A 568,193-nucleotide genomic window follows, 5' to 3' on the forward strand; every position below is an offset into this window, starting at 1 on the left:
CACTGCAAACGCGAACCAGCGAAGTTTGCACGAACCGGTCGGGCCATTTCTACTGCTGGGAGACTGAAGGCGGAGCGATGCTCCGCCTACCAAGCGGAGATGCACGTGCAGCATGCGCACGATCGCCTGCAAAAGCGAGCCCCAGGAATTTAGGCGGTCCTGGGGCTGCCGCCACGGCCATGCCCATCGGCGTAACGTGGTCGGCTAGCAGTTAAAGCTAATTTTGAAGCCAGTAAAAACTCAGGAGAAAAAGTGAATTGCAAATGGCCCTTGGTGTCTAGTGCTTCCCCTTCAGGCTTACAGAATTTACTGGATATTGACTTTCCTACAGATTGTGACATTGATTGGTTCTTTCAATGGAGGTAATTGCATGATGATGTAGAGGCACTTCCTAGATTAGGGCAAGTCCCTTAGAATATTTCTTGAGGGCTGGAACCCACTACAAAACGCTATCGCTAATCGCAATCGCTAGCGTTTTGTATGAGTGGTTTGAAAGCGATTTCTTGAGCGTTTTCAGGAGCGATTTTAAAAAGTGTATTCTGTTTGCCAGCGGTTATGTAGCAGTTAGCGTTTTAATTCTGATTGGTCCTTTCAATTACTTTTCATTTTGTTACAGTGTGCAGTACCTTCAAAACGCTAGCAAAATCACTTTGTGCAGGTTTTGATGAGCGATTATGCCAGTGATTACAAACTTTACATTGCAGAAACGCTAACGCTAAACGCCAGAAATGCTGCATGTCCTGCGTTTTGCAATTTAGTAATCGCAATCGCTCCAGTGGAATTTGGCCCATCCATTAACATTAGCTGAGCGTTTAAGGAAATCGCTAGTGGTTTGAATCGCTCCCGAAACGCTCATAAAATTGCTCCAGTGGGTTTCAGCCCTTAAGGTGTGTTGTGATGTTTCTTCCTTTATCATTAATCACAATTGCACAATCGCATAGTTCCCAATTTTTCTGGTTGTAAATAGTGATGGTCAATGAGATGCAAATAATTCTGAGTTGATGTATTATAATGCAAATGTATGCAGCCTGAAAATAGACCAATCAAATCCTTTTGAGGTGGGCATTGATTGGTCTATTTTCAAACTAGATACATTTGCATACACAATTTGCATAATGCTGAATCCACTTGGAATTACTGTAATTTTATCTCATGGACCAACCCTCATTGTAAAACAGTTTGGCTCAGTAAAATTGGGTGAACACTGCCCACTGATAGCCAAAACAACAGAGGTGTCTGGGTAAATTTTGGGTGGTCGGTTATATGGTGGTCTGACTTATTTATTTTGCTAATATGAAGTTGAGCATTCTGAAAATACTTTATTAAAGGAAACGTGAAGCGAGTAAAAATATTTTAAATAAACACGACATAGCTGCAAATGAATATTACATACTAAGCTCACCATCAGTTCCACTCAGAAGCTCACCATTTTCTTCTTACAGTGATCCCTTCCAGGTCTGACCAGGTTTTGTCAGAACTGAATCATACCAGTTGCTGTCAGTTATATATCAGCAGTTACAACTGAATGTGCAAGGTAATGTCCATGTTTCCCTATGGCTCAAGTGGGTGATATTACAGTTTAACTGTGCTGACCAGGATGCTGTTATGGGGTAATGACCATTTTTAAAATGGAAAATTCCATTGATCACAGTGGACAAATGGGATGCAGGAGAGGAGAAAGAGATTGAGTAGTAGACTACACAGGAGGTAAGTATGACCTGTGTTTTGTTATTTTGACTTTTTCTTTTCAGTTCAGGTTCTCTTTAAGGAATACAAACTTGTAAATGTTATTGAAGAGAAGGTTCACAAAGCCAAAGAGGCATTCTCTCACCCTGTGTGCAGAGCTTTTCAAATGTATCACTTGTAGAGAATAAATTATAGATGGATGCACTCTTGTAAAGGCAATACTTTCCTTAATTTTGCAGTTATCACAAATGGTCAGCAGGTGGCAGTCTCATTGCACTTTTTAGGTGCAAAGTTACCATAATAGAAACAGAACATCGGATTTCCAAATTCACAGATTTTAATTTGTTCAGCCCATTAATCAAGGGGCACAACATATGGATAGATACCCAGCTGCATACATTTTATGAGTCTTCCCTATGTATAGCCATATAAAGTGAAAACCGCATCCAATTGTTTTAGATATGTTGTTTCAGTAATCTCCCAGAGATTACGACTAAATCCCAGTACGAATTCTGTATACTATCAACATATCTATAGTTGTAGCTCACAGTTTGAACGGTACAAGTAAATCTGTCTAGTTCATGTAACTCCCTTACTTTATCCCTTGGAGTTAAGTAGGATTACTTGTCAGCTAAACACTGCATACTGAATAAAATCTGAAGCTCAGTTAAAGTGAATGGACACCAGCAAATTTTGGGCCGTGTGGTACTTCCACATCACACAAACGGCATTTATTTCATTGCATTAAATTCAAGTCTACGTAAAAGGGACCACACTGTGAAACTTTCAATACTCACATAGAATTTCAAAAAAACCTCAAATTATTAAATGAACAAGAGATAGGTAGAACGCTGCGCTAGGGTAATTGAGGTTAATGTTAGGCTGCACGGAGATAACGGGCCAGTGTTCAGTGGCTCGTAACACAGGATAAATCAAGAAATGAAAAAAACTCCTGCGCCTGATCAGATTTCATATAAGTTTGTTTATATGCATAAAAATAGTTTGAGTAAATAGTGAATCAACGTATTGACACTTTATCATAAGCTAAAAACAACATCGGATAACCCCTACAACATACAGTGCTAACTAAACCAACACTAAAGCACCAGTGCAAATTGGCCCGTCTGAGCAATTCAGACGGCCGTCCCTGGTACCTGGTCGGTAACTTCGTACACCACTGAAATGTTAGAGGAGCTCACAGCAATGCAATACAATAAACTACAATAAAATTCATAATCTGAGGTTCATATTCAGAAATTCATCACCTAAAAATAAAAGGGTTAGTAGTAGCTAAAAATGCTTAAGAGGCACGGAAAAACTTAAAATGAGCTCTATAGGCAGACAAATGTTAGAGCAGATTTCCTTGTTGAAGTATGACGGATGATACCGTATGTGGCTGCGTATGCCTCTATTAAAGTACAGAGTTAGTCGTAAGGAGGCAAACCCACGGCTGTAGCGTGCAGTTCCCTAATCAACTGTTAGTACAGTAAGCGGCATTTGTTAGCTTGGTAGATGGCGGCTTCTAATACTCACGCTACCATAGCATACTCCCGCAAGTGGCCGAGTTGATAGTCCAATGAGGCCAGAGTGGAGGAGGAGGAGGAGGAGGGCTGGAGTATCGAACAACCAGCTGGCTTACTCGACCCTGCGTGGCTGCGGCCGCTAGCTTCCACAGGGGAGTCCGGGGAAGTTAGATGTTGTATCGATGAACGATGACCCCGGGAGCCGGATGTGCTGCTGTGTGACGTCACATACAGATTCCACCAATAACGCCAACGCGTTTCAGAAGGATACGCCTTCCTTCATCAGGGCTCCTGATGAAGGAAGGCGTATCCTTCTGAAACGCGTTGTCGTTATTGGTGGAATCTGTATGTGACGTCACACAGCAGCACATCCGGCTCCCGGGGTCATCGTTCATCGATACAACATCTAACTTCCCCGGACTCCCCTGTGGAAGCTAGCGGCCGCAGCCACGCAGGGTCGAGTAAGCCAGCTGGTTGTTCGATACTCCAGCCCTCCTCCTCCTCCTCCTCCACTCTGGCCTCATTGGACTATCAACTCGGCCACTTGCGGGAGTATGCTATGGTAGCGTGAGTATTAGAAGCCGCCATCTACCAAGCTAACAAATGCCGCTTACTGTACTAACAGTTGATTAGGGAACTGCACGCTACATTGGACTATCAACTCGGCCACTTGCGGGAGTATGCTATGGTAGCGTGAGTATTAGAAGCCGCCATCTACCAAGCTAACAAATGCCGCTTACTGTACTAACAGTTGATTAGGGAACTGCACGCTACAGCCGTGGGTTTGCCTCCTTACGACTAACTCTGTACTTTAATAGAGGCATACGCAGCCACATACGGTATCATCCGTCATACTTCAACAAGGAAATCTGCTCTAACATTTGTCTGCCTATAGAGCTCATTTTAAGTTTTTCCGTGCCTCTTAAGCATTTTTAGCTACTACTAACCCTTTTATTTTTAGGTGATGAATTTCTGAATATGAACCTCAGATTATGAATTTTATTGTAGTTTATTGTATTGCATTGCTGTGAGCTCCTCTAACATTTCAGTGGTGTACGAAGTTACCGACCAGGTACCAGGGACGGCCGTCTGAATTGCTCAGACGGGCCAATTTGCACTGGTGCTTTAGTGTTGGTTTAGTTAGCACTGTATGTTGTAGGGGTTATCCGATGTTGTTTTTAGCTTATGATAAAGTGTCAATACGTTGATTCACTATTTACTCAAACTATTTTTATGCATATAAACAAACTTATATGAAATCTGATCAGGCGCAGGAGTTTTTTTCATTTCTCAAATTATTAAATGTTTTTATTGTGCAAGAAACAAAATCGTTAAAATGAACTTGAGGTGGTTTGAAAAAAAAAATAGATACTTACTGAGGTAGAAGAAAGCCTCTGGATAGTCCAGAGGCCATATCATATACCTTAGCAATAGGGGGTGCAGAGAGAGACCGCATCGGGGCCCTTGGGCCAAAGGGGCCCACCCTCAACCACAGTATTAGCTGTTAATTGGTCCCGTGCTGATAATAATCACTTCTATATATGCTTTGAATAGTAGTAATCATTAACACACTGTTTTCCATCCCCTTCTTGGACACTGTGGTTGTCCTTGGCAGGTTTTGGTGTGCCGTATCAATTGTTATGTATAGAGGATTTGGGTGGGCCCCAATGGAAAACTTGCACCAGGGCCCACAGCTTCTTAGCTACACCACTGGCCATGTCCGTGACCATATCTGACAAATATGAGATGTGGTCATGTGGCCCCTCTCTCCATCGTGTACCGCACTTCATTCCGGAGGGGACAGCGAGAGTACCCTAAGGTGAGGGAAGGGGGGGGAGATGGCCCCTCTTCTCCACCGCTCTCCTTCCCTCGCTCTCTCCTCCTGGGGGGGACGGGACAAGACCTGGCTACCTATTCTGGGCACATATACCGCTGGCTATACTGGGGCACATATACACCTGGCTACAATATACTGGGGCACATATACACCTGGCTACAATATACTGGGGCACATATACACCTGGCTACAATATACTGGGGCACATATAACCTGGCTACAATATACTGGGGCACATATACACCTGGCTACAATATACTGGGGCACATATACACCTGGCTACAATATACTGGGGCACATATACACCTGGCTACAATATACTGGGGCACATATACACCTGGCTACAATATACTGGGGCACATATACACCTGGCTACATATACTGGGGACATATACCTCTGGCTACATATACTGGGCACATATACCCCTGGCTACATATACTGGGCACATATACCCCTGCCTACATATACTGGGCACATATACCCCTGCCTACATATACTGGGCACATATACCTCTGGCTACATATACCGGGCACATGTACCCCTGGCTACATATACTGGGGACGTATACCTCTGGCTACATATACTGGGCACATATAACCCTGGCTACATATACTGGGGACAACTGGCTGTTTGTCATTATGTGCATTCACTGGTGAAAAGCTGTCTCTTATTATGTGCAATTACTGGTGAAAAGCTGTCTCTTATTATATGCATTTACTGGTGAAAAGCGGTCTCTTATTATGTGCATTTACTGGTGAAAAGCGGTCTCTTATTATGTGCATTTACTGGTGAAAAGCAGTCTCTTATTATGTGCATTTACTGGTGAAAAGCTGTCTCTTATTATGTGCATTTACTGGGGAAACGCTGTCTCTCATTACGTGCATTTACTGGTGAAATGCTGTCTCTTATGTGCATTTAGTGGGGAAACGCTGTCTCTCATTTTATGCATTTACTGGGGAAACCCTGTCTGTCATGTGCATTTACTTCATATTTTATTTATGTAACTACATTAGCTGGTATAACTACATTACAGTTAGCCCCACCCACGGGCAGGGTATATGAGGGATATATTTATTAAAAAATATAAGGGCATCAATATTAAAAAAAAAAAAAAATCTTCAAAAAAACTTTATGGTAGGCGTGACTTGGGGGTGTTTAGGGGATGTGGCTAGGGGTGTGTTGGGGGTGTGGCTAGGGGTGTGGCTTGTGTCCCGATTTCTAATTTTAAAATGTTGGGAGGTATGGTGTACTGCAGTGGACAGTGCACGTGTCACAATGCATGTGCTATTTTAAAGCCTGGTCAATGTCTATGCTGTGTGCACAGATTCACACATTATCCCGAAACGCAGCGCATAAAGCAAGTTGGGATAATGCAATCCATTACAACATAGAGATGCAAAAATGCCCATACAAATCATCACCCAATCCCATGCACACCTCAGGGACTTCTCAAGAGCTGCTCTAACACTATGGAACTCCCTACCTCCCCCCATTAGGGTTTCCCCCTCCTTCAATATCTTCAAGAAGAACCTCAAAACTCACCTTTTCACTCTGATCTACCCTCCCCCCGCACTAGTGCTCTAAACCTGTAGCTGAACTCTGGTCCCCTACCTTTTCGTGTCCCTACCTCTCCCTCTAGATTGTAAGCCTTCGGGCAGGGTCCTCCTCCTTATGTCTCCTACCTGTTCACGCACCTCCATTACTGTACATCCATCCTATGGATCTGAGTGAACTCTTGGGTGAACTCATCTGGCCTAATCTTGATGCTCCCATCTAGTGACTGACTAAGCATTACCTTGTGCTCATACTGTGCTGCGTGATCTGGTTTGCATTCCTGTATTGTCTTATCGCTGTATGTCACCCCTAATTATTATTTATAACCTTAACTAATGTCCAGCGCTGCGTAATATGTTGGCGCTTTATAAATACAATAAATAAATACATACAAATGTAGGTGGTGAGCTCAAATGCAGAATTTTTGCACAATGCAATGCGCACTGAACGCGTGTGAACTCACCCTAACATTTTAGTTTCAAAAGATTTTATTGAGAGTTTAACAGAAGTGGTAACATGGTATGCATATTGGTATCGTCCCAATGGGACTGAGGTTACAGTAATAAGCAATACAAGGGAAAAACAAGAGTGACATGTCCATTAAAGCATTTTCAGTTGTACAGAATCATGGGTAAAGGTTGAAGAGTGACAATTTCAGCCCAGTAGTATCATGGCTATATAGATATAACAGAGTGTCTCAAGGTTTGGGTATCAGCTAATGATAGCCAAGGCTGCCAGGTATTGGAGAATGGAATGGTTGAGTCATTTACAATGGCATTGAGCCTTTCATTGATCATTATTTCGTTAATGATTTCTTTGGTTTGATTTAAAGAGAGGCTTGGTTGGAGCCATTGTCTGGCCAAATGTATTCTGGCGGCCTTGGCTATGTGTTGGGCTAATCTGTGCTGGGGATATTTCCAGCCTATTGGTTTGTGGCCTAGTAGAAGGAGGAGAGGATCAGGGGGGAGGGATTTCCCCAGGGCTGTGTTAATGAGGGCCGATACTTGGTCCCAGTAATCACGTGCTATTGGGCAGAACCACCATGTATGAGCTAGAGTGCCGACTCTACCACATTTTCTAAAACATTGATCTGGTTTAGAAGAATCGTACTGGTGGACCCTTTCAGGTACTTGATAGGTTCGATGAAGAATTTTGGTATTGGTCTCAATGTGTGAGCAGTAGTTACTGCCTTTAGTGAGGGTCAAACAGCATTTTGACCATTCCTTTAGGGAGAGGCTCGTTTGTAGGTCAGATTCCCACTTTACCATGGATGGTAACTTGGAGGGCGTGAGAGGTTGGGAGAATACTGAGTAAAGGTAGGATATTAACCCTCCTTCCAAGGGCTTGTGTAGGCACCAGAGTTCGAAGATAGATCTAGGAGGATCGTTCATTGAGGGTTTAGGGAGTGATTTTATAAAGTGGTAGATTTGGATCGCTGGGAAAAGTTCTGTAGGAGGGAATTTAATTTTCGTTTGGAACTGCGTCCAGCTTGGGCATTTATCGTCTATTAGGAGGTGTTTGAGTAAAAAGTAGCCCTTGTTTTTCCACCAGCGGAAGGAGTTCCCGTCCAGTCCTGGCGGGAAGTCGGGGTTGCCAAATAGGGGGGTTAATTGTGGCAGCATTGATTGCAGTTGTTTAGATTTCTTAAGTTTGTTCCACAGAGTCAGTGAGTGGGTTGATATGGGTGAAACATCCCTAAGTTTAGTTGGAAGCCCTTTGGTCGACCACATAAGGGCTGGGAGGGAGTAGGGTGTGAGTAGGGTGTTCTCTATTTGTGTCCAGAGTGGGGGGTTATGTTCTGAAAAGAGTTGTGACAGTTGAGCGAGCTGTGAGGCTCTATAGTAGTTATATAAGTCTGGGACCCCTAGACCTCCTCTGGATCTGTTCCAGCACATTAGTTTTCGTGATATTCTGCTCTTTCTGTTATGCCATATAAACTTGAATATGTGCGATTGTAGTTCTTTCAGAGAGTTTTGGGAGATAGATATTGGCAGGGAGCGGAAGAGATACAGGATTTTTGGCAGGAGGGTCATTCGGATGGCGTGTATGCGTCCAGTCCATGATATGGTCGGGGATGTCCATTTGTTTAAGTCTGCTTTAAGGGTGTGTATCATTGGCTTTATATTAAGGTCAAAGAGTTCTGCAGGGTTAGGAGAAATTTTTATCCCCAGATATGTAAGATATTTTGTTTGTAGTTTGACTCCTAGTGAAGAGGTCAGGTTTAAGGCTGACTCTTGGGTGAGGTTGATTGGGAGCACTTCTGTTTTAGTGATGTTAAGTTGTAGGCCCGATAATTGTCCAAATTGTTTGACAAGGGAGAGTAAATTTGGTAGTGAAGTGTGTGGGGAGGTGATTGTTAGGAGTAAATCGTCCGCGAAGAGGTTTGCTTTATATTCATTTCCGGCTATCTTAACTCCCTGAATATCGGGGGAGTTGCGGATTTTTTCAGCCAAGGGCGAAAATGGCAGGAGATAAGGGGCAGCCCTGCCGCGTGCCCCTCTGGATCTGCACCACTTCTGGGGAGTTTGTGGGCAGCTTCAGTGTGGCTTTAGGAGAAGAGTAGAGACAGTTTATAGCTTGTAGGAAGGCTCCCCCTATTCCTGCCTTCCTCAGTGCTTCCCTCATGAAGGGCCAGTTGATGGTATCGAAGGCCTTCTCCATGTCGAGGGAGGCCAAGATTGTGGGAGTTTTTTGCTTCTTAACTATTTGTATAAGGTTAATTACCTTTCTAAGGTTGTCTGGTGCTTGGCGTAGGGGAATGAATCCCACCTGGTCTTTATGTATCAAAGGCCCAAGAACTTTATTTAGCCTAGCAACAAGTATGGAAGTAAATATCTTATAGTCAAGATTTAAGAGGGAGATGGGTCTGTAGTTTTTTACATCTAGGTGGTCTCTCTTTGGTTTGGGGATGACTGTCATTATGGATTGGAGAAATTCAGGGGCTGGGGTTTTGCCATTTAGTATGGAGTTAAAGAGCTTTATAAGGAAGGGGGCTAATGTACATCTAAACTTCTTATAATAGATGGCAGTTAGGCCATCAGGTCCTGGGGCTTTCCCATTTTTTAATTTTTTAATTGCATTTTGTATTTCATGTTCATTGACTGGTGTATTTAGGGTGGCTGCGCTTTCGGTACGTAGGCGAGGGGTGTGGATAGAGTTCAAGAAGTCTCCTATATCAGGGAGTGCTTTATTGTCTTGCGTGGCTGCATAGAGAGACTTATAGTAGTCAGAGAAGACTTTATGGATTTTAAGAGGGTCGGATGTAACTGTGCCTTGCTTTGACCTAATTTGGAGGACTTTATTGATGGACTGGACCTCTCGTAGTTTTCTTGCGAGCCAAGAGCTGGGTTTGTTGTATTGGGAATATATTTTGGACTTGGTCCATCTAATGGCTTTTTCTACTCTATGAGATAGGAGAATGTTAATTTGAGTTGTAGTGTCCTTTATTTGTTTAAGGAGGAACAGGGTGGGATTTTGTGCATGGGCATTTTTTAGACGGAAGAGTTTGTGCTCTAGTTGGAGTTGCTTTTCTGTTTTGGCTCGTTTATTTCGAGATGCAATTTTGATGAAGTGGCCCCGAATGGTAGGTTTGTGTGCTAGCCACAATAGGTCAGGTTTTATATTGTTTATATCATTATCTTTGAAGTAGTTTATTAACTGTTCCTCGATATCAAGAACATTCTCGCTATCCATCAGAAGGGTCTCGTTCAACCTCCATGGAGGCCTAGAGATGGGGGTGGTCATGGAGGAGCATGCCATCCAGACAATATCATGGTCCGACCATGTTGTGATGGAGTGTCTTGCAAATATCAGGTTTGGTGTGAGAGATGCTGAAAGTAGAATGGTATCTATGCGGGAGTAAGTGTGGTGGGCTTGTGAATAAAAGGAGTAGCCACGGGCGGTAGGATTGTATTCTCTCCAGGTGTCAACAAGCATATAGGGTGTGAGAAGGTCTCTTAGTTGTTGTGCTAAGTGTTGGTGTCTGTGGGAGGTTAGTTGATTAGATCTGTCTAGAGTCGGGTTCGGAGCTATGTTGAAGTCCCCTGCCCAGATGATTTGGGTGTTGTTTAGATCAGTGATATGTGTCAGTACTTTTTTGATGGCTTGGATAGGAGCCTCCGGGGGGGCATAGAGATTAATGAGGCAAGTGCGTGTATCCTGTATGGAGCCTAGGATAATTATAAATCTGCCCTCTTTGTCTGCAATGGATTTCTCAATTTGTAGTGGCAGGGAGTCGGCTATTAGAGTGATAACACCCCTGTGTTTCTTATCAGCCGTTGACACCCAGAATCTCTTATAGTTTTTATGGAAATATTTTGGTGTCGAAGATTTGGAGAAGTGGGTCTCCTGTATGCATATGATGTCGGGATGACACTTTTGATAGTCCATAAATGCTTTCCTCCTTTTTGTGGGTGAATTGAGGCCTTTGGCATTATGGGAGATGATGTTTAGGGAAGCCATTTGATTATGCAGTGGGGGTCGCTGGGTCGTATTAGAGTATGTACAATGGGTACGAGATTCTGTGTGTCAGATAGCTGGGTTTGAGAATAGCAGGACATGTCAACTTCAGATGGACATATAGGGAGGGAGTAACAGGGAGAACAAAACATATGCAAAGATAAAGTTGTGCAAGCTGAGTATGTATCAGCTTGGGTAGAGCGCAAGTCGCTCTTAAGGACAAGAGGCACGGCTGGGGATAATACAGGACCAGCAGTGCAAATTGTCATAGTGAGGCAGCACTTAAACCTAGAGACTGCCTAAACCTTTCATATACCGTAATAGTCAAACAGTGGTATACATTAAACGACAAATATGGCAACACCATAAACCTTCAGGGTTATAAATGTGAAACTTGGTGACAGGATATGAAAATATATCCTAAAACGGAATGAACCAGGCAAATTAACATTCAACATGAACTATGAGATTTATATCAGGTGTAAAATACTGACTGTCCATGCGTCATAAGAATCTGAATAATCAAAGGGTGGACTCCTGCTTAAACCATAGGAGAAATGTCTGGGATCAATGGTTGGCCCCTCTCAGGTAACTGACTCTCGATTGTGTAAGTTGTTATATGTTCTGAAGGTGGCTTGGGGTTATGGCAGGTAAGATTGAGGGGCTGTCTAAAGAGGCGCTACTAGGTAGGTGGGGTGCCAAAGTGGAGCTTTCTAGCACGGCAGAAAGAAGGGGAATCCATCAATGTTCCTCAGGGATGCTAGTAGCGCTTGCTATAGGGTCAGTTGTGGACTATAGAGAGTATAGCAGGTCCACCCATACTGAGTTTTGTACTTACTGCCAGATTCTTGCAGCGGTGAGAGTGGATAGAAACGTCTGCCTTTCAATCAGGCGTCTCCCGCTTGGAATGGTCGGCTTCGCGGTGCCTTAGTGGACCAGACCTTCGTTGGCCTGGGGCCTTTCTGGAGGGGGGGGTCGAGAGTCATGGGTTCGATCGGGATTCCCGCCGTCTCCAAGTGTTTGCGGCCTTCTTCTAATGAGCGGCAGGAGAACTCTCTTCCTCCTCGTAGGAACGTCAGGGAGAAGGGGAAACCCCATCTGTAGCGGACCTCTGCCTTTTGGAGTGATAGAGTGATGGGGCGAAGATGTCTTCTCCGCTGTATCGTCATCGGGGCCAAGTCGGCGAAGAGTTGGACGCCTTCTGGGGCCTCTGGAAGCGAGGTAAGGTTCCTGGCTGCCCGTAGGATCAGGTCGCGGACTTCCTCATAGTGGAGTTTAAGGACCACGTCCCTGGGCAGGTCTGGGTTCCGTGGTTTGTTCAGGGCGCGGTGGATCCGGATCATGCGAAACTGTGAGTGCTCTTCTTGCGGAAGGAGGGCCTTGAATATGGCGAGAGCCGCTGCCGGGAGATCTGTGATTGTCTCCGGAAGGCCTCGGATCCTGAGATTTGCTCTGCGGTTGCGGTTCTCAAGGTCCTCCAGTTTCATTTCCATGATGTCTAGCTTGGTGGCTTGATCGTCTATCTGCGCCTTGTCCTCAGCCAGAGCGACAGTAATGGAGTCCGTCTGCTTCTCTAAGTCCGCGACCCGACCTCCGATCTCCCGCAGCTGAAGGGATATGTCGCGGACCGCTTCTTTCAGCTCTGCTCGGAACACTCTTTGGATGTTTAGGATAAGGTCTTCCTGGTTTGCAGGTGGTGATTGAGGAGAACCTTGGGTCTTTTTCTCCTTGCCTTTAGGAGGTGAGCGCTGATCTGGAGAGGCAGGGCCTATGTGATCTACGTCTTGCTGAGCCTCCGCCATCTTGAGTGTAGCGGCGCGCGTGGAGACTGGAGAGGTCCTCGGAGTATTTACTGTGGTGGAGTCCGGGAGATTATTTTTCCTTGTTTTGTTCCTCCTGGACATGTCACCAGGTCAGGACGGAAGGCTTAGGGCGATGCCGTGCTCAAAGTGGGGTGCTTTTAAGGCAGGTTATGCAGCTCTAGAGCGGAGCGGCTGGGGATCACATCCACGTCAGTCAGCGCCGCGCATGCGCCTCTCACCCTAACATTTTGCTAAAAAAAACCTTTTCTTTCATGTATTCCTGCATGCACCTTTGTTATTTAACAGTTTTATGGAATTTATGATCGTTCATTATCAGTAGTAGGGAGCAGTTAATGCAGTTCTCCAGTCCAATACTGATCCAAATCATTTAGGCCTCTTTCACACCAAGACGTTGTGTTTTAGGGGATGTTAAGGTCGCATAACATACCCCTAACGCAACGCCTGGTGGTGTTGGAGGTGGACGCCAGAGTGAGCCGCGTTGTGCGGCTGTTGGTGCGCCTTTTTTGTCTGATACTCTGCGGGGACCACGTGATCGGAACACTCTGCATCACGTGGTCCCGCCAGCCAATCAGCGACCGCTCCAGGAAGTAAACACTGCAGTAGTGATGGGAAGTCCGGCTCTTTTCAATGAATCAATTCATTGAAAAGAGCCGGACTTCCTATCTCTACTGTTCAGAGTGGATTCAGAGGCAGAGTAGCAGGACTGAACCTAGTAATGAGAAGTCCGGCTCTTTTCAATGAATCGATTCTGAACAGTAGCGCTATGAAGTCCGGCTCTTTTCAATGAATCGATTCAATTGTTACAATTGAATCGATACAACATGTAACTATGTAACAATGAATCGAGCCGAACTTCCCATCACTACACTGCAGTGCAGTGAATATTAATTAGCCATGTGGCTAACAATAGCGGACTCTCCCCTCCTCCTCTCCTGCTCAAAAAAAACACACACAATACTGAGCATGTGCAAACAGTCGAACGCACAGCATGCTGCACTTTCAAATGACATCCAGCGTTACACCTGTAACGCAACGTGGGCACTGTGAACAGCCCATTGATTTTTCATTACTGTGAGTTGGGCTGCATTACAGGCTGCTCTAACGTGCGCCTGTAACGTCTCACTGTGAAAGCAGCCTTAGTGAAGAAAAGTACATTGTTATAGCACCTTGAAATGAGGACTCAAATTATGACCATTTGTGGCTCTTCTGACATTGCCTCTCCTTCTCCTCCATTCTGAATATTATCAAATTCATTTAAAGCTTACTCATCGCAGCAGTACGTATCACACAGTATAAGGCTGGGTGCACACATAGTAGAAACGCTAGCGTTGCGTAAAACGCTGCGTTTTATGCAGCAGTGTTAGTCAATGGGACGCAGAAAAAGAAGCGGAGACCTGCGATTTACAGTATGCGTTTCGGAAAAACATTGGTTTTTGTTGCATATTATGCAGGATCGCTGCCAAAACGCAAATAATGAGAGTGAATGGAAATGCAGTAGATTGCATTTTGTATGCGTTTTTTCTTCGTTTTATTTTTTAAATAAAGATTTCTGAAGTATTTCCATTTCCTGTTGTCTTCCTAGTTATTTCATAAATGTAAATATAAAAAGGCGTACAAAATGCATATGCGTTTTACATATGCGAACCACAAATATCTTAAAACGCACACAAAATGCCTGAAAAACGCATCTGCGTTAAAGAAACGCAAACGCACCAAAAAAAAAAAAAAAACCCTGCACACAACATTAACATAAAACATGACATAAAACGCAGCCTTTCACGCTATGTCATATGTGAACCCAGCCTCAAGCAGAGTCCCTCAAACCTTCACGTGTTCACTATCATCAGATTGGTAACATGTATGAATTCTGACTGGTTGCTGTGAGTAAATCTATTTTGTACTTTGTCATTTCCTGTATCACTCTATTACTGAGTACATTTTGGAAATCTAGGTTATCATGATCTGTACAGCATTACTGGCTTTGATGTAGCAGCTAAATTGTAAAAAATTACAACAAATTTCACTAATTGTAATAATCTGCAAGGAACTAATGGATCTGCAGCCTGGAGCAGAGTGCAATACTAAAGGTGGGTACACACATCAGATAAAAGTATTTGGAAAATGAAAGATCACAGACCAATTTTACCCCTTTCCATGTAGTATGAGAGCCATACTCTCTCTACACAGTTTTTTCTATGGAGATGAACTCCCCATCAGACAGAAATCTTTGCAAGATGCTGCACACAAAGATGCTGTACACATGCAACAGATCATTATCTGCAAAAGATCTATTCCTGCAAAAGATCCGTTCCTGCAAAATGCATTTATAGTCTATGATATCTGCAGATCTCATACACACCTTGATTAACAGACATTCATCTACAGATCCAAAGATCCATCCTGGTGGAACTGATCTGCAGATGATTGTCCGTTAAACAAGGTGTGTATGAGGATCTGCAGATATCATATACTATGAATGCATTTTGCAAGAACTGATCTTTTTCAGGAACTGATCTTTTGCAGATACTGATCTGTTGCATGTGTGCAGCATCCTTGTTTTCAGCATCTTGCAAAGACTTTTATCTGATGGGGAGTTCAGCTGAATAGAATAGACTGTGTAGGTATGGCTCTCATACTACATAGAAGGGGGTAAAATTGGTCTGTGATCTTTCATTTTCCAAAGACTTTTATCTGTAACCAGCTTAAGTTTCCAGTGAGCTTATGTAGACTGCAGAGGAGATGCTACAGAGCAGTAACTGTTGCATTGCTGTTTTTCCATGCATTTTCTTCCCTTGTGGTCAGGGATGAATTTAGATGAAATGGGGCCCTAGGCAAGGTAGTAGTGGTGACTCCCTCTTATGGTCCTTTTGGTAATCTGAGGTGGAGAGAGGACAGAGAAGGTGGCAGGTGGGCCCCCTGACACCCACTGGGCCCCAGGCACCTGCTTAGGGTGCCTTGGCGATGGTCCTGGTCTACTTGTAGTCCACTCTAACAGCTGACAAAGGAATTTTTACCACTTTTGTTTTCCTAATTGCCAGCAGGCAGATGCTCTGCACTGTGTGGAGGCGTGTCCCTGCTAGCTCCACTGATGTTGAGGCATATACCCATACTGTACCTCCCAACTTTTTGAGATGCAAAAGAGGCACAAACATATTTTTGCAAAGGACTCGGGCCACCACGCCCCGGGTGCTAAGTATAGGGTGCCAAGTCGTAGCAGGGGCTAAGTGCAGGGTGCCAGGTCACAGCGGCATGGATAGCACTACACTGGGGCATTCCCCTGCCGGAAATCACTGTGCTCCCCCCCCCCCCTTCCCTTAGTGCTCCTCTGTTCAGTAACACACAGTTAACAGTTTGCAGGCTCCAGCAGCATACAGTGAACAAGATAGGGTCTGTAAGTCTATGGTGCGTTAAATAAACCAAGGGTCTTATCTATTTGTCATAAATACCTCACAGTCCTTGCAAGATCCCTTGTAATTACTGTATCTGGATGACACTTATATTTGCAAAAAGAAAATCTTTCTACCTCCTTCTGACTGTATGTTCTAACATTGTCAGTGAACAGGAATAGAGTCTGAAGAATGCTTACAAGCTGAAAGCTTACTATTTTTCTTTTAAACTAGCAAATAAACCAGAGGCTATATTTTACAGACATGAAGTTTTTAATCAGGTCTGTAAAATACAAGCTCTAGTCTCCAGCAATGCTTAGCTACTAAGATAAGGAAATATACACACAGTGTTTCTCTCCCACCTGCCTCTTCCCTCTCTCCTTGCTTGAGATACAGGCTTGGGGCTGTATCTCAAGATAAAAAAATATCTGAAGCTCGCAATACAAACATCTATTTTTATCACCCAAATGGACACCACCACCACCAGTCAGTTATCGTGCCCCCTTTGTGCCCCCCCTCCAAGAATTTGAAGCTGGAGCCACTACTGCACAGTGGGTGTTAAGGCGACCTGTGCCAGATTGCAGCAGGTGCTATGCAGAGGATGCCAGGTCGCAGCCGATGCTAAGTAGAGGGTGTCAGGTCGCAGAGGGTGCCAGGTCTCAGTGGTGCTAAGCAGAGGGTGCCAGGTTGCAGCAGGTGCTTAGCAGAGCATGCCGGTTCTCAGCAGGTACTAAGTAGAGGGTGCCATGTCACAGTCGGAGCTAAGCAGAGGGTGCCAGGTAGCAGCAGGTGCTTAGCAGAGTGTGCCAAAGTTGCAGTGGGTGCTAAGCAGAGGGTGCCAAGTCACAGCGGGTGCTAAGTAGAGGGTAATAAGTCACAGCAGGCGCTAAGTAGAGGGTGCCAGGTCACAGCGGGTGCTAAATAGAGGGTTTGAGGTTGCAGCTGGTGCTAAGCAGAGAGTGCCAGGTAGCCACAGGTGCTAAGCAAAGGGTGCTAGGTCACAGTGGGTGCTAAGTAGAGGGTGCCAAGTCGAAGCAGTTGCTAATTAGAGGGGGCCAGGTTGCAGTGGGTGCTAAGAAGAGGGTGCCAGGTAGCAGCAGGTGCTAAGCGCAGGGTGCCAGGTTGCAGTGGGTGCAAAGTAGAGGCTGCCAGGTGGTAGTGGGTGGTATTCTTTGTATGTATGCATGTTGGATTGTTGTGGCTCTGTACAATTAACAGCTGACACATCATTGCATTCCAGCGGATCTGGAGGTGTGTTTAGCTTCCAAGGACAACAATTGTTCTTTTGCATATATTCAGCAGTGATGCACTGGGAGACATCTCAGAGCTCACTCCAACCTGAATTATCGCAAATTATTTCTGTTTTAAGAAAGCAAACTTTTGCTTTTAATTCCTTGTGACATACATGGTGAGAAGTGTGGTGCGGGTGTGGTTACAGGCATGACTTGGGCATGTCTTAAAGGATACCCGAAGTGACATGTGACATGATGAGATAGACGTGTACGTACAGTGCCTAGCACACACATAACTATGCTGTGTTCCTTTTTTTCTTTCTCTGCCTGATAGAGTTAAATATCAGGTATGTAAGTGGCTCACTCAGTCCTGACTCAGACAGGAAGTAACTACAGTGTGACCGTCACTGATGAGAAATTCCAACTATAAAACACTTTCCTAGCAGAAAATGGCTTCGGAGAGCAAGAAAGAGGTAAAAGGGGAATTTCATATCAGTGAGGATCACACTGTAGTCACTTCCTGTCTGAGTCAGGACTAAGTCAGCCACTTACATACCTGATATTTAACTCTTTCAGGCAGAGAAAGAAAAAAAGGAACACTGCATAGTTATTTGTGTGCTAGGCACTGTACATACACATGTCTATCTCATCATGTCACACGGCACTTCGGGTATTCTTTAAAGTGTCCGTTTTTCTTATCTCAAAATTTTGGAAAGTATGAGTCAGTTTCCATCTGAAAAATGCGCATAGACCAGTATATGTATACTTTACATTTTATAAAAATATTCTTTCTACTGATACATTATAAATTTTGTCCAGAGATATATTTATAATATCTGTGATTTGACATTTACAGATCCTGCAAATAAATAAATAAATAAATAAATAAAAATAATTCAAAGCTGGAGATTCTACAAACGGTTTACACATTTTTAAGTGAATAGGTTCTGACACTAGACAATGTTGCTGCATTCTTGTATTTTTATGAATACAGAATGTGAGAGCAATCAGCCCCATGTCTACCTGATATAGCCTGACTGACACACACATACAGTGCATACATTTCCCCTTCCCCCATCAACGCTGATTCATTCTAGGCTCATACAGCATTCCTGAGTTAGATCACCTGCCTGGAATTCTTTATGAAGTCCCCCGACTCTGCAGGAGAGCTGTACCCATTTGCTTTCATTTGCAGAGTCACGTCAAATGCATTCAGGAGGAAGAACATATTTATAGACTGTGACCAGACTACCTAAAATGCTGCAGGAAGCTACAGAGACAGACATAGCCACGAAGCACAGCATTTACCCAATGCCAACTCTGCTTTGTCACTTCAAATTGTACACTCAAGTCACTGCAGTTTGTTTTTGTCATTTTATTTGTGTCTAAATGGCAACAGTTCACAGTTATGAGCTGATTTGGAAATAGTTGCATTGTCTAAAGGTGCCCACTAACGGTACAATTTTTTTGCGAAAAATCGTTCTGGCGATCAGAAATTCTGATCGTATTGGCTGTACATATAAATACCGTTGATGGGCACAATTGATTACGAATGATTATAGAAATGGTCATCCGATTGGATTTTCATCAAACCAAAATGTGGATTTTCTTGTTGGTTGTGATCAGGGGTCTAGTCCTGGGAAAAGAAGTGAGTGGACTCACTTGGAAACCCCACCCAAAAATGGGAGTGGTCACGCATAATGTGGGCGTGGTCAAGCATAATGTGGGCGTGGTCATGGGTGGGGCCAAATATACATGACCTTAGCAGTGATGTAAAAGCTCTGCCGAGGAAGTTTGAGCTCTGCCGTAGTGTATCCCCCAAAAATAGATGTAATCTGACAGCATTTCACCAAAAAGACACATAATCTGGTAGAAATTCCTCCAAAAATACAGATAATATGGAAGTGGTTCCCCCAAAATAGACAATGTGGCAGCAGCAGTTCCCCCAACATACACATAATTTGGAAGCAGTTCCCCAAAATACACGAAACCTGGCAGCGGAACACCCAAAATACACGTAACACCCAAAATACATATAATCTGGCAGTAGTGGTCCCCCAAACATACGCAATCTGGCAGCAGTTCCCCAAAATACACGTATTCTGGCAGCAGCAGCCGTTCCCCTAACATACACATAATCTGGCAGCTGTTCCCCAAAATACATAACAGCGGTCCCACAAAAATGCAGATAATCTGACAGCAGTTCCCCCAAAATAGGTACTCCCAGCATAGGTAGCCAGGTCTATAGGTGTTCCCAGTATAAGTAGCCATGAATATAGTAGTCCCCAGTATATGTAGCCAGAGGTATAGTTGCCTAGTATATGTAGCCAGGGGTATATGTGCCCAGTATATGTAGCCAGGGGTATGTGTCCCCAGTATATGTAGCCAGGGGTATATGTCCCAGTATATGTAGCCAAAGGTATATGTGCCCAGTATATATAGCCAGGGGTATATGTGCCCAGTATATGTAGCCAGGGGTATATGTCCCAGTATATGTAGGCAGGGGTATATGTGCCCAGTGTATATGTAGTCAGGGGTATATGTGCCACAGTATATATAGCCAGGGGTATATGTGCCCAGTATATGTAGTCATTGGGTATATGTGCCCAGTATATGTAGTCAGGGGGTATATGTGCCCATTATATGTAGTCAGGTGGTATATGTTCCCAGTATATGTAGTCAGGGGGTATATGTGCCCTGTATATGTAGTCAGGGGATATATGCGGCCAGTATATGTAATCAGGGGGTATATGTGCCCAGTATATATGTAGGCAGGGGTATATGTGCCCCAGTATATATAGCCAGGGGTATATGTGCCCAGTATATGTAGTCAGTGGGTATATGTGCCCAGTATATGTAATCAGGGATATATGTGCCCCAGTATATATAACCAGGGGTATATGTGCCCAGTATATGTAGTCAGGGGGTATATGTGCCCAGTATATGTAGTCAGGGGGTATATGTGCCCAATATATGTAATCAGGGGGTATATGTGCCCAGTATATATGAAGGCAGGGGTATATGTGCCCCAGTATATATAGCCATATAGCCAGGGGTATATGTGCCCAGTATATGTAGTCAGGGGGTATATGTACCCAGTATATATAGCCAGGGATATATGTGCCCAGTATATGTAGTCAGGGGGTATATGTGCCCAGTATATGTAGTCAGGGGGTATATGTGCCCAGTATATATGTAGGCAGTAAGGGTATATGTCCCCAGAATAGGCAGTCAGGTGTCCCCCCCAGCAGGAGGGGAGCAGAGAAGAGGGAGGGCTGTGTGGACGGTGGAGAAGGGGGGCCATCTCCCCCCCCCCTTCCCTCACCTTAGGGTGCTGAGCTCTCCCTCCCTCGCTGTCCTCTCCAGAAGTAATGTGCGGGCAGCCGGCAGTGGGCGGGACTTACCTCTCCTAGTTCCGGCGCGAGCACTCCACTGCCGCAAGTCTGGTCTGATCAAGACCAGAGCAGCGGCACGCAGATCTGGCGCCGGAACGAGGAGAGGTAAGTCCTGCCGGCTGCCCGCATGTTATTTCTGGCATGGACAGTGAGGAAGGGAGAGCACCCTAAGGTGAGGGAAGGGGAGGGAGATGGCCCCCCTTCTCCACCGCTGCTCACAACTCTCCCTGTTCTCTGCGCTGCTCACCTCCACACGCCAGGGTGAACGGCGTCCACGCTGTGGAAATACTAAGTGGGCGCCGTTCACCCGCGTCCACCCCCCACTCAACCCCTGGTTGTGATAGATAGGAACCAAAGATTTTGTTCGTTGATAGTGTAGTGAACGATTTATCTTCCGATCAGAATTATCTGATCGCTCGAATGATTTTTTTGCTAGAAATTGCATCGTTAGTGGCCACCTTAAGTCTCTAAGACCCGTACACATGCAGGACGTAAGTCGGCTGTCTGAGACGGCCGGTAACGACCGCCTCAGACCTCCACTGGGGTCTCCTCTAGCCCAGAGACACAGATTCCCCGCCGATCCCATTGTTTGCGCTGCTCCCCACCCACCGCGTGATCTCACTCACGCACCGCTCGTTGTCCCTCCGACACCCCCCTCACAGCAATACACCGTGCTGTCAACTACACAGCTAACATGCGTGTGTGCAGCCCAGCAATGTCACCAAGGGTCCTGATCCCCGACGGGCGACATCAGTTGTCTATATGTACGCGGCCTTACTCTCTTTCTCTGCCTATCAATCTATCTACCAGTATCTATCTATCTATCTTCATCATTATCATCATCTATCTATCCTATCTATCTATCCATCCACCCATATCTCTCTCTTTCTCTGCATATCTATGGAAGGAAGGACGAAAGGAAGAAAGAAAGAAGGGATATTTTAGTTTTGGAGTGTGAGGGAAATACATTTTTATCTTTGTTCTCTTGATGGCTTTGTCATCGCTCCAGTATTTATAGAGTTAATATAAATTAAAGTGGACCCAAATTAAAAATACAACATTTCAGAAATAAAATCTATTTTCTAAATTATAATAATAAATAGCAGCCTTTTTTCAGCTGCATGATGACAAATATAAAATATTTTACATTTATTGGAGGAAACCCTCCCTTCCTTTCATATTGCTGGGACAGAATCCGGCAAACTGGTGCTGTAGATAGTGTCCAGCAAAGGAGGAATTGCTAATGGCTGCCCCCAGTATAACCCTAGTAATGAAAAGAGAAGGGTGAAAAGCATGCACCGAAATGCTCATAGGCTTGAAGGAGTGTTTATTTATTTTTGTATGTGTCAGAGTGGTGCAACTAAATATTTTGAATAAAAAAAAAATGTTTGGTTTGGGTCCGCTTTAAGCCTTTTTTGAAGAGTAGAAAATAGTCTGAATACATTTTTATTGTTGTCTCTCATTCCCTGCCCACCAAGCCTTCTTTCCTGTCCCCAGAAGTGCGTGTATTTATTGAATGCAGAGCACAGCACTGTCACCTGTCACTCCTCTTATTTGCACATAAGCAGCAAGGGGACTCGCTGGTTACACTGTTTGTGCCCCCGGTCAGGTAGCAGTGCCATCCAATTGGTGCTACATGTCAAGTGACAATACCATTGTTTTCTAACTACAGCATATGTGTGCTGGAGAGGAAAGGCATAGGGGACAGGCAGCAGCTGCTTCAAGAATCAGGGAGACAGTGCAGGAATGTAACAGGTAATGCAATCTACATGTCACTAAGGTGTCACTCTCTAAGAAAATCTACCACTAAGGGGATCTGGCACTAAGAGCCAGGTGACTAAGATGATGTGTCACTGAAGCGTAGTATCTACGTAAGTGGTTTGTCACTAAGAAATAACAAACAAACAAACACAGAACATTTATATCGCGCTTTTCTCCTGGCGGACTCAAAGCGCCAGAGCAGCAGCCACTAGGACGCACTCTATAGGCAGTAGCAGTGTTAGGGAGACTTGCCCAAGGTCTCCTACTGAATAGGTGCTGGCTTACTGAACAGGCAGAGCCAACATTCGAACCCAGGTCTCCTGTGTCAGAGGCAGAGCCCTTAACCATTACACTATCCAGCCACAGCTAGAAGAAATAAGTCATAGGGCCCTTCTCTACCAGTTTTGCTCCGATTCAATGATCGAAGTGCTCACCTTTTGCCGATCGCAAAGGCACCCGACATATGCCACTAATGCCACCTGTGTGTACTATCCCTATCAGTCTTCTACATTACAATAAGTGCTTATTCTCCCAAGAATGAGCATCCATCTCACAATGGTAAATATGACTGGAAATTGAGTGCACACCCACTCCTGGGAATAAGGCTACGCTGATGTGTAGGTTCTCCTCTACTACCTTAGTTGAGGACATTAGAGAGAATCTCTGTTGTGAAATAAAATCCTAGGCTTTACCATCCTCAGTCCAGTTACACACCTGATAGTGGCGGTGTGATGCGGTGCAAGCACCACAGAAATCAGCCTTCATATGACCCTGTGCCACGGTGTAGTGAAAGGGTCATATGCATAGTGTGGCCCCCCTCGGCTAACGATGTACTCCTTGCTGGGCAGGAAGTATGTCACTGGAATTCCCATCAATGTGCGCTGAGTTGCACCATGCTCCTGTTGTGCACGCTTGCTGTGTCGCCCATTGGCTTGCATTATCTGTGCAGTAGGCATGCAATAACGAGCTGCAGCCTTTGTGTCGGCATTGTGGCGATTTGGATCCTTATGCCGCATTGTGTAGCATTGCGTGAACTGTGCAAGTCTCCAAAGACTTGCATGGACTTTGCGGCGGGGGAAGCAGTGCGGAAGAATAACGTGGGGCGAAGCAGCACACAAGTGTGCAAGGAGCCTCAATGCAATTTCAGCAATGTGCTACAACTGATTTGTTCATGCAAAAGCAATTAAAATTCACCAATACATGCCGGTTATTTATGGTGATAACTGTGCTGATGTCAGCATTGTGTGCTGTTATGCCCAAAGATGCAAAGATGATAAGGAATGAACACCTGCATTGTGTGACAAACAAGATGTGGACAACCTGCGAGAGCATTTGAAGAGATTTACAGGGAACGTGTTCATAAACTATTTTTGCGAAATCAGCAGATCACTCAGGGAGAAATTGCTGACAGAATGAGCACTTTGCAGGAGCCTCTGAGTTACATCATTTCTGTTCTGGGAAAGGTGAGAGACGAGCTCCTTGCATGTACATCACAAAGATGGATGCTGAGAGGCTTAAGGGTTCAAAAAGGCAAAGGAAACGTTCTCCTACAGTAGAAGAACACAAAGCTGCACAGTTCGCAAGCCACTGCACAGATAAGGCAAGAGAGCTCGATCATACTTTTTACCCACCTGATTGGTGTGATCTGTGTGACAGCTGACAGCAGTGACAAAGTCTCTAACAAGGAGCTGCCGGCAGAATAATCAATGCAGAATGGGCCAGAGGTCAGGGGCAGCAGCAGACAGGATAACCTATTTTGAGCACCTCCTCCCCAGTAATTCTCCAAAGAGTGATTAGCTACATGGGGCCTGATGCACTAAAGTACGGTAAAGTTGTTATGCACAGGGAGTGCAGGCCAATTTTACCAATACTAGTGCAGGAGGATTACTGGCTGTTAGCCCATTAGCGCCACACCTTATCCTTATGCTTCCTTGCAGCCATGATAAAAGTGCATAAAGGAAATGTAACATCTTTGACAAGCTGAGATATGGCCAGTACCTTATACTCACCTCCACAGTTATGCTGCTACCTGGAGAAATACTAAAGTAACAGTATGTTCTATGCTATACTGTTGTAAATGTATCCCTAGCGCAGGGGTAGGGAACCTTAGCTTTCTAGCTGTTAAGGAACTACAAGTCCCACAATGCATTGCAGGAGTCTTACAGCCACAGTCATGATTAATAAAGGCAAATGCATGCTGGGATTTGTAGTTTTATTACAGCTGGAGGTTCCCTACCCCTGCCCTAGAGCAACATTTATGCTGGATTCTCAGTAGTCACTATCATAATGCACACATAATGAGTGTGCACTGCAATGGAGACTGGACATAAAAGCCTGCATGCAGCAAGTTAGAATAATGCGATCCATTACAAAACTGTGAACAGGCCCTTAGAATTGTGTAGGCAGTGAGTTGACACACAGAATTATTCTGCAACATAACTGATCACTGTGAACTTGGCCTTAAAGTTTCAAAGGAGACAAATGAAGGTGAATTTGAAAATGTGCAAGTTTTGTACCAGAAGCTATACAATGTTCCAATGCACCTACAGCTTTGGAACAGGCTGGTGCCCACTGCCCTCAAGGAGCAACTTTCCTAATGTATGCGGATAACAGTATTGTGCTGTTTGGGTAATTAGCGACAAAGTATAAATAATGGTTTGTGAGTCCTAGAAATAATACACTCACTACTCTGTGTTTCAGATCCGGCAGTTTATCAATGCATTGGAGCATAGTCCCTATGAAAATAATCTACCGCCTACAGAAGCAACTTAAAGAGAATCTGTACTCTAAAATTCTTATAATAGAAAGCATACCATTCTATTCATTATGTTCTCCTGGGCCCCTCTGTGCTGTTTCTGACACTCCTTGCTGCAATCCTGGCTTGTAATTGCCATTTTTATCCAGTGTTTACAAAAAAAAAGACATAGCAAGTGATAGGCTGAGAGGAGCTCAGTGTGTGAGTCATACAGAGTGTGCAGGAGGCCTGGAGAGGGTGTGTATAGCTTCTAGCCAATCACAAGCAGCACAGCACATTCCAGCCTGACTGCCTCAGCCCGACAGAGCCGACAGAGGAGAGAAGAATAGATCATATAACAGAGATAATACAGCCTCTGTGCAAATAGGAAAGGCTGCAGTTAGACAGAGCACTGTAATGATCCGCTCAGCTGGCTGCGCAGGCAGACAGCTGTTTGACCATTCCTCTAGTCTGTGGGCTGCAGGTCTCTGGAAGAGAGACCTGTCTTTCCTTTGCAAGTTTCTGATCTGCTCTGCTGCTGAGGAATTTGCATACATTGGTTATGCAAATCACCTAGCTGCCTCCTTTGTAGGCTGGCAGTATATAAGTCATGTTTTCCCAGAGTCCTTTGCTGGTCATTCCTTCATGGTTTGTTGAAACACTCCTAGAGTGTCAGCCGTGCTATTTCTTGTCAAAGTTATCTTAGAGTAATTCTTGGGACTGCACTAGGCAGTTTCCCTAGTGCAGTTAGATTGTTATCTGTTTTGTCTGTTTTGCCTCTCTGCTGCGATTGTCCTGTCGCCAACGGTGGGCGTCAGGAAATCGTTCTGTCTGTCTGGGGGTGCTAACCAGAGCAGCGGTTGCTACTGGTAGCCTCTTCTGTTCATCTTGCTTGGATCGCACTAGCCTCTAGCGGTAGTGGCTGTGGATCCTTCTGATCTACTTTCTTGGAGTATAGCTGGAGCAGCGGTTGCTACCAGCTATCTCATCTGTCTGTCTTACTTGGATCGCACTAGCCTCTAGCGGTAGCGGCTGTGGATCCTTCTGATCTACTTTCTTGGAGTATAGCTGGAGCAGCGGTTGCTACCAGCTATCTCATCTGTCTGTCTTGCTTGGATCGCACTAGCCTCTAGCGGTAGCGGCTGTGGATCCTTCTGATCTGCTTTCTTGGAGTATAGCTGGAGCAGCGGTTGCTACCAGCTATCTGATCTGCCTGTCTTGCTTGGATCGCACTAGCCCCTAGCGGTGGTGGCTGTGGATCCTTCTGATCTTGTTTCTGTACCTGGATCGCACTCGCTCTGGCGGAAAATAGCAGTGGATCTTCCCTTTCTTGTTCCTGAACCCAGATCGCACTCGCTCTGACAGAAAGAGCAGTGGATCTCTCCTTTCTTATTCCTGTTTTCCGTTTGTCTGTCTTGTCTGATACGAACGCTTGCTTTAGGCTCGGTGAGGTAACCGTTAAGCAATCGTTCACGTCCTCTGTTTCGTGTTTGTCTGTCGGTGGTTAGTTAGGCTTGCTTGTCTCTGTTGCGCTTAACGTGCAGAGATCGCGCTGTAAACGCGTTCGCTGTTGCGAATGAGTGCGGTGTTCGCGTTTAGTTAGCGTTTGTTGTTTTCATTGTTTTCTCATTGTTGTTTGCTGTGCCTTTGCTCCGCTCATGTTCTGTTCTGTCTTGTGTCACTTCTGGCGATCGCCTTTCTCGCGATTGTGTTCTTGCTTTTGTTTCTGCTGATGTGTGTTCACCGTCGCAGGGTCGCGACTAGATTGGTGAACACACATTCATCCTGTATCTGTGCTTTTCTCTTTAAGGGCTGTTCAGCCCCGCATTGTCTTAGTTCTGTACAATTCTCAGCTGGCATTTGTGGCTGTGCAGAGGCTGTGCTCGTCTGCACTACACAGCGCCATCTGCCGGTGGGAATTGCCCTCTGCTGGTGCACTGCACCTAGCCTGGGTTCACTTAATTATACGCTTGTGGAAGGTTTTCGTTGTGTCAGTGCGCATCTCATGCGCTGACCGCGAAAACGATTCCGCGAACGTTACAGAATGACCAGCCAAACCGAAATTCCCAGGGTAGAGGGAACGTTCGATTTGCTTCAGATGTCATTGCCTAAGACAAAAGCATATGTGGATCCTATTATAGGTAGGATCTTACATTATATTAAAGCGGTTAAAAAATCTGTGCAAGTTCCTGATTCCAACCCATATGAAGATTACCTTGATACAGGGTTGTTTGAACCGCCATTTGCCTCATGGGAAATTGGGGCTTTGGGGGAAGAATTTGACTTTGATTGGAAGGCCTTTTGTGATTTTTACATCACAAAAAGCGAAGATGTTCTGAATGATTGTCTCGATTCTATGGACGATTTGATTGATTCTGATGAGTGTGACGAGTGTCTTGTGGATTCGGTGATTTGTGTGTGGCAGGCTATTTTGGATGAATTGCACACACACCAACCAATTACTTCCAATAAAGAGACACCATTGTCACATGATTATTCCTGTCTTCCTGGGGTAATGCAAGTGAGTTTAAGCACTGTGCTACCTGAGATGAATGGGTGTGCCTCGTTTGTGGACACCTGTGTGAATTTTGATAAATCCTCTTCTGTTTGTTTGGAGTTTGAATCTGTGCGATTTGATGCCTGTTTTTCTCATAATCCTGTTATGGAGAAAACTCCTAAACCATGCAGCCTCAAAAGTAATCCTTTTAACACCTTGCAGTCCGCTCCACAGATTGCGGAGGCTTGCGCTTTGGAAGCGTCAGTTTCGCAACCTAAAGCGATCGTGGATTCGCAAATTTTGTGTTCTGTCTCCTCTGATTCGACATCGTTAGCCGAGTCCAAGAGTGAGACAGCACTTTGGTTTTACGAATCTGACACTGAAGCATCCTTGCTGTGTCCAGAGAAGGGTTCTCTGAGTCCACCCTGTACTTTGGATGAGTCAGTTTTGCCTTGTATAAAATCTGCCTGCAGTGAAACGAAACTCATAGAGTCAGAGCTAGTTTCACTAGATATTCCTGTGTCTCTTTGTCCTGATGATGAAATTCAGTCTCAGCTTATGGTGGAACCCTTCATGGGACATCTGCCCTGCCTGCAGGAGGTATTTAATGTTCAGCCCTGTAACATGGATAGTTCAGAATCCTTCATAGAAAACTTGGAAAATGATATTTCTGAGGTCTTGGTTGATGTTTTGGAGGTTTCCAAGTCCCTCCTAAAGGGTGCAGAACTTCTAGGAGATGCCTCCTGCCCCCCAAATCCATCTGAGGTTTTGCCCACTTCAGTAGGCATTGCTTTGGTGCTGACTACCTTTGCAGCTCTTGTGGAGCTTCACTCATGTGTAGTCAATAATGATATTACAGTCACAGAAAATTCTGAAGTTAAGTCCGAGTCTTCTTTTGAAAGACCAGTACCTGTGACCTCTACTCGTGATGATTTTCTGCCTGGTCCTGGTTTTGGTCTTGTCGTGTCGGACTCTGAGGTTGACAGTTCCCCGACATGTCCTGAGGTTTCTCCTGTGCTGGTGTACCCCAATGTGCTCTGTGACCCAGAAAGCCCAAGTGCGCCTCGGTTACCAGCATGCTCAGATGCTTCCTCGGTGGAGACATGCTCTGATATTGCCTGCCTGCTTGCATGCCCAGAAGTGATCCCTGAAAGTCCTGATCTTGATGGGTGTCCTGGTAATTCTGAATCCAGAATAATCATAGGTTCCATAGGGGTTCTTGGTAGTTCTCCATGTGAGCCTGGTGAGCGTTCTGGCCTCTTAGGATCTCTGCGGAGCTTCAAAGGGTTCTGGGAGATTCCGGGAGAAATTTTGCTTGGTACCCTGGATAAGATCAACAGTGGCTTTTGTTCTGAAAGGGACACATCAAACAGGTATTGTGGCAGGTTTGGTATTTTCGGACGCTCCCTGGAAGGTGGTGGGTATTGTCTGGAGGGTGTCGATGGCTTCTTCTCTGGCAATCACAGTCCTGATGGGTGTTACGCTGAGACTTGTAGTACTGATGGGCATGTTTCGGTGGCTTCTGCTTCCGATGAGGTCGGTTTCGGGTGGACTGACTCTGGAATTGGGCCTTGTCGGGCTGTCCCGACCTTCATGAGTCTTCAGTTAGAGTTTTGTTGAAATACCAGTTTTGAGAGACGTCTGGAATCCGGGGGTGGGGGTACTGTAATGATCCGCTCAGCTGGCTGCACAGGCAGACAGCTGTTTGACCATTCCTCTAGTCTGCGGGCTGTAGGTCTCTGGAAGAGAGACCTGTCTTTCCTTTGCAAGTTTCTGATCTGCTCTGCTGCTGAGGAATTTGCATACATTGGTTATGCAAATCACCTAGCTGCCTCCTTTGTAGGCTGACAGTATATAAGTCATGTTTTCCCAGAGTCCTTTGCTGGTCATTCCTTCATGGTTTGTTGAAACACTCCTAGAGTGTCAGCCGTGCTATTTCTTGTCAAAGTTATCTTAGAGTAATTCTTCGGACTGCACTGGGCAGTTTCCCTAGTGCAGTTAGATTGTTATCTGTTTTGTCTGTTTTGCCTCTCTGCTGCGATTGTCCTGTCGCCAACGGTGGGCGTCAGGAAATCGTTCTGTCTGTCTGGGGGTGCTAACCAGAGCAGCGGTTGCTACTGGTAGCCCCTTCTGTTCATCTAGCTTGGATCGCACTAGCCTCTAGCGGTAGTGGCTGTGGATCCTTCTGATCTACCTTCTTGGAGTATAGCTGGAGCAGCGGTTGCTACCAGCTATCTCATCTGTCTGTCTTGCTTGGATCGCACTAGCCTCTAGCGGTAGCGGCTGTGGATCCTTCTGATCTACTTTCTTGGAGTATAGCTGGAGCAGCGGTTGCTACCTGCTATCTCATCTGTCTGTCTTGCTTGGATCGCATTAGCCTCTAGCGGTAGCGGCTGTGGATCCTTCTGATCTGCTTTCTTGGAGTATAGCTGGAACAGCGGTTGCTACCAGCTATCTCATCTGCCTGTCTTGCTTGGATCGCACTAGCCCCTAGCTTTGGCGGCTGTGGATCCTTCTGATCTGCAATCTTGTTTCTGTACCTGGATCGCACTCGCTCTGGCGGAAAGAGCAGTGGATCTTCCCTTTCTTGTTCCTGAACCCAGATCGCACTCGCTCTGACGGAAAGAGCAGTGGATCTCTCCTTTCTTATTCCTGTTTTCCGTTTGTCTGTCTTGTCTGATACGAATGCTTGCTGTAGGCTCGGTGAGGTAACCGTTAAGCAAGCGCTCACGTCCTCTGTTTCGTGTTTGTCTGTCGGTGGTTAGTTAGGCGTGCTTGTCTCTGTTGCGCTTAATGTGCGGAGATCGCTCTGTAAACGCGTTCGCTGTTGTGAATGAGTGCGGTGTTCGCATTTAGTTAGCGTTTGTTGTTTTCATTGTTTTCTCATTGTTGTTTGCTGTGCCTTTGCTCCTCTCGTGTTCTGTTCTGATCTGTCTTGTGTCACTTCTGGCGATCGCCTTTCTCGCGATCGCGTTCTTGCTTTTGTTTCTGCTGATGTGTGTTCACCGTCGCAGGGTCGCGACTAGATTGGTGAACACACATTCATCCTGTATCTGTGCTCCTTCTCTTTGTCTTAGTTCTGTACAATTCTCATCTGGCATTTGTGGCTGTGCAGAGGCTGTACTCGTCTGCACTCCACAGCGCCATCTGCCGGTGGGAATTGCCCTCTGCTGGTGCATTGCACCTAGCCTGGGTTTACTTAATTATACGCTTGTGGAAGGTTTTCGTTGTGTCAGTGCGCATCTCGTGCGCTGACCGCGAAAACGATTCCGCAAACGTTACAAGCACATTAGAACAGGTATAGGAACTTATAGGATAGAACAAATAAGGATGAAAATTTTGTTACAGAGTCTCTTTAAGCCTGTGAAGACACATTCTTCTTCATTCGGGGACAGATTACATATTGAATTAGTCTTTTAAAATCTGATAGGGAACTGCACTGTGTTTCTCTAGAGCTGTGTTTCTTCATGTTATTACAGCATGTGCCTTTTATGAATGAGGGTGCTTGCCAGATACCCCCTATTGTGGGTAATGACATCTCAAGTACCCTTTAACATGTACATCATTTTTAGAAGTACTACGCAAGTGTGAGAAAATGTTTTCCAAACATTCCCATATGCTTCTGATTAAATAAAAAAAAGATAATTCAGACATTAATAAACTTGAGTGAGTATTTTATAAACACATCGCTTAAAGAGAACCAGAGACGAAGCATCCTCATGTATTTTACCATATATGTCAGTGGGAACATGACAGTAAACACCTACTCTGCTCTTTGTTTCATTCTTCCCTGCTAAATATGCTTGGTATCAGCTCTGATAAGAATTCCCGACTGAGCATTCAGTCTAGCTTTTCCCGGAATGATTATAGCTGAGTCAGTCTTCTGTGATGTCTTTTCAAGCCCAAGCCTGCCCCCTTGTGGCTCTGCTTTCCTGCTATGTATCCTCTTAGCAGGAAATCAGAGCCAGGAGGGAGCGGGCTTAGTCTTGAAAAGACATCACAGAAGACTGACTTGACTCAGCTATACCATTCCCAGGCAAAGCTAGACTGAATGCTCAGTCGAGGATTCTTATCAGAGCTGAAAACAGGCAGATTTAGCAGAGAAGAATGAAACAAAGAGCAGAGTAGGTGTTTACTGTCATGTTCCCATTGATATAGAGAACTTGCATGAATAAGAATATTATTAATGGCTTCTCCCATGATTCTCTAGAAGCTGCTTGGTGCCACGGACAATCCAGAAAGAAAGCACTTACGATGGTATTAAGTAAATTCCCCTCCCCCCATACCTCATCTCTTGTTCCTCTCCTTTTCCTTTGAATTCTAAGCTTGCAAGGGCGGGGCTTTTGAACCTGTTATTCATTTTGTGTCTTTGTTATATACATTTTTTTCATCATGTTACATGTTTCACTGTAATTACCAATTCTTTATTTTGTGACAGTGTCTATATTTGGTGTACACCATTAACTGTATTATTATTTACCCCATGCTTGCTTCTAACTTTTTACAGCACCACCGAATATGTTGGCACTTTTTTAATAAATAATAATAGTAGCCAGATGTCCCTCAGATACAAAAAAGAAGAAGTCATGTTCACTCAGATGCAAAAACGAATTAGCCAGGCACTCCCCATATGGGCCCATATGCAGTTCCTTCTTTCCCCTGAGTTTTTTCTTCTAGAAGATACTTTTTCATCTTCTCTTTATTATAATTTTTCAGCACTTTGCAAGTGAAAAAGTACTATCAAAATTATTTTGAGTATTTTCCTGCATCATGGTGGTCCAAAATGTATTTTATTGACAATGGAACATATGCAATTCACTTTTTCTCCTTAGTTTTTTCCAAGTTGATATTTTCACACCTTGTTAATAGAATGCCTTTTAAACCCCCAGCAAGAAAATCCACAAATCATTTTGATAGTACCTTTTCTTCTACTTTTGGTACTTTTTTTTATTACAAAGTGGTAAAAAGTTTTTTTAAAGAGAAGATGAAAATGTATCACTTAAAGCGGTATCGTCACCATAAAAATAAAATTTCAACAGCAACTGGTCTGAGTGTATTAAAGTGGACCCAAATTAAAAATACAAGATTTCAGAAATAAAATCTATTTTCTAAATTATAATAATAAATAGCAGCCTTTTTTTGGTTGCATGATGACAAATATAAAATATTTTACATTTATTGTAGGAACCCCTCCCTTCCTTTCAAATTGCCGGACAGAATCCGGCAAACTATGGTGTCCAGCAATGGAGGAATTGCTAATGGCTGCCCCCAGTATAACCCTAGTTATTAAAAGAGAAGGCTGAAAAGCATGCACTGAAATGCTCATAGGCTTGAAGGAGTGTTTATTTATCTTTGTATGTGTTAGAGTGGTGCAACTAAATATTTTTAATTTAAAAAAATGTTTGGTTTGGGTCCGCTTTAAGTGATAAAGATGCTATTCCTGCATTCAAAACTTTCAAAACTTTTTCTGCTGTTATGGTTTGGAGTTATCATATACTTGAGGAGCACTGGCTCTTTAGTAGTCGGTGCCAAAGAATTGCATGCTGGGGGTTCTTTTTATCTATAATCTATTACTCCTCTTCTCTTTATTTCCCTGCCAGCTGCTTATCTGAAACCTAATCCCCTACTCATTTGTGTTTACAAGCAAGGCTGAGGCGACTCAGCGATTGGAGGAGACAAGAAAAAAAATAAAGGGCAGAAATGACATCGTGAGTTAGCCTTTACTGTGGGCAAAAGACATGGCCCCCACCAGGAACAGAATTCTTGTCATTTACTATATAACATTCACTGAAATCAAAACGTGGACAGTATAATACATGTGTTATGTAAGTAGATCAAGTATTTATCTACTTATATATGCATTTTTTTCCCTGGCATAGTATGGCTGATCCTACTGCTTTAAGAGAAAACTAAGGAGAAAATGTGAATTGCATATGGGCTCATAAAATGCATTTTAAACCACCAGCATGCAAGAAAATACTCAAAATAATTGTGATAGTACTTTCACCTTTTTGGGGGTATTTTTTCAACTGTAAAATGCTGAAAAATTATTTTAAAGAGAAGATGAAAATTATATCCTAGACCTAGGAGATATCGCAAGAGAAAAAGCTCATTGCATATGGGTCACTGTGTCCCCTGACAAAAAAATTAGTGTTAGTTTCTACTAGCAGCTGTAGCCATTTCTGATTCAACCACGGCTCCCATTGTGGTGTGAAGGCATAGCCCGAATCGCGAAGCTGTGCCATGCTCTGCTTAGGGATTCGGCTGCAGGCTGCGGAAATCTGCAGCATGCTGTCCAGATTCGCACTGCAGTATGATCTGGACAGCACTCCATTGAGCAGATAGGCAGCGATTCCCTGCCCCTCTCACATGCGTGGAAACGTTGCAAATGCCCCCAGGTGAAAGAATTAAGTATCCAGGTGCCATCGTGGTATACAAATTACGTAGTCATGTACCTACAGACACACACATACAGACACACACAGACACACACAACCCCATCCTGCCATTCCCCTTCACTTTAAACTCCTTATTCCAAAGCAGACTGGCATTTTTCAGGAAGGCTGAATGGACCGGTATAAGGCCGCACCCCTAAACTCTTAACATTGGACCTACCTTACTGGGGGAAGAAAGAAAATCCCTCCCCCCAGCTAAACATCTTTGTGCCATATTAAGGGCAAATGGGAAGACAAGGTTAATAATAGGATGGCGCACACATGATAGAGTCTAAAAAAACCCTTTAATAATGATGGGGCATCTAGAGAACCTTCCTCTCCCAGACGAGTACAGGGGTCCAGTAGTACTTCTTTCCTATTTCAACAAAGAGTTAAAAAAACACGAACAATGTGAAAAAGTAATTTGTAAATCCAGCAACATATCCATCAAGTCATCCAGTGATATAAAACATGTTAATCATGGTGACTTACTTGCTGGATCTGTACATATTGCTTAGCAGATAGTACAAAGTTAATGTGTAGAAAGCCTGATAGCAAAAGATGTAAATTATTCTGAAGCACTAATATAAATGATGATGGCACATATGCAATTAAATTTTTCTCCATAGTTTTCTCCTAGGTGATATTTTTAAACTTGTCAATAAAATGCCTTTTAACCATCAGAAAGCAAGAAAATACTCAAAATAATTTTGATAGTACTTATTCACCTACTTTTTGGTACTTTTTTAGTTGAAAAGTGCTGGAAAGTTATTTAAAATTGAAGATGAAAAATTATCTCCTAGGAGAAAACTCAGGTGAAAAAGGGAATTGCATATGGCCCGATGTGTTCAGAATCATGTGTAGACAACGGTACTGTTACTGGCAGCTGTGATGCTGTTTGGGATGCATTCTTATGTGTTTATAGATAGCAGAATATCAGAGTAGCACTTGATGGGCACTTTTCACACCTTTATTTCTTACATACGACATAATTCAATCTGCAGTTTTATTAAGTGATTGGCATCAGAGGGTCATCAGTGCTGAACGTTGTAATCATTATTCTTGTGACGCCAGATGTGAGTACACAGACCTGCTACTGATGTAATTCCAGTGGTGAAGAAAAATATGCTTCTTTATCATAAGAACAAAGCCTGACACGTGTTAATGTAGCAACATGTCTTGAGAGCTTTTCAGCCATAAGAAGTTCTTGCCGGATAACATTCAGTAATCTTACTCTCCGTCCCACATGGCTGAATTTCTACAAGACCTGCACAATGATGGTGGTGATCAGTGATAATGCACAACAGGGGTCAGATGTCCATCCTCTTCAAGCTCTTCCATGCCATTATCAGGCCACCACTGGCTCCTAAGCTATTTCAACCAGTGCCCATTAATGATGCCATCAGTATCACATGACATGGCAGCTTGGCAATGGGAGTCACTTACTGAGAGAGGAAGGGCAGGCACAATTTATGATTCATGCTGAAATCTCACTCAAAGTGATCCTGTAGATTGTCACTGCTTCGCTATCTGGTACCAAGGCTGTTATAGAATATAGCATCATGTACTGTAGTTCTTCAAAATAACAGATTGTCATCAGTAAGGGAAAAACACTGTGTTTATTGTGTCATCCAGCAAGCACTTGTGACCAGCAGACATGCATAGGATGGTTGGCTTAGGGCAAAATGAGACATTAAAAATTATTAGCCCCCTGGCCATTAATAGTCAATAGTGTACCCTTCCTGAGTCCCAGTGGAGAACAATCTCTTACAGGAGTTCTTTACTAGGTTGGGACAGGTCTCCTGAGGAATTTTGGCCCATTCTTCCATGGCAAACTGCTGTAGATGGTTCAAATTGCATGGTTTCCGATCATGGATAGTCACTTTGAGCACCCGCCATATATTCTCAATAGGATTGAGGTCTGGGCTCTGTGCGGGCCACTCCAGGATCTTGGTATTGGTATCCTCCAGGAACTCTTGGACTATTATTAATGTATGCTTTGGGTCATTGTCCTGTTGGAAGACCCAGCCATGACCTAAGCCTAGACTACGAGCAGATCTCTACATATTATCCCTCAAAATATCAACATATTGATATATATTGGGCTGTGATGAGCCGCTCTTTAAGTAAAGGGATTTTTCTGGGATAATGGCCTTGAAACTCACCACAATGAAAACCCCTCACAGCTGTGTTCCATGAAAACATCAACTCCAGAAGAGGCCAGGTCAGCAACAATCATCTTGCTGTTCTCTTTGAATATTTTCCTCTCTACAGTTCTAGAAATCGTGCGCTTACAGCCGTAGGTTTGTTTCTTACAGAATTTGTCACCTTGTACTTGGCCATGATGCTATTTACAGCAGTTCTAGACACTAGGAATTGCTCAAAACTGGTAGTGTAGCCTTCTCCCTAATCATGAGCCTCTGGTATCCTCTTTCTGAGCTCCAGACTAATTTCCTTTGTCTTTTAGCATGGGGATTAACTGTAGTCCCATGTGCTTAAGTGCCCTGTTCCTTGGAGTCGTTTTAAAATTGACTGCACAGTGCACAGGTGTGGTTTCAAAGCTGATTGGTTAATTGCTGTAGGTGTGTTTTGAAAGCAAACAGTCACCCGGGGCTTTGTTGACCATCCCTTTTTTACCATACTTGATATAATGCAAGCCAAACCATGTATTTTATATTACAACGTGTACCAAAAGCTACTGAATAGCACTGGTGAATAAGGCTGCTCATTCAGATTTTGTGAAATTGAATCTGAAATCGACATTTACCAATTGAAATCAGATTTCTGCAGTAATACCGCATTACCACAACTCGGTAATTTTAGTCCAATCACAGCACTTGGAAGCATTGGATCAATTAGAAAATGTAGAGTCAACTTGGATGTATTTGGCCAATCAGAGAACGCAAAAAAATGACCACAAAAAGACTCCTCGGAAATCAGAAATATTCGGAATCGGTGGAATCGGAAATCGACATTTCCTACCATCCCTACTGGTGAATGTTTGATTATATCAAGTTTCATCCAATACTGCAAACATTGGGAAGAAGTTTAAGAAAATGTTTCATAATTCCTGAAGGGCTAATAATTTTAGCCTGTATGTAAGTGTATGTAGTATGTACAGCTCTTCCTAGTATCTGAAGAACTGGGTAGACTGATTACCACTCAGGTGTCTAGTCCACACCTGAGTGGGAGGAGTTCTTTGCATATATGTCACTTCCTGTTTTAATTCGCGCAAGCTATGACTAAGGACCTGTGTGTCTGAAGTGCATCAGCTGCCAGTCTGTCTTTTGGATGTACCATGTAAGGCTTGGTGGTGTATTCTCCACAGTCAGCATGCAACGCATGAGCTGGCGTGGAGGAGGTACACACACTAGCACAAGGAAACAGGCTATCCCTAGTATAGTGGAGGGGAGGACTGACTCCAATAGGAGATTGTGGCGCACAGAGCCGGTGCAGATCTGACAGCCACAAACAATGCTTTCGTTATAACGTCTCAGCGCAAAGTAGCGCTGAGCGCATAAACCAGAACTGAGGAGATCAGGGCAGGTAGACAGAATGAACGCTTGCTAGCTAGCGGCTACTTAGCGACAGCAAGCGTCCAAAACAAGACAGACTGGAATGAGGCAGCCAATGCGATTGCAGCGATGGCGTGCCTCACAAAGACAGAACAGGATAGTCAGGAAGTAGCAGGATCAAGATAGATGAACGTAACACAGACAAATATACAATAAGTATGTTTTCCTAGCGTATTACAATTACAGCTATCAATGAAACTATTTGTAACGTCTGACTAACATATGTATATATCGGCAATGAACCGATATATGACATAAGCAGGAACGCTGACTAGCACTGGAGCAATACAGGGAACAGGGCTCAGAAGGATTCGCTATCTCTTCGCAGAGATGAACGCAATCCCCAAACGGTAACAGGACAGGATTCAGAAGGATTCGTTATCTCCTCGCAGAGATGAACGCAATCCACAAACGGTAACAGAACAGGATTCAGAAGGATTCGTTATCTCTTCGCAGAGATGAACGCAATCCACAAACAGAACCAGGAGCAGGGTAACTACCTCAGCACGGGTGGTCACGGTACGCGCAACCTACCAAAACGTGCTGGAAAGCTGACTAACTGCACACAGGATATAAACAGTTCGTGTACGTATACGTATACATCAGCGACACTGATGTATCAACGTAACACAAATACAAGGAAAATAATAAACGTGCTGGTATGCATATATATTGGCAATGAACCAATATATGATGCAAAGACCAGCAAAGTATCTTTAGAACAAGAAACACGATCGAGGGCTGAAGCGACAGCAAGACAGGCTTAAACTGAAGCTATGAAAACCCAAGGAAACCCTGCAGGAAGCAGATCTTTATACTGAGGTCATCCAATGGGAGCAGACATGCAGATTCCCACACAGGTGAATGATAATCAGTCACAAGCTGACAGCAGGGAAAGACAGACAAAGCTATGCAGCTTGCATGGAAAGACATCAGAACTGCCTGAGCTGCAGCACTACTACTTCCAGCAACACCTGCTGCAGCAGCGATCATTACATACCAATAAAGAATTCTGGATTTTATCCACACATGGTGTGCTGCGGGCTTCTGTACTCAGTCGTAGCAGTGACAGTCTGATGCAGTTTTAAAAAATTTTAAGTTCACTTTTAGAGTCAGGTAAATCAAAATCAGAACCTGCTTGTTGTCTACATTCACAGGTGATTTCCTCAAATTCTAGCTAGTCCTGGTGCGGCAGGATCTTTCTTTAAAGAAAACCTGAACTGAAAATAAACTAGTGAGATAATACATTGTAAACGTTTCACAAATGGTAAATACAACTTTAGTAACATAGAACATTTTCATAATTCTATTTTCGGTTTAAGGGCTTCATTTTTTAAGACTGAATTCTAAACAGCAGCCATGACAGTCTGTTATAAAAACTTAAGTTAATTGCAAAACAAACAGAAACTCCTACCCTGTGAATTTTTCAGCAGACTTAGCCAGATAAAAGGGTTTTGGCCTTCTATTAACCTTCCTGGAGGTAACCCTGACCTGAGCTTGGGGTAGAAAAAAATGAGCTGAGAGCGGTAATCCCGAGCTCAGGTCGGGGTAGAGAATTCCCGGCTTTGTATTGTATTTAGGAGTCCCGCACCAGATCGGCGCTAGGCATGTATGCAGAGAGTTTATCCTGTCTATTTCCTCCTCATTTGTCTCTAATCACAAGTTGTAATTTGATCTCTCCCTGTGTCACCTGACTGCCATGACAGGGATGGCAGATAAGCTCATTTGAAAGCACAGGATGACAATATAGCCTTTTGGTTCCCAACTGTTTCTGAGCTAACTGCTTCTGCCTTACTGTTACCGATTTTTGCCTGGATTTTGACTACTCTCAGCCTGCCGCCTGCACCAACCTCTGCCTGGATTTTGACTACTCTCAGCCTGCCGCCTGCACCAACCTCTGCCTAAATTTTGACTACTCTCAGCCTGCCGCCTGCACCAACCTCTGCCTAGATTTTGACTACTCTCAGCCTGCCACCTGCACCAACCTCTGCCTGGATTTTGACTACTCTCAGCCTGCCGCCTGCACCAACCTCTGCCTAGATTTTGACTACTCTCAGCCTGCCGCCTGCACCAACCTCTGCCTAGATTTTGACTACTCTCTGCCTGCTGCCTGCACTGACCTCTGCCTGGATTTTGACTGCTCTCGCCTGCCTTATTTGTACAGTTTCACAATTTTTAAAGTTTATTCATCATAAATTTAATTAATTCAACAAATTTGTGTATCTTGTATTTATATGCAGAATGTCTGCCAGGCTATTATTCTAACATATTTTGGTGAGTTATAACTTAAGAATTGGAGGCCTAAAATTCTTGAAAAAAATGTACCGCTTTTGACTTAATTCCAGGCAGAAATTCACCACCAGGGAGGTTAACTTTTCAGGAGGGCAGCTTAATTTAACAATGTGTTTGACCAGCTCATTTGCATATATAAAAAAGTTTTAAAAAAATTATTTGATGTATAGGAAAGCAGAAAGGGACTTTAGTAAAATCCTGGACACAATGGTTCTGTCAACACCCCAGAATGCTACTCTGTCCTGCAGATGTCTCTCTAAGGTCTCCTCACCAAACTCATGGCTTTGGGATATAAACTGGAGATGATAGGTTACGAGACTGTATGTATCTTTTATATAACCTGAGATGTCACATGTATACCAATGCTTTACCACCATCACCATTATAAGACTGCAAATGCTTATTATGCTATGCTGTTAGTTAAACTGCAGACCTAATTGCAGTCCAGATGTAGTTTTTATCAGTATTGTCATTACAACTTGCTCACTTGTCTTAGTTTTAAAACTGTATCTAAAAAACATTTGCTTTTCATATAAAAATAGTAAATTTGATCATTAAATTTTGAGGTGCATTATGGATGACAGTGAGAAAAGTGAGCTTAATCTGCCCTGTGCTTGTATGGCAGTAATAGAACTTGACAGCGGAAACGCTGACACTTGTTGCAGTGCGCTAGATGTGACCTTTAACTGTGGTCGGTGTTTTAGAAACAATCTCTCATGTTGATATAACATCATACTTGTAGATGGAAGGGCTCTGACATGTTTTCAGGGATGGAAGCTTTCCGGCATATCATAAATTATTTGTGTGTTATTGTCACTGGTGCACTTTGCTTCCTTATTTAATGCGGTTGCCTGTCTCCTATTAAACTCTGAAAGATATCGCTATATAGCCAGGCAAGTCTGTCCTTTGTATGACCCAATGCAGTTTATTGAAGAAGGGGTAGATAAGACATCAATAAAGCATATCACTGCTTCCATGGATGGTTATAGCAGAGATGAGGTTGTGATAACTTAGAGGCTGGGACAAAAATAAAATATATGGTAGATGGCACTACATAGAGAAATAGATATGTAAGTATATATCTAAATATATGTGTATATGTGTGCACACACACACACACACACACACACACACACGCACACACGCACACAAGGTGCTGCCCATAATTATTCGTCCCTCTGGCAAATTTTGACTTTAAGTTACTTTTATTCAACCAGCAAGTAATTTTTTGACGGGAAATGACATAGGTGTCTCCCAAAAGATAAGAAGATGTAATAATAAGGCATTATTGTGGGGAAAAAGAACATTTCTCAGCTTTTATTTACATTTAAGCAAAAAGTGTCCAGTCCAAAATTACTCATACCTGTAATGATCGCTGCTGCAGCAGCTATTGCTGGAAGTAGTGCTGCAGCTCAGGCAGTTCTGATCTATTTCCATGCAAGTTGCATAGCTTTGTCTGTCTTTCCCTGCTGTCAGCTTGTGACTGATTATCATTCACCTGTGTGGGAATCTGCATGTCTGCTCCCATTGGATGACCTCAGTATAAAGATCTGCTTCCTGCAGGGTTTCCTTGGGTTTTCATAGCTTCAGCCTAAGCCTGTCTTGCTGTCGCTTTAGCCCCCGATCGTGTTTCTTGTTATAAAGATACTTTGCTGGTCTTTGCATCATATATTGGTTCATTGCCAATATATATGCATACCAGCACGTTTATTATTTTCCTTGTATTTGTGTTACGTGATACATCAGTGTCGCTGATGTATACGTACACGAACTGTTTATATCCTGTGTGCAGTTAGTCAGCTTTCCAGCACGTTTTGGTAGTTTGCGCGTACCGTGAGCACCCGTGCTGAGCTAGTTATCCTGTTCCTGGTACCGTTTGTGGATTGCGTTCATCTCTGCGAAGAGATAACGAATCCTTCTGAATCCTGTTCTGTCACTGTTTGTGGATTGCGTTCATCTCTGCGAAGAGATAACGAATCCTTCTGAATCCTGTCCTGTTACCGTTTGTGGATTGCGTTCATCTCTGCGAAGAGATAGCGAATCCTTCTGAGCCCTGTTCCCTGTTTTGCTCCAGTGTTAGTCAGCGTTCCTGCTTATGTCATATATCGGTTCATTGCCGATATATACATATGTTAGTCAGACGTTACAAATAGTTTCATTGATAGCTGTAATTGTAATACGCTAGGATAACATACTTATTGTATATTTATCTGTGTTACGTTCATCTATCTTAATCCTGCTATTTTCTGACTGTCCTGTCCTGTCTTTGTGAGGCACGCCATCGCCGCATCGCATTGGCTGCCTCATTCCAGTCTGTCTGGTTTTGGACGCTTGCTGTCGCTAAGTAGCCGCTAGCTAGCAAGCGTTCATTCTGTCTGCCTGTCCTGATCTCCTCAGTTCTGGTTTGTGCGCTCAGCGCTACTTTGCGCTGAGACGTTATAACGTAAGCATTGTTTGTGGCTGTCAGATCTGCACCGGCTCTGTGCGCCACAATCTCCTATTGGAGTCAGTCCTCCCCTCCACTATACTAGGGATAGCCTGTTTCCTGGTGCTAGTGTGTGTACCTCCTCCACGCCAGCTCATGCGTTGCATGCTGACTGTGGAGAATACACCACCAAGCCTTACATTATGAAAACCCCATTACCAATCCCCATTGTGGGGGGGATTCCCAGAAAGTATGACACTGTTAATTATGGTTCCTGTTCCTTTAAGAAATTTGAAGAACTTAGCTCTGAAACAGAAAATGAGTTTTTCTCTGAATGTGCCAGGTTCCTGACCAATCCTGATCTCCAAGCGACTCCTGTTTCAACCTGGGCACTCCAACTAAGTTATATTTTGTTTAAAGGGGAATTATTCCAGTGGGCATTTGATGTTCTCAATCATTCCGATTTGAAAGATAGACCGCTGGAATTTCTAGCGTTTGTGATCCATAACTGGTTGCGCATAGATCCATTGCCTTTTCCTCTTAATGAACTCCTGGCAGCAGGCCAATCAGCTGCTCCTTCAATTGCTTGCAAGAATGAGCAGCAAGCAGAAAGTGTTACTGATAATTTTCCTGCAGCTTTGAATAAATCACCAAAAACCGCAAGGTCAAAGGCAAAACGCAAACGTTCTAAGAAACGTGTCCAATCTGCAGAATCGTTATCCTTAGCGACTGAGACCTATAATGAGATTCTGCCATTAACAGATAATGAAATGCAATTGTCTTTCAGGGGAGTTAAATGGACTTATGAAACTACTAATGAACTTTCCTCCCTGGCTAGGGAAAATAAAGATTTTTGTTTAAAAGAATTATCTGAGTATGATTATGATGAGATATTACAGAGTATTGAACAAATCAACTTATTTGTGAACCAAGGGAAGTTTGCATACACTACAGTTCAACACTTGCTACAGGTATTAGAGATTCTTAAGAATAAGGAATCTGCCAATCCCCTGCTAATTAACCCTATACATGTGCCTGCCACAATCATATCTGCAAACCATGATCTGCCTGTTAAGTATGCTTGGAATCCTCCATTCGAGAGGGGAGAGATGGAAGCCCTGGTCTGTGAATGGAAGAATGATTCAAGTTCATTTTGTCAATTTTACAGTGCAAAAAGTGAAGTGGTATTGAACGCATGCATTAAGTCAGCCTATAACCTAATAGAGGCTGGTGTGTGTAGGTATGACTGTGTGGCTCCTTTGATTGATGTGTGGGAACTGATTTTGGATGATTTTTATGTGACTCCGAATTCGCAAATTTGGCGTTCTGACCCGCCTGCTTCAGCACCTTTGGCTGATTCAGCAGGTGATTCGGAGCTCTTTTTGTGTGAAATTGAAGTTCCTGCAATTCCACCCTGTACCATGGATAACTCAGTGTTACTTCCCCGTAAAACAGAAGCCACTGATACATTCTTAACCTTGCCCTGCGCAAATTTCTCAGCAGAGAATCCAGAGGTCCTGCTGACTTCCGAGTCCAGCCTAGCCAGTACTCATGACTCTTTGTTTAGTGAAACAGACACCAGAAAAATCTTGCCTGTCTCTGCAAACACTTCTGCAGAAATTACCTGTGTTAATAAAGTTCAACTCCTGTCTGATCCAGCAGATGCCAATAGATGCACTACATCAGTTTCCGAGTCCCAGCAAATGAATGGTGATTCAGATGCGCAAACATTGTGTCTTGATCTTCCTGTTTCTACACCTCGCTCTAGTTTCGTGAATAGCTCAGAGCATCTGCTATGTGAACCTGAAATCGCAGAATTATTACCTTGTTCAGAAAATTTTCCAATAAATTTGCCCTGTACCATGAATTGTGCAGTAGATCTCTCCAATGAAACTCAGGTCACAGAATCATTATGCTGTCCAGCAGGTGCTTCCATGGTTTTGCCCTGCAATATGGACTGTTCAGTGATCCTGTCCAGTGAAGCTGTGGTCGCAGAGTCTTATGCTTCACCCAGTACTTTGGATACTTTAAACCCTCTAGCAGAGGAGGCTGAAGCACTGCTTACCTCAGTTGGTGTTGCAGTAATATTCACTTGTCTAGCAGCTGTTTTGGAATTACAGTCTGCTCTAATAAAACTTGATGAATTTCTGCCCAGCAAAGCAGAAGCCATTGAAATATTGTCCTCGTCAGCAAGTGTGTCAGATACCTTGCCCTGTACACAGTCTGATTTAACCAATGTTGTTGAGTCCCTCTCCAGTGTTGTAACAGCCGAGGAACTCCAGCCCTGTCCTCTGAATGTTTCAGAAGTCTTGCCCTGTAACATGGATAATTCTGATTCTCTGGTCAAAATAATAGAAATCTCAGAATTTCAGTCCGGTCTGATGAGTGTTCCTGAAACCCAGCCCTGTATCCTGAAAGATTCTAGTTCTCTGGCCGCTGTGGCAGAGGTTCCAGAGTCCCCTTCTTGTCCAGGGAATTCCTCAGTTTTGCCTAGTCCAGTGGGGGCTGCTGCAATACTGACTTGTTCTGCAGCGCCTCATGAGCTCCAATCCAGTGTATTAAATGAGTCTCTGTCCAGTCCAGAGGTAGTTCTGGAGTCCCTATCTGGTTCAGTGCATACATCAGAAGACTTGTCCTGTCTTGTTAGTGCCCCTGAATCTGATTTGTTACTGACTTTGCTGGAATCAGCGACATCTAAGTCTGATCCAGCATTCTCGTGTAAAAGTCCAGTAGTTGCGAAGTTTAGTCATGATGATTTTTTTTTGGCCAGTCCTGGTTTTGGTCCTGTCTTGGCTGACCCTGAGGCTCACAGTTCCTTGACATGCCCAGAGGTTTCTCTTGTGCCGGTGTGCCCAGATGTTCTTTGTGTGCCAGAATGCCCAAGTGTGTCTAAGGTGTTAGCGTGCTCTGATGCTTCCTTAGTGGGAACACGTTCTGATGTTGCCAGTCTGCCTGCATGCCCAGAGATGGTTCTGGTCCCTGAAAGCCCTGATATTGATGTTTGTCCTTGTGGCCCTGACTCGGGAATTGCCCTAGGTTCCATAGGGGTTCTTGATAGTTCTCCATGTGAGCCTAAGGGGCATTCTGACCTATGGGGATCTCTTTGGAGCTTCAAGGTGTTCTGGGAGGTCTCTGAGAAAACTTGTCCTGGTGCCTTGGACTGGTTCAACAGTGGGTTTTGTGTTGGTAAAGACAGTACCGGTGGGCATTGCAAAGGCTTTGGCGTTTCTGAACGGTTCCTGGAAGGCGGTGGGTATCGCTCAGGGAATTTCGGAGGGCTTTCTTCTGGAAATCATGGTTCTGATGGGTGTCACATTGGGGCTTGTAGTACTGATGGGCATGGTTCTGTAGGTTCTGGTTCTGATGGGTCCAGTCTTGTGGGGACTGATTCTGGAATTCGGTCTTGCCGGGCTGTCCCGGTCATCATGAATTATCAGTCGGACTGTTTTGTTGGAAATTTCAGTTTTGAAAAGCGTCTGGAATCCACTTTTAAAGGCGGGGGTACTGTAATGATCGCTGCTGCAGCAGCTATTGCTGGAAGTAGTGCTGCAGCTCAGGCAGTTCTGATCTATTTCCATGCAAGTTGCATAGCTTTGTCTGTCTTTCCCTGCTGTCAGCTTGTGACTGATTATCATTCACCTGTGTGGGAATCTGCATGTCTGCTCCCATTGGATGACCTCAGTATAAAGATCTGCTTCCTGCAGGGTTTCCTTGGGTTTTCATAGCTTCAGCCTAAGCCTGTCTTGCTGTCGCTTTAGCCCCCGATCGTGTTTCTTGTTATAAAGATACTTTGCTGGTCTTTGCATCATATATTGGTTCATTGCCAATATATATGCATACCAGCACGTTTATTATTTTCCTTGTATTTGTGTTACGTGATACATCAGTGTCGCTGATGTATACGTACACGAACTGTTTATATCCTGTGTGCAGTTAGTCAGCTTTCCAGCACGTTTTGGTAGTTTGCGCGTACCGTGAGCACCCGTGCTGAGCTAGTTATCCTGTTCCTGGTACCGTTTGTGGATTGCGTTCATCTCTGCGAAGAGATAACGAATCCTTCTGAATCCTGTTCTGTCACTGTTTGTGGATTGCGTTCATCTCTGCGAAGAGATAACGAATCCTTCTGAATCCTGTCCTGTTACCGTTTGTGGATTGCGTTCATCTCTGCGAAGAGATAGCGAATCCTTCTGAGCCCTGTTCCCTGTTTTGCTCCAGTGTTAGTCAGCGTTCCTGCTTATGTCATATATCGGTTCATTGCCGATATATACATATGTTAGTCAGACGTTACAAATAGTTTCATTGATAGCTGTAATTGTAATACGCTAGGATAACATACTTATTGTATATTTATCTGTGTTACGTTCATCTATCTTAATCCTGCTATTTTCTGACTGTCCTGTCCTGTCTTTGTGAGGCACGCCATCGCCGCATCGCATTGGCTGCCTCATTCCAGTCTGTCTGGTTTTGGACGCTTGCTGTCGCTAAGTAGCCGCTAGCTAGCAAGCGTTCATTCTGTCTGCCTGTCCTGATCTCCTCAGTTCTGGTTTGTGCGCTCAGCGCTACTTTGCGCTGAGACGTTATAACGTAAGCATTGTTTGTGGCTGTCAGATCTGCACCGGCTCTGTGCGCCACAATCTCCTATTGGAGTCAGTCCTCCCCTCCACTATACTAGGGATAGCCTGTTTCCTGGTGCTAGTGTGTGTACCTCCTCCACGCCAGCTCATGCGTTGCATGCTGACTGTGGAGAATACACCACCAAGCCTTACAATACCCTTCACAAACTGTCACAGTCTGTGGGGAAATCTTACGTTCTATACCATTCCAAATAGTCCAAGCTGTTCTAAAGCATCCTAATTACCCTGCTTAATTGGGAATAGCTGTTTTAATCAACTCAACAGTTGAAAAACAGCAGCTCTCTGTAGTTGATTTGTGGACAGTCATGGCTAAGACAAAAGAGCTCAGTGAGGACCTGTGGCTGCACATTATGGGCTTGATTCAGAAAAGGGTGCTAAGTGTTAGCACGCCAGTGAAAAGCCACTTTGCATGTGCTAACATGCTTTGCACGTGCTAAGTAGTTAGCACATGCAAACTACTTAGCACCGTAGTTAGCACATGTAAACTACTTAGCACTGTAGTTAGCACATGTAAACTACTTAGCACCGTAGTTAGCACATGTAAACTACTTAGCACCGTAGTTAGCACATGTAAACTACTTAGCACCGTAGTTAGCACATGTAAACTACTTAGCACCGTAGTTTAAAAAAAAAAAATCAGTGTTTATTCAACAAAGAAAAGGAACATATGACAGAATATGCAGTGTAGCAGTGCGCCTCCTAACTTTTCCAACAATAACTTCAGCATCAATTATCACTGTGGAAGATGAGAGGTATTGTTAACAATAATATAATGATCGTCACATAATATTTAGAGCTCAGATTGAATAAAAATTTCCAAATATTCTATCTTTTACAAGATCATAATTAGCAAGACCAGGGGTATCTAACCCCTTAGCACCCTAATTAGCACGGTGCTAAGTAGTAGTTTGCATGTCCTAACTACGGTGCTAAGTAGTTTGCATGTGCTAACTACGGTGCTAAGTTTGCATGTGCTAACTACGGTGCTAAGTAGTTTGTATGTGCTAACTACTTAGCACCCTAGTTAGCACGCCCAAAGCCTTTAGGCGTGCTAACTGGGTTAGCACCGTTTACTGAATCGAGCCCTATGGCTGCTCACAAGTCAGGAAAGGGCTACAAGGCCATTTCTAAAGGTTTTCAAGTTCCAGTGGCTACAGTGCAAAGTATTATTTAAAAATACAAGATGTTCGGCACTGTGGAAAATCTCAGAGGACGTGGTCGGAAGCCAAAATTGACACCTGTGTTGGCCAGGAGGATAGTGACAGAGTTGAAAAGAATCCAAGGATACCACCAAGGCCATCTTGGTGAATCTGGGCCCTGCTGGTGGCAATGTCCCAAGGCAGACAATCCAACAGACACTGCACACTGCTGGGTTCCACGGATGCAGACCAAGGAAGATGCCACTTATCCAGATAAGGCACACAAAAGCTTGCTTGGCCTTTGCAAATGCTCATCTGAACAAAGAAGAAGACTTCTGGTCTTCTGTGTTATAGTCAGATGAAACAAACATTGAACTGTTTGGTCACAATTGCCGTATTTTTAAGGACCATAAGACGCTCCGGACCATAAGACGCACCTAGGTTTAGAGGTCAAAATCCAGGGGGGAAAAAATATGCTAAACCTGGTGCATCAATGGTGCAGGGGTGTCTTGTGGAGGTTCTCCCCTCAATCCCCCCAATTATTTCCCCTTGTACATTTTGTGTTCTCTGTCTCTTCTGTGTCTACTCTAGTCTGTTCCCGTGTCCTCCTTTGCCCCATGTCATCCAGTCGCATTGTCTGTCACCCTGTGTCTCTTTACTCTCCATGTGTCCTCCTTTGCTCTCCATGTCCTTCTCTGTCCCTGTGTTTCCTCTGTCTTCCTGTGTTTTCTCTGCCCTCTTGTGTTACCTGTCCCCGTGTCACATGTCCTTAATGGTCTTCTACCTCCAAGCCTCTGCTCTCATGTGCCACCCAACCTGGTGTCGCCTGACCCCGTGTCACCTGTTCTTGTATGCCTGTCCCCAATGTCCTCCTTCCTTATGTGTCTGCCCTCCTGTGTCACCCAACCTGGTGTCGCCTGTCCCCCTGTGTCACCTGTCTTTGTATGCCTGTCCCCAATGTCCTCCTTTCTTATGTCTTTGCTCTCCTGTGTCACCCAACCTGGTGTCACCTGTCCCCCTGTGTCACCTGTCCTTGTATGCCTGTCCCCAATGTCCTCCTGTTTTATGTCTCTGCCCTCCTGTGTCACCCAATCTGCTGTCGCTTGTCCCCCTGTGTCACCTGTCCTTGTATGCCTGTCCCCAATGTCCTCCTGTTTTAAGTCTCTGCCCTGCTGTGTCACCCAATCTGGTGTCGTCTGTCCCCGTGTCATCTGTCCTTGTATGCCTGTCCCCAATGTCCTCCTCATTTATGTCTTTGTCCTCCTATGTCGCCCACCCCCCATGTCACTTGTCCCCAATGTCCTGCTTCCCGTAGTCTGTAATGTCCGCTTGCCGCGTTGTGTACAAGCGTAATGTCCGCTTGCTGCGTTGTGTACAAGCATATGTGCCCAGCGTCCCCTCAGTACATAAACCGCTGTCTTTGAAAGAAGGATCGATACTTACCAAACAGCTAATAATGCGGCAGGAGTCCCACGCCGAGATGAGAAGCCACGCATTCGTTACCGATCACCGGGACTCGCTTCAGCTTGAACCAGCGCTGTGCAGCCAATCAGGCGTGGGAGCTGCGTCACCCTCATCCAATCACCGCCGCCTGCTATTCTGACTGGAAGCGATGGTCCTGGTGGCCAATCACTAGCGCTTCCAGTCAAATAGCAGGCGGCGGTGATTGGATGTTCTAGGTGTGAGAATTCAAGAAGATGAGCGCTGTCATACAAAAATATATACGTATATGACAAGTGCTTGTGTGTCAGACACACACTCGGAAAATGCCGGGGAAAGGGAGGAGGCGGAGTCAGTGAAACAGGAGATCACTCCTGTGCTGCTGCATAATAAGGTACAATCCTCCGCTCTGCTAGAGAAGTATCTCATACAACTTTCCCCCGCTGCATCTTCTGGGGGAGTGCTCCAAGGAGAGGAAAGAGCTCTGAGCCCCCTGCTCAACAGTCTCACAGTCACCATCCAGCACTGCCTCTCCTTTTGGCTGACTACTGATTACGTGCTGACTCCTCCACTTTCCCTCCTGGCAGCTCCTGGGGCCCTCTAATGTAAATATATGTTGCAGACTAAGCGAACAGGCTGCGGGGGTGATTGTTATGTACTTGGACATACTGCAGCAATGCGCCACCCATGTTGTTTGAAGGGGGAGGCACCCAGGGCACGTGACATGTGTACACCCTTTAAGATACGCCACTGTCTGTTTGTATTTCACAGCACTGAGGACACTATTCATAATGCCCAAATTTTGGGCACTCCTTCACCATGTTTCACTGTTACCTGCAAACTCTCATTATTGCACAGCCCTCTAGCTCCACAACAATTAAATTTCTTAGATTTTAACTCATAACTTCAAAGCACCCGCTGCCATTTTTTTTCTGACGCCCAGTTTGTATAAATGGTAAATCATATACCTGATTATAATCCTACAAATTCCTTGACTTTATGCAAGGGAAACAATAAGCACTAATGCTGTATTGAAGACAAAGGGTACCTACACCAAATATTCATTTGATTTAGATTCCCCTGCCATTAGCTCATTTTTCATTTTGTAAATTGATAAAAAATAAACAATTAGAACAATCAAAATTCAGTTGTGAAAGCATTTTTATTTTACAAAATTTTTCACATCTGCCTAAAAATCTTATAAAAACTTTATATATATATATATATATATATATATATATATCACTTCTCATCTACCATATATTTTATAAATTATTAGAACAATCAAGATTTATTTGTAAAATAGTTTTCATTTTACAAAATTTTTACACACTTGCCTAAAACTTTAATACAGGTAATCCCCAACTTACGAACGTCCGACTTACGAACGACCTGCCGATACGAACGGCATGGATTCTGTGTTTCCATGGGAACAAGTAAAAAAATTCAAATTGGACTTGTCGTTTTACAGAAAATCGATTTTAAATTCTAAGAAAAAATGGCTTTTAAACTTGTATAAGCAGGTACAAAGGGCAGAGGTGACACAGAGGGGGACACTGGAGGCACAGGGGGGCACAGAGGAGGTACAGGGGACAGAGATAGAACCGTGTTTCTTTAACAGTTTCACAGCATCAGAACTGTGTTTTTCTTACCAAAGTATCTTTTTTAGCTGCATTTTTAGCTAAGCTCCACCCATCAAAGAAAAAAAGCCCGGGCTTTTTTTCCCTGATGCTGTGCAGAGCATGATGGGATTTCCTATCTTGTTATTCATGTTGCCCAGCAACTGGGAGAGGTGCTCAGGACACAGGACAGTTGGAACTGTGTCTCACGCTCCGTCACCTCCTTTCAACCAAAAAGATGTCTGCCATCATGAAATCAAACATTTGCCTGTTCTTTTAAAACAGTGTGGGTAAGGGATTATATTACCTATCTATTTTAATTAACATAACTAATGTAACTTAATGACAGTATGCTTGTTTAGGCTGGAGTTCCTCTTTAAGTTCAGCTGCAGTTGTGATCTCTTTTGATGTGACAAGGTAATCTGCACATTGTGCTCTCTCCCCGGCCTCCTCCTCCCTGTGACGGTAAATTCTCTCTATCTTCGTATCTGTGTTCATCTCTGTGTATGTCTGTCTCTCCTTCAGCATAGCTGACCTCTGTCCATGTATCTGTCACCCCATGTGTGTCTCTCTCCTTGTGGCTGTCCCTGTTTGTGTCTCCTCTCCTTCCCCATGTGTCTAGCTCTATACCCCCCCCCCCCCATGTCCCTCTCCCGCTCTGTTTCCCTACCCTCTGTATTAATATTCCCATGTGGCTGCCGCTGTGTCTGTCTCCTCTCCTTCCCACACGCCCCTGTGTCCCTCTTCCACTCTGTGTCCCTACCCTCTGGTTGCCTTTCCCTCTGTATTAATATCCCCATGTGGCTGTCTCTCCCAGCCCATGCCACACTACCACTCTATGTGGTTGTCTCTCTATCAATATATTGCAAAAAGGGTGTGTGCATCAAACACCAAGTGAACCCTTATATACTTGGCTTTGCAGATAAGGCCTAATTGGCGTATTCATGAGACACTGCTCAAGCAAATCTGCATTCACTTTCGCATGCCAGGATATGCAGGGTTTTGCCAACTAACTCACCGCAATATTTTTGCCCTGCGGGGGATTAGTTTGCACAGCAATTATCACTTATCCAGGATCGCCACGTTCTGGAGGCAGGTTGTGGACGACTTTCTTTGGTGAGACAGAGACAGGAGAATGGGAGACAGAGAATGAAGAGAGTGGGGTAAAGGTGGAGAGAATGAGAGACAGTAGACAGTAAAGGGGAAGAAGCATTTATTTTTATTTATTTATTTAAGTATTTATATAGGGCTGACATATTATGCAGCGCTGTACAGAGTATATATTATCTTGTCACTAACTGTCCCTCAGATGGGCTCACAATCTAATCCCTACTATAGTCATATGTCTATGCATGTATGTATCGTGTAGTGTATGTATCCTAGTCTAGAGCCAATTTTTTGGGGAAGCCAATTAACTTATCTGTATGTTTTTGGGATGTGGAAGGAAATCAGAGTACCGGAGGAAACCCACGCAGACACAGGGAGAACATACAAACTCCTTGCAGATGATGACCTGCATGGGATTCAAACCGGGGACCCAAGGCGAGAGCGCTAACCACTACACTGGCAAACGGAGGGGGCTATTCCGGGTGTCTGTAACCCCCCCTCACTGAGCTGTGTATTCAGCCAAGGAAGCAAGCCATAATATAAACAGCCTCATTCTCCCTCCCTTCTTACTTCTGGTGCCTCCCTCCAGCTAATAGAATGAGAGAGGCAGCCCAGCTTCCCCCACAAGAAGATGCAGCCTGCAGTGAGAGAATGTTGATTCTGGAGTCCCGGACTCTCCACAGCACAGAAGTGTCAGACATGATGCAATTAGAGGGCAGGCAAGCTGGTAAATATGCACAGCATGATGCAGAGCTTGCCTGGACTCAGGGTCCGTGGGCAAACATCTGTCTGCTCTCTCCCCATTGTTATAATGACTGCATGTGTGGATAAGGTGTTAAACAAGTTTAAAAGTTTTTGACAGTCCCTAGACTCCAGGAGGGCTTCTTTCTGACTTGTGTGGGAGACTGGCAGGGACAGGAGTCCGATTACAGGCAAGTAGCCTCTGTGTGATGTGGGACTGCAATACAGATAAGTTCTCTGCTTCATCTCAGGCTATTCTCAATTTCTCCACTCCTCTCTCTGGGCCAAAATGACAATAGCAATCGCTAGCAATTTGTGAGTGTGATTTTGTGAAGCGATTTTCAGAGCGATTTTTGAATGAATCGCTCAAAAACATGCTACATGCAGTATACGTGCGATTTTGAAAAAGTCACGACACTGCTGTGATAACACTGTCATAGGGTAACATTAGCCAAGCGCTTTTCAAATCACTGTTGATTTGAAAAATGCTCAGAAGCACTCTTGGGGCTTGATTCACAAAGCGGTGCAAAGTCACAAAGCCCTTTATCACGCCTAAACTCAGTTTAGGAGTGATAAGAAGAAACTCGCGCGATCTCCCGCGCGCAAAGTTTTGCGCGCGTAGCGCACCACGCTGCACGCGCAGTGTGCCGTGCTTCGCGCGCAGCGTCCATTGAGCCCTATGGGAGTTTGCGCGCGCAGCGCGCTGCGCTATGCGCGCAAAACTTTGCGCCCGGGAGCTTCGCGCGAAGAGCAGCACAAATCGGTGATAACTCAGCTTTGCACCGCTTATCACGCCTAAAGTCTTTTAGGCGTGATAACTGAGTTATCACCGCTTTGTGAATCAAGCCCTTGGTGTGCACCAGCCCTCATTCATTCACCTTTGTTTCCCTCTTCTCCTAGTGCTGGCTGTGTCTTCTTGTCATACAGGAAAGCTAAATAAAAGTGCAATTCTGGTGAGGCAAAATATTATTATTTAGTATTTATATAGCGCCGCCATCTTCCACAGGTGCATATATCCCTGCATCATATGGGTATCGCTTGCGCTATGTGACACTATGTGGCATATTCCACTGAATTGTCAAAAACTAAGTCTATCTCCCGTTCCTCTCTCGGGTAGTTGTTCCAGCGCTGTACCCTGTTCAAATTTGCTGCTACCAGAAGCCCTCAGAAACACTTGTGTCCTTGAGTACTTCCAAAGATAGGCAGCTCCGTAATACGCCAGCGCACTTTTGTGCATGGGCAGTATGGAGCCACCTGTATTCGGAAGCACTCGAGGACATAAGTGCTTCTGGACCTTTCAGGAATCCCCCCCTTAAAAATCCTGCGTTTGCCCCTGCACTATGCCACCATGCTGCCCAAGCATGAATGAGTGTCAGTGTGTCTGTGGGGAAGAAGAGAGAGGGGAAAGGGGGAGATAGAGAGACACACAAGACAGAGTAAGAGAGAGAAGCACAGAACAGAGGGGATGGGGGGCAGCACAGAAACAGGTGAGAGGTACCTGACCAGAATTGCAATATTCTATTGTTCAGGGCCATACAGAGATAATACACAGACATATTGCACTGTGGAGGAGAGACAGGGGGTAAATAGGTGAGAGCAGGGGCGGATTTACAGGTCAGAAGCCTATAGGCACGGAAGTTATGGTGCCCTAAACTCCGCCCTCCATTCAGGCCACACCCCCAAATTACGCACACTTTTCATGGGAGTGTTGTCTCTTTCCCCCCCATCTGAATAGCAGAGCAGCGGAGCACAAATACCATTGGAAATCCAGGTTCTCTGGTCTCCTCTGCACTGCAGCCATTCAGCATGCAGCAGTGTTCCTACAGAGGCTCCCAATGTTGCATGACATGCACCCTGATGGAGGAACACTGCTACATGCTAAAAGGCAGGAGTGAAGAAGAGACAGGGGGACCCAGAGCCGGAGTTGGAATTCCTGCTCCGCTTCTCTGCTATTCAGATGGTGGGAGAGAGATGTGCTCCCTTAAGTCCCCAGGCCCTTCTGCAGTCACAGGAGCACTGGGAGGCTATCATTACACCTTTGCCTGCCTGCGGCCTAGATGAACTCTTCCCCTTATAATGCCTGACTGTGGCCTAGACTTCAACCTATTTCCATGCCTTCATGAAGTACAGGGTGGTGCACAAAAGACTGGCCCAGCTGCCTGTAAGGAATGCAAGTATACAGGCAAATTCTGCCTGGTTTGTCCTCATGTGCCTCTTCCTCTATCCCTGCTGTGTGTCCTCTCCAGCTTTATTGAAGCCTGTATTGCCTTCTCTTACACATACAGCAACAAATACAAGCAACACAGACTTTATTAAAGCTGGAAGCGGCACACACAGCAAAGATTGAGGAAGAGGTGCATGGGGGACCAGCACCTACACTGTAAACCTGCCCTAAAGGCCCATACACACCTGACTTAAGTTGGCTGAGGTCGCCAATAACAACCACTTCAGCCAATAATTAGACCTGTGTATGGCAGCACCCGGCCCCCAACCTGCGAGTAATCCCCCTAGCAGATCTACTCACCTCCAATCATGCCAATCCCCCGCTGATCCCATTGATCGTGCCACTACCCCACCCGCTGCGCGATGTCACACACTCACCACTCCTCATCCATCAGTCGCACCTTCTGCATAGCAACACAGACCCCAGCCCAGCGATGTCACCCTAGAGGATCAGGTCCTGATCCATGACGAGTGATATCCATGAAAGGTGTGTACGCCCCCCCTTAGTTCTTCCAAGCTGCCCCTCGCCTAGATAAAACCCTCCCCCAGGTATACTGCAGCCTGGGCAATAACCATTCCATTCCCACCCAGCCCTTTTTAACAAGGACTCGTTTCCACTAGGGCTGAATCTGTTCCGAATCTGCAGTTTTTCTCAACATACGATTTGAAGGGAAAGCTGCCTATTCGATCAATGGGCTTGCTGTCTGAATTGCATGCCGATGCGATTCTGGGCAGCATGCTGAAATTTCCCGAAGCACGCCTCTGAATTCCTATAGCTATTGTATGGCTAAGTGAATCAGCAGCGGCTTTGCAGTAGCACGGGTGCTGTGTATGATTTGGAGACAGATGATGCACCCCATTGGAAGACAAGACAAGACAACACAAATAACATTTATATCACGCTTTTCTCCTGGCGGACTCAAAGCACCAGAGCTGCAGCCACTAGGACACGCTTTATAGGCAGTAGCAGTGTTAGGGATACTTGCCTAAGGTCCCCTACTGAATAGGTGCTGGCTTACTGAACAGGCAGAGACGAGATACGAACCCTGGTCTCCTGTGTCAGAGGCAGAGCCCTTAACCATTACACAATCCAGCGCGCGCGCACGCACGCACGCACGCACGCACGCACGCACGCACGCACGCACGCACGCACGCACGCACGCACGCACGCACGCACACACACACACACACACACACACACACACACACACACACACACACACACACACACACCTCTCACTGCCCCTCTCCCCCCCCTTCCCCAGACATTCAAGCAGCAAGGTAAAAGGGGAAAAAAAAAAACTTCTTCACCACAGCCTTGTCATGTCCGTGCTCCACAGCTGTGAGTGACAGCATCACACTCCCTCTTCGGCTCCAGCCTTTCAGGCAGTGGCTTCCACTCACCCTGCAATACACATGTCCCCTGCCCTTCTCCTCCCCCATTTTGTTGCACCCAGGTGTCCCAAGAATGACCCCCTCTCAGCTCAGATTACTGCCGTGCTGTCTACTAAATTGCAGGGCCCCGTTCTATGCAGAAGTGTAGTGAAGTGTTCTGCTCCTCTCCCTCCCTCAGATCATGTAAGATGCAGGGGCAGCAGCACTTACTTCCTCCCCAATTCGCTGGCAGCGGCTTTGATCTGCATTTTACCGGCAGCATCCTCCTGTATTGAAAGGGTCTTCTCTAGTTCTCTTGATGACTTCATCAAGCGAGGGCCCTTAAAGACACAGAGCAGAAGGACACTGCTGGTAAAGTGCAAACAACAGCCGCCGCCAGCGTGACGGGGAGGAAGTACGTTTCACTGCCTCTGCATCTGAGGGAGAGAGGGAGAGGAGCGGACCAGACCGGACAGGAGCGGAGCAGCACTCCTGCACAGGGACAGAAGTGAAGCGCATCTTTAGTTGCCAGAGGCAAGGGGGACATTCTTGGGGTGCGTGGGGTGCCGCCTCTCGCCGGTAAGGCGCCTGTAGGCACGTGCCTACTGTGCCTTATGGTAAATCCAGCCCTGGGTGAGAGGATATACCAGGGCGAGAGGGTGAGAAAGACATTGAGGAGAGTGAGAAACACACTTCAGTGAGAAATAGTGGTGATTGGATTTAAGCTGGCTATCACATGGGCAGCCAGGGACCAGCAAGTATTCAGCTGGCTTATCCATCCAGACCTCCCTCGGTGATTCTTCTCCTATCACCACAGAAGTCAGCTGGTTGTAAGCATTGTTATCTGTATCCACAGGCCTCTGCAGCATATTCAGCAAATACAGATAATAATGAGGATAGCCAACATCTGTAATGAAGAGGGAAAGTAAAGCCTTTTGCAAGGTCCCAATTTTCTTATTTACTAGTACACAGCAGGGACACTGGGCTTTTGTTCATACCTGGCTCTGTGCTCTGTCAAGCTTCCCAGAACTGGTCCATGCTCTGTACACTCACTGTTGCTACATCCAAAGTTGACTGTTGCTGGTAAAGAAAGGGGTCAGGGCGGCACAATGCAGTCAACAGTACGGTGCTGTGAGCTGCAGACATGTGGCAAATAGAACAAAAGAACTTGCATTCAGAAGGCTGTATGGAGCAACAAGCTGTATTGGAGCAAGTGGACACACACACACACTACATGTTCCATTACAATATCATTATATTGCATTAGCAATCATTAGTTAGTATTTATTTAGCACCAACATCTTCCGCAGAGCTGTACAGAGTATATTGTCTTGTCACTTAACTGTCCCTCGAAGGGGCTCACAATCTAATCCCTACTATAGTTATATGTCTAGGTATGTATTGTGCAGTGTTTATATCATAGTCTATGGCCAATTTTAGGGGGAAGCCAATTAACTTATCTGTATGTTTTTGGGATGTGGGAGGCAGGGAACACACGTTCAGTTTTCTGCACGCGTTTTTCTGCGTACGTTTTCTGCACACCAAGTGTGTTTCTATGCAGAAAAACGTGCACGTTTTTTCACAGCAGCTAATGGAAATGATAGAGAAAACTGACAAAATGTGCAGAATTGTGATGCAGAATGTCAGTTTTTTTTCTGCAAGCGAAAAACACATTAAGCATGAACTAGCCCATTGATGAACATGAATTCTCAGTTTTTCTGTGCAGAAAACGTGTACGAAAACTGTCAAGTGTGTTCCCTGCCTGAAGAGACTGGAGGAAATCCAGGCAGACATGGGGAGAACATACAAACTCCGTGCTGATAGTGCCCTGGCTGGAATTTACACTGGGGAGCCAGCGCTGCAAGGCGAGAGTGCTAATCACTATGCCACCATGCTGCCCAAAGGAGAAGCTTTTAGCAGTAGGTGTTTGGGGGGTAGGCAGTCAATCTATCCCACCTGACTGATTATTACCTGGCTAACCTCAGGTACAGGGACTTTCAGGTACAGGACATAAAGGGAAATCTGAACAGACATCTCAGACACTATTGCCTGAAACAAGAACAAACAATTGTTTCTGCTGTCAAGATTAATGTACGCTCCTAACCTTCTGTGTACACTTTTAGATGAGAACTCAAAAGTCTCTGCCAATATACTCAGAAGACAAGAACACTTTAAAACATTATATAAAATGAATGTATAAGAAGTAAATGGACGTGTTACAGTGAATATGACACATACAGAATATATTGTAATATTTTTATCCTATTTTAGTTTTACATTACTTTGCAGGAGAGAGTTAAATATGTAATTAGAGTAAGGAATGGAGCTATTAAATATTAAGCAGCAGATCAGGGCATTGGCTCATTTGGGGATGTGATGAATGAGATCTTGTCTGTGGGATGAACTTGTGTTCGAAATGGCCATTTATAATGGCTCCAGCAGTCACTGTACATCGTGTACTGGTTTCAGACTCAGACATAAGACAAGTTTGTAAAATCGCATTAAAGACAAGGCCATTGCTCTTAGTCAAGGTCAACTCTAACATTCCTAATGACATTTTTCCTTATCTTTCATCCGTCTTGTTATTTTCTGTGGATGCAGAAAGATGAAACAACAACTTTAGTAGCGTTTTCAGTTCAACCAAGAAAACAACAAAAAGGGCATGCTAATTGCAAATACTATACAACCGAACAATGTTGTACCATTAGTCAAAATGGAATCATGCTAAACATTTTTTGTAAGTTAGACATATAGGACTCGACCAAATTCACTTTTTCTCCAAGTTTTCTCCCAGGTTATATTTTCATATTATAAATGAAATGCCCTTTAAGCCACCAGGAAGCAAGAAAATGCTCAGAATAATTTTGACAGTACTTTTCAATTGCAAAGAGCTGAAAAGTTATTTTAAACAGGAGGTGACAACGTATCTCCTAAGAGAAAACAGGAGAACAGGTGAATTGAATTTGGCCCACAGAGTGTGAAAGGGTTAATTTAGATTGTAAAATCATATGTGAGTGCCACAGAAGTAATTTTGAAGTGTTATTTGACATTATCTTTCCATCATGATCTACTATCAGCCATAAATATATTAAGCTGCTAGGAAGGTCAATGTAGTGTTTCTTTGGAACCTTGTCAATGGCTGGTGTATTATTGGTACCACTCTTTGACATACATTCAGTGGCGGACACAGCCAGCAGTGGGCCCCTGTGCAAAATTGTAATTGTGGGCCCCCTACGACCTGCGGCGCGGCAAAATATGGGCGTGGCTACAACCTGCGGCGCAAAAAGCAGGTGTGGATAGAACCTGCGGCGCGTAGCGCCGCGGCAAAAAAATGGGCGTGGCAATGACTGGATGAGGGCGGAGCTAACTAACTTAAAGCGAACCCGGGGTGAGGGTTTATTTCCTTTTAAACAATACTAGTTGCCTGGCGGCCCTGCTGATCTATTTGGCTGCAGTAATAAACTGAATTACACCAGCAACAAGCATGCAGCTAATCTTCTCAGTTCTGACAATATTGTCAGAAACCCCTGACCTGCTGCATGCTTGTTCAGGGTCTATGGTTGAAAGAATAAGAGGCAGAGGACCAGCACGGCAGCCAGGCAACTGGTATTGCTTAAAAGGAGAGAAATATGGCAGCCTCAAGATTATTCTCACCTCAGGTTCCCTTGAAAAGTGCAACGCAAAGACAGTGGGCCCAAGTTTTGGTGACCCTTTCCCCAGAAAATTCACATAATTGTGCAGGTTTTCTCAAGAAAATACACATCATGTCGGCAGATATGCCCAGAAAATACGTGCAATCATGTCGGCAGATATGCCCAGAAAATACGTGCAATCATGTCGGCAGATATGCCCAGAAAATACGTGCAATCAAGTCGGCAGATATGCCCAGAAAATACGTGCAATCAAGTCGGCAGATATGCCCAGAAAATACGTGCAATCAAGTCGGCAGATATGCCCAGAAAATACGTGCAATCATGTCAGCAGATATGCCCAGAAAATACATGCAATCATGTCGGCAGATTTGCGCAGAAAATACATGCAATCATGTGGCAGACCTGCCCAGAACATACACCTGCTAATATAAATAAAAAAACAAAAACATTTACTCACCTGCAGCAGCAGACCTCCTGTCCCAGCCTCCATCCGGCGCGCAGCTCCCATGGGTGGTTGGGTGGATAGGTAGCCTGGTGGGTGGGTGAGTGGGTGGGTGGGTAGGTAGCCTGGTGGGTGGGTTGGTAACTAGCCCGGTAGGTAGGTAGCCTGGTGGGTGGGTAGGTAGGTAGCCTGGTGGGTGGGTGGGTAGCCTGGTGGGTGGGTTGGTAACTAGCCCAGTAGGTAGCTGGGTGGGTGGTTAGGTAGGTAGCTGGGTGGGTAGGTAGGTAGCCGGGTGGGTGGTTAGGTAGGTAGCTGGGTGGGTAGGTAGGTAGGAAGCCTGGTGGGTGGGTAGGTAGCCGGGTGGGTAGGTAGGAAGCCTGGTGGGTGGTTAGGTAGCCGGGTGGGTAGGTAGGTAGCCGGGTGGGTAGGTAGCCGGGTGGGTGGGTAGGTAGCCGGGTGGGTGGTTAGGTAGGTAGCTGGGTGGGTAGGTAGGTAGCCAGGTGGGTGGTTAGGTAGGTAGCCGGGTGGGTAGGTAGGTAGGAAGCCTGGTGGGTGGGTAGGTAGCCGGGTGGCTAGGTAGGAAGCCTGGTGGGTGGTTAGGTAGCCGGGTGGGTAGGTAGGTAGCCGGGTGGGTAGGTAGTCTGGTGGGTGGGTAGGTAGCTGGGTGGGTGGTTAGGTAGGTAGCCGGGTGGGTAGGTAGGTAGCCAGGTGGGTGGTTAGGTAGGTAGCCGGGTGGGTGGGTAGGTAGGTAGGAAGCCTGGTGGGTGGTTAGGTAGCCGGGTGGGTGAGTAGGTAGGTAGGTAGGAAGCCTGGTGGGTGGGTAGGTAGCCGGGTGGGTAGGTAGGAAACCTGGTGGGTGGGTAGGTAGCCGGGTGGGTAGGTGGTTAGGTAGCCGGGTGGGTAGGTAGGTAGGTAGCCGGGTGGGTGGGTAGGTAGCCGGGTGGGTGGGTAGGTAGGTAGCCGGGTGGGTAGGTAGGTAGCCAGGTGGGTGGTTAGGTAGGTAGCCGGGTGGTTAGGTAGGTAGGAAGCCTGGTGGGTGGTTAGGAAGCCGGGTGGGTAGGTAGGTAGGTAGGAAGCCTGGTGGGTGGGTAGGTAGCCGGGTGGGTAGGTAGGAAGCCTGGTGGGTGGGTAGGTAGCCGGGTGGGTAGGTGGTTAGGTAGCCGGGTGGGTGGGTAGGTAGCCGGGTGGGTAGGTAGGTAGGAAGCCAGGTGGGTGGTTAGGTAGCCGGGTGGGTAGGTAGGTAGGAAGCCTGGTGGGTGGTTAGGTAGCCGGGTGGGTAGGTAGGAAGGAAGCCGGGTGGGTAGGCAGGTAGCCCTTTGAGTATCCGGGTGGGGGGCCCGACTCCCATCCTCCCTCCCTCCCTTCCTCACCTCGGAGGGCCCCCCCTCCCGATATGCGCGGCGGGAGAGCGAGCGAGCGGCAAATGCAGGAAGTCTTCAGGGCTCCAGGCAGACGCTAGAGGCCCAGCCGCTTGGTCTCCAATATGTCGCCAACTCTGTCGACATATTGGAGAGACCAAGCGGCTGCCGGCTGAGCCCTCTAGCGTCTGCCTGAAGACCCGGATTTGCCGCTCGCCGCGCATACCGGGAGGGGGGCCCCCCGAGGTGAGGGAGGGAGGGAGGATAGGAGTCGGGGCCCCCCGGGGGAAAAAATAATAATAAAAAAAAAATATATTAAAAAAAAACCTTAATGGGCTCCTGAAGAAAACGGAACTTCAGGGGCCCTCGTGCGGCTGCACGGCCGTATGTCCGCTACTGCATACATTATATTGCCATATTCCCATCTTCTTAGATTGTAAGCCTCAGGCTGGGTCCTCCCTTCCTTAGTGTATGCTACATGACGGTGTGCTCCTTTCCTATGACAGCCTGTACTGGTGTTACTGGGCCTAGCTAACCAGCCCATAACCACATGATCATGTATCTTGTACTATTTGCCTTGTATAACTTTGTTCTATGTTGTATAACCTTGTTACATCTGTCTTTCTTGTATCATTGTGTATATTTATTGTCCAGCGCTGCATAATATGTTGGTGCTTTATAAATACAATAAATAATAATAATAATAATAATCTTCTTGCACAGAGCACATACCTTGTTTCTGTTTTTACATGTCTTAGGGTGGAATCAGTGATTACAGCAGATGGGCAATGCTAGTTAATGTCTTCTAAATTCTACCCAATCCATCCCCTTGCCACCCGCATAACAAGAACCATGATAATGCTTCACATAAGAAGAGCTGCCATAATGCTCCTTGCTGTGTTATCGCATATTTTTGTTTGTAGTAGTGACTTCTAAGTGTCACTTTGTAAAAAAGCTTTTGTGCTATGAGTATGTCAGGATCTCTCCTGTAGCATGTTCTGTCGCTTGCAGTGGAGCTGCAACTGGGCAGTTCTGACTTGTCTGCTTGCATAAGGTTGTGCATTCGCAGTAAGTCTTATTGTCATTTGCAATCACTCTGCAGTTCAGAGCAGTTCAGGATGCTGTCAGCATTCCTTCTATGGTTTGCTGCAGTTGTACTGCAGCCAGATAGCCCTGCATTTCCTGCATGCATGTTGTTGCATAGTACTGCATGCATTTGTTATGATAGTCTTTCAGCTAGCAAATGGTAATCAATCCAGCTCAGGATTGAAAGATTACCATTCAGCAGTGTGGACATTTGCATACCTGCATCCATTGGCTAATGCCGACATAAAAGTCTGCCTCCCATTTCAGACTCTGCCCCACATAGCATTCAGCTCTCTGAGTTGTCGTTGGGTCTATTCTGTGAAAGTTGTTATTGTAAAAATGTATAATGCCTTGCTCTGTATTTTCATGTCTGCTGGACGTTTGCTGACCTGCGGGAGTCAGTGAAGTCCTTCTGATCCTGATAGTTTGGATTCTGCCAGCACCACGTTGGTGACTGGTAGTATTCCTTCTAGCCTTGTTCTTGCCTTGTTCTTGAGGACGAACTATAGGAGCAGTTGCCATTAGTTTCGCTCCTACCTGTTAGTCTTGTCTATCTCAGTGTGAATGTTGCCGTCGCTGAAACAGCGACTAGATTGGCTGAGCATTCCGTCTGTCTGTTGTCTGTCTTGTTAATTGTCATTACTTGTGCTTTAGCGAGTGAGTTATTTGAGAGCTACATTTCATATATTGCACATCAGCATGATATATATGTACTCTAGTCAGTCAGTATTGTATTATTTGTAATATTGTATATTGTATTGTGTACCGACCTTTGCCTGCCTCTTGACTACGAATCTGCCTAATCCTTCCAATACGACTGACATCTGAATTAACGTGTATGACCCTAGCCTGTTACTAACTATGTCTGTTGCGTATTGCATCACTTAGCATCTAGCCTGATAGGCGGCCCAGAGCTGCAGTTGCTCTGGGCAATCTTGCTCCCTTGTTCATTACTCCTGTGTCCATCTGTGGAGCCTCTTCCATTATCCAGCTACTTATGCCCCCCCCCCCCCCCAGCATTACAGAGTATGTTTTGAAAACTAAGATATCTGCTGACCTCTGGACTCACAAAATAGCAAGATTGAAACAGGAAATGGTAGATAGCTATGCAGCTTTTGTTGTTCTAATGAAAGAAAGCGAGTCAGACAACTTACTTTTTACCTGGCCATTGCACTGAAATGTCAATAGGAGGACCTAGTGTTAGGCCAGCACACCCCAGCACATAGCTCCCAACTGTCCCTCTTTTGGATGGACAGTCCCTCTTTGGGAGTCATGTTGCTCTGTACCTCTTTCTTCCTCTTTCTTCCTCATTTGTCTCTTTTTCAGGACTTATGTACAAACCTGCGTACATATATTTAATTTATCTACTGAATAATAATACACAGCCCCGTTTCTATGGGCGTGCGATGCGTGCAATCGCCCGGGGCGCTGGATTCTTGCGGCAGGAGGGGGGGGGGGGGGTGCAGTGGCGGTGGGAGCGGGCATAATAGTAATAACTCACCTTGCTTCAGCTGTATAGCCGACACACGCAGCTTCAATGTCCTTCCTTTCCCGGCATCTGTCTCAGTAACAGCGCCCCCTGTGATGACATGCGGTACGTCATCACAGGGGGCGCTGTTACTAAGTCAGATGGCGGGAAAGGAAGGACATTGAAGCTGCGTGGGTCGGCTATCCAGCTGAAAGAAGGTGATTTATTACTATTATGCCTGCTCCCACCGCCGCTGCAGCACCTACCTAATCTAACCTATACTGCAGTCACTTACCTACGTACCCTATACTGCAGCACCTACCTACCTAACCAATACTGCAGCACCTACCTAGCTAACCTATACTGCATTCATTTACCTACCTAACCTATACTGCAGCACCTACCTACCTAACCAATACTGCAGCACCTACCTATCTAACCTATACTGCATTCATTTACCTACCTAACCTATACTGCAGCACCTACCTACATAACCAATACTGCAGCACCTACCTACCTAACCAATACTGCAGCACCTACCTAACTAACCTATACTGCATTAATTTACCTACCTAACCTATACTGCAGCACCTACCTAACTAACCTATACTGCATACACCTACCTACCTAACCTATACTGCAGCACCTACCTACCTAACCTATACTGCAGTCACTTACCTACCTACCCTATACTGAAGCACCTACCTACCTAACCTATACCGCAGTCACCTACCTATCTAACCTATACTGCATGTGTTTACCTATCTAACCTATACAGCAGGCACCTACCTTTCTAACCTATACAGCAGGCACCTACCTATCTAACATATACAGCAGGCACTTACACCCTCGCCCTAGGTGAAATTTATCCTAGAAACTGCCCTGATAATACAATAATATTTGTAAGCGCTTTTCTCCCACAGGACTCAAAGCGCATGCATTTAATTGACTCTAAACTTTATTTTCACCCCTTAAATTTATATATTTATTCTTTTTAAATGTTAATATAAAGGAAGATGAACCAGGATAGAAAGGACCAGTGTGGTTTAAATTATAAAACAGCATATTTTTCCCATGAAATCTTTATGGTATTCGTGACTAGGGGTGAGCCGGAGGCATGATTAGGGGCGTGGCAGGGGTGTGGCTTAAGTGACCCTCTTTCTAATCTTAAAAAGTTGGGATGTATGCCAGCACAAAGGAAGAATTGATTCTTTTGTAGTCCTGTAGCCAAGGAAGGAGGATGCTCTCTCTCAGCCAAGCAGATGTCTGTGCAAGATAAGTTGCATGCAGAGCCGGGACAAGGTCCTCCAGCACCCAAGGCTGAGACACCAAAGGGCGCCCCTCCATCCCTCCCACCCCAGCCGTCATACACTGATTGCTATTAGACTAAGAGGCGCCACAGGGCCCACAACCTCCCCAACATCTTAATATCTAGTTCTCTGGCTTGCAGTCACTGCTATGTATCCCCTTTTCTTATTTCTTTCTGCTTCAAACATAATTAGAAATGACAACTGAATGAATTGTGCGCCCCCTCCTACACTGCGCCCTGAGGCTGGAGCCTCTCCAGCCTATGCCTCGGCCCGGCCCTGGTTGCATGTCCAAAGTTAAGCATTATAAACATATTCAATTGTTTTGAATAGTTTGTACTTTATACTTTTCTCATTCGTACTTGCAGTGTTTTAGTTTTACCATTTTGTTTGCATATTGTGTTGTTTTGTACATTTTCGTTAACTAAACCAGATTTTTGCAACAAGTTTTAATATTCTTAGCAAGCACAGTAAATATAACCAGTGACGGCTCCAGCTTCACATTTTTGGTAGAGATGGCTCGAACCTCCGATTTTCGGTTTCGCGAACCTCGAACGCGAACTGTCACAGACCGCGAGCCGGTCTGCGGGTGGGGTAAATCGATCAGCGTCAGAAATCCTCTTACACGGTCATTTGTTCATCACGAAGGGTAACCCGCATTCGCAATTTGATGAACTGACTCGCGAAGGGAGCGTTCTGATACCAACCGAATCACTCCACACACATATACAATTCAAAGATCTGCCACCAAGCGAGTTACACAGCCCACTACTGTAATTTTACTAGGACTTCGAGAACGCTATATTAACCCTTAGCAGTATGCATGAATCTGGGTCAGATCGTTATGTCTGGGCCGGGTTCTCGCATACGGGTTAATAAATGTGTACTTCTATTAAACACAGGGTAGCGAGTTCAGGAGAATAGGTACGATTGTGTATGTTCAGCAACAGGTCATAACCGCTAAACGATTTTTAAACGTTTAATAACACAAATGCATTACATACAGTTATATACACCTATTAACATATAAAACACAGAGCTTAAAAATAAAAGGAATAAAACAGAAAGTTCTTACTTAGTTAGCTGAGCAGTCCATTTGAAGCATGAAGAAAATAGTCCAGTTTAAACGTAGGCATTCAGCTTAAAAGTCCTTTGTACACAACATGCGCCCGGTTCTTCCGTGAGCACATGTCTGGACTTCCCTAGTCGATGTAAATTGAAGAACTGGGTGGAGTTCCTTGCAAACGCTTTTTACTGACCAGAGTTTTGGGGCGGTCACTACCTGGAAAGTAGGTGTGTTTGAGGCAGGGTTACCTCCTAGCAGGCAAGTTACCACCCACAGACTTGGAGCAAGGAATGTACCAATTATTAATAATTTGTGTAATTCCGCCCCAGATGGGTGCAACGCAAATCCGAGACCATATTCATAAGCAGCATGCGACTCTGTATTAAATGAGACTATACACGTCTAGTCTAATGAATTGGCTCTACGCATGCCGGATAAAGGGGTCTCTCTATTGATTCCTGATAGCCAGAAAATTATAAATCATGTGAGTGATAGAACTGATTTCTGGGTATCAGGAAATGTGTTTGTTGTCTTTCTGTGCCAAACCCATCTTGAATTATTAATAAAGTAAAGGTTCTCATTGTGTGAAGCTATGACCTTGGAGGGAAATGTGAGTCTCAACCAGTTTGAGCTGGTTTGGTGGAACATGAGCTATGTGACCAAATGTCTGCTGTCCAGGGGGTCTGGCCACGTGTGAATTCTTTCCTGACCTGAACAGGATGTGGGGGGGAAGGTTACTGTTCTCAGTAAGAGAGAGGGAAATTGACATCTATTGTGCATTTACCCAAGACTGACAGGGACTGCGCACGACTATTGCGAAAATCGTTGGCGTTTACGCGCACGACTTTCGCAATATCCGTCACATCTCTCCCCTACCAGACGGACGCACAGAGTGGGTCTGCATGACCCGCTCTACGCGGCGCTTAGCTACTGAACGGGTTCTCGACTTCTTATCTGACTGCCCTTTAGACAACTCACCAGAAGCATAAGGCCTCATGGTCCGGTGTGTCCCAGTGTCCGCTTTGCGGACGGTGCGAGGCACACCAACAGGCTTACCTCTAAAGGCCTGGCTGGGTTTGCATAGCGCTTCCTGTAAGGGAGAGAGTCGTTGGCTGACATCCGGGTCACTTCCTGACTCTCGGGTGTCAGCCTGCGAATCTGGAAGCAGCGTAGCATACCCCTGCTCTAACTGACTACACCTTGGCACAACATTTTGGTCAGCACAACCTAGGTGGACATTAGAGTACATTTTAAAAAACGAATCAGCCTTCACCTGGGTGGCGAGGCTTGCCCCTTCTCCAGGAAGGATAGAGGGTGGACCTCTGGGCAGTTTTGCACTGGGTTGCTTCTGCAAGGGGAAGACATGCAAGGGTGAGACAGGGAAGGCATGGCCTGTCTCCACCAGCTGTTTGTTAACAGCAGACAATGGTGGAGCACTCTGGCTGTCATAGCAGGAGGGGAGGTCTAGGCCCCCAGCTGCCTGCTCTGACACCTGGCCTGCTTCCACTGCCCTGGACGGATATGACCCAGGCAAAACAAGACTGTTACCTCTTAGATTAGAGACTGTCACATTTAAACATACATCATTTTTAGCACTGTGAGATTCAGCATGAAAGCTATTAGCAACATCTGGTACAACATTAACATCACAGTTACGTTCATTTTTCACATGTACACAGGTATCTGGAACAACAGTGACAGGTTTAGAGTCAGACAAACCGTGACTAGACAGCTGTCCATTAGAAACAGGTACCGCTTCCTTGCCTCCTTCCCTAGGAGGGCTAGGTACCATTACCCTGGCTGCCTCCCTCTGTCCCACCCCCAGCTTGTACAGTACCTGAGTGGGTCCAGACTGGCAATCCGGGGTGTTGATCACAGGTTCATAAAAGGATCGTAGGGTGCCAAGATCGGTGCCCAACAGCACAGGCACTGGGATGTCATCTGTCACCCCCACAACTTTTGACTGGCGGCCCCTTCCCCAATCGAGAACAACACGAGCTTTGGCGATGCGTGCGTGTGTGCCACCAACTCCCAAAAGTGTGACACGCTCATTAGGCAGGAAATTCTCCCTGGCTACAAGATGAGAGCGAACCAAGGTAAGCTCTGCGCCTGTGTCGCGGAAACCAACAGCGATCTGGTCGTTAACTTCCACGACTTGATGATTTCCGGAAAGTCGAGGATTTGCTGCTCCCATGACGAGGTAGGCGTGTGCAGTAGAGGATGCGCTAGCCACTTCTGCGCTAGGCTCTGGAGACGGCGTCCTCACCTCGGGGCAGGCAGACTTGAGGTGTCCTCGCTGTCCACAGTGGTAGCACTTCGGAACATATGTGGCATCAGGCGGATGAGTAGCAGGTGCAGCATCCGGCCTCTGTGGCTGTGGGACCCGATTCCCACGGTTAGCAGGGGGAGGAGAGCTGGGTTGCATAGGTCTCCCCCCTCTCCAGCTCTGGGCTGGAGGTTTGCGGCTGTCCGGCACACGGGTGGCCACAAAAGTGTCTGCAAGTTCTGCGGCAGCTTTGGCGGATTCAGGCTTCCGCTCCAAGACAAACTGCCGGACATCTGGAGTGCAGCAATTCAGCAACTGCTCCTGCACGATGAGGTCCTCCAGACCTTGGTGAGAGTCTTTTTTGAGGCCCCGTGACCACTGCCTGAACACAGTCAGCAGGCGACTCTCCAGGTCGGTGTAAGAGTCAGTGTGGCCTTTCTGCAGGGAGCGAAACTTTTTGCGATAGACCTCTGGGGTCAACTGGTATTTGGCGATAATTGCAGCTTTTATCGCCTCATAGTCATTGTCCTTGTCAGCGGGTAAGTCCACAAACGCCTCAAGCGCTTTGTCCCGCAAGTTGGGTGTCAGATATCTCGCCCACTGCTCCTGGGGCAGATGATGCTGACGACAAGTCTTTTCAAAGGAGTGTAAATAAGTGTCCGGGTCGGTTCCCTTCTCCATTTCTGGGAATTTAAACTTTGGAGTCCCAAACGGGCCTGCTGTGGGCCGTGGTTCCGGAGCACTTTGCGAAGGATTTTGGCCTTGCGTTCGCAGGTTGGCCATTTCAAGGTCATGTCTGCGTGCGGCTGCTCTCTCCTCTCTTTCCGCTTCTCTCTCAGCAAGCCACCGGCGCTCTGCCGCTTCCCTTTCTGCCTGCTCCCGGCGTTCCGAGGATTCCCGTTCAGCCTGGCGTTCTGCACGGTCAGCATTTTCTCTGACAATCTGCATGTACAGCTCAGGATTTGTATCCGCCAGTCTTTGTAAAGCATGCTGCATTCCAGCCTCAGGAACACAGGAACGGTTGGCATGGGCGGGCTCCTGCCGGCCACCATGCTCCTCAGCAGTTACAGCGACCGGTTCAGACGCGGTACCGTTTTCCTCTGGGTCTGGAAGTGGGTTGCTTTGCTCCAACCGCTCACTTTCCTCTGCCCCAGTTACAGCACCGTCTGAACCAGGAGTGTGCTCTCCCAGCATCTGCTCCGGCTGGGTATTCAGTCGCAACAAGTCCTCGATCAATTGCGATTTCTTTTTTCTATACGTCATAATGCCTTTTTCCTCACACAAGTTTACTAGGTCTGCCACTGACATTTTCTTGTATCTTGCTGCAGCCATTTTTGCCAAATAAAAGATAGGATAGGAAAAGAGATTGGGGGGGGGGGAACTCTGTGCTACACGTTTAGTCTATATAAATGGTAATGCACCGGTTATCGACCACAGATTTTTGATCTGTTCTGGCAGGTTAATCAAATAACGTTGCCGTTGATGTTCTGAACATACACAAATCCCAAAAAGCTGCCAAACAAATGTCACAGACCGCGAGCCGGTCTGCGGGTGGGGTAAATCGATCAGCGTCAGAAATCCTCTTACACGGTCATTTGTTCATCACGAAGGGTAACCCGCATTCGCAATTTGATGAACTGACTCGCGAAGGGAGCGTTCTGATACCAACCGAATCACTCCACACACATATACAATTCAAAGATCTGCCACCAAGCGAGTTACACAGCCCACTACTGTAATTTTACTAGGACTTCGAGAACGCTATATTAACCCTTAGCAGTATGCATGAATCTGGGTCAGATCGTTATGTCTGGGCCGGGTTCTCGCATACGGGTTAATAAATGTGTACTTCTATTAAACACAGGGTAGCGAGTTCAGGAGAATAGGTACGATTGTGTATGTTCAGCAACAGGTCATAACCGCTAAACGATTTTTAAACGTTTAATAACACAAATGCATTACATACAGTTATATACACCTATTAACATATAAAACACAGAGCTTAAAAATAAAAGGAATAAAACAGAAAGTTCTTACTTAGTTAGCTGAGCAGTCCATTTGAAGCATGAAGAAAATAGTCCAGTTTAAACGTAGGCATTCAGCTTAAAAGTCCTTTGTACACAACATGCGCCCGGTTCTTCCGTGAGCACATGTCTGGACTTCCCTAGTCGATGTAAATTGAAGAACTGGGTGGAGTTCCTTGCAAACGCTTTTTACTGACCAGAGTTTTGGGGCGGTCACTACCTGGAAAGTAGGTGTGTTTGAGGCAGGGTTACCTCCTAGCAGGCAAGTTACCACCCACAGACTTGGAGCAAGGAATGTACCAATTATTAATAATTTGTGTAATTCCGCCCCAGATGGGTGCAACGCAAATCCGAGACCATATTCATAAGCAGCATGCGACTCTGTATTAAATGAGACTATACACGTCTAGTCTAATGAATTGGCTCTACGCATGCCGGATAAAGGGGTCTCTCTATTGATTCCTGATAGCCAGAAAATTATAAATCATGTGAGTGATAGAACTGATTTCTGGGTATCAGGAAATGTGTTTGTTGTCTTTCTGTGCCAAACCCATCTTGAATTATTAATAAAGTAAAGGTTCTCATTGTGTGAAGCTATGAGCTTGGAGGGAAATGTGAGTCTCAACCAGTTTGAGCTGGTTTGGTGGAACATGAGCTATGTGACCAAATGTCTGCTGTCCAGGGGGTCTGGCCACGTGTGAATTCTTTCCTGACCTGAACAGGATGTGGGGGGGAAGGTTACTGTTCTCAGTAAGAGAGAGGGAAATTGACATCTATTGTGCATTTACCCAAGACTGACAGGGACTGCGCACGACTATTGCGAAAATCGTTGGCGTTTACGCGCACGACTTTCGCAATATCCGTCACACGAACTTCTGCAAAAAGTTCGGTTCAGCGAACTTTTGTGAACCGCAATAGACTTCAATGGGGAGGCGAACTTTGAGAACTAGAAACATTTATGCTGTCCAAAAAAGTGATGGAAAAGATGTTTCAAGGGGTCTAACATCTGAGTTTTTGCATGGTGGAGTGGGATACACGGCAAAAGTCCCAGGGAAAAATCTGGATTTGACGCACAGCAGCGTTTTAAGGGCAGAAATCACATTGTATGCTAAATTGGAGGCCTAAAGTGCTTGAAAACCTCTTGCATGTGTATACATTAATCAGGTAGTGTAATTAGTGTACTGCTTCACACTGACAGACCAAACTCACTGTGTAACGCACCGCACACAGCTGTTTGCGTAGTGACGGCCGTGCTGGACTGGTGCGCACCATGATGAGAGTACTGGTGATGGCGGCTTTCCAGCCCATATGGTCCCTGGGCTGAGGTAGCTCAATGACAGAACAGTGACTGTCCAGCTGATCGAATTTGGTCTGTCCACAATGAAGCAAGGACCTTATTATCTTGGGTGTGCCCTCCCCGAGACACTCATATAGCCGGCGGACATTGCTTCATTGTGCTACGCAAGCCCCTTCACCGCGGCAAGTAGCAATTACGAAGGGGAATTTACACATGTACATGCCTTTTGTTTTGTTGTTGCAGCTGCAGTGCAGCCAGAAAAATTAGGCAGGCATGTACACGCACCAGAAAAATCACTTTAGCGGCCGCTGCTAGCAGCGGCCTTAAAAATTCAGGAATCCACCTGGAGTCCTGGACCCTGTTGGTGGTGGTGGAGAAGGCAGTCAAGCGGCCTGCAGGCAGAGATGCTGTGTGGGGAGCGACTTAGTCTTGCGGCAAGCAGCCAGTCATACAGCGTGCAGGCAGAGATGCTGTGTGACTGACTTAGTCTTTGGGCAGGCATTAGCCCTCCGGGATCCATGCCTCATTCACTTTGATAAAGGTGAGGTACTGAACACTTTTGTGACCTAGGCGACTTCTCTTCTCAGTGACAATACCTCCAGCTGCACTGAAGGCCTCTTCTAACAGGACTAATGAGGCAGGGCAAGACAGAAGTTGGATGGCAAATTGTGACAGCTCTGGCCACAGGCCAAGCCTGCGCACCCAGTAGTCCAGGGGTTCATAGCTGCTCACAGTGTCTACATCCACACTTAAGGCCAGGTAGTCGGCTACCTGCCGGTCAAGGTGTTGGTGGAAGGTGGATCGGAAGGGCTAAGGCGAGACGTTGGACTAAAGAATGTCTGCATGTCCGACATCACCATGAGATCGCTAGAGCGTCCTGTCCTTGCCTGCGTGGACATGGGAGGAGGATTACCGGCAGTGGCACCTTTATCCGTTGTGCTGTGACATCACCTTTAAACGCACTGTAAAGCATAGTTGCCAGCTTGTTCTGCAAGTGTTGCATCCTTTCTGCCTTCTGGTGATTTGGAAACATCTCAGCCACTTTGTGCTTATAAAGAAGGTCTAGTAGCGTGGCCACCCAGTACAGCTTATTCCCCTTGAGTTTTTTATAAGGGGTCCCTCAACAGGCTAGACAGCATGAAAGACGCCATCTGCACAAATTTGGATGCAGACGTACTATCCATCTCCTCTTGCTCTTCCTCGGTGATATCAGGTACGTTCTCCTCCTCCCCCCAGCCACGAACAATACCATGGGAAATTTGAGAGCAGCACAAGCCCCCTTCGACGCGTGTTGCGGTTTTTCTTCCGCCTCTCCTCCCAAAAAAAAAAACAAAACACCTTCCTCATCATCTGACTCCTCTTCCCCACACGACTCTTGCTTCTCCTCCTCCCCCCTCTGTGCTGCCGCAGGTGTCCTGTAACTGCTTCCTGGACTGCTTCAGGACGTCCTGTAAGCCTGGGTACTTAGACACAAATTTCTGAACGATTAGATTCAGCCAGGGGCGTAGCAATAGGGGGTGCAGAGGTAGTGACCGCATCGGGGCCCTTGGGCCAGAGGTGCCCCGAAGGGTCCTCCCTCTATCACAGTATTAGCGCTCTTTTGGTCCTTTCCTCTTAATAATCACGTCTATAGATGCTTTAAATAGTAAAAATCCTTAACAAACTGTTCCCCATCCCCTTCTTGCAACTCTGACACTGTGGTTGTCCTTAGCAGGTTTTGGTGCACCATATCAATTGTTATGTATAGAGTGCTTGGGGGGGGGCCCATGTAAAACTTGCACCGGGGCCCACAGCTCCTTAGCTACGCCACTGGATTCAGCACATGTGCCATGCAGGGTACATGTGTAAACTTTCCCAAATTCAAAGCCGAAATGAGATTGCTGCCGTTGTCACACACCACGCTGCCAATCTCCAGTTGGTGCGGGGACATGCACTGATCCACCTGTTTGTTAAGAAAAGCCAGGAGAGCTGCTCCAGTGTGACTCTCCGCTTTGAGGCAAGACATGTCTAAGATGGCGTAACACCGTCGTACCTGGCATGCAGCATAGGCCCTGGGGAGCTGGGGCTGTGTAGCTGGAGAGGAGATTGCAGCACCAGTAGAGTTGAACTGCCACTCAGCCAAGGAGGAGGAGGATGACAGTGAAGAGGATGTAGAAGGAGGAGAGGAGGTGGCAGCAGGCCTGCCTGAAAGCTGTGGGTATGGTGGTTGGCATAGTTCAAAATACAGTGGAACCTTGGCATAATGTGTTCTGAAAGCATGCTTGTAACTTTATGGTGTAGTTTTGGGTGCTTTTAAAGGGAAATTCCGCTTTTTCTTGAAAAATGCTATAAACATAGCACAAGTTTGTTTTGCGTGCAGCCAGTTGTGAATTTCTAAATCTCAGATTGCACAATGTCAGAAACACATGATCTTCTGCATGCTTGTTTGGGGTCTGTGGCTAAAAGGATTAGAGGCAGAGGATCAGCAAGATAGCCAGGCAACTGGTATTGCTTAAAAGGAAATAAATATGGCAGCCTCTATATCCCTCTCGTTACAGTGGCCCTTTACTCCTGACAATGTGTGGAGCTAAACTAAAGGGATTGCCTCTTCTTTCAACAAAAGTGAAATTGCCCTCCAACGAAATTATGATATTTTTTATCCCAGTGCTGCTAAGGTAACTGTATCAGAACAGTATGCGACTGGAAGGAATATCATATGTGGGCACCTGCAAGGGTGTGTGCAAGGGGTGGTGGGGGTGGGGGGGGGGGGGGTGAGGAGGTGATTCAGGGTGCCAAATAGGTCTGAAATGAGGTAATTAATATTATTATTTCAGCTGTCAGTGGTATTAATGTTGTGTCTGATTGGTGCATAGTACTCATCCTTTTGCGTAAAAAGCGTTTGTGTTTATAGTGCTTGGAGGAGTTTTCCTCTGTAGATGGTAGTCAGTGTGGAACAACTTAAACTAGCTGCTTTGTAAAATATTATGTGACACAAGCTCATTTTTGTATGGTGTTCAAAATTCCGAACTACATTCGTAGGAATGGTTAATATGGGAAACATTCCAACAAAGCTCGAAGCTGTAAAGGGAATTTGTAGAGCCAGATGCAAACACTTCCTACTCAGCAAAGCCATAGGCTGAAAATCTTGCCTATTCATTACTTTTGCATTGTACAAAATGGGGCTTTTAAAAAATGACCATCTGCTGCTAAAAGATTGTAGTAAATGGAGACGGGGGGAGTGGAATTCAGAAAACTGATCTTTTCACCAACTGAATTGAATGGAAATATGATTTTTGAAAATCCCTTCGGCTCATATTTTCACCTGAACAAGAATAAAAAGATTGTACTTACTAAATAAAAAATGACATCTGCGGAGAGAAAAATGATCAAGCTGTAAAGTAACTCATTTTACATGGTGTGAGCTCTAAAAGGACAGATTATCTATATTCAAGTCAATGGGATTACCACCCATAGGACTGTAGAAGTGAACAGCAGTTAGCTTGCTTAGCACATGTACCCAGGTGGGAACCGGCAAATCCTGGAAGCAATTTGCAGCACAAATTTGTAGCTAGTCATATAAATTCCGGCCATATTATGAATAGACTGGGGGAGCGCTATAATCCTATCATTTTTTTTTATTTCTGTCTGTGCTCCCGTGAAGGAGATTTCCACTCAGCATTTTATTTATAGTGATCTTGTTGCTGAGGCAGAAAGGAAACAAAATCTTCGAAACAAGAACACAAATAGCAATAAAAATAAAAAATATATTGTAACCCTTAGGCTAATTTCACACGGAGGCATTCTGTGCTCCACATCCTGATTGCAACACAGTGGGGGGAAAAGTCATGCATGCGATTCGACGCATATAGTGAAGCATACAGCACATACAAATTATGCTTCACCGTGACAGTAAATAAGCATATGGTCTGGTACCATTATTCTGATGGATTCCATCCCACCACCATTGTGATCACACCATTACAATATCATTGTTTCTTATGCAATAATTTCAGAATTCTCTGGTAAGTCTGAAGAAATGCACACCCCACAGAGGTAGTCAGGAGGATGTGCCACGGCTTCTCGATCACCACTCGAGTATAAACAGCAAAGAAATAAAGCTGGCACCATCCTGGATGGTGCTGGCTTTATTTCTTTGCAGAATCCTCTGGTAATAAATAGAAGGGTTCCACATATTGTCTACAAAATTCTCTAAAGACTTAACCGCGCATTTGCAGGGTATTTATGGCGATCGGCAAGATGACTGCGGCTGAAGTCGCCGGATTACCGGAGCTACCAGCGGGTCCACGGAAGGGTCCAAGAGGATGCCAGGGGATTTCGCAGCCTACGGGGGTTGGCGGAAACCCCAGATAAGTCCAGAATTATTTTTTATGGCACTGCTCAGGGTCCCTTAAAACTGCTGTTTGTTAAAATGGGCGCCAGATGCTGATGATTGTTAGAATATTGGCAATGTTCTATTACCAATACTCAAGGATCAGCTTGCCTGACACCTAACCTACCCCTCCTTCCTCAGCAGTCCCCTATCTATACGCTGTCAAAGCAAACCCCTATCTATACGCTTAACTCTGACCCAACCCCCTCTCCCGAAAGCAAACCCTGTCCTAAATGTCCAGAACTTATCTCCTCTCCCTGACTATTACCTCTCTACTCCCCCACCCTATCCTCTAACCCACCTGGCACTAGTTGTAACTCGCAACATCTGGAGATTTGCTATATAATAGCTAAGACTCGGTGCTGAACTTCTATGCTTGTTAACTTACCTGCAACTAAAATCCAGAGCTTGGCTATATTATAGCTGAACCCCAAGGCTCGTTGAATTGCCTACAACTTATATCCAATGCCCTGGCAGTGATATCTGGAGCTCGACTATATACAGTAGAAACCAAGCCCTGGTGCCTTTTATATGCTCTAAATGGAGCTTGCCTTTTTTAATAGCTGAGCTCCAAAACCCCCACCAAATATCTTTATAGATGGCATCCAAGTTGTGTGCCCATTTTAACTGCTTCTTATTAAAGGTAATCTGACGTGCAGCACAGTGGTGTAGTGGTTAGCGCTCTCGCCTTGCAGCACTGGGTCCCTGGTTCGAATCACAGCCAGGTCAACATCTGCAAGGAGTGTGTATGTTCTCCCTGTGTCTGTTTGGGTTTCCTCCAGGCACTCCCGGTTCCTCCCACATCCCAAAAACATACAGATAAGTTAATTGGTTTCCCCCTAAAATTGACCCTAGACTATGATACATGCACTACATAATACATAGATAGACATATGACTACGGTAGGCACTAGATTGTGAGCCCCTCTGAGGGACAGTTAGTGACAAGACAATATACTCTGTACAGCGCTGCGAAATATATCAGTGCTATATAAATACTTAAATAAATAAATAAATAAGTGAGAGAGAGGGATAAAGAGGATGCCATCTTCATTCCCTTATAAACAATGCCAGTTGCCTGATAACAAGCATGTACTCAGTGGAATCAGACTGATCTGCATTCTTATTCTGGGCCAGAGATGGATTGAGAGTGTAAGAATCTTCTAGGTCCTTTCAATGTAAAACTAGTCCTCATTCAGTGTTTCAGCAGAAGTGTTCACCCTTAACCACTTGCCGACCGCGCACTCATAAGTGGCAGCTGCAGGACCAGCGACGCAGTTCTGCGTCGCCGGCTGCAGGCTAATTAATCAGGAAGCAGCCGCTCGAGCGAGCAGCTGCTTCCTGTCAATTCACGGCAGGAGGCTCCGTGAATAGCCTGCGGGCCGCCGATCGCGGCTCGCAGGCTAAATGTAAACACAAGCGGAAATAATCCGCTTTGTTTACATTCGTATAACGCTGCTAACAGTAGCAGCGTTGTACCAGATCAGCGATCCCCGGCCAATCAGCGGCCAGGGATCGCTGTCACATGACAGGCAGGAGCCTGTTAGAGGCTGCACAGGACAGATCCGTTCCTGTGCAGCCTCTGATCTCCGGGGAAGGGAGGTAGGAGAGGGAGGGGGGGAATGTCGCCGCGGAGGGGGGCTTTGAGGTGCCACCCCCCGCAAACTTCAGGCAGACAGGAGCGATCAGACCCCCCCTGCACATCACCCCCATAGGGGGGAAAAAAACGGGGCGATCTGGTCGCTCTGCCTGCTACTTGATCTGTGCTGGGGGCTGCAGAGCCCACCCAGCACAGATCACAGAATACAGCGCTGGTCCTTAAGGGGGGGTAAAGCGTGGTTCCTCAAGTGGTTAAGACATATTCCAAGAGAACATGATTCTAATTCTAGTGAACATCTTTGCTTGGTAGAGAAATGAGGTCAGTTAGTGTTATCTCACTAATGTCCCAGTCTGCTAGGCATTGTCAGACCCTAGCAGCGTAAACAGTGTCATGTTTTCATATTTCTGGAAACAGGATACTGTTTCCATGAAATCCAGAAGAACCTAAGTATAGTTTTGAGTTTCCGGACCTGCGTAGTAGGTATGCTGTCCATCACATTTTCATGGAAACCAATAGAAAGCTCCTAATTTGATTGACATGCATAGGACAACCATGACATCCCCCCAGACCATCTATGGTAGGAGGGAACTGATTAACCCCTGTGAGGCTGGAGGTTTTTCTGTATATAAGAGGTAGCCGTAGTTTATAGGTAGGATGGTATTTACTTGACGTAGTTATTTAGAGCTGATGTATGTTCTGCTTATCTGTGTTTCCTAACATTTAGGAAAATGCTGTATACTCGCTTGTGTAACCAAGGCATAACACTGTGCATTGCGGCCTCAAGCAATAAATCTTTAACTGACTTGGAGGGTCTGTGTAACAAACTCACCTGATGACGGCGGGTCCCGCGATGTCTGTCATGGCGTCTCCGGCGGGACTTGTTCGTCTCTGCGGGCGGCTGCGCCGTCTTCCGCGGATGGCATCCCCGGCGTCTCTCTGGCGGTGAGTCAGGACGCACGCGTGCGCCGATCAGTCAGAAGCACGTGTGCGAGCCAGAGCGGCCTTTACAGGCCAAGTAGGCTGATCTAGGTGATGTCAGCAGCTGACATCACCTGAGGGAGGCAATTTGGGGAATTGCCTTTAAAGTATATAAGGCCAGGAGCTTCAGTTGCTCACTGGCCTTGATACTACTCAGTTCAAAGTTGTGGGAGAGCTAGCGGGCACTCGGGCAAAACACCCAATAAACCATGTGCTCAAGACCCAAGCAGTAAAAAAGTCCTTGAAAGCCCAACAAAGATGGAGAATGGTCTGGCACTATGGTTTAATAGTAAACAGCATATGCAAAATATACAAGTGGTAAAGTGCATGACAGGATATGACAGTCACAGCAAACATCGGTAAGATGTGTCATACCATAATAATTTGATTGATGCTCGGGTGTGGAAGGGAGGCAGCAGATGTGGGTGCCAAGAGGTGCACGGCCAAACGACCGTTTCGTGTGGCAAACGCCAAACTTCTTCTGAGGCTGAAGTGTGCAACAAGTGCGGAAGACACAGCGTGGTGTAAATGGAGGCGCGTGATGACGCGCCTCCGTCTTGCCGCTTAAGACCCGCCCCTTCCCGAAGTCCATAACCACTCGGCTCCATCCTGGAGAAGACTGATGACACGCACAGCCATTGTAGCGTGGACGCATATGCGCGTCAAAGATGATGCTACTGATTATTGGCCAATGAGAACATGCGGAATTCCTGTTGTGTACGGAGCTGCTAGACAAGCGCTCGCTGTACACCAATCCGGTTGCCATGGCAGCCTCAGTCATCCCATGCCCGATGTAAGCGGGCCGGGGAGGGCAGAGACAAGTGGCCAGGCAAGACCGTAAGGAAAGGCACACAAATACATAGTGTGTCTGAAACAGGATGTGTGTATGGAAACATTTTCACATACAACAAAGCTATATTAGCTATAATATCAGCCAACTAACCGGGATAGATAAAGAGCAGAGGGAGGGGAAAGGAAGACCAGGATGGGGTGGGGTAAGAGGAGAAAATACGTGTACCGAAAGGTGTGAAGTGATAAAGTGAGGGAGAAAAAGAAGAAAAAGAAGTAGGAAAAAAACAAGAAAGTATGGTACACAACTAGTAAGAGCATACTTGTGGGAGCTAAAGGACGGTCCCAAAAAGGAGAGGCCCAAACCGACGCCCAGCATGGCATATCTCCTAAAAAATTGAGCTTATAGTAGAAAAAGCTAATATTAAAACCTGGACATTTATTATGAAAAATAGGAAGCAATAACATAAAGGAGATAAAAAAGGGGGGATGCCATGGTGGGGATAGGTGGGCAACAGGAGGTGGCACAGGAGCAAAAGCAGGAGCACCAAGAGACAATAGATGATCAAGGATCAAGAAAGCATGCAAGATCGACATAGTCGTTTAGACCCAAGGGGCCCATAGCGTCAGTGCGTAGAATCCAATGCGCTTCTTGTCTAAGTAAGAGCTTTTATTTGTCACCACCTCTACGGGGGTTTTTGCACAAATCAATGCAAGCAAAAGAGAAGATATTTAGGTTGTTTTGATGAGCACTTGACATATGTTCGACGATTCTGGGACAGCCTTTATTTTTAGGGAGTAAACGAAAATGCTCTAAAATGCGCTCTTTGACCATCCTAGTTATTTTACCAACGTAAAAACTTTGGCACGGGCACCACAATGCATAAACCACATACTTGGTTCTGCAAGTGGCAAAGAAAGGGACACTACATTGGACTGAGCCTAAGGTATAGGTCTTGCCAGTTTTCATCAAGTGACAAGCTTTGCAGAAGCCACATTTGTGATTGCCTGTAGATACAAAATCAGTTCGCTGGTTCTTGGCCTAGCTAGCTACTCTTGAGCTACATTTATATATTGTGTTGACGCATAATATATATGTACTCCAGTCAGTCAGTCTTTGTTATTTGGTAATATTTATATATATCATGTTTATTATTTAGTAAATCTTAAAATATATATCTTGATTGTATATTTCTGTGTACCGATCTTTTGCCTACCTCCTGACCTCGCTTTAGTCTTGTCCTTCTGTACCTCTGCTTTCTGATTTACGTTACCGACTTGGCCTGTCCCTGACTACGCTCTGCCTGATCCTTTCAATACGACTGACATCTGATACACGTGTATGACCCAGCTCGAATTGACTACGATTAAGCTTAATGACTTTGTACCTCGACATCGCTAAAACTTGTGCACAAGTTCTGACCGGTCTAGACAACGTTTTGTACTGTTATTGTGTATTTTCTGTACGTTATCTCATCACACACCAGTGTGATAGTCTGTGACCTGTGTATCAAGCAACTGAACTTTGACTGGTAAGAAACAAATTATGATCGGTTGGTCGCTTCCCGATTCCGAACAGTGGTTACCCAGAGAAACCACTTACCGGTAATCAGATATTAACAGAGAGCATCTGATCTGCATTCCTATTCTGGACCAGTGACTTAAGGTATTAAAGGCAGAACATCAGCACAGAAGTCAGGCAACTGGCAATGGCCTCGATTCATCAAGACTTATCGAATTGGTTAACGACAATTAAGTTAAGTTGATTTCAGGATTCATCAAATTTATCTACAGCTGTTAGCGAGCATTCGGTAATAATTCGGTAATCATTCGTTAGTGATGCGGTAAAACGGAAGAATGTGCAATTCATGAAAATGAAAGTGGGCGTGGTCTAGCGTTACATTTAGGATTAGTTATCTCCTTTACTGCTCTGTCGTTATTCCTGTCAGATCATTGCTGACAGAGAAGATGGAGCCATTTGAAGTGGTTAAGTATAAGCTGAGAGTGATTCAAAGACGCAGAAGGGCAAGAATAAGGTCTAGAACCATATCAATTTGCAAGAGAATAGATTTATTTGCTATAACAGGACATCTGTATTTCTCTTGAATCATCTTGTAAGAGAACACAGGCAGTGCCAGGGTTAACTAATTTGCTAGCTGCACTATATTTTTTTTCAGAAAATGCTCCTATCAAGCCGCAGCTGATGAAATTGTGGGATTGTCCCAAACCACTTCCAGAATCCTGGTCCAGGTGTTAAGCCCTATTCAGAATGTTGCTACGTAGTGTTCAAAGGACTGCCTTTTACCCACAATTCCATGGGAATTTTATGGCCTTGTGTTAAATTACCGCTGTAAAATGGAAATATCGACATGTTACGGAATGGTTACCGAATTGTTATCGATATTTTATCGAATTCACACCGAATGCGGAAAAACCTTGATGAACATAACAAATCGATAAACTTCGAATTTGGTAATTTAACAAACTGGAAAAAGTTATCTCAAAGACAATGATGAATCGAGGCCAATGTGTATTAGAGAATGAAGATGGCAGCCTCTATATTCCTTCACTACAGGTTCCCTTTAAACAACTCTTTTGATGTAGTACATGTACATAGACCTAGGAGACATGTAGAGAGAATAAAGGTTTACGGGAGGTTTCACAAGGTGAACCAGGGTGCCCCAGGAAAAAACAGAAAAGAGACAACACATCAAGCTGGCAACTCTTCTAAAGATAAACAAATATTTAAATAAGTGAAAGTAACCATACATGTGAAGAAAGTTTGTCAATATGATATGTTGAGGCAGAGATGACTACAAAGCCTTTTGACTTTACAGTATGCGTCAACTCTTTTTAATGCCATAATATAATATGTAATGCAGATGCAGACACTTTCTCCCTGAAAATACTGACTGACATGATTTTATTCACCATGGGCCTTATTCAATTTACTTTTTCTCCTTCAATTTCTCTTAAAAGATATTTTCACATTATACATGAAATGGCTTGTAAGCCACCAGCAAGCAAGAAGAAAACAGAGACAGACCCTGTCCTTACAAAAGCAGAGGAGATAACTGATTCTCCTCTGCCAATGTGGCACATTAAAAATGAAAGAAGGTTGCTACTTGGCCACAAGTGAAGGATCAGCCATTTTATATAATGTATGGTATAATTGGGGTGGCAGCACAATTCAGAAGGGTATTGTATGAAGTAATGTTATAGATTAAGTTATCTTCAAACTTAAGCACTAAAATGGAATGATTAAAAATCCTGCCAAAACTGAAAATCGATATGTCCTAAAATGCAATAGAAAAGTACCACATCAACAACAGTGATAGATTTAGCAACCCGCAAGCCGGAATCATTACAACAGTGCGAAAAGGAATAAGTACACATCGTACAAAAACATATATATGGACTAAAAATCAATACATCCTAAAAAGCCATGACTGGCTATCAACACACTGGAGCAGTAAAAGCAAAATCAATGAAATGATGAATGTAATGATAATACCATGAGTAACCAGCATTTTTATACATGAGATTTAAACTGTCACAGTAATGACTAATGACACTTGTGCCCCTGGGCAAATTTGCTGTGTGAGCGCATTGTCATAGGCAACAATGATGTTGTATAAGATACAGTGCCATGACAACAGTGATGAAAACAGTTACAACAGTAACAGAATAGTGGGTCATAAGAAATAAAGATCAGTAAAAAAAAGTAAAGCAGAATATAAGTCTCTCTCTCTCTCTCTTTCTCTCTCTCTCTCTCTCAGGGCCGGATTTACCATAAGGCACAGTAGGCACGTGCCTACAGGCGCCTTACCGGCGAGAGGCGGCACCCCACGCACCCCAAGAATGTCCCCCTTGCCTCTGGCAACTAAAGATGCGCTTCACTTCTGTCCCTGTGCAGGAGTGCTGCTCCGCTCCTGTCCGGTCTCGTCCGCTCCTCTCCCTCTCTCCCTCAGATGCAGAGGCAGTGAAACTTACTTCCTCCCCGTCACGCTGGCGGCGGCTGTTGTTTGCACTTTACCGGCAGTGTCCTTCTGTTCTGTGTCTTTAAGGGCCCTCGCTTGATGAAGTCATCAAGAGAAGCAGAGCAGGGACAAGGTCCTCCAGCACCCAAGGCTGAGACACCAAAGTGCGCCCCTCCATCCCTCTCACCCCAGACGTCACACACTGATTGCTATTAGACTAAGAGGGCCACAGGGCCCACAACCTCCCCAACACCTTAATATCTAGTTATCTGGCTTGCAGTCACTGCTATGTATCCCCTTTTCTTATTTTTTCTGCTTCATACACAATTAGGAATGACAACTGAATGAATTCTGCGCCCCCTCCTACACTGCGCCCTGAGGCTGGAGCCTCTCCAGCCTATGCCTCGGCCCTGAAGAGAAGACCCTTTCAATACAGGAGGATGCTGCCGGTAAAATGCAGATCAAAGCCGCTGCCAGCGAATTGGGGAGGAAGTAAGTGCCGCTGCCCCTGCATCTTACATGATCTGAGGGAGGGAGAGGAGCAGAACACTTCACTACACTTCTGCATAGAACGGGGCCCTGCAATTTAGTAGACAGCACGGCAGTAATCTGAGCTGAGAGGGGGTCATTCTTGGGACACCTGGCTGCAACGAAATGGGGGAGGAGAAGTGCAGGGGACATGTGTATTGCAGGGTGAGTGGAAGCCACTGCCTGAAAGGCTGGAGCCGAAGAGGGAGTGTGATGCTGTCACTCACAGCTGTGGAGCACAGACATGACAAGGCTGTGGTGAAGAAGTTTTTTTTTTCCCCTTTTACCTTGCTGCCTGAATGTCTGGTGGGGGAGAGGGGGAGTGAGAGGGGTGTGTGTGTGTGTGTGTGTGTGTGTGTGTGTGTGTGTGTGTGTGTGTGTGTGTGCGTGCGTGCGTGCGTGCGCGTGCGTGCGTGCGTGTGTGTGTGTGTGCGCGCGCGCGCTGGATGGTGTAATGGTTAAGACAAGACAAGACAAATAACATTTATATTGCGCTTTTCTCCTTGCGGACTCAAAGCGCCAGAGCAGAGCAGCAGCCACTAGGGCGCGCTCTATTGGCAGTAGCAGTGTAAGGGAGACTTGCCAAAGGTCTCCTACTGAATTAGTGCTGGCTTACTGAACAGGCAGAGCCGAGATTCGAACCCTGGTCTCCTGTGACAGAGGCAGAGCCCTTAACCATTACACCGTCAGCCAACTGTTAAGGGCTCTGCCTCTGACACAGGAGACCAGGGTTCGTATCTCGGCTCTGCCTGTTCAGTAAGCCAGCACCTATTCAGTAGGGGACCTTAGGCAAGTATCCCTAACACTGCTACTAGTGTCCTAGTGGCTGCAGCTCTGGTGCTTTGAGTCCGCCAGGAGAAAAGCATGATATAAATGTTATTTGTCTTGTCTTGTGTGTGTGTGTGTGTGTGTACTCTACATGTGTATGTACGTTTTAGGCCTGTTTCCAATGGGGTGCATCATCTGTCTCCAAATCATACACAGCACCCGTGCTACTGCAAAGCCGCTGCTGATTCACTTAGCCATACAATAGCTATAGGGATTCAGAGGCGTGCTTCAGGAAATTTCAGCATGTTGCCCAGAATCGCATCGGCATGCAATTCAGACAGCAAGCCCATTGATCGAATAGGCAGCTTTCCCTTCAAATCGTATGTTGAGAAAAACTGCAGATTCGGAACAGATTCAGCCCTAGTGGAAACGAGTCCTTGTTAAAAAGGGCTGGGTGGGTATGGAATGGTTATTGCCCAGGCTGCAGTCTACCTGGGGGAGGGTTTTATCTAGGCGAGGGGCAGCTTGGAAGAACTAAGGGGGGGCGTACACACCTTTCATGGATATCACTCGTCATGGATCAGGACCTGATCCTCTAGGGTGACATCGCTGGGCTGGGGTCTGTGTTGCTATGCAGAAGGTGCGACTGATGGATGAGGAGTGGTGAGTGTGTGACATCACGCAGCGGGTGGGGTAGTGGCACGATCAATGGGCTCAGCGGGGGATTGGCATGATTGGAGGTGAGTAGATCTGCTAGGGGGATTACTCGCAGGTTGGGGGCCGGGTGCTGCCATACACAGGTCTAATTATTGGCTGAAGTGGTTGTTATTGGCGACCTCAGCCAACTTAAGTCAGGTGTGTATGGGCCTTTAGGGCAGGTTTACAGTGTAGGTGCTGGTCCCCTATGCACCTCTTCCTCAATCTTTGCTGTGTGTGTCGCCTCCAGCTTTAATAAAGTCTGTGTTGCTTGTATTTGTTGCTGTATGTGTAAGAGAAGGCAATACAGGCTTCAATAAAGCTGGAGAGGACACACAGCAGGGATAGAGAAAGAGGCACATGAGGACAAACCAGGCAGCATTTGCCTGTATACTTGCATTCCTTACAGGCAGCTGGGCCAGTCTTTTGTGCACCACCCTGTACTTCATGAAGGCAGGGAAGTAGGTTGAAGTCTAGGCCACAGTCAGGCATTATAAGAGGAAGAGTTCATCTAGGCCGCAGGCAGGCAAAGGTGTAATGATAGCCTCCCAGTGCTCCTGTGACTGCAGAAGGGCCTGGGGACTTAAGGGAGCACATCTCTCTCCCACCATTTGAATAGCAGAGAAGCGGAGCAGAAATTCCAACTCCGGCTCTGGGTCCCCCTGTCTCTTCTTCACTCCTGCCTTTTAGCATGTAGCAGTGTTCCTCCATCAGGGTGCATGTCATGCAACATTGGGAGCCTCTGTAGGAACACTGCTGCATGCTGAATGGCTGCAGTGCAGAGGAGACCAGAGGACCTGGATTTCCAATGGTATTTGTGCTCCGCTGCTCTGCTATTCAGATGGGGGGGAAAGAGACCACACTTCCATGAAAAGTGTGTGTAATTTGGGGGTGTGGCCTGAATGGAGGGCGGAGTTTAGGGCACCATAACTTCCGTGCCTATAGGCTCCTGACCTGTAAATCCGGCCCTGCTCTCTCTCTCTCTCTCTCTCTCTACCTATCTGTCTGTCTAAAATGCAATACCTCTATCTATTATGTTACTTGCCCAACAGGTCTACACATTCTTTTTTTTTTCAATCCTCTAGGCTTCACTACAATGCTTCCCTGAGAGTCCATCTAAATGTTGTGCGCCCCATACAAACAACAGTATAGGGCCCTTCCACCCCCGACCCCCCATGCAATATAAAGTTCTGGGCCTCCCACTTTAAGCCTCGTATTACGTTTACCGACTTAAGGCAGTCCCGTTTCTGTATCTTTATCAGGGATGTTGAATATCTGGGATCCAGCCTGCAGACATAGCAGTGCACAGTGGTGGACTAAAGCTAACATCACTATAATGTGGAGCCACTGATACATCTTCAGAAAACCATGGAAATACTTCAAATGTAACTTTTATTACATGGTGGAGAACTGGTATGGTGCCACACTGTTAGATATCACACCTTACTAAAATTGTAGCAAGGGATGTCTGTTGTGTAGCCATACAGCACAATTGTATATAGTGTGCAGGTGGTGGTGGTGGTAGTGTTAGGTATAGGTGGTTCAGGGAAAGTTAATGTTATTTGTAGGCAGTGTGTGTGTGTGTGTGTGTGTGTGTGTGTGTGTGTGTTTGTGTTTGTGTGTGTGTGTGTGCTAGGTATATGTAGGGGATTAGTGTTAGGTGTAGGTAGGGGAAGTTAGTGTTAGGCAAAGGTAGGGGAGATATAATGTGAGAGTTAGAATAAGGTAAGTGATAGAAGAGCATCGGTAAAGTTAACAATATTCTAGTAAAGGTAAAAGGACAAAAAACATTTTTCCTATACTGGCTTTGGATTGAGCATTAGCAAAGTCCTATCTGCTCCTGTAATAGCTTGCTTTTAAATTTGTTTTTAAAAAAGGCAGGTGCAATAAACAATTTCTCCCAAACAGAACCCACCTCATCTTATTTTAGTATATTAAAACAGTAAACACACCAGTGATAACCTAGCCAGCAGTGATTGGCCAATGAAAATTGGATGTGTGTATGCACCCTTACACAGACAAACCAGCAACAAGTAGTAATGGGTCCTATAGAAATTCATAACTGACTACATTTTAAAGGAAATCATAACACAATTCTGGCATAGTTTAACCACTTCTGGGTTTCGGGTGGTTTTGCTGATTTGTGCTGCGGGGGCTCTTCAGCCCGCAGCACAGATCAGATAGCAGCCAGGGCGATCAGACTTCCCCCCTTTTTTCCCCACTAGGGGGATGTCCTGATGGGGGGGTCTGATCGCCGCCGGCTGTTTGCACTTTCTGGCCTCCTTTCCCTTCCCTCCCTCTCCCTCCCCCTGTGAGCTTCAGCCTATCAGATGCCGCCGATCCCCGGCCAATCAGAGGCCGGGGATCGCCGATCTCCTCTACGGCGCTGCTGCGCAGCAGCGCCGTATGTATGTAAACAGCAGGGAAGATCTTCCCCATGTGTTTACATTTACCCTGCGAGCCACGATCGGAGGCTCGCAGGGTGTTCACGGAGACACCCTCCGTGAACTGACATGGAAACCACTTCAGGATTCAGGGGCGTACTTATGCGTACGCAGAATCCTGAAGTGGTTAAAAATGAGGTAAAGCTGCAAATGGCTAACATTGGAACCTCTCTAGTGTAACACCTCTTGTTCTGTGACTTTAAAAAAAGTGGTTGTGCTCTGAATGGTGACAGCGCGCCTACTGTCCATGACACAAACCCATTCAAGTGGGAACCCATCTCACTGTGTGAATTAGCTAACAAGGAAGATGACACAGTAATAACACTTTATGTGTTGCTGCTTTGACCAATCCAGTCTTCTTGTCCTGACAAATCTGTTTGCTGGAGCCTTAAGGTAAAAAGTCAGGTCAGACAATATTTTTTGTTAGAAACTAAATGAACCAGGTTTTATGTCATACTGACATGGCCGCTGTGCATATTTCGCAGTCAAAATCTACACCTTTACAAAAGAAATATCAGAGCTGCGTAATATGTTGATGCTTTATAAATACAATAACTAAATAAATATGAGGCATTAATACAGTACTATATACTATTGCTAGTACACATACCATTGTCTACCTTGAAATTTTAAGATTAGGTTAGTTTTAAACATACTTAAAGAGGAACTTTAACCAAGGATTGAACTTCATTCCAGACAGTAGCTGATACACCCATTCTCACAATAAATCTTAACCTTTTTTCAAATAGGTCATCAGGGGGGTCTGTATGGCTGATATTGTGGTGAAACCCCTCCCATAGTGTGATATCATGACCACTATGTGCTGTCTGTGAACCTTGTTGCATTGTGGGAAATAACAGCTTTTTCCAACTGCCAAGCAAGCAATGTCTCCCTGGCTCCGTGCATAGAACTCCCAGTAAACGAAAATTCCGTAAAGATCACCTGGCAGAACTAAAGATGTCACCACCAGTGATACATTTCAGAATGTAAATCAGAGAGGAAAGATTTTATATTGGGCAAAGACTGACTAAATAATCTATACGTGACTATTGTAAACAATAAGCAATTTTATTCATTATGTTATTTTCACTACAGTTCCTCTTTAAGTATGAATAAAAGTACACCTTCATTTTTGCAAATACAAATGGCCCAAGACACAGGGAATACGTACTAATGTCACATTAGGAAAGCCCTCTTATTTTTCTCTGTCACCCCTGTTCCTGCCAACCCCCCTTTGAACACTCCTGAGAAATTAAATGGACCAAATGAAGTGGAACAAGTGTGATTAATGATATCTCATTAGCACGGCACACTCCTCCCTCTATAGATTTTCATTAGGTAGAGCAGCTTACAAGTTCAAAAAGTGTGAAAGGTGAGAACTATTTTTTGCCTCCCTCCAGCCAAAAAACATACTGTAGTCCTCCTGGAGTTTAGCAGAAGTGGCAGGTTTGTTTTTCATCTCATTGCTTTGTTTCCTCCTAATTGGGATCCTTTCATGAATTTCCCTATGTCGATCTTCTCTTGCTTCTTTTATGTTCCCGCTTTCATGACTTATTAATACACAAGTGTCAGCATGTTGTGTTTTTCCTGACACGCTGCACCTCTTTGCACATCATCTGACTTGATTTTTTTTTTTGCACATTGTGGCTAGTAACACAGTGCTGATGTGACTGACTTCAGAAGTGAAAGGTATTATACATCATTGATGAGAACAACATCAGCTGAACTGTGTTTTTCCACAAAAAGTAAAAAGCACAGCATCACATCAAAAAGTAGCGAGGGTACATCAATGATTAGCGTGTCCTTTAGACACCTTTGAAGTAACGTGATGGGAACGTGGGAGGCACAAAGCATCTGATTTATTTTGCAGCTTGTATGTCACTGTTATTGTTTAAACATGATTAAAATAGATCACAAGCTTCAAAATGAATAGTTCAACACTGGTAAAAGACAAAAAGACAAACACCCGTCAACCGGGAGCCCACAGGCGCATCTGGACTTTTAGACAGCCAAATAGCCGGCACTCACTTGACCTGAGGAAGCGGCTTACGCCGAGAAACGCGTTGTCATAGTGCTGATCGCATTCAATAAATGAAACTATATTTTATTGCATATATTTTATCGCATTTTTTAAGAAACTTTGATTTTTTTTTTTTTTTAATCGTGATCTTCCTCGAATTGAAGATCTAGCCTTGTTTCCAATTGGGCGCCTCCAACCTTCCAAATTTATCAAAATGAATAGTGTTATACACATTTTGACATTCACCTCTAAACACAATGCAATGAAGGAGTACAAAGGGGATAAGTAATTCCCTAGTCCTCATCCAGCAGAGTTAAGAGGAGAGCTGTTCAATAAAGAGAGGAAGAACTCCTCCCTAACAGTCTCTGGACTTACCCCAACTTGCTGTATCCCTCTGCAATACAATCATTAATTGTAGGCTCTCATTTAAAAGAGAGATCTTCTTTCCTCCCCCCCCCCCCCCTCCTGGTCTTTTCTCAATATTTACTCATGTGTCATTGCAGTAAACGCAATAAACCAGTAGGGGTGTGAAGGGATGCAAAAAGTTTTTCTTCCTGCTTTGTGCAATCTAATGAATCACTGAGACAAACAGAGAGAGGTGATCTTACACAACAACTTTTTTACTATTTTCAAGTCTAGCAAAATTCCTAAACAAATAATGGCAACTGGTGACTGAGGCTGACACATATTTGATATCATTATCCATGTAAAGCATTGCTTGTGTAATAATTACAGTAATGAGTACAGTACAGATTTTCATGCTACAAACACTTACAGCGTGTGCGTCTTTTTGCCTAAGTATGTTTGACTCTTTCTCGACTCGAAAGTTGGATGGTATGTTCTCTGCAAGTTCTGAGCTGGCTATTCATATCCAGAAGTGCTGAACTAGATATCACTCTTCCTAAATCCACTAAAATGTTCTTACCTTTCTTTTAAAAATAATAAGGCAGCACATATTGCTGAATATAAGCCTGGTCAAGAGCCAGCTGGCCACTGTGGGTGGTTGAAATCAATTTTCTATTCATCTCTATTGTTTGCACAAAGATTACACAGGCATCACATTTTATATCCTACAGCACAGATTGAGCTTCTTTTGTTACCTTATCTACTGTATGTGGTTTTGCTTGCCTCCTTCTTCATACCATTTGCCATTTGTATCTGCAAAACAAACTTGGCATTTTCCACAGCTTCTTTCTGCTGCAGATTTCCCAACTTAGTGGCTGTTTAATTCAGTAATTGACTCTGTTATGCACATTTTTCTCACATGCTACCGCTAAAATATGTATGCTATACATGTATAATATGAAAGAGAAACTTTACTGAATATAACTTCATGCTTATTTTAAGCATATTCATTTATAAATTATAGAGTCAATGTTTGCCCATTGTAAAATCTTACTTTATCATGCTTTACATTCTTACATTTATCTAAGAAGCTGGCATCTTTACTGTTGGAAATCTCTGTGGAATGTTTTTTTACACTGTGTGAAGTGAACAGGACTATCACATGATGTCCCAGAGTGCTTCGGGGAGAAGACTTCATGACATCATAGACTAGTCTATGGCAGTTGGCTGATGGTGTAATGGTTAAGGGCTCTGCCTCTGACACAGGAGACCAGGGTTCGAATCTCGGCTCTGCCTGTTCAGTAAGCCAGCACTAATTCAGTAGGAGACCTTTGGCAAGTCTCCCTTACACTGCTACTGCCAATAGAGCGCGCCCTAGTGGCTGCTGCTCTGCTCTGGCGCTTTGAGTCCGCAAGGAGAAAAGCGCAATATAAATGTTATTTGTCTTGTATTTGTCATATTTGTCTAGTCTAAACAATACTGAAAGGCTGGAGTTACATACAGTACCAATGTACAACAGTATATAGGTATAAGAAGTTTTTTTGATGCTGGTAATGGCCCGTACTCACGGGCTGCAAAAGTGGCCTGTCGCCAGCACACGTGAGTGTGTGCGCGACAGGCCGGCGACATCTCGTCGCCAGGTCCCTCTGCGTACACACGCGGAAGAGGGACCAGCTCTGCGACGGAAGCTGTCGCCGACGTTCCTCCCCCGCCGCCGGAAGCGCCGTATTGTAGTAAGAGGTTGCTATTGCTAGTCCGCATACTCACGCGGACTAGCGACAGTTGCGGCGGAGTTGCGGTGGCGACTGTCACCAGGCGATTGACCGCGCCAATCGCCCGGCGACATCAGCGACGAGCGACGGTTCATACTCACGGGCGACCTGTCGCCGCAACACGCACGCCCCGAGTGTTGCGGCGACAATTGTAGCCCGTGAGTATGGGCCATAACAGGTACAAATGGGTATCCTGAATAACTGATTGTGTCCTGCTATATGTCATTATGGTTCCTCTAAGTTAAATGCAAAATACCTTTTTAAAGTGAACTGTATGTGTACACTCAAGGAAAAGGAAATTGATCATATAGAATGAATAAAAGGAAACTGTAGAGGGTGACAATTGTTTTAGCCATGGGCTGAAGTGTTCAAATGTGCACAATTTAGAGGAAGAGCAGGACTTTTATAAAGGTCTATTTTGCAGGAAGTGGTTAAATATATACTTTTTCAAGTAATTACCAGTATCTGATCATGGAATTAAAATCAATGCAAAAAAAAAATCAATCCCTTCACTATTGCAGGAAGAATTGCTGGTTTATTGAAGCATTATAAAAACTCCTGGCAAAGATGCCATTTCAAGTACAAAAATGTGCACATGTAGCGGTCCTTAGACCATTGCCTGAGATGCCTCTCCCAGTTAATGTAAACTGGTAATATTTCTGAAGCTGCTGCGTAGACCTGCCAATGGCTCTGCCTGCCATCAGCACAGCCTGATCATGAAATAATGGTCACCGAAATTAGCTTCTCCTGTGCATGCTTTACCCACTCCAAAAGGTAAGCACAACCATGAGGAAGACAGAATGTCACAAGCAAAGCAGGATCATCCACAAGGCAAGCTAGGCAAGTGCCTGGGACCCTAGAGGGTGTCAAGAAGCCTAGCTGCCATCATCTGTGACCCTTCTCCCACCTCAGATTACTGAAAGGACCATAAGGCGGAGCCAAAAGTACTACTTTGCCTTGGGCCTCATCTTATCTTAATCCATCTCTGGTCACAAGCAAAAAAACTTGTAACATGCACATTTCCACTGACCCTTGGAGGGGATCAAGTCCAGCCAATAAAAGTCTCTAGCTGAAGGCTACTTAACCACTTGCCGACCGCCCCCAGCTGATGGGCGGCGGCAAAGACTGGGCCTAAACGACCGCAATACGCCCATCTGCGGCAGCGGCGGGCGTGGTTATGCGGCGATTGCGTCATTCGTGACGCGATCAGCTGCCGGCGACTGGCTCCGCCCCCCTCGCGCTGTAACCCGCCGGCCGTTCGGAAGCGCCGGCGGGTTATTAGCACCCGGATCGCCGCATGACAAACGTATAATAGGACCACCAGGGCAGGCTGCAGCCACCCTAGTCTGCACCCAAGCACACTGATTTCCCCCCCCTGCCCCCTGATCGCCCACAGCACCCCTCAGACTCCCCTCTGCCCACCCCCCAAACCACTGTTTGCACCCAGTCACCCCCCTAATCACCCATCAATCACTCCCTGTCACTATCTGTCAACGCTATTTTTTTAACCCTAAACTGCCCCCTGCTCCCTCCTGATCACCCCCCCACCCCTCAGATTCTCCCCAGACCCCCCCTCGACCCCCCCTGTGTACTGTATGCCTCTATCCCCCCTGTAATAACCTACTGATCACCTGTCAATCCCCTGTCAATCACCCGTCAATCACCCCCTGTCACTGCCACCCATCAATCAGCCCCTAACCTGCCCCTTGCGGGCAATCTGATCACCCACCCACACCAATAGATCGCCCGCAGATCCGACATCAGATCACCTCCCAAGTGCAGTGTTTACATCTGTTCTCTCCTCTAAACACCCATCAATCACCCATCAATCACCCCCTATCACCACCTGTCACTGTTACCCATCAGATTAGACCCTAATCTGCCCCTTGCGGGCAGCCGGGCACCCAATCACCCGCCCACACGCTCAGATTGCCCTCAGACCCCCCCTTATCAATTCGCCAGTGCATTATTTACATCTGTTCTTCCCTGTAATAACCCACTGATCACCTGTCAATCACCTATCAATCACCCATCAATCACCCCCTGTCACTGCCACCCATCAATCAACCCCTGTCACTGCCACCCATCAATCAACCCCTGTCACTGCCACCCATCAATCAGCCCCTAACCTGCCCCTTGCGGGCAATCTGATCACCCACCCACACCAATAGATCGCCCGCAGATCCGACATCAGATCACCTCTCAAGTGCAGTGTTTACACATGTTCTCTCCTCTATACACCCACTAATAACCCATCAATCACCCCCTATCACCACCTGTCACTGTTACCCATCAGATTAGACCCTAATCTGCCCCTTGCGGGCACCCAATCACCCGCCCACACGCTCAGATTGCCCTCAGACCCCCCCCCCTTATCAATTCACCAGTGCATTATTTACATCTGTTCTTCCCTGTAATAATCCACTGATCACCTGTCAATCACCTATCAATCACCCCCTGTCACTGCCACTCATCAATCACCCCCTGTCACTGCCACCCATCAATCAGCCCCTAACCTGCCCCTTGCCGGCAATCTGATCACCCACCCACACCATCAGATTGCCCCAGACCTACCCTCAGATCACCTCCAAAGTGCATTGTTTACATCTGTTCTGCCATCTAATCACTCACTGATCACCCATCAATCACCCATCAATCAGCCCCTGTCATTGATACCCATCAGATTAGACCCCTATCTGCCCCTAGGGCACCCAATCACCCACCCACACCGTCAGAACGCCCTCAGACCCCAGCCCTGATCACCTCACCAGTGCATTGCTTGTATCTATTTCCCCCCTCTAATCACACCTTGAGACACCCATCAATCACCTCCTGTCACCACCTGTCACCCCCTAGCACACCTACCCATCAGATCAGGCCCTAATTTGCCCTGTGTGGGCTCCTGATCACTCGGTCAAACCCTCAGATGCCCCTCAGACCCCCTTCCGATAACCCCCTAGTGCATTGATTGCATCTATTTTCCCCTCTAACCACCCCCTGAGACACCCATCAATCACCTCCTGTCACCCCCCTAGCACTCCTATCCATCAGATCAGGCACAATACAACCTGTCATCTAAGAGGCCACCCTGCTTATGACCAGTTCCACAAAATGTGCCCCCTCATAGATCACCTGTCATCAAAATTTGCAGATGCTTATACCCCTGAACAGTCATTTTGAGAAATTTGGTTTCCAGACTACTCACGGTTTTGGGCCCGTAAAATGCCAGGGCAGTATAGGAACCCCACAAGTGACCCCATTTTAGAAAGAAGACACCCCAAGGTATTCTGTTAGGTGTCTGATGAGTTTATAGAAGATTTTATTTTTTGTCACAAGTTAGCGGAAATTGATTTGTATTGGTTTTTTTTTTCACAAAGTGTCATTTTCCGCTAACTTGTGACAAAAAAAAAATCTTCTATGAACTCACCATACTCCTAACGGAATACCTTGGGGTGTCTTCTTTCTAAAATGGGGTCATTTGTGGGGTTCCTATACTGCCCTGGCATTTTAGGGGCCCAAAACCGTGAGGAGTAGTCTTGAAATCAAATGTCGCAAAATGACCTGTGAAATCCTAAAGGTACTCATTGGACTTTGGGCCCCTTAGCGCAGTTAGGGTGCAAAAAAGTGCCACACATGTGGTATCGCCGTACTCAGGAGAAGTAGTATAATGTGTTTTGGAGTGTATTTTTACACATACCCATGCTGAGTGGGAGAAATATCTCTGTAAATAGACAATTGTGTGTAAAAAAATAAAAAAATTGTCATTTACAGAGATATTTCTCCCACCCAGCATGGGTATGTGTAAAAATACACCCCAAAACACATTATACTACTTCTCCTGAGTATGGCAATACCACAAGTGTGGCACTTTTTTGCAGCCTAACTGCGCTAAGGGGCCCAAAGTCCATCTTGTGGCCAAAAGTAAAACTACAACTAAAAGTAAAAAAAATAAAACTCAAGACACATTTACATTATAAAACTATTGTTTACATCCCACCCTCCCAAAAATACCCAAATAAAATGTTTAATATAAAAAAAAACATTACAATAAAAAAACAACAACATGTAAATATTTACCTAAGAGTCTAAACTTTTTAAATATCAATGTAAAGATGAAATATTTCTATATTTTTTTTATTTTAAACTTGTAAATAGTGATAGATGCAAAACGGAAAAAATGCACCTTTATTTCCAAATAAAATATTGTCGCCATACATTGTGATAGAGACATAATTTTAACGGTGTAATAACCGGGACATATGGGCAAATACAATACGTGAGTTTTAATTATGGAGGCATGTATTATTTTAAAACTATAATGGCTGAAAACTGGGAAATAATGCATTTTTTCAGTTTTTTTCTTATTCTTCCTGTTAAAATGCATTTACAGTAAAGTGGCTCTTAGCAAAATGTACCCCCCAAAGAAAGCCTAATTGGTGGCAGAAAAAACAAGATATAGATCAGTTCATTGTGATAAGTAGTGATAAAGTTATAGGCTAATGAATGGGAGGTGAACATTTCTCAAGTGAAAACGACGGAACGCGAATGGGTTAAAAACATGTTTGGTTTGGGTCCGCTTTAACAAGCTACTAGCTAATTCATAGCAGCTACTGGTTACATTGGCTCAACTTCAAGTCAGTGTAAATCTGCATGCTAGGATTCTGATGTTCATAAATAATCAAGAGTAGGCAAAATCTGCTTTTAAGGCAACCATACACTGGTCGATTGCCACCAGATCGACCAGCAGATAGATCCCTCTGTGATCTAATCTGATCAAAAAGGGATCTATTGGCTGCCTACACTGCAAACCGATTTTGAATTGATTTCACTATGAAATCTATTCACAATTTGTGCAGCTGCCGCTGCCGCGCCCCCTGCATGCATTACCTGTTCCGGCCGGCGCGAGTCCCCCGGTCTCCGCTCTGCCTTCAGCTTCACTTTACTTCCTGTTGGGGGAAGCTTAAACAGTAGAGGGTGCTCTATTGTTTAAACTTACCCCGACAGGAAGTAAGTGAAGCCAGCCGGAGCCCAGTGCGGAGAAGGGACCGCGGGGACACGCACCGGTGGAACAGGTAATGTATTGCTGCTAGCGCGGGTCGTCGGACATTCGAATGCCGCTATCGACACACTCCCGACCGGCCGGTGATGGAGCAAATTTTTCAGCGCAGACAGATCGATGGGATCGATTGATTTTGGACGGAAATCGGTCGAACGGGCTGCATTTGCGAATCTATTTCACAGCAGATTCGATTACAGTGATCAAATCTGCTGTCTATCGGCGGGAAATTGGGTAAGCGTATGGGCACCTTTAGTCTTGACTCTACCAACTAAGGAAACAGTAAAACTGTCTCATCTTCACCAGGGCCTAGCACTGGAACTACGTGATGGAGAGGGATCCAGAGCCTTCCCTCTCCATAGGTGAGCATCTAACTCAAACTTAATTTAATTTACTTTAACCAAATATAAATAAATATAACAGTCCTAACTAGTACAAATGCACAAAAGTACAAAAGAACACACACACACACACACACACACATCCACACCCACACATATACACACCCACACACATATATATACACACACACACACACACACACACACACATATACACACACACACATATACACACACACACACATATACACACACACACACACACATACACACACACACATATACACACCCACACATATATACACACACACACCCACACATATATACACACACACACACACACACACACACACACACACACACACACACATACACACACACCCACACATATACACACCCACACACATATACACACCCACACACATATACACACACACACATGCACATATACACACACACACACACACACACATATACACACACACACACACTCACACACACACTCACACACACACATATACACACACACACACACACACACACACACACACACACTATATGGTTTTTAGTAATTGACTCCTCCCCGCAAACACACACAGAAAAAACAAAACAACAGGTTTAATGTTCTTAGATTAATTTAATAATATTCTTTGATTATATTTACAGTAAAATATATCGTAATGCATGCTTTTGGTTAACTGATTGAAAATACATAAATTCTAAACTCATGCAACATGGCAATACCTGAGGTTATTATAGAGTCTTTAAAAAATGTCCTTTGTTTACAAATCTGATTCCTTTGACAATCAAGATAATCATACTTAAAAATATATATTTCTCTGTTTTCCCGGGATGTATAAATATCGTATTGCATGGAGATTGGCAGAATGGTCATCCTAGAAAGTATTTGAGACAAAGATGACTGAAAATGCATATAACAACCTGTTTCAAAGACTGGGTACAGCTCCTACAACACTGGAATAGGATTACGCTGTACACAATCATTGAATGGGTTAAAACTCCTTAATTCTACTTTTTTTTTATATTGAGATTCTGAGCCTTATTCGCTGACCAAGCTTAAATAATAGTCTCTATTTATCACAATCTGTTGCAGTGACAGAAACGCCAGCATGTATTTTCTTGTACAGTGGACTAAAATATCTAAGTGCTGTCAATTCTCTGCTGTCTGTTGTACTGTTCTCCTAGAACATTCCAATGTATTTTCTGTAATTATGTTTGAAGTATGTACCGTATGTCATAGGCTTTATGGAGAGGGGTGTACAATAGTAAGGCCGCACGGGTTTACTTTTACATTTTACTTCTGTTTGGAATTGATCTGAATCAGATCGTACTGGCAGTGAAGTCATTTTTTTTTTAGGATGGGAGAACAACAATGTTTTGATTCACAGATAACCCTTTGGGGATTACTTATTTTGGAATGTATTTAAAGGGCCCTACGGGGTTTCTGCATAAAATACAAACATATGCTAAACTCATCATGCTTTGATTTATAAATCAGCTTTCATCTCTTACCCCACTTTTGATATGACTTAACAAAAATGTCAACTTTTAAGGCAACTGTGTATGTTGTATTGGGCATCTTAATGCATCTAGACATGCACAAGAAGTTTTCTTGAGTTTTGTGTGGTGTGATGAATGGGGAATGTTAGTTTGTTGCAGAAACATTGCTGTAAGGCTACATTTAGTGAACATTGTGATCCAATAAATATTAAAGCTGTACACCAGTCACACTTTAAGTACAGTATAGATATGGAATATCAAAATTTTAATCACATTTTGGCATTACCGTGAAAATTTAGGGAAACAGACATTTATTTCTGACCTCAATAATAAATTACTGTAAATTGCATTTTATTCTCATATCTGCTCAGAGTTCAGGTTTAATGGAACCAGGGCTGTGGAGTCGGTACAAAAGAATCCGACTCCGACTGCTCAGTTTATGTAACTTCCGACTCCAGGTACCCAAAATTGCTCCGACTTCGACTCCTTGATTCTGACTCAGCCTAATTTTTACAAAGGTTATGGATTTCGTTCAAAAATCATCCAACTACGACTCCTCAGTTTATTGAAACCCTGACTCCAAGTACCCAAAATTGCTCCAACTCCGACTCCTCGACTCCGACCCCACAGCCCTGAATGGAACCCTAAAAGTTGCCATGTGCATATTCTGGGTCTTGTTTAGAAAAATTAGAAATTTTATTAGCAATAATATATGCCTGCATATATCGTGCATAATTACATATTTATAGAAGAACTCCTCCTAGTGCCATTTGATGATGGGGAGATAGAGGTATGTGGGAAAATGTGAGTACTGTAATAGTAAAATGATGCAAATGGTCGTGATCATCTGTACTTGAAATCTATACTTCCTATGTTCCTAGTCTACTGGTCAGCTCTTGAGTACTCTTCCTATTTATTCCAATAGTGTAATTACGTCAGAGCAAACTTGGGGAAAATTTTTAACAGAGTTGTATAGTGGTAAGCAGTAGTTTTTTTTGTGTTAACGTGATATATTCAGCCAGTTGCAGTGGAATAAAAAAAATAAATAAATAACTTTCTGAGATTCAACACCAGATTTTGATGTTTTAGACTAGTGAATGCAATATAATTGATGAGTTAAGAGCTGGATCCACAGGTTCGGCATGAAGACTTCAATCAACAAAAGAAGCTAGAAGAAAGGATAAGCATTGAGGGACATAATAGATTTTGGTCTCTATTCAATTTAGTTTTCTCCTAGATAATATTTATACACCTTTTCAATAAAATACTCTTTAAGTTACCAGCCAGCAAGGAAATACTATAATTTTGACAGTACTGTTTCACCTACTTTTTGGTACTTTTTCAGTTGCAGAGTGCTGAAAATGTATTTTTAAGAGAAGATGAAAAATTATCTTCCAGGAGAAAACTCAGGAGAAGAAGAGAAATGCATGCATATGAGCTTTATGTCTTATGTCAAATCTCGGCTCTTCCTGTTCAGTAAGTCAGTACCTATTCAGTAAGGAGTCCCTGCTACTGCCTACTGTGTGCGCCCTAGTGGCTGCAGTTTAAGTGCTTTGAGTTATCTGTCTTGTACTTTAAACACTTACACCACTGGTGAATAAATGCATACGTTTGGAAAGGACCACTTTACAAATGTATTTGGGATAGGCAGTTTTCTTACTCTCTCACTGGAGAGTAGCACAATATTAACTTTGTCTTGTCTTGTCTAGGACATGACCACCATTGCTTTCTGAGGAGTGGGGTATGGTTTTCTAACCCCCAGCTAAATGTTCTGTGAGCTGCATAAATCAGCACAGAGGAAGGCACTTGCTTACTGGTTTACTGGTTACTTGCTCTTACCTACTGAAAGCTAGTTTGCACTCCTGGCAGCCATGTGTGTGTGTGTGTGTGGTGTGTGTGTGTGTGTGTGTGTGTGTGTGTGGTGGGGGGTGGGGGGGGGGAGAAGGGTTTATCTCCTTTATTTAGCATTGACGAAGGAAAGTCCTCAGTTTGCAGCAGTGAAAAACAGACAAGGGAGACAACTGTATAGACATATGTAAGAAATCAAGATTAAACATGGCGCTAATCTACAAATGAGACACAACACTTTCATTCCCACTATTAAACATATGGGACCTTAGTCACTCACAGATCACATACAAGTATATGTTCTACCCCTCCCATTTATACACACAGATGTAAAGAAATAATATTTCAAGGATACTCAATATCACCCAGTGGCATAGCTAAGGAACTATGGGCCCTAGTGCAAGTTTTACATTGGGGCCCCAAAGTACTCTATACATAACAATTGATACAGCGCACTCTGCAACCTCTATTGCTATTCCACTGGTTTCACCCATAAAATAGGCCTCATCTGGAACTTATGAGGCCCAAAACAAAGGTCAGTATAACATGATATGAAAAAATAAGAATATTTGGGTGGGCATTAATGTTTTATTTCCCTGTTAGCATCATCATACAATTTTTTATTGATACAGGTGGATTCCTTGAATATACCTGTACACCTTTATCTTTCTCCTATCCAGTTTTTTCAAAAGAAATACTTTTCTAAGCTTTAGATAAAGGCTTTTAAAGTTAAATTTTAGTAGGTAGAGGACTATTAGTAGTTAACCACCGATGTGTTTAAATTTGCAAGCTTGGAAAATGTCTGGGCCATCTAGTGTATTTATAAGCCATTTATATGGAGAAATGCAGAGGAATATCTTTCTTCCCATTTTTCCAATTATATCTTACTTATATTACCAGACATTGTGAAAAAAAATCTCATAAGTACAATGCTTACAGCTCTGCTTAACGTAATAAAAGAGCATAAGATCTCTGCCTTCAGTTCTGTGATGTGTGATTGAGAAACTTGGTTACATGGGTATATTTAGCTAAAATGTTTTCCAGGGGAATCAGTACCTTTAAAAATAGCAGAGCAATCAAACAGGGGTTATTTTTAAGACAGACGAAGCAATCACAGTTCAGTGGAAGAAGCTAATCAGTTAGGAATGCGAAGAGAAAGAGGGGCCCCAATGAAATTTGGAGGACAGAATATTCTGGCTTTAGCCTGGATGTGTCTGTAAAAAGGTAAGATTCTGATTGGAAGAAGGAGGGAGGAATAAGATAAGAAAGGCTGATCAGTCCTGTCTAAGCTTCCACACATCAAATACATTACAGCTAGCACAGCATTATCTTGTCAATAACACTGATATTGTCGCTTTCTACATGATAACAATACTGGAATCTATTCAAAATAAAGAAAAAGGGAACATCTTAACTGTACTGTATATACACCTGTTATTCCCTTCTTGGCAGACATCAGGTTGGGGGGTTGCCCAGCACTTAGCTCTTGTAGCTACTACTGTGTTTCTTCTGGCTAGATATAGCAGCCTAGGTCTCAAGCATAAGCAACAGCTGGACATATATTATTTAGGTTCTATATTTCCTTACCTTCCCCATTTCTAGAGTAGGCAGGGCCAGATTTCTGGAAAGGCCACAAAGGCCCTGGTCTTGGGTGGCTACAGCCCAAGGGGGCACCTGGACATAACATAGGGGTTGCTACAAATGAAAGCAACTGAGAGGGGGGGGGGGGCTACAGTACATATATGTAACACATGGAAGAGGAGGCTGCACATGGAATGTGAGGGGCGCTGCTGCACATGGAATGGGAGGGGCGCTGCTGCACATGGAAGGGGAACCACAACATACTTGGCTTAGGGGTGGGAAAAGTATAAATCTGGCATTGAGAGTAGGACTATGTCAGATTGCATAACATTGTTATAATGACATTGATTGCTTATTACCTAGAGTGCTGAGCATATTGCAGCATTCTTTTTGTCAATGTTAACCATTTCTGCCACCTGGACGTGAAGCTCACGTCCGGGCGGCTGCTCTGCTGCAGTGCCACGCTTCAGCACGATCGCGGACACGCTCCCGTGCCCCTGTGCTGTCCCCCGGTAGCCCTGGGATCAGTGAACGGGAACATGGCTCCCGATCACCGATCCGTGCCCCCAGCAGAAAAACCAGAGTGCTCTTACAAGAGGCTTCAGTCTTTCTGCACGTAAAATTTTCCGCGTCATCCTTGTGCTTCCGGTTAGTGAGCACAAGGAGAAAAAAAAACTGAAGGTGGCCATCTTGTGGCCAAATAGTAAAACTACATCTACATATTTTTTACACTACAATTTACACATATAATAACATTAAAAATTAACTGTTTATTTCCCACACCAAAATATTACTCAAATAAAAATTTTAATGGAAAAAAAAATACAATAAAAAACAAACAAACAAAAAAACATAAATAGTTACCTAAGGGTCTGAACTTTTTAAATATGCATTTGAAGGGGGTATACAATGAACATTTTTTAAATTATAAGCTTGTAAATAGTGATGGACACAAAATGGAAAAAATGCACTTTTATTTCCAAATAAAATATTGGCGCCATACATTGTGATAGGGACAAAATTTAAATGGTGTCATAACCGAGACAAATGGGCAAATAAAATACATAGGTTTTAATTATGGTAGGGTGGATTATTTTAAAGCTATAATGGACGAAAACTAAGTAATAAAAACTGAGTAAGAATAATGAATTTTTTCAATTTTTTTCTTATTAATCCTGTTAAAATGCATTTATAAAAAAATATTTCTTAGCAAAATGTACCACCCAAAGAAAGCCTAATTAGTGGCGGAAAAAACAAGATATAGATCAATAAATTGTGATAAGTAGTGATAAAGTTATTAGTGAATGAATGGGAGGTGAAAATTGCTCTGATGAAGGTGAAATATCCCAGCGGGCTGAAATAGTTAAAAATGGTCAATGAAATGCTAATAATCTGGAGTTGATGCAAATTTCAAACTCTTGCCATTGGTAGTGCTGTGCAATGCAGGTCAAAGCTACGCATGTAGCTCACACTCGCAAAGCTGCTTAATAACAATAAGAAATGGTCTTTTATGATGGATGTTTGGTCTTTAAAATGACGGAATATTGATTGGTACTCTTTTTAATTTTTAAAATATGCTCATTAGATTTGATGTTTTTTATAGAACCTGTGGAAAGCATAAGTGACTATCGGGACATTCGTGAGATTCTGTATACTAAAGAATAACAGCAATCAGGGCACGTTGGGGTTCAATTCATTAAGATAGAAAAGGGAACATATTAACAACCTCTACTCCCCAGGATCTCAACATGTGGCAGGTGCACCCCAGGGGTACTGCTAAAGAATTCAGGGGTACTCGGGCTTAATATAGTTAATTAAATGTAGCACATTTGAATTGTAGCTAACTAAATGCAATAGTACACTCTACTAAACTGTAAGGGAAACAATAATCATGTACCAATATTTAATATAGCTGTGCCTAGGGGTACTTGAGATAATCTTTACTATATCAGGGGGTACTTGGTAAGCACAGACTTTCAAAACAGGTACATACCAATAAAATGTTGAGAAACACTGGTCTATGCATGTTAAGTTGCCATCTGCCTTACTCCATCATAATGCCTAGTGTAATGGAGGAACCGGGAGCAAATTGCCCTACTGCAAAGGTAAATAACTAGGGCGTTTACCATCTGAATGTCTTTTCCAAGTCTGAAGACTTTCCCAATATTCTTCATAAATGATCAATTTAAAGTGCTGGTGCCACATATTTTGAAAAAAAGGATTTTTTTTCAACTACTGTATGTGCTTGTGCCTGGCAATGTTTTTATAATTACATAATAAAGCTATTTAAAAAAAAATGAAGATGGGAATAGACTCAGATCGGGGTCACCTCTCAGCCGCCTCTATGATATGATATAAGAATTTACCAACATAACCTGAAAGTTGGGTTTCAAAGCTACAATATAATACTCGTCTGAAGAAGTCACGTGGGTCGTGACGAAACGCGTCACGTGACACGCAGCGCTACCCGGAAGCGTGTCCCGGCTTGGATCACCCGAACCTCCGCATCTCTTCCTCCCCCCGCTTCGCTACTGACAGAACTAAGAATCCTCACAGCGCTGCATGCTGCCCCGATGACGACCGACACTATGGTGTGGTGAGATTATATCTATGGCAAAGCTCAATGAGCGGCTGCTGTTTATTATAGGAAGTGATGGGAAAGTAAGCTGTGCTCCATCTGCAGGGAGCGGAGGTTTGACACGATTGCAGTGTCAGTAATGAGATGCGTATGCAATTTGTTTGCAGAGGTTTACACTGATATAAATACCTATACGGGTTGATTGAATGCGCCATTGCCGGTGACCTCATCTGGTTTGCACCTGGACTTAAAGTTACCGTTGGGCCTGAAGAAAAATTCAATTACATGCATGTTCATGGACCAAATAGGAGTGCACTCCGGTCTTATGCAGCTGCTATAGCCCCACGGTTGCTCCAGGTTTTGGTTTTAAGGGAGGGTACATGTTTGTCTGTTTTTGTATGTCTATAGGCCATAAGAAGTTGCAATAAATATTTCATACTATTATACACCAGCTCTGTGCTCCCTATATTTCTTTTTTAATTTACAATATAATCCTCCCTGTGGGTTCACTTTGTTGAATATAACGATGCGTCTTCAAGCAGAACAGCTCCAGTTATTGGAGTTTTTTTGTATGTTTAAGTGAAATCTGAATGTCTTCTGTCATTTATTGCTCGCTGTACAGACGTCACCACTGCTGTTTATGATGTTTTACAGTATACATCCATTATTGTCTTAAGATGCCATTGAACAACTACATCTATCAGAATGCTGCATCATAATGTTCAAGCAAATGTAATAAGCAAATATATATTATAAAATACTCATGCTTTAAAATAGTCTTTCTAGAATCTACAATTTTGAATAAATATACAGTTAAAAGGAAGATCTCTAAGGGTTTTTGTCTTATTATTTGCTTATTTAGCATCTTTCAAGGACCCGCAACTCATACCCTGTTAAATAAATTAGCGTAATAAGGTTTTATAATCCCTAGGGTCACAAATACACTGTCCATTCAAATATACCCTTCTTATGCTTCAACACTACGGACATTACTAAGAGGAGAAGAGTACCGTATTCCTGTCTTTGAAGACCCTCCCGGACTCGCGTGTGTTATTGAGAAAGCCATTTCTCGTTGAACCTTTTTTAGTTCGGCCATAACAACAACACATTATTCCTGGTTCATATGAAGCCGGTTTGCATATCATTTTATCTTTGTTTTCACCCAAACAATTGACTACCATTCATAATTACTCATCTGAATGAGTAGAAATATCGCTTAAGAATATATTTGGTCCTATCTGCCATAGTGGACAGATTTTTTTTTACTGCTGCTAGACACAAATACAACATAGACTAAAGTGCATATGTATAGAAACAAACAGGCTTGGCACAGCCTCAGTCAGTGCAACTTACTGTTTCTATAGATAAAATGTTCATGAATTTTGGCAGCTGGTTGTACCCAAAGGCATTAAAATGAATATGTCAGTTACCAGGCAATCTGGCTGCCATCTTGGTGTACTCTTTATTACACTGGGCTGTTTATTGTTGTGCATTAGATCATGGGGCTGAAAATACTTGAATTAAATCTGCATAAACCTATACGGATATATAAAGCAGTGCTAATAAAACTACTTCATATCATATAACAAGGTTGGACAGTAAGATAGATTGTCAGCCATTGCTCTAGAACAGATACAGATCCTCATGCATTGATCAAGATATTTCCTCCATTGCACTGTAGATGGCCCATCGGAGTACAAAACATCTTCAAAATGTGAACATCTGATGTAGTGTGGAAGAAGTACACCCAGATCTGGATTGGATTAAATGCTTGAAAATGAACTAATTAGAACTCTTATATGCAATCTCATTTATAACTAATGAAAGTTCAATTTTCTGGAAATCTCCATGAAAAGGCCTTTATCATTCAACAGTTCAAAAAAACAAAACAAAATGTATTTTACAAGTCTTTGTGCTTTTGAGTCAGATGTAACCGAGCGATCTTTGGAATAAAAAAAAAGCCCAGTCATCATCTGATGGAAGTAGTGAATATCATGCCCAGCTGAAATTGTAGCAAATACTATATTTGTAGAAAAAGGTTCTTGAGGTTCCATCACATCTTTATGATTCTATATTGAAGGCTCTTAAGAGAATATCTAGGTCCCCTACATTGGCAGCATGGAACAGTTCTGGTTGGTCCATCATTGACAGAGCTATTCGGAGTGCAGCCCAAATGTTGCCTGAGATGACTGGGTGATGGTGAGATTGCTGTTGAAGCCTGCTTTTCCTCTGGAGGCTTAGCGCTGTTAGGAAGTTGCTCACAGCCTCCCTTCAAGCCATGGATTAAACAGAGAAATGATTTAAGGCAATTTCAGATCTTTCCTTCATAAAACATGTTAATGTTCAAAAGTGAGAGTTATAAACAAACATTATTGAGACTTTAAAATACAGTGGGCCCAATCAAATTCACTTTTTCTCCTAAGTTTTCTCCTAGGTGATAGTTTTAAATTATAAATAAAATGCCTTTTGTGCCACAGACAAGCAAGAAAATACTCAGAATAATTTTGACAATACTTTTTTTTACTACTTTTAGATACGTTTTCTATTGCAGAGTGCAAAAGTGATTTTAAACAAAAAATGAAAAATTGTCTCCTAGGTAAAAACGTAGGTTAAATAGTGAATTGGATTGGGCCCAGTAGGTGAAGTTAACTTAAACTTTTGATTTACACATTCCTTAAAACCTATTAAAATGTGTGTTGCATTTGTATGCCTACCTAAGAAACTCAGGTCTGTTTCTGCAAAGTAGTATTGCATCATCTGTAGAGTCTTGTTTATAAGGAGGCATTAACAAGACTGATTCACCCATTTTTAGAGTCAGCTGTGATTTGAGATGAGCAATGGTTGTGCTTGCTTGCTATAAGGGTGATATAATGGCTGTTCTTATTTTAGAGGACACATAAAAGCTGTACTTGTGAAGGGAGGAAGGGGGACATAACGACAGCAAATGTGCATTTTAGGACTCGGTAACGAGATTACCACATCACAAATATTAATGAGGGTGAGAGCAGAACTGTACATGGTACCCTAATAAACAGACAAAGAAGAAGCCCACAAAAGCCAATACTGGGGATAGCTTTCTTATTTCACACACTCATTTGGTCAGAAATAACTCTGCTTCAGGGAGTGCCAAAGCATGTCAAAAAGGTGGAAATATATTTATGTAACTGAGTTACGCTATTTGTCGCAGACTTGGAGTTCTTATATGAGCGACTTATTTTTTACGGTTCAATATACATTATTTAGAAATAACATATAGATCAATAAAGTACTGTAATTCACAAGCTTGTACTAACCTGTGAGCTCCGAGGTTAATGCAGCTTATTCCTAAATTGTATCTGGATCTTATAAATCCCGGCTGTATCTCCAGGGCTTTAGAATACGCTTCTACTGCTTCTTCACTCCGATCTCCATTTGCTAACGTTGCCCCCAAGCGGTTCCATAGTGAATAATCCTGCCAATAAGACATTACATGTATAACTGTGGTCTGAGTATGAACATTCAGGACAGCACCATTATTGTTTTATGCTGGATAGGTGTTTACTGATTACATTTGTTGTAGTGAATTGATAAAGACAGAAGGGGAGCGTCATTATTTTCAAAGCTCCACTGTAATACTTTAACAATGGAACACAGCAACTTTGTGAACTTACGTCAGGCCGGACCATTAAGGCAGAGTTGAAGGCATCTACAGCTCTGTCAAATTCTCCACTAAGGTTGAATAAGACTCCAAGCCCAGTTTGCAAGTCTGGATCAATTAGATCTCCATTCTGATGTGCCGCCTCCAGGTACAGCTCTTTTACCTCTTCCAGGGAAGCACTGAAAATATAATTAATTAAAATAACAATTAACCTGTATACTGAAGAACATGAAACTCATTCACATCTTCATAGGATTTCACTAGATAATTTGTTTTGATAAATTTTGTTTTGTTTTTCCATGGTTTACATCATGTTACAGTTATATATAAAATCTGAACTATTAAATGGAAACACATCATGTAATTATAATACATGTTTGCATATAATCCAAGTTTTTTGGGGCCATAATGGCCTCTTATATGAAATTTCAATTTATATTTAGGTCAATGCAGAGTGTGCAGTGTAGCTTCCTCCCTATTGCTGGTACTGCAACCACTGGTACCCCTTTGCAATGTATTTTAGAGAGGGCACCAGATTGTCTTCAGTGTCTTCTCTCCTCTTCCCACTAGTCCCACCACCACTGAGCCCTACAAAGTAGAGTATGCAGCTGGGTGCATTCCTTCCCTTCTTTCGCTGCACGCATGCATATCCATCTCCTCAAACTGGTAGCACCCAAAGTAAGGGGACCCAATAGCTGGAACAAGCAAAGGTAGTCACTAAAATCCCTCTCCAACATTGTCTCCACAAAATCAGTTGCAGGATCAGTGGGGAGCAGAGAAAAAAGTTGCTCTGCTGTACAATCTTTAGTATATAATGGTGGAAGGGAAGGGTAACAGTCATGGGGAAAGGATCCACACTGGCTTTGAGACTTGAAGGTTGGAACAAGAGTGATAGCAGGTCCATCCTAGGAACCAGTGCCTTTTTGTTCTAGATTAAGGTACTGTACCCTATCTATATTGCATGCTTATTAGGGAGTGCTTAAAATAAACCTAGACTCTGGATACCTTTTTTTTTTTTTTTTTTTAAATAACCTAAATGTATGTTCTCCTTTGAGCCAGGTTTATGTACATGTCTTCTGCTTTGCACGCGGTTTACCACACGTAAAGGTTTACGCGAGCTATGACAAAGCTTTGCACTCATTAATGTTCGTGTTTGCGCACAAACGTGCACTTTAGTGCGCAAATGTTAATGCGCGCAAAGATTTGTCATGGCACGCGTAAACCTTTACGCGTGGTAAACCACGCGCGAACCATAGCACGGTCGTGATAAGCATTATTATGCTTTTGTGAATCAAGCCCCATGAGTAGAGTGTAATGCATTGCATGTAACGTATTGCTTTACACTCTACTCATCATGCGTAAGACTTTACGCACATTATTCAGTTTCGTGAATACACCTCCTTATGAGCAGCTGATCCTTTTCAGCTATATCATCCGACCTTTAATTTTCCATTTAGACATGACTTTCACTGTGATGTTTACTCATCTGACATCAATAAATTTTACTTTGCGCTGGAAGAAATACATCCAGGACCCATTAACCACCTTGACATGTCTGACAGATCTGCTATACTAGGATTCCACTGATTATAGCATTGTCAAACAGTCATTCATGACTCAATGATTTCCTAGCCCTTTTCTTGAAAGTTATCCATTTAATGTTATGCCTGAGCCTGAAATGATCAGCCTCTGAGACTGCACAGGCACAAGGAATTTTTCTGCTGTGTGTTCTGGTTATCTCTGTGACATTTTCTGGCATTAAAATTAGTATTTGCTTACTGTCATTACACTGAAGTAAGCTACACTACACTACACTGATAAACAATAGATTATGCAATTCTTCAACAGGAAGAAGAATATTACGACTCCAGCAGAGAGAATACTTGCAGGAATCCACAGAGAACATTTCCCCAGCTTTCAGTCTTTGGAAAAAGATGTACTAGTGTCTGGAGACACGTATATATATATATATATAACTACACATATAATTCCATAATCTGACCTTCTTGATTAAAGGGGAGAAATCCTAGGGGGGCTTTCTGAACTCTTCTAAAACAGTACTGTGGTAATAAAAATGAAAGGAAATCTAAACGAGACACTGTTTCTAGCAGTATGGATGTGATTGCCGTTATCCTCTTCCCTAATAGTAAAAATTGACAGCAGGATCAGTGCCAATGTGGCCCTATTAGACATGCGCAATGCCCCCAAATGGCCCTTTTTGTAGGAAGGAGAATGGACCGGGGGGAGGGGGTAATAAATAGTTTTTCCATTAACTGTCCTGAGTAATAGAGTTCTGAGCATTGTTCACTGTCCTAGAGAAATACTGTATATATATATATATATATATATATATATATATATATATATATATATATATATATATATATATAGTTTGTTTACTAAGAGTTAAAGCTCTTTAATAGTTACCATTCTGAGAATGATTTTGACATCCTCCGTGATAGTGCGGGTGATCCAGATTTCTTCCACAGATATCTATATCTATGATTTTGCTTTATCCATGTTTTCAGAGCTTCATAGGCATCTTGTTGGTGTCCTATATTGGTATAGCTGACAGCCAAGGCCATGAGTGCTTTTAAATTATTTGGTTGTAGCTGTAAGCACCTAGATAATAAGAGGAATACATTATTATACTAGACTGTGGTGGCTATCATGGCTGCCAATATCATTTATATGCAGGAGACAGCCATATCTATCCTCTTATCCAATCTTTTTGCTTCAAATTCTTGTTTTGACTGTCTAAATACTATCTCTTCTTTCGTGTCCTCAACACAAAGCTCAACAGTACTCAGCATATATTGACAAATGGAAACTGCAATTGTTCTTCAAACAATTTTCCCTGCGTGACATAGCAGTGCTCAGCATATATTGACAAATACATAAATATTGAATGCATAAGACCACAAAAATTGCATATTTTTATTAGAATTAAGTAACTGCCACACAGCAAAACATTAAATAGTAACAGAAACAAAACTGTGGCAGCAACTTTAAAGCAGACCTGAACGCAGAACTTCCTCTTTGCTCTAAAAGATAAGCAACAGCATAATAAACTTTAAAGACAAACATTTCTTTGTTACAGCCTACAGACCTCCTGCAATAAATCTGCAGTGTGTCTACTTCCTGCTTTCATGGAAGCAATCAAAGGGTTTATATATTAACTCCTCTAGTGAGATAACCATCCACATGTTTCACATTCTTCACTGCAGATCATACTAAGGGCCCTTTTCCACCTGCAATCGCTAGCGTTCACGCTGAACGCTAGCGATTGCTGAATCGCAATTACCGGCAATTCCCCGACGTTCGCGGCCGCGATTTTGCTATGCTATGCACTGCATAGCAAAATCGCGGCAATAATCGCTCCGCCGCGCGATCGCGATCCGGTCAAAAACGAATCGCGGTAGTGGAAATGACCTACCGCGATTCCTATGTTAAAAGCAAACTGTAGCGATTTGACAAATCACTAGCGGTTTGCGGTTTTGCGATTAAGCAATCGCAAACGCTGTAGTGGAAAAGGGCCCTAAGGGGGGAAATGGTGCCCATCAATGAGGCTTTGCAAAGTTGTGTTACTACTGGATAGATTTGTTCATTGCTACAAGGATGTCAAGCAAGAAAATCCAATCTGTGCCTGAATATCAGCACTTGTAAGTTTCTTACTGGAAGTAAACCTCTAACAATTCCTACAACAAAGTGTGTGTCTTATATCATGACGTCAAATATGTTCTAACAGTTGGCTGGATGTCACTTGAGTGAGAATTTAAATTGCTTCTATTTTTTTCTAAGTGCTCCAAGCCTCACAGGAATGTGTGCTGCAATATGTCACTGTAATAATGTTCGCTGGATGTTGTTGCTACTTGCCTATAAATATGAATATAAAATGGGCTTTTTTCAGTTAGCTTTAGCTTTCATTTGTACAACACTCTACTGCTTTCATTTGTAGTGATTTTATTTAGCAATGTAGGTCACACAATACAAATCATCAGAGTTTTTTTTAATCACTTATAATTTTGTAAACTGTATAAGGCAAATACTAATCGGATAATTCAGCTTATTATCCAAATATCAAACTATCATTTACAAATGAATTCTTGGATGGGTTATAATCCTTTGCGCTGATTTTTTTTCCACAAATTTGGCCCAAGATAACTGGTTCAAGAGATCTGTCCTTGCTGTGGCCTCTTCTTCCTCCATGGCTTCACCATGCTTATTCCACAACCACTTGAGGATCATGAAGTGTATGTGATCTTTGAAGGTTCTTTTTGGTAGTAGTACCAAAGAAAAGAACCCTCCACACGTGTCCACACTAACAAATCATTGAAGAAGGTCAGTGCGAAAGCGTGCTGGTAAGGTTGTTGCCTTTTACTTGGGATTTGAGCCTTGACAAGGGTTGGAATCCCAGCTCAAGCCAGTATGTAAAACAGTAAGGAGTCTTTGGGCAAGGCATCCTATCCTGGTCTACCATGGAGTGTGCCCTACGTTTCTGCAGCCCTAAAACACTTTGAGCCCACCAGGAGAAAAGTTCTGAGTCTTATCTAATAACCTTTATAAAAGTGTCAGATGCCTGACCTCACCTATATCAATAATCTACTTTTATGTATTTATTTGGCAATGAGATTGTTGTACAGACATATATTCATCTATACTGGCTTGTTAGCTAATCTTTAGGAGAGGTATGGAGTTGGAGTCTCAAATGTTTTTAAATGGTTTTATGATTATTGTATAGTGTCCAAGTGACATATTGTCCTATATAAGGATTGGAATAAAGGTTATTATATGATTTGGTCGTGTGGACACTCTGACCCACATTCAGTTCACTTTTTCTCCTAACTTTTCTCCCAGGAGATAATGAGCTTAATTCTGGTAGCGTTTAGTAAATAATTACCTCATGGAATTGGGTTTACCTCATGAGGGAAATCAACTTTTGAATTCTGGTAATTAAAGTAAAGGTAATTCATGTGGTCATTTCTACTAAAAATGAGTGGTATTTAGTAGTGAAATACCTCACACTTGAACTCTGAAGTGAAATAAGGTGCGTGTTTGCATGTCTTTTACCTCACATAATTAGACCTACCTCTACCACATGATAAATGCAGTGCTGTGACAGAATTGTGATATCTGTCACATAACATGGAGCCTTTTCAGCTTGTTCTGTGTTCAGGGTCCCCATATTTTGCTGAAATAAGTAAAAGTTATCTGACCAACGAATCCCCCCCCCCCAGCTTCCATTTTGTTTTAAAAAACAAAAAGTGCTCCAAACCCTGTACAATCCTTCATCTGCCCCCCCCCCCCAACATTGCCATTCCCCAACCTCTGGTTGGAAAAAAAAGTAAAAATGCTCCAACCCACAGCCTCTATTTTTTATAAAAATTAAGTAAAACTGCTCCTCTGGTTAAAAGTGCTCCGAGGTCCCCCCCCCAGCCGCCTCTAAAGGTAAAAGTGCTGTAACCCCCCCTCCAGACCCCCAGCCTCTAAAAGTACTCACTCTCCCAGCCTCTAAAAGTGCTGACCCCTCCCCCAGCCTCTAAAAGTGCTCCAACCTCCCCCCAGCCTCTAAAAGTGCTCCTAGCCTCTAAAGGAAAATGGATTATTTTATTTATTTATTTATTTTAAATAATGGATGCCTATAAATTTTCTTTTCATAGGTTGCTACATAATCAAATACACCTTCCCTCCTCAAAAAAAAAAAAAAAATCTTCCAAAGACTATCTTAACTTATGGAAGACTATTAAAGACTATTACTTATTTGCTGCAGGCTTACCACTGAAATACCTCATGTTTTACCTCACTCTATGTATTTACCTCATGTTTTACCTCCTGTTTTACCTCATGTTCGGAAATGGAGAAAAATCTTTCAGAATTGATAAAAGAGGAGGAAAATACCTCATGAGGTATTTTACTTACAAAAAAATATTTACCTCACATAGCTAAGCCCAATGTTCCATCCTCTGTTTATAAAAACTTTAAGAACTCGGCAATTAGAAAAGTACCACAAAGGAGGTGAAAAAGAACTGTCAAAATTATTCTGAGTATTTTCCTGTTTGCTGGTGACTTTAAAGGCATTTTATTGATAAGATGATAATATTGATATTGATAATTATTATTGATTATTATTGATGCAATTATTATTGATAAGGCGTGGATATGTAACCTTGGAGAAAACTTAGGAGAGAAAGGTGAATTGAATAAAGGTCTTTGGCCCATATGCATTTAACTTTTATTTCTCCTGTGACAATTTCTCATCTTCATTTTTAAAAAAAATTCAGCATTTTGCAATGTTGCAATTTATAAAAGTACCAAAAAGTAGTTGAAAAAGCACTATCAAAATTATTTTGCCTGTTTTCTTGCTTCCTGGGAGTTTAAAAGGCATTTTATCTATGTGTTACGAACGTATCAACAAGGAGAAAAAGTTAATTGCATATGGGCCCTTGTGTTGGGGTTTGGACCAGCACACCATTACTTGAGCATTATATACAAAAAATGTTTTGTAAACATTCCCCTAGATTTCTATTTTTGGTATCTTTTGTTAAAATGATCTGATGCCCACTTAAAATTTGACTTAATTTAGGCTCCACTCTGTGCTTGCTCAAAGTTTCATTTTAAATTGTGTATATTAGATCTTGCTGTGTTGTTTCATGATATGCTGATGTAAGTTCCTTAGTTTTAATATAACGTCTAATATTACAGTTATTACATTGTATGAGCTATACTACTTTGCTGGAGAAGCAGTAGCATTCCCAGCCATGGCATAGTCACTGAATTTTATGGTTCTGAATGATGGATTTGGATCTGTGCAGGACCACAAAACATTTTAACTAAGGATGATAATACAAGGAAAATAGGACTTATAGCTGACCATAGCAACCTAAATACCTATTCAACTTTTTATATGGCAAGTTATCTTATTTTTCTCACTCTCTCTTCTGGGTACATCTTTGCATTCCTAAAATGTCTTAAATTATGTAAAAGTTTACAAGTTGAATAAGTATGGTGAAGATATGTCAAAAAGAATCACTCTCAAAAGCAAATTTTTCAAGAAACTGCCATTAGTGCTAATAAAAAGCTGATAAAATGAATACAAATACAATTCTCAACCTTTGTTCTTGATGCTACAAGTGTACTATCATGGTCACAATAATCTAATGTATGATCTATATTGAAATGGAAGCATGAAAACTGTAACAAACTAGTCATAGGCAATTTATGAAAAGCATGTAACAAATATATGATAAATGTTACAGTGCACTAAATTGCATATTAGACTTAGAACATATATAATAGTATCCCTTTGGGTACCTCTGCAGAGAGACAATAGCAGCTTGTTCATTTTCATTCTCTGCCTGTGTGATACCGAGGTACTGCCAGGCCTGAAGATGTTTTGTAACAAGAAGAGAAGAGTGAGACAGCAGGAGAGGAGATGGAGGTGGAGAAGGAGGGGTAGAGAGTAAGGAAAGAGAGACACAGAGGGAGAGAATATTAATGCCAGGTTTCTTGACAAAGTTTCAAGCTCAAATGATACACATATGGTAATTATTCTGGGAGATTATTACTTTGAAGATGCAGCATTTATATGAATATTCCCATTACTCCATCTCATTGTATACGCAGAGAAAGTTTAAAGCAGCTTCAACTGGACAACATTTTTTGTGTGTTTTCAAGAGGTTTGGTTCTATTAGCAGGCAACCTATAAATTTCAAATGAGGAGATATAAACCCTCAAATGTCTGTATTAACAGGTAATTTTCTCCAGCCAATGGACAGTTAAACTTATTGGCATTGATCAAGCAGATATTGTTTTAAGTGTATCTGAACTGACATGCAGGGGCGCCGCGAGGCATAAAGCGAACCAAGCGGTCGCTTGGGGCCTCACAATCTTAGGGGCCTCGGCGGCTCCGTGACGTCGGCGTGACGTCACTTTTTCCCCGCAGCCCCGCCGGGCTGGCAGAGCAGAGCAGGGCTACAGGAAGATGGCCGCCGCCGAAGCCCTGCTCTGGAGACTATGTCTCCAGTACAGGGCTTCGGGTGGCCATCTTCCCGACCCGTAGCCCTGCATGAATCAGCGCGGGAGATTGGAGGAGGAAGCCAGGAAGGGAGCTCCGTGGGAACTGCGCGCCTGAGAAGCCGGCCGGGAGAGGAGACCAGGGAGAGAAGACTTCTGCCAGTGCCAGCCTGCCAGGTGAGTAAATTCTTTTCTTTTTGCAGCCGCAGCCCTAATTGCGAATTTGCGATTGATTTCTGCTGAACTGTGCCCTAATTGCATTTGATATCTGCTGAAAATGTGGCCCTAATTGCGATTGATTTCTGCTGAACTGTGCCCTAATTGCGTTTGATATCTGCTGAAAATGTGGCCCTAATTGCGATTGATTTCTGCTGAACTGTGCCCTAATTGCGTTTGATATCTGCTGAAAATGTGGCCCTAATTGCGATTGATTTCTGCTGAACTGTGCCCTAAATGCGTTTGATATCTGCTGAAAATGTGGCCCTAATTGCGATTGATTTCTGCTGAACTGTGCCCTAAATGCGTTTGATATCTGCTGAAAATGTGGCCCTAATTGCGATTGATTTCTGCTGAACTGTGCCCTAAATGCGTTTGATATCTGCTGAAAATGTGGCCCTAATTGCGATTGATTTCTGCTGAACTGTGCCCTAAATGCGTTTGATATCTGCTGAAAATGTGGCCCTAATTGCGATTGATTTCTGCTGAACTGTGCCCTAAATGCGTTTGATATCTGCTGAAAATGTGGCCCTAATTGCGATTGATTTCTGCTGAACTGTGCCCTAAATGCGTTTGATATCTGCTGAAAATGTGGCCCTAATTGCGATTGATTTCTGCTGAACTGTGCCCTAAATGCGTTTGATATCTGCTGAAAATGTGGCCCTAATTGCGATTGATTTCTGCTGAACTGTGCCCTAAATGCGTTTGATATCTGCTGAAAATGTGGCCCTAATTGCGATTGATTTCTGCTGAACTGTGCCCTAATTGCGTTTGATATCTGCTGAAAATGTGGCCCTAATTGCGATTGATTTCTGCTGAACTGTGCCCTAAATGCGTTTGATATCTGCTGAAAATGTGGCCCTAATTGCGTTTGATTTCTGCTGAACTCTGCCCTAATTGCGTTTGATTTCTGCTGAAAATGTGCCCTAATTGCGTTTGATTTCGGCTGAAAATGTGCCCTAATTGCGTTTGATTTCTGCTGAAAATGTGCCCTAATTGCGTTTGATTTCTGCTGAAATGTGGCCCAAATTGCGTTTTTATTTTCTGGTGTCTGGGGTAACTGTTGCTGCATTTATTATTTAATGGTCATAGTTGGCTATATTTGCTGTGCTACGGTTAAGCTTCGCCCATACAATGTCATGGCCGCGCCAATCTTTCGGCGCGCTACGCGCGCCTCAATCACCCCAACATCCATTTTTTCCCCGCAAACAGCCCCGCCCCAATCCGCCCTCCTGCTCCACCCACATGTCATGGCCACGCCCACTTATGAGGGATAGCCACACCCATTTTTCGCCGCGGCGCGCTTCGCGCGCCGCAGGATAGGGCCTCTTGCTACAGTCCGCTTGGGGCCACAAAAACCTTAGCTGCACCCCTGCTGACATGGTGCGATACCCATGGCTACATACAGTGCTAGCCCTACTAATAACTTTTCTGAGGGTACTTTCTATTTTTTGCATTGCGAGATTAAAAGAATAGTGTTTTTATGCAAATAAGGTAGTCGAACAGCCGTCAAATTCAGCCTGGGCTTTCCTGAAAAGTAAACAGAGGACAAAACACTTATATTTGGCAGAGGGAATATTGAGGAAAGTTAGAGAGGGTGGTAATTTTCAAATTATTTCTATTGTTTTTCCGCTGAATGAAGCCGATTTTACAACAGACTGTTAGACCTGCTGTTTAGAATTCAGAATTATAAATTGAGCCCTTAAACTGAAAACATGAATAAATGACTCTAGGTAAGTTGTACAGTAACAACAAAACATTTGTAAAGTGATTTTCTCCTGTAGGACCCAAAACGCATAAGCTTGTCTCAGATCAGTACAGAGTGATGTATACAGGGGAAAACGTTATGTGATCATAAATGCCAGGCTAAACAGGTGGCTTTTATGTTTTGATTTAAACATGTCCAGGGTTGTAGCTGTCTTCATTAAGTTTGACAAGGCATTCCAAATGGACAGGGCAGCATGACAGAAAGCTCTGGCTCCAAAGGTCTTTAGTTAGACTCTGGGGGTTGTCAAGTTATTGGATTCTTTTGATCTGAGGTTGTGGGAGGTGTGATGCAATTGCAATAAATCTTTCAGGTATCCTGGGCCTGGGTGGTGTAGGGATTTGAATTTTAGCATGCTAATTTTGAAAAGGATTCTCCATTTTATGGGTAGCCAGTGTAATGAGCAAAGATTGGTGTTATGTGGCAAACGTAACAGACCTCTCAAGGAATGGTATTTTGTAGGATCTTTTTCTTGACATTTTAAATCTGGTGTTGTAAGGAAGAAGAGGATATTGTGATGGTCTGACCAAACTGCAGGATTCATTTCTACAATAGAATCCTGAATTAAATATGAGGTCCAAGGTATGGCCTCTGTTGACCGTAGGTAAGTGAACGGCTTGAGAGAAGCTCAGCTCATTCATGGTGAAAATTAACTCTCTTCCTAGCTGGGAGAAGTGGGTTTCCACCCTTGCGTTGAAGTCTCCCAGGATTATACTTCTAGGGTGTTCCAATGCTAGGCAGGATAAAAAATTTCCTTTGAAAAAGTCTGAGAAACTGCCAGAATAGTGGTAGAAGATCAATATGTTTATGCTTTTCTCAGGTGAAAGTTGTGCTGCCACATTCAAAATTCACACATTCAAAGAGTGCATGGGGCCACCAGCAAAGGGTTTGATTTTTAAACTGGACTTGAAGCATAGTGCAACCCCTCCTCTTTTGTGGTCTTGCCTCTCGCAGTGTAGCAGAGAATAGTTGGCTGGCATGGCAACGTTCAGGGTGGGTCCAGAGTTTTGAGATGACCAGGTCTCAGTGACAAAGGCTAGATCTGAAGTCTATTAGGTCAGACATATATAACTGCTGTTTTGTTATTTATTGCCCTGGTATTGTAGAGTAATAATTTAATGTGACTTTCCTGAGATGTGAAATATGTTAACAGCCCTCAGCTCAGGCCTGCATTCAGGAGAGTGGCAGCTGTCGTGTTTGAGAGTTCTCTGTCTTTTCCTTAAAATTGTAGCTGATGTTTTTTTTGGTGGTAATTATTTTTAATCTTATTTTTAATTGGTAATTTCTATTTACTAATTTTACTAGACATACAATGAATTATCTCGTGAGTTTATTTTTAGTTCAGGTTTGCTTTAAGTTCCCTGGCTGAAGGTGCTATTGTCTTGAAAGTATCTAGATAATAATGATACAAACAAACACTGTATATGGAAGGAAGGTCTTTGAAAGGCGTATATATGAGGTCTGCTAAGGGAAGAAGATGTCTGAGATTACTGTTAACTATCTTTAGTCTAAAGCACAGCAGATCCTTCCTGGAATTTCCATTGTGCAGATTAACAGGGATGATTTCCAAGATTAATTTACTAATTGGCTTTATACTTGAATCCATTCTGTGCTGGCTAAATGAACTTTTGACGTTTGTATCTTTTGCCTCATTAGTAGGCATGTGTTTGTTTTGGAAGCATTCGAAAAAAAACTGTAATTCTTTTTAACATTTACAGAGGTTTAATAAGACAAGAAATAATGTTAAAATTGCAGTAACTCACCCAAAAATGTCATGTAAACATCCAAAATCATCCAGAAATGGCCACTATTAACCCGTTGAGGACCATAGGCTTACACCCCCCTGGTGACCAGGCTATTTTTTTACAATTCATTGCTCTGCAGCTTTAAAAGCTGACTGCTGAGCCATACTGCTTAGCACACAAATGAACTTCGCTCCCTTTTCTTGCTACCCACAGAGCATTCTGTTGGTGGCATCTGATTGCTGCTGCTGCTGCTGCTACTACATTAATTTTTTTTATTTTTTTTGTTTTTTGTTTTATTTTGTTTTGTTTTTTTTAATAAAAAACCTTATTTTTCTTTATATTTCCCAACATCCCTCCCTCCCCCTGGAGAGCCAATAAGTGTGATCGGCTCTCATAGGCATCAACCTATGAGAGGCGATCATCTTTTGGGCCAATTGAGGGGACAGCTCAGTGACAGAGCTGTCCCCGTGCAGCGCTGCAGGAGAGTGGAGCGCTGTAAATGTAAATAACAGCTGCTGCCAGCCATTACACAGCCTGCCAGCCGCGATTTTTTTGTTTTTTGTTTTATTTTGTTTTGTTTTTTTAATAAAAAACCTTATTTTTCTTTATATTTCCCAACATCCCTCCCTCCCTCTGGAGAGCCAATAAGTGTGATCGGCTCTCATAGGCATCAACCTATGAGAGGCGATCATCTTTTGGGTTAATTGAGGGGACAGCTCAGTGACAGAGCTGTCCCCGTGCAGCGTTGCAGGAGATTGGGGCGCTGTAAATGTAAATAAAAGCTGCTGCCAGCCATTACACAGCCTGCCAGCCGCGATCGTGGCTAGCAGGCTGAACACGGAGCTCCGCGTCATGGCAGGGAATGATCACGCATGCGTTCTCTGCTAATCCCCGCCCACCACTCTTGAGACCTTTAAGCATTAGGTGGTCCTGGGGCTACTACCTTCCTGACGCCTATTGGCGTTAGGCAGTCAGGAAGGGGTTAAAGGATAAAAATAATGTAAACACCCATCTGGAACTAGTTGCACGAACAGATACCCTACTGCTCCGAATGCTGTTTACTTAGTAAGCTCAATGGATATTTTCTGCACGGGCTGACTGATATTGCTGGTTGGGGAATGGGACCCAAACACTTGGGCAACATCACTGGGTTGGACTATACAGGTGCGTGTCAGCTGTACAGCTGACACGTTTTGTTGCCATGCGGGGAGGTGGAGGGACAACAGAGTGCAATCACATGACATCACGCAACGGGAGGGACGACTGGCACGAGCAAAGCAAGCAATCAGCCATTACTTGGCTGAGTTGATCTGTCGAGCAGATTGCTAGCCAAGAGGCGATCATTCATTGGGGGCTGCTGTACATCCGCCAGATTATTGCCTTACACTGCCGCCTCAGTCTTGTGTGTGTACACGTCTTAAAATCACTATTCTTATTTTTAAGATTCTCAATACTAAAATTGTTATACAGTAGAAACATTACAAAATAATAACCTCATGAGCTCAACTACATTTTTATATAGCACAGCAAAAAATTGGCAGTGCTCCTAATCAGGCTGCAACTGAAGTGAAAACAACAGAGGTGTGCAGCTCCCCCCTCCCCGGGGACCTTAATACACACCTTAAATACAAAGCAGATGCAATCTATGTACTAAACCCTAATCTAGATAAATTGAATGCATGCAGATACACATGACTGCAGCTAGCAAGCAGACTTACATTTTTGAAAAATTTTATATACTTTAGGTATGATTGAGGCCCTGCAGCAAATACATTCGTTTGTGGAAGTAAATTACTGCATCACATAGACACCCCATTTGGCAATGCAGAAATTGGAAACAGTACAGAAAACACTCTACAAGAATATAAATCCCCCTATTATAGCATATCCAGGTGTAGTGGTCCATATTATTTGTAATCAATCATCCAAACAAGAAATAAATTGATGCGCTTGCTTGGCTTATTGATATACACATATGAACCAAGCAAGTAAATCCATTAATATATCACTAGAATATCACTTGAATAGGACTGAATAAGAGTAATATGGATTATTACACTTTGAATTGATGCTACAAAAAAATGATTGGATTTCTCTACAATCTGACGGTACAATCTAATCGCCACTGTTATATTTTGCAGTAACTTCCTTTACCCTATTTATGTCAAAGTGGATATGCTGTTCTGCAGTATGTATTCCTATGCTATTTAAGGTGCACATCAATTTAGTTGTGTCTTTGTAGTATCTATTGTTATTTATTTTGTGTATCATTTATAATGTATTGTGTAATAACTTTAATATTGACAATATTAGATAAAGGTTTGTGGTTTACAGAAAAAAAACCAACAAAATGCTGGCTACTATGAATAGTTATACATGGGTCCTGATGCAATAAGCAGAGATGCTCTTACTTTGCTTTCACTTCAAGTAGCCAGTTTCAGAGAACAAAAAGAACAGAACATCATTGATTGGCTATTTTAAGAAACCATGGAAAGTGCATACAGTATTTCCTTTAATACATTAGGTTCATTATATTGCATTGTAGCTGCAGATGTTTGGCGAATTCTACTCTTTATTAGGGAAGGCAGAACACGTTCACCGGTGAACGGATTCTGGTGAACGTGCACTACTCGCATGTTCACAAGTAGCGCAAACATGCTTTCCCATAGTACAATTTTTTGACCCTTCACCCTGAAGTCAGGTGGGACAAGACAGCCAATCAGAGAAGATCACCACCAGGGCCACTCCCCCCCACCCTATAAAAGACACAATCCTGGCAGTCCTTTTCATTCTGCATTAGTCAGTGTTGGGAGAGCAGCTGTTGCGGCCGATAGAGGGACAGTGGGAGATAGGCTGTTTTTGTGACTTTTGTTATTGTGCTGTGTAGCTGCTTCCTAGATGCTTTACTACTTGCAATTCACCAGTTAGGGAGCCCCCCAATAGTCCTATTGAGATCTCTTCCTGACCATAAATGTCCTTTTGAGGACTGACAGTGACATTGACTCTGCTGTACTTATAATTTGTTGTTACTTTTGTGTGATGCGGTGTGTTGTAGCAACACAACACTACCCATATACATTGTAGTGTGTGGCTGCATCACCATTATAGCCCACTATCACTGCGCAAAGGTAATTTAGTGTCCGACATTTGTGACCATCACACAGCATCACAGCAACACCCGTGTGACCAACCATACTGTGTTTTCTGCAGTGATATCAGTGTGCCAGAAAAAAACACAGTGTGACAGACATTTGTGTCAATACCCCTTTGCTGGTCACTGCTTGCTGTGTGATCAACGTGTACTGACTGTTACCATGTCACTTCAACATCTGTGCGACTGTACTGTGTGTGGCTGAGTCACCATTATAGCCCACCATCACTGCGCAAAGGTAATTTAGTGTCCGACATTTGTGACCATCACACAGCATCACAGCAACACCCGTGTGACCAACCATACTGTGTTTTCTGCAGTGATATCAGTGTGCCAGAAAAAAACACAGTGTGACAGACATTTGTGTCAATACCCCTTTGCTGGTCACTGCTTGCTGTGTGATCAACGTGTACTGACTGTTACCATGTCACTTCAACATCTGTGCGACTGTACTGTGTGTGGCTGAGTCACCATTATAGCCCACCATCACTGCGCAAAGGTAATTTAGTGTCTGACATTTGTGATAGGCCACGTGCTGTGTTACCATCACACAGCATAACAGCAACCCCCGTTTGACCAACCATACTGTGTTATCAGTGATATCAGTGTGCCAGAAAAAAACCACAGTGTGACAGACATTTGTGTCAATACCCCTTTGCTGGTTACTGCTTGCTGTGTGATCAACGTGTACTAACTGTAACCATGTCACTTCAACATCATATAGTCCACTACACTGCGCAAAGGTAATTTAATGTCTGACATTTGTGATAGGTCACGTGCTGTGTTACCCCCACACAACATCACAGAGTCACTCGTGTGTCCGACCATACTGTGTCATCGGTGATATCAGTGTGCCAAAAAACAACGTGACAGACATTTGTGACAATACCCCTTTGCTGGTTACCCTTTGCTGGTTACTGCCTGCTGTGTGATCAATACATACTGACTGTTAACTTTAACACCTGTGTAATCGTTTTATGTGTTCTGGGTGATCTCTGTGTGCCCCCAAAAATAAATAAATTATATTTATGACAATACCCCTTGGATGGTCACTGCCTGACCTGCTGTGTGTTCTACGTGTACTGACTGTTACTGAGCCATAGCTGTGTGACCATACTTTGTTTTCTAGGTGATCTCTGTGGGCCAAAAAAATAAATAAATAAATTATATTTGTCACAATACCCATTGGCTGGTCACTGCCTGGCCTACTGTGTTCAGCATGTACTGACTGTTACCATGTCACCTGACAATACTCCTTGGCTGGTCACTGACTGGCCTGCTGTGTTCAACCTGTACTGACTGTAACCGTGTCACTGTAGCCCCTGTGTGACCGTACGGTGTGTTCTAGCCTGAGCCTCTCATACAATAGATGTAAGGCAAATGTTAGGCTGCCATATACCACCTTTTTCCATGGCCTATGTTATAGTTTCTGCAAGGGAGCAACATGTCATTAAGCGGAAATTTAAAGATTTTACGTACAATCAATGAAATTAAATTTTTTAGGCATCTCACACAGTGGCTGCACATAACAATATTTAGGCAGGTAAACATGTTGGCCATTCTAAATACCTTAATTTGAAAAATCTAGAAACTGTATTTGATTTTTTTGGCATTTACGCATGAACTAAAGCTTCTATGTAAAAAATGTATTTTTGAGGAACCTTTCGCCTTGATCCTCTTCCACTATGCCACTGTCTGGTTTTTGTATACTTTGTACACCTTTTTAAAAAAATTCTGGCTGCAGAGTTACCCTGAAGGTTTTTGATGTTTGTCTGCCATTAAAGTCAATGGGGCTCACCGTAAATTTCCAGTTCACAAATTTTCCTGGTAAAATGTGTGATGTATGCCTACTCTTTAGGCTTGTCTTAGATAGTTGTAGAAAAGGAAAGCAGTGTTCTGGAAGATTATGGATATTTCATCATCCTAGCACATCATTATATAGTTCATCTGCTCAAACAAACCTACAGACAGCACAGTTTATATGTTCCAAAATACTCTTCCAGGAGGGTCTACAATCAGTCAGGAGTTCATAGAGTGAAGCTCCGGCTTGGTGTAATCCGGTTACCTGTCTTTCCTTCTAGGGGGTGAATTCTTTAGGCTGCATTTCCACTTGTGCGGTGCGATTCGCCGCGGTAAAAATGCAAATTTTCACGTGAATTCGCATGGATGATAATGTATGCGAATTTAACCATGGCAGTGCTGGTGTGCTTTTTCCATTGTTTCTATGCAAATTTGCATGAAAATTCGCATGAAAATTCGCATACCCAAACCTCATGCGAATTTCCTATTAAATGCATTGTATGCGATTCGCATAGCGGTATGCGAATTCTGATGGCTCTGCCATGCGAATTTTTTCTGCACAGAAAAACGCAAAGGAATCCTGACAAATGGAAACAGTCCCATTCACTTGTATTGCTATGCGAATTTGCATGCGAAAACCGCATGCGAATTCGCGATAGTGGAAATGGGCCCTTAAGACTATGAAGTGGTCCCTAGTAAAAGCAATGAAACTGCAAGAGCCAGTTTTTTTCCTGGAAGCCAGTCTCTGGATGTGAAGGTTATACTACTTATCAATTACTGCTTGCAAATAGTACACATTGTGCCCGCTGATGAAAGAAACAACCTTTTGGGGGAATTAATTGACCATTGATATTTGTTTAGCCATCTTCTATTGATCTATAGGAGAGTCCATGGAAGTTGGCCAAAACTCTGCTTCCAGTTATGCAGATATAGAACACTGGCTGGAGGAAATATCCTGTTAACACTTTATAATATAGCTTCTATCCAGTACAGTGTGTTGTAGAAAGTCCAAGAAGTAAGAAACTCTACCTCAGCATCATTGGAGTCTTGTAAAATGGCAGCTTCCAGGTACAAAATGGTAGCAGGTAAATCACCTTCCTTGAACTTCTTAATGCTTTCTTCAAAGGCTGCTGAACATTCTTTAAATGGGTTATCCATGTGGAAATAATAACCCTGAAGCACAATGGTGTAACATATTACATAGTAATAATCACATGTATACACTATAAGAAATGAGGATTATTATGGAGGATGGAGTCTCTGGTAAATAAAAGGAAACCAATAGGTGTAATATTGTATTAGGTTTGGAAGGTACATTACAGGTACAGGGGTTACTGCAATGCAGGCACGACATATTTGAACCACATAAAGTTGTATGCTGCAGCTTAATATCAAATACTGCAATCCAACTAGGAAACAGAGAAACACCTAACTGATTCTCATGATAAGTGAATGCAGAAAGCGTAGACATGAGCCTAATGAGAACTGCACTAACCATTTACATGACTGCACAAGACAAGGAAGAGATTCTAGCATTGGCTTCAGAAGTCATATATATGCATCCAACTGATGACTGCATGACTCAGGAAAGGGACCCTAATGATAGCCATGTACAATGCATTGATGACCTTTATAATGGCATTAATCTTACCCTAATAATAATGGTTGGGAAGTTATGAGGGGTGAAACAGTGCTAAACTATTGATACGAATGAAGTGGAGGCACATAAAGATTCCTATTATTAGATATCTGTGTATTTAATAATGCTGAATAAGGGGCTGCTTAGTTATGCAGCTTTTAAATGTCCATCAGTGTGTTTAATAAAAAATATCCCCCTAGATTTGTCAGGTATTGCAATATATCTTTAAATACTGATTCCCCCTTGCTTATATAACATACTTTGGGAGACCGCAGGGAGAGAGTCTTGCATTTCTGAAGGATACATCTAATTCCTTTACAGTCTCCAGACTTCATTGAGTCCCACTTTAAGCCATTGGACCCTTGATGTGACTGCTAGCTGCATTGAGCAATGGTGTTGGGAGTAGTAGTAGGTTTGCACAATATAGAGTTCCAGGATTCAGGGAAGCTGTGCTGCCCAGGAAGATATGTATCTACATACATGTGGGGGACGTTTAGTATATTTATAATCACATGGGGTTTTCAAAAGGCCTTGAGAATTACTGTATGAACCACTTCAGTTAATATGACAATAGCCAAGCAATCCACTCAATTAACTTGACCCCAACAGTAACAGTATTTTATCTATTCTTAGCTGTAACTTAATACAAATTATTATTATTATTTTTTTTTCTGTTGAGCATTCCATATGATCTCAAGTGGTGGAATCAACATTATTAGGCAGTGCAATCAACTGCCCTGTTGAAAAGCGGCTGATCTAAAAAAAAACAGGCTATATGTATCCATGTTTTGTTTAAAGTAATACTTAATATGATTAAAGCACTAATACTAATATGATTAAAGTACTAATACTGATATGATTAGAGCACTAATACTTATATGCTGTTAAGCTGTTAGCATTCACACGCATAAACATGATTACAGGGTTTTCAGGATGAACTATGGATCACTTATATCACAGTACCTGCTTAGTCCGATCCCATCCCCTTAGAATGCACTTTTGCCAGGCATGCACTAACAAGATTAATGCTGAGACGAGACACAGTGCCAGTACATAAAACTATCTTCTCTCGCCATCATACTAGAGCAATGTGCTTTATACATATGGACTCTCACAAAATCAATACTGACATGGAAAATGGGATGTGGTAATGCTTCAGATCAGAGGATAAGCAAAGCATTGCTTTGTCCCTAGTCTGTAAGCATGGCCACTTCTAGGGGCGAGCAGGGCAGGGCATTGCCGGGGCTGAAGTGGCTTGGGGGTGTGGAGGGAACACATGCAGAATGCACATTGTAAACAGTTACGTTAACTCACCACGTGCTGCATGTCCTTCCTTATTACTGGCATCCAGTTTCATAGTAACATTGCACACTGTTATGAAATCATAGGGGGCGTTGTTACAATGAGAAGGGATTCCAGAAACCAGGAAGTACATGCAGGGCATGGATCCTGGCAAGGTGAGTTAATGTAACCGCTCCTGTTGCGCATTCTGCATGCGATCCCCCCCCCCCTGCCGTTCTCTCTGGCTACCTAAAGGGGGGGGGCTCTCTGGCCACCAAATGGGGAAACTCTCTGATCACCTAGCGTGGAGAGGGGGGTGCTCCCTGGCTACCTACTATTGGGAGCTCCTGTGGCAGGCTGCATCTAAGTAATACTGAGGTCTCCTCTGGCTACCTGTACAGGATGGGGGGGGGAGGGGGTTACATTGGCTAACGAATACTGGGGCCCTCGGGCTAACTCTATTTGGGGCGGTATCTAATACTGGGGCACCTCTGGCTACTGGAGTGCAGTATTGTGTCCAAGGCATGGGGGGGGGGGGTGGTACACAATTTATACACCCTCGCGCCGGGAGCTCTACAACCGAGAGACTGCTCTGTCTGTAAGTAACATATTTCAGCAGCTCCCGAGGTAGCTAGGAGTAGAAGGATATAGCTAATGGATGTACTGACAAACATAAGGTGCCAGCTGTCTATGTAACTCTCGGGAGCTATGTATTTGTGCCAAACCCAATTTCGGGCATGACCCAGTCATGCTTTGCGAAATAAAACTGCTTCTGTTATGTCTGTGCTTGCCACAGGTTAGCATTAAATCCCAACATCAAGAAAATATTCATTGTAGGTTGGGATACTTTGAAAAGGGGAAAGTAGGTCTTTGTTTTTATTGCTGTCTGTGTCTTTGTCCAGGAAAACTTCCTTCATTTCCTGTCATGACATGAAAAGGGTAAATCAACCCCCCCACAAAAGCAAAACAACAAGTACAACCTTCTATGTAATGTGAGGTCCCAATTACTGGAAGTGAGGTAAAATGTTCCCAGTAAAAACAAAGACAGCATTAAATCACAGAAGAGGTTTTAGCCCCAATCTCATTAAATGATATGTATTTCTGAGATAAGGCTACTTGCACACCAAGACGTTGCGTTAGGTGCTACGTTAAGGTCGCATAACGTGCACCTAACGCAAGGCCTGGTGCTCTTCGATGTGGACGTCGGAGTGAGCCGCGTTGTGCAGCTCACTCTGGCTTCCGTGATGCCGTGATGCTTACTCTTGGACGCATGCGGCATCACGTGGTCTCGCCGGCCAATCGCCGCACAGAGCGGCCTCACCAGGAAGTAAACACTGCACGTCACAACGTGCAGTGAATATTAATTAGCCATGTGACTGGCCGCTCTCCGCTCCTCCCCAACCTGACTGAGCATGTGCAAACAGTGTAACGCGGCTTAAGCCGCTGTAACGCCGTAGCATGCTGCATTTTCGGGAGAACGTGCAGCGTTACATGTAATGCAACGTGGGCAGTGTGAACAACCCACTTGTGTTACATTGCTGTGCGTTGGGGGAGCGTTACAGGCTGCACTAACGTGCGCCTGTAACGTCCCTGTGTGTAAGCAGCCCTAGGCTCTAACTGTGGTTGTGTGCCTGGCTTGTGCTGAAATATTTTCTTATGGCCCCTTTGAAGACATTTGAGTTTCAGTTGGAGACATTCCGGAGTTTCACTTGTCAGGTTTGTTTTGAAGCTCTCTTGTCATCCAGGATTGCATTAGAAATTGTTATGCTTGTTTTCCATCTCAAGTAACCCATATGCTGCAGTTCAGCCACTTGTATCGGCAATCACACCATAGCTGTCAGTACGCTGTGCAGACTGGCATTTGCTGGCTTGTGAATAAATTCTAGGTCAGAATCTGATATTTACAGACAACATCAACACATTGTGTTTCCCATAACAAATCCCAGAACAGAATGCGTTTATTATATACATACTGTTTCTGCAGATGTTCCAGTTTGGTTTGAAGGGTTTGAATTGTCAGAAATCCAATTCCGTCTTGCCATCTCTTCCCATTCAGCTTGCATCTTGTCCCAAAATTCAGTGTCTGACTAGGAAAGAGATAATCCAGTCTTTGGCCCATTTTACAATAGATGTACGTAACATAATTTTATGTATGCAGTGTCTCTGGATATGCACTGCTTTACAAATCAACATGACAACAAGAGAAGTATTACAAGTACAGTATTTTAATTACAGTTGTGCCAATTTTAAATCTTGCTTTGCATTTATACACATATTCAGTGGTGTAGCTAAGGAGCTGTGGGCCCCGATGCAAGTTTTACAATGGGGCCCCCCAAGCACTCTATACATAGCGATTGATACGGCGCACCAAAACCTGCCAATGGCAAATAGTGTCAGAGGTGCAAGCAGGGGATGGGGAACAGTGTGCTAACGATTACCACAATTCAAAGTATCTATAGAAGTGATTATTATGAGCACAGGACCAATAGAGAGCTAATATTGTAGTTGAGGGAGAGCCCTTTGGGGCCCCTCTGGCCCAAGGGCCCGATGCGGTCAAAACCTCTTAAACCCGCAGTTGTGCGCAGTTGTGTGAAGTTGTGTCCGCTTTTTAGCATCTGTAACATTGATGTGTTGCTGAAAAGCGGACACAACTGTGCACAACTGCGTTAGTGGGCCCAGGCCCTTACATGGCTGTGAGCAGTGGGGATGGTAGAGGGATAACTGTATGTGATGTGACCCACAGCAAAATTATTATTATTACTGGGCACCAGCTTTCTTATATCTCTCTTTAAAGCATCTCTAAAGCAACCTAACATCTATTTATCCTCTTTTGATGTTGCATGTATAAAGCTGTCTGTACCATCAGCCTGCAAGCATACAGGATTGTAAGCCCGACGAAGGCTGCAAAGCCGAAAGCTTGCTTATTCTTATTCTTTTTAGTTAGCCAATAAATGGTATTATCCTGATTTAAAACTTCTTGCAACCTAACATGATGAGAGAAATATGCATATGTCAAGGTAATCATCCAAAGCATTTGTCTGCTTTCCCTTTTTCCTATTTTGGCTTTAATGGAATAACCTAGTGATATGAATGTTAGTTTTTCATTGATGTTGTTCATTGCTCAAGGTGCATGCACATGGTCAATTACTATCGCTAAGCAAGGATCGGGATTTGTGACAGTGGGGGGATGAGTTCTGTACAGACAGGTGGCTAGCCTGCAGGCTAGGGACACATCTGTTTGTATGGAGAGGGATGCAGTGTGACATGTAACAGAGCAGTACGGAGCAGGAGGGATAATGAGGAGAATAATGACCTCAACCAGTGCTTGGAGAAGTAGTGGGATGTGGGTGTCAAAAACACCCTCTAGTGAAAAGATACAGGAGACAAAAGTGGGAGCCCAATGGTGTAGTATGTCAAAAACAATGGAACGTAATAAAAGTAAGACACTACTCACAAAGGTGGGTTGCAGGGGGGCAACCGACCACAGGAAGCAGGTGGAGACAACAAACCCGACTCCACTCGGGGTGGTCCCTAGGGACCTGGATGCGGTCACTCTCCTTGGTAAAAGAAAGGGGACAGATATCTGCCGTGGTCGAGGCCACATGTGGTCTGTACCCACCCCTCAGACGGGTGAGGTAAGGGGGTATGATTGCACAATAAGGGTATAAGAGGCGCCCTGGTGTAATAAAAGCATCTAAAAGCAGTTTAAAAACGGGAAATGAATTTGAGGTAGCTTACCTCAGTGACGAAAAAATCTTTGTGTTTTACAAAGGTTTTTATTAGTAGCACAGGCAACGGGTTTCGCGGGTCAGAGCCCGCTTCCTCAGGCCAATAACAGTGCCAAACTAAATGACAGATTCAGCAAAGGGAGCCTCTCTACGCGTTGCCTGTGCTACTAATAAAAACCTTTGTAAAACACAAAGATTTTTTCGTCACTGAGGTAAGCTACCTCAAATTCATTTCCCGTTTTTAAACTGCTTTTAGATGCTTTTATTACACCAGGGCGCCTCTTATACCCTTATAGTGCTTGGAGAAGATGATCTAGCAGTCTAGATCTTTTGCTGATGCACTGGGTGGAATCGTGGGCCACCGCACACATGGTAGATTTTTGCAAAAAGTCACTTGGTGGAGAACTGCCTAACCTGTGTACAAGGTTTTAATTTTTCTTTTATTCAAAGTTATAAAATTTGAGTGTCACCATGCTTGCGATAACATTGAAAGTCTAAAGAGAGAGGCATGGGTGTAACATGGACTAATGGTGGGAACATGTAAAAAATAATTTTTTAAAAGATTTGGTCAGAAAATGTATATGGTGGGAAAATGCATTTTTAAATCTTAGCAGTGCCCCATGGTATATGTGGTCATGGTGCGACTAGTCTACAAGGTGCAGAGTTTGGGAGGAAGATGGGATTACTGCTATGAAACAATCATGGAATATATGGGGCTGGGGTGGTCCATGATAGTTGACTTGATAACAAAGATGTCAGAAATCTGGAAGAGCCTACAGCTTGTTATTAATAGTAGGTGTTGGTGCCCCAAAATGATTTAAAAAAAACCAACAACTTTAAAACTATTAAAAAGGAGAGGAGGTTGCTTTTAAGCCAGCCACCTCTCCTTTTAATAGTTTTAAAGCATTTCAAGATTTTTGCATACCTCTACCTACTAGTTATTACTAATTACACCGTTGTTGGAAGATTGTAATTTTTGTTTTCTCCCATGGTTGCAAATTTGATTTTGTTGACAATTTCCCTCCATCCTGGAGTCTCCTTTCTAAGGGGCGGTTACCCCTACCTGAGCAGGAGTGGAATTCTCCCGTAGCCTATATAAGCGGTTTAGCTTCATAGCAATCCAAAAGCTGTGAGTAATTTTCCCTTACCCTTTATTGGTATTGTCTAACAGTTTGATCAAATCATTGATGATCAAATACACAGAGCAATTTTAAAATCTAGAGAGGAACTATTGAAGTACACACCAAAGACTGAAAACAACAGAGTCCCAATAGTGGTCACCTACAATCTAAGATTAAGAGGTAGATATCGAAAGCCCTGCAACCAATACTTCACAAAGACAAATGCCTGAAAGAAGTTTTTCCTGATTTATCACTGCTTGCTTTCAGACAACCTCCCAATTTGAGACAAATGATTATCAGAAGTGCATTGTCTACACCAGAAGCTCCAGGCACATTACCCTGCAATAACACAAGGTGTGAGACCTGCCCTTATATCTTGTGCACAAGCCAAATACAAATACCAAACTCACAGAAATATCATCAAATACCAGACCCATTTTCCTGTGAGTCATCCAATGTTGTATACATGATACGCTGCATGAAATGCCCCTTGAAAGGAATCTATATAGGAAAAACTGCGCACAAGAATGAACCATCACCGCTTTAAAATTAATGAGGGTAAAATGGACACACCAGTGGGCCAACAGTTCTGTGAACCAGGACACAGCATGCAAGATCTCAAAGTACTTATTCTTAACCTCTTGCCGACCAAAGTCATGCCAATGGGCGTGGCCGCGGCAGCAGCCCCAGGACCGCCTGACGCCAATTGGCGTAAAGTCCTGGGGCTGGGATATGCAGGAGATTGTGCGCAGGCTGTGCGCGCATCTCCTGCTTGGGGGGGCGGAGCTCCACCCCGCCTTCAGTCTCCGAGCGGCTATTGCCGCTTGGGAGACTGTTAGACGGCGTGATCGCCGTCTATTTACATGTACATCGCTGCGATCGGCAGCAGCGCTGTACTGGGGACAGCCGTGTCACACGGCTGTCCCCCTGGGGGACAAGAGAGCGATCGTCTCTCATAGGCAGAAGCCTATGACAGCCGATCGCCATAATTGGCTGGCTGTGGGGAGGGAGGGGAGATATTTAAAGAAACAGTTTTTTTTTATAAAAACAGTAACAATAATATTTATTAAAAAAAATAAATAAACATGGGGGTGTGATCAGACCCCACCAACAGAGAGCTCTGTTGGTGGGGAGAAAAGGGGGGGGGGAATCACTTGTGTGCTGTGTTGTGCAGCCCTGCAGCTTAGCCTTAAAGCTGCAGTGGCCTATTTTAATAAAAATGGCCTGGTCACTAGGGGGGTTTAGCACTGCGGTCCTCAAGAGGTTAAGGGTATTTTCAAAAATGAACAAGCAGGAATGATTTCTGAGTACAAATTTATGAAAATGTTTAAGACATTAACAGAAGGTTTAAATTGTGGAATGGGATTCATAACTACTTATGTAACATGATTGACTTGGCTTCATGATCTTCAGAAACCTGCTAGATTTCATGTGTGCATGAACTCCCTGGCTCCAGCCTGCTGATCACCTGACATCTAATTGCTAAACAGTAACCAGCACAACTGCCATCTATGTGTTTACTATTTACATGCATCAGTGTTTTACTTCAGCTAACATCTGGAAATATGCCTGAAGAAGGGGACTAGATCCCACAAAGCTTGCGTAATTTACATTTATCCGTTAGCCATTAAAAGGTATTACTTTTACAAGCCTTTGTTTTTTTTTAACTGCATAATATGTTAGGAAGGAGAGCTTGGCACCAGGGCAGAAACCTGGTTGAGACTGATAGTACTTACCAAGGTCACATGCTGCTCAATATCATGCACAAATGTTGAAGGAGAAGAAAAAGGAGGCACTGTGCCCTCAAACCCCTTTTATTAATTCAGTCGGGCATCACATACAGCAGAGGTTAGGTGGCTGACCGGACAGCGGTTTCGGGTAATCATCAGCATCATCAGAGCCATTATTGAGTGTTTGAGGGCACAGTGCTTCCTTTTTCTTCTTCTTCGATGTTTGTCTGACAGTTCTCACTATTGGCTAGTGGTTTTCTTCTTTTGTATTTTTCCAGTTTCCTGGTTTATTTCGGTTTATCAATCAAGCTGTTACAGCTTGCCAGTTTTGGCAGTTTCATGCAGCATAATGAATGGAACTCCACCATATGGAGTTTATAGTTCTGAAACGTATGACGTACGCAACTTCTAATTAACAGCCAGCAGATGCAACCCCATATAGCAATGAGCCTTCATATAGTAATTAATGCATTTCCTTGTAAGATTTGTAATCAATAGCAATGTAATCCTGCATTATGTGCAAGTTGCAGCTTCCAGTTGCTGTCTACAGTTTCCTAATTAGAGGGAAGCAGGTGCGTGGCATAATTCCTTCCTATTCTAGGTCTTAGAAAGGGCGCAGAGGTGTCTAACATGTTTACATATTTAATCAAGTGTAAAACAGTTAGAAATAACCGTGGCTTGATGATTTCCCTCTGAGGATTTGAGCACACCAATGAAAGCAAAAACAATTCTCTGCAAATATGATAAAGCATGATCTTCTCTCAGTGACGGGGAGGAAGATGCAGCACTGAGCCAGGCTATCAAATCCATTATACAAAAAGATGCCCATAAGCTAGATGTATACATCACTTCAGATGTCTTCTGATGCTAGCTGAGGACATGAAGAAAATCTATATACAGATAACAGTGTAGCAAAGGTGAACTTAGAATCCCAGTACTGTCATCTTTCATATTTTCCAACAAAAAAGGTGTACACAGCTCACAATTCACAGCTCATTATGAAACAGTACTGGGCCAATCAGGGTTTTTATCCATTAATGTGAAAATAAACATGAGATGACCTGATATGTCACTGGAAATGATGATGTACAGAGTGACACCTGACATATCTGTAATTATTAATAAAGCTTGAAATTATTTCATAAAATAATGCAGAATTATGTATCAAAATTATCAATTTTTATTCATAGGCAAAGGTAAGATTAAAAAGAAGAAAAATAATTATTATAATAGTTATTGTATGTTTTTTTTTATCTTAGCTTTGCTTATGAATACAATTTGATAATTTTGATACATACCTTTGCATGATTTTGTGAAATAATTTCTGGCTTGTGTACAGGCCTCAGGCCTTTTGGTCATATTGACCTTTGCTCAGAATTTATCCCCATTTCCCTTCCCCTATTCTTCTGCTCTATTACTAAAGCTTATTACAGCATGTTAAAGAGAATTTGTAACATAAAAAGTTCATGTTCACACCCCTCCCCTTGCCTCCCCCATGGTGCCCTTCACGGCCTTGGGGCCCGTCTCTCAAGGGTCATAAAACAAGTATAGCCATCATGAACTTCAAACCCAGAACAAGTGTAGCCACAAAAACACCGGATCTGGAGTATAGTCCCATGTATCGGAGACAAGGAAGGTTAGTAGTTGGGGGCCCCCTGCAGTTCTGGGTTCCCCTGCCATTGCAAGTGCTGCTCCCCTCTAGCTATGCCCTAATCCCTAGGTTCTCAACGTGTGGTACACTTACCCCACAGGGTACTTCTGATGGTTCCAGGGGGTACTCAAGCTTGCTATACTTAACCAAGAACCAAGAATAACAAATTTAGAGTATTAGAAAATGATAAATCTTCTTTAACCTTCCTGGCGGTACCCCTTCGGGGTAAGCCGCGCAGGATGTTTTCCCAGGCCCTGCTGGGCCGATTAGCTTAATTTTTTTTGCTGCACCCAGCTATCACTTTGCTAGCTGCGTCAGCATACCGATCGCCGCCGCCCCGAGCTCGATCGCCGCTATCCGTCGCGTCGCGCCGCCCCCCCCCCCCCCCGCAGACCTCGTGCGCTGCCTGGCCAATCAGTGCCAGGCAGCGCTGAGGGGTGGATCGGGACTCCCAATGACGTCGCTGACGTCGGTGACGTCATCCCGCCCCGTCGCCATGGCTCGAAGCGGGCGGGGGGATGCCGCTGAGTAGCGGCTATCATGTAGCGAGCCCTGGGCTCGCTACATGATTTAAAAAAACAACAAAAAAAACCTGCTGCGCTGCCTCCTGGCGGAAATAATTAGACCGCCAGGAGGGTTAAACAACACCAAATTAGTATTTTAGCTAATTAAAGCAATAGTAAATGCTTGGAAATTGTTTAGAACCAATTATGTACTACCATTAAAAATATATATTTGTCAAGGGGTACTTGTGATAATGTTTAGTATGCTAGGGGGTACTTGGTGAGCACAGGGTTTTAAAAGGGGATACCAATAAAATGTTGAGAAACACTGCCCTAATCCACTCAGGGGAATTAAGGAAAACCAGGGATTTTCTGCACATGACTGGGTATTTGTAAGTTACCCTACATGGGCCCACATGCAATTAACCTTTTCTTCTGAGTTTTCTCGTAGGAGATACTTTATCCAGAGGCGGCCTTAGAGTATGCGGGGCCTGGGGCGAGTGTCATATGCGGGGCCCAGAGCCATAAGTGAAGGCCATGTAAAGTACCACCACAGTCATAGGCTTGTCCACCTCTAAAGCAGTATGCCTTATTATTGTTTAAAAACTAAGCCAACCAATACAGGAACAATTACAATACGTAATGTAATCAAACTGTTCCTACCCCTAGCTCCCCAGCCAGCCTCTACCTATCCCTAGCTCCCCAGCCAGCCTCTACCTATCCCTAGCTCCCCAGCCAGCCTCTACCTATGCCTAGCTCCCCAGCCAGCCTCTACCTATCCCTAGCTCCCCAGCCAGCCTCTACCTATCCCTAGCTCCCCAGCCAGCCTCTACCTATCCCTAGCTCCCCAGCCAGCCTCTACCTATGCCTAGCTCCCCAGCCAGCCTCTACCTATCCCTAGCTCCCCAGCCAGCCTCTACCTATCCCTAGCTCCCCAGCCAGCCTCTACCTATCCCTAGCTCCCCAGCCAGCCTCTACCTATGCCTAGCTCCCCAGCCAGCCTCTACCTATCCCTAGCTCCCCAGCCAGCCTCTACCTATCCCTAGCTCCCCAGCCAGCCTCTACCTATCCCTAGCTCCCCAGCCAGCCTCTACCTATCCCTAGCTCCCCAGCCAGCCTCTACCTATCCCTAGCTCCCCAGCCAGCCTCTACCTATGCCTAGCTCCCCAGCCAGCCTCTACCTATCCCTAGCTCCCCAGCCAGCCTCTACCTATCCCTAGCTCCCCAGCCAGCCTCTACCTATCCCTAGCTCCCCAGCCAGCCTCTACCTATGCCTAGCTCCCCAGCCAGCCTCTACCTATCCCTAGCTCCCCAGCCAGCCTCTACCTATCCCTAGCTCCCCAGCCAGCCTCTACCTATCCCTAGCTCCCCAGCCAGCCTCTACCTATGCCTAGCTCCCCAGCCAGCCTCTACCTATCCCTAGCTCCCCAGCCAGCCTCTACCTATCCCTAGCTCCCCAGCCAGCCTCTACCTATCCCTAGCTCCCCAGCCAGCCTCTACCTATCCCTAGCTCCCCAGCCAGCCTCTACCTATCCCTAGCTCCCCAGCCAGCCTCTACCTATCCCTAGCTCCCCAGCCAGCCTCTACCTATGCCTAGCTCCCCAGCCAGCCTCTACCTATCCCTAGCTCCCCAGCCAGCCTCTACCTATCCCTAGCTCCCCAGCCAGCCTCTACCTATCCCTAGCTCCCCAGCCAGCCTCTACCTATCCCTAGCTCCCCAGCCAGCCTCTACCTATCCCTAGCTCCCCAGCCAGCCTCTACCTATCCCTAGCTCCCCAGCCAGCCTCTACCTATGCCTAGCTCCCCAGCCAGCCTCTACCTATCCCTAGCTCCCCAGCCAGCCTCTACCTATGCCTAGCTCCCCAGCCAGCCTCTACCTATCCCTAGCTCCCCAGCCAGCCTCTACCTATCCCTAGCTCCCCAGCCAGCCTCTACCTATCCCTAGCTCCCCAGCCAGCCTCTACCTATGCCTAGCTCCCCAGCCAGCCTCTACCTATCCCTAGCTCCCCAGCCAGCCTCTACCTATCCCTAGCTCCCCAGCCAGCCTCTACCTATCCCTAGCTCCCCAGCCAGCCTCTACCTATGCCTAGCTCCCCAGCCAGCCTCTACCTATCCCTAGCTCCCCAGCCAGCCTCTACCTATGCCTAGCTCCCCAGCCAGCCTCTACCTATCCCTAGCTCCCCAGCCAGCCTCTACCTATCCCTAGCTCCCCAGCCAGCCTCTACCTATCCCTAGCTCCCCAGCCAGCCTCTACCTATGCCTAGCTCCCCAGCCAGCCTCTACCTATTCCTAGCTCCCCAGCCAGCCTCTACCTATCCCTAGCTCCCCAGCCAGCCTCTACCTATCCCTAGCTCCCCAGCCAGCCTCTACCTATCCCTAGCTCCCCAGCCAGCCTCTACCTATCCCTAGCTCCCCAGCCAGCCTCTACCTATCCCTAGCTCCCCAGCCAGCCTCTACCTATCCCTAGCTCCCCAGCCAGCCTCTACCTATCCCTAGCTCCCCAGCCAGCCTCTACCTATGCCTAGCTCCCCAGCCAGCCTCTACCTATCCCTAGCTCCCCAGCCAGCCTCTACCTATCCCTAGCTCCCCAGCCAGCCTCTACCTATGCCTAGCTCCCCAGCCAGCCTCTACCTATCCCTAGCTCCCCAGCCAGCCTCTACCTATCCCTAGCTCCCCAGCCAGCCTCTACCTATCCCTAGCTCCCCAGCCAGCCTCTACCTATCCCTAGCTCCCCAGCCAGCCTCTACCTATCCCTAGCTCCCCAGCCAGCCTCTACCTATGCCTAGCTCCCCAGCCAGCCTCTACCTATCCCTAGCTCCCCAGCCAGCCTCTACCTATCCCTATCTCCCCAGCCAGCCTCTACCTATCCCTAGCTCTCCAGCCAGCCTCTACCTATCCCTATCTCCCCAGCCAGCCTCTACCTATCCCTAGCTCCCCAGCCAGCCTCTACCTATCCCTAGCTCCCCAGCCAGCCTCTACCTATCCCTAGCTCCCCAGCCAGCCTCTACCTATCCCTAGCTCCCCAGCCAGCCTCTACCTATCCCTAGCTCCCCAGGAAACCTAGCACCAATCCCAAGCCAGTCTAGAAGCTCCAGCCTGAGCCCCCTCTATCTCCAGTCCATGCTTGACTAACCTAAATGCCCCTGGGGCCCTCAGGCTGAGGCTCTTGCACGTTACCTTAATCTGACATTTGGCAAGCTTCATGTCAGTGCAGTGCAGCATTTGGCAAACTTCATGTCATTACAAAAATGCAAACGGCATAGTACAGTACAGCTTGCTGAAGACAAAAACCTGAGCAATAAAAGGGGGGTTGGTGCAAAATATAAGATGTGTAAAACAAAATAGGAAAATCTGAGTATTTGTAAATGACACACTGCTCAGAACACAAACAGCTAGACTTCTGTAGACCTTTCCTTCACCACCACCAAAATGAGCATGGTATGGTGGGCATGACATGCGGGGCCCTCTTCATGTGCGGGGCCTGGGGCGATCGCCCCACTTGCCACCCCCAAAGGCCGCCTCTGCTTTATCATCTCATTAGACTAACTTTTTAGTACTTTGCAAATGAAAAAGTACCAAAAAGTAGTAGAAATAGTACTATCAAAACTATTTTTAGTATTTTCTTGCTTTTTGCGGCTTAAAAGGCATTTATTTACAAGGTGTGAAAATATCACCTAGGTAAAACTAATGAGAAAAACGTAATTATGTGTTTATGGCATGATGCGATGAATGGGTTTGGTTTGGGCTGTGTAGTCTAACCTAATGAGGCTCTATTTACAAGTTGTCAGAGGCAAGACTCTGGTCTTTGTTAGTATAAAATATTGATTTTGTGTACATGAGGAAAACTCAGGAGGCTCCAATCAATTTATTAACATCTGTTTCTTGTAGATTATGCCTCTTGCACAGTCAAGTATGCAGATGTTGTAAAAGTAAATTAATTTCATGTCTACTGGAAGAAATTGTTATTAACTATTGATTCTTAGAAAGTGTATAAATAGCATGCATAGTTGCATGCCTAATAGCTAATATATGCTTATTATTTATGCCTTGCATTCTGTTTTTAATCAGCAACTTTCAGCAAAGTACATAACAGAACACTAACAACAAGATACTGTGCATACTGGGCAGCATGGCGGTAGAGTGGATGGCATTCACACCTTGCAGCACTGAGATCCTAATTCGAATCCTAGCCACGGAATTTGTATGTTCTCCCTGTGCATGCATGGGTTTCCGGTTTCTTCCCACATCCCAAAAACATACAGATAAGTTCATTGTTTCCCCTTAACCTGCTGAGCGGTCTGGACGAGCTCAGCTCGTCCAACACTGCCAGAGGCTGCCGCTCAGGCCCTGCTGGGCCGATTTTCACCAAATAAAAAGCAGCACACGCAGCCGGCACTTTGCCAGCCGCGTGTGCTGCCTGATCGCCGCTGCAGCGCGGCGATCCGCCGCGTGCAGCGGCAAAAGAGGGTCCCCCCAGCCGCCCGAGCCCAGCGTAGCCGGAACAAACAGTTCCGGCCAGCGCTAAGGGCTGGATCGGAGGCGGCTGACGTCAGGACGTCGGCTGACGTCCATGACGTCACTCCGCTCGTCGCCATGGCGACGAGGTAAGCGAAACACGGAAGGCCGCTTATTGCGGCCTTCCGTGTTAATTCTGGCCGCCGGAGGCGATCGGAAGAACGCCTCCGGAGCGCCCTCTAGTGGGCTTTCATGCAGCCAACTTTCAGTTGGCTGCATGAAATAGTTTTTTTTTTATTTAAAAAAAACCCTCCCGCAGCCACCCTGGCGATTTAATCAGAACGCCAGGGTGGTTAAAGTGGAAATGGAGATATGCTAAAAAAAAGTTTCACTTACCTGGGGCTTCTGCCAGCCCTCTGCAGCCGAGCTGTTTCCACGCCATTACCATACGATCCTCGGTTCCCCCGCTGTGGCTCACTTTCACTTCACGCAGTCTGTGTCCACTTGTTCTCATACTGTGCCTGTGCAGGATGCTCCTAGCCATGGGAACGCGTAGAAGGATATGCGTGGCCAGGGCCATGCAGGTGCAGTGGATGTTGACTTGGAAGTGTGCTTTCACTGCGTGAAGTGAAAGTGATCCCCGGCAGGGGAAGGGAGGTTCATATGGTAACTGGTCGGCTGCAGGGGGCTAGCAGAAGCCCCAGGCAAGTGAAACTTTTTTTTAGCATATCTTCAGTTCCTCTTTTAAATTGACCCTAGACTCTGGTGGAAGTATGACTACGGTAAGGATAAGATTGTGAGCTCCTCAGAGAGACAGCTAGTGACAAGATTATATATGCACTATTTAAAAGTGCTGTGGAAAATGTAAGTGCTATATAAATACTAAATAATAATAGTAAGCTGTCAAACAACATGTTTACTTCCAAAAACACAAGCTATGGGCGTCCTTCCTACATATCTCTCTTTAGATCTGCATACACAAAATGCAGTAAGATTGTACTACAAGCATGAAATAAGAATCTGCTGTGCTTGTAATGTGGTTGTAGTGCCTGTTGTCACAGTAAAATGTTCTTGAAATACCTCAGCACAACTCAGTGCAACGCAACCTCTATTTAACCACAACTCAAATTTGGCTGCACTGACCAGGTACACAAGCCCTTAATGTTTCAGTCATAATGAAAACCTACTTCATTCTTAGTAATGTCACCCCTTCCACCCTTAAATCATTAATCATTCTTATTCCCACCTCTCAACTTGCTATTCTCAGCAGGAAGAATGATAGATGTTTGGTTGAAGAGAATGATGTACACACAGAAGTATTGTAATACGTACGAACAGAGGCGCCAAGCAGAGTAAAACAATGTTCTAAAAATGATAAAAAGAGGGAAGTCGAGGTGGACTTACCTCCCTCTGGTAGTGGACATATACTCAAATGGAGAGTAAAAAATATACAATTTATTCACAGCTCCATAAAATCGCAACGCGTTTCGCGGTCAACAGTCCCGCTTCATCAGGCAGTACAGGAGCATATAAAACTGGTTCAGGTCTATAAAGCGTGTGAGCGCTCACACGCTTTATGGACCTGAACCAGTTTTATATGTTCCTGTACTGCCTGATGAAGCGGGACTGTTGACCGCGAAACGCGTTGCGATTTTATGGAGCTGTGAATAAATTGTATATTTTTTACTCTCCATTTGAGTATATGTCCACTACCAGAGGGAGGTAAGTCCACCTCGACTTCCCTCTTTTTATCATTTTTAGAACATTGTTTTACTCTGCTTGGCGCCCCTGTTCGTACATATTACAGCACGATTAAGTCCACCCCTGGTGGTGGGGTTCTTTCCCCATTTTCCTATCTACAGAGAGCGACTTTTATACCTGAGTGGGGTCAGGTACTAATACTCCCCACCTGCCTGTCAAGTGGTTACCTGATGGTAACCCACCTTTGTGAGTATAAGAACCTTTGACATTACATTATATATTGAGCTTACCAGACAATATTGCACTATTGGGCTCTTGGTGTCCTCTGTTTTGTTTTTACAAAAGACACAGAAGTATATTAACAGTAATGAGTAGGATGATGAGGCTGGAGGCCAGCTATTGAAGCTAAAGCATGGAGAGGTATTAAACAGTAACATGAATGGCCATTTTTAACGTGCTCTATACTGTAACAAACAAGCTGTAGAGTAGAACAAACATTATTATAATGTATATCTAAAGGGATTCTGCGGATGCCTTTTAATATTGTAATGCCATCAGTCAGTTAGAGAAGAGCATGTAACTATTACCGCACAGCTCTTTTTCGGTAAATTACCGAACTTCTGCCGCACCTGTGTAAATCTTTGTGAATGCTTAAAGAGAACCTGTACTGAGTAAAAATATTTAAAATAAACACGAGGTAACTTCAAATGAACATTACATAGTTACCTTGCCATCAGTTCCTCTCAGAAGCTCACCATTTTCTTCTGACAATAATCCCTTACAGTTCTGACAATATTTTGTCAGATCTGAAATATATCAGTTGCTGTCAGTAAAATATCAGTTGCTGTCAGTTATAGCTGAGAGGAAAACTGATGTACCAAGTAATGTCTATGTTTCCCTATGGCTCAAGTGGGCGATGTTACAGTTTAACTGTGTGCTGACCAGAAAGCTGTTATGGGTAATGGCCATTTTCAAAATGGAGGACGGAAAATTCCCTTGATCACAGTGAACAAACAGGACGCGGACAGGAGAAAGACACTGAGGAGTAGACTACATGGAAGGTAAGTATGACTTGTGTATGCTTATTTTGACTTTTAATGTTCAGTTCAGGTTTTCTTTAAAAACCCGCCTGAAAAATACCACATTTGAAAATTTCCCAACCATGTTTTTTTTTTAACCGTCTAAGCATTGTGAATGCTGCCCTGTATCTCCAACTAATATCACGGTGGTGTTTTATGGACTGTGTCTGGAGCGGTTTGTATTACAGGATTCAGGGACTGTGTATTTTGAAGGGACACTTAAAGTGGCCATACACTGGCCCGATTCGCGGCCGTTTCGACATTTGATTCGATCCTCGGATCAAATCTGCTGCCAATCGTTCGCGGTAAATGCACCCGCCGATCCTATTTCCTCCCGAAATCAGATCGGTCCGTCGATCACGCCGTGCGGGAAATTGCCCTCGATCGCCCGCGGGTAGGGTGCGCGTCGCTAGCGGCGGCCGATCCGATCAGGTATACATTACCTGACGCTGGCTCCCGGGCGTCTTCTCCGCACTGCACCGCTCTGTTCCGGCTCCATCCCGGCGCTTCCTGTGTCACTGCAGTGACCAGGAAGTTCAAATAGAGGGCGCTCTATTTGAACTTCCTGGTCACGGAGTGACACAGGAAGCGCCGGGATGGAGCCGGAACAGAGCGGTGCGGTGCAGCGTGGAGAAGACCCCCGGGAGCCAGCTTCCGGTAATGTATACGAGGGGGGGGGGGGGGCACAGGCGGCAGGAGCAGCTCAACAGATTGTGATCGGTTTCAGGCTGAAATCGATTCACAATCTGTTTGCAGTAAAGGCAGCCATACGATCCCTCTCTGATCAGATTCGATCAGATAGGGATCTGTCAGCTGGTCGATCTAATGGCAAATCGACCAGTGTATGGCTACCTTTAGATTGATGCACTTAAGTGTGGTAATATTACCGTTACTATTGGCAGCATGTACCCCAAATTACACTACTAACACGACCCAAGTAGCGTGAACGTTGCTATGGTAATGTGCATTACTAATGGTAACACTTATTAGTAACACAAGTTACTGTAACAATACTCACACTATTTGGGTACTGCTAATAGCACTCATCGTACGTGCTGTCAGTAGTAATAGTAATATAGCCATGCACTGTCTGTGCACAGCAATATTATCACAATTTAGTGTAGCAGGCCCCATGACTCCTATTTTGCAGCATTTTATATATTTAATTGTATTTGTCGCACCGGGTCTTCTCTGTGTATTTATGATATACATAAAGTACATAAAATGTCCTGGTAATGCTAGAAATGCAAATAAAACTAATTAAATATACATATTACATTTGCAGAAACATGTACAGTACATTACCTCAACTGCAGCTTTTGCCCTTTCAAATTCTTCTTCCAGTGATTGATTTCTGGACAAATATGCTCCTCCCAGCCGTGATTCTCTACTCAGTAGTGGCGGCTGCAAAAACAAGTAAATGCCACAATTTTAAAAGATGTTCAGAAAAGAATAAAAACAAAAAAAAAAAAACAAAACAAAAAAAAAACAAGCAAATGTAACTTGATTTGTGAAGTATAAAAAGTACAGTACAGTACAGTTAAAGAGACACTGAAGCAAAAAAGAAAATAAACAATGATATAATGAAATGGATGTGTAGTATGGATAATTACTAGAACATTAGTAGCAAAGAAAATAGTCTCATTTTTATTTTCAGTTATATAGTGTTTTTTTTATAACATTGCATCATTCTCTAATACAGAGGCGGACATAGGCCCGTGCAGGCCTGATTATTCTCTAGGCTTTTCTCCATGTATTTCTCTCTGAAACTCAAGAGAAATAGTGACAATAACTTGTACCCCAGTCAGATACAAGTTTAAAATGTGTGCTACATTAATACAGTGCCTACAGAATGTGACCTAGCTTCATGTACTTTTATCATATTGGAATTGTTTGGATCCACCCATGATCTGTTATGACCACCCCCACTCACATGGAGCCCGCTTAATTTATGCTGCACAGGGGTCCATCGTTGGCTTTGTCCGCCACTGCTCTAATATTTGCAGTATACACACAACACAGCATTCTAAATGATTTTACAGAGCTCTCTGCGACTTTGAAAGTCATGGAGCTCAGTGGCTCTTTTGCATAGATAACTAGAGTTTCTTAACTCTTCCTGTACTGGAAACAATATTAGACGTATGTCTCTGCTCTTAATGTTTTATTTTTCAGCTGTACTACACATACAAATCATATCATAATTTTTTTCCGCTTGAGTGTCTCTTTAAGTCCTCTTTCACAGTGCGACGTTAAAGTCGCACGTTATAAAATATTTTACCGCAGAGTAACGCACAGCAATGCAAAGTCTGTGCGACATTAACAGTGCGCACATTGCGTTAGTGTGTAACGTGTAGCGTTATTAAAAAGTGCTGCATGCTGTGCGTTTAGCAATGTATCTGCTGCGTTATGTGTGTTGCACATGCTCAGTAATATTTTATTTTTTTAATGTAAAGCATGCGCCGTTTTCATTCCATCAGTATGCAACGTAAACAACACACCAAGAGACACATAACGCAGTGCAAAATAACGTCCAATTTCATAACCTACATGCGCTGCATTAGGGGCACATTGTGCGACTTTAACGTCGCATCAAACACTGTAAAAGAGGCCCTAAGGGTACCTGAAGTGAGAGGAATATAGAAGCTGCCATACCAACTGTCTGGCAGTCCTTTTGATCTCTTTGGTTGCAGTAGTGGCTGAACCTCATGTGGCTATAATCTAGTCAGACTTCAGTCAGAGTACGTGCTCTGCATGCTTGTTCAGAGTCAATGGCCAAAAATATCAGAAGCAGAGGATTAGCAAAACAGCCAGACAATTTGCATTGTCTAAAAGGAGCCTCCATACTCCCCTCACTTTAAGTGTGCTATAAAGAGAACCTGAGGTGAGAGTGATATGGACACTGCCATATTTATTTCCTTTTAAACAATTTAAGTTGCCTGGCTGTCCCCCCGATCCTGTGCCTCTAACACTTTTAGCCATGGGCCCTGAACAAGCATGCAGATCAGGTGCCCTGACTCATGTTTGACTGGATTAGCCACATGCTTGTTTCAGGGTTGTGTAGCAAGCAAGGCAGGGAGCACTAGTGCAAAAGGTGGTGTGCCAAGACCCCTGTCCCAGTGTCTCTTGGGACCACAGTCGTCAGAAGTAAGGATGAGTCGGCACCACCAAATAGCACAAAAGCTCTTTTATTGTATCATGGACAGCAGTAACAGACGCTGTTACTGTAGATGATGAGCAGTTTGAGAGGGGGCTTGTTAGCCCGAGACAGCGTCTGTTACTGCTGTCCATGATACGATAAAAGAGATGACCCCTCCTTACTTCTGTTTCAGGGTTGTGACTACTGATGCCAGAAGATCAACAGGGCTGCCAGGCAATTGGTATTGTTTTAGAGTAGGTTCACACTTGTCCCCTGCAGAACGGATCCATTTTTGTAAACAATTTTTTTCACTCCGTTTTGAGAGAAAAATGCTTTTTTTTGTCACCAGCTCTGGGCGTTGGTGAGGAAGAGGGGGGGGGGCAGGGCACCATGCTGGAGGGTACAGCAGGCAGGAAGGGGAGCAGTGGGGGCAGTTATCAGGAGGGGGGTGTCCCTCCCTCACCTGTGTCCCCCTCCCTCACCTGTGTCCCCCCTTCCTCGCTCCCCCTCCAGCTAGTTTCCTTTTAAAATACTTTAAAAATCAATGTTATAAAGCAAGCGGCGAGCGGGGAACTTACTTTCTTGCGTTCCACTGCTCACCGCATCCCTTCCTGTAATGCCGCCCTTTGTACTACATACAGGAAGTGACGTGGCGAGCAGTGGAACGCAAGGAAGTGAGTAGTTCCCCACTCGCCGCTTGCTTTATAACATTGATTTTTAAAGTATTTAAGCAGAAACTAGCTGGAGGGGGAGCGGGGAAGGGGCGACCCCCCTCCTCAACGTCCATTGCAACCCCCCGTCCTGGCTGGTACCCACTCCGGCATGGCGGCCCCCTCCCCATCCACAGGCAGGATTGAGACACAGAAAACAGATCCGTTTCTGTGTCCAAAACGGCTGTGTAGAGGGGGATCTGTTTTCCTATTGCCCTTCACTACCCCTGCGTGTATCAGGATCCATATGCGGTGTGTAAAAATGCAGCAGATCCGGACCTTCCATTCAGGTTTTGAAAACGGATCCCTGCAAATGCAGACGGATCCGTTTTTTGTTTGGGTAAAGACTGCTGCTATTTTTAACATTGCTATCCATGGCTCCGGTTTTCATCAAGTTTTAAAAACGGAGCCACAGATATGTTCCCGGACCTAGTGTGAACTTACTCTAAAAGGAAATTAATATGGCAGCCTCCATATCACTCTCAACTCAGGTCCACTTTAAACATTACCCTAGATAGGCTATAAACATTAGGTGTCACCCAACTAAATTAACCACTTTCTCCACTGCTACAGGATATCTATGTCATCTGTGGCACCCTCCAAGCCACAATGACGTAGATATACTGACTACGTTTGCAGCCCTGCTGTGCACGATCGGGTGCGCTTCAGAGCGCAAACCCGGCACTTTCAGCTGCATTACTAATTGGTGAAAGGGAACATGCTACCTTGTAGCCAATTAGTCCACCCCCCTCCCATGAACGATCCTTCATCTGTCCCCCTCCGTGCAGAAATCATAAAAAAAAATTATCCAGCAAGCAGCCTCAATCACCTTACCTCGTTCTGGGGGTACATATGGCTATAATGGGGTAATCCTGATCCCGGGGACACATCTGGCTATAAAAAGGGGCACTATTCCTGGGGGTGTATCTGTCAATCTATTTTGGGGGTGGCAAACACAGGGGACACATCTGGCTATGCTGGGGGGGCTGATATTGGGGACACATCTGGCTATACTGGGGGGGTTGATACTGGGGATACATCTGGATATCTATACTGGGGCGACTTTAACTGGTGGCACAGTTTTTATGTCAATAGCACTTTTTATTTTTAAACAGAAATTGGCCAAAATTGAGAAATAATGCATTTTTTCCCCCACTTTTTTACCATTAAAATGCATAGAGATGAACATTTTATTTAGGACCAACTACCCCCCAATGAAAGCTTAGTTTGTCTTGAAAAAAACGATATATAGATCATTTAAGTGGTATGAGTACAGATGAAGTTATTGCTGATCAAAAAGGGACACCGCTAAAGCGTCAAAACTGCTCTGGTCCATTAGGGGAAAACAAGGTCTGGATGCGAAGTGGCTAAACTAATCAAGCATATTGTATTGCAACAGTGCTTATAAAAATACATACATTATGTCACCAGAGCAAGCACCTTATATCTATGTAAAAGATAGTGAAGAAGGTTATCCATATAGACAACCTTACCTCTGATTAAACAAAGTCAGAATTAGCTGATTGTTGGTATCTATGGAATAATAGATGCTGTTACTGTCTACTACCAGCTAAAAGTTGGATAACTAGATATTTTGCTATCTTAGCTGGATTAACTAGGAGTATAACATTTAGTATTGACTGTAGAAAATGTTTGTGATTCTACTTCCAGTTTGCTATGTGATGCAAGCTGCAGGTGGTGATAAGCAAACAGAAGCCACTACACTGGGTTTTGTATGTTCTCCCTGTGTCTGTATGGGTTCCTCTGGGCACTACAATTCCTCCGGGCACTACAATACATCCCAAAAACATACAGATAAACTAATAGGTTTCCCCCTAGATTGGCCATAAACTATGATATATGACTATGGTAGGGATTAGATTGTGAGCTCCTCTGAGGACAGTCAGTCAATGTTATATAAATACTAAATAATTATAAGCAAAATAAATAATTAATTTTCAGGAGAGATGCTACTGCACTGCATGAACTACACAGATAAAGAAAGCACTGGTTTATTAAGCCTTGCAATGAGAACAAAAAGTGAACGCAGGCAAGTTCTATGTAGGATTGCTACTGCATGTTTCTCTTATGTCACATGTCCCTTTAACTACCCTTAACCTCCTGAGCGGTATGGACGAGCTCAGCTCGTCCATCATCGCCGGAGGCTGCCGCTCAGGCCCTGCTGGGCCGATTTTCTTCAAATAAAAAGCAGCACACGCAGCCGGCACTTTGCCAGCCGCGTGTGCTGCCTGATCGCCGCCGCTCTGCGGCGATCCGCCGCGAGCAGCGGCGAAAGAGGGTCCCCCCAGCCGCCTGAGCCCAGCGTAGCCGGAACAAAAAGTTCCGGCCAGCGCTAAGGGCTGGATCGGAGGCGGCTGACGTCAGGACGTCGGCTGACGTCCATGACGTCACTCCGCTCGTCGCTATGGCGACGATCTAAGCAAAACAAGGAAGGCCGCTCATTGCGGCCTTCCTTGTTTATTCTGGGCGCCGGAGGCGATTGGAAGAACGCCTCCGGAGCGCCCTCTAGTGGGCTTTCATGCAGCCAACTTTCAGTTGGCTGCATGAAATAGTTTTTTTTTAATTAAAAAAAAACCCTCCCGCAGCCTCCCTGGCGATCTCAATAGAACGCCGGGGAGGTTAAAAGTGTATTAAAAGATTTGAGTAGCCTTAAAGGACACCCGAGGCGAAAATAAACTAATGAAATACACGTTTGTATCTATCTTCCTTCTCCTAAAAATGACTTTTTAAGATATTCCACAGTTTTATTTTATGTTTAAATCTACTTTTTATGTTTTAACAGTTTTATTGTTTTTGCTCAATGATACATTCATTGAAGTATGCCAGAGCTAAAATCTATGAACTATTGACCCCTTTTATCTCTTTCGTGCTCTCAGAAGCCATTTTCTGCTAGGAAAGTGTTTTATAGTTGGAATTTCTCATCAGTGAGGGTCACACTGTAGTCACTTCCTGTCTGAGTAAGGACTGAGTCAGCCACTTACATACACATACTTACACAGTGTTACACACTTACATATTTAACTCTTTCAGGCAGAGGAAGAAAAAAAGGAACACTGCATAGTTATTTGTGTGCTAGGCACTGTACATACACATGTCTATCTCATCATGTCACATGTCAGCTCGGGTATCCTTTAAATAAACATATAGAACTAACACATTGACATTTTCACCAGTACAGTCTGATTTTGCTTCTGTCTGATGTATTTCAGGTAGATTCCCTGATTCGTCTCCTTTTACCTATGAATACATTTATTCTTGTGGAAGAGATGTCAGTCTTCATTTTTGGAATAAATTGGTGGCAAAGAATCTTGACCACCTTTCTGCAATGTTCATACCATGTAGTCACACAGGTTTCTCAGTTTTGCTTTTTTTTTACTCTTTACCATAGTAGCCTTACCAGTTTATTAACTGTCACAACGTCTGCCTCTTGACAGTTATTGAAAAATGCATTGTGAGACTTAGCAAGGCAGAGCAACATCACTTGTGACACAATATAGCAGAAAAGGTAGGATGATGGCGTATAGGGATGCATGGCAATAGTGGAACTCTGCAGATAACTGTTGATATTGATGTAGACTGAACATTATTTACTCTGCAGAGTAATTTCAGAACCTCAGTAATTCTGTCAAAGTTCTGCTAATAGGTGCTGCTCTATGCCCTCAAAAGCATAAGGGCTTCGTGTCCTTTTTCAGATTTGTGACCACCCAGAGATATTTGCCACTGGGCACCTTACAGCCCTGGACCCCCTGCAGGTATAGGAGCTGCTCCCAGGGCCGGTTCTCTCATGAAACAAGGGTGAAACATTTGCATCAGGCTCAGATATTTCAGGGGCAGCATTTCTGTACTGTGTGTACCTTCCTGAGGAGGAATGGACTGGCTGACGGAAAGCAGTTTGTTTGTCACAGACTCACAGCCGGCCAGTGTGCTATTGTGTTGAGCTGCAGCATTTCATGTGAGAACATTAAATGAAGCAGTGTAAATTTCCGGGTGCTGTGCAATCATTCCAAATCAGCGGTGGAGGCGCATCCTCACAAGTTTGCCTAAGGAAGCAAAAAGTCTAGAACCGGCCCTGGCTGCTCCCTCTATTATTACCCCTCCAAGCATCCTGATAATTCATGACTCTTTTCTGCTCATCTATACAGTTCAATGATCAGCTGATGCCAACCAGTTTATTATTGCAAGTCAGTCAAAGAGACAAATGAAATCATGTTGCAGTGTCTGTTGTCCGATTGAACTTTGTAGACCTATTTGTATAACAGATTGGGCCTGACAGAATTACAAATCACCTCGCCAGTAAAATCTTTCACGTATACAATATTTTAGTTGTGATTTACCTGCTTGTCTAGAGATAAGCTTAAGAAATAAACAAAAACAAACTAAAAAAAAACCCCTACTGTACAAGTAACTATAAACATTGCAGTAGAGTTATTCTTCAATGTTTCTATGCAGTTTTAAAATATGATAGCTTACTGCACAGGAATCCAATTCATTCATGCTATATCTGTACAACCTTCACCACACTCACTGCACTGATGTTTTATGTAACAGGCACCATATAACCTTAACAGATGCAGCCATGCATGCTCAGAAGCCTTGCTGCAAATGATAAATGCTCTGCTCTGTCTGAAAGGTTACAAGACACACATATAACAATAAACATCCATTAATGGTTCACTAATAGCAGAGCCACTCCCTCACTATATATAACAAGCAGGTGGACATTGTCTAATGAGATCTTAGCTGCTCATTAAACACATATATTATTGTTTTTAACAAGGATTCAGCATAGTAAGATGCATTTTCTATTACAACTTTAGGAATGAGTGTAATGAATTGAATATCAACATTTACCTACTGTGCATCCTCACAGACTTCAATGTGAGATTTCCCAACTAATTTGGCCAATTATTTTTTTTCAATTTCTTGCACAAAATGGAGGTTACACAGGGATAGTGTAACACTATAATTTTGGCCTGTACTGATTATAGTGGTAGAATGAACTGTCTGCATCAATAAAATGAAGCCAGCATGCGACTCAGATTCTCAGAAAATTCAAAAAAAGTAGGTATATGCAGAATTAAATTGGCGCTTAAAGCCAGTGGTGGTGGGTGTGATCCTGGCCTCCCAGGCATAAAGAGATGATTTGCATATTCAGTAGTGATATATCATGGGAAACCACAATTACTCACATAAAGCTGAATTTTTGCAAATACCTTATGTTTTAAGAAGGCAAATTATACTCAGCAGAGATTAATGAGTTAGAGCAGCATTTGCTGCTGAGGTGGTTAAACTGTGTAATACATACCACTGCGCCCTTTTTGTTGCTATGCAAACTGCCACAAAGTGTCCCCTAAGTGATAGTATGCATCATACTATCACAATTGCATTTTTAAAACCTCATGCTATAAAACAAAGCAGAAATAATGAACCTTTAAACTTTCCAGCAGTAAAACCTTATCTAAAGCTGTGTCTCACTGTTTCTTGGCTGTTTGGATAGATAACAACTGAAGTTTTTTTAAACTTCCCGTTCTGTAAAACAATATGAGCCTTTTCCTGAGTGGCAGGAAAAGGCAAAGGTGTTGCATATGTGGGAAGGGGTATGAACAAGTTAAAAGAGTAAGGCTGTACCTGAGTGGGGGAGGCAAGGCTGAACCAGAATGGGTCATGGCTGGACCTGCAAACCAGGAAGTCCAGCTAAAGTCAGCAAACCACTGAAGTCATAAAAGCCGTGTTAGTGATAGCAGCCAGCACTGCTGAGGTGCTGATATGTCACTATATGCACCCTCACCATCAGCTAACTGTGATGTGATTCTCTACATCTTTAAGTAACTAAAAGCATGATTGACTTGATGCTTTGGAAAAGTACAGCATGTGTTCATATAGCCAGGAGCTGAGCATGTATTCCACGAGGAACATTGTTTCCCTGAACATCCAGGAATCGGTTATCACAACTTGACAATTGTGCCAATCCTGAAATCCATATGGAATATCCTGGCGATAGACAGTACAGTTATCTGTAGGCAAAAGCTTCTAAATATGATTTAGTCTCAAATTAAATTCCATTAACTAGTATAGAGTATCGACAATAGGTATAAAAATATACCTGTCCTAATATAGCAGCATTTCAGCCGCCGACTACCATGCCATCAATGTTTAATGATTTGCTCCATTACAAACCACAGAATATAAAGGTCATTTTTCAGGAGGTGAAAACAACCAAATGGTGAAGCATTAAAGCATTAGCTGAAAGAAGGCCATTCCCAAAGCCACATGTTAGTGACCCTGTGGTGCTAGGGGCTTGCTGAAAAATAGATACACTCATGAGAAAGCTACATTTTCCACCCTATCACAGATCAAACTGCGATACACGGATCGCTATGCATAAGTATCTCAACTAATGACCAAAACAATTCTGCCTTCTTACTGGAAACATTCCCTGAAATCATCTTATAGGGATGAAAAAAAATTCAAACTTTGAGAAGTTTCACAGGGCCATGTTTATGAAAAAAATCATTTGGTGTCAGAACCCTTTTTTGGAAACATTAAACACTTCAATTTTTAATTCTAACTTTATTTAATGTTTGCCTCCATATGCCACAGACATCTAAAGACATTTTTTTGGCAAATCTTAATTTGCATGCCGCAAACATCTTTAGGCATTTCTGAATGTTCGCATCCATACATCTGCCCTCTTCCTGTCCACATGGCAGAGTCACACAATAACAAAAAGGGAAGATTATTTATCCAGTAGGGACACACAAAGAATTCAATATTGCTCTTGCTGGTACATTGTTAAATGTTAGAACTTTTGAGGTTTTAACATATGAGGTTTTAATGACTGTCTGTGCTTCCACTGGGACAGTTTCTCTTACTTCCTGTTCTTAAAGGGATACTGAGCAAATGTTTCCAAAGGTGACACAGACAGCACTAAAAGACAGCTCCAATACTCCCGTTACTAACTAATACTGAAGAAAAAAATGCATTGGCTGGAGTTTCACATTCAATTAAACAGAAAATATTGTATTGTGAGGACTTAAAGAGGAACTGTAGTAAAAATAGCATAATGAATAAAATTGCCTAGATTTTTTTTTTACAATATTTATTCATAAATTATTTAGACAGTGTGTGCCCATTGTAAAAACTTTCCTTACCTTTCCTTTACATTCTGAAATTTATAACAGGTGGCAACATTTTACTGGCAGGTGCATCACTGTGCATAGAACTCTCAGTATAAGAACATTCCGCAGTGGGAGATATGGCTTGCTTGGCAGCTGGAAACAGCTGTTATTTCCCACAATGCAATGAGGTTACACAGAAAACTGTCAGGACCATGGTCCTGACATCACACTTTGGGAGGGTTTCATCACATTATCAGCCTTACAGATGTCCCTGATGATCTATTTGAGAAAAGGAAAAATGTTTCCTGGGAAAGGAGATATTGGCTACTGTTGGGTATGAAATTCAATCCTGGGATTAAGTTCCTCCTTAACTCCCTGCACCACTCTCCTTTCCTTTTTTATTACAATTATCTTGCAGTAGTCTTTTCACGATACAATGGCATACAAGAATAATCTTGGCTACTTAGGCCTCTTTTCGACGATAGGCTGAACTGTGTGCTTGTAGGGCCGTTCAGCATCCTATCTGCCCCCATGAGCACCATTTGGGTGCAATTAAAGCGCAGCCGAATGGCAGCGCTTGTAACACAACACGCACCAGTGCTTGGCACACGGTGCTGTTACTACACGGCAGAGAGCCATGCTCAGATGTGAGTCCATGGGGAGGGGGTCACCTGTACAACCCTCGTACAAAGCATTGTATGGGAGCAGCTGATAGGTGAGCCTTCAGCTGCTCATATGAAAACACCTTACAATGTACACATGGTACAGTTTGCAAAAATGTGACTTTTTATGTAACTTTTTTCAACAATACCCAATATCTGATACTCAGTAGCTGTCACTGTTTGCACCATAGCAGGGCTGGTGTAAGCCATGGGGGGGGGGGTTCCAGAGGCAAAAGTTAACTTGCACATCCTACCCACTGTGATTATGCATTTATTCTCCCTGGAGAATGTTAATACCCCCATACAACACACTACATCCATGAATGCAAGCACTATGGGCCGATTACATTCCACTAAAACCCTTGCGGGAATTTCAACCACCCACCCTATTCAGATTGACCATAATCTGTGAGGACAGCACATCGGGAGGAGCCAGCCAAGGCCACTTGAAGGGGAAAACCCATACATAAAACTCTATGCTGTTTTACAAGTCATTTTATGTGAGTGCAATACCCTTTTATACTATTTAATAGTTTTACAGTATTACTCTATGAAAGGTTTTTATTTGAGGTTATCACATTGGCCATGAATGGGGTATTGAAAGTGGAATATAAAGTAGATTGTATCTAATTGTGGAGGTTAGGCGTGACCTGGGAATATCCCCAATGCGTTACTAGACCCTGGTGGTCATCGCATCTGATGAGTTGCTTCTGATTGGGTGTGGTGGAGGTGTACTGAGATATGCCAGAAAAGGGACCTTGCAACATCTGTAACGGAGGTAAAAGACTTCATGTATAACATTTGTGGGACTTTATTGCTATTAGATTTAAATTTCAGTGGTGCTTGTACTGAGTATTGAAATGTAACTTTTTTGCCGATGGTATAAAGGTGGGCATAAGCAAATAAAAGGTGAAGTCGGTACAAACATTTATCAGGTCACACATCTGCAGAAACATGGCAGACTAATAGATTACTTTGGAAAACTAATTTCAGACCCAATGCTCCTTCATTGTACACACTTACTGTACATAAAATGTATATTGAGTCCAATCTTGTTCTATATGACATTTTTATTACTAGTTAGAAACCGCTGTTCTATTTTAAGCTGATGTCTAATAATTGCCTATTTTTTATGTTTTATTATTTTCTTTTTGCCATTTACCATTTCAAGCAATCTCTAGTTACTGTCTATATGCAGAGTTAAAGAGAAGCAGATGGCAGACTGGCGGTATATACACTTAAGTAACTTATCAATAGGTCAGCATGTGGATGTGCCTTAAAATAGCTTCAATTCCCTTAATACCTTCTCCAAGTATATATGGGCTCACTGTCAGCACTGCTGCGTTAGCTTTCCTCCTTAGAGATAACTTAATGAACCCTCACAGAAGTCTGAAAAAGCCAAGCTGTGCAGAGTACTTGCAGATCTTCTTATTAACAAATGGGCCATATCAACTAAAAAGAGACATTCCAGGAGAGTCTATATCTTGATTTTTCTTCTTTAAAGCACACGTTCTCAGACAAGGAGCAGCATTTATAAAACAGGCCATTACTCCAATACACCACTGCTAATAGTGTATGAGCCCATCATGGAACATGGGATAGAGTCACCTTTCTGCCCATGATTTGATGTATATGACTTGCATTGACTAACTTAGAAGAAAAGGAGTAAGTCTGAGAAAGGCTACATGGCTGAAATCTAAAGCCCAATCTACACGATACGATTCTTTGTACGATTCGATTACGATTCTATTTACGATTCGATTAAATCCAACATGTCCGATCGGGATTCGATTCGATCCAGTTCGATTTGCAATTGCAAAACAAAGGCAAATCCAATTGCATTGAATCGAATCCCGATCGGACATGTCGGATTAAATTGGATCGTAAATAGAATCGTAATCGAATCGTACAAAGAATCGTATCGTGTAGATTGGGCTTTACTCCTTTTCTTCTAAATTAGCCAATAAATGGTATCTTCCTACTTCAAAACTTCTTTCTTTCAGGCAATAAAAAGCCAATATGAATGTCAACTCACTTTCTGAGCTGTTAAATATATTAAAGTAAATTCCAGTTATGTTATTAAATTGCCATATGTATAGATTGGAGATGAACAAGTCTTCTGTAATTAAATTTGATAAAGAATGATATTTTTATTTCAGTTTGAAGCCAACAAAGAATTTCGAAAACTGACAAGTAGCTCCAACTGAACTGCCTAGCAACCATGAAAGCAGTATCCTGGAGTACAGACAGTCCTTAAACTCCCAGCTTGCAGCATGAGTAATTAGCTGCAAAGACCTGAAAATGCTGTTACTTATTTTCAGTATTGACTCTAATCCATTGACTTGGAGCAAATGTAGCACCAAGGGCATGGGCTTATTTTTCTTAGGAAATCCACGATCCGGCTTTGTCCATGATTACGTATTTAGTATACCAGGCCCAATGAATTCAGGAGAGGAATGCAAGCACTCTGTGCTAAACTCTCCTGGTTAACAGAACAGACTTTCGCCAGGTGTAACAGTGACCCTTTAAAGCCCATTTCCCGAGACTTTTCCTCTGAATGCATTAAATGGAATCTGTAACTTAAAAATTAAAAAAACCCTCTGATATTTACCCCAGGAGGGGGAAGCCTCTGCATCTGACTGAGGCTTCCCCCATCCTCTTCAGCCTTGGGGATCCAGTGCTAGCAGACTCCAACAGCATGCAGCAATATTTACCAATCAGTGCTCCTGTGCAGGCGCAGTACAAGCTAAGTGGTGGACTCTGAGGGTGTCCAGGTTATTAAAACCTGTTGATCTGATAGCAGAAAGCAAAGTTGGGTATAAAGCTAACTAAGCTAACTAAGTAAACTTTTTTTTAACTTTTTAACCCAGTCAATAGTTTAAAAACTTATTTAGTATTTTATTCATACTGGGAGCAGATATCTTAAACTATCTCTACACACAAATGTTGGTGTCAAATTCTAAAAATAGATCATACATAGGGCTTTTGAAGGATATTTAACACAGCAATGGGCCAAATGCAAAGTACAGTAACCCACAGCAGGCAATCAGAAATCACTTCTTCCCAGATATAAATATACAGTAAACTGTAATCTGTATAGCTGCAGTAGGGAAGGAGATGATACACGCTGCATTTCATTTTGCACTGATCTATGAAATGAACATCTTTACGATTCTGATAACTGGTAGTGAGAATGGCACCTTGCTAATCTAAAGGGACAAATGTACATTTCTATTTAAAGTACTTGATTCATCAGTTAAGTTTTTCTGAAGTTGTGAAGAATCATAAAAGCAGTCTATTATAAAATAAAATGAAATAACATGATGTCATAAAATGATTTTACCATCTGAGTAATTGAATTAGGTCTAAAGTGCTCAGAGTAGCAAATACCCCATTTTCCAAGCGTTACAGATGCAGTCACATTAACATCTTTATGACTTACAGACACATTTTCATAGGAAATAATGCTCTTAGATTTCTGTATTCTCAGGTAGCTTCATCAGCTATAGATGGAAAAGGGAAGTGGGATTTATGCATTAACTTAGAATTTTATGCACCCGAAATAAACAAAACAATTTCTAAACAAGGAGCCACGGGACCTATAAAATCCATTACATTCAGATTCTGATTCAGATGAACTTGAGAAGTAGAAAATCAGGAAAAGAGATGTCAGGCACTCTGATACTGTTTAACGCTACGGGAGGCTGATTGTGTTGTCTCGACAACTGCCATTCTATATTCATGCCAAGCTTTCTGTTTCTCTTCAGACTGGCTCTGTTAACCTGCCACGTTCCATGATCGGAGTCACAAGCAGCCTTCAAAGAGAAGAACCTGCTGAGAATGACTGTAAGAAAATATTCTCTGAGAGGGATACCCAGACAAAAGGAAAAAGAAAAAATGTTCCATTCAAAGTAAGTAAACTTTATTAACATACACCCAGTTCCACACACTCCAATTTCCAAGGCAATGGTAAACAAACATGCAGGAGGCGCCCACAGAATAGATTCTCAACAAAAACTTTGTATGAGTTTTAGGTAAGGATAGCTAGTCTTACCTTATAAGTAGACTCGTAAAAAGGTTTCTTTAAAAAATAAACAATTTTCCAAACTCAAGTTTGGTCTTCCCCTCTCCCCCCTCTTTCCTGCCTGCACTCTTTTTACCCTGTTCATATCCTGGTGCCTAACACTGTTGCCTGCTGCACACATTTTGGACGCTAGGTGGAGGTTTATCCTCTATAGCTGTAAGGAAACGCGGAAAATCAGCCGCCTCTACTCAGCGTGAGGCAGCTGTTTCCATGGAGAGCATGGCGGAACGCGGAAAAACCGGCGCGTCTGACGCGGCGGTTAGCACGCATGGCCCTGTTGCTGACGCTTTGACCCAGCGCGGGGAGGCAGCAGCCGGTGCAGATAGCGGTGCGACCAACCCCGCGCATGGGTCAGCGGAGACATTGCAAAGCAGTACTGGTGTGGCTGGGACTGATAGTCCACCTAGGTTCAGAATGACGCGCGTGCGCGCGGAGAGGCAGAACTTTTATGGCAGTCAGAGAAAGGTCAACTGACCAGGCCGGTCAGCTGACAATTACAGCAACTTTCATTGGTCCAGCACTTAAGGGAGGTGCTGGAGAGCACAGGTGTATATATACTGGGTGTTGGTCATTCTCTGGTTGTCTGTCATTGCGATCACAACGTGGTAGCACTCAGACCTTGTTTGTATCTGTGTTCTAGCATAGTTTCCAAAGGTGTTGATGATCAAGGACCTCACACCTTAGCGTTAGGAATATTACCTGTATTATTTGTTATGACCTTTTGCCTGCCTGACTATTCTTCTGAAACTCTGATCCTGTACCTTGCTATTTCTGATATCCTGTTGCCAAACTTTGCTCGTTCCTGAACTCTGTATTTGCCTTCTGACTCTGTACCTCGCTATTCTGATACCCGTTGCCAAACTCTGCCGGTCTATTGGATTACGTATCCGTCTTCTGAATCTGTACCTTATCTGTCTGTGTGTTAACAAACTGGCTTGTCCGACCTCGAGAACTGGCCTTACTGTTAGAGGCAGTTCCCAGACCTGTTAGTGACACCCTCTCACTGGTGTCACTCTCGTTCTGTCCTTCCTACTCTCTGCCTAACTCCTCCCCCGGGAGAGTCTAGGCCATCGGAAGGAACATACGGTTGTGCAGTACACTCTACTGCTCCAGTACCTCCTCCTGAGGTGCAATTCTCATAGTACAACTGTTTCAACCAAACACTCGCTTATCTCAGGTGTTCAGAGGTTAGTAGATATATCTGATTATCGGTGATACTGCAGATCACCAATAATCGGGTATATTCTCTATTCTCGGTGATACTGCAGTTCACCGGTAATCAGACCCTCTCTGTTACACCGATCGTTACAATAGCGTACAAATTTATTGCTTACGCGCTGTAATATGCGTAATAATGCAAAAGCGGCAACTCAATAGAGTTAAGCCAGCGCGACACATAATGTGTAATTTAGTTGGCTTATGTGTTGTTGGAGCGCAAATGCGTTCCAAGTGTACATGCGTAACGTGAGGGATCGGAAGGGCGGCGCTAGGAGCGGCGTGACGTTGTACACAGGCTTTCTGGACACAAATACTGGAAGCCTTCTGCCTCCGAATTTGCAGCCTCCGTTGAAGCGCAGCCATGCGTGAAATGGCTGTCAAGCATCTGTACCCAGCACTCACCACCATCTGTGCCATCCTCTGCTAAACGGTATGTTAACCACTTCAATTGTTATGGACTATGCACATGCTGCATGCATTATGTGACATAAGTGATTTACATTAAAACAGTGTTTTTTATAGCAGTGCCAGCATCTTCCAGTCTTCATGTTTGTGTTACCAGTAGTAAGATATTGACAAGGGAAAAAAGAAGTGTTACATTCATTTTCAACCTAACAAAGTATAGCTGCTGTTTCAACAATGCTGGTAGGGAACATGTCCAGTGCAACATTAAGGCCCACACATACACCATGGAACAATGTACTATTCGTAGAAGAAAGTAGTACCCAGCATACAACAACCTATTTAACGTTAGGAACTATACTTTCCCTCTGTTAATTCCTACCTCTACTTGGAGGCTTTGTTCCCTCATACATAATGGTAAATGTAACTGTCTATATCATCATCACTCACCTTCGCCCACCTTTACAGGACTGACTGAGGAAGGACTCCATCACTAAGACTCATTAATGAAGCTGCGTGAATTACATTTTTGTAAGTCTAATGATAGGTGAGTAATCTTATTTTTTTCTACAATTCTTTCCTTCTGTTCATTTCATAAATTATTCTTAAACTCCTCAGTTGAGTGATTGATATTGGTCACACTTTTATTTACCGATGTCACTGATGTCACTATAAAACAGCAATATTTACATGGTGTCAGGAGCTCTTGAAACTGTACATAATGACTCAAAATGGCCATGCCCAGACTGCATTTATTATTAAAATATTGTATTCCGGGCACTAACAAATGGGGACTGCTTCATCTAATCAGTGCAAAGCTGCCTGTCCAAATGCTCCTTTTTTAGACACAGACTATCTTTAAATTGTGATGGGATGCTAAATCTAAAAGATATAGATATACCTTCTGTTTAGGCAGAATTGACCTGTATGTATGCACAATAAAGTTTTGTGAAAACGGCACCGTTTTGCCTAGTCCGTTATTCCGTATTAGAATCTAAGGGCTTTCATTTTACTTAACCACTTCCCGACCGCCGTATGTACAATTGGCGGCCGGGAAGTGCACCCCGCAAGGACCGCCGTATTGACAATTGGCGGCGGTCCTTGTAGGGGCATGGGCGGAGCGATCGCGTCATCAGTGACGCGATCCTCCGCCTCCGCCTGGCGCCGCTCACCCGCCGCAACATCCCGCCGGCCATACGGAAGCGCCGGCGGGATGTTAACCCCGCGATCGCCGCATACAAAGTGTATAATACACTTTGTAATGTTTACAAAGTGTATTATACAGGCTGCCTCCTGCCCTGGTGGTCCCAGTGTCCGAGGGACCACCAGGGCAGGCTGCAGCCACCCTAGTCTGCACCAAGCACACTGATTTTCCCCCCCCCCTGCCCCAGATCGCCCACAGCACCCATCAGACCCCCCCCTGCCCACCCCCCAGACCCCTGTTTGCACCCAATCACCCCCCTAATCACCCATCAATCACTCCCTGTCACTATCTGTCAACGCTATTTTTTTTTTTATCCCCCACCCTGCTCCCTGCCCCCTCCTGATCACCCCCCACCCCTCAGATTCTCCCCAGACCCCCCCCCCAGACCACCCCCCCTGTTTACTGTATGCATCTATCCCCCTGATCACCTGTCAATCACCTGTCAATCACCTGTCAATCACCTGTCAATCACCCATCAATCACCCGTCAATCACCCCCTGTCACTGCCACCCATCAGCCAGCCCCTAACCTGCCCCTTGCGGGCAATCTGATCACCCCCCCACACCAATAGATCGCCAGCAGATCCGACATCAGATCACCTCCCAAATCCATTGTTTACATCTATTCTCTCCTCTAAACACACACTAATTACCCATCAATCACCCCCTATCACCACCTGTCACTTTTACCTATCAGATCAGACCCTAATCTGCCCCTTGCGGGCACCCAATCACCCGCCCACACGCTCAGATTGCCCTCTGACCCCCCCTTATCAATTCACCAGTGCATTAATTACATCTGTTCTTCCCTGTAATAACCCACTGATCACCTGTCAATCACCTGCCAATCACCTATCACCCATCAATCACCCCCTGTCACTGCCACCCATCAATCAGCCCCTAACCTGCCCCTTGCGGGCAATCTGATCACCCACCCACACCATTAGATCGCCCGCAAACCCGCCGTCAGATTACCTCCCAAATGTATTGTTTACATCTGTTATCTTCTCTAAACACCCACTAATTACCCATCAATCACCCATCAATCACCCCCTATCACCACCTGTCACTGTTACCTATCAGATCAGACCCTAATCTGCCCCTTGCGGGCACCCAATCACCCGCCCACACGCTCAGATTGCCCTCAGACCCCCCCCTTATCAATTCGCCAGTGCATTAATTACATCTGTCCTTCCCTGTAATAACCCACTGACCACCTGTCAATCACCTGCCAATCACCTATCACCCATCAATCACCCCGTCACTGCCACCCATCAATCAGCCCCTAACCTGCCCCTTGCGGGCAAACTGATCACCCACCCACACCAATAGATCGCCCGCAGATCCGACATCAGATCACCACCCAAGCGCAGTGTTTCCATCTATTCTCTACCCTAAACACCCACTAATTACCCATCAATCACCCCCTGTCACTGCTACCTATCAGATTAGACCCCTATCTGCCCCTAGGGCACTCAATCACCCGCCCACACCCTCAGAATGCCCTCAGACCCCAGCCCTGATCACCTCGCCAGTGCATTGCTTGCATCTATTCCCCCCTCTAATCACACCTTGAGACACCCATCAATCACCTCCTGTCACCCCCTAGCACACCTACCCATCAGATTAGGCCCCAATTTGCCCCGTGTGGGCTCCTGATCACTCGGCCAATCCCTCAGATCCCCCTCAGACCCCCTTCCGATCACCTCCCCAGTGCATTGATTGCATCTATTTTCCCCTCTAACCACCCCCTGAGACACCCATCAATCACCTCCTGTCACCCCCCTAGCACTCCTATCCATCAGATCAGGCCCAATACAACCTGTCATCTAAAAGGCCACCCTGCTTATGACCGGTTCCACAAAATTCGCCCCCTCATAGACCACCTGTCATCAAAATTTGCAGATGCTTATACCCCTGAACAGTCATTTTGAGACATTTGGTTTCCAGACTACTCACGGTTTTGGGCCTGTAAAATGCCAGGGCGGTATAGGAACCCCACAAGTGACCCTATTTTAGAAAAAAAGACACCCCAAGGTATTCTGTTAGGTGTATGACGAGTTCATAGAAGATTTTATTTTTGTCAAAAGTTAGCGGAAATTAATTTTTATTGTTTTTTTTTCACAAAGTGTCATTTTTCACTAACTTGTGACAAAAAATAAAATCTTCTATGAACTCGCCATACACCTAACGGAATACCTTGGGGTGTCTTCTTTCTAAAATGGGGTCACTTGTGGGGTTCCTATACTGCCCTGGCATTTTAGGGGCCCTAAACCGCGAGGAGTAGTCTAGAAAACAAATGCTTCAAAATGACCTGTGAATAGGACGTTGGGCCCCTTAGCGCACCTAGGCTGCAAAAAATTGTCACACATGTGGTACCGCTGTACTCAGGAAAAGTAGTATAATGTGTTTTGGGGTGTATTTTTACACATACCCATGCTGGATGGGAGAAATTTCTATGTAAATGGACAATTGTGTGTAAAAAAATCAAACAATTGTCATTTACAGAGATATTTCTCCCACTTAGCATGGGTATGTGTAAAAATACACCCCAAAACGCATTATACTACTTCTCCTGAGTACGGCGGTACCACATGTGTGACACTTTTTTACACCCTAAGTACGCTAAGGGGCCCAAAGTCCAATGAGTACCTTTAGGATTTCACAGGTCATTTTGCGACATTTGGTTTCAAGACTACTCCTCACGGTTTAGGGCCCCTAAAATGCCAGGGCAGTATAGGAACCCCACAAATGACCCCATTCTAGAAAGAAGACACCCAAAGGTATTCCGTACGGAGTATGGTGAGTTCATAGAAGATTTTATTTTTTGTCACAAGTTAGCGGAAAATGACACTTTGTGAAAAAAAACTATTAAAATCAATTTCCGCTAACTTGTGACAAAAAAATAAAAACTTCTATGAACTCACCATACTCCTAACGGAATACCTTGGGGTGTCTTCTTTCTAAAATGGGGTCATTAGTGGGGTTCCTATACTGCCCTGGCATTTTAGGGGCCCTAAACCGTGAGGAGTAGTCTTGAAACAAAAATGACCTGTGAAATCCTAAAGGTACTCATTGCACTTTGGGCCCCTTAGTGCAGTTAGGGTGCAAAAAAGTGCCACACATGTGGTATCGCCGTACTCGGGAGAAGTAGTATAATGTGTTTTGGGGTGTATTTTTACACATACCCATGCTGGGTGGGAGAAATACCTCTGTAAATGACAATCTTTTGATTTTTTTACACACAATTGTCCATTTACAGAGGTATTTCTCCCACCCAGCATGGGTATGTGTAAAAATACACCCCAAAACACATTGTACTACTTCTCCTGAGTACGGCGATACCACATGTGTGGCACTTTTTTGCACCCTAACTGCGCTAAAGGGCCCAAAGTCCAATGAGTACCTTTAGAATTTCACAGGTCATTTTGAGAAATTTCGTTTCAAGACTACTCCTCACGGTTTAGGGCCCCTAAAATGCCAGGGCAGTATAGGAACCCCACAAATGACCCCATTTTAGAAAGAAGACACCCCAAGGTATTCCGTTAGGAGTATGGTGAGTTCATAGAAGATTTTATTTTTTGTCAAAAGTTAGTGGAAAATGACACTTTGTGAAAAAACACAATTAAAATCAATTTCCGCTAACTTTTGACAAAAAAATAAAATCTTCTATGAACTCACTATACTCCTAACGGAATACCTTGGGGTGTCTTCTTTCTAAAATGGGGTCATTTGTGGGGTTCCTATACTGCCCTGGCATTTTAGGGGCCCTAAACCGTGAGGAGTAGTCTTGAAACGAAATTTCTCAAAATGACCTGTGAAATTCTAAAGGTACTCATTGGACTTTGGGCCCTTTAGCGCAGTTAGGGTGCAAAAAAGTGCCACACATGTGGTATCGCCGTACTCAGGAGAAGTAGTATAATGTGTTTTGTGGTGTATTTTTACACATACCCATGCTGAGTGGGAGAAAGATCTCTGTAAATGGACAATTGTGTGTAAAAAAAATTAACAAATTGTCATTTACAGAGATATTTCTCCCACCCAGCATGGGTATGTGTAAAAATACACCCCAAAACACATTATACTACTTCTCCTGAGTACGGCAATACCACATGTGTGGCACTTTTTTGCACCCTAACTGCGCTAAGGGGTCCAAAGTCCAATGAGCACCTTCAGGCTTTACAGGGGTGCTTACAATTTAGCACCCCCCAAAATGTCAGGACAGTAAACACACCCCACAAATGACCCCATTTTGGAAAGTAGACACTTCAAGGTATTCAGAGAGGAGCATGGTGAGTCCGTGGCAGATTTCATTTTTTTTTGTCGCAAGTTAGAAGAAATGGAAACTTTTTTTTTTTTTTTTTTCACAAAGTGTCATTTTCCGCTTACTTGTGACAAAAAATAATATCTTCTATGAACTCACTATGCCTCTCAGTGAATACTTTGGGATGTCTTCTTTCCAAAATGGGGTCATTTGGGGGGTATTTATACTATCCTGGAATTCTAGCCCCTCATGAAACATGACAGAGGGTCAGAAAAGTCAGAGATGCTTGAAAATGGGAAAATTCACTTTTTGCACCATAGTTTGTAAACGCTATAACTTTTACTCAAACCAATAAATATACACTGAATGGGTTTTTTTTAATCAAAAACATGTTTGTCCACATTTTTCGCGCTGCATGTATACAGAAATTTTACTTTATTTGAAAACTGTCAGCACAGAAAGTTAAAAAAATCATTTTTTTGCCAAAATTCATGTCTTTTTTGCTGAATATAATAAAAAGTAAAAATCGCAGGAGCAATCAAATAGCACTAAAAGAAAGCTTTATTAGTGACAAGAAAAGGAGCCAAAATTCATTTAGGTGGTAGGTTGTATGAGCGAGCAATAAACCGTGAAAGCTGCAGTGGTCTGAATGGAAAAAAAGTGGCCGGTCCTTAAGGGGTAGAAAGCCCTAGGTCCTCAAGTGGTTAACATACAATAATTTGCTATATGTATGCTACAGTATATTTGCTATACAACTTCCAAAAAAGAGCCAGAACGTACTTATAGATGGTGCTGTTCTATGACATATTGCTGTGTCCAATGCATTACACTGTGACTTTCATACTCACTTTTGGAGCAGGTGCTATCTCTAAGTCAGATGCATGCTCAGTCTCCGCTACATTACTTCTTTCCCTCTCTGTATCACCTTGTGATCTTCCATCTGCTGACCTGAAATAACAGTCATACAAACATTTTAACATAGGAACAAGTGGAGCACAGAAATACTGTCACCACAGACTTTTATGTACAGTAGTTTTATTTTAATGCAACACATTTACCGGTATATGTCTAAGTCACCTTATTAATATAAGTGAACTTACATGCATACCATAAGTGATATCACAAATTGGCCACACCCTATACCAGCCTTTCCCAATCGCTTTACCCTGGAGGAACCCTGCAAATACTTTTTGGATCTCAAAGAACCACTGCAAGTGATTTTTGGATCTCAAGGAACCCCTGGAAGTGATTTTTGGATCTCAAAGAACCCCTGAATATTTTGCAGGTAGCATGGTCTGTAAAAGCCGGTGTGGCTGTTTGTCACTACCCCCTATTACACAGTGCCCTTCATTATAATGTCTCCTTATTCTAGAACTATTTATTAATGTGCTAATTATTATTCTGACCCCCAATTTAATGTTTCTTTTTACTGTAGCCCCTATAATAGTGTGCTCTCTATCATACTTCCCCCAACACCCATGATGGGGAAATATGCCAAGGAAATCCTGCAGGGTACTCAAGGAACCCTGGGGTTCCAGGAAACTCTGGTTGTGAAAACCTGCTCTATACTGGTGTGTCTGGTTTTGGTGTACCTAGGGACCTTTCTGAAAGGCACATCTCTTGAAAACTGGCACCATACAATAAAATTATTCTTTTTTTTTATAGTAAAACTTCATGTTCATTGAAGCTATAGACAGTTACAGATACAAACTAAGATGATAAACGGATTTACATGGACTTTTTTTTTTTTTATAAAGAACAAGTAAAGGAATCATGTGAGGATATATAGTAGTGGTGCCACCTTCCCTCTCACTAGTCTGCTACATGCTCTTAATAGTGGTCTAAGGAGGTCACCTGCCTCTATATAGTGTTAGGGCAGTTGACACCGGCTTAAATGGGGCATCTGAGATCACTGTCATAGTCCTTCTACCTTGCCTTGGTAACTGCTACCAATAACATATGGGGGTCAATTCACTAAGCATTACCTCATTCGGTAATGCAGAAAACAGAAAATTTTACCAAACATCTGAGTCAAACCTCAATTAAATAATCTATTTAGGCATTGAAAAGTAACATTACGGACTAGTGAGGTAAGTTACAGACTTGCGCGGTAAATAGCATAATAACTGAAAATTCACAAAAATAAGAGCACCTAGTAAAGAGAGTAAAATGTCCAGTATGTAAAATGTCCAGTATTTTATAACCTGCCGGTATCTAAGAATCAGAATGTGGTAAAATTGATAGGCAAGGGAGACAGCCAAGAGGGAGAGCCTCCTAGTCCTGATACTCATCCTATTTGATCCAATTCATAGATGAGCAGGACATCACAAAAAAAGAAACAAACACGAGTGCAGGAGAAGATGACATTGAAAAATACTTTTCTGTATCCCTTTAGATGTGCAGATCTATACACTGATACACATAAGAGAGCCCTCTAGTGGCACGCATGCACATCTAAAGGGATGCAGGAAGCCTTTTACTTCACAACACTGACACAGGAACGGCTTATGCAGACACTATAGAAGAAGGATCACAGTTTGCTGTCAGACCTACTCCACAGCTAGTGAGACATTACCAAGCGGGGCTTAGTGAATTAAAGCATACATTTTTTGGTATATTAGCAAACTAATCTATAGCAAATAAAAGCAAAAGGAAATCTTAGTAAATTTAAGGTAAAAAGTGCAAAATAATGAATGCAGTATTCTACCGACCTATTGTTTTTAACAGACAGCCCTTAGTGAACTGACCCCATGGAGGCAGACATCCTCCTTGAAGAACATTATAGGGCAATGGTCAGTCGGCACAGTAGACTGCTGGCAACAGTCATTACATTGCAAGCATATACCGTATTTCGCGCCGTATAAGACGCTCCGAATATAAGACGCACCCAGGTTTAGAGGGCAAAAACCAGGGGAAAAAAAATGTATACTAAACCTGGTGTGTCTATATACTGGAGCGTCTTGTAGATGTTCTCCCCCAATTAATGTCCTCCATGTGACCTCAGGTGTCCCTCAGGTGTTCCCAGAGGACCTCAGTGTGGTCCCCCTGTGTCCTTAGGTGTCCCCAGTGTGGTCCCCGTGTCCGTAGCTGTCCCCCATGTGTCCCTAGCTGTCCCCCATGTATCCCTAGCTGTCCCCCATGTGTCCCTAGCTGTCCCCCATGTGTTCCTAGCTTTCCCCCATGTGTCCCTAGCTGTCCCCCATGTGTCCTTAGCTGTCCCACATGTGTCCTCAGGTGCCCCCCATGTGTCCATAGCTGTCCATCATGTGTCCTCAGGTGCCCCCCATGTGTCCATAGCTGTCCCCCATGTGTCCTCAGGTGCCCCCCATGTGTCCATAGCTGTCCATCATGTGTCCTCAGGTGCCCCCCATGTGTCCTAAGGTGCCCCCATGTGTCTTCAGGTGCCCCCCATGTGTCCTCAGGCGCCCCCCATGTGTCCTCAGGTGCCCCCCCCCATGTGTCCTCAGGTGCCCCCCATGTGTCCATAGCTGTCCATCATGTGTCCTCAGGTGCCCCCCATGTGTCCTCAGGTGCCCCCCATGTGTCCATAGCTGTCCATCATGTGTCCTCAGGTGCCCCCCATGTGTCCATAGCTGTCTCCCATGTGTCCTCAGGTGCCCCCCATGTGTCCATAGCTGTCCATCATGTGTCCTCAGGTGCCCCCCATGTGTCCATAGCTGTCCCCATGTGTCCTCAGGTGGCCCCATGTGTACATAGCTGTCCCTCATGTGTCCCCGTTACCTGTGTGGTCTGCTTTCTGTCAATTCTGTAGGGGCATGTAGGATTGTGCTGCCCCTATGTGTTCCTGGCTCCCCCCCGTGTGGTACGCTGACTCGCGCCCCTGCCTGCTTGTGTCCGCATATGTGTCCACATATGTGCGCTTCACTCTCCGCAATTGTGCTCTAGCCCCCCGCTCTTTCTGCCACCCTCCCCGCTTGTGTGCACGCTGCCCCCGATATCCAAATAGCCGCAGCAGTCTTACTATATCAGCGGCTCCCGGGATCGCAGCCCTGTGGTCTCCAGTCTCATCGCTCTAGTGATGGCTCCTGCAATACGCGTCATCAGCAGGAGCCATCACTAGAGCGATGAGACTGGAGACCACAGGGCTGCGATCCCGGGAGCCGCTGATAAAGTAAGACTGCGGCGGCTATTTGGATATCGGGGGCAGCGTGCACGCAAGCGGGGAGGGTGGCAGAAACGAGCGGGGGGTTAGAGCACAATTGCGGGGAGGGGGGCGCACATATGCGGACACATATGCGGACACAAGCAGGCAGGGGCGCGAGCCCAAAAATGAGGAGAAAAAGTCCCTGCGTCTTATACGGCAAATGCAGGGAATCCCCGACTTACGAACACCCGCCGTTACGAACCGCCGCTACGTCGGGGATTCCCTGCATTTAACTACCTGCTGTGTGGTCTGCTTTCTGTCAATTCTGTAGGGGCATGTAGGATTGTGCTGCCCCTATGTGTTCCTGGCTCGCGCCCCTGCCTGCTTGTGTCCGCATATGTGTCCGCATATGTGCGCCCCCCTCCCCGCAATTGTGCTCTAACCCCCCGCTCGTTTCTGCCACCCTCCCCGCTTGCGTGCACGCTGCCCCCGATATCCAAATAGCCGCCGCAGTCTTACTTTATCAGCGGCTCCCGGGATCGCAGCCCTGTGGTCTCCAGTCTCATCGCTCTAGTGATGGCTCCTGCTGATGACGCGTATTGCAGGAGCCATCACTAGAGCGATGAGACTGGAGACCACAGGGCTGCGATCCCGGGAGCCGCTGATATAGTAAGACTGCTGCGGCTATTTGGATATCGGGGGCAGCGTGCACACAAGCGGGGAGGGTGGCAGAAAGAGCGGGGGGCTAGAGCACAATTGCGGAGAGTGAAGCGCACATATGTGGACACATATGCGGACACAAGCAGGCAGGGGCGCGAGTCAGCGTACCACACGGGGGGGAGCCAGGAACACATAGGGGCAGCACAATCCTACATGCCCCTACAGAATTGACAGAAAGCAGACCACACAGCAGGTAGTTAAATGCAGGGAATCCCCGACGTAGCGGCGGTTCGTAACGGCGGGTGTTCGTAAGTCGGGGATTCCCTGCATTTGCCGTATAAGACGCAGGGACTTTTTCTCCTCATTTTTGGGGGAGAAAAAGTGCGTCTTATATGGCGGAAAATACGGTAGATGGATAGGTGACCTAAACCTTTAGAATCTGGACACTGGACTGGATGGGAAGAAAATGGACACAGTTAAAGCAACAAAAGGGATTCCTTTGGGTGGTATTTGTAGTGCAGATTAGAAAATGAAAAGAGGTATATAACTGATTGACACAAGCAAAACTTTACTTTCCTTTTAACTTAATATTTATACAATGACCGTTTAATTGACATTGCAATGAAAAATTATGAACAGAATATCTTTTAAATATGCACCTTTTCTTTTTAAGTGTTCTTAAGATGTGATTCATTTACATTCATAGACTACATTTCAAAGCTTTCAGACATGGTTTTTCCATTAGAGGACTGAAAATTATTTTACCATAAAAGCTCTTTAGAAGATTCCTTAGATGATGTTTTTCTTTCCAAGCTCCGATGACCCTCACTGCTTTTATCTCCTCGAAAACACCCATCACCCCACTTCTCCAGCTGCGTCTGGATGTGGACTAAAAGTAAGCAAGAAATCTTCACACAAAAGACAAATAAAAACAACTCCTTTTATTTTATATGGCATTTAAAGCATTGACTTTCATGTTTGTTCATTACACATATCAAGAACGTTTAATGCAAAATAAACCACACTGAAAAACAAATGTTCCCCAGTGATTGTGTTTGGCTTGGTACATATGTGCATCTGATGGAAATTTGTTATATAATGTTCATGTTTACTTCCATCGCAAGTTGTGAAGGTTAAAGGAGAACCTTTGGTTCTTGGTGGGACATAGTGTTTGGTGCTAAAGTAATGGTGAACAGTGTTGAGCTCCTGCAAGGACACCAACGTGCTGTGTACATGCACAGTAATGGGAAGTTGGCTGATTTTTAGATTCTAGATTCTGTGCATGTGCTGCTCAACACAGGGCACAGGTGTTAAGGAGTCTGGAAGGTAAGCAAGCTGCAGAAGGTAACTGGGAGCTGACTCACAGGGAAGTCCTATATCAGTGAATTTGGTGGTTAGGAGCAGGGCCGGTTCTCTCATGAAGCAAAGTGAAACTTTCAGGCACAGAGATTTCAGGAGCAGTATTTTTGTACTGTGTGTACCTTCCTGAGGAGGAATGGAGTGGCTGAGGGTGAGCAGTTTGTTTGTTGCAGACTCACAGCCAGCCAGTGTGCTATTGTGTTGAGCTGCAGCATGTCATGTGAGAACATTAAATGAAGCAGAGTAAAATGTTGGGTGCTGTGCGATCATTACAAATTGGGTTAGTGGGGGTACATCCTCACAAGTGTGCCTCAGGCAGCAAAATGTCTAGATCCGCCCTGGTTAGGAGTGAGTTTATGGAGAAAAGAGAAGCAGAAGTAATAGGAAAAAGATGTGGTGAGATGAAGGGATTTTCAGCCATCAGGATGAAAAAGTTTATCTTAGTAGGTTTTTTACCCTAATTTATTACTCTCATTGATCTTTGGAAGGGAGTTAGAGTTTTTGTATTAGTACTAGTGAATCAAATCCTCTTCAAGAGAAAGTCCCTACTATTGTAAGAGGCCTTGAATTTCAATGTACACATGTGGGTCAGAGGTGCCAAACTGAACTGTAATATTTAAAAACTGTTTAAAAATGGGAGATAAAGTTGGCCTTAACTCCGATCAAAGGAAATTCATCTGACTGAAGTGCTGAGCTTGATCATAACTCATACGAGATTTCACTCTATTCTATACTTGCCTGACAAAGCGGGATCCTAGTCCTGAGAAATGCATTGCATTTTATAGTGTATTTTTGGGATAATTAACAATTACCTATATCATCTCCAAGTTTCCTTTGGGAAGAGGTAAGTTTGGGTTGGTGCCTCTGAACCACGTGTTTTTGTTTAAACCCCTCACTGTAGGGTGTACGCCTTTGTTGTTTTGCCCATACCCACAGAGAGTACGTTTTTAGCCTGAGTATGGTCAGTTTGCTCTCCCCACCATCCTATCGCGTTGCCACAGCTGTGGTGTCCACATGTGAGATTAATAATTCATGTTTACAATATTTTTGTATCTTGACATACTACACTATATTGTTTCTTGGTTTCCTCCCACGTCCTTTCCCCTACCTCTTTTCGAAATTGAGTCTAATTCATGGGTTTGGGTTGCATAATGTTTAATGTTAAACTATAGCTTAAATGTTTGAGCATTACACGCAACCATGTAGTGGCATTGCAAAATTAATAAAATAATAAAACAAAACACAGGTAAAACACAAATTAATGGCTTGTGCTATAACTCTTGCCTATAGCAAATATATGCTATATTTCTTATGACAGAGCTTCGTTATACAGACATATAAAGCGCCACATTGAAATATTGCTGGATGTTGTAGTGTAATCCCCCAGTAGACTGTCAGGTAATTATACTGGTAGATGGCACAATAAGATGTTACATGTAGGAACTTGTGAAAAACATTATGCTACAGGTTTGCATGGTAAGCTCTGTAGAAGTATCACACACAGTGTAAAATGGGAAGCCGGAAATGAGAGCAGCGCTCACCCAAATTTCCCCTCCTTGCCGATAATTACAATGGGCCCCTATGGCGGCACCTGAAAATGTATGTTTTTGCATTTTTTGGTGTTCTTTTTCTACCATCGGCAGGGAAGGTTAAGGTTAGGCGTGGAGGAGGAAGGGTTATGGTTAGGTGTGGGGTGGGGGTTGCAGCGGCAGGGGTGGTTATGGTTAGGCGTGGAGGAGGAAGGGTTATGGTTAGGTGTGGGGTGGGGGTTGCAGCGGCAGGGGTGGTTATGGTTAGGCGTGGAGGAGGAAGGGTTATGGTTAGGTGTGGGGTGGGGGTTGCAGCGGCAGGGGTGGTTATGATTAGGTTTGGGGAAGGACGGGTTAGGATAATTCAAATAATTTTGACAGCACTTCTTCATCTACCTTTTGGCACTTTTTCAGCTGCAAAGTGCTGAACAGTTATTTTAAAAAGAAGTTGGAAAAATATCTCCTAAGAGAAAACGCAGGAGAGAGGGTTAATTGCCTATAGGCCCAGATCGCCAATCAAAGATGAATACAGAAGGCTCCAAATGTGAAAACAAATCAGCTGATCTCACATCCTAATCTAAAGCATTAAAGCATACAGGCAATAGATGGTTGTCACCTGATCTGCCCATCTGCGTTTAGAGGGGGTGACAGTCTAATCCAGGCATGGGCAAACTTGGCCCTCCAGCTGTTAAGGAACTACAAGTCCCACAATGCATTTGCCTTTATGAGTCATGACTGTGGCTGTAAGACTCCTGCAATGCATTGTGGGACTTGTAGTTCCTTAACAGCTGGAGGGCCAAGTTTGCCCATGCCTGATCTAATCTCTACATACTGTAGCTGTCAACTCTTCCAATACAGCTGACATTGCTGTGGGTAATAGTAATCTGATCAGCTTGATTTTATTGGTCAATTGCTATTGTGTTCCTCTTGCTGCAGGTCCCCATTTGTATGCCCCTCCCCCATTCTATCTATAGAATATGTCTGTACAGCAGATGATGTGAAGCAGAAAGATGGAAGTCAGATCATGCTTTGTACATCCAAATTCCATGTAACGACTTTGCCAGCCTTTAGCTCTGCTCTACTGTAGATGCTAATGGATCAAGAGTAGAGCAGACTTAACAAGATACTTTTATCTCAAGAAAGTAGGTCAGCTGAACTAGAGAAATAACTTGTAAAAGAAGGAATTGCTCCTACTGTATTTCAATCCCCGTGATCTTTGATAAAGCAAAGAGCAATGTGTGCTATTTTACCCGTTAGAAATCATTCTTTACTGTTCTGACAAAGCTAAACCCTGAGAAAAGTAATGGTTCTCAAGACAATTAAGAACATGGAATCCTAGCTGTAAACACAAAGGGCCATATCCTATTCAAGGTGATAAGGAGCTTGCAAATGCAAGCTACTTATCACCTTGCCGCCACATAAGGCTTACTGGCAAATCCTATTGCCGGTTGCACTTGTGTGATGGACGATCATTAGGGAGCATTACTCATGCAAAAGCCAGAGCAATGCTCCCATATCCTGGTGGTGGTGGTGGTGGTAGGGGTTTGCTCTGTGGTGCTGTACTTGCTCTGTGGTTCTGTGCTATACTGTGCTGCATCCATCGCAAGAGCCTGCACTTGCCAAACATCCGCTGCTGCATCTGTTGATCCAGACAGTGAACCAATGGGGAGCCTCAGTGGGAGCTTTAAAGATGCTTTGCCAGAGCTCAGAGACTATTACAGCAACGAGAGTTGCAATGAGGGGTGGCAGATGTTCGGCAATGCTGCGGGCAGAATTTCTCAGGGCCAGGGGTGCCTGGCTGAGCTGCAGGGGGAGGAAGTTTGGTGCTGCATGGACAGACTGACGGGGAGCTCTGGGGGTCTCCTTAGTCAAGGAGACCCCCAGATGCAGTGGCAAAAGACTTGCGTTAACTTGTTTCGACCTTCATCTCTGGGCCTGATGCAATTGGCTTGGCAGTGTTACAGCACAGGTGCTGGGTATTGGAATGATAGATTATGTCTTATACTTTACTCAGCTGCCTTGACCTGTCTATAACTCTGCCACTTAGCTTAACCCTAGCCTCACCGGCCATCCTGTGTCTAATTCTACCCACATTCCTTTCACTAAATGTAACCCAATATTCACTGCTACCTCCTCAAATCTACCTAACTTTAAACCTTTTTCTGCAGTGTCCAATGCTAACGTCGATCTTTAGCCTTAACTTAAAGTAAAACTCCACTCTTGCTGAGAAATAAATAATACCTTTATTTCAGGTCTGTACATTGCTAGTATTCTTTTTATGTTATTTAAAAAGAATACCTTAATTCTGAGCACATAATCACCTAGCACCTCTATGGCCACTTCACAACTATCCTAATGGTGCTCATACATGGTGCATTTTTCTTTTCATTTTTTTGAATTAAATAATTTAGTTTGATTATTCTGTTAGATCGAATATAAAAATTTTCCCAACATGTCCTATCGGATTTTGATTAAAATTAAGGGATAATTGTTATTTTTTCTTGATAAAATAAAAGAGATTCTCTTTGACTTTCATTCTATTCGATCCTTTTGGTTGAATAAATGGGAAAATCAAACGTTTTTATTGTACTGTGTATGGGCATGTATGTGTCAGCGTGGCTGCCAGTCACAAGATTAGTCAAGGTGTGGAAAATAACTAAGAAGATCTCCTCCTTTGTGCAGCCAACTTTTCATGTGGGAAAAGGAACTTTGTGGGTTGTCTTTACTGAGAGGCAGGAAACAAATTCCAGACTAGACAATTAATGCAGTTTGCAATTTCAGAAAGTTTTGGATATTGATGACTGGCTTAATGTGACTGGCTTAATTAATATGAAAATGTGATTTTTAACAATGTCACAGCAAACATTTATAAAGAGCGGAATATCACTTCCTGATCTATAGTTAAGGGTAGGGTATACTTGAAGGGAACCAAATAACATACCAGTATGTTTTGGGGATTTGAGAGAAAACCGTAGTGTGAGGAGGGAACCAGTGCAAACATGGGAGAACTCCGTGGAGATAGTGTCCGGGCCTACATCTCAAATGGAGACCCTAGCACTGCAAGGCTAGAGTGCTATTCACTACACCATCTTATCCCAGATAACCTTAGCACGATTCCAGTGCCTGACACTAATTACCTCTAACCATATCCTCTCTTAAACTTCCTGGACCTTACAAATATTAGTTCTGTTGTCAGTAGAAGTATCAGACATCAAACTCAACTGATACCTGAGATTCTATCACTATATTCACTTCTTTCTTAGAAGTTCATGATCATTGTGAAGCATTATTATGCAGAATGAAGTGAGGGTCACTTGTATTGAACCATTAACTTCAGTACATCAATGGCTTCAGGGAGGCACATTATGAAAGTGTCATTACAGAGTACTAAAAGAAGATCTGGGTTCACCCCATGCCAGGCCAACACCAAATACTGAAAAGCTTGTACATGAAGATCACCTATAAAATACTAAGGTGCTTGCCAGCAGGATGTCAAAACAAATGCTGAATTGTCAAAACAATTATAAAAAGCAAAAGTAAATGCTGGATTCATGTATGACCAAATGCTGATTATGAAAGATAATGCCTGGTTAGTCTATCATTTCTCTTTTCAGTGCACTGTGTTATAAATGTAAATCATGGGATATGCTTATGAACTGTGAGGTTTATTGATAATCCACAATCAATACATTATTATTATTATCATTATTAGTATTATTTATTGTATTTATAAAGTGCCAACATATTATGCAGCGCTTAAATATCAACTTATTTTGCAAAGGCCGCAATAAAAATGTTAAGGCAAGGAACACACTAGCTGCGATTGTGCTATTCAAGTCAAAATCCTCACTTAGGAAACACTCGTCATGACCGTTCACTGGCGTTCGCGATTTTCTGCCCGTTTTAAAATTCGCACAGCTTTCTTCTTTTTTTCCACATGACCCGCGCATTCACAATTACATTGTATGCAACTTCAAATGAAAAATCGCAGGACAATCGCAGCAAAAATTTTGTTGGAAAACGCAATTGAAAAGCCGACAAAGACCCGGGAAAAGCAGGTGCTGCAATTGTGTTCCCTCACTTGCTCACTGTTTTAATATACAGAATATATGTGCCGAGGCCATCACCACTTGTCATCCAAAGCTATGAAGATGGAAAAAAATTTGAATGCAAATACGTCTGCGGATGAGTAATTCCTCGAGAAGTGCTCTGATGGAAACTGTAACGATATCAGTAAGCACTACAGAATAGCTGAGGTCTTTTCTCTGCTATCATATTCAAGTCACACTCTGCTATAACAACAGGCTGATTGACTTTTGCACTGTGGGACCTGCCCTAATGCACTTTTGGAAATTATACTTTATGTGTTGCTTTTATGCATCATTACCCTGACAGAGAAATATGGCCTTTGAAACTCCAGTTGGGGTATATTCTTTTCTAGCTCTAATTTAAATCCGTCGCTTGCTGCAAGTATCTCCAGGACCTTATGATATTAAATGGTAACATCTTATTTTTCAAGTATTTTAGCTCTCCTTTTGAACATAGACTAGACAAAAGTAACATAAACGGTATTTACTTCTATCAGCATGATATTAGTAATTTCTGCCCAAATCCTTCATTCATTAATATCATTACGTTGTGGATTCCAGCTTATTAAGAATGTATAGAATATTTCTCTCTTGCATACATTATTCAGAGGATGGAGGATTCATTAACTATTTGAACCCTCTGTTGTGTTGTTTGAGAAGTACAGCAGCATTACATGCAGTTTTCTAATGTCCACTGTAAATTGATCAATACTTGAATGATGTATGCATGTTAAATAAAGCCATGAAAACATATACTGGTACTTCCTGGAGAAAATAAGATGAGCTCTCTCCTGTGGCCGGTCACATGACCAGTGTTGCAAAGGAGACTGATATTCAGGCTGGGCCTGTCAATTGATTTCTCTAAGTCACCAGTGATACTGCCTACTCATAGATCCAGGTAAACCTATATTATGGAATTGTCCTTGCTTGACCTTAAGAAGATCTTGCAGTGAGAGGGCTGCCAGATGTATTTATTTTTTTAGACATTGAATATTGCCTGGCTTATCTGCTGTTCTTCTGCCTCCAATATATTAATTGTATTGCCTAAAGCTCTGTACACACATCCAATTTTAATCTGTAGATGACTGGACAATTTTACCACCTCCATGAAGTATGATGGCCACAGATTTTGAATACTATTAACAGACTGTGTAGATATGCTCTCATCCTATGTGGGAGTGGCAAAATTGGCCAGTCATCTGCAGATAAAAATTGGATGTGTGTATGGACCTTAACTAGTAGTGGTGTGTAGGGATGGTCAAAGCCCTGCATATTTGGTATGCAAATGTATGCAGCTTGAAAATGGACCTATTAAATTTCCCCCTTTTTCAAGCTGCATACATAATTTGTATAACGCTGCATCTACTCCTAGTTATTTGCATCTCACTGACCATCCCTAGTGGTGTAGGCTTTGTACTAATGTGAATCTTGGGGTCACTTAGGGTCCCAGGTAACCTGGGGCAGGGCTGCTGCCGCCGGCTACAATCGAGCTGTGTGTCCCCAAAAATCTAATGCAGGGTGGCACAGGGAGTGCTTGATATTTATCTGATCTACACACAGGATTGGCTCGCCTCCGCTGACATCATACTCCGGGTCCCGATCACATGATATGACCTGTGCTTGGAACCCAGAGGAGGATGTTTGCATTACAGCCCTTCTCAGCAGTGGAGGAGGAGAGACGATCCTGCAACAAGATCAGGTAAATATATCAAGCAATCCCTGTGCCGATGTGCAATAGGCCTAGGGATGTAGAGGAATATGTGGCACCGCAGCCCACAAACACAATACCTTGGCACTAAAGTGCAACTTGCTGGAATACTGTGCAATTCTAACCTGTTGAGCTATTTTAACAAGGGCTTGCCAGGTGTTCGTATTCTGCTCAAATCATTTGGAAGATAAACCTGGGCATGACTGTTTAGAAGAAAAATGAACAACCAAATTCACTATTCCTTTTTTGGACTTTGTACAAATTGCACACCTAGTTGATTAATTAGTTTTGCATTAAGTTATTAAGGAACTCTCAGCTGTTTCTTACACAGAGACTTGTGGTGGAAATATTATCAATACCCTCTAACAGCAACAAGAAATATATTTAATCTGAAATTTGCTTGAAGGCCCGAGGCCACCAATGCAGCTCTGCCCACTTCTGTCTGCTTTTTAGCCTCTGTAATAGTGATGTGTTGCTGAAAAGTGGACACAACTGCATTCGAGGGCTCAGGACCTAAAAGTAATGTATTGCAAAGGTTACCTAAATCCAAAGTTGATTTCTCTGGAATTTTGACAGTCTTTGTGCTTCTTTCTGCTTCAGTTTTTATGAGCTCAGCTTCATCCACCTTCTTTTTAATGGACTGTCCTTTTGACGTTTCCCCTTTCAGCGCAGATTCTGTTTTTTTCCCTTTACTCTGCGTGGGTGCAATTGGCTCACTCAGATCCAGAAGGTCCAGTCCAGGTGACAACACTGCCATGGAATACAACACAAAAGCTCAATTTTTGTCCTTTCATTCTACGTCAGCTATTGAGTTTAAACAAAGTCCCATCCAAAGCAGTTTTAATATTTTGGATAGTGATGGGGAGGGTTGGAAACACTGTGCTTACATGCCCATGTGCTGCTGCTCTATGGGCTGTGCATGCTGGCTGAGACCACTTGGATGATGGAAAAGGCTGCTTCGAACCCCAGTAGGGACTCTCATCAATTCAGCTGGGAACCAATTCCTCTAAATGTCTGATTGATCAATTTTGACCAACAATCAATCAAAATTTTAGATCACATGGGATGAAAAAGCTAGGTTAAGAAGAACTGGCAGTAGATTGATGGCCCATAGTGCTGCATTGCATCAAAAAGTGTGCAGTTTAATCAATTTGTTATTCGATCTACTTTGTGATAGAAATAGATTCCTCTTCAAATAATTTCCGATCAAAGAGGAATAGATTGTTTTGCCACATTGGGTGGCCAGGTTAACCACCACACCACTGCCAGTGTAAACACCTCTCAATACAGGACTTTTTTTGCTTTCAGTGATTTGACATTTGATAGCTCTAATATAGTTTATTCCACATAGACTGTCTTGGTATCTTTTTTAAGGACAGATAGGTCTTTGTCTTGGTACTACAATTTCAAGCCTATGCATTAAACAAAAGAAACTCTTTCAAAAATTGAAAAGACAAGGTGCATTAAAATATTTTACTAATAGTGTATTGAAACATAGTCATATTCCAATTAAATTATTATTATTATTGCCATTAATGTATTTTTTTAATAAAAGGTTGCTTATTTCTACCTTTTATTTTTACTAGAGCATTTCTTTTATTTTTCTTTCTTTATCAAAATGTGAATTTTCATTCATTTGTAGATGTAGAATGATCTCCATTGGCAAGAAAGGGTAATAGAAGTTTCAAAAAAGTAAGTCATGAAATAATTTAGATATCGCACATACGTGAAGGGGTTGATTCAACTGCCTATAGAATTGCTGTTTGTAAACAGTGCATAGCCATATTACCAGTACATACGCTAGTAACTGTGCAGATTGCACACATAGCACAACTTGCATTAAAGGAACACTATCGATTGAAATATTTTTTTCAGTTGAGATAGGAATTGTTTGGGAAGTGCTGTTAAGTACTCGTATATACATTTCACTGGCAACCTCTTTGTTTACTGTTATCAAAATACTTTCACACTTTACTAACACCAAAATTGACAGCAGAATGAACCATGAGGGGAGGGGGAATTCCCCTCATACTTTGTTAACCCTGTGTGGTACTGTGAGAGAGAAAGCTCTCAGCAGCTGCAGCTGCTGTGTCCTGTGTGTCTCTGACTGAAGTGTCTGAAGAGAGCAGAGGAAATGTAACTTGTTATAAACATTTGTAATTGTCTGTGAAACCACAGCTTTTCATACTGTTTTTGCTTTCAGAGAAAAATACTCTGTAGTCTGATATGCAACACTGGCTGTGCATTGAAGTAGACACCCCTTCTGCAGTCGATTTGTTCCAAATAAAGCTAAATCCTACACTCAATAAATTCAAGCTGTGGCTTCTGATATTTAACATGAAAAGTAGGAAATTGTTTATACAGCTACTTAGACATTAGTTGTACATGTAATTTTAGAATATTTGGGTATTGGTAGTGTTCCTTTAAGTACACCATATGTGCGTTGCTACTATAATGAGCTTTATACTTCTTACATAACATGTGGTAACGAGGCAATACATGTATCGTTTACATACACAAGTTGCTCTGTGTTTGCAACATGTGCTACATTACTTGTGTAAGTTCTAGTAAAATTGCACATAGTAATTTTACCAGCAGAGGGTGAATTAATTTCCATGGCAGTCATATATTTACAAACATCGTTTGTATTTTACTAATTTATACTAAATTTACGAACATAGAGTTATTGCACTTTACCTAACTGAACTAGTGTGAGAAAGCGCGGAGGAGCCGCCGCCATGAGCCAGCGGCGGGCGGCTCCTTCCGCACACAGGAACTTCTCGCACGGAGAGGCAGCCGCCTCCTCGCATCATGAGGCGGCTGCCTCTGTGCATCAGGCCGCAGAACGCGGCGAAACCGCCGCGCTGAATGCGGCAGATAGCCAGCAGATCCCCGCTGCGGGGACACCGCAGAACGGGGCTGCTGTTGCTGGGACTCATAGTCCCACAAGATTCAGAGTGACGCGCGCGCGCGCACTCAAACATAATTTATTACTCTCAGGGGAGAGTCAGCTGACCAGGCAGGTCAGCTGACCATAGCTTCACTCCTCATTGGTCCAGCACTTAGGGAGGTGCTGGAGAGGGGATATGTGTATATATACTGCTGGCTGTTCATTTGTTCCTTGTCTGGCGTTGCGTTCACATACGTGGGAGCACCCAGATCCGTTAGTCAGATCCGTTAGTGTGCCGGGACCAGCTGGAGCTGTAATCCTACACTAAGATAGATTTGTTGATAGCTTAAAGTACTAGTTTGATTGTGATATTTGTTATGACTTCTTGCCTGCCTTGACTACTCTTCTGAACTTTGATCTTGTACCTCGTTATCTCTGATACACCGTTGCTGAACCCCGGCTCGCTCCTAGACTCTGTTTCTGCCTCCTGATTCTGTACCCCGATATACCTGATACCCCGTTGCCGAACCCTGCCTGTACTTTGACTCCGTCTCTGCCTCTCGATCTTGTACTTTATCTGTCTGTGTGTGTACGACCTGGCTTGTCCGACCTCGAGAACCGACCTCATCATTGGAGGAGGTTCTTCGTTCTGTTAGTAACCCTTCCGCCTGAGGGTGACTTTCAGAAGATACTTCCTGCTAGCAGTCTGACTCCTCCCGCCTTGGAGAGCTCAGGGTTGCGGAAGTAATCTGTACAGTACGTCTTACTGTACTGAGGCCTAGTCCTCTAAGTGTTACTGTTACACCAAAACACTACACTCTACTCCGGTGAACAGAGGTTAGCTGGTATATTGGATTATCGGTGATACTGCAGATCACACATAATCTGGTATACGTCTGTATTCCCCGTGACGCTGCAGGTCACCGGTAATCAGACCTCTCTGTGCTTCACCGAGCGTTACAGAACGCCAGACCAAAAATACCGATGGAACGCACTGATCCTCTGACTGTGCTTGCCACTTCGGTGGATAGCATCCATCAAGCACTAGGTCAGCACAAAGCCTTAATTGATGCCTTATCAGGCTCTGTGAGAACCCTCCAGACATCAGTCGATTCAGTGCGATCCCCTCCTAGTGACGACATCCGTATGCCTGTCCCTGAGAAATTTTCCGGCCACAAGTCGGACTTCCGGAATTTCAGGAGTAGAGTATTGTCGTATTTTGAATTGAGACCCCGATCCTCGGGGACTGAGGCCCAACGGGTCATCTTTATTAAAACCTTATTGACTGGGGACTCCCAGTCCTGGGCATATAACCTGCCTGCTACCGATACCGCTCTGACTTCGGTAGACGAGTTCTTTAAGGCCATGGCCATAATCTACGACGACCCTGACCTTGCTGTGACCTCAGAGCGGAAACTCAAGCTTTTGCGGCAAGGCAGAGGGTCGGTCGAGGATTATGCGGCGGAGTTCCGTAGGTGGTCAATCACCTCTAGATTTGATAACTTCGCTCTTATGGATTATTTTCTGTCTGGATTGACGGAGGAGGTCTCTGACTTAATGTTGACAGTACCAGAGCCCAAGACAGTTGATGAGGCCATATCATCGGCCATTCGTGTAGATCGCAGGCTACGCCATCAGAAGCAGGCTAGGGGAAGTCACCGTGTCAGGGTGACTTCGTATACGGCACCGGTTGCTGCAGCCTCTGAACCAGCACCTCCGCCTGTCTCACCCTTTCTGGCCTTGCCTCCACCAGAGCCGATGCAAATTGGTCGTTCAAAATTGACCCAGGTGGAGCGAAGGCGGAGGATGACGGAACAACTGTGCCTATACTGTGCAGAGGCAGGGCATAGGGTGCGAAACTGCCCCAATAGGGCGGGAAACGGGTCTGCCTAGGAGTAGTGGGGGGTGACACCCTAGGCACACAGACTTCACCCCTTAGGGAAAAAAAATTACTTCTCCCATGTACGGTCACATGGGAAGATAAATCTGTTGCCACTGAAGCCTTCATTGATTCCGGCTCAGCGGCTAACTTTATGAATTTTGAGTTTGCTCAGGAGTTGGGGTTACCACTCACTCCCGTGAGACCCCCCATCCAGGTCACGGCAGTTGACGACTCCCCTTTGCAGCGGAACTGTCCCCTGTCACAGACTCCGTTTGTGGGACTCACCATAGGGGTTTTACACGGGGAGCAGTTACAGTTTTATGTGTTGCAGATGTCCACCTCCACTATTATCCTAGGCATGCCTTGGTTGCAGGTACATTCCCCACAGATAGACTGGGCCACAGGACAGTTGACGGCATGGTCACCTCACTGTTTCCAGCAGTGTTTGGGGAGACTAACGTTGGGTCTAACCAAGGTACAGGTGGAAGGTGTACCAAAGCAATATGCAGATTATGCCGATGTATTTTGTCCCAAGGCCGCGGATAAGTTGCCCCCGCATCGTTCCTTCGACTGTCCCATTGATCTTCGTTCCGGTTGTGTGCCTCCTCGAGGTCATTTATATAACTTGTCTGGCCCCGAGAAACTTGCCATGCAGGAATACATTCGTGAGAACTTGGCAAAGGGCTTCATTAGGCCGTCCCGGTCGCCCGCTGGGGCAGGTTTCTTTTTTGTCAAAAAGAAAGATGGGGGGTTACGGCCTTGCATCGATTATCGAGGTCTCAATAAAATCACTGTGAAGAATCGCTACCCGTTACCACTTATTGACGATTTGTTCACACAGGTCACTGAGGCTAGCATATTTTCTAAACTGGATTTACGGGGGGCATACAACCTGGTGCGTATAAGGAAGGGCGATGAATGGAAGACGGCCTTCAATACCCCCGATGGGCACTACGAGTATAGGGTGATGCCCTTCGGGTTGTGTAATGCCCCGGCCGTCTTCCAGGAACTCATCAATGAGGTGTTTCGGGAGGTATTGGGAAAGTTCGTTCTAGTCTATCTTGACGACATTCTCATTTTTTCTAACAACCTCTCGGAACACAGAACCCATGTCAGGATGGTGTTAGACAAACTGAGGCAAAATTTGTTATATGCCAAGCTCGAAAAATGTATTTTCGAGGTCACGTCGGTTGCGTTTTTGGGGTACATAATCTCTACCTCAGGTTTGTCTATGGACCCTGCCAAGGTTTCCGCGGTCCTGGAGTGGCCACAGCCGGTGGGGTTAAAATCATTGCAACGGTTCTTGGGGTTTGCGAACTATTATAGAAGGTTTATAAAGGGGTATTCCACAGTGGTCGCTCCTCTCACTAGCCTTACTAGAAAAGGGGCAGACACCACTCATTGGCCTCCCGAGGCAGTACAGGCTTTTTCTAAGTTAAAGCGGTTGTTCTGTTCAGCTCCCATACTCAGACACGTTGACACCTCCGTTCCATTTATTGTTGAGGTGGACGCCTCAGAGATCGGGGTGGGGGCTGTGCTGTCCCAGCGTTCTGGTCTCCAGGGTAGACTACACCCGTGTGCCTATTTTTCCCGAAGGTTCTCTCCGGCAGAGAGAAACTATGACATAGGCAACAGGGAACTCTTAGCCATCAAGTTGGCCTTCGAAGAGTGGCGTCACTGGCTAGAAGGAGCGGAGCACACTATCACAGTTTATACCGACCACAAGAACCTAGAATACATCGAGGGGGCTAAAAGATTGAGCCCAAGGCAGGCTCGATGGTCACTATTCTTCTCGAGATTTACATTTTTGATCACTTATACGCCAGGGAGTAAGAATACCAAGGCAGACGCTCTTTCTAGGTGTTTTGAGCCAGAGACAGCACAGCCCCCTGTTCCTGAAACCATTGTCCCACGAAATGTGGTCTTAGCCGCCACCGAGACTTGGGAGGACTGGGAAGAGACTTTGAGTCCTTTTCAGCAGGATATCCCAGAGGGGAAACCAGACGGGGTGTTATTTGTTCCGTTACCCTTCCGTCTCCAGATCTTGGAGATGGTTCACTCCCATAAGAATGCGGGACATCCAGGAGCATCTAGGACGCAGGATCTTGTGGCCAGATGTGCTTGGTGGCCTTCGCTAGCCGCTGACTGTAAAGAATTTGTCAGGGAATGTGCGGTGTGCGCAAGAAGCAAGCCCTCCCGGCTGGCATCTGTAGGTACCTTGCAGCCTTTACCCACCCCGAGCGAACCATGGACCCATTTGTCCATGGATTTCGTGGGGGAGCTTCCCAGATCTGAAGGCATGTCAGTTATTTGGGTGGTGGTCGACCGTTTTAGCAAGATGGCCCACTTCGTGCCTTTGAAAGGACTCCCCTCGGCCCAGGAACTGGCCGATTTATTTATCATCCATATCTTCAGGCTACATGGCATTCCAGAAGTCATAGTATCTGATCGGGGAGTTCAGTTTATTTCGAAATTTTGGAGGGCATTTTGTCACTTGATGGGCATGAAATTGTCATTTTCCTCAGGGTATCACCCACAGACAAATGGCCAGACGGAGAGGGTCAACCAGTCGCTGGAGCAATTTTTGAGATGCTACGTTGCTGAGGCACAGAATGATTGGGTGAAATATTTACCTTATGCAGAATTTGCCCACAATAACTTAAAGAGTTCGTCCTCAGGTTTCTGCCCATTTCAGATTGTGACCGGTAAACTGCCTAAATTCTCCCCACTGCCAGTTGTGGCCACTCCGTTCCCAGCCTTGGAGATGTGGCTGAGATCATTTAAGGACATGTGGTGGATCATCAAAAATAACCTTGTAAAGGCATTCCAGAGTCAGAAAAGTCAGGCTGACAAGAGACGCTCGTTGGAATGGAAATTCCAACCAGGAGATTTGGTTTGGGTGTCAACCCGTCACCTGACCCTGAAACAACCCTCGGACAAACTTGGTCCCAGGTTCGTGGGTCCGTTTCCAGTTACTAGGAAGATTAACAATGTCACATACTCCGTTGATCTTCCCACCAGTATGCGTGGAGTGAGGTCTTTCCACGTATCGCTTCTCAAACCTGCAGTCCAGGTGGGTCCCGCCCCCCCTCCTCCTGTCTTAGTCAATGCCCAACCCGAGTATGAAGTGGAAAAGATTATAGATTCACGTACGGTACAGAACTCGGTGCAGTATCTCGTACAATGGAAGGGGTACGGCATTGAGGAGAGACAATGGGTACCGGGGAATCGCATGCATGCGGACGAGTTAGTGAAAGAATTTCATACTGTACATCCAGAAAAACCTGGAAGGAGCTGTCCGGAGTCCACTCCTCGGGGGGGGGGGGTACTGTGAGAAAGCGCGGAGGAGCCGCCGCCATGAGCCAGCGGCGGGCGGCTCCTTCCGCACACAGGAACTTCTCGCACGGAGAGGCAGCCGCCTCCTCGCATCATGAGGCGGCTGCCTCTGTGCATCAGGCCGCAGAACGCGGCGAAACCGCCGCGCTGAATGCGGCAGATAGCCAGCAGATCCCCGCTGCGGGGACACCGCAGAACGGGGCTGCTGTTGCTGGGACTCATAGTCCCACAAGATTCAGAGTGACGCGCGCGCGCGCACTCAAACATAATTTATTACTCTCAGGGGAGAGTCAGCTGACCAGGCAGGTCAGCTGACCATAGCTTCACTCCTCATTGGTCCAGCACTTAGGGAGGTGCTGGAGAGGGGATATGTGTATATATACTGCTGGCTGTTCATTTGTTCCTTGTCTGGCGTTGCGTTCACATACGTGGGAGCACCCAGATCCGTTAGTCAGATCCGTTAGTGTGCCGGGACCAGCTGGAGCTGTAATCCTACACTAAGATAGATTTGTTGATAGCTTAAAGTACTAGTTTGATTGTGATATTTGTTATGACTTCTTGCCTGCCTTGACTACTCTTCTGAACTTTGATCTTGTACCTCGTTATCTCTGATACACCGTTGCCGAACCCCGGCTCGCTCCTAGACTCTGTTTCTGCCTCCTGATTCTGTACCCCGATATACCTGATACCCCGTTGCCGAACCCTGCCTGTACTTTGACTCCGTCTCTGCCTCTCGATCTTGTACTTTATCTGTCTGTGTGTGTACGACCTGGCTTGTCCGACCTCGAGAACCGACCTCATCATTGGAGGAGGTTCTTCGTTCTGTTAGTAACCCTTCCGCCTGAGGGTGACTTTCAGAAGATACTTCCTGCTAGCAGTCTGACTCCTCCCGCCTTGGAGAGCTCAGGGTTGCGGAAGTAATCTGTACAGTACGTCTTACTGTACTGAGGCCTAGTCCTCTAAGTGTTACTGTTACACCAAAACACTACACTCTACTCCGGTGAACAGAGGTTAGCTGGTATATTGGATTATCGGTGATACTGCAGATCACACATAATCTGGTATACGTCTGTATTCCCCGTGACGCTGCAGGTCACCGGTAATCAGACCTCTCTGTGCTTCACCGAGCGTTACAACTAGTCAATTTCATGGAGATATCTCATGAAGGGTCAGTTTACAGTGTGCCTGCACATTATTTTAAATGTTAGTGCTATGCACAGCCTTTCAATTGCAGCACAGATGCCATTTATTTCATCGAATGGGAATGTATATGCTGCATTGTATGCTAGACTGGAACTGTAAAATCAGAGTGGCCCTATTTAAGTCAATTGACTTCTGCACTTTCTGCAATTTATTGTGTTTAAGAGAGAACAAGAGACGAAGCACCCTCATGTATTTTATTACATTTATCAGTGGGAACATGCCAGTAAACACCTACACTGCTTTTAGTTTCATTCTTATCTGCTTAATTAGTCTATTAGCAGGTGTGATAAGAATCCCCGACTGGCTCAGTCTAGGTTTGACCTGGAATCATTATAGCTGAGTCACTCTTCTGTGGAGTCTCTTCAAGCCCAAGCCTGCCACCTCCTGGCTCAGATGTCCTGCTTTGCATACTGAGAGCTGGGATGACATGGGAGGGGCTGCTCCTGCTGAGAGAGAATCTCTGAAACAGACAAGTGTGGCTGCAATATGATCCCTGTGTGCTCTGTGTGCACTCTGTCTGCATAGATAATGATGATGACTGCAGTTTCATTCCTATGAGAGACACTTCCTACAGGCAGCTGCACATCATACCAAAATGAAAGCACACAGATGAAAGGCTGCAGAAGCCTTTCTCATATAGCCTAGATAGCAGCCTAGTCTCATATAGCCTAGACAGCACATCCAGAACAACTCATAACCCGGAAGGAGAAGGGATATGAGCCGGCGGCCATATTTGATTTTTCCTGGAGCAATAATGGATAAAAACACTAAAAAAGGCACACCAGAGCGGCGAAATTATCAGGTAGAGCATTCATTCTTTACAAGTTATCGACTGATATGTTTATTTTGTGTGAAACGTTCATCTCTGGTTCCCTTTAGGTGCAACCCACAACATTGGCACTAAAAGTGTGACACATAAAAAATGTAAAAGTTCTTCCTCACTTGCACCAATGTCCTTAGGTTACTTGCAAAATGGGACACTAAGTTGCACATCACACTTCTAACGAGCAGATGTGAATGTGCCATTACAATATAACTGCTTCTTATGCAATTGTATTGTTATTTTCATTATTGTTAGATGCAATACAATGTCCCAGGGAGAAAGTAACCTTTCTGTCTTCTTCTGTATCCTCCCACTCTTCTTGTCTTTCCATTGTTCCTTCTGACTTTTTCTATTATGTTTTGATTTTTATTTTTCTCTTGACTCCTTTTCACTTTCTGTCCTCCTTCCTTCTCCTTTAACTCTTTAATTTGATTGTTTTTCCCTTTCTGCCTCTTTTTCTTCTCCTTCATCTTCTTTTTCTTTGTTTTGTCCCTCTGATCCTTTGCATTGATTCTCATGTTATTGTTGTAGTTAAACATACATCCTATCAGTTTTTTCACAATCATCCTAATTTGGATTATTTTAGTTGTATTTTTCTGGCTAGAAGAGTGATCTAGTTCAGCCACTTGTTTGTATTATTTATTTTATTTATTTTTAGCCCTGCCAGCTTGTGCTTTATCCATCTGGATTCTAGGCAGGTTCTGGCTTCCTGTAGTGTAAGAAATGAAAAATGTAAACAAAGCATATTTTTGCATTCACTGATAACAGCTGGCCTTGGTCATTTAGGGCATCATGGTATAGTAAATCCTGGTAAAATAATTGTGTGATAACATGACACAGTTATTATTAATTCATGCAAATGAAGCAAATGCACTTCCAGGCCATGTACACTAAACCCAGCTTGTCTGAATGTGCCAGTGCAAAACAGCTCTATTTACCAAATGCCCTGGGGACCAACATAGATTTCCAGACAACTGTACATGATTATAACCGTGACCACTGGGCTGTTACCATCATCACTGTGCATAATACTCAGCAAGTCACATGCTAGAGAACCAGTCTTAATGCTCACAGCACTAAATATAGTTACAGAGAAGATACATCCTCATTTATTTAATTAGAACTCTAAGCTAAAATACTAAGTAAAATTCATTAGTTACAGCTCTTAGATATATTTACTAATTGACACCGTTAGCCTTAGCTTGTCACTGGTCACAGTCCTTTCACAGTCGTTGCCTGTCAATAATAGTAATTTCTGAGCAATAGTACAGCTGTAAACGGTAAAAGTCAACATGTATTTAACACGTCAAATCCCACTTGGTCTCCCTTAAAATGAACTTTTGTTTAAAAATTTGGACAGATTTAAGTGTGGGGCATGTGCACAGCTTGCGACTGGTAAGGGCAGGGCTTGGGTCAAAGTGTACCCATTTCTGTTTTGGTAATGTTGAAGGATATGAAAAAAGGGTGGACGGATCCAGAGAATCCAAGAACTGAAAAGACACAAAGGGAACAAATGCAAGATAAGTGCAACCACCAAAAAGGCCTGGAGAGAAAAACCTGCCACCAATCACGATCACTAGTTGAGTAGGCCCCAGCCATTTGGCACTTTTGTGTGGGTTCTATTGACCTGAAGAAGCATGCAACACCCATGAAACGTGTTGTCTAAACCTATTTTTTGTGCAATCAATTTTATGAAGTCACCTTGAGCTGTATTGGCTACTTTGACACAGCCACTCCCTCTTCTTTTTAATCTGTTTTAGTTGTTTTATTATTATTTTGTGAGCCTTCACCCACCAGTATTAGAAAAAAAAAAGGTCCATGTTTTCAGAAATCTAACTGGGTACTTACTATACCTATTAAAGGAAATATGCAGTGGAGACTTTGTAGGCTGATATGTTTTATCTGCACAGTGCACACAGTTCAGTGCCAACTATGTTCTCAGCACCGAGGCAGTTGCTCTTTTTACTGGCAGAAACCGTCCAATCACAGCTGGCAATTATGGTAGATATTTCCCCTGTTGTCTGTTGCAGGATCATTAGAGATTCTATAGTGATTGCCCCCTGCGATTGGAAAGTTGCTAATCATGTGGGACACACAAATATTATATACAGTACTATTTTATCTTTGCACAAAACAAACAGAAGCACACTTTCTGATTTCCAAGTCAATTGTTATATTTCAGTGGAACACAAACTTTTCTTCTTAAACACTGAAGTATAGTTTGAGATAGACACATTTTCCTCCTTCCAGAAGATAAACTGAAGGCTGTCAAAAGAAGTGACGTGATTCTGCAGACGAGTAGATTGTAGTGTACAATTACCTGCTGTATTTGATGTTACTGGCCTGGCCTTTGCTTCTGATTTGGTTTCACAGAGAAAGTCATCAATAGAAGGGCTGAGAAGAGGCCTGCTTTCTTGTTGTTCATTCACCAACTGGAAATTGAAAAGAAAAATAAAGAAAAAATGATAAAAAAAAAGTGTCACTGTAATCAGTGGAAGAAACCACGGGGTGAAAATTGAAGCTTGCCGAAGAAAAACACTATCCTGTTTTCTATATATTGATTTTATTTCTACAGAACCAATGAGATTACTTTATTATCTTGCAAATACTACCATGAAGAACACTTGGATGACAATGAGCGTCATAACAAATTACCTCAGATGAAATACCTACTCGTTTATAATTCCAAATGTCTTCCTTCTAAAATACTGAAAGGGTATGTTTATAGTACCCTAGATTATAGTTGTGTTTATATTTTTATATATTTTTGAAAATAAAATAGAAAGTAAAAAATAGCTATCTCTTTAGCGATCAGTCAGGTGTCAATACTCCTTTTGTTGCATCATTTCCAGGAATAGCATTAAAATGGTGAATACTTGTTAATAGCATTGGTAGTTGTATCTGCTGTATTAGTAAAATAAAAAAATATTCTAATTAGCCTAAGCCAGCAGTCTGCCAATAGGATTACAAATCAAAGTTTCTAGCAGCTGGTCCAGATAACCAGCAACTGTGCTCATTACTCGGTAATGAATACAATCCGTAATTATTATGATAATTAGCTTCCACCTCTTGGTGAACTAACATGTTAGGAAAGAATTTCAGTCATCACAAGCCTCACTTAAAGGAATACTATCGATTCACATATTTTTTTCAATTGACACAGGAATTGTTTGGGAAGTGCTGCTAAGTACTGGTGTATACATTTTAGTAGCAACTTCTTTGTTTACTGTTATCAATATACATTCAAACTTTACTGACGCCAAAACTGACGGCTGACTAAGCCATGAGTAGAGGGGAAATTCCCATCACACTTGATCAGTTAACTCTATGTGTAGCTCTGTGTGTGACAGAGAAGAGAGCTCCCAACAGCTGCAGCTCCTGTGTCCTGTGTTTCTGACTGACCTGTCTGAAGAGAGCAGAGGAAATGTAACTTAATTCTCACAGCTTTTCATACTGTTTTTGCTTTCAGAGTTTGATATGTTTGATATTTGCTTTCTGTAGTCTGATATGCAACTCTGGCTGTGCATTGAAGCAGACACCCCTTCTGCAATTGATTTGTCCAAATATAGCTAAATCCTACCCTCAATAAATTACAGCTTTTGCCTCTGATATTTAACACGAAAAGTTGGAAAATGTTTACACAGCTACTTAGACATTATTTGTCCACTGTCATTTTAGAACACTTGGGTATCGATAGTATTCCTTTAATAAATCAACCCTGATAAACATGGTGGTAAGGCTGCTTTCTCAGCGCACTGACCACCCTGGCAATGCTATCTGCCAAAAAGAACTACTGATGAGGCCTGGTGTGTCCATGCAAAGAGTAAGACTTGTTAAATTTGCTTCTGATTTGGGGGACTGAAAGTGGCTGCACCCAGCTTTTACTTTTGGTCAGAGTAAACCGGTTAGTAACCCTGTCTCCAATGCAGCCTTGCTATCACTTTCTGTATTTTAGTACCACTCCAGGTACAAGTTTAACTAAAGATATCCAAAACATGTCTCAAAGGAGGAAGTAATTCAGATCCTTTCGTGTGAGGGTGGGGAAACCTTTATTGGGGCTTGAACATAAGTGAGAATTTATCTCAGTCAAGCTTTATGGAAATCACATTTTGTTTATATGGACATCAATTAGTCCCCAACTCCCCAATTCAAATCCCTGCCCTGCACAGAGTTTGTATGTTCTCCCCATGTCTGCATGGGTAGCCTCTGGGCACTCTGGTCTCCTCCCACATCCCAAAAACATACAGATAGGTCAATTGGCTTTACCCTAAATTGGCACTAGACTGGGATGGACATACGACAGTTGGGAGGGTTAGTGACAAGACTATTTACACTGTAGAGTACTGAAGATGTCAGCAGTATATAAAGATCAGTAGAAGATGTCAGCAGTATATAAATACCAAATAATAATTATAATAATGACACTGTACACATTTAAACATGCTCCTCCCTATTCTTTACTATTTGTATCAGTTATTACAATTAATCTTTGCACACACTGTGTTCTCTTGTTAAAAATACAGTTTTAAATAATGTTAAAAAAAGATTTCCGTCACCAAAAAAAAATAAATACATAACACTGTACATTATGCAATGAGCTTTAATGAGGTCTGAGTAGCTTTTTCATGTCCCCTGCTGGGAAATCAATAATAGGTAGCTAGACTCCAAAATACCATTATTGATCTTACACCTTCTGTAACAAATAGACATTACAAGCACCTATGCCCATCATCCTCAGGGATCTTTCAGAGGACTACACGGGGAAGCTCTCCTTGATATCTGATCCCCCATGCATGAGATTGGCAGCAGGAAGCAATGCCAAGGTAAGTGTCTTCTCACCTCTCCTCTGTTCTAGCAGCGATCCTAGTTCTCCTATCAGTATAGCAGCCTGCCTACTTTGTCTGTATGTGCAGGGTCCTGCCTTGATGATGTAATCATGCCAGAATCAATTTCATGTGGCTGGAGGAGACCAGCTGCACTGTAGCCTGCAAGGGAAAGCGATGGAAAGGAGTTGGGGGTACCTCAAGACCACCAGGAATAACAATAAGGGCACATAGCACATGGGCCACACCATGGAGACCACTATTAGGAGTGCACATCATAGGGGCTACTCTAAGGTGGGCACTGCATAAGGAACACTGAGAGGGACAAAACATAGTGGACATAAAATAAGGTATCACAATACAGGGTAAGTACTATTGGGGGGGGGGCTCTATGTAGGGTGCTATAAATGAGAGGTAACTATGTATAGAAGCACTATAATGGGGGAACACTTTAATGGGGGCCCTAAAAAGAAGACATATGGAATTGGGACATGTAATAGGTGCACCATAATAGGGGGACTGCAATCAGAACCCAACATGTGACTACTGAAATGAAAACACTGTTTGACTACCTCATATTGCCATGTCCACTTTTCAGACCACACACTCTAAATAATAAAATACCAATTACCCTCCCTCTTAACCTTTATTACCTATTTTCACCATATATGTTTTTGAAATTATTATTATTGTTCAAAAAACGAGTACATTATGCAAGAAAATAAAATAAAAATACATGTATTTCAAATTCCATTATTGTTACCATACAATGACAACATTAAAAAGCTCATGCAATCCAATTAATTAGAACTAGTTAAGATGAGAGCCTATTTATTTGGCTATCACAGATTTCCACTTTACTTTATGCCCTGATTAGAGTAAAGTCATTAAACATATACACCACAAATGCAAATTTTGGTCCATCTTTGTTTTTTACAGGTGCCCCCATGTACACCAGGGATTTGGGGGCACACTGCCTAATAATGGGGTGGGGACACTCTGCCTAATTATCCTTTTGTATTTTGTTCTGTGGAAATCTACTGTATTATAGCTTATGTTTGCATGGGGGTGGGCTGATTCTGCCTAATAATATTTAGGTACTTGAGAGGTATCATGTCTAGTACTTGTAATTGGGCTAATCATGTATGGATTGGGCGAGGGGGGTGAAGGCTGGGGCCAGTTGTGTTTGTGGATGGGGGGGGGGGGGCGTTCTGCCTAATTGTTTCAGGATTTAAGGGGGTCTCTGCCTAGCATATGTGGGCATTTAGAGGGAACTGTGCCTTATTATGTTTGGGATTTAGGGGGACTGTGCCTATTTATGTTGGGGGATTTGAGGGAGCACTGTGCTGAATTATATTTGGGGATTTTGGAGGGACCACGCCTAAATTAACATTTAGGGGGATCTCTGACTAATTATGATTTTTGTTGTGAGGAAACACGGTTATGCATGTGTTTTTGCATTGGGGAAGGAGTGCAGAGGAAATGCTACCCAAGGTCCTGGGCACACTGTCGCATTGCTGAGCAGATTTTATTCATCAATGCGAATCAGTGTGCAATATACAGGGACATCAGGCATAGACAACACTGTCTGATGGGTACACTTAAGGCCTGTTTCCACTACGCGCAGGTTAGATGCAGATTGGATGCAGAAAAACTGACTCCAATGAATGCCTATGGGAAAATCTGCATCAGAAAAATCGCGTTTAGTGGAAACAGGCCCATAGACATTCATTGGAGTCAGTTTTTCTGCATCCATTCTGCATCCAATCTGCATGTAGTGGAAACAGGCCTGCACTGCGCAACTGTGCATTCTGACTGGTTTCACATAGTAGTACACAGTCAGAATGAGCCAATTTGCTGATAATGAGAGACACACTGCTTATTGGTTTCCTCCTGGTGCCCAGAGGTGACCCAGATCCTCCAGGATCTTAGCAATACCCCTGCACAAGATCCTGTGGTGCTATGATTGCAAGAAATTAGTAAGTAGTAGCAATCAACATAGGATACTTCCTACCAGTATGTGGTTTACTAATACCTGGTCTTTACTAACGCTGCACGCTAACTATTAACAGGATAGGGCTTCATCTGATGCCAGAGATCTTCTAGGTAGTGATATTACAATTTATTTACTTCATTTTGATACTGCAAAATGTCACTTTTCATAATATAAGCCACCCAGGTGTTTATACTTTTTTTGTACATTTATTTATGCAGTTTTAAAATCAGATACAGCTTCATAATCAATTGGACAATTTTCAAGTTTCATATACTGTATCTGTATAAAATTACAATACAATCTAGCTAATTAGAGATGCAGGAATATACTCTATACTCAAACACTGTACTGTCACCATGCTTACAAAGCAGTGAAATTTAAACTTGCTAAAAATCCTATACATTCCCAGCTGGTTGCAAATTTCAAGATCATTTTTAATACTATTAAATTAAAGAGTGGCCTGTGTAGAAATGATATATGTTATATCAATTTTATTATATCAATTTTCAAAGATAGCAGAGTCACTTTTTAAAACAGATCATTTGGAAAAAAGTAAAGTTTTATACTTAAGTATTTACAGCGTCAATGAGAAATAGTTTAACTATGCATTAACTTTAAATAGCAGGATTTGTACAGGACTGAAACAATTAAAGACTGATGACTTGCAGGATGCACAGAATGGAATCAAATGCATTCTTATGGGAAGCTATTTTTAGAGCAGATGCCTATTTTCTGAGTAAGACATTCAGGTTGTATCAAGCTGCAATCTGCAATGCCAAGAAATCTGCCGGGGGAGATGGGTAATGTCACAGGAGATAACTAAGGGTCAGCTAGTGGAAGAAACATTGTGCAGGTCTAGAGATATATCGTTTCACAGTCACTAGCCTTGTCAAAGAAACACACTGCCGATCAATATGGCATCATTGTCAGAATGAAGGTGAGGAAATGGAAGGGAAAAGTAGCTCTGAAATGTGGAAATGAAAAAAGATGAAGAAAGATATTTTGTTGAAAAGCTGCCATACAAGTACTTTCTCCACTTTAAGCCCAACTCAAGTCAAAACTTTACTTTTCAGCTTTAGATTTAGATTAACAAGGTAAAACCTGCGGTAACGTGGGTTTATAACTTAGTGCCACTTAAGGGAAAAGCTAAATATTATCTATATACAGTTTATATATATATATATATATGTATATATATATATATATATATATATATATATATATATATATATATATATATATATATATATATATATATATATACATATACAGTATATATAGTTGGGGTGTGTGGGTGATAGCAGAATATCGGTTAAATATATTGATTACCTATATTCTATTACCATTATTTCATGCCCATTACCGTCATTTTTGCGCCAATTTTTCCTCACAGTGCGATTATAGATAAGCCGTTTATGCTTAACATTAACTTTCCCCTATCTATGCCTAACCCCAGCCACCCCACACAGACTCCTAACACTCAAATATATTCAAATATGAGCTAACTATCGACGTGAAGATGGATCGGGGATCAGCGGCGAACAGCGAACGTTAACCGATCCATCTCTATTATCTTGGTAACAAAGGGGCAAACGATCGTTTAATCTGATAAAATTATCACTGCTGGCAATGGGGATGGGTCGCTCAGTGATCTGTCATGACGACTGCAAACTCCGCACATTGCTAAACATCGTTTAACTCTCATTAAATTATATTATGTGATGTTGCAAAAATAATTGTTCATGGTGAAAAAGTCCCGTCGCGGAAAAAAAAATTGACGCAAATGTTGCATCGTGGGTACGGACTTTTAGGCACACTGATTGGTCCAGAGATACCTTGCACCAATCATTGCCTTGGAGGGGGGGGGCATGAACAATAGAGATGGCCCGAATTTGTGACCACCACCTGGTCCCTTGCGAGAGTCTCTCGCTTTCCATCTGCAGCACCAGCCCCGGCCAGGCTGTTCTAGGTTTGAGGCGACCCACTGGAGGAGCTTGAGGCGCAGCGGTAGATTTAACTACTAAATGTGAGTGTGATAAGTTTTTTATGTGCATAATAGCATACCCCATTTAATGCACTACGCTCTGCTCTCTATTTCTTTCCCTACCCTCTTGTTTTGACAGTTATTGGCACCAACCAGTTCAAGAGAGCAGCGCCGAGTGCATTCATAAAGGGCCAGTGCTATTTTGTTTGAGCGCAAGTTTTCTCTTTCTTTCAATAAACATTTTTTTTTATCCTGAGGAACCCCTGCATTTATTTTGCAGGAGGCACGGTCTTTAAAAGTAGGTGAGGTGGTTTATTTCACTACCCCCTATTACACTGACACTCATTTTACTGTCTCCTTATCCTAATGCTTTTTATGAATATTATTATTATTATTATTATTCTATCCCCCAATTTAGAGCTTCTTTTTATAGTACCCCCTATTATAATGTGCTTCCCCCACAATGGGGGAAAATGCCAAGGAACCCCTGTAGAGTACTCAAGGAACCCTTGTTGAGAAAACCTGGTGTATACTAAAAATAGTGTTGCTGCATCTTACCCTGTCAAATTTTTCCTGGCCCTAATCCAGCCTGCTGAAAATGGTGTTGACATTTTGCCATTTCATAGTTAGTACCAGAGCTGTGCCCAGTCTTTCTGCTAAGTCCCTTCTCACCCCCTCCCTGCAGAGTCATGCTGTTTGCTCTTGTGTGTAGAGACAAGATGATCACAGAGAGCAGCTGTCGTGTCTGTGTACACACCACTTAAAAAAGGGGGCTGAGGACATAGGTAGCAGAAAGGCTAAGCAGCACTGCAGATCCAACCTTGCTATTATTCAATTTCAACACAGTTTTCAGCTTGCTGGATTAAGAAATATGAACATTTTTACAGGGTAACAGCAACAGCAACAGTGCTTTTAGAACACAGTTTATAAAGGCTCCTGTTTGTGAATCAATGTAGGTGCTTATGGATGTTAAAAAGTAATTTTCTGTTTTATGTACCCAGCTACATATGCACAAATAATGAGAATTGAGAGCATTCTGTATACCAAATACTATATTGCTACCGTAGTTGCTAATATGTGAAGTCTGAACTTTTAGGAAATCTTAGATGGGTAAAAATTGGAATGGAAAGGGTTTGTTTTTGTTCATAAGCAGTTAAACACAAACAGGTTTTGCAGAACTGATATATGCTGTGCCAATGTAACAAATAGAACACTTTACATGATGTGATGCCAATATATTTGTCCTTGGTCACGCTATTCTGTTTTGTATTAACTGTTCTATTGATCGACCTATAATATTTATAACAATATGAAGATGTTCCAGATCTTTTTACAAATACTTATGGATAAATGGGTAAATAACAATCTTAAGAAATACAAAAAATAAAAATCAGATCAGTGGACACAGGAATATTAAATGGATGTGATATGTCACTGCCAATATGAGTTATAAACTTAATATGCAGATAGTATACACATGATATTCCTATCATTGCTCCCACTTGTTTTGACATTGATATAAAGCAGACTGCAATTCCACAAAGTTGTCTAGAAAGAAGCCACTGTCCCTTATTTTATGACATGGCAATTACCACTTCAGCCCATATCTGCCAAGATTGCAGAGTACTGTTGGTACGTACAGGAAGGGCAATGGGGGCAGGGTAAAGAAACAGGCAGAGATCGGCCAATGGGCAGAGAAAGTGGCCATTCATTACACATTCTTCCCAGAAGCTCACAGCAACAGATAAGTACAGTTGTGCAGTGCAGAGGCTGAACCGATACACAGAAGAAACTGGAGCAATAAATGGATAAGTAAGCTGAAGCTTATGCTGGGTACACACGTTGCGACTTCCCACTTGATCGTTTATTTGCGGCATGTTCAATTGGGTTTTGATCGATACATCCGTCGATTTTGCACATTAAATATGCAAAATCGATGGCTGTATCGATCAAAACCTGATTGAACACTTCGGAAATAATCAATCGATCCCGCTGATCGAGCGGGAAATCGCATCGTGTGTACCCAGCATTACTGCCAAGTGATTAGCGATGACACAGTTCTCCCTGCAGCTCAAAGGGAAGGAGAGTCAAAATACAGTAGCGCAGAGGCCAAACTAACAGATGAGTGTTATGAATTACATTCTCTTCTTCAAGCAAAAATCTGCCTGTAAAACTGCAAAGGTTTAAATGAAAGCAAAATTAGGACTTTCAGAGCCTGAGCCCTTCTGTCCGATTTTCAGCATCTGTAACCTTGGTGTGTAACTGAAAAGCTGACACAACTGCGTTAGTGGGCTCAGGTTGTTTGAGGCAAATTGTTTGTTCCCGTATAAGAGGGATTTGGTATCTTTCATGTTTCCTTCTAAATATACAGTATATGGTCTGAGTAATTTTAGCCGAAACATAAAGATAAAGGATATAGATATAGTAATATCTATTTTTTGCTGCTTTTTAAAAAATAAAATAGACAGTGCATGAGTGGGCTGGTTAACTAAGGTTCTCCAGCGCTAAAGAATAGTAAAGAACACTGGAGGAGATAACAGGAGTTAAGGACATGCAACCCACAGCAACATATTTGAATAAATACTGTTCTTTCAGCAGTTCTTCTATAATCTGGCAAGATCTAGAGATTTGAAAACTTCAGATTTTTTTTTTATAAAAAATCCAGCCCAGGTCTTGAATTATTTGAAGTTGTCAGCTCGGTGGCTCATATGCAAGTCACTTTCTCTCCTGAGTTTTCCCCTAGGAGATCATTTTTCATCTTCGAATTATAGTAACTTTTTATCATTTTGCAATGGAAAAAGTACCAAAATGTAGTTGGAAAAAGTACTATAATTTTTTTTTTCAGTATTTGTTTGCTTGCTGGTGATTTAAAAGGCATTTTATTGAGAAGTTTGAAAATTTCACCTTGATAAAACTAATGTAAAAAAGTGAATTGAATATGGCTCTGTATGTCTAATCATGAATGAGATTTAAAGCACAACCATTGTCTCTTAGTTACCTGAGGCTGGCTGTGGTACTGCACTTTTGCAATATGGGCACACTATGAGGTACAGGAGGTGTGGCATGCACAGACACATGCTCCATCACGTGCGCACACACAACAAAGTCATAAGTAAAGGGGTTCATGTCAGAGGAACACTAATGAGGTGGTGGTGGCAGATGAGGAAAAGGCATGTATATTAGGGAGAAGAGAGGCAGAGAATGAGTAAAAGGGAGGTGCAATAGAAGGACCTGTCCTCTCTTTATCACCTTCCCACCCAGCTCTGTGCTACTGTCAAACTCTATAGCAGGGGTCTCAAACTCGTGGCCCGCAGGCCATTTGCGGCCCTCGATACAATATTTTGTGGCCCTCGCCTGCAAAAGCTTCTTTATAGTTCGCTTCAGTGCTCCCAATTAATCCGCCGCATCCCCGCTGCTAAACGAGGGCTGCAGAGCCCCCAAATCGCCGGGTGGGGGCAATCCGCCGGCATTTCCTGGAAGGGGCAGAGCTTTCAGCTTCAGCTCTGCCCCCCCTGACGTCAATCGCCGCATGGATCGCCGCCTCTCCCCGCCCCTCTCTGTGAAGGAAGAGTGAGAGGACGGGCAGAGGTGGCGATGCGCCGCGATTGACGTCAGGAGGGGCAGAGCTGAAGCTGAAAGCTCTGCCCCTTCCAGGAAATGCCGGCAGATTGCCCCTTGGGCGATTTGGGGGCTCTGCAGCCCTTGTTTTGCGGCGGGGACACGGTGGATTACTTGTAATGGGAGCACTGAAGCGAACTAGAAGGTAAAATAGGCAAAATAGTTCGCTTCAGTGTGAATTTGATTTTGAAATAAAAATCAATGCAAGGGGGGGAGTGCTGCTGATTGTAAAATCCCTGTTGCGGCCCAGCCTCATCCTGACTTTGCCTCCTGCGGCCCCCAGGTAAATTGAGTTTGAGACCCCTGCTCTATAGCCTCTTTTTGTCTGTTACCTTATCTTGTATCTGTCTCTCCTTGACAAGATACCACCCCTCTCTGTGCCTCTGTGTCGTTCTGTCACCCTTCTCTATCTTTCAGGTTACCACCCTTCTCTGTCTGTCCCCATCACCCCTGTTTGTCTGTCCTTGCTAGGTTGTCACTATGCTCTGTTTGTCACTGTCACACATCTCTGTATTTCCCTGTCAGACTAGCTTCCTCTCTGTCTGTTCCTCTCTGTCTGTTTCTGCCACCCATTGTTATCTTCCCCTGCAAGGCTACCGCCTCTCTTTCAAATTTCTAACTTCTTTTTGCTACTCTCAGTCTTTCTCTGACTTACACATTCTCTTCTGCACCCAGAAGATTCTATCACCTTTCTTACTTTCTATCTGAGGTCTCTTTTTATCTATCTATCAAATCTCTTCACCTCTCTCTCTCTCTCTTTCTCTCTCTCTCTCTCTCTGTCTCCGTCTCACATCTTGTCACTTCTCTCCCCCACCGCTTTCTCCTCCAACTTTCTATTTCTGTCCTCTTTCCTCTTCTTCTTTATTGCACCCCCCTTTCCCCCTATTTCATTATTTAATACCTACAGCTTATTATATAATACCCCCCATGTGCCCCATTGAACTCAAGCCAGGAATATATAAGTAAAATAATAATAGTAATAATAATAATAACAATAATTATTATTATTATTGTTGTTGTTATTATTTGGCTAAAATGTTTCTTCTTAAAATGGATAGGATATAGCACAACTTGTTCACACTGCGCTAAAATAAAGAATAGTATTTACTTCTTTATTTCCAGTAGTTTCATATTTGACTTTAATAGAATACCCCTCTATGTGATCTGATAATAATATGTATCTCTTCAGTCAAGCCTTTCTAGAAAGCCTAGCGGCTGAGACAGCAGAACATACACATCCATTTCAAACGGAAATAAAAAATGAAATGGCAATTTACCACAGCATTACTGCTGGCTGCTCATAAATGTTTTACAAAGGAGGACTTACAAGCAGCATTTGAACTTGTGAAAGGAGAATAACTGTATTCCTTTGCCTTAACAACAGATGGCAGATGACACTCAAGGGCTCATAGCTGCACTGACACTTGCTCCACTGTAAACAGTGTAAATGAAAATACCATATCATTGCCAACTGAATGCATTATTTTAAGTCATTAATGCTGGAAAACTAATCACACAGACAAAAAAAAGTAAAAAAAGAAAACAAATAAGGATAAATGCATATAGTGAATCTTTCTTCACTTATTGCAAAGCTTTTTTGGGTACTAAAGGGGGAACATGTTTCCTTTTGTAAATGTTATTAATTGTATACGAATAAGTAGCTTGTTTGAGAATTCACACACTTTATTTCTCTGTTTTCCATTTTATTAATGCCTGGAAAAAACAAATGACCTCCATTCAGAGATGTCAACTACAACTCAGCATCACTCCAAAAACTGATGAACCGCAACAATCATGTGAGAAAGGTGTGTGTAAGGGTCGCGCGAAAACTCGCAATTGCAAGTTGTGATGTGAGTTATCACGGTTTAGTGACTCAGGCCCTATATCAGTTGCTGTCAGTTATAACTTTAAGGCTACTTTCACATATGGGGCTTGATTCACAAAAGCGCGATAACTGCTATCACGGCAGTTATCTTGCAATCTGCCTTGCATGAAGGTTTGCGCACGTAAAAGATTACTCCGCGTGATAAATTAACGTTTGCGCACAATGACGCGTGTGAAACACGCACGTGATCGCGCGCAACGTTCATTTACCACGCGGAATAATCCTTTATGTGCGCAAACTTTCGCGTGTGGCAAATCGCGTGATAACTGCCGTGATAGCAGTTATCACGCTTTTGTAAATCAAGCCCATGGTGCGGTGCAGTGCGGACTGCACCGCACAATTTCCCTTACACATTACTCTGCGGCTGCCTTGCAGAGACAGGATAGTCTGCATAGGTCCACCCCCTCCTCAGTGATGTGCTCTTTCGTGGACAGGAGGTATGTCACTGGATTACTGTCACTCTGCACATGCTCGCCACACTGAAGCATCGATTGTCAGTTCAGACAAATCACGTTACCATTACTTGCATTGAAGCATAATCCGTGTGGAAGGCACAGATCATGCGCCAATGCATTGCAGACTTTGTGGCGGCTTAGTGTTGATTTAGTTACTTCCGTGGCACTGCACTGCATCACCATAATGTGTAAATCCCCATAGACTTACACTGCCTTTGTGAAGAAATGCAGCAGGGGGGAGTACAGCAATGCGTGGTACTGCTCCATGGGCCATATGCAATTCTCCTTTTCTCCTGAATTTTCTCCTAGGAGATACATTTTCATCTTCAAATTTAAATAACTTTCCAGCACTTCTCAATGAAAAAAGTACCAAAAAGTAGGTGAAAAAGTACTATCAAAATTATTTTGAGAATTTTCTCGCTTTCTGGTGGCTTAAAAGGCATTTTATTGATAAGTTTAAAAATATCATCTAGGAAAAAACTCAGGTGAAAAAGTGAATTGCATATGGCCCCATGACCCCTATGCAATTAACTTTTACTCCTGAGTTTTCTCCTGGGTGATGTTTTTTTATCTTCTTTTCAAAATAACTTTTCAGCACTTTGCAATTGGAAAAGTAAAAAGGGTACTATGAAAGGTATTTTGAGTATTTTATTGTTTGTAGGTGGTTTAAAAAAAGTGTTTTATTGATGAGATTTAAAAATATCACCTAGGAAAAAACTGAGCAGATAGTTAATTGAATATGGTTCCAGGGCCCATATACAATTAACCTTTTTTCCTTAGTTTTCTCCTAGGTGATATTTTCACACCTTGTCAATAATACACACTTTTAACCCTCAGCAAACAGAAAAATACTTTTTGTAATAATTATTTTGAAGATACTTTTTCACCTACTTTTTGGTACTTTTTCAATTTCAGAGAGCTGAAATGGTATTTTCAAAAGAAGTTAAAAATTAACTCCTAGGAGAAAACTCAGTAGAAAAAGTGAGCTGCGTATGGGCCCATGGTCCATATGAAATGATCTTTTTCTCCTGAGTTTTCTCCTAGGAAATCATTTTCATCTTCTCTTTAAAAAAAACTTTTCAGCATTTTACAATTGAAAAAGTTGGTGAAAAAGTACTATCAAAATTATTTTGAGAATGTTATTGCATGCTGGTGGTTGAAAGGGCATTTTATGGCAAGGTGTGAAAATATGACTTAGGAGAAAACTCTGTAGAAAGAGTGAATTCAATATGGGCCCATGTGTGAAAGGGGCCTGAGAGATACTTAATGAAATGACTACACACTCTATAAAGATATCAACACTATATAAAAGCATAATAACAGTATACAAGTTAAGCTTACAACTTTTAACATGGCACATTTTTCTCCAATTACTTTAGAACTAAGTTTGAAGGCTGTTGTAATAATACTGTAATCTGCATGTCAGTGCCATGGCTTTCTGTGAATATGTTCCATAAAATTAAGTAATCGCTTTAGCTGAACAGCCTAGTGTAAAAAATTTTTTTGAATTTCTAGCACTGGAGAGGTCTCGTACTTGAGTTTGGGCATAGTAGGTTTGTACTGTTTTTATATATTATTTAAAACTTAAGTTGCCCATTTATCTAATGATGTATGAGGAGATCGACCAAGAGACAGATCGAATCTGATCAGAGAGAAATCTGTTAGCTGCCAATACACTGCAGGCCAAATCCCAATCGATTTCAGCATGAAATCTATTGGGAATCGGCCTTGTGACGCTGCCGCTACCACCTCACCGAGTCCCCCCATATGTTAATGTGGCCCCCCTGGTGACTGTGCATTCAGATCTCAACTGATCCAGCTGGTGTGATGGCCCAGCTGCTCTGGTCTTGTCCACTGCTTCCACCTGAGCGCCACCATCACCACCAAATGGTTGCCTCGAATAGTATGTGGCGCTTGTGTGACGTCAAACATGTGCCTGGCAGCAGAGAAGCAATTAACTGGCCCAAGAGCAGTTGGACAGTAGTGGCAGCTGAAGCAGGTGAGATCTGCATGCACGGGCATCTGGGGGAAGGGGGAGAGACAGTGGCCGGGGGTTCTGTTGCATTCGTTGGTTGTCATGCTATTGCACGCTGTTACCACCATGCATCTGATCAACCACGTTGGCCCAGCATACTAGATCAATACATTCAACTGATTTTGGTCTGAAATCAGTGCAATCATTGAATGGCCATGCTTGTTGCAGCACCTTTTTTCATCCATATCAATAAAATTATCGAATCGCATGGTCAATCGGGCTGCAGAAATTGCTAGCTGTATGGCCTCTTTTATGTTACTGCAAAGACAACATTTTTGGAGCTCTGTGACTCTCATTTACATTTTGCTATGGGTATAATCCTGTGATTAAATAGCTTATCAGCTGACAGTGGGGCAGCACGGTGGCATAGTGGTTAGCACTCTTGCCTTGCAGCGCTGGGTCCCCAGTTCGAATCCCAGCCAGGTCAACATCTGCAAGGAGTTTGTATGTTCTCCCCATGTCTGTGTGGGTTTCCTCCGGGTATTCCGGATTCCTCCCACATCCCAAATACAGATAAGTTAATTGGCTTCCGCCTAAAAATTGGCCCTAGACTATGATACATACACTACATGATACATCTATAGACACAGAACTATGGTAGGGGCTAGACTGTGAGCCACTCTGAGGGAAAGTTAGTGACAAGACAATATTTATCCTCTGTACAGTGCTGCATAATATGTCGGCACTATATAAATACTTAACCAGTTCGGCCTATCTGGACGAGCTTCCTCGTCCAGATAGGCACTGCTGGTGCGCGCGATCGGGCGCGCCCCCGCGCGCGCTCCCGCCGCCCGCCGCTAGCCCCCCGATCAGTGAATGGGAATATAATTCCCATTCACTGATCTAACTTCCACGCAGAAATACCGACGCTTTCTATCCAGAGAGCGCGGTATTTCTGCCCCCAGGAAACTTCTCCCCAGCATTTTAGTTCCTGGATGCGAGATCGTTCGCATCCAGGACTTTTTTCACTGTGACCATCTTGTGGCCAAATAGTAAACTGCACCCACATACATTTTTAATAAAAAAAAATATTATTTTACATTTAAAATTAGCAGTTTCCCTCCCACACCAAAAATTACCCACATACATTTTTTTTTATTAAAAAAAAATACAATTAAAAAAACAAACAAAAACAACATAAATCGTTACCCAAGAGTCTGAACTTTTTAAATATGCATGTCAAGAGAATATGTTATTATATTATTTAAAATTATAAGCTTATAAATAGTGATGGACGCAAATTGAAAAAATGCACCTTTATTTCTAAATAAAATATTGGCGCCATAAACTGTGATAGGGACATCGTTTAAACTGTGTAATAACCAGGACAGATGGGCAAATAAAATACATGAGTTTTAATTACGGTAGCGTATATTAATTTCAAACTATAATGGCCAAAAACTGAGAAATAATTAATTTATTTCATTTCTTTCTTAATCTTCCTGTTAAAATAGATTTAGAAAAAAATAATTCATAGCAAAATGTACTACCCAAAGAAAGCCTAATTAGTGGCGGAAAAAACAAGATATAGATCAATTCATTGTGATAAGTAGCAATGAAGTTATAGGCGAATGAATGGGAGGTGAACGTTGCTCGGATGCATGAGATTTTCGGCACTGCGGTGCTGAACCGGTTAAATAAATAAAAATAAATCTGAGATGCCCTAAATGGTTCTTATCACTGCCAGTTTGTATGCCTTCTGCCCATTTCTCCCTCTCATATGTTTGAGCATGGGAAGAGATGACAAAGTCCTTTTTCTCACAGCAGGCATGAATCAGAACTTGCTTTAAAAAAATCCTTGGCCTTGAACACATTTCTTATAACAAATTAATTTCACACACAATCCTATTCTCTGTGTTCTGTTGCTGCTCATTCTTGACAGATTTGGGATATAATTCATAAGCATTGGCATGAAATATTCCATTCAATCATTTACAGAAAGTTCCTCTTGGAATGCGATCTTCATTTTAAAATGCCCTTGTGGTAAGGCAATCTCCTATTTAATATGGCTGTTTCTTTTATGTGTATAGACTCTCTAACTCATGTATTTATTTTTCTTAAATTGCTCATTCCCTCTTGCAGCTCTTTCTTTATTTTGGCAATTCTGCCTTTCATTTTAATTACACAGAAATGCTGCTGAATAATTTAACAATCCCATTTAAAGTGTCTATAGATATGTATCTATTTTGTAATGTTAACACTAGGAGGTTGAGGTGCCAAAAATAAAAACAAAACAAAAAAATTAAAATACAAAAAGGAATTTCAGACTTCACTTACCTCTTGGAAATAGCATAAACAATAGCAATAATGGCCTACATTTATTGAGAGCAGTTATCTATATGCTTTGTGGCTTTCTGTATCATATTACCTACACACAAAGATTGTATAACCATGCTTCACTTAACACTGTAAAAGTATATAAAACTATGCAAATAAAGCTGTACATATACGAACACCCAGGTTGTATTCAGAACACCCATATCTTTATAAACCCTTTTTTAAAGCAACAGGCCATGAACAAGTTTAATATTTTGGATTAGCCAATAGCTTGTATCCTTTTTCAAAACTGCAATAACTGATGGCTATTGACATAGTATAGTACTTTACTACTCTTAAGCTGGCCACTAACTGTCCAATTTCTAGTGAAAAATCGTTCGATCAGAAATTCTGATAAGACGAAAAATCGTTCACTACACCATCAACTAACCAATCATTGCTTCCTATCTATCACGACCACTAAGAAAATCCAAATTTTCGTTCGACGAAAATTCATTCGGGCGACATTTTTTTCACTCGTTCATAATCGATTGTGTCCACCAATGGATATTATTTACAACCAATCCGATCAGAATTTCTGATCGTTCGAACGATTTTTCGCTAGAAATTGGACCATTAGTGGCCAGCTTTAGACCCATCCTCTATAATAAAACCCCTGTGTCCCTCCCTGCGTCCTGTCCCTATGTCCGTGTGTCCCTGCTTCCAGACTTGACAGTTTGCTGTCTGTGAACCTCATTGCATTGTGGGAAATAACAGCTTTTCCAACTGCCAAGCAAGCACCATCTCCCTGTGTGCATATATTGCAGACAGCGGTGGACGGGTGAGCGGAACGTATCTGTGCTCGCGGGGGGAGCACCCATGGCCTAGCGCCCATTTTTTAATCGGCAGGCTTTTTTTTTTACTAGTATATTATAAATGGACATTGGACAATAATATTACAAAATTAGGCTTACAATATTATTTCAATGAAAATGATACGAAAACTGTTTTATTACATTTTTTGTTAAAATGAAGTGAGTTCAGCCTCAGACAAAAAAGCACGAACCAATTAAATGTAAACTGGGCCTTACAGTATGTTGTATCTGATCATTTTTATGTACAACATTTTTAACATTTAGAGGCACATAGAGTACCTACATCGATTTGTTGGATTATACTAATTACCAATGTATTTCTTTATGTCATTATACATACTATTTTGCACCTTCTTTGAATTCTGTCCACATGTTATGACTTTAGATCCTTCCTTTGCCTTTGCTAATCTCACCCTGTAGCCATTTCGGTCACATTCCTTTGCTTCTTTTTAGAATAACAATACTTTAAATATTAAAATGATAGTAAAACACCACAACTTTATGTATTATAAACACAAGTGTAATGACCCGCTCAGCTGTCTGCACAGGCAGACAGCTGTTTGACCATTCTTTAGGTCTGAGTGTTGCGGGTCTCTGGAAAAGAGACCTGTCTTCGCTTTGCAACTTTCAGAGTTGCTCTGCTGGTGAGGAATTTGCATATAGTTGTCATGCAAATTGGTTAGCCGCCTCCTTTGATGGCTTGCAGTATAAATACCTTTTGCTCCCAGAATTTCTGGCTGGTCATGATGGTTTGTTCCTGCTTAACTCTCCTGGAGTGTCAGCCTTGCTATTGTTTGCTAAAGATTATCTAGAGTATTCCTGGGGACTGCACTAGGCACTCCTTCTAGTGCAGTCAGGTTGTATTATTTGCATTGCCTTGTTCTGTCTCTCTGTCTGGATTGTCTTGTCGCCAGCGGCGGTCGACAGGCTGCTCCATCTGTCTGGATTACATTTTCCCTAGTGGTAGTGGCGGTGCTTCCTTCTGTATTCTGCCTTAGGGGTGCTAGCCAGAGCAGCGGTTGCTACTGGTAGCCCCATCTGTCTGTCGTGTCTGGTACGAATGCTTGCTGTAGGCTCGGTGAGGCAAACATTTAGCAAGCGTCCGCGTTCTCTATTTCATATTTGTGTTTCATTGGTTAGTTAGGGTGGCACGCTTAACTGGGCGCCTAACGTGCGGTGATCGTGCTTAAACGCGTTCGCTGTTGCGAATGAGTGCGGTATTCGCGTTTAGCTAGCGTTTTGTTATTTTCCTTGATGTTCTGATTGTTGTTGCTTGCTGTTCCTTTCTTGCTACTCTCGTGCTCTGTCCTGCTCGGTTTTGTGTCACTGTTGGCAATCGCCAGTCTTGCGATTGCGTTCTCACTTCGTTTCCGTTGTTGTGTGTTCACCGTCGCTGGGTGGTGACTAGATTGGTGGACACACATACATTCTGTCTCTGTGCTCTTTCTTTACATTTGTGCTCAGTCTAGTTCGGTCTTGTGTCACTTTTGGCAATCGCCACACTTGCGATTGCGTTCCCACTTCGGTTCTGTTGTTTGTGTGTTCACTGTCGCTGGGTGGCGACTAGATTGGTGGACACATATACATTCTGTCTCTGTGCTCTTTGATTCGGTCTTGTGTCACTTTTGCGATCGCCACTCTTGAGATTGCGTTCCCACTTCGGTTCCGTTGTTGTGTGTTCACCGTCACTGGGTGGCGACTAGATTGGTGGACACACACATACATTCTGTTTCTGTGTTCTCTCTCTTTAAGGGCTATCTTGCCCTGCATTGCTTCAACTCATACAATTTCCATCTGGCATCTGTGGCCGTGCAGAGGCTGTGTTCGTCTGCACTCCACAGCTCCATCTGTCGGTGGGAATCTCTACAGGTGCATAGCACCATAGCTGGGTTCTCTCTTGTTACATGCTTGTGGAGGATTTCCGTAGTGTCGGCGCGCGTTCTGTGCGCTGACCACGGAAATAATTCTGCAATCGTTACAACAAGATTCAACTGTCTTATTAAAACCTTCAGGGCATATTATTAGAAGCTGCAAAGCAAGACACTTTTCTTATCATTCTCATAGCAATTATATCAGAGACCTTAGGGCCTGTACACACTGAAAAACGCAGGCAAAAACGCAAGCGCATGCGTTTTTAAAGTGCCTGTAGTTTTAAAAACGCATGCGCTTTTGCCTGCGTTTTTTGTGCGTTTGCGTTTTTCTTGTAATTGCTGATTGGCTAAAGAATCCTTTGTTTTTTTTCTAGTTTACATTTCAACAGGAATCAGGAGATTGCAGAGTCTTCTGGGATACTGACTTCTGAAAAACGCAGGCAAAAACGCAAGCGCAATGCGTTTTTCATGCGCTGCGCTTAAAAAAGCGCAGCAGGCACTGCGTTTGCGTTTTTTTAAAAACGCATCGCACCAGTGTGTACAAGTCATCACGATTTTCATTCTTTTTCAAAAGACCTTGCGTTTTTAAAAACGCATGCGTTTTTAAAAACGCAACGCAAGCGCAGCAGTGTGTACAGGCCCTTACTTGCTGACATTAATTTTCAGTTACAATATGTGAGTTTATAAAGACACTAATGACCTTAGCCCATTTAAAAACGGGCTAGGTCTGTCACCGCGCGCCTGCCGACTGTTGCGCGTACGTCCGCCGTGCGCACCCGTCTCACATGTTCGCTGCCGCGCTCGCACTCGCACACAAAAAAAAAACAGAAAAAGGAAATTGAATGAGGTTCATTAGGTCATTTTGAAATCTTTTGTGAAGATGTTTATATATATATATATATATATATATATATATATATATATCAAATTGATTTTAAATAGTTTTTAATACATTTACTGTAGTAAATTTAGCCTGTAAAGTGAATCATGGTAAATAAATCTTTTTCATTAGAATGTATTTTATCTATAGAACATTCTGGTGGCAGAACCATGAACTGTCTCTAAACCAGGAAGTGGTTGACTCAGGCACAGTCAATCACTATAGACAGGTCTAGTTCCTATTGGCTACCTGGCTGTGGTGGTTAGACTTCCTGATTGGCTGTGGCTAGTATTTAAGTGTGGATGGCACACTCAGTCTTTGCATGTGATAGCAATAAGTCGCTAGAGCTAGCTGCTGGGCTTCCCTTGCTGTTTCCTCCTGTTACTTGCCTGATACTTATCTGAACCTTTGTCTGTACCTTCACGATTCTATTGCCTGCTGGCTGCTGCCTGGACTGACCCTTGCCTGCCTGGCCACTGTCCTGTCTATTCCTGCTTTCTTTATACCTGTGTATGACTCCTGGCTTGCTGACTTTGAGATTGCATACGATTGTGATTGATAGACATCTCATATATGTGCATGATCTCTGGCTTGCTGACTTTGAGATTGACTCCAAACATTACTGACCATTATCTGATATTGACTCAGAACTGTGTAACTACACTAGTCTAGCCTGAGTCATTGTTTAGTTTTAACTGGTAGTACCATAGTCTTACGGCCTTCAGTCCCTATACCTTGTGCATTAAGGCCTGGTGTAACTGTAGATGGGCAGACAGTACTTGTGTCCCATTTAACATGGGATGCACCACACAAGGTGGAGATTGCGGATGTAGATTGGGGCATGGTCTTTACATAAAGTTGATTAAAATGAATGGCTTCAAATCCAAGAATCGTATGCACTCATTGCACAACGCTAGGGTACACACCCTGTAATGCCACCATTTTAATCCCTATACGTGTACTCATTTTAGACTGCATGTTAACATATGAAATAGGAAGTACATATATTTACACACACACACACACACACACACACACACACACACACACACACACACACACACACACACACCACAAATAAACACACACACACACACACACACACACACACACACACACACACACACACACACACACACACACACACACACACACACCACAAATAAACACACACACACACACACGCACACACACACACACACACACACACACACACACACACACACACACACACACACACACACACACATGAAATATGCACAAACCTAACTAGCTGTTTCATCTGTCAGCATGAAATCCAAAGTCTTGTATTAGAAAGGCTAAAATGGTGGGACGTAGGACTGAGAATCCCCCTTAAATAGTATGATGTGTCAGCTGCATTTTGTTGAGCCATGCAGTGCACTGATTGATTTACTGGGGATTACCTGTGCAAAGCTGTACTTATCTATTAACAGCTGACAGCCACAAGAAGGATTTGGTGTAATTCAGTGTACAAGTGGAGAGGATCACACCAGTTACACAGTTTATTCCTGGCTGCTCAAAGCTGTGTGACATGATCTTTGAACTTGTCCTCATTCCTTAGAAGGAGTGGGAAAAACACATTAGGAATCGGTGGGGGTAGGAAAGGCAAAGCATGATCTATGCTACATATATATGTGAAGAAAGTGGAGCAAACATGGATCCATTTCCCAGAGCCGCCAATCACTTTTCCAATGTTAAATAAACAAGCACTCTGATTGGTTCCTTTTAACACCTGCTCCACATTTACAGATTTATTACTATGGCTAAGAACGGTGAACATGACTTATACTTACTTCAAAGATATTCATATTTTTATCACATCTACTACATTCATGTGTTAGGTTGATTTACTGGTTCTCATTAATTTCCCTGTACATCTACAGTTTGATTAATGCGAGAAAGATATATGTACACACAGAAACACACAAACCAATATGCATGCACATAACACAAATAAATTATCTGCAACGCTGATCAAACTAGGCACAGCAGTTGTTTTTCTCTATATAACACAAGCATTGAAACATCACATAAATAATGAAATAAAGCACGGCACTGCAAAACTGACATATGCATATTATGCCCATGAATGCATTTGGTTTAGCCATTTAATTAAATGTCACCATTTGAAATGACATTACTAATTTTCAAGTGCTAGGGAATGACTACTACCACAGATGTTCGGAATAAAGAGGAATCTAAATAGCCTTTCTCACATCACTGTGAAAGCAATGTTTGTCGGTGGCATTTTAATTTTCCCACCAGAGCTAGTTGCATGTGTCAGTTTCTTGAAATCCAGGCACAGCCCACCTGTGATGTCATAGTAAGGAGGGGCTTTTCCTCTGCAGACGGCTGTCTCGGTATCTCCTTCATCACCATGGCAACAGCCTTATCTGCCGCCCTAGAGGTTTTCCCCTATAATAGTGAAATACACAATGGCTTGTGTCAGGAAAGCAAGATTTTATCAGGATCCCCCCTACCCCCAACAGATAGTGCCACAACGCCCAAGTTTTTGCAATGCAAAGTGAGCTTACGGCAGCGGTACGTATAATGGGTTCAATACAGCGCAAAGAGAATTTGATGCATACGTATTTAAATTAAGTAGTGAAAGGAAGAACACTAGTTATGTTTAAGATTTTTTTTTTTGTGTTACAAATCAAAACTTGTTAGTGATTCAACTAAAGAGGAGACTATTCTGATGATGAATGATTCTTGAGTGAATATAGAAATACGGTGAATTTAAACATTCTGGTTAGTTTCATAACAAATTATGTGAACACTGCTGCAGTGATAGCTATAGATATGAAAGATCGTTTTCCCTTGAACTTGTAGAAAACGTACCCAGAGAGGTCAGACAGATCATTTAGACAAAAACTTTCACTTTTAAGTGATGAAACACACGACTCTTGGTGATTGCTCATTTTACAGTAAAGGATGGAAGCTGTACAGCATAAGTTAAGGTCATGACTGTTTGCCCTTAGTGGGTAATAGGAATTGCTGGTAATTCCACCTGCAATGCATTGAGCAGCACCTATTGCATGATGGATGGAGCAATATTAATAGACGTGAAGATTATAGGAATGATACATAAACACTGGAGAAATGTCACTTCGTGTGTGTCTTGTAATCAGTTGGAGCTGAAAATGTTTTGACTTTCATCGATAGCACTTTCAGTTTTCCTTTGATGTGTTTTCTGTTTATAAGATAATTGTGCCATGGTGAATTACAGTGCATAAGTAAAAAGAAAAAAAAAGAAGAAAAATACATGGACTCCTACATCCACACAAATGGGCTTATTTAACACAAATAAATGTTCTAATTGGTGAGCTAGTAGAAATTTAGAAGAGAAAAATCTGTGCATCAGTGCTTTGGATTGGTACATACCTGATAAAACCTGAGTGGGCCACTAACTTGGGGAAAGTAGGGGTGGGGGGATCAATTGCAACAGTACCTACTAGAGACGCTCGAGGGATTGCTGTTTTTTATGATTTTCATACAAATTTAGTGTTTGGCAGGGCATTTGAAGCATGATAATGCAATCTTTATCATTATGGGGGTTTTTTTCTAGGCAAAATTAACTTGATGCTCAGTGAAGTTTGAAAGCGTATTCTTATTGTTATTATTGACATGATGTCCATGAGTTGTGGATGCTTACACTCCTTTTATTGTCTTAACCTTTTTATTTTGAACACCTTTACCTCCCTGTGTCAATGTTTTTATCCTGGTGGACTCAAAGCACTTCAGAGATGCAGCCACTTGCTCCACAGTCAACCAGGATCATTTATTTTTTACGAAGTGGATTAAGCTGGGATTCTGAACACTGGTCAAGGGCTCAAAACCTCCATGAAAGGCAATACCCTTAACCAGTATGCTATCCAGCTGCTAACCAGTAAGTACAATTAGTACAAGTACGTCAGGTTTCAGTATGTTCAGCAGAATGCACTGTTTATGATTTATGATTTTGATCCACAAAAACAATAAATATGGGTTCCTCGTATATCCAAATTGTCTGAATACTTTTTATATTGTATGTTGTCCTCAGACACTTGAAGCAGAACTGTAATCTAAATTTTTCCTGCTCCAATACATTAAATACGCTATTATAAGAAAAACTTATTTTTTGATAAAAAAAAGTATTTAAAAGGGTATAATAGTTTTAGTTTCATTTTCTTATGAATGTGCTGTGCTGAACAGCCCTTTGGCTGAACTGCAGTGTGGAGCGACCCAGGCTCTTATCTTCGAAAGTAGAAGATAAAAGAGTTTCAGAGAGAATGATGTGCAGTCCAAAAACTAGCCTTGTAATGAATATTATGTTGCATTAATGGTTTTATATAAGATAGCAGCTACCACACTAGATGAATTTGATCTAGAATTAATTAAGATTTTTACACAGATGACATTACTTTTGGGTCAAATACATATTAGATAACTGCATTAAAGGGACGCCGAACAGTGCAGAAACTATGGGAAGATGCATATCATTTTAAAGCTCTCTTTCTCCTCTTTCCAATGGTATATAAATCACCGCCCTACGCCTTTTAGTTTTCGCTATTTTCGCGATTGAAATTGTCGCGGCCACGATTTCAATCACGAAAATAAAGAAAACTAAAAGGCGTAGAGCGACGATTTAGGTGTCCACAGAAAGAGGAGAAAGAGAGCTTTAAAATTATATCCATCTTTCCATAGTTACTTGTATTACACAGGACGACACTTTCCCCAGTGTCAGCAGCTCCATTCAGCAGAAAAAGTCGGCCTGTGTAATACAATGTAACTATGGAAAGATGGATATCATTTTAAAGCTCTCTTTCTCCTCTTTCTGGCGACACCTAAATCGTTGCCCTACGCATTTTAGTTTTCGTTATTTTCGCGATTGAAATCGCAGCTGCGGCTATTTCAATCGCAAAAATAGCGAAAACTAAAAGGCGTAGGGCAGCGGTTTATATATCATCGGAAAGAGGAGAAAGAGAGCTTTAAAATGATATGCATCTTTCCATAGTTTCTGCACTGCTCGGAGTCCCTTTAACAATAAGAAGATTTGGGGCCGTTTTTTTATAGTTTTTCCAGACTGCAGATCCACTTTAAGCTGATATTGTACTGTGTATTGGAAGGTATTACTTGTGACTATGTGTACAGTGCAACAAGCATTCATCAGTTTGACTGATTTAAGTTCTTGTACTTGTCAAGATGCTATAGTACTTTACTTTGCATTATTAAACAAGCCCATAAGTGTTAGGGAAAAAATATTAGCTTTACATAATGAAATAGTAGTAATACTAATAATAACATAACAATCAAAGGTAATTAACAACTCTTATAGTGTGTATTGCTTTTCCTATCACAGTTTCTCTTGTGCTATTCATAGTCATTTCTTGCTTAAAGCGGAATATAACCCTGCATTTCAACTTTGATCTAAAACATTATTTACAGGATATTATATGCAACCAGCATTTTTTTTTTTTACTAGACCAGCATTGGAAGGGTTACACACAGAGCTTTAAAGTTCCGTGGAGAGAACTGCTCCCCGCAGCCGAAGTTTAGATAGATACATTTAAGTAAACAAAATGTAACAAGTGAGGAATGTTACACACTCTTTGGCTGTCCTCCAGCTCCTGCACAGTCAGAGAGAGTGAGTCACATTCCACACTTGTTACATTTTGTTTTGCAAAGTTGCAAAGTTAGCTTCTATACAGGAAGAACATATAGTAAACAGGTATGGGGAACCTGCAGGCCACTCCCTACATCTGGGCCGGTTTCACACTGCGGATTGGCGACAGGAGTGCGGACCAGGGACTGCACCCCACCGCCCAAAACAGGCCTTCGGGGATTACCGTCTGGCAGCCGACCTAGCAGGAAGCAATGCTCACTTCCTATGGTCACGTGCGCTGAAGCATAGTGCTAAAAATACGCTTCCACGCATGCGCAACACGTAAAACTTGCGGCAGGTTTTTACACACACGTCGCCATAGAGTCACATGATTTCCAGTCTGCTACATATCTCTGCAGAACCACACAGTAACATAGATCTGTCCTTGCGTCAGAGATACGGTGAAAATGTAATTTTCATTGCATCGCGCCGCACCGCGTCAGTATGAACTTTCATAGACTTTCATTGGGCTGGGGTGGGTGCAGCAAAAAGGCCCCTAAGGATTCTTGTTTCTGCTTTTAGTCACTGCTGCAGGTACAAGATCATGTTAGTGTACCACTACAGCAGTACATTAAACAAAGTAACTATTGCATCCAGAAATCTGTATACATTGCTCTATAAGTCTATCTTGTATTTCAAAATAGGTATGCTGAACTTTATCTAGTAGCCAATCTTTTCCTATCTTACATCAGTATGTCGTTTAAAAACCACTAGTCTTGGTGACTGGATTACAGGTCGTTTTGTGTTTTGTTTTTGAAAATGGCAGATTAAAGGGTCACTTAATTTTAGTACAATGAATAAATATATATATTGTCACTATATGCTGCATTTTTGTTTCATAAAATGCAGCTCCCCCAAAAAATGTTTGGGGCCTGTTTAGCTATAAGCAGCATGTTGCAGCAGGACCCGGTGCTGTAGAAGAATACTCTACATCCTAGAGGGGTATAACTTCAAATCATGGGGACCTCAACAAACATTTGATGAGCATTCCCCTAATGACCACACCCATCTTCCCCTGTGGGGACGTCCACAGCCAGAAGTCTTGTCTAATAGGAATATTACAGCAATGATGACCATCAGGTTTTCCCCCTTAAAGGTTTGGCCACAAAAACAGTGGAGGCCCCCGTAGTGGAAGGAGGAAAGGTAAGAAGTTGGGGGCCACCAATAGCTCTGGGCTACCTTGCTGCTGCTACTGAGACTGACCCTCCCTTATAGTTGTGCCTCTGTTATTTGGTAATTAATTTATTGTAGGAAATCATCAACAGTTCACTTTCCAAACAAAATAAAACCATGTCTGTTTTCCTTTGTACTAACCAACTACAATTATATTGAGTTTTGGCTTTCTCTCAGCTAAACTTAATAAATAGTATTAAGTCTACAATAACTTGTAATTCCTTCAGTGTATTCCTGTCATCATTTCAACATTAGTATGTAGCCTCCAGTACAAGATTATGTATTTTACATATGATACATACAAAAACGAAGAACCCTTTAAAAATTGCATAATTTAACTGTAACAAAAACATATTTTACTTGTGAATAAAATGACAAATACTCTGAATCTCTTTAGAGCGTATATAGCTCCTTGGGTCCCACTGGGGAGAATTTACTTGATTTTTTTTTTTACTTCCTTTTAAGTTGACAGGTGGCCCTAAAACACAATGGGCATCATTCACAAAGCTTTGTCACCTGTTTTCCTCTGTTTTCACCTTATTTATGTTTTTTTTAAGCTCCCAAAGAGCAAAAATATAATATAATTAGGTTAAGAATGGTAATATTGAATTGAAGCTAATGAGGAACAACGCACTTTGAGTGATTAGTTTGCTTGTAAATGTGCTGAAAGGCTATTTTTATCAATTAGGTGATAATGTGAGGTAAATCCCCACAAAATGATATTCAAAACAATATTCTTTCTCTTAAATTTTTTGTGAAGAGTGCAGAGGTGTTACTACAAAAACATGGGGACCCCCAGCAAAACTTGAATGGGCCCCCAATGTTCACACCCCTGCCCTTTCCTGGCGCCTGGTGACCCTCCTGCCTACGGTTCCATTTTACAATGGTCATAAAACAAGGGTAGACATCATAATCGTCATACTCATAACAAGTACAACCACAAAAACAACAGGTTCTGAAGGGTGGACCCCTTTATCTGAGGGAGTAAAGCAGTATTTGGGGCCCCCTTACAGCTCTGGACCCCCTGCAAACATAGGGACTGCTCCCCTGTAGTTACTCCCCGGGAAAAGTGCAATAGTCTGGAAGGGCTAGTTCACAATCATTATTTACATTGCACAAATATTCTGCATGTCAACTCACTGCCCATACGATTCTATGGGCCTATTCACATCACTGCATTGTAATAAATGCCGTTATTTTAGCTCGCTGCATGCAGGCTTTGAATGGCCTATGGCCAGTCTCCATTGCAATTCACACACATTTTAATGCGAGCATTAAGCAACTGGCTACTGTGAACCCAGCCTCAAGCTTTTATTGCCATCTTCCATGTCCTGTTAAGGTGAGTTTCCAAGAAGAATTGAGAGAAATTCTGGGGGTGGGGGCACTTTTTCTTCTAAACCTTTTTCCAGTCTATACTAATTGTAGCCTGGATTGAGAATATAATGGTTACAGTGGGTTCTGTTTCATTTTTAAAGGTGATTTGTTTTCAGTTCACTATATGAAATAAGGTTTGTTCTGGTGTTTCCATGCATGATCTTGCAGCTATGTAGATCACCAAGAAAAAGTTTTACATGTATTATAGACATATACAATTAAAAATTACAATATTCTTAACATTTCTATTGTAAATTGAATGCATAAAATTATCCAAATAAATCTGTTTTGTATGCACATCCCCACGATCAATTCCTAGGAGGAAGACCACCTCATTAAACCCGCACATGACATATTTACTCAGTGATTCATGCGTGTGCCTTATATCGTGCTCTATATCCCAATCTAAAAGCATTTCAGAGTGGCCTGTGGAGAATTTAGACGTATGACATCCACAAAAGTGCATTGTAAGCTTAGAACATGCTTTAAATATAGGTAGTCTTCATCAAGCTGAATATCATGCTATGTCATCCACAATGTCACAGTAGGTTAAAGCAGCATTATCTGTTTTTTTTTTAAAGGGTCGTAGGTTTTTTTCATATTTATATTATGTTCCCACACTGCGTATGAGATGCAGTTTCAGGCTTTAATTACATGATATTGGACACCAGAAAATCTGGCTTGTTGTGTGTTTAGCATTCCGGTGCAGAGAGCAGTCGGAAACTCTATCCTGATTTGCAGACTGCTGGGAAAGGATCATCTGCTCTTCTGCATCTACCACTACATATTAACATATTAAGGGATACACAAACACAACAAAGCATGTGGACCTAACCTCGGACTTGTCCTGTAATGCTCATCAGGGCCAAGTCTACTTATGTTCTTGTAATCTCCTAATTGTCCACAATCTGAGAGGATCTACTAGGCCCCTTCATTATTACTCACCCACTATAGTTCACTAAAGATCATCCGGATACAGAGAGAGAAGTCGTTCTGCACAGAATACTCTGACTTGCAGCACATTAGTTTATCCCTCATGTGAGGATACAGTAACAGTAGTGGTGCAATGCATTAAAGGACAACTGTAGTGAGAAGAATAAAGAGGCTGCCATATTTATTTACTTTTAAGCAAAACCAGTTGCTGGGCAGCCTGTGTGATCTTTTTGGCTGTAGTGGCATTTAAATAACACCAGAAGCAAGCATACATCTAATCTTGTCAGATCTGGCAATTATGTCAGAAACACCTGATCTGCTGCATGCTTGTTCAGGGCCTATGGCTAAAAGTATTAGAGACAGAGGATCAGCAGGATAAGCAGGCAACAAGTACTGTTTAAAAGGAAATAAATATAAAGGCCTTCATTTTCCTCTCATTACAGTTGTCCTTTAAATAGAATTTACTCATACATTTCACCGATTGTATGGAGGTGCTCTGTAAAGGGCCTAGTTATTGAAAGTGAAAGACAAAACAAAAGCATAATTTTTTGTTGCCTCCAACATCTGACCTTGACTCTTATAGCACCCTATTTATGACATAGCATATGGATAGCAGATTTTAGCTGCTGGTGAAACATGCTATAAAAGTGGCCATGGCCAATGCCATTTTGAGATTATAAATTGGCGATTACACTGATCACCACTTTATAAATATAGTATCCATTGTATGCTGGTGATTCCAAGAAATGGTAATTCCTTATGAGCGAGGCGACCATTTCTGCAGATTTCCACAGACTGTCACCTTTGTAAGTAGGTCAATTCTCTGCATTGATGCATCTACAGAAAGAACTTGCAATACTGCTGGTAGGTCCCTTGCTCTAATATGGCAGGAGCCACACTATTTTTATATTTAAACAGAGGTTGTCGGGATTCTATGCTTGGTTTTGCTGTTTCAAATGCTGCTTTAAATTGTACTGCACATTGAGAGGCATATTTTACTGTGCACTGGAACCAGTTTGTGAAAACCTGAGCAAAGACAAATGGAGCCATTGCCCCTGGCACACAACCACCTTGCATGTTTCATTTTCATTGCGCTGGTCCCAGAACAAAACCTACGCCTGATTGCTTGCCATGGGCAACACCTCTATTTCCCCTTACTCTGGTGAGATTAGCTCAGATCAACCTGTCAAATATGAAAGTGTACCAGTTGCCTAATCACAGTTGGACTGCTTTGGGCTTTTTCTCACCTACACCAGGGCAATCTTCTGGTGGGCCCATATCTTTTGCTTTTTTTATAATCTTCACCTCCCCTAATCAGAGGCAGGAAAGCAGTATGCTAAAGGATGCTACAATTTGCACCAGAGTTATTTATGGCCAAACTTGCATAAGGAATTAAAAATACATTCAGTAATTTGGGTGCTGCCTAGGTGTTTCATGATGGATGCAGAGTGCACTGAAAGCTAGCAGCCTATTATCTATTAAATAATGAAAAATGCCATGTGAAAGCTTCTTCTTCCTTTTACATTCATTAAAAGAAACTTCCAAAGTAGAAAAAAATTGCATTAGGTGAAAGTGCTACTCTGATTGTTCAAGAATATTCATATATTATGAGCACACATTTCCAGAACCTGTGCAAGCTATTGCTTCGGGTTAGCTGCTGTTTTAGGCTCAAGGAGAATGACATGTGGCTTTTGGCAGTTTTCTTCTCCAGGAAACTTAGCAGGCAATTGTGTTCCTTCCTATGCCAAATTTAGTTTTGATTATATTTAGTCATGATACATTTCCAAAACATTTGCTTGCGTGTTTATGAATGACATTAAAAGGAATAAATGGTGCTGTTTTATGTATGTTTTGTTAAGGGATTGCCAATGAGATGCAGTGCAGACTCTAAGAGGATCGGGCTTTCCACAACGTGCACTGGTCCTTCCTGGGGGATGTGGTGGATGTGTGTTGGGGGGAAGCCCGGCCCTACAGCATCGGGGTGTGTGTGTTTTCCCACTGTCCCCACTGACAGATTCCGGTCCTGTGGACCAATGAAAATGGTCCAGACAGTAGACCAATGGGGAGCCCCGGCAAGAGCTTCAAAGATGCTTTGCCGGAGCTCCGAGACACTGTAATTACAACGCCAGGACTTGCGGCGAGAGGGAGAAGATGTGTGGCGGCTGATAGTAAATTACAGGGGCTTTAGCAATCACGGACGGCCCAACGGGGAACTCTGGCGGTCTCCTTATTAAAGGAGACCCCAGATGCAGTGGCGGAAGACGGCACTGGATGTTCTGCAGATGTGGGCGGATCTCTGGGGAGAAAGGCATCAGTGCTATGGGTCTGAAGGACAGCAGCACAGCGCAAAACCTCACTACCAATCGCCTGGAAAAAGGAACTAATACTCCCTAACAATCAGTCATTGGACAAGTGAAACCAGCAATAGGATTTGACGGTAATTCTCATGCAATGGCAAGGTGATAAATAGCTCACATCTGCAAGCAACTTATTACCTTGAATAGGATATGGCCTAGAGACTTCTGCTTATGAAACTGGTCAGTTAAACCAACAGGTAGAACTAAAAGAAAGTTGTAAAGTTTTATATGCTCCTAATTAAAAACAATACAGGTCATCCCCTACATACAAACCGGTTCCGTTGTGTGAGATTGTTTGTAGGTTGAATTTGTTCGTAAATGTGGATACTTTCAGCAACTGTGGATTTGGACATATGGCATAAACTATGTTTCTGATTGTTTTCAATGTATTGTTTTCAGTGTATTTGTTTTTTTAGTGTTTTGACCTCCTTATGACAGGTTATACAGTACTGTAACATTCTACAACAAAAATATATGATAAAAAAAGTATTTAATATTTTATACATGAAGACAACTTTGTTTGCATCTCTGAAATATTGTGACTTGAGTCATTTGTAAGTAGGGGACTGTCTGAAACAACAAACAAAGTAGACTTTACTATCAAACATAATATTTAATATACACCTATTAGGAAAATCCATGCATCCCCTTTAAAGTAGTTTAAATGATTCAATTATAGTGTTACATGTTAAATTAATTTCCCACTCAATGAATAGATGTCACTGGGTTGAACAAAGAACTAGTGGCTTAAAGAGAAACTCCAACCAAGAATTGAACTTTTTCCCAATCAGTAGCTGATACCCCATTTTACATGAGAAAGACAATGATTTTCACAAACAGACCATCAGGGGGCGCTGTGTGACTGATTTTGTGCTGAAACCCCTCCCACAAGAGGCTCTGAATACCGCGGTACTGCTGGCAAACTGCCACAATGTAACAATGTTCAGAGACAGGAAATAGCTGTTATTAGCTGTCTGTAACAGACAGAGCAGCTAGAAACAGCTAAATAACCTGCCCACAGTAACAATGTCACCATGTAATAAATGTCAGAATGTTAATCTGGGAGAGGAAAGATTTTACAATGAGCAAACACTGACTAAATCATTTATACATAATTATGGTAAAAAATGAAGCACTTTTTTTACTACATTATTTTCACTGGAGTTCCTCTTTAAGTGGTCATGAATAAGGCTCCATCTTACAGTCTTTTGTGTTCAGGGGACAGGTACACTTTACATAGTAAAATCAGTGCAAATCAATATTATTTTACAGTTCTATTTGTTAAGCCAGGTGCCATATGCTTAGTAATATTAACAAAAGATAAGTGAGAATTACATGAAAGGCATAGCAACTATTCACATAAAAATAATTAAGTGATCACACAACTTTAAGGTCACAGTCTTGCTGTGTTATTGTTCTAGCAGTCTTCCTCTGCACATTCCCTTAGAGGCAGATTCTGCTGATCTTTGCAGCAGGTGCATTCCGCTTCATTCAGAAAAGGTTACACAGCATAACTTTATCTTTACTGGCAGTCTAACCTATATTTTTCCTCCATCTACCAGCATGCTTCTAAATGCACTCTATTTTACTCCTGTAAAAGCAATATAAAACATACAGTCTATAACTATGCATGCAGGTTTTAATGATTCCTTGTAGAGAAAAAGAAATAAGAACCCACCAAAATTGGGGTCAAGTCACTTTTTGGAAGACTGAACCACTTTTTCTTCAAGTTGACACCTACTACCTGAAAGAAGCCATGAAACTCATTAGATCACACTTGTTGACCACTTGAATAGGGACATGCTTACTTTGAAACTCTACCACTAGGTGACTAAATCATAACTCTAATTTGACACAATATTTAAAGAAAAGGATCTAGCTTGATTAGGTAGAAACTGCGGCCAAAATATTTTTTATCTTTAGTTTCAGACAGACTGTTTATAGCCCTACTAACCCCCACCCCAGCAGAAAAAAAACAGCTGCGCCAGTGGTGAAAAGTTCAGTATGGCTCTGATAGTTTTACCAATGTCTGCCATTCTTTTCCACTCCACCCCACTGCTGGGCTTCTTCCTCTTCCCACCACCGCCTCTTATAAGATCACAGCTCAATTCTATATGTTTACAAGACCTACCTCCCAAATACCAATGCTAGATGTGTACAATACTATTTTATAGGTAGCTAGAAACTTGGACAGTTTGAGCAGAGAGAAAGAGACGGGGACATTGGCATAGCTAAGGAGCTGTGAGCCCTAGTAAGAGTTTAACATTGAACTCCCTAAAGCAATAAACATAACAACTGATACAAAGCATCAAAGCCTGCTAAGGACAGCCATGGTATCAGAGAGGTTTAAGCAGAGGAGGGGGCAGTTTGTTAATGATTACCACTATTTAAGGCATGTATAGAGATAAGCATAACCACTACGGCAACACTAAAGGGCTAATGCAGTGACTGGAGGCCCCATATGAGTCTCTCAGGTCCAGGACCCTAGTGTGGATGCTACTCTGCATCTCCTATTGATACGCCACGAGATGGGAGTCTGGCAGCTAGGAGAAGACTTCACATATTATTACCTATGGAAAAGAGCCAATGAGGGGCAGGGCAGAATTGCAGGGCACTGCTGTACTTGTCACCACTAGTCTTACTGTGTTTTTTCTTCTTTTTGAATGGACTTAATAAGGCTTTAATAAATAAGCATATCTGTCAGGTTTTAATTGCTGCCTGTGCTCATGTTGGAACAAATATACCTTCTCTTCCTCTCCCTAGTGTCTGCACTTAGTGGTGGATTCTCAATGGGCAAACAATGGCGGTGAAGTGGTCAACTGGTCATTACCTTTAGAAGAAAGACCAGAGAGACAGTGCCAGGACTAGAACAGCCACTCCAAACTCAGACCAGAAGGAAAATGTCTGTACAATGCCCGTAACATCAAGCTACTTTATTTATGGCCGTATCCAGAAGTCCTCACACATCACCGGCTGACATGTTTCGGACCTCTTGGTCCTTAATCATAGCTTAATCATATGATTAAGGACCAACAGGTCCGAAACATGTCAGCCGGTGATGTGTGATGACTTCTGGATACGTCCATAAATAAAGAAGCTTGATCTTACGGGCATTGTGTGGACATTTTCCTTCTGGTCATTACCTTTGTCTAGTGCTAAAATCCCTTCAGGAACATCCAGTGCATAGAATTTACATTTGTCTGCATGGGTCACTCCCGTCCCCCCCTTAAATACTAGGTGAACTGACATCTAATTATGTTTAGAGTGTATGACTGCCATGATGGCAGTAGGGACAGAAAACTGCAAACTCTCTCCATGGGAATGAGAGATGCAATTGGTTCTCTACTCTGTCAACTATAGCACCCTATGCTGCCATCATATACTGTAAATGCCAGAAAACAATACATGAAGAGTGAATTATATAGAGTGGAAATATGATGTTCAGCTCACAGCAATACACTAAGAGCTTGATCCAATACAATTTTTCTCCTATGTTTTCTCCTAGGAGATAATTTTCCATCTTCTGTTTATATAACTTTTCCCCACTGCAATTTAAAAAGTACCAAAAAGATATATAGTGATTCTGCTATTTGACTATGACTATTTTATAACAACTCTGACTGTTTTATAACTATTGTCATTAATATTGGTACATGCATCTACTAATGTATATTGGCAAATTTTTGCTTGCACTGTATTCTGGATTCTTGGCAATAAAGCTTGAAATGTTAAAAAAAAAAGTACCAAAAAGTAGGTAAAAAAGTAATGTCAAAATTATTCTGAGCATTTCTTGCTTTCTGGAGGATTAAAGCGAATCCAAGCCAAAGCTCAGGTTCAAAAACAGATACTTACTATAAAGAGAGGGAAGCCTCAGTATCCTATTGAGGCTTTACCTCTGTGGTCCCGTGTTCCCCGTTGGTGAGCATGGCCCCCCTCTGCATCATGGCCATGCAGTTCTTGTTCCACATTCATGGGCGTGCATTAGAAGCTGGAGCCCGCCCACGTATGCGCATTAACACAGAGACCGTGGCTCCAGCTTACTCCGCATGTGCAGACGGGCTCTGTTGGCTACTGCGTGGCTATTAATATGTAAGAGGAGTCACACAGCCCTGAGAGGATTAGCAACAATGCCTTGTTGCTAATCCTTGGGGGGCCGCACTCAGCAAAGGGGCACAGCAGATCACCGAGGGAAGCCTCAATATTATCCTACTACTTCCCTCTATTTAGGTAAGTATCTGATTTTGTGTAACCGAGCTCGGTTCAGGTACACTTTAACAGGTACTTAGCTGATAAGATGTGAACATTTTTTCCTAGGAGAAAACTTGGAGAACAAGTGAATTGGATCGGCCAAAGTGTCATTTAGATAGGAAATGAGGAAGGATATCCCCAGCAGAGACACAGGCAGCAATAACAGACTATCCCCTTCTATGGCAAAATACAAAATAAGGTTTCCGTTTTAACAACATATAAGAATAGACTAACAGTATAGGAGACCATACAGTACAAAGCAAACCTGTCCCAGTTCTCAGAGCTTGCAAGCTAACATTGCTGTGTATGAGCAGAACTCTTTTTATGTGTCCATTCTTTTCCTGTATGTACAGAGAGTCTTTACAAAACTCTGGCCTAACTTGAATAAAGGCCTTAAAGGAGAATCCATGCACTTCCCGTTGACACTGTTGGTAGACGTGAGCACAATCACTCAGTCTACCTTGCCAGAAGACAAGGTTTCTCAGTGTTTGACAGCTATCCAAGTTATTCCCATTTTGTGCTTGGGCAGAAAGTCAGTAAATGTTTCCCACACAGGGGCATTAAAATCATTATAAAACAAAACAGGCTGTAATCCTTTTCTGTTTAAAAAAGTGCCTAGCGCAATAACAGCACCAATGTAGAGAAAACAGTGGGCAGGACATTTCACCTATGGGAAAGAAGACACAGTGGAGACATACTGATGCAAATATGCCGGTTACCACAAGATTCAATGTAAGGCTTAGATTTGTAATGGCTTTCTAGACACACCGGAAAGGATTTGGAGTCCAACAAAGGTATTTACAGGAACCAAGAGCATGGCAGATTTGCTTTTAAATGACACAGTGTGACAGTGTGCTTTTTTGCTATACACTGGCTTTGTGCTTTACAACCACAATGTACTGAGGTTTTTTTTTTATTACTTTACCTTATCTGAGTTTAAAGGGTCAACCATTTAACTCAATTTGCTCCTGTGAAATTCCAGATGAAATGAATGTAATATATTGTGTAAAGGTGATCAGCTAGGTGGATCATGCCTAGCAAATGAAGCAATGCTCAGGGGTAAATTTTGTCTACAAGACATCTTATGAAAAAGTAAAGATAACATCAAAGTGATGTTGATGGCAGAATCTGATCCAGCACACTGTGGGGTAAAGCACAAACATGACAGAAGAAACTTATGAAAACTATATCAGTGTGTAAAACAATGCATTTCTATAATGTATCAAATTATCACAACAAACATATGTTAAATAATAGAATACAACAAACATAAGTGAAAAGGTTAAATGCATATGAAAAACAACACCTTTGCTTCCATCCATTACTTATAATAAAATATTCTGCATATTAAGAGACTCACTTAATGGGGTTCCTTTGGGAAGGATGTTTTTTAATGCAAAGACTGGAGGAACACATGGGTTAAACAGAAACTGGGGCTATTCTGAATTTGCATCCAACAAATAACCAAGAATTTTCTCCAAAGTCATTTTCACATTGAAATCTACATTCTTTAACCTCTATATTATCAGCTCTAACAGGCCTAGATAAATGCAGAAAAATTCAAAATGTAACATCTAATGTTAATTAAAGAGGATTTACACATAAAGAAAGTAATACAACCCATTTGTTACAGCATTTAAGCCAAAATAGGCTTTTGAATTGCTCTTAGGCTTAAGAGTTGCTTGGATTTTTCTGCTGCCAATCCTTGAAAGCTAACCCACTGGATAAATTCATATGAAAGTAAAATACTGTGAATTATATTCTGGAAAGGCATTCAGCAGTTAAATATTGACTCATTAGGAGGAACACTTTAGAGCCATTACAAGGTGCTCAGTGATTGCCTGGAAATCAGCCAGCAAAATTGGGTCTTTTGTTACACCAAGCAAACACCAGCATTTGGAATGGAAATACAAAAATCGATTCAAGAATGGAAAGACACATAATAGTCAATAAAGGAAATACAGAAGTAATAATAGAGAAAATTAACATAGCAGTGGTAAAAATATTAAGGGAAAAGCAAAGAAGGAAGAAGAATACAGTAAACATGAACCAACCTGCCCTTTCCCTACCCCAACATCACCACCACAAAGGCCGATTGTATAAAAGCGAACTCAGTTGATACAAACATCTGCTCTCACATCATGCTTCCAATCATGTGTAGCCAATTTTAAATAATAGGACCTAGCAAACTGGATGTTTGATGTCAAAACAACTCCACTTCTCATCAGTGCATTGTATCTTTAGTAAAAAAACAAAAATCCACATTAATGAGGGAAATATGCTTTCAACTATAATAAAGTTTGCTTCTTGAATTATCAGGTGGGTGGGCCAGTCAACTGTGACCATATGACTCCAAACGTAAGAAGAACAAATGAGGCAAGACTCCATTTCCTAGCGGCATAGTAGAAGATGGGGATGGTCAATGAGATTGAAATAATTCTGAGTTGTTGCAAATTTTATGCAAGTAGCGTGAGAACATCAACATGGGCTTTGTCATAAAGATTCTTCACTTGTATGTGATCCAAAAATTGGATAAAATTGCATACAGTGAGTATGAACCCTTACTGATATTACACGCCCACAGTGTTTGTTTTAGTAAGGTAAGGTAATGACATTGTATGAGATCAGAACACTGTATTAAATCAGGATAATCTTCACTTACAGAAAACAATATTCCATAATTTAAAATAGTCACCATTCTCTGTGTGACAAAAATTTGAAAACTGTATTGTAAAGGGAAAACAGTCAGCATTTATTTTCAAATACTGTAAACCAGTCCCCAGCATTATACTGAGGATATTGTTCCTCTTCCTATCTCCATGATATCAGAAATTGCTGAGGAAAGCTAAACTGCAGATATTGGATCATTAGATGACCCGCCGCAGCTACATCATGACATGTCATACAGTAAACAAGAGATTGCTTTAGGATTCAGGAAAAATGAGAACAGGTTTGCCTGAGGCTGTCGTCTATGTTATCCTGAAATAGAAAGGCTGGGATTATTAGAATAGCTGGCGAAACATAAAACCGTGAATTATTTCATACATTTCTAGAACACTGGTTCAGCACTAAACAGTTTATTTCACTGTGTGTAAATGGCTCATTAAAAAAAGACTTGCTAAGTGTTTCAGCAAAATCGCAAACCAAGGAAACCATTCCAGTAAATGAACAAAGTTTAAAATGGACCTTAAAAGGATGCACCAATATAAAACATCTGGTAAAGTTGCATGTAATGCAGACCTACCACCATTTCCACAGTAATAATAACTGGGGAGAAGTCAGGGCCAGGATCCTCCTTAGGTTCAACAGCTTGGGGACAACCAAAACCTGCAGACCTGGCGGTAAAGCAGCACAGTATGCACTCTATTTAAAATATTTTAGGACACTTCAAGTCCACATTGAAAAGAATGTACAGCGTATTTATTTTTGTTTCCATTTAAAGGAGTACTGTAGGGGGGAAAAAGAGTTGAACTTACCCGGGGCTTTTAACGGTCTCCCACAGACATCCTGTGCCTGCGCATCCAATCACCGATGCTCCAGTCCCCGCCTCTGGTTCACTTCTGGAATTTGCGACTTCAAAGTCGGAAAACCACTGTGCCTGCGCAGCCACGTCCTCACACCCACTGACATCACCGGGAGTCTACTGCACAGGCCCAGTACGGTCTGTGCCTGCGCAGTACACTACTGGTGACATCAGAGGGAGTGAGGACATGGTCGCGCAGGCACAGTGGTTTTCCGACTTTAAAGTCGCAAATTCCAGAATTGAATTCAACTCTTTTTCCACCTACCCCCCTACAGTAGTCCTTTAAAGAGTAACTGTCAGGCTGCAAAAGCTAATTTAAACCTCTATTCTCCTGTGTTAAACAGTTTAGAAGGAAGCCAAAAAGGCAATACTGCAGTTAAAAATCTCTCTTACTTTAGATATTTGCTGACAGCAAGGCTCCGTATTCCCAGGCTCCTAAGGAGGACGCAAGCCGAATAACAGATACTGCAAAGCATTCTGGGGCCCTCCCTTGGCTGCTAGTGAGGCTCAAGTTTCAACAGCATGTAACAGTCTAGCTCACAGTCACAGCACTAATAAATCTCGGGCAGAGTACACTGCAGGAGTCCGCTATTGTTCCTAGCCACATGGCTAATTAATATTCACTGCACAGTAGTGTTATTCATTACCAGCGTTTGTGAGAGTGGAATCATCAGGAAGCAGGCAGGACATGACGACACATTTGGCTTCATAGGAGACAGACAAACATGGAACCTGCCATGAGCTGTCAGGAGCATCATTCTCTGCAAATACTATATAAAAATTATGTGAAGTACAAACATGGACAGTGAAATGCATATGTAATGTAAGTGCAGCCAATCTTTAGCTACTGATATATGTGTTTATTTTCTCTGAGACCTTATACCTAACAGCTCCTCTTTAAGGTTAATTTGTTTGTTACGTTTTATTATATAATGGGCCTTTAATTATTATTTTTTTATAAAAAGGACAATTACAATCATAAACATGATATTTCATCAGGCTCCTAGTTTCAATGGTGGAATTTTTTTAAGTGCAAGAAGAATTTTGCTGCTGTATGATAAAAAAATTAGTTGTAGCAAGGTTGACAAGCACCCAATGGGAATAGAATGTGTGCTTCAGATATAACCCTGTAACTCTACACAGTCATAAAAGCAAGGAATCTTCAGCACTATGTCTGTGAATTTAAGCTCTTTTAATGCATAATAGACAGAGAGGTAGCCATTGCCAGGGACAGATGCTGTTTCGGAAGGGGATTCCTTTCTCACGCTGTCTTGGATTTCTAAATTTTACAAGTAGCAGTAGGGTATTGTACCGTGTAAATTTTACAAGTACCACAATCGCTATACTCTATCTGGTCACATGGAACAATAAAATAAAGGATTAAAAAATGGTGACTAATCACTGAGTAGAGTGGGGCAGGAAGACCTGATATGAAACTGCTTAGGATTCCACAAACAGAAAACTGTTTTAACACTGATCCGCCAGTTGAAACATGTGAAAGGGATAAGGCAAGCACTTACTTAAAGAATATATACAAATGTGCAAAGTTAGCATTCCACACATTTGCTTTCCAAGCTTGTTGGTCCCCCTTCCCAGTAATGTACTACAATTCAGCAGCATGTATCAGAAGAATGTCCCCCCCCCCCCCCCACCACCAATGGCCCCCAAAGTGTAGGGTGCAGGGATGCTCACTCAGATTTTGCCGAATTGAAATTTCTGCATTTCCGATTGGAAATCAGAATTCCACGGAAATACTGCATTGCCACAACTTGGTAATTTTAGCCCAATCATAGAAATTAGAAGCATTGGACCAATCAGAGAATGCAGAGTCAACTCAGAAGTATTTGTCCAATCAGAGAATGTAGAAAATGACCAAAAAAAGACTCTTCGGAAATCAGAATTTTGGAAATCGGAAAACAAAAATTGGAAATCCACGGAATTGGTAATCTTCTTTGGTGGAAAGTGGAATTTCCATGGAATCGGAAATTTCTGACCATCTGAAGATTGAGTGCAATAAATACCTCTCCTGGTTCCAGCTCCTGGGTGATTTTTTTGGGCTGCTGCCCACCTGCATGGTCTCCATCTTCCATGTGCCCTGCTGCTCTGTCTTCTGTGTTCTCTGCCACTGCCATCTTCCAGCTTCTATCTGGGTTTCGTTCTTCAAGGCTTTGGTGCCCATTGCATATTTATAAATAGCATGGCCACACAATAAAGCTTCTGCACTTGCAATGAATCTATTGTGCAAAGCTCAGGGGCATGAACTGACACATGCTAAAACCATAGAAAGGTAGAACCTGAAAATAGGTAGCACAAATGCTCAATGTGTGGTATCATCGAACCAACCACTTGCTCAGGAGCTGTGGCAATATAATGCCACAGCTCCTGGCAAAGTGGTCAGTCTGACCACGTCATGTGTGGAGCAACTCTGACCTCTACAGCCTTGCTCCCAACGATTTTGTACGGGGCGTTCTATTTCATTTTGTTGCAAAGCACAGACTTCCATATTGAACAGCAATTGTTTATTAATAATCCCATGCATTGTAAGTTCTGTGAGCACCCCTTCACAATCCAATTACCGGTGGTTAGCAGTCACCTTTATACTCAATTTATTGGTGGTCACTTAGTTTTGTATTTCAGAATTGGATTATTTTCTGGTTACTTCCTCATACTCCTTACTCGGCACTACCCATACCTATAATATATTATTGATTGCTGTCAGTTTGGCACCAAACATTGTAAGAACTTGGGTCCTTGTTTGTACAGGTTAAAACGTTCCCACATATAATAGACTGCAGCATTGCTCAGAAGGACTTATTTGTATATTTCCATCAGGGAATTTGTAATTTGTTCTTCCACCCTGGTGTTGTTGAAGGACTATTGAGTTTAAATTATTAACTTTTGTACTGAAACCAATCATTGTTAATAAAAACTTAACAATAGTATATACTGCACATGTGTGGAACAGACTATTTTCAGGGACTACTTTTCTTTGGTTAATGCATATAAATAGCATGGCAGTATTTTTGTGTTAACAAATATGACCTTAGTTAAAATTTTAACAATTTTACAACTAGACTCTAAAGTTTCAATCACATCCAAAATGCAGTGCTGGCAACCTGTATATAAATACATGCACAGATATACATATTGTTACCTAAACACACACAGATTGGCATACATACAAGCCTGTACAGATGGGCATACAAACAAATATAAACACTCATGCGTACAAAACAGTACCATCACATACACGGTTGAATGAAACAGGTTTCCACTGGCCTGCCAATGCAAGCCCAGAATGTGATCTGTTTTATCTCCATAATCTGCCAAGTCCTATAGCTTCCACCTCCACCCCGCACAGCAGCCAGAAGCTTTGCAGACACAGCAGTGAGGAGAGTAAAATGGTTTACTGCAAAGCCATTTCTGAACAACTCTCTGATGCCTGCTTCCAACTTCATCTTGATCAGCTCTACAACTGATGGGTGTAATGCAAGCTCTGACCACTAGGGGGTCAAATGATAAAGTGGCCTGGGCCATGAAAACGGCCCTGCCCCAAACCACCACTGGCTAGGTTTTCCAATTGCAATCAGAGTGCCTGTTCACATTAGTGTGGTTCAGTGAAGTATACATTTTTCCATAAGCATGCTGATGCATTGAACTCCATTTATCTTTTGTTATTTTGAATGGGGCCACACTACATTGCACAGCATTGCTACTAAATGGATGTTTACACTGCTGAGCACAATATACATGAATAAGTGAACAAATTCTTCTTTCGATAAAGACAAAAGAAATACCGAGAGCCCAATATAGTGTAGTATGCAAAACAAGGGGTTGGAAATGAAAAGTATATAATGTATATACTCACAAACGTGGGTTACCTCCTAGGTAACCACTGTATAGGCAGGTGAGGAGATTAGACCTGTCCTCACTCAGGATTAAAAGTCGCTCTCTGTAGATAAGAAAATAAGGGTCAACACCCCTCCACCGGGGGTGGATATTGATAACGTAAGAGTGAAAAGAGGCGCCAGCAGGATAAAAGGTTCTAAAAGGCTTAAAATCCCTCAGGAGGTGGTGGTGGACTCGCCTCCCCGAAGCAGACAAGACACCGTCAGTTTTATGACAACAGGTTTATTGATATACTCCAAAACAAACAGTGCAACACGTTTCACGGGTATGTTCCCGCTTCCTCAGGCAATAAACAGATAGGAGTACACAGTATAGTCTCAAGGTCACGAATAGCGCCTCTATTCGTTACCTTGAGACTATACTGTGTACTCCTATCTGTTTATTGCCTGAGGAAGCGGGAAGATACCCGTGAAACGCGTTGCACTGTTTGTTTTGGAGTATATCAATAAACCTGTTGACATAAAACTGACGGTATCTTGTCTGCTTCAGGAAGGCGAGTCCACCACCACCTCCTGAGGGATTTTAAGCCTTTTAGAACCTTTTATCCTGCTGGCGCCTCTGTTCACTCTTACAAATTCTTCTTTCATTTACTTTCATAATCAGGTTGTACGTATACAGGATCTTCTCAAAAAATTAGCATATTGTCATAAAGTTCATTATTTTCTGTAATGTACTGATAAACATTAGACTTTCATATATTTTAGATTCAAATACACACAACTGAAGTAGTCCAAGCTTTTTATTGTTTTAATATTGATGATTTTGGCATACAGCTCATGAAAACCCAAATTTCCTATCTCAAAAAATTAGCATATTTCATCCGACCAATAAAAGAAAAGTGTTTTTAAAACAAAAAAAGTCAATCTTCAAATAATTATGTTCAGTTATGCACTCAATACTTGGTCGGGAACCCTTTGGCAGAAATGACTGCTTCAATGCGGCGTGGCATGGAGGCAATCAGCCTGTGGCACTGCTCAGGTGTTATGGAGGCCCAGGATGTTTCGATAGCGGCCTTAAGCTCATCCAGAGTGTTGGGTCTTGCATCTCTCAACTTCATCTTCACAATATCCCACAGATTCTCTATGGGGTTCAGGTCAGGAGAGTTGGCAGGCCAATTGAGCACAGTAACACCATGGTCAGTAAACCATTTACCAGTGGTTTTGGCACTGTGAGCAGGTGCCAGGTCGTGCTGAAAAATGAAATCTTCATCTCCATAAAGCTTTTCAGCAGATGGAAGCATAAACCCACTTTTGAAACAGAAACAGCGGCAGAAGCGCCTGACCTGGGCTACAGAGAAGCAGCACTGGACTGTTGCTAAGTGGTCCAAAGTACTTTTTTCGGATGAAAGCAACTTTTACATGTCATTCGGAAATCAAGGTGCCAGAGTCTGCAGGAAGACTGGGGAGATGGAAATGCCAAAATGCCTGAAGTCCAGTGTCAAGTACCCACAGTCAGTGATAGTCTGGGGTGCCATGTCAGCTGCTGGTGTTGGTCCACTGTGTTTTATCAAGGGCAGGGTCAATGCAGCTAGCTATCAGGAGATTTTGGAGCACTTCATGCTTCCATCTGCTTAAAAGCTTTATGGAGATGAAGATTTCATTTTTCAGCACGACCTGGCACCTGCTCACAGTGCCAAAACCACTGGTAAATGGTTTACTGACCATGGTATTACTGTGCTCAATTGGCCTGCCAACTCTCCTGACCTGAACCCCATAGAGAATCTGTGGGATATTGTGAAGATGAAGTTGAGAGATGCAGGAACCAACACTCTGGATAAGCTTAAGGCCGCTATCGAAGCATCCTGGGCCTCCATAACACCTGAGCAGTGCCACAGGCTGATTGCCTTCCTGCCACGCCGCATTGAAGCAGTCATTTCTGCCAAAGGATTCCCGACCAAGTATTGAGTGCATAACTGAACATAATTATTTGAAGGTTGACTTTTTTTTTGTTTTAAAAACACTTTTCTTTTATTGGTCGGATGAAATATGCTAATTTTTTGAGATAGGAAATTTGGCTTTTCATGAGCTGTATGCCAAAATCATCAATATTAAAACAATAAAAAGCTTGGACTACTTCAGTTGTGTGTATTTGAATCTAAAATATATGAAAGTCTAATGTTTATCAGTACATTACAGAAAATAATGAACTTTATCACAATATGCTAATTTTTTGAGAAGATCCTGTATATTATATTGTGTGCTCTAGGGGGCAAAGACTAATTTGTGTGGTCACTGCTCTCTGTAAGGTGCCGTGGGCATAAGTAGGTGTCAATAATAATGATAATAATAATAAAACTCTCTAATAAAAGAAAATAAAAGCTTTTTTGTGTTTTTTTTCTTTACATCTTTTGTAGATGTGAATGTTCTAAATATTTTTCCATGGAAAATCACTGTGCATTATGGGTATTATTTTCTATTACTATAATGAAGGAAGTTTTCTTTGTCAAGTAAAGACTTTCATTCTCCATTCTTTGTTTGCAAAGGGAAAGAGTGATATTATATAAAATGGCATTTTTAATATGCTCTTGAGAAAAGGAAATCTACAGAAAGGATGAAGCATACCACACCGAGGGAAATACAATAATATTCTGCAGAAGCACGCAGATGAAAATACAAAGCTAGAAGCGGAAAATAACAACGTTTAAGTGATATTATATCTGTGATATTATAGCTGGCTGTTTTATTGTTACTTGGTGGGTGTTTGAGTATCGGTTCCTTATTTCCAAACACATTTAACTGTCAAAATGTGAGACTGGGGCCGGCTACGAGAAATAATACCTTCAACAAGCGTGCACTGCCTGTACATAGATACTGATCACATAATACATAATGGGCTGGTTTGCTAAAACCGTATTAAAGGATCTTTTCTGCACTATCGGGTTTTTTGAGATACAAGTTCAAGTTACTCCACACCATTTAAAACGCAGATAACGTTAAGTCAACACTAAAGATAGCCTATGGAATGATAGTAATTCTGGCTTGCATGCAAACTGTATGCAGCTTGGAAGTGGATCAATCAAAAAAGAAGAAAGTGCATTTGATAGGCTCACTTCCAAGCAGCATGCAGTTTGTATTAAATCTGCATGCGAGCAGGGCAGCTTTTAACGTGTCGTGAGGCTAGTATCTGCCCCCTCCTCTCTTAATGGGAAATGCTGCCATATTCTGTGTTTCACCCCCCCCCCCCCCCGGTGAGACAATTATCTGCCCCCCCCCCCCCACCTCCCTTATTAAGAAGTGTGGCCAGATTCTGTGTTTCACACCAACTCCACTCCCCTGTAAAGAAGTATAAAAGGCAAAGGGGGCCCACCTCTCTCTTTCCCCATCTGATTAGCATAGCAGCTGCAGCAGAGCACAATGACTTAGTCCAGCTCTCGCTCACCATGCAAAAGCATTCCTCTGTAGGCTCCCAATGTATGTCAGGTGACATTGGGAGCCTACAAAGAGATGCTGCCATGTGGTGATAGGCTTCAGTGAAGAGAAGGAGAGGACCCGTCACTGGACTACATAATGGTGGTTAGCTGCACTCTTGCAGCGCTGTGCCCCCAATTCAATTACCAGCCAGGGCACTATCTGCACAAAGTTTATATGTTCTTGACAGGCTGTTAATATTTCATCAGTACCATTACACCACTGCATGTCTTATATACAGTGGCTTGCAAAAGTATTCAGCCCCCTTAAAGTTTTCCACATTTTGTCACATTACTGAATCAATTTTATTGGAATTCCACATGAAAGACCAATACAAAGTGGTGTACATGTGAGAAGTGGAACGAAACTCATACATGAATCCAAAACATTTTTTGCAAATAAATAACTGCAAAGAGGGGTGTGCGTAATTATTCAGCCCCCTGAGTCAATACGTCATAGAACCACCTTTTGCTGCAATTACAGCTGCCAGTCTTTTAGGGTAAGTATGTATCTACCAGTTTTGCACATCTAGAGACTGAAATCCTTGCCCATTCTTCTTTGCAAAACAGCTCCAGCTCCGTCAGATTAAATGGACAGTATTTGTGAACAGCCGGTTTCAGATCTTGCCACAGATTCTCGATTAGATTTAGATCTGGGCTTTGACTGGGCCATTCTAACACATGGATATGTTTTGCTGTAAACCATTCCATTGTTGCTCTGGCTTTATTTTTAGGGTCGTTGTCCTGCTGGAAGGTGAACCTTCACCCCAGTCTCAAGTCTTTTGCAGACTCCAAGAGGTTTTCTTCCAAGTTTGCCCTGTATTTGGCTCCATCCATCTTCCCATCAACTCTAAACAGCTTCCCTGTCCCTGCTGAAGAGAAGCACACCCAGAGCATGATGCTGCCACTACCATATTTGACAGTGGGGATGGTGTGTTCAGAGTGATGTGCAGTGTTTGTTTTCCGCCACACATAGCGTTTTGCATTTTGGCCAAAAAGTTCAATTTTGGTCTCATCTGACCAGAGCACCTTCTTCCACATGTTTGCTGTGTCCCCCACATGGCTTGTGGCAAACTGCAAATGGGACTTCTTATGATTTTCTGTTAACAATGGCTTTCTTCTTGCCACTCTTCCATAAAGGCCAACTTTGTGCAGTGCACGACTAATAGTTGTCCTATGGACAGATTCCCCCACTTGAGCTGTAGATCTCTGCAGCTCATCCAGAGTCACCATGGGCCTCTTGACTGCATTTCTGATCAGCGCTTTTTGCAAGCCACTGTATATATATATATATATATATATATATATATATATATATATATATATATATATACATATATATATATATATATTGGTGGGATGCGACTGTTTGGGCAACGTTGTTAATCGTTATGATTTTCCTGTATAAATCATTGGTTGCTACCATAAAAAATGTCATATATATCATTTAGGAGACACACACAGTGATATTTGAGAAGTGAAATGAAGTTTATTAGATTTACAGAAAGTGCACAATAATTGTTTAACCACTTGCCGACCGCCCCCAGCCGATGGGCGGCGGCAAAGACCGGTCCCAAACGACCGCAATACGCCCATCGGCGGGGGCGGCTGCGGGAGTGGCTATGCGGCGATCGCGTCATTCGTGACGCGATCAGCCGCCGGGGACTGGCTCCGCCCCCCGTTCGCCGTAACCCGCCGGCCGTTCGGAAGCGCCGGCGGGTTACTGGCATCCGGATCGCCGCTGCAACAGTGTATAATAGGCTTTGTAATGTATACAAAGCCTATTATACTGGCTGCCTCCTGCCCTGGTGGTCACAGTGTCCGAGGGACCACCAGGGCAGGCTGCAGCCACCCTAGTCTGCACCCAAGCACACTGATTTCCCCCCCCCTGCCCCCTGATCGCCCACAGCACCCCTCAGACCCCCCCCTGCCCACCCCCCAGACCACTGTTTGCACCCAGTCACCCTCCTAATCACCCATCAATCACTCCCTGTCACTATCTGTCAACGCTATTTTTTTTTTAAGTCCCTAATCTGCCCCCTACTCCCTCCTGATCACCCCCCCACCCCTCAGATTCTCCCCAGACCCCCCCCAGACCCCCCCCCCCGTGTACTGTATGCATCTATCCCCCCTGATCACCTGTCAATCACCTGTCAATCACCTGTCAATCACCTGTCAATCACCCGTCAATCACCCCCTGTCACTGCCACCCATCAATCAGCCCCTGATCTGCCCCTTGCGGGCAATCTGATCACCCCCCCACACCAATAGATCGCCCGCAGATCCGACATCAGATCACCTCCCAAATCCATTGTTTACATCTATTCTCTCCTCTAAACACCCACTAATTACCCATCAATCACCCCCTATCACCACCTGTCACTGTTACCCATCAGATTAGACCCTAATCTGCCCCTTGCGGGCACCCAATCACCTGCCCACACGCTCAATTGCCCTCAGACCCCCCCCTTATCAATTCGCCCGTGCAATATTTACATCTGTTCTCCCCTGTAATAACCCACTGATTACCTGTCAATCACCCATCAATCACCCCCTGTCACTGCCACCCATCAATCACCCCCTGTCACTGCCACCCATCAATCAGCCCCTAACCTGCCCCTTGCGGGCAATCTGATCACCCACCCACACCAATAGATCGCCCGCAGATCCGACATCAGATCACCTCCCAAATCAATTGTTTACATCTATTCTCTCCTCTAAACACCCACTAATTACCCATCAATCACCCCCTATCACCACCTGTCACTGTTACCCATCAGATTAGACCCTAATCTGCCCCTTGCGGGCACCCAATCACCTGCCCACACGCTCAGATTGCCCTCAGACCCCCCCCTTATCAATTCGCCCGTGCAATATTTACATCTGTTCTCCCCTGTAATAACCCACTGATTACCTGTCAATCACCCATCAATCACCCCCTGTCACTGCCACCCATCAATCACCCCCTGTCACTGCCACCCATCAATCAGCCCCTAACCTGCCCCTTGCGGGCAATCTGATCACCCCCCCACACCAATAGATCGCCCGCAGATCCGACATCAGATCACCTCCCAAATCCATTGTTTACATCTATTCTCTCCTCTAAACACCCACTAATTACCCATCAATCACCCCCTATCACCACCTGTCACTGTTACCCATCAGATTAGACCCTAATCTGCCCCTTGCGGGCACCCAATCACCTGCCCACACGCTCAATTGCCCTCAGACCCCCCCCTTATCAATTCGCCCGTGCAATATTTACATCTGTTCTCCCCTGTAATAACCCACTGATTACCTGTCAATCACCCATCAATCACCCCCTGTCACTGCCACCCATCAATCACCCCCTGTCACTGCCACCCATCAATCAGCCCCTAACCTGCCCCTTGCGGGCAATCTGATCACCCACCCACACCAATAGATCGCCCGCAGATCCGACATCAGATCACCTCCCAAATCCATTGTTTACATCTATTCTCTCCTCTAAACACCCACTAATTACCCATCAATCACCCCCTATCACCACCTGTCACTGTTACCCATCAGATTAGACCCTAATCTGCCCCTTGCGGGCACCCAATCACCCGCCCACACCTCAGAACGCCCTCAGACCCCAGCCCTGATCACCTCGCCAGTGCATTGCTTGCATCTATTTCCCCCCTCTAATCACACCTTGAGACACCCATCAATCACCTCCTGTCACCCCCTAGCACACCTACCCATCAGATCAGGCCCTAATTTGCCCCGTGTGGGCTCCTGATCACTCGGCCAAACCCTCAGATCCCCCTCAGACCCCCTTCCGATCACCTCCCCAGTGCATTGATTGCATCTATTTTCCCCTCTAACCGCCCCCTGAGACACCCATCAATCACCTCCTGTCACCCCCCTAGCACTCCTATCCATCAGATCAGGCCCAATACATCCTGTCATCTAAGAGGCCACCCTGCTTATGACCGATTCCACAAAATTTGCCCCCTCATAGACCACCTGTCATCAAAATTTGCAGATGCTTATACCCCTGAACAGTCATTTTGAGAAATTTGGTTTCCAGACTACTCACAGTTTTGGGCCCGTAAAATGCCAGGGCAGTATAGGAACCCCACAAGTGACCCCATTTTAGAAAGAAGACACCCCAAGGTATTCTGTTAGGTGTATGATGAGTTCATAGAATATTTTATTTTTTGTCAAAAGTTAGCGGAAATTGGATTGTTATTGTTTTTTTCACAAAGTGTCATTTTTCACTAACTTGTGAGAAAAAATAAAATCTTCTATGAACTCACCATACCCCTAACGGAATACCTTGGGGTGTCTTCTTTCTAAAATGGGGTCACTTGTGGGGTTCCTATACTGCCCTGGCATTTTAGGGGCCCTAAACCGTGAGGAGTAGTCTAGAAAACAAATGCCTCAAAATGACCTGTGAATAGGACGTTGGGCCCCTTAGCGCACCTAGGCTGCAAAAAAGTGTCACACATGTGGTATCGCCATACTCAGGAGAAGTAGTATAATGTGTTTTGTGGTGTATTTTTACACATACCCATGCTGGGTGGGAGAAATCTCTCTGTAAATGGACAATTGTGTGTAAAAAAAATCAAAAATGTGTCATTTACAGAGATATTTCTCCCACCCAGCATGGTTATATGTAAAAATACACCACAAAACACATTATACTACTTCTTCTGAGTACGGCGATACCACATGTGTGACACTTTTTTGCAGCCTAACTGTGCTAAGGGGCCCAAAGTCCAATGAGTACCTTTAGGATTTCACAGGTCATTTTGAGACATTTGGGTTCAAGACTACTCCTCACGGTTTAGGGCCCCTAAAATGCCAGGGCAGTATAGGAACCCCACAAGTGACCCCATTTTAGAAAGAAGACACCCCAAGGTATTCTTTTAGGTGTATGATGAGTTCATAGAAGATTTTATTTTTTGTCACAAGTTGGCGGAAATTGATATGTATTGTTTTTTTTTTCACAAAGTGTCATTTTCCGCTAACTTGTGACAAAAAAAAAATCTTCTATGAACTCACCATACTCCTAACAGAATACCTTGGGGTGTCTTCTTTCTAAAATGGGGTCACTTGTGGGGTTCCTATACTGCCCTGGCATTTTAGGGGCCCTAAACCGTGAGGAGTAGTCTAGAATCCAAATGCCTCAAAATGACCTGTGAATAGGACGTTAGGCCCCTTAGCGCACCTAGGTTGCAAAAAAGTGTCACACATGTGGTATCGCCGTACTCATAAGAAGTAGTATAATGTGTTTTGGGGTGTATTTTTATACATACCCATGCTGGGTGGGAGAAATCTCTCTGTAAATGGACAATTGTGTGTAAAAAAAATCAAATAATTGTCATTTACAGAGATATTTCTCCCACCCAGCATGGGTATGTGTAAAAATACACCCCAAAACACATTATACTACTTCTCCTGAGTACGGCGGTACCACATGTGTGGCACTTTTTTGCACCCTAAGTGCGCTAAGGGGCCCAAAGTCCAATGAGTACCTTTAGGATTTCACAGGTCATTTTGCCACATTTGGTTTCAAGACTACTCCTCACGGTTTAGGGCCCCTAAAATGCCAGGGCAGTATAGGAACCCCACAAATGACTCCATTTTAGAAAGAAGACACCCCAAGGTATTCCGTTAGGAGAATGGCGAGTTCATAGAAGATTTTATTTTTTGTCACAAGTTAGCGGAAAATGACACTTTGTGAAAAAAAACAATTACAATCAATTTCCGCTAACTTGTGACAAAAAAAAAAAATCTTCTATGAACTCACCATACATCTAACGGAATACCTTGGGGTGTCTTCTTTCTAAAATGGGGTAATTTGTGGGGTTCCTATACTGTCCTGGCATTTTAGGGGCCCTAAACCGTGAGGAGTAGTCTTGAAACGAAATTTCTCAAAATGACCTGTGAAATCCTAAAGGTACTCATTGGACTTTGGGCCCCTTAGCGCAGTTAGGGTGCAAAAAAGTGCCACACATGTGGTATCGCCGTACTCAGGAGAAGTAGTATAATGTGTTTTGGGGTGTATTTTTCCACATACCCATGCTGAGTGGGAGAAATATCTCTATAAATAGACAATTGTGTGTAAAAAAAATAAAAAAATTGTCATTTACGGAGATATTTCTCCCACCCAGCATGTGTATGTGTAAAAATACACCCCAAAACACATTATACTACTTTTCCTGAGTACGGCAATACCACATGTGTGGCACTTTTTTGCGGCCTAACTGCGCTAAGGGGCCCAAAGTCCAATGAGCATCTTTAGGCTTTACAGGGGTGCTTACAATTAGGCACCCCCCAAATGCCAGGACAGTAAACACACCCCACAAATGACCCCATTCTGGAAAGTAGACACTTCAAGGTATTCAGAGAGGAGCATAGTGAGTCCGTGGCAGATTTCATTTTTTTTTGTCGCAAGTTAGAAGAAATGGAAACTTTTTTTTTTTTTTTTTTTTGTCACAAACTGTCATTTTCCGCTAACTTGTGACAAAAAATAAAATCTTCTATGAACTCACCATGCCTCTCACTGAATACTTTGGGATGTCTTCTTTCCAAAATGGGGTCATTTGGGGGGTATTTGTACTATCCTGGAATTTTAGCCCTTCATGAAACATGACAGGTGCGCAGAAAAGTCAGAGATGCTTGAAAATGGGAAAATTCACTTTTGGCACCATAGTTTGTAAACGCTATAACTTTTACCCAATCCAATAAATATACACTGAATGTTTTTTTTTTTATCAAAGACATGTAGCAGAATAACTTTCGCGCTCAAATGTATAGGAAATTTTACTTTATTTGAAAAATGTCAGCACAGAAAGTTAAAAAAGTCATTTTTTTGACAAAATTCATGTCTTTTTTGATGAATATAATAAAAAGTAAAACTCGCAGCAGCAATCAAATAGCATCAAAAGAAAGCTGTATTAGTGACAAGAAAAGGAGGTAAAATTCATTTAGGTGGTAGGTTGTATGACCGAGCAATAAACCGTGAAAGCTGCAGTGGTCTGAATGGAGAAAAAGGCTCTGGTCCTTAAGGGGCGAAAAGACTGTGGTCCCGAAGTGGTTAAATAAAATTAGGCAGGTGCATACATTTGGGCACTGTTGCCATTTTATCGATTCCAAAACATTTAGAACTAATTATTGGAATTCAAATTGGCTTGGTAAGCTCAGTGATCCCTGACCTACATACACAGGTGAATCCAATTATGAGAAAGAGTATTTAAAGAGAAACTCCAACCCAGAATTAGTAGCTGATACCCCCTTTTACATGAGAAATATATTCCTTTTCCCAAACAGACCATCAGGGGGTGCTGTATGGCTGATATTGTGGTGAAACCCCTCCCACAAGAAACAAGAAATGTACGTACTCTTGGCAGTTTCCTGTCTGTGAACCTTGCTGCATTGTGGGAAATGGCTGTTTACAGCTTTTTTCAACTGCCAAAAAAGCAAGCAGCAGCTACATCACCTGCCAACAGAAAAAATGTTCACTGGAGTTCCTCTTTAAGGGGGTCAATTGTACGTTTCCCTCCTCTCTGAAGAGTAGCAACATGGGGGTCTCAAAACAACTATGAAATTACCTGAAGACAAAGATTGTTCACAATCATAGTTTAGGGTAAGGATACAGAAAGCTGTCTCAGAGATTTCAGCTGTCTGTTTCCACAGTTAGGAACATATAGACGCATCGGGTGCGCTGTTTTCGTCACACCGCGATGCGACATTTCGCGTGCACCGGACTTTGTGCGCGAAAAGTTTTGCACACGGGACCTTGTGCACAGCCTGCTTCACCTTTCTGCGTGCTAACTACTTAACACCCTAGTTAGCACGCCCAAAGCCTTTAGGTGTGCTAACTAGGTTAGCACCGAATAGTGAATCAGGCCCATAGTTTTGTTTTTTGTGTTCTTCAGAACATTATGTAAATGACCTGACCTCTGTAACTTCATCCCATAATAAAACCGCTCATTGTTTTGCATTCTTCTTTGCTAAAATTGCAGGAGTCTGTGGATACATGATGGAGATATCTCTTTTACACTCTGGTGAAATACATAACTTAGCAACATCTCTGTGCTTTCTGATGTGCCATTTGTCCACCAGTAAGAAACCTTGCAGGGACCTCCCTTTGTGTTCAAGTTAGGAAAAGGTCAAGAGTAGTCTATTGTTACTTTCTTTTTCTTTTACTTCTGCTGGATATGCTAATTTCCATTTCCATCTCATTTATTGTTGGGAAATGCAAGACATTCTACTGGTGTGGAATAACATCATTGCTGCGGGAGTCTTCTGTATTAATGGAACACTTGTGTGACTCCAATTAGGAGGTCATCTCCTCAGCCAGCTCCATTTTATGATATTGTATAAATTACAGTGTGTGGCCTTCATGTCATCTGTAAATGTTACTGTTCTCTAAATAAATGGGATTTCTGCACAGGCGAGAGCTGGGACTGCAGCAAATTGTTTGGAAAGAAGGCAGCAGATCTCAGTAGTGTGCACGAGTCTAGATGAATATTAATGAGGCTTCCTGCAATAGCACGCGGCAGTACAGTTCAATACTCAATGCCTTTCTTCTGAGATGCTGAAAAAAAAACAAAAAAAACAAAAATGTTTTTCTAACCTCATATGTGCTTCGCATTGTATCAGTAATTCAATTGCCTCAAGTGACCTTATTCAGTTACTTCCTTCCCAGATTGTAGATATTTCATTGCTAAATGGTGCTGGTACCTATTACAGAACATTATATTATGTGCAATACAGAGTTGCCAGGTAGAAACTGTGAGCATGTGAGGCATTGTGTAATGCAAAACTAAAGACAAAGAAAGAAAGTAGCCCAGCGAACAACACACAAGCACCGTAATTTTTACAAATTTTTTGTTAACAGGAATTTTGAGTATTGACATTTTATTCACACTTCAGTAACATTTTGGGGCTAAGCACAGTAAGAAGTTGATAGCACTTGTGCATCTGCTGCCACTAGGTTAAAGAGAAACCGTAACCAAGAATTGAACTTCATCCCAATCAGTAGCTGATACCCCCTTTCCCATGAGAAATGTTTTCCTTTTCTCAAACGGATCATCAGGGGGCTCTGTATGGCTGATATTGTGGTGAAACCCCTCCCACAGTGTGATGTCAGGACCATGACAGTTTCCTGTCTGTGAACCTCATTGCATAGTGTGAAATAGCTGTTTACAGCTTTTCCCAACTGCCAAAAAGCAAGCAGCATCTCCTTCCACTGACATCACCTGCCAGCAGTAAAAATGTCACCATGTGATAAATGTCAGAATGTAAATCAGGGAGAGGAAAGATTTTACAATGGGCAAACACTGACTAAACCATATATACATAATTATTGTAAAAATAAAGCTTTTTTTTATTACATTATTTTCATAGGAGTTCCTCCTTTTCAAAGTAAATCTGTAATTTAAAAAAAGAGAAAAAATGAGATCCTCCAGTGGCTTCTCACTTTCTCCTCTTGACCATTGATCCAACACTGGGACCCTCTGGAAGCTCGTGGCCATGGTTGCATCCATGAAGAGCGTGGCCACACTGCTTAGGCTGAGGGCACCGCACACGTGTGCAGTAGCATGGGGCAGAAATAGCCTAGCTCAGTTGGTTCCATGCTACTGCACAGGCGTCCTGCACAGTGTAGCCACGCTCATTCATGGATAGAAGCACGGCCACATGCATGCCCAAACAAGGGCTTGTCAAAGAGGTTCCGGTGGTCCCATCGCAGTATTGGTGGAGGCAAGGGGGATGGGGAAGCCTCTGGATTATCTTTGAGGTTGATTCGCAAAACGTATCTGTTGAATTATTTCACTTTTTTTTTTACAAGAAGTTTTGAATCAGGATGATACCATTTATTGGCTAACTTAAAAGAATAAGAGTAAGCTTTCAGCTGTGCTGCCTTCTTCATACTTCAATCCAGAAAAAGACTGCACAGCTGAAAGCTTACTCTTAGGACCCGTTTCCACTAGCCACAGTGTGATGCGATCACCACATCAGATCGCACACAAACGGAACTAATGCAAATCAATGAAGCAGTTTCCATTGCTTGCAAGTTTTGAGATCCGATGTCATGCGACCCGGGAAGAGGATCGGATGCATGCTGCAGATTCTCACACTATGCATCTGATTCCCGTACACAACAACTAACAGCTACATCCGGACTTCCTGCAAGAGAACCGGAAGTACCTGCGGCATGATGCGATAATCGCGTTGCATGCTATTGCTAGTGGAAATGGGCCCTAATTCTGTTAAGTAAGCCAATAAATGGTATCACCCTGATTCAAAACTTCTTGCTTTTACAGACGGCTAACACTGCACAATACTGCTACTATCTTTTTTTACCTCAACTATAAGAAGAGTTAGTTCATGAGATAAGCAGGTAAGGAGAGATAATTCATGATGAAATGGGTTTTGTGAATCAACCTCTTTGCCTTGTGACAGGATTCCATGACAGAAGTGTTTCCATGATAGAAACCTGTGTCACTGAAATATATACTTGGAAAGCAGAGTTTACAGCACTTCTGTCCTGTATCTCTGCTTTCTTCCTATAGCTCACAGTAGTTCTTTGGTTTCAAAGGTGAGGTCACAGAAAGACACCAGATGCACAGAGCTCAAGTGCTATCAAGCTCCACATTCTGTACATTGACTGTAACCAGAGAGGAATCACAGGTATTTATCTAGCTGTATTTAACTTTACCGCCAGGTTAAGTGCTAAGTGACACAGGTACTTTAGTTTCTACTCATACTGGCACTGAAACTGGTGGAAAGACATTCTAACATGCTGTGCATTAGCTCCCAGGTAAAACAAAAGTGTGACTAAAAGTAATATTTTCACACGTTGTCAATAAAATGCCCTTTAAACCACCAAAAAGCATAAAAAAATACTCTTTTTCAACTGCTTTTTTGGTATTTTTTCAACTGGAAAATGTTGAAAAGTTATTTTAAAGAGTAGATGAAACCTTATCTCCTAGGAGAAAATGCAAATGAAAAAGTTAAATGAATAAGGGCCTGTATGTTTTGCTGCATTTCCAGTCCTCTGGGCACTGCTCCAATGTATACATTAACTAGCCCTTGTTTGTGAATGAGCCTAATCAGGGTCTTAGCATTAGCAAAAACAGTCAGAGCAACTGTTATGGGGCTCTGGAGCAGAGGGGGCCCAGGTGGTACTTGATGTATTCACTAGTTACTTTCTTGTGTTCCTCCACCCTCTGACTTTGTCTCAGTGCCCATGGACTATGTGTGGTATAGATTGCACGAGAATGTAAATTCAACTCATATCCATAGAGTAGGGGCATTATGTTATTAATTATTATTATTAGGGGCATTGCTCAAGAGTGCCTCCATCTAAGGGTCCCATAAAAGTTTTGTTATGGTGTCCCATAATCTTTAGCTACGCCACTGAGCCTAATTGCTAAAAGAAGAAGTGAACACACATTAAAAAAACTCCGTTAGGTAGAAGGCCACATGGGCTGGACTTTGAGAATTCTACAGAACTGTAACAAGTATGTATTTATTGCCACTTTCAGGAGTCACTGCAGAGCAGGCTGGTATACTGTAACTAATCTAATAGCTTAGCAATCAGAGCACTCAAATGTTGCCTTTGGTGTGAAATATCCTTGTCTTCAAATTTTGATCACATGACCTGTAGCAGCTGAAAAACCTTTTTATAAGGCATTAATAACTAATTGCAGAACATCACAAAGCAAGACACCAGTCTGTTTATTAAAGGGCCACTATTGTGATAAATTGTAACATTGAAAATATGTATTTATATGGAGTAGATTTCTCCCAAATTAAAATGCACTATATATTACTTTTCTTCTATGTTACTGTATCTTACAGTAGGCAGTAAAAATCTGACAGATCTAAAACGGATCTATACAAACATGCGGGAAAGCATCCCTACTCACTTGCACATTATTTCGCTGGACTGAGCAACTGCAATTCAATTAGTGCTTTTAAAAATAAAGAAAACCCTGAACATGAGGAGTTGGACTAGTCCAAAACTTGGCAGATCTGTCAGATATCTACTACCTACTTTAAGTGATAGCAACACAGGAAAAAACGTTATTTATAGCTCATTTTACTCTTGAACAAATGAACATGTCAGACACAAAGTTTCTGTTATAGTGTTACTTAGCTGTAACAAAGAAATGTTTTTCTTTGAAGGTTATTATGCTGTTGCATATCTTTTAGAGCAGAGAGGAAGTTCTGAGTTCAGGTCCGGTTTAAAAAACAGATTCAGGTTAAGAACCTACAGTACCTCTCTTATTTGTTACCCAGGAACTACCTGCATATGTTTTTATATGCACAGTAATGTAACATTTTATTTATATTATATGGCTCTTTGAAACTATCTGTTGTCTTTTTCACATTTTTACACATGAACCTTCTGTGGAAATGTCAGGAATAAGTATTAGCAGTTATTGATCTCTTAAAAATAACTGAAAGATTTATGTTTCAATAACATTACATTAGATAAATAAAAACTATTTAATCTGTACATGTACTTAGTCCAAGTAATGTTGCGTTAGAACATAAAATGGTTAATTAAACAAGTAACAGTCAAATAACCATAAAATCCAAGTGGCAGCTTTATTCCCATGCGACGTGACCTAAACAGAAATGAGCGTATGCTTTGAAAAAGCAACATTGATCTTTGACATCCATTATGATTAGCTCTGTATGAATCGTGACATCAGTAGTAATTCTTACTGTGCCATAGACACCCATATTGTTAGCTTCATACTGCAGCATATGAGAGATCTGTCAGCCAGTCCTATCTTAGCATAACTGGATTTCAGCTAGTGCCAAAAGTAAATTGTCCAGTCAATGAAAAAGCATCTGCTTAATGTAGGTGATGGAACATAGAGCACATATTTTTATTTCAGTACATAGAAAATCAAAGCTACTGACTGATCCTCGAGCTATGTGCATTAAGCTACTCATATAACGGGTAAAGCAAGTCTGGCAGAGATTCATAATAGTCTATATAAAAACATAGGACTTTATCAGCAATGAATGCCACCAGCACACACTGTATATATAACAAGATCTCCAGAACAGCAAGCAAGGAGTGGTTGCCTATTCTAGGGGCTATTCATAAAGAGGACTGACGCTGGACAAAGGATGAGAGCTGCAGGTAAGAGAAACCAGAGAAACCTGAATAAACACTGGCTGTGTGTCTGAGATGAGACAAATACTCGTTACTATTTGTCTGCCATTGATGATAGCTGAATGGTAATCAACGTATGAGCACCTGCTCTGCTGATTCAAGTGGGGATTTCCTGTGTAGCATCTTTTCATTTGTGTGATTCATTCACTTCACTATGTTGCCAGTAAGAGATTTGAACAGGAAATGAAAATTCCTCTGACATCAACTGTGCAGTTTCATAGTATTCCCCAATGTGGTGACTACTATTAATTCAAAACTCTATGACGTCCATTCTACCCAACAGCGACTATACTAAAGACTGCAGTTATATTGTAAAATATATATCCATCCTTTGTGAGCATGTCCACACATTTTACTTCTGCATCCAGAGGGAAGGATGAAGATGTATCGGACAAAACTACCAAACCAAACATCAATAACTTTTTTCAAAGCAGGTTCCTTGAAGTGGTGTACTGTTGTCTTCAGAAACCAGTACTCTATACCTTCTACAAAAGCCCCTCCTATTTCATGTGCAGCCCTCCAGGGGCAAAAGCTCTCCTGTTTAATGAGCAATCCCTTTCCCCAATTTTAACTACGCTATTCCATGTTCAGGACTGATCTATCTTACCACCATCCTTGAACATCACTGTAAGTAAGCACAGGCTTTGGTGGTGGGAGGCTGCAGAGATGGCTTCCCTTACTTATGCAACATTTCCATGTTCTGGAATGACCACCTTCTGTTCCGGAAATATATAGATGGATAAAATCTTCAATGCCAGTGCTAACCTGTTATTTCCAAGGACTGACTTACTAAACAATAATAATGACGATAAAGAAATAGCTGAATGTAGAGATGCTCAGTTTATATCTATGGTCTGCTTTGCCTCTATGGTGCCCTGTGATGTTCTCTACAGATCTACAATCCAGACAACCAATAGTCATCGGAATATATTGGCACCATCATTAAGTTGTGTACAAAATGTTAACCCCAAAATGATCTGCATAAGATGTTGCTTTTCACAACTTTATTCAGAAATACATTTCCCTCTTTCTTCTTTTATCATTCCTTTGAAATATTGTGAGAGTTTACATTTGATTAGAATACATTTTAGTCATCTCCTTAATTAGTCCCGCTTAAGGAGCATTCACTTATATTTTGAAATGCTTTCCTGTACTCTTCTTGATACAAAATCAGGATTTCATTTTTCCTAACTAGTAAACAGGAGGTGAAAGAACCAGTCACTGCTGCTGCCGCAGGCATCACACTGTCTGTCTCTTTATTGTCAAATACAGTAGGTAGGCTACAATGGAAATCATGTTATATTTTGTCAGCTTTATATAAGAGCAAGTCAACATATAATAAACGTCTAGCAGATAAATGTAGACATTCTAACATCAAAGCATGTTGTTTATGTGCAAAGCCCCAAGGTCATATATGTAAGGACTCCCCTTCCATGTGCCCCTCCCATTCCATGTACAGCCCCCTCTTCCATGTGTAACATCATTGTACCGCTGCCCCTCTCTTTCATGAACAGCTTCCTTTGGGCATCAGCTTACATTTTCAAGTGTTGCTCCCCATTTGGATTCTTCTCTTTCATATGTAGCAACTCCTCTTTCATATCCAGGTGCCCCCTTGGGCTGCAGTCTAGTTACCCAAGGCTAGGGCCTTTGTGGACTTTCCAGAAATCCAGCCCTGCTTATGCAGTTTAAAGGGCTTTGCCTTCCTGAGTAATGTAATGCATAACCACAACAACCAGCTACACATATGTCCAAAAAGAAAAGAGCTCTAAAGCAACTGTTGTTTTATGTGATGGATCCAAATCAGGAATAGTTGGTGACTGTAGTTCCCACTGTGGTTCTTGCTGCCAGTCCTGACCCCTTTCAGCAGACTCCTCACCTACCCTCTGCACTTCTCTCTCCTGCCAGTTCCTAGTTGACCCGCCTGCACTCTGCTGAAATTCCTGCTGCTAAGGAACTATTCTGCCATTGTCTAAATAGCCTCATGTGTTTATGGGCAGTACGGTGGTGTAGTGCTTAGCACTCTCGCCTTGCAGCGCTGGGTCCCCGGTTCGAATCCCAGCCAGGTCAACATCTGCAAGGAGTTTGTATGTTCTCCCTATGTCTGCGTGGGTTTTCCCCAGGTATTCTGTTTTTCTCCCACATCCCAAAAACATACAGATAAGTTAATTGGCTTCCCCCTAAAATTGGCCCTAGACTACGATACATACACTACACAATATAGACATAGGACTATAGTAGGGATTAGATTGTGAGCCCCTCAGAGGGACTAAGATAATATACTTTGTACAGCATTGCGGAAGATGTCAGCGCTATATAAATACTAAATAATAATAATATGTGTGTATCCCACCTGCTGTCCTTAATTGGATATAAAGTCTATGTCCCTCCCATCTGCCTACATGAGGTGGAACTCCAGAAAAAATTAGAACATGTTGCAGAACATATTTATGCATCTAAAGCTAAACAGATGTGTGAAAATATTTGATTTACAGTAGCTAAGGAGTTGTGGACATCTCACCACCCTTCTTTTCATCCCATGCCCTCTGTATATGTGAAGTGAAAATCCCAGGCTAAGCAGACCTGAGCATTTCTAGTCATAGGATCATACTGGGAGAAGAGGGTTGGACACAGAAATCCAAATGAGGGTGGCAAGAATTCTCTTCTTCTGTGTTAAAGTATTTTAGGCATGCATGCAAAAAGGAGGAGCCCGAAAATGTAGGCGCTCCAAATATTGGCTAATAGAACATCAGTAAATTTACTGATGCCCAAATTTAGCCTCCACCCTGCCTAACCTTAACTGTCCCACCATGCCTAACCGTATTAACCCTCCCTCTGATGCCTAACCTTAACCACTCCCTTGCACACCTAATCTTAACCTCCTCCCCCGAACAACCTGCTGTATTTGTGCTCATATTTACTTTTATGAATTATATTTGTATGAGTGCCTATGGCGGTGCCCAAAATTCCTGCTTCAGTATCTCAGCAGCAGAAAGTGTGCAAACTGATTATGCATGATAGTGAGTTCTGTACTCATTTGCACAGCTTCTTCCCACCCCTTCCCCAAGCACAACCATTACCATAAATGCTGTTACAGTAGCTTGCAATTCATGCATATGTTTTTCAGTAGGATTTTAGTTTCTGCCCAGCGAGAACTCAAATAACCTTCCAGGTGCCCAAGTAACACAGGTGTTTCTGTCAGTTCTGCACCAAACGTATTAGTCTGTCCAGCAAGGTCAGCAGCTGCTTTATATTTCTCCACAGGAAATCTCTTATTAGTGAGAGAAGTATATCCACAAATGCAGGTGTAGGGAGATAAATCTTTCTCATCTCTGATTTAATAATATTTTGTAGTACATTCAAGACATGAGCAAATTCTGCTGTTTAGTATAAGCATCTTACACAAAAACGTGATTTTCAATAGAAACTGACAAAATACTTATTTTTAGGAATTAGTACGCCTGGTTTCAAGTTATAACTATAGGTATATTACATGTGATTAGATTATGGATGAAAATAGACAATCATCTCTCATAATATTATTCTGCCCAGGCATTGTGGCTTAATTTTTTCATCCAAGATGAGATTAATAAAATCAAGGGTGGACCACGTGATCAATAAGTGTATTTTTAATTAAAACATCTGCGACTTCCCAGAGCTTGTGCTGGATTACATGCAGGTCAGATTTATATTTAGATCCATCCGCTCAGCAAGAAAACTATAGCTATAATTTAGGACAAAAAAAATGCACAACTGTAATTGAAAGAAGAAAAGCAAAGGTACTGTCAACATCCACTGATCAAATTCTAGCTGTAATTTATTAGTGTTGCTGCTAAGGAAAGCATAACTGCTTTGCTTTTCTTATAGTTTGCAGGTATGCTTCAAAGAATGTAATAAAGACATATTATTATTTGCTCATACAGCATATATTTTTCTGCAACCAACTGGATTTATATAACACTGAACCACACACATCTCTATGGTAAAGGAACGCAACACCTCTTTCATGTCAAGGTGTTAATGCTAAAAATTCACGGTATTCCTAAAATGCATGACTGTTAGGCCTGAAACACACCAGAGGAGTTTTTCTGAGCGTTTTGAGTTTTTAAATCTGCTGCTAATGTTATCCTATGTGTCTGTGCACACTGGAGCAATGAGGTTTTGTAAAAAACCCCATAGCATTACATTGGGAAGAACTTTTAGAGGTTTCAAAACCTCTTCCCAATGTAATGCTATGGGGTTTTTACAAAACCTCATTGCTCGGGTGTGCACAGACACATAGGATAACCTTAGCAGCAGATTTAAAAACTCAAAACGCTCAGAAAAACTCCTCTGGTGTGTTTCAGGCCTTACTGTGACTTTCTGGGCTAAAACTAGGGGCAGGTTCCTGTTTGCAGATTCTGAGAACCTACCCACCAAGCCATGTCCTCATTGTCTTTACAACACATTTTATCAACCTTACCCCAATGGTAAAAGGGTTGTGTGACACGACCTTATTGAGTGAGGTGCTGAGCCTCTCCTCCCAGAATGCCATGAGGTAGAAGGAAAACATGGAGCAGTATTGGACATGTGACCATCTTTGTTTTAATTAAAAGTGTTGTTTTTCTATTTGTATTAGTATTAAAGAGAATCTGTATTGTTAAAATCGCACAAAAGTAAACATACCAGTGCGTTAGGGGACATCTCCTATTACCCTCTGTCACAATTTCGCCGCTCCCCTCCGCATTAAAAGTGGTTAAAAACAGTTTTAAAAAGTTTGTTTATAAACAAACAAAATGGCCACCAAAACAGGAAGTAGGTTGATGTACAGTATGTCCACACATACAAAATACATCCATACACAAGCAGGCTGTATACACCCTTCCTTTCGAATCTCAAGAGATCATTTGTGTGTTTCTTTCCCCCTTCTGCTCTCATGCACTGAAGTTTTCTTCCTGCAAACAGCTTTGCCCTTGTCTGAATTTCCTCAGTATGTGAAAGCCCAGCCAGGACACTTTATCCAGCTTGTAAAAGATACGAGAGCAGAGAGAAGCTGCACTAATCTAAATATCACACAGGCAGTGTGCAGAGAGGGGCCAGAAAGGGGGAGTTCATAGCAGAACCACAACACTGAAGAACTTGGCAGCCTTCCAGACACTGGCCGACAAGTCTGACAGGGGAAAGATACATTGATTTATTACAGAGACTGTGATAGCAGAAAGTGTTGCAGTAAGCCAGAACACATTAGAATAGCTTTTGGAACTTGTAGGATGATAAAAAACAGGATGCAATTTTTGTTACGGAGTCTCTTTAAGGGATATTATAAATAATTTACACTTAGCCTATATGGCTACAGAGAGGGGGGGATATATCTTTATCAGTTTAATAAAAGCTTAGGCTAGAGATGAACCTTAACCAACTGCAAAAAGTTGATCCATGGGCATCCGCAGAAAACTTTCCAAGGGGTGGGGGAATGGGGGGGGGGGGGGGGAGGAGTAGTGCGACACGTGTAGTGGGGCTACGTGCGCCGCACCAAATAGTGGGTGTGATCATGGACCAGAATGTGGGTGTGGTCACAGGTGGAGCCAAATTTACACGAACTTAGCAATGGTGGGACATTAGACTATGGTAGGGATTAGATTGTGAGCTCCACTGAGGACAGTCAGTGACATGACTATGTACTTGGTGAAGTGCTACAGATGTCAGTGCTATATAAATACATATTAATAGTATGGTAGGACATTAGACTATGACTATGGTAGGATTGGATTGTGAGTCCTTCTGAGGACAGTCAGTGACATGACTATGTACTCTGTAAAGTGCTCCATAAATACATAATAATAATATGGTAGGACATTAGACTATGACGACTATGGTAGGATAAAAGTATGAGCTCCTCTGAGGACAGTCAGTGACATGACTGTCCTTATATGGACCTATAACACTAAGCCCCCCAGTCCCTCAGGGATGTACTGTACAACTACTGGGTCAGAGAGTCCTTTTAACAGCTTAGGTTAAAAATGAAACAGCACCACAAGTAGCAGCTTCACATAAACCTTTAAGATCTTTTCTTCTGTAACAGAGCACAGACATTCAACTTTCTCTTCCTCGCAGCTACAGAAACAGTTAACTGCACACAGGATTTCTCAGAATTCTGATGCTAAGCACACACCATTTCATTTCTAAGCAGCTCAATGGGTTGAGACAATTATTTCTGACATACCAGATCAGCTGTCGATCGATAATGTGGTTGATTGTGTGCAGTAGTGATCAGAAAATCGATCCCATTATCAATCGGGAGCTGATTGTACATGTTTGAAATTGATTCGACCTGTCGATCTGCTGGGAAATTGAATGGTGTCTACCTAATACAGACAGGTGGTAAACATGGCGCTTTTGCGGTGTCTGCATAAACGCTGCAGTAGATCCAGTCACCTTGTCCTGAATGCTATATGTGGCATCCAGCGTTGGCTGCGTTCCAGTGTTTCCCCCTAGGGGCTCACAACGCCGTGCTCAATCACCAGGAACCGAGACTGAACACTTTTTTGCTCAGTAGCTAAACAAGCCGCCGCCAGCCGTTCTGCAGAAGCCCATCTGAACCAGCCCTTTACCCTCTGCCTCTACCAGAAATCCACACAGAGCCCACTTCCAAATTACTGGAGTTTGGTTTTATATGGGATAGCAGACAGACATTAGGTTTTTTTTAAGGAGGTGGGAAGGGAGGGGGAGGTTTTTTTTTACATTTTTGTAGTCAAAGGTTACCAAAAAAGCAAAGTCGTCCTAAATTTTTATAAAGCACAAAAACTTTATGGACATGATAAGATGGTGGCCAGCACTGCAGCACATATCACACATATTACGCTTGTCATAGGATTCTGTGACTTCGATTCTGAAATCCAATTATAAGACACAGTTTTAGCCTTTGTGGTACCTTTACAATATTGAGCAGTGTTCACATTTCTCTGCAGGCTTCTACACTTCACGCTTCCTCTCTGCTCCAGCACAGTTTAAGCTGCTTCCCATCCTCCTGGCTCCCTTGTGCCTCTGTGTGTGTGTTCAAGAAGAGTTTGGCCCTGGGGGGAAGTGACGGGGGCGGGTACCACATTCTGCCCAACGTGCAGACGCCCATGCATTGATCTAGTTCCACAGTTGGATAACAGCTTGCTGCACACTCTGGCAGGGGCCATTCAATTAACTTTTTTTTTGTTTGTTTCAATAGTTTTTATTGAAAATTTTGAAACAGTAGTTAACAAACATTTGCTTATGGTATAAAAGCATATACTATGATCATGGGTATACAATGAAATAAAATAAAAATAAAGAAATAAAAACATCACACGCATAGCAGGACAAAACTGCGTCCTGCTGTTTAACTGATCAAATGAATGCAGAAATAGGCATGAGTACAACAATGGCGGAGAATACAGAGCTAGTGTCACTAGGTTGAACCTCACGAGGTATATGCTGATCCAGGTTTGATCAACCTATATGTTGTAGTAGATAAGCTGTTCCAAGACGTGTCACTTAGAGACTGACACGAATGACAGCATGGTATGTTTGTTCTATCCTATCCAGACGGGGGGGGGGGAGGGGGTAGGAGGGGCCAGAGCTAGGTTTTAGGGGTGATTACCAAAGTGTGCTCAACACTGCAAGAGTATTAGTTAAGTGATAGTTGTAGTAGGATTTTGTCCCAGGGAACTTTAAGGTGATCTGTTGCTCTCCCTGGAAGGGAGCGTTTCAGAAACAAGGCTTCCATGTTTAAATTTAGGTCTACCTGACTTCGGAGCTGGGTTAACGTGGGTATGTGGTTGTGGCCCCAATTGGATAGAATCAGCTGACGAGCAGCACATATAATGTGGGTGATAGTTGGTCTTTCGGGGGCCTGATATGAGTCCAGACCTACTAGTAGGAGTCCAAGTGGGAGGTTTGGGGGAGTGTTTTGTCCCGATAATGTGGCTTTCAATTAACTTTTTCTCCTGAGTTTTCTTAATAAAAGGAATTTAAGCCACTAGCAAGCTACAAAATACTCAAAAAAAATTTAACAGTACTATCACCTACTTTTTCAACTGCAAAGTGATGAAAAGTTATTCTAAAGAAAAGATACAAAATGATCTCCTAGGTAAAAACTCTGGAGAAAAAGTTAATTGAATAAGGCCATATGCAATTACGTTTTTCTCCTAGGTGATCATTTTTCATCTTCTATTTTAAATAACTTTTCAGCACTCTGCATTTGAAAAAGTACCAAAAAGTAGGTGAATGAGCACTATCAAAATTATTTTGATTGTTTTGATTTTCATTTAGCTTGTGGTCCCTCAAGCTAAATGAAAACCTAACTGGATCCCAACTGCATGCCAGCACGACTGCTTCATGTAAATGCCACTTTGACTCTGCACAAGAGCAGATGCAGCGGATAATGCAGCATGGAAGTATGATGCTCGTAGGAGGGCTTGCCACTGAGTGTGAGGGTCCTTTCACACTGTGCACGTTGGGTTGCAATACCATCGCAATGGAATGCTCCTGAAATGTTGCATATTAGACATGCAGTTTGACTATACAGCAAAGCATACAGTACAATGAAAGTATGCTTCACTGCCACTGTAAACATGTGCATTACCCGGTTAACTCACAGCATGCTGTTCTTTACTGTGGCGGAACCTGCCAAACCGCACCCATAGGAAAATCGCTTTCCATTGCCATGCGATAACATTGTCTTTTGCACCGCAACGCTATGGACACAATATGAAAGGGTCCTGAGAGATGGCCTTTCCTGCAAGAAGGTCAAGCTGTATGTAAGAGTCTACCAGAAGGGCTCAACAAAGTTTTAGACAAAGAGCGCTAACTAGATGGCAAAGCTGGCTAGAATGCAGTCTTATCACTCCTCTTTGTAGTTTAGTACAACCACAGGATTGCTTTTGTGTCTTTCAGAAGCTCTGTGCATGTATACAGTAAATGGATAGCAGGATACACATTGTTCTTTTATTGAATCCTGATTCCTGTATGTTAATGCTGCAATATACAGGTCATTCTTCCTTTCTTATGTCTATAGTTTAGCTTGCTGATCCCTTGTGCATTTTTCTATACCTTGGTATCACAGTGAGATTTGTTCTGTTTGTTTTCAGTTGTTCTAATTGTAAATAAATCAGTTGTTGACTTTCCTGACTTTCATCTTCCAATTCTTCTGCTTACCCAGATCTAGTTCTTCCTTTAGCAGTTTTAATTATCTCCATATAAAAATAGTTAACGTAAAGAAAACATGAGAAGCCAGTGGGCCATTAAACACATTTTCTTTACATAACCGAATGATCATTATTTTGTGGACTTACTAATAAACATCTTATACTGTAAAGTAGTACAAATCTATAGAAAAAACAAAGCGTTTCCAGCTGAGAACAAATATGTGATATAATACTAAGAAAAGCCATGCTGCGTTCATTCTGCTCAGACATCTTGACCAGTGGCGTAACTAAGGAGCTGTGGGCCCCGATGCAAGTTTTACAATGGGGCCCCCCAATCACTCTATACATAACAATTGATAGGGCGCACCAAAACCTGCCAATGGCAACTACAGTGTCAGAGGTGCAAGAAGGGGATGGGTGAACAGCTTGTTAATGATTACCACTATTCAAAGTATCGATAGAAATGATTATTATGAGCACAAGACCAATAGAGAGCTAATACTGTAGTTGAGGGAGGGCCCTTTGGGGCCCCTCTAGCCCAAGGGCCCCGATGCGGTCGCAACCTCTGCAAACCCCTATTGTAGCGTAGCGCCCCTGATCTTGACTGATTGTTTGATACATCTTCCCCAGACCATTTTGAAAATCAATTTTCCAAAGTGCATTTTATTTACCGTAAAATTACAAGATAAAATATTGGCAAGATTGTGTATTTTTAGAAGCAGCCAATAATTGCTGGTCAGTCTGCCCCAGTTTTATAAATGTTCCTATATGCTTGCACACAGAATGTTTCATGGTAGTGCTGTGGAATCCCTTACATCAATGCTCAAATAACAAAAAAATACCTTTTCAGCCGAGGAGGAGAAAATAGCTTAACAGTGGTGGAAGGTAAATATGACTAAATATAAGCTGGTAGTGCAATAGAATTAATTTAAACTGTATAAGTAGGAAATGAGTCATTGCCACCTACAGTATAAGAAACAATGGACCTGATGCAGAAAAGTGCAGTAAAGTTGGTGTAAGCAGTGAGCGCACTGCAACTGTACTGTTGCTAATATCGGGAGCACCGCAAATTAACCCTTTAGCCCTGCGAGTGTTACCATGGTAAGGTGCACATTGCTATGGTAACATGACTTTCACAGCGTGTTACCATAGCAACACATGTGTTAAACCAGCAATTGGGGGGGGGGGGGGGGGGTTAAAGTACGATGATTCCCTGGCGTTAGCAATTATAAAATGGCATCATGGCATCTTTATTACACTGTTGTGAATCAGGCCCAATGACAGAAACATAATTTCAAAATGTAACACAAACGTTTTTTGCACAAAGCAATAACATTTTGTCACGTGGAAAGCCTAAAAATAGCCTTATTGGTTGAAGTCACAAACTCATCACATAGACACTAACGGTACACAAATATAATATGCTTGTTCATAAGATTGATACACCACCAGAGTTAAGGTTAAAGTGAAAACATGACTTCCCTCAGATGAGATTCATGTAGAGAATGTAGAGGCTGCAGTACAGGATGTCCTGTACTGACGTCTTTTGTAGGCAAAGACCTACTCCATCAGTGTATGGTAGATGCAAGTGACTTAAGCTAGCAAAGGTACAAGAGTCAACCCACAAGGGCAGCAGTGGTCAAATGGTTGAATAAAGAAGTTATTCAGAGCAGTGCACAAATGGACACCAGGACTAGGGATTCGCAGGTAAATCATATGTAGCTTGGAACTGGGCCAATCAAAATTTCCAAGAAATTCATTTAATTTGCCTAATTTCAAACTGCCTACAATTTCCATGCGAACAGAAAATATTAGCATTTGCCATCTCTAATACTAATGCTTAAAAAGGTAAAAGAATAGAAAAAAAACAACTGTAGATAAGGTTAAACATACTTCACACGTAATTCGAAAATTCTCCATTCTGATATATTTAAAAGTACTGTCTATTAAAGCATCAGATGTTCTGCCATCCACAAAGAGACAACTGTAATACAGGTGGAGAAGAGGGAGGGGCACTGAAGTAATCTGCTATTGGCTGGAACAGCACTCCAAGCAGATCGGCATCCACAAAGGTCCCTGCGAATGCAAAGCTGGAAAAGACCTGCAGCAATTGGTCCCTTTTTTTTTATTTCAGGGAGATTAAAAAAACATACAACAATCTTAAAGGGGTACTTTAAGATTGATTGTTTTTTTCAGAAACAAATATGTTTTATACTCACCACAAGTGGATAGAATCAGTTCTTTGGTTCATGCTTCTCTGGTTTTGTAAGATCCTCATCTGATGGGGAGCTGCAGGTCTTTTCCAGCCTTGCATTCCCATGGACCTTTATGGATGTCGATCTGTGTGGAGGGGTTTTCCTGCTGAAACCAGATGACTTCTGTGCCCAGATGATTGTGACATGATATTTCTGTACGATAGCACAGTGGCGTAGTGGTTAGTGCTCTCGCAGTGCAGCGCTGGGTCCCTGGTTCCAATCCCAGCCAAGTCAACATATGCAAGGAGTTTGTATGTTCTCCCTGTGTCTGCGTGGGTTTCCTCCTGGCACTCTAGTTCCCTCCCACATCTCAAAAACATACAGATAAGTTGAAGAGACTCTGAAGCCTCAAAAGAACCCCATTTTTACTTAACAGTCTTCATTAGCATTAATGCCCTACCTGAAATGCTGCATCCCCATCGCTAAACTCTCAATTAAAACCCCCAAAATCCCGGGGCAAAAATCCACAACTTTCCAGGATATTGTGAAGAGAAAGTTGAGAGATGCAAGACCCAACACTCTGGATGAGCTTAAGGCTGCTATAACACCTGAGCAGTGCCACAGGCTGATTGCCTCCACGCCACGCCGCATTGAAGCAGTCATTTCTGCAAAAGGATTCCCGACCAAGTATTTAGTGCATAACTGAACATAATTATTTGAAGGTTGACTTTTTTGGTTTTAAAAACACTTTTCTTTTATTGGTCGGATGAAATATGCTAATTTTTTTGAGATAGGAATTTTGGGTTTTCATGAGCTGTATGCCCAAATCATCAATATTAAAACAATAAAAGGCTTGAACTACTTCAGTTGTGTGTAATGAATCTAAAATATATGAAAGTCTAATGTTTATCAGTACATTACAGAAAATAATGAACTTTATCACAATATGCTAATTTTTTTTAGAAGATCCTGTATATGGCAATACTAAAATTCCTTCTGAGCTCTAAACTTTTATGTCACTTCCTTCAACCACTCCTACTTCCTCTGCTGCTGCTTTAACTGGAAGTAAGGTCAAGTGCATGAGAGCAGAAAGCATATAATTTAACACATAAAAATGGTTAGCGTAGGATTACAATATGCTATACAACATATAATACATACAGTGTACATGGATGTATTATAGTGTTTCTCCAGTTCAAACACAAGTCTGGCTGGATCTGATCAGTACCAAGAAGTGTCATCATTCCAAAATCTCCTGCTCTTTGTTATATGGAATCTTTCATCTCTTGCTTGCCTGACCCAAAAGCTCCTCAGCACTGACAAAGCAAACACATTGCTCACAATACTGCTGAATGCAAAACTAACTGCAATGCCAAGTGCCACTAAGTTCAGCACAGAAACAAGTAAACTAATCTAAAATACTGTATGCAGCTGATCTGTGGAATATAATGGACAGTCCTAACATCTTTCAGTACTATATCACATCTTCAGTTCACAAAATGCATGTTCAGATAATTATACACAATAAATTAACATTCTTACAGCACATTCACCCTGTTGGAAAAATACTAATTTGCTGATCACAGTTCATTGTGCCCACATGCTCCCATGGGTGCAACTATCTCTGTAGCCGCACTGCCACTCATGGCCTTGGCACCAGGAGACTGATCAGAGGCCAGTCATGTGACTACCACAGGAATGTGAGGCATACACGTTGCTTGGCCATTTAGGCTATCACTATCTTCCAGCATGAATAGGTTAAAATTATTACTGCTAATTAAACCGCTGCAATACAGCAATTAACTGAAGAAACTATCTTTTAAAGCTTTTGTATTAATAGCGTAATTGCTTTTTACAACTAGAAAGCACCAAAAATGTAACATTAATGGAGTAGATAAACGTCACATGGGAATTATAAGCAGTAATTAATTAGCAAGGTAGCATTCAGCCTACGAGTATTTTTAGAAAATTGATTTGCTTTCAAAACATCTAATTAGCTGTTCACATTAAAGAAGTCTGACCAACCAGAATACAAAAAATATATATATATATATATTGGTGTTACAAGTAGATTAGTGAAGATAGCAGGGCACTACTGTATACGCTATAGCTTATCCAAGCTCTGCCACTGTGTTCCTACATATATATTTTGGATATTACTGTTATGACTGCAGGTAATAGTTTATTTGTGTCATTGCTGCTAAAATTGCTGTAACAGTAAAGTTTTGCCTGCCTGGAACAGCTGTTTATTCTGTTTGTTTGTGTTGGCTATTTGTGGGCGTAAAGTGTGCCATAGCAGTGCCTTATCTGATGCCTGGAACTCATTAATATCTGAACAACAAAAACTTTATTAAAGTTTACAAAATTATTATTTGCTGGCCTTTTTTTATGGCTGTGAATTTCACACTTCACCCTCGGAATTGAGTGTTGTGTTAATCTACCTGCTTTTATTCCTGGGCAGGCTAAAGCAGTGTTCACATATGAGATAAAAAGTCTTTGGAAGACGAACAATCAATGATCGAACTGCATATAATCGCTATCAAATAGGTTGTAAAAGACCATAAGAGAGCAGCTAAAGATATTTGCCTATGTGTGGACAGCGCAAGCGTGATGAAGAAGGAAGTAAATGGACTACAAAAGCATTTATTGAGTCTTTTGCAACTGATCATTTGCATGTGTACAGCATCGTTGGAATGATCTGTCATTCAAACCTTTCTGCCAAATCTATGCAGCAGATTGATTCTGAGCTTTCCAAAGACTTTTATCTAACATGTGTATGCAGCGTAAGTCTCTTTCACTAGCAGATTATGCAAACACAATCACGCAGATTAGCTAGAAGAGTGATCATGTGACTTGCTCAATCAAAGCTGTTGAACTTGTGCACATTCATTTTAGGTCAACATTTTACAATTAAAAATAATTAAAACAATAATAGTTCATTAAATTTCAAACTGCCCATCTTGAAAAGTGTGATGGTAGAAAATGAAAAAGCCAGAGTCTTCCAGGAGGTACAAACTCACTAGTAAAGACTAGTAAAGTCCATTTTATGAATTATATTCCAAAAAGACAATAACTACGAGATTAAAAAACAAATACAAATGGGTATCCCAAACAAAACCCTATATACGGTATGTGCCTTTTTTTTGCAATGATAAGTCACAAAGTAGTTCAAAAAGTCCCCTGAAATGACTCACACCCTTTTCTGCAATGTTGTTTCACTGTTATGCCTTGAAAGTGGACCTGAAGGACCTGGGGCTTCTGCCAGCTCCCTGCAGCCACTCTGTGCCCGCGTTGTTACCAAACAATCCTCCAATCTTCCCCCTCAGCTCTGTTTCTTTGCCACAGACTTACAAATCGATGGCCTCTGCGCCTGCATGGCTTTGGCTGCGCTCATCCTCACTTCCGCTCACATCGCCAGGAGCATCCTGCACAGGTGCAGTATGAGAAAACCTTGTACTGCGCCAGTGCAGGAAGCTCCCTGCAACGCGAGCAGGAGCAAAGACGCGTGCCGCCGGGACCGCGCAGGCACAGTGGCCTGCCGACTCACAAAACGAAACGAGCCATGGCGAAAGACCGGAGGATCATTTTGCCCTTGAGCGGGCACAGGACATCTGCAGGAGGCTGGTACAATCCCCAGGTAAGTTAAACTCTTTTTTTTCACCTTACAGGTTTTCTTTAAATATATACTAAACTTTTACATCAAAAGTGCTTACTGCGGATTTTGAAAAGTGTTTTAAAAGTAGATTCAATTCAAATACTAATGCAATAAATCTTAGATGAACTGATTTGGTAATCACGCTAGACCCAAAGATACATAAATGCCTGATCTATTTATGCAGTGCCTGTATCTTACTTATTTGTGTCTTAGCAATAAGTATCTGAGATACAGGAGTGGCAAGAAGCTGAGAGCACACATTGATGCAGAGAGGTGCACCTGCTCAGCAGATAATGCATAGGTGTAAGCAATACAGTCTGACAAGGTGAGACTAGATGTTAATCACCGAAACTCTGTGTTGTGCTTTGCATACTTCTCATCAATCTACGGGCAGGTTTATTTGCACATACAGCAAGTAAGCAAATCATTTATAACCCGGATGCCAAAGACTTGTTGCAGTACAAAGTTACAAATGCATGGAAATATAGGTCATCTTTAGAGAAGGCTAGTAAGTGGGGTGTCCTAATTTCCCATTGCATCTCTGTTTATCCTAGGAAGCAACACAAACTCACTCGTAAACAGCTGTTCCACGCGCGTTTCCATTTATCACTGGTGCCCCCATTGTTCTTCTCAATAGAGAACAAGTACATATTGCTCCTGCTGGGTTTGTTGTTATGGTTTGTCATGCTGACATTTATTCTGTACATTTAAGTTCTCTGAGAGATCTTTATTTTTATGGTGTTACTAGTTAAGCATTTGAAGTGAAAAAATCTTTACAAATAAATGGCAGCTAGGCTGAATGACATTTTACCTTCCTGGCAGGCTCTGTAAAACAGAAACAGCTTTCATTTGTACACTGCAAAGCACAATGGCAGTTTTATATCTTCTTGTGTGTGATACGCTTTTATGTGGTTCCAAAACTGTGGAAGTATGCCATTCATGTAACAGAGTGTACGTTCAGCATTTTCTCATGTCACACAGAGCAAATCATTCTGTACAGGCTATAGCTGAGAGAAATAGATTTATAGAAAAATATACATTTCTATGTATAATAAAAGGTATCTTTGGGACCAATATATAAAGGTAAGGATCAACTAATTATCAGAAAAATGCTGTAATTTCTGCATATCCAATGTGAGGGTTAGCTGGTTATATGAAAAATGTAATTATTTCTAAAGATTGCAAGCTTTATAAAGCTGGGAGTTACCTGGTTATATGAAAATATATCTGCAGAGAAGATTGCCCTTTTTTAGCAGTATTTGCCACTTCCATAAGTTCACCAGGAAACAATTATATAAAAAGTGGCCAATCTAGCAAATCGCCTCTTCACTGATCACCAGATAACATCTGCCACTTCCATAGTGGTGAATGCCACAGGCTACACAGGAAAGAATAGAGGTGTTTGACATACGTTGAGTCAAGCACCCTGTTTGCAAGTTTGCCTCACAATGCTACTTTAAAGAGAACCCGAGGTGGGAATTACTTTTACTATTGGGGCACAGAGGCTGGTTGTGCGCACTAAGACCAGCCTCTGTTGCCCCATCGTGTGCCTCCATGTCCCCCCTGCTCGCCGCTATACCCCCCGCATTGCTGGCTGTGTCGCCAGCTCAATGTTTACCTTTCCTATCAGCGGGAGGGAAGGGACACGGGCGGGTGCGCCGATGCGGAGGAGGCAGGGGAGCAGCGCTGACTGACAGCGCAAGGTAAACATTGAGCTGGCGACACGCTGCGTGTCGCCAGCAATGCGGGGGGTATAGCGGCGAGCAGGGGGGACATGGAGGCACACGATGGGGCAACAGAGGCTGGTCTTAGTGCGCACAACCAGCCTCTGTGCCCCAATAGTAAAAGTAATTCCCACCTCGGGTTCTCTTTAAAGAAAAACGTTACCAAAAAGGGGAAAAAAATCAATACATTGCAAAGTGAGAAGTTTTAAAAAAGAGAAGAGAGATGAAGAAATGACAGATATTCCCCATGCCATATTGTTTGATCCACAACAAGCCTGCACGTAATCATCTAAACTACTGAGAGACATGAACAAAACAGACAGCACTAACTGCCATTATCTACCACACCCACCATAGCTCCCAACTGTCCCTCTTTTGGAGGGACAGTCCCTCTTTGAGAGCCCTGTCCCTCTTTCCTCCTCATTTGTCCCTCTTTCAGGACTTTGTCCCTCTTTCTATGTAAATATATATATTTCTCTACTTAAAAATGTGTTTGATTGACTCTAAACTTTATTCCCATCCTTTAAATTGCTATATTACTAATTTTCAAATGTTACTATGAAGGAAAATGAACCCGGATATAAAGGACCAGTGTGGCTTGAAGAATTATAAAACAACATATTTTTCTTATAAAATCTTTACGATATGCGTGACTAGGGGTGTGACGGGGGCGTGATCAGGGTTTGGCAGGGGCATGGCTTAAATGTCCCTCTTTCTCACCTCAAAAAGTTGGGAGGTATGCATACCCCCTATCAATGTAATAGGCTAAAAGGTTGTTTTTTATTGATATACATGTGCACAGAGGAAGATACTTGGTGCTTGGCAGTTGAAAACAGCTGTTATTACCCTCATCGCAACAAGGTTCACAGACAGAAAACTGTCATGACCATGGTCATGACATCACACTGTGGAAGGGGTTTCACCACAATATTAGCCACACATACCCCATTGATGATCTATTTGAGAAAGGTAACAATTTCTCATGGGAAAAGAGGTATTAGCCACTGATTGGGATGAAGTTCAATCCTTGGTTACAGTCCCCCTTTAAATGAAGCTGAATACAGCTGTGGTCACAGCTGGTCATCTATGGTGCTGCAGATCAACCATTTTGGGGAATTGCGGGAATGATGATCAAGCATAGTTTGTCAGTGACCACAATATGGATCTAGGTAGGTGCCTATCTCAATGTACTGAGAAAGATCAAGCCTTTTTGCTAGAAATGTATAAAAGGCAACAGCCACAGTATGAGATGAAACTATTCCTCTCTTTTTTTGCCCAGACCCCAGTATGTTTGATTTGTGCAAAAAAAAACCCAAACACATGAGTTTTGGAGCAAATAGGAATGCGATATTACCCTGCTTTACATCCAGCGTGATCATGCTGAAAATGCTGCCTGCAGACCGCTAATCGCAAAGTGCAAATTGCAAGCGCTGCTGTTTTCCACAGTTAAATCAGGCTCATAGGGTTCTACTGCTGTAGGGGTACAGTTAAAAATGGCGCAGGTTGAAAAATGGTGAACTGTTCTGCCAATAAATGTATCATAAAACGCTATTTACCATTTTAATTTAATGTACATTAAAACAGTAAATTGCGCTTTATGGTACATTTATCGGCAGAATGGAGCGACATTAAAAAATGCAGGGGGGCTAGTGTTAGGCAGTGGGGGTGGGGGGGGGGGCTTGAGACAGCGGGACACTGGTGTTAGGCAGCGGGGGTGGAGGGGGATAGTGTCAGGCAGCGGGACACTGGTGTTAGGCAGCGGGCTGGAGGGAGTAGGATTAGGTGGAGGGAGGATGTGTGCGTAGGCATACATTACCTTGTCCTGGCGATCCCTTCCTCAGTTAGTTTGCTGTAGTCCTGCATCCAGCCAATCACCTTGTGGCTTCAGTCTCTGCATGGTGATTGGCTGGCTGCAGGACTCCTGCAAACTAACTAAGTGAAGGAGCAATCGCTGGGACAAGGTAATCCCCCCTCCACTTAATCCCACTCCCTCCACCCCTGCTGCCCAACATTCTCCCCTCCCGACACCGCTGCCTAACACTAGTACCCCTGCATTTTTTAACACTTATAGCACTATTTAGCATTTTAAGTGTAAGTCACCCTGCATGCGCCATTTTTAAACACTTATAATACTAAATAGCGTTATGTAATGTAAGTCAATGCGGCGCCATTTTTATACCCTCGGCACTGTGCGCCATTTTTATCTGTCCCGTGTTGTAGAGCTTTGCTGATCAGTGGAAATCCCCATCAATCAGCAGAGCAGGAAAAGCACTGCTAGTGGGTCTCCTTAGCTGGGCCATGGCCATGGGTATGGCTCTGCATATTGTGCACTATTATATGATTAATAAGTTTTAAAACAAACCTGTGCAGTTGAAACCCCCATGACTTATTCTTTGTACAAAGGCAGCAACAAATGGTCCCAAACAGCTTTGAAGCAGTGTTAGACCTTTCTGTCACTAATATAAGTCACATTTACAAATGAAAACTCATTAGTCATTAGGAATTCTGCTCAGCTATAAGGCTCTTTAGATAAGTCTTTCCCACAAATAAACAGTACTTACATTTTTTAAGTAAGCCACTTTTAAACCTGTTTCCAGGGCTAAACCAACTGTATTTTTTAACTAATCTTCTTTTATAGGTTATCCACTTCTTTGGTTGAATAATACGTTCACTGGGGGGGGGGGGGGGGGGGGTCTTTTAAGGTCATCTTTGTCCTTTATATTGACAAAAGCTCATATACAAATATCATTGAATGCTGTATCTCTAGTGTGAGAAAATACACAAGTACAGATCTGCACTTTTTACCCCCCAAGGCCTGCTTTCACCAGCCACCCCTGACCACCCCCTGAGCGATAACATCTCCCCCCACACACAATTTTTACAAACCTTGTTTCCAACAAGGGCAGCTGTGTTCCTCAGATTACAGATGTAATAGCCACTATGCCCCCCAGATACATCATTTAGGAAGCCATGGCCTCCATAGACACAAGAATTAAGTAGCCATGTACCACATTATTAAAGAATTAAGTCATTACATTCTTTCAGATAAAGCTATTACATATTACAAGCCTACAGATAATGGAATTCAGTAGCTAGGTGCCAATGATACAATGAAGTAGTCACATATGCCTAGATAAGAGAATGATGTAGTCACATGCCTCCATATAAAAATATTAAGTAGTTACAAGTATCCAGATTAAAAAATGAAACAGTCACATGCCTTCAGACAAAAGGATTACATAGTCAGGTGCCTCAAGATAAGAGAATAAAACAGTTAGTTGCCTTGCCATAAAATAATTATATAGCCATGTGCCCCTAGATATCAGTATCACATAGCCTGATGTCCCCTCCCCCCTTGCCAAATTACTTCACAGGTAACCATATGAGCCTTTCAGTTTAAGTAGCCATACACCACCCCCACCCCAGTATAGGTAGCCAGATGACCCCCAGTATAGGGAGCCAGAGAGAAGCCCCCCCCCTTTCAGTATAGGTATATAAAAAACAGGGTACACTTCTTGGGCCCTCTGCAATGTAAATTTGTGGGCTTCAGCCCCGTTGGCTCTAAAGCTGGAATGCTACCTTTCCATCTGTGGTGGTGGCCCCAGTAGGCACAGAAAGAATCTGTGTGAAGTATGTCAGTAATCTGTGGTATTCTCTTAAGGTAGCCATACACTGGTCGATTTGCCATTAGATCGACCAACTGACAGATCCCTATCTGATCGAATCTGATCAGAGAGGGATCGTATGGCTGCCTTTACTGCAAACAGATTGTGAATCGATTTCAGCCTGAAACCGATCACAATCTGTTGAGCTGCTCCTGCCGCCTGTCCTGTCCCCCCCCCCCCCCGTATACATTACCTGAAGCTGGTTTCGCGTCCGCACCGCATCCCAGCGTACACTGTGTCACTCCGTGACCAGGAAGTTCAAATAGAGCGCCCTCTATCTGAACTTCCTGGTCACTGGAGTGACACAGGAAGTTAATGTACGCTGGGATGGAAGCAGGAACAGAGCGGTGCAGCGCGGAGAAGATGCCCAGGAGCCAGCACAGGTAATGTATAACTGTATCAGATCGGCCGCCGCTAGCGACGCGCTCCCTACCCGCGGGCGATAGACGGTAATTTCCCGCACGGCGCAATCGACGGACCGATCCGATTTCGGGAGGAAATCGGATCGGCGGGTGCGTTTAGCGCGAACGATTGGCAGCAGATTAGATCCCAGTGATTGAATCTGCGGTCGAAACGGTGGCAAATCGGGCCAGTGTATGGCCAGCTTTAGGGCCTGTTTCCACTACACGCAGATTGGATGCAGATTGGATGCAGAATGGATGCAGAATGGATGCAGAAAAACTGACTCCAATGAATTCCTATGGACCTGTTTCCAATAAATGCGGATTTTCTGATGCAGATTTTTCCATAGGCATTCATTGGAGTTAGTTTTTCTGCATCCATTCTGCATCCAATCTGCATCAAATCTACGTGTAGTGAAAACAGACCCTTATAGACTCCAATGAATACCTATGGGAAAATCTGCATCAGAAATATCACATTTAGTGGAAACAGGCCCATAGGCATTCATTGGAGTCAGTTTTTCTGCATCCATTCTGCATCCATTCTGCATCCAATCTGCATCAATTCTGCGTGTAGTGGAAACAGGCCCTAAGTCACTGGTGGAAGTTGAAAGATTTAGGGCCTGTTTCCACTACACGCAGATTGGATGCAGAATGGATGCAGAAAAACTGACTCTAATGAATGCCTATGGGAAAATCTGCATCAGAAAAATCGCTTTTCATGGAAACAGGCCCATAGGTTTAAATAATACTGGTTATTGGGCAACTGAATAAATTACAATAGCAAACATTTAAGACTGATTGGGCCTCTTTGTCAGGAATTGTGTGATGAAGCTGCCATACTTGTCTCCCTTAAAGGGACTCCGAGCAGTGCAGAAACTATGGAAAGATGCATATCATTTTAAAGCTCTCTTTCTCCTCTTTCCAATGATATATAAATCGTCGCCCTACGCCTTTTAGTTTTCGATATTTTCGTGATTGAAATAGAGAAAACTGAAAGGCGTAGGGCGACAATTTAGGGGTCTTCAGAAAGAGGAGAAAGAGAGCTTTAAAATGATATGCATCTTTCCATAGTTACATTGCATTACACAGGGCGACTTTTTCCTAAAGTAAGCAGCTCCATTCTGCTGAATGCAGCTGCTGACACTGGGGAAAGTGTCGTCCTGTGTAATACAAGTAACTATGGAAAGATGCATATCATTTTAACGCTCTCTTTCTCCTCTTTCCAATGATATATAAATCGTCGCCCTACGCCTTTTAGTTTTCGATATTTTTGCAATTGAAATTGCCGCAGCCGCGATTTCGATCGCAAAAATAGAGAAAACTAAAGGGCGCAGGGCGACGATTTAGGTGTCGCCAGAAAGAGGAAAAAGAGAGCTTTAAAATGATATCCATCTTTCCATAGTTACATTGTATTACACAGGGCGACTTTTTCCTTAAAGGGACACTTAAGTCAAACAAAAAAAATGAGTTTTACTCACCTGGGGCTTCCAATAGCCCGCTGCAGCTGTCCGGTGCCCTCGCCATCTCCATCCGATCCTCCTGGCCCCGCCGGCAGCCACTTCCTGTTTCGGTGACAGGAGCTGACAGGCTGGGGACACGAGTGATTCTTCGCGTTCCTGGCCACAATAGTGCCATCTATGCTGCTATAGCATATATCATATACCATATAGCAGCATAGAGGGTGCTAATGTGTCACCGAAACAGGAAGTGGCTGCTGGCGGGGCCAGGAGGATCGGAGGGAGACAGCGAGGGCACCAGACAGCTGCAGCGGGCTATTGGAAGCCCTAGGTCAGTAAAACTCATTTTTTTTTGTTTGACTTAAGTGCCCCTTTAAGTCAGCAGCTCCATTCTGCTGAATGGAGCTGCTGACACTGGGGAAAGTGTCGCCCTGTGTAATACAATGTAACTATGGAAAGATGGATATCATTTTAAAGCTCTCTTTCTCCTCTTTCTGACGACCCCTAAATCGCCGCCCTACGCCTTTTAGTTTTCTCTATTTTCACGTTAGAAATCGCGGCCGCGGCAATTTCAATCGCGAAAATAGCGAAAACTAAAAGGCGAAGGGCAGCGATTTATATATCATTGGAAAGAGGAGAAAGAGATCTTTAAAATGATATCCATCTTTCCATAGTTACATTGTATTACACAGGGCGACTTTTTCCTTAAAGGGACACTTAAAGAGAATCTGTATTGTTAAAATCGCACAAAAGTAAACATACCAGTGCGTTAGGGGACATCTCCTATTACCCTCTGTCACAATTTCACCGCTCCCCGCCGCATTAAAAGTAGTCAAAAACTGTTTTAAAAAGTTTGTTTATAAACAAACAAAATGGCCACCAAAACAGGAAGTAGGTTGATGTACAGCATGTCCACACATAGAAAATACATCCATACACAAGCAGGCTGTATACAGCCTTACTTCTGAATCTCAAAAGATCACTTGTGTGTGTTTACCTTCTGTCCCCAGCTTCTCTCGTGCACTGAACATTACAGGCTTCCTGCAGACAGCTCTGCCTATGTGGTTAATTCCTAAAGGTGCCCATACACTCGTCAGATTGGCAGCAGACAGATAAGAAATGCATCTGATGATCTATCTGATGCGTTTTTAGAACATTTTTTACCAGGATAGAATTCCAATAGATTTCAGTTTGAAATCTGTTGAAATTCGATCTGATGGCATTTTTTTGCCATCAGATTTCCATTAAGGCCAATGCAAACTGATAAGCAATCTCATCAGATCGACCTAAATTTTCCACCCTGCTAGTTCGATGGAAATCCATCGAAATCGATCGAAATCGGCCGTCGATCGGTCGATTGACCAACCGATTTGCGATCGATCGATCGATCGATCGCGATCGATCGGTCGGCCAGAAAATCGGCTGAGTGTATGGGCTGCTTTAGTATGTGACAGACCAGCTCCTTTCACAGCCTCCAGAGGAGGATTTTTATCCAGCTCTCTTCTATCACTGATAAGATAGCAGAGAAGCTGCTGGCTTATGTAAATAAAACACACACTGGAGTGTGCATAGAGGAACAGTTCAACACTGAAGAACTTGGCAGCCTTCCAGACACAGGCCGACAAGTCTGACAGGGGAAAGATACATTGATTTATTACAGAGATGGTTATAGTAGAAAGAGCTGCAGCAAGCCAGATCACATTAGAATAGGTTTAGGAACTTGTAGGATGGTAGAAAAAACGTTGTAATTTTTGTTACAGAGTCACTTTAAGTCAAACAAAAAAAATGAGTTTTACTCACCTGGGGCTTCCAATAGCCCGCTGCAGCTCTCCGGTGCCCTCGCCATCTCCATCCGATCCTCCTGGCCCCGCCGGCAGCCACTTCCTGTTTCGGTGACAGGAGCTGACAGGCTGGGGACACGAGTGATTCTTCGCGTTCCTGGCCACAATAGAGCCATCTATGCTGCTATAGCATATATTATATACCATATAGCAGCATAGAGGGTGCTAATGTGTCTGGGAATGCGAAGAATCACTCGCGTCCCCAGCCTGTCAGCTCCTGTCACCGAAACAGGAAGTGGCTGCTGGCGGGGCCAGGAGGATCGGAGGGAGACAGCGAGGGCACCGGACAGCTGCAGCGGGCTATTGGAAGCCCTAGGTCAGTAAAACTCATTTTTTTTTGTTTGACTTAAGTGCCCCTTTAAGTCAGCAGCTCCATTCTGCTGAATGGAGCTGCTGACACTGGGGAAAGTGTCGCCCTGTGTAATACAATGTAACTATAGAAAGATGGATATCATTTTAAAGCTCTCTTTCTGACGACCCCTAAATCGTCGCCCTACGCCTTTTAGTTTTCTCTATTTTCACGATCGAAATCGCGGTCGCGGCAATTTCAATCGCGAAAATAGCGAAAACTAAAAGGTGAAGGGCGGCGATTTATATATCATTGGAAAGAGGAGAAAGAGATCTTTAAAATGATATGCATCTTTCCATAGTTTCTGCACTGCTCGGAGTCCCTTTAAGATCTGTCTAGTCCTAAAAGCTTGCCAATGTATCCTGTTCAGTTAGCCGGTAAAATGTATCATTAAAACTGCACTTTCTATTTTGGTAGTTAATGGTTTAAAACTGTTGTTGTTGTATGCTTTGAGGCACTCAGAGCTGTCCTTGTGTGAGCATCTTATAGTCACTTAGCGCTGTCCCTGGGAGCATTTTTATGCTAGGAAATTATTCTGTTCAGGCTGCACTGATACCATTCTGTGACCATTGTATATTTGTGTGTGGCTACTTGTTATACAGTATTCTAAAACAAATACAAGCTGCCCCTTACAGTCATTCACATGTGTGAGAGATGTGATCCAAGTGATCAGATTTCTCAGTTAATGCTCAGCCAGTTGCACTACACAGGCTGTTGTAAGGTTAACTTGTATCATATTCAGCCTATTCCTGTTTAGTTGGAAGCCAATGATATTTGAAACTACTTTTTAAGGATACATTAGTATAGTCAAACAGCCAGTGTTCGCTTTAAAATATACATGCGTACGTCCGACCATACATATGGGACTTACACTATAAGCAAAGGGTGTTTATAATAGACTACGATGCAGTGGAGTCTGTTTTTACAGTGTAGAACATGCAGTGCATTGCTTGAAGCGCACATATTGAAGGTGCACATTGGTCAGTTGCTTCTTTGCCTGCATTACATTACATGCTACAGACAGTTGTTTTTGGTTGCATTACGTGCATGTAATAATGCATCGCATGCAATGACCTAGCATGAAATTAAGAGTTATTGTGTATTTATCTTTTGGTTTCTTGTGCATAATGGAACTCATTGAGTAGCATGTGATCACTTTGATCAAGTCATAGCATTTTACAGCTCTGATTTGCTGGTTACAGTCATGTGTCACTTCTGTTTTGCTGTGTAGATTTAAAAAGTCAACAAAAAAATCAGAGTCTTAGACAGCTTATAAAGCTAGATTTATAAAAGGGTGATCAGATTTGTATTCCTGGGGATATCTGCTTTGTGTTCAGATGAAGGATTCTGATTGGTTGTTTTCAGGAACTGTCTCACTTTTGAACCAGTTTTTCTCTGGTTTTCCTTGCATTGTTTTTTTATAAATCTACCTCAATCCGTTTGAAACAAAATGAGCAAGACTGTACTCTTTTGTGGAAGCAGGAAACTTGGGTTTCATCATAGGTCCCCCTGATATTTGTAGCCATAATTTTTAATTGCAGACGGCCCTGACTGCTGTTATTTATTGGGCCCTGGGGGCACAGAAATTTCCCTTCAATACCGATATTGCAATGGGTTTAAGGTCAGCCATGGAGGGTGGTGGTGAAGGTTAGCCGTGGGAGTGAGGGTATAGGTTAGCCATGGGAAATGGGTGGTTAAGGTTAGGTATCGGCATTAGGCGGGTTCAGTGTGAGAATAGGGGTATGTTTAACTCTTTTTTTCCCACTGTAACAGTAGAATATCTGAAAATTTACCAATATTCTACTATAGTCTTTTCTGGGTGCTCAAATTTCCGGGTGCCCTTTTTTTGATGCATTCCTCCTTTGTACCCTTTCGGTCTTCTCTACTTTTTTTTTTCAGATTCTTGATTTATAACAAATGAGGATAAAACAGAAAAGAAAATATCTCAACAAAATAAATCAGAACTAAACATCTAGGCAAGCTATAGTGAGGTCTGAGACCTGAGTTCAAGATTGTTAGTAAACATTGACCAACGTCCAAACAAGATGTTCAACCAATGAGAACTTGGACTGTCAGGACCAAAATGTCCACAGAAATGTCAAAATAGCTACAAGTTCTGAAGTATGACCGCAGGCCAGTGTTGCCAACTTCGGAAATACATTTTTACTGACAAAGCACAAAAAATGTAATGACAGAACGCTTTTTTTTACTAAAATCTAATATTACTGAAATTAAATGAAAGGTATCACACATGTGTCCCACATGCAATACACCGGCAACCACGTTGGGCGTGAATGAGTAAGAAGAGTGCAGTGGCGGACACTGGACAGGTGAAGTATTAATGCACAGCATCTGGGGGAGGGGGACTTTCATACATTTACTTTTGGGGGATGTGACCAGGGGTTTTCGTCACGTTTGTTCTCGATTATCGCAGCCCTTGCCGCTGCACATCCGATCGAGCATGCCAACCTGAGATTTTCAACATGTCTGATTGATACATGCGATCGATACATACAACCAATTTCGGCCCGACATTGGTTTGATTGTCAATAAGTCATGCTCTTGGTGGCACCGATTTTTATAATATCAATAATAAATGTCTTATCTGATGGTCGATCAGCCACCAAGTCTACAGATGTATGGCCACCTTTAGCTAGAGCAGTGTACATTCTAGAGTGATACGTAAACTGACAAGCAGTAAGTGCTGTGATCTTCTGGGAAAGAGAGGGGTTTTTTTTTTACTGACACCACAAAGTTTTTCATGGACATTACTGACAGCCCAGATTTGTTGACTTTTTTACTGACTGTCAGTAAATTTACTGACTGTTGGCAACACTGCCGCAGGCAGGGTATAGAGCACGGGGGACAAGTGAAGGGTCTTCTCCACTTTCAAAGTAATGGACCCTGTTTGGTAATTTATAAACTGACAAGGCGGCTGATCACCACCTTATAAATATGAATCAGACTTTGGCGGCTGTGTTCACTGCAATTATAAATATAGAAGTAGGGATCAGGCTAAAAAGGGACAATCTTTAAAGCTGATCGACACTTTTATATATCTAGTGATTTGCAATGAACTGTTATTTCTGTAGAAATATAAACAGCCTGTCATACTCTTTATAAATAGGCCACTTGTGTTGCTGACCATCCCTAACACTTACACAGAAACAGCATATCGCATTACATTGTATTTTATCAGCCTGATTCATTAAGGTATTAATGAAAGAAAATACCCTTATTTTACAAAGCCCCTTGTCAGATGCACTCATGAACACTTTGGACTTTAGAGAACATGACTGATGCTGTCAAGGAAACACTAATTTGTGCGTTCACACAATGGCCAGATTATCCTGCCCTGCAATGAAAGAAAGCTCAGAAGTGACAGGTCATTTGACAACGGTCAAGGTGATTTAATTACTACAGACATTAGGACTTTCCCTGCAAGCTACACGCTATAATTCTTACTTATTGCAGATATTTATCTTCCTCACACACAGGAACTACGGGTTTCAGCTACTATTAAAAAAAGAAGGTTAGAATATATTTCACCAGTGTTTGACAAGCAGAATTAGAAATGAATGACTTTATTGCTCACACTGATAAGAGAGTTTTTAAAGATATGGGAAGGGGTAAAGTAGATCATTATATATGTTATACAAACATAATTACAAAGGAATAATTGGATTGCTTTTACTGACAATGACAATTGTTTAAAGGATACCCGAGGTGAAAGAAATATGAAGGCTGCCATATTTATTTCCTTGTAAACAATACGGTTTCCTGGCAGTCCTGTTGATCTTCTGGAATAATAAGTGTCTGAGTCAAAACCCTGGATCAAGCGTATGGCTAATCCAGTAAAACCTGAGTCAGCTGAGTCAGAGTACCTGATCTGCAGATGCTTGTTCAGGGTCTAGGGCTAAATGTATTAGAGACACAGGATCAGGAGGGACTGCTAGGCAATGGGCATAGGCAACTGGTATTGTTAAAAAGGAAATAAATATGGCAGCTTCCATATTCCTTTCACTTTGGGTTCCCTCTAGGATATTATTCTTCTCTAAAGGGAAATTCAGGTGTAGGATGACAAAAATATTGTATCTCATCAAAGTAACTGTATTGATAGCATTGCTATGTTTAGTATGTCCAACAATGTTGATAGTTATGAAAACAGATGTGCTATATATTTGGAAAGTGGGGAAGAGTTAACATCCCTGTCAAGCTTATATTGTTGTCCCTCATTTCTTGTCCCTCTTAAAGCCATCAAAGTATATAAAAGTCAAAGAGACAAGAAATGAAGGAAAACCTCTACTGACAAAGAAACAGACAACAATAATAACCTAAAAGAGATAAGGTTATTTTTTCCCTTGAACCTTAGATATGCTATATTTTTGCTAGCAGCAAAATATTCTCATACCATACTCATAAAACTCACCAATTAAATCTAACCTTGACTTAATTTGAGTGGCCTATATTCAAGCTGCGTGAATTTGCATAGTTCTGCATCCACTTGGAATTATTTGCATCTCATAAAGCATCTATGCTGGTGAGCACATAGGAGATTTTAGTTTTCTCATCACTACTACTACACTGAAAACTATATCACTATATTAACTGCTTACTGTTTGAATCTTTTAAAATAGGTTAAAAAATCATCCTGATTCAAAACTTTCTGTAAGGGAGAAGAAAACAGAGATAGGAAAAAATAGAAAACGAATATTTTCAGCTGATTGCCATATATATATATATATATATATATATATATATATATATATATATATATATATATATATATATATATATATATATATATATAGTGATCTTCAGGGTTAGCTTTCTGGAAGGCCAAAAAGGTCCAGGTCTTCAGCAGCTGATAACTAATAGAGCAGGTGGACATAAAGAAGGAGTTGCTGTGTTGACAGTATCAACAAAGTTATTAAAACTGCAGTATAGTAAAGTAACCACAAGATGTCACTGTCTGTGGAATGATGTGAAGATCTCTATGGTATTGTGTTTTCCTGTATTTATTCTCTGTGTTCCTCTCTGTTCTAAGTAAGCAGCATTTCCTGATGGTGGTGTATGATTCATCTCTACATGTTTTTCTTCAGTAAAGAGTTCTAACTTGTTATGCTGGGTGTGTATTTGTGTGCATAGACCACTTTGTTCCATCATGCTGAGCATGGAGAAAGAGTTGCTGAACATGGAATAGAAGCTTGCAAATTGATAAGTGAGGCTGCAAATGGGAAGTGACATATGGAAGAGGAGATATGCTGTTCAAGGGAACTGTACATGGAACAGGAGGGGCGCTGTTGTTCATGGATAGAGAGCAAATGAAAGTTTTCTAAGGATGGAAAAGTATGCTAGTAAGTTTGGCCTTAATGCTCTGCAATAGACCGTTATTTCTGTAGAGATAAAGCCATTGTGTAGCATGGAGTTATGGAGTTACCTCTTATTCATGCAGGAAAATGAGAGACCAGGAAGGTGGACTTCTAATTCTGTATTCCAAACTAAGAACTGTTGTCATCACTGCAAAGAGGTACAATCTAAGATATCTATTGGCTTTGTACATTCATACCTTGCTCCATGATGAAATTGAATGATAATTTTTAATAACAAAAAATTATATAAAAAAAAATACTTATATACTGTATGATGGATATAGGCTTATAGCAATTTCTACATAAAGTTACATTTTACTTTAAGGCCATACTGAAAAGGAAAATATATCAGTGAATCCTGTGTAAAACTAAAGTGACTTGCAATTCTCCAAAGAATGGTTTGGGGAGGACAAAATATTCATACAAAATAAAGACACGTCAAGCAGCACATGTATTAAATGTTACAGTCTATTTCCAAGTAGTCAAGTATAATAACAAGTTTGGCGTGTGTGTTTGACTGCCCATACAAAGGCTACACACTCGTCTCAGCACAGGCGCCAAGCAATAACATGAAAGTTCACATCTTTCTGCCAGCTGCCTCTGACCCACAGGAAAGAACAAGCAGCACTTATGAGGCAGTGACTGAAATAGATTTTAATGAGAATTTTGTTTTCCTACCCTCTTTGCGTAGAAAAATGCTTAATGGGCCAGGTCACCTGATGTTTTAGATTTAGGTATATAGTAAGGAGATGGGTCCTGCGCTAACTGCGTATTGCTTTCTTCTCGTTTGGTCATGTGGCTACTTAGATGTGAAAGCTTTGCTCCAATGCCACAGGCCTTTCAGAGAAATCTCACTCTTCTCCATATACGGCAAAAGGATCAATTTATAAAAAGGTGAAGAGTCTGCTCAACAGAAAACGACAGTTATTTCTGCGTCAAGAGGAAATGCAACCAAGGATTGAACTTCACCCAGTCAGTAGCTGATACCCCTTCCCATGATAAATCTTTACCTGTTCTCAAATAGATAATCAGGGGAGTCTGTATGGCTCATACTGTGGTGAAGCCCCTCCCACAGTGTGATGTCAGGACCAAGGTCCTGACAGTTTCCTGTCTGTGATCCTTGTTACATTGTGGGAAATAACAGCTGTTTCCAACTGCCAAGCAACCAGTATCTTCCTCTGTGCATATGTTTAGCTATTAAAAAAAAACAACCTTTTAGCCTATAGCATTATTAGTGTGGTTACAGATTACGGCAGTTGGTAATCTATCTGTTTTTTTCATGTCTGCCAATAGATGATTATGTGCAGGCTGATTGTGGATCAAGCAATATGAACAAATTACATGGGGAATATGAATAACTTCTTAATCTCTTGTCTATATTTAACTTCTCACTTTGCATTGTATTGATTTATTTTTCCCCCTTTTTGCTAAAGTTCCTCTTTAAATCAATCCCAGAATATTCTTGCATTAAAAGTGCTACAAGCAAAACATTTTATGAAGGGCTGTACAAAATGTCTATTTATATTTGAATTATGTATAGCCATATAAATGAGGACACTACCATATATGATGTACAAAAACCATCATAACATGAAAGAGCATTGAATGCGTCAGAGATAGTGCTAGTTGATAAGAGGCTAGGTATTATGACTTTCATGCAAATATAATGCAGATTTTATGCAGCTTTGTATCAATTGAGGTTGAAAGGAGGAGCATTTAACTGGCCCAGGTCCAAGATGAATATTATTTGCATTAAATTTACATGCAAGCCAAAAAATAATAGCATCTCATTGACCATCTCAAGTTGGGGATATGTTGGCTCTGATTCAATCCGGAGAGAAGAAAACTTGCCTGGTGCAGGTAAAATGATCAGCCTGCACCACACATGCACACATGACACATATCCCACATCACATAGCATCACACATCACACACACACTAAAACATCTGATTCAATAGAAAACAATAGAAAATAAGTTTGACTGCTGTATTAAAACATTCAGCTTGAGTATTAGGATGCTGTTTTAAACAACTGATTGCTTTTGTAAAACTTCCTTCAGGACTACACATCACTTATTATCTACTGCTTCACTTTTCGTAGCTTAGTTATTGCTATTATTCTTAATATTTGTTTTCCATATTTAATGCTGCCCCTATCCTTTGGAATGCCTCGCCTCACCTAATCAAGAAAGCTTCAACCCTGCAAGTGTTAAAATTAATACTGAAAAACCACCTGTTTAGTCTGACATTTATGATTATCACATAACTTTCCCCTGTATTTTCTGGATGTACAATGGAGTGTGTATACTGTATATGCACATAGTAAAACACACACAATTATCTCGTAAGTTTATTTTCACTTCAGGTTTGCTTTAAATTAAAAAATGACTTGGGAAGCACTGATTTCGGCCATAGCTTTAATTTAACTAATGTGGAATGTACCTTTACCTTTAAAACCAAACTTTTAGTTATAATTAAATCATTTGATATTAAAAAATACTATTTGGTACTTTACTACTGTTTATATCTGTTGCTAGAGTTACACTTTAAGTAACTGCAATTTTAGGTGTTAAAGCAATTTGGGCTGTAGAACAGTTTTGAGATCTCTACACTGACAGCATACCAATAGGAAATACAGAGAAGCAGAAGCCTCTGTGCAATGAAATCCTATTAGCCAGCTGTTCCTGACAGGTGGACGTATTAAATAAGAGTCAGCAGAAACATGTAACGCTATAGGAAATGTTCACTTCCATTCATTCCCAGCACAGGAGCAATTGTCAGAGCATGTTGTTAAAATACTGCTAGTACATTGTAACCTAGTGATAACATAACACTGAGAATTAATACTATAGCAGCTATAATACAAATAATATAATCTATAATAATTTCCATCTATTAACTTTTACATTTACTTGCAGACACACTAAGGCCTCTTTAAGAAGGATGGCTGAACTGCACGCTTGTTGGGCAGCAGAGCCGGGACAAGGTCCTCCAGCACCCAAGGCTGAGACACCAAAGTGCGCCCCTCCATTCCTGCCACCCGAGCCATCAAACACTGATTGCTATTAGACTAAGAGGTGCCACAGGGCCCACAACCTCCCCAACACCTTAATCTCTAGTTATCTGGCTTGCAGTCACTGCTATGTATCCCCTTTTCTTATTTCTTTCTGCTACATACACAATTAGGAATGACAGCTGAATGAATTCTGCGCCCCCTCCTACACTGCGCCCTGAGGCTGGAGCCTCTCCAGCCTATGCCTCGGCCCGGCCCTGTTGGGCAGCATCCCACAAGTGCCTTTCGAGGTGCAGATAAAATGTAGAAATATAGTGTTTTCCGACACTGCGTGTCATAGTTTGCAGCAGAGTTTCACAGCGACAAAAGAAGTGGCATGTGGCGTCTGGTTGCAGCCACCCTCAAATGTAACTTTATAAGGGGACCTGTTTGGCACCCCCAGTGTCAAGCATTGCAAACGCCCAACTAGTGTATGGGAGCAGCTGACAGGTGGCAAATTCACCCACCGATTTAAAGTGGAACTAAACTCAGTGTTTTCTCTTTGCTCTAAAAGATTAGCCAGAACATGATAACCTTTATGAAAAAGAATCATTTCTTCATTGCAATTTATAGAAATCCTAATAAAGCCTGAAGCTTTAACTTAGATTTACTTTCCAGGGAGCACAGAAACGTTTAAGCCTTAGCGTTTATGTATGAGAGACGGCCGCTGCACAACTCCTGGCAGAGCTAATGTTGGCTAAACAGACACAGAACACAGAACAGCGATTTTTATTCCAGTAACTATACATGGAATAAAGACTTTTCATTGTGTGCTGTGCAAGAGTCTGGATCTATTTTAAAAAGGCCTTACAACGAATTAAGTTGTAAGTGTCCACATATTCACAACAATCACTTATTACTAGTAGAATTTTTGATGCAGTATGTCTATTCTGTATTAGAAGCTTATTGCTTTGAGCCTTTTATGAAGCTCCACATTTATTTAGCAGCGTTCATTTTATGAAACTTTAATTAACTCTGACTTTGAAAACTGTGTTACTATCGCTAGAAAGTCAGTTTAATGTAAAAACTATAACCTGAAAAGAGTAAAAGGAAACCCTGTAAGGATAGATCAAACTAATCTAGAAAGGAATCAGTAATCTTATAATGAGCTGTCTGGCAAAGCTCATTCTCATTCTGCTATAATAACATAAGTCACTGCGAGTTTAGTGATGGGATGTACAAAGCAACTCCTGTATGAGCAAGATTACCAAAGGCATTTTTATGGGTAATTGGCAGAGTAAATTCAAAAGATCCCTCAAAGCAATTTGGAGTGGTGAATTTTAATTGATTCTAACTTGTCGGAGATAAGAAGTCATGGATTTGGACATTTGCTTTCTTCAGTTAACTAGGCAAGTTACTTGGATTGCCGTGCATTATTTTCCCTGCTCTAATCACAACACAACCTCAAAGAAAATGCCACTCGCAAGCAGTCTCGGGAAACTGGGCACTTTTGCCTTTCATAACATTAAATGTGGCACTAAATAACAGAGCTACAGCTGACATGTAGCAAGTAAAGTTTATTCAAGTTGATGATTAGTGTTAACAGATGTTTTGGAATTGCACTTTCCGGTAAAGTGGTCACTATTTCAGAGTGGCTGCAGAGTGACATTTAGAACATCTTAGTCAAAGCTAGAAAAAGGCTAATGTCACAATCAGTGAGGCATTCGGAAGGGGTTTGAGGAAAGTTCAATGCCATTTTGAAGTCAACCTTATAGTTCCAATAAATCAAACGCTGAAGTTATTAAATTCTGAAAGCACACATTATCTGTTATTACTTTTGCTACTGGATTTTTAATGTAAAAATCTACTTTATAGCTGTGCTTGCCTGCAGGTGTACACCCAATTCAAACACATGCAAGGTCCTTGGACTAGCTGGCTTTCCTATTCAGCAAGTGAGGACACAGAAGTTTAATTCCTGTAAACTGTGCCCAGCACAGTGAGACACAAAACCTCCTGCCCTTCTCTTGTGTATAACATATTATAAATGAGGTTTGCAGCTAGAGAAACCAATGTGCAAGCATGCTCTACCCTTGTTATTGTGTTATTGTGTCTTCCTCTGCCACCAAACTTTTCCAGTACTCTCAGCCAAAGGTTTTCTACTGTAATGCTGGCAAATGTAGACTGGCCTTTATTGTTCTCCCTACTTTGGGCCCACCCACAAACTAAATCTGCAGAGGGCAGGACACCAACTATAGTGCACATTTGACTTCTGAAAAATTGCACTTTTTCCACCACTTTGATCCTGTACACTGTTTATATAAACCTTTAGAGCTTGAATGCTATCAGATGTTGCCTTATTTCAATTTTGGTTTATGTGGCATTTAACACAGCATTTCAGAAATGTTTTACTAGCACACAGTGCAGCAATGGTATAGGGTACAATGCATGACAGAAAGCTCTGGCTTACTTGGCAGTGAGTGTTCCAGAATGGCCAAAAAGGGGGAGAGTTCATGAATAGGGAGAGATAGCAGAGGTAGGCAATGAAAGATACTGCAAAAATATACCACTGAATGACAAAAATTGGGGCGGTAGTGGCAGAAAGATAATGAAAATACTGTCCTAGTCCTCTTCCTGTATTGTGCCATGCAGGCTAACACTTCCTACTTTACTATTGCAGACCAGTCTCCCCCTCTGCTTTTACCTTCCCCAACTATATTGACTCACTGCTACCACCAACTCTTCCTCCTTCAAGTTACCATGAGGCTAGTGTGACCACTGCACAAACCATTTTTATAATGCCACTGCCACATATCCTCATTCACAGCATGGAAGAAAGCATGCTCACTGTAAATCTGCAACTGTACCACACATGCAGCATGTGCATAGGCAGATGTAATGTCCTCCTGCTCAGTAACAGATATGCTATATTCAGTATGGGATATGGCACTCATGTACTGGGACCTATAGCTGTTTCGGAAACTGAGGCTAATAATTTTGGCAATAAAGGTGGTTACATGTGTACAACTACACAGAACACACATGGCACATATTGTACACCAGAAACAGCATCTAACCCATCTGTTATGCTCATTAAACAACTGCCAAGGGATCAACTGAAAGAAAAGGCATCACATACACAAATATGCTTACATCATTTGCACGTGACTTCTTCTATAATCTATGTAGTGTATTTATAGAAAGATAATTGCAGGAAAAGATAATTATACTCACAGCAGATATAGTCCACAGAAAAACACGTATGAGAGATACATGTAGACTAAGTTTCTCACACAGTGAGATGCTGCGAATATCTGTAGTCCAAACGTCCATTTGGTGACAATACAATGCATGAGTGGTGTACAGACCTAACTCATGGCTGTGGGACACATCTGTTTCTAGTAGTGCATCTCAAAAAATTCGAATTTCATCAAAATGTTAATTTATTTCAGTAATTCAATTCAAAAAGTGATATATAGATTAATTACACACAGATTTCCTTTTATTCCTTGTGTCAAGCCACTCCCTTAACCAGAGACAACGTCAGAAGGGTCTTAATTGGGTTAAGGAATAAATGGACTGGACTGTTGCTCAGTGGTCCAAAGTTCTCTTTTCAGATGAAAGTTAATCTAGCATTTCATTTGGAAATCAAGGTCCCAGAGTTTGGAGGAAGAGTGGACAGGCACAGAATCCAAGTTGCATGAGGTCCAATGTGAAGTTTCCACAGTTATTTAGGGCCCTTTCACATGGGCGGTTGAATTGTGTGCTCACCAAGCAGTTACCAAGCAGCAGTGAGCAGTTACCAAGCAGCAGCGAGCATTTACCAGGCAGCAGAAAGCAGTTGTGAGAGTTCGTCAGGCTTTTCACTGCCTATCAACTGCCCGTGTGAAAGGGCCCTTATGATTTGGGGAACCATGTCCTCTGCTGGTGTTGGTCCACTATGTTTTATCAAGTCCAAAGTCAGCAAAGACGTCTAGTAGGACATTTTAGAGCACTGCGTGCTTTCCTCTGCTGACAAACTTTAAGGAGATGCTAATTTAATTTATCAACAGGACTTGGCACTTGCACACACTGCCAAAAGCACCAATACCTTGTTTAATGACGTTACTGCTTGATTGAACAGCAAACTTGCCTGACCTAAATCATAGAGAATCTATGGGGTAATGTCAAGAGGAAGATGGGACACCAGACACAAAAATGCAGACAGGCGGATGGTTGCTATCAAAGCATTCTGAGCTTCCATAACACCTCAGCACTGCCATAGGCTGATAGCCTCCAGCCCACACTGCATTGAAACAGTGATGCAGGCAAGCCCCGGCCAAATATTGAGTGCGTACATGGACATACTTTTCAGTAAGCCAGCATTTCTGTATTAAAAATATTTGTTATTGGTATTTAGTTACTGTATGTAATACAGTATTTATAGGTATTTATTATGTAATAAGTATTATGTATAGGTATTTATTATGTCATATTCTAATTTTCTGAGATACCAAATTTGGGTTTTTTCTAATTTTCTGAAATACCAGCTATTGCCTGTAGGCCATAATCAGCAAAATGAAAAGAAATAAATGCTTGAAATACATCACTCTGTGTGTAAGGAATCTATATTATGTACTAGCTTCACTTTATAAAATTGAATTACTGAAATAAATTAACTTTTCGCTGTTGTTCTGGTTTATTTAGATATATTAACCTAGAGAAGGTAGGAGTGATGGTAGACAGTGGAAAGGCTTCCAAGAGGGCCGTGTGAGGAGGGGAACAATGAGGCTGGACTTCACTTGCACAAAATTGTCACTAAAGATCTGGTGTGCCACATCTTTATGTGACCTTGAGGGACACTTGCACAAATGCTAGATTCTTGGTTGACACAGTCCCGAAACAACTGTCTCTCACATGACTGTTATCTAGCCTGTGCTTTAGTATCAGGAGTGAAATATCTGCACCTCCAGCAAGCTGCTCTTATTCAGGGAGAAGGATGTAAGTATAGTGATCTTTCAGTTCAGCCCAGGGCCGGATTTACCATAAGGCACTGTAGGCACATGCCTACAGGCGCCTGATGATGGAAAGGTGGCTTACTCCCCTCCTTGAGTGCCTTTCTCCCTCCTTACCTATGCAGAGTCTCAAACAGAGCATAAATGAGAGGTTACTCACTTAGCTCTTGGCAGAATGCAGATCTCACATCAGTTGGGGGCACCACTAGCTACTTAATACTGAGGGTACCTCTGGCTAACTAATGCTAAAGGACACCTGTAGCTACCTATGAGGGGCAAGGGAAGTAAGGGAGAACTGACAGCTGGGCCAGCCAACACACCTGTGGTGTGGTTCAAGAGGAGGCTGCAGTATGTCCGCAATAATAAAATACGTTCCTATAAACTGGTGCAGCCTGGGGTTTGGATTCGAAAATGCAAAAGTGTCATTCTAAGTGTCTAATTGTCATTCTATTCTAGTTAACTGTATTAAAAGAGAAATAGATTTTGTATTCATTTTGTAACAAACTCATTATTAAACCTGAAGCCCAAACTAATAGATCAAAAGAAACTTACTGTACATAAGAAATTGTGTTTGTGGCCTGGCCAGGTTGCCTAGCCTGGGATCCTTAGGTTGATGAGTAATTTGATAGTGATTTGATTAGATGAAGAAGTCAGATCTGACAATATTGTCAGAAGCACCTGACCTGATCCATACTAGTTCATGGTCTACGTATTCAAGCTAAACATGTTTTGGTGGCAGTTTGGTCCTCACAGGAGAAGTTCAATACAGCTCCACCTTGCACAATCATATATACTGTACTAAAGTCAAACGCCCAAATCATGGAAAGTTACTCATCACCATTGCTATTCCATGGAAGAATAAGTAGCTGTTTGAAGTATAGTTATGCTACCAGTGTCTTTTTCGAAAACTAGCAGACCTGAGCACGTTTAAAAACGGGCTCTAGGTCTGTGTTTTCTTGCCGCCGCCCGCCGCCTGTTACTGCACATGCGCGCGCACCTGCCGCATACCCGGCCGCCCGCTCACACGCCCGCCCAGCTCCCTGGCTCTATCCTCCTGTCTCTGTGAGGCTGGGTCTGTGCTGCGCACATGCGCAGTAGTAAAAAGCACGGACCCAGCTACACAGGGACAGCGTGACGCAGGGACACAGGGGTTTTATTACAGAGGATACTGTTTCCACTAGGACAGTAACCGTGATAACTTCACTAAATTTGAATGCTTTTTAGGCTTTCAGACTGTCCAGTGCATTGCACATTAGTCTACAGCACAATTCCTCAAAGTAATTTCTGTATCTCTTGTCAGCCTTACATTATATACAGTATGTACCCATCACAGACAAACATTAGCGTAATGCCAGCCTTTTAAATGAATTAATTATGATGCTGTGTGTTAAAAAAAAGCAAAACTGGCGTTAATTATCTACAAAGAAAACATCTGTTGAGATAATTGGATGAAAGGAAATATTTTTACATGGCTTAGTGGATGCTGTGCCTACCACAGAGGCAAATGTGATTATCACCTTAACTTCTACATAAAAACAAAATGTGCATGCAATACATAAACGGCATAAAATCAACCTAAAATATGCACAGTTTATATGAGAAAAAGGAAACGACATGAGAGGATGTGCCTTTGCATAGGTAAAATAACATTCTGAGGAGATCTCTCAACTACATAACCGTATTTTGCTAATATTGTGCCATGGATATGTGCTGTGTACATAGATCCCTGTCATCCAGTGTTTGTCTATCACACTCTAATTTGTAATGGTAATACCATGCAGCAATCCAACCATATACTGTACATATGTAAATGTTTCTACATTTGTGCTGTTAAAGCACTCAGAACGTCTCTGCTCTAAAAAAAAAAAATCAACAGCATAATATCCTTCAAAGAAAAACATCTCTTTATTACAGCTTATACAAATCCACAAAGTGTGTCAAATCCAAGTGTGTCTACTTCCTGCTTTAATGGAAGCAGACATAGGGTTAACATCCTGTGTTTATAAATTAGCTGCTCTGCCCGGACAGAGGAGATTGCTGAGCTGACAAAGCTGAGAGATAAACCAGATGCTAAAACATTAGACAGGCTAAACTCTCTAAGGGCCCATTCACACTAGAGTATTTTGCCGCGATTTCGGCAAAACGCTAGCGCTTTTTACAAGCGCTAGTGTAATGAAACCCTCTGGGCCCGTTTTTACTTGGGCAATTTGCGCTAATCGCCACGCACCATTTTCCGGCGATTTCCCGGCGATTGCATTTTAGTGCTATAGAAGCACAAAATGCGATCGCTAAAAAATCGCCAAGTGTGAATGGTGATTTTTTTCCGGCATTAATTGAAAAAAAAAACGCTACAGCAAAACGCTAGCAAAATTGCTAGCGTTTTGCGATCAGCAAGTGTGAATGGGGCCTTAATACATACAGGTTGCATTTCTCTATGTTTTCCTTCTGTCCTGTGCAAGAGTTCAGGTCCACTTTAAAGGATAGTGGGCCTCCTTCACATACGGTGGTGCTACAAAAAGATCCAACCGATCTGGAAAGTTGACAGGATGTGGTTTTAACTATTTCATCACCAATGATGTCATCATAACTTAACTATTAGCAATAATTATGTCAAATGCAAGTATTTTGATTTCCAAAGTACTAAACTGATAATCTCAGAAGAATGAAGGATTCAGGAATGGATCATAAAAAGATGACCTTCTTCTTTGAGCTGAAAGAAATTACCAGTATGGGACACTTGCAGAATAAAAAGCACAGGAAATTATAGTCTAAAAGCAAGGATATCCTTTCTGAAATAGAAAGTGATTCAGGATAAAGGCACTAGACAAAGATATCAAACAGCCTAGTATAATAGGAGGTGTTCCCCGTCTTATCTACTGCTCTACTAAGACTAGTGATGAAAAAGCTGTGAAATAATTGGTAGTGAGCAAGAGATGGATTTCGGATTAGATGAAGGGCTAATTCATTTGAGGCAGTAAATAATTTATAAGGCCAGCTCAGGCTCTCAACATGTGGTACACATACTCTAGTGGGTGCTGATGCTGGGCTTTGAGTACTTGATCTTGCCTCAGTAAATTGATTACAAAGTGCTTTAAGATTAGTAAAGATAATCTAAAACTAAATAAGTATTTTTGTTTAATGAAAAACATAAGGGAACATGTAAAAACATTTTTACATAATTATGAAGTATTCCTAACTAGTGATGAGCGAAAATGTCGATATTCTTTTTGCATACGTTTTCACGAAAATAATGCTAATTTTGACTTTCGTGGAAAATGCCATTGAAAATAATTTTGTAATAAGTTTGTAATTTTTTGCATTTTTCACGAATTTTCATGCTAAAATAAATACATTTTTGCGATTTTCCGCCATATTGTGTGTATTTTTATTCTCAAAATTCAAAATGCCATTTTCGATGTGAAAATTATTTGGGCACAATTTGCTAGCAGCACTGTTCCTAACAAATACATATGTGCCGGGGTACATGTGGTTATATTACTCCTTAATGTGATACATTGAAGTCCTTATCTTTCACAAATGCATACATGCTGTCATAATCTTGAGAAGCACTGATATAAGGTGCTTAAAGAGGAACTCCAGTGAAAATAACGTAATGAACTAAAAGTGCTTAATTTTTACAATAAATATCTGTACGTGATTTAGTCAGTGTTTGCCCATTGTAAAATCTTTCCTCTCCCTGATTCACACTCTGACATTTATCATATGATGACCTTTTTACTGCTGGCAGGTGATGTCAGCGGAAGTAGCTACTGCTTGGTTTTTAGGTAGTTGGAAACAGCTGTTATTATGCAACACGGCTCCCACAGTGTGATGTCAGCACCATGGTCCTGACATCACACTGTGGGAGGGGTTTCAACACAATATCAGCCATACAGAGCCCCCTGATGATCCGTTTGAGAAAAGGAAAAGATTTCTCATAGGAAAGGGGGTACCAGCTACTAATTGGGATGAGGTTTAATCCTTGGTCACGGTTTTTCTTTAAGGAAAGAAATGCTACAGTGGACCATTGATTTGATGGAAGAACGCTTAGCCAAATTACTTGAACAACATTATGGCTTATTAGATGATAGGAATCAGCAGTGTCCTGGAAATACACAAAGCATATAACAGATAAACCATAATGCAAAGCATGACTTGACCTGTAAAAGCCCAGAGCTAATGTCCAGTTCTACTGGGTACTTCACAAAGCTAATGTTCATGCAAAATGTATGACAAAAAACATTAAAAACCCTGACACCAAAACCTAAAGTACCATATTGAATCATATCTTATGTATTAAAGGACACCTGAACTGAGAGGGATATGGAGGCTGCCATATTTATTTCCACTTAAACAATACCAGTTGCCTGGAAGAACAAAGAGAAATCGAGAGCCCAATATGGTGTAGTATTGTTAAGTTGGTTGTGGTTTAAAGCAAAATATTAAGATATACTCACAAACATGGGTTACCCATAGGCAACCACTTCAAATGCAGGTGGGGAGTATTAGAACCTGACCCCACTCAGGTTATTAAGATGTCGCTCTCTGTAGATAGGAAACGGGGTAGCACCCCTCCACCGAGGGTGGAATCAAGATTTCAGCAAGGCTTGGTGTACAGAGGCGCCAGAGTAGAATAAAAATGTTTAAAAACCGTCTAAAAGAGGGGGATGTTCAGGTGGACTTACCTCCCTCAAAAATATAGAACTCAATTGAGTCACAATATATCAATACAAAAAAAAGGTTTTATTTAACTCCACTTAGTGCAACGCGTTTCGCAGGTGTGGTCCTGCTTCATCAGGCAAACAGGAGTATAACTCAATGGGTCTAGATGCAGAAGTGAGCGCCTCTGTCAGGCTCTTTTATACTATTTGCAATACTTACCTGTTGTCCAATTCTGTTCAAAGATTTTATATTGTATTTTCTTGCACCACCCGTTTTATATTTCAGTAAAACTTTTGGTCAATGAAAAAAAAAAACAATCCTTGGGATCTGTTTCCTGAATACATAGAATTTGTTCTCAGGGCAGGTATTCACACAGAACAGAGGAAATTCAGTATCATGAGAAGGCGAGGTAGGAATTCAGCTCATTGTACCAGAATTGCTTAGATCAGACATAAAATAGCACACTAGGAAACAAGGTCCACTTCACAAAGCTCTCTTCTCATTTTATCAAAACACTGCTGGTCTTTCTAAAAAGAGACATCATTTGAGAAAGATTATTCCACTTTCTATACAGAGCTTATGTAAAACTGGTACCCAGAGTCCAGCGTTATCAACGTGAGTCTGCTGATTTTCGACAAACCTATTAATAATACGTAATGGCTAAAATTCTTACAGTTGAAACAAATGCTTTCTTTATATTTTCCTTATGCAAGTATTTAAATACCCAGATATACGTACTGAAATAATTAAGTCCTACAGCGGGATAAAATTGTGAACTATAGGATATACCTTCAAAGCATTACATGTTACCAGCAATAATAAGGACAATTTAAAAGAGAGTGTTTGACATGGGGATGAAAGTACAAGGGAGCTGTAGTGCTCTAGGGCCTGCATATGTCACATCAATGTGGAGGTAGATCTGGAGCATGGAAGTTAGATGAGGACATTTGTGCTTTATTAGGCTTAATAGGATGAAAGATGCCCACAAGAAACTCTTTCTAGGCTGCTACCTGTGTCTGCAGAAATCATTATACACAGCTGACTGATGTTCTACATTTTGTAACATTTACCAAAGGATAGTGGAGATAAAATAAAACAAATTCCAGAAAACCCTATTTATTGGACCATAGAGGCTCGGTGTTGAAAAACACAAAAAGAATGTCATTTTAAGTTTAACAGCATGCAAAAAGAGTTTATCATTACAAAACCTCCATGTTTAAAATAAGCTTGGTGCATTTTGTAACCCAGTAAGGCAGAACAGGCCTTCCACGCATAAAGGGTCTTAAAGTAAACCTGAGGCAAACCATAGGTCAAACAAAACATACTTACCCAAGAAAAGAAAAGCCTTTGGATCCTGTAGAGGCTTCCCGTATCCTCCTCGGCTCTGCCGACATTCACCGGGACCCTCTGGAAGATCCGGGCCATGTTTCCTTTTATGCACAAGCATGACCATGCTGGACCCATGCGAGCACAGCCCCAACTGTGCAGTAGCATGAAGCTCCAGCTTACTGCACAGGGGCTGCCATACTCATGCAGGTGCAGTACACCTGGACTCGAGCATGAAGAGGAGGGGGTGTGAATCTTCAATCCGACCAGGTCTATCCAGATTTATTTTTGTGGGGGGGTCCACAAGCAGCAACCGAGGTCCAGAGGATGCCATGGGAAGCATCTACAGGGTCAAGAGGCTTCCCTCTTTTTGGGTAAGTGGAAACTTTTTGAACTTTTTTATGCTTACCTCAAGTGCACTTTAAGAACTCTTTAATGTCCTGTTGAAATGTTTTATAAAGGAGACAGCATGGACAATAGGCATGCTCAATGAGAACAGTTTGCTTTGTTGTGCCCTAAAATGAACATCTGTATTAGGAATATTTAGTATTGTCAATAACTCCCCCCCCCCCTAAAAAAATTATGTTTTTACCCTCTTGCATATTCCCTGTCTTCGGGAGCAAACCTTGGTTGCTTAGGTTTAACCCTTTTCTAGGCTGTTGCCAATAAAAAAAATTATATTTCCACTATGTGTTTCAGGGAACACTGTCCTAAGATATAGCACATTTTCTGGCAAGCATTTAGGTCCAATAGTCTTTCAGTTATGGAGAAAACTGCAAGAGGAATATAATCCTAGCTTACCAGTAGAAAGGAAACATTTCTTCTGGTGCCATTAATGACAGACACGGGGATATCAAACTAAGTAATGATCTGTATGTAAATGAAAATTAACAGCAGATTGTTTATAGCAGATAAAGCATACTATGGTTCTGCAATCTTTTCTGCTGAGCTTTCTCTCAGGAGATGTTTCTCCATCCTATCTGTGCAATATGTTTTTAGCACCTAGCAAGTGAAAAAGTACTAGAACAAAGCTGAACACAGTAAAATGAAACTTGAAGAGACACTGAAGCGAAAAAAAATATATGATATAATGAATTGGTTGTGTACTATGAATAATTACTAGAAGATTAGCAGCAAAGAAAATATTCTCATACTTTTATTTTCAGGCATATAGTGTTTTTTCTAACATTGCATTATTCTATAATATGTGCAGATTACACAACACTCAGCATTCAAAATGATTCTTTCAGAGCAGTCTGTGAAGTAATGACCTCTCCTCTAGCAGAGTAAAAGTAAACAGTTCACTTACAGTTGAGATAATAAAAGTCAGATAACAGCCCTCTCCCCGACTAACTTAGTCGGAGAGCTTAATGGCTTGTTTGCATAGAGATAACAACTGGAGTTTCTCAACTCTTCCTGTACTGGAAACAATTAGACTGATGTATCTGATCTTAATGTTTTATTTCTTAGCTGTACTACACATACAAATCATAATATCATAATTTTTTTTTCACTTCAGTGTCTCTTTAAGTCAATATGGGATGATCTGTTTTGATTACTTTTTGCTTGCTGTAAAGGTATTTAATTGATAAGGTGTAAATGCCTCTCCTGTAAGAAAATTCAGGACTCAAGAGAATGGTTAATTGCATCAGTAGCTAGAAGAGGTGCCAGTAACAAATTACGCAGAATTACCTGGTGCAGGGGCATAACAAAAGCACCTGCAGCTACAGGGGGCCCCAGGGTCTAAAGGGGTCAACCTCTCTCCATCTTTCAAATATTCAGAGTGGCACAGTGAAGCACACATATTTTCTCCAGCACCAGGTGCTCCCACCTTCTGAATTTAGCTGCCCGCTGTGCTGCCTGCATCCGTAAAGCTCATGATGCATGACATGTGTTATGGGGGAGGTGATGGACAGGCCATGCTTGCTATGGATGAAGAAGACATATTATATTTCCCACAAATGTTTTTGAGGGGGGAAGGGGGGTAGACCTATGATAGACCTATGCTATGAGTAAGGACCATTGTGCAACCACAACATGTTGGGGAAGTGGGGTGCTTTTTAACATGTATTTAATAGAGTGACTATATGTAATTTTTGGACATCGTATGGAACCAGGAGTTATGTTGGCCACACTGATCACTAGGGTAGAATAGTAGCAGCAGTTATTATGGGGGAAGGTGGTCACAATTGTTGTGTGGGCAGGAGGAGGTTATGATGACCACACTTGTGGTGATTTGTCACATTTGCTGGGGATGAATGAGGGGTTTAAGGTGGTCACCATGGGAGCCGTAAAGTAGGGAGAGGGCACCATGTTTTTTAGGTACATCCAGAGGTAAATTGGATTGGACTCGAAAGTGTAGCTCCCTTTTAATGTATGTGAACGTCTTAAAGGGACTTAACACTTAAACCTACCTAGGAATACTGTCTATGCCCAATCCCTCCTCCGTCTAAAACATAGATTTACAGTATTGTGAAAATTCCCATAAAAAGCTTTATTTTTCCTTGTAGTACCCCAATGATGGGCCAGTCATCCTAGGTAGACTTGGTAGACTCAAAAGGTTGCCGTGCCCAAATTCCACACACCCACTCGCTAGCTTCCCCACTACCTCCATAGAACCTCTGTGAAAGGAGCTGAAAGGCAGGTTAGATGGACCCCCATTCTGTATCCCTGTTTAAAGGGGTGGTGAAATCAGCGACACTTTCCTTCCCACAAGGCAACACGGCATGGGGAAACCAGAGGTTTCAACTCCACTCCACAGCAGCAGTCACAAAATAGAGGCCCATATGCAATTAACATTTTCTCCTGAGTTATCTCCTAAGTGATATTTTCAAACTTGTTTGTCAATAAAACGCCTTATAAATCACCAGCAAACAAGAAAATATTTAGAATAGCTTTGATATCACTTTTACACCCACGTTTTGGTACTTTTTTTTGAATTGCTAAATGCTGAAAAGTTAATCTAAATAAAAGATAAAAAATATCTACTAGGAGAAAAAGTTAATCGCATATGGTCCAAAGTGAGGTATATGTTTTTCGTTAACATAACACCTTTACCTAGAGCCTAGGGGGAGGGCTTGGAGGGCAAAGACTTCATAAAAACTATTATGTGGGCTTTACAGGTAGTCCTCGGCTAATGAACGAGATAGGGACTGTCGGCTAGTTCTTAACCTGAATCCGTCCTTAAGTCGGGATGCTGTGCCAGCCACCTTTACCCCCGCTTTTAAAGCAGAGTAGGCGCAGTTGAAGACAGATAGAGGACATCTCACCTGTTCCATGGCGGTAGAAGGTCCCAGCATGCTGCCCAGAAGCTGCGCGGCCCGTCCTCTCTCTCCGTCCACTGTTCCCTGGCGGCTTCTCATAAGTCACATAATGACGCATCAGGAGGCACCGCCACTAGGGTTTTTTTCCTGATTGCGTCATTATGTGACGCATAAGAAGCCGCCAGGGAACAGTGGACGGAGAGAGAGGAAGGGCCGCGCAGCTTCCAGGCAGCACGCTGGGACCTTCTACTGCCGTGGTACAGGTGAGATGTCCTCTATCAGCCTTCCGCTGCACCTACTCTGCTTTAAAAATGGCAGCAGAAGAGGTAGTCCCTGGCGTCATCGCGGTGGGTCGGCGGGCGTTCGTATCGGCGGGTCGCTCGTTAGTCAGGCGTTCGTAAACCGGGCACTACCTGTACTTTAATATTGATTGTGCCATGTTCAAGAGAGTCTTAGCAACTATCTGAGCCACTGATAAAACTGCATATATGAAAGTGGCTTGTCAGATATGCACACTAAAAAGAACATTCAAAGTTTTGTTATTTTAAGATATGTTTTCAAAAATGACTAGAAAGAAGTGAAGTGTCTGCAGCCCTTGTCCTTCTCCATCACCAGGCACAAGAAAATGTATATAAATACCAGTGCTAACATCTATTGCAGGAAGGTAAAACTTCAATGTCGGAACAAATTCTGTTTGAAGATTCAGATTTGTTTATATTGACTGAAACTCTTTATTTCAGTATAAATAAAAACAACGAAAGAAGGTAACTGTTATTGGCTCTATTGCTTTGCTACTTTGTTATGCAACCTCGATTCCATGTTGTCTGGGTTTATTCATGGGCGATGTGTTCACATCTACCCAATAAAAAACCCTTTTAGCAACTATCAAGTCAGGAAGTAGTCCAACTATTTTGTCCCAAACTTTTCCAACCTACTTTTCAGTAATCTTCCACTTTCTATTATATAAGTTATTTAGTTATTTAGTTTAGTTATTTAGTTTAGTTATTTAGTTGATAAGAAAATGAAAAACGTTCACAGAATCAGAGGTCGGGTCTCTTGTGATTCATTTGTGGAAAAGATGGAGTACCGTGTGCCCTTAGTACTCTATGTGACATTTCACAATGGTGCTGCCGATTCTGATCTCTGCTCACATGTGAATTTACGCTGTTAACACTGAGGGGTTTTGTTTTGTTTTATTGTTTTTATTATGTATGTGTGATGGCTGTATAGCCAGATTTCTTAGCAGCGTACCACAATAAAAGCTATATGAGTATGCATGGCTTTACTGGTACTGTATACTAAAAGCAGCTATGTAGTCTGCATTTGGTGTTGGCTGAATTTCATGAGTTCCCAAAGAATGCAGAATAGACTGCAGGATGGATCATTGACTGTAACAATTTAGGTGGTAGACATGAAGAAAAACACATTTCTATTTCTTGCACAGGATCAGGGCTGTTTCTAGCCTTCTTGTCACCCCAGGCAAAAAGTCCTGTGTCACCCAACCCCCCCCCCCTCTTCCAAAACAAACACAAAAACACAGACACACAGGCACACACACACACACATAAATAAAAGACATCAACCATATAAGCAGGACCCCGATAACAACGAGCACAGACAGCATAGTTAGTAAAAGTTCATCTAGCCCACCATGGGCTTTATTTTAGTTTCAATACAGTTAATGGATACTTTAAGCAATACCAACAAGTTTCCACCATTGAGAGTTAACAAATCCACTCTTAACATAACTGCTTGCAAAAATCAACTTAACACTGCTATTTTAGAATTTTTCCAACTGAATGTGAACTCCTGGGATTTTTTAAAATTATATGAAAGACTTATAAGACATTTGTGAGGGGTTTGTGCATCTTGCTAAATTAAAGAAGCAAAGAACTTGACACCTTGGCATATTACTAGCAGTAGGGTATTGTACAGTGTTAGCCATCAGTAAAAGCAAGAAGTTTTAAATCAGGATGACACCATTTATTAGCTAACTAAAAAGAATAAGAATAAGCGAGCTTTCGACTTTGCAGCCTTCGTCGGGCTTAAATTAACTGATATTTAACATACTGATGTCACTTTTACATGTGTATAGAGAGCTCATATCCTGCTGTACATTTGTTAGTTGTATCTACAGTGGGTTGCAAAAGTATTCAGCCCCCTTGAAGTTTTCCACATTTTGTCACATTACTGCCACAAACATGCATCAATGTTATTGGAATTCCACATGAAAGACCAATACCAAGTGGTGTACACGTGAGAAGTAGAATGAAAATCATACATGATTCCAAACATTTTTTACAAATAAATAACTGCAAAGTGGGGTGTGCGTAATTATTCGGCCCCCTGAGTCAATACTTTGTAGAACCACCTTTTGCTGCAATTACAGCTGCCAGTCTTTTAGGGTATGTCTCTACCAGCTTTGCACATCTAGAGACTGAAATCCTTGCCCATTCTTCTTTGCAAAACAGCTCCAGCTCAGTCAGATTAGATGGACAGCATTTGTGAACAGCAGTTTTCAGATCTTGCCACAGATTCTCGATTGGATTTAGATCTGGAGTTTGACTGGGCCATTCTAACACATAGATATGTTTTGTTTTAAACCATTCCATTGTTGCCCTGGCTTTATGTTTAGGGTCATTGCCCTGCTGGAAGGTGAACCTCCGCCCCAGTCTCAAGTCTTTTGCAGTCTCCAAGAGGTTTTCTTTCAAGTTTGCCCTGTATTTGCCTCCATCCATCTTCCCATCAACTCTGACCAGCTTCCCTGTCCCTGCTGAAGAGATGCACCCCCCGAGCACGATGCTGCCACCACCATATTTGACAGTGGGGATGGTGTGTTCAGAGTGATGTGCAGTGTTAGTTTTCCGCCACACATAGCGTTTTGCATTTTGGAAAAAAAGTTCCATTTTGGTCTCATCTGACCAGAGCACCTTCTTCCACATGGTTGCTGTGTCCCCCACATGGCATGTGGCAAACTGCAAACGGGACTTCTTATGCTTTTTTGTTAACAATGGCTTTCTTCTTGCCACTCTTCCATAAAGGCCAACTTTGTACAGTGCGTGACTAATAGTTGTCCTATGGACAGAGTCTCCCACCTGAGCTGTAGATCTCTGAAGCTCGTCCAGAGTCACCATGGGCCTCTTGACTGCATTTCTGATCAGAGCTCTCCTTGTTCGGCCTGTAAGTTTCGGTGGATGGCGTTGTCTTGGTAGGTTTACAGTTGTGCCAAACTCCTTCCATTTCTGAATGACCGCTTGAACAGTGCTCTGTGGGATGTTCAAGGCTTTGGAAATCTTTTTGTAGCCTAAGCCTGCTTTAAATTTCTCAATAACTTGATCCCTGACCTGTCTTGTGTGTTCTTTGGACTTTACGGTGTTGTTTCTCCCAATATTCTCTTAGACAACTTCTGAGGCCCTCACAGAGAAGCTGTATTTGTACTGACATTAGATTACACACAGGTGCACTCTATTTAGTCATTAGCACTCATCAGGCAATGTCTATAGCCAACTGACTGCACTCAGATCAAAGGGGGCCGAATAATTATGCACACACCATTTTGCAGTTATTTATTTGCGGAAAAATGTTTGGAATCATGTATGATTTTCGTTCCACTTCTCATGTGTACACCACTTTGTGTTGGTCTTTCATGTGGAATTCCAATAAAATTGAGTCATGTTTGTGGCAGTAATATGACAAAATGTGGAAAACTTCAAGGGGGCCGAATACTTTTGCAACCCCCTGTATGTTCCCCTTGTCATCTTATTGTACTTTGTAAAGCGCTGCGGAATATATTGGCGCAATATAAATTAAAAAAAATAATAATAATTATATCCTAGAATTGTGTAAGGACACAGGATCTGAATGTAATGTTAGTTATTTTAGTGAAGGCAATCTAGGTAAAGTTTATTAAGTTTTTGAAACATTAAAAGAACTCTATCAAACCAAGTGTTTTAAAATGACAATGTACAAATAATGTCTAAGTAGCTGTGTAAACATTTTCCTACTTTTCATGTTGAATATCAGAGGCAAAAGTTTAATTCATTGTGTGTAGGATTTAGCTCTATTGGGAAAAATCATTCTCAAAAGGGGTGTCTGCTTCAATGCATAGCCAGTGTTGTTTTTTGCATATCAGACTACAGAGTATTATTCTCTGAAAGCAAAAAAAAGTATGAAAAGCTGTGGTGTCACAGAAAATTACAAATGTTTATAACAAGTTACATTTCCTCTGTTCTCTTCAGACACTTCAGTCAGAGACACAGGACACAGGAATTTCTCTCACACACACACAGGATTAACAGATGCATTGTGAGGGAATTTCCCCTCCCCTCATGGCTCACTCAGCCGTCAGATTAGAGTAGACTGCCATCAGTTTAGAGTGAACGGAATTTGCTATTTACCAGCACTTCAGGAACTCTCCCAATCCCAGGTTAAAAAAAAAACATGTTCATCGATAGTGTTCTTTTAAAGGACTTTCGAGGTGAATTACATAAAAAAGTTAATTACCTCATTGCAAAAGCAAACCACAGGGCAGACGAACAGCGCCTTCCTTGTCACTATTAGGCGCTTTATCAGCCTAATCCACTCTTCATTATAGGTCCCGACCCTCCCAGGGTCGCCTTATGAGAATTGGCGCTTTAAAAATCTATCTCCTACGCAGCTCGCATAGCCGCAGCTGCGCAGGATTACAGCCCCGCTCGTGTCCGCCCTCTCTCTGTGCGCTCTGTTATACATCATGTGGGCGGCTCCACATGACCACCCACATGACTAACGACACTGCCAGTCAGCTGCGCGGCTGCGCCCCCTCAGCAGAGAATAAAAGCGCTGAATCGCTCGCTCAGTGCTTGTATTCACTGCTGAGGGGGCGCGGCTTTTATTATGAAATTCACCTCGTAAGTCCGTTAAGATGTTAAAATTGTTGTTCTGTAGAGTAAGCCTCTGCAATTTTGCTGTACATTTTTTTTTAGATTAGCAATGGTTCATCCCCCTCACCCCCCCCCCCCCCCTCCCCCAATTTTTTTTTTCAAAGGTTTTTATTGAAATGTTTAATTTTTTTTTTTAGAAAGATACAACAAGGCTTCCAATGGAGCCAAATAACATAGCAAAATTATAACAACAGTTGGTTTACAGTGATAGCAAAATAAACAGTGTCTAATTCAAACCAATTAGGGTAGAGCAGGTCTGAGAGAAACGCATTACTGGTTCAATGCGTAAAAATTTACGCATTAAACCAGTAACGCCTAAAAATGTATGTGTTAATGTTCCTGCACTAGCGGGAATGCGTAAAAATGTACGCAATGCGGCCCGCCGACCTCCGAGGTCGGCAAGCTGCCAGCGGGGGACTGGAGCAGCAGTGAGTGACTACAAGGGCACAGGATGGCTGCATGGGGCTGGTAAGTGAAACTCCTTTTTTTTTATTTTGCTTGAACCTTCCCTTTAAGGATATATCTAGGGCTTTAGATTTAGCCATGTTAATATTAAGGCCAGAGACCTGAGCAAATGCTTTAAGGGCATTAGGGATAGAGATATGGGGTTGGGTGAGAAACAGTAAAGTGTCATCTGCGAACATTAGCAGCTTATGTGAAATGCCAGCCCTCTCCCTCCTCTAATATCATTATTTGCACGCAGAAAGCACGCAAAGGGCTCTAATGCTAATATAAAAAGAAGTGGGCGGACATTAGGACTTTGCTCTTCAATGTTTATATGTGTAGGATGTATATCCGCGTTTGTTGTTGTTTTCGCTCTGTATATGTTTTGCTATTTCCAGCTTGTTGTATATGTCCTTTTATACAATAAAGCGTTTTCCAAATAAAAATAAAAAGAAGTGGGGACAGGGGGCAACCCTGACGTGTACCCTGTTTTATTGTGAAGGGTTGCGAGCTATGGCCTGAGAATCTCACCAAAGCTGTAGGAGTAGAATATAACCCCCCTATCCAGTTTAACCACTTGAGGACCTAGGGCTTTCTACCCCTTAAGGACCGGCCACTTTTTTTCCATTCAGACCACTGCAGCTTTCACGGTTTATTGCTCGGTCATACAACCTACCACCTAAATGAATTTTGGCTCCTTTTCTTGTCACTAATACAGCTTTCTTTTGGGGCTATTTGATTGCTCCTGCGATTTTTACTTTTTATTATATTCATCAAAAAAGACATGAATTTTGGCAAAAAAATGATTTTTTTAACTTTCTGTGCTGACATTTTTCAAATAAAGTAAAATTTCTGTATACATGCAGCGCGAAAAATGTGGACAAACATGTTTTTGATAAAAAAAAACCCATTCAGTGTATATTTATTGGTTTGGGTAAAAGTTATAGCGTTTACAAACTATGGTGCAAAAAGTGAATTTTCCCATTTTCAAGCATCTCTGACTTTTCTGACCCCCTGTCATGTTTCATGAGGGGCTAGAATTCCAGGATAGTATAAATACCCCCCAAATGACCCCATTTTGGAAAGAAGACATCCCAAAGTATTCACTGAGAGGCATAGTGAGTTCATAGAAGATATTATTTTTTGTCACAAGTAAGCGGAAAATGACACTTTGTGAGAAAAAAAAAAAAAAAAGTTTCCATTTCTTCTAACTTGCGACAAAAAAAATGAAATCTGCCACGGACTCACCATGCCCCTCTCTGAATACCTTGAAGGGTCTACTTTCCAAAATGGGATCATTTGTGGGGTGTGTTTACTGTCCTGACATTTTGGGGGGTGCTAAATTGTAAGCACCCCTGTAAAGCCTAAAGGTGCTCATTGGACTTCGGACCCCTTAGCGCAGTTAGGCTGCAAAAAAGTGCCACACATGTGGTATTGCCGTACTCAGGAGAAGTAGTATAATGTGTTTTGGGGTGTATTTTTACACATACCCATGCTGGGTGGGAGAAATATCTCTGTAAATGACAATTTGTTAATTTTTTTTACACACAATTGTCCATTTACAGAGATATTTCTCCCACTCAGCATGGGTATGTGTAAAAATACACCACAAAACACATTAAACTACTTCCCCTGAGTACGGCGATACCACATGTGTGGCACTTTTTTGCACCCTAACTGCGCTAAAGGGCCCAAAGTCCAATGAGTACCTTTAGGATTTCACAGGTCATTTTGAGAAATTTCGTTTCAAGACTACTCCTCACGGTTTAGGGCCCCTAAAATGCCAGGGCAGTATAGGAACCCCACAAATGACCCCATTTTAGAAAGAAGACACCCCAAGGTATTCCGTTAGTAGTATGGCGAGTTCATAGAAGATTTTATTTTTTGTCACAAGTTAGCGGAAATTGATTTTAATTGTGTTTTTTCACAAAGTGTCATTTTCCGCTAACTTGTGACAAAAAATAAAATCTTCTATGAACTCACCATACTCCTAACGGAATACCTTGGGGTGTCTTCTTTCTAAAATGGGGTCATTTGTGGGGTTCCTATACTGCCCTGGCATTTTAGGGGCCCTAAACCGTGAGGAGTAGTCTTGAAACGAAATTTCTCAAAATGACCTGTAAAATCCTAAAGGTACTCATTGGACTTTGGGCCCTTTAGCGCAGTTAGGGTGCAAAAAAGTGCCACACATGTGGTATCGCCATACTCGGGAGAAGTAGTACAATGTGTTTTGAGGTGTATTTTTACACATACCCATGCTGGGTGGGAGAAATACCTCTGTAAATGGACAATTGTGTGTAAAAAAATCAAAAGATTGTCATTTACAGAGGTATTTCTCCCACCCAGCATGGGTATGTGTAAAAATACACCCCAAAACACATTGTACTACTTCTCCCGAGTACGGCGATACCACATGTGTGGCACTTTTTTGCACCCTAACTGCACTAAGGGGCATAAAGTCCAATGAGTACCTTTAGGATTTCACAGGTCATTTTTGTTTCAAGACTACTCCTCACGGTTTAGGGCCCCTAAAATGCCAGGGCAGTATAGGAACCCCACTAATGACCCCATTTTAGAAAGAAGACACCCCAAGGTATTCCGTTAGGAGTATGGTGAGTTCATAGAAGTTTTTATTTTTTTGTCACAAGTTAGCGGAAATTGATTTTAATAGTTTTTTTTCACAAAGTGTCATTTTCCGCTAACTTGTGACAAAAAATAAAAACTTCTATGAACTCACCATACTCCTAACGGAATACCTTGGGGTGTCTTCTTTCTAAAATGGGGTCATTTGTGGGGTTCCTATACTGCCCTGGCATTTTAGGGGCCCTAAACCGTGAGGAGTAGTCTTGAAACCAAATGTCGCAAAATGACCTGTGAAATCCTAAAGGTACTCATTGGACTTTGGGCCCCTTAGCGTACTTAGGGTGTAAAAAAGTGCCACACATGTGGTACCGCTGTACTCAGGAGAAGTAGTATAATGCGTTTTGGGGTGTATTTTTACACATACCCATGCTAAGTGGGAGAAATATCTCTGTAAATGACAATTGTTTGATTTTTTTACACACAATTGTCCATTTACATAGAAATTTCTCCCACCCAGCATGGGTATGTGTAAAAATACACCCCAAAACACATTATACTACTTTTCCTGAGTACGGCGGTACCACATGTGTGACACTTTTTTGCAGCCTAGGTGCGCTAAGGGGCCCAACGTCCTATTCACAGGTCATTTTGAAGCATTTGTTTTCTAGACTACTCCTCGCGGTTTAGGGCCCCTAAAATGCCAGGGCAGTATAGGAACCCCACAAGTGACCCCATTTTAGAAAGAAGACACCCCAAGGTATTCCGTTAGGTGTATGGCGAGTTCATAGAAGATTTTATTTTTTGTCACAAGTTAGTGAAAAATGACACTTTGTGAAAAAAAACCAATAAAAATTAATTTCCGCTAACTTTTGACAAAAAATAAAATCTTCTATGAACTCGTCATACACCTAACAGAATACCTTGGGGTGTCTTTTTTTTCTAAAATGGGGTCACTTGTGGGGTTCCTATACCGCCCTGGCATTTTACAGGCCCAAAACCGTGAGTAGTCTGGAAACCAAATGTCTCAAAATGACTGTTCAGGGGTATAAGCATCTGCAAATTTTGATGACAGGTGGTCTATGAGGGGGCGAATTTTGTGGAACCGGTCATAAGCAGGGTGGCCTTTTAGATGACAGGTTGTATTGGGCCTGATCTGATGGATAGGAGTGCTAGGGGGGTGACAGGAGGTGATTGATGGGTGTCTCAGGGGGTGGTTAGAGGGGAAAATAGATGCAATCAATGCACTGGGGAGGTGATCGGAAGGGGGTCTGAGGGTTTGGCCGAGTGATCAGGAGCCCACACGGGGCAAATTGGGGCCTGATCTGATGGGTAGGTGTGCTAGGGGGTGACAGGAGGTGATTGATGGGTGTCTCAAGGTGTGATTAGAGGGGGGAATAGATGCAAGCAATGCACTGGCGAGGTGATCAGGGCTGGGGTCTGAGGGCATTCTGAGGGTGTGGGCGGGTGATTGAGTGCCCTAGGGGCAGATAAGGGTCTAATCTGATAGGTAGCAGTGACAGGGGGTGATTGATGGGTATATAGTGGGTGTTTAGGGTAGAGAATAGATGGAAACACTGCACTTGGGTGGTGATCTGATGTCGGATCTGCGGGCGATCTATTGGTGTGGGTGGGTGATCAGTTTGCCCGCAAGGGGCAGGTTAGGGGCTGATTGATGGGTGGCAGTGACAGCGGGTGATTGATGGGTGGCAGTGACAGGGGGTGATTGATGGGTGGCAGTGACAGGGGGTGATTGATGGGTGATTGATAGGTGATTGACAGGTAATCAGTGGGTTATTACAGGGGAGAACAGATGTAAATATTGCACTGGCGAATTGATAAGGGGGGGTCTGAGGGCAATCTGAGCGTGTAGGCGGGCGATTGGGTGCCCGCAAGGGGCAGATTAGGGTCTGATCTGATGGGTAACAGTGACAGGTGGTGATAGGGGGTGATTGATGGGTGATTGATGGGTAATTAGTGGGTGTTTAGAGGAGAGAATAGATGGAAACACTGCGCTTGGGTGGTGATCTGATGTCGGATCTGCGGGCGATCTATTGGTGTGGGTGGGTGATCAGTTTGCCCGCAAGGGGCAGGTTAGGGGCTGATTGTTGGGTGGCAGTGACAGGGGGTGATTGATGGGTGATAGGTGATTGGCAGGTGATTGACAGGTGATCAGTGGGTTATTACAGGGAAGGACAGATGTAAATATTGCACTGGCGAATTGATAAGGGGGGGTCTGAGGGCAATCTGAGCGTGTAGGCGGGCGATTGGGTGCCCGCAAGGGGCAGATTAGGGTCTGATCTGATGGGTAACAGTGACAGGTGGTGATAGGGGGTGATTGATGGGTGATTGATGGGTAATTAGTGGGTGTTTAGAGAAGATAACAGATGTAAACGATACATTTGGAAAGGTAATCTGACGGCGGGTTTGCGGGCGATCTAATGGTGTGGGTGGGTGATCAGATTGCCCGCAAGGGGCAGGTTAGGGGCTGATTGATGGGTGGCAGTGACAGGGGGTGACAGGGGGTGATTGATGGGTGATAGGTGATTGGCAGGTGATTGACAGGTGATCAGTGGGTTATTACAGGGAAGAACAGATGTAATGAATGCACTGGTGAATTGATAAGGGGGGGTCTGAGGGCAATCTGAGCGTGTGGGCGGGTGATTGGGTGCCCGCAAGGGGCAGATTAGGGTCTGATCTGATAGGTAAAAGTGACAGGTGGTGATAGGGGGTGATTGATGGGTGATTGATGGGTAATTAGTGGGTGTTTAGAGGAGAGAATAGATGTAAACAATGGATTTGGGAGGTGATCTGATGTCGGATCTGTGGGCGATCTATTGGTGTGGGGGGGTGATCAGATTGCCCGCAAGGGGCAGGTTAGGGGCTGATTGATGGGTGGCAGTGACAGGGGGTGATTGACGGGTGATTGACGGGTGATTGACAGGTGATTGACAGGTGATTGACAGGTGATCAGGGGGATAGATGCATACAGTAAACAGGGGGGGGGTGGTCTGGGGGGGGGTCTGGGGAGAATCTGAGGGGTGGGGGGTGATCAGGAGGGGGCAGGGAGCAGGGGGGGGGATAAAAAAAAATAGCGTTGACAGATAGTGACAGGGAGTGATTGATGGGTGATTAGGGGGGTGATTGGGTGCAAACAGGGGTCTGGGGGGTGGGCAGGGGGGGGGGGTCTGATGGGTGCTGTGGGCGATCTGGGGCAGGGGGGGGAGAAATCAGTGTGCTTGGGTGCAGACTAGGGTGGCAGCAGCCTGCCCTGGTGGTCCCTCGGACACTGGGATCACCAGGGCAGGAGGCAGCCTGTATAATACACTTTGTAAACATTACAAAGTGTATTATACACTTTGTATGCGGCGATCGCGGGGTTAACATCCCGCCGGCGCTTCCGTATAGCCGGCGGGATGTTGCGGCGAGCGAGCGGTGACAGGCGCCGGCGGAGGATCGCGTCACGGATGACGCGATCGCTCCGCCCATGCCCTTAAATGGACCGCCGCCTCTGTGGGTGAGCCGGTCCTTAAGGGCTCCACTTCCCGGCCGCCTCTGTGCGTTAGGCGGTCGGGAAGTGGTTAAGAAGTAAGGGTCGAGGCCCCATCTGTTCAAGGCATGTTTAAGGTAGTCCCACGAGAGGGTATCAAAAGCTTTAAATATGTCTAGGGATAAAGATATGCGTGGAATTTTATGAGAGTGTACCCCCCTTCCCCCAATTTTTTTTTTAACAAAATGTGCATATGTGAAACACAGGAATAGAAATGCAATGTTTTCTTGTACCAGTGTAAAAATACATTGCGGTATATGTGAACAAGTCCATAGATCGAAAAAGACATGATGCAAAATATATGTTGCTTCTATTTCCTCTGTCTACTGAAGTTGTTATTATCCTATTTGCACTATGTTCATTTTGTCATTTTTATATCTTCTATGTCGATTTTAATGGAACAGTAAAAGCTGTTTTATTGGAGTGGTTGGAGTGCAGGATCTTTACTCACTCTAAATGATGGGATGCAACTTTTTTTTATAGCAGCACCTGAATCTCCAGTGCACAGGACATTAGAGGAATATTAGTATCCTTGACTTTACTTGCTCTTAAAGTGACACAGACTAGTGTGCAGGAAGCCTCCTTTTACTTTAAGTTTCAAATACGGACTACTGACAGAATTGATCACTGAAGGGTGGAGGCTGTCCACTGACAATGGTCACTGACAGGCAGTTATTGACCACTGACTGGACTATTATTTACTTGTGTAACACTGACTGCATTGATCACCACTACTGAACTGACTTCTAATAGGAAGAAACTTACTGCTGGGGGGAAAACTTGGCGTACATGAAAAAAGGCACCTGGAAAAAGCGAGCAAGGGTTTGCAGCTTGTAGAATATTGTTAAAATTAGTGATATTCTACTACTGAATTTCGATAGTAAAAAATCGATAATATTTACTGATATTTTTGCTTTGACTACACCTAATCCTACTCTCCGACAGAACCCTCTCTCTCCCGTGGTGACACCCTTTTTTTTTCTTTTGGTCACTCTGCACTGATATCCTCCATCTTGACCTACTGTCCAATCACTGAAAAATACATTATCCATATTTACTGCATATTCAGCTTATCTGGGAAGAAGCATAGTGCTAAGCAACAGCAGTAGGCTAGTATCTATTGTTACGCACTGGAGCTTCACTGTTATGGTTGACAGTGTGAAAAAGTGGCACTTAATCTCCCTTTAAAAAGAAAGAAATAAAGAAAAAAATACATTGTTAGCCTGATTGATGGGCAACCGTGTCCAGTTCTGGCTAGAGCCATAAAGCAACAGAAGAGATATATTTATCTCCATATTATATACTGTAGCTGTTCCTCGGGGGCACTCACAGGGGCATAACCTGTGACAGACAGCACACATTTCCCAGCATGCTTCTGGGTAGCACTGTCACTTTTAACAAAAATAACAAAAATGTTTCAGTCGTGCGCACATAACATTTCTTAACATTTCTTCTATATTTTACCTATGCTGGTTATATAATCGTAACTGAATCACATGTGATTTTTCACAGCTGGGTTTTTTCTTCTGTTTGAGTCTGATGGAAATGAATGTGAAACATCAGAGATGAAGCCGCCAAAACCTCAAGATAAATAAAGAGGCGCACCAGTCTTAACTCACATTTGATCAAAACTGTTTCTTTCTTACAGTGACAGAATTAGCTTAAATTTACTTTGATTTAAGTTTGTTTAGATTTCTGAATCAAAGGGGAGATGATAAGCCCAATCCTTACATTCGCCTCCACAGCTATCAAAGCCAATCAGTTATTTGGCAGATGATTAATTAACCGGAGTTCGAAGCTTTGATTGACTAATTCCCTCCTTGGGCCAGTTGAGATTTGCATGTTTAGATAATTTATTTTGCCCATCACAAGTGCAGCATGCACTCTCCTTTCTACTCTTTGTTAGTATTGAGCATAATAATCCCAAAACATGTAAATCTGTTTTGACTAAGAAGGGGAACAAATGTTTCTGATCCAAGTCTCTATCTGGTGGTTAAATGACCAACTGTCAACTAACTAACTGACTGATAGTCACTAGCTTTGATTTCTCTAGATAAGCCTAGCTTCCTCTCTCTTTCTGAATCAGTGTAATGGAAATTTCTGCTCATCCCTAATTGATATGCACATTTTTCAATGGCCTTTCTGTAGTGTTCATACAACTGGCCTGTAGAAGGCACTGTGCTACGTGTAAAACTGAAAAGATTATCTGTACTCTTGTGGGTCATTGGTTCCTGTGTTCTGCTGGCTAGGAGACATGCCGGAAAATGGTGCTACATGTAGAGAGCTGCTGAAGCCTTAAAGCGAACCTCCAGACTAAAAATCTAGTCAGCAGAACTGAAAAGGCTTGGTGTTTCTTTAACAGTTTCACAGCATCAGAACTTCGTGTTTCTTACCAAAGCATCATTTTAGCTGCATTTTTAGCTAAGCTCCACCCCATCAAAGAAAACTGCCTGGGCATTTTTCCCCTGAAGCTGTGCAAAGCATGATGGGATTTTCTACGTTGTTATTCACATTTCCTAGTAACTGGGAGGGGTGATCAGCACACAGGACAGTTGAAACTATGTCTTATACTCCCTGTCACCTCCCTTCAACCAAAAAGATGGCTGCACTCATGAAATCAAACAAACATTTGCCTGTTCTTTTAAAACAGGGTGGGTAAGAGATTATATTACCTATTTTAATTAACATAACTAATGTAACTTAATGATAGTATGTTTGTTTAGGCTGGAGTTCCTCTTTAAAATAAACCTAGTTACAGTTATTCTGCATCCGTGACTACTGAACACAACACTTTAATTTTCCTGTACACCTATCAGCTGAGATTGTCTTCAGACGTTCCTAGATATTTTGATTAGCATACAGTCTAGCAGAAATCTAGAAACACAGAATCTACAACTAAAAGTATCCTTTTTAAGCTTAAATGCTTGGAAGACCCTGAGTCCAAAAAACCTTATTGCTGTTTATATCTTCTCCCTTCTTGTCCCAAAAGCTCCATTCACACACATGGTTAAAGTCCGCTGAGGTGGCCGATAAAGACCACCTCAGCCGATAATCAGGTGTGTGTACAGTAGCCCCCAACCACCACCCCGCAAGAAATCCGTCAGGCAGATAAACTTGGATGAGCGATGGATGATTCTATTGTGCATGTCGCGGCCCCCCCCCCGCCTTGTGATGTTTCGCATTTACCACCATGTCATCCCTCCTCCTCCCCCGCATAGCAACAGAGTGCGTCATCAGCTGTACAGCTGACTCCACTTCTGTGCAGCCCAACGATGTCGCCGGATGGGATCGGGTCCCAATCCCCGATGAGCGACATAAGTCAAACATGTGTACGCACATAAAGGGAGATGAAAGTGAGAGGAAATCTCTGAAAAAATACACAGCCAAGAATAAAAACTTTTTTTTGATACAGTAGCGAAGTATACAGCCTCTGTTTAATTTAATGTGGGTAGACAAAAGACACCTTACATATAATATCACTGGCTTTTATAATCTTTTAAACATTTTTCATTGGGCAATTAGTTGAGTTCTAATCTATTTTGTTAACTGGTACCGTAGTCTCAGCAATAAGATTATGCTTATGTCATGCTTCTGCTCTTCGTAAATTTGCCAAAAGCCTTGCTATCTTCTTTTGTTCTCTTCATTTATAATTTTTTATCTTATTTAGGATACCTCATAGAGCCCACTTAAGTGTATTCCATATGTTGCCTATCCCGTAAGATGTAAACTTTTCTGACCTCTTCCTCTTTCAGTAAGTCTCTGGCCAGTCTCCAAATGTTATTATAGGGCTTATCCCCATCCCATTTAACTGATAACAGAACCAACACATGGTCTGAATGGGTGAAGTTACCTATAATATTATCAACCACATCTAAAATCTAAAAAAAAGAGATCCATCCAAAAATACCTCTGATGGGCAGGTTAAGCGTAGTAGTAGTCCCTTAGCCCCAAATTAAAAAAAAATTACATGTATTTTTTTTCAATCTATAATAACTACGAGCTGTTTTCAGTGAATCTAGCTCTTAATTTGAGATTTGGGAAATGCCTCATGTCTGGTTCTGATGCCAAATTTAAGTCTTCTCCTTTGATTATTCTGCCATCCATGATCTTCTCCAAAAAGGGTTTTACCAACCTTCAGTAAAATAAGGCCCTCCTTGAAGAATTCTGTAATAGTTCAGTGTTGTATTCTCCAGACTAGATTCTTCCCCTGGTTCTTGCTGTGGCTACAAATAGAGTGTTCCTATTGCTGTGGTTGCTTACTCTCTCAGCTTATGGATGTGGTTTATCTCCACTGTCTGCAGAGCCACACTTCCCTAAACTGCCTTTAATATGCCTGCCATTGCCTACATCTTACTATGTTTCCACGTTTTCTTGATTGTCTATGCTGGTTGTTAGTCCCCTGAGCTTTTCCTCATAGGTTGCTAGTGCTGTTGCCTGCTCCTTACTAAGTACCACTAACTATTTCTATTTTTTTTTCTGTTATTTCAATTTGATTGGTCAAGCCAGCAAAAGCATCCTTTAAGGGCACAGTTTAATTGTTAATTGTGTCTCTGTATTATGTCTGTATGGGTCTGTATTATGTCTATCATTGTTCACTGCAGGTCTGTAAAAATTCTGTGAATCTCTGTTCATTCTAATCTCAGTAGATGTATTATTACCTACTAGCTGATCCGCGGCGTACCATACGCCGCATAAGAGGGGAGGAAGGGGATATTGGGCACAGTGGCGGGGAGGGGGGTTGGACCTCCCCCCTCAACTGGGTTCCCCATGTGTGCTCTACCTCCAGCTTAAAGAGAAACTCCAACCAAGAATTGAACTTTATCCCAATCAGTAGCTGATACCCCCTTTTACATGAGAAATAGAATGATTTTCACAAACAGACCATCAGGGGGCGCTGTGTGACTGATTTTGTGCTGAAACCACTCCCACTAGAGGCTCTGAATACCGCGGTACTCCTGGCAAATTGCTACAATGTATCAATGTTCACAGACAGGAAATGGCTGTTTAGAGCTGTCTAACAGCCAGAACAGCTAGAAACAGCTACATAACATGCCCACAGTAACAATGTTACCATGTGATACATGTCAGAATGTGAATCTGGGAGAGGAAAGATTTTACAATGAGCAAATACTGACTAAATCATTTATACATAATTATGGTAAAAATGAAGCACTTTTTTTACTACATTATTTTCACTGGAGTTCCTCTTTAAGCTCAGCAGGAACCCCCCCCTCACCTGGGTCCCCCATGTGCACTCCCCCTCCAGCTTAAGCTCAGCAGGAACCCAGCCTCACCTGGGTCCCACACATGCGCTCCCCCTCCTGCTTAAGCACAGTAGCAGCCGCCACTATTAGTAAGAGGCAGCGAGCGGGGATGACTCACCTCTTCCCTGTTCCATCGTGCGTTCCACTGTCGTCACTTCCTGCAATGCCACACACTGTATTGGTGTAATTTGCCTTTTTAAAACAGACGGAAATCTGCAATAATTCAGCTATAAGTGAACATTTGTGGTTACCCACAATGCACTGCTACCAAATATGCAAATTACCCCTTTTCCCCTTTGGTAAGCCAAGCAAGCATCCAGAGCCGCTGGTGTATAGCAAGCATATAGCTTTAAATTTTACACAGTCATATCAAACCCACGTGTAGACAGCCTGTTTCAGACTTTTGGTCCTCATCAGTACATGGCAGGGATTGATACGGCTGTATGAGATAGGGCTTGGAGCAGTACAACAGAGTAACCAAGCAGCTCAGGGTGACCCAAACCACTCGGAATGTATAGGGGGATAAAAGGAACCAAAAAGACCTCCTACTAAAAAAAGCAAAGCTTGGTGTAATTTGCCTTCCTAAAACAGAAGGAAATATGCAATAATTCACCTATAAGTGAACATTTGTGGTTACCCACAATGCACTGCTACTGAATATGCAAATTATCCCTCTTTGCCCTTGGTTTGATATGACACTACTTCTTCTTCTTGCATGGACCAGCCCCTTCTTCTTGCTTGGACCGGCCCTGGGGACAGGGCGCTACTTCTTCTTGCTTAAAGGTTAAGGCACTTACTCTATTATATATATAGATGTAATAAGAGTTCAGAGAAGCGGCTTCATAGTTTGCACCACCTCCAGCCTCCCCGGGCACCAAGGGCCCTGTGGTATTTTTTATCTTAGAGGATCTGCTGATTCCACCTTTCTGTATGTAACATGAGGCTGGAGGATTCCCAGAGTGCAGCTATTGCTTTCATATGTATGATGATATCCGATGGGGTAATTGCACCAAGCACAGATAATGTGTTCAATTAGTACTTAGAAGGTGTGTAGTTTTTCCTGAACTCTCTGGTGTTACCCATATTGTTTTAGAGCCTGCCTATACCTACCTGAAAACCAAAATTCCCTAGATAATTATTTTTTAACAGACTGATGATTTTATTTTTACTACTTATTGTGCTGGCCATGGCTATATGGCAGATCAGACTGACTTGCATGCTACAATTATTAACCCTTGTATTCTTCCCAGTAAGTATAGCTGACCTACTTGCTCAGGTAGCCTTCCTATCCACTCACCTCACTCCTCCAGTGATAGAAAAGTGTGACATCAATCAAAACAGAATTTAGCTACCTTGAAATCAATATCACCCAGTAAAGTGGTTACAGTCTAAAAATATCTGTACTTGTACTGTACCAGCAGTGGGAATGTAGCAGCGTTGCAACAATAAAATCTGAGGTAAGTTTTCCAGAATAACCATGGCAAGCAGAGTAACAGCTATGCATGCGTCGAGTCATACTGTTTGGGCAGCAATACCTTCTCTGGATATCAGTGACAAACAAATACTATGGGCATAAGCCAAAATACAGTACAGGTGGCCGCCTACTTTCAAACAGGTTATGTTCCAGTAGTTTGTTTGTAAGTTGCATTTGTGTGTAAGTTGAGTTCGGTGTTATACACAGTGGAACATGGATAAATCATTTACTTTAGGACAACTCTGGATTTAGACATATAGTATAAGTCATCTTTTTGGGTTGTTAACAATGTGCTTTAACTTTGTTTTAAACAACTTATGACAGTTTATACAATACTGTACAAGTAACAACAAAGATAAGTAAGAAAAAAAACCACTAATGCACATTTTTGTTTGTAAGAATGAAAAATTGTAATTTGAGTTGTTTGTAAGTAGGGGACTGCCTATATAGTAATATGGCAATTATGGTAATACAATAACACACACAACAATATCCACCCTTAAAGTTAATGCCATTTCTAAAGATATAATGGGGTGAGGTAAGGCTTCCGGCTATCCCTTTTATTATTGAATTTAGGTTTGGAAGCATTCATTTTGAGAAGAGTCGAGATAAAATACTCATCCAAAAATAGGATACATTATTCACGTATTCAGATGGTATACGGCTAGCTCTGACATCCATTAAGCAGTGACAAAATAAACCTGTAGATCTTGGTCAGTGTTCCAACACTATCATGGGGTCACCGCCACTTTAATTTCTGAAGAATTCATCAAAATGTGGAAATAGAAGGGAGTGAATGAGTTTGCTTTATAAAGCAATTTAATAAAACGAGTCAACATAATTATGATTCAAAGGACGATACATACATTGGGCCTGATTCACAAAGTGGTGCAAAGTGTTTGCACGCCAGTGAAAAGCCCTTTATCACGCCTAAACTCAGTTTAGGCATGATAAGAAGAAACTCGTGCAAATTTTCCGCGCGCAAAGTCTTGCGTGTGCAGCGCACCGCGCTTCGCGCGCAGCGCCCATTAAGCCCATGGGACTTTGCAAAACTTTGTGCGCGGGACTTTGCGCGTGATAATCAGCACAAAGCGGTGCTAACTCAGCGGTGCAAAGGTTATCATGCCTAAAGTCTTTTAGGCGTGATAACTGAGTTATCACCGCTTTGTGAATCAGGCCCATTATCTCCAAAAAAAGAGTGGGGTGGGGAAGCCTAGGACAAATGGATGGGCAAAATGTATTTACCGGTAATAACCTGAGTTTGAAGGTGAGAAGGAAAACACTGGTAAATACTTTCTATATTTTCCAACCAACTGTGTTAACCACTTCAGGACCACAGTCTTTTCGCCCCTTAAGGACCAGAGCCTTTTTCTCCATTCAGACCACTGCAGCTTTCACGGTTTATTGCTCGGTCATACAACCTACCACCTAAATGAATTTTACCTCCTTTTCTTGTCACTAATACAGCTTTCTTTTGCTGCTATTTGATTGCTGCTGCGAGTTTTAGTTTTTATTATATTCATCAAAAAAGACATGAATTTTGGCAAAACAATGACTTTTTTAACTTGCTGTGCTGACATTTTTCAAATAAAGTAAAATTTCCTATACATTTGAGCGCAAAAGTTATTCTGCTACATGTCTTTGATAAAAAAAAAAACCATTCAGTGTATATTTATTGGATTGGGTAAAAGTTATAGCGTTTACAAACTATGGTGCCAAAAGTGAATTTTCCCATTTTCAAGCATCTCTGACTTTTCTGCGCACCTGTCAGGTTTCATGAGGGGCTAAAATTCCAGGATAGTACAAATACCCCCCAAATGACCCCATTTTGGAAAGAAGACATCCCAAAGTATTCAGTGAGAGGCATGGTGAGTTCATAGAAGATTTTATTTTTTGTCACAAGTTAGCGGAAAATGACACTTTCTGACAAAAAAAAGAAAAAAAAAAAGTTTCCGTTTCTTCTAACTTGCGACAAAAAAAAAATGAAATCTGCCACAGACTCACTATGCTCCTCTCTGAATACCTTGAAGTGTCTACTTTCCAAAATGGGGTCATTTGTGGGGTGTGTTCACTGTCCTGGCATTTTGGGGGGTGCCTAATTGTAAGCACCCCTGTAAAGCCTAAAGATGCTCATTGGACTTTTGGCCCCTTAGCGCAGTTAGGCTGCAAAAAAGTGCCACACATGTGGTATTGCCGTACTCAGGAGAAGTAGTATAATGTGTTTTGGGGTGTATTTTTACACATACCCATGCTGGGTGGGAGAAATATCTCCGTAAATGACAATTGTTTAATTTTTTTTACACACAATTGTCTATTTATAGAGATATTTCTCCCACTCAGCATGGGTATGTGTAAAAATACACCCCAAAACACATTATACTACTTCTCCTGAGTACGGCGATACCACATGTGTGGCACTTTTTTGCACCCTAACTGCGCTAAGGGGCCCAAAGTTCAATGAGTACCTTTAGGATTTCACAGGTCATTTTGAGAAATTTCGTTTCAAGACTACTCCTCACGGTTTAGGGCCCCTAAAATGCCAGGACAGTATAGGAACCCCACAAATTACCCCATTTTAGAAAGAAGACACCCCAAGGTATTCCGTTAGGAGGATGGTGAGTTCATAGAAGATTTTTTTTTTTTGTCACAAGTTAGCGGAAATTGATTTTAATTGTTTTTTTTCACAAAGTGTCATTTTCCGCTAACTTGTGACAAAAAATAAAATCTTCTATGAACTCACCATACTCCTAACGGAATACCTTGGGGTGTCTTCTTTCTAAAATGGGGTCATTTGTGGGGTTCCTATACTGCCCTGGCATTTTAGGGGCCCTAAACCGTGAGGAGTAGTCTTGAAACCAAATGTCGCAAAATGACCTGTGAAATCCTAAAGGTACTCATTGGACTTTGGGCCTCTTAGCGCACTTAGGGTGCAAAAAAGTGCCACACATGTGGTACCGCCGTACTCAGGAGAAGTAGTATAATGTGTTTTGGGGTGTATTTTTACACATACCCATGCTGGGTGGGAGAAATATCTCTGTAAATGACAATTGTTTGATTTTTTTTTACACACAATTGTCCATTTACAGAGAGATTTCTCCCACCCAGCATGGGTATGTGTAAAAATACACCCCAAAACACAATATACTACTTCTTCTGAGTACGGCGATACCACATGTGTGACACTTTTTTGCAACCTAGGTGCGCTAAGGGGCCTAACGTCCTATTCACAGGTCATTTTGAGGCATTTGGATTCTAGACTACTGCTCACGGTTTAGGGCCCCTAAAATGCCAGGGCAGTATAGGAACCCCACAAGTGACCCCATTTTAGAAAGAAGACACCCCAAGGTATTCTGTTAGGAGTATGGTGAGTTCATAGAAGATTTTTTTTTTGTCACAAGTTAGCGGAAAATGACACTTTGTGAAAAAAAAACAATACATATCAATTTCCGCTAACTTGTGACAAAAAATAAAATCTTCTATGAACTCATCATACACCTAACAGAATACCTTGGGTGTCTTCTTTCTAAAATGGGGTCACTTGTGGGGTTCCTATACTGCCCTGGCATTTTAGGGGCCCTAAACCGTGAGGAGTAGTCTTGAACCCAAATGTCTCAAAATGACCTGTGAAATCCTAAAGGTACTCATTGGACTTTGGGCCCCTTAGCACAGTTAGGCTGCAAAAAAGTGTCACACATGTGGTATCGCCGTACTCAGAAGAAGTAGTATAATGTGTTTTGTGGTGTATTTTTACATATAACCATGCTGGGTGGGAGAAATATCTCTGTAAATGACACATTTTTGATTTTTTTTACACACAATTGTCCATTTACAGAGAGATTTCTCCCACCCAGCATGGGTATGTGTAAAAATACACCACAAAACACATTATACTACTTCTCCTGAGTATGGCGATACCACATGTGTGACACTTTTTTGCAGCCTAGGTGCGCTAAGGGGCCCAACGTCCTATTCACAGGTCATTTTGAGGCATTTGTTTTCTAGACTACTCCTCACGGTTTAGGGCCCCTAAAATGCCAGGGCAGTATAGGAACCCCACAAGTGACCCCATTTTAGAAAGAAGACACCCCAAGGTATTCCGTTAGGGGTATGGTGAGTTCATAGAAGATTTTATTTTTTGTCACAAGTTAGTGAAAAATGACACTTTGTGAAAAAAACAATAAAAATCCAATTTCCGCTAACTTTTGACAAAAAATAAAATCTTCTATGAACTCATCATACACCTAACAGAATACCTTGGGGTGTCTTCTTTCTAAAATGGGGTCACTTGTGGGGTTCCTATACTGCCCTGGCATTTTACGGGCCCAAAACTGTGAGTAGTCTGGAAACCAAATTTCTCAAAATGACTGTTCAGGGGTATAAGCATCTGCAAATTTTGATGACAGGTGGTCTATGAGGGGGCAAATTTTGTGGAACCGGTCATAAGCAGGGTGGCCTCTTAGATGACAGGATGTTTTGGGCCTGATCTGATGGATAGGAGTGCTAGGGGGGTGACAGGAGGTGATTGATGGGTGTCTCAGGGGGCGGTTAGAGGGGAAAATAGATGCAATCAATGCACTGGGGAGGTGATCGGAAGGGGGTCTGAGGGGGATCTGAGGGTTTGGCCGAGTGATCAGGAGCCCACACAGGGCAAATTAGGGCCTGATCTGATGGGTAGGTGTGCTAGGGGGTGACAGGAGGTGATTGATGGGTGTCTCAAGGTGTGATTAGAGGGGGGAAATAGATGCAAGCAATGCACTAGCGAGGTGATCAGGGCTGGGGTCTGAGGACGTTCTGAGGTATGGGCGGGTGATTGGGTGCCCGCAAGGGGCAGATTAGGGTCTAATCTGATGGGTAACCGTGACAGGTGGTGATAGGGGGTGATTGATGGGTAATTAGTGGGTGTTTAGAGGAGAGAAGAGATGTAAACACTGCACTTGGGAGGTGATCTGATGTCGGATCTGCAGGCGATCTATTGGTGTGGGTGGGTGATCAGATTGCCCGCAAGGGGCAGGTTAGGGGCTGATTGATGGGTGGCAGTGACAGGGGGTGATTGATGGGTGGCAGTGACAGGGGGTGATTGATGGGTGGCAGTGACAGGGGGTGATTGATAGGTGATTGACAGGTGATCAGTGGGTTTTTACAGGGAATAACAGATGTAAATATTGCACTGGCGAATTGATAAGGGGGGGTCTGAGGGCAATCTGAGCGTGTGGGCGGGTGATTGGGTGCCCGCAAGGGGCAGATTAGGGTCTAATCTGATGGGTAACAGTGACAGGTGGTGATAGGGGGTGATTGATGGGTAATTAGTGGGTGTTTAGAGGAGAGAAGAGAGGTAAACACTGCACTTGGGAGGTGATCTGATGTCGGATCTGCGGGCGATCTATTGGTGTGGGTGGGTGATCAGATTGCCCGCAAGGGGCAGGTTAGGGGCTGATTGATGGGTGGCAGTGACAGGGGGTGATTGATGGGTGGCAGTGACAGGGGGTGATTGATAGGTGATTGACAGGTGATCAGTGGGTTATTACAGGGAATAACAGATGTAAATATTGCACTGGCGAATTGATAAGGGGGGGGGGGGTCTGAGGGCAATCTGAGCGTGTGGGCGGGTGATTGGGTGCCCGCAAGGGGCAGATTAGGGTCTAATCTGATGGGTAACAGTGACAGGTGGTGATAGGGGGTGATTGATGGGTAATTAGTGGGTGTTTAGAGGAGAGAAGAGATGTATACACTGCACTTGGGAGGTGATCTGATGTCGGATCTGCGGGCGATCTATTGGTGTGGGTGGGTGATCAGATTGCCCGCAAGGGGCAGGTTAGGGGCTGATTGATGGGTGGCAGTGACAGGGGGTGATTGATGGGTGGCAGTGACAGGGGGTGATTGATAGGTGATTGACAGGTGATCAGTGGGTTATTACAGGGAATAACAGATGTAAATATTGCACTGGCGAATTGATAAGGGGGGGTCTGAGGGCAATCTGAGCGTGTGGGCGGGTGATTGGGTGCCCGCAAGGGGTAGATTAGGGTCTAATCTGATGGGTAACAGTGACAGGTGGTGATAGGGGGTGATTGATGGGTGATTGATGGGTAATTAGTGGGTGTTTAGAGGAGAGAATAGATGTAAACAATGGATTTGGGAGGTGATCTGATGTCGGATCTGCGGGCGATCTATTGGTGTGGGGGGGTGATCAGATTGCCCGCAAGGGGCAGGTTAGGGGCTGATTGATGGGTGGCAGTGACAGGGGGTGATTGACGGGTGATTGACGGGTGATTGACAGGTGATTGACAGGTGATTGACAGGTGATCAGGGGGGATAGATGCATATAGTACACGGGGGGGGGGGGGGGGTCTGGGGGGGGGTCTGGGGAGAATCTGAGGGGTGGGGGGTGATCAGGAGGGGGCAGTGGGCAGGGGGGGGGGGATAAAAAAAAAATAGCGTTGACAGATAGTGACAGGGAGTGATTGATGGGTGATTAGGGGGGTGACTGGGTGCAAACAGTGGTCTGGGGGGTGGGCAGGGGGGGGTCTGAGGGGTGCTGTGGGCGATCAGGGGGCAGGGGGGGGGAAATCAGTGTGCTTGGGTGCAGACTAGGGTGGCTGCAGCCTGCCCTGGTGGTCCCTCGGACACTGGGACCACCAGGGCAGGAGGCAGCCAGTATAATAGGCTTTGTATACATTACAAAGCCTATTATACATATGTGCAGCGGCGATCCGGGTGCTAGTAACCCGCCGGCGCTTCCGAACGGCCGGCGGGTTACTACGAGCGGTGGGCGGAGCCAGTCCCCGGCGGCTGATCGCGTCACGAATGACGCGATCGCCGCATAGCCACTCCCGCAGCCGCCCCCGCCGATGGGCGTATTGCGGTCGTTTGGGCCCGGACTTTGCCGCCGCCCATCGGCTGGGGGCGGTCCTCAAGTGGTTAAACTTCACTTCAGCAGATTCATCGTCCATCAGTGAATTTCAGCTTGTTAGCCCAGCATGATAAAATATACTTTACTGCTGTTAAAAGAAATATTTACATCTTTGTAATGTATCCCTTTGGTATTTTATTTTACACAAGTACAGCTTTGCAGCATTCTTCAAAATAAGCTTATTCATGAAGAATAGCACATGGCATCCGAAGAAAGGAAAAAATGGATCACTCTTTGTCATTTTCTTCATTGCTGTAGATTTTACATTAACCGCAGTAGATAGTGTTGTTTTAAAATGAACCCGAGGTGCTAGATCTATTCCTTCCCATTCAGAGGATGACAGTGTTTCTGGTTAAAACATTGGCCTCAATTCACTAAGCTTATCTCCTGTCTTTATTAATGTTTCTAGAGTTATCACCATGGTGATGAGGCATGTCGTATTCAGGAAACATTTTACCTCACGCAAACCTAAAGTTACCTCTTCGATCTTTAAGTTAACTCTTCAATCCTTAAAATAACTCCAGAGTTAAAGACAGGCTGGTTATTAACTGCGTGTGAAAATAACTACAGAGGAGGTAAATTAACTACAGAGCAGGTAAATTAAGGAATGAAGAGATAAGATAACTCTCTCACTGTGTGGTGGCAAGTTTTCTCTTGCCTTGTTATCTCCAGCATGATCTTAGTAAATTTGAGGCCATTGTCAGATTGAGCTTGGGTGCAGCAACAACCCAAATGACCCCTCTGTGAAATTAGCATGAAGCCCCCTTCTTGGATCTAAGTACCCACCTCATGCGGTTGATAAAACAAACTCTTGCACACCTCCTCACCCAGCACCCTCTCCCCACACAGCAGAGAAGTGAAGCAGTGTAACCTGCTCCAGCACTGCATTGTCTTTTATGTTCTTCCCAGCAGCTGCATGCTCTATACTTTGATACATCCAGCTCCCGTGACATGCATTCAGAGCCAGAGGTATGCAGGATAGAGAGTTTGGCTGTCAGGAAGATTAGAGGTGAGTGACCAGAAGCAGCACTGGAGCAGGTAAATATTAAACTTCTACACTGTACCACTCTGCAGAAGGGGAGGATCTGGAATTCAAGAACCCCATGGTGACTATATTTACGCCACTTCTTTTGAGACTGTTTAATAAATGTTAAATATTAATAAACAAATTGGCCCAGGACTTAGACTATGTTTTAGATTATGAGCCCTTAAATTATTGAGTTTGACACCCCTGGCTTAAAGGGATACTGTAGGGGGGTCGGGGGAAAATGAGCTGAACTTACCCGGGGCTTCTAATGGTCCCCCGCAACCACTCACCGATGCTCCGGCCCCGCCTCCAGTTCACTTCTGGAATTTCTGACTTTAAATTCAGAAAACCACTGCGCCTGCACGCCTGTGTCCTCGCTCCCGCTGATGTCACCAGGAGTGTACTGCGCAGACACAGACCATACTGGGCCTGCGCTGTGCGCTCTTGATGACATCAGCGGGATCGAGGACACGGCAACGCAGACGCAGTGGTTTTCAGACTTTAAAGTCTGAAATTCCGGAAGTGAACCAGAGGCGGGGCCGGAGCATCGGTAAGTGGCTGCGCCAACACAGGATGTCTGCGGGGGACCACTAGAAGCCCCGGGTAAGTTCAACTCATTTTCCCCCAACCCCCTACAGTATCCCTTTAAAGTGTTACAGGCAAAAGATCAGCAGACAGCCAGGCAATGCACATTGTTTAAAAAGAAACAAACATGTCAGCCTCCATATCTCTCTCACAAGATACAAGATACAAGATGGATTTATTCGCCAAGTACGGTGGTGCCGTACTCGGAATTGCTTGTGGTACACATGGCTTGGCAAGTACGTAAAGACAGTTGTACATTTTACATATATATATACGGCTACAAGTTACACATACTGACAGCATTTACATACATTGGCGGCTACAGTACCGCATACCAGCAACATAACAGTACGATACATCTTTTGTATTGTGTGTTAGATATGCAGAAAAGGAACAGAAGTTTGTGTGTTAGAGATGCACAGAGAGGCAGAAGAGCCACTGAGGCGAGTATGCTGGTTGCAGACTAGGACGGAAGGGTCAGGAGTCAGAGTTGTTGAGCAGCAGAACTACCTGGGGGAAGAAAGAGTTCCTGTGCCTGGTGGTCTTGGTTGGGATAGTACGGAAGCGGCGGCCGGATGGGAGGGGCTCAAAAAAGCGGCTGCCAGGGTGGGCGGGGTCGCAGGAAATCCTGGTGGCCCTCTTTCTCATCCTAGCCGCGTGGAGGAGATCGAGAGGTGGCAGGGGCGATCCGATGATCCTTTCCGCCTCACTAATGATTAGTAAAGGGAACCTCGGGTTCCCTTTAAGTCAAATCATCATCATAATAAGCAGACGACTTTGGTTGATGCACTGGCTCTGTATCCTGTAACACATTTGCTCTACTCACTCTAGCAACGTAGATGGAATTCTGTACTGGAGAGGGTATCATGAGTTATAAATAGTGCAGAGTGAGTTCCTTAGACGTTGCTCTATCAAGCTGCAATCTTCAAGATGGAATATACGCAGCATGCCAGAGGAGTCAATAATAATGATCTATGTTTTCATGATTTTGTAATATTTATAACCAATGCTTTCCCTATACTTACTGAAATAGGCAACTGAGGCCGTCAGAAGCACTGTATGAACTTGTCACGGTGCCAGAAGACAGGTTTAGCAGAACAGCTAAAGCCAAGGAGTAGGGGACTGTCAGTTTAGTTGGTCAGAAGGTCAGGTGGGGTTTCTTCAAGGTGATAGTGAAGTTTAGAGTAAGATTAGGATGAGGTTAATGTGGGTTAGCATTGAGGTCATTTTAGGGTTAGAGTACGGATAACAGATGCAGGCAGCATTTTCCATTTTATTAAGTATTATTAAACTTTGGTGATAGGTCACACTTTTCTTTTTTCCCTAAACAGAAATTGCAAAATGCAATCGCTGTAACGTTTCTGACAAATTGAAATGCAAAAATGCTATCACTGGGCGATTATGAATACATTTTGCGATAGCAAGTGTCAACAGGGCCTAATAGGTGAGACAGCCATGCAAGGCAGCTTTCACAATGAAATCAGCATAAATAGCTACTTCAGTGACCTGAGAAACATTAGTGACGCTAGTGTAATCCCACATATGCCAATGTAAAGTAGCGTGTTAAAATGTTTAAAGTATAAACAGTAGAGATCATTTGAAGAGGATTATGACGTTTTTTTTTGGGGGGGGGGGGGGGGGGGGGGTAAGGGGGCCTCAATCTGGTAAGCAATCATTAGATGAGTAGTGACTGATCTGCAATCATGCACCATCTCAGTTATACTGCAGCAGAATTCCTATTCAGAATTTATCAAACTTCTACAAGATCTACTGCTGCAGCTGATCACAATTTTAATCAATAAAATGTCCAAAATCAAATCAATCGTAGTGGCATTGATCAGTTATCCGGGCTAAATTTCTGTAAGGCCAATAAAGGCCACAGACAAGAGTAGCTTCCACTCAGGGGACTGACTAGAAATGGAAGACAGGGGATGCTGCCCATGAAATACTAGGTGGAAATCAGAAAAGGTAAAACTTTGAATGGGGCTGTATAAGGAAGAGAGTGACTGTTGCTCATGCACAGTAGAGCTGCTACCTAAGGGGATGGAAGTACATTATAGGAGGGGTTGCCTTATATTGTACAGCGGGATACAAATGGAATGGTGGGAGGGGGTTGAGAGCTGCTGTCAATGGAGAAGTTTCTACACATAGTGGGAGGCTATATGGGCTAGGATAGCTAGGATAGGTCACAATGGAAATTTGCATAGGTAGGTTCAGATGACCTTATTTTTTTTCTTTCTTTCCTGAAATGATTGCATTAAAAGCCTGCTAGTTATTTAATCAATTATAATGTCCAGTTACATCTCATAAAAATAATCTATGATCCACTATTTCAAAAGGGGGGCGGTTCCAGCTACAATGGGGCCCTGGGGCAAGAGTTACTTGGGGGGGCCCCCTTGAGGCCCCCTTTCCAACCAAATCAATCCCAGGTCCCCTGAGCCATCTGCCAGGCTGATCCGATCCCTCTCCCCCAACACAATATCATTAGATGTCAATTATACGAACCCTAAAAAAACCTTTTTGAGGTTACCATTATTCACCTCCTCTTTTTCCTATACCGAGTGTACACACAGCATCCCTGCTCTTATGGGTCACCATAGCTGGAGGAGAGGAGAAAGTTTTGCTAATGTGATATTCCAGTGAAATTCTCATTTTTCCTGTCACAATGATATTAAAAGGACACCAGAAGTGAACGGCATGCGGTGGTGGTCATATTTGTTTCCGTTTAACCAGTTCAGGACCATAGGCTTATAGCCCCCTAGTGACCAGGCTATTTTTTACAATTTAGCGCTCTGCAACTTTAATAGCTTGCTTCAGAGCCATATCAATTGGCACATAAGTGAACCTCCTCCCTTTCTGCCCACCAACAGAGCTTTCTGTTGGTGGGCTCTGATCGCTGGTGTCATGTTTGTTTATTTTTTTTGTGTTTTTTTTTAAATAAATGTCTCTATTTTTTTATTTTCATTACTCCCCTCCCCTCCCTCCCTCCCCTGTCAGCCAATCAAGGTGATCCTCTCTCATAGAGTCTATGGGAGGGGATCGTGATCTGAGCCTCTCTAGGGGACAGCCGAGTGACACGGCTGTCCCCAGTACAGAGCTGCATTAGATCGCAGCACTATACAATGTAAATAGAGGGCAGTTTCGCCATCTATCAATCTCCTAGCGGCAGACTGTTGACAGAGCGGAGCTCCATCATTCAAGCGGGGATGCGCGCATTAGAGCGCAATTCCCACTAATCTCGGCCCACTGCTCTTGATGCCTTTCAGCGTTAGGCAGTCCTGGAGCTGCCACCTTCCAGATGCCTATTGGCATTAGGTGGTCTGGAAGGGGATAAACAATGCCAATTGCCCAGCTGTCCTGCTTATCACTTTGGCTGCAGAAGTGTCTGGATCACACACTTACTTAGGTCAGAGCACCGATCTGCATGCTTGTTCAGGGTCTATGACTAAAAGTATTAAAGGCTGATGATCAGCAGAACTCCCAGGCAACGTGCATTGTTTAAAGGGAGATAACTATGTCGGCCTCCATATCCCTTTCTGGTAAGATTTAATAGAGCTGTAGACATAGATCCAAAATATGTTACCTCAGTTCTCCATGAAATCTGTATAGGACCAGCACAGTAAGAAAACAGCCTAGATGATTATTACTATTCATTAGAGTTGCTTTTGATTGCTTTCTTAATTTAACTCTTTCGCTGCCTCTGATAAATTGTTAGTCTCTTTAGAAAACTGCACACAGCAGTCATGAGTGTTAGAATGCCGTTTGCAATATGCAAATTTCTCCATCAGTTAAAAAAAAAACAAGAACAAAAAAACAAGTTTGTTAATATTACCAATCTTATAATTCACTGTGCTAGAAAAGCGAGGTTGCCACGCACACACACATCTCCGTGTGATACAGAAGACTGGCAGAACAGGCCATAGAGAAGCAGATAATTTACTTGACCTACAAAGGAATGCTGTCATCCATCCTTAATATGCTGCTTCTTTTTCATATCTCATTCAGACAGATGTCCTTACACAGAGAGAGTAATACTATCCGTGGCCCGAGAACTGTGTGCTTAATGGCGTGTGCCATCCTCCATGTACTCAGACATTTTTCATTCTTCTAACCTTGTACATGACCATAATGTTTCGCTCACCCGGCCATTCTTACTCATTAACACTTTGAATCTTTGAGGAGCTCGTGTGATTTTTACCTGGCCTGAGATGAACCTGGCAGTTGGGGGCGCAGTGCGGGGCCCTGGGGCTCCATGGCTGAGCTGGATCCACAGGATTGGATGATTTATTGACTCCATAAAAAGACCTTTGTCCCACTGCTGGTGATTAATGTGCAGAAACATTTCATGCTATGAAACATGACAGGCTTACCACCAACCTCAGCCAATATAGATTAGAATTAGAAAACACGTGTTTGCAAAGCAGAAATGTTCTTTTAAAAAAATTATCTTAGCAAGAGAGTAGGCGTAGGATTTATGTAATTAAATCCAAAGAAGGTTATAAGATTTGGTTTTAATCACGTCAGCAGCACACATGCTTGGATTCCTGCTGATTCATTGTGTTGCATGAAATTCTGTCACTTCTAACTCTTTTGTGGCCAGCTGGAGTCAATGTACATATGACTCTATCCCAGTAAGGTGGTGCTCTAATTAGCTTTGCGTATGCTGTTATTCTGGTATCCTGAATGAGCTATGCATTAGGAGGACCTACTTATCTAAGGATCAGAGTGCCCTAAATAGATGCTGTTTCCAGGGATCACATAAAAGGCTAACTCTTAGGTCTGTGTAGCAAACTTTACTAAAACTCCAGTTAGCAATTACTGTGCTTGGATAGAAATGTTCATATATAACTATTTATTTGACACATTTACATGGATTTTCAGGACGTTTAGCATGTTCATGTTGTGCTCGGTGTTCTGAAAGAGTAGAAGGAACCTAAAGCAATATGGAGTATGTGGAATACAGCATAGCAAAGTGACGTCACTAGTATACGAAAGCCCTGCAGGGTGAGATACCTACATTTCCAGCTGTGAGGAGACCCTTGTCCACCATAGGTTTTCTGCAGGCTCTGCATTTGTAAGAGAATGGATAACTGTACATATGGCCATACACCAAAAGAACTGTGGAATTGTGTGTTGTTATGTAACACGTCTTGCCAATTCCATTTATTTTTGTTGAGGGAGACGTAGTTTCTCAGGTGTGTGATAGGGCTACATACATTTTTTGCTGTGGTGTCGTATGAATTATAGTTACAACTCTGTCAATGCACTTTCCCTACTCAGGGGAGCTTTGTCAGACGCTGATTAGGAAAGTATGACAACCTTGTCCAACCTACAGCCCAAAAGTTGGAATCAGAACCTGTCCTGACAAACAGTTCTTTTTAGCCTTCCAGCTCCTTGCATTAGGAATGTACTATATTCCTGTTGCAGTGGCTCACTGTACCAGCATCTGGCATCAGCTACCCCTGGAATTTCCACACCCACCTTTGCCACAGCTAATATCCCAGTTCATTGCCACTGTGTTATGTGTCCCACCTTGCCCCACACAGAGAGGTGTCTTCGCTGATGAGAAGTGGGTTGGGGAAAGACAGACATAGTGCAAGAGGTGGATATGATTGGAAAAGAAAGGATTATAGCCTCACACAGCTGCCATTAGGGGAGTATGGCCAGTACTTCTGTAGTGAACCTGAACAAAATAACAATTGTCTGAGACCAGGACTGCAGTACGGTTAAAACATCCTCATTTTTGAGTGTTAGTAGAGACAGTATTACTGCTGTTGTGTGGGAAGATGTGACATTCTTTCCATGACCTCCTTCCTGCTCACACAGGTAGATGTTCCATTATTTCCTGCATGCCCATTTTACAGAGCAGCCTGTGCCCAGCTTTCACAGATACTCATGCCCAGTTTCCTCCCTATCAGATTATTTCAAAGCCAAAGTGCATCACCATAGCTGGCTCCTACAGTAGCTTCTTTACCTTCTCCCTCTGCCGATCTGACAGCTCAGGAGGGAAAAGTTAACCTTCTGCCGCCCGCGTCACGCCAGTAGGCGTGGCCGCGGCGGCAGCCCCAGGACCGCCTAACGCCAATTGGCGTAAAGTCCTGGGGCTCTGTTTTGCATGAGATCGCGCGCATGGTGCGCGCGCATCTCATGCTCGGAGGGCGGAGCTCCGCCCCGCCTTCAGTCTCCGAGCGGCTATTGCCGCTCGGGAGACTGTTAGACGGCGATCACGCCGTCTATTTACTAGGTGCAGCGCTGCGATGAGCAGCAGCGCTGCACTGGGGACAGCCGTGTGACACGGCTGTCCCCATGGGGGACAAGAGAGCGATCGGCTCTCATAGGCAGAAGCCTATGACAGCCGATCGCCATAATTGGCTGGCTGTGGGGAGGGAGGGAGGGAGGGAGGGTAGAAATTTAAAGTAACAGGGTTTTTTTTAAAACAAAACAATAATATTTTTTAAAAAAAAAATAAACATGGGGGGAGCGATCAGACCCCACCAACAGAGAGCTCTGTTGGTGGGGAGAAAAGGGGGGGGGATCACTTGTGTGCTGAGTTGTGCGGCCCTGCAGCTTGGCCTTAAAGCTGCAGTGGCCAATTTAGCTAAAAATTGCCTGGTCACTAGGGGGGTTTAGCCCTGCAGTCCTCAAGTGGTTAAAGCGGACCGGAACTCAGAACTCCCTCTCTGCTCTAAAAGATACGTAACTGCATAATAACCTTTAAAGAATAAAATTTCTGTGTTTCAGCTGATACAAACCCTGCAATAAATATGCACTGTGTCTACTTCCTGCTTTCTTGGAAGCAGACATAAAGGTTAACATCCTGTGTTTACAAAGTAGCTACTCTACTGAGGCAGCCAGCTCACACACCTGAGAGATCAAATTACAATTGTGATTAGCCACAGATGAGAGAGAATTAGACATGCTAAACTCTCTAAATACATTAAGAGAAAGGAGTATTTATTCTAAAGTGAGGCATTCAAACAGGACATACTGTATATGCATATAAGCAAGTGATATACCGGTGCTCAGAAGTGGTCCAGTAGTGGTGGATGCTGGGCACTGAAAGCCTAGGCCTAGGGTCGCATCATCACAAGTTTGCTTCAGGCAGCAAAAAGTCTAGGACTGACCCTGGATGTACCAAGTGAGTTTGAAGTGGCTGAATCCTGCAAATCCCCCTGATTGTCTGCCTTATTTGCAGCTGTAGTGCCAACTACCTATCTTCTACTTCTACTACTTCTTGTGTAAACTCTCTATATACATACAGGGTGCATTTCTCTTAGTTTTCCTTCCGTCCTGTGCAAGAGTTTAGGTCCAGTTTAAAGCGGTATAAAACCCTGAAATAATATTCAATAAAAACATGTTTCCTACTTTTTATATGCCATTCAGTTATCATATTTGCATTTGTGCATAAGTATTATTATTCATTTAGAAATTACAAGTTCCCAAAAGTACAGTTTTTTGCTTTGAGAGCTGACTTTGCATTTTATTCATAACTGGTTTTATTCATTATGTATTGAAGGCAGAAATGCTTTGAGTGTTTGTCTGTGTCCAGGAGCTTTTGCACAGTCAGAGAATGTGTCACATTCCTCACTTGATACAATTAAGTAAACACAAGATAACATTATCTCCACTTCGGATGCATCCAGATTTCTCTGCATTGAACTTTCAAGTCATGTGTGTAACCCTTTGAATGCTGTTCTAGTAAAAAAAAATGCTGGTTGCATATAATATGCTGTAAATAATTTTTAAGAGCAAAGAAGAAATGTTGGGTTTCATTTCGAAATGAAGGGGGAATCGCTCTGGGGCCGCCATCAGAATCCATAAAAAATGTGTGAGCATTTTGATCTTGAAAAGCATTCTTCAGGGTTCCTCCTGCTTCTCCCAAGCAATGCAGAATTTTGAGGTTTTTAGTACCATAGAATACTCTTGGAACTGGATTACTATTTGTGCCCCCCCACTCCCCCCCCCCCCACACACACACCCACACACCCTTACAGCAGACCTGCGTAGCTTAGCATGAAAGGCAGGACTCCCTGCAAATGTGTTGCCCTGACTGGGGCGCTGAAAGACAGGAGTACTATCCATTATGCCACCAAGCAGCCTCTCAGAGATTTACCAGAGAGGAATCATTCACATATGAATCTATCTGTATACAATGAACAGAGGCGCCAAAAGTATAAGATTAGATTAAATGAGCTTAAAAACCAACTTAAATGGCAAAATTGAAGGACGAAGTGGTGGTCTTACCTCCCTCAAGCAGACACGACAATGACTGCTTGAGGGAGGACACGACAACGACTGCAGGACTAGCAGGTGGGGGCTCCTGGGACTGTTTGTGGGGAGCAGTCACATAACTGAATCACAGTATCAAAAAAGCCAAAATACAATACAGATCACGAGCAGTGAGTTTTGAACAAGTTTTCATCCCGTTTTCATAGACAATATGTTTTGTTCACGAGTAGTGTATATCTGTCACCTTTCTTAATTTCCCTATATTCTGCACAACAGTAGTCTCTCAGGCTCAGGCTCTCAGCCTCTCTTCATTACTGCCCAGAGCTTCAATAAAATAATAAGGGAGAAAGTGAAGTAACCAATGGCAACCAATACAAACAGTCTCGTCTCATCAGTCTATAGGAGTCAGAATGTTACAGATGGTTGCTGGATAACTGCAGCTGACTACTACACATTCCCATTGATCTATGCCTTAGCAAACAGAACCTGCTGTTTAGTTATTCTTTAATACATATTGTATGGAAGCCTGTGACACTACACAATATAATGATGACAGTAGAGCCAGCAGTTCAATAATAATAAAGCATGTCAATGACAGTGCCAATTTCTAGTATGTTCTAGAGAGCAAGAGGCTTGTGTTACTGAGCTTTAACCCGCTGTCAGGCAAAGTTACATTTATTAAATGAAATATCAAGGGAAGTGATGGTCACTAGCTGTGACAGGCAGGCAGAATTTGCAATAAAGGCAGACTCCCCACATATTCTCATGTAGCTTCAATATGAACATAACAACACTGATGATTTTAATGTAACTATTATAAAAAATGCTACCTAGGTGTCTAGAAATGAATGAATTTATATAAAATTCCCAATGTCTGCATGTTTAGACTGTTTTACAATAAGTCTTCCATGTTATCAATCTCTATTTGGATGGTTCCTGTATCAGTCTCTCCAATCACAATTTCCCTGCAGTCACCACTCAGGTGGATAGTGGACCCACCACCACATCAACAAAATACAAAAGTCATAAAAGATGCTTTCATGTCAACCTTCCTGGCGTTAAGCCCGAGCTGAGCTCGGGCTATGCCGCCGGAAGGCACCGCTCAGGCCCCGATGGACCGATTTGCATAATTTTTTTTTTTGCTACACGCAGCTACCACTTTGCTAGCTGCGTGTGCAATCCGATCGCCACCGCTACCCTTCCGATCCGCCGCTAATAGTCGCGCCGCAGCCGCCCCCCCCCCAGACCCCATGCGCTGCCTGGCCAATCAGTGCCAGGCAGCGCTGTGGGGTGGATCGGAGTCCCCTTTGACATCACGATGTCGGTGATGTCATCCCGCCCATCGCCATGGCGATGGGGGAAGCCCTCCAGGAGATCCTGTTCGCTGAGTAGCTGCTATCATGTAGTGAGACCTTGTCTCGCTACATGAAATTTTTTTTTTTTTAAATGGCTTTGCTGCCCCCTGGCGGATTTTGACAAACCGCCAGGAGGGTTAAAATTGATCCATAAGCTCTTCACATAAAAAGTTTAAAAACTCATATTGTGGGCCCAGATCAAAGGGATTTACTATCGCCTAACTTGACCCAATTCTCACTTGAATCCTACCTCAATCAGTGCCTAACCCTAATCAACCCCTGCGCCAGAACCTGCGCTGTTATACGCACCACCTTCTGCCGATATACGCCTTCTGCAGATATATACGCAACTGCTTTCTGCCGATGTACACACACAGTCTAATTACTATAAATATCAGCTACCATTGGTGCCACCTAGGCACCGATATAGCTGTAAATTACTTTGCGGTGTACAGGGCGCCCATTGTACTGAAACACTGGTGGCGCCTACATTACCTGCTTGACTCCCTGTCTAGTCTCAGGCTCTCAAAATAATAAATCTAATTGTACAATTTAGTCTTTTCCCCTCACAATTGAAAGATAATGTTCTCCTTTCAAATAAATACCACTATAGAAGATGTAATACAACATAACAATGATTCACCACAGGAGCAGTACCTTGTGGTAACACTACATTCTCTTAAAACATCCAGTCAGTCACAATGAAGGAATTAGAATCTCCCTGTGAATGTATGTTTAATGTGTGCACAGTGAAACCGTACCTTTTCTCACTGCTTTCATTCGTTAGCAAATCTGCTTTATAAGTCCTACTTAATGAATCAGCAGGAAAAGGACGATTGCACCTCATCACTGTTCATGCCTCAGTCATGCTTTCCACCGAGGAATTTTCTGTAATGTGATTATGTTTACTGAACCTGACACTTTATGTCCAACTGCAAAGGATATTGTTTCTTTTCACTTGGCATAATACGTATCTCTGAGAAATAGGATATTGCTTGAACTAATTGAGAACTGTGTACAGAGCATCTTTTGTTTGTTTCAGGGACACAGAATCATCTAGCTATTCCATGAAGGTTTATTTTCCTCAAAATAAAGTCCTCAAAATAAACTTCAAAGAACATTCCAACAGCTGATTCATGCAGTGCACTTAAAGGGAACCTAAAGCGATGCCTTCATATTAATTTCCTTATAAGCAATACCAGTTGCCTGGCTATCCTGCTGAGCTCTCTGGCTGCAATTGTGCCTGAATCACACACTTGAAACAAGCATGTACTTAATCCAGTCAGTCTTCAGTCAGAGCACCTGAGCTGAATGCTTGTACAGGGGCTTTGGCTAAAAGTATTAAAGGCAGATGATCAACAGAACAGCCAGGTAATATGCATTGTTTAAAAGGAAATATATATGGCAGCCTCTACATCCTTCACGCTTTAGGTTCCCTTTCAGTACAACGTTCTATGTGAGTCATTTTGTATTTCATTATATAATTTTCAACTTCAGTCTGCAGCTACTATAAAGTCTCCGGCACCTAAATTTCCCATGACCACTCTGGGATTCAAGATCTTCAGGCTGCCCCCTCCAAGATGGCTGCCATGTCTTTCACTTTCTGGGCAGCTGAACTATGGGATAAGACTTACAACATGGCTACCCATTTACCAGTGTTGTGTCTACACACTGTGCTGCCTGCAGGTCACCCTGAAGAATGTCATCTATGTGAAGCTAATTGCTATGCCAAGGGAGAGGAGGGATCCCAAAGATATTGGTAGTCAGGGACCAGAGAGACAATGACCAGGTAGAGGATTATCAGTTTAACTGATCAACAATCACAGAAGAAAACGGAAACAACATCCAATAGAAAGTACAGATTTTCATAATAAATGTCTGTAATTTTTTCATAAAAAAATGTATCGCTATTCACATGAAATAATCTCAGATTTGTGAATACGATATTGAAATTAAACATACCAAAGCAACGTGTTATTGGTGGGATAAGTGGATGTACTGATAATCTAGTCAGAGAAGGATGGAGAACTAATCGGACAATTTTGGCGTGAGTGGTGCCTATGGAAACACTGGTGACAGCCGGAAATCTGGGGGTGCCCCTGAAAAATTGCGGCTGCAAAGTTTTGCAGGAAAGTTTGGCTTTACTGTAGATCCGGCAGTAAATAGCGGCGAGAGCGGGTTCAATAGTGTTAGCAGTAGGTGGAGGTATTCAGAGATAGGGTAGGATTCTTGTTAGGCATATATAGGGGAGGGTTCTTGTTAGGCATAGGAAGGGGAGTGTTCTTGTAAGGCACTGATAGGGAAGGGTTCATGCAAGAATTAGGGCACAGAGGGACATAGAATTTTTCATAGAATTACTGTATGTTCTACTATAGTGGATATTTCACACCCATTTATCCTAGTGCCTTTTTTGCAAGGAGATGATTAGGGGAGGGGCAATAAACCATCTTTATCAGCATAATAGACATTTTTAGTTTTCTTCTGTTTCTAAATTGTTGTGATGAAACAGAAAAAACATGTTTGTTTATTCCACTTAAAGATAAAGACACAAACCAGTCCTTAACTTTTTTTTTTGTATCTTAGACAGGCCACTATGTCTAGATACAGAAACAAAACAGGAAAGCTAGATATATATGTCCTGTTTCACAAATCTGATATCATTTCATCATGTAATAGGAAGTGAAAGGGTCACTTTAAAGGACCTCATTCGCGAATGAGGAAAAAAATAAAAAGCGGTTTATGCATAAACTATTAAATATCCTTCTAAAATAGTGTAAACAGTTTTTTTTTTTAAATGAGTGGTTTCATTAATACAACATGTAATGTAAACAGTGACGGATGACGGACTGTGAGGCTGATCCATTTGTTAAGGGTGTTTTTTTTACTTTCAGTTCACAAATATAATTGCTACCTACCTAGTTTTCATTGGTGTAATCCATTGCTGGCAGGAATCGCTGTTACACCTGTTATAATAACGGCACCGTATGTGTTTACATTGTTGCCTGGCAACTAGACTCCCAGTCTGTGCAGAGAGTCGGCAGAGAGTCGGTCTGTGCAGAGAGTCATCTGTTATCAGCTGCTGGGAGAATCAGCCAGAATCAGCCCCATCTACACCATACAATTCTTTGTCTGATTCGATGCAATTTAATTCGATTCATTGATTTGATTCAATACGACCTGTTCAATTCATGATTTGATTCAATTTGATTCAAATTGAATCGAATCATGAATCGGACATTTCAGATTAAATCAAATCGAACCAATGAATCGAATTGAATCGAATTGGACAAAGAATCGTATGGTGTAGATGGGGCTGATTCTGGCTGATTTATGCATAAACCACTTTTTATTTTTTTCCTCATTCGCAAAAGAGGTCCTTTAAGAATCAGTTACCAGAGATCCAAGCACAAACCCACAAATAGCCCCGTTAGCTGTAAAATTATCTGCAGAAGAAATGAGTTCATACACAGAAAATATACTTTATTCATAAAACACCACCAGCAACCAGCAGCTTGCTATTAATACACCCTTGTAGCTCTGTCAGTGTTTTAACTTGTCAACAATTCAACTGATCCAAACCCCTCAGACACCACTTAGAGCTTAGTGTGCCTTTCAGAGTTCTGTTGGTAGGGCTGCAGGTTACATGCTGCAATAATAGGAATGAAAAATTGACAGAGGCCAGCTGAAAGCTCTGTGCTTCTGAAGAGAAATTTCACTGGGACCAGGCTAAATAAAACACATGATCTTTGTTCCATAAACAAGCTTCTTCAGCACTGCAACTCCCAGCTGAGGGCTCCGTTGCTTCTCTAATTCTGTCAGCCTGGGAACCAGAGAACAAGTCTCCATTTCCAATCCATTTTAGGAACAGCATCGATGCCCTCGCTTCACCGAGCCAGGTGATTGAAGCTTACTCTTTGCAGCAGAACTGCCTGATATATTCTCCTATTTCCTTTGTGTTCTTTTAAAAGTTTGAAGGGTATTCCATTTTCCTGAGCCAAGTGGGAAACCCCTGTGTCTGTGATCTGTTTATTCCCCCGTTGTTCTACTATTCCCTGTGCCTGGCTCAGCACCTGCTGCTTCAGCAACAACCTTATTATAACATAAATATGCTAAATCAGCATCACAATAATGCCATTATGGTACATTACTTATATTGCCTCCATGAAGCAATCTGAGAACATTGTGGCTGCCTAATTGTTTACATATGCTCTCATTATCACTAGTCTGTACACATACAGTACTCCAAACACTGCTGTGGCTGCTGTTTTTAAACGGACCTGAACTCTGAACTTCCTTTCTGCTCTAAGGCCTGGAACCCACTGAAATCAGCAAACGCAAAACGCAACAGCTAGCGTTTTGTCTGAGCGGTTTGCAAGCGGATTCATGCGCGTTTTTGGTTGTGTTTTGCAACATTGTATTTTTTTGCCCAGCGGGTGCGTAGCGTTTTGCGTTTTGCGTTTTTATCCTGATTGGTCCTGTGAATTATTTTTCATTTTGTTACAGTGTGCTGAACCGCAAAACGCTAGCAAAACCGCTCAGTTTAGGTTTTGCTGAGCGTTTCTGCTAGCGTTTCAATACTTTACATTGAAGCGCTAACGCTCCCAAAATGCTGCAGGTCCTGCGTTTGCGTTTCTGGGCAACGCAAACGCTCCTGTGGAAGTTGCCCCATCCATTAACATTAGCCCAGCGTTTTGGCAAACAGCTAGCGTATCGCAGTGCTGCCAAAACGCTGCCAAAAGCGCTCCTGTGGGTTCCAGCCCTAAAAGATACACAAGAGCATAATAACACTGACACTGAAGCGGAAAAAAAATTATGATATCATGAATTGGTTGTGTAGTAGGGGTAATTACTAGAACATTGGTAGAAAAAAAAAATTATCATTTTTTTTATTTTCAGTTATACAGCTTTTTTTTTATAACATTGCATCATTCTCTAATACTTGCAGTTTACACATTACTTAGCATTCTAAAAGTTTTTGCAGAACAGGCAGTGAACTTTTGACCTGTCCTGAACGGTTTTCTGCAAAAGAAAAACACAATACAGAAGTCAGAGCTCTTCATGACTTTCAAAGTTGCAGAGCTCAATGGCTATTTGCATAGATAACAACTGGAGTTTCTTAACTCTTCCTGTACTGGAAACAAATATTAGACTTATGTCTCTGCTCCTAATGCTTTATTTCTTAGCTGTACTACACAACCAATTAATTATATAATACATTTTTTTCAGCTTCAGTGTCTCTTTAAAGAAAACATTTCTTTGTTACAGCTGATACAAATCCTTCAATACATATGAAATATTTTTCTCTCCCACATTCAAAAAATATACACATAAGTTAATTGACTTTCCCCTAACTTGGGATTAGACTAAATGACATATGGCTATGGTAGGGATCGGAGTCAGAGCCCATCTAAGAGAAAAGACTACATATTGTGTAAAGTGCTGTCAGTGTTATATGAAAAGAAACGAAATAAACAACAATGTGATATCTAGTTCACTCAGAAAGTCTTACAGCTGGGTAAACACAGTTTTAATCAGTATACATTGCACACAGAATTTCTCTGCTGTAAATGAGCCTCTTATATATCCTGCATTTAGAGATAAAGCAATGATCACCTGGCATCCTAGAGAGTTCCCCACAGCTGTGAACAGCACACTTGTCCCAGGACAAAACAAAATTAAATCTATTACCCCCTTTAGGATTATTTTGAATAGTTATTTTCCTAGAACTGATAATAGTGTGGCTACCCTATTAAGTAGGATGATACCATTTATTGGCTAACTAAAAATGAATAAAAATAAGCAAGCTTTCGGCCTTGCAGCCTTCGTCAAGCTTACATCCTGTTAGTTCTGTAAGCCCGACGAAGGCTGCAAGGCCAAAAGCTTGCTTATTTTTATTCATTTTTAGTTAGCCAATAAATGGTATCATCCTGATTTGAAACTTCTTGCTTTTACTGATGGCTAACATGGTACAATACCCCATTTCTACTCCTATTAAGTAGATGAGAAATTATGACTGTAGATTGGCTTTATTATTAGTCCTATAATATCAGGTGAAAAATAAATGTTTCTTGTGTGATCCCTGAACTGGCTTGCCTCTCGCAATCACATGTGATATATTGCAGTAATATATGACTTGTATCCAAAGAATATAATGCCTGGTACACACCATGCAATTTACTGCTAGATAGACGGGCCGAATCTATTATTTCTGACAGGTCCAATCTGATTTGCGATCTTTTTTCTGCTTGATTTTCTGATCACTTCTATACAAAATTGATCAGAAAAATGATCACATTTCAAATCGTATTTCTGATCGATTTTCTGCTCACTTCTGTACAAAATCAATCACAAAAACGATAGGGAATCAGATTGGACCTGTCGGAAATAATCAATTCGACCCATCTATCTGACGGGAAATTGCATGGTGTGTGCCAGGCATGAAACCTTGGTTTTTTAGATCATCACTGAAACCAAATATCCACTGCCACTTTTTATGTGAACATTATTCAATCTCAGGCTGGAAGTAACAGCGGATTTTCCATTGTTTGTCTCTGGATCCTTGCTGCGTGTGACGTACACAGTGCCTATAGAGGCTTCTTTACATATACCAACAAACTGAAGGGAGATGACAGACCTGGCATCCCAAGAGAACAGTAACAGGCTGGTGCAATGCTGTATCAAAGACTGCCTGGGAAGATCATATGGTAAGTTCCAATTGTATGAATTATAGTCAGGTAAGGCGTTAGAATGACAGAAATGTAACTGTCCCCATTGAAAATAAACAAGTGAATCTTGTTTGGCTGTTGGTGGCTCCATCCACCGTTTTCCAACTTTCTAACTGCAGTCACCCTGTGGCCCAGTGTGTGATGTTTTTTACTCTACCATTAATACCTTTGACAATGGCAAAAAAACAAGATCAGCAGCACCGCTCTTGAAAAAATAGCTCTTTATTGAGACATGTAATGAAAATCACATGTCATTAAGGATGGGCTTAGACGTAGCGTGCAGCAGCTGCATCTAAGCCCATCGTTACTAACATGTGATTTTCATTATGTGTCTCAATAAAGAGCTATTTTTTCTGGATCGGTGACCCTTGGGCATCAGGGTCATATCAGCTTTAGCATGCTTCCATCTCCATTGGAGTGCTTGGTGTAATACTTTGTGAATCTACTGTGACTTTGGCAGCATTTTACATTTTCCCATCAATGGGTTAAATCTGATAGGCAGTTTTGTTACTCCACCTATATTTTCAATATTTTGACTGCAGTCATCCAGTGAGTAATTGTGCAAAGTTTGGAAAGCTTGACATTTCAAGGGATTGGATTGGGTTTGGCAGGCAGCTCAAGGGCCCTGGGGGGAAATTGGTTGCAAGGAGGGCATCAGGGAGCCCCCACAGTTACTTTTGCCCCCAGGGCACTATTGTAGCTAGAACCAGCCCTGCGTTTATACAATGAAAAATACTTCAAAATGCGGTCTAACGTGTGTGATGCAAGATATCGTGTATCGTGTAATGCAAGATATTAAAAGCTTGAAAAATGTCTGGATGAACACATACTGCACTGTATGTGCAATTCCAGGCGGTTTTGTGTAAACAATGCGTAATGGACTGTGCATTGCTTTCATTTCCTTATTTAGGGGTGTGAGTGTTTTGCTAACGCATATGCACTACTGCTGAATACCACTGGGTTTTATACTACTGGGCAAATAACGTTTGCAAAAAACAATGCTGCTTTAATTTTATTTTTAATTTCTATAAGTGTTTTACATTGATATCTAATTCAATAATAAGCACAAACTTGAGCCCAGTTCAATTGCTAACAGGCCAAAAACCATGAATTCAAGCTCACCGCCTTTAAAAAAAGTCATTCCAAAGTGATTCCATTTATGTTAAATGGTGTCAAAAAAGCTTAATTACTAGATACTGGAAGTCTTTGAGAGCTGTGCCCCATTGTGTTAGGCCCCCCTCTGGCTATGCCCCCTCCATATAGCCAGATGTGCCTCCCATGGGCAGCCCCATCCCCATAGCTAGATGTGCTTCCAGTAAGCAGCCCCAATGCCCATAGCCAGATGTGCTCGCAGTAAGCAGCACCAATCCCTGTAGCTAGATGTGCTCCCAGTAAGCAGCCCCAATCCCCATAGCCAGATGTGCTCCCAGTAAGCAGCCTCAATCCCCATAGCCAGATGTGCTCCCAGTAAGCAGCCCCAATCTCCACAGCCAGATGTGCTCCCAATAAGCAGCCCCAATCCCCATAACCAGATGTGCTCCCAGTAAGAAGCCCCAATCCCCATAGGGCTTGATTCACAAAGCGGTGCTAACCTACTTAGCACGTCTAAAGTCTTTAGACGTGCTAACCAGGGTGCTAAGTAGGTTAGCACCGGATTTCTCAATTGAGAAAACCATTGCTAACCTACTTAGCAACCTGGTTAGCGCGCCTAAAGACTTTAGACGTGCTAAGTAGGTTAGCACCGCTTTGTGACTTAAGCCCATAGTAGGCATCTCGCCTCTCCACTGGTGCCAGCAGTGGAGCGTAATGAATCATGCAGCAGTGATCCTGCACTTGCCAGCTGGCTACTCGCTGTGTCTGTGCCCCCCAAAACATGGTGAGAAAAGTGTGCTCTTCAAGTCTGACCGTGCACCCTGGTTTGTGGACCACTAGATGGCATCATAGACACAAGACACAGTGAGTGCACCAACCATTACACAATAAGCTCCACTCACTATGTCGCAGGGATGGATGGCAAGGACACAGCAGGGAGCAAGCTAGCAACTGCAGCATCACTGCTGCAGGATCCTTAATGCCCCCACTGACTTGCGTATAAGCATTTTTGGGGCCACCTTATGTTAGAATTTTTTTTACCAGTTCACAGTTGTTTTTGACAAGCATGATGTGTAACAATTGGGAGATTTGTTTATCTCTATGCCAGTGGTTGGGTTTAGAGTGGTCTAACACCCAGCATTTCAACTTTGCTTTGTAACGATCGGTGTCAGCAACCAGAGAGAGAATCTGATCCTTGGCGATCTGCAGTATCCCCAATAATACAGATATACCCGATTATTGAGGATCTGCGGAATCGTCAATAATCAGATATGTCTAACCTCTAGACACCTGAGAGAGTGTAAGTGTTTGGGGCAACAGTAACAACTCTGAGTGGGGACCACCAGAGGAGCTGGCAGCCTAAGACTCCTGAGGAATTCACCCCTGACAGTGGGTGATATTCCTGTAGCCTGTGGACCCCTGGGAGAGGGACTGAGACTGGGTGCAGGAAGCCCTGCTGCTAATATGCAAGGAATTGCCCTGAACTGGGCTAACATAACACAGTAATAGCAATACTAGTCTGAGGTGTGAGGTCCGTAGTCACAACACCCTGGAACTAGTCTGGAGCATAACATAAATGATAATACACTTCCCTAGTCTTGGGTGTGAGTTCCGTGATCATCAACACCCTGGAACTAGTCTAGAGTATAACATAAATGATAATACAATTCCCTAGTCTTGGGTGTGAGTTCCGTGATCATCAACACCCTGGAACTAGTCTGGAGTATAACATAAATGATAATACAATTCCTTAGTCTCGGGTGTGAGTTCCGTGATCATCAACACCCTGGAACTAGTCTGGAATATAACACAAAGACAATACAGTTCCCTAATCTTGGGTGTGAGGGCCTTGATCTCAACACCCTGGAAATATGCTAGAGAATACACAGAAGATATACAGTATTCCCAGTCTGGGGTGTGCCTTGATCTCAACACCCTGGAACTATGCTAGAGAATACACAGAAGATATACAGTATTCCTAGTCTGGGGTGTGAGGGCCTTGATCTCAACACCCTGGAACTGGTCTAACAAATAAACAGTACAAGGTAATCTGACTCAGTGTGAATTCCCAAGTCCTCTTGGTTCAAACACACTGTAAGGATCTGACTATGGTCTGAATGCTTCCACAAAGTGTTTGTAATGACAGACAACCAGCAACTGACAAGTAGCAGAATATATAGTAGCTGAACTCTGCTGCCCCGCCCGAGCCACTCAGCCAATCCTGCAGGAATCCTGCAGGAATCAGCTGATCTTCCTGATCAGCTGACACTTCCCCTGCTGGTATAAAGGTCTTGAGTTCAGGCCCGCGCGCGCATAGCTCTTTCATCTGCCTATGTGCACTAACAGACCCAGCCACACTAAGCGCACGCCGCTGCATGCAAACCGCAGCGTTGGACGTGGAAACGGCCGCTTTGCTGTCAGGACATGCGGCGGCCTTTCCGCATTCCACCATACTACCAGACACGTGTCTATGCGTGCAAACCGCCGCGCTGGACGCGGAGTCAGCCGCCTTTCTCTTGACAGACGCGGCGGCTTTTCCGTGTTTTCTCACATGCTTAAAAAGATTGCTTACAGCTTAGAAACTATTATGCCAGATTTTTTTTTAAGCAGAAATTCACTGAATGGGTTAAACATGACATTTTAGTGTTGCATTTAGCTAGAAATCCACGTCCGTGCTGAGGTTTAGATACAAATGTATCTATTTACAATGTAAATAAACAAACACCTCTCTGAGAGAGCACAGAGGGCTTCCCAGACAGGCTTTTCAGAGGTCTATTTGCATTCCAAACAAAGTTACATTTTTATCTAAACCTCAGCACAGACATGGATTTCTAGCTAAATGCAAAACTAAAATGTCATGTTTAACCCATTCAGTGAATTTCTGCTTAAAAAAAATCTGGCATAATAGTTTCTAAGCTGTAAGCAATCTTTTAAAGCAAAGTTGAAATGCTGGGTGTTAGACCGCTTTAATCAGATATTTGTGTGTTATGACACTGCCGCTGAATATATCTCATCACTGGTTCTATTCTTTTGATATCCTGCTGGGAGTAGTTATCACTATGTTTTCCATTGAATTATAATAGACCGCAATCATGTTTAATTAATATTATTGTCGATAATCTGACGACAATGAAACACCCACACATCAACAAATAGTGAGATGTACATTTACAAGACATCTTAATTATAGATCTAGATCTCTACTTGATTTGAATTTCTAGTGTTTGCTTCCAGTTTTATTTGTACTTTTTTTTTATTTGCAGTAATAATTTTTATGACTTAAAGGGATACTGTAGGGGGTCGGGGGAAAATAAGTTGAACTTACCAGGGGCTTCTAACGGTCCCCCGCAGACATCCTGTGCCCACGCAGTCACTCACCGATGCTCTGGCCCCGCCTCCAGTTCACTTCTGGAATTTCAGACTTTAAAGTCTGAAAACCACTGTGCCTGCGTTGCCATGTCCTCACTCCCGCTGATGTCACCAGGAGTGTACTGCGCAGACACAGACCATACTGGGCCTGCGCTTTGCGCTCTTGGTGACATCAGCGGGATCGAGGACACGGCAACGCAGGCGCAGTGGTTTTCAGACTTTAAAGTCTGAAATTCCAGAAGTGAACCGGAGGCGGGGCTGGAGCATCGGTGAGTGCGCTGCGCGGGCACAGAATGTCTGTGGGGGACCGTTAGAAGCCCCTGGTAAGTTCAACTCATTTTACCCTGACCCCCCCTACAGTGTCCCTTTAAGTAATTTGCCGTGTATGCACTGTTATTTAAACATTTGGAAACACCCTGTCCATCACACTATGGGCCTGATCCAATTCACCTTTTCTGCTAAGTTTACTCCTCAAAGAAAATTTTAATCTTCTATTTAAAATAACTTTTCAGCACTCTGCAATTGAAAAAAATACTAAAAAGTAGGTGGAAATGTCCTGTCAATTTTTTTCTGAATAATTTCTTGCTTGCTGCTGGCTTAAAGGGCATTTTATTGAAAAGATGTGAAAATATAATCTAGCAGAAAACTTAAGAGAAAAAGTGAATTGGATCTGGCCCATAACTGTGATATGAGTGTATGTTTCTGGTATGTATTCACATAGACCCTGTCACTGAAAAAGTGAATACAGTGTACAAAGGCACAGGATGAATGGAAGAATGTCAGTTTGAAGTATTTGATTCAAGAAAAATAATTAATGCAACATGGCTCACACAGTGTGATGTCAGTACCTAGGTGCTGACATCACACTGCGGGAGGGATTTCACCCCAATATAAGCCACACAGAGCCACCTGATGATCTGTCTGAAAAAAAAGGTAAAGATTTCTCATGAGAAAGAGGGTATCAGCTACTGATTGGGTTGAAGTTCAATGCTTGGTTACAATTCTTCTTTAACCAGTTTACCCCAAACAGTTTTTACCCTTAAAGGATACCCCAACTGAAATGTGACATAATGAGATAGACATGTGTATGTACAGTGCCTAGCACACAGATAACTAGGCTGTGTTCCTTTTTTTCTTTCTCTGCCTGAAAGCGTTAAATATCAGGTATGTAAGTGGCTGACTCAGTCCTGACTCAGACAGGAAGTGACTACAGTGTGACCCTCACTGATAAGAAATTCCAACTATAAAACACTTTCCTAGCAGAAAATGACTTCTGAGAGCAAGTAAGAGGTAAAAGAGGGGAATTTCTTATCAGTGAGGGTCACACTGTAGTCACTTCCTGTCTGAGTCAGGACTGAGTCAGGCACTTACATACCTGATATTTAACGCTTTCAGGCAGAGAAAGAAAAAAAGGAACACAGCATAGTTATCTGTGTGCTAGGCACTGTACATACACATGTCTATCTCATTATGTCACATTTCAGTTGGGGTATCCTTTAAGGACAAGAGTGATTTTCACCTTTCAGTGCTTAACCCCTTCATTTGCCAATAGCTTACTCACTACTAATCACAATGAAATGATCTATATCTTGTTTTTTTTCACCACCAATTGGGGGTTGCTATTTGTTTTCAGTAATGACTTTATTTTCTATGCATTTTAAAGGGAAAAACAAGAAAAAAATGAAAAAATACACTATTTATCCAATTTCATCCCAAATAGTTTTAATATAAACACTGTATTATGATAGAGAACAGAGGCACCAAAAGGATAAAAACAATATTTAAAAGTTTTAAAATTATTGCTTAGGAGGCAGTGGTGGACTCACCTCCCACAAGCAGACACAACAACTGTGTATTCACAAAAGGGAAATTTATTGGTATACTCCAAATAGCGATCCTATTTGGAGTATACCAATAAATTTCCCTTTTGTGAATACACAGTTGTTGTGTCTGCTTGTGGGAGGTGAGTCCACCACTGCCTCCTAAGCAATAATTTTAAAACTTTTAAATATTGTTTTTATCCTTTTGGCGCCTCTGTTCTCTATCATAATACTGATTGTATCCACCTTTGGTGGAGGGGGATACCCCTTCTTGTTTTTCAAGCCTACAGAGAGCGACTTCTTAATCCTGAGTGGGGACAGGCTAATCTCCTCACCTGCCTATACAGTGGTTACCTGGAGGTAACCCTGGTTTGTGAGTATACAATTCATACTCTTTCTAATAATCCAATTATCTTGACATACTACACCATATCGGGCTCTCGGTTCTTCTCTTTTTCATTTTTAATATAAACACTGTTACTGTGCATAAAACCCACACATTTTATCTGCCTATTTGTTCTGGTTATCACAAGATTTTAATTATTTTCCAAGTACAAAGTATGGTGACAATATATTATTTGGAAATAAAGGTGTATTTTTTCTTTGGTGGTTTTTTCCCCCTCTATTTTCACATGCACATGAATGCACGTGCACGCACGGGAGCACGCACGCGGGGGTGCACAGTGCATGCGCCCACGTGCACATGCGTGCGTGCACACGCACAGTGGCAGCAGCACTTTCAGACTTATAAAAACGTCCTGGAGCCATTAAGAGGCTCTAGCAGGACGTTTTTATAAGTCAGATTGTCATTAAGTGGTTAAATTGATGACAGGCTTAACCAGCAGATAATTTAAATAGGCAGGTGCTGCCTCTTTGTGTGTTGTATTTTAGAGGGTAGGTGTGAGTGGTCTCTCTGGTGGTGAGAGCTTGAGGGGCCACCTGCACCCCCTTGGGGTGTACTGTAGCTTACAGGTGGCGGTCCCAGGGGGTGCAAGCTTTTATGACCTTGCCTTTACTGCTCACCTCCCATATCCCATACTGAAACAGTGCTGTGTAACTGATCTAACTTTACACTCTAATGAGACAACAATCCAAAATATGTTAAAGGGAAGGTTCAGGGAGGGGATTCAAAAAATAAAAATAAATTTCCACTTACCTGGGGCTTCCTCCAGCCCGTGGCAGGCAGGAGGTGCCCTCGCCGCCGCTCCGCAGGCTCCCGGTGGTCTCCGGTGCCCGACCCGACCTGGCCAGGCCGGCTGCCAGGTCGGGCTCTTCTGCGCTCCATTTCCTGGAACTTCTGCGTCCCACGACGGCGCGCTGACGTCATCGGACGTTCGCCGGGCTTGACTGCGCATGCGCAGAACTACTGCGCATGCGCAGTACAGCCCGGCAGACGTCCGATGACGTCAGCGCGCCATCGTGGGACGCAGAAGTCCTAGGAAATGGAGCGCAGAAGAGCCCGACCTGGCAGCCGGCCTGGCCAGGTCGGGTCGGGCACCAGAGACCACCGGGAGACTGCGGAGCGGCGGCGAGGGCACCTCCTGCCTGCCACGGGCTGGAGGAAGCCCCAGGTAAGTGGAAATTTATTTTTATTTTTTGAATCCCCTCCCTGAACCTTCCCTTTAAGGGTTTCTGGGGAAAAGTCGTCATCTGAACTCCTATCTGTCATAGAATGGTCCATCCAACCATTTTACCTGAATCCCAACAGACATCTCCAGCCATCCAAGAATATCGTACAATAAACATGTGTTAAAACTGTGTCAACAGTGACAGTGATAAATACTGACGAGGTGTTTCCAAACTTTAATTTTAAAGCCATAGTTGTGCACTGCCCTTTTTCAATAGATATTGGAATTATCAGTCTGGCTTCTGCTGGCAGGCAGCATCCACTAGCTTCTGATTGCCAGAAGAGTGGAAGTCCCTTCACTAGCACTGTGCAGGTCACTTGTATATCCTCCACCCTCCCCAGTCCTAATGCTTCTGACTGCATGTCATATTTACATCTCATTACCCTGCTCTGCCTATAAAAGGCTGCTTCTCACTGATCTTCTATCTAACTTATTTTATAAACATACTTGGGAAATTGTTGGGAGGGAATTGAGTCATTGAGAACCACAAAAACAACAACAAACAAAGTTGTGATCATGTTCCCACACTATCCAAAACTACTGATGAGAAGACATTTCTGATGATGATTTTTGCATTTGTACCTGAAGCAGAAGGGGGGTGGGGGGTAGAGTTAGATACTTGCCTCAGAAGAAAGAAGCTTCTAGATAGTCCAAAGGCTTCTCCCATCTACTTATGCCCTTCCTTTCCTGCGCTGAAACTCTTGGAAAATATTCAGCATTAATGTCAAGTAGTGCTAGCGGCCGTGCTCCTCTCCATGGTGTACAAGCCACTCTGTGCAGGTGCAAATATGGGTCATGTTCAGGCAGTAACATGGATCCACTCATGCATGTCTTTTTCTGCATGCACGAGAGGCTCTGTGCTACTGTACAGGTGCAAACCCTACTGGCACCCGCACAGTGCATCTGAAAAGAAGAAGAGGGTCCCAGTCACTAGACCTGACTGTGTGAAGCATAGCAGATTAAATGTGCCTATGCACTAACCTAATACAATCATCCTAGGTTGTCTGCTTTGAATGTGACCACTAATGGAATGTGTGCTTGGAGGAATATGGAAACTGTCATGATGACTTGCCACCTTTTAAAAATGTAAATCTTTTGGCTTCTGCACTGCCCAAGAGACTGATCTGAGCATGCAAACAGTAACGTTAGAACTACTGATCTGCATACTCACTCTGGATAACAAATTAGATACATGTAAACCTTAGCTTCAGGAAGTCCATGCTCAGAGGCTCATATATTGGCAGGATGAGCACTGGGCACTAATGCTGAGAGCCAAACAGCCTCTAGTGCTTTGCACAGTGTTGTAAATCTAATGCTGAGTACACACGATGCAATTTCCCATCAGATCGATCATCATCAATCACCATCATAATCTGGCAGGAAGTTACATATCCAAACTGCTCCGGATCGATGAGCAGGCTAGGAAAGGAGTTATATCCAGGCTGTGTTGCTGTACTGGTGAGAAGACAAAGGTGAGGTCACAAAACTTACACTACAATAGGGACATAAGATGGTGAATATGGTAGGGATTAGATTGTGAGTTCCTCTGAGGGACAGTTAGTGACATGACTATATATAAACCAGGGGCGTTTCTAGGATCCTAAGAGATCCGGGGGACTTTTGGGCACTCCAGCTGAAAGATGGGTGTGGCCATGCACCGGAATGTGGGTGTGGTCATGGGTGGAGCCAAATTTGCATGAATTTAACAGTGGTCTAAGTAGGCCTGCCCACCAAAATGTTGAATGAAGCCCTGCTCTCCATTAATATAAAACAAAAATGCACCACCTTCCAGTGGACCCCCTCCCATGGACCTCCCATTGAGGCACCACATCTCCCAGCATGCTCCTATAAAAGAACCACAGCTCCCTGCATGTTCCCATAAAGGCAATACAGCATCTAGCATGGCATCACAGCACCCAATATGCCCCCATAGAGGCACCATAGCACCCAGCGTACCCACCATTGCTGTGTGCTGTGGTGCCATGCTGGGTGCTATGGTGCCTCTATGGGCTATGATGGGTGCTGTGATCCCATGGGGTGTGCAGTGGTGTCTATTTGGGGCATGCTGGATACTGTATGGTGCCATGCTGGGTGCTGTGGTGGCTCTACTCTGCCTGGGAAACATCGGGGGCACCCCAAAATAGATCTGGGACACGTGCCACTGACCTTTGGGGCTAGCAACGCCCCTGATATAAACCATGTGAAAGTACTGTGAAAGATGTCAGTGCTGTATAAATCCTAAATAATAATACTAGCTGGTTGTGCTAGCTGTTCTGTTTTTGATTTTTTGATCACAGTTACAAATCTGGTTGGACAGAAATAAAAATCTTATGGCAGTTAAGACTTTTCATTTCTTTCGTTTTTGTATTTAGTTTACTGGTAGGAGATTAGCTTAAATGCAAAAAAATAAAAAAATAAAAGGATGTAGGAATTTTTAAAAGCAAGTTGACAAAAACAGCCTCCATATTGCTTTCACAATAGGTCATTTAACATAACCCAATGCTTAAGCATGTTTAAGGAACAAAAATCTCAAATACAAGAGCAATACAAACCAGAACAAAAAGAAAAAAAATTTATTTTGTTCTGCCTACAATGTCTACAATGCAAGCACTTGCCTTGAAAGGTGCACACGAGATCCATACAGTATACAGCATTAGGATTCAAGTGGCTCTGCTGCATGCTGCTCTCCCACACTGTCATTTGAAAGTACACCTCCACCAGGGCTGCTGTCAAGGGGTGCCTAATGCCTATAATACTCCAGAACTGGTTCACATGTGGGAAGGCCGTGTGTGTGTGTGTGTGTGTGTGTGTGTGTGTGTGTGTGTGTGTGTGTGTGTGTGTGTGTGTGTGTGTGTGTGTGTGTGTGTGTGTGTGTGTGTGTGTGCGTGAGTGTGTGTGTGTGCGTGAGCGTGTGCGTGTGCGCGTGCGCGTGTGAGCGTGAGCGTGTGCGTGTGCGTGTGTGTGTGTGTGTGTGTGTGTTTTTGAATTTTGAATGGGGCCCAGAAGATACTGATGGCAGCCCTGACCTCCCTCCACATTGAAGCTGGGAGGATAGTTACATGGATGCTACCATTACTGTAGGTATGGTTATAATGTGGGTCCTCTGGCAGCAGTGTAATTAGGGCTATATTTGTTATCGCTCCATAAATAATAACCCTTTGGGTAACTTGAGCTGAATGTGAAACCTGCTTGTCAGCTGTTCTGCCCCCACTGACATTACTATTTTGAGTGCTTTACTGAATAAGCCTGATGGTGCTCACCTCAGCAAGGTGTGTGAAAATAGCCTGAAATAGTCTTGAGGGGGCATGAATTAATTGGGCAGTGCCCATAGGCATAAAGCAGCTGCACGGCAGAAAATAATTCTAGAAGTACTCTGCCAGTCAGCAAGTTGTGCCCAGTCATTTGTTTTACCTGCAAACTTGGAGAATGTGATGGCCATAAAAATTAGATTCGAGCATAAATCCCAGGAATCTGTTCTATAATTAAATGGACAATTCAATTATTACTGCAGTAGGAGTAACTTGGCAGCTTGGAATACAATAAGAAAAACTGTCCAGAGAGGTATGCAGTTTGAAAACCAAATATAAACTATATGGATACTGACAAGCACAAATGAAGCAAAATGAAAATAATTATACATGAAAGAAAGGGAAGAATCATTTTCAGTCCTCAATTTAGTTTTATTTGCTGTGTATGTAACTGGTGGCAGTTTTTTGCATATGAAAACATATAGAATCCTAAAGTGCAGGACCAGATTTACCATAAGGCACTGTAGGCACATGCTTACAGGCACCTGATTATGGAAAAGCAGCTCACTCCCCTCCCTGAGCCTCTCCCTCCCTCCTTCCCTATGCAGAGTCCTGATGAGAGTGCAAATGAGAGGTTACTCACCCTTCTCTCAGCATTCCCCTGACGAGATCTCCCTTCAGTCAGGGGTACCTCTAGCTACCTAATACTTGGGGGCTCTTCTAGCTACTTATTATTGAGGGTACTTCTGGCTACCTAATACTAAGGGACACCTATAGCTACCTGACGGGCAAGGGAAGTAAGGGAGAAGCTGGGACAGCCAGGCAACTTGTGGTGCAGTTTGGTGGGGGTTTGTAGATTCATGAAGGTCGAAGCTTAGGGTGCCAGGACATTTGTGCCTATAGGCTTCTGTGGAGTAAATGCAGGCCTGCAAGTCAGCTAGCACATTCCTTTTCAGTTTCTACTCGGCTGTACGAGAAAAACTACACACTACTTAAAATTAGAAACCACCTATACCAATTTGAGAGCAAAATGTTTCCTTCTATGTTGGATCAGTGCTGGATGTGCCACTCTCATGTAGGCTTTCAGCTACATATCTAGTGGTCCTGTGTTATACTTCAGGGTTTCTAGGGGAAAATTTCCCAGGCATACATGGCGATGAGTGGGAAAACCACACAGCTAAACCCCGAAATAGTGTTTCTATCGATGATCCCAGGTCGGGTTGCCTCCCTTAAACACGGATTGTTAAGACACCTCCTCTCTGCAGCTAGGACAGTGGTATAAGGTTGCAGAAAAGTACTAGCCCCCTCTCTCTGATCTCCTGGGTCGGGGTAGCTAATGAGATTATGCATATGACAGAATTAATTGCATCTGAATGTTGTAAAATGGAATCCTTCACTTCCAATTGGTCCTACATATGGTTGGACTACAGAGACTCTGACCTCTTTTAGAAATGAATGACCTCATGAACTGTGTAGATCCCTCTTTTCTCACTCAGTCCCTGCTTTTCACCACCTCTGTGCATTAGTCCACATGGGTGCTGGAAATAAGTACCCTGGTTATGTTCAACCCTCTGAAGTTCAGGCCATGACAAAGACAGTGCAGATCCAATATTGCCTTTGACATTGGTCTAGATTTAGGTGAAACTTAGATGTTAATTTGTTCTATATTACCATACAATATATAGCAAGGTGTGATGCAAATAATTCTATGCTCTATAATAAAACCCCTGTGTCCCTGCGTCAAGCTGTCCCTGTGTAGCTGGGTCCGTGTTTTTTGCTACTGCGCATGTGCACGGCATGGACCCAGCCTTACGGAGACAGGAGGACGGGGCCAGGGAGCCGGGCGGGCGTGTGAGCGGGCGGCCGGGTGTGCGCGCGGTGGGTGCACGTGCGCAGTAACTTGCAGCGGGCGGTGGCGAGAAACACAGACCTAGAGCCCGTTTTTAAACGGGCTTGGGACTGCTAGTTAAGTATAAATTGCTTTGAAAGGATCTTATTGTTTTGTTTGTACTGTTCTCTCTTACTTCTTACTGTCCCTCTTTCTTCTCTTTCTTTCTCATCTCAGCTCTTTCAGTGAATGTGAGGTGGTCATGCTTGCCTTGATGCTGGTTTCCGCTTTTCTTACTCCCTTTTTCCCCCTGATATCTTCCTTCCTCCCTCTTCAGCAGCCTCGCTTATGATGCATTTTGTATACAATGATTCCAATGTTATGTGCACTACTGTGATATATATGTACTACTGACATTATTGGGATATGTTTCCCTGTACTACTGCTGTTGTATATTTCCTTATATTTAGAGTTGAGCTGAAATTTTCGTAATTTCGCATTACTAAAATTACGCATGCGAAATTTGCGATTACGATGCCATTAAAATCGTAATTGAAAATACCGTAAGCGTAATTTTCAACGCGTAATTTCGCGTTTCGTTCATGCCGTAATTTCGCATTAAACGCTACCGTAATTTCGCGTTAAACCGTAACGCTCCGTATAATATAAAAAAGCCGCCGACTTTAAGGGTTGATAGCAAAGCCCCCTTAAATGCTAAGAGCCTCAAATTTGGAGAATATATTAAGGAGATCAGGAGGAATAAGAGGAAAAATTTTTTTTTCAAAAAGACCTTATAGTTTTTGAGAAAATCGATGTTAAAGTTTCAAAGGAAAAATGTAAACATTTAAAAACCCGCCGACTTTAATGGTTAATAGCAAAGCCTGCTTAAAGTTTAGGAACACCAAATTCCCAGGGTATATTAAGGGGATCAGTGGGAATAAGAGGAAAATTTTTTTTTTCAAAAAGACCTTATAGTTTTTGAGAAAATCGATTTTTAAGTTTCAAGGGCGAAAATGTCTTTTAAATGCAGAAAATGTCAGTTTTTTTTGCACAGGTAACAATAGTGTATTATTTTCATAGATTCCCCCAAGTGGGAAGAGTTTTACTTACTTCATTCTGAGTGTGGGAAATATAAAAAAAAAACGACGTGCGGTCCCCCCTCCCAGACCTCTTTAACCCCTTGTCCCCCATGCAGGCTGGGATAGCCAGAATGCGGAGCACCGGCCGCGTGGGGCTCCGCACCCTGACTATACCAGCCCACATGGTCCATGGATTGGGGGGTCTCGGAAGGGGAGGGGCAGCCAAGCTTTCCCCTCCCCCTCCGAGCCCTTGTCCAATCCAAGGACAAGGGGCTCTTCTCCACCTCCGATGGGCGGTGGAGGCGATGGGTGACATGTGGGTGACAGATGTGGGCGGGGTGGACAGCGGGAGCTGCGGGGACTTAGCGTCCTGCACGGACCCGACAGAGCTCTGAGCTATATAGCTCAGAGCTCTGAGAAGCATCTTTGTATTTGGGCTCCAAGGAGCCCCATTGGTCCTTAGCACACCAATGGGGTTCCTTTTGATTTGAAGGAACCCCATTGGTCTGCTAAGGACCAATGGGGCTCCTTGGAGCCAAAATACAAAGATGCTTCTCAGAGCTCTGAGCTATATAGCTCAGAGCTCTGTCGGGAATGTGTGCAGCGCAGACGCGTATGCGGCGGCGGCGAGTGACGTCGGGTGCGGCGTAGTTACAATGTAACAAAGTTGTTACATTGTAATAACTTTGTTACATTGTAACTGATAGAACATTTCCGAGGCTATTTCGAGGGATCATTTATTTAACCACCCTGGCGTTCTGATTAAATCGCCAGGGTGGCTGCGGGAGGGTTTTTTTTAAATAAAAAAAAAACTATTTCATGCAGCCAACTGAAAGTTGGCTGCATGAAAGCCCACTAGAGGGCGCTCCGGAGGCGATCTTCCGATCGCCTCCGGCGCCCAGAATAAACAAGGAAGGCCGCAATGAGCGGCCTTCCTTGTTTTGCTTATATCGTCGCCATAGCGACGAGCGGAGTGACGTCATCGACGTCAGCCGACGTCCTGACGTCAGCCGCCTCCGATCCAGCCCTTAGCGCTGGCCGGAACTTTTTGTTCCGGCTGCGCAGGGCTCAGGCGGCTAGGGGGGCCCTCTTTCGCCGCTGCTCGCAGCGAATCGCCGCAGAGCGGCGGCGATCAGGCAGCACACGCGGCTGGCAAAGTGCCGGCTGCGTGTGCTGCACTTTATTTGATAAAAATCGGCCCAGCAGGGCCTGAGCGGCAGCCTCCGGCGGTGATGGACGAGCTGAGCTCGTCCAGACCGCTCAGGAGGTTAAAGGGACAGGTAAGTATTAATGGTTAATTAAGAATATTAAAGGACTTTTTTCGTGGTTATGTTTTTTGTTCAATTAAAATACTTTTTCTAAGTGTTTGTGTGTTTATTTACTTTTAACTCTTAAAGGAAATGGGTAAGGGGTACAACTACCTCTATACTCATTTCTCCTGGGAGGGGGGGGGTGGGCATCTGGGGGACCCCTTTTTAAAGGGGACTCCCAGATTCCACCATAAACCTCCCCCCCAGGAAATCGCGGCCTCCACCTCCACCGCCCATCGGAGGTGGAGAAGAGCCCCTTGTCCTTGGATTGGACAAGGGCTCGGAGGGGGAGGGGAAAGCTTGGCTGCCCCTCTCCTTCCGAGACCCCCCAATCCATGGACCATGCGGGCTGGTATAGTCAGGGTGCGGAGCCCCACGCGGCCGGAGCTCCGCATTCTGGCTATCCCAGCCTGCATGGGGGACAAGGGGTTAAAGAGGTCTGGGAGGGGGGACCCCACGTCGTTTTTTTTTTATATTTCCCACACTCAGAACGAAGTAAGTAAAACTCTTCCCACTTGGGGGAATCTATGAAAATAATACACTATTGTTACCTGTGCAAAAAAACCTGACATTTTCTGCATTTAAAAGACATTTTCGCCCTTGAAACTTAAAAATCGATTTTCTCAAAAACTATAAGGTCTTTTTGAAAAAAAAAATTTTCCTCTTATTCCCACTGATCCCCTTAATATACCATGGGAATTTGGTGTTCCTAAACTTTAAGCAGGCTTTGCTATTAACCGTTAAAGTCGGCGGGTTTTTAAATGTTTACATTTTTCCTTTGAAACTTTAACATCGATTTTCTCAAAAGCTATACGGTCTTTTTGAAAAAAAAAATTTCCTCTTATTCCTCCTGATCTCCTTAATATATTCTCCAAATTTGAGGCTCTTAGCATTTAAGGGGGCTTTGCTATTAACCCTTAAAGTCGGCGGCTACCTAACATTGATACATGCGTCAACTTTTCCGCTTCGGGAGCATGACCATACGCATTAATTTCGTAATAGCCGTTGCAATGCGAAAATTACGCTTACGCAAAATTTCGCGAAATCCTTCTTCATTACGATTATGTACTTACGGCCATAAACGTAATTACACTAATTACGCGAAATTTCGCGAAATCGTAATTACTCCATTACGCTCATCTCTACTTATATTGGTTAATAAAAAGATTTAACCAAAAACACAGAATCTACAGCTTACCAAACAGGATCTTCATTCACAGCAACCAAAAGCAGAGAACGCAATTTATTACTGGCTATGATTAGAGACCCAAGAAATAAAAGGTTTATTTGTCTGGTGGTTTATATGTGAGATCAGTAAAGATCCCATTTTCTGTTTAGCTGTTTGTCCTTCGCTAATTTTTTTATTGTTACCATTTTCATGGTTAAAGGGGAACTTACATTGAAACTTTATCTCAATCACTTGCTGAGACTCCCTTATTAATACATAAACAACCTTTTAGCCTATCACATTGTTAGTGTGAGTTTATAGATAAGGGCAATTGGTGCTATCCATGTTTTTTCTATGCCTGCCAGAAGTAAAGATGCTGACCTACAGGCTCACAGTGGATCAATCAACATGAACAAATTACACAGCAAGTAGCAATAGTTCATTGATCTATCTTCTGTTTTTTTTTACTTTGCACTTTGCTATGTCTTGATTGTATCCCTTACTACTTCCTTTCAGTAAAGTTGTTCTCTCTCTCTCTCTCTCTCTCTCTCTCTCTCTCTCTCTCTCTCTCTCTCTCTCTCTCTCTCTCTCTCTCTCTCTCTCTCTCTCTCTCTCTCTCTATATATATATATATATATATATATATCCCCTCCCCCATCCTCCAACACATGTTGCCTTTTTTTCTATGTTTACAATTTTTTCAAAGTTTTCTAATTCTTCTGGCTTTTTAATATCATGGCCCATTGCTCTAATTTGCTCCAAGAACTTTCACCGGCATAGCTTTGTGATTTCTCTGCTCCATCAGAGACCATTGCCCTATACAGTGTTATTTCCTCTCAGCAATGGTTCACTGAGGAGGCTGCACAGCCGTAAGAAAACCTGCAAACATAAAATGCGCTGCCTATTCAAGCTTGTGTGCAAATATTATATTATGAACACGTCATCAAATTCACCTCTTTTACTCTTCAACATTGTTTCAAATGTTATTTATCACAATCCTGCAGGCTACGGCCTATTGGATGACAGCATAATTTTGCTGGGACTGACAGGGTCTGACATGGCTCTCTCTAAAAATTAAGATGAACCAATGATGCATGAGGCCCTTTCCATTCCCATTTAATTTAATATTAGAGAACGGTAATGTAGAATGCCCTGTAATTAGTTCTCGCACAAGAGGCAGAACTAGGATTTTGCTATAAGCCATGCAGCAATTATGGAACAGTAAATGCTATCCGCCTGTCAGTGCTTTAGGTAGTTTTCAAAATCTATATTGATATTATATTATAAACCACTCTAGGTTCAACTCATTACAATTTAAACATAATAGATTAAAATAACTGCTGCAGCTGGAATCTGTCCATATACGTTATTATTTTTATTATCTTATCAGTGGAAAAAAAGTGGATTTTGATATTACTGACTAAGTGTTGATCTAGAATGACACAGCATCCATCCAGATAGTATATACTCAAATGCAGAGGCATTACTATGGCAGATTTTAGTATTTTCAGATTAGTTACAGAAAAGTACTGTATTTTTCAGATTATAAGACACTTTATCTGGGGAATGGGGAGAAAAAGTAACTGTGCCTTATATTCCAAATACAGGGAGTCCCTGACTCACAAACGCCCGCCGATACAAACCACTGACCAGCCGCAAGACCGGAGACTCCCTACATTGTTTCTGTGTCCTCCTCCGTCCCCCCCCCCCCCCACCCCCGTGTCCTCCTCTACTCCCTTCAAAGAAATGAAAGCAGTGGCAGCACATCTCACCTAATCCATGAGACACCTCTGCTATGTCTCACTGTTCCCCTAGTGCCGGCTTCTTCTTATGACATGATAAGTAGAAGTCGGCACACTCGGCACTAGCACAACAGTGAGAGATAAGAGAGGTCTCTGATTGCTGCGAGCTCCAATGGATTAGGTGAGACAAGCTGCCTCTGCTTTCATTTATTGAGAGAGAGCAGAGGAGGACATGGGGAGTGGAGGAGGACACAGGGAAAGTGGAGGAGACATGAAGAAAACAGAAGGGGATACATGAGGGTCAGAAGGGGACACATGGGGGACAGAATGAGACACATGGGAGACAGATGGGGGCCACATGGGGACACAATAGGACACATGGGAAACTGGAGGACAAATGGGGGGCACAAGAGGACACATATGGACACAGGAGGACACATGAGGTGCAAGGCGAACATGATAATTGGGGAGAACATCTACAAGACGCTCATGGACCATGGATGCACCAGGTTTAGTATTTTTTTTCTCTGGTTTTTGCCTTCTAAACCTAAGTGCATTTTACAGTCTGGAGCATTGTATATTCCACAAAATACGGTATGTCCTTAAGTCCCGAAAGATCTGACCACTATAAACAGCCAGATCCAGATTTATAATAAATTATGAGATCTATTGCACTTGTTAGATATCTCCTTAAAGGGACCCTGAGCAGTGGATTAAAATGAAATTGGTACTTACCTGGTGCTTCCTCCTGCCCACCGTAGGCCGTGAGGTCCCCCGGCGCCCTCCTGGCTCCTCTCCGGGTTCCGCTGGCGGCTCCTTTACCAGCGACTTTCGGCCAGAGTGTCGGCCCAACACTTCCTGGACAGGGATGCTCTGCGTCATCACGCCAGCTACTACGCATCATCACAGCGGCCGGCATGACAGTTCTGCGCATGCACAGTTCAGAGTTAGAAAAACGCGCATGCGCAGGACTGTCACACTGGTCACCGTGATGATGCGTCCCAGTCCAGGAAGTGTTGGGCTGGCCTGAATGTTGCTGGTAAAGGAGCCGCCAGCGGGACCCGGAGAGAAGCCAGGAGGATGCCTATGGTGGGCTGGAGGAATCCCCAGGTAAGTACCAATTTCATTGTAATCCACTGTGCAGGGTCCCTTTAAGGGTTCTATGGAATCCTTTGTTCAATTTGTCAAATTAAGTTTAAGCCTAATTCTAAATTGCATTGTTTTTAACCCAGGATCTTCTATACTACAAAAGCCCAAATGTATTCAAACATCTTTCAATTTGGACCCTATGTGGGAAAGAAATAGGACATCTTTGACAGCGCTAGCACATACAATATGTGGCAATGACTAACGTGCCTTCTATCTATAAAGTACTGCAAAAAACATGTGCTATTTGTAGCATTTAATATACATGTAGTTTGAGCTACTTTTTTATGAATTTTCAGTCCGTACTGCAAAAAACAGGCTTAGCCACAGAGATGCAAACTTGTATTACGACCTTTTAAGAGTAAAACATAGGTCATTGTCCTGATGAGAGGATGCAGATCAAGAAATAATTACCTTGCCTAGAAAAAGGCAACACTTTATGAAAACATCCTTACAATTGAATTTAAAAAAAAATATTGTCATTTAGCTACGATTTTCCTGATGGATGTATGGAAATTAGCATCACATAGTTATGAGGATTCGAAAGGGTATATTAACCTCCAAATGATTAATTTTGTGTCTAGTGCAAATAATGCCTAAATCCCATATTAAATCAAAGTTTTCATTCAAGACTGATACTTAATATTTACACATAACCTTTATATGCAGTAAGTACACACACACACATATACACACACACATACACACACACACACACACACACACACACACACACACATATACACACACACACATATACACACACACATATACACACACACACACACACACACACACACACACACACACACACACACATATACACACATACACACACACACACACACACACACATACACACACACACACACACAAACACACACACACACACAAACACACACACACACACACACACACATATACACACACACACACACACACACACACACATACACACACACACACACATATATACACACACTCACATACACACACACAGACACTCACACACACATACACACACACACACACACACGCGCACACACACACACACACACACACACACACACACACACACACACACACACACACATACACACACACACACACACACACACACTCACACACACACACACTCACACACACACACACACACACACACCTCTTACAGGAAAAGGGCATAGGAATACATAATGCAGAAAGAGGGGCAACCATGACAAAGGCTTGCACTCACAGAGATTTAGTTGAAACACGTGACCCGCAGTTACAAGTAGAAGAATCATACATATGGTTTATAAACCCTAAATTGCCCATACTAATAATGTATTCTTGGAGAGGAAAGGGGCACTGTGGGTGAGGGGGAGGGGGGGAGAAACAATGACTGGTGCTGGCTGCTGCACTGTAGGGCCCTGCGGGAGGACTGGTAGCCTCGGCAATGGGGGATACACAGCGCAGGAGGGAGACCTGGTGCTGGCTGCCGCTGCTCTGTAGGGCCCTGGGGGAGACTGTTAGCTCAGGCCATGGGGGATAGACAGTGTAGGAGGGAGACCTGGCACTGGCTGTCACTCCTCTGTAGGGCCCTGCGGGAGAACTGTTAACTTGGAGAGTGGGGGATGGACATCGTGGGGGGAGACATAGTGCCAGCTGCCACTACTCTGCTGGGACCTCGGGGGAGCAAATTTAGCCTAAGAGGGGTAGACAGCTTGGGGGACGAAGCTCCACAAGACACCCCTGCACCATGAAGACGAACCAGGTTGAGAAGGGTTTTTTTCCCTCCCAAACTGATAGTTGTTTTTAGCATTCAAGCTGAAATAATATTTGTATGACCGCAGACCTTTCAGTCAATAAAATTATAAGAATAGTATAAACGATCTTCACTTACCTGTGTGAAAATAACCTTTTTGCCCTTACTAATTATAAGATGTCCACTTTGATTTCCTCTGTGTGTGGTCAAACTGGATGCTTATTTATCCTGTCATTTTTATGCTAAAGCTCGCAAGCTTGATCATCCTGTGTCTCTTCTTATTAGTATGCAAATTAATTTACACATCAAGACAGTTTTAAACTGGAAACAGGAGATTACTCATACCTTCTAACAATGAATGGAAGATAATTGGTTGCCATATAATGTAGATTGGTTATTTATGTTGGTATGTAACATTATTTTTTTTCTAATTTTTTGCACATAATGAGATGCACCTGCAGATGTTGTAACCAAGATACAGAACATGGGAATGAATAGAAGAGATAATCCCTCAAGCAAATCCCTAGTTTGCTACTTAAAGTGAGGAGAATTTTGACTTGTGAAAAGTTATGAGTTACTGCATAACTGCGTCATCTGGGGAAATTACCCTTCTCTACAGGCAAATCATAGAAGATGAGGTCCTAGCTCTGCCAGACCTCTAGAAACAGCTTTTGCTGATTTAAGGCTTTACCATTTGAACTGCAACGTAAATTAGCAATAAAAACAACTGCAGTGTTGTCTTTTGCTTTTGGCTGAATCATTAAATGAATGCCAAAGTGAAAATAAACTGATGAAATAAACTATTGTAACTATCCTCCTACTCCTAAAAAATGCTTTTGAGATATCCCACAATCTTATTTTATGTTTAAATCTACTTTGTAAGTTTTTCATGTTTCATAGTCTATGCTCAATTACACAGTCTTACAGACTTTGAGGTATGCCAGAGCTAAAATCTATGAACTTCTTTATATACTTGAGTATAAGTCTCGAAATTTAGCTGTGATTCCCTTCATAAAAGTATAGGGGTCGACTTACACACGAGTCACAAGCAACAATGAGCACACTAAGTAATGCGTGTACTATTAGTGACATTAGGGGCAGCACGGTGGCGTAGTGGTTAGCTCTCTCGCCTTGCAGCGCTGGGTCCCTGGTTCGAATCCCAGCCAGGGCACTATCTGCAAAGAGTTTGTATGTTCTCTCCGTGTCTGCGTGGGTTTCCTCCGGGCACTCCGGTTTCCTCCCACATTCCAAAAACATACAGATAAGTTAATTGGCTCCCCCTAAAAATTGGCCCTAGACCTCAATACTTACACTACATAATATAGACATATGGCAATGGTAAAATATCAAAAGAAAAGAGAATTGGCTCTTGGGTGCATGAAAAGGATGAAAAAACCTTTTAATAACATATAGCAAAAATGAGCAAACACATTACAAATATACAAATAACAAAAGTACAAAAACCCCACAAATACCCGAAGGAAACCCCATAAAATTCTCCTCGCAAACCCTTCAAAAATGAGTTAGGGGCTGCAGTCCCCCATGTTGAAATACACTCAGCAAAGGCTTGGTAGTGGTCCCACTGTAATAAGCAACTGAAAGGGCCGCCAAGGTGAAAGTCCAGCAGGTAAAAGGCAATACAGGGCAGTTGATATAGGCAAAGCTTCTGATTAGTATTCCTGAGGCTGGTAACACGCACAGGTAAGCGGATTTAAAGGCAGCATCCACAGCAAAGGCACAAGCAAGCTTGTAAGCTGGAAGTGAAAATGGCATCAAGCAAATTGGTGGCATGCAGTGTGGTTAGATGGCAAGCGATGAGCACATGCAAGCAAAACAGTCCCCCAATCGCAGGGCATGTGACGATGGGACACAAGACGAAAGTCTTTTCCCAAAGTAGACTCAGGGGGTGACAGAAACACAAAATCACCCACTCGCAGGGCACATGAAATCATCCAGCCACCTGTAAGCATGAAAAGCTGTTCTCATATAGTTACCACACTGGAATGATGAAATCCGGAGCCAGTGTGCGTGCCGGCAAAGTTTCTTTATGTGGCCATGCAGCTGCCCCGAAGCCAAAAAACTGGATATCCGTGGGACCAGAAGAACCAGCAATTGTCAAATGGAGAAGGGATGGAGGAGAACATCCGCGCTGTCAGGAAAAGCCTGACATGTTTCGCCGCATCTTGCGGCCTTATCAAAGGCAAACAGCGTGGTAATAGTATGGACGCCAAAACGGCGTCCATAAATGCCGAATGCGCCTGCGCGGCCCGCCCCACCGCCCGCCCAAAGCCGTGCGCGTTTCCGCCACACGCCCACCATCCGGCCGGCGTATAGGCGGCCCCCATGTGGAGCGCGGATGCGCTCCAACAATGCGTCACAGGCGGGCGCCAACCGGCGCCCAACAAATGACACACCAGGACACCATCCAATGGGGAGGACGAGCAGGCCGGGCAGGGGGCAGGGCGGACACCACAGGCGCACACGGCAAATATCCATCAATACATTATGTGAAGAAAATAAGAAAAAAATATATATATATGTATACATATGGCAATGGTAGGGATTAGATTGTGAGCTCCTTTGAGGGACAGTTAGTGACAAGATATATATACATTGTACAGTGCTGCGTAATATGTCGGCGCTATATAAATACTAAATAATAATAAAAAAAAAAATTCCCATTTGCAACAATTTACCCAGTGGTAAGTGACACTTTCTTTTTTACTGCGTAAAACTTTGCAATATTTCAGTGTTGGAATACTTCAGTAATGCTAACAGCAGAGTGAGTGATTATTAGCACTGTAGGATTATTAACAACTCAACACAGAATGAACTACATTGTTCTGTATACTGTGATAATGATATTTAAGACTTGTCTGACACGTATCATGTGCAATCCAGAAATATGCACACATCTAGACTAAATGTACTGAGACATTTTCTTTTGAAGATTTAATTAGCCCTCTAAATCTGAACAAATCACATTTTAGAAAAAATATCAGCCAATATGAAAAAACTTTGCATAATACTGCAAGTTTAAAGTAAGTGAAAAGAGTTTATCAGGTTGATAAGTGAAAGCTTTCCTCAGGCCTCAGGTTCCACGGACACCACATCCTAATTTCAAAGCTATGGTGTGCAGTAGAATTGATCAATGAAATGCTGATTTTTTTGAGTTTACAGAAATGTTGTGGAGACTTGCGTGCATCTCTAAATCAGGCTAGTTCAGCAAGGCAGCAATTGCACTTGACTGGTCTGATTCCAAGCAACTTTTAGCAAAATGTACCCAAATCCAAAAATTAGCATCTTGTTGATTATCTCTAGAGCACAGTCCAGTAAGCAGTATTAGGGCTGATTCATACTACAAGAGCCTTTTAAATGCTAGAGATTTTAAAAGCTCTTGCTAATGCAACTGTATGTTTTTTTTGTTTTTGTTTTACAAAATCACATTGCTCAACTGTGAACACTCACATAGGATAACATTAGCAGGAGCATTTAAAATTACCAATCACTCAGAAAAGCTCTTGTAGTGTTAAAGAGCCCTAATTAGGGTGTGGCTGGGTGTTTCCTTTCACTGTAGAATGATAACCTGAAATGGTGGGATGGTTACTTTGGTTGCAGTTTCTCATTTTTGCTAGTGACAGTAAATCAATAAGCCATGACATATCTATCTATCTATCTATCTATCTATCTATCTATCTATCTATCTATCTATCTATCTATCTATCTATCTATCTACAGTATCTATATATATATATATATACATATATATATCACAGTTCTTTATTCAGTTGCTTATTAGGTCAGTGTGACCCCTCCTCTCCTGAGTATTGTATAAATGGCCTCATACCAGTAGTCAGAGCTGAAAACACAACTCACACACATGAAGGTAAATGGCTCTATGAACACCTCCCCTTCCACCGCATGATGAGCATTTCACTAACATTTCTGTCTGAACCTTCAGCCCACTGAACTGATGTCAGAGAATTCAGTCCTGTTTAACTGGCAAGTTTTTTATTTGGTTACATGAAGGAACTATAAGGAAGAACTGGTGGGACTAATAATACTCCAGAATGTTTAGAGTGATGGTACAAGCAAGGACAAGTGGACTCCATCTAGTCTAATACAACTGCCATGTGTATATCTGAATAACACATCCTCTGCTTTCATAACAAGACATTGTAATAGCATGTGAGTAGATATCCTGCCAGCACCTTACACACTAGCTAGCCACAGTTTTATTTACACTCATCTAAAAAGATATGCCAATGAATCCATGTTTGTGAGCATATTTAGTCCCTGCCGCATCATTCACTGGCTCTCCATCAGTAAGTATTTTAATAAACCTTTGCACTCTGGTCCAGAAGTACCTTGATCCACTCCACATCTCCAGCATATAGAACTAATGGTAAGTCTGCTTGGGGTAATTTACTTCTTGGTCAGAATCTTACAGTCGATTGTTTAATTTTTGAAGACACAGAGTCTTTGTGATTCAAAATGAAGCACTTATGCTATCTTTCCTCAGAAAAGTTGCATTTGAAATAAGACTCCCATTTATGTTTCAATTCTTCCAACCAAGAGACATCTGTCACAAGCAATTGACAGATCATTGAGGGTGATTTCTTAAAGAGAATCTGTACTCTAAAATTCTTACAATAAAAAGCATACCATTCTATTCATTATGTTCTCCTGGGCCCCTCTTTGCTGTTTCTGCCACTCCCTGCTGCAATCCTGGCTTGTAATTGCCAGTTTTAGGCAGTGTTTACAAACAAAAAACATGGCTGCTAACCAGCATGTGATAGGCTGAGAGAAGCTCAGTCTGTGACTCATACAGAGCCTGGAGGGGGTGTGGACAGAGTGTGTATAACTTCTACCTATCACAGCAGAGCAGCACATTGCTGCCTGAGCCGACAAAGCTGACAAAGGAAAGAAGATTAGATTATATAACAGAGATAATACAGCCACTGTGCAACTAGGAAAGGCTGCAGTAAGACAGACCACATTAGAACAGGTATAGGAACTTACAGGATAAAAGAAATAAGACAGAAAATTTTGTTACAGAGTCTCTTTAATCATTTCCTTATTTACCGGTAATTCACTTTTTCTTCTAAGCTTTCTCCTATAAAATATTTTTCCATTTTGTGTTTAACTATTCAGCACCCAACAATTAAAAAGTACCAAAAAGTAGGTGAAAAAGTACTGTCAAAATTATTCAAAGTATTGTCTTGCTTGTTGGTTGCTTGCTTACAAGGTATTTTATTGTTAACATGCAAAAATATCACCTAGGAGTAAACTTATGAGAAAAAGTTAATTGAATAAGGGCCAATTGCCAATCGACTGATTTAAAACAAGGTTGATATTTACTAGAGAAGAGATACTAAATTGAATGTACACTGACTTTTTTTTTTAATTTTATATTATTAATTGTGTGAGGTATAACATTAACATCACATTTTAAACATGTTTTGCTAGTCGGGAAAATATTAAATATCCCAAATAAAAGGTACTATTTGTTTAGCCGCCAACCTGCTGCCACAATTGGCAGCTTTTCTAAATACAAGACAGAACAGGTTTGACTGCAGAGAACAACAGGGGACAAATTATCAGCCAAAAAGTCTGGATACTTTCTCCTTATTATGTTACAGATTTGTTTACTGGTACAGTAGAAAGATTCTCTCCTCCATTCACAAAACACTACCAGATAGAGCAACAGAAGTAAACATTTATTTATGCTATTTCGGATGTCTCTGTTTGCAAATGTTACATTTTCTCACAATAAAAATATCTCCTTATCTACAGTATTTTACCTCATCTTTAAAATACCCTTTCAGCCCTTTCCAAGTAAAAAAAATAAATAAATAGAAAATATTTTCCTAACTAATCTAACTTTAGTATTGCTTTTTTGCTCTTGTTTTAGTATTTTTTTAGCTTTAGGGGTTAAAAACTTGTATGTAGATAATGTAAAAAGGTTTGCGTCAGGGTATACAAATGACTGTTTTGCATACAATTTCCCACAATACAATATCAAATTAGAATGAACAGCCTATGTAAATCAATTGGCTTGTTCACTCACATCTAACATGAATTTTTGCATTCGGGAGAAAGGAGCCTGCAGCTTTTCTTCAGACGCTGTGTACATGTACTTTCTATTTCTTACATTGTGCTGCTATGGCAAAACACAAATGTATTTTTGCATATAACCACACATGCAAGTTTCTGCACCTGCAAGTGTGAATGAAGCCTCAGCTTCTAATGTTTCTTTTTAAAAAGGTCTGGTATTATAATAATAATTATTATTATTATTATTAATGATGTATTAAGTGCCAACATATTCTGTGGCACTGAGTATAAATAGAATGTGATATCTTAATGCTTAAATACAAGATTTAGACCCTCATTCAAATCACTTTGTCTCCTAAGTTTTTTTGCCTAGGAGATCATTTTTCATCTTCTTTTGTTTAAAGTGAACCCTTAGCCAATTTGAAACAAAAAAACAGATACATAACTAAGGAGAAGGAAGGCTCTGGGTCCTATAGAGCCTCCTCGTTCCTCTCCTCATCCTCTCGCTCCAACACTGTCTTATCCGTTAGCATGAGTCGGAGACGGCTCTCATTCACCTTGGGAGGCTATGGAAGTCTTCGGGACCCTAAGTGCTCCCAAAGACGGGCGACTTTGTAGTGCGCATGCGCAGCAGTACGGTCCATCTTCAGGAGCACTCAGGGTCCAGAAGACTTCTGAAGCCTCCTGCAGAGAATTGAACAGGGGAGACAGCGCTGGAATGAGGGGACTGTGAGAGGAATGGGAAGGCTCTATAGGACCCAGATTCTTCCCTCTCCATAGGTAAGTATCTGTTTTTTTTTTTATTCTAAATTGATTTCAGGTTTGCTTTAAAATAGCTTTAAGGCTAGAATCACACTGATGGTTGCAGAAAGCATTTATCAACCACTGCAGTTTAATTACTCCACACTGTCCAAGCAGGTATTTGTCAACCATTCCACAAATGCCAGCCCTGGGGGGGGGGGGGGGGGGGCGCAAGAAATAGCTGATATTAAAATATTGGTAAAACTACCGATATTCTTCTACTTAATTCATATAGTAAAATATTGGTAATATTTGCCGATATTTTACTATGACTCACCTAACCTTACTCTCACACAGAGCCCTTCCTCTACCAATGCCTAAACCTATGACTCCCCTCCCCCCGGTGGTGCCTAACCTTAATCCCCCAATGCCTAACACTAAGGACCCCCCACACCAATGCCTAACTCTAAAGACCCGCTTGCCGGTGCCAACACGAAAGATAACCCCCCTTTCATGTCTTACCTTATTCACCGGCATCCACCGGGTGCTCAATAACATAGCAGGCACTGGGGCCACCTGCTACAACTGTTCCGGCTTTGGGGAATCGAGAACTCTCTTAGCAAGTGCTGGCTCTTGTCCTGCACACTACATTCATTTTTACCTACTGCTCAAATACAAATATTTTATGACAATCTGCAACATTTAAGCAAAGCATGTGGCTATTAGATATTACAGGAAACACTCAGCAGATGTATAATCTGATCAAACAAATCTGCTTTACATCAGTCTGAACACCACAGTAAAAAACAACTGTATGATTTTATTGGTGTTACACAGGCATTTTCCTGGCATAGAAACTCTGGGGACATGCCCGTTGTTAATGCTAGTGTGAGCCTAGTCCAGAAATATTGCCTTTTCCCATCTTTCCCAGTAACAACAGTTACTAATATCAAAGCCACAATGACTTGTGAAAGGAAATTTCCTTACTGAAGGGCATACATGGGGGAAATTATCAAGGCAGGTGTAAAAAAAAATAAAAGTGTAGCCATTGCCCAAAGCAGGTAATCAGGTTTCAATTGCTTGTTTCATATTTGCCCCAACTTTATTTGCACTGGTCTAAATTAATCTTCTCCATAAAGCAGTAAAAGCTGGGAAGAAAGGGGTAAGAGTAATAAAAAGGGGAAAAAGTACTAAAAACTGTTTAAAAATATACTAAAAACAGTTGAAAATAGTTGAAAAATGGGAGGTAGTGGTGGAAATTGTCTTGCATCACGCAATAACTTAATTGTATACTCCAAAAACAATGCAACGCATTTCACCAGTATTTCACCCGCTTCCTCAGGATATAAACGGGAGTAACTTATGCGAGCTTGTTCCAACATGTTTTAGAGCTCATTCCCACTCAGTTTCATTTTGCCAGCTTTTTGCAAAGCATGCACTCTGTGATTGGAAAGTACACCCATTGCCCCATAGCAGTGCCATTACGGTATTTCCACCATTGCACGCATTTCTATATTCATATTGGTACAGCAACAGCATTAAAACAGCACACTAATAAAAAATCTGACACAAATGTGGCACATTTTCTATACAGGGTAAATAAGATATAGCAACATATTTTTATTGAAACAGTTTTGCCCTTTTTAGTTTTGTCCGTGAATGAATACGTTTGAGATGGAATAATGGTCTTTTGCAGTGAGATCTATTTAACATGTTGCAGTAGTCCCATTTATAAATAATTTATATATCGGGTGAAACAAAAAGATCTCTAATAAAATCAGTTGGGTCAATTCTTTTAATATGTTCTTACAGAAAATATGATGATCAGAGGGGAGGCTGGCTGTGCTATAGGAAAACATGAATACTTAGCCAATGATGTCAAATATCAACTCACCAAAAATCCTGCACAACCTCAACCACACATAAACACCCTACTAACTGCACTGCTGCAGGAGTCACGTCACAAGTGAAAGTATACTGTAACAACAAAGGGAAGTGCCAGAACTCAGTAGGTTTAGAAAAGTAATAAAAGGCAAGCTGTATTAAATTCTCAAAAAAAAGTATGACTAATGCACTTAAAACCAATTCAAACCTGTGTAGTATCCGACAAACTGTTCAGCTTACTGGAAAGGAGGGTAGGTAGTGGGGTAGTTTCTCAGGGATAACATGTGTATATATATGTATATATATATAGGTTTAGATGAAAGCAGGTCACACATACTGCAGTATCAGTCTATTAGCCTGCTAGCTTACATGACAATAAAACAGCATGCATATTTAAACAGCACACCCTGCAACTATTTTCTAATGGAATTCCTCCAAATATGCCAATATGTGGTCCAGAGGCTCATCTCAACCCCACACATTTGCACACTGATCCTTTACAGTTTGGCCAGCTACAGATGTAGCCAGATTGGAAAATGACTTTGTTGTTCTGTCCTTGGGCAGAATGGAGATCAGACTTGGTATATGGATATTTTATATTCCAAACAGCAATTTGATTATATTTCATACAAAATAATAAAAGCTGACATGTTAAGTTAGAAAAAAGATTTCATACAAAATCATCATTTAAACATATTTAATGGAATGATATTGATTTTTGTAATGGACTTACTTACTTATAAATAGGTGAATGAATAAGTAAGTGGGGTGGTTTGCTACAGGAGTGTTCACTTCAAACATCCAGTCATGCACAGAGCAGTAAAGTAAATTTACAGTAATTTTTTATAAACATCTTGACATAACTGTGACATCATTGCTCCTCATTTCACCTCTCTTGAAATCAGCACCAAAAGGAGTGAAAAAGACTCAGAAAAAAAGACAGATTTTTCTGATGGGAACTTATTCTTACAACTGCAAAAAAAACAGGAACTTGGATGATATGTAACCATTAAAGAGACACTGAAGCGAAAAAAAATGATGATATTATGATTTGTATGTGTAGTACAGCTAAGAAATAAAACATTAAGATCAGATACATCAGTGTAATTGTTTCCAGTACAGCAAGAGTTAAGAAACTCCAGTTGTTATCTCTATGCAAAAAAGCCATTAATCTCTACGACTTTCAAAGTCGTAGAGAGGGCTGTCTTCTGACTTTTATTATCTCAACTGTAAGTGAACAGTTTTCTTTTTATCTGCCAGAGGAGAGGTCATTAGTTCACAGACTGCTCTGAAAGAATCATTTTGAATGCTGAGTGTTGTGTAATCTGCACATATTATAGAATGATGCAATGTTAGAAAACACACTATATACCTGAAAATAAAAATATGAGAATATTTTCTTTGCTGCTAATCTTCTAGTAATTATTCATAGTACACAACCAATTCATTATATCATATATTTGTTTTCGCTTTAGTGTCTCTTTAAACATTTACTTGTGCAAACACTAATACAGTATATGCATACGTATGAGAACAGTACTTTCATACCGCATTGCACTTCTATGCAAAACATGCAAAGTGAATTGATTTTATCCATCTATCTCCTTTCTAAAGGATATCTAACTATAATAAAAGATTGTAAGCCTTTGGCAGGGCCCTCCTCCCTAGTGTTTCCAGCTTGATTGTGCAATCTACTGTCAATCAGTTGTGGACTAGAACAGTCTCTATTTTGACCTATGACACTGTATTGTTATCAAATCATTTGCATGATCTTGTTTTGTTGTGAGTTTCCTGTATGTCCTACCTTGTATGTTAACCCATTTATCTATTGTGCAGCACTGCGTAATATGTTGGCGCTATATAAATACAATAAATAATAATAATAATAATAATAATAAACTACTAATAATAAATACTACTCCCAATTCCAAATAAATAATTGAAAAAAAAAATCAGGATTCTTAAAAAAAGAAAAAAAAAACCTACACAGTAACTGCTACTGTCACCCTCTGTGACTAAACAGACAAGAATCTTATAGCGCAATGAAGGGGTTAATATTGAGAAGCTTTACTGTAACATTTCAAAGACAGATCAATTCTAGACAAGCACATTAAGAAAATGCACACACCCTCAAAGCAGTGTTCCCGAAGACTGGCTGAGTATTACATTACAGCATCACAAAACAACAATACCAAAATAGCATGCATCATCTCAAGCAGCCATGACTAAGACACATTATTCATTCTCAGTCGAGGAATTTTAATTTCCAGACATATATATACTTCCCTATTCTTTCAACCTACAAGGATGTAAAGCTAGACTTGTAAGATCCTGTAGACTTTGCACTGCGGCCTATATACTGCTAGCGGGGCATGTTTTTCGTGTGCTTGTCATTTATGCAATTTGTGTTACAAGGCTGGCTCATTAGATTAGGCTTTATTGATTACAAAATGAAGCAGTGCTCTTTCCAGAAATCAGAGACACAGACACCTAAGTCACCTAACACTGTGTTGCTACAGAGCACATGTAACCCAGAGCCCGCAGCAGATCACGTGGCTGTCATTGTGTCACCAACACTTAGGCCTCTTGCACACTGCATGCGATTCCGATTCAGATTCCGCTTTTTAATCAGTTTTTACATCCGATCCAGATTCCGATTTGTAGTGTGCAGGGAGCAAACTGCAAATCAGAATCTGAATCGAATGTAAAAACTGATTAAAAAGCGGAATCTGAATCGGAATCGCTTGCAGTGTGCAAGAGGCCTTACAGCTGATTTCAAGATCACTTGCAACAATCAAGCTCTGTAGAAGTGTGGAAATTAGATAATCTGGTGGCTGGATGGCATCATTCAAGGAGATTTTTTGTATCACGCTGTAAAATCTCTCTCTGTTATCAACGGCCAATCTTTCTTAGATTTTGTATATGGCTAACACATGCCAGCTCAATTGTAAATAACCTTTTGAGAGTAATGTCACTAACTGTCCTCAGTGTGAGACTGGTAATTATGGTGCACATTCGCTCCTGCTATCCTCCCACAGAAAATAATTACATGGCGGCGCCATCTGTGTAATTATGGCGCACGGTACTTAGCGGCAGTAGTGGCGGGATTTATCAATAAATTGAATTAAAGCCTCCAGTTAGCAGCTATTGTGTGTGTGTGTGGGGTGGGGGGGGGGGGGGGTACCCCACTACCCGGGGGTAGAGTTATGCGTTAGTAGGGAGGAATAGTTTTAGCTGTAGGTAGGGAAGGGTTAAGGTGAGAGTTAGGTTATGATAGGCAATAGTAGAATAAAAGGTAAGATATTCTACTACATCCAGCAAACAAAATGAAATTTCAGTTTTTCCATGCGCCATGATTTCCAAGTGCTGTTTACACAGGTACACTTTCAGGGGAGCACACAACCTAATCCCTGCCATAGCCATACTTATCATAGTCTAAGGTCAATTTTTGTAGGGGAGCCGATTAAATTACTAGTTTGTTTTTAGGCTGTGGGGAAAACCCAGAGAGCCCATAGAAATATCATATGAACACAGGAAGAACAGACAAACTCCATGCAGATAGTGTCCCGGCAGAGATTTGAAACTGGGACTACAGTGCTGCAAGGCAAAAGTACTTTCCACCACTCCACTATGCCACTCAGTGTAATAAATTCAGCACAACAGTATTATTAACGATCGGCCATCACACAAGTGGAAATTTGTTGGTAATCCTTTGTTGGTAATGCGGTGACCAGGTGATAAGTAGATCGCATGTGCAAGCTACTTATCACCTTGAATTGCATCAGGTCCCTTATGTGCTAACTCATAAAAACAAGACCAAGCTGTGTTGCATTTATCTGGGGCTGTGATCATTGCTATTGGTTACAGTATAACCAATAGCATAACCAGTTGCATTCTATGGCAGCTGAATCATTATCAAATAATAAATGTACAGTGATAAAAACTCTCTGTCTGTATTGTTTCTATTCCCTTGGTTGTTACTATGTTTTACCTAATTTGAAGAGGATGCTTGGTTTGGAAACAATCATTATAGTAAATTAAGAAATTATTGTGATTCAGTTGTGAGACGTTTTGATATATGCAAATGTATGTATATCTTTTATTACACTTCTCATGATGCATTAATAAAAAATGTGTGATATGTCATGGGATCATGCCATCCTTACCCCCCCCCCCCCCCCCCCTGCCCTCTTCATACACTGGTTTATTTCTTATCAGCAGCAACTACTACAGCAGGTTTCCTCAACCATCCTATGGTGCTTATGATGTATAAGCAGAGACCGAGACTGGAGAAACCTAAGATCTTCAAACTTATTCTCTCATTCTCTCGATCTCGTTTGTTTTCCTCGAGTGTTTTTTCCATCTTACGCTACCCCGAGACCGACCCTCGAACTCTATGCAGGGAAAGAAAACTCACTGTTCGAGGATAACACCTCCAGGCCTCTAATCCACATGGGTGCACTCTGCCACAATATATCTCCGCACCTATAGTTATAAGAGTTACAAAGCTTTCTACTTTGCTCCTTTACCTGGTGTAATAACTCTACCTGCATTGTAATACTGTTCCATAGTTACACTGTGTTTTTCTGCTTACGTATTGCTTTTGGTCTAACGTTAGGCTAGTTGTAACAATTGTAAAAAACTCAGGGCTGGTGCTGCCATAGAGGCAAAGGGGCAATTGCCCCAGGGCCCCCGACCTCTGCAGGGGCCCCCTGCCACCAGACCCCGCCAAGCAGTGTGGCGGCGTGAGACAGCAGTGTGAGTGCTGTGTGCAGTGATGAGCGAATAGCGCTTATCACTCACCTCACCTCTGACCTCTCTTACTGGGATCCACTCCTGGTGCTCTGCTTCAGGACCTCTTTCTCAGCCAGGCAGCACGTCCAGCCAGAGAGATGCTCTCTCTCCTTCCCCACCAACAGCAAGAAAGGTCATCTTTTTTGAAAGTAGCATTAACCCCTCGGTGCCATTGTGCTATTGATTTCTTCCTACAACTTGGCTCTGGCTCTTGTTTTCCCATAACCTTTTTACATAGCTGACAACTGTCTGCTATACTTTATGAGCTTGCTGGGCAATCTTTAATTCCTCATATCGCCCACTCCTCTTCTATGTCTCTTCTATGTTGCTGTCTGTCGTTTCTGTATGACTTTCTCCTTCTCCACCTGTTTTCCTCTCTCTGTCAGGTTTTGTAAACCCCTTATATGTCTCTCCCTTTTCTGTCACTATGAGGAACCAAAATCTTTACATATGCAGACTGTCGCACGTGGGGGGGGGGGGGGGTGTTACGGAGATTATCATATATTCTTCATGAGAGGAGGCCCCAGGCAGCAGTGGAGTAATGATCGGGGGGGAGGGGGTTTTGGGGGGCCCCGTGCTTAAGTTTGCCCCAGGGCCCCGAGCCCCTTATACTGGTCCTAAAAAAAACCCAATAAAAACTTATTGAATAAAGAAGAACAAAAAACCTCTGTCAATGTAAATGTGTCTGCCTTGCTGTACTGGAGTCCTGGGCTTGAGTTTCTATGTACTCTACATGTGTTTCTGCCTTGTCTCCAGTTTCTTTCCCCACCCTAAAACATATAACTAAGGTAATAACCCCACCCCACCCCCCACAGGGTGTCAGGGAGATGAGCTGATTGGTGGAAGCATGAGTGATGTAACCACATACAATGGCCTCAATTCACTAAGCTTTATCAAACACTTTATCGAACATTTGATAATTTACCTCATGGTTGAAATCTAATTTTGAATTCACTAAGGTGTTATATGTTTTTTGAACGTTTTATCGATAAAACATTCAATAAGTATTTAACACTTCAGTGAATTCAAAATGACATTTTACCCATGAGGTAAATTATCAAATGTATGATAAAGTGTTTGATAAAGCTTAGTGAATTGAGGCTGTGGGGATGATTTGAACATATTTGCACAATGTCAAGGCGATTCACCTGTGGAGTCCTTTTTACTTTTAACAATATACAACTGTGTGCAGGATATGTTTATCTTGTTGAAGATCCCCGAGGTGCTCGCTGGAGTTTATATAACAATATTAGAAAACAGTGTGGAACATAGTTTCAGCAAACCAAGGTTGGTAAAAAAAAATCTCTTTCTGTGAATAAGAGTGGGCTGTTGTACTGACACTCGCCATATATTTGGTGTCTACTTGTGCTACTATGCCAAGAATACCTCCCCCCCCCCCCTTGTATCCTTGTTGTACTCTGAAATGTACTTTTGATAGTGTTGTGAAAATATACAACCTTTAGAATGCCCCAAAAAATTGTATGATGACGATCCCAATAACTTATCTTACTCAAAACCAGGATAGTGACCATTTATTCCAAAAATATTCCACTTATTTTCCCAGGCATTTGCAGCCCTAACTATGTTCTGATATGACCCGGAGGGGGTTGCAAACATTTGACACCTAATTGCAAACAATGCTTAAAAAAAATCTAATCGAGGTTTGCTGGATCACTGGTGCTTTCCAATGTCCTCTAACCTTAGTAAAGCCACCCTATTGGATAAAGACAGTGAATAGCAGCTTATTTAAAAGAGCTGCTCATTTACTAAATCGACCAGTCTGGGTGATGCTAGATTAAAGGGGAACTGAAGTAAGAGGTATGCGGAGGCTGCCATATTTATTTCCTTTTAATCAATACCAGTTGCCTGGCAGTCCAGCTGGTTTATTTCTCTGCAGTAGTATCTGAATAACACCAGAAAAAAGCATGCAGCTAGTCTTGTCAGATCTGACTTTAAAGTCTGAAACACCTGATCTGCTGCATGCTTGTTCAGGGGCTATGGCTAATAGTATTAGAGGCAGAGCATCAGCAGGGCTGCCAGGCAACTGGTATTGATTAAAAGGAAATAAATATGGCAGCCTCCGTATACCTCTTACTTCAGTTCCCCTTTAAAGCAAGGATACTATACTCATTAGGAAGGAATTTTGAAAGACTTGTCTGAAACCCAGTGGAGTGAACATGCCTGCATTCACATCAAACATCCGTTCATGAATATACTGTAAGATTCCAGATTGCTAGCTAACATGGACAGAGTCCTCCTTCTATTGTTTCTCAAATCTTGAAATCAGTTCTTTCAAATGAACATGTAGCAGGATGTTTTCACACCACACACAGGCCTGATCCAATTCACTTGTCCTAAGTTATCTCCTAGGAGATAATTTTCATCTTCTGCACATACTGTAGAATCTGTACAAAGATTTTTCATTTCACTCCCCTTCACCTCAAACTGTGAGGAAACCACTGACAGCTCTCAAAAGTATTGTATAAGTCAGAACTAAGCATCACCTGACTTTTACTAAGTTTACAGAGGAATGTAATTGCTGTATGGGCAGAAAGACTTCTAGGGGATCTGTGCTCTGTTCCTATCAGCGACACTATCAGCATGCTGCTTTTACGTTGTTACCACATTTGTATGGTTTTCCTTGCACACTCCTGACAGCCCAGATTGATCCTAGCATAAGATAAGCTCCTTTGGCGTCAGGACTGATCTATACACTCAGTAAAGCAGTGTGGAATTTACTGATGAGTCAAAATAAAACAAAACATACAGTGACTCTGAAAACAGTGTAAGCTGCTGTATATTAGATTGTTTCAAATTATTATTGCATATGAAATGTATGATTCCTGATGCCAGTGTCTTCCTGAAATTACTTGGTAGGGTTAATACTTTGTACGTTTACAGATATGCTGGTATGGTATGTGTAGAAAAGGGTTTAGAGATGTTCGCCTTAAGGGGACCTAAACTCTTGTACAGCAGACAAGGAAAACACAGAGGCATTCACCCTGTGTGTGTTTACAAAGAACAGCCTGTGTAATTCTCCATTATCTGCAAGTTATCAGCAAGTGTAAAGCAGGGCTTCTGCAGTGTCTGAACTATGCCGAGCTGTTCCAAGGTTCTGGGCTAGTATGTAAACACAGATTTGACTATATCTGGCCTTTGCAGCACCATTCCTATGTTTACATGAACAGAACACAAAAGCCTGCACTCCAGATGCAGGTGGTGATGAAGTATAATCCAATGCCTAATCTGGCCGAGCAATCACCTTATCCCAACAAGATGTGTACATTCAGGTCATAAAAACCGTGTTTAATAAAACACCATTAGAAGCTTGTCTCTCAGGTTCACTGATAGAACTTCTCTCCATGTCACTGAACAATCTTCTCTAGGAATGGCAATGAGCATCGGTGGGAATGGCTGGAGCCCTTACTGGGGAAGTAACAACTCATGTTTTTGCAGGACTGGGGATGTGTAGGCCACATGATTTCAATGTCTGGGATCAAGACTTTAGAGCAATGGTCCTCAAACTACGGCCCGCAGGCCAAATGTGCCCCCCCCGCCGAGGCATTTTCACTGGCCCCCAAACACAAAATGTATAACTTATAGATGTGGTCCACTGCACCTTTATATATCAGCGGCCTACATATAAAATAGCAGTGCTGGCACCACCCATTTAGATACTGTAGAAGCCAGTGAGCAGTCATTCTCTGGCTTCCAATCCAATTCTGCATCAGGTGACACTGATGTCCAACTGGATGGCAGGTTATCACCTGGGTATGCTTCACTGTCTGGTGCACAAAGACGTTCTTTGGGCGCCGCATGACTGAATGGTCACTGCTGGGAGTTCTCCTCCGGGCATGATTGGGGGAATCAATACCTAGATTCAATGTAATGTTTTTCAACATCTTCATACTTCATACTTCAGCAGTCTGAAGTATGTTCACCCGGCCCTTGACCGAAAAAGTTTGGGGACTTCTGCTTTAGAGCTATAGACTCCCATTAAAAGAAACTTCAAGTCAGAGGAATATGAAGGATGCCATTGCTAACTTATTTTTGAAACATTCCACTTGACCTGGCTATAGTACTGATACAGTATCTGTAACTTTCTTGATCATTGACTTTGAATGTCTTTGGAGATCAGGTGTTCTGCGGCCAGTGGTTGTAAGCTTATATGTGAATCACAGACTAATGAACCAAACTACAGCCTGACTGCTAGACCACTGGAAATTTTAAATAAAGTAGAGATGTTACCTTACATATCCTTCTCAGCTGTAGCTTCCTTTAATTATGGATCTCCTTATTGCTCTCTTTTTACACTTTTTGTGATTTCTGTTGTGTTTTTTAATTATGAAAATGTGACAATCTAGCATCAGAAAGTGGCAATTATTGGTCCCTGAAATCAATTAGAGACGCATGATGGTCCATGTTGTGCAGGAAATGCAAAATATAAAACTGGTATGCATGAACCACAGAAAAGTTAAGAAGATGTTTTTCATAATCTATGTACCTATAGCTAGATGGAATTTTTTACAGCACTGTGAAGGGTTATTAAAAAAAATACTAACTGTAAAGCATAGAAGCTTACAGCAACTAATTACTTAAGGTGGCCTTACACTGGTCGATTTGCCATCAGATTTGACTAACAGATAGATCCCTCGCTGATCGAATCTGATCAGAGAGGGTTCGTATGGCTGCCTTTGCTGCAAACAGATTGTGAATCGATTTCAGCATGAAACTGATCACAATCTGTGGTGGTGCTGCCGCTGCCATTCCCCCCCCCCCCCCCCCCCGCTTGCATATGCATTACCTGCTCCGCCGGCGCATGTCCCCGCTGTCACCGCTGTCTTCTTCTCCGCTGGGCTCCGGGTTCTGGCTGGCTTCACTTCTTTCTGTTCGGGGAAGTTTAAACAGTAGAGGGCGCTCTACTGTTTAAATTTCCTGCTGGGACAGGAAGAAGTGAAGGCTGCTGGACTCGGAGCCCAGCACGGAGACGGAGCAGTGGTGACAGTGAGGATACGCGCCGGCTGGATCAGGTAATGTATTGCCGCTGTATTGCGTCAGTCGTCGGGCATTCGAATGCCGCTATCGACGTACTCACGACCCGCCGGCGATGGAGAAAAATCTTCCGCACAGATGGCTCAACGGGGATCGACGGGAATGATTGATTTCGGACGGAAATCAATCGTTTGCGTTTGCGCAACGATTTTACAGCAGATTCAATCACAGTGATCAAATCTGCTGTATATCGGCGGGAAAATCGTTAGGTGTATGGGCCCCTTTAGTCAGATTGAAACATTGTAGATTCTAATTGGTTGGTACTGACTACTGCACTTTATTTTTGCCATTACTTTCATTAAATAATCCTGTAAACCTCTTAAAGGTCATAATGGGATAAGTAGCACTTTAGCTGAAAAGTACACATTAACAGAGCTAATTTCATATAATTCTAGATTAAAGTATTGATGTGCTCCAAACAGACAGCAATCAAGTTGCATTAAGATAACTTAGGCCATGCTTTTAGTTCTGTAGATGGAAACTCAAATAGGATTAAAAATTACTCTGAAAGTACAAAAATGTTACATCCCAGAAACCATATAAGACCTTAAAACTTTCCTATTGTAGAAAATACAAAAATACAGCACATGCTCATGTGGTTATTGCAGCCTGCTCTACTTGTGCTTGATAAATCGTGTTGCTATTTTCAACTATCAGAGACAAATTAATGGTTACCTCATTGTGCTGTCCTGTTGTAAAATCCTGAGAAAAAAAACGTATAAATCTCTTTGCTGTTATAAACAAAACCATAAATAATCAGGGTGCCCTCACTTGTTTCAGACCCTGGCATTCCGCTGCATTTTGTGGGGTTGATGCTATTTGGCAGTAGAAAGGATGAAATGAGTCAAGGTTACAGTAGCTGGCAATGTACTATAGTTTGCCATTTCAACCTAGCAAAGATCAATACTGCACTAACAGTTTCAGCTGGTTTTGGTCAGTTTAAATTGCAAATGAAAAATAATAAAATATAGAGGAATGCTATAGGTCATTGTGGTTACAGCAAGCATCACACAGACTGAATACAATGTCTAGTCTCATGCATAAGTCACTAAGTTTATCAGTGCAATATATAGCTTTCAATTTAGATGACTTGCATCCAAGAGAAAATAAACATGTAAAATGCTAAAAATGTAACACTGTACAGCCAATTGTAATAACACATAACAGCAAATAAAGACCCAGTTAAAGCTACTCCAATAACTTTATTTTTCAGAAGTTTAAGTTAAACAATTTCTCCAGAAAAGGCTTAATAACATAGCTTTTTACCTGATTAATTATACTACCTAGCGTATACTACCTAGCAACAATTACAAGACAGAAAATAAAAGTGAAATTCTTACCTGTATATGTCCCTGGTACATTGTGCTTTAAGATTCCCTGGAGAATGATCAGTGTTTGACTATATGAAGCCTATATTTTGCAAGTGGAGATGATTCAGGTGATACGTAGAAGGAAGAGATGTGATCTCTCTGCACAATACAGCTAGGAGCTGTCCGTCCTCTTGTGGTGCTGAATCAGGCGACAGTGCACAGGACAGAGGGAGCAGGGATCTCTGATGATAAGAACTCTGTCTGGGAAGAAACTCTCCTTTTCTATGTAACTCTTTCTCGCTTTGTGCTTGCCTCGTTCATCTCTTACACTTGCATGGACCCTCCTCTGAGATCACGGCAGCACCTCCTCCTTCTTACTCTCTGCTTACTGCAGGACTACTGACAGCTGGCAGCGTGACATAGAAATACTACACAGGACTCACGGAAAAGATCACTGTGCTCCTCTCTCCATATCTCCCCCTCGATCATGACATCTGCAGTACCGCCCCTAAGCTATCCCGCCCTCTGCTATAGCCAGTCAAGGTTCTGCTGAAAGAGAAAGCTCCCTTGTCACCTTCTTATACTGTAGTCACCTGCTTCTTGCAGCTAAACGGTTCCGCAAGCGGTAACTCTGTGGATTCCTGCTGGATTTAGCGAAGTTGCGAGGAAAAAAAAACTGCTAGGGCTAGCTCAACTGAACTACAGTAACCAGAAATAGGGAAACTTTTGTGCACACATTTGCTAACTCTGCCAGTTATTTTCTCACTGAATATGATATTATTCTTAATAAATAAAATGATGCTGCTAGATAATGTTAATGTAGCAAACTATTTCTTTACCCCATGCAATAATCAATTAAGAAATATAACAATTGAGTAGTGCTCAAACAAAGACGTTTTATTGGTAGAATTATATTTTATCATTTTATTCTTATCAATATACCTAACCTTTTCATATAAATCAAGCAATAGCTGAATGGCACATTGAGATCTAAGAAAGCACAGTGCTGATACAGACGTGGCTCTGGTCTGTTTTCTAATGCAGCCCTGATGGAACTACTTTGTTTTAGATGTAGCAGGATAAGCTGACACTGGCAGTCTGGCTTTTTCTATTTACTTTGTCATCAGACTGAATAACAAATATCACATTTAAAGCTGGCTTTGTGTGATCATTATAATCTGCAAATGCAAATAAAGCGCAAGCCATGAGAAGAAGATGCTTTATCAGCAGTCTAACTACCAGTTCAGGCAAAATCATTTAGTTTGGCACTCTGTTGTGTAGCTTCTTTTTGTCTGTGTAGAGGCTCCCTCCTCAGTGTTAGCTGATATCAAGTAAATAATTTATAAACAACTGTTAAATAGACCAGACATTGGCCACTAGTGTTCAGAAACCTGTATTATCCCAGACACCACACTTCAGCTCCTGCACAAGTGGACAGGGTCACAAGAATTCACTTACTTGGGCTGCACGGCAGTGTAGGAATGAAATCACCATCGGGAGACTTGGGCGCTGTAATGATCAGTGAGGTATCTGACGATCAGAACCAGCACTATCAGAACAAAAGTCAGTATTTTATTCAATGTGTGATCACACGTGTTTTTGGGTGCACAGTAATACACAGGAGTACTCCTAAGTGATAGCCCTTGGTGGCAGGGGCTATCACAAAATAGAGAGTGGTCGTACAAGCAGAGGCGGTAACAGGTCGGTCAGGCAGCGGTACAGAATCATCAGGCAAAATCGTAGTGAGTATACAGGCCAAGGTCGGCAACAGATCAGATAGGCAAAGGTACAGAATCAGAAGGCTTAATCGGAGTCAGAGTTTGGGCTAAGTTTGGCAACAGATCAGATTAGCAAAGGTACAGAATCGAGAGGCAGAGAGTAATCAGAGGTTCAGGCAAGAGGTCATACACAATAAATCAATATACAATAATAATAATATATTCCTAAGCTAAGTGTGAATCCCCGGGGTCCTGCCGGATCAAACACACACGGATCTGACTAAGGTCTGAGAGCTTTCACTGCGAAGTTTCAGCAACAGCAGACAATGAGCCACTGACAACACTGGGTCTAAATACAGACAGGCAATTCTAAACTACCCACCCAGCGAAACCCGGCCAATCAGCAGCGAGAGTCAGTGCACTCCTGTCAGCTGACCTGCAGGTCAGCTGACCAGCCTCCTCAGCACATAAAGGTCCTGTCTCCTGGTGCGCGCGTGCGCTGCTCTGCTCTGATGCAACCTGGAGAGACCTGTTCTGCCGGAAAGAGATATCTGTGAGGACACGGCGAGATCCACGGTGACGTCAGATGTGGAAGCGGTGGCCGCACCGATTCCCGCTGCAAAGGTAACTAGATCACTCCTAACAGGCGCAGGACACAGCCAATATAAGGCTTACCCTGTTCCTGCACAAGTCCCTATGGCTTTAATTACTATTTCCCCTCCAGGTCGATGTGGGTGGTAGGGAATTATGTAATTCGGCTGCCAGCTATTGCTGGCGGCCAAGTTACAGCGCTTTAGAAGTAACTTCAGCTCCATCTTCTGACGGCACAGAAGTTACTCACTGTGCGCCGCTATAGCTGTAATTCCTATGGTGGCGCCAGCTGCGCCCAAATCACCTGCGCTGTATTTGACGTGTTTGTGCATGGCAGGCTTCACATGACTCAAGTGCTTCCTTACAAGCCACAAAGAGGAAGCATCAGAATCACATGAAGCACAAGTAAGTGACCTCCCTGTGACCTGGTCCACTTGCCCTGGTGCTGAAGTGTGGTGTTGGGATAATTCGGGTTTCCGAATTCCAACACTATCAGTAGCCAATGATTGTTTCCCCTGTAGGCTAAATTCTTCTCAGACAGACTAAAGCCTCATACATGGGGGCAGTACTGTGATGCTTGGGGGGTATACTTTCTGAGTCAGCATGTGTGCTCAAGACTATGTAGCTGGGTAATGGAAGAGGCTCCACAGGTGGCCACAGGAGTAATGAACAAGGGAGCAAGATTGCCTAGAGCAACTGCATCTCTGGGCTTCTGATATCATCTATCACGCTAGATGCTATGTGATACAATACACAACAGACATAGTCGGTAACAGGCTAGGGTCACACACGTTAGATCAGATGGCTGCAGTACAATGGACTAGGTGGATTCGGAGTCGGTAACAGACTAAGGTCATATACGTTAATTCAGAAAAATAACAAATGGCTCAACTAACAGATAAATATATATCGCAGATCTGCATATATATTTATCAAGAAACTAGCTAAAGCACAAGTAATAACAATTAACATAGCAAACAACAGACAGACAGACAGACGGAATGCTTTGCCAATCTAGTCGCTGCCCCATCGACGGCAAACATTCACACTTACATAGACAAGTCTAACAGGTAGGAGAGTAACTAATGGAAACCACTGCTTTAGTTACGTCCTCAGGAACAAGGCAAGAAGGAATACTACCAGTCACCAACGTGGTGATGGCAGAATCCAAGCTAGGATCAGAAGGACTTCACTGTATCCCCGCGGATACAGCAAACGTCCAAGCAAGAAACAAGATTAAACAATGCAATATACAATTCACATGAATGACCCAGCAACAACTCAGGGAGCTGTACGCTATGTCGGGCGGAGTCTGAAATGGGAGGCAGACTTCTTTGTCGACATCAGCCAATGGATGCAGGCATGCACATTCCCACACAGCTGAATGGTAATTACTCAATCCTGAGCCAGCTTGATTACAAGCTGCTAGCTGAAGGACTCTCATAACAAATACATGTAATATTATGCAACAACATGCATGTAGGAAATCCAGGGCTATCTGGCTGCAGTTCAACTGCAGCAAGCAATAGGAGGAGTCATGACAGCATGCTGGGCTGCTCTGAACTGTAGAGTGATTGCAAATGACAATGAGACTTATTGCGAATGCGCAACCGAATGCAAGCAAATAAGTCAAAACTGCTCGGTTGCAGTTCCACTGCAACCGACAGAACATGCTACAGGAGAGATCCTGAGAAGTACTAGCTACAATTGGGCCCTAGGCTTAAATTACATAGGGCCCCCCTGACCTGCACCAACACCCCCCATGAAGCAGTATTAGGTGGCATCTTTGTTCCTGAAAGCCCCTCTCCCCCGATAGAATTGGTTGGTCCCTTGGATCCCCAGAGCCAGCTGACAGCCCCCTAGGTCTCCCCCCAAGTAAATAGTTGTCGCCAAGGGCCCCTGCAGAGTACTCGATGTGGAGCGAACTCACCTGTCTGGCCGCAACACTTCTCTTTCAGTCTGTGTCCTTCCATCTATATCTTGCAGGCGAGTACACTCCATTGCAAATACTCTGCAGAGGCCCTGGGAGACAACTTGTGGGAGGGCCGTCAGCTGGCTCTGGGTCCCTGGGCAATTGCCCTGTTTGCCTCTATAAAAGTGCTGACCCTGCTCATATGCATGGTAAAGGGAATTTGGACAAGGCAATTGTTCGGGTCGTGGCCCAGGACATAGCTTGTGATCCAGTGTCCCAGTGTCCCATAACATAGCTTACAGATCCCGTTAAGCATGGTGGCCATATAGCTCTAGTGTCCTCCTGGGTTTATTCCTTGTCAAGGTCAGCATCTGTATGGAGTTTGCATGTCCCCATCTTGTCTATATGGGTTTCTTTGTCCTTCTTTTTCGCGTTTATGATTGTTCCCCCATTCTTTGGATATTTTGGCAAGGCTGGTACCTCCCTCCCCCAATTCAGCTGTAGCCTCCAGTACATACATTAGATTGGTGTGTAAGTATTGAGAATTGGTAGCAGATTCTGCTCCACCACATGAGCAATATGATGGAGCTGTAATAAACACTGCTGGTAAATAAATACGTAAGCCGCAAGGCAAGTGTTCATTTATTTTCTTCAAAGCAAAATACATTATGGCACGTCAGAAAACTGCACTGTTATGAATGTGGTATGTTGAAACCTGAAAATGGAATTTCACCCAATTTTCATTATTTACCTGTGCATTCCAGGTTTTTATTTTTGTCTGTGTCCTAGGTAAGGGAATTTTTCTACTAAGGGGCGTTTACAATAAACGAAGTGTGCACGAACATGATTCCACGCATGCTTTTCTCAACACGCAGCATTTGCAGCCAGTATAATGCAGCCATCATCCACTAAAATGTTCCTGGATGCGTTACATTGCAACACATGGGAATGTGCATTGTACTGTGAATGATAGCATGAAAGTCTATGGACTTTCATTTTACCGCACAGCACTGCACATCATGTGAACAAGCCCTAAGTAATACAAACCTGAACGTAGCTCTAATCCAGTCCAGCTCTAGCTGAAACTAAAATCAATTTATGCCAGATATCTGCTTTTGTTTTTTGGTCCCCACCTCCAACTATCCTAGAACTTGGAGCTATAGCATAACATGCTAATCTCTGACTGACATATCTATAGCAGCTGAAGAGAAACATGTTGCCAAGGCAAAGACACAGTTCTTTCTTAGTCATGCAGATAGGCTGTAGCTGCTTAAAGTTACCGTATATATGTTGACCTTTATCACCACAACATGCAGTTCTTCATTAACCTTTACAAATGTATTATTGATTGAAATCTGTTGAAATTATATTTGAAAAAATAAACAACAAATTACTCGGGTATAATTTTTACACTCTGAAATTTTATTAACTGACATTTAAAAAATAGAGAGCTGTATTTATGTTAGCAGTGCCCTGGGCATTATGAACAAACACACTGTAAATTATTGAAAGGACGCTTCCCAAGCTCATTTGCGTCTGCTGTTTTTAAAGACTCAAGTGTACAGAAATAGCACAAAACAATTAATAAGATCAGTGTTAATGCTACTTTATCATTGGGGCTTCCTGTGTCTCTGTTGTGTGTTCCTCAGTTCCCAAAGGCAACCTAATGCATCTGAATCTCCTCCTATATCTCACATCACTGTAAATTTATTTCTGGGGCTTACAGGCCCCCTTTGAAATAAAAATAAACTGATGAGGGGGGCGGAGTCTGCCATGAATGGGTGAAGACGTGCCTGAGCTGAGCTCCCCGCTCTACAACGCTTTACACCCTTCAAAATACAGAATTTCCTCCGCAAAAACCTACTGGAGTATGGCCACTAACTCTAAGAAGAAAAATACACAAAAGGGAGACCGGAAAAAAGATTCCAAGACACAGCAAACAGTGACTACGTATCTCAGATCCTTGGAGCAGGCACAACCCAAGATGGCTGCCGCTGCTGCCGCTTCTAAGGGCGTGAAGGCCTCTTAAAATGCACAGCAAGAAGCTACTTCCCGATCTCTGAATGAGATCTGGGACTATCTTCACAGCCTGCCCACAAAAAGCAACTTCACTGAGCTTGCTGACAGAATAACCACAGCTACGAGAGCGGATTTACAGATCCTTAGATCCGATGTCACAGCACATGAAGATAGACTGGTGGCCCTAGAAACAGATATGGCGACGTTACGAGCTGACCTGGTGAAACTGCAAGCGGCACACTCACAGCAACAAAAACTGAACACTCACCTGCGGACGGGCCTAGAAGACCTGCAAAACCGGAGCAGACGGAACAATATTCGCACCGGGGTCTGCCTGAATCGGTGACGACACAACAGCTACTCTCTACAGTCACCACCATTTTCAATGGCCTGCTCGGGAATCCAGCAGGAGAGGTAATACAAATTGACAGGATTCACCGTTCACTAAAAGCTATGCCGAAGGAGGGTGATCCGCCGCAAGATATTATTTGTAGGCTGCACTACTTCGGAGTCAAAGAGTGCATTCTGAAGGTGGCGAGGAACCGCGTGGAGCTCCGCCATGATGAACATATCCTTACCTTCGTTCAGGATCTAGCGCCGAGCACGCTTACCCAATGCAGAGCTCTACAGCTGGGATTTGTGGGCACCAATTAACTGTTTTACACTGGCTCTATGTAGTGAATATTTGCTCCAGGTTGTAGGTGATGGTCTGAAGAGGACATCATCATTAAGAGCCTTGAAATGTAGATGGAGGTCGAGGGTAAAACTAATAAGCTTACACCCATATTCTGTTATGGTACTGATTTTATATGTTTGTACACGGGACTGGATGGTGATGTTGATTGAGGGGGGTGTTATATAAGCAATTATTTGTGTTATTGGTAGAGCAGGAGAAAGGTTGGGTTTAACCCTGAATGGTTACTTCTCTCCCACATAGGTCAGTCCTTGCGACTATGAGTTCTCTTGTTATACTAACCTTGAGTTCTATATTACAACTTACGCTGTATAAAATTTTACTAACGATGCTTCTTACTTTGATATTAGTGCAGTTTCAGTTCTGTTCTTGTTCGGGGTCCATGAGTGTTCCAAATACCTGTGCTACTGCCTGGTTCTACAAATGGCACAACTAAAAGTCCTATCCATCAACACTCAGGCCTCGTTCAGACTATACGCGCTGCCGTCCGCATTTTGGCAGCGCGTATAGTGTGCGACACGCAAGAACGGTAGAAGGGCATAGACAGCCCTTCTACCGTTCCCATCATATGCGCTGCGTGGCAGCGCGATTGCGCTATCGCGTGCTGCACGCATTTTTGGGAATCACAGCGCAGATCCCATTCATTGTAATGAATGGGATCTGCAGCGCAGCGCATAGGAGCGCAGATGGCGTGCGATCGGACGCGTTGCGTTCCAATCACACAGCCATCTGCGCTAAATGATGTGAACGAGGCCTCAGGGGTTAAACCTACCTGAAAAGCGCACAGCTTTGTTGAATGACATCTGGAAGCAGAGAGCCACTTTAATCCTTCTGCAGGAGATGCATTTTAAGGGAAGTGATGCCCCAAGGCTAACTAATAGCCGGTTCCCACATATATACATGAGCAACTCTCCTGATTCTAAAATGAAGGGAGTGTCGATCCTCCTGAGCCTACCCATGGAAAACATAGAGGTATTGAGGGATGACCAGGGCAGGTTCATTGTAATTAAGGGTCTCATACAAGGACGTAAGTACACTGTAAGCTCCATTTATGCTCCTAATCTGGAGCAAAGATCCTTTTTGATACACTTTCTAGAGGTTCTTGACACCTTTGCAGAGGGAAGTATCATAATAGGCGGAGACCTTAATGTCACATTGAACCCTGAGTTAGATTCCACCCACAACAGATCTTACCTTTCTGTCTCCAAAATCAACAAGATTAAGAAAGCACTCCAGGAGAGACAGCTGGTTGATGTGTGTAGACTGCTTTACCCAACCGCTAAGGATTACACATTCTACTGTACACAATTCCTACTCTAGAATAGATGTCATATTGATCTCACATAACCTTTTATCAGAAACCCTAAAGGCGGAAATTGGCATATTTCTTATTCTGATCATGCCCCTGTGACACTGGATCTTAACTGTAATCATAAAACAAGCATGTCATTCAACTGGCAACTTAACTCCTCTACGCTTTCTACAAAAGAAACTGCAAATAAGATAGACGCAGAAATTGAGGCGTACTTCCAGTTGAATGCTGTTGGCGATACTCCGGCCACTACAGTATGGGAGGCTCACAAGTGTGTCCTCAGGAGTTTTCTCATTCAACTGGGTTCAAGACTAAAGAAAGAAAGGGAGAAAGACCTTACTAAGCTATTGCAGGAAGTCCATACACTTGAACGAAGACATAAGCGTTCCAGAGATCCGCAGGTCCTTGAAAAATTGCAGAAGGCTAGAGAGGGGATAAAAAATATAATGAAAGATAAAACATTGAAAGCTGCATTCCGTTGCCAATCCGCATTTTATATGTCAGGTAACAAACCAGGTAGATTATTGGCACGAGCTCTAAAGCAGCAGTACCAGCAGCAGCGGAACTATATCCCCAAGTGGTTGACCCTCACAATCAAAAACACATCCGCAGTGAATCAATTGCCAATACTTTTAAGACATTCTACCATAAGCTATATAATTTACTACCAAAACAGGGAAGCGGCCACAATAGGGAGCTTGGGGAAATCATGAGGGAATATATTAAGGAAACGGGAATGCCTCAGCTACATCCTGAAATGATCCAGACTTTAGAAGAAGACATCTCCCCACTGGAAATTGCACAGGTTATTGCTCATATTAAAACGGGGAAGGCTCTGGGGCCGGACGGCTTACCGATTGAGTATTACAAGCAGTTTAAGCACATACTGATCCCTCATATGTGTACTGCCTTTAATAATATACTAGACGATGATAAAAATGAATCCTTTCCTGCCCAGACACTCAAATCCCACATTTCTGTGATTCACACACCTGGGAAGAACCCTGCAGCATGTGCTAGTTATAGACCCATTTCCTTGCTCAATTTGGACTTAAAAATCTTTTCTAAAATTCTGGCCAATAGGCTGTCCGAGTGGATGGGCCATCTGGTAAACTGGGACCAGGCAGGGACAATACTATAAAAACCCTGAATGTCATCCAGTATGCCCGGTCGAGCAACACCCCACTGATGTTATCATCTACTGATGCTGAAAAAGCGTTCGACCTGGTAGACTGGACATGGATGTTTTAGGTGTTGGGACATATAGGATTTGGGAATAAAATGATGAGTCGTGTTCGAGCTCTCTATTCGGGTCCATCTGCACGAGTTAGAGTCAACGGGATTTCATCGGAAGTACTGCAGATCTCTAATGGGACACGTCAGGGGTGCCCTTTTTCACACCTTATATTTGCCCTGGCCCTGGAACCTTTCCTGTGCAAAATCTGCAATAACAGTGATATTTTGGGTGTTACCCTAGGTGGACAGACCTACAAAATTGCCACCTACGCAGACGACCTGCTATTCTATATTACCAATCCAGTAGTCACTTTGCCAAACCTGTTAGCAGAGTTTAATATTTTTAGCAAGCTATCCCTCTTTAAAATTCATTTGGATAAGTGCGAGGCACTGAATGTTTCCCTACCAAATGATACCCAGGCTTCTTTAAGCGCCAACTTCCCCTTTAAATGGAGTAAGGACCACATCACGTACTTAGGTACTAAGATGAATTATATATGATCAGCGCAGAGTCCAAAAACAAAAGACGAGTCTTCAACAAAGAATAAGAGCAGGTAAATCTCCACCACAATAAGTATGGGGTCACGGCACAGCTCTGCAATCATGGATACCCAAAAAAGGAAAGAGGCTTACCAGCTGGTGACAACCCACATTATAAAGTTTTATCAATCAGTCATAAAAATTATGAATTATTGATAAAACAATTTACGTCCAGTTCAACATTCAGCCCATCTGGGCGTAGTGTTCGCAGTTTAAAGATCTATTTGGTTTCTAGTCATGAGACACACATCTCTAACCCGATTTTGGCCTCTCCATTTTTTCTTAATGCTATCTATAATGCAGTATTTCAAAAGGGAAGGGTCCTTATGATGCAAAGTGAGCAATGTTTGGGTACTGGATGTCCCATAGATCCCTTATTGATCAGGTAGATGTGTTCCCCCAGTCTTTCCTTAAAGGATCTGGTGGTTCTACCCACATATTTTAGACCACAAGGACATTCTAATAGATAAACTGTGAAAGCGCTATCACAGGTGAATAACTGTTTAATTTGAAAGGGCCGTGAGGTAGCGTTCCCCGAAAAGGTATGAATTCTGCGTGGCATGGATTTGCATGCTTTACATCCTTTACACTTCCCACATCTATAAAAACCCTTAAGTGATACTATGCTGGAGGGGCTTGTTTTGGGTGGATCAATATGGCTATGCACAAGACGATCGCGCAAGTTTGGCGCTCTCCTGAATATAATCTCAGGATTGTCCGTAAGCAATGGACCAATCACTGGATCGCCTTTCAAGAGATACCAATGTTTGCGCAAAATCTTTTTGATATCTCTGTGTTTTATACTGTCCTTTACTGCTGACCCATACACGTGTGCAACTTTCTCTGGGTTCCCATTGCATGGGCCCCGTATGTAAGTTTTGTTTTTATGTTATTTTTAAGCTGTTTTTACTATAAAAACTCTATATTAAACGGCTTACACTTAGAGTTGCCGTTTGATTGTTTTTTATGATGTTTACTGATATCAATTTGTGAGATGAATCATTGCTGAATTGGTGGATCCTGGACAGACTGTTGCTTCCTGATGTCCTACCAAATCATTGATACAACCTTATAATGTGGGTTGTCACCAGCTGGTAAGCCTCTTTCCTTTTTTGGGTATCAATGATTGCAGAGCTGTGCCGTGACCCCCGTACTTATTGTGGTGGAGATTTACCTGCTCTTATTCTTTGTTGAAGACTCGTCTTTTGTTTTTGGACTCTGCGCTGATCATATATATTTTACCTGTTTGTGAACTCTGGACATTGTTATTCATTCAGCAGCGGCCACTTTGTTTCCTTGGTGCTGATACACATATGCAAACTTAGGTATTAAGATAACCACAAGACTGGAGGACATATTTAATAAACATTTTCCGCCTTTATTATATATGCTTATGGCAGACCTGAAAAATCGGGATCGTGTGCAATTCTCCTGGATGGGTATGATAGCGATATTAAAAATGAATCTAATGCCTAGGCTACTCTATCTTTTCCAAACCCTTCCTATTGCTATACCTACAGCATTCTTGCGAAAGGTACAAAAGATATTCAACAATTACATCTGGAGAGGCAAGCCACCCAGAATAAGCAGAAATGTTTTATGTAGGCCTGAACAAGACGGGCAGTTCTGGATGTCCAGAAATATTATCAAGCTGCGGTCTTGACAAAATTGATTGATTGGCATAAACATGGTCAAAATAAATAATGGGTGGGAGTGGAGCAGTCTCTCACCTCATTTTCCCTAACGAGCCTGCCCTGGGCGTCCCAAAATTTGAGAACTCATTGGTCGACCTCGAACCTGGTACTCACTACTCTACGAGTGTTTGCAAGCTCTGTCGAACTTCTCTCCATGGCCTTCCCCATTGATCCCGATTTTGGGTAATCCAGAATTCCCAATGGGTTGTCTAAACAATTCCCTTAAAATGTGGAAATGTAGTGTCCCGCTAAAGTCTATAGACTTCTACACAGTGAATAGTTGGCTTTCCCTGGAAGCCCTAAGAGCTAAAACTGGTGAACCTAGACTAGATTGGTGGGGTTATGTGCAATGTAGGCACTTATTACATTCATTGGGTATACGCCCCTCAAGAGTGCGTAATCTATCTGAATTAGAACAGTTGTGTCAATCCACTGAGCCCTTAGAGAGAACTCTATCCATAATGTTCGATATGCTCACAACCCATGATGTTGCTTTAAAGCATGGGAAAAGGAGCTGAACACCACATTTACGAGTGTCCAGAAATCTAAAATGTGTATATATACTCACAAGATGTCTTCGACCTCACGTATTCAGGAACTCAATTACAAAATATTGGCGAGATGGTACTACACTCCAGCTAGGCTCGCTAAAATATTTCCAGATAGGGATCCCTCCTGTTGGAGAGGTACAGCTGGCACTGGCTCCTTGTTCTTTGGAACTGCCTGTCCCTCTCACAACTGTGGAGCACGGTGGAAACATGGATTAAGGAAATTACTAAAAGACCCCTGACATTTGATCCTCAGACATACTTACTCAACCTAAACAGCTGGAGTATGAGAGCCCATAAGGGTTCAGTGGTGCGACACATACTGAATGCTACAAAAACTAAAACCGTTATTGTAAGAAAATGGGGCACCATAGAGCTCCCCACACTTAAAGAGTTGGTTAAAGAGCTGGATGCAATCTTTGATATGGAGCGCATAGTTTACTGATTGCAGGGTCGTGAGGAGAAGTTTTCCAAGATATGGAACATCTGGCTAATATTCCGATACTCGGAAGAATTCACACACATGATAACTTAAAGCCCTTTGTGGAGCACTCCCGATTTTCCTTTGGTGTTGATGGTTTATAATAAATAGGTGTATGTAACGATTGGTGTCAGCACACAGAGAGAATCTGATTATTGATGATCTGCAGAATCATCAACAATACAGATGTATACTTGATTATGGATGATCTGCAGAATCACCAATAATACAAGTATGGCTAACCTCTGGACACCTAATGAAGTATAAGTGTTAAGTGTAACTGAAGGCTATCTCCCGAGAGGCGGGAGATACGGGCAGCTCGGCCAGGAACCACCTGAGGGGCAGGTTGCCCTGGACTGTGCAGTGACTATCCCCTTGAGAGAGGAGATAGAGGTAATCTGGCAGCCAGTGATTCCCTGGCAACTGGAAATCACACTGTCCTGCAACCAGGGGGCTCAAATGGGAGAGAGGCCCCTGGCTTTACTGTAGGAAGGACTCTCTGATGAGCAAGAGGTCCTTGCAGCTAACTGACACTTGGTGGAATAGTGTCATGGGTAGTACAGACAGACTGAACACTCAAGTCATGAGTGACAGCCAGAAGGGTCGGGCAGGCCAGGTCGGCAACACCCGAGCAAATGGTCATAACAGATATAAATCACAATCCTAGTCTGGGGTGTGAGGACCTTGGTCTCGACACCCAGGACCTAGTCTAAAGAATAACACAGTATCCTATGCTTGGGTGTGAGGTCCTTGGTCACAACACCCTGGAACTGGTCTAAAGTATAACACAGTAATGACACAGTAACCCTAAGCTTGGGTGTGAGGTCCTTGGTCACAACACCCTGGAACTGGTCTAAAGTATAACACAGTAATGACACAGTAACCCTAAGCTTGGGTGTGAGGTCCTTGGTCACAACACCCTGGAACTGGTCTAAAGTATAACACAGTAATGACACAGTAACCCTAAGCTTGGGTATGATGTCCTTGGTCACAACACCCTGGAACTGGTCTAAAGTAAAACACAGTAATGACACAGTAATCCTAAGCTTGGGTGTGAGGTCCGTGGTCACAACACCCTGGAACTGGTCTAAAGTATAACAGTAATGACACAGTAATCCTAAGCTTGGGTGTGAGGTCCTTGGTCACAACACCCTGGAACTGGTCTAAAGTATAACACAGCAATGACAATAGCGTAATCTGGCTAAGTGTGAATTCCCAGGTCCACCTGGTTCTAACACTCTGTAGGATCTGACTGAGGTCTGAGTGCTCACACGTAAGTATTCGCAACGGCAGACCACCAGCAACTAACAAGCAAGATCTATATATACTTGCAGTGCTGTGCAGCTCCGCCCGAGCCACTCAGCCAATCCAGAGTCCAACTGGGATCAGCTGATCGGCCTGATCAGCTGATTCCCCTTCTGCTGGTATAAATGTCCTGTCGCCTGGCGCGCGCATGCGTAGCTCTCCATCTGTGTGAACTAGAAGGTCCAGCCAAGCCAGGTGCGTGTCGCTGCGCGGAAACCGCCAGTCTGAACGCTGAGATAGCCGCCCTGTCACTAGACCACGCGGCGGCATCTCCGCTGTTCATTACAGTGTATAATATGCATTTTTGTATTGGATTAAACTGGAAACTGTGGACCCAGTTGGTTTGTTGTTATACTGTTATACTTTTATTTGGAAGCAGAAACTATACTTACTTTGGATAAAAACCCTTTGAGCAATTGGTTTAGTACACAAGATGGGTATAAATACATGGAGGCAAAAAGCAGATGCTACTTTCATGCTGAGCCGTTAGTAATTTTGCTCTATGTAATATCTATGCACTTGTCTAAGCCCAGACCGTGGCGGTATACGCGCATTTAGGAATTGCAATTGATGTAAATCTGTTCTTATATTTCTCATATGTTATTATCCCTTGTAATCCACTGTCATTGCATTTCTTATTGAATGCCTCATTAATGATCCAATAAAAGTATTTGAAAAAAATAAACTGATGAGATCCACAATAGTAAACATAGAGTAGTACGTTTATTGGGGTCCAATATTCTTATTGGAGTTCTAAGGGTTAAAAATCTAGGTTTAGGGATTGAACTGTATAACTTGCATGACTATAGTTCCTAATGCTTATTGAGCTCCCATACAGAGAAATTATGGCTTTTGTAAATTTTTTTTTTTAATTTTTGCGCTGCTCTCAGAAGTGTTTGCACAGCTATACAGAATTTTTATGGCATCTAATTAGTGATTAGGCAGAACTGAGCTGCATTTTAAAGGTGTTCTTTCGCGAATGAGGAAAAAAATAAAAAGTGGTTTATGCATAAACTATTAAACATCCTTCTAAAATCCTTCAAATTGAATCGAATCATGGATCGGACATGTCAGATTGAATCAAATTGAATCAATGAATCGAACCAAATTGAATCAAATCTGACAAAGAATCATATGGTGTAGATGGGACTGATTCTGGCTGATTCTCCCAGCAGCTTATGACTCTTTGCACAAACAACTCTCTGCACAGACTGTCTGGTTGCCTAGCAATAATGTAAACACATGCTGAGGAGCTCAGCAGAGCTCAGCTGTTACAGCTATAATGGCGATTCCTGCCAGAAGTGGATTATACCACTGAAAACTAGGTAGGCAGGAGTTATGGTTGTGAAATTAAGGTAAAAAAAAACACCCCTTACAAATGGATTAGCCTCCCAGTCCATCATCCGTCACTATTTACGTTATATATTATTGATGAAACCATTCATTTTTTTAAAAAAACCTTTTAACACTATTTTAACCACTTTCCGACCGCCGTATTGACAAATGGCGGCCGGGAAGTGGACCCCGCAAGGACCGCCGTATAGACAAATGGCAGCGGTCCTTGTAGGGGCATGGGCGGAGCGATCGCGTCATCCGTGACGCGATCCTCCGCCTCCGCCTGGCGCCGCTCACCCGCCGCAACATCCCGCCGGCCATACGGAAGCGCCGGCGGGATGTTAACCCGACGATCGCCGCATACAAAGTGTATAATACACTTTGTAATGTTTAAAAAGTGTATTATACAGGCTGCCTCCTGCCCTGGTGGTCCCAGTGTCCGAGGGACCACCAGGGCAGGCTGCAGCCACCCTAGTCTGCACCAAGCACACTGATTTCCCCCCCCTCCCCTGCCCCAAATCGCCCACAGCACCCATCAGACCCCCCCTGCCCACCCCCCAGACCCCTGTTTGCACCCAATCACCCCCCTAATCACCCATCAATCACTCCCTGTCACTATCTGTCAACGCTATTTTTTTTTATCCCCCCCCCTGCCCCCTGCTCCCTCCTGATCACCCCCCCACCCCTCAGATCCTCCCCAGACCCCCCCCTGTGTACTGTATGCATCTATCCCCCCTGATCACCTGTCAATCACCTGTCAATCACCCATCAATCACCCCCTGTCACTGCCACCCATCAACCAGCCCCTAACCTGCCCCTTGCGGGCAATCTGATCACCCACCCACACCAATAGATCGCCCGCAGATCCGACATCAGATCACCACCCAAGCGCAGCGTTTACATCTATTCTCTCCTCTAAACACCCACTAATTACCCATCAATCGCCCATCAATCACCCCCTATCACCACCTGTCACTGTAACCCATCAGATCAGACCCTAATCTGCCCCTTGCGGGCACCCAATCACCCGCCTACACGCTCAGATTGCCCTCAGACCCCCCCTTATCAATTCGCCAGGGCATTATTTACATCTGTCCTTCCCTGTAATAACCCACTGATCACCTGTCAATCACCTGTCAATCACCCATCAATCACCCCCTGTCACTGCCACCCATCAATCACCCCCTGTCACTGCCACCCATCAATCAGCCCCTAACCTGCCCCTTGCGGGCAAACTGATCACCCACCCACACCAATAGATTGCCCGCAGATACGACATCAGATCACCACCCAAGCGCAGTGTTTACATCTATTCTCTCCTCTAAACACCCACTAATTACCCATCAATCACCCATCAATCACCCATCAATCACCCCCTATCACCACCTGTCACTGTTACCCATCAGATCAGACCCTAATCTGCCCCTTGCGGGCACCCAATCACCCGCCTACACGCTCAGATTGCCCTCAGACCTCCCCTTATCAATTCGCCAGTGCAATATTTACATCTGTTCTCCCCTGTAATAACCCACTGATTACCTGTCAATCACCTGTCAATCACCTATCAATCACCCATCAATCACCCCCTGTCACTGCCACCCATCAATCACCCCCTGTCACTGCCACCCATCAATCACCCGCTGTCACTGCCACCCATCAATCAGCCCCTAACCTGCCCCTTGCGGGCAATCTGATCACCCACCCACACCAATAGATCGCCCTCAGATCCGACGTCCGATCACCTCCCAAGTGCAGTGTTTACATCTGTTCTCTACCCTAAACACCCACTAATTACCCATCAATCACCCCCTGTCACTGCTACCTATCAGATTAGACCCCTATCTGCCCCTGATCACTCGGCCAAACCCTCAGATCCCCCTCAGACCCCCTTCCGATCACCTCCCTAGTGCATTGATTGCATCTATTTTCCCCTCTGACCACCCCCTGAGACACCCATCAATCACCTCCTGTCACCCCCCTAGCACTCCTATCCATCAGATCAGGCCCAATACAACCTGTCATCTAAAAGGCCACCCTGCTTATGACCGGTTGCACAAAATTCGCCCCCTCATAGACCACCTGTCATCAAAATTTGCAGATGCTTATACCCCTGAACAGTCATTTTGAGACATTTGGTTTCCAGACTACTCACGGTTTTGGGCCCATAAAATGCCAGGGCGGTATAGGAACCCCACAAGTGACCCCATTTTAGAAAAAAAGACACCCCAAGGTATTCTGTTAGGTGTATGACGAGTTCATAGAAGATTTTATTTTTTGTCAAAAGTTAGCGGAAATTGATTTTTATTGTTTTTTTTCACAAAGTGTCATTTTTCACTAACTTGTGACAAAAAATAAAATCTTCTATGAACTCGCCATACACCTAACGGAATACCTTGGGGTGTCTTCTTTCTAAAATGGGGTCGTTTGTGGGGTTCCTATACTGCCCTGGCATTTTAGGGGCCCTAAACCGCGAGGAGTAGTCTAGAAAACAAATGCCTCAAAATGACCTGTGAATAGGACGTTGGGCCCCTTAGCGCACCTAGGCTGCAAAAAAGTGTCACACATGTGGTACCGCCGTACTCAGGAAAAGTAGTATAATGTGTTTTGGGGTGTATTTTTACACATACCCATGCTGGGTGGGAGAAATTTCTATGTAAATGGACAATTGTGTGTGAAAAAAATCAAACAATTGTCATTTACAGAGATATTTCTCCCACTTAGCATGGGTATGTGTAAAAATACACCCCAAAACACATTATACTACTTCTCCTGAGTACGGCGGTACCACATGTGTGGCACTTTTTTACACCCTAAGTACGCTAAGGGGCCCAAAGTCCAATGAGTACCTTTAGGATTTCACAGGTCATTTTGCGACATTTGGTTTCAAGACTACTCCTCACGGTTTAGGGCCCCTAAAATGCCAGGGCAGTATAGGAACCCCACAAATGACCCCATTCTAGAAAGAAGACACCCAAAGGTATTCCGTTAGGAGTATGGTGAGTTCATAGAAGATTTTATTTTGTGTCACAAGTTAGCGGAAAATGACACTTTGTGAAAAAAAACAATTAAAATCAATTTCCGCTAACTTGTGACAAAAAAATAAAAACTTCTATGAACTCACCATACTCCTAACGGAATACCTTGGGGTGTCTTCTTTCTAAAATGGGGTCATTAGTGGGGTTCCTATACTGCCCTGGCATTTTAGGGGCCCTAAACCGTGAGGAGTAGTCTTGAAACAAAAATGACCTGTGAAATCCTAAAGGTACTCATTGGACTTTGGGCCCCTTAGTGCAGTTAGGGTGCAAAAAAGTGCCACACATGTGGTATCGCCGTACTCGGAAGAAGTAGTACAATGTGTTTTGAGGTGTATTTTTACACATACCCATGCTGGGTGGGAGAAATACCTCTGTAAATGACAATCTTTTGATTTTTTTACACACAATTGTCCATTTACAGAGTTATTTCTCCCACCCAGCATGGGTATGTGTAAAAATACACCCCAAAACACATTGTACTACTTCTCCCGAGTACGGCGATACCACATGTGTGGCACTTTTTTGCACCCTAACTGCGCTAAGGGGCCCAAAGTCCAATGAGTACCTTTAGGATTTCACAGGTCATTTTGAGAAATTTTATTTCAAGACTACTCCTCACGGTTTAGGGCCCCTAAAATGCCAGGACAGTATAGGAACCCCACAAATGACTCCATTTTAGAAAGAAGACACCCCAAGGTATTCTGTTAGTAGTACAGTGAGTTCATAGAAGATTTTATTTTTTATCACAAGTTAGCGGAAATTGATTTTTATTGGTTTTTTTCACAAAGTGTCATTTTCCGCTAACTTGTGACAAAAAATAAAATCTTCTATGAACTCACCGTACTACTAACTGAATACCTTGGGGTGTCTTCTTTCTAAAATGGGGTCATTTGTGGGGTTCCTATACTGTCCTGGCATTTTAGGGGCCCTAAACCGTGAGGAGTAGTCTTGAAACGAAATTTCTCAAAATGACCTGTGAAATCCTAAAGGTACTCATTGGACTTTGGGCCCCTTAGCGCAGTTAGGGTGCAAAAAAGTGCCACACATGTGGTATCGCCGTACTCAGGAGAAGTAGTATAATGTGTTTTGGGGTGTATTTGTACACATACCCATGCTGAGTGGGAGAAAGATCTCTGTAAATGGACAATTGTGTGTAAAAAAAATTAAAAAATTGTCATTTACAGAGATATTTCTCCCACCCAGCATCGGTATGTGTAAAAATACACCCCAAAACACATTATACTACTTCTCCTGAGTACGGCAATACCACATGTGTGGCACTTTTTTGCAGCCTAACTGCGCTAAGGGGCCCAAAGTCCAATGAGCACCTTTAGGCTTTACAGGGGTGCTTACAAATTAGCACCCCCCAAAATGCGAGGACAGTAAACACACCCCACAAATGACCCCATTTTGGAAAGTAGACACTTCAAGGTATTCAAAGAGGGGCATGGTGAGTCCGTGGCAGATTTCATTTTTTTTTGTCGCAAGTTAGAAGAAATGGAAACTTTTTTTTTTTTTGTCACAAAGTGTCATTTTCTGCTTACTTGTGACAAAAAATAATATCTTCTATGAACTCACTATGCCTCTCAGTGAATACTTTGGGATGTCTTCTTTCCAAAATGGGGTCATTTGGGGGGTATTTATACTATCCTGGAATTCTAGCCCCTCATGAAACATGTCAGGTGGTCAGAAAAGTCATAGATGCTTGAAAATGGGAAAATTCACTTTTTGCACCATAGTTTGTAAACGCTATAACTTTTACCCAAACCAATAAATATACACTGAATGGGTTTTTTTTTTATCAAAAACATGTTTGTCCACATTGCATGTATACAGAAATTTTACTTTATTTGAAAAATGTCAGCACAAAAAGTTAAAAAAATCATTTTTTTGCCAAAATTCATGTCTGTTTTGATGAATATAATAAAAAGTAAAAATCGCAGGAGCAATCAAATAGCACCAAAAGAAAGCTGTATTAGTGTCAAGAAAAGGAGCCAAAATTCATTTAGGTGGTAGGTTGTATGAGCGAGTAATAAACCGTGAAAGCTGCAGTGGTCTGAATGGAAAAAAAGTGGCCGGTCCTTAAGGGGGGTAAAGCCCTAGGTCCTCAAGTGGTTAAGTAAAAGCTCTAGGTAGGATTTCAAGTTATACTACACTGTCACCTTAACCTGTAATATGTTCATGGTTGTCTCCCCCCCGCCCCCTTTGTGAGAGAGAGGTGGGTGGTGGGAGGGGATACCTGGATATAGGTGGGGTAGGAAGTGAAAGTGTCAGACCCCACGTGTCCTGAAGAGGCGTGGTTACACGTGAAACAGCTGTAGACATAGGGGCTTTCGTTTGTACCTGTGCTTTGTGGCTTCAATAAAAGAAGATTCTATGAGGAGTGCCGGAGTCTGTCAGTTCTTTCAGCTATACTATTTTAGAAGGATGTTTAATAGTTTATGCATAAACCACCTTTTATTTTTTTTCCTCTTTCGCGAAAGAACCCCTTTAAGTTCACCGTGATATATAGCACTGGATTAACTATAAAAATACAAAAAAAAGGCAAGTTCTAAGTAGAATTGGTACTACATTTACAAATATTTGTCTTTTCCATTGTATATGCCACTTTTAATTAAGAGTCAATTTATCCAGAATTAAACTTAAGCTGATGGCTTCTAGACACAATGGTATGTTTACACAACAAAGGTATATGCAATAGTACCCATAAGCATAGTGTCTGTAGGACAAAAGTACCCTATTCATTACACTTACTTCCCTACTCATCTGCTAGTAAAAACAAATATATAATATCGAGTGACACAAGTTGAAGAAAGCAAAAAGAGAGGAGGACAAAGTTGATATGAAACCCTTGAATGTAACTATGAGGCCCGATTCCCATCTGTAGCCAAATCATGTGCGGCCAGTGGGAGCAGACAGTGTATTGTCCGCTCCAATGGTCTGCTGTGGTCTGGCTGTATCCCGGGCCAGATGCGTTACCACCATAGGCTATATGGCGGAATGCATGCGCCTGCCCAGGGTTATCACAGATGGCACCGAAGTGCGGCTTGCTTACCATGAAGGATAGGCTATATGGGGGGAATGAATGCACCTACCTGCTCGGGGTTATCGCAGATGGTGCAGAAAGCAGATGATGAAACAGGATTCTTCATGTATTTTCCATGCAGTTAATATACAGGAAAACATTTCAAGGTAGTGCAGGGAAAAGCCAATAGTGTCACATTTGTTTCACCTTGCAGATATTTATGAAGAAATCAGTGGGATAGCTGGATCACGCAGCTTGTCAATAAAATAAGAACTTTTGAATCAGGTAATTGAAGTTGAGTTTTATGACCTCTGAGGTATGAATAGATGGGTCCAGTGTTATGTCATGTCAGCTGAAGTCTCTTTTTTGTCCACTTCCTTGCGAGGCACTAACTCCTGGCTTACTGCCATGGGCTTGTTCAGTGAAGTCTCCACCTGCAGATATTGTGCTGTTTACACCTAAGGATGGTTGAAGATGCCAATATCCAATTTCGTGGAAATTCTGATTTGTACTAATGCCAATTACTTAATTCTAGGAACTTCCGAGGAGTCCTTTTTTGTAATTTTTTGCATTCTTTGATTGGCCAAATAGTTGTAGGCCAATCACAAGACTGGTAGTATACGAGTTTTGTGATTACTCTAAAATTCCTGCAGTAATCCGATTAGTGTGGAAAAATTCTGCATTCTCTGATTGGTCAAATGCTTCCGAGTTCTGTGATTCGACTAAAATTACTGCGTTACGGTAATGCGGAACGGTTACGGAAAGCCGAATTCTGATCGCAAATGCCAGTTTCCGTTCAGAAATGTGGAAACTTACATTCCGTGGAATCCGAAAGAGCATCCATTTAGACAGCCCATCCTGCCAGGTGGTTTCTACCGCTAAAAAATCCTTACCATGTACGTCCATTTATCAACTATATGGCAACTTTTCCACTTAAGCAAACATGTGGCGAATTTTGCTGATGTGTTTGTTATTCCCATTCATTGTAATGAATAAGCATTGCAATGCGGATGCGAAATTTGTTGGAAACCATGCATTTAGTGGTGAATCGCATGTTGAAGACATCAAACAGTGCAGTCTATGCACTGCTGATGTCCCTGTAGATCGTGTTGCATTGCGTTCCCAAAAATACAGCCGAAATTGCGGTAAGTGGGTTAGAGGACTAATATAAAGTATGTGGTTTACATAATCACCAGTACTGCTTGTCACCTACAATATGCGGGCTTTACCACCAGGCCTTTATACTTCAGAATAGGTGAGCATTATAGGGTTGTTTGGGAACACCTAATAATATATCCAGTATGTCTAATGTAGCCAAGCATTTCTCGACAGTACATGCTGGAAATCTATCCTTCTTTAGAGGCAAGGATTAGTATTCATCGTAATCAATAGTTTCCTGAAATTTTGTGTACCTTATATACTCATGTATAAGCCTAATTTTTCAGTACAAAAAATGTTCTGATACGTTACCCCTCAGCTTATATGCGGGTTAGTCGAGCAGAACGGATGGTGAAGCAGGTTTTGTTACTGGCAGATGATCATATCATGCACTAGTGATCCTGCTCTTACCAGCTGGCTCCCTGCTGTGTCCACGCCCCCCCCATCCCCTGCAACATGGAGTGCATAGAGCACTGCTCAAGACTTCCAGTATCCCCAGGCTTGTGGAGTGGAGCGTGCAAGCAACGTGTCAGCTGTGCAACCATCAGGGATTCTTCCTGTGTGGAAACCGCTGTGTCTCATATATATGACGCCATCTAGTGGCATCGTGAGACACAGCCAGTGGCGTAGCTACAAACCTCTGGGCCCCGATGCGGAATCTGGATGTGGGCCCCCCGGCAACAACAGCCCCCCCTCCCCCGGCAACACCCGACACACACACATATCCGAATCCCTATAGCCAGCTATAGGTCCCCCCAGTATAGGTAGCCAGGCATAGGTAAGCCAGTATAGTTGCCCCCGGTATAGGTTAGCCAGGTAGGTGCCTCCAGCATAGGTAGCCAGTATAGTTGCGCCCAGTATAGGTGAGATAGGCAGGCGCCGCCGGTATAAGTTAGATAGATAGGTGCCCCCAGTACAGGTTAGCTAGGTGGGTGCCTCTAATATAGGTAGCCAGAATAGTTGCCCCCAGCATAGGTTAGATAGGTAGGCGCCCCCAGTATAGGTTAGTGAGGTAGGTGCCTCCAATATAGGTAGCCAGTATAGTTGCCACCTGTATAGGCTAGTTAGGTGCCCCCAATACAGGTTAGATAAGTAAGTGCCCCCAGTATAGGTTAGATAGGTAGGTGCCCCCCAGTATAGGTTAGATGAGGTAGGTGCCCCCCAGTATAAGGTTAGATGAGGTAGGTGCCCCCCAGTAAAGGGTTAGATTAGGTAGCTGCCCTCCAGTATAGGTTAGATAGGTAGGTGCCCCCCAGTATAGGTTAGGTTAGGTAGCTGCCCCCAAGGATAGATTAGGTAGCTGCCCCCCAGGATAGATTAGGTAGTTGCACCCCAGGATAGATTAGGTAGCTGCCCCCAGGATAGATTAGGTAGGTGCCCCCCAGGATAGGTTAGATTAGGTAGGTGCCCCCCCCCCCAGTATAGGTTAGATTAGGTAGGTGCCCCCCAGTATAGGTTAGATTAGGTAGGTGCCCCCCATTATAGGTTAGATTAGGTAGGTGCCCCCCAGTATAGGTTAAATTAGGTAGCTGCCCCCCAGGATAGATTAGGTAGCTTCCCCCCAGGGTAGGTTAGATTAGGTAGCTGCCCCCCAGGATAGATTAGGTAGCTGCCCCCCAGGATAGATTAGGTAGCTGCCCCCCCCCAGGATAGATTAGGTAGCTGCCCCCCAGGATAGATTAGGTAGCTGCCCCCCAGGGTAAATTAGGTAGCTGCCCCCCAGGATAGGTTAGAGTAGGTAGCTGCCCCCCAGGATAGGTTAGAGTAGGTAGCTGCCCCCCAGGATAGGTTAGGTAGCTGCCCCCCAGGATAGGTTAGATAGCTGCCCCCCAGGATAGGTTAGATTAGGTAGCTGCCCCCCCCCCCAGGATAGGTTAGGTAGGTAGCTGCCCCCCAGGATAGGTTAGGTAGGTAGCTGCTCCCCCCCAGGATAGGTTAGGTAGGTAGTTGCCCCCCCAGGATAGATTAGGTAGGTAGCTGCCCCCCAGGATAGGTTAGGTAGGTAGCTGCCCCCAGGATAGGTTAGAGTAGGTAGCTGCCCCCCAGGATAGGTTAGAGTAGGTAGCTGCCCCCCAGGATAGGTAGCTGCCCCCCCCAGGATAGGTTAGATTAGGTAGCTGCCCCCCAGGATAGGTTAGGTAGGTAGCTGCCCCCCCAGGATAGGTTAGGTAGGTAGCTGCCCCCCAGGATAGGTTAGGTAGGTAGTTGCCCCCCCAGGATAGATTAGGTAGGTAGCTGCCCCCCAGGATAGATTAGGTAGGTAGCTGCCCCCCAGGATAGGGTAGGTAGGTGCCCCCCCCATAATGGAGTGGGTAGCTGCAGCCGCGGGGAGGGCAGCCCGACCTCTCCCTCCCTTCCTCTCCCCGGGGGCCCCCCCCTTCAGATGCAGAGTGAGCGCGCACAGAAGCGCTGTAGGCAGAACTCACCTCCGTCCCTGGTTCCAATCGCCACTGATCTCCTCCCGCTCTGTATAGATGCTGATACACACACTGCCGGAAGCAGTGTGTGTATCAGCTTCTATGCAGAGAGGAGATCAGCGGCGATTGGAACGCAGGGAGGTGAGTTCTGCCTACAGCGCTTCCGTGCGCGCTCACTCTGCATCTGAGGGGGGGGGGGGCCCGGGGAGAGGAAGGGAGGGAGAGGTCGGGCTGCCCTCTCCGCGGCTGCGGCTCCCCACTCCCAATAGCGTGCACGGGCCGCATGGCCGCATGTGCCTCTAAACGAACATGGGCCCCCCCGGGCCCCTCCCCCGCCTCCTCAGGAGCCGGGCCCGGTCACCATGGCGACCGTTGCGACCGCGGGCCCTACGCCATTGGACACAGCTATATCTTCCTTCGGACATATACGAGGAGAAGGAATGACTTGTGCTGGTGGCACATCTGGCTACTGTGGAGGGGGTTATATTGAGGAGGAGGTTTATTTGCGAATCAATCACTTTTTCCTGGTTTCTAAAGGGAAAAGTGGGTGCCTCGGCTTATACGCGGGTCAGCTTATATGCGAGTATATACAGTCATTTGCACAGTTATGATTTTGATTGGAATTCCGATTTTGTGGGTAATCTTGAGTTTGTGTAATTTTTACACAGATGCATTGAAGTCTCTTAAAGTTGTTAGCTGTTTTACCCTGTATGTGTTCTGGTGCATCAATAAAGAGGACTTTTACTACTACAGTATCTTCAGTGTGATTGTAGACTACATTTCTATCCTGCCTGAAATCATTGTTGTCGCTGACCAGCACCACTGCCAATGATGGCCCACTGACTCCTGCTAGGACCCAGGCACCTGACTAGGCAATGATGGCCTCCTGACACCCACTAACCCCAGGTACCTACCTAGGCAATGATGGCTCCCTGACACCAACCAGGCCCCAGGAACCTGCCTAGGCAATGATGGCCCCCTGACACAAATTAGGCCACAGGCACTTTCCTAGGCTGCCTTCTGGGTGATCCTGCTCTAACCACTGGTATGCGCTAGGGGGTTGAGCAGAGCTCCCTTTACCACTTCATGCTAATATATACTTTGAAATGTCCAACAATTAATTTTCTTTATGGGGTTTTTTTGTGACCTTACTTTGACATTGTCACAATTGTATGCAATATACACTATGCACACCCTAGTTAATAGCATAATAATGCTAAGTGTTTGCTTCTTTTTCAGTTCAGCTAAAAAATGTTGAACATTTAAAGGAAACCAGAGATTAAGAATACTTACAGTTTATACATACCTGGGGCTTCCTCCAGCCCCATGGGCACAGATCGCTCCCATGCCGCCGTGCTCCGCTGCCTGCAGCTCAGATACCGGGTCTCGTCACTTCCTCCAGTCACGGCCAGTCTGTGCAAGTCCAGCGGCCATTGGAGAGATACGTAAAGAGCGCACTTCCTCTTGCACAGACTGTCCGTGACTGGAGGAAGTTACGGGACCCGGTACCGGAGCTGCAGGCAGCGGAGGATGGCGGCGTGGGAGTGATCCGTGTGCATGGGGCTGGAAGAAGCCCCAAGTATTTATAAAACGGTAAGTATTCTTAATCTCTTGTACACTTTAACAGCTCATTAATAGAAAGGAATGCATCAGAAGAAATAACATTACTTTATGTCATTTTGGTACTATCAAAATGTACTTTTGTCACTATTTATTGACTTGGTAGATACAGACACATACATTTTCTTACAGGTAAATGGTTATGCTGCAGTAATACATGTTTGTGAAGTGCTAGTTGCTAACATGATGTACTGTAGCCTCCCTCTGCAATGGAACACCTTTCATAGGAAAACAATGAGTCATATATTACCAACTATATGCCAAGCCTCAGAATTCAGAATGAATCCTTGAAGTCAGCCACATCTGCCTAAGTTCCTCTCTCATCCTGGAGCTGCGTCACGGTACACTTCTTTCTCTTCTAAAATTATCCTGCTGGAGTAATCTATAGGAAATTGATCTACGGTTGCAATCTTTGCTGTATCCTGTGCATTCTTTTATTCCTACCCGGTGGCAATTAAACTGTGCCAATAATGCTAATCGTAGATGCTTTTGTGAATGTGTTCTGACTTGTATTCTGATTAGGGTAATACTATTGCTACATTTGCCATGCTTTGTTATTCAAATTCTATGTCATTTTGCAGTGGGCTCATTCACAGGGGTATCCTGCTGTCTGGTTTAAACGACCAAGAAAATGTTACATATAGAATTAAGTGGTATCACATTGGAAGTCAGATCATCTGGGCTGTCACTACTCACTAGCGGTGTTCTGTTGGTGTCACATTTATGCAGTGGTAGCAAACAACCAAGTGTAATGCTTCAGAGCCCGCAAACATTAATAAATAGCTGATGTTTTACTAACATTTGTGGGTGTCCAGAAAGTACTGAGGTTATAGGAAATAGTCCTGGAGAAGAAAAAATTTCTCAAATGCGGATACTGACAACAATAAAATGTTTTAGTAGTGTGTAAGAAAAGGTGAGAAAATCAGTTTTTCATTGCTGACTGCATCCCGAGTAAGGGCCCATTAACACTGGCAAATGCAAAACGCTACCGCTTGGTGCTAGCTTTTTGCACCAGTGATTTTTACGTGATTAAAGCGTAAAATTCCCTGTATACTTTTGCGATTTTTGAGCAATCGCGATTAGCCATTTTTAGCATTGTAATCGCGATCGCTCTAAAATCACTAAAAATGTGCATTTTTCTATTACCGCTAATTGCGAATTACTGGTGATCACCGGCAATTGCAGCATTGAGATCACTGCCATATAGTTAATGTTACACTAGCGATTTTAAAAGCTATAGCGACTATTAGCGCTAATCGCCCCAGTGTGAATGGGCTCTAAGAATATTCCCGTCACTTCCTGTGTTTGTAACAAGGGCCTTTATTCAATTTACTTGTACTACAGGTTTTTTAAACATCGGCATTGCGATGTCGCGCCGCACATGCGCGGAAGTGTATTTTTACAATACGCTTCCGCATACCCAAAACAGGAAGTGACCGCAAGCATGCGCCACTTCCTGCTTGGCTGGTGGCCAGACAGGGAACACTGTGTACTAACGCGGTGTTCTCTGAAGGCCTGTTTTTGGCAGAGTGATGCAGTGCGGCGGGCGCGCAACGCAACGCTACTGCCAGTTAGTAGTGTGAAACCAGCCTAAGTCTCATAGCTCAATGATGTTGTGCCAGCACAGTGATTCTCAGAAAAGGATTAAGATGAAATTGGGCCCTGGACAAGATAGCATATTTTTGTCCACCGTTGATGGTCGCCTGCCTTTTTTAGTTAGATTAAAAAGAATCTGTATTCTCCTGCATCCCTCTTTGCCGTTTCCGCCGCTCCCTGCCATGGTCCTGAGTTTTAATCGCCAGTTTTAGGCAGTGTTTACAAACAAAAAACATGGGTGCTAACCAGGAAGTGATGTATGTGTATATATATATTTATATATATATATATCATGTTACAGTATACTACAAGTTTTTAATTACATAGTGAATTTTCTGCACTCCAGTCAGGGATTCTCACAGTTTCTCAGCATGGGCAGCTCCCTCCCCCCTCAGACAAGCTGAAATTGAGAGCAGAGACCTGTCTGTGAGGGATAAACAAAGCACACACACAGAGCCTGCAGTGGGTGTGAAGGAGGTGTGCATAACTTCTCCCTATCACAGCAGAGGCAGTGCATTCCTCTCTGGGTCGACAAAGCTTAACAAAGAAAAGAAGATTAGATGTATTACAGAGACAGTGCAACTAGAAAAGGCTGCAGTCATCCAGACCACATTAAAACAGGTATAGGAACTTATTGGATAGAAGAAATAAGGCTGAACATTTTGTTACAGAGTCTCTTTAAGTTTCAAATTCAGTGAGGACTGCAGGCTCATTTGCACAACATTGTGCAGCTTATGGGCTGGTTTTAGGGGTTATTTCAAGGGTTGTGGGAATCATTGGTACATGTGATTTTATTGAATTTCTATGACTTAATAAAATAGATTTTATTAGTATTAGCATGAAATTCATTCAAATGTGGTATTTCTGTTTAGTTTGTTGGCATGGTGCATGCTCATTGTATATTCTGATAGGTATACTTAATGTGAATTATATGGTACTAGCCGACCCGCGGCGTACCATATGCCGCATAAGAGGGTAGAGGGCAGGAAGGGGGTATTGGGCACAGCGGCAGGGAGGGGGGTTGGACCCCCCCTCAACTGGGTCCCCCATGTGTGCTCTACCTCCAGCCTAAGCTCAGCAGGAACCCCCTCCTCACCTGGGTCCCCCATGTGCACTCCCCCTCCTGCTTAAGCACAGTAGCAGCCGCCACTATTAGTAAGAGGCAGCGGTCGGGGATGACTCACCTCTTCCGCGTTCCATCGTGCGTTCCACTGTCGTCACTTCCTGCAATGCCGCACACTGTATTGGTGTAATTTGCCTTTTTAAAACAGAAGGAAATCTGCAATAATTCAGCTTTAAGTGAACATTTGTGGTTACCCACAATGCACTGCTACTAAATATGCAAATGACCCCGTTTCCCCCTTGGTAAGCCAAGCAAGCATCCAGAGCCGCTGGTGTATAGCAAGCATATAGCTTTAAATTTTACACAGTCATATCAAACCCACATGTAGACAGCCTGTTTCAGACTTTTGGTCCTCATCAGTACACAGCAGGGATTGATACAGCTGTATGAGATAGGGCTTGAACCAGTACAACAGAGTAACCAAGCAGCTCAGGGTGACCCAAACCACTCGGAATGTATAGGGGGATAAAAGGGACCAAAAAGACCTCCTACTAAAAAAAGCAAAGCAAGATGTAATTTGCCTTCCTAAAACAGAAGGAAATGTGCAATAATTCAGCTATAAGTGAACATTTGTGGTTACCCACAATGCACTGCTACTAAATATGCAAATAATTCCTTTTCACCCTTGATAAGTCAAGCAAGCCTATAGCTTTAAGTTTTACACAGTCATATCAAACCCACATGTGACAGCCTGTTTCAGACTTTTGGTCCTCATCAGTACATTGCTTAGTAAGCCAAGCAAGCATCCAGAGCCACTGGTGTATAGCAAGCATATAGCTTTAAATTTTACACAGTCATATCAAACCCACATGTAGACACCCTGTTTCAGACTTTTGGTCCTCATCAGTACATGGCAGGGATTGATACGGCTGTATGAGATAGGGCTTGGACCAGTACAACAGAGTAACCAAGCAGCTCAGGGTGACCCAAACTACTAAGAATGTATAGGATGATAAAAGAGACCAAAAAGCCCTCCTACTAAAAAAAGCAAAGCTTGGTGTCATTTTCCTTCTTAAAACAGAAGCAAATCTGCAATAATTCAGCTATAAGTGAACATTTGTGGTTACCCACAATGCACTGCTACTGAATATGCAAATTATCCCTCTTTGCCCTTGGTTTAATATGACACTACTTCTTGCTTGGACCAGCCCTGGGGGCAGGGCGCTACTTCTTCTTCTTGTTTGAAGGTTGAGGCACTTACTCTATTATATAATTACTATTCCCCCTCCAGGCCGCCATGGATAGTGGGGGAATGATATAATTCGGCTTCCAGCGATTGCTGGAGGTCGAAATATTGTGTTTTTTAAGCAACTTCGGCTCCGTCTTCTGACGGCGCCGACGTTAATCACTGAGTGCCGCTATAGACTGATTCCCATTACAGTCTATGGCGGCACTCGCTGCGCCCAAATCTAGCAGTGCTGAAAAGCACTGCTCCACGACCGCTTTGCAGTATTGGTTTTTTGACCCTGCATAGTTTGACATGCGAAAGCTAATGCATATTTGCATGAGCATTGCCTCATGAATAGTCAATTAGGCCAGATTTGCAAAGCCAGACTTGCTAGGGTTAAGCCTCCTTTCCACAGACTGTTGATAGGCAGTGAAATGCCTCTGAAACTCTCTCAACTGCTCACTGCTGCCTAGTAACTGCTTGTTGCTGCCTGATAACTGCTTGTTGCTGCCTGATAACTTCTTACTTGTGCCTGGTAACTGCTTGCTGAGCACACAGCTCAACAGTCCGTGGAAAGGAGGCATCAAACTTGGTCTTTGAGCACGCATACATTTTCTCATGCAAAGTACTTCTTCTTCTTGCTGGAAGGTTGAGGCCCTTATTCAATTATGAATAGCCAATTAGGCCAGATTTGCAAACCCAGACTTGCTAGGGTTAGGCCTCCTTTCCACGGACTGTTAATAGGCAGTGAAATGCCTCTCAAACTCTCTCAACTGCTCACTGCTGCCTAGTAACTGCTCACTGCTGCCTGGTAACTGCTCACTGCTTCCTAGTAACTGCTTGTTGCTGCCTGATAACTGTTTGTTGCTGCCTGATAACTTCTTACCTGTGCCTGGTAACTGCTTGCTGAGCACACAGCTCAACAGTCCGTGGAAAGGAGGCCTCAAACTTGGTCTTTGAGCACGCATACATTTTCTCATGCAAAGTACTTCTTCTTCTTGCTGGATGGTTGAGGCACTTACTGAATTATATATATAGATAGAAACCTATTCAGTCCCAGCTTCCATTTTAAGCAATTTTCTACACATTTCTGATCCTGCAGGACCCTGTCACTCACAAATGCTAGACAAGGGCTCTCCCTGCTAGCACAGTGTAAAGAATGCCTGGTGCTAGCTAGTAACAAACATTGGGAAGTTTGCATATTCTTGGGTCAGATGGCTCTTTGTTTTGCTCCAGTGGTGACACATAAAATATAAATAGTAACCAAAGAAAAGGATTAAATCCTCAGGCAAAAGAGTAGTATATAAGCCAGTGGACTTTAAGGAAGGAAACATTCAAAGAATCAAATCACAGAGAGGATTAGAACAGAGACATATCTCAGACAGAAGGTAGAGCTAGGCTGCTGCTGCAAAGGGATGACTGGGAACCAGAAGGCAGACTGAGATCATGACAATCACAATTCAAAGGACACATTCTGAAGATGACAGTATACAACAGGGATCTTCCGCTAAGACAAAGTGCACTAAAATGAACTTATAGTTGTTCCTCAGCAATCCAAAGCCTGTCAAAATATATGCCTACACTGCAGCTCTCTCTTTCAGTAAACCTGTCACAGGTTTGGCCAGCATAAACCGAGCCTTCAATTTAAAATATCATTAGCTCTCTAATGCTGCATAAAATGTATCAGAGCTATATAAATGTATAAAATAAATAACAAAAGATATTTTCAGTAAATATCACATGCCAGAATCTTCTGTTTTTTAGAGCCGCTGAAATCAATGATAAAGTGACAGTGGGTTGAGTTCATAGGCTTTCCTGACAATTTAAGCCCTAATTCATCTTCCCATTTGTAATGCATGTGACAGTATATTTAGATACATGAGCAATGCACAAAGTTTTGTACATTGCTTTTTATTGCACTTTTTGCTATAAACATATTGAAAGTAAGTGTCTGGGTGGCTGCATCCAATGGCTACTTATTGCCCAAATACTGGGATACTTTCCCAGTACAGGGCAGATCATCTAACACTATCCACTGCTGAGAGATATGGTTTTTCTTGGTGGTCAGTGAGGGACTACATAGCTTGTAGTGGTGCACTGCTGGCCACAAAGAGTTAGTCTATCAGCAGCATAGGGAGCAGCTCACAGACTGCTGTTCAGTCTAATCAAATCTGCCAAATCTGACATTGGCATGGGAAGATGGTTTTGCAAACCCAGCAAATGCAATGATAGTTAATCTTGATGATTAAGGGCTGGTGCACACTACAAGAGATTCTCTGAGTGCTTTGCGAATTTAAAAGCTCTTGCTAAAGTTATCCTATGTGAGTGTTCTCACTGGAGCGATGTAATTTTGTAAAAATTTCTCATAGCATTGCATTAGCAAGAGCTTTTCAAATCACTAGCGCTTAGAAAGCTCTTGTAGTGTGCACCAGCCCTAAGTAATGATAATGAAGGTAATGAACGATAATTTCTTTGTTTATAGCTCAACCTTGTTACAGGTAGGCTTCAAGCTCGCAGATATGTTATGTTTTGCAACACCTGATGATCATTCCGCTTACAGCACAAGACAGTACAGACACATAGCCATCAGAAATGGAGGATAAACTAACATAAGAACTTGCTGTTTCATCTGAGGACTATAAGGAGGTAAGTGGAGTTACATATGCATGCCAATAATATAAAAGATAAAGGCTTCAGGACCAGTTCATACAGGCATAAAAAACGGTCTGTTTAGCGGAACTAAATGGACCGGACCCTAACGGATGCGAACGGATCCTAAGTTAATCAGTAAGATCCATTCACATTGCTCCATTTGAACGGATCCGTTCGGTCCGTTCGGATGAACTGATCACAAGTTTGGGGTGGTTGCTAGTTTCCTGGATCAATGGATGCACCATATTAACTGCGTGCTAATGGAACACATAATAGCCATAGATGAAAAACTGATGCCCATTAAAGAAACACTGAAGCCAGGCTAAATTCCCTTTTTTAACTTGTATTTATGTTCATCACTGTAACTCAAGCTAAATTGCCGCTATCCCGCGGCAAAACGACGGGTTAATACCCCCCAAATCCCCCCTGCAAAATCCCTGACTTTCTTGGTCGTGGATTTTGCTGCTCCTGGAGGCAAAGCTTACGGCTGCAGCTCTGCCTCCATGTGCATCAATTGCCGCACGGATCTCCGCCTCTCCCCCGCCCCTCTCTGTTAAGGCAGATTGAGAGGGTCAGGGAGAGGTGGCGATCAGCCGGGATTGACGCGCTTAGAGGCAGAGCTACAGCCATTAGCTCTGCCTCATTCAGGAAGCGCTCCCCGGACTGAACAGAGGGGATTTTGGGGGTATTAACCCCTCATTTTGCTGCGGGATAGCGGCGGTTTAGCTGGGGTTATAGTGATGAACATGACTACAAGTTAAAAAAGGGAATTTCGAATCACTTCAGAGTCTCTTTAAAACCTGATCCATTTAAATGAGTTAGTTTTTATACAGATCAGTTTTTTTTATCTGTCAGTTCCTTCACCAATCAGTAATCTATTATTAAGATGTCGTCTGTGGTGTAACCTCTAAATAATTATTTTCTTCCTGTAAGTGGGCCTTATTAGTTTTAATTGTACTTTTTGGAGGAATGTGCTCCCCACTCCACCCATCACCAGTGGCGTCGCTAGGGCCTTTGATCTAGGGCACCTCCCCCAAACCTGTTGCCATGGTGCCCCGGATCGATTGAGTGGCAGGAGGGGGCACTGGGTGGAGCAGCGGGGGGGGGGGGGGGGGCTGGTGGCACTGTTACCAATGCGAGAAGAAGATAGAGGCTGTGCCTGCGGCAATGGGAGGTGAGTTTTTAACTGCCCGCTCCCCCCGTCACTCCGCTCAGCACTCCGCCTACTTACTTGGGCCAGCTACCTATCTAACCAACACTGGGGGAAGCTGCTTATCTAACCTATACTGGCGGAAGCTACCTATCTAACCTACACTGGCAGAAGCTACCTATCTAACCTATACTGGGGGAAGCTACCAATATAACCTATACTGGGGGAAGCTACCAATATAGCTTAAACTTGGGGAAGCTACCTATCTAACCTATACTGGGGGAACATACCTATCTAACCTATACTGGGGCACCTACCTATCTAACCTATACTGGAGACACCTACCTATCTAACCTCTACTGGAGGCACCTACCTATCTAACCAACACTGGGGGAAGCTACCAATCTAATCTATACTGGGGGAAGCTACTTATCTAACCTATACTGGGGGAAGCTACCTATCTAACCAATACTGGGGGAAGCTACCTATCTAACCTACACTGGGGAAGTTACCTATCTAACTTATACTGGGGGAAGCTACCTATCTAACCGATACTGGAGGAAGCTACCTATCTAACCTACACTGGGGGAAGCTACCTATCTAACCTATACTAGGAAAAGCTACCTATGTAACTTATACTGGGGGAAGCTACCAATATAACCTATACTGGGGGAAGCTACCAATATAGCTTATACTTGGGGAAGCTACCTATCTAACCTATACTGGGGGAACATACCTATCTAACCTATACTGGGGCACCTACCTATCTAACCTATACTGGGGCACCTACCTATCTAACCTATACTGGGGCACCTACCTATCTAACCTATACTGGAGACACCTACCTATCTAACCTCTACTGGAGGCACCTACCTATCTAACCAACACTGGAGGAAGCTACCTATCTAATCTATACTGGGGGAAGCTACTTATCTAACCTATACTGGGGGAAGCTACCTATCTAACCTACACTGGGGAAGTTACCTATCTAACTTATACTCTGGGAAGCTACCTATCTAACCGATACTGGGGGAAGCTACCTATCTAACCTACACTGGGGGAAGCTACCTATCTAACCTATACTAGGGAAAGCTACCTATGTAACTTATACTGGGGAAGCTACTTATCTAATCTACACTGGGGGAAGCTACCTATCTAATCTATTCTGGGGCACCTTCCTCTCTAACCTATACTGGGGGAAGCTACCTATCCAACCTACACTGGCAGAAGCTACCTATCTAACCTATACTGGGGGAAGCTACCAATAAAACCTATACTGGGGGAAGCTACCAATATAGCCTATACTTGGGGAAGCTACCTATCTAACCTATACTGGGGGAACATACCTATCTAACCTATAATGGGGCACCTACCTATCTAACCTTTACTGGGGCACCTACCTATCTAACCTATACTGGAGGCACCTACCTATCTAACCTCTACTGGAGGCACCTACCTATCTAACCTATACTGGGGGAAGCTACCTATCTAACCTATACTGGGGGAACATATTTATCTAACCTATACTGGGGCACCTACCTATCTAACCTATACTGGAGGCACCTACCTTTCTAACCTATACTGGGGGAACCTACCTATTTAACTTATACTGGAGGCACCTACCTATTTACAACCAAGCAAAGCCCCAGGGCCCCAGTCCAGCAAAGCACAGCCCCCAGCAATACAAACCCCCCAGCCTAGCAAAGCCTCCTGGTCCAAGCACAGCAAAGCATACAGCCAAGCAAAGCCTAGTAAAGCCCCCAGTCCCGCAAAACCCCCCAAAATGCCCCCAGCAAATTGCCCAGCCCAGCAAAGCCCCCAGCAAGTCACCTAGCAAAGCCAGGCCAGCTCAACATCACTGCAAGCCAAGCTGGCACAGCATCACCATCAGCCAGGCCAGCACACCATCACTGCCAGCAATGCCAGCACAGCATCACCACCAGCCAGGCCAGCACAGCATAGCATAACCACCAGCCAGGCAGCACAAAATAACCGCCAGCCGAGTACAGCACACAGGCCAGCCAGCCGAAGACAAGACAGAAGCGAGGTGAGGGGCTTATTTATGTGACATACTGCCTATTGAATATATTTAAGTTACGCCACTGCTATGTTCATGTACATTTGGCCCCACCTATGACCACACCCACTTTATGTGGCTTGACCACACCCAATTTTTACCATGGCGCACTATGCGAGCCACACAATCATTCCCTCTTGGTGCCCAGGGGTGCCCCGGATCTCCCAGGAACCTAGAAATGCCCCTGCCCATCACCCTAACATGACCACTGCCTTCTGTGATCCTGGTCTGTCCAGCAAGTCCAGCTGTGTCCAGCTTGTACCAAACATTGTATAAGAAGAGGTCAACATTTCTAGTGATCTCAGTCTCATAGCTAGGAATGAGCAGAAATGTAAAATTCATTTTTGCTGTATTTTTTTTTTTTTACAGAATTCAAACAAACAAACAAACACAGAACATTTATATCGCGCTTTTCTCCTGGCGGACTCAAAGCTCCAGAGCTGCAGCCACTAGAACGCGCTCTATAGGCAGTAGCAGTGTTAGGGAGTCTTGCCCAAGGTCTCCTACTGAATAGGTGCTGGCTTACTGAACAGGCAGAGCCGAGATTCGAACCCAGGTCTCCTGTGTCAGAGGCAGAGCCCTTAACCATTACACTATTGCTTGATCCTTGCAAATTTTCACATAAGTGTGGGTGACCACTTTGGATATACATGGGAAAACGCGAATGTCTTTTCTGATGAGTTCGCAAATATATGTGTGTGCAAAGCTAAGGGAAGGTAAACTAGGGGAGAGAAGATGTTTGGGGATGTAAAAAAGGAAATGGCTAAATTCACCTCATGATGAATTTAGGCCACAAATTCACAAAAATCTCACCTTCGCAAATTTTTTATATTTGCAAAAGTTGCCTGCTCATCCCTACTCATAGCACTATATAATATTGGAGGCGGGAAGCTCATAACTGCACTCCAGACAAAAGCTTTCTTTGTTTAAAGTGTACTCAAAGTGAACCTAGAGTAAAAAATGAGATACTTGCCTAAGAAGAGGGAAGCTTTCCACGTCTTCCTGCTGGCCCACACTGTTGCCAAGCACAAACCCATAGAATGAACTCTGACAAGAGCTTGTTGGATTGCTGAACGGGACCATGCCCCTTTTTATGTATGAGTATGGCCACTCTGGGTCTGTGTAATTAAGGCTGCGCCTGCGCAGTAAGCTGGAGCCACTCATGCACAAGTGGCTCTGTGCTGTTTAGAAAAGTGCAGCCATATTCGCGTGGGTGCAGCACGGTCACACATGCATGAAGAGGAGCACGGTTGCAATCTTCAGGAGGATCTCAGGCAGCTGCGGTGGTTGTGTGGAGGATGTGGGGAGCCTCTGGTGGATCCAGCAGCTTTTTCATCTTCTTAGGTAAGTATCTAACTTTTTTGCCTGAGGTTTGCTTCGGGTTCATGTTAGAGTGAACTCTCTTAGGTTTGGGAACATAAAACCGAACATTTATTATTTGATGGTATCTAGTATCAAGCACTGAAAAAGATGAGTAATGCTTTTCAAGTTTATAAAATGGATTTTTGTATTTGCTCTTCATGATTGTAATAAGGGCAGGAAATGATTTTCTATGGGCACTTTGCATAGTTAGCCCTCTTGATTCATTTTGCCAGGAAAAGCCAAGGAATTACAACTAATCCTCTTTAGATTAACAAATTCCTGGTGGGCAAAAATAAGGATTGTGTTATACTGCAAGTTATTAAAGTAGTATTTTAAACCATTTATTGTCATTCTGAAGCCACATGATGATGTACTACTCCATCAAACAACAGTCAATGGAACAAAATAATGAACTGATTAGATCAGTGTCTTAACTCCTTGGTTCATCGTGTTACCTTGGTTTCTGTCCTTGTGCTTCCTGTTTTCAGGAACACATCACAGCTTGTCACCAAGTGCAAGATAACATTGGAAAACATGGAGCTCCATATGTTCTATTAATAAGTACAACAAACCTGTTCATTAATCAAGACTGCTTATCTAACCCAATGCACGTGGATGTACACACATGCTGACTGACTTATGGACTTCTTTATCTCCTGGCATTATTAGTAAATGAGCTTCAGTGCAATATAGGAGATGGCCAATGACATGGTAATAATTGTGGGTCGATGAAAATGCTGTGTTAATTCTATACAGCTTGAAATTGGTCCAATCAGAATTATCACGTAAGGTGCTCATACATCTGAAAACGTATGGGCAGATCGACCAAGAGACAAATCTGATTGAATCTGATTGGAAGGAGATCTGTTGCCTGCCCATACACCACAGGCCGATTCCCGATTGATTTCAGCAAGAAATATCTCGGGAATCGGCCTTGTGACGCCACATCTGCCACCCTCGCCGCCCCCCATGCTGTCCCTCCCTAATGTAAAATATTCTTCCCTGGTGCCCATTGCAGTATACTTTAACTGTCTGTATCCCCTGCTGGCCTCATCTTTATATAACCCCACTTGGTTGCCGGGTTACATGTGGGCGTGTGTGACATCACACACATGCCCACGTTACTCTCAGAATCATGTGGGGAGCGTGTATGAAGATGGAACCAATGGCGGATACATATTTAAAAGGTGACCCTCAGTGAAAATATGAAGACATAGATCACTCCACGCAGCATTTTCCATGTTTCACTAAGCATTGCGTCTTCATCTTCCTGTGGGGAGTCACATGAGCTGAACTTATAATAAAGGTGTCAGTAATAGCATGATCTCCAAATTGTGTATTCCATAGTAAAAGTGTATTATAGGGTTTGCAATTGCTGTTGTACATGGATAGAACTGGGAATTCTGGTGGGAATATTTTACCATGGGAATTCTAAAGAGACATAGGAAATAAGAAAATGTAACAAACCACTTACTACCATTCTCAAATAGCACATCCCATTGGTTGAAACTTTAAACCCTAAAAAATAATTTGAAGTAAAAATTGTCCCACCAAGATCTTCCACTTTTAACCCTTCTCTTAATATGTTATTTACTGTATTTGGTAGATAGCTATGAGCCCTTGCTTAGTTCTTTTTTAGCTGGATAGCCTACAGATGCCTTTGATGTAGGATTTGAGCCTTTGACCTGGGTTCGAATCCCGCCTCGAGCCAGTACGGAAACAGCAAGGAGTCTTTGGGCAAGGCTCCCTAGATTTAGGAAGCCTCTTGATGCGGTGCATGCCTCAGGGTGAGGCACTTCTAAAGCCTTCAACAGTTAGCAATGCCAAATGTTGGACGTGCATAATTTGCTTTGTAAACCAATAGTTTTGTTTGTGCACAGTATCTGCATCTTTTAAAAAAAAAAAAAAAACCCTCAAAACATTATTTTAAGAAATTTATGATAGGCTTTTCTCTTGTACTTTTAGCTTCAGCTGGTGTCATTTTAGCACATGGTCAGGCCCGGATTTACATCGCAGGAGCCTATAGGCACAGATGTCCTGGCACCTTATACTTCACCCTCCATGAACCTACAAACCCTCACCAAACCGCACCGCAAGAGTGCTGGCTGGCCCAGCTGTCACTGTTCCGTTAGTTCCTTTGCCCATCATAGGTAGCTACAGGTAAGGTTAGGTGGAGCCTCTGGCGTGTTGGAACTGGGAGATACTAGTGCGGAAGCTCTGTGGGACGCTTGTTGCGCATTGTTTCTACCTAAATGTGAGTGTACTGATATGTTTTTAAACCTTTTAAATAAAGCAGTATTACGTTATGCAGCGTTTGTTTTAAGTTTTTAAGGAGCTGCATATTTTAAGAGGAGTCTGGACGATCAAGACTTGATAAGCGTTGTGAGCTCATCTTCTGCATGATCAGCACGTCCATCTGGTGATCGTATAACAGTTTTACAAGATTGCTGGTGAAGGGCTGCCAAGCTTGAACACTTATACACGTGTGAGGGTGCATGAGACAGTTATACCATTGTCCAGAAGCTGGATTACGCTATGTGCCTTTATTTTTTCTGAGTTCCAGATACAAATGGATGCAAGTGGTCCAAGATCTTTCTGATGTGCCTTTTTTGCTGATCTGTAACATAATCAGCCACCTGAGTCGGCGAGAGTACCCTGTGTGGATTGTTTGTGGATTGGTTGTTTATCCTAGGACTGTATATCACCGACCTGGACTACTATATGATTTTATGTGAACTTTTATGTTGAGCACTACACAGATCTATACAGCTACAGGTAACCCTTAGTATTCTGTAGCTAGGGCTATTTTCAATATTAAGTAGCTACATGTGCCACTTGGTATTAGGTAGCCAGAAATACCCTCGGTATTAAGTAGCTAGAGGTGCCCCCAAGTATTAGGCAGCTAGAGGAACCTCAGTATTAAGTAGCTAGAGGTGCCCCAGACAGAAGGGATATCTTGTCAGGGAAATGTAGAGAGCTGGGAGAGTAACCTCTCATTTACACTTTCAACAGAACTCTGCATAGGGAAGTAGGGAGGAAGGTGCTCATAGAGGAAAGTGAGCCACCTTTCCTTCATCAGGCTCCTGTAGGCACGTGCCTACAGAGCCTTATGGTAAATCCGGCCCTGCACATGGTATAAGCTGTGCATTGGTCTGCTGCTCAAAAACCTATTCTAACACTTACACTGGACAAAAAGTTTGTTTTCTTAGTAGCTGTTAAAATGTTAACTAAGTGAAAGCAGAGTTGGTGTTCATAGTAGGCATAGTAACAATCCAATTAATCCAAAGAAAACAATAGGTACAAGGAAAAAACCAGGGGCAAAGTCCAAATATTAGACCAGGGGAAGGTACAGTACAGGTAGTCCCAGAGTAAAAGCTCAGTGTGCTCTGGACACCCAGACAGCTTTCAAATGTAAAAAAGTTTAGCCAATGAGAATACCATTGGGTAGATACTGGAAATACCATTGGGTACATATTTACTTTGGTGGCATTCTTCAAAGCAAATTAACCCCCCCCCCCCCCCTCAAATCATGAAATATACAGGTGAATTTAAGGAAATATGAAAGGCAAAGGATGTGTCAACACTGCAAATAAGCCTTGACCGAAGATATATTCGCCAGTCCTGCTTTTTAGACAGACATTTAACAAAATTGATCTCTTACAACATTACTTACAAATGGAAGTAGAGGAACATGCCAAACAGTAACTGTAAACACACCAAATGATGCTACCAGTAAAACAGATTAGAGCCTGCCATTGATTCAGTGGCCACCACTTGGCAAAGAGTAAATCAAGTTCTTCAAGGCATTCCTCTTATGCGGTGTTACTAAGTTGATAGCATTCTAACTGGCACAAAACATACAGAACATGGGGAAAACTTAAACAGAGTTCAGGAACGACTTAGAGAAAGTGTAACAAAGGAAAATGCACATTATTACACAATTTTATGCTGGACTTGTGGGCTTTTGTTGATGAATGTCGTCTGCAAAAGTCTCCAAATGAAGTCCAACCAGTATTACAGGATTTACCACCTAAGGTTGTTTCCCAACAACAATTATTTTGGGATTGCTAAATTAATACAGTCGTCAGTGGAAAACTGGTCAATGGTGCTAAATGTGCTGAACTGTAGAAGGGACAAAAATGGGAGTAAATTAAAGAACAGGATAAACATATCAGGAAGCAAAGTGACTTGCAGCAATGATGTATACAGTGCATACTTCCCAGAGAACCATGAACCTGTTGCCAGCCACTGTGCGGCGCCTGTCTTTGTTTGCGCTTCCGACACAGGGGGCTTCCTGCGCAGGTGCAGTTTGAGAAAATCTCTACCATGCCTGCGCAGGATGATCCAGGTGCCGGGAGTGCACGGCTTGGGCTGCGCAGGCGCAGTGGCCTGTGCGTCACCGAAAGCAAAACTGATCTGAGGTGGGAGAACAGAGCATCCTAGAGTATCAGCGCCAGCACAAGCCAACTGCAGGGGACCGGTAGAAGCCCCAGGTAAGTAAAACTGCATTTTTTAGGCTGACTTAAGTTTCCTTTTAACGCCTACATAGACTCAGGCTGAGTTTTTAAGACCCGATTCTGTTCAGTCTATGGTGCTCAAGCCTGTAAACAGTTAACTGTATGTTACTGAGTGGAGGTACGGGGGGGCTCTCCGGGGGCACAGTGATTCCCTGGGGGAGCCAATACCTCAGCGCGCCCCAGTGTAGCGCTGCCACTGCATGGATGAAGCTCTCTTAATGAGAATAATTCTGGTATTAGTTACAGTAACAGATTGTAATTAGTTACTGCACTATGTACAATTGCCCATTTCATATAATGCATCTGATGGGCGTAGGCGGCCCAGTGTGGAAAGCACAGGGGAAACTATGCTATTTTAACGTTCTACCTAATGAACTGTGATGACTGCAAGGTCAAACAAGCATGGTGTCTCGTTTATACTGTTGTATACTGCTGTAATAATAAATAAACTGCTGTCAATGCATCCTCAAAGCATTTGAAAATAGAGCAGTTCCCTGTCTGAGGTTTCTTGATAAAGCAAGTTAATGCTCTGCTGATTGCAAGCCTGCTGTGTTTAACAGTACTAGTGTGAAGGGAGAGCATGTCTCTTGCATTTGGTTTACAATTCTCCTTGCAAATGAGCCTGTCTTGTATTTTAAAGTTAATTTATACAGCAAAAAATCACTGTTCTTAGCTGCTTAGAAATGTCTTCTTCCTAGTTGAAATGTTATTGCCCATTTCAAGCACTGTTTATTTTTGGAAAATAAGCAAGAGCAAGGGAGAATACATAAAAATCACAAGGGCATGGCGTTTTCATTAGAGAAAATCCTGCTGATTGACTCTTGTTGCTTTTTAAACATCATATCGTGGCTGTTTTGTAATACGGCATTTATTTTCACTTATGCAACTTATTTCAATGTTTTAATCTAAAACTCTGGGGCTATGTTATGAGTGACTGGCAGGCCTTATTATGGGGAATTTGATCATTTTGAGTCCCAAAGTGCCCACTGGCAAATTGCACCAGGCAAGAATAGGGCACAATTCTCAAGGACTATTGGGTGGCAAGGAGGAATAGCAGACAGCACTCTTGCCTCAGCTTGCTGCGTTAAGATGCCTAGTTGAAATCTGGATCATAGCACTATCTGCATGCACTATTTGTATGTTCTTCCATGCTCAAGGCTGGTTTCATACTTTTCCTGCCCCTAGGCCAACTTTCTAGTGTCTCCACTTCTATGTGCAACAGCCACCCAACCATTCCAAGGAGAGCCCCCTCTTCTATGTGTAACATCCATGTAAAGCAGTCCTTCTCTTGTACAGCTCCCTTGGGCAGTAGTTTTCTTTTTTTCATTTTCAGCCTTCCATTATCATTTATAGTCCCGTCCTCTATACGGAACTACTGCTCTTCCATATCCATCCGTCCCTTGAACAGCAGCTGCCCAAGGCCTGGACCTTTCGGACTTTCCTAAAAATCTGGCCCTGCCCATGTTTGCAAGAGTTTCTTCTAGGCATTCATTAATCATAAAATCAGATTACTGCCCTTTGAAAATGATCATAGCATTAACGGTATTACCAATTATTAAATAACCTTGTACATATGTGGCTGGATAGTGAAATGGTTAAATGAGTGGTCCAAGGTAATTAAAAAACAAAATTCTACTTACCTGGGGATTCCTCCAGCCCCTGGCAGCATTCCTGTGCCCTTGCTGCAGCTCTGTTCCCAGCTAGTGGGCTGGGCTCCCCTCCAGTGTAGAAGACGACCTCACCAGGTTGTCCTCTACTGTGCCTGTGCGAGCGCCGCTGTCAATCCCGCTGACGTCACCTGGAGTGTACTGTGCAGGCGCAGTAGTTCTGTGCATGCGCAGAACACTCCAGATGGCATCAGTGCAACCGAGAGAAGCTCTCGTGCAGGCGGAGTAGATGTGCGTTGAAAGAGAAGAACCCGGGCCAGCGGATGGAAGGGGAGCTGCGGCGAAGGACGTATCTGCTGCCAGGGGCTGGTGGTAAGTAGTTTTTTTGTTTTTAGAAACCTTGCATCTGTCCTTTAAGGGCTCCACCTCTGACACAGGAGATCTGGGTTCGAATCTCAGCTTTTCCTGTTCAATAAGCCAGGACCTATTCAGTAGGAGACATTGGGCAAGTCTCCCTAACACTGCTACTTCCCATAAAGCGCGTCCTAATGACTGAAGCTCTGGCACTTTTAGTCCGCCAGGAGAAAAGCATGATATAAATGTTATTTTGTACGTATTGTGAAGAATCTCTTATAGTAAACTGTGATGTAGTAAACCTCTAGCTATAGCGAACTCAGTCCTCGGGTCCTTGCCATGCTCCGGCATGACTAATTCTGATATAGTAAACTAATTGGCCAGGTACCTTGGAAGTTTACCATAAGGGGATTTTACTGTATTAGAACAGTAGGGCAGAACAACTGCTAATGTGCTACAGACTTGTGTGAGCAAAAGGCACATACATTATCCAGATATCTTGTCTACCACATTTCAGCAAAAAAACATGCGACTAGGGCACAGAACTGAAGTCACTTAGAATAGTCCTTGGGGTTCTGCAAGGAGAAAAATATTGACAAATGACTGTCCTTGGTCAAAGCATATCTTACTGGTGGTGACCAAAGCCTTGCCTATAATGCAGTGTTTAGAGGTCTCTGGTGTACAGTTACATAAACCTGTCAGAGAGGATATAGTTGTAAACTAAGAATAATTTTTCTTACATTTTACCAGGGTTTGGATTTATCAGCCATACCCTTCAGCACCTTTACAAAGGTCATTAAAGACTGTGGATTATTTCATTCTGACATTTTCTTCTACAGTATCTTGTAAACCACAATTTAGACACAAACAGGCAAAAAATTATCACAACAATGCTTCTTGCTGTTATTAAGTAGTATGCTTTTAAACATGTGAGCATGAATAACAATCAAACTAGGCACAGAATTTAGATTTTTCTACGCTGACACAATCTTTTATGATCATTTCAACTTAAAATCTAAAGTATATGCATATGTGTCCACTGACATGGTCAGCTTCCTTTTCAGCAAGCCATTTATTTATTTAAGTATTTATATAGCATCGACATATTACACAGCACTGTGCAGAGTATGTTGTTTTGTCACTAACTGTCCCTCAGAGGGGTTCACAATCTAGTCCCTACCATAGTCATATGTCTATGTATGCATCGTGTAGTGTATGTATCATAGTCTAGGTCCAATTTTTGGGGGAAACCAATTAACTTATCTGTATGTTTTTGGGATGTGGGAGGAAACCGGAGTGCCCAGAGGAAACCCACACAGACACAGGGAGAACATACAAACTACCTTGCAGATGTTGTCTAGTGTATCTCCTGTTTTGAGGGAACTCCAAAGGAAGATTCTGAGGTGTGCTTCCCGCTTGCTCCATAAAGCAGAATAGGCTTTAGAACAGGGTGTTGTAAATCTGCCACATTGAAATGATGTGTAAAAATAGTTTAAAGTGACAAACATTTAAATTGCATACCAGGCTTTACAAGTACAATACTGAAGGATGACAACAGGCAAGCCCAAAAAATGCCCCCCCCCCCCCCCCCCCCAAAAAAAATCAAGATTTTTCTGATGTGGGGAAGATAGTAGGGAGTTTTGGCCATCATGTTGGTAATCTGTGCTGATATATAGGGGATCCAATACAATCCAGCCTGAGCTCTTTTAAGACATTACTTTATTGTTCAAAGTGAAAAAAAAAAAACATACAAAGATTAAAATGCTGCAATGTGGCTACAACACAGCAACACAGACACTGAGACAGGGAAATACTGTCCAAAAGTGTTTATTTGCAAAATTGTGCATACAACAATATAATGCAAATTAAATGCAACCACATGCATACACACCACAATGTGCAACCCCCAAAGCCCTATCTATATAACTAAATATATACTGGATATATACACAGGATAAATATATACAACCAATCTAAGTACAAGGGAGCAGGCAGAAATCACGGTCAAATCATAACATGAATTCAACAACAAACTAATCGCAGTACAAAGGAGCAGGCAAGAATCAGGATCAGACAGAATATAGTTTTGGCAACAAAATAGCAGATACAGGACTTCAAGAACACCAAAAAAAACAGGATTTTCCTGATACGCAGGCCTGTGAGCACAAGTACTGGCACAGGTTACATCTTGCAAGGCCCGCAGAGCCACCTGCTGGTGGAATTCTGGAAGTCCATGATAGTTCAAGTCAGTGCTGCCACCAGCAGGCAGAAAGTGGCATAACATGATTCCTAACAGTAAATAAGAGGATCCGATGGGAAACTAGAGTGAAAAAACATTAAGACCACTCCTTCACAATCCTGCTGGTTGCCCTAATTCTGCCCAGCCAGGTACACACAGTACTCTAAAGTAAAAGCACTTACTCAAAAATGCCTAATTCCAAGAAGAAAGCAAGAGAAGCGTGCACCTTCCGTCCAAATACTGTGGTTTAATGGCAGATGTGACAAACTATTTGATTGGCAAGCACTTCATATACAAATCAACATGGCGTGACATGTGTAGTCAGACATCTCTTACGTGACCGGCTGGTGCTGGAGGTGGGTGTCCGGCTAAGAGTGGGGATGCGACGGCCGTTTCGCGTCTGTACGACGCTTGGTCACGCGATCCACTGTGAACAGCGGAAGCAACAGTTCCGGTCTATAGCGGGGATAGATCCCGCCTTTTCCGGTGACGTCGCTTCCTGGTGAAGGTGTGTGGAGCGCAAGCGGCTCATGGCACGCAGCATTGCGGAAGTTATCCGCGTTCAAGGTAAAAAAGCACTCAAACAGAATATCTGAGTAAAAAACATTTATATATAATTACATGTAATACCAATGTCGCCAAAAATGGCAAAAAGTCCGCGCAGACACAAAATTTCAAACTGTATCATACTAGCAGAATCTTCCTTCTTGCCGATTGGCCACACTGGACTATACCATGTGCTGCGTGTCGGCAGAGCCCTCGCAGTCCACACACAGTGCAAACAGTGTTTTTAAAGTGACAGTGCAGATTAAGGTGACAGTGCAAATTAAAAACTGTTTGCTGGAAAATTGAGCTTACTACCTTTATTCTATTGTACATGGACCTCTCTTGAACCTACTTAGGGGCATCTAGCTAATAGGGACCAGTTCATGCCAGAACGTACTAGAAAGGACGGGTGCATGGAATATGGTTGGCAATGACAATTTTGTACCCGATTGTAGTGAAAAATATGAAAATATATATGTATTAAGGGCAAAGAAACCATATTCTCTGCCGATATATATATAGAACCTCTTTACTAGTATACTATATAATCCTATATTAGGGACATAGCAGAAAGAATTCCATTTTCTTTCAACAAGTAAATTGAGGGTTAATATATTTTCACCACGATTGTCACTAACCTATCTGGATAAATCCAAACATATTACCTTGTCCTAAGGGCACCCACGTCACATGCACCAGTCTCAAACCGGATGGACCCTGAATAAATTACAAAACTTTAAACATTATACAAAGCCAGGATTGAACATACATTCTGATACATGTTTTAAAAGGGCGAATTCATAATAATGATCATATTCATAATCACTGAGGATCTAGCATACAGGATAATTCGATCCTATCATTAAGGCCTAAAGGGCCCATCGCTTCTGTTTTTAAAATAATTTTGGTTTCTTTCCTCAGTAATAATTTTTCTCTATCTCCTCCCCTCCGGGGGTTTTCCTGTTTCTCTATACCGGCAAAACGGATTAAGGAACCATCTCCTCCATGAGTTTCCCTCATGTGGGTAATAAAGCGGGTGCTACCTTTACCTGATTTAATGGAAGCAATATGTTCACCTACTCTTGTTTTCATTGGTCGAGTGGTCTGACCAATGTAAAAAAATTCACAAGGGCACAACATAGCATAAACTACAAAATTTGTTTGACACGTAAAGAATTCCTTCACTTTAAATCTTTCTTTGCCCAGACGGATGCATTTGTTAGAATTGATGTTACCACACAAATGACAGTGGCCACATTTGAAATTTCCCACAGGAAGGGAGGAACTTAGCCAATCCCTGGTTGTAGGTGTAACAAACTCACTACTCGTTAATAAATTCCCTAACGTAGGTGTTCTTCTAAAGGCTCGGATAGCGATAACGAGAATTCAAAAGGGAACAAGAATCCGGTTAAAAAACAGAACCCAAAAAAGAACTTTAAAAGTAAAGATAAAAAAAAGAAAGAGGAGGAACTGGACTCTAAGAAGGATCAATCTCAAAAATGTGTAGGGGGGTCAGCCCCTTTAGGGGGAGAGTCTGACTAGGAGGAAGAAGAAAATCTAGCCAAAAGATTAAAAGCAGTCAGTTGGGAGGGATCCAGCGTAACGAAACCAGTGAAAATGAAGCGGAAAACAATGCACCAATAATAAAGGAGAAACAACAGCAGAAATTAGAAGTATCTATTACCAATGAGGAAGATAATTTACAAATTATGAACATTTCAGGAATTGATATTCCAATAGAATGTGAGACCCTACTAAAGAAAGGGCTTAACTTTTGTCCGACAAAAGAATTCGACTTTGTTTCCTTCACAATAGACCTTTTCAAGTCTGTGCGAAAGTTGGTCATCGCACAAAGATTTGCCAATCTAAGCCGTTCAGATGCTAATACTCCCCCGATGATAAAAAATGTTGGAGTTCACCAGGGTGGGTTTGCCCCGGTGCAGACATCTAATGAGGGGGAAATAACAAATATAAGTGTCAAATTCTGTGAAGTCCCCCAAATGACAGGAGGTAATGACACAGATATCTTGGGATTTTTTCCACAGATTCGGTTGAACCCCACGGATGAGGAGATCTTACAGATACTATTAGATCTAGAAGATGAATCTAATATCACTAACGATCAAGCAATTTTGAGAAAGCAGGAACTCAAACTAGGAGATGTAAAATCCTTTAGAGCTTGTAGATCAATTCAACCATTTCCAACAACCTCTGGATCCACTCTTGAACGTTTTTTTGAAAAGACTTTGAGAGAGATTAAGGCTGAAATTTACAAGGAGGTAGAGTCCAATCTAACTAGAGATGAGTGGAAAGCTTTAACATGGCTAAGGGATAATCAAGAAATAATCCTGAGAAAGGCAGATAAGGGAGGAAACCTTGTAATTATGTCAGTGGCACAATACCGAGATGAAGCTTTAAGACAATTGGGGGATGGGGATACCTATCTCCCATTACTGTCTGACCCCACGGTTCGCTATCAAAATAAGTTACGCACATTGCTACGTCAAGGGGTGGAAAAAGGTTTTCTCCCTAAAAAATTAGCTAATGATTTATTACCATCCTTTCCCCGCCGACCAGTGTGGTATCATATTCCAAAACTTCACAAATCCCTGACCATGCCCCCGGGACGGCCTATAGTGTCCGGTTGCGGATCCCTTACGGAAAGGCTGTCCAGATACCTCGACCATCTCCTACGCCCCCTGTTGGAAGGCATCCCGTCACATTTAAGGGACACCCTTGAGGTGTTGCAGATGGTGGAGCGTACCACCTGGGTCCCCGGTGACAGACTGGCTACGATTGATGTGGTCAGTCTGTACAGCCGTATCCCGCACCAACAGGGTATAACGGCGGTCAGACATTATTTATCCCGCACTAATAAAGATGCGGAATATGTGGAATTCATTTTAGAATGTCTTGAATTTGTATTGACTAATAATGCGTTTTTGTTCGACCGCAGGTGGTACCAACAAATTTCGGGGACGGCCATGGGGACCGCGGTGGCATGCTCCTATGCAAATCTCTTTTTGGGGGCGTGGGAAGAGTCTGCCGTGCTTTCGGACTCCAACCCTTTCCGGAGGCACATCAGACAATGGTCGAGGTATGTGGACGACGTCCTGGTGGTGTGGTCGGGGTCAAATAATCAGTTTGAATCGTTTATGCAATATTTAAACAGCAATACAGTAAACATGCAGTTTACTTCGGAATTGAGTGAACAAGAGATCACTTTCCTTGACGTTAGGCTGGTAGTGGAGAACAATACCTTGATCAGCAAGGGATATAGGAAGGCCACGGCCACCAATTCTGTTCTCCACGCACACAGCTTTCATCCGGGACATGTGATCGAAGCCATACCTTATGGCCAATATTTGCGTTTAAGGAGAAATAACAGTAAAGATGTTGATTTTGATACCCAGGCGGCAGACTTAACCTCAAGATTTATACAAAGAGGATACAATGAGGAACTTTTGGAAAAAGCCAAACGTAGAGCTCGGGGACATGAGAGAAAAATGTTATTAACCTCAAAAAGAAAAGAGAATGAGGAGAAAAATAGGACTACTTTCACATTTGAATTTTCCCCACTGGCCGAACAGATAAGAAAGACTGTATATTCCAATTGGACTATGATTGCTAAAGATTGTGATCTAGATTCCATCTCGAGAGTTCCCCCAAGAGTAGCCTTTAGAAGAACACCTACGTTAGGGAATTTATTAACGAGTAGTGAGTTTGTTACACCTACAACCAGGGATTGGCTAAGTTCCTCCCTTCCTGTGGGAAATTTCAAATGTGGCCACTGTCATTTGTGTGGTAACATCAATTCTAACAAATGCATCCGTCTGGGCAAAGAAAGATTTAAAGTGAAGGAATTCTTTACGTGTCAAACAAATTTTGTAGTTTATGCTATGTTGTGCCCTTGTGAATTTTTTTACATTGGTCAGACCACTCGACCAATGAAAACAAGAGTAGGTGAACATATTGCTTCCATTAAATCAGGTAAAGGTAGCACCCGCTTTATTACCCACATGAGGGAAACTCATGGAGGAGATGGTTCCTTAATCCGTTTTGCCGGTATAGAGAAACAGGAAAACCCCCGGAGGGGAGGAGATAGAGAAAAATTATTACTGAGGAAAGAAACCAAAATTATTTTAAAAACAGAAGCGATGGGCCCTTTAGGCCTTAATGATAGGATCGATTTATCCAGTATGCTAGATCCTTAGTGATTATGAATATGATCATTATTATGAATTCGCCCTTTTAAAACATGTATCAGAATGTATGTTCAATCCTGGCTTTGTATAATGTTTAAAGTTTTGTAATTTATTCAGGGTCCATCCGGTTTGAGACTGGTGCATGTGACGTGGGTGCCCTTAGGACAAGGTAATAGGTTTGGATTTATCCAGATAGGTTAGTGACAATCGTGGTGAAAATATATTAACCCTCAATTTACTTGTTGAAGGAAAATGGAATTCTTTCTGCTATGTCCCTAATATAGGATTATATAGTATACTAGTAAAGAGGTTCTATATATATATCGGCAGAGAATATGGTTTCTTTGCCCTTAATACATATATATTTTCATATTTTTCACTACAATCGGGTATAAAATTGTCATTGCCAACCATATTCCATGCACCCGTCCTTTCTAGTACGTTCTGGCATGAACTGGTCCCTATTAGCTAGATGCCCCTAAGTAGGTTCAAGAGAGGTCCATGTACAATAGAATAAAGGTAGTAAGCTCAATTTTCCAGCAAACAGTTTTTAATTTGCACTGTCACCTTAATCTGCACTGTCACTTTAAAAACACTGTTTGCACTGTGTGTGGACTGCGAGGGCTCTGCCGACACGCAGCACATGGTATAGTCCAGTGTGGCCAATAGGCAAGAAGGAAGATTCTGCTAGTATGATACAGTTTGAAATTTTGTGTCTGCGCGGACTTTTTGCTATTTTTGGCAACATTGGTATTACATGTAATTATATATAAATGTTTTTTACTCAGATATTCCGTTTGAGTGCTTTTTTACCTTGAACGCGGATAACTTCCGCAATGCTGCGTGCCATGAGCCGCTTGCGCTCCACACACCTTCACCAGGAAGCGACGTCACCGGAAAAGGCGGGGTCTATCCCCGCTATAGACCGGAACTGTCGCTTCCGCTGTTCACAGTAGATCGCGTGACCAAGCGTTGTACAGACGTGAAACGGCCGTCGCATCCCCACTCTTAGCCGGACACCCACCTCCAGCACCAGCCACCCTGCTACCAGCCGGTCACGTAAGAGATGTCTGACTACACATGTCACGCCATGTTGATTTGTATATGAAGTGCTTGCCAATCAAATAGTTTGTCACATCTGCCATTAAACCACAGTATTTGGACGGAAGGTGCACGCTTCTCTTGCTTTCTTCTTGGAATTAGGCATTGGTACAAATTTCTTCTTTAAACCAGCAGTGCACACGTCTGGTTGGCACTATTGATATCTAATCAGCAAGCATTCTACACAGGACGCTGGAAAGATTGTTTTGCCAAGTGTCATATATGTTTTTCGCTCCAACTGTTTCCTCAATATATGGGATGTGCCATACACTTGTGTTTTTTCCCTCTTTTTGAAGCTTACTCAAAAATGCACCTTCAGACTTTGCAAAGTGTGTGGCCGGTGTTAATATATATGAAGCATAAGGAACTCCAATGCACATGATAATTCTGTTTACATGACATTGCTGTTCTTGCTCTGGGCTTTCTCCTCTGCATGAATGAGAGCATGACGAGAATATGCCAAATGTGCAAATCTCTAGTCCCTGTGCAATAACTTTAGAGTAATTTCTCCTGGGAAGTCCTTGAAGTTTAGTTTTATTAAACTGGGTTCATAGGTGTTCATGGCTTTGTGAGCATTGGAGCACATCAATAGTAAAGGTCGAGTCTTACTGATTGTACTTTGTTCAGATCAGCCTCTGTTTGACCTTGAAAAGCATAGAATGAATTAATACCAGTTTGAGACAAAAATGTACCATTTCCTTTAACCACTACCTGCATCCTTGACAGTTGTTGTCCTGATATACTTATACTTGTCCTGATATACTTGTAACATTTTTAATGCAAACCAGAATTAGATACCCAAATGAAGACACGCAGATACAACTTTAAAGTGAACTAATACACATTTTATTAGCTCACTTATAATGCTGAGGATTTTCCCCTCTCCTGGTTATACACTGTGTACAAATGGGATGGCTCTCTTGCTAAAGAAGTACAGCAAGTAGACTCTCTAAGGGTTAGCCATGGTCAGCTGGCATCCTGCCAATTAGGTATTTCACTCTCTGCAGGGTCAGCGTCATTCCTGAAAGCCATTTTATGTGGCTCCCCTTTCAAACCCAACAAAGACATCTTACTGCTTGTTGAGTCTTAAGTGGTGGTGCAGGAAAGTGCTCATCCTGGCCCTAGGCCACAAACACAATCTCTATATTATGAATTGTCCTTCTCTGCCTCTCTCTTTCTCCACAGACTTGTAGCTATGAGGTCTAAGCAAAATATTGATGGTAAGAAGAACTGACAAAACGAAAACAGTTGGTATTCTCCTCTACCCCCACAAGTCTCTCCACAACTATTCCTCACCTGTAATAAACTTTCCTTTAGCTTGGACTACTTTCTAAGTTGTCACTGTCCAGGAAGGACAAAAAACATTTTATCTTTTTATTATGGTGAGTATACAGTATATACTAACTCTGTTAGTAGAGGAAACACCGCTCTACCCCACCAGTGGATGGTTGTGCTGGACCAGGTTAGCAAGACCTCAGAGACACTCCAACAGAAGGAAGGTCCGCACCAATTTGCCACGAATCCTCTTTATTATCAGCTATGCTTAAGGACCAATAGGTCCGAAACATGTCAGCTTGAGATTTGATGTTTTAATACTGGATATGTTCTAATAATAAAGAGGATTCGTGGCGAATTGGTGCGGACCTTCCTTCTGTTGGGATATACTAACTCTGCTTCCACAGCCTGTCTAACAAGGGCAGGTTATAGTAGATGCCTTCTAACCATCTGTTAGATCTTGCATCACCACCACTCAGCATGTGACTCAAGTCACACTCATGAACCCCAAAGACCCCCAGCAAAGGAGAGTAAAGAAAGAACCTCACAGTCATGAATCAAAATGTTACGAACATAGGACCTGATTCATCAAGCTGCGCTGCTTGGCAGCGCATCTTAATGTGAAGGCGTGCCCGCTTTGCCTCGCTGCTGTGCCACGCTGCTATGTCATGAGCGTGGCTTCCTTAGCTACACTCATTGTGTACATAGCGATGCGCATAACTTTAACTGCGGGTGAAATATCATTACTGCGATACTTCACTTGCAGCCGCTACTATGTCAGTTAACATAGTTACAATAAGCAGAGCAGCTTATAAATCAGGCACATAGTTCCATAGTCAATTTGGTTGAAAAAACAAGGCATACTGTACATCATCAAGTCTAAAAAATAAAAAATAATGTACATTTCTATCCTGCACCCTCACATATCCCAGGGGAAGGCAAAACAACCTTACAAGGGTTCACCAATTAATTTAAAGGGAAAAAAAATCCTTCCCAACTCCAGGTGGCAAGCAGACAAAATCCCTGGATCAACTCTGCTGGGAAACATTGTTGACAGTAAAACCATCATCATTGGTCTTTGCATACTTCTTTTAACCAGTTGCTGCATATTGGACTCATTAAAATGTCTTGTTTGCAGGTGTTAACTGCAAACAGGACGTTTTAATTGCATCACTCAAATATCGCACTGCCGTGAACACGTGCTCCCACCGCTCGCACCCTGCCAAGACTGACACATCTGTGATTGGTGAACGGGAACATGTGTTCCCCGAGCTAAACAAAGTGCATATAAGGGAAGGATCATGGCTTCTGCGAGAGGCCAATGATCTTTCATGTAATTAAATACACAAACATTGCCTGTGTGCTCTGAACTCTGTTTAGAGCACACAGAATAATGGGGCAAAAAAATTACATAAAAAATACACGTTATACTACATAAATTAAAAATAATACGTTAACACCTTCTTCCCCTCACCCCCCCCCCCCCCCCCTTCCCATAGTTACTATAATAACACTTGTTGAAAAAAAAAAGTGACAGCATTTTAAAAAAAGTACATACATAAATAGTAAATAGTTACCTTATGGACCTTATGGACTGTTATATTACTGTTATTTTAGCAAATAAGGGCTCATCATTTTTGATTGGGTACAGTAGGAAAACAAAAAACAGAAAAAATTACACCTTTATTTCCAAATAACATATTGTTACCATACATGTTAAAACTATAGGGGATGACATTTTAGAAGTATTGTGAGTGTATTTTTTCTTTTTTTTCCATGTTTTCCCCTGTAAATTGCATAAAAATAAAGTAATTACTGAAAGCAAATATCAGCCACAAAAAAAAAACGAATTGTGGCAAAATAAAAACAAGTTATCGATCATTTAGGTGTGATAATCAGTGATAAAGTTATTGCCAAATGAATGAGTGGAGTGCTGAAAGGTGAAAATTGTTGTCACCGGGAAGGGTAAAACAGCCTGTGGAGTGAAGTGTTTAATAAGGTAGTGGCAGATATTTGTGAGCAAGCCTATCCTATGCATATAGGAGATCCAAAGCTTCCTCAATTATCTTGCAGAAAAGACAACCAGTGGCCAGTCCTGTTTCTTTCTCTCTGTAGTACCTGATCTAGGCCAGGAGACAGAGTGTCAATCCAAGGACAGAGTGTCAATCAAGCATTTTTTACTACGCAACTACAGGTTTAATGGTACATCTCAAATATACTTGCAGTGAGTCATAAGTAAGTCCACCTTTTGGACATGAGTGTAGTATCATTATAAAAATGCAGGCTCTCATTAGTGGAAGTGACTGCAGCAGTTGCCCTCCACCGTTTACATCTATGAGCCACACAGTTACAGCACTAAATCTTACACACCAAAAAATGAGCACTACCATATCTTTGCATCTAAGTGCACCTCTATTGGGCCCTGTGGCAATCACTCATATATACACTTCACCTTCCAAGAAAAAGAGAAAGCCATCCAGGGCAAAGTATAAATAATCAAAAATACTCCGAGCACTTTTAGGGGTCTTTATTGGTCATGTTGAACGCCTGTAGCGACCAGGAAGATCCGATTCAGTGTTTATTTCTTATTTTCGATTATTTATACTTTGCCCTGGATGGCTTTTTCTTTTTCTTGGAAGGTGAAGTGACAGCACTAAATCTTATTCTGGATTCCCAAAGGTTGCTTCCATACTTGGGGCAAAGATACAGAAGTGGCGTTCTGTAAGAACTCACTGTAGGAGAAGGGAAAGATGCAGCTGTTGTAAAAAAATATCTACTCCCAGCCTGATTTTTAAAACAGGAAAGGATCACAATCTGTTTAGAAATTATGTTTAGTGCACACACATAATCCTACACCTGCAGCATCTTTCAGGGCACAGTTGTATAATCTTGTCTGTGCTTTATTTAGAATGGACACTATTCTTACATTTGGATTCTGAGAACAAGCAACTGTTTTCTCAGTGGAATTGCCATAAACTTTCTACCTATGGTGCCTACTGACATACCACCCTGTGTTACGCTTGTTTGAAGCAGGTCCTCTTGGCACATCGCACAGAGATGTGCAGCGCCAGATGGTGGTAAAGCTATAGCTGTGATGCTTTAGTCTGCGCCCCGCATAAGGGTAATTCAGGGTTCCAGCGATTGCTGGACCCTGAATTACCTCTTCCTTTGAATTGCGATGACTCGGAGGGGGAATAGTATTTAATGCCGCCCGGTGATTCAGCGGCAGCAGGGTGAGCTGTCATTCAGCTGCGTACGAGAGAAATCGCTGTCGGGAGACTTGGGCGCACTTGGGCGCAGGAAACAGCCGGTATGGCTTATACAGTCTTAAGCCATCGGAAGGAGCGGTAAAGGAAGCAAGTATGTGCAAATGTTTCCACTACACTTTATAAAGTTATCTTGGGCTATGTGTATTGAAAGTGTGGTTTGTAAGATATTTCACTTTCATACATGTGCTCCAAAATGATATCACCTACTTCAAGGATTTTGAAGCCTTGCTAATTAACTAATTATACAGCTTCTGGCAAAAAAATCATCATCGGCTGCATAAGTAATACAATGTTTATGGATTATGGAAACTAAATGTACATCTAGCACACTAGCACATTTCTGTGTACATGACTAGTTTGTCAAAGAACTTAAATGTTTTGGCACCATTGCCGAGTGTTCTCCTGAAATGTCCTGAAGCTTACTAATGTTTTTCATTACATTTTGAAATGTTGATTCTCAGATTGTTGCAACAGTGTCTGACCATGATTGCTGCTTGCACAACTTCTGAATGAAGAAAGTCAGTGCAATTCACTGAGTGTTTTATATAAACATTTTTCTTTGTGTAAATAGGACCAAGAGGTAAAAGGTAGCAATTAATGAGGAGGGAAAGAGCCCTGAAAAACACTATTCACACACACAGAGCAGTCAGAATGGGCACAAGAATCTTCCTGTTTAAAGAGACACTTAAGTCAGAAAAAAAATGAGTTTTACTCACCTGGGGTTTCTACCAGCCCCCTGCAGCAGTCCTGTGCCCTCGCAGCCACTCACTAATCCTCTGGTCCCCCGCTGCCAGCTAGTTTCGTTTTTGCCGACAGGCCCGTCAGGACTGGCCACGCGTAGCTTTTTCCGCATTCCCGACTGTAATTAGCGCTATTGCGGGCCGCAACACGTACAAAAATACACGTTGCCGCATTATGAACGCATAGATATGCGGCAACGCGTATTTTTGTACGCGTTGCAGCCCGCAATAGCACTAATTACAGTCGGGAATGCGGAAAAAGCTACGCGTGGCCAGTCCTGACGGGCCTGTCGGCAAAAACGAAACTAGCTGGCAGCGGGGGACCAGAGGATCAGTGAGTGGCTGCGAGGGCACAGGACTGCTGCAGAGGGCTGGTAGAAGCCCCAGGTGAGTAAAACTCATTTTTTTTTCCGACTTAAGGTTCACTTTAAAAGGGCACCCGCTATGACCTATCCTCTCCCTACTCTCACACAGAACCCCCTTTCCCCCATTAGTGCCTAACCTCAACCCACCCCTGGTGGGCGCCTAATCTTAATCCTCCCCTTGTAGGTGCCAAAACTTAGCCTACCCCCCAGTGGGTGCCTAACCATTAACTATTAGCGGGCATCCTTTTAAATAGGTGCCCATAGGGTGGGGGCTAAGGTTAGCTGCCCATGGCGTAGTTAAGGTTAGGCATCAACCAAGGGGGTGTTAAGGTTAGGCACCACCAGGGGCGGTTCTGTGTGAGAGTAGGGAGAGGTTAAGTCATAGTAAAATATAAGAAAATATTACCAATATTTTACTATATGAATTGAGTAGTATAATATCGATACATTTACCAATATTCTACTGCCGCTATCCTGCGCCCTTTTAAACAGGCACAAATGTACGCATCCACACACATGCAAACATTTTGTGAAGCTTAGCTAAGAATACAGACTCACATGTTCGGACCAGAGAAAATAGTACTTAAATACAAAAAAAAATGTTTTTTTTGTGTTTTTTTTTAAAGCACAAATATACTTTCTGCACTTTATGCTGGGAGTAAGGAAAGAGAGGTTCAAGTGCTCTTTAAAACTGTCCACACACTTTAAAGCCCAATAAGAATATTTTAGTTTTAGCGTGTGTGGAATAGGACTATCATTTTATTTTATTGCTGTATGTGTTTCAGTTGGAGAGATTTCTCCTCTATACTGGCAGTCCTAGGGTGTACATGTAAAAAAGGTGCCTGATAAAAAGGGTGCCTGAGATAGCCGCTAGTAGAATATTTGTAAAATGAATGATATTCTACTTCTTACCATAATTACCACTGCAAAATATTGGTAATCTTTACCAATATTTTACTGTGACCTAAACTAACCCTACTAGCTGCAAACAGCTTCAACAGTGTATGATTGTTTCTTCCTGTGATAGAATTAGAGCAGCCATATTCTGCTTGTCATCACACAGGCAAGCTGCTCTGCATCTCCACCCTTCAACCTGTGAAAACTCCACTTCTCTCTCCCCCTCTCTCTGCCCCTTTGCTTCTGAAATCTCTGGCTGGTAACACCTCCTCCTCCCCAGACTGAGTTCCCATGAGCACTTGCTACATGGGACTCAAAATGCCTAGGCGCTGGGGTAGCTGTGGTTGAGACTTATAGGGAATTAGGGTATTAAAATAAAAAAAGTATTTGGCTTGAGGAATGCCCTATAAACTATACTGTATGTAAGGGGCACAATTATCTAATGAGCAAACGTTTATCTCGGATCCACTTTAACCTACCCTCTTAACCCCTCCCCCCCCCCTCTTGGTGGCTAAAGTTCACCTTCCCCCCTGGGGTGCCTTACCTTCCCTCTCCCCATGATGCCTGACCTTAACCTCCTTGCCGGTCTAAAAAATCCGGCAAGGAGGCAGCGCCGCACTTTTTTTCTTTTTTTTCTTTTTTAAATCATGTAGCGAGCCCAGGGCTCGCTACATGATAGCCACTAAGCGGCGGCATCCCCCCACCCACTCCGATCGCCTTCGGCGATCAGAGTATGCAGGGAATCCCGTTGAGAACGGGATTTCCTGCAGGGCTTCCCCGGTCGCCATGGCGACCGGGCGGGATGACGTCACCGACGTCATAGACGTCGTGACGTCAGAGGGAACTCCGATCCGCCCCTTAGCGCTGCCTGGCACTGATTGGCCAGGCTGCGCAGGGGTCTGGGGCGGGGGGGGGCGGCTCGGCGCGGCGGGTAGCGGCGAATCGGCGGCGAGCGGCGCCGATCGCGACCTACACGCAGCTAGCAAAGTGCTAGCTGCGTGTAGGGAAAAAAAATTATGCAAATCGGCCCAGCGGGGCCTGAGATATCCTCCTGCGCAGGTTACCCCGAGCTGAGCTCGGGATAACCGGCAAGGAGGTTAAACCCCCCTGGTGCCTAACCTTAACTCCCACGGTTCCTCATCTTAAAGTGGTCTGAAACTCTGACATAACATTCAATAAAAATGTGTTTTCCTGCTTTTTTATTACTCATACAGTTATCATATTTGCTTTTGTGCATAAGTAATATTGTCTATTTACAAGTTTCCAAAGTGTAGTTTATCATGCCCAGAAAGCTGGCATTGCATTTTATTCAAACTGCATTTTATTATATATGAACATCTTCTAATGAGCTTTTCTGAACTGTGTGTGTGTCTGAAGCACAGAGAGCTCCTTTCCACTTGTTAGACTGTGTTTACACACATTGTAACAAGATTGGAATGTAAACAAAGATACTGTTATCTACAGTTTGGATGCGGATTGAAGCTGAATAGCGGGACAAAATGCTTTTGTTTAACCATTTCAGTGATGTTCTGCTAAAAAAAAAGTCTGGGATAGTAGCTTTCAAACTGTGAGGAATCTTGTAGAGCAAAGTATAAATGCTGGCATTCAGACCTCTTTAACCCCCCATACCTAACCTTAATCCTGAAGGACCCCCCCCCCCCCCCACACACACACACACACTTCTAATACTATAGACCCCGCTTCCTTCCTTAACCTTTCAATAGTGTCACTTCTGGCGCCCTTTTTAGCTGGTTCAGTCTTAGGGACAGAAAATGAGAGAAAGCATTACAAATGAATTTGCAACTATACAATTTAAACCATTCCCCACTCTACAAAAAGAAAAATAATAATTATTGATGTCTCTCTGCACTTTCTGAGACTTCCCTGACTTCCTGTCTGGACAGGAAGTGATGGAAATGCTCAGAGAAGGAGATTCAGAGCAGCAATAACCCTATACAAAACCACAATACTCTTTCTTAGAAATTTGGCTTTAACTGTCTACTGTTTGATAACTATTTTTCTGTTTATACTTTTGCAGACAAATGTCAGCCCTCATAAGTGCAACACTTGCAGAAGTCTCCTTATTAGGTCCATTATTTATGCTAAACAGGTATGTTTTGAGCATATGGGACATTTACAGAAGAATATAATATCACGTTTTAGGTCATTTAGAGCAGTGTTCCCCAACCCTGTCCTCAAGGCCCACCAACACTGCATGTTTTGTGGAAATCCACAGAGGTAGTTAATCAGCTCTGCTGAGACACTAATGACCTCACCTGTGCATGATTGTGGTTTTCTGCAAAACATGTACTGTTGGTGGGCCTTGAGGACAGGGTTGGGGAACCCTAATTTAGAGGAAATGTTTACTGAATTCACTGAGTCGTCATTAACTGTTACATTAATTAAAATGAGCCAGACAAACAGTGTGAAGTTCAGTGAGCAGTGATCCAAGTGTAATGGTACAGGGCACAGTCTTTTACAGTAATACGTGTGCTGGTATTTTTTGTTTAATCCAGTATGAAAAGTCAGCAAGAAAATGCATTCCACGGAAGGAAGGATATGAGGGAGAAGCCTGAAAGCCGGGGGTTAAAGGTTTGCAAATTATTTTCTAGAAGCCCTTTCTCAGTTTTGTCACCGGCGAACTGTGAGTTGATTGAATTTCTTTAGGAATTAATGCTGCGTGCGGCCTAATCACCAAACCTGAAAAAAACAGATGGAAATAGTAATCTTCAGTAATTCCTCACTTGCCCAACTCACTGAAAACTCCAGGGATTTGCTTTGTTATGGGAAAACGATCATACCAGCTTTAGCAGTCACCCAGGAAAGCTTTTACACTTTTATTAGTGCCAACAGAACTGGCAGACTGGGATTTACGTGCCACGTAGGGGGCAATGGTTCAGGATTCTGTAACAGATTATGCCATTCACTGATGGTTCACTGAGAGTTATTACTAAGTATGCACTTTGTGAAATATAAATTAATGAAAGTCACAATATACTGCAATTAAGATAAATACTTAGGAAATTAGTTTATTGCTCTAGGGACAGGTTTTGTTATCACATTAGAAAATTAACCGTTTACCTATTGACATTTGCTGAGTGCACAAGGAATCATAGTCTGATAATTCCTAAGATGAGTAGATCACTCCATTAAAAAGTTACGATCCCTAATTGGTTTCATTTGTTAAAATGCCTTTGTTGGTTGCCATGGCTGAGAGGCCTGTAATAGCTGTCTCATAGATTCTGCAATCTGACAGACTCCACTGTCTCTAATGGGAATAGAGGCAGCAGTTTCAGAGGGAAAACAGAAGCCAAATTAAGGCCTAGTTCACAGTGCTCAGTTGCTTTACAGAATAATTCTGCATGTCAGCTTGCTCCCCCCCCCCCCCCCCCAATGAAAGGCAGAGTGTTGCGCACAGTGGCTTACAAATCCTCTGGGGGCCGGTCTGCTTCAGTCCTGTAGCTCACCAGCAGCTTCCTGATGTCCTCTGTACATGGCTCCAATGCGTCACGTGATCCAATGCGGGACAGGTAACCGTGCGAGGACTCCGCAAACTGCTGGGAGCTACAAGAGTGAGGAACATCGTTGCCCATACAATTCATAAGTCACTTCTGCTGCGTGCTACTCTGCAAATAGTTAAAGGAATGCCCCCATTCTCTCCGCCAGGCATGTCTGTTAGTTAAAACTACCAGATACCTGAGTTCCTGTTAAAGAGAAACTCCGACCAAAAATTGAACTTTATCCCATTCAGTAGCTGATAATCCCTTTTACATGAGAAATCTATTCCTTTTCACAAACAGACCATCAGGGGGCACTGTATGACTGATATTGTGGTGAACCCACTCCCACAAGTAACCCCTCCCACAAGAAAAGTTCAAACTTTTGGCAGTTTCTTGTCTGTGACCCTTGTTGCACTCTGGGAAATAGCTGTTTACAGCTGTTTCCAACTGCCAAAAACCATGCAGCAGCTACATCACCTGCCAACAGTAAAATGTTCACTGGAGTTCCTCTTTAACCGGGCCTCTACTATAAATATATCTGTGGTTGCAATCTTTGGAAGTCTTTTCCAAACTTTTCTGCAATGATTATCTGCAGATCAATTGTTGTTCATTTGTTTTACAAAGATTTTTATCTCGAATACCTATGTAGCTTAGTGCCAGTTCACAGGGGTGTTAAATGTGCGGTCATGGCGTTTGTTGCTCAATCGTTGTCCATTCAAATAAATGGACAGTGGTTTTTAAAGTGCTTTTTGTCTATTCCCATCATTCGTGTAAATGCTGCACTTAATCCTATCGTCCCCCCAAGGGGACTCAAAACGCAACACGATGACCAAATAATGAGAACTGATACCGAACGATTCTCTGCTTGTTTGCGGAGAAGCGTTTAGCATCGGCTAAACACTCCGCTGCTAAAACCCTTTCTGATCAGAGTAAAGTAACCTGAACCGAGTAAAATGATGTAAAATAAACACACGACGTACCTGCAAATTAATATCACATACTTACCTCACCGTCAGTGCCTCTCAGAAGCTCACCATTTTCTTCTTACAATGATTCCTTCCAGTTCTGACAAGATTTTGTCAGAACTGTAATACAGTGGCTTGCAAAAGTATTCGGCCCCCTTGAAGTTTTCCACATTTTGTCATATTACTGCCACAAACATGAATCAATTTTATTGGAATTCCACGTGAAAGACCAATACAAATTGGTAAAGGTAGAAGACCGAGAGCCCAATATAGTGTAGTATGTATAAGAAAGGGAGGGAATGTGATATGAAACGTAAGTAATATAAGTAATAGTAATATACTCACAAACCAGGGTTATACTCACAAACCCGCTTCTTCAGGCAATAAAAGACAGGAGCAATACACAGCATGTATTCGAGAAGTTGCTTGGCACCTCTGTGTCCCAGAGGTGCCAAGCAACTTCTTGAATACATGCTGTGTATTGCTCCTGTCTATTATTGCCCGAAGAACCTGCGAAACGCGTTGCGACTTTCATTGGGAGTAAATGAATAAATTGCATATTATTTGAACTTCGACAGTACATGTGTCTGTTTATGGTTGGCTGGTCCACCACCGCAACCGGAACAATTTTAAACCTATTATTGACTTTTAATCTATCGGGGCCTCTGTACATCTCTACGCAATACAAAGTGGTGTACACATGAGAAGTGGAATGAAAATTATACATGATTCCAAACATTTTTTACAAATATATAACTGCAAAGTGGAGTGTGCGTAATTATTCACCCCCCTGAGTCAATACTTTGTAGAACCACCTTTTGCTGCAATTACAGCTGCCAGTCTTTTAGGGTATGTCTCTACCAGCTTTGCACATCTAGAGACTGAAACCCTTGCCCATTCTTCTTTGCAAAACAGCTCCAGCTCAGTCAGATTAGATGGACAGCGTTTGTGAACAGCAGTTTTCAGATCTTGTCACAGATTCTCGATTGGATTTAGATCTGGACTTTCACTGGGCCATTCTAACACATGGATATGTTTTGTTTTACACCATTCCATTGTTGCCCTGGCTTTATGTTTAGGGTCGTTGTCCTGCTGGAAGGTGAACTTCCGCCCCAGTCTCAAGTCTTTTGCAGACTCCAAGAGGTTTTCTTCCAAGATTGCCCTGTATTTGGCTCCATCCATCTTCCCATCAACTCTGACCAGCTTCCCTGTCCCTGTTGAAGAGAAGCACCCCAGAGCATGATGCGGCCACCACCATATTTAACAGTCGGGATGGTGTGTTCAGAGTGATGTGCAGTGTTAGTTTTCCGCCACACATAGCGTTTTGCATTTTGGCCAAAAAGTTCCGTTTTGGTCTCATCTGACCAGAGCACCTTCTACCACATGTTTGCTGTATCCCCCACATGGCTTGTGGCAAACTGCAAACAAGACTTCTTATGCTTTTCTGTTAACAATGGCTTTCTTCTTGCCACTCTTCCATAAAGGCCAATTTTGTGCAGTGTACGACTAATAGTTGTCCTATGAACAGATTCCCCCACCCGAGCTGTAGATCTCTGCAGTTCGTCCAGAGTCACCATGGGCCTCTTGACTGCATTTCTGATCAGTACTCTCCTTGTTCGGCCTGTGAGTTTAGGTGGACGGCCTTGTCTTGGTAGGTTTACAGTTGTGCCATACTCCTTCCACTTCTGAATGATCATTTGAACAGTGCTCCGTGGGATGTTCAAGGCTTTGGAAATCTTTTTGTAGCCTAACTGTAATAGATTGCGGAAAAGCCGTCGCGCGGACTGACAGCAAGGCGGCTGATTCCGCGTCCAGCTCGGCGGTTTGCACGCAGCAGCGTGCGTCTGATGTGGCTGGGTCTGTTAGTGCACACAGATTGAGGAATACGCGCGCACGCGCTGAGAGGCGACCTTTATGGCAAACGAGGAGGGAACAGCTGACCAGGTTGGTCAGCTGATCGCAGAGCAAGTGGCCATTGGCTGATCAGCGGTGGGTGGCGTCCGGGAGCGCCGCTCTATATATAGTTATTGCTGGTCAGTCTCAAGTTGTCTGCCGTTGCGAACACTTACGTGAAAGCACTCAGACCATAGTCAGATCCCACAGTGTGTTAGAACCAGGAGGACCTGGGAATTCACACTGAGGCAGATTACTTCTGTATTATTATTATTATGTTATACTTCAGACTTGTTCCAGGGTGTTGAGACCACGGATCTCACACCCAAGACTAGGGATTCTGTATTATTATTGTGTTATACTTCAGACTAGTTCCAGGGTGTTGAGACCACGGACCTCACACCCAAGACTAGGGATACTGTGTTATCATTGTGTTATACTTCAGACTAGTTCCAGGGTGTTGAGACCACGGACCTCACATCCAAGACTAGGGATACTGTGTACCATCATATTATACTTCAGACTAGTTCCAGGGTGTTGAGACCACGGACCTCACACCCAAGACCAGGGATACTGTGTTACCTTTGTGTTTTACTCCAGACTAGTTCCATGGTGTTGAGAACATGGACCTCACACCCAAGACTAGGCATTGTTTGATATCTGTTATGACCTATTGCATTCCTGACTATCCCTCTGCTTTCTGATTCGGTACCTAGGCATATCTGATTACCTGTTGCCCACCCTGCCTGCTCCTGGTTACCGAATCAGCCTTCTGTCTTTGTACTTTATCTGCCCGTGTGTTGCCGACCTGGCTTGCCCGACCTTGAGAGCTATCCCTCTCCATTGAGAGATTAGTCTCCAGACCTGTTTGTGACGCCAACCTTCCAGGTGTCACTCAGCCACAGGGCCTTCCTGCTATTCAGCCTGGGGCTCCACCCCTTTGGATGTCTCAGGCTGCTGAAAGTTAGGCTTGGTGTACAGAGGCGCCAGAGTAGAATAAAAATGTTTAAAAACCGTCTAAAAGAGGGGGATGTTCAGGTGGACTTACCTCCCTCAAAAATATAAAACTCAATTGAGTCACAATATATCAATACAAAAATGTTTATTGAACTCCACTTAGTGCAACGCGTTTCGCAGGTGTGGTCCTGCTTCATCAGGCAAACAGGAGTATAACTCAATGGGTCTAGATGCAGAAGTGAGCGCCTCTGACAGAGGCGCTCACTTCTGCATCTAGACCCATTGAGTTATACTCCTGTTTGCCTGATGAAGCAGGACCACACCTGCGAAACGCGTTGCACTAAGTGGAGTTCAATAAACATTTTTGTATTGATATATTGTGACTCAATTGAGTTTTATATTTTTGAGGGAGGTAAGTCTACCTGAACATCCCCCTCTTTTAGACGGTTTTTAAACGTTTTTATTCTACTCTGGCGCCTCTGTACACCAAGCCTAGCTGAAATCTTGAGTCCACCCTCGGTGGAGGGGTGCTACCCCGTTTCCTATATACAGAGAGCGACATCTTAAAAACCTGAGTGGGGTCAGGTTCTAATACTCCTCACCTGCACTTGAAGTGGTTGCCTAAGGGTAACCCATGTTTGTGAGTATATCTAAAATATTTTGCTTTTAACCACAACCAACTTAACAATACTACACCATATCGGGCTCTCGATTTCTCTTTGTTTTTCCAGGCTGCTGAAAGGTCTTTGTACTTTCCAGAGGGAGATATTTCCCATACTGCCAAGGACCACCTGCTCCTCGGGTGGTCCCACTCAAAGTCATTACTGTTGCACCAAACACTCACACTATATAGGTGTCCAGAGGTTAGTTATACTTGTATTATTGGTGATTCTGCAGATCATCAATAATCAGGTGTATGTCTGTATTCTTGGTGATAATGCAGATCACCAATAATCAGATTCTCTCTGTGTGCTGACACCGCTCGTTACACTAAGCCTGCTTTAAATTTCTTAATAACTTTATCCCTGACCTGTCTGGTGTGTTCTTTGGACTTCACGGTGTTGTTGCTCCCAATATTCTCTTAAACAACCTCTGAGGTCGTTACAGAGCAGCTGACATTAGATTACACACAGGTGCACTCTATTTAGTCATTAGCATTCATCGGGCAATGTCTATGGGCAATTGACTGCACTCAGACCAAAGGGGGCTGTATAATTACGCACACCCCACTTTGCAGTTATTGATTTGTAAAAAATGTTTGGAATCATGTATGATTTTTGTTCCGCTTCTCACATGTACACCACATTGTATTGGTCTTTCATGTGGAATTCCAATAAAATTGATTCATGTTTGTGGCAGTAATGTGACAAAATGTGGAAAACTTCAAGGGGGACGAATACTTTTGCAAGCCACTGTATATCAACTGATGTTAGCTATATATCAGTTGCTGTCAGTTATAACTAAAAAGACAACTGGTGAGCGAGGTAATGTCCATGTTTCCATATGGCTCAAGTGGCGATATTACAGTTTAACTGTGTGTTGAACAGGAAGCTGTTATGAGGTAGAGGCCATTTTCAAAATGGAGGACGGAGAATTCCATTGATCACAGTAGACAAACAGTCTAGGCAGGAGAGGAGAAAGAGATTGATGAGTAGACTACACGGGAGGTAAGTATGACGTGTGTATGTTTATTTTGATTTTTCATTTTCAGTTCAGGTTTGCGTTTAGCTGAGGCTACCAATCACTAGTTAACACAGCTGCTGTTTATCTGCTTCCTAAAAGCAGTTTATTATAATACAGTATTAGCAGAACCTTTGTTACTCCTCATTACTGATCAGCTGAGCTTATTTTCAGTCCAATATTTTTAAATGATTTGGTAAAATCCCAAGCGTTTTATCTACAATCAGTTATCATAAAGTTAATGAACTTCAATTTGTTTGCAGCTTATAACACAATATGATAAGTGCTGTTTGCAAAACTTGTGTATGCAAGCTGCATGACAATTAGTAGAAGTTTCATTTGTAAATGAATGTACAGTATTTTTAATAAAGAATTTTAGTATTTTAGCATTATATGCATCTATATATAAATGTCCTAGATCTGCATTACCGACTTTATTCTCAATCAAAATCAGACAAACTGTTTACAGATTGATTTAGGAACCCTGATTGCAAATTATGTTTTGATTGCAGAAAATTGCCATATTTCTAACAGCGTGTTTTACCTTTTCTTTCTACTAACAGCCAATTGAAGAATGAAGCCAAATTAGTAATCATAAAGCCTTTTGTGGTAGTTTACACTCGGCACACAGCTCATTCACACATTCCTATGCCTGTCATCCAAATATATTTTACTAGCTTTTTTCACAATTATGACCTATTTGTATATACTACCATCATTTTCACATACAAAACACCAGATGCAAGGAGTAGTAAAAAGACAGCAACAAACATGAGTTACGTTTTAAATTTGCTTGATGCAGAACTTTATTTGAGTCAGTGGAAGTTCAGAAACCAAAACAACATTCTATTTCTCCCTAAGTGAAGAGTACTTTAGAAAATATTTGTTTCCCCTCCTTCCCAATGTAGGGTGCAGTGTGCTAGAAACAAATTGCAATAGTTACCTTTCCTGCTTGCAGTTGCTGAGTTTCCTCTCTTCAACTGCTGCCCACCTGTCTGTTCTCTGTGTCCTCTGGGTCCAGCTGTTGCATCTTCTGGGTCTAGCTGCTGCAATCATCTTCTGGCCTCACACTTGACCCCACTCTTGATTGCTAATATTCAGCCTCACTGGTCCATAACATGCTCACTTCATAATACTCCAGCAGCTGCTGCCACACTGGTCCCATAGCAAAGCATGCTCGCTTCATACTCTTCCCGCAGCTGCTGTCATAGTGGTCCCATTGTATGCTCCTTTCATACTCCTCCCGCAGCTGCTGTCATAGTGGTCCCATTGTATGCTCCTTTCATACTCCTCCAGCAGATTTTGCCATTCTGGTCCCATAGCACGCTCCCTTCATACTCCTCCAGCAGCGGCTGCCACACTAGTCCCATAGCACGCTCCCTTCATACTCCTCCAGTAGCTGCTGCCACACGGGTCACATAGCATGCTCTCTTCATACTCCTCCAGCAGCTGCTGCCACACTGGTCCCATAGCATGCTCCCTTCATAGTCTTCCAGCAGCTGCTGCCACACTAGTCCCATAGCATAGCATGCTCACTTCATACTCCTCCAGCAGCTGCTGCCACACTGGTCCCATAGCATGCTCCCTTCATAGTCTTCCAGCAGCTGCTGCCACACTAGTCCCATAGCATGCTCTCTTCATACTCCTCCAGCAGCTGCTGCCACACTGGTCCCATAGCAAAGCATGCTGTCTGCATACTCCTCCAGCAGCTACAGGCACACTGGTCTCATAGCATAGCATGCTCTCTTCATATTCCTCCAGCAGCTGCTGCCACACTGGTCCTATAGCATGCTCACTTCATACTCCTCCAGCAGCTGCTGCCACACTGGTCCCATAGCATGCTCTCTTCATACTCCTCCAGCAGCTGCTGCCACACTGGTCCCATAGCATGCTCCCTTCATACTCCTCCAGCAGCTGCTGCCACACTGGTCCCATAGCATGATCACTTCATACTCCTCCAGCAGCTGCTGCCACACTGGTCCCATAGCATAGCATGTTAACTTCATACTCCTCCAGAAGCTGCTGCCACACTGGTCCCATAGCATGCTCTCTTCATACTCCTCTAGAAGCTGCTGCCACACTGGTCCCATAGCATGCTCACTTCATACTCCCCCAGTAGCTGCTGCCACACTGGTCCCATAGCATAGCATGCTCTCTTCATACTCCTCTAGCAGCTGCTGCCACACTGGTCCCATAGCATAGCATGCACCCTTCATATTCTTCTAGCAGCTACTGCCACTCTGGTCCAATAGCATGCTCACTTCATACTCCTCCAGCAGCTGCTGCCACACTGGTCCCATAGCATGCTCACTTCATACTCTTCTAGCAGCTACTGCTACACTGGTCCAATAGCATGCTCACTTCATAGTCTTCCAGCAGCTGCTGCCACAATAGTCCCATAGTATGCTCACTTCATACTCCTCCAGCAGCTACTGCCACACTGGTCCCATATCATGCTCACTTCATACTCTTCTAGCAGCTACTTCCACACTAGTCCCATAGTATGCTTACATCATACTCCTCCAGCAGCTGCTGCCACACTGGTCCCATAGCATAGTATGCTCACTTCATACTCTTTCAGCAGCTGCTGCCACACTGGTCCCATAGCATATCATGCTCACTTCATACTCTTACAGCAGCTGCTGCCACACTGGTCCCATAGTATGCTCACTCTACACTCTTCCAGCAGCTATTGCCACTCTGGTGCCATAGCATTGCATGTTAACTTCATACTGCTCCAACAGCTGCTGCCTCACTGGTCCCATGGTATGCTCCCTTCATACTCCTTCGGCAGCTGCTGCCACACTGGTCTGATAGTATGCTCACTTGATACTCCTCCAGCAACTGCTGCCACGCTAGTCTCATAGTATGCTCACTTCATACTATTCCAGCAGCTGCTACCACATTGGTCCCATAGGGTGTTGAGTCAACCCCCTATCAGCTGGCCCTGTGCACCAGCCAGGTGTTAAGAAATGCTTTGTATGGTTAGTGCAGACATATACAGTAAACCACAGCGGTGGCTCACCTGATGAAGGCTGAGGCCAAAATCCTGGATTGGAAAATGATCATGGTTGTTTGAAGTGCAATAAATCAAGTGTTTATGTTGTAAGTAAAGTGAGAGGCAGCATGGTCAATATTAGGTGCAGTCTGCACTATCTTGTATTCTCATCCCTATAGCAGTGGCCGGTCCGCCTACTCAATTCACTTAATTGTCATTGTGTAACACAACGAAATTTCTTTTCATGACAACCCCACGGTGCATATAGGGAATATAGTGATAGTAACAAGGAAGAGAAGAAATTATACAAGTATGCCAGGTATTACAGATGTTTAAACAATTTGTACACAGTGTTAATTATTTCAGAGAGGATTCAGAGTTCATCAAGTTTATGGCGGATGGGAAAAAGCTGTCTTTCAGTCTGTTTGTGTGTGTGCGGATTGATCTAAAACGTTTACCTGATGGAAGGAGCTCAAACAAGGCATTTCCAGGGTGAGTGTTGGCCTTGATAATGTTTTTGGCCCTTCTCACGCTGCGAGTATTATACAAAAGTTCCAGTGATGGTAGTTCAGTGCCGATAATGGCTTCTGCTGTTTTAACAACTCGCTGCAGGGCTTCTCTAGTAGCCTTCGTGCAGCTGTTGTACCAGGCCGTCATGCAATTGGTCAGAACGCTTTCTATAGTGCATCTGTAGAAATTAACCAGCAGCTTCTGTGGGAGGTTAGAGATCCTTAGTTTTCTCAGAAAGTAGAGGCGTTGTTGTGCTTTGCCAGTTAGAGCTAAAGCATTGTCAGCCCAGGACAGGTTCTCTGCGATGGTGACTCCCAAAAATTTGAAGCTGGAAACTCTCTCCATAGCCTCTGCATTGATCATTAGCGGTAGGTGAGTGGTCTTTTTTGTGGTCCTAAAGTCCAGAATAATTTCTTTGGTCTTCTTTGTATTTAATAACAGGTTGTTAATGTCACACCATGCAGTTAGGTTGCTAACTTCTTCACTGTATGCAGCTTCTTCATTGTCATGGTCCGTGAAGAGATTGATTGGTGCAGCAGACAGCAGCCAAGATCTATGCAAGAGCCGTGCAACGAGACTTCCAGCGGGCTGCAGGTCAAGTGACCGAGCTGAAGAGAGGATCGCTCTGCGTTTCTACACAGTGGAGAAAGTTTTCAGAAGCTGTACACACTGGGAGGTGGTAAGACCGCTGGCTGTATATGTACAGTGCGGCTGAACCGCTTGGCTGTCCTGATACCACTGCCATGTGGATTGTCTCTGTAACTGAACTATTTAAGTGCACGTTGGCCATTGCTGCGTGGTGTTTTACTATATATACGCACAAACCTAAAGAACACAAGTTGTGACATTGTAATTTTTTTAGCATGCTCTGGATGCATAGATTTGCATGCTAGTCGTAAGACTGACCTTTGCTATGTGTTTGGACTAATGTGTTGGAGACATTACTGTTGGACTAAGCATTAGGTCTTATGTTATAGCGCTGAGAGATTTTTTTATTCAACACATCCTTTTACTGAATTTAGGGACAGGTTCAGTCTTCCCGGCTGCTTGTTCAGGACTGCGCGGCTACAACCAATTTGCATGATAGTAATAATATTGCAGTTACATGCAGGCATCTACAGCAAAAATTTATTTTTCAAACATCAAGGATAGCCTGTAATTATGAAGTGTCCCCAGGACATGTGCGTACATGTTAATTATTAATTAATCAATCTTTTAACTCCCACTATTACCCCAATGTGTGCTACTTTTGCCACCTAATAGCAGATAATTAAAAAAAAAAAGTCCAGTTAAGATCTTCAAAAAGCATGTTCTGCAATGCTCCTCACTGTTCTCCAGCTTTTGCAAATCAAGCAGCGATGTGTGGAAGTCATGAATAGACATCTTTCTCCAATTATTTAATGCTATGCGAGATAACAGATGAAAAGTGTAAAGGCTTCAGCAGGTGAAGCAAGAACTATCATCAAGGGGAGCAATTACATTTCTTGTCACCATGTCACCATTATTTATGATAAAATCACATCCGGATAAGGCTCCGCTTTTCTGCTACAAGGATAATGCTATACTTTCATAGGAAAACTAAGTGGCAAAGTTAAAAAGGAAAAACTATTTTACAGAATCCTCTTCAGTGAAATAGCTACACAGAAATGAAACTGAAAAACAAGTATAATTTGAAGTTATAAACACATATGAGCACCTCCCTTCTCCCTTTGCAGCAAACTCAGCCACCAGCCACCCTCCCTCCCCCCCCCCCCCCCCCCGATATCCCCCTCAACTCTTTGCAAGGGCCCCTGCACCGTAATTAGCAGTATTGTAACTCACCTGTCCCGGGGCTGCTCCGTCCATGCTCCCCATCTTCATCTTCAGTGCAGGCTGCTTCTTCTTAGTGATATAGCACATTTTATTGTGTAATAACATACATGGAGAGGAGGCAGCCAGTGCTGGGCATGAAGACAGGGAGCACGAACAGAGCAGTGTACCAGGGCAGGTGAGTTATAATACTGCTAAAAACCTGCGGGGGCAGCAGGGCTTGGGTCCCTGGGGCAATTACCTCCTGTGTCTTAATGGCAGCGCTGGCCCTGTAATTTGCAGCTGGCTAGAATTTTTCAAAACTGACTGTGTGTTCTATCTGTACTTCTTTAAATAATGCAGTCATTGCTGTCTCTGAAGTATGGACTGTCTAGAAATTCTCATATTACTGCATGATTAATTTGCAACACTGGGCAGGAGCTGCTGTTACTCATTTTCAATAACAGGTGTACCAGGCTTTCACAATTGTTTTATTTTTTAAATTGGAAAGATTTATTACTACAGAGAAACTTTTGCTGAGCCTTCTTCTGGGTTTTTTATGGTGTGTTCCCCCCACCTCAGATCATTGGTGATGGTAGTGCCCAAGAACTGGACGCTTGACACTATCATTGCCCTCAATGGAGACTGGGTTGAGTGTGAGAGGGTGCCTTATGAAGTCCATGACCAATGCAACTGTTTTTACTGCATTTAGTACCAGCTTGTTTTTCTTGTAGCATTTGCAAATATACTCAATCTTGTTATGGTCAGCCAATGAGGTTGAGGCTGGTGGTGTCATCTGCAAATTTGAAGACAGATACAGCTGTTTGTGCACAAGGAGAACAGGATCGGGGACAGAACACAGCCTTGCAGGCCACCAGTCTCCCAATCTTGACAAGTTGCCTCCCATTGGTGAGGAAGTCCTTGATCCATGCACATAAAGTGGGTTGAGGCCGAGATGTACCAGGTTGTAGTGCAGGATGTTCAGCAAATGGTATCAAAGGAGGAACTGAAGTCTAGGAGGAGGATCCTGGCCTAGGTGTCAGGTCTGTAAAGGTGTCCCAAGATTGATGATGATGAGTCCTCTATGGACCTGTTTGCACTGTATGCAAATTGTAGAGGGTCCAGAAGAGCATTCGTGGAGCACTTCAGATGGGTGAAGACCAGTGTTTCAAAAATATTCATGATGGTGGGGTTTAGGGCAACGGGCCTGTAGTTTTTGAGATAAGTCATACCTGGCTTATTGGGAACTGGAATGATTGTGGATTTCCTAAGGCATGCCAGAGTCCCAGATCAGGTATCTTCAATGCTGTAGTCAACATCTACTTGGTGGCTTGCAATGTATACATAACAAGAAAGTATAGGGAGCACTGAGCTGGTGTAAAAATATATATGAATTTATTGCAAAATTTAAATGGCCTATAGACATACAAAAAACAGACAAACATATACCCTCCCATAAAAACAAGATCTGGGACAAGCAAAATACTGACACAGCTGCATGGAACTGGAGTGCACTCCTATAAAAGTCCAAAAACATGCATGTAATACAGATTTCTTCAGGCTCATGTACATCTATGAGAATACACGCCTCTGCATATGTTATGCATACGCTTCTCATTACTGACACGCAGAATAGTGTCAAACCTCAACCCCCGCCAGTAGAGCAAAGCTCGCACTCACATCACCTTCTATTGTATAGAGCAGCCATTGGGTAAACTTAGGCGTGTATTCTCATAGATGTACATACGGGTTGATTGTTTTGTTGTCCGGAGACCCTGCCTGGTTGTATCTGGATACAAGTTTCCTGTGGGCCTGAAGAAATCTGTATTGCATGCATGTTTTTGGACTTTTATAGGAGTGCACTCCGGTTCCATGCAGCTGCCTCAGTATTTTGCTTGTCCCAGATCTTGTGTTTATGGGAGGGTATATGTTTGTCTGGTTTTTGTATGTCTATAGGCCATTTAAATTTTGCAATAAATTCATTTATATTTTTACACCAGCTCAGTGCTCCCTATACTTTCTTGTTTTGCTATTATCATATTTATGGGTGAGACGAGCCTGTTTGGGTTGATATCCTGTACCCCTTTGTTTTTGTATGGTCTATTTTGATACGGCGGATATCCCTGGTGTATTAATATTTGGTTGTGTATCAATATACAATTTTGACTAATATTGAGGTCATATTTATTACACACAATGGCTTATGTGCCTAAGTTTGATACGTCACAGGATTCTGAGGATGCCTTTGAGGGGGTGGAGGATGAGGTTGCTAGTGAAGATAAGTTGCTTCTGGTACGTTTGTTCCATCAACATAAACGCATTGTCATTAAGTTCATTAAGAAAAAGTTGGAAATTATAAGTATGGACAGATACATTGATAAAAACATAATTCCGAGGGGTATTAGAGAAAGAGTAGCCCCGGCTGAACACCTGCAGACTCTACGCATGCTTCCTGAGTGGGAAAAAGAATGCAAATTGTACGGCATTAAAGTTATGAAAATTTTTGTTAAAGAAGATAAAATTCAATTTAAGGATGTTGAGAAAGAGATAGAAATCAGTACACAGAAATTGAATGAGTATAAAGATAAGGACTCTTTTCAAGAGTTAAATGAGAGATTGAAAAAAGATGTGGAAAAGGAACAGGAAAGAATTAAAGAAATTAAAGATAAGAAATTTGCTCGTGATGTTGAGGATTATAAAAACGGAGATATATTTAATTTGACTGGTCGAAAATATGGAAGCAGGCGTGGACCCGGTAGGTGCGTTGGCTGGGGCAGTAATACTGAAGAATCAGGCACTGATACCTCGGGTCACGAGGACAGTGCTGGTTCTGGAAAACCCAAAAATAGGGGAAGAAAAGGAAAATATAATAGATGGAAAAGGAACAATAGTTATAAAAATAAGGACAAAAATAAGGATAAACACAATGATCCCAATTTTTTAGGAAAGGGAAAAGGAGGAGAGGAAGACGAGGAAGAAGAAGAAGGGACAGGGATGCAATTGAGACAGAGGCAGAGCAAGGGTTCATCCCGTTAGATGAGGATATGGGACGCCCTGATGAGTCCTTGGATGTGATTAATTTGACACAAGAGGTGTTAACTGAGACGCAAATCTCCCTGTTGCGGAGAGGACTCAGATTCTGTCCAAAGCAGAATGTCTGTGAATTCGAGACCTTTAAAGATATACAACTGTTTTTACGTAGGGTCCTTCTGAGACGCATGCACTTCTCTGATGCCCCCAGTACATCCCTGGTGAACAGTAATCCCACTGCCCTTATTGATGTTGATGATTATAACCTGGATGACCTCTTTGAGGAGGCTGAGGCTGCTACCCGCCCCAGAACCTTACATGTTAATGTCTTCCCCAAATCAAATTTTATGCCCCCTTTGAGCTCAAATAGACATGTGCCCATGTTCATGGACCTTGTGGCTGAAGATTTGAAGGGCATTGATTGGGACAAAAAAGTTCGGGATAACTTATCTAGGGCAGAGAGGGAGGCTTTAAAAACGCTTCAGACTAATTCCAAGATCATTATAAAAAAGAGTGATAAGGGCGGCAACGTTGTGTTGATGACAGCCAGTAATTATGAACAAGAAGCGAGGAGGCTACTTAGTGATAGATCAACTTATGATAGAATTAATGTCAGCCCCTTTAAAGGATTAATGGAGAAAATTAATCTTAAATTACAATGGGGTTTTCTTGAGGGGGTTTAACGGAGAAAGAATTTAAATTTTTGACCTTAACGGAATATACCATCCCGACTTTTTATGTTTTGCCAAAACTCACAAGAATTTACTGAATCCTCCGGGTCGCCCAGTTGTTTCAGGCAATAATGGCCCTTTGGAAAAGTTGGCCATTTATGTTGATTTAAAAATTAAAGATATTGTCACTGGTTTACCCCCTTTGTTATGGATACCAGGGATGTGCTGGCTGGCATCGAGGGTGTGTGTGTCGAAGAGGACTGGCTACTGGTGGGACTAGATGTAGAATCCCTCTTCACCTCCATTCCTAATTCAAAGGGCTTGGAGGCCCTTGAATATTATTTAACCAATCACTACACAGGCTATGAATCGCATGCCGAGTTTGTTTTGGATTCTATGAAATAGATTGGATTCTGGAGAACAATTTTTTCGAATTTGGGGGATATAGGCAAAAGAGGGGCGTCACCATGGGGGCAGCGTGCTCCCCGGTCTACGTGTGCCTTCACCTGGGTTATTGGGAGCAGGAGGTTGTGAGGTGCACGCGTGGGTATGCGGAGCACGTCGCCCTCTGGATACGTTATGTGGATGACGTGCTTTTGCTCTGGAAAGGCAATGATCTTGATTTAAAAGCAATCGTCACGGAGCTTAACTCAAATGACAGAAATATTTTCCTGACATACACATATGATGTCAGGGAGATCTCCTTTCTTGACTTGTTAATTAAAAAAATGGGGACTTCCTTGGTGACCTGTACATACAGAAAACCCACCGCGGGGTCCGCACAGAGCTCTCATTTGCCCGCCCAAAAATGGGCTGTGCCCACTGGTCAGTTCCTGCGATTACGCAGGAACTGCAGTAATATAACTGATTTTGAAAGAGAGGCGGGTGAATTGAGGGCTAGGTTGCGGACAAGGGGGTACCCAAATAGGATCATTATTACTGCATACAAAAGGGCCCTTGCTAGAAATAGAGGAGATCTCCTAGAAAAAGTGGAGAAATTGCCAGGGATATCCCCATTGCTCCTTGGAATTAGAGGTCCAACTAGTAGTGTACCACGTATCGTGACCCTATATAGTGCTCACTTTATGGATATTAAAGATGTTTTACAGAGACATTGGCATCTCCTTAGAAGAGATCCAATTATGGCTAAAATAGTGGGGAATTACCCCCATATGGCCGCTAAGAGATGTAATAATTTGAATGACCTATTGGTTAGAAGCGAGACCCTGCCTGGTTGTATCTGGATACAAGTTTCCTGTGGGCCTGAAGAAATCTGAATTGCATGCATGTTTTTGGACATTTATAGGAGAGCACTCCGGTTCCATGCAGCTGCCTCAGTATTTTGCTTGTCCCAGATCTTGTTTTTATGGGAGGGTATATGTTTGTCTGTTTTTTGTATGTCTATAGGCCATTTACATTTTGCAATAAATTCATATATATTTTTACACCAGCTCAGTGCTCCCTATACTTTCTTGTTTTGCTATTATCATATTTATGGGTGAGATGAGCCTGTTTGGGTTGATATCCCGTACCCCTTTGTTTTTGTACAATGTATACATAAATTGTAATCTACAGGTTACACTTACAAAGTTACTCCAAATGAAGAAACGGGTTTATATTGAGCACCAAAGTGAGTCATATGATCCTGTCATGTATATATCCCTGATGGCTGTAAGATTTAATAGAACAGGAATGCAAAGATGCAAATCTCAAAGTCAGGCACACAGATGGCTTGCTTGTGGATTGCATGGACAGCTCAAGCCCTAATAGCCAAGCCATAGGTTTCAGTGTTTATGTAGATCCAGAAGTCTCAGCAGAGAGTAGCCCTATGAGTCAGAACAGGACAGAAGCATAAATACAGGATGCAAAAGCAAAGACCCAGTTCATCTGGAGGAGGATAAGTGGAAGAGCCAGGGAATGCAAGAGCATTCTTGCATTCCCAAAGAAATCAAGCCAAAGATATCAAGTATTCAGCCAGAACTGAGACAATGTATAGATATATGCAAACCTGTACATAAAACACCATTGCAAAAACACAGAACCTGTATTGGTAAGTCCAAATCACATATGCACACTTCCACCAGATCTCTCTCTTTCACGAGAGAGAGAGAGAGAGAGAGAGAGAGAGAGAGAGAGAGAGAGAGAGAGAGAGAGAGAGAGATTATTTTTATCGTGGGGGGAAATAGGGATCTCACTGAAATCTGTGAAGGCAACTTATGTAGAAAGGTGCATAGCAGACTGAATAAAAAGTAGAAAAGTGGTCAGGGGCAACCAACCAGAATCCTTGCATCGTCTACTAGATGAAAGATGACTGGTTGATCGGGGGATTTACTTCCTTAGTTTGCTTGGTACCTGTCTTAATAAATTAGTCACCAGTAAGTCCAGGCAAACTGTCATTTACTGTTCTTAATCTTCACACTACCTGCTGTTAATGCCTATGTCTGGCCACTTCGGGTTCTGGCTGGGCAAAACTAGAAGTGGCCATCTCACTCCAGCCAATGTGAGAAATTAATTTAAGATTCCCGGATTTCTGGCAGCAATGTGACAAATGAAGCCGGCACCTTGGCTCTGGCTCCTCCCACTGCCCCCTCCTATTCACACGTAGCCCCCAGAGTCATTCGTAGCGACGGGGAAGCAGAGCGGGAAGGCTGCAGACATTGCTTCTGCCAGCACCTACTCTGCAGGAACGAATGGCAGGATTTCCTGCCGCTACAAACGACTCTAGGACACACACGTGTCCCCGGCTGCCAGAGCTGAATAGGAGGTGGGCAGGGGGAGGAGCCAGGGCCGAGGAGACGGCTTCATTTATCACACTGTCACCGGGAATCCGGAAATCTTAAATTCATTTCTCACACTGGCCGCAGTGAGACGGCCACTTCTAGTTTTTCCCGGCCAGAACCCGAAGTGGCCAGACTTTGGGTTCTGGCCGTCACACCTATAGTAGAAGTAGCAGAGAAACCAGTACAATGCACAGTACCCACGCCTCCCATAAAAAAAAAACAATTAATATCTTTAGACATTATTTCAGAAGTGGCAGCTGACTAAATTATGAAGATGGATAGGAGAACTGAATATGAGAAATCCAGAGGACCTAGCGTTATGACATTGTTCACACTGGTCTATAATCAGCTTAGTCCTTTTTTTTATAACTGTCTGCAAGAGAAAATAACTGTTTAACCTGGTTTTCAACAGTAAATAGTAATAATCCCCTAGCTGCTGAATGGGACATATTGTTCTGCAATATACAGCCACCGCTTTCCGGAGCAGAAAAAAAAGGATTAAGCTTAGAGATTTATAATACATTCATTCTGCTTTTTTATGAATTAGGCAAATGTTTATGGTGGAGCATTAATGAAACATTTATTCCCGTGTGACTCCCAAACACTACAAGCATGCTGTATCTGCAAATAGGAAGAGTTAGAATGTGATGTTAAATATAAGTGAATGCAGATTTAATGCAAGTATAATTGCTTTTGTTTATATTTGGAAACAAAAGATTTAATATCATATCTAAGTGTTGTCCAGGCCTACTCAGCACCAGGAGCACTTCATTCAAATGAATGGACCAACCAGCGCAGTGCCAAAAAGAGACTTACACTAAGAAGATTAATTCAGGACCACATGCGCTGCAGAGTGAATTGTGCCAAAACTGGCTCAATCTTCCTGGCATGGGATCTCTTCAGTGTGGAGCTCTTTTCCTCAGTTGCATCCTGGGCACCTTTAATAATAATAATGCTAACAAATGATTCCCCTATTGAACTCAAAGTGCTTGAGAGCTGCAGTCACTAAGGGTATGCTTTATAGGCCACCCTGCCGTGTTAGGGAGTTTTGCCCAAGGACTCCTTACTGGGTAGGTACTTGCTTACTTAACCTGTACACTATCCAGCTACACTACCACACTTTAGGTGGATTATTGTTAGTTAAAGTGAAGGTCCAGGAAGATTAAAAAGCAAAAATCTACTTACCTGGGGCTTCCTCCAGCCCCTGGCAGCCATCCCGTGCCCTCGCCACAGCTCTGCTCCCCGCCAATGGCCCGAGGTCCCCTCTGGTACAAAATGTCTCCTGCTTCTAAATGGTTTTACAGAGCAGGCCAGTGAACTTTTGAACTGTTCTCTGCAGGAAAAAAAACAATACAGTGCCAGACACTTGAGATAACAAGCTTCAGAAGACAGAGCTCTCTGCGACTTTGAAAGTCTTGTAAGTCGTGGAGCTCATTGGCTCTTTTGCATAGATAACAACTGGAGTTTCTTAACGCTTCCTGTACTGGAGACAATATTAGACTTTTGTCTCTGCTCCCAATGTTTTATTTCTTAGCTGTACTACACATAGAAATCATTATATCAGATTTTTTTTGCTTCAGTGTCTCTTTAAGGTATAGTGAAATATCAGTAAAGATTACTGATATTTTACTATTGGAATTAAAGAGGAACTCCAGTGAAAATAATGTAATAAAAAAAGTGCTTCATTTTTACCATAATTATGTATAAATGATTTAGTCAGTGTTTGCTCATTGTAAAATCTTTCCTCTCCCAGATTCACATTCTGACATGTATTACATGGTGACATTGTTACTGTGGGCATGTTATGTAGCTGTTTCTAGCTGTTCTGGCTGTTAGACAGCTCTAAACAGCCATTTCCTGTCTGTGAACATTGTTACATTGTGGCAGTTTGCCAGGAGTACCGCGATATTCAGAGCCTCTAGTGGGAGTGGTTTCAGCACAAAATTGGTCACACAGCGCCCCCTGATGGTCTGTTTGTGAAAATCATTCTATTTCTCATGTAAAAGGGGGTATCAGCTACTGATTGGGATAAAGTTCAATTCTTGGTTGGAGTTTCTCTTTAAGTAGTAGAACATTGGTAATTTGACTGATATACTACTAGCGTCAATCCCCTGTGTCCTTTTTTCCAGGCACATTTTTTTTTTAACAGGAAAGTTTTTACTGAATTTTCTTGTTAAACATGAACAACACATTAACAACTTACAATATGACACACATATCTCTGATGTATAGTAGAATAGTAGGAGATAGGGTAAAAAGAGGAAGGAAAAGAAACCTCCCTCATGAGGATAATTGAGGGAGAGGTGAAATAGATATAGTTAATCACCATATTGCATGTAAATGTAAAATTTACACTAACAGCACAAATCATATCTGATAAATAAACCGTAAGAGTTATATTGCCAGATGACACATAAAGTGTATAATTCCTGATTGACCTATATTATTGACCTATATTAAAGAGACTATGTAACAAAATTTTGAGCCTCATTTCTTCTATCCTTTAAATTCCTATACCTGTTCTAATGTGGTCTGGATTACTGCAGCCTTTTCTAGTTGCACTGTCTCTGTAATATATCTAATCTTCTTTTCTTTGTTAAGCTTTGTCGACCCAGGGAGGAGTGGGCTGCCTCTGTTGTAAGGAATACAAGTTATGCACACCCCCTGCAGGCTCTGTGTGCTTTGTTTACCCCTCAGGCTGAGGGGGGAGGGAGCTGCCTGTCACATGCTAAGAAACGGTGAAAATCCCAGACTGGAGTGCAGATAATTCTATTGCAACATGATATATATATATGTTATGGCCAAAACCAGAAATCGGCTAATTCTAGAATTGGCCGGCCGTTTCTAGAACTGGCCGATTTGACGTCGGCCAAAGTCCAAAATGCTGGGAATTTCTGACCTTGGCCGGCCAGTTCTAGAAACGGCCAAAGTCAGTCAGCCAAAGTCCAAAACGCACAAATCCCAGAGCATCCCGGGTCCTGTCCAGCACCGTAATTGGCACTCGGAACTTCCTCTCTGCTCTGAAAGATGCAGCATAATAATATTTTTAAAGAAAAGCATTTCTTAGTTACAGCTGATACAAATCCTGCAATACATTGGCAGTGTGTCTACATCCTGCTTTCTTGGGAGCAGACATTTTGATAACATCCTGTGCTTTTAAATTAGCTGCTCTGCTGTGGCAGTCAGGTGACACAGGGGAGAGATCAAATTACAGTGGTGATTAGTCATAGATGAAGGGGGCTTTTCTGGGTGCTTTGCTGGGCACTTTGCATGGCTGTGGGTGCTTTGCTGGGGGGCTGTGCATTGCTGGGGGTGCTTTGCTTGGGGGCTGTGCATGGCTGTGGGTGCTTTGCTGGGGGGCTGTGCATGGCTGCTTTGCTGGGGGGCTGTGCATGGCTTCGGGGAGTTGTCTTTGCTGGGTGCTTTGCATAAATGCAGGTGCTTTTCTGGGGGGCTGTGCGTGGCTGTGGGTGCTTTTCTGGGGGGCTATGCGTGGCTGTGGGTGCTTTGCTGGGGGGCTGTGCATGGCTGTGGGTGCTTTTCTGGGGGGCTGTGCATGGCTGTGGGTGCTTTTCTGGGGGGCTGTGCGTGGCTGTGGGTGCTTTGCTGGGGGGCTGTGCATGGCTGTGGGTGCTTTGCTGGGGGGCTATGCATGGCTGTGGGTGCTTTGCTGGGGGGCTATGCATGGCTGTGGGTGCTTTGCTGGGGGGCTATGCATGGCTGTGGGTGCTTTGCTGGGGGGCTATGCATGGCTGTGGGTGCTTTGCTGGGGGGCTATGCATGGCTGTGGGTGCTTAGCTGGGGGGCTATGCATGGCTGTGGGTGCTTTGCTGGGGGGCTATGCATGGCTATGGGTGCTTTGCTGGGGGGCTATGCATGGCTGGGGGGTATTTGATGGCTGGAAATGCATGGTCGGGGGGGGGGGGGGGCTATGGGCTTTGCTGGATGCCTTGCATAGCAGGGGGTGATTTGCTGGGCTGGGGGAGCTTTGCTGCAGACCTCCAATCAAGGCGACCAGAGAGGTGGAGAAAGGCAGAGCAGCGCACTCGCTACCCGCCCGGACCCATACACTTCATATGCAGAAGTGTTCAATGACCAGGGCCGGATTTGTACTTTTTACCGCCCAAGGCCAACTATACTGTCTGTTTGGTTTTTATATCTGTGTGCCCCAATGAGAATTCTACTTACTTTCTATCATTGGATGTCACAGACAATAACTATTTTAGTAATATGCGTATAGACTATGTACTTTTATGTTATGCTTGTCATCTCGTTAATGATGGAACCATTGTGTCACCATGAGAGGCTGATGTGTACCTGCTTGATGGAGCTTACAGGTCTTGCAGGGACAACACAAGTACAGGACAGAGGGTTCAAAGGGTAAATCTGTCCTTGTAGATAGGGATGGCTCCATAGAACAGCTTTACTGCCCCTCACTGAGCCGCCCCTAAATTTCTGGTGCCCTAGGCCATGGCCTATGTGGCCTTGCCAGAAATCCGGCCCTGTCAATGACACTTCTGCATTGAAGTGTTCGGGTCCTGCGGGTCTCGCGTGAGCTGGCAGCTGCTCTGCCTCCCTCTGCCTCGCTGGTGCGGTCACCCTGATCGGAGGTCTGAGTAGCGGGGGAGGAGAGGGGAGCTGAGATTTCTGGCGGTGGGGAGAGGAGAGCAGCTGGCCGGCAGTAAGGGGGACTTCGGGACTTGGCCGGCCGCGTGAAATCACAACGCGTTCTGGCCGGCCAAAGTCCGATAATCACACGCATTTCTTACTTTGGCCGCATGAGCCGGCCACTTCGCATTCTGACCGGCCAGAACCCGAAGTAGCCAGACTTCGGGTTCTGGCCGTAACATATATATATATATATATATATATATATATATATATATATATATATATATATATATATATACATATATATATATATACATATATATATACATATATATATATACATATATATATATATATATATATATATACACACACACACACACACATGTACATACACACATATTATATATATATACACACACACACACACACATGTACATACACACATATTATATATATATACACACACACACACAAACATCCATTCCTTGTTAGCGGCCATGTTTTTTGTTTGTAAAAACTGTTCATTAACCACTTAACATCTCAGTCGTTTTCAGCTTATGCATCCGAGCAATGTTCACCTCCCATTCATTAGCCTATAACTTTATCACTACTTATCACAATTAACTGATCTATATCTTGTTTTTTCCGCCACCAATTAGGCTTTCTTTGGGGGGTACATTTTGCTAAGAGCCACTTTACTGTAAATGCATTTTAACAGGAAGAATAAGAAAAAAAACAAAAAAATTCATTATTTGTCAGTTTTCGGCCATTATAGTTTTAAAATAATACATGCCTCCATAATTAAAACCCACGTATTGTTATTGCCCATTTGTCACGGTTATTTCACCATTTAAATTATGTCCCTATCACAATGTATCGCGACAATATTTTATTTGAAAATAAAAGAGCATTTTTTCCGTTTTGCATACATCACTATTTACAAGCTTATAAAAAAAAAAAAATAGAGAGAAATATTTCATCTTTACATAGATATTTAAAAAGTTTAGACCCTTAGGTAAATATTTATTTATTTATTTATTTTTTTATAGTAATGTTTTTGTTTTTTTATTAAACATTTTATGTGGGCATTTTTGGGAGGGTGGGATATAAAAGTGTTTTATTTGGGGAAATATTGGTGTATTGTAATGTTTTTTTACATTTACTTGTAGTTTTACTTTTTGGCCACAAGATGGCAATCTCGAGTTTGTTTACATGACGTCACTCTAAGGGTACAATGTACGCTTAGAGGGACACAGCTTCAGAAAGAGCGAAGCTTCCGAGAGAAGCTGTCGCTTTTTCAGGGGGAGAGGAATCAGTGATCGGGCTCCATAGCCCGATACATTGATTCCGTGGCTACCGAATCCGCAGCCGGGAGTGCGCATGCACACGCGCGATCGGCCACGGGAGCACGCGGGAGCGCGCCTGTCCTCCTTGACGTTTTTATACGTCAAGGAGGACAAAGTGGTTAAAAGCCAGGATCGCGGCGGGGAGCGGCTGAAACGGCAAAGAGGGATCCAGAAGATCACAGTGATTCGATTGGTATGTTTTTTATTGTACAAATTGGACAGTACAGATACTATTTAAAGTTGTGAAACCACCAATCAGAAGTCCAATCCTCCCTCGAGTATTATATCATACCACCAGATCATAATGTCACTGTCCCAGGATCAGGCTCTTCTGTAGTTATTAATATTTCCAGGCACATTTTTGACATGATTGCCCGAGAGGCCATCTGCAGTATTTGAGAATTTTGCCCAATGACTCCTTACTGAATAGGTACTGACCCTAACCAGGATTTGAACCCTGGTCTCTCATGTCAAAGGCAGAGCCCTTAGCCACTTTCTGTTTTTTTATTTTTCTGTAACGGTTTATATAGCATGATTCAGAAACTGCCGAGCTAACACTGACTTTCTCTGGATTACCCACTGCATCAGTCTGAGAATTAAGGAATAAGCAAACACTTTCTATTGTCCAGACAACAGAAATCTATGGAGTCATGTTCCAGTTGCTCTTGACCAATGAAAATCCTTGGTGAGAAATGTAAACATGCCAGCTCAGTTTGTGGTTCTTAAGTCAAGCAAGAATATCACAGATGCAGAAACAGAATACAGCTGAAGGAAAGATGTTTAAGTGGTGGGAATATAACCATTGATTACAATGCTGTGTGCTGTAGAGGTATGTGGATCAAGCATGCTCACCTTAGGTTGCTTTGCCTCAGGACAGGTATACTTTAAAAGCTATATTGGGGCAACCCTGTATTTTTTGTATGTCTGTGTGCTTATTTTTATGTATAAATAGGGTTTAAAAAATATTAATATTTATTTAGATATCGCTATATTGATTTGAGATGGTAGTGGTGTTTTATATACTTTTTCTCTGGACTTTTTTTTAAGTAAATGTGATGAAGATTTGTACTGCGTTGTGGGCCACTGGTGCTCAGGATAGTTTTGGTATAAATCATTCTGCGTTTACTCAGTGCAAATAGTGCATTCTCATAGCACATAAGCAGCAGCTGTTCTCTGCTGCCAGTTATTGTTTATGTTGCTGCAGATAAGACAGCTGCTTATGGCAGCATTCCAAGAATCTGACTGACAAAATCAATCTTTTTATCTCCCATTTGGATACTGTCCGCATTATAATCTAAAGTGGAGAAATTATAGTGCGATGTTTGAAAAGGCTTTGTCATTCCAACATAATAAAAATATATTGCTAGTTGCTGCATTAATATAAATTGTCAATTACCTGTTCTGCCTTCATGCTGAGGACGTCAGCATGTTTGTGCTGCTGTAAATTGTGTTTGAAATTCAGGCACTTTTGTGCCCGTAATCCAACAAGAAAGGACAGATTAAGACCAGCCAACTGCTAGAATTGGAAGCTTTCACAGGCAAATAATAGCAAACGGTGACTATTTTGAAAAAAAGGGTACTATTTATGTATTGTAAACATGATCTCAAATCCTTCCTTTTCTTGTCAAGTTGTAATGATAGAAATATGGAGCAAACCAAGGCTGACCTTCTTCTAAATACACTAGCCTCATGGCTTTAATTCAGATCCTTACTATAATCCTGTCTAAATTACTTACTTGAAACAAGTATACAGATCAGATGTCCTGACCCTCCATCAAAGCTCCAATTTGCATACTTGGCTCAGGTGATTAACTGAGTCAGAGGTTCTGCTTTACAGCTAGGAAACTAGAATTTTCAAAAAGAATTCAGCAATCTGCTTGTAATCTGCTTGAAAGGATGTCACTCCTGCAATGCCTCTTCACGCTATGCACGTTTGTTTACAACCAGTGGCATAGCTACAGACTTCTGTGCTCCCAATGAGTCTTTGGTCCATATTCTATGGTTGAACTCGCTATCGCTAGGCACTGGTGAGTTCTTAAATTAGGCGATTGGAGCATTGCCCAATCCAATTTAATTTAACTCCCCCCCCCCACCACTATACACACATACACATCTTCTGGGCAGTATAGAACTAGTTTGGGCGATATTATCACCCAGCGGGTCCTTCACACCCTCTCCTATTACATTTTTCATGCTGCTGTGAAGCGATGCTTTCTGTCAGACATAAGTGTTAGCTAACGCATGTGTTCCACTGCTGCATCTGGGGGTCTCCTTAAATAAGGAGACCCCCAGAGCTCCCTATCGGGCAACTGCACATCGCCAAAGCCCAACTCCCCTCCCCCCCCCCCCCCCCCGCAGCCCAGATTAATTCACCTACTGCCTACTGGACATCCACCACTTCTCGCTGCAAGTGCTGGTGCTGTAATAACAGTGTATCTCTCACTGTAATACTGTATCTCGGAGCCCCAGCAAAGCATCTTTGAAGTTTCTGCCTGGGCTCCCCATTGGTCCACTTTCTGGACCATTTTCACTGGTCCTGACAGTGGATTAATGGGGAGCACCAGCCGGACAATATGTATTTACTGAAGGGGGAAGTCTCTGGATTCTGGAACGTCTTCCCCCACCCTGCTCCACTGGCCCGTTCCAGCACTGGGACCCCCAAAAAGCTGCTTGTTGATGGCTCACGCATATGCACTAGCATGGACCAGCTTGGGCTCCAGCAGAAATGCGCCATCTGCGCAGTAGCATGGACCCGATCGTTTGGGCTTTTTCTGCCTGAGTCCACACTAATGCGCAGGCGCAGTGTGGCCGCACTTTGAGGGTCCCATCACCGGATTGGCCTGGCTGAAGATGGCGGGGGAGTCTCTCCAGGATCCAGAGGCTTCCCCTTGCCAAGGTAAATATCTAAATTAGACTGCAGCAAACCACACAGGTTTCCTTTTAAGGGGATTTATGGAACTGAAGGTGAAATAGTTAATGGTTTACAAAAAGTCTAGAAATTCGTTGTTGAATGTAAGTCAGAACAAGACTGCTGCTGCTTACTTACCTAGAGCTCTGAATGCAACGCTTGTCAAAGTTTACAACTTGTCTTGGCAGGTGAAAGGAATATTCTACATAAGGCATTCTGTTATAATGTGCTGATTGTCATGGTGAAGGGAAATAAGAAATACCAGTAACGATATTATATAACCCCAAGCTCCAAATGGCTAATCTGTTTGTTACATTCTCATTGTAGAGTTGTTAATAAATATATTGCAGATAACACCTTGCCCGTCTGGTTACTTAATTCTTCATGTTTGGGAAATAATTCTGCTGGGAGCATCTTGCAGTGGTGCGCTGTCACTAGCAATAGATGTTATCTAAAGCGACTGTCCTGGTGTGTTAATAACTGAATGCTGCAAGGTCTGCTAACTGCTCCACATTTCTCTCTTGAAATCTGTGCCTACTTAGCATATATGTATTGAAAGTAGAGGCAGAATTGTTGAAAGAGAGAAATGCCATACATTTCTGATCATAAGGTTTTGCTCTTATTGCTTAATTGAAAAAGTGAGAGCTATGTATATCAGGACATTGGCCACAATTCACTAAGTTCATACTAGTGATAATATGGAAGGTGAAAGCGTATCACCACACATCAATCAGTCTTTTAAGTGTTAATTCACTAAAGAAACTTGCCTTATAGTGATAGGTTTTCACAGTGAGAGTGTTGTCTTATCACTCCAGTCCTTAAGTTATCACCTCTGTAGTTATTCTCCAATGCAGCATATAGGGAGGGAGGTGGATCACATGCAGGCAGGATGTAGCTCCAACCCTTCTGCTGCCAGGACAATTACAGCTAGCCTTTGTAGGACAGCCAGGGAAGGAGAGAGAGAGGCTTTGTGTGTGTTTCTGTGTCTCTGTGTGTGAATTTCTGTGTGTCTGTGTGTGTGTGTGTGTGTGTGTGTGTGTGTGCGTGCGTGCGTGCGTGCGTGCGTGCGTGTGTGTGTGTGTGTGTGTGTGTGTGTTAATGCTTGGTGTCTCACTCTCACTCCCTCTCTGTGTGCCTGCTGTGTATATTTCTCTCTATACCTAGTCCCCTTCTGCATAAACTAGTAAAGAATAAGGCATTGCAGTCTGTAGTAACACTCCACTTAACCACTTCGCCGCCCGGGTACAGTATATCTACACTCCTTTGGACTTCAGTTCCCCGCCGGAGCGTAGATATACGCACCCCCCACCGCTACCACCGCTGCCGCCGATGTCCGCGCTCCCGCTCGCACTCCCGCTCATAATCACGCCGCTGGCCGCTCACCCAGAGATCAATGAACGGGAAAATCCATTCCCGTTCGTTGATCTAAGCCTCACAATGATCCGCTGCTTTTCCGCTAAGCAGCGCGATCATTGTGAAAAAAAAAAAACCTCTCTCAGCCTCCTAATACTTCCTGCAAGCGTCTGGAAGGACGCTTGCAGGTTGCATTAAACAAAAAGTTACTGTTGCCATCTTGTGGCCAAATAGTAAAACTACACCTTAAAGCATTTTTCACATACAAATACACTACTTTTACAAAAAAAATGAACTCATTACCTCCCACACTCCCCAATTATTTTTTTTCTGTAATTAAAAAAAAATAAAAACATTTACAATAAAAAAAACAACACATAAATAGTTACCTTAGGGACTGGACTTTTTAAATATTTATGTCAGGAGGGTACAACACTGTTACTTTATAAATTTTGGGCTTGTAAATAGTGATGGACGCAAAACTGAAAAAAATGCACCTTTATTTCCAAATAAAATATTGGCGCCAAATATTGTGATAGGGACATAATTTAAACGGTTTTATAACCGGTACAAATGGGCAAATACATTTCATGAATTTTAATTACAGTAGCATGCATTATTTAAAAACTATAATGGCGGAAAACTTAAAAATAATGTTTTTTTTCCAAATGTTTTCCTATTTTCCCATTAAAACACATTTAGAATAAAATAATTCTTGGCATAGTGCCCCACCTAAAGAAAGCCTAATTGGTGGTGAAAAAAAAAGATATAGTTCATTTTATTGCGATAAGTAATGATAAAGTTATAGGCGAATGAATGTAAGGAGCACTGAAAGGTGAAAATTGCTCGGATGCTGAAGGGGTAAAACCCCTCAGTTGGGAAGTGGTTAATGACAGCTCAGGCCAGGTGATAATTCCTCACACACTTTACAGTTGTTATCAATTGCATTCCTCTCTGTAAATTAACATCCTGGCCCATATGCATTTAACTTTTTCACCTGAGTTTTCTCCTAAGTGATCATTTTAAACTTGTCAATAAAATGCCTTTTAAGCCACCTTAAAAGGCATTTTATTGACAAGTTTAAAATGATCACTTAGGAGAAAACTCAGGTGAAAAAGTTAAATGCATATGGGCCAGGATGTTAATTTACAGAGAGGCATGCAATTGATAACAACTGTAAAGTGTGTAAGGAATTATCACCCGGCCTGAGCTGCCGTTAAGTGGAGTGTTACTACAGACTGCAATGCCTTATTCTTTACTAGATTATACTCAAAAATACTCAAAATAAAGTTGATAGTACTTTTTCACCTACTTTATGGTACTTTTTTAATTGAAAAGTGCTGGAAAGTTATTTTAAATCGAAGATGAAAATTTATCTCCTAGTAGAAAACTCTGGTGAAAAAGTGAATTGCATATGGGCCCTTGTCTTTACCTTTTGAATTCTGACATTATTGTAAGGATTGAAACCTTAACTTTAGAGATCACTCCTTAACTTAAGGACATAGGCCTCGATTCATCATTGTCTTTGAGATAACTTTTTCCAGTTTGTTAAATTACCGAATTCGAAGTTTAGCGATTTCTAGTTGTATTCATCAAGGTTTTTCGGCATTCGGTGTGAATTCGATAACAATTCGGTAACCATTCGGTAACGTGTCGATATTTCCATTTTACAGCGGTAATTTAACACAAGGCCATAAGATTCCCATGGAATTGTGGGTAAAAGGCAGTCCTTTGAACACTACGTAGCAACATTCTGAATAGGGCTTAACACCTGGCCCAGGATTCTGAAAGTGGTTGGGACAATCCCACAATTTGATAGGAGCCTTTTCTAAAAAAATTATAGTGCAGCTAGCAAAATTAGTTAACCCTGGCACTGCCTGTGTTCTCTTACAAGATGATTCAAGAGAAATGCAGATGTCGTGTTATAGCAAATAAATCCATTCTCTTACAAATTTATATGGTTGCAGACCTTATTCTTGCCCTTCTGCGCCTTTGAATCACTCTCAGCTGATACATAACCACTTCAAATGGCTCCACCTTCTCTGTCAGCAATGATCTGACAGGAATAACGACAGAGCAGTGAAGGAGATAACTAATCCTAAATGTAACGCTAAACCACGCCCACTTTCTTTTTCATGAATTGCACTTTCTTCCGTTTTAGCGATTCGTTACCGAATCGTTACCGAATGTTCGCTAACAGCTGTAGATAACTTTGATGAATCCTGAAATGAAGTTAACAAATTCGGTATTTTACCAAACTGTTGTTAACAAATTTGCTAAGTGTTGATGAATCGAGGCCATAGTCCTCAATTCACTAAGCTTTATCAAACACTTTATCAAACGTTTGATAATGTATCTCATGAGTGAAATCTGATTTTGAATTCATTAAGGTGTTATAGATTTATTGAACATTTTATCGATAAAACATTCAATAAATCTATAACACCTTAGTGAATTCAAAATTAGATTTTACTCATGAGGTAAATTATCAAACGTTTGATAAAGTGTTTGATAAAGCTTAGTGAATTGAGGCCATTATCCTTAGTTTAAGGTTTGCCTAAGGTAAATTTCTTAGTGAATACTAAATGCTTTATCACCATGGTGATAACAGTAGAAACAGCACAGAATCGTTATTAAAGACAGGAGATGAGCTTAGCGAATTGTGGCCATTGAGTTAAAAAATCGAATAGAAGAATACAAATTGGGAGTAATTCATTTAAGGTCAATGCAATGAAGCACAGTGAAGTTTTATCACTTCAAACATGCAATCAGATACATGGGAAATAGGAACTTCTCAGCACAAGACTGGGTGATTGGAATGTACACAGTGAAACTATTTTTGCTACATTTTACATTTAGTAAATCAATGTAGGCTCACCTGCCCACTTTGCTGCCTGAGATCTGGAAGCAAGAGTCAGACAGTTATTATCTCAGCGCATCACTTGGTTAACCATTTCAGCCCACGGGTATTTTTCACCTTATGCATTAGAGCAATATTCAACTCCCATTCATTCGCCAATAACTTTATCACTAATTATCACAATTAATTGATCTATATCTTGTTTTTTTCGCCACCAGTTACGCTTTCTTTGGGTGGTACATTTTGCTAAGATTTATTTTTTTCCTAAATGCATTTTCACAGGAATTTTAAGAAAAAAATTGAAAAAATGCATTATTTCTCAGTTTTCGGCCATTATAGCTTTAAAATAATACATGCTACCGTAATTAAAATCTATGTATTTTATTTACCCATTTTTCCCGGGTATTACACCATTTAAATTATGTCCCTACCACAATGTATGACGCCAATATTTTATTTGAAATAAAGGTGTGTTCCCATGTTCCTATTCATTGATCTCCGGGCTAATGGGAGACAACACGTGCATGTGCGGGCGCGCGCGGGAGCATGCAGGAGCACGCAGAAGCACACAGCAGAGCAACAGCAGCCACCGGAACGTGACAAACACGTCCAGGCGGCATAAATGGTTAATGATAGTGCTTGCAATGCCATTAATAATGTGTTGAAGAGGAAACACGAAAAATAAAGTATTCTAAATATTTTTTAACCCCTGAAGCACCCCTATTCTCACATCTCCACACAAAGAGTTAACATTAGGCTTGCTCGGATACCCCTAATTATGGATTCAAGTGAATCCGATCACGGCTCCACTCACTTCCGGATTGGCCTTGATTGTAATTTTGGATAGAATCGGAATTTCGAATTCGAATGCGGTCCTACAATCAAGAGCTCTACAATCTGAATGACAGCTTCAAAGTGGAATTGATGGGTTCAATGTAGACACAATTGCAAGTAATAAAAACGTCTAGGCCTCAGGCATACAGAAAGGAGTATTGGTTAAATATAGTTAATATCAGGCTTCAGCACAGCTAGGGCACGGTTTTATGTAGCACTGAAAGAGCTTTGTCCTCATATGATTTAACACATTAGCAGCGCCAAACTAAATTTTTCTAAACCTCTGTCGACACATCTCATTGGCTGCCCGGTGCAGCCAAACGAGCGGATGGCAGGAGCAGTTATAGTTACCTGTTCTGGGTGGCCTTTTCTTTTACTCCACAGGCGACTCTGAACTTCCTACAGGTCTTCTGGATCCCGATCACATCCTATCACATGATATGACATCTAATCAGGATCCAGGAGATCGTGTCAGCATTACAGTGCCACCTGGTGGTGGAAGAGGGGTGATGGGAGGGATGGAAGAGACTCTTCCATCACCCCTCTTCCACCACCGGGTGGTGCTGTAATGCCGACATATTATGGTGGTGGAAGAGGGGTGATGGGAGGGATGGAAGAGACTCTTCCATCACCCCTCTTCCACCACCGGGTGGTGCTGTAATGTTGACATATTATGTGATCGGAACCGAGAAGACATGTCGGGATTATATCACCACCGCGGTAGAGGAAGAAGAAGCCGATCCAGCCGTCTGGACAGGTAACCAGAAAAGCTCCCTGCCGCCCACTCTGCATACCCTTTCGAGCCTGTCCGGCTGGGGAAAGAACATTTCCCCAGCGGCAGGAAAATTCGTCCCTGCTAAAGGGTTAATATGTTTTCAAGAATTAATAAACTAATGGTGGGGGGGGGAAAGGATGGATACAAAAAAAAACATTTAAACAGATAAAAGAACATTTAGGGTGAAAGCAAGAAACTTCCGGCTTTAAAAAGGGTGAAAAAGAAAAGAGCATTCTTTTATTTTTTATTTTTTTTAACTTCTGCACATTTTCTATCCCTGTGCGTGTTGCATAACAAATGCGTTATAATGAGTGTGAACTGCAATGGAGATTGGACATAGGCATTAATTCAGAGCCTGCATGCAACGAGGTGTGAACAGCCCCCATAGAATTGTAAGGGCATTGGGCAGTGCATTGACATGCAGAATTATTCTGCAATGCAACTGATGCAGTCTGAAAGGATCCTAAAATTGCATTATCACTCATAGGGCCAGATTTATCAAAGCATTACCGACAGTTTTTTTTCTTCTTAAAAGTTCTAACCAGCAGGGGAACTGTTCTGCATGATAATAAGAAACTTCTTAAATCCTACGTTATTGAGGCAGTTTAGCATGAATTTCTAGAACTGTACAACAGTTAAAAAAAGTGCAAATCCATCTCTAAACTGCTGCAGATTAAGAAATGCCTAATAGCAGTTCTACAGATAGTGCAGCAGTGCAGGCTAGGCATGATTTGTGAAGTGCTCCTCCCCCTGCTGCCAGGTGTCCTGTGAAGCTGTTCTGTTCTTCAAGGGCTGAGCATTGATGCAACACAGCTAATGTATTGGTTACCTCATCAACAGCAATTTCCCTCACACATTGCGTTGTTTGAGAGACCTTCCTAGCTCCTCCTATTTTACAACAGTTTTAGAAGGAAGCTGCACTATCTAGTTAGTTCATAGGATACCTGAGACAGTTCTGCACGGATTTCTAAAAACCTACCAATATTTGGTCTCAGACACTCTTGATAAAGGTCTTCCATAGAATTGGAAATTGGGTATTGCTTGCCATATGGGCAGGCTGAAGTCCAATGACTGGGACCTGTGAACAGTAGGTGAGGTGAATGCCATTCACATGCTTGTCTTTGATACCAACTTTCTCACCTTCGCCACCCAGTGTCTCTCATGGTATAAAATAATAAATACCAGTTTGGATACTTGCAGTGCCCTGACTTAGTCCTTCTTTCCGTGATCTAAAAAGAAACCCATCTATACTGGGGTAAAAGCTACACCTTTCCTTATTTTTCATTCTCATGTAAGAAATGTACAGTATGAGCCTGCCATAGTATAACTGCATGTATTCTGATCAATAACTGGGCAGAGTAATGCAATACAGTAACTTCTGTCTTGCTTCTCTGCACAGCTGTGCTTTGTGATTAGATTAGTCATTGATTGATGGGACAATAGTTTAGCAGTGTGGTTCATAGTTATATTACCAATCACACTACTTTTAGGTCAGTATCTCAAAGATGTGTATTCTAGATGTAGCTCCCCATAAAGGATGAACTGTTCAATTCAATTATATTTTATGGCAAATCATCAGTGAGGAAGCTGCATCATATGCCTAAAAAGAGCCCATTACCTTCATGCTTCAGATCACAAAGTCTAGGAATATGCTGTCATTTAGCTGCTTAGGGGAAAAAAATACTTCAAGAGACCCAATTTTATTTACTGCATTTCTCATTCAATTGTCAGCTAAGCACAAGAGCACAGGGAACAATTATAGTGACAAGAGGGATTTCTCAGCTAACACTCATAAGCTATATATCCCAATAACTTTCACAATGTAATTATTAATAATCTAGTTTCAGAAGGATGAGTATTACATTGAAAGTTTTAATTAAACCTATCTTCTGTTTGCTGAATGGAAAATGAGATGCTTTTTTCATTAAAATGAAAATCAAATACTGTATACGTTGCCAATTCTATTATTAAAAAAGGTATAATGGCCACGTTTGTTGTGGTTTGGTAGTAATTATAAAACTTGTATTTCATATCAGTGAAGGTGAATGTTTTTAACTTGTCTAAACTTTTCTTCTGTTTTGCTCAATGAGAAAAACTAAAAAACTTGATAACATCTTTGCCACTTGTGGGATTCAGGAAGAGTTCATTGAATGAGAAATACTCATATGATTACAACTGGGCCTGTTTGCAGTAAGCAATGTCTGTGTACCTTGTACTGAGAAGAACAATGAACAGCTGACAGGGATAAAGTTTACTTCCAGACAGCAACTCCTGTTTATCTGTAGGTCACTTGCAGGTGGCTACAAGAGTTCAACACAGGCGGTCGTCCCATACATGTACATTGAAGCGAGCGTAAGCTGTCTGCCAGTGGTGTAGCTAGAGATTATGGGGCCCCATAGTAAAACTTTCAACGGGCCATCGTATCTAGGCACTCTTTAGCTATGCCACTTGCCCTTACCCTATGAATATTAGTTCATTGGCAATTTACATTCTCGTGCAATCTACACTGCATATAGTCCATGGGCACTGATAGAGGGGAGGAGGAACACAAGAAAGTTAATAGTGAATACATCAAGTACCACTTGGGCCCCCTCTGCTCCAGGGTCCCATGGCTGCTATGGCTATTGCTATACCCCTGCTGTCTGCTAGATGTGATATGTCACTTTTTTAATGGACAGTAACTGCACCAAGTGGTTAGCACTCTTATTTGGTTGCATTATGTTTCCAGCAATTCTACAATTGAATGGCACTATAAATGCGCTGTTTTGTTAAGCCCTAAAGAAGGCCGTATAGGGCAGTGCACTAACATGCATACTACAGCGTGATAACACAATGCAATAAAGCAATGCACACTGGTTGAATGCAATGTCATATGCTCCTGAATGTTACACTCTGTAGGGTATATACACAAAAGGTAAGTAAACTAGGGTTACCCAATCTATGCAGCAAGTTACGCAAATCACGTAACAAGTTTTATACATGCCACATTTACTTTGACTGTTATGCAAGAAACATACAGTATATGTATTAAGCAAGTTGCCATGTATTAGCATTTGCCATGTAAATTGTGTAACCTCAGTAAGCTGAACCAGGCTTGTGTGCATATACCCTTATGTGAGAAGTGTTGTACTGCACTGTCCCATACACAGATTAACATGGTAAGTTATTGAAGAAAATGCAAGCCCTTCACATTGGCTGTATACAGTGCAGGGGCTAAATGACATGTTTAGGTACAATTGTTCTGAATGCATTTGAAAAAGCAGTTTTAAGTTCATTTTGTTTTGCTTAAAATTGTTAAAAAGATGGATTATATATCCTGAACTAATTCACATATTTATCTCCTCCTCAGTGACCTACAGCTGTCTGTTCAGACAAAAGGAAAAAACAAAAACAAACCAGAAGTTTAGCCCTTAGCCATTGTTTTTCATTTAATTGAATTGTTACAGTAAAACCCTCATTATGCAGCACCAACAGGGATTGGCTGATGCTGGATAGGTGTGGCTTCTGGTTGCTTGAGAGTCAATGTTAAACATAGGTCTAGCTAAAAAAAAACAGTACTGTATCCCACACTGTATACTTACCATAAACTCTGTATTAATGTTGAAATACAGTGATTAAAAACAAATTAGGACAAATGACAGATTTAACTTAATGTAACAGAAGTTTATGACTGTATGAAGAAGTGTAAAAGTAGATTTATGCATCCTGCAAGGCCAGGATTTTTTCCTAGTGGCTTGAGACTTTTGGTTAAAGGATACAAGATGTGACACAAGCTAGAGAAACGGGGGAGCAGGCATATCCTGTGAACTGTCCTGATGCCTATCGCCTATTCTGGGTCACCAGAGTCAGGCACTACTGTGCAGGTACTGTCTGGAAGTGTTCTGCGCATGCACTATGTCATGCGCTGTAGGAATGTGCGCAGCCTGGCAAGGGCCTGCGCATTACTGCCCGACTCTGGCGACCCAGAAATGGCTGCCGGAGGTAGAATGCAGGGGCAGAGAGGAGAACCGGGGAAGCGAAAGGCATCAGGACAGGTGGCAGTATATGCCTGCTCCCCCTGTATCTGTAGGTTGTTTTGCATCTGGTATCCTTTAACTGAGTTCTGGATAACGGGGTTTTTACTGTATATGTATTGAACATGGTAGAAGCCTTCAAATTTAACCACTTGACCACCGAGTGATTTTCCCCCTTTAGGACCAGAGCAATTTTCACTTTTCAGTGCTCCTCCCTTTCTTTTGCCAATAACTTAATCACTACTAATCACAACGAACATTTTTTCACCACCAATTAGGCTTTATTTGAGTGGTACATTATGCAAACAATTATTTTATTCTAAATGCATTTTAATGGAAATAATAAGAAAAAAAGGGAAAAAAATGTATTATTTTTCCATTTTCGGCCATTATAGTTTTAAGATAAAACGTTCTATGGTGGATAAAAGCCACACATTTTATTTGCCCATTTGTCCCGGTTATTGCAGCATTTGAAATATTACCCTAGTACAATGTATGGCGCCATTATTTTATTTGTAAATAAAGGTGCTTTTTTTCAGTTTTGCATACATCACTAATTACGAGCCCTTGATTTAAAAATGAACAGTAATATACCCTCTTGGCATACATATTAAAAAAAGTTCAGTCACTAGAATCCAATTTATTGGTATGTTTATGTGCCCGCATATCAGCTCTTGCAGATTCACTGAGCCAGCTTTGAGTGAGTGATTCCTGTCGGATTGTGACTTTCACATGGTCAGGCCTCCCAGGGTCTTATACAACGCAGTTCCTGTTAGGACTAGAGACAAAAACTGTCATATTGGCCTTACAATCTACTCTGAGGTGTCAGAAGAGGATCATTAATATATATCTAATAATCCAGCTTGTGTTATCTTCCTGCTGCTGCTCCCCTGAGTGGAGCTCCTTGTGGATTACAAATACTGTTTTATATATGAGCTCCAACTGCCGGCCTACTACTTAGATTAACACTGGCCAGTGTTAGGGGAAATTAGCTTAAATGTTTATCTGGGTTTGATTATAACAAACTGTTTATACACTTGTCATTTAAAGTGCACTTAATAGTTTACTGTAATTTTGGGATTTACTACCATAAAGAGAAGAAAATGGCCCTGCAAAAACCGCACCACAAGGTATTCAAATACAAAACAGCCTTTATTAAACCATATCAATAATAAAAACAATTAAAAACAATTGCACAATGTAATAATGCCCTCACAGTGCACTATAAGTGCTGCTGCGTACATGAATGAACACATGATAAATCATAATAACACAGCTATGTCCATCGGTGGCAAACGATATGAGAATGATGAAGTGGTGAATAATATGAGTCTGAAAGTGCAAAAAATCACCCTGTGATAGCAGGGTGACCACAGTGAAAGAGGAAACACAATGTAGCTCCACAGAAAATAGCCCGTGGGTAAAAGTGTTGACAGCGTGATCAACCCAGTGTAGAGACCACAATAAGGTGGAGGTATTGACAGCGTTAGCCGCCCAGTGTAAAGACCAAAAGGGTGGTGCAAAACCGAGATGTGAACAGAGCTGGAAGCCAAAGGAGATGTGTAGGTGGAGCGCTTACCGAAGGAGAGCTGTGCAGCGGGGCAGGCGTGCAAGGAGCCGTCGCGATTCACCGCAACAAGCGGCTTCTTCCGGCTTCTGCTTTCTTCTCTTTATGGTAGTAATTGCAACATTGTTTGGCCTTTCTGCACACAATTTTGGTTATTGTTGTCTTATTGTTCAGCCTTTCAATTGTACTATTGCTGATGGTGCTTGTCTGCCCTGCTTTGTTTGTAATTTTGGGATTTGACATCTCTGGATTTTCTGGTGCTTCTTTGGGCCAAACCCTTCCCAGAGGCTATGGAGGTGTTGTTCTCTATTGTATTCCTTTGCAAGCAACTATTGGTATTCCATTATTGCCATAACTTTGATTTCAGATGCTATGATCTATCTGTTAGAACATATTGCAAGAAGGTAAATTGTTAATTTTATCTTTATTACTGGGTCTCCGAATCCAATAAAATTGCTTAGCATTATGCTGCTGGTTTATGTGTATCACTGGAGGTTGTGGGTGTCAACGGAGTTGGACAAGAGCAAGACCTATCTAACACAGCTACACCTATGGGTGTGCTACACTTAAAATTGTTAAAAAATCTTTGGCGAAAAAAATGGAGAATATTTCCTGAACCAATTCCCATATACATCTCCTCCTCCTCAGTGACCTACAGCTAACTGCTCACTCCATATAAATCTAAAACACTTATCCTTAAAGGGACTCAGAGCTGGATTAAACAAAACGTTTTATACATACCTAGGGCTTCCTCCAGCCCATACGCAGGGATCGTTCCCGCGCCGCTGGCCTCTGTCTTCCCGTAGCTCAGATACCAGGTCCCTGCACTTGCATCAGTCAGGCCAGTTTACGCAGAAGTGCGCCCTCTACGTATCTCTCCAGCGGCTGCTGGAGAGATACGCAAACAGCGCACTTCACTTACGTCAGACTGGCTCTGACTGACGGAAGTGTGGGGACCCGGTATCGGAGCTGCTGGAAGACTGAGGACGGCGGCGTGGGAGCGATCCCTGCGTATGGGCTGGAGGAAGCCCTAGGTATGTATAAAACGTTTTGTTTAATCCAGCTCTGGTACACTTTAAGTCATACAGTAATGTATGCTGAATCTGACAGGGAAGCGTGGATTCAGACTGACTGGGTGGAGTGGAGCGAGCAAGCAGCTGGATGTTGCTGAGTACTGAGGATCCATGAACTGGTACAGCAGATATTTTCCCAGTGATCCTTTGAATACAGGAGTTAAAATAGCAAAGAAAAAGAAAATATTGAGGACATTAATAGATGGATGACTTATATAAAATAATATCTTGAAAGGTTATTGGGAATATTATATGAATGTAAGTATTATCAAAAATGTCTTAAATGTAGCTTTTTAATGTCACATAAATGCTAACCTCTAAGACATTTATCCTGATGGCAGTTTAATAAAGAACTTTTGGTATCTTGCTGAAATTCTGTCAGTGTGCTGCATGGATAATTATGTGAGTTTTATTTCTGTATCAGCGACACAGAAGGTCAAAGACTGTGGAATAAAGAAGCAGGAGTGAAAGGAAAATAGTCAATGTTTTCCTGTCTAGGTGGCTAAGAGATAGTAAGTGTTTTCTGATTATTACTAAACAAAGTCATAAATGACAATAACATAAGGAAAACCAAGCAATATATGGCTCCTGACAGGTATGTTGTACTTACATGTTACCTCATTTATTGAGCTTCTCCAAGAATACTGTGGAGCAGTGAACATGAATCATCCAGTAAACCTGGTATGAATGCATTCAAAATTGTTCTGAAAGTCTGCAAACCTCTCCTGAGGCATACTTTTAAAAGTGCAGATTGTTAAAATGGGTGCAGATGGGCCTCATCTTATCCTATCCTCACACTAACCCCCCTCCCCATCTATGCCAAACACTAACCTACCTCTACCTAATCATAACACTAACCTCCTCCCTACCTACCCTAACACGAATTTACCCCCTATCTATGCCCATCAGTAACACTGCCACTATCAAACACTGCTAACTACAGTTACTGCAGCAATCTGCGGTCATTTACAGAGAAACTAAATTCCATTGTCACTTTTCCTGCAGTCTCAAAAAAACAAGAAACAAGTAGTCCCTCTTCTATCTCCCATGGATAGACCATTACTCAGGACAACAGCAGTTTCCTGCAGTCACCACCGTTACTTGGTGTCCCTGCCGCTATCTGGTCTCCCCACCGATACCTGGAGCTTGAATACATAGTAGCCAAACTCCACACACTGTCCCTGCTGCTACAGAGTAGCAAAATTCCACTGTAGCCGATAAATTAATAAATTAATAAATTAATACTGGCACCCAATTTCTGGGATGCAAATCGCTCTCAAACTACCTGCACTGCTTCTGAAATGTACTGAACCATAGAGGGCATTGCTAAAATGCAAGTAAATAAGTAATAGGAAAGACAGCATTCATAACTGATTGGAGCACATTAATTATTGCAAACAAGCAATCAGTATAGAGAAGACTAAGGCTAGGTTCACGCTGAGGTATTGTGTACCCTGTAAAAAAGGATTGCAATATAGTGGAAGTAAAAAGTAGAATTGTACATTGTCTGCACCATGCGATACATACAGTGAAGCCATACAGTTAATGAAAAGTATGCTTTACTGCAACTATAAACATGCACATTGTTTGTTAATGTACAGCATACCTTATGTTATGCTGATGGAGTGGCACTACTAAAATGCCAATGTGAACATGCCATTACAATATAATTGCATCACCTTTGTTATGTGATTATAATGTCTGCCCCAACATGTCAATGAGACCCATCCTCAAAGGGTACCTGAAGTGAACAAGTAATTAACTGAATACCTACCTCAGTAGTGGAAAGCCTATGGGTATTGCAGATGCTTCTTTCATCATCCTCAACCTCTCTGTTCCAGCACTGGGACCCTCTGAATATAGCCTTGTAAAATATGTTCCCATGGCCACATTCACATCCATGTATGTATAAGCACGGCCACACTGTGCAGACGCAAGTATGGTCTCTGCAGTAGCACAGAGCTGCTCCTGCATGGCTTTTTCCTCCATGCACTTTTTCCTCCATGCACAAGCTGCTTTGTGCACAGTGTGGCTGCGCATGTACATGAGCATGACTGCGAAGAAGCAAAGGGTCCCAGCGAGCTGAGCGGTGAGGAGGATTAAAGAAGCCTCTGGATTATCCTACTCCTATTATTCTAATATCTAATATCATATTATCCTAATACCTAATATATTTATATAGACTGAATCAAATATCCCCCTACTCGTATTATATTGCTCCAGCCATATATCTATATTTCGCGGCCACCCTTCCCCACCCTTTATGGTTAATTCCTCCCCCCCTCCCCTTTTTTTGGGTCTCCCTATTGTGGGTTTTTTGTCTTGTCTATTTTAATGAAAGTGATCAATAATAAAATTGATATAATTAAATTTTTTATACATTAGATGCATTGTGAGATCTTTTTTCTCTTAATGTTTGAATCTTGTTTTTCTCTAGATACGCACATTTGTATATAGATTATATATAAAAACATCTTTGCTGTGCTCTCTGGGCTTTTTTCCTTATCTATCTCCTTTTTTATCACAGCACATTCTTTCCTAATCATAGAAAACTTCAAAAGTGAATAGACTGGTAACCACAGGTAACACTCTGCACATGTAGAGAACAATACAGAATGGTCCTGCTAGTATTGAATGGGTGATGGATAGGGATGGTCAAAGAGATGCAAATAATTGGTGCAGGATTATGCAAATTTTGTATGCTAATGTTTTATACTACTAGAAAATTGACCAATATTATTCTACCTGGGTGTGATTTCATTGGTCCATTTTCAATCTGCTCGAGTTTCATACAGAATGTGCATAATCTTGCATCAACTCATAATTATTTACATCTCACTGGCCATCACTAGCAATAAAACTTCATATTGACATTTTGCTGTTGTCACTTGAGCCCATCTACTGGGGGAACAGCAAAAAAACTCCTGAAAGATAATCCCTCAAGAAACAACTGCCAATGTAAATATAAAGAGCATCACCCAGCATCACTTAAGCATCCTATTTTAGATGCTACAAGGCCACTGACATAGCTACAGCCATCGAACTTAGCAATGGGAAAGGGAAATCTGACCTTTATGCTCCATTATAAGTGATCCCATTCATAGAGAATCTGTCATATAAATGGAATTTGTAAGAGAATTACGGCCCTGACTCATAATTTAATAGCCTAACAAAGCATCCATTGGCTATCGTTGGGATTTTTTTTTCTGTTTCTGCTTGAAATATTACCTGCATTGTATTATGCATAGAATAAAATAGGGTAGATGGGGAGCCAGATGAAAGTGAAGTGTCAGCTGGAATGTTCATTATGAGAATTATGTGCTCAGCTGAAATTGCACACATGTTGTGCATTGATAAGTAATGTGCTATTTTAAACTTTCGCTCAGGTGCGCGCTACACTCTTAACATTCCTGTTTAAATGGCTACAGTGAAATAAAATGCACTTACACCCACATAGGGAAAGCAATTCATGTAGTCAGAATTGATTGTTTTTTATTTGAACTTCCATCACTATAAGCGTCCTGATTATGGCTGGGCAATATGTTCTTCTTTGTTCTCAGAGCCGTTTCTTTGTGTGATTTCTGTATTTCGTGCTTTTCTTATACTTGGAATTGTATTTGAAATGGAGGTGTTGCTGTGGGCACAGTGTGGCTCTTGTGGGCCATAATCAGTTCCAGTCCTTTCACTGCAGCTTCTGTTCAATATAATAACCTTTTGACATTATGTAAATGATAGACTGCTTTTATAATGCTTACAATGGGTTTCGGCATTCTACAATTTTATTTCTTCATACTCGCGTAAGTTTTATTCACAGAATTGTCAAAAATCCCAAATTTGGGCACATTTTATTTTTATTTGAATGTGGCAGGAAAGTGGTCAAATCATCTTCAGGTAGTTATCCTTGTCCATGTCTTACCTAATAAAACTAGCGGCAGTCTGCTGTTTCCTAGAAATCTACAACTTAACCTCTTGAGGACTGCAGGGCTAAATCCCCCTAGTGACCAGGCCATTTTCAGTAAAACTGGCCACTGCCGCTTTAAGGCCATGCTTCAGGGCCGCACAACACAACACACAAGTCATTCCCCCCCCCCCTTTTCTCCCCACCAACAGAGATCTCTGTTGGTGGGGTCTGATCGCTCCCCCATGTTTATTTATTTTTTTTATAAATGTTATTGTTGTCCTTTTTTAAAAAAAAAAAAAAAAACCTGTTTCTTTAAATCCCCTCCCTCCCTCCCTACAGCCAGCCAATTATGGCAATCGGCTGTCATAGGCTTCTGCTCTCTTGTCCCCCAGGGGGACAGCCGCGTCACACGGCTGTCCCCAGTGCAGCGCTGCTGCTGATCGCAGCGCTGCACCATGTAAATAGACGTTGAGATCGCCGTCTAACAGTCTCCCGAGCGGCAATAGCTGCTCGGAGACTGAAGGCGGGACGGAGCTCCGCCCCCAAGCAGGAGAAGTGTGCAGCCTGCGCGCGATCTCCTGCAACACAGAGCCCCAGAACTTTACGCCAATTGGCGTTAGGCGGTCCTGGGGCTGCCGCCGCGGCCACGCCCGTTGGCGTGACGCGGTCGGCAAAAGGTCACTATACAGGATGTGGCATTTACAGGAAGCTATGCTTAGACAAAGGTCTACTGTATTCACTTTAATTGAATTAGGCCACCTGCTGAAAAATTCTAACCTGAATTCCCATTATCTCCACTACAATGGTGGTTGAGAGCCGTTTTAGGGCCCGTTCATACAAGGGCCATTAGTGGGTGATTACTGCTAATTGCTGAAGCACTAGTGCTTTTTAAAGCACTAGCGCAATTGTAAACATATGGCAGTGATCTCACTGCCGCGATTACTGCCGATCGCAGGCCTTTTGCGATTAATAGTAATCGTAAAACGTGTTGCCTGCAGCATTTTCTCGCGATTCTGGAGCGATTGTGATACAGTGCTTATAAAAGGAATCACGAGAGTGTACAGTGATTTTACCGCGCAAAACGGTAATGCTAAACGAATGGGCCCTTACACTTAATGCATTGCATTGCGTTGCACTGGGTCATGCATTAAGTGTAAAAAGGCCCTGAAAACTGTGTCTTTTTTTGGATTGCACAATGGATATCTTATGTCTGTGGCCACTTTTACTCTTGGAAGAGATGTGCAGAAGAGGTAGGATGGAAGTAAAACATTTTTTAGAGAAAACAAAAGGTTAGAATCTCCATTAGATCTTACCGTTTTCTCCACTTCCTGTTCCCAAACCTCAAGTGCTTCAACATGTCCTTGATAGAAATGAAAGGATATTTAAAACAACTGAAAACAACATTTTGTAGTGCAGGTGATTTTCTAGGTGGTATTCAAGTGGTTATGGTGTGGCTCAGCATGTTTTCCTGGTTGGAAAACCAGGCAGTTTGCTGCTTTCTTCACGCACATTAAACAAACATGCACAGAAATGCAAAATAACTAACTGGGCATTGACATCTAGAGTTGGGCCGAACCTCCGATTTTAAGTTCGCGAACCGGGTTCACGAACTTCCGCGGAAGGTTCGGTTCGCGTTAAAGTTCGCGAACCGCAATAGACTTCAATGGGGATGCGAACTTTGAAAAAAAAAAAAATTATGCTGGCCACAAAAGTGATGGAAAAGATGTTTCAAGGGGTCTAACACCTGGAGGGGGGCATGGCGGAGTGGGATACACGCCAAAAGTCCCCGGGAAAAATCTGGATTTGACGAAAAGCAGCGTTTTAAGGGCAGAAATCACATTGAATGCTAAATGACAGGCCTAAAGTGCTTTAAAACATCTTGCATGTGTATACATCAATCAGGTAGTGTAATTAAGGTACTGCTTCACACTGACACACCAAACTCCACTGAACAGAACAGGTATGCAGTGGCGGGTTCACTAAACAGGTATACAGTGGCGGGTCCACTGAACAGAACAGGTATGCAGTGGCAGGATCACTGAACAGGTATGCAGTGGTGGTGGGTTGGTTTCACAGAACAGGTATGCAGTGGCAGGATCACTGAACAGGTATGCAGTGGTGGTGGGTGGGTTCACAGAACAGGTATGCAGTGGCAGGATCACTGAACAGGTATGCAGTGGTGGTGGGTGGGTTCACAGAACAGGTATGCAGTGGCAGGATCACTGAACAGGTATGCAGTGGTGGTGGGTGGGTTCACAGAACAGGTATGCAGTGGCAGGATCACTGAACAGGTATGCAGTGGCAGGATCACAGTACAGGTATGCAGTGGGCTGAGGGCTCACTGAACAGAACAGGTATGCAGCCAGGAAGAAGTTAAGCCTAACTAATCTTTCCCTATATGAGAGACTGCAGCAGCTCGCCCTACTCTCACTAATGCAGGCACACGAGTGGCCGTAATGGCCGCCGCTGCCTGCCTTATATAAGGGGGGTGGGGCTCCAGGGGCTAGTGTAGCCTAATTGGCTACACTGGGCCTGCTGACTGTGATGTAGAGGGTCAAAGTTGACCCTCAGGTGCATTATGGGGCGAACCGAACTTCTTCCGCAAAACGTTCGCGTGCGGTACCCGCACGCGAACCACCTAAGTTCGCGCGAACCACGTTCGCCGGCGAACCGTTCGGCCCAACTCTATTGACATCTGGGAGTACACAGGGAATTATTGGAATATATAGCAAAAGACTTACTGCAAGTAGAGGTGTCTAGAATCAGAGTTACTGGATGGGCCCAAAATGATCCAGCAATATATCGGGTGTCACAGCCAAACCTCTTAACAGTATTGAAAAAAATTCCAGTATTGCCCGTATGTGTAAATATATATATGGCCGAAACTTCTGCCTCTTTTTCAATAGCACACCGGTGACTTTGGACTGAGTTCCGTGTAACATAGTGCCTTTACTTCTCCACATCTGCTGGCCTTCATGGACAATAACTACAACATTGTGGCCATTGAATTGGGATCATATGACAGTTCCCAGGGAACCTACTGCCTTCAGGAACTCCATCACTGGGATTGTGACTACTATGTAGACATTTGAGAAAGTCCACCATTCTTTTGAGATGGTGGAAATCCATCTCCTCCTTGTTTTGGTACATCTTTCCTTTGTTTGGTATATGGGTGTTGACGCCCTATGTCTGGACTAGACATGAAAGATTTTCAACTACTGACTGAGTCTTTCTGTGGGTAGCGTGTGCATTTGGCATACTCACCAACAAGTCGAGGGTGTTCCACATTGTCATAATGCTGCAGCCAGACAAAATCAACAAATGATGTGAAGTCACTTGTGTCTCACACAACATTTTCCACCGGGGTCAGAGGGCCAATTGTCATTCTCTTCTGGAGATAACATCAGAAACGCTCCTGTATGGGTCAGAACAAATTTAGTATGTATCTCCTGCAGGAGATTATTCTGGCAGTGATCGAAGATGATAATTAATTGTCCCCATGTGCCATATGTTCCTAGATTATTATGTTTGCAACCTGTAAACCTTGTCCTATGCTGCTGTCAGATTTTTTTTTTACTGCAGTGTTGTATGATTTTACATTGTTTAAAAAAAAGTTTTCCATATATGAAAAATGCTGTCACCCCATGCTCTGTCTCAGCCGCACACGTCTCTTCAGTCAAGCTCCCATGGCCAGAAGCATTCTGCGCCTGTGCAGTTCTTAAATGCCTGACCAATAATACAGTTTACTCACCAGCAGGAAGCACCTCATGTTCATGCTTATATCACTTATGTCCCCTAAGGCTATGCTCACATTATAAATTGCCAGAACTATCGCAAGCATTGAGCGATTTATTGGGAGTTTTTTAAAGCCCTTTTCCTTGCAGGTTGCGCTTATAAAAGTGATTTTGTACGCGCATTTCTAGGTGCTTTTACTCAGCGATTCGTTTTTTGAACTCTATGACCCTGAAATTAATAAATACAATGTATTTATTCATAAAAATGCTTGGGAAATCGCTATACAAAGTGCTTTTTCAAGCGCTTTGCAATTTCCCTATACCTTCTATTGCCAAAGTGCTCAGAAAATGGTATATGTAGCGCGTTTGTCATTGGGAATCATTGCACAAGCACTTTTGGGGTCATTTCTAAAATCACCAGCGCTTCAAAAACCCTGCAAACGCTTATAGTATGAATGAGCCCTAACAGCCCGCCGAGAGAGTACCATTGCAAAACTGTGGCATTGAGTAAGAGTCACTGTTGTATTGCAAATGCGGTTGCTCCAGTAAACATTAATGGCTTTGTGCAGTTTGGGCTATTTGAGCCATTCAGGACTTTTTTGCAGCTCTTGCTTAGCAATGGCTGTTTATTATCCGGTTCATTTTATCCAGTTTCTCCTACTGCTGTCCTTGGTCCTCATGATGCTATCATTATGTGAAAAAATGAATCCAGGGACTTGACATTAACTGTTACAACGTTAGAGAGACACCCCGAACTATTATGATGGCTGAGCTATCATCAGTCACTTTCCTTTGCTATCATTAGGTGTCTAAAATGAAAAGATGATAACGATATTTATAGACTTTTGGAAAAGAAGTGGATATATTTTGCTCTGGTACTGCTTACTGTGTGATAGTTCATTAATTTGTGAATGGGAAATTAAATATTAATCTAGTAGATATTAATTTGCACTAAATTATGCAAGACTGAAAAGACAATTTTAAACACTATTAAATATAACCTCTGTTGATCATCTCTTCTGATGTGGAACTTTCCAAACATATTAATTATGTGCAAATAGCAGACAGGATATGAACTGCAGATTATGCTGGCATATAAATAACACATATAATAAATCTGTACATTGTCATCGCCATTTACATGCAACCACTTCAGCTCACCACTAGGTGTTGCTCTTCGTAGAGAAGAGATGTGCTGCTTGTTATACTGAATGAAAAGCACTCTGATGGCAGTCCACTGTATCAAGTAGAAGTGTATGTATCTAAGTGGAGCTGTTTCAATTGCAGAGTGCTTAAAAGTTATTTTAAACAGATGAAAATGATCTTCTGGGAGAAGACTTGGGAGAAAAGGTCAATTGAATAAGGGCCTTTGTTTGACCCAAAAAGGTGGCACCTAGGCACTTAGGTTTCTAAGCTATTGGAATGTATATTTAGAACTGTGGCTGGACATGGGCTTTAAACCTCCAAATAATAGATATGCATTTAAATAGTGAATTGAATAAGTACATCATACACCAACCTCGATAACAGGCTTTTACTTAAATGTAAATGTGTGTTGGCTACAATGAAAAATAATAGTCAAGCAGGGAATGAGTCACAGTTTTGACAATGGGATCTAAAATACATACATGCAAACAATGCTATGCCTGTCCAGCTGTAAAAAAAGATACACCATCTTTCTAAAGCTTATCATATGTGTCAGTTTAATCTGAAACTCCACCTGCTGTTTCCCGGTGGTGCATCAAGTCTTTGCTGAGTTACTCCTACCTGCAGATTTGTCCTTCAAAAGTCATAACTGTACTTCAAACGTAAAGATTAAATTGACCACCTAATAAAGCAGGTTGTTTATTCATTACGTTTATTCAGAACATTCGGAATCAGAATGATAACATTTACTGGCCAACATTTACTGGTCCTACTTTGAGGATTCAAACAGTGAAGGTTGCCATACATCTCTTGACTTGGTGGCCAATCGACCATCCGATTCGATGGATGAAAATTGGTGCCGCCAAGAGCATGCCCGATTGGCAATGTGACCAATTTCGGGCAGAAATTAGTTGCATGTATCGATCGGACATGCTGCAAGATGTTGGGCCGTCGTGGTCAATCAGTTGTGCGGTGGTAAGGGAGAGCAATATCGGGACGAGCAATGAACGTGACAAAACCCTCTAGTGTATAAATGTGCCCCCCATGTGTGCTTTAAAAAAATTACCTGTCCTGTGTTGCCCACTGCGCGGTGCCCATCCATCTTTTGGTTCTTCGCTTCACATGCCGCCGGTGTGTATATACAGTTGTGTTTATACTGCCTTTCTGTTCTTCTCTAATGGCGCTGGCTAAATACATATATAATTTGAAAAAAGAAAGTGAAAATGGACGCGCATCTAACCAAGATGCACCTGACATTGCATAGGGCTGATAAGCCTCTCAAAGGCACAACTGTGCTCATTGCAGTAGAACAGGTGCATTAGAACTAATGCATCCCACAATACAAATAATGGAAGCAAACGTATGCATTAACATTATTAACTTATTAGGGGTCCTTACCCTTCTCTTATTGAGAGAGACATCATGCAGCCTTCTCTCGGGGTCTCGGGGTGATTTTAAACATAGGTTAGGGTGGGGACCCCGAGAGAAGGCTGCACGAGCCGTCCCTGCTGTTGAACTGATGTCTCTCTCAATAAGAGAAGGGTAAGGACCCCTAATAAGTTAATAATGTTAATGCATAAGTTTGCTTCCATTATTTGTATTGTGAGATGCATTAGTTCTAATGCACCTGTTCTACTGCAATGAGCACAGTTGTGCCTTTGAGAGGCTTATCAGCCCTATGCAATGTCAGGTGCATCTTGGTTAGATGCGCGTCCATTTTCACTTTCTTTTGTATAAATACTAAATACATATATATTTATCCATTTAAGTAAAGAGCTTACCATTCTACTAGACTGTTTGTGGAATACTTCAATGGGAAATGTACCTAACATAATGTTATGTGCTCTATGCTTCTAAAACACAAAGTACACGTTGTCTTTGCCATTTATGTTGGCTTTACGTATTAGTGGTAGGGCTCCTTTAGATTGGAGTGGACCTCAACAAGATGAAAGGGTCTAGTACGGAATGCCTTTGCATGCAAAACCGTTTTGGAAGCGAACATCCTCCATTAGGGCAACTGAATGCAAATTATGCAAATACAGCAATTGAAGGTAAATTTCATGCAAGTTGTTTTTATCAGTACTAGAGTTCAACCTATTATATGTAGTTTAGGGTCTTCCTTTATTTTGAGGTGATTATTGGGGTCAGTTCAGTACTTGCATAATTTGGTAATGCACTTTGAATGCACGTAATGTGCCTCTAATTTGCTGATGGGCTTCTGCAGACCATCTATTAAAGCGGAATATAACCCTGCATTTCAACTTTGCTCTAAAATATTATTTACAGCATATTATATGCAAAAAGCATTTTTTTTTACTAGACCAGCATTGGAAGGGTTAAACACAGACGTTTCAAGTTCCGTGGAGAGATATGCAGAAGTTCAGATTGTTACATTCTATGTATCTATTGATAAACAGTTACACACTCTTTGGCAGTCCTCCAAGCTCCTTCTCAGTCAGAGAGATGAGTCACATTAAACACTTAGATACATTTCTGTAAACAAAATGTATCTCTTTTCAGCTTCGGATGCGTCTGCAGAAATCTAAAGGAACTTTAAAGCCCTGTGTAACCCTTTTTATGCTGGTCTAGTAAAAAAAAAATGCTGGTTGCATATAATATACTGTAAATAATGTTTTAGAGCAAAGTTGAAATGCAGGGTTATATTCCGCTTTAAGCAGGTGCTGTTTGGAAGTGCTCTTACCTACTATATGTTTTTTGGCCATTTATGAACAAGAAAAGGAGTAGGCTATCGGTTGTAATACATCCATAAAAAAGGTTCTTCAATTGGACACCTATTACCTTCTTTTTTTTTTTCATTAGCAGGCTATAGCTGACACTACTTACAGCTTATTTCCCTGCCTGCCTGACCTACATGATATGAGACGGTAGGATGAGAATTTAGCAATAACATAAAACAGAGTATAATATCTGCTATTGGTGGCATCATTTTGCTGTTGTTTATTTTGGATGGATGTGCATCTCACAAGCAGGTGTTCAGTTCTGGGAAAGAATGCTGAATTGTGCATTATTAAAAAAAACAAACCTCTGCCTTGTAATTTATGTACATATACAGCAAAGAAATATTGAAATAAGGAAAATAATCCCATCTGTCAAATTAATGATGGATTTGGTCCAACCTTGAGAACAAAACTTGAAGTGCTAATTCCATGCACCACTGATGCCTTTAATTAAGATGGTTTGACAGATGGAAAAGCTTTATTTAAGGGAATTGTAGAATACATTCTAGTACAAAAGCAAGTTTATGTTAACTCCTTCAAGTGGTTTGTAAAAAAAAAGTTATAATTCCGTACCTTCCTGTGGCAGGTGTTTAGAAATCTCCTTTATTTTACTAGTTAACGATGTCAGTGTTTATCATTGTGTATTACTGGATGCAATAACATTTTTCTGTCTCTGAATTATAGTTTGTTTCGTCAGAATGGGACAGAGTTGTTCTTTCTCCACACAGCAACAAAATGACATTTTCAATCTGTTTCAGATGAAGAAAATGTCCCCAGATGCCACAATGTAATTACTCAGACATAACTGAAATATTTTGAAAATATGTACTTTAATGTCTCTCTTGATGAAAATAAACAAAAGACTTCCACACAGTATTTTTGCGCAAGATAGAACACGCAGAGACAAAATATTTGTGCACAGAAATGTAGACTTCTGATTAAGGGAAATGTCGTCCCCCCCCCCCCCCCCCATGTGTGACTTAGGTAGCTGCCAATAGAGGCTACCTGCAGGTGAGGATAGCAAACATGTTTCCCCACAAGGATCCCAATTGCACTCACAGTGTAACACACCTCAGTTCAGCAAGAGGTGAGGGTAACTATAATTGGCATGTGACTTGCTTGATGCTCAGAGCATGATTTACCATGATAATCACTATGTATGCTATGCTCTGGAGTGACAAATCTCACTTCTTTATCTGGGAATCCGGTGGATGAGTCTTTTATTGGCATATGCCAAGAGAACTGTATCTGCCTTACTGCATTGTCTCAAGTGTAAACTTTGGTGGAGTGGAGATTATGGTTTGCAATCCAGTGAAAGGAACTCTGGATACAAAGCCATTTTCATGCTCCCAAGTATGTGGGAATAGTTTGAGTATGGTTCCATCCCATTTCAACAGTACTGTGCACCAGTGCACAAAGGTCCATAAAGACATGGGTGGGCGAGTTTGATGTGAAAGAGTTTGACTTGCCTGCACCGAGCCCTGACCTCCACTTGGTAGAACACCTTTGGGATGAATCAGATTACAGATGGTGAGGCAGGTCTTCTCATCCAACATCACTGCCTAACATCACAAATGGTCTTCTGGAAGAATGGTAAACAATTCCACACTCCTATTATGACTGCAAGGGTGGGCTAACTGCATATCAAAGGCTACGAATGAAGAATGGGATGAAAGTTCATGTCTATGTAAAGGCAGGCATCACAAAACTTTTGCCAATAGAGTGTACTGTATATACAATTACCCTTTTACTGTCTGCACTTGTGATTGCAGAGACAAGACAGCTGATCTTTGTGCTGAGCAAGTCTAAGAAGAAAGAAGGTAGTTGAGGAGGGAGTTGTCAGAGAGGCTGGGCAAAGCTGCGGGTCCAACCATGCTATGGTCAGATCTTTAAACTGGCTGTATTAAAAATATCCAAAATATTAGGCACATAATTTTATTGCAAAATAATTTAAAAGATTACAACAACTGTTTCCCGCCAAAAGTGTATGGCGCTTCACCATCTGATGAAGCACCAAACACTTTTGGCGGGAAACGGCTGTTGTCCCCCTATCTGCCTGCACCTCTTTCCCTCTAGATGTGGTAATGTTGTCTGTTATCTTTTAAATGAATTTGGAATAAAGATTGCCATATGATGCATATGCGCTCCCACTTAGCCTAATCTTTTGGATACTACTACGGACTCTGGTCAGCAGCACTCCACTGTATTCACTGTCACAGTCCTGTGCACGGACACATCTCCCCCTATATGGCTGGATAAGAAAGGGGTTATAATAAACAGCAATGGCAGTTTCAGAAGACAGTTGTTTTTCTTAGTAGTGGATTTAGACACCTGCATCCACTACAAGTTCCATTAAAAAGTAATGTTAAATGTAAAGTATATTGCTTTTTAAAGACACTGAAGCAAAAAAAAAAAAAAATATGATATAATGAATTGGTTGTGTAGTACGGATAATTTATATAACATTAGTAGCAAATAAAATATTCTCATATTTTTATTTTCAGTTATATAGTGTTTTTTTTATAACATTGCATCAATCTCTAATATTTGCAGTTTACACACTACTCAGCATTCTAAATGGTTTTACAGAGCAGGCCAGTGAACTTTTGAACTGTCCTCTGGAGAGAAAAAGAAAATACAGTGACTGACAGTTGAGATAACAAGCTTCAGAAGACAGAGCTCTCTGCAAGCTCAATGGCTCTTTTGCACAGATAACAACTGGAGTTTCTTAACTCTTCCTGTACTGGAATCAATATTAGACTTATGCCTCTGCTCCTAGTGTTTTATTTCTTTGCTTTACTACACATACAAATCATTATATCATAATTTGTTTTCACTTCTGTGTCTCTTTAAGAGTATTACTACATGTATGACATAAAACACATTTCCACACCAGAGCAGGATTATCCACCAGGCAACCTAGGCAGGTACTTGGCGCCTACTGCGTGTCAAGGGGCCCACCTGCCACCTTCTTTGACCTCTGTTCTCTTCAGCTTACCAAAAGGCCCACAAGGGGCCCCTGAATTTATTACCTTGCCTAGGGTCCCATTATATCTTAATCCATCTCGTTTCCACACATACAAGTATAAAGCATGAATTTGGTGATGCACATTTTAATCTGTTATGAAAGCCAAGGTGTAATAAATTGATATCATTGCATAATGGTACTCTCTGTGAGTTTCAACAAGCCCTGACTGGTACTATGTGTACTAATGAGTAATGTATAGCATAAAGAAAGCAAATCTTGGCTTTTGCCAAACATACCAACCTAAAGATCATTGCAAAATATAACACTTCATACCTTCAAACGATCTTCTAACCTTAGTTTATGCCTTGATTACATCACTGCTGGACTATTGCAATGCCCTCTATAAAGGCCTTCCAAATAAGGACCTGCACAAACTGCACTTAATACAGAACCCTTCTGCCAGGCTAATATCAAACCTAACAGCTGGTATTGTTCAGGTGGGGTAGCCCCATACTGTTTGGTTCAGCCATTCAAAAATTATATAGTTTGGATATAAGCAGCCCATGCTAGAAACTGCTATAGGGAGGTGCTGTGTGATTCATTTATATACTTGCTATTTATGTACACTTACACACTTAATGAATCCCATTTTTAAATTAATAGAAGGGAATATGATTTGATATTTTCAACTTCCTTCCAGAAATACCAGCCAGCATGGGAAAGATGGAGTTAAAGGGGCTTGATAATAGAAAGGATGGGACTATGTCTTTTTTTTAGTTAAAATAGTATTTACAAAATCAAAAATGGTGCAAAAAGCCCTATTCTACTGTATTTTTGCTTACTTGCTCTCATTTGTGCCATGAAACATAGTATCTACAACCACTAACTGAATCGCAAAAACTTGAGACAAGAAAAAAAAACATCTACACGACTCTTCTCACACTGCTGCGTGAGCTAATATTTGTCCAGCAGTGCAGTGTTAATTGAATCATGCGAATGGAAAATTGCATGATTGTAGCGCTCACCGGCACTTATTGCTGGTGAGGTTTGTGTTATTAGATTGTGCCCTAGTTCGAAACCTTAGATTGTACAGTGCAGTGCTGCTTATTCCCATCATCCTCTTTCTGCTGATACTAAATCATTTTATTGAGTTTAAGAGCAGCAAATGAGCATTCTCAGAAATCTGATGTACGTATGTTTTAGCACTAACATAATGTAAAAATAGATAATTGAATTTAAGGCACTATGTTGTGTGTGAATTTAAAATCTCAACCCGACCGAGGTCTGTAATCCTTTTTAATGCAATCAGACTTTAAATCACAGTGTACTGGGGTGACCCTGTATGTTCTGCATTGGATAATCACATTTGAAAGCTGTATTTATTTATTTTTGTCTTCTTTTTATGAAGATTGAAAAAAGAGATGCATTAAAATGCATTTTTATTAACCTCAGCAGCATTTCAGAAATGCAGGAAGAGGATATGATCTTAGAATGAAACAGAAAACCCAATTAAAAGAAAGATAATATAGAAAACAAAACAAAAATTAGAAGAACACAGTCTACTTTCTCAGTTGTATTATGAAATTAAACTAAAATCTTAATCTTACAGTCGTGATACTATTTTATAATACAGTACTTCCTCGTTTCCTCATATAATGGTTTTTAAACTTTATCTATGAAACTTACAAGGTGTAAATCAGTATGAAAGCATGGAGTTGATCCAACTTCCTTAATGCATTTAATGCTTGTTTTATCTCATGTTTTAATGTTTTTTTGTCAAAATTATTTCATGCTTTACTAACCCCAAAAACTCGAGCAAAAAGTCTTGCTCTAATTTGGCGCCTAATTTTGTGTATAAATGATCACCTATGTGTGGAATTGTGCATACCAGTAAATTATCCGAATACTTCATGACAGCTTTCAGGTTCTTCTAATAATGACTAATTTAAGCCCTGCATGAAGCAGGTATAAACTAATAACATACAAAGCTCTTTCTGCTGTTATTTAATTGCATTATTATTGCAATTTACTTTTTTTTGTGTCAGGTGATATGCCCCTAATGGGCCTAGTGTAGTATCTACTTATGTTCTACATATTCTCTACTCTGCTTCATGTTCTTTTCATATTGTCAATTTAAAAAGCACTGAGCCTTGTTTCATTTTGGGCTGTATTTTGTCTTTAATAAGCCTTTCATGCAAATGATGTACTATAAACCCAATGGGCAAGATAAGCAAATAAAAGGAAACCTTGAGCACTGGAGAGAGAGTGTGAATTGTAGCAGAGGAAGAGAGCCTGATACAGCCCATTGGACCACTAGATGGGTAGGTGTAGGTGGGTCAAAGTGAAAAGACGCAGGGGGCCATATGCAATTCACTTTTTCTCCTGAGTTTTCTCCAAGGTGATATTTTCACACCTCATCATAAAATGTATTTTAAACCAACACCAAGCAAGAAAATATTCAAAACAATTTTGATAGTACTTTTTCACCAACATTTTGGGTACTTTTTCCATTATAAAATGCTAAAAATGTATTTTGAAGAGAAGATGAAAATTATTTCCTAGGAGATAACTCAGGTGAAAAAGTGAATTGCATATGGCCCAGGGGCTCAGCAATCACAGGCAAGTAAAAGATACATGTTAATTTCCATTATGGTTAAAATATGATGCTCCCAGCATATTAGTTGAGCCCTTGTGTGTTTTGTTTGTTGATACACCTGTGCAGTCACGGTTTGATGTAATCCCAGTTAGCTCCTGACCAGAGTAGTTTTGTGCATCCCTTGCTCCACATTTACTAGAAGTGTGAGCAAATTTGTGCTCCGCTATATTTTCAATGTTAATTTACTGGTATCGTGGGCACAGCATGTATAATTAGGGCACACCAATATAATTTATTGGTTATATGCCATAACTGTAATGGCCGGTTCACACTGCATGGATGTAAAAACGATCCGTGGAAAAACTGATCCATAGGGCCGAACGGATCTGTTCTAATTGAGCAATGTGAACGGGACCTATTGATTAACATAGGAACATTTCACCTTCAACAGGATGTGGTCTGTTTAGTTACGATAAATGGACCAATTTTTAGGCCAGTGTGAACAGGGCCTTATATACACCATAACAACAATCAGGGCCGGAAGGAGGAAGTAGATGGAGAGCAGACATGGAACGCAGAGGGCAGTACACAGAGGCAGCGGCAAGGGTGAGTTACTGACCTGCTGCGATGTGCATCAGGTTTAATTTGACTTCTGTACAGAACCATACAGAACAAAGGTCCCAATTGGAGCCTATTCATCCCTACTCCCAACAAGACAGCAACTCCTTCAGTTAGTGTGATTTTAAGGTAAACCTGAGAGGGGAGAACAAGTTCTATTTTACTTACCTGGGGCTTCTTTCAGCACCCCATAGACTTACATGTCTCTTGGTTCCCGCCAGGTCCATTTAGTTGTGTCGCTATCCCCCTCTGCGGGCTACTGAAGTTGCACAGCCCTGGCCATGCACTTCCATTATCATGCTCCCATGGCTGGGAGCATTCTACTCATTCACAGAATGCTTCCAGTCAAGGGAGCACAATTGAGGAGGCGCACGGCCTGGGCTGCGCATACGCAATAGCCCATGACTGGTCTAGTGGGCAAGCTTTTGGAGGGAGAGTGGCACAATGTAACCAGGAGGAAACCAATAGACCTGTATGGCTATGAGGGTCTGGAAGAAGCCCCAGGTAAGTATAATAGAGCTTTTTCACGTCTCAGGTACACTTTAAAGCAAACCTGAGATAAAGAAGTATAAGGATTTATATTTACCTGGGGCTTCGCTCATAGTAACCGGCAACCGCACAGCCGCCCCCGCTAGCTGCTCACGCGGGCGCAGACAGTTACAGAGCAAAGTGAGATGGACGGCTGTGGGCAGGTCGCACAGTTATGGTGGGTGACACAGGTGCAGTTAACCTGTCATCCGCCCCTCGGATTAAGACACATTCTGGCGCCCTAGTCCCGTGCCTTGGGTGCCTGCCCCTAAATCCAGCCCTGACAACAATATGCAAAGCCACTAAAGTTTAATGGCTATATTAAGTATATCATCATAACTGTTATATATACTGTAACAACTATATCCACTGACACAAAAGTTTAATGGTTATAATAACTATGCCATCATATTGGTTTTATATACTGTAAATACTATATCCACTGCCACAAAAGTTTAGAACGGGGGTAGATTAGTGTTTTAGATGTAGGTAGGGAGTAGGTTTGTGCTACGCATAGATGGGGGAGGTTAGTGAGTAGAATAGGATAAGATCATAGAATATCAGAAACATTACTGTTACTTTACTATCAGTGACCGCTGATAATAGAATATCAGTAACTTAACCGACATTCTAATATTGGTAATATCTTGCGCCCAAATTACCAAGGATAATTAGTGGTAGTGTAGGTAGGTTAGTGTTAGCGCTAGTTGGGGGGTTTGTGTGAAAATTGGATGCTATAAGGGGATAGTAGAATACCAGTAAAACTACCAATATTCTACTTTTGGCAATACTCGTGCTTTATTAAATGTAAGTTTTGCAGAACAGTTACTCCTATATGGCTGTTGACTTTAAATATGAGTCTGCAAAACTCTTTCAAAAATTACAATTTCTAAGCATTACAGCTGTCTACCTTTCACTATGTATCCTACTGCTAGTAAGGACGCTGTCACACCAAAAAGCGTTTTGTGGGTCATTTTCGAAAAATCTCAGGCGTGGCTATTTTGCCGCAATTTTAATGTAGGTCAATGGAAGCGTTTTTTAAAAAACAAAAAAAGACCCGCAAAACGCTTTTGGGTGTGACGGGGCCCTCAAAGAGGATTTGCATTTTGCTGCTGAAAATGTTTATAGGGGACCCACATAACATCATTTTAGTAAGAGTTTGCATACTCATATTTAACCTCAATGAACAGCTATATACAGTGGCTTGCAAAAGTATTCGGCCCCCTTGAAGTTTTCCACATTTTGTCACATTACTGCCACAAACATGAATCAATGTTATTGGAATTCCACGTGAAAGACCAATACAAAGCGGTGTACACGTGAGAAGTGGAACGAAAATCACACATGATTCCAAACATTTTTTACAAATCAATAACTGCAAAGTGGGGTGTGCATAATTATTCAGCCCCCTGAGTCAATACTTTGTAGAACCACCTTTTGCTGCAATTACAGATGCCAGTCTTTTAGGATATGTCTCTACCAGCTTTGCACATCTAGAGACTGAAATCCTTGCCCATTCTTCTTTGCAAAACAGCTCCAGCTCAGTCAGATTAGATGGACAGCATTTGTGAACAGCAGTTTTCAGATCTTGCCACAGATTCTCGATTGGAATTAGATCTGGACTTTGACTGGGCCATTCTAACACATGGATATGTTTTGTTTCAAACCATTCCATTGTTGCCCTGGCTTTATGTTTAGGGTCATTGTCCTGCTGGAAGGTGAACCTCCACCCCAGTCTCAAGTCTTTTGCAGACTCCAAGAGGTTTTCTTCCAAGATTGCCCTGTATTTGGCTCCATCCATCTTCCCATCAACTCTGAAAAGCTTCCCTGTCCCTGCTGAAGAGAAGCACGCCCGAGCATGATGCTGCCACCACCATATTTGACAGTGGGGATGGGGTGTTCTGAGTGATGTCCGGTGTTAATTTTCCACCACACATAGCGTTTTGCATTTTGGCAAAAAAGTTCCATTTTGGTCTCATCTGACCAGAGCATCTTCTTCCACGTTTACGGTGTCCCCCACATGGCTTGTGGCAAACTGCAAACAGGACTTCTTATGCTTTCTGTTAACAATGGCTTTCTTCTTCTTACTCTTCCATAAAGGCCAACTTTGTACAGTGCATGACTAATAGTTGTCCTATGGACAGAGTCTCCCACCTGAGCTGTAGATCTCTGCAGCTCGTCCAGAGTCACCATGGGCCTCTTGACTGCATTTCTGATCAGCGCTCTCCTTGTTCGGCCTGTGAGTTTAGGTGGATGGCCTTGTCTTGGTAGGTTTACAGTTGTGCCATACTCCTTCCATTTCTGAATGATCGCTTGAACAGTGCTCCGTGGGATGTTCAAGGCTTTGGAAATCTTTTTGTAGCCTAAGCCTGCTTTAAATTTCTCAATAACTTGATCCCTGACCTGTCTGGTGTGTTCTTGGGACTTCATGGAGTTGTTGCGCCCAAGATTCTCTAAGACAACCTCTGAGGCCCTCACAGAGCAGCTGTATTTGTACTGACATTAGATTACACACAGGTGCACTCTATTTAGTCATTAGCACTCATCAGGCAATGTCTATAGGCAACTGACTGCACTCAGATTAAAGGGGGCCGAATAATTATGCACACCCAACTTTGCAGTTATTTATTTGTAAAAAATGTTTGGAATCATGTATGATTTTACTTCCACTTCTCATGTGTACACCACTTTGTGTTGGTCTTTCATGTGGAATTCCCAAAAAATTGATTCATGTGTGTGGCAGTAATGTGACAAAATGTGGAAAACTTCAGGGGGCTGAATACTTTTGCAACCCACTGTAGGTGTATTGGCTAATCACTGATCAATATTACCACCTCCATGTAGCATGAGGGCCAACAAATTTTGAATACTATGAACATTTTGACCAATTTGCAATCCCTTTTTTTCCTGAGTTTTTTCCTAGGTGATATTTTCACAATTTGTAGACAAGACACAGAACATTTATATTGAGCTTTTCTCCTGGCGGACTCAAAGTGCTCTACAGGCAGTAGAAGTGTTAGGAATTCTTGCCCAAGGCCTCCTACTAGATAGATGCTGGCTTTCTGAACAGGAAGAGCCAAGATTTGAACCCTGGTCTTCTGTGTGGCAGACCCCTTAAAGAGACACTTAAGCCAGAAAAAAAATGAGTTTTACTCACCTGGGGCTTCTACCAGCCCCCTGCAGTAGTCCTGTGCCCTCGCAGTTACTCACTAATCCTCTGGTCCCCCGCTGCCAGCTAGTTTCGTTTTTGCCGACAGGCCTGTCAGGACAGGCCACGCATAGCTTTTTCCTACATTCCCGACTGTAATTAGCGCTATTGCGGTCCGCAACGCATACAAAAATACGCGTTGCCGCATTACGCACGCATAGATATGCGGCAACGTGTATTTTTGTACGCGTTGCGGCCCGCAATAGCGCTAATTACAGTCAGGAATGCGGAAAAAGCTACGCGAGCCAGTCCTGACGGGCCTGTCGGCAAAAACGAAACTAGCTGCCAGCGGGGGACCAGAGGATTAGTGAGTGGCTGCGAGGGCACAGGACTGCTGCAGGGGGCTGGTAGAAGCCCCAGGTGAGTAAAACTCATTTTTTTTCTGGCTTAAGGTTCACTTTAACCAGTATACTATTCAGCCACTAGATCGGGAAAAGCACCGAACACAGTCCTCCACTACCATAAATTATGTAGTTGAGTTTGCCTCATTTGGGAATTTTGCAATAGATGAGCCTCACCCTGGGAGAATCACCTTTGTGATCATGGCCTCCCCTGCCTTTAAAAACCACCATATAAGTACATTTCTTGGTACTTATTCAATCTCCTAGGAGAAAGCTCAAGAGAAAAATGTGCTTGCATGTGGGCCTTTGCGTAAGAAAGCTCTTATTCTACATAGGAAGTGGTAAAATTGGCCAATCAAAATTGGATGTGTGTACCAGGCTTACATTATCCATGCTTCTATTTATTGGCTGTGTCAGACTGATTAACCAAGGCTGCATTTGTATTTATGACATGTTATCATTCCTTTTCAAACTCAGAAAACCTTGTTGGTCGGATGATGAATTGGCAGAAATCTTTATGAGATTTGCTGGAGGGGAGCTGGAGCGACAAGAGGAAATTCCAGCATAATTATCATTTGCGTCCTCTTGTTTTATTTACTATGCTTCAGTCTTAAAACCAGCACTTATGCAAAAGCAATGAAAATCTTGTTTCTTTGGAGATACAGAGTGTCAGAACATCAAGATGTCTCCCAGGCAGAATCAGGCAGCAGGTAGCAGTACTCACCTCCGGCCATTTGGTCTTTATATTCTGCAGACATCTTCTCTTCTGAGCTTTTCCCCTAGTGTCTGAGAATGAATCAGATGCTAGAGCTCCTAGCGTCTGATTCTCGGGATGATAGGGGGCGAATCGACAGCTACAGAGGATGTCTCTAGACTTGGAAAGTGGCCGGAGGAGATGAGTAGTTTCTCCCGCTGTGCTACTCTAAGGGGAAAGGGGGGAGGGGGAGGGATAGAAACAGTGAGAACACACAATCCCTATTGAGGCTCCAGGTACCACAACTTCCAGTATGTCACCACAACACCCAGCATGCTCCATAGAGGCACCACAGCACCCAGCATGCTCCATAGAGGCACCACAGCACCCAGCATGGCACCACACAGCAACCAGCATGCCCCGAAGAGGCACCACAGCACCCAACATGACAGCACAACACTCAGCATGCCCCATAGAGGCACCAAAGCACCAGCATGGCACCATGGTAACCAGCATGCCCCATAGAGGCACTACAGCATCCAGCATTCCCCCATACAGGCACCAAAGTGCCCAGCATGCCCCCATAGAGGCACCACAACACCCTGATTGTCCCCCCATTGATGCACCACAGTCCTCAGCATGCCCCCATTGAGGCAGCACAGCTGTGGAGCCTCTATGCAGAGAGCTGTGGTTATTCTATAGGGGCATGCTGGGAGTTGTGGTTCCTCAATGGGAGGCCTGTGGGAGCATGGGATGGGGTCCACTAGAAGGTCAGGAGATGCTATGAGGGGACTGCCAGACAACCGGCAGCAGGTCATCCCGCCCACCAGAAAGCCAGACCAGCCAGCACTCAAGCCAGGTACCTCTGACTAGTTACGTTTAACTGACACTGACATTTATGTGATATGCTGCAATTTTGTGGGTTTTTTTTGTATTAATGGAGAGGTGGGGCGCTTCATCCAACATTTTGCTGGGCAGGCCTACTTAGACCACTGTTCATGACCACCAAGGTCATGTAAATTTAGCTCCACCCATGACCACACCCACATTCGGGTACATGACCACACCCATTTTTTTTGTCTGGAGTGCACAAAAGTGCCCCGGATCTCTTGGGATCCTAGCAATGCCCTGTGTGGGCTTTTTAAAGTGTACCCGAGGCAATATGTGACTTGATGAGCTAAACATGTGTATGTACAGTACAAAACATATTAATAACCAGATTGTTTTACTTGTTTCATTTTTCTGCCTGAAAGAGTTAATTTTTAGGCATGGAGGTGACAGCTTCTGTCTTGTCGGTATCTTGCCGGTAATATAAGAAACATCAGAGAAGTGAATTACAACACACAACATACAACTTCTGAGGGCAGGGAGAGATAAAATACATGAACTATTAACCTTTTTCTAACTTTGGGACACTTAAAAGGCTGCCACTGATAAGAGACAGTAAGACATTCACCCTACATTGTAAAAATTAAAATATAAAATTAAACCATGAGATATATACTGTATAAAAAGTTATTTTTAGGAGTAGGATGCATATAATTGTTTATTTCATTAGTTTATTTTCACCTAGGGTTCACTTTAAGTGTTTAATGTAAATTGACTGAAAATGTTGGCTCCTAAGGAATTTGAGACCTCCACATTGTTTGGGGGTGAGATTCCCCTGCACACTGACTGACCTGGACCGTACCTTTCACTTCCTGCTGTTTGATTCATCCTACCAGGTGATGTGCTGTAGTTCACAATTATTTCTTGTCACATTTTTATATACTGTGTAATAATGTTTTTTTCTGTGCTGCTTCCTTAGGTACATCAGTGAGATTTTACTTTTGATGCTATGTATAGTTATGTATAGCATTTGCACCATTTACTTTTGATGCTACGTATAGTTATGTATAGCATTTGCACAATTTACAAATGCATTTTTTTTTCGAGGGAATGCAATGGTCACTGTGAACAAGGTCTCAGACATACACCCCAACTCCATTATGTGTCCCTATCTCCACACCCCTTAGACCAGAGGTACCCACACTTTTTCGGCTTGTGAGCTACTTTTAAAAATTAGCAAGTCAAAGTGATCTACCTATGTACAATTTTAGGAGCACACTTGTATATACAGAATAGAAAATATAGTGGGGTCGGGATCTACCATGAAGACCTTCGCGATCTACCGGTAGATCGCGATCTACCTAATGGGCAACCCTGCCTTAGACTATAAGCCTATTTGGCAGGGCATTTCACCCCATGTGCTCTTCTCTGCCCCCATATGGACACATCTGCTACTTTTAGCCCTACATTGCAATCTGTCTACCATTGTTTATTGTTACATCACTTTTTGTTGTGTATTATATCGTTGTAATGCTCCTGTGTCGCATTGTTTATTGTTGTAATGCCTCCCTATTGTTCAGCATTGCGTCATATGTTAGCACTTTATAAGTAAAGTTTATTAATATTATTAATAATAATAATAATAATAAGCTAGTAGTTGAGAAACTCATCATTATCATTTTTTGTACAATAATATGTGCTAACACATACATAGAATTGGCCTGTGGAACAAAAGTGATAAATAAATAAGAAATAAGAAATTTTAGTTTGTCTCAAATTTTAGTGACCTTCAGCTTAAATTACAATGTAGGACATTGTTTCTTTAACCACAGCAATTACTTGGCTCTCAAAGTTTAAGACTAACTTTTCTAAACTTCAGATCTGAATGATGTCAGTTTGTAATGGAAGTACATATTTTCTCACATTAAAGGTGACCCCGAGTTAGGACAAAAGAGCGGTATGTAGACAATTTTGTGTACCTGTGTCCCTTTCTGATGGCATGATTACAGCAATGCCAGCAATGAATGTGGGAAATGGCTTCAGAGCAGGTAAAAGTAACTCCTAATCAAGGGAAGTGGATGAGGAAGATTGCCTGCTACAGGTCCAATACATTATCCATCATTTCTCTTTCAAACAGTGTAGGCAAGAACCAATGTCAGTCAATAGCTTTTCACTCAACATGATTGCTGTGTATTTTCCTGGAGCTCTCAAACAAAGTGCATTTTATCGCTGCTTTACTTGTTTGCAGTCAAAGTTCTAATCATGTTGAAGAAATGTTTATATCTGCAATCCAAATATCAGACTGCATGTTAGTAGAATTTCAGCTGTTAGCCAAGTATTGTTCTGTGCAGGAGTTACAAAAGATGTGATCCTATTAAAACAAATAAGCAATTATAGCATATACTTAAAACCAAGAGAATCTAATTATTCTCTTGTATACCGTCGGCAGATCGAGGGGGATGCAGCGGCGAGAGAGTGGTAGGATCGGGCAGGAGCGGCGAAAGCGTGCAGCGGGGAGGGTTGAAATATACACCCTGGCAGAGATAACAGGTGCCAAACAGGGCATAGATTTCAACCTGTGCAGTCCGGAAGCGGTTAAGGGAAGTGTTTACAAAACATCCCTGCATGTTTAACTATGATGCTATTAGCTGTCTAGCACTGAAGTCACTTTACAGGCTCACAGAAACGGCTGGAAATTGATAAGTAAATTCTTAATTTGCCCTAGCAGGCCAAACACACATTCTTTGATACCAGCTTACTCCATTTTTTGTTTCTGTTTTTGAGATTGTGTATTTACACTGCTTTAATAAATAAGGCCCCTTGTCTATCATATGTATGGCTGCTTTAACCAGACTGAAATATGCATGACTTATTTTCTTACCTGAAATATTAAAGGATACCCGAAGTGACATGTGACATGATGAGATAGACATGTGTATGTACAGTGCCTAGCACACAAATAACTATGCTGTGTTCCTTTCTTTCTTTCTCTGCCTGAAAGAGTTAAATATCAGGTCTGTAAGTGGCTGACTCAGTCCAGACAGGAAGTGACTGCAGTGTGACCCTCACTGATAAGAAATTCCCCTTTTTAGCTATTTCTTGCCCTCAGAAGCAATTTTATGCTAGGAAAGAGTTTTATGGTTGGAATTTCTTATCAATGAGGCTCACACTGTAGTCACTTCCTGTCTGAGTCAGGACCGAGTCAGCCACTTACATACCTGATATTTAACTCTTTCAGACAGAGAAAAAAAAAAGGAACGCAGCATAGCTATTTGTGTGCTAGGCACTGTATATACACATGTCTATCTCATCATGTCACATGTCACTTTGGGTATCCTTTAAATCCTCATCTCACAGGCAGCTTCTGGCATGTGTTACAAAAGATCAGAAATAATGGGTGTGTTAGCAGATGTTATAAGTAAATGACTGCCCTGCAACAAGATGCATAACATTTTTTTGAATATTACAATATGTTTGGTGTTATTAGGTTGACAAAATAAATGCTGCCTCTGAATGCAGGAGGCTGGTTTATACCAACTATCTATAAACTGTTCCGTTCTGCCTGTTATCAATCTGCCTTAACAATGGTCCCTTGCGTTTATATTCTCAAGGTTAAGCGGCAGTGTTTTAGTCAGGGAAATAGCTCATCCATCTGGCCTCCCCTAAAGTGAATCACTTACCTTATTTGCACGGATGCCTCCTCTGCAAAACAAACAGACATATTGAGACATTTCATCAGTCTTGCCAATTTGTTACCTTCGCGCAGGAAAATGAAAAGGATTTATAAATAAGTGAGTTGGGGAGAAGAGGAAAGGGATGGATGTGGTACCATCATAGTGATAAATTAAGCCGGTTCAACTGGCATCGCTCTTATGAAGTATTGCAGACCTGATAAAATCCCATGAAAAATGTACCCGTCTCAGTCTTACTACTGAAATCTATAACATTTCAGTTTCAAAGTAGCTGGCCACTTTGTCAGTCTTTTTTTCTAGGACACATTATTTGTGCCTGTGATCGCAATTTTTAAAGTGTGATGTGGATGGGAGTCTTTATGGAAAATCGAACAATACTTTTACTATGCAGTAAAAAACAACCTGTGTATCAATGGGGGCCTAAACTGTATTATACAAACATTAAAGTCACATTTGGTAAAAAGACCAGTCAAGGTCAAACTTGGCATGGTGAGTGGAGTTGATATTCTGCTAGGGAGCTATGAGGATGTGGGGATCAGAGGCAGGTCAGCGCCCCAGAGTGATGTTCCAGTAGGAGTCTGGCTGCCCCTAAGTGTTCCATGTAGCATTGGTGGAGGTTTGATTAGGGCAGGGCTGTTTCTGGCCATTTTGGTGTTCAATGCAAGGCGCCTTTTTATCTCCTTGAGACTTGTGACATTAATTCATTTTTCAGACACCAATAACAAATTGATAGGTTATATCCAGGAAATATGCTGTTTCTCAAACCAAAGGCTGCGACCCACTAGAGCATTACTTTGAGCGTTTAGGGATCTCTTTCAATCACTAGTGATTTCCCTAAACGCTCTGCCAATATAAATGGATGAGACAGATTTCACTAAAGCGATTGCAATTAGGCAAATCACAATCGCAGGACATGCAGCATTCTGGGAGCGTTTCCATTCTAATGTATTCTATAGGAGCAGGGAAATCACTCCCAAAATCGCTTGCAATGCGCTGTCACAAATCACTGGTGATTGTCATAGTGCTTTGCACTTTGTAGTGGGTCCCAGGCCTAAGTCTGTATAGGATAATGTCTCCATTGACTTCAGGCACTGATTGAGGCCCTAATGTGAGTTGAGTGATGATGAAAATAACAATAACATTTCTATAGTGCTCTCCTCCCATAGAACTCAAAACGCTTAGGCTCTCTCAGATTCAGTAATTGGTAGTAGGATGAAGTAACATGCAACATTTCTTTCATGTATCCAGGGCCCAGATTATGTAGTGATTTAAATGTCAGTAGACCGATCTTGAATAAGATCCTCCACTTTATAGGTAGCCAGTGAAGGGAGTGCAGGACTGGTGTTATGTGGCAGTGATGGGGTTGGTTGGATAACAGTTTGGCAGCAGTATTCTGTATAAGATGTAGGCAGTATGAGTCCTTGTTTGGAAGGCCGGTGTAGAGAGCATTACAATAGACCAGTCAGGATGTAATGAAGGTTTGAACTAATGTTGGCAGATCTTCTAGGGGGGATGAGGTGCTTGATTTTTGCGAAGTTCTTCAGGTGAACATAGGGTAGCAGGAAAAAAGGGCACAGGACGAGGGTGGACAAAAATGGCGCTGCCATAGACTTAAATGCATTAATAGTTAATATGACAAAAAAGCAGAAAAAGGGCACAGCGAAAAATATCGTTAACAACATTAGAACATTATATTTTTTGAAGTAGTTATCATTTTAGAAACTTGCAACGCTATAGTTTTTGTCATATTATTTTGTTTATATGTAAAGATTTCAAGTTGTCAAATATATTATCGATTCTATGTGTAAAAGGGTGTTTCTGCAGAGGGAGCAGTTAGGGTTAGGCAACACCAGGGGGAGTGGTTAGGGTTAGGCACCACCCGGGTGGCGGTTAGTTTTAGGCAACACCAAGAGAGGTGGTTAGGATAAGGCACCACCAGGGGGGTGGTTAGGGTTAGGCACCACCAGGGGGGTTAGGGTTAGGCACCACCAGGGGGGTTAGGGTTAGGCACCAACAGGGGGGTTAGGGTTAGGCACCACTGGGGGGGTAATTAGGGTTAGGCACCACCAGGGGGTAATTAGGGTTAGGCGCCACCAGGGGAGTGGTTAGTTTAAGGCACCACCATAGGAGGGTTCTGTGTGAGAGTAGGGTTGGGTTAAGCTGTATTGTTGAATCTTTTCATTATTATTCCCCGTCTGTAATTATAATCGTTAACCAAGTTTGACAACAATGTTTATCGTTATCAAATTATGTTATCCACCCACGCTATTTCGTTATCAAGCCAAGCCCTTTTTTAACTGCGCTCTTTTTTCATGCACGTGAACATAGGATGATTTCACCACAGCAGAGATGTGAGTTCTGAAGTTTAAATCCCTCTCAGAGCTGTGTAGATCTGTGCCACCTATTCCCAGTGGTAAAGACTGCAAGTGAAGTTGTTTTGTTGTCATGCGCTGCCCTCCGATCAGAAGGACTTCAGTTTTATCTGCATTTAGTCTCATCCACTCCATTCTGTAATTTGGCTAAGCAGGCGTTTATAGATGGAGTTGGGTCTGTCACACCAGGCTTGAAAGAAATATATAGTTGGGTGTTGTCAGCATAGCAGTGGCATGTCAGCCCATGTTTTTGGATTCGTTTTCCAAGCAGGGAAGAAAGGACTGAGCCCTGAGGCACCCCATACTTAAGTGGTACAGAGGTGGACAGGAAGGGCCCCATAGACTGGCTGAGGGAGAACTGTATACATTTAAGTATCCCATCTTTTATTGGGTTGTGTGTGAGTGTGTGTGTGTGGGAGTGGGGTGGCGATCCAGCAAAGGGTTGATGTGTATGGTTTGCTTTAAAATATTTGAATTATTTTTTGTTTTGTTTCAGGGGCTTCTAATATGCACTCTTAATATGCGCTCTTATAAGTCTATACAACAAACTACTCTAGGTGGACTTCTTGAATGAATACACGTGAGATTCTACTGGTGTAACAAAACTGAGTTCAGGGTATTACCCTATGTGTGCTTTGTATTATGCCAAATGAATATTCTAATTGCGCAATAATTGTAAAGTCTGTATATTACTGTAGATGAGTACAATATCTTTGTGAAAGGCAAATGTTTAAACCTGCAGTATGTTTAATAAACGTGTTTAAAAAGTCTCTATAGGATACAATGGTTATACATAGGCCAGATACATTTCAGCTGCCCAAACTCATTGAACCCACATGATTATATAAAATACCTTAATAACTATTTATGTGTATTGCCTGGATCTTTACAGGTCAGAATGGGAGCAGGGTGTGGCTACTGGTATGCAGAAAGCCATTGTACAGTATTCTGCAGTTTCTGTACATTGCAGTTGCTCGCAAGTGGACAGGATGCAATTGCATCTAGCCTGCTGACTGTAGCTACATAAACCCAAGGGAACATGAATTGCAATCAGCTTCACAAATCAGGTCCATGGTGTCTCTAACAACTGCACACTCGTTATTTTATGAGTGCTTTGAAATACAATTTTACAAAAAAAACAATGAGAAAATCTGTTCCATGGAAATAAAAATCAACACACAAGCTACATAACAAACAATGGGCTTATTGATATTTTAATCACAATTAGGGCAATGACAAATAACCTGCATTTGTATTTGGCTACTGCCTTTTCAAACCCAATCGCACAATAAACAAAAATCATAGCATGGCATCTAAGAAAAATATTACATGCGACCAGGAAATATTTGTGCAGGAAAGGTCAGGTATGTCATAAATCCATAATGGTGGATTCCATCTTATTAAAAATATGTCAAACATGCCAGAGTCAGCAGCGGTCATGTAGTAGTCACTGCTATAAAAAGTCACACAAGGTCACATTTACCAGCAGATGGTCATTTTGAACAGTAAATTAAAGGCACATATGGCTGCTACTACCCCGCACCAAGAGAACGTGTAAATTATATATTATTATGAAGTATAATCAAAAATGTAGTGATTTCATTTTTGACATACATGGTTCACTTCCGTAATTTATATTATTAGCATAACATAAACAAGTAATGCCTTTAAAATACTAAAAATAATGGAAATATTTCTGTAATCTTGAAAATAAATTTCAAACACTGGGGGCTTATTTAACAGGAAATACATTTAAAACAAGTCTGCCATTTACTTCAACAAAGATTTGAATTAGAGAGAAAATACTGTACTACAGGTTTACTTTCTATTTTAATGCCAGCACCCATAGCTTAATAGCTGTAGATTCTCATTTTTTTAGGCACAGGTACTGTGCTCTTTTCTGAGATTCCTTAAAAAGAAGAAATATGATTAGGCAGTTTATTGACCAATAGGAAATCCCTGTGGGAAATTCAACGATGCTGTTTCTGAGGTTAACCACTTCAGCCTTCAGTGTAGTTTCACCTTATGCATCCGAGCAACTTTCACCTCCCTTCATTCGCCAATAACTTTATCACTACACATGAAATGATCTATATCTTATTTGTTCTACCACCAATTTGGCTTTCTTTGGGTGGTACATTTTGCTAAGAATTATTTTATTAGAAATCCATTTTAACAGGAAGATTAAAAAAAATGGAAAAAAAATCATTATTTCACAGTTTTCGGCCATTATAGTTTTAAAATAATACATGCTACCGTAATTAAAACCCATGTATTTTATTTTCCCGTTATTACACCGTTTAAATGATGTCCCTATCACAATGTATGGCGCACTAGGCAGCAGCAGCAGTAAAGCCTATCTGGCCGGATATATCTGTCCAGATAGGATTAAGTGGTTAAACTATAGTACAGTCCCTTAAAGTGTACCCGAGGCAATATGTAACATAATAAGATAAACATGTGCTGAATGAACAATACAAAACATATTATTAACCAAGCTGTTTATATTTTGCTGCCTGAAAGAGTTAATTTCTCGGCATGGAAGTGACAGTTTCTGTCTTGTCGTACCTTGTCAGGAATATACTGTAGTAAACATCACTGATAAGCTTATTACAGCCATTAAAGTTTTGCTGGCAGAATACAACTTCTGAGGACAGGGAGGGATAAAATGCATGAACTATTGACCTTTTTCTAACTCTGGGACACTTAATAGGCTGCCACTGATTAGAGACAGTAAAACATTCAACCTACTTTGTAAATGTTTGAATATAAAAATAAACCCTGGGATACTTAAAAAAATCATTTTTTCACCTTGGGTTCACTTTAACTGACCAATGGAAATCTTCCCCAGGGACAATTTATAGCGCATTTTTCTTAGGACAAATATACAATTACTTTGTATGAATACACGTTTTACATATTTTGTGATAGTGGTCCTTCAGCATACATATCCTTATATTCCAACTTGTATTTATACTAGATAGCAGCTAATATGTTTTTTTTTCTGGTATATGCAGTTTTTACAATACTTGGAAAGCTATTAAAAGGCTGCATCCATTAGCTGCTCTGCTATATTGTGTACCATGGATCTAATCTCATCATGCAGAAGTTTCAGATATTAACTTCCCATTATGTTTTAATATATAGAATATACATACTATTCCTCTGCACTGCATAGCTTTTCACAGTTTCACATTATGTAGTTTCCTCATATAGCCTTAAACGTATGGCCAGGAAAAACAGGCAGCTTAGAAAGAAGGAAACTGGGTAAAGAATAGACAAACTTAGTGATAATCCTTTGCACATAATTGCCATAACTATGCATTTCTGACACTGATTAATATTCCAAGCACATTCCAAATGTACCAAGAAACAGAAGAAGGCGCCAGACTATACATCATTTTCCTTCTAAGTGACCATGATATGTACTGAATTTATGCATTCAAGTAATGCGTTCAGTCCAAGTGCAAGCTATAGAAACAGTGCAGCTACATGGCTTCAATGAGCTAAATAGAGAGGATGTTTGCACATCCCACAGCCATCACGCTGGTCAGATAGCAGCCTGCATGCACAATTGTCAAATTAATGTGTATATACATGCAGTATAATAACCTGCTTTTGTTACTTTGACAGCACTGTGCTTGTGTGCGCCCATTTACTGTTTTTTTTTTGCTTAAAATACATTTTGAAGAATGAATGTGTCCCAGTCAAACCAACTGCTTGTCTCCAATGCAGGCTTGTAAAGTGAAGGACTGTGGTGGCTATTGACATTCGGTTCTAACCTCTGAGCAATACCAATCCAAATAGTCCATAACATTTAGGGGCAATCAACAAAAGGATGCCGCAAAGCATTATTTGCATATTGCACTTGTCTCATGTTAAAGTGGCCTTGAAGTGATCTAAGAAAAAAGTTAGATACTCACCTAAGACGAGGAAAGGCTCTGGATCCCATAGAGCCTTCCCAGTCTTCTCTCCATATCCTTGTCCAATGCTAACCCCCTAGTGAAATTATTTAACCTGCAGGGTGAATACATTTTCAGAAGCCTTTTGTCCCTGAGTACCAAAGATGAGAAGATCCATACTGCGCATATATTAGTCTGCACTCTCACAGTACAGATGTGCCCATCTTCTGAAGCCTTCCAAGGAATCCTGAAGGATGCAATTTTTGAAAGGGGGACAGCATGGGAACAAGGAATGTAGAGAGGACTGAGAAAGTTCTATGGAATCCAGTGCCTTCCCTCTTCTTAGGTGCCTCCTTACAGTCAGCCCCACTGCATTTCTTCTAGGCCTGTTCTGCCAGTCCTTACTTCTTGTCACTCCCACCAGAAGTTTAGTCCCACCAGCAGTCCTTCCAGTCCATTCTGCCAGTCCTTCCTTCCAGCATTCCCTTCCAATCCATTCTGTCCCTCCCACATTGCATTGTTCATCTTCCTGTACTTTCCATCACCAGTTGGACAATCCGGAGGGTTACCAGGCAGCAAAATAGTCCACCACTCACTAGTGGTTGACAGCCCATTATCCCTAGAGGGATGGTCATGGTCACTTAGTTGCCATGCCCTGGGAGTGTCCACATCAACCACCAGTTTCAAGATCAACAGGGCCCTGACATATGCTTTGACACAGGAACTGGAACTTTAGTTACTTAATAAATCCAAGCCAAGTTTGCAGGGACATTTATCCAGATGAGAAGAACTTTCATAAATCAGAGGCCCACGGCATTCAGTATGGTACACAGTGTTCCTTTGTAAGTGCTTGAAAAATGTTCCCTAATAAGAACATCACTAATATGTGTTGTCTGTTTTGTCTGCGACAAAGCATTAAAACAAAATCAGCACTCCGAGCTTCTCTCACTGCCAAAAACTAATTTGTTGGAATGCTTCTTTACTCAGAAGTCTGAGTCTATTTGTGGAATCTACCGTATATTAGTACTTCAAGCTCATTTAATTTGTTCCAATATCCTCTCCAGGAACAGGTAGTAACGTATTGTTCCTAGATATTCAATTTAATGCTTTTTGTCTTTTCCAATTTCCCAGTCAGATAATGACTTTTTTTGAACATTTGCAAATCCTATTAATATCTGTTAAATAGATTCCAATCAAAATAAGATTTACCGGTAATGATTTTTACTTATGAGTAATATTGCATAGAATCTTCATCCTAATTATAAGTATAGCGCGTATATCTCCATAGAAAGGAAACTGAGCGGTTTCTGTGCTATTTACAGTAAATTGAAAGAGAGAAACTCAGGATTTTGTCCCAGTGTACCGTACATAAAGACACACAAAGCAGGAGTAACCTCTCCACTGTGCTGTGAGAGACAGTGCTGGGTCACAGGCAGCCAGGCCCAAATTAAGCAGAACAGAAGGAAGGAAACCGTACCGTACATAAAGGGTACTATTAACAGCTCCTGGCTTTTTTGTAATACAAAAACGAAATGAGTTTGGAACAAAAGTGAAAATTTGACTCCCATCAGCAGACATATGACATAGGAGGAGTGTATGTCTGTGATTATTGTGCAAAGGTGTGTTTCATACAATGAGGAAGCTTAACCAGGTATTACCAGGTGGGTTTCATAAGTCAAAACACTGGCCCATCTCTGTCCCCTGTAGCTACTCTATGCCCCCCATGCCTTCAGTGTCCTTTTTGTGTCACCTCTGTTCCCCCATGCCTTCAGTGTCCCTCTCTGTACCACCTCTGATACCCCCCGCCTGCAAAATTAAATTAAACCAGTTTAGAAAGCATTTTTTCTTTGAATTTTTTAAAATCAATTTTTCTCAAAAACTACACGGTCTTTTTGAAAATGTATTTTGACCTGTTCCCACAGAATCAAATGTCTCATTTTTGGGCCATTCATATCCGTGAGTTGTTTGTAAGTCAGTTGTTTGTAAGTTGGAGACAACCTGTAATATTATACCTTTACCTTAGTCTCCCTGTGTTTATCTCTCTCTCTCTCTGTGGGCGAGATTTATCAATGCTTTACCGATAGTTTTTTTGTTCTTAATCTGTTCTAACCAGCAGGGAGAACAGTTCTGCATGATAATAAAAACCCTCTTAAAACCTAGGTAATAGTGGCAATTTAGCATGAATTTGTAGAGCTGCACTACAGTTAAGAAAAGTGCAAATCCATCCCTAAACTGGCGCAGATTAAGAAGTGCTTGATAGCAGTTCTACAGATGTAGAACTGCAGGCTAGACATGATTGCAGAGTGCAGGCTAGACATGATTTGTGATATGTTCCTCCCCCCTGCTGAATTCCTCCTCAGAGCCTGCTGCTATCAATACAGCAGGTGTGTTGGTTACCTCAGCAACAGCAAATCCCCTCACACACTGCACTGTCTGAGAGACCTTCCTAGCTCCTCCTATTATACAACAACAACAACAACAACAACAACAAATAACATTTGTAAAGCGCTTTTCTCCCGTGGGACTCAAAGCGCATAAGCATGGCTCCGACCATCGTGGTACAGAGGAAGAGTTTTATAAATCTGGAAATGCCAGGCTAAACAGGTGGCTTTTCAGTCTGGATTTGAATAGCTCCAGGGATGGTGCTGTCTTTACTGGGTGTGGTAGGGAGTTCCAAAGAGTAGGGGCAGCATGACAGAAGGCTCTGTCTCCAGATTTTTTGAGGTGCACTCTGGGAGTGACCAAGTTTATAGAACTTGATGATCTGAGGTTGTGAGAGGTGTGGTGCAGCTTCAGCAAGTCCTTCATGTATCCAGGGCCCAGATTGTGCAGGGATTTGAATGTCAGCAGTCCAATCTTGAAGAGTATTCTCCATTCTACTGGTAGCCAGTGCAGTGAGCGAAGGATCGGTGTAATGTGACAGTGGCGAGGCTGGTTTGTTAGCAATCTGGCAGCAGCATTCTGCACTAATTGCAGGCGACGCAGGTCCTTTTTGGGGAGGCCAGCATAAAGGGCATTGCAGTAGTCCAGCCGTGATGTGATGAAGGCGTGGACTAGGGTTGGAAGATCCTCTGGGGGAATCAGATGTTTAATCTTTGCAATGTTCTTCAGATGAAAGAAGGAAGATTTAACTACAGATGAAATTCGGTTTCTGAAACTCAATTCCCCATCGATTAGTACGCCAAGGCTGCGCACAAGGTTGGAGCTGTTTATGTCTGAATTCCCAATCCTGATTGGTGTTGCTTTAGGATAGAGCTGTTTTGATGGCGAGCACTGGCTTTGGACAAACAGCACCTCAGTTTTGTCAGCATTCAGTTTCAACCAGTTATCATTCATCCATGCCTGAAGCTCAGCTAAGCAAGAGTTTATTTTTGGGGTAGGGTCTGTTCCACCAGGTTTGAAGGACAGGTATAGCTGTGTGTCATCGGCGTAGCAGTGGTACGTCAGGCCATGTCGTTGGATAAGTGTACCGAGTGGCAACATGTAGATTGCAAACAGCAGAGGGGATAGGATTGATCCTTGTGGCACTCCGAATTGTAGAGGTGCAGGTTTGGACATTATAGGTCCTAGGGATACTCTCTGTGTTCTGTCAGTCAGGAATGATCTGAACCACTGGAGGACTGATCCACTGATGCCACAGTACTCCTGCAGTCTGTTAAGCAGGATTTCATGGTCAACTGTATCAAAAGCCGCTGAGAGATCCAACAGGATTAGGATGGAGCATTCCCCTCTGTCCCTTGCCATGAGCAGATCGTTGCAGACTTGGATGAGGGCTGTTTCACAGCTGTGGTGTTTCTTAAAGCCAGATTGTAGAGGGTCCAGGATGTTGTTTACTGACAGCCTGGTTTCAAGTTGCAGATAGACAGCCTTTTCAATAACTTTACCTAAGAGGGGGAGGTTGGAGACAGGTCTGTAGCTGCTCATAGCATCTGGATCCATGGAAGGTTTTTTAAGAAGGGGCTTGATGATTCCTTCTTTTAGAGAGGTAGGAAACCTCCCTGCTTGCAGAGAGCAATTTACTATTTTGTGAAATGCTGGACCAAGCAGGTCAGGGCATTTCAGCATATGTTTAGTTGGTCCAGGGTCCAGGTCGCAGGTTGTCTGGCGGAGACGACAGAGGATGTCTGAGATCTCTTCCTCACTAATACTTTTGAAGTCAGTCCAGGGTGTTAGGTTGTTTTTGCAGCTATTTCCAGGAGTTGCATGAGTCTTGGGTGCTGTGGACTGAATGAGAGACCGAATAGAAGATACTTTGTCAGCAAAGTAGCAAGCAAATTTCTCACATAGCTCCTTTGAGGGAGTTACAGTGGGTTTTAGACAGGATGGATTACATAGTCTATCAACTGTGCGGAATAGTTGGGCTGGTCTGTTGGCGGCCTTTGCGATCTCCTGTGATAGGTAGGAGGATTTTTTCTTGGTGATCGCATTTTGGTAGCTTTCCAGGTGAGAGACAAGGGTGTGTTTATCTTTTGAATTCTGAGATTTTCGCCACTTCCTTTCTAGTCTGCGCACTTCTTTCTTTATGTCCTTTAGTGAGCTGTCAAACCACCGTGCATGGTGAAGTGTTGTAGATCGTTTGATGCGAACTGGAGCAAGGGCGTCATAGGCAGATGACACTGCATGATTGTACATCAGGACCATGGAGTCTGGGTCTGCGCAATGATTGGTTAATGCGTCGAAGTTGAGAATATTCTGAATGTGCTGGGGTGAGACATCTTTCAGAGAACGGTATTTTATGAGTTCTTTCTCTCTGTGTTTTATCGCTGGTGCTGTCAGAGAGAAGTGGATGGTGTGGTGGTCTGACCATACCACTGGGTTTATATCCATGTGTGATATTAAAAGTCCGGAATGAAATATAAGATCCAGGGTGTGCCCTTTCTTGTGGGTGGGGAGGTTGACAGCCTGAGAGAGACCCAGTTCACTCATTATGAGAAGTAGTTCACTTCCTAGCTGGGAGTCGTGATCATCCACCCATGCATTGAAGTCTCCCAGGATGATCCATGTAGGGTGTTCCACTGTTACGCAGGATAAGAGTTCAGATATTTCCTTAAGAAAGGCTGGACCATTTTTTGGGGGGCGGTATATGAGCAATATGTTGATGTTTACTTCTGCTGACAGTTGAGCTGCAAGACATTCAAAGGTTTCAGTGGGGCCTATGGGCAGGGGCCTTATGTTCAAAGAGGATCTGAAGCATATGGCAACCCCCCCACCCTTGCGGACTTGTCTCTCACAGTGCAAGTTTTAAAAGGAATCTGCAGTATCTAATGATTTCTTAAGATGCCTGAGACGGTTCTGCATGAATTTCTAAAAACCTACCAATATTTTGTCTCGGACACGCTTGATAAATCTGGCCCTCTGTGTTTATCAAAAAGTTAAATAAAAGAACAGAATAACTTTTTATTGTTGACAGAGCAGAGTGACAGAAGCATAGCTAAAAATAAAAAAAAACATCAGAAAAACTTTGATGGGTCCCCCCAATGTTCACACCTCTTCCCTTGCCTACACCTGGTAACCCTCACAGCCAGGGGGCCCATCTTGCAATGGTCATGAAACAAGTGTGGACATCATAATCTTCATACCCATAACAAGTGTAGCCACAATAACACCTGATCTGGAGAATGGACCCCTTTTTCGGAGGGAGTGAATTAGTAGGTGGGGACCCTTATGGTTCTGGGCCCCCTGCAGTCACAGGGACTGTTCCCCTGTAGTTATACCCCTGCAGAGTGATGAGAGATACACATGGCTTTTAAAAACACAATGAGGAAGATGTGAGAAGGGTTGAATGCTTTGCTACACTGAGAAGGGGGTGCTGTTAAAATATGTATACAGTGCTGGCCACTATATCTCTCAGCAGTGCGACGAAGTAGAATGGTGATCTGCTCTATGCTGGTTAAGGCCTGGCATTTTTAATGAGCATTTTGTAAGTGATTTCATGAGGGTTTTCTGGGGATTTTGGTAGAGATTTTAAAAAGTGTAAGCGCTTTACCAGCGATTTGCGATTCGCGTTTTTAATTCTGATTGGTCCTTTCAATTAATTTTTTTTTACAGTGTGCAGTAATTTTAAAATGCTAGCAAAATTGCTCTGTATAGCGATTCATGAGTGATTACGCCAGCGTTTATATGCTTTACATTGCAGAAATGCAAATGTTAACGCAAAACGCTAACGCTCAAAAATGCTGCATGCCCTGCGTTCATGATTTTGCTAATCACAATCGCTCCAGTGGAATTTGGCCCATCCATTAACATTAGCTGAGCGTTTAGGGAAATCGCTAGCATTTTGAATCGTTCCCTAAACGCTCTAGTGGGTTCCAGCCCTAAAACGGAACTCCAACGTAACTTAAAGAGGGTCACTATATACTATAATGGATTCTGACATCAGTTTTAGTATTTACTCGTCCCCTTTCCCACTCTGTCATGTATAAACCGAAAGCACTAGAAAAACGATAGGGTTTTTCTTTTAAGCGAGGTTACCTCCACTACAGCTCAGCCTCCCATTCCGTAGCCAGTCCCCAACTCCGTGTCTGTGGCATAATCACAAAAGATTTCCTCTCTCCTCAAACTTAGAAAATTTAGAAGCTATATGTACTAATAGTCCTGACAAAGAAGCATTGGTGTCTATCAGAAGGAAGTTGCAAGCTACTTACCACCTTATTGTGTATTTTTTTATTATTTGTGACTACTGTACTAAATATGGACAGGATATCCTAAAAAAAAGGCACAAAAGAAGTTAATTGCATCACCTAAAACGCAACGTCCTGGTGTGAAACTAGCCTTAGTGGTTTTTAAATATATTGGATTTACAAAATATTAATTCATGCATTACCATTATGTGACCATTTTAGATTGATTTTAAAGGCTACATCGATGTGAAAAAATGATAAGTAGAGTTGTAAAATCTTTGTTCATATGGCTGAAATGAGGAGAAAAGGAGAAAAATAAGCAATATATTTATTATTTTGAAATGATTCTTAATGAGTCCTAGCAAAGCCTAAATTCTAACTAAATCTAGCTGTTGCAAAGTTGATGCATTTGCAGTCAGATACTCCCTGCCCAGTCTACACCCAACAAGGATTTATTTGCCACTCGTATTTGTAACAGTGACATTTCTCTGTAAAACAGCTTCTGTAAGGCAATGTAAAGAATGGGCATGTAAATAATGGAATGGATGGCTCCCACACACCTGCTCGCTGGCGCCGCTAAGACATATTACTTTCAGATACAGATAGGATTAAACTCTACACTCCAGCGGTTGTTACTGTGTTAAATCCATTATGTATCATTTTATTTTTACATCATGATTTGTCTCCTGCCGTAACAGGGGTTGTTGAGTTTTGACAGAATGTCTTCAATTCTGTTATCTCTTGTTTCCAGCTGGAACCATTAGACATGTTGATTGTTGAGCTAGTGTGGTTGACAGAGGATGTATGCCTTTGTTGCCCTTATTATAGAAATGGCATATTTGTGAGAGACAGCGCAGTCATAAAGCCACAAGGTTTTCTGTTTCCTACTCATGTCCTTTTACTTTTATCTGGTCCTGCTTTCACAAACTTCAGAGATACCTGCAGGTTGCATGTGGCATACAGCAAATTATGTGTCATCAAAGATGAACAAAATGATCTGACAGGTTTCAGATTAGACCTGAATCTGACCAATTTGCTTGGAGTGTATATTCACAAAGTTTTAATAAGCTTGCAAAAAAAGTTTGCTAGTTACATCCTAGTGATGTTAGGTAGGCTACTCAAAGCTGTCTTGCAAGTACTCCAATTATTCTCTACAACTACAGACCTTAAAGTACCCTCAAACCATACAGAAAACATATAAAAAAAACATATTTTCCAAATACTTACCTCTTGCAGTGTCAGCCTGAAATCCTGTCTTGTCTCTCTACGGTCCTGTTTGGCTACTGTCCGTGGAAGAAAAATGTATATTTCATTTTGAAAATGGCGCTGACCCTGGATCTGTTTTCGGGGTCAGTGTTTCCATGTGCAGCAGTGTCTCAGTTCTTTCTGTGCACTGAGAGCTGGGACGTGCTGCTAAGAATAGCGTGCATGGAGGGGCGGAGACTAGATGGTGAAGGGCGGAAAGAAGGAGGGATTGGGACAGGGCAGAGACAGGTAAGGAGGACTGCCTCTTCCTCCCCAACAGTATTCCAAGGTCTTTACAGTCAAGTAATTGAAAGGATTGTGGGGACCTGTGGGCTAAAAGGTATGGAGTGTGCTGCTAGTTATGTCACAGCATCATGTTAATGAATATACAGTATGTTTACTTTTATTTTTATGTGCTCAGTTCAGGGCCACATTAACTAGGAGAGACTGTAATTGGGGGATAGTACTGTGTCAAAAGCACAGCTTCTATATAAAAGCATTTCAGGACTGTGTAGAAATATGTATACATATTTCTGGGTCGATGCATATGTTATGGTACTTTCATGCAAATTAATTCAGTTTGGAAATGGCTGCCACTGGGCTCCTCCTTCCTTAAAGGGACACTGTAGGGGGGGGGGGGTCAGGGGAAAATGAGTTGAAGTTACCCGGAGCTTCTAATGGTCCCCCGCAGACATCCTGTGCACGCGCAGCCTCTCCCCAATGCTCCGGCCCCGCCTCTGGTTCACTTCTGGAATTTCAGACTTTCAAGTCTGAAAACTACTGCGCAGGCCCAATATGGTCTGTGCCTGCACCGTGCGTTCCTGGTGACATCAGGGGAAGCGAGGAAACGGCAACGCAGGTGCAGTGGTTTTCAGACTTTAAAGTCTGAAATTTCTGAAGTGAACAAGACCCGGGGGCCGGAGCATCGGTGAGTGGCTGCGCGGGCACAGGATGTCTGCGGGGGACCATTAAAAGCCCGGGTAAGTTCAACTCATTTTCCCCCGACCCCCAGGGCCGGGCCATAGGCTGGAGAGGCTCCAGCCTCAGGGCGCAGTGTAGGAGGGGGCGCACAATTCATTCAGCTGTCATTCCTAATTGTATTTGAAGCAGAAAGAAATAAGAAAAGGGGATTCATAGCAGTGACTGCAAGCCAGATAACTAGATATTAAGGTGTTGGGGAGGTTGTGGGCCCTGTGGCCCTCTTAGTCTAATAGCAATCCGTGTGTGACAGCTGAGGTGGGAGGGATGGAGGGGCGCACTTTGGTGTCTCAGCCTTGGGTGCTGGAGGACCTTGTCCCAGCTCTGCCGACCCCCTACAGTATCCCTTTAAGGCATCCCATATTGGAGGCAGACCATTCCCAAAAAATAATATAGTGAAACATTGCTCAAAAATCAACTGAATATATGCTCACTTTTCATAGGTTTTTGTTCAGTCGTAAGATTTTAGTGAATTGAATATCAGGTGTACGGAAAAATGTAGAGCAAAAAAGCGCAGTTGATCGTAAATTAAAGTAACACTGAAGCGAAAAAAAACACCTTATGATATAATGAATTGTATGTGTAGTACGGATTATTCAAAGAACATTAGTAGCAAAGAAAAAAGTCTCATTTGTATTTTCAGTTCAAAGTGTACCAGAGATGAATATAAAAAAAAACATACATACTTGGGGCTTCCTCCAGCCTTTTCTGGCCTGATCGCTTCCTCGGCGCCGTCCTCCTCGATCTTCAGTAAGGGGTCCCGGTATCTTTGGCCAGTTGGAGCTTACTGCACATGCGCGGCCTGGCCGCATGTGCAGTAAGCACCGAGGGAGCAATCAGGCCGGAGGGGGCTGGTGGAAGACCTAGGTATGTATGATATATATATATTTATATATATATATATATTGTGAGAGAAATGCTGGGTTAGAGGTAGAAGGTGTGTATATTTCTCCCAGATTTCTCTCTTATATATGTTAAAACTCCAGGGCAGCAAGCATTTCAGCAGTGAAAGGGTGTTCTTTCACTGCATTTGGCTTTTTGGAAAAGCCGGTAAAAGGGGCCCTGGAGTGAATGGAAGTGAGCGGGTGGGACTTCCATTCACCAGGCTATCCAGGCTTTTGAAGAAGCCTGGCTAATTAATTGCCTCATTAGGCTTCAGGGGAAACCCTTTAAATATGGTGTCTCCAGTGTTTCTCTCTCTCTCTTCCTGGGATCTGCCTGCCTGCAGTAAGGAGAGAGCCAGACACAGTGAGTAACCAAACTTAAGCATACTGTTTGTAGAGCTGGATGCTAGATCCTCTCTATTGCATAGAGAGGGAATCTATGTATGTTAGTTAGAGCCGGACAGGCTAGGGTTTATTTTTATGTTTTGTTTTTTGTTGTACTCCTGTGTGTTGGATATGTAAATAAAGCTGATGCTATCAGCTTAAAACTTGGTCTGCTGACTGAACTGTTGTTTCTAAGACCAAACTGGTCCCTGCAATCTGCCTAAACCCCCTGAGACTACACAAATTGGACTCGTTCCCTTACAATATATATATATATTCATCTCTAGGATCCTTTAAACAAACAAGAAACAGTGTGAGCCAGGTTGAGATAAGTGCTTCAGAAAACAGCACGGTAGCCAACCAAGCTTGGTCAGAGAGCTCTTTTGCATAGGCATAGGTAACAACTGAAGTTTTTTAACTCTTCCTGTACTGGAAAAAAATATGAAACTCATATCTGTGCTACTAATGTTCTATTTCTTAGCTGTACTACACGTACAAATCATTATATCATAAGTTTATTTTCACTTCAGATTCCCTTTAAAGGGAAGATCCACAGAGATAAAAAAAAAAAAATACTAATCCACTTACCTGGGGCTTCCTCCAGCCCGTGGCAGGCAGGACGTGCCCTCGACGCCGCCCCGGAGGCTCCCGGTCTTCTTCGGTGGCTCACCCAACCTGGCCAGGCCGGCTTCCTGGTCTGGCTTCACCTTGCTCTTTATCGTGCGTCTCACGCAGTCGCGCTGACGTCATCGGACGTCCTACGGACTGTACTGCACAGGCACAAGACTACTGCGCCTGCGCAGTACAGCCTGGAGAACATCTGATGACGTCAGCGCGACTGCGTGAGACGCACGTTGGAGCGCACAAGAGCCCGACCTGGAAGCCGGCCTGGCCAGGTCGGGTGAGCCACCGGAGAAGACCAGGAGCCTCTGGAGTGGCGTCGAGGGCACGTCCTGCCTGCCACGGGCTGGAGGAAACCCCAGGTAAGTGGATTAGTATTTTTTTTTTTTTAAGATTTAAGTCTATTTAGGTGCTGCACACTGAGCTGGTGGTCATTTCAGATGCAGCCTTAGCGGTATGCGCTGGCGTTCTCCTCGCTAGTATTTTTATTTCTCCGTGAACCCTCCCTTTAAAGACTGATCCACAATGTTGGTCTTTAGTCGGTCGTAAAATGATCATCATATAATGTATGGTCAGTGTATAACCAGGTTTACTGAAGCAGCCTCTTTATCTACTGTATATTCTGGCATATAAGAAAATCTTCTGAAAAGTCAGGGGTCGTCTTATACGCCGGGTGTCATTGATGCCGGGTGATACACCCTATCTTGTTACCGCCTCTCAGATCTCGCTGCTGAGGACTGTAGTGAAGCGGCACAGTCGCACATGTGCGAGACCTGAGAGGCAGAGAAGCAGAAAAATAGGATACAAGGGTGGGCTAGAAGGGTGAAAGAGGTGTGTTTTATGGGCACAGCGCAATTTATTCTTCCATACCGCTCTGATAATCAGGTAGACGAGGAGAACTGACCAATCCACTTAGGGAGAGCTGACCAATCCAATTAGTAGTCAATTGCCTATATACTGTCATATACTGGGTAAAACATACAGTACAGCACCAGTATCTTTTTATACATAGTACCAGTATATTATGTTTTTTTATATTTTTATTTGGTGTGCGATGAAAGAGGGGTAGTCTTATACGGAGAGTATATCTCAAACTCTATATTTTAACTGGAAAAGTTGGGGGGTCGTCTTTTACGCCGGAATATACGGTACTCTTTTATGTATTTCCCCAATGTGACAGTAAAAACAGGAATGCTGATAGTACAGTAATCCTGAACAACTCTCTCTGGTAAATGCAAAACACAGCTTCTTTCATTTCTTAATATTCTCTGTGTTGATTTCCAAAAGTCAACTAAACCTACACAGTTAAAAGTTCATCCTGAAAGAAAATATCAGATAACGGATAAAATCATGTTTTTTATTCCGTGGTTAAAATTGGATACCTTGCATGCTGTCAAAACTGCACTGAGCACTGAGGTAAGCATTCAAATTAGGTACCCATTTACAAATAATGCTCGGAAGAAGTGACATTTATATTTATCCATTCTGATTAGTCCGCATAGGGAACGTTAATTGGAACAGGCTCCAACCCAGCTACTGATTCTTAGAATACTCATTTCTGAATTTAGCAAAGCTCATTAGTTTTACCTTCTGTTATCTGCACATTTTGCAGTCCTCCCATAGTTCCGGATCTCCCTGCTTTCTCTCTTATATTTAATCTTCCCTCCAGGGCACTGTTCTTTAACCGGAGGTTCACAATTCACAATTTCCCGTCAGGGTTCAGGTTTATGGATGCCAAAAGACAGAATTGCACACTTTTATAACATGTCAAGTACAAGTGAGAAAGGTGGGTTAAACTACCCTTAACTCATACATGTCAAACTCTGGCCCACAGGACAAATTTGGCCCTTGGAGCCATTAAATTTGGCCCTCAAGTGCTTTCCCATCTTTGCATTATGTTTGGCCCTGTCTAGACCACCAGGGAAGCTTTATTGGAGCTGAAGCCCTAGAACCCCAAGGGAGTCATATGAGGGAGGTAGGGGGAAACCACTAAACACTAAGGAAATGTATAGGGGTGGCTGGGGGCCTCTAGACACCAGGGAGCTGTATAGGGGAGGGTGGGGCCTTTAGACTCCAGGGAACTGCATAGGGGAGGGAGGAACACTAGGCACTAGGGAACTGCATAGGGGAGGGAGGACCACTAGACACCAAGGAACTGTATGGGGGGGGGGGGGGCATTAGACCCCTGGGAACCTTATAAGGGAGGATTATGGCCAGTAGACATTGAGGTTGGCCTGCGACTAGGTCGCAGTGTACAATTTTGCAGCTTTAAGTGAGCAACTGTGGTATCCCATGATGCATCACTTCCAAATATGCAAATCATCTATTTAGTTCAAGCCCTAACCCACAGAGACATATCAATCTATGCCGTGCGCCAATGAAGACTAGAAAGTCCAAAACAGATTGTATGCTATACGCTTGCTATAAACCAGCTATTCTGGATATGTCCCTGGATTTAGGGCAGTGTTGCCAACCTTTCACGTTATTTTTTACTGACAAATACCTAAAAATTTACTGCCAAAAGATTTTTTTTACTGACAAAACCCCCTGCGCCGCGCTATGCGCGGTGCGCCGAAAAAATGGGCATGGCCACGCAACAGAATGTGGGCGTGGTCATGGGTGGGGCCAAATATACATGATTTTAATATTGCTATGAAAAGTCTGCCAGGGAAGTTTGAGCTCTGCCATAGTGTTCCCCCCCCTTCCCCCAAAATACATGTAATCTTACAGCATTTCACCAAAAATCCACGTAATCTGGCAGAGGTTCTTCCAAAATACAGATAATATGGCAGTGGTTCCCAAAAAATAGATGTAATCTGGCAGCAGCGATTCCCCCAACATACACATAATCTGGCAGCAGTTCCCCAAAATACATTTAATCTGACAGCAGTGGTTCCCCAAAAATAGGTAGCCCCAGGTCTAAAGGTGTCCCCAGAATAGGTGGCCAGGGGTATAGATGTCCCCAGAACAGGTAGCCAGGGGGACAGATGTCCCCAGAACAGGTAGCCAGGGGTATATGTGCCCAGTATATGTAGGCAGGGGTACAGGGCCGGTTCTAGACTGGCACATATGAGGGGGCAGTCAAATGGGTAGGGGGCAACATGTTCGAGGAAATTTGCGGCGACTAAAGTGGGCATGGCAAGTAAATGCACATAATGAGAGACAGCGTTTCACCAGTAAATGCACATAAGAGACAGCCTTTCACCAGTAAATGCACGTAATGACAGACAGCTTTTTCACCAGTAAATGCACATAAGAGACCGCCTTTCACCAGTAAATGCACGTAATGACAGACAGCTTTTCACCAGTGAATGCACGTAATGAGAGACAGCTTTTCACCAGTAAATGCACGTAATGAGAGACAGCTTTTCACCAGTAAATGAACATAAGAGACAGCTTTTCACCAGTAAATGCACATAATAAGAGACAGCTTTGCACCAGTAAATGCACATAATAAGAGACAGCATTTCACCAGTAAATGCACATAATAAGAGACAGCTTTTCACCAGTAAATGCACATAATAAATTACAGCTTTTCACCAGTAAATGCACATAAGAGACAGCTTTTCACCAGTAAATGCACATAAGAGACAGCTTTTCACCAGTAAATGCACATAATGGCAAACAGCCAGTGTCCTCAGTATATGTAGCCAGCAGATATATGTGCCCAGTATATGTAGCCAGAGGTATATGTCCCCAGTATATGTAGGCAGGGGTATATGTGCCCAGTATATGTAGGCAGGGTTATATGTGCCCAGTATATGTAGGCAGGGTTATCTGTGCCCAGTATATGTAGCCAGGGTTATATGTGCCCAGTATATGTAGCCAGGGTTATATGTGCCCAGTAGATGTAGCCAGGGTTATATGTGCCCAGTAGATGTAGCCAGGGTTATATGTGCCCAGTAGATGTAGCCAGGGTTATATGTGCCCAGTAGATGTAGCCAGAGGTATATGTGCCCAGTAGATGTAGCCAGGGTTATTTGTGCCCAGTATATGTAGCCAGAGGTATATGTGCCCATGGGTAGCCAGGGTTACATAATGGCAAACAGCCAGTGTCCTCAGTATATGTAGCCAGCATATATATGTGCCCAGTATATGTAGCCAGAGGTATATGTCCCCAGTATATGTAGGCAGGGTTATATGTGCCCAGTAGATGTAGCCAGGGTTATATGTGCCCAGTAGATGTAGCCAGGGTTATATGTGCCCAGTAGATGTAGCCAGGGTTATATGTGCCCTGTAGATGTAGCCAGGGTTATATGTGCCCAGTAGATGTAGCCAGGGTTATATGTGCCCAGTAGATGTAGCCAGAGGTATATGTGCCCATGGGTAGCCAGGGTTATATGTCCCTAGTATATGTAGCCAGGGTTATATGTGCCCAGTAGATGTAGCCAGGGTTATATGTGCCCAGTAGATGTAGCCAGAGGTATATGTGCCCAGTAGATGTAGCCAGAGGTATATGTGCCCAGTAGATGTAGCCAGAGGTATATGTGCCCAGTAGATGTAGCCAGGATTATATGTGCCCAGTAGATGTAGCCAGATGTATATGTGCCCATGGGTAGCCAGGTGACCCCCCAAAGCAGGAGGGGAGCAGCTCGCTCTCCCCTCCTGAACTAAGTGACTGAGTGGCTGGCAGTGGCAGGCGGCAGTGAGCGGAACTTACCTGCGTCTTCTTTCGTCGCCGGCGCGGGATGATTTGCCGCTACTCTGGTCTGGTCCAGACCAGAGCAGCAGAACTTCCGGCACAGGAGCGAGACGGAAGGTAAGTCCCGCCCGCTGCCAAACGCCACTGCCAGCCACTCGTCGTCACTTAGATCAGGAGGGGGACAGTCAGCGAGGGAGGGAGAGCACTAAGGTGAGAGAAGGGGGGGGGAGATTGCCCCCCTTCTCCACCGCTGCCCACAGCTCTCCCTCCACTGCGCTGCTGTCCTCCTGCAACAGAGCGGCGGCCAATCGGCCGCCCTTTTACGGACGCTGCTGAATTCCTTACGGAATTCACGGGCAGCTTAATTTGTAGCAAAAATTACGGGCTGCCCGTAAATTTACGGGCGGTTGGCAACACTGATTTAGGGGTATAAAGAGATGATTTGCATATTCAGGAGTGATGCATCATGGGAAACCACAGATGTTCACTTACAGCAAAATTATTGCAAATACCTTCTGTCTTAAAGAGACACTGAAGCGAAAAAAAAAATGATGATATTATGATTTGTATGTGTAGCACAGCTAAGAAAAAAAACATTAAGATCAGATACATCAGTGTAATTGTTTCCAGTACAGGAAGAGTTGAGAAACTCCAGTTGTTATCTCTATGCAAAAAAGCTATTAAGCTCTCGGACTAAGTTAGTCGTGGAGAGGGCTGTTATCTGACTTTTATTATCTCAACTGTTCCTGGACTGTTTACTTTTTCTCTGCTAGAGGAGAGGTCATTACTTCACAGACTGCTCTGAAAGACTCATTTTGAATGCTGAGTGTTGTGTAATCTGCACATAATATAGAATGATGCAATGTTAGAAAAAACACTATATACCTGAAAATAAAAGTATGAGAATATTTTCTTTGCTGCTAATCCTCTAGTAATTATTCATAGTACACAACCAATTCATTATATCATATTTTTTTTTCGCTTCAGTGTCTCTTTAAGAAGGCAAAATTATATTCAATGTTAAAAGAAAAAAAGGTCACTCCAAAAACTAATTTTATTTATGTTCTCTCATTGCACTCTCTAAGGAGTTCCTTGACTAATAAAAACTATTATTGCCTTTGTTGTGCAAAGCCTTTGTGTTTCACAACAATTTTTCACAAGTGACAAGGACTTTTGCACAGTACTGTATATATTAATTGTATACAAGGGCTGATTGAAAAGTAATGATTTTTGTATTCTGGATCAGATTTCTCCACAGGCTCAGAACATTTTTCTTTTCTGAAACAGTGTCCTTCACACTCAAGACATTTTATATGTTGAAATGAAATGTTAAATGAGACAATCATAAGAGGATAACATTTTTCTGCGCTGTGGTTTTTATAAGTTGGGAATGCCCAGAATGCCACGTGGCTTGTGTTTTCATTCTAGGTCATAATGATAAATTGAGGATTTGTCAACAAGGTTAAGAAATCAGGAATCCTCTCCAACATTTAAACAGTATTCTCGCACAACTCGTCACAATATCTGCTCTTGTGTGAGACATCTCAATGCTCTGTCACAATGTGTTGAGTCTGTTCAAACAAAGCTGTGAGTTTGCGTAAAGTCAACTTTCAAGTTTTTTGCATTCGTTTGTTATCCTTTGTAAGGATGACAACCGTAACCTCGGTGGACAGCCTCCTTGAACATGCTTCATCATTCACTTATGTGTTGCTGTACTTCTACTACTGAAATACAGCATCATGGAATCTGAAGACATAACAACAAAAGTTGTTTATGTGATACCTTTAAAGAGACACTGAAGCAAAAAAAAAAAAGATTTAATGATTTGTATGTGTAGTACTGGTAAGAAATAAAACATTGGAAGCAGAGACATAAGTCTAATATGGTTTCTAGTACAGAAAGAGTTAGACACTCTAGTTGTTATCTATGCAAAACAAGCCATTCAGCTCCACCACTTTTTAAAGTCGCAGAAAGCTCTGTTATCTGAATTTTATTATCTCAGCTGTCAGACTTTTTGTTCTGCAGAGAACAGTTCAGGACAGGTCAAAAGTTCACAGCCTGCTCTGTAAAAATCATTTAGAATGCTGAGTAATGGGGAAAATGCAAATATTAGAGAATGATGCAATGTTATAAAAACACTATATAACTGAAAATAAAATATATGAGGATATTTTCTTTGCTTCTAATATTCTAGTAATTATCCATACTACACAACCAATTCATTATATCATAATTTTTTTTCCGCTTCAGTGTCTCTTTAATGACTAACTGTACAAGAGTAGTGATGTTGGCAAACAGCTCGCCTCATGGGCAAGCTGCTTGCCGCAAACATCTATGGGCAGCCTGGCCGTGTACTACTTCTGGGTCGCAATGTCCCGCAGTAGTATGCATGCCCGTGTCAGCACGCATCCATTAGTACTCATGACCAGGCCCGGTGGTGCACGTCAATGGCTTGCCTGTGGTCGGGCGCGCTTTGCCCATGTGCATCACATCACGGAGTGTGCCCGGCCACAGATGCGCAATCAAGGACATGCACTGCTGAGCCTCGGCATGCGTACAAATGGATGCATGCAGACACGGGCAAGCGTACTACTGCGGGACATTGCCACCCGGAAGTAGTACATGGCCAGGCTGCCTATACATGTTCGCTGGTGAGCTGTTCGCCACCATCTCTATACAAGATTTCTTTGCAAGCTTTCAAAACTTCAAGTTTCATCTTCATGCATGATACAGAACTGGATCAGATCCAGTTCTGTATCATGCCTGAAGAAGAAACTTAAAGTTTTTAAAGCTTGCAAAGAACTCTTGTACAGTTAGTCATTAAAGGTATCACCTAATCAGTGGCGTATCTAGGTAAAATTGCGCCTATGGCAAACACTGAAACTTGAGCCCCTCCCCAAGACATTAGACTATGGTACAGATTAGATTGTGAGCTCCTCTGAAGACAGCCAGTGACATGACTATGTTCTCTGTGAAGTGCTGCAGCACGTCAGTGCTTTTATAAATACATAGTAATAATATGGTAGGACATTAGACTATAACTACAGTAGTATTCGATTGTCAGCTCCTCTGAGGACAGTCAATGACATGACTAAGTACTAAAGTGCTGCAGAAGATGTCCAGGGGGGGTGGGCAGAGGGAGTGATGGAACTAAAGACGGCTACTAATGGTTCAATTTGCTGAATGAATGGCTGAAAACTGGCCGGGAACACCAATGGTAAATTAAAATCTGCTAGATCCAATCCAATCATGGAAATCGATTCCATAGTTTTCCTGATCAATCACTTGTGGGCGATTTTAAGACAGTTAATTGTTCAGGAAATTGGACCATTAGTGGCCACCTTAAAGAAAAATTTTAAGAGAATGTAATATTGCCAGTTACTTTCCTGGGGCATTTTCCAGCCCGCTGAAGTCCTTCTGGTCCCTCGTCTCATTCCGTGCTGCTCCATTCAGCCACTCTGCCCCTCCGAAAGCTGTATGCGTGGCCCTGTGCCGCATGCCTCCTCCATCGTGCTCGCATTGTTCGGAGCATTATGCACGTGCGCAGTAAGTAAAAATTGCTACTGCGCATGCAATAGAACACTCCCAGCCATGGGAGCGTGATCGAAGAGGTGGGGCAGGGCATGTGTCGTGGCTCGCAAGTGGTGGACTCTGCCAGCTTTTGGAGCGGGACAGTGGCTGAACCAAGTAGTGCGGAACGACACTGAGGGCACAGGACTTCAAGGGGCTAGAAGAAGCCCCAGGGAAGATAAACTAGCCAGATATATTTCACTTAAAAGTCCTTTTTAAGGGAGAAACAATAGATAGAGTAAGAGAGAAGCAGAGAGAGGGGAGAGTGAGATGGGGAAATGGAGAGTGAAACATGTGGGAAAGGTAGACTGTGGGCACAAAAAAGAGGGCAAATAAAAGGAGACAAAAACACAGGAGAGAGAAGAAGGGTGGCAGATAAAGTGGTAGAGAAACAGGAGGGACAGGATGGGAGTTTAGCCTTCACTAGTCCCGTTTAGCAGCCAGGGACATATATAACACATCACCAACATGCTTCAATGAGCAGGGCAGAGACAGGAGAGCACATGGTGTGAGCGAGAGAGAGGACTGAACAGGAAAGGAAAGGAAACTTCTTATCTAAATTGTCGGGAACTTCACATACTTTGGCTAACAGCACTGTCAGCTCCTCACAGCTTAGCTCGCAGTAGGGAGACACCGTTCGTCTCATTCAGCCCAGTGCTGCAGATTTCCTGTCTGAATGTGGGAATAAAGCAGTGACCAGCTTCTTTCAGATGTGATCCCTCTCGGTCTCTGCCAGTGCCTGCACTCACTCGCTGTCTGTTTCACTCTAGCCGCTGCAGCTACACAGACTCTTGTTCTCCTCTCCCCTCCAGCCCCCATCAGCCCCAGCGGCAGCAGCAGGGCTCCAGGCAGCCAATGAGGAGGGGGATGCGAGCAGAGCCAAAGTTGGCAGGGCGATAACTAAGCAGCAGGGCAGTGAATGGAACGCAGCATAGCACTGTAAGTGTCTCCTACAGTAGTAGGTCCTACTACTGTATGGTGCTCGCGGTCATGAGAAGGAGCCAGGAGGTGCTTGGACCTGGCTGGGAGGGAGGGTTTGATGTGCTCACTTCATGCGCCCCCCTGGGAGATGAGTGACAAGGGGCACCTATAGCAGGAGCCCTATGTGCACGCCTCTAGATCCGCCTCTGCACCTAATCAACTTTTGTTGTTATGCCTTCAGATTTTCTCCATGGCTAACACCAGATCACACGCAAACAGCGTCATGGCTAACTGTTCCCACTAGCTCTTCCCACACCTACCATAAAATACAATCATTCTGATACCATACTCTCACAGGAATACAGCATTTCTTTATTCCTAGACTTTGCTGTCCCCACAGAGTATCACATGACAGTGGGGTTTGTGCAATACTCCTAAAAACAGCCCAGGACAATGCATGCCTTTGGTATCTTATTTAATGATGCTGGTAACACAGGCACCAAGCATTATACTTCAGAATGAATTATCAAAAGGTACAAGCTCCAATAGTGACTTTGAGGGGCTGCAGGAACACAAAAAATGAAAACATAAACAAAACAAACAAAAAAAGCTAGAGTGGAATTTGCTAGATAGTTATTGCCAGTCCACATTGGTTTGAGGGAATGTCTTCTGTACAGATAAGAAAACACAATGGAGCTTTTTTGCAAAGTTACATAAGCTCTGTGTCAAAAGAAAAGGAAGCTTATAAATAAAAAAAACAATACTTACTATGGAATAATAGAATATGGAAGAGGTTCAGTTATGTGTTGGGATGCTGTGCAGTGCTTGGCATGAGGTGCCTTCGTTCTGTTCAGGGAACAAAGAAATCTCAAGACTATCAAGACATTCTGGAGAAAGCATTATGCCCAGTGTCAGAAAGCTTTATCACAGTTCATCACAAATCCTGTATTATTATTATTATTAGAATTATGTATAAAGCGCAACATATTTAACAGTGCTGGACAATAAATACATACAATGATAAAAAGGATGACAGACGTAACAAAGTTATTTAGGAAAAAGCTATACAAGGCAAACAGACTACAAAATACATGATCATGCAATTTGGGCTGGTTAGGTAGGCCCAGTAATACAAATACGAGGTGGTATTAGGAAAAGAGCACAAAAACACGTAGAATACACCAGGGAAGGGGGGACCTTGCCAAAGGCTTACAATCTAAGGGACTGCCTACAATCCTGTAACGAGATAGTGACACAAACTACACACCTAAAAGCACCTGAAAATAGACTATGGCTTTCTGTGTGTCATTATTTTAATCCTAGTGCTCATCAATGGGAAGAACTGAAACATGCAGTCTGGAGATGGCACCTTTTCAAACTTGACACATTTAGAGTGGTTTGCTCAGGTAGAGTGTACCAAACTACCTATTGACAGGTGAAGGAATCTCAGTGAGTGCTACAGGAATCAGTTGTTTAGAATGATTGGGTCCACAAAACAATCTTTGGCTTAGTTTCTTTCCCATGCCATTTATGTTATTACGGTATTACAAATCTTCTCCGTAACAAATTCTATTTTTGTTAAATACAGAATAAACAATGATGAGTACCAATTTAATGTGTCCGTTTCAAGCTATTTCATATACTATACAATCATGGGTTCTTTAGTTGGGATCCAGAAAATGTCTCTATGTCTGTACATGTGAAGAAAAATATATAGGATTAGTTCTTGGCATTTGTTAATTGCATTTTTCTTATTTCCGCCACCAAATAAATATCTGTTGTCGCTATGTTACAAATTCTAGTAAAGTAATTACAGTCTTTTAGAATTACATTTGAAGAAATGTCAATGCAATACTAAATAGATTTATGTTTATAACATTTTCTATAGTTTTGTGCTTTAATTTTCAGCTGCGTGATGCAGGTTTAGATGAACATATGAGATGCAGAATGACATTTGTAGGGCAGAATAATACATTGGCTTGTACCTTTACCCTGTGGCCTATTTCTTCTAAGAAGGGGCTTTGTGTTTTTAAGTAATACATCACTGAAAGAGGATTTCATGTGGTTGATGGATTGCTTAGAGTCCATAAAACTACACTATCAGCATATAGGCTTAAACATGTAGTACTTTATTCGTGTAATAATACATTCACCTGCTTGATCCCAATAGACACATGTGGTCAGAAAAATCAGTTACAACTCACTACAATATAATGAATATACAAAAAATGACAATGTAGTGTATATGAATCTGGATTAAATATACTAGAAATAATTAAAGCAAAGAAAGGGGAGTGTCATTCAATACATTCTCTGTCTTCTGACCTATTAAATTCTTTGTAGTGGAAAACGAAGAAGGTCCGCACGATGCTCCTAAGATCCTTTGTCTTTATTTATGGACGTATCCAAAAAGGTCAACACATAAAACCAGCTGACATGTTTCGAACCTACTGGTCCTTATTCATAGCTAGAGTGCAAATGGTACAAAGGCCTCCTATATACCCTCCTCTGGTGGAGTGGGTGGCTCCCGGACCAAGCCCAGGGAAACACCCCTATCCCCACACACAGGAAGGGATATGTACAGATGGAATACAAAACCTAAAAAACACTAAGATAAGCATTACTACCCAGTGCATAGTTAGAAATAGGATTAGGACAGGAGGCCTACAGGCATAACGTACAACAATACCAGTCTAATCCAACATCAAAATGTACGTTAGAAAAATGATATATTAAAACATATAAAATAGGTTATAGGTTTTATTATATCATTTTTCTAACGTACATTTTGATGTTGGATTAGACTGGTATTGTTGTACGTTATGCCTGTAGGCCTCCTGTCCTAATCCTATTTCTAACTATGCACTGGGTAGTAATGCTTATCTTAAGCAGGCCATACACTGGCTCGATTCACTGCCGTTTCGACAGCAGATCCGATCCTGGGATCGGATCTGCTGCCAATCGCTTGCGCTAAACGCACCCGCCGATCCGATTCCCTCCTGAAATCGGATCGGACCGTCGATCGCGCCGTGCGGGAAATTACCCTCGATCGCCCGGCGGTAGGAGCGCGTCGCTTGCGGCGTACGATTCGGGCCCGATCCGAGCATGTATACATTACCTGAAGCTGGCTCCGGGGTCCTCTTCTCCTCGCTGCACCGCATTTCCGCATGTCCCAGTGTACGCTTATACTTTCTGTGTCAATCCGGTGACCAGGAAGTTGAAATAGAGGGCGCTCTATTTGAACTTCCTGGTCACGGAGTAACACAGGAAGCGCCGGGATGGAGCAAGAACAGCGGTGCGGTGCAGTGCGGAGAAGATGCCCGGGAGCCAGCCTCAGGTAATGTATACGGGGGGGGGGGGGGGACAGGCGGCAGGAGCAGCTGAACAGATTGTGATCGGTTTCAGGCTGAAATCGATTCACAATCTGTTTGCAGTAAAGGCAGCCATACGATCCCTATCTGATCAGATTCGATCAGATAGGGATCTGTCAGCTGGTCGATCTAATGGCACATCGACCAGTGTATGGCCACCTTTAGTGTTTTTTAGGTTTTGTATTCCATCTGTACATATCCCTTCCTGTGTGTGGGGATAGGGGTGTTTCCCTGGGCTTGGTCCGGGAGCCACCCACTCCACCAGAGGAGGGTATATAGGAGGCCTTTGTACCATTTGCACTCTAGCTATGAATAAGGACCAGTAGGTCCGAAACATGTCAGCTGGTTTTATGTGTTGACCTTTTTGGATACGTCCATAAATAAAGACAAAGGATCTTAGGAGCATCGTGCGGACCTTCTTCGTTTTCCAAGTTTTGTATGGGATTGGCAATCCTGGTCTGGCACTGCCCTACCGGGGGCGAGCGGTTTCCACCTTCCTTTCAAATTCTTTGTAGTGTTGTAAATATGGGGTATTGAGGAAGATAGGTTTTTTTTTCTTTAATCTTTCGTTAGGTCAGACTCACCATAGTCTGCATATGCACCATTTTGTGCCCCCCATTCTTCTATATAAACCATACTGGACTGGATTTTTCTAACAGTCTTTTCTACAAGGTTCACTATTGTATAAAGCTGCCCATTAAATTACAATTTTGCCTTCCAATTGACCTTCTGTGAGAATCCGCTCAGCTGCATGCGCAGGCAGGCAGCCTTTTGACCATTAGTTAGGCGTGCTTGTCTCTGTTGTGCGTAACACGCGGACACCGCACTCATTCGCAACAGTGCACGCGTTCGTGCGCAGTCTCCGCGTGTTACGCACAACAGAGACAAGCACGCCTAACTAACCAAAGACAGACAAACACGAAACAGAGAACGCGAGCGCTTGCTTAACGGTTACCTCACCGAGCCTACAGCAAGCGTTTCGAATCAGACAAGACAGACACACGAAAACAGGGACAAGCGAGAGATAGGATCCACAGCACTAGCGAAAAGTGGCTAGCGCGATCCAGGTAAAGAGTAGCAGAACAGAAGGATCCTCAGCACTAGCGAAAAGTGGCTAGCGCGATCCCAGAAGATAGAACAGAAGGATCCCCAGCGCTAGCGAAAAGTAGCTAGCGCGATCCCAGAAGACAGAACAGAAGGATCCCCAGCGCTAGCGAAAAGTAGCTAGCGCGATCCCAGGAGACAGAACAGAAGGATCCCCAGCGCTAGCGAAAAGTAGCTAGCGCGATCCCAGGAGACAGAACAGAAGGATCCCCAGCGCTAGCGAAAAGTGGCTAGCGCGATCCCAGGAGACAGAACAGAAGGATCCAAACACACGGCAGACAGAACAGATGAGGTAGGCAGAAACAACCGCTGTTCCAACCTACACTCCAGACTCAATCAGAAGGATCCACAGCCGCTAACGCTAGGGCTTGTGCGATCCAAACACAAGACAGACGGAACAGGCAAAACAGATAATGCAATCCTAACTGCACTAGGGAACTGCCTAGTGCATCCCCACAAATTACACTAAGATAACTTCAACAAACGAGAATGGCTGACACTCCAGCAGTGTCCATCAGGAACAGACCATGGAAGGGAAATGTCCAGCAAAGCATTCTGGGAGCAGAATGCTTTTATAGTACCAGTCATCAAAAGAAGGCAGGTAACGGATTTGCATGACTAATGTATGCAAATCCCTCAGCAACACAAGCTGCACAACTGACAGAAGGTCTCCTTTCCAAAGTCCTGCAGCAAGCAAACCTAAACAATGGTCAAAAGGCTGCCTGCCTGCGCATGCAGCTGAGCGGATTCTCACACCTTCCAATTCATTCCAATTGATCGGATTGGATCAGATTGGTTACTGTTGATGATGCCTATTGACAACAAATGTTTGAAGTGACGATCGTTTCATCAATCCATTTACAGACCGATTTCATCCAAAATGACCAGATTGGTTATATTTTTTATTCCATTTCCATTTTTTTCTCATCAATTTCTTCGGGTGACAATTATCAGATCGGAATGTCGATCCGATATCGGGTCGGAATGTCGATCCGCTTTAAATATACTGTTGATGGGCATCTTAAGATGTATATCTAAGATTGGCAGAATTTGACCTAGCTTCTATACTACAGAGCCACAAAATCTAACCAGTGCCTTTCCTACATGAAAACTGGGTTGACTTTGAGCTGTTTTCCATCCTCAGCATTGCGATCTGTAAGTCGGATTGGACGCAATTCTGCGGCATTCTGTTAATCACAATGTGATCATCACTGAAATTGAAGTGCCTCTTTACCACTGTGGCGGATCATGCACAATGCTAAGCACAATCACACTGCCTGCACAGGTAGTAGTCTATGGAAATGCACAGAAATCAGTGTGGTTTACGTCTGATTTCCCTATACAGTGTGAAGACCTGATTCCTCATCTACCAAAACTGCAGAATCACAGCATAATTGTAAATGTGGTAGTAATTTGCAATGGAAAGGGACTCTAATTCATCATAATCCCTGGAAGCAGCATATGGCATAATGTTAGGCCTAGAGGTCAAGAGACTTCTGTACTCTCCTTTCTCGTTATAATGGGGGGATATAGAGAGCGAGAGGAAAACAAAAAGATCCTTGATCCCCTGCTTCAGGATTAGCATAATAATAGTGGAGGATATGTTCAGTATCTCTGCTTGTAGGTAAAACATTTTTTCACATATTCTTGGAAGTTATGTCAAAATCCCATTTCAGAGACTGGCCACAAACTGGTTTTTTTTTTTTGTCTACATCCTTCATAGACACCTAGTAGTGCAATGGATTGCTCCAGAGGCTGCTATTCACCATCTCGACTTACTAGACTTACTGTTCCACCTCGGAAGGGACATTAGTAACATAACAGTAACCCCAGTGGTGTGGTCAGACCATCACATAATACAGTTTACTATTGAACATCACCCTATCAAGCAGCTCCCTAAAGAAACAATCAAAACCCGTCCCCTGAGTAAATTAACACCGGAGAGGATAACTGCCAACCTGGATTTTACAAATCTGCTCCACAGTCAAATGGACCCAAACTCTCTAGTAACCCAGTACAACAACACGATATATGAAACACTTGACAGTATTGCCCCATGGCGCACCAAATCAGCAACCAAAAAGCAGAAAGCTAATTGGTTTGACAAAACCATCATGGATCTAAAAAAGAAAGGGCGCAGACTAGAAAGACAGTGGCGTAAATCAGGGACTGGGGAGCACAAATCTAGCCTAGTTCAACACCTCAGACAATACCAACAAGCAATAACCAAGAAAAAAAGCAGACTTTATCTCGCACAAAATATCTACAGCCAACAACAGAGCTGCTCAACTCTTCCACACAGTGGAATCACTCTGCAATCCTTCCTGCCTAAAAGCCCCAACCACATACTCCAGGGAAAGGTGTGAAGAATTCTCTGCCTTCTTCACAAACAAGGTGTCTAGCATCCGTGCCAGCATTACACCAACAACATCAATTGACCACTGGACGTTGCATATGCCTACTACCGTACCACCATGGCAAGTCTTTGACACTCTGAGTGTAGAAGATTTTGGAATTCTCATTCAAAGTCTCCGCCCCACTACCTGCGACCTGGATCCTGGCCCAACTGGATCCTTAATGCAGTGCCCAGTGCTGTTCAGGCCAGCACTTCACAAAATCACTCAGTGCTCCTTGCAAAGTGGACTTTTCCCAGAAGAACTAAAGAAAGCAATCATAAAACCCCTCCTGAAGAAACCATCACTAGATCCTGATTCTGTAACCAACTACAGACCTGTGGCGAACTTACCATTCCTATCAAAAGTTATCGAGAAAGCAGTCGCCAACCAGCTAGAAGCCAGGCTTACAGATAACAACATCTTTGATACTTTTCAGTCAGGATTCAGGAAAAGGCACAGCACTGAAACAGCATTAGTCCGAGTAATGAATGATCTACTTACTGCAAGGGACAAGGGTGATTGCTCAATTCTGATTCTTCTTGACTTGTCAGCAGCATTTGATACTGTGGACCATGAAATACTAATCCAGCGACTGAAGAATTACTGTGGCCTAAGGGGTACTGTTCTTAGCTGGTTTCAGACCTTCCTATCTGGCAGGACACAGCAAGTATGTCTGGGCACACACTACTCTAATCCAGTGCCACTTGCCTATGGAGTTCCAGAGGGTTCTGTACTATCACCATTACTCTTTGCAGTCTACATGCTCCCACTGGGTAAAATAATCCAGAACTATGGTTTAGGATACCATTGTTATGCAGATGACACACAACTGTATCTGTCCTTCAAGCCTGGCACCCAAGACCCATCAGCATCCATAAATGCGTGTCTAGTGGATTTACAAAATTGGATGAACACCAGCTGGCTGAGGCTGAACTCTGACAAAACAGAGGTGTTGGTGGTAGGTGGTCCACACATGATGGATAAAGTTCAAAACGCTCACCACCTCAAACTAGCAATTGGGGGAGATACTGTGCAGTATAAAGACTCTGTGCGAAACCTTGGGGTGATCCTGGATGGAAATCTAAAACTCAGACAGCAGGTATCAGCTGTCGTCAAGTCTTCCTTCTTCCATCTAAGAAATATAGCGAAAATAAAACACCTTATCCCAGCTGAAGACCTACCTGCCCTGGTTCACGCATTTGTATCCTCCCGCCTAGACTACTGCAACACCCTGTTAATCGGATCTACAGATAAGGTTCTGCGCCCCTTACAGCTAGTACAGAATGCTGCAGCCAGACTCCTAGCCAATGCCCCCCGCAGCTCACACATCACCCCAGTACTGCAAACTCTTCACTGGTTGCCAGTAAAATGGAGAATCAATTTTAAGATCTGCCTGCTGACATTCAAGGCTCTACACCACATGGGACCCAAATACATAGCGGATCTATTGGAACTTTATGCCCCTCCACGCACCCTCCGCTCTGCCAACAAGATGAAGCTGGTTATTCCCAGGATACACTTAACATTTGGTGCTCGGGCCTTTTCCTATGCAGCCCCTACTCTATGGAACTCACTTCCACAATCAGTACGAGAGGCTCCTTCTCTGGACAGCTTTAAAAAAAGGCTAAAAACTCACCTCTTTTCCCTAGCCTTTGAGACTGCATAATGCAGGGTCACAGCGCTTTGAGTCCCCAGGGAGAAAAGCGCTATATAAATATTATTGTTATTGTTATCTCCTACTGTAATCAGTTATCACTGAGCCACCTGTGTTATTCATTTACATAACTGCTCCCAGAATTAAATCACATTCACAAGTATTAAACATTTAGGCATGGCTGCCTTCCAGAGACACCATTCTACAGTTTGAAAAATTGCACTAACATTCAGCACACTACTGACCACAACACGATGATTAAACTTTGATTTTATGCATGATGGTACATTAATTAACCAAGAAAATGTACTTGCAGTTTAATGGATGTTATTTATTAAACGTTTTGCTGTTAACTAATGGGCATTAAGCATCTGCAAATGCTGGATCTGCTGATTCAATAAAGTCAGTGGAGATTTTATGCAACGGAAATGTGGCTGGGAGGAAAACCCCCAAACGGCATGTTTAGGTGTGGTGGATGTTCTGTATGTCCGTATGTGGATGTGACTAAGACTTTCCTGAATTCAACTGGTGATAAGGAGTGGGAGATACGGAGTTTTATAAATTGCAATTCGGAATGGATTGTGTATCAACTTACTTGTCCGTATAAAAAAATGTACGTAGGCATGACCAAGAAACATATTGGTCAGCACCTCAGTGACATAAGATGCAGCAGACAGAAGAGGTAACAGTAAATTCGGGCGCCTGAGGCTAGTGGACAAATCGGGCGCCGCCATTCACTCCTATAATAAATATCGTTTAATGGGCGCCCGATAGGAAAAAAGGGCGCCGGAGAAAACTAACGTTTTAAAAGCGGCGCCCGGAGACTTAATGTTTTATTACTGTTTCTCATGATTACACATTATTTAATGATTTATACATTTTTAAATATTATTTTTAAACGAAAAACAGTACAATATTTTTTTTTTTTACATTATTTTTAAACGAAAAAACCAACAGGGGGGTCTTAGGTTTAGGCACCAACAGGGGGGTCTTAGGTTTAGGCACCAACAGGGGGTCTTAGGTTTAGGCACCAACAGGGGGGTCTTAGGTTTAGGCACCAACAGGGGGGTCTTAGGTTTAGGCAGTAACAGGGGGGTCTTAGGTTTAGGCACCAACAGGGGGGTCTTAGGTTTAGGCACTAACAGGGGGGTCTAGGGGTTAGGGGTAGGTACAGGGAGGGTTACTTAGGCACCAACAGGGGGGGTCTTAGGTTTAGGCATCAACAGGGGGGTCTAGGGGTTAGGGGTAGGTACAGGGAGGGTTACTTAGTAATTTTTTTTTTAAACGTTATTATACGTTTCACTATTTAAACGAAAGTTTAACGTTTTTACAATTGCCGATTTAATGCACATTATTTAATGATTTATAACTTTAAAAAACATTAATTTTAAACGAAATACAGTACAATACAATTTTAAACGTTATCCATGCTTATCGTTAAAAACCCGGCGCCCTTTTTTCCCAGCGCCCCTTTTTAACGTACGCGACAGAAGAATGGGGAATTCAGGAGCACTGTGGCTGAACATTTTGGGGAAGTGCACCAAAGTAATCCATCTGGACTGAAATTCAGAGGCATATATAAACTCCCAGATAGATGGAGAGGAGGGGATAGAGAGAAAGCTCTCCTCCAAAAAGAAAGCAAATGGATCTATGTGTTAAATGCTTTAGAATCAGCCGGTTTAAATAATGAGCTGGACTTTGCTGCATTTCTATAGATTTCTAAGATACATTACCTGATAACCCCTTTATCCAACTTATTTTCCTTGATGCCAATGTATTGTTGTTGGGGATTATCCAATGCACAGATTGACTCTGCTGTGTGCGTTGAAATACATATATACATTAATTTCTCTGCCCCCTTCTCAACTGCTCATATGGCCTGTGTGAGGTCCGCTGGGATTTGCATACCAGTATTGTGCAATGCTGCTGTATCTAGCAGCCAGAAATAAAGATGAGTGCCGACAGGAAGAGCCAGGCTGGAGCGCATGAAAAGGAAGTGACCTGCCCCTGCCAGAGACACCCAGTTGAAGCTTGCAAGAGGCGGATGCAATGCGTAGGTGGGCGGGGCCTCAACCAGTGCTGAACTGGAGCGCTCCATAACTTGGCTAGCCGGCGAGAGACTTGAAGCTTAGTGTGCACGCTAGTAGCCCCAGCAACCAGGGAATCTCTCCAATCTGTGGATTGAGACCCGGTGAAGACAAAAAGGGGAGAAGCACTCGTTACCAGCAGCACCTAGAGGGCGGTAAGACTGTCAATTGGTGAGTCCTGCTTGTGCAGGGGAAGATTACCTTTATATGCACACCGCTGATACCTCTTTTATGCTCAGTCTCCGGTTACATGGAATAGCAAGCCAGGACGTTCACAGCCAATTGTGACATATCTCTGCTCCTTCCCCACTCAACCTAGGAAGTCAGTCACCTTGGTACCGGTACCCGTGTATGGGTGGTGTTGGGTGTGAGTGATTCAGAGTGGCTGTGTTTTTGGAGCACTCACTTTTTAAGTGTTTTTACCCTGGTCATCAATGTTGTGCCTTTTGTAGACTAATAAAGATTGCTATTATACATTATACCCTGCAGAGTGATGGCACTATTTCCTATTGTTGTTGGAGATTTTATGTAAAGTTAATTGCAAACAGAACTCTGGCCCATAGCAGTGAAAAGAGTTCCAACAGTTGTTTCACTAGTGATAACTAGTGATTCACTATTTGTTTCAGGTGATTCATCACAAAAGGTTCCAGTGAAGTCGCTAGTGCAAAGAATATCTTTGTTTATAAATCAATAACATATATATTACTGGAACTTAAAGAGGGACTTTGACCAAGGATTGAGCTTCATGAGAAGCCTTTTCAATGAGAAATCTTTACCTTTTCTCAAATAGATCATTAGGAGTGGGGGGGGGGGGGGTCTGTATGGCTGGTATTGTGGTGAAACCCCTCCCACAGTGTGATGTCATGACCATGGTCCTTACAGTAAGCTGTCTGTGAACATTCTTGTTGCATTATGGGAAGTAGCAGCTTTTTCCAACTGCCAAGTAAGCAATATCTCCCTTTGTGCATAAAACTCTCAGTAAACAAACATTCCATACAGATCACACGGCAATACTAAAGATGTCACCACCAGTGATACATTTCAGAATGTAAATCAAGGAGAGGAAAGATTTTACAATGGGCAAACACTGACTAAATAATCTATAAAATAATTTTGTACAAAATAAGCAATTTTATTCTTTATGTCATTTTCACTACAGCTCCTCTTTAAATTATATACTTATTATTTTGTTATCAGCATTTACAATATTAAGAACAGAGAAACTGAAATGGTGAAATCTCCAATTAAGACTGAAGAAATAATCTGTCTGGATAAGAAGGGAACATTAAAATGTCCTTGACGGGTTTTCTAAAAAGCTCATTTGCATTCCACTTCATATCCCAATAATTAATATGCTGCCACAGGATGTCATAATAGGATTGTAGAACTATCCTAAACCTCAGATGCCCTATTGTAACGACAGTAACTGTGAAAACCTCCATGGCCCTCTGCAATAAAACTTTAGAGTAACCTCAATGTATCACAGGATCAAGACACAGCAATCAAGCAAATTACAGATTCCCACTGACAGACAGGACACCTTCACAGGCATCCACAGAGATGCTGCACTTTGCCGGTGGCACTTCAAATATTATTTAATATTACAGATACAGTGAGTGAACGCAGATGGGCACAGGGTGCCATCTACAATGCACAGATCAAGGGAAGTAGCACCAATTATACATAATGTAAAGTGGAGTTCCATGACGTTTAAATGGAATGGGCATTGAATAATAGTAACATTTCTAATTCATCCTTTTTATGTCCTTCTTATGTTATTAGATTAAGAAATGTCTAATATTTTACATACAATCTGTCCATTCTGTCAAATTAAGCTTACAGATAGGCTACAACCCAGCAATTCTGAGAACAGGAAGCCTAGAAGCAGAGATGATTTACATATCTGCATAGCTCGGACTACTGTCCTAGTGTGCTGCTGTACAGCTTTTTGGGCATATCCTGGAAGTAAAAACCTTAAGTTATATTTTGTTTTAACTACAGTTACCATCTATACTGTGTCTTAAAGTGTACCCTGCAAGCCATTGGCTCTCTCGTTGTCCACTTGGGCCACCTTGATCCTCTACTAGCTGTCCGGATAAATATTTTAGTTGCCGCCAGTTGGCCACATATGGGCATGTATGGCCAAACCGTGCGCACAACCCCATCACGCTTCATTGCTGGGTGCATTCTGCACCTGCGCAGTAATAGTGCACAGGTGTACAATACTCCCAACGACAGGAGCGTCTGAACAACAGGAATGTCTAATCTGCTCCTGAATTTTGTTTACTTGCAAGACAGGTGCTCAAGTGAGGAAAGAGGCCCACACCAGGATTTGCTGGTATCCCTGAAAGGTATGATCAGGTGGGAAATAAAAGGCTGAATAGCTCAGTCTGGAATAAGGCCTGCAGGACTTACAAAGAATTTACATTTTCAAGGTTGAGCTGTTACAAACTGCCATTTATTTGAGATATTTTGGGTGTCTAAACATTAAGTCTGGACCTTTTAGAGAGGAATTCTCAACAGTTTAGCTAGTAGCCCGTTTTAGGAAGGTAAATAAACAAATAAAGACTGGTTTTGGTGAATCACAAAGACTGTCTTCAGTCTGACTTTACACTGTGAATGTCCCAAATGGCAAGAAGCACGCCTACCTATTACACGATGGATAGATAGATAGATAGATAGATAGATAGATAGATAGATAGATAGATTTGCAAAGCACATGTTTTCAGAATCAGATTTATTCGCCAAGTACAGTGTATTGCACAAGGATTTGTTTTGAGCACAGACAGCTCAGAGATGAGCATATGTGGGTACATAATGAAATGGGCACACTTTACACATTGGGCAAAAACACACATTACACATCGGGGATTGCTATTTTAGAGTGTGTGTGGGGAGGGGGAGGGGGCTGTGTTAAAGGCCAGGACTGCTTGGGGGAAAAAAACAGTTCCTGTGTCTGGAAGTCTTGGTGGTACTGAAACAGTGATGTTAGTAAATTGAAGGAAAACTGCAGTTGAACATGGTAGCTTCTTTTCACTGCACATATCTCTGTTTTCTTTAGTAAATATACTCCAGTGACTAAAGCTTTTTTTAAAGCCTTGAGAAGGAATCATTCTCTCAACACCATACACAGTGCTAACCGTACACCAGAGAAAAATAAGGGAATCCACCCGAAAAATAGGTAATCAGTTTGACTGTGCTCTTTGCTGACTGTCTCTCAGGGTAAAATGAGAAAATATTCTCAACATGCTGAATATAAAAAAGAATCAACCAAAAATTGGGATTTATGTGTTTTTATGGGAGGATTACAAGATTGGTAACCATTTATTTCCATTCAGTGATGATGACCAGGAACCATTTTAGTATTTAACTTATCGAATGATTCAGTGTACTTCAACAGTGCCAAAAACAGTTCATTTCCTCCCTGAAGCCAGACAAATGTTTGCTCTGAATGTTTTTCTTGCACAAAGAAAGGCAAACATCTCATGTTCCCTGCTTACAAAATAGCAAATGTTAGAATCACTGGTCCCTCATGAGCACTGCTCATCAGTTCAGGTATTTTTATATGCATTTGTTACAAATGATTTTGAATAAAAAGTGTTACAAACAACAAAATTATAGTTTTTGCAAAATAAAAAAAAAAAGAAAATGTCTGCTGTACCAATTCATTTCCTCCTGAGAAACTAGAGATGGTCAATGAAACGCAAATAATTCTGAGTTGATGCAGAATTATGCACATTCTATATGTAAACGTATGCAGCTTGAAAACGGACCAATCAAATTCTGCATTAGTGGGTCCATTTTGAAGCTACATAAATTTGCATACAGATATACATAATCCTGCAGCAACTCATGATTTCCATTTCACTGACCATCTCTATTGGAGACCAGCAGCTACCAGCTAAAACCCAGTCCATTTGAACCACTCCCAGTTTAGTCACATGGTCACATGCAATAGTCATGTTTTCATTTTGCCATAATTTGTGTAAAAATGTCACATTTTTCGCACAGAGAACATTTGCAAAAATATATGAGCATGAAAAAATGCACAGCTAAACTCCTATTATTAAAAGTAGCCTAAGGGCTCTTTCTCACTACAAGAGCTTTTCTAAGCGTTTGTGATTTTAAAAGCTCTTGCTAATGTTATCCTATGTAAGTGTTCAAACTGGAGTGATGTGATTTTGTAAAAAATCCCCCATAGGATTGCATTAGCAAGATCTTTTAAAATCTCTTGCCTTTAAAAAGCTCTCATAGTGTCAATCAGCCCTTATTGTTGGGATGGTGATAATTCTGACTTATGTGCTAAATTAATAATTACTAATTAATGTAAATTAATGCAGCCTGCAACTGGGTCAATCAAATCAATGAAAAATAGATACTGGGTCAGTGCTAATTAAATAGTATAATAACTACTTTATTAACAGACAATCAATGTATTACATAATAAAATGCAGATATATCAGCTACAACAAATATGAACCAATGCAAACAGGCACGCACACATCACATCCACTGGCCCTCCGCAGAATGAAAAAATAAAATAAAAATGTATAGGAAATATAAAAAATATCAAAATATCAAAATATGATAAAGACAAAAATGTAAATAGGCAAATTGCACCCTAGTAGCGGAGAAAAAATGTGATGACTCCTTAATCCAATGTCACTATATTACTTGAATTATGTGGATTCACTTCCCATAAGATCAAAAAAGGATTCCTCTTAGTGTCGTAACTTCAACTGATAGCACTGAAGATATAGTAATTTGTTACTGATGAATATAGCTCGTATAGGATGTTTAGTGTAATCACTACCGTTCCCGTATAACCCAGAGTATTAATGTCTCCTTGTAGCAAACGTAATTGCTCAACTAGAGAAATGAGACTTTTTGCCATTGAATTGGTAAAAAAAATCATGGAGAGGAGGTGACTTCATTTTAGAGATGTCACGGCATGAGACACATTGGATATTTAATCTCAATACTCTTATCCCTGCAGGGTTGAATAAAGATCTGGAGCTTTATGCATTTGAATGAAATATCACTACGTCACAGCCCCTTTAAAAGAAGGATCCGTCCGTCCTACAGCCTACTTTGAGAAAGAGGGGCGGTCCCTTCGAAACACGTCAGCAATAGGCTATCCCCCAGTGACGTCACCACTACCAACGGGGACGGAAGTGTGTTCCACCTATACACTACAACTATACGGAGAGCCGGGAGAGCGGCGCAGGATCCCATCAACAGCCACCGCATTATCCCCACGGAGCCGGGCGAGCTTGCCAGACAGTGCTGCTTCATTAACAGCAAGTCTGGGACTCTCCTGCAGAGTCACCGGCCGGGACCGGCAGGATCGAGCCGCTCCACTTATCATCTGGTTCTCCGTGAAGGACTGTGAGTAATTCACCATGTATTACCTGCACCATATATACTTTTGCTACAAGGAGACATTAATACTCCGGATTATATGGGGCTGGTAGTGATTACACTAAACATCCTATACGAGCTATATTCATCAGTAACAAATTACTATATCTTCAGTGCTATCAGTTGAAGTTACGACACTAAGAGGAATCCTTTTTTGATCATATGGGAAGTGAATCCACATAGTTCAAGTAATATAGTGACATTGGATTAAGGAGTTGTCACATTTTTTTCTCCGCTACTAGGGTGCAATTTGCCTATTTACATTTTTGTCTTTATCATATTTTGATATTTTTTATATTTCCTATATATTTTTATTTTATATTTTCCTTCTGCGGAGGGCCAGTGGATGTGATTGGTGCGTGCCTGTTTGAATTAATTAATATTTGTTGTAGCGGATATATCTGCATTTTATTATGTAATACATTGATTGTCTTTTAATAAAGTAGTTATTATACTATTTAATTAGCGCTGACCCAGTATGTAATTTTATTGTTTATCCTAGGGGTCTTGGGGTCACCTCATCTAGGTCTAGCAGCTGTATTTATTATAGGCGCCACACTGTGTATTCTATTTCAATCAAATCAAGTTCTTGCAGATTTGAATGCATTTAATGAAATACAGTGAACCAGCCTTCATTTATATATATTTGCTAACTTTTGACTGGTGAAGGTTGATAGAATATGCATTACATTTGCATGCAAGATTATGCAACCCCAGTTCTAAGTAAACTATCTATGGCATTATTTCAGCTACATTCTCTGTGTGTTTTTGAGCTAACAAGTCCAAGATGTACAAAATCAGTTCAGTTTAATGACCTTATATCAGAACTGCTGCAAGTAAATGTATGCACTGTGACCCCAAGTTTGCTTAAATAGAACCTGAGGTGGGTTTGTTCAATCATATTAGGACACGCATGTTCTGTATACAATGACCTGCCACTGTGTTCATGCATTGTGCCTTCAGCCCCTCCCCCCCCCCCCCCGGGCTTTCCTGTCCCCCATTAAAAAAAGCATTAGGCTAGCGACATGCAGATTGTCGCAAACGCCTGCTATTTACCACAGCCTGTCAGTCACCGCCGCTCCCCCGCCACAAGTTTAGCGCAGCTCCCCGCCTGCGTCCCTTCCCTCCCTGCCTCCATAAGCCGATTGGAGAAAGCTTACAGAGGCGGGGAGGGAAGGGACACAGGCGGGGAGCCGCACTACACAGGAGGTGGGGAGAGGCGGTGACTGACAGGCTAAGGTAAATGCAAGGACACAGAGGCAGGTCATTGTATACAGAACATGCCTCTGTGTCCTAATATGATTTGACAAACTCACCTCAGGTTCTATTTAATGACCAAAAGGAGTCCAGAGAGGACAGCAAAAATTAAATCCCTAATAGACTGTATACAAATGTGCATATCTAGAGCAAATCAAATAGTATACCTCAAAAGAAAAAAGGTCTCACAACGCATTAGATTTATGAAAATTACAAGTATATAGCTTAATTATTGACCATAGTCATAAAATAACATACGACAAAACACCACCATTGGAGAAAAATGGGGGAGACAAAAACAACTAAAAACCCAAAACTTGGGGCGGGTGGCTGCGGGAAATATTAATACAGTGGAAGCAATATAATATGCATGGGCAGAAGCAATAAGCACAAAAAAATATATTAATAATAATCTGCACAGTGTAAGTGGTAGCGGATGAGCAAAGTCCCGTAAGAATATATTTGCAATAGAATCACAAGGTGCTAAGTGTAATAATTCATACAAAATATAAATAACATAAGTCTAAAACAGAGTCCACAATAACCCAATACATATATCATAAATAATCAGATACAATCAAGAACAAGTCCCAATAAGGTGTGAGGTGCAATACATGAGCTAGTGCAGTCTAGACAAGCAAATGCCGGTATGTGAGCAATTATAATGCATGACCATGTGTAATGTAACAAGTGCTCTCAGTCAGTGAACGTCCCTCAGGGATCTGAGCAATGAATCAAGTTATAAATCAAATGCCATATTACCTGCGCGTTGCCCCACTCCACCACGCCGCAGCCACACTCTAGGCCCGACACGTGTCGCCGGAACGTCCCGCTTCCTCAGAGACCACCCATGCTTCTGCCAATGCATATACCATGCTTATTGCTTCTGCCCATGCATAATATACTGCTACCACCGCATTAATATTTCCCACAGCCACCCCAACTTTTGAGTTTTTAATTGTCTTTGTCTCCCCCATTTTCGCTTTGTTGATGTTTTTGTCTTATGTTATTTTATGACTATGATCAATAATTAAGCTATATATTTGTAATTTTCATTCATCATATGTGTTGTGAGATCTTTTTTTCTTCTGAGGTTTACTTAAAGAGACACTGAAGCGAAAAAAAATATATGATATAATGAATTGGTTGTGTACTATGAATAATTTCTAGAAGATTAGCAGCAAAGAAAATATTCTCATACTTTTATTTTCAGGTATATAGTGTTTTTTCTAACATTGCATTATTCTATAATATGTGCAGATTACACAACACTCAGCATTCAAAATGAGTCTTTCAGAGCAGTCTGTGAAGTAATGACCTCTCCTCTAGCAGAGAAAAAGTAAACAGTTCACTTACAGTTGAGATAATAAAAGTCAGATAACAGCCCTCTCCACGACTAACTTAGTCAGAGAGCTTAATATCTTGTTTGCATAGAGATAACAACTGGAGTTTCTCAACTCTTCCTGTACTGGAAACAATTAGACTGATGTATCTGATCTTAATGTTTTATCTCTTAGCTGTACTACACATACAAATCATAATATCATAATTTTTTTTTCGCTTCAGTGTCTCTTTAAGTCACAGGATTACTACAGCAAAAAGGGTAAATACTTAACTTTTCTACTAACCATACCAGCAACTATTCCACTTCAGAAAAGTCAACAGTCCTCCACTAGAGAGTTAACATTGTCTTTCTTGTCCCCATTGTGTCTAGGCATTACTCCTGGTGGGAAATAGATGGAGAGCAGAATTATGAGGCTGTCTGTGTAAGCTGCTTCCATATTAGTCAACTAGTTGGCCCATAATATTCCTCTAAAAATGGTACCCTGTGCAAACAGACAAATCTGTCTTTCAGAGACCTCTGCAGATACCTAGGTTAATAAATGTTTTTTTCCCACCAAAACGGTAAAATCATTTTTTTGCAAAAACTACAGTTTTACATGTTCCCACAAGTGACTAACATACCGGTACATAGCACATTTAGTCACGATACTGTGTTTGGGAGGGTGCTGCAAGCAACTTGGAAAGGTTGTGCGGCCACAGACTTTAATACAAAAAAAATGAATTTTACAAGCAAATTTCGACTTTTGCAATTCCAATTTAGAATTGACCATGTCAGAATTCTGCAACCATCTCTATTAATATTTAGGAATGTTAACAACATGCTCTCCAATGTTAGAAAACTCTCAGTAAGCAGACGTAAAAAAAAACAACAAAAAAAAAAACCTCTTCTATTCAAGGACACCCAAAGTGAAAACAAACTAATGAAATAAACAATTGTATCTATCTTCCTTCTCCTAAAAAAAGACTTTTTAAGATGTTCCACAGTTTTATTTTATATTTAAATCTACTTTTTAAGGTTTTATTGTTTTTGCTCAATGGCACATTTATAGAAGTATGCCAAAGCTAAAATATATGAACTATTGACTCTTTTTATCTCTTTCCTGCCTTTAGAACCCATTTTCTGCTAGGAAAGTGTTTATAGTTGTAATTTCTTAACAGTGAGCGTCATTCTGTAGTCTGACCCAGTCCTGACTCGGACAGGAACTGCCACTTACATACCTGATGTTTAACTCTTTCAGACAGAGAAAGAAAAAAAGGAACTCAGCCTAGTTATTTGTGTGCTAGGCACTGTACATACTCATGTCTATCTCATCATGTCACATGTCACCTGGGGTATACTTTAAAAAGAACAAACAAAACGGGGTGCAGTATATGTAAAGTTACCTAAACAGTGGCGTAGCTAAGGAGCTGTGGGCCCCGATGCAAGTTTTACAATGGGGCCCCCCAAACACTATATACATTATTATTATTATTTATTGTATTTATAAAGCGCCAACATATTACGCAGCGCTGGACATTAATTACATACATAACAATTGATACGGCGCACCAACATCTGCTAAGGACAACCACAGTGTCAGAGGTGCAAGAAGGGGATAGGGAACTGTTTGTTAGTGATCACTACTATTCAAAGTATCTATAGAAGTGATTATTACCTGCACAGGACCAATAAAGAGCTAATACTGTAGTTAAGGGAGGGCCCTTCAGGGCCCCTCTGGCCCAAGGGCCCCGATGCGGTGGCTACCTCTGCACCCCCTATTGCTACGCCCCTGTACCTAAATGAATTTTAATGAGTTCCTGCACAAATCTTAGACAACATTGAATGAGGACAAATAATCATCTTGCACTTTTTGAAAGGTAAACCTCTGCTTGGCAGGAAAAAGATGCCTGCCAAGCAATACTGGCAGTTACACACAATGGGAAAACCACAATTTAGCATACAAGTTCCGAAACCAAGGAAAACAGTTTTAGGGCCCGTTTCCACTGTTGCGACGCGATTTCGCCGGCATCCCGACGCTTGTAAAAACGCATGCGGATGCGTTTCCGCATGCGTTTTTACCCACGATTTCGCGTGCGATTTCGCATGGCAGGGTGCCATGCGAAATTAACCATGACTCTGCCAGGGCAAAATAACATTGAAAAAGGTGCGAAATCGCACACGAATCGTGGGTAAAAACGCATGTAAAAAACGCATGCGTTTTTCCTATTAAATACATTAGCGGAGATTCGCATGGATTCCCGACGCAGGCGAATTCTGTGGGTCCCGTCGTGCAGATTTGGCCCGCCGCCAAATCGCTCCCACACGCCGCACATATGGAAACAGCCCGGCCACTTCAATGTACCAAGCGAATCCGCATGTCGGCGCCGCATGCGGATTCGCTATGGTGGAAACGAGCCCTTAATATTCAGTTGTCTTTTCTTATTTATAGGGGCACAGCAACAACATATAGAAGAATGTAATACAATAACCAGGATACACAATTTTATGCTGACTATCCTGGTTTCAGCATACACTTCTTAAATTGATATTTATTGGTTTGTAACCCCATACTCCCAGTTATGTTGAGCCCATTGAATAATGTAATTTCCTATGTGATGGACCAGTGTTATACCGGACTATATCTACTCAATAAACCACCTATAATTGGATAAAAAAAAAATATTTCATATGCACCATGTCAACAATAATAATATATTATGAACGAAAAAGGAAATTTCCTTTTTCGTTCATAATATATTATGTTGAGCCTAGGCTCTTAAGTTATGCAGCCTTTCCTTCTAGACCACTTTGGAAGACCAGGTGCTGTTTCTTCTCACTTTGGAACACACAAACCTTTCACAGTGATTCTCCTTGCCAGTAGTAAATATGTCACCATCTGTGATACATTTAAGAATGTAAATCAGGGTGACAAAAGATTTTACAGTGGGCAAATAAGTTTCTCTTTAAATAAGTGTGTAGTTCTCCAATTCCACTTTCTGAGGAGACATTGAGGAAGTGGACATGAAACATGCATCTGGCAAACAGGAATTATATGCAATGACCATTATTGTTTTATGAATATATACACACACACACACACACACACACACACACACACACACACACACGCGCGCGCGCGCGCGTGTGTGTGTGTGTGTGTGTGTGCTTTGCAGCCACACATAGTGAAATCTGAGCTGAGTTCCCTGAACTGATCAGAAGCCAGTTTAATTGGCTCCTGGCCCTGTGAGGGAAAAAAAGGGCTCTGGTCAGACAAGGAGCCAAAGCCATGTAAATCTGGAGAGGTTAAAGGCAGTTGAGCATCAGGATTTTTTTTTCAACTGGACCTCCTCATAAGGGAGGGCGGGGGTTAGGGTCAGCCTCACTTTTTACTTATGGGGCGCTGCTCCTCTGGCCCCTGGCCCATATGGGATCCACCATGTTCTCCATGGATCGACCACATCTGCCGAATTTTGTAGTTCCCAGCAGTGTTTTGCATCCTGTTGCAATGTATTCTGTGATATGTTGTCTGTGGTTGTGAGAACAAATTGGTACTTGCATTCATTGACTACATCTCCCAGCATGCATTGTGGCGCGCATGCATGTGAGACACTGACGGAAACTACAAAATTCAGCAGATGAAGTCGGTCTGTGGAGAACATTGTGCATCCCATGCAAGTACGGGACAAGAGTAGTGAGGCTCACCCAGCCCCTCCTGCCACCCTTGACCAACATCACACTCCAATAAAAATGTCCTGGTGCTCAGTTCCCTTTAAAAATTAATGCATGTCATCTGAGCATGTACATCAAACATCACAAGCTGATTCTCATTAACTCAAGAAGGTTGGTCTTGGCTGAATTCGTCAACAACAATTCCATTCCATTTGTCCACTAACCAGACACTATTTTTCTTAAAGTTCACACAACTTATTGCCTGATATCTTGATTGAATCTACTGTTCCATCTGTTATTAAAAGATTTATAATATTTAAACAATAATATTCCACAGGACACCATTCCAAAAGCCCAGATAAGATTCAAGCAACACAGGAGAGGGGAGGTGGAACTGGAGTGGTTGACAATTTTAAAATCTGAAACTTCCTTGCTCATCAAAGACATCAGGAACTAGATTTGTGGGAATTCTACCACTCAAAATTAAGATATGTATGTCTCAATATATGAATATAGGAAAGAAACAGCCCAGGAAAAACAGAAATAGTATAATACAAGGCATGTTGGTCCTTCCAAGTCCTACTCCATACATCTTTGTTGTGCAACTGTGACAAAACTGTCACAAACTGTGGCAAACTGGAAAAATGGCAGATTTCTCAAAGTAAATCCTAAAATATCAACTATTGATGACAATTCTTTTGACAGCATTTGAAGCAAATATTCTTTTTAAAGAGAACCCGAGGTGTGTTTAAAGAATGTTATCTGCATACAGAGGCTGGATCTGCCTATACAGCCCAGCCTCTGTTGCGATCCCAAACCCCACTAAGGTCCCCCTGCACTCTGCAATCCCTCATAAATCACAGCCGTGCTATGAGGCTGTGTTTACATCTGTAGTGTCAGTCTCAGCTGCTCCCCCGCCTCCTGCATAGCTCCGGTCCCTGCCCCTGTCCCTTCCCTCCAATCAGCAGGGAGGGAAGGGATGCAGGCGGGGACTGCAGTTCTGCAGGAGGCGGGGAGAGCAGCAGACTGACACTATAGAGATAAACACAGCCAGCTCTGACAAGCTGTTTGTCAGCAGCGTGGCTGTGATTTATGAGGGATTGCAGAGTGCAGGGGGACCTTAGGGGGGGGTTGGCATAGCAACAGAGGCTGGGCTGTATAGGCAGATCCAGCCTCTGTATGCAGATAATATTCTTCAAACCCACCTCGGGTTCTCTTTAAAGTAGACTGTTGGTCAAACCTAGATCAGATAACTACTTTAAACGTGGTGACTTTAGACGAGTGCAGCAAGTATAAGCCTTTACAGGAGCCCAATGTGAAAAGAATATAGAAGATGTCATTGCTGGCTTCTTTCTAAAACAGCTGCATTACTGGCTGTTGTGCTGATCCTCAAATACAGTTGAAATCACTGAGGCAGAACAAGTGTGAAAAGTCTTTATTCCACAGTCCATGGAGAAATTCACTGCACTGTGTTTTTTTAGCCAGATCAAAATGTCTAATTAGTTCTTATACCAGTAGCTGTAAATAGACTATAGGAGCTCTGCTGGGAATGTCTAATCATGCAGTAAACACTGAGGTTTAACCCTTTCAGTGCTCCCTGGAAAGTGAATCCAAGTTAAAACTCCATTTTTTAGGGTTTCTATAAATTGTAATGAATATTTTTTTTCCATGAAAGTTATCATGCTTTGGATAATCTTTAACAGCAGAGAGGAAGTTCTGAGTTTAGTTCCACTTTAAATTCTTCTACAAGCGAGATTTTTAACAAAACCGTTTTTTTTTCTTTTGGCTAGAGTGAAGAACGGTTAAAACTTTCCTAATGCTGTGTGTCCCTTCCCTTTCAGAAGATTTTCCTAACTGTGTGTGTTCTTATTAGCGGAAATCAAATAAGAGGGGCAATGTCACCTTTGAAAGTTGTTTCTAAAGCAGGCAGGTCGCATAAACATTTCTGAAGACAAGGAAGAAGTGCTGTGGCAGGCTAAATTGGGTACATGAAATCAGCCAGTACACTGCATGGCCTTCTCATATTATTTCTTTGTGTTTCAGGTTTGCTTTAAATGTAGGTAGGTGACACATGGCACAGCTACCAACTCAAGTGTTGCTGCTAGGCAGAACCATCACATACTATTGCCTAGTTTGCAAACAATATTGATAAGTGAAAAGATGTCAAATAATAAAAAGGCCTGTCCAGGTGTCTCTGTCAAGACTAACCTCTCGCCATACCTTTCCATACCCTCTGCCTGCTGCCTGTACCCTATCCAAGTTTGGTACCTGTGCTTTGGGACTTTTTTGTCTGTCAGTCCAAGTGGCATCACATTGCTCCTTCCTCAGAATCATTGTTTGCCAGTGCTCTGAATCCTGTAGTAGGGGGTACATTACAGTGGCTTTGATTATGGCTGTGGCAATTAAGATGATGACAATGAATGGTGGAGTGGGTGGTTTTACCCACTAGGCAGGGTCTCAGAGAGGAGTTGGGTGGATTCCATGCTGCAGACAACAGGGAATAAATACACCAAAGAGATCTACAGAATTCCAGGCAACTGGTATTGTTTAAAAGGAAATAAATATGGCAGCCTCCATATGCCTCTTATTTGAGGTTTCCTTTAAATAGATCTATCAAGGAGTATGCAGACCAATCTACTTCCCCTAACAGGCCAAATAAAAATATTTATTTATTTATATTTATAAAGCACCAACATATAACGCAGCACTGGACATTAGTTAAAGCGGACCCAAACCAAACATTTTTTTAATTCAAAATATTTAGTTGCACCACTCTGACACATACAAAGATAAATAAACACTCCTTCAAGCCTATGAGCATTTCAGTGCATGCTTTTCACCCTTCTCTTTGCATAACTAGGGTTATACAGGTGGCAGCCATTAGCAATTCCTCTCTTGCCGGACACCACCTACTCCACCAGTCTGCCGGATTCTGTCCCGGCAATATGAAAGGAAGGCAGGGGTTGCTCCAATAAGTGTAAAATATTTTATATTTGTCATCATGCAGTTGAAAAGAGGCTGTTATTTATTATTATAATTTAGAAAATAGATTTTATTTCTGAAATCTTGTATGTTTAAATTGGGTCCACTTTAAGGTTACAGACAATATTTAGGGGTGGCATACAGCAATAAGACAATACAGGAATACATGCAAACCAGATCACGCAGCACAGTATGAGTACAAGGCAATGCTTAGTCAGTCACTAGATGGGAGCATCAAGATTAGGCTAGTCGAGTTCACTCAGATCCATAGGATGGATGTACAGTAATGGAGGTGCATGAACAGGTAGGAGACATAAGGAGGATCCTGCCGAAGGCTTACAATCTAGAGGGAGAGGTAGGGACATGATAGGTAACGGACCACAGTTCAGCTGCAGGTTTAGGTGACATACAAAGATACAAAAATTGCTTTATGGACATGCATAACATCCAAATACTATTAAACAACACAATCCGAATCACCATAAAATCAAGTAAAAACTGTACACCCATGCTTCATATAGACCTCCAATAGGTAGTATGCAATAAGATGCAAATTGCAATTTATTATCATTGAATAACAGGAAATTGTTCCTGTGCCTCCTAACAATTGTATAACTTGCAGTTTAGTAACTCCTAATGTAAGAAGAGAAGTTGATTAGAGGCCAGGCCAATGGGCCAGGCTGAATCCTAAACTCTTCAACTCTGTGGATACAGTGGTTTGCAAAAGTATTCAGCCCCCTTGAAGTTTTCCACATTTTGTCACATTACTGCCACAAACATGAATCAATTTTATTGGAATTTCACATGAAAGATCAATACAAAGTGCTGTACACATGAGAAGTGGAATGAAAATCATACATGATTCCAAACATGTTTTACAAATAATTGCAAAGTGGGGTGTGCATAATTATTCAGCCCCCTGAGTCAATACTTTGTAGAACCACCTTTTGCTGCAATTACAGCTGCCAGTCTTTTAGGGTATGTCTATACCAGCTTTGCACATCTAGAAACTGAAATCCTTGCCCATTCTTCTTTGCAAAACAGCTCCAGCTCAGTCAGATTAGATGGACAGCGTTTGTGAACAGCAGTTTTCAGATCTTGCCACAGATTCTCGATTGGATTTAGATCTGGACTTTGACTGGGCCATTCTAACACATAGATATGTTTTGTTTTAAACCATTCCATTGTTGCCCTGGCTTTATGTTTAGGGTTGTAGTCCTGCTGGAAGGTGAACCTCCAGCAGGACTACTTTTGCAAGCCACTGTAGTTATTTCCAAGCACTTTTCAAGACATTCCATTGTGAATCGAAAGCAGACATGCATTTATGATCATTCCAGTAACTCACGGTTCCACTGACATCAGTATCAAGGTGTTCCATGTACTCAAAGCATGCTTTTTGAGCGCCATGGCCTCTTGGTCAACTCACACTCACTCCTTTATTAGATGGAAACCAAACGTGCTCACACATTAGGAACTCCTCCATGTATAGCTCCACTCACCAATGTGTTTCGCCCAATAAACGGGCTTCATAGTTGTAATGGCCTGTGGTGTTTGTGGAGTAATGATCCCACTTCCTCTCGGACCGCTAGTGATGTATGTTTTGCTATCATTTGTCACGTGTTACATTAACCCCATTTCATAAGTGCAGCCATCATGTTCCCCATATAACAAGTGTAGCCATTATATCTCCTGTAAATAAAAGCTGAAACTTTACTCTACACACTATTATTTTTCTAAAGTGACAACCATTTTTAACATGTTGGGAAGTAAAGGCTGGCATTCAGATGTCCCAAGTACCGAAGCGCGTCACTGGCCTTCTAGAAAAAAACACTTAGTGGTGACCCGCCATTTTGGCGCTTGCTTTCTGTGTTCCTTCTGGTGAGATTGCCTGACTCCTTGTGGGACACAGAAAGCAATAAAACCCAACAGCAGGTCTGCCCCTTTTCAAAAATAAAAAAAAACATAAAGAGTTTAGGCTAGAGCTGTGCTTGAAAGCTTAAAAATAAATTTGTCAGAAGAAAGTTCTTAATAAACTGAACCTGCATACTGTTGGCTTTTGTCCCTCTGCCTCAAGCTTTAGAAAACATAAACACTCCAATGAAGAGAATTCTTTATAAATGTATTTATTCTTTCAAGTTCCTGCAAACTTTAAATAGAACTTTTTTCTTTTTCAGAAGAGATTGTCCTCCCTGTTATGTCCTATATTTATCCAGATGATTTATTATACCAATTATACATTTGCAATGCTCTACTAGATGAATGGGCATAGACTTTCTCCTTACATACTCTTCTATGAAACACCATAGTGGATAAAAAGGGAACCAACTCACCCATTGTTCATTTAAACAATTGGCAGTATAAAACAACTACTTCAGGTTATCTCAGTAGCATATGAAGTGCAGAAGAAGAATTCTCCTAATCCTGTGGAGCAGGAACAATGGTGTAAATGAAGACTCCCGTGAATCTGCCATCCCCTGCTGGACAAAGCATCAAACCTGACTGAGATAATGAAACAAAAATACTCCTGTTTAGACCACTGATAGTTCTTAATGCTGAGATTATGCTGCTGCAGTTTTTCTACAATCACTCTTTGCAAAAAAACAATAGTGTGTAACCTGCTAGGCACACAACCTTCCCAAGTGGGTCATTCAAGCAATTGTGCAGTGTTTTTTGATTACTGTGGGCATGTGACACATTCATTTACATTTCTGAAAATGTCAAGATGCCTGTATTAAAAGTGAAATCTAATTCCAGTCATAGCAAAGGAGATTTTTATTCCCTGCAAGGATTTTTATTACTGTCTTTGTTCTGTTTTTGCCCTGAGTACTTTTTGGAAGAGCTGTATATGCATTTGACTGTAATATAAACACCTCATTTGCAAAGATAAAGCACTGTTTTATTAACCCTTACAGTTAAAACAATAAAAAGGTGAAGGCAGAAGTTCTACGCAGGCTTGGTACTATATGTTCCCATGCTTATCTCATCACATGTCACTTCTACTTTTCAACAAAAGTCATACAGATACAGTGTTTTCCTTTTAGCCAAGCAGCACACTGAGGCCTGGAACCCACTAAGAACGCTTTTCTGAACGTTTTGTGATTTGAAAAACTCTTGCTAATGTAATGCTATGTGTGTGAACCCACATGAGTGATGTGATTTTATAAAAATCCCCCATAGCATTGCATTAGCAAGAGCTTTTTCAATCACTACTGCTTAGAAAAGGCTGGTTAGTGGGTTTGAGCCCTGAGTCTGAAACTTGTAGGCGATAAGAATTCACCCCCCTAAGCTCAAGCAAAGAAGCTTCTTGTATGCAGTAAATGTTTGATTTATGTGAAACTAACCTTTCTTTAACTAACTGGTACAGACTAACCAGCAAGCTCATGGTGACCCAGAACTCATTGGAGTGTGTAAGGGACTACAATGGTCCTAAAAGCCCCCTTATTTGCATATATTCAGCAGTGTTGCTCTGGGAGACATCTCAAGCTCACTCCAACCTGAATTATCGAAATTCTTTCTGTTTTAGGAAAGCAAACTTTTGTTTAACTAACTGG

The 568,193-nt window shown here is 42.6% G+C and overlaps 1 protein-coding gene and 1 long non-coding RNA gene across 7 annotated transcripts; one reads left to right on the plus strand and one right to left on the minus strand.

Annotated features, from left to right (window-relative positions):
* The first annotated feature begins 103,022 nt into the window (after window positions 1–103,022).
* On the plus strand, window positions 103,023–173,818 carry LOC137571637 (uncharacterized). Of its 3 annotated transcripts, none has more exons than XR_011031395.1 (4): window positions 103,023–103,135; window positions 160,700–160,843; window positions 163,105–163,183; window positions 173,542–173,818. It is a non-coding gene; the product is annotated as an uncharacterized lncRNA (long non-coding RNA). The 3 variants fall into 3 exon arrangements; XR_011031394.1 differs by having other exon boundaries at window positions 173,575–173,818; XR_011031396.1 differs by lacking the exon at window positions 103,023–103,135 and adding an exon at window positions 152,586–152,657 and having other exon boundaries at window positions 173,575–173,818.
* PEX5L (peroxisomal biogenesis factor 5 like) lies at window positions 104,692–385,734 on the minus strand. Of its 4 annotated transcripts, XM_068281069.1 has the most exons (15): window positions 385,279–385,734; window positions 227,545–227,610; window positions 216,696–216,800; window positions 194,007–194,118; window positions 182,093–182,302; window positions 173,634–173,757; window positions 168,952–169,051; window positions 146,591–146,689; window positions 131,291–131,404; window positions 127,427–127,570; window positions 117,019–117,089; window positions 112,135–112,329; window positions 109,721–109,886; window positions 109,364–109,521; window positions 104,692–108,339 (listed from the first exon to the last, which is right to left on the minus strand). In XM_068281069.1, the coding sequence occupies exons 1-15, from the start codon at window positions 385,297–385,299 to the stop codon at window positions 108,132–108,134; spliced, it is 1,893 nt and encodes a 630-aa protein (XP_068137170.1). In that variant the 5' UTR covers window positions 385,300–385,734; the 3' UTR covers window positions 104,692–108,131. The 4 variants fall into 4 exon arrangements, with proteins under 4 accessions (XP_068137170.1, XP_068137171.1, XP_068137172.1 ...); XM_068281070.1 differs by lacking the exon at window positions 227,545–227,610; XM_068281071.1 differs by lacking the exon at window positions 117,019–117,089 and having other exon boundaries at window positions 131,291–131,400.
* Between the last annotated feature and the right edge of the window lie 182,459 nt (window positions 385,735–568,193).

This window comes from Hyperolius riggenbachi, chromosome 4, assembly GCF_040937935.1.
Source record: "Hyperolius riggenbachi isolate aHypRig1 chromosome 4, aHypRig1.pri, whole genome shotgun sequence".
Taxonomy (NCBI): domain Eukaryota; kingdom Metazoa; phylum Chordata; class Amphibia; order Anura; family Hyperoliidae; genus Hyperolius; species Hyperolius riggenbachi.

Coding starts and splice junctions, on each gene's coding strand:
- PEX5L (XM_068281069.1), bottom strand. CDS start 385,299: ATGTACCAGGGACATATACAG. Junction 131,405..146,590: donor GGGCAAAAGCTGCAGTTGAG/GTAATGTACTGT, acceptor TCTCTTTCCTAG/TCAGACACTGAATTTTGGGA. Junction 112,330..117,018: donor GCTATTGTCTCTCTGCAGAG/GTACCCAAAGGG, acceptor CTTATTATCTAG/GTGCTTACAGCTACAACCAA.